The 575481-nt window shown below is 45.4% G+C and overlaps 20 protein-coding genes and 1 pseudogene across 26 annotated transcripts; 15 read left to right on the top strand and 6 right to left on the bottom strand.

Moving 5' to 3' along the window:
* Positions 1-12137: 12137 nt before the first annotated feature.
* On the top strand, positions 12138-12563 carry LOC308656912 (uncharacterized protein; the record flags this gene model as incomplete). Its single annotated transcript, XM_081308274.1, has 2 exons — positions 12138-12181; positions 12320-12563. 2 exons carry the CDS (start codon positions 12138-12140, stop codon positions 12561-12563), a joined length of 288 nt encoding a protein of 95 aa, XP_081164400.1.
* A 9480-nt stretch (positions 12564-22043) lies between these two features.
* On the top strand, positions 22044-22409 carry LOC308656916 (uncharacterized protein; the record flags this gene model as incomplete). Its single annotated transcript, XM_081308280.1, has 2 exons — positions 22044-22087; positions 22190-22409. 2 exons carry the CDS (start codon positions 22044-22046, stop codon positions 22407-22409), a joined length of 264 nt encoding a protein of 87 aa, XP_081164406.1.
* Positions 22410-32464: 10055 nt separating this feature from the next.
* Positions 32465-32806, top strand: LOC308656918 (uncharacterized protein; the record flags this gene model as incomplete). The annotated part of the gene is made up of 1 exon (XM_081308282.1): positions 32465-32806. The coding sequence occupies one exon, from the start codon at positions 32465-32467 to the stop codon at positions 32804-32806; it is 342 nt and encodes a 113-aa protein (XP_081164408.1).
* A 12106-nt stretch (positions 32807-44912) lies between these two features.
* LCE1C (late cornified envelope 1C) lies at positions 44913-45266 on the bottom strand (the record flags this gene model as incomplete). Its single annotated transcript, XM_081308281.1, has 2 exons — positions 44913-45132; positions 45223-45266. 2 exons carry the CDS (start codon positions 45264-45266, stop codon positions 44913-44915), a joined length of 264 nt encoding a protein of 87 aa, XP_081164407.1.
* Positions 45267-52550: 7284 nt separating this feature from the next.
* On the top strand, positions 52551-52940 carry LOC308656438 (uncharacterized protein; the record flags this gene model as incomplete). The annotated part of the gene is made up of 2 exons (XM_081307536.1): positions 52551-52594; positions 52721-52940. The coding sequence occupies 2 exons, from the start codon at positions 52551-52553 to the stop codon at positions 52938-52940; spliced, it is 264 nt and encodes an 87-aa protein (XP_081163662.1).
* Positions 52941-84068: 31128 nt separating this feature from the next.
* On the top strand, positions 84069-441811 carry LOC308655677 (uncharacterized protein; the record flags this gene model as incomplete). 4 transcript variants are annotated; one of them, XM_081305783.1, is made up of 2 exons in its annotated part: positions 84069-84415; positions 440997-441811. In XM_081305783.1, the coding sequence occupies 2 exons, from the start codon at positions 84069-84071 to the stop codon at positions 441676-441678; spliced, it is 1029 nt and encodes a 342-aa protein (XP_081161909.1). The 4 variants fall into 4 exon arrangements, with proteins under 4 accessions (XP_081161909.1, XP_081161910.1, XP_081161908.1 ...); XM_081305784.1 differs by lacking the exon at positions 440997-441811 and having other exon boundaries at positions 84069-84112; positions 84215-84434; XM_081305782.1 differs by lacking the exon at positions 84069-84415 and having other exon boundaries at positions 440272-441454; positions 441518-441811.
* On the top strand, positions 160393-162024 carry IVL (involucrin; the record flags this gene model as incomplete). Its single annotated transcript, XM_081308116.1, has 2 exons — positions 160393-161643; positions 161725-162024. 2 exons carry the CDS (start codon positions 160393-160395, stop codon positions 162022-162024), a joined length of 1551 nt encoding a protein of 516 aa, XP_081164242.1.
* On the top strand, positions 190548-190757 carry LOC308656736 (uncharacterized protein; the record flags this gene model as incomplete). The annotated part of the gene is made up of 1 exon (XM_081308117.1): positions 190548-190757. The coding sequence occupies one exon, from the start codon at positions 190548-190550 to the stop codon at positions 190755-190757; it is 210 nt and encodes a 69-aa protein (XP_081164243.1).
* On the top strand, positions 211556-211795 carry SPRR4 (small proline rich protein 4; the record flags this gene model as incomplete). The annotated part of the gene is made up of 1 exon (XM_081305796.1): positions 211556-211795. The coding sequence occupies one exon, from the start codon at positions 211556-211558 to the stop codon at positions 211793-211795; it is 240 nt and encodes a 79-aa protein (XP_081161922.1).
* Positions 232755-233192, top strand: LOC308655679 (uncharacterized protein; the record flags this gene model as incomplete). Of its 2 annotated transcripts, XM_081305788.1 has the most annotated exons (2): positions 232755-232958; positions 233127-233192. In XM_081305788.1, the coding sequence occupies 2 exons, from the start codon at positions 232755-232757 to the stop codon at positions 233190-233192; spliced, it is 270 nt and encodes an 89-aa protein (XP_081161914.1). The 2 variants fall into 2 exon arrangements, with proteins under 2 accessions (XP_081161914.1, XP_081161913.1); XM_081305787.1 differs by having other exon boundaries at positions 232755-233192.
* Positions 239804-240337, bottom strand: SPRR3 (small proline rich protein 3; the record flags this gene model as incomplete). The annotated part of the gene is made up of 1 exon (XM_081308118.1): positions 239804-240337. One exon carries the CDS (start codon positions 240335-240337, stop codon positions 239804-239806), a length of 534 nt encoding a protein of 177 aa, XP_081164244.1.
* On the top strand, positions 276603-278347 carry LOC308655684 (uncharacterized protein). Its single transcript, XM_081305793.1, has 2 exons — positions 276603-276712; positions 277963-278347. The coding sequence occupies exon 2, from the start codon at positions 277982-277984 to the stop codon at positions 278297-278299; it is 318 nt and encodes a 105-aa protein (XP_081161919.1). The 5' UTR covers positions 276603-276712; positions 277963-277981; the 3' UTR covers positions 278300-278347.
* LOC308655685 (uncharacterized protein) lies at positions 302575-302847 on the bottom strand (the record flags this gene model as incomplete). Its single annotated transcript, XM_081305794.1, has 1 exon — positions 302575-302847. The coding sequence occupies one exon, from the start codon at positions 302845-302847 to the stop codon at positions 302575-302577; it is 273 nt and encodes a 90-aa protein (XP_081161920.1).
* LOC308655686 (uncharacterized protein) lies at positions 357992-358261 on the top strand (the record flags this gene model as incomplete). The annotated part of the gene is made up of 1 exon (XM_081305795.1): positions 357992-358261. One exon carries the CDS (start codon positions 357992-357994, stop codon positions 358259-358261), a length of 270 nt encoding a protein of 89 aa, XP_081161921.1.
* Positions 393846-394151, top strand: LELP1 (late cornified envelope like proline rich 1; the record flags this gene model as incomplete). Its single annotated transcript, XM_081308119.1, has 1 exon — positions 393846-394151. The coding sequence occupies one exon, from the start codon at positions 393846-393848 to the stop codon at positions 394149-394151; it is 306 nt and encodes a 101-aa protein (XP_081164245.1).
* PRR9 (proline rich 9) lies at positions 404947-405383 on the top strand (the record flags this gene model as incomplete). The annotated part of the gene is made up of 1 exon (XM_081305789.1): positions 404947-405383. The coding sequence occupies one exon, from the start codon at positions 404947-404949 to the stop codon at positions 405295-405297; it is 351 nt and encodes a 116-aa protein (XP_081161915.1). The 3' UTR covers positions 405298-405383.
* A 14293-nt stretch (positions 441812-456104) lies between the features above and the next one.
* LOC308656850 (trinucleotide repeat-containing gene 6C protein-like) lies at positions 456105-458728 on the bottom strand (annotated as a pseudogene). Its single transcript has one exon. The product of its transcript is annotated as a trinucleotide repeat-containing gene 6C protein-like (transcript).
* Positions 458729-491370: 32642 nt separating this feature from the next.
* Positions 491371-501410, bottom strand: LOC308656851 (peptidoglycan recognition protein 3-like; the record flags this gene model as incomplete). Its single annotated transcript, XM_081308204.1, has 8 exons — positions 491371-492116; positions 492768-492886; positions 494304-494502; positions 495598-495750; positions 496576-496694; positions 499258-499459; positions 500263-500370; positions 501362-501410. The coding sequence occupies 8 exons, from the start codon at positions 501408-501410 to the stop codon at positions 491938-491940; spliced, it is 1128 nt and encodes a 375-aa protein (XP_081164330.1). The 3' UTR covers positions 491371-491937.
* Positions 501411-520572: 19162 nt separating this feature from the next.
* On the top strand, positions 520573-523261 carry LOC308655683 (protein S100-A9-like). The gene is made up of 3 exons (XM_081305792.1): positions 520573-520708; positions 520986-521146; positions 522953-523261. Exons 2-3 carry the CDS (start codon positions 520997-520999, stop codon positions 523145-523147), a joined length of 345 nt encoding a protein of 114 aa, XP_081161918.1. The 5' UTR covers positions 520573-520708; positions 520986-520996; the 3' UTR covers positions 523148-523261.
* A 4530-nt stretch (positions 523262-527791) lies between these two features.
* PGLYRP4 (peptidoglycan recognition protein 4) lies at positions 527792-539119 on the bottom strand (the record flags this gene model as incomplete). Of its 2 annotated transcripts, none has more annotated exons than XM_081305786.1 (8): positions 527792-528248; positions 529831-529949; positions 532777-532975; positions 533710-533862; positions 535136-535254; positions 536703-536904; positions 537539-537643; positions 539071-539119. In XM_081305786.1, the coding sequence occupies 8 exons, from the start codon at positions 539117-539119 to the stop codon at positions 528070-528072; spliced, it is 1125 nt and encodes a 374-aa protein (XP_081161912.1). In that variant the 3' UTR covers positions 527792-528069. The 2 variants fall into 2 exon arrangements, with proteins under 2 accessions (XP_081161912.1, XP_081161911.1); XM_081305785.1 differs by having other exon boundaries at positions 537536-537643.
* Positions 539120-559496: 20377 nt separating this feature from the next.
* Positions 559497-562179, top strand: S100A9 (S100 calcium binding protein A9). The gene is made up of 3 exons (XM_081305791.1): positions 559497-559632; positions 559910-560070; positions 561868-562179. Exons 2-3 carry the CDS (start codon positions 559921-559923, stop codon positions 562060-562062), a joined length of 345 nt encoding a protein of 114 aa, XP_081161917.1. The 5' UTR covers positions 559497-559632; positions 559910-559920; the 3' UTR covers positions 562063-562179.
* The last annotated feature ends 13302 nt before the right edge of the window (positions 562180-575481 follow it).

Raw genomic sequence — 575481 nt, forward strand, 5'->3', positions numbered from 1 at the left:
CAGGTGTGCAGGTCAGTGGAATTAAATCCTGTCCCCTCCTGGTGCTCCCATCCACCACTGCTCTTCCACAAACCTCTTTTTAGCTTGTAGAACTAAAACTCAGTACTCATTAAATTTGATAACAACTTTTCATTCCCCACTTCCCTCTGCGCCTACCAAACACCATTCTACTTCCTGTCTGAATAAATTTGACTATTCTAGGTACCATCTATAAGTGGAATCATTAGCGTTTTGTCCTTTAGACTGGCTTATTTCATTTAGCATAATGTCCTGCGCGTTCATCTATATTATAGGGTGTGTCATATTTTTAAGGCCGTATAATATTCCAGTGTGGTATATACCACATTTTGTTTATTTGTTCATTGATGGATGGATAAACACTTGGACTGCTTCCATCTTTTAAAGCTATAATTAAGAGTGTTGCAACAAACGTGGGTGTAAAATACCTCTTTGAGTTTATAGTTTTCAGTTCTTGTGTGTGGATATACAGAAGTAGAATTCCTGGATCATATGATAAATCTATTTTTAATTTTTTTTGTGGTGCTGGGGATTGAACCCGTGGCCTTGTGCATGTGAGACAAGCAATCTGCCACTGAGTTATATCCCCAGCCCATCTATTTTTACATTTTTGAGGAACCACCATACAGTTTTCCAGTGTGGCTGCATCATTTTGCACTTTTAGGAACAGTGCACAAGTCCTAATTTCCCCACATCCTGGCCAAATTTTGTGATTTTTCTGGATTTTCTAACAGCCATATCAATGATTATAAGGTAATACGAACTTCCATTTTAATTTACTACTTTTCTTCTTAGATTCACTGTACCCAAATTTGAGTATCCCCCAATTTCTGTGCCTATCTTGGGGCAGATATCATTGTTAGCTTTTCTAACAATGAGTTGCCTTGTGGGTTTTCTATCTCTGTTCCACATCTCTGTTCCTGTTGTTATGGGGGAACAGGGAAGGGTGGCTCTTGCTGCCAAAGCTAGAAGTGAAGGCCTTCAGCCCCAGTTAGGCTCTGCATTTCCAAGTTACTCTGAAATTCCGTTAGGCACGGCAGTCACGTCAGTGTGCTGGGGGCGGGGTTGGAGGGGCAGGACAGAGACCAAGGTGCCTCTTTCCTGTTCCTGCAGGTGGGAGGAGTGCTGTATGCATATGGCCCTGGGAGATGAGATCCTGGAGGACAGGCCCTTCCCTGAGGAGACAGCTCTGAGGACACAGCAGTCAATAGAGGATGAAAGCGGCCTCTAAGAGGCAGGGCCTGGGTCCTGGAAGGTCTGATCCAGTGCCCCTTCCTCGCAGGCCACGCCCCAGAAGTTAGCCCTTATTGAGCCAAAGTTGGACTCCACAGGCCCAGGGTCTAGCTCTGAGGATATCTGTCTCTCGCCCGAGGATCTCACCCTGCAGTGGTGGTGGAGAAGACCTTAGAGATCACCTAGCAAAACCCTGTGCAATATAAAGAAAATGGCACTTGTGTGAAATCCACCCACTTATGCACTTACTGACAAACACTCATCACTTAGCTGTTAGGAAGGGCCTCTAAAAGGGACAGACATGACTTTTTTTTTTTTTTTGTCCTCAGCATACCACCTTGAACAGTGGTTCTTAAAGGGTCTACCAGGAACAGCAGCATCAGTATCACCGAGGCCCTTGTGGGGAATGTAAGTGCACCTCACTGAGCCTACCAAAGCAGAGACTCTGGGCAAGCAGTGTTCTAACCAGTCCTCAGGTATTTCTGACACCCAGTAGCCTTTGTTCATCATGGGTTTCATGGAATTTCTTCTGTAGCTAAAATGTGAATACATCCACCCACACATTCTACATAGAGAGCATGTATATATGGGTGTCAGAAACAAGTGTGTATGAGGGAGGTTTTCATTACTACGACCAAGAAGTCTGACAAGCACAACCTAGAGGAGGAAAAAGTTTACTTTGGCTCACAGTTTTAGTCGGCCAACTCCATGGCTCTGGCCTGAGTAAGGGAGGATGCGCTGGTGGAAGGGCGTGGCGGAGGTGCACTCCTCTACTCATGGTGGCTGGGAAGCAGAGACAGAAGGGGAAGGGGGTGCAGAGAAGAGGAACCCTTCTGGGGCATGCTAAGAGTGCCCCACGTCCTCCAGGCACACCCTCCCCACGGCTGCAGTTATCACCAGTGAATCCATTCAAACCAGGATGGACGAACTAGGATATGGCTCTCCTAATCCAGTCCTGTCACCTCTGAATATTCCTGCTCCAACACAGGAGTTTTGGGGGGACACTCATATCCAAGCCCTAACAGGATGCCGGCCTGTCCATCTATCTACAAAGGTCACTCAGTCTGTCTGTTTGACTATACACAAATTCCCACCCATCAGGCAGGCATCATTTTCTTGTCATTCTGGAGCTGAAGATGTAAGCGCACAGGATCTGAGTGACTTTCTAAAGCCTCATAGCCAGACTTGACTCCCCTGCTCCACTTCTTTCCACCACCCTGGGTCCCTTTGCTCTTCGTCACTGTCCCTCTCCCAGAGCTCTTTCCTGTATTAACCCAGTTATTTTTCCAACAGTGTTGGGGTTCTCTCCATTACTGACCAGGTAACTTTTATTCGTTCCACATTTGCCTCCTTTCTTAAACTGCAGGAAGCTCTCAGACTGCATCTGCTTTGTGTCACTTTCCCAGAGGGGCTTGCCGGGGACAACCTCTCCCCTACGGGACATCCTAGGTTTCCATCACCTAGGAGCATGGCATGGGGAGAGATTTGGGAGCTCTAGATGGGGATTTTAAAAAATGCACCCCAGTCTCTTAAGTGCACTGTTAGACAAGGATCTTCCTGTTTGGGAGTAGGTCGGGACAGAGATCCTCTCAAGATGCAAAGGAAACACAGAGCTGACTGGAGAAAAGGGCATTTACCACTGAGAAGCCCCAACCACCCTCAAGTTCAGGGTGCAGGTCACCCTATAGGGACAAGCGGTGTGGCCTGCACTGTCCTTTGGAGACAGACTCCACCCATTACTAGAATATGGAAAGGAGTTGGATGTCGGTAGAATGGAGGGGTCTTTGGTTGAGCTAGGAGTTCCCTGATGGCCTTTTTCTCTCCCACTGACCAAAGCTATGCAGGATCCAGCCCCCATGTCGTCTCCATAGCCAGAGACAAAGACCTTGGGTCAAAGAGGCACCAAGAGCATGTGTCTGCGCGATCGTCTGTGGGGTTTTCATGCTTCTTTGTGCCTGTGTTCATCCACGTGCTCATGAAGATGGGAGATGTTAATTGCATTTGGTTATAGTGGCTGTGATCTTAGGAACATGGTTTAGAAAATATCCCACGGCCCTTCAAGAATGTTTGGAAGACATTTTCCAGTTGTCTCTTCTGTTCCCAATCCTCTGCCCTGTTCCTGATGTCTCACCTTCCCACTTCCTGCCTTTCTTTCTGTAACAACCATTTGAGCAAATCTTAGTTTCTCTAGAACCAGGACTAAGGACTCAAAAAATGTAAAACAAAACAAAACAAAAATTATAAAGCCCTTCAAGGCACTGAGAGACCCACCAGAGGAACTCGCCTTTGAACCTCACACTAGCATTAGGTAATTCACATGTTGCGAAACATTCTGTCTCAGTTTAGCGGACCTTTGCCCAGAAATGCATTGGCCAGCTCCCAAGCAGTTTGAAGATGTCAGGCCAGAATTCTTCATGCTGCCTTAGAATAAGAGCCTAGCTTCCAGAGATGAGGGGTAAACTAATCTAAGTGAATATAAGAGATTAAACCTACAGACGATGATTCCCACCTTAGAACCCTACTTCCATGTCTCTGCAGATCTCTATCATTTTTTCTTTCTAAATATCCTGCCCTGGGTTCTTCACTGTAAAATTGTACTAGATGTTCTCAGTGATTCCTTCCCAACCTGATGGGTTATATAAATTCCTTCTTTGCGGTAGATAGTATACAGGAGTGAAATTGCTTTGGTTACTCACTTAAAAACACAGAATCCCAGACCTACTCAATTTTGATCTTCAAAACAAGAATCTAGGACCTCCATTTGAAACTTATTCTAGCCATCTGGAGGTAGAAGATATAGGTAAAATGAATGGGTTTATTCAATACTCAGAGGAACAGTTGAAACTGGTGCATGTCTGGCCTCAAGAGGGGTAGGATGTGGACATGGTGGCAAAACCAGACCTGTTAACTGTCTTTTGAGGGAGGTTTCATGTACTTACCTGTGTGAGGAGTCAAATTTTCTACTCCTCGGTCTAGAAGTACCTTGAGTCCAAGAAATCTCTTCCTTTCTTTCTGTTAAATCCTCCATCTGGTTGCCAGCAGAGACTTTCAGAGTGAGGTTGTGTGCGTGGCTGAATGAGGAGAGGTCTGGCACATGTTAGAGGTGTTTCTACTAAGGCATGGGATTCTAGTTATGGAGTATCTTTTTTTTAAAAATCTAGGTGTTCCAAAAATAATAAAAGGAAACAATTCTACATCCCCTAAGTTTGTTCTACAGTCTAAAATACATTGAATGCATAGTCAAATAGGACTGTGACATGTCAGAGAACAGTTCTATTTAAATCAGAATACATCCATAGAGAGTATAGTGACCCCAACATTTCAGGAAGTGAAGCTATGGATACTTTGGGGATATGCTGGAGAATACCCAGGTGATGAGCTAGACTTGGTCCCTGCCCATCGCATTGTCCCGAATCCTGGCGTGCCTAGACATCCCAGATCCTCCACATGGCTGTATCTGAGATTAGTCAGGAACAGAGGGTGATGCTTGATGATCCCTGTGCTTCCTATTGCTAGGGACCATCTTTCTCATCCTCCTAAAGAAGAGGTTTCCTGATCCGAAACTAGAAGTGTCTGAAGGACTAGGAATAGCCCAGACTGTGCCAAATCTATCTGTCACATTCCACACCACATCTCATCCTGAGAATTAAATTGGTTCAATGTCTTTTCTCTATTCTTTAGTGTTACATCCCCCAGGAGAAAACCATTCATCGTGGTGCACCAACACCTCCATTCACTTGGTAAATTAAGTATTGGGACTCAGTAGTCTTTTGATCCTGAAGCTGTGATGGTCAACAGGGCAGATGATTGATAAGTTCCAACCTGGGAGTCAGAGCTCCCTGCAAGTCCGCAGGAGGAGGGGCACCGTGGGTCAAGTGCCCAGGGGTAGCAACTACAAATCAGAGACATAGAGGTGAGTGGAGTGAGGTGATGGGTGGAGAAGAGGAATGTTTCCCAAGTAGAGGTGACAGCAGGCTCATGCGTGTTACGACTCACAATGACAGCCCAAGGAGGGAGAGGGGGCCCTCAGTGGATCAACACCCTTCCTGGTGCCTAACCCTGTATGGACTTCTTCTGCTGGTCTCTGGACTCCATTCTAAGTCTTGCTCAAGTAGACTTTTTTTTTTTTAATCAACACCTCAGAGAAAAACTTTGAAAAAAAAAAAGTAACTGACATTTCAGGAGGCTACAGGTTATGAGAGAGTATTGAGCTATAAACTTCTGGTTCAACATAGGTTAGGATCATGGAATTGATATGACAAAAGAAAATATAAACAAGTTCAGTGTGAAGTTATGAATTTTAGATCAGCTGCATTTGTAGAAGATGAATAGTTGGACACACAGCTGATATACAAAGAAAGCTTGATGGATTAAAATCTTAGTATGGGCCACGGCTAAGACGGTCTGTGCCAAACGGCGATAGACTTCTGTTCTTATAGCTGTGCCTGGTGGTGCCCTTCTTTGTGGTCCATGCGGTGGTATTCAGCTCAGGTCAAATGCAATGAGGCTGGAAGGTGGTGACCTACTGTGTGCTGGTATGAGGGAGGTTTTCTGATGGCTGCACAGGAACTAGCCTCCATAACGTCAGAAGTCCACCCACGGTCAGAAATCCTTCCTCATACTTCCAACAACTTGAAAATCTGTTAGTATTCTCTTAATTTTATAGATGTTAGAAAAAAATTTAGAGAAGGTAACTAATTTAGAGAGGTCATAATCTAATACTGGATAGTGCTGGAATCCAAGCCCAGGCTCACCTTCTCCCAAACTCCATCTATCTCCCTATAGAAGGGGGAATCATGCTATGTTTAAAGGAGCAATATGCTTCCATCTTCCATTATTTGGAGAACTTTCATTCATAAAAAAGAATCATCCTTTACATAAAACTCAAGAGCTTAAATTCAATGACCATGAACCCTTAGGAAGGTTATTGCTAGAAATATGGAAGAAATAGAATTGTTTTGGAAGTGGAATGCACTTGTTTTCCGTGCATGCAAAATACGTAGTCAAATGTTACTTGAGATTTTATCATGTGCCACGCACTCCTCTGGGTGTTTTGGGTAGATCAGTGGATAAAACAAAGATCCTGGTTCTGAAGGAGTTTACATTGTGACGGGGGAAAATGGAAAAGTGGACACAATTTTTAAAGTTATCTATAGCACATTAGAATATATGAACTGCTTTGGGACTAAGAACAGGGACAGCAGAGGGAGGATGTGGGTGGAAATCCCAGGATAAGAAGGGGGTGGAGACTGAGCTGAGAGCGTGGGGTGAGGGACTCACAGAGTGTGGGACCATGAACCAGGGAGAGGCACGCGGCATGGGAGAGGCATCGTGAGACGCGGGTTTGAGCCTAGTCCCCACCACTCACTCAGTGACAGGTCTTGGCTTCGGCACCTTCCCTAACACGGTGTTCCCCCAGCTACATAATGTGGCTCAAAATGTATTGTGTCTGGGTTGCTCTGATAAGTAAATGAGATAACTTAGATTAAAATGTTCTGTATAGTATAAAACACTAAATACACATGAAGTGCATTTGCTCTGGGCAGTGAAATATTCACCCCCAAGAGGAGAAGTAGAGAAGAGAGGAGATGATTGGCTTGAGGAACTATCTGACGAGGGAGGTTGGTCACCCAGGCAGGTCACATCCAGGCTCAAGCCGAGGCCAGGTGAGCTGAAAAGATATGTATCTAGAAATGTAGAGGGCAGGTGTCACAGAGGAGGCACTGGAGGAACGAGGGACGTGGAATAGCAGAGGAGAGGGATGGGGTGGAAAGTGGCTTGGGAAAATGTCAAGTCAAGAAGACGTAAAATATCTGGGGGACAGGAAGCTCCGATACCCTGGTGAATGATGGATTGAAGGACAGTGACGCAAAGAGTCATCACAAACGGTCATCAGCATATGAGTACACCCAGCCTACCTTAGCACTGTTCCTGGGGTCAGCCAGAGGAAGAAGAAATACCAGGGAGGGGAAGCCTGGCAATCCATCAGAAATACACTCGGTCACTGAAAGATGTCCTGGCTTGACCTGGCCTGGATAAAAAGTCTGGATCAGGCAACAAATCACTTACTCAGTCATTCCCACAGTATCTCACCAACATTCTTTAGAGCTTTGTTTTGTTCTATTAGAAATTCAGGAGCTCTTACCTCTGAATAGTCTTCATTTCCCCATAGGAAAGCTGGTTTGGGGCCAGGCAATACTGTGTTGTGGGACGGCCATTCTGGGCCTTGTAGGTTATTTAGCAGCACCCCTGGCTTCTTCTACTAGACATTAGCAACTGTGATAACCAGACATGTCTCCAAATTGTCAGATGTTCTCTTTTGAAATGAGGATGAGGGAGAAGCGTTCAAAGATTTGCTAACTTATAGGGAAAATATTCAAACCTTGCCCTCAGAGCACCCTCAGTTCAACAGGGAATCAAGCCTTGTCCTTACCTCTGTCCCAAACAAGGGCCACCCATTAAAAATAAAAAGAATGCTCACTCTCTAACCTTCCTAGTTTGTCTGCTATGGAATGCCAGTAACAACATGGAAAAAAAATGTAAGTAGGAATTTCAACCGTCTTGAAAAATTGTGATAGGATATTTTAAGGCAAAGAGAAGGGATTTGTATTGAAGGCTGCTTAGGGGCGTTAATAGGTGAAAGGAGAATGGGTCAGAAACGCTCAGGGGCCCTGGGTGGGCCTCCACTCAGCAGGATCACACGCTATACTTTCAGTTCCCCCACGAACATCAAGGAATAATTGAAAAATAAGAAAACATATCGTGTAAGAATTTATCATGAATTAGAGCAAATGGTGTGAATATGAGTTGAGAAAATCTTGAGGGACCAGGTAAAGATGGGGAGAATTGGACACTTGTTCCAGTTTGAGAATTTGGTCAGACAGAGTGTCCAGCAGGCTCTCCTCACCAAAATAGCAATGCTCAGGGCTGGGGATGTGGCTCAAGCGGTAGCGTGCTCGCCTGGCGTGCGTGCGGCCCGGGTTCGATCCTCAGCACCACATACAAACAAAGATGTTGTGTCCGCCGAGAACTAAGAAAAAATAAATAAATATTAAAAATTCTCTCTCTCTCTCTCTCTCTCTCTCTCTCTCTCTCTCTGTCCTTCACTCTCTCTTTAAAAAAAAAAAATAGCAATGCTCAGTGAAAAGCTGTCATGGCTGAAAACTGTTACGTTTTGGTGCTCCTTTAACGACACCTGAAATCCATGGTGATAAGGGTGTTTTGAAAGTCGGAACATTTTTATTTTTCTAAGGAGAGTAATGCAATGAATAGAATTAATTACAGGTATACTGCAGAGTCAGCCCTATCCAATCCAATGCCTCAGAGATCGAACCTAAAATCCTAGAGCCTCTTAGACAGGCATGGTGGACGGCTCAGAAACCTGACCCCCATCATTCCTACGGCACCAGGGGTCCTACCTCCTTGGGGAGGGCATAATATTTCTACAAGAGAACACAGGAACATTCACAGTAGCTGACGTGACTATTTGTTCAGACCCGGTTTTGCTACCAGATGAGTATTGACAATAATTAAATAAATACTCAATTTTTTAGTGTTTTTTAGATTTGGGAATTGCAAATATGGAGGTCTGAACACCTGGTATCATTTGGGGGATTATTGGTCACCATATTGTTTCATCTTATTCCCAGTTGCCTTCGTATTCAAGACTTCCCCCAAAGTCATCTTCTGTGTTAGGCTACAACACTAAAGTCATTATTCTTCCCCTGCTAAATAAAACAGCAAACATCCAGTGACAACAGTAAAATTAAATTAAACCTTCAGTGGATTTCTGGTGAACATTCAATAAAACCCAAGTGACTTTTCCTACCCATGGGTTCCCCACAGACTGGACCCAGTCCTCTCAGCCTCACTGAGCCTCATCCTCTCCCACGCTCCCTCACACAGGGACAGGGTTCCAGTCAGGCTGGGCCACACACAGCTCACCTCGCACCCCTCACCCCTGGATCCTCTCCCATGCCCCCTCTCTCCATCCCACTATTTGCACAGATCTGGTATTTTAAAGTCTCCATCTGACCAGATCTCTTCAACCAATCTTTCCTCAATACCCTTCTTCAGAATCTTTAGTCCAGGACTAACTTACATTCTCCCTGTGGATCTGTGAAGCCACTTATTGGCTTTCTTTTTATGTATCCTGTTTTATTAATTTTTAAATAAATTTATTAATTTTTTGGTCTTGGAGGTGGATGGTTTTCATCATATTTGGAAAATGACCATTAATTTGAAATTTCTTTCTTTCTTTCTTTCTTTCTTTCTTTCTTTCTTTCTTTCTTTCTTTCTTTCTTTCTTTCTTTCCTTCCTTCCTTCCTTCCTTCCTTCCTTCCTTCCTTCCTTCCTTCCTTCCTTCCTTCCTCTTTTCCTTCTTTTTTTCCTTTGACAGTGATTGAACTCAGCACCCTTGACCACTGAACCACATCCCCAGTCCTAATTTGTATTTTATTTAGAGAGAGGGTCTCACTGAGTTGCTTAGCACCTCACTTTTGCTGAGGCTGGCTTTGAACTCATGATCTTCCTGTCTCGGCCTCAGGACTGCTGCTTTAGAACTCTAAATATACATGTTTATATATAAACATAATATATATAATATATAAACCTAATATATTATATAAATATAATATATATTATATTTATAATGTATATAAGTATATATACACACATATATACATATACATACACACACATACATATACATATATATTAGACTACATATTATTTAAGAGGTTACTAATCTTCTGTTCATTTCTTCAGTATTTTTCCCTTTCTTCATTTCATTTTGGATAATTACTTCAAGTTCCAGTGCACCAATCACTTCTATAGTTTACAATCTATTGAAACCACCCAATAGATTTTTAATGTTATATTTAATTTGGACATTTTATTTTTTTCAGATTTTGTGATTTTTATTTTTAAATTTCCATTTAGTTATTTTTAGCATGGGAAACTATGGAAATAAACAGAAAATATATATTACAATAATGCAAAAAATTTCAGTTCAAAATCATCTCAGTTACTGCTTTTCTCTCATTCTTTTAGATTTTCCATGGGAAATTTCAAGCTCTTCTCATACTATAATTTAGGGAACTATACCTCCCTTCAGTCTTCTTTTACTATACCCCTTCTACGTTCACCTTTACAAAGCCAAACTCACTGAGGTATGCAGGAGGAAAAAAAAAAGATGACATTTAGTTTAACAAGATCCACCTGGTTTTCATTTATGGCTTTAAAAATTCCCAGTAAGCACTCAATATTTGCCTCTATTTACCTTTCTCTCTATGCATCCATCCATCCATTCATTTTCTGAATGTCAATCCATGCCACATATTACCTTGACTACTTCCTCTTTACCCACTTAGTTTGCCAATCCTACAAAAAAGTAAATTTTTATCATTATATTCATTTAAAAGATCAAAAAGCCGAGATTCAAGGAAGTTGAATACTTTGCTGACCTCTCTCGGGCCTCACTATATTGTGCGCACACACACACACACACACCACAACTCAAACGGGTGGATTTTCACACCAAGCCATCAAGAACTAAAAGTCTAGATGGAAATTGTTATTACCTAGGATGAAATGGAGGAAGTGCTGAATGACCAGGATTCATAAGTGTGACTACGAGACTGTGGGTAGAACCATGTCCACAGGGTATCAGGCAGTAGAGACCCCGTGAACGGTGTCACTCCTCTCTGCCCATCCAAGTGTCCCGCTCAAGCACTTTCTGAGCTGGGAGCAGCTGACCTGAGCCCCATGGATGGAGCGTCCAGTCATCGCCTGTCACAGGTGGGTGTGGGTGTCAGGAAGCAGGTCCGCCCATGCCCAGGCCCTGTGTCACCTGCCGGGGTAGAGCCCAAACCAGTATAAAAAGGCTCAGGACAGAACATCTCCATCCATTCGCCTCCTGAGGTGTCCACGGACTCTGTGCTTCCTGTGACCTGGTGAGTGTCCACTGGGAACAAGAGCAGGGGCTTCCCCAGAGGGATGCTCCAACCAGAGCAGGAAGGGACACTCAGCGGGGACTTGGGGAGCATGTGGTGAGAGATCAGGAGCAACCGGGAAGACTAGAGGGGCTATGTGCTCTAGTTTTAGAGAAGTAAAGTTGTTTTCTGTTTCCGAGTATGTTTCTTTGGCTTTGGGAATAACATGTTGGCCGCTGGAGCGAACTTCATAGTGGGTCTATAGGTTGAAAACACAGCTTTATCCACGTGGAGGAAAGACGTAAGGAAGATGTTGGTACTTAGAAGATAGGGTTAGAGACACCTATGACTCCGGTTAGACTCAGTGAGGAGACTGGTTTGAAGGAAATGTGGACTGGAGATCAGAGAATGTGCAAACAGAAAGATGATATGGCCAGTGAGGTCACTTCTTTGGTTTCAGTTATAGATAGACTTGATTGGGACACATTGACTGCGAGTTGTCCCTATTACTGCAAAACCAAAATGTTTCAGATTCTTCCAAGAGGGAATGCTTTAGCTATTTTCTTAAAGGGATTTTGAGCTTTCAACTTGTCCCTATGTTGGACATTTTCATAATTCTTGCTGATGTGATGGAGGAGATGTTGGGTTAGAGTCAATTTATTTCCATGTCTTTTTTCCTACACTTTAACAACTGGATGCTTTCTTTGCATATTTGGAGATTATATTGCTTGACAACCTCCAAAATAAGGTTAGAAATGAGACTCGGAAAGAAAACATTTTAGTAAACTATAAAAAATAATTTAAAAATCAAGTGGTTTTCTTGTGCATTATCAAAAGACTTTCAAAATGAGTGAACTGGGAATGAAACAGAAAGGGCAAGTGTGGGCAGGTGGCCTGTGTCCTGGTCTGACTGTGTTTGTCCCTCCCTCAGCTCCTGAACACCCGCCTGCCAAGATGTCCTGCCAGCAGAGCCAGCAGCAGTGCCAGCCCCCTCCCAAGTGCCCCCCCAAGTGCCCTCAAAAGTGCCAGGCCCCTAAGTGCCCCCCAAAGTGCCCACCTAAGTGCCCTCCAGCCCCTTCCTGCTGCAGTGTCAGCTCCGGGGGCTGCTGCAGCTCTGGGGGTGGGGGCTGCTGCAGCTCTGGGGGTGGGGGCTGCTGTGGCTCCAGCTCTGGGGGCTGCTGCAGCTCTGGGGGTGGGGGCTGCTGTGGCTCCAGCTCTGGGGGCTGCTGCAGCTCTGGGGGTGGGGGCTGCTGCCTGAGCCACCACAGGCCCCGCAGGTCCCACCGCCACAGACAGAGCTCTGGCTGCTGCAGCCAGCCCTCAGGGGGCTCCAGCTGCTGTGGAGGGGGCAGCAGCCAGCAGTCTGGAGGCTGCTGTTGAAGTGGACCCTGAGCCTAGAAGAGCAGAATTCGAAGCACACAAGGAGCAGCTTCAACCTCTTGAACCTGGGTCATTGCTGTGGTTTAGTGAAGCCTTCAAACTCTGTGCTGGAATACTCCTCTGACCTGGAATCCAGAAATCTATGTCCTCTCACCAAAACTCTTCGCTGATCTCCAATCCCATCTCTGCAGCTCTCCGGGGGACCCCATTCCTAGCTTTTATGCCATTCTCATCAGGCCCCTACCTCAATGAAACAATAAAACAATCTGTCCCTGTATTGTTGTTTTTTTTTATGTTCAGTACAGATGCAATTTATTTTTAAAATATTTCCAATCCATGGTTGACAGAATCCACAGATGCAGAACCTGCAGGACAGGTTGTATTTTTCATTCCAATAAAAAAATAAAGTCAAGTAATTCCAAAACGTAACTTTCTTTTAATCACATTTTCAAGTCAACAGAATAAACAGTAAGCAGTAGCATCAATTGATAGTAGTCCACCATACTGACTTTTCAGTGTCTAAATAAGTTGATCCATGTGGAGTGAACATATACATTGTTTATTTTCTCTAAGAAATAATGTCCCTGTATTGTTGCAGACTGCTTTTCTCTTACTTGACAATGTGTGAGAAAGAGGATCTGGTCTCGGCTCCGTCTTCCTTATCACCTGGGCCCAGCAGCAGCAGCAGCATCTGGTTCGGAGATTCCCAGAGTCCTATGAACACAACTCTTTCAATTCCTGGTCCTCCTAAGATCTGAAAGCAACTGCTCAGTGCATCAGTCAGAAAACAGAATATTACGTTGTTTACTTTAACAGGCAGAACTTTTTATTTAAAAAAAAATGTTAATTTGGCATTGGAAAAGAGAGCAGGCCAACGGGACAAACTGGGTTGATGGAGGGAGGGACTGACTACTGCTCCCGCGGGTGGGAGGTAAGGGAGCATGCTGGAATTACTAAAACTTGGACCCTCGCAGGAGGGATCCCATGAAGCTGAAGCTCAGGACTCTGAGGAGTGGGCCCCTCTCACTTACACAGGAATCTCTGCGCTTGGAAGAGGGTCCCCCGTGGATGGGACCCAGGCTTCTGAGAAAGGGTGCTGTTAGGTGCTGGTCCTGGAGTCTCTAAGAAGGCCCAAGGGTCCTCTGTGAGAACCGACGACCAAGCACTGTTGTTACTGGGGTCCCTCACGGGTCAGGAAGTCAGGGTGGGGTGGCACGGAGGGTGTTGTGTCCAGGTTTGCGTGAAACACCCCAGGTCCAAGGAAGATGTAAGGAGACAAACAGGGAGCAGAGGAGAGGGAATGTGCTTCTGCCTTCTGTGGTCTCTCCTTCTCCCTCTCCTGGTGGGACACGCAGAAGGCCAGCGGGCAGCCCTAGTGTCATGAGAGCGGGTGTGGAGGCAGGGTGTGAAGCTGAGCAACTCTGACCCACGAGCCAGCACACCCCGCAGGTGGGGACACTCAGCTGTGACGGCCTTCCTCCTGAGGCCCTCCCTCTCCCCATCTGCCCTCCCAGGAATCGTACCTCACTTCTTTGCAAAAATGGCAAAATGATTCACGTAACCTGTGATTGCAGACTGCTCCTGCTGAATACATCTTAGCCTTCTGTGGCAAACAGGCCTCCAGGGGTTCCTGTTGGCTCCACTGCCTATATGAATAGAACCATTAATTACACACACGCACACCCTGACACACACACACACACACACACACACACACACACACACACCAGTCTTCATCCTGGGTGTCCGGGCCCTGGAAACAAGTGTCCAGCGCTCTGGGAAGGCACTCTGGCTCTGACTGGAGGGTGGGGGTCCCGGGGAATGTCAGCCACAGTGAGCCTCCTCCACTTCCAGGGAGTTGGCCTGGTATTTCTTCCTCTGTCACACACTTGGACACTTCCATCCTGTAACGATGACATTCCTGGGTTAGCTTCTCTCCCTACCCTCCTGTGGCTTCTCCCCTCCTGGGACCGCCCCCCTGCATTTCCTCTCTGCCCAGTGGCATGGGGTCCCTGGAGAAGGGGCCTTTCTGATCCCTAAAAATTGTAACCATGCAAATACCCGGATCTCTCGGCTCTGGGACAGAGATAGTCAAAGGACACCCGGGTGAAGGACTTCCAAGTTATGGCGTCACACAGAGGGCTTCCTGGAGACAAAAACTGGGCTTCTTTACTCACCCTGGGGGCCTCCTAGGGCAGGGAACCTGTGCCTTAGCTTAGGGGCTTCTCCAGGAAGATGGGACATCTCCAGAGTACCCCACCTGGAGGGGATGGTATCATTACTTCTTTCCTGCTTTTTCCAAGTTCCAAGGACCCAAGACACTTAGTAGGGACTGGTGGATGATTTAAGAGCAGGGACCTCTTCAATACAAATTCCTTCCAGGGTTCTTGTAAGTCTCTCCTTCTCTTGTCCCCAGGGCAGTTTGATGAATCCAGAAGCCAGTGCCATGCAATGAGGGTTGGATGACCCTCTCTCTGCCACCCATGAGGTATTTCCTGCTCACACAAAGGAAATCCTCCACAATTCCTGTCCACTCTGAGGCCAGGATTGTGATACAGTCCACGCAACACAGAGGCTCCAGGGTGCCCTCTCTGATCACCTTCCCCACTTTAGACACTTGGGCCACTGGTAGAAGAGTGTCCCTACTCTGCACTGGGTTGCAGAGTAGGTCATCAGGAGGACAGTCTCTGCAGCCAGTTGGGGACTCCATCTGCTCATCCTCTGAACACATCTAACTCTGCTCTCATTCTGTGCTCTGGTGAATGCACGATGTTATGAGAACTGTCAATGACTCAGCAGTCTCAGAACGTCAGACATTGTGCTGAGCACATGGCTCATATGATGTCATTTAATCTTTAGATTTTCTCTGGCAGGTCCATTGTTGGCCCCATTATACAAAATCAAAATCAAAGCCTAGAGAAGTTCAGTTCATTTTTTAGGGCACTTGCTACAGTACTCTGTGTCAGCACCCCGTCTCCACTGCTCACTAGACCTGGACAGAGAGCCAGAGTGGACTCCTGGGTGGCGTTTACAGCAGCATGTTCAGGCTCTTGCCTGGAAAGATGAACACAGCACAGAATCCTGACTAGGAGGCTCCAGTCCCTCCCCAGCTCCCCGGAAACTCAGGTCCCAGACTGATGCACAGGGTTGTTTCAAAGACCTTGTCATTTTTTAAACAATATATCCCCTAGGTTCAAAGGGTAGATCTTGCTCTTGAACAAATATCATCAGAGAGGAAAATGGAGTAAAAAATTGCTCATAAAGAGAACATCCTTTGCAAAATAATTTTAAAAATATGTTAATCGAGGTGTCATAGGTCAGTGGAGAAAGATGATCTATTTAAAAAATAGGATTGAAGCGGAAAAGCATATCATATTCAAGTGGAATAAAGAAATACATTTTGAAATCTAGTCACAAACTAGGATTTATAATAGAAAAATAATTTTACCGCAGTAAAGAAATAGAACAAATTCTGATAAATCTGATTCCAAAAAATAAAAAATTCAGTACATCCCAAATCATAAGAACAAAATAAGGTAGAAAGCCAAACCAACATATATAAAATATTCAGTACTTACTAAGTGCCTAACATATGCTAGGAGTTTATTTAGACAGTTGAGATACATTAGTGAACACAGAGAAAAAAGATCCTTACAGCCACAAACTTGATCACATTGAAAGATTTTCAATGAGTACGACTCTAGAAGTTTCACATAAAATATACATTAGAGAGGTACATAAAATGTTTTACATAATAATTTGGGGGGGGGTTACCAGGGATTGAACTGAGGGGAACTCCCACTGTCATGGTGGTACGTGCTGCGGAGTTACCCTGGTCATGTGTGCAAATACACAGCTAGGAAAGTTATGACCCATTAATTCTAGTTTCCAATTCCCCTCTCCTCTCCCTTCCTGTCATTTCCCTTTATCTGGTCCAGTGGATTTCTATTATTCTCCTCCCCTGTGGCCCTTGTTTGGGGTTAGACCCACAAATCATTTGGCCTCTGTTTTTTGGGATGGGCTTATTTCACGTAGCATGATGCTTTCCAGTTCCACCCACTGACCAGCATTAGACCAGAGACCCTGCACTTACCAGAAGACAAAGGAGGCCCAGCTTTCCAACATACCTGCTGGGGAACCAAATTCCCCAACAAGACTCCTCAAGTGCAAGAAGTTAAATCGAGAATTGATAAAAGGGATGGTATCAAACTGAAAAGCTTCTTCACAGCAAAGGAAATAGTCAAGAACGTGTACAGAGATCCTACAGATTGGGAGAAAATCTTCACCACCAAAATCTCAGATAAGGTATTAATTTCCAGGATATACAAAGAACTCAAAAAACTTAACACCAGAAAAATAAATAAGCCAATCAATAAATGGGCAAAGGAACTGAACAAACACTTCACAGAAGAAATATGAACGTTCAAAAAATATATGAAAAAATGTTCAACACCATTAGCAATTAGAGAAATGCAAATTAAAACTACACTGAGATTCCATCTCATTCCAGTCAGAATGGCAGTTATAAAGAATACAAGAAAAAATAAATGTTGGGGACATTCTTATGCATACCTTCTTCTCTTAGCACTACCTTAGCTCCTTAGGTTAAATTCCAAGATGTTCAGATACTGTAAAAAAGCGTGTTCGTTTTACATTTCCACACCATAAGCTATGTGTTGAATGAATGAATCATCACATTGTCATGCAGAATAATTATGCCAATTTATTTTCACACCAGGGAGGCATGAGTACTCACCCAGTTGCACAATTCTCTCCAACATTGAAGGTTATTTATGGTCTTTTAAAATTAAAAAAAAAATGACACATATTTGCACATATTTATCAGGCACAAAATGGGATATTTTCATTAATGTATATATTAGGTGGTGAACAACTTGGAGTAATTAGCATATTCTGCACCTGAAATGTATCATTTCTTTATGGTGAGAATATTCAAATTTCTATCATCTAATTGTTTAGAGATGTATTTGCATTATTGTTCATTATATTCACCCTGCTGTGATAGAACACCAGAACTTATCCCTCCCATCCATTGAACTGTCGTTAGCCACTCAATCTTTGCCCATCTGATACAAATAAGTAAATTGGATAGTCGCTCCATGCCAGAAAAACATTTCCTTTTGCTTTCTCATCTTGATACTTAGCAATGTCGACCACCCCTCTAGTCATTCCTTTCCTGTGTCCAAGGCTGCTCACCGTCCCTGACTGTTCTCTCCATTGGGTACTTGCCTATTTTCATGTTGATTTGGAAGAGCTGAATGTTATGCCTACACAAATGTGTTATGTTTTCCACTAGCTGATTATTTGATTTCTTGTATTATTTATGCCGCTATTTGCTAAATGGATTTTTAAGTTTTTAAAGATATGCTTATCATTTTTTTTCTTTTTTATTTCCTTTTCATTTACTCACTCAAAATAATTTTCTTTCTCCCTGAATTAGAAGTCAGGTATAGTTTATTCTTTGGGTGCATTTAAAATAATTCATAATACAAAAGAAAATGTGTTTAAAGGGAAAGGAACAAACTAAACACCTCTTGTGTACAACAAGCGCCTATCTCTGGAAGGGGTGTGGGGCTCAGGAAACAGAGGGGAATCCAGGCCTTCTGAACTACTTCCAACGGATCTCAACCATTTATAATCCAGGTATTATAAAAGATGTGAGGCAGATTCCCTTGATGAACAGGTGACTTTAGAAATAAGTCCCTTTTCAAGATAGTTTTTCTGTCTAAATAATGTAATGATAGACTTTTAACTTAAACCTAGCAGCCAGGGCTTAGAAAGGAATTCTCATGATATTCCAACCATGCAGCTGATTTACCACCGTGTTCAAGTCAGATGGATCGGCAGCTGGGTGTCGCCCTGCCTGGATTTGCAGACACATGGCTCAATGGCATCTGAGCTCCATTATCTCAGCATCAGTGAGCTGAGCTTCTGAGTTGCATTACCTGTGTGGGCCAAGGAATCACTATCTGGCTGCTCCTTCCATAACTAAGCCCTTTGGAACCATCTGAGAAGAAACCTCATCCTTGAGTAACTCAGAGGTGGATCTCTGCAGGACGAGCTGCCGCCTCTCCCTGGGCATGCCTTACGTCAACCTCATACACCATGCTTAAGTCACACGGAAAATCATTTGTAAATTTTCAGTGGCTAAGAAGTGCTAGTGAAATGACCTTGTTCTAAAAGCTGGTGGGAGTTACATACATCATACACTTAGACCCTGCTCCAAAGAGAGATTCTGTCTAGTTTCAGAAAGATGCCACATAAAACAAAACACAGGTGAGACATGGAGTAGTTTTTCAAGGTGGAGTTAACAGGCCACACCAGCCTAAGAAAAGGGTTTTATCTCTTAAGAAAGCACAGAAAAACCTCCAGAAAGAGAACAGGGTCAGACTGCCCAGGCCTTGAAGGCAGGGGAGAGGCGTTCATGTATATCCTGAGTCAGGGAAAGCCTTTGAGAAGACTTCATTTAATGGTAGCATGACTATACAAATTATCATCCAAACGGGGACACATTTGAGATAGAAAATAATATTTAGAATAACATTTGCTGGGACAAAGGCATAATCCAAAACTGTCACCTTGTTAAAATGTCATAGATAATTATTTTTTAAAAAGTTTTAATGAAGTAGAGCTAGAGGGAAAAACCAGACGGTGGGAGGTAGAAAAAGCCAACCAAGCCAACCAAGTACACGTACACACACACACACACACACACACACACATGCACACTCTCACTAAAAAATATTTTAAGTGCCTATGTTTATATAAGCACATTAATTATCTCACTATATCATTTGTACACCTCAACACTGAAATTTCCACACTGAAATTCCAAAAATGCATAAAACATAAATATTTATGTTTTGCAACAACATGTGAATTGGCTCCACTTTTCCCATTATGATCTACATGTTTTTAATGCATAATATATTGTTCCAAGCTTGAGAGAACTTTGGATTCTCCCCGAGTATTTCTGGCGCTGACAGGAGGAAAGAGTTTATCCTTGACTTCCTCTTGTGGCCTTAATGCATCTACTTTAAATTAGTTAATTAACTAGTTTTGTTTTATAAGATCTCACCCAAGTGCTGCACACCAACTTGAACCAGCTGTGGACTCCTGCCCTTTCCCTTCTATGGAAGGAGAAGGATGGAAGCCCCTTTTTAAGCCAAGAAAATAATTATAATTCATAGAAGTAGGAGGTCCAACAGGTTTAAAAGCTCCTAGAGGTTCTCCAACCCTGTCTCTGTGAGAATGTTCCTGGACACGAGGTCTGGCCTGCGCTACCTTCCCCACTTCCCCTCCATCCCCACAGCATTCCTGGGAGCTGAGGTCTGTCTTTCAATTGAAATGGAGCAAAGCACAGATCTGCTGCCTTTCCACACTTCCCTCCTGATGGCATTTCATAGTCAAACACGTCAGCATACTTCACAGAACAGAGGACCTGGGAGAAAGAAAAAAAGAAAGACGGGAAGGAGAGAGGGGGATCGGAAGAAGGAAGAGCCAAAACGGAGGCAAGTTCAGTAACTTCATGGGGACGCACGCGACTAAATGGCAGAGTCAGGACTGCTTTTACGTCTGTTTCATAGCCTGCTCTTATGAAGCGGTGGAACACAATAGGGTCCAGCAACATTTTCTGATAAAGAACAAGAGATAGTGTCGACCTTGGGAACCGTGGTATCTCTGTGCTAACTACATCAGCTCTGCCATTATAGCGTGAAAATAACCATGGATAATAAAGGAGTGGATACAGTTGGGTTGGGTTCTGATTAAATTAAGCATTATGGACGCTGAAATTTCAACTTAATATAATTTTAAATGTCATAAAATATTCTTTTGTTTTTTCATTATTGAACCATTTAAATACATAAAAATTATTCAGTGCTCATAGGTTATACAAAAATAGGAGATTTGGGGTACAGATGGAAGTAGCTGACAGCCAATAGCTACCAGGATGACTTGGACCTAAGTAGAGAAATATGAAGCCATCTCTAATGATAATCCAACCAGTCTGCCAAGAGAAATCAGATTTTATCAGTATCAAGAAGACAAGAAAGCAAACGCAGACTCAAGGTCCCAAGATTAAAAACTAAGAGAACTTCAGTCTGGCATCTGCCCAACAGAATGAGGCAGAAGACATATAAATTGGCCATGACCAAGAATGTTTGTTTCTAAAAAGGCCAATTCCTAGATAGTCGTAGCTGCCCTGAGTCCAGTGGAGGAAGGCGGATGAGAAGCAACCAGTCATCATCAGTCAGACAACCCACGTGCATGTCAGGAGGCAGGTCCTCCCATGCCCAGGCTCTGTCTCACACACTGGGGCCCAGCCCAAGACCAGGATAAAAGGGCCACAGGAACAGGGCACCTCCATCCACTCACCTCCTGAGGTGCTCACAGACCCTGCACTGCCTGTGACCTCGGTAAGTGTCCACTGGGAAAAAGGGCTTCCCCAGAGGATTGCTTAGACCAGAGCAGGAGGGAAGCTGGGCAGGGCCTGGAGGGCTGGAGGCCATACTGCCAGGGGAGGAGAGATGAGCATAGACTGACAGATGGCGGCAGAGGGGACCGAGAAAAGGCATGAGACACAACTGCCGGATTGTGCCTTGGATTCTAGAGAGAACAAGCTGCTCTGCAGTGAGGGGGACCCCTCAGAACAGGGGACACTGAGCACAGAGCCTGCTCCTTGGACCAGTGCTGGGAGGGGAGCCAATTTCCAAAACTGCAGCCCTGTCTCAGCAAAGCAAGAGCTGAATGAAACCAGGACAGGGCACTAGTGGCCGCTCTGGCTTAGGAGACCCACATAGCCATGGGTCTGGCACTTCCTCACTCACTTCCACTTGACTAGGGGACCACAAGCCTGAGACTGGCCAGGAAAATTGTCGCCATGAGCAGTGGTCAGCAGAGGACATCTGAGCTCTGACCTGACATGAGGGACTGGGGTTCAGGTCAAGGGTGCAGGAATGGATGGGCTTATCAACTCTTCATTAGCCGAGTGGCTGGCTGACCTGATAATTTTGAAGATCCTTTGCAATACTGAGCTGCAGGGGAAAATCATCTTGCAAGTCACGACAAGAGGGAATGACTGCTTTTCCTTTTTAAAAGTTATTGTCCCTGTCATGACCCTTAAAGGGGACATTTTCAGAGTTTGAAGACATTTGCAATAATTTTCTCCTTTACATATAGATCTTTGACTCATGGACACATTTTGTGATATTGTTTGGTCTTAGTTTTCTACACTGGTGCGTTTGTCTGACTTATCAGGGCATCTGAGCTTCCATAGCGATGATGAGGATGAGGATGAGGATGGTTGTGGTGGTGTGAGAAGATGGAGAGGGTAAAACTCCTGGAGACGCTGTTTCTATGATTCTGAGCAATGCTAAGTGGTCAGAGTGGGCAGGTAGCCTGTGTCCTGGTCTGACTGTGTTTGTCCCTCCCTCAGCTCCCGAACACCCGCCTGCCAAGATGTCCTGCCAGCAGAGCCAGCAGCAGTGCCAGCCCCCTCCCAAGTGCCCCCCCAAGTGCCCTCAAAAGTGCCAGGCCCCTAAGTGCCCCCCCAAGTGTCCCCCGAAGTGTCCCCCTAAGTGCCCTCCAGCCCCTTCCTGCTGCAGTGTCAGCTCCGGGGGCTGCTGCAGCTCTGGGGGTGGGGGCTGCTGTGGCTCCAGCTCTGGGGGCTGCTGCAGCTCTGGGGGTGGGGGCTGCTGCCTGAGCCACCACAGGCCCCGCAGGTCCCACCGCCACAGACAGAGCTCTGGCTGCTGCAGCCAGCCCTCAGGGGGCTCCAGCTGCTGTGGAGGGGGCAGCAGCCAGCAGTCTGGAGGCTGCTGCTGAAGTGCCCTTGACTTCCTCTTCCTCCAGAGGCTACAGGAAGTGCTGAGAGGCTTTGGGAAAGCTTGAGTCTGGCCAGGAGCATCTGTCCAGCCTGGTGTGCAGAAGCCAATGTCTTTCTCTAAAGTGCACCAGAGACCTCCTTCCCCATTTCCATGGCTGCTCCAGCAGCCTGACGCCCAGACCTAACGCGGCACCGATTGTGTCATTGTATTCTGCTGCACAAACGCCAATAATAAACCTTGGAATCTGCTCTCCACTGACGACGGGACTGATTTGTTTCCTGCTTACGTTGCTGTTGTTTATTCCCCTCTGTCTTTTCCTGGTGGTACTTGGCCTCTCTGAACAGAATGAAACAGACTGGAATTAAGAGTCCTCCCAAAATCCAGGACAAGGTCCTCATAGTGAGTGAGGCAGAGGAGAAGCTGCCTGCCTGGGAAGCCAAGGATGGCGAGTGGACATCGCCCTGCCCAGGCCAGTCTAGCACAAGCTGACTGTATATATAATAGTTATAGACATTTACATACATAATCATAGTTATGTTACATAGTTATGATTATAGTCATATATGTCTAATTATATAGAATATATTTATATAGAATATGTCTAGATCTGCCTCTCTCTATAGAAATAATATCCTGTCTTTTGTTCCATTTTGTGACTTCCTCTCTTTTAAAAGCTTTCCGTAACCCAGAATCTCCTGAAGAGGCAAATTTTAAAACAAAAACTTTCTTCTATCTTTCCTCAAAACTGGCTTTTAATAAACTTTTTTTTTTTACCAGTTTGACTTCTAATTCTTGTGGAGCACAGAACAGCGTATCCTAGCCTCAACCCCAGGGAGCTAATAGTTCAACCCAGTAGGAAGGGGATACAACAGGAGTCAGAAGCAGTTTTTTTTCTCTAATTGCCTTTTCTCCTAAGTCTGTGTTTGGCTTTTAAACCAAAGAACCACAGTAGCATTAAGAGCTATTGCTCTTTTAACTTGTAGTTTCCACCGGATCTCACTCTATCCTTTGGGTACGAGCAGAAGATGGACATCTTGGTCCTTTCCCCACCATCATCTCCTCACCTGTGTGACGCATACACCTCTCCTTCACCTGATCAGTCCTGAGCTGACTCCTTCACTGGACGGATGTGTTCACACACACTCACAGGAAATCTGCATTACCAAACTCAATCACATTGCTGCATAATTTATGCACGGCAAAATTCACCATATCTAAATGCAAAATGTAACGAGTATTTCCAGATATTTTACAGTTGTGTGACCACAAGAGTCATAGACACACCGTAAATGTAGCTGACGATGTGCTGCTTATTATTTGAGAAAGTTTTAAAACTGTCACAAGTCCACAATCCATTAATAAAAATGTGCTTATGTTTAGCCTCATTATAATTAAATTCTAAGTGGCAGAAATTACCATTAAAATTACAGAAAGATAAAAATTGAACTTGGAAAAGGGTTAACATAAATGAGATAATATCAGAGTTAATATAAATTTATTATATTGTTAATAAACATAAGGCTCATGTAAATTAATAAACAAGAAAACATTTCTGTAAAATGATGGGAAAGACTCATAAATATTCAAATCTAAAATACAAAATGGAAGAAAAAAATTAATAGCCACTAACATTAGACTATAAAAATTATCCAACCTCATTAATAAAAGATCACCATGATCAAGTGGGGTTCATCCCAGGGTGCAAGGTTGGCCCAACATATGGAAATCAATAAATGTAATTCATCACATCAATAGACTTAAATATAAGATTTATATGATCATCTCAATAGGTGCAGAAAAAGCAAAAGAATATTTGACAAAATACAGCACCCCTTCATGTTCAAAATACTAGAAAAACTAGGAATAACAGGTACTTATCTCAATATTATAAAAGCTATCTGTTCTAAGCCTCACATCAATATTATTCTAAATGGAGAAAAATTGAAAGCATTGAAGTACAATAAACTTGAAGACTGTAATTTTTAAGTTATTATTAAGTCTGAGGGAAAGAAATGGGAAAAGGTGACTAAATCTTATGTAGACAAATGTAGACAAAATAGATAATAGAAGAATATTATGTAATGATAAAAGGGAGAATCCAGCAAGAAGATATAACAATTATAAACATATATGCACCAAACATCAGAGCTTCTACATGTATGAAGCAAATATTGGCAGAGCCTGTCTGTGCAGTCATAGTAAGAGGCTCTAAAACTCTTAATAACAGAACAACCTGCAGACTCTCCACAAGTCCACAGGATGACTCTACCCACCACTGGGCCTGATAAGCACATGCAAAACACTCTACCCCACTCAGCAGAGTACTCATTTTCCTCAAGTGCACATGCAATATTCTCCAAAATAAATCATACAAAAGTCCACAAAACCAGTCTCACTGATTTTAAAAATATTGAAATCACATAAAGCATCTTTTCAAATCAAAATGGAATGAAATTTAAAAATGACAGCAAAAGAAAAACAGGAAAATTCTCAGATATGTAGAAGTTAAGCCATGTCCTCCTCAACATCCACCAGATCAAAGTGAAAAGTCACCACGGTATTCTCAGATACCTTGGTACAAGTGAAAATGAAAGTGCAGCATATCAAACCTTAAAACTTACCAAGATGCAGAGAAAGCTGTGCTAAGAGGGACACTTACAGCTATAAAAACTTACATGAGAAAAGGATGCATGACCTCGCATTAATGACTCAGCTTTAAGTAACTAGGAAAAAAAAAACAAATTGAATCCAAATCTAGCATAAAGAAGGAAATAAGGAAGGCTAGACCAGGGCTAACTGAAATAGAGAATAGAGAAAGTCAATGAAATCAAGAGCAATTTCTCTGAGAAGAACATTAACTATGCAGAACAGCTAGACTGATACACAAAATGAAAGAGTCAAATTGGAAAATAAAAGCAGAAATGAGAGGAGAACATTGCAATTGATTTATAGAAATAAAAAGATTATTATAAGAGAATAGTGTGAACAACTATTTGGCAACAAATTGGATATTCCTAGAAACATAACATACCAAGATGGATTTATGAAAAAATGAAAGTTACCAAGAAGATTAAATCAGTATCAATTAACTTCCTACAAAGTAAAGTGCAGGACTAGAAAGCTTCATTTATGAATTCTATCAAACATGTTAAGAAAAATTAACGCCAATTTTCTTCCAATTCTTCCCCAAAGCTGAAGAGAATGAAACACGTTAACCTCATTCTATTATGCTAGCATTATACTCACACCAAAGCCAGATGAATACAGAAGAAAGGAAACTACAGATCAATATCCACAGTGATGTTAAGGGCTGACAAAAATCCTAAACGGAATATTAACAAGCGGTATTCAAGAACACATTCAAAGTATGTACACCAAGATGAATTTCAAATTATTTCCTGAACAGCTGATACTTCTTGGAAGAAGGAAGTTGGAGATCTTACACTTTCTGATTTTCTAAAATTTATTACCCATCTACAGCATCAGTGTGGTTCTGTCACAAGATGGACACACAGACGAATGGAATAAAGTTAAGAATGGAAGAAAGCCCGGAAGTGAACGTCACATGTGAGGGCAAATGATCTCAATAACAAGGCCATCAGTAGAGAACAGTCTTTTGAACAGGTGGTTGGGAAAACAAGACAGCTACATGCAAAAGAAGGAAACTGAATCATTGGTTTATATTATGCACTAATGACAACTCAAATAGGATCAAGGACCTAAAAAAAATAATTAAAACTACAAAACTCCTAGAAGAAAACATGAGGGAAAAGCATCATAATGTTGGATTTGACTGTGAATTCTTTGACCCAAACCAAAAGTGCAGGAAATGAAAGTAAAAACAGACAAATTCGACTATGTCAACATTAAAAACCTTCTGTGAACCAATGAACACAATCAAGAGAGAAAGAACAACCTTTAGTATGGGCGTAAATACCTGAAAACTTTGTATCTGATAATAGATTAATATCCAGAGTATGGAGCAAGCTCCTATAACTCAACCACAAATGAAAGAACAATCTGATAAAAATGGAAAAAGGACTTGAACAGACATTTCTCAAAAAAAAAAAAATTATGATGTCAAGCTCATGGAAAGAAGTTCAGTATCACTAATAATTAGGAAAATGTAAGCAAAGACCACAGTGAGATATCCCTTCAAGAGCAAAACAAAACAAAGGAAGAAAATGATATTGTTGATGAGGGCATAGAAGATTTGGGATCTTTGTGCACTGTTCGTGGGAAGGCAAAGTGACATGAACTGTGAAAATCACTGTGGTGGATCCTCGAGAATTTAACAGGATTAACATCTGATCCAGTGATTTCACTTCTGAGTGGATTTCAGTACACAAGAATTGAAAGCAGAGTTTGAAGACATATTCATACACCCATGATTCTAACAGCATTATTCACAACTGCCAAAGGTGGAGGCAGCCCAAGTGTAGGCTGATGGATAATTCCATTAACAAAATGTGGTGTATATGCAACAAAAGATGATATAACCTTAAAAGGGGAATATACATATATATATATATATTCATATGCATATGTGTATCCTACAACATGAATAAACCTGAAAACATTATGCTGAGTAAGACATCTAGTGACAGAAGGACAAATACTACCTGATTCACCGTGTGGAAAACTGAGTGGTCAAAGTCCCAGAGAGAAGGTAGAATGGCAGTCTCTGGGGGTTCAGGAGAGGAATAGTAGGGGACTCCTGATTAATGAGGGTTGAGTTTCTGGTTCACAAAATGACACCTGGAGATTGGTCACATAACAGTGTGATCATATTTAACCTACTGAGCTACACACTGAAAAATGACTGAGATGTGTTTTACCAAACTCTTTTTTTTTTTTTTTTCAGAGTAGAAAGTAGAAGTTTATTAAAGGACAACAGAAAAGACTTCTCCCGGAGGAAGAAGGGGACCCAAGAGATGGAATCCAGTTGGCGGGCAAATGTGTTCCCCTTTTTATAGTTTTGGTGATGGAATGTAGGTGGGAGGGGTTGGGACACAGGTGGGCCAAAGAAGTCATCCGGGCAGGAAGGACTTCATTATCCAGGAGGGATTGGATGTGGGGTTGGGAGTGTTGCATGGCCCATACGGAGGCAAATGTGATTGGGGCTTTCCCTCAGTGCCATTCATCTACCGATCACCCTAGATACCCCTGAGGGCTGTCGGGAGGGAGCTCAAGAGAAAGGAACCTTTGGAAACGTCTGAGGGTAGCCCAGACCGGAATTCCGCAGTTGTTCCAAACTCTTTCCTCCACCTCCACGCATCCGAGGCAGATCGGGATTCGGGACACTGTGTACTCACGCCAATTGCTCTCCGGGCCCAGACAGAAAAGCTGGAAGCGGCTTCGGTAGAACCCAACATGCCTGCTCTGTATTGAACAGGTGATTGAGAGCTGCCTAGGCCGGGAAACCTCTCACCCGAGTCTTGTAGAGTGGCGGCTGCACTAATTGCGTTTAAGTAGCCGTCGGGTGCCCACCTTACCCTCCAGAAAGAAAGAGAAAGATGCACCTCAAACAGACATGGGGTGCGTAGAGAGGTGCTTACCTCGGTGTAGAATCTCGGTATGGGACCTCCAATATATGTTACCGCTGTTGACCGGTGACGAGTCCTTGCTTCCCCGATGTTGAAGAATAACACCAAAGAAGCACGCCGAGGCAAGGTCAGAGTAGAAATTAGAAGTTTATTAAAGGACAGCAGAAAAGACTTCTCCCGGAGGAAGAAGGGGACCCAAGAGATGGAATCCCTTACCAAACTCTTTTGTATTTCTATTAGTACCTTATAATTCCACATCAATATACTTCTGCATAACATTCTGCATGCAGCAGGGTTGATGTCCCGTATCTGGGCAGGCACACAGCAGAACAAAATGATTTGGTCAGTTTCACCCCCAGCTCTTCCACTCTCCTCCTCCTTCCTCTCCGTCCCCTTCCTCTGACCTCCTGTTATCCCTGCTATTCCCATGACAACCCCCTTTTCTTTCCTTCCAGCTTCCACATCTAGAATACATGATGAGCCCTGACTTTGTCAGTACTTACTAAAGCTTTTTAAGGAGAATGTTCACTATTTAGGCATGATGGAGAATCCATTGCCCTCTCACTCTATGGTATATCCTAAATATATCAGAAATCATACCCTTGGCAGCAATCAGAAACTATAATTTTAAAAGGTGCTATTTAAAGACTAACTGGATTTTCTTTTAAAGAGCATGGCTTCATCATCTGACAAGAACCCGAAGACCACCAATTTGCTTGGTGCTGGTGAATGGCAATCTCAGAAAGTCAAAGAGTTGCTAGACAAGATGTTGATATTAACTGACACCTAAGCCAGTAAATCCCATGGCCAAGACTTCATTCCAGTCTTCCTCATGCATGAATACTGCTGCTCCTCACCTGTGTCCAGGTAAGGTCAGATGAGGACCTGGGTGTGGCCCTGTGTGGAAACAGAGGCATGGACCTGGTGGCATCTCACGCCATCATCCTAGAAACCAGGAGATGAGCTTCTGAGTGGCCCTGCTGTTGTGAAAAGCAAGGGATCAGTATCCTGACCACTTCCCCATTCCTAAAGCCTTGGGAACGACATGAGCAGGAGAATGAACGTCACACGAGGTGAGACAGTGGCAGATCTGTCAAGGTGATGTGGCCACACATACCTCCCTACCTTTTTCAGAGTATAGATGCCCGTGAGGGTGACCTAAGTCCTAAGGATTAGCTATTTATAAAGTCAGTGCAATGCTAGTGAGAGGCTTTAAAAATCACGCAATACCATAGTGTGCATAGCCTCGTGTTGAACAAACGAAGGTTAAGAAATAGGAAACCCCGGGGCTGGGGCTGGGGCTCAGCGGTGGAGCACTTGCCTAGCACGTGCGAGGCCCTGGGTTTGATCCTCAGCACCACATAAAATAAATAAATAAAATGAAAGTATTATGTTCAACTACAATTAAAAATGAATACATATTTTTTTAAAAAAAACGAAATAGCAAACCCAAGCCAGGGTGTCAAGAAATTTATTATAAATGATATGGCACATGAAGAATGAAAAGAAAATAAGTGGGATTTGTCCAGACGGGGCAAAGACCAAGGCAAACATTGCCAAGACAAGTGTAATCAAAGTGCAGAAAATAAAGTGCCACTTAGAACACTTCTAAGGGCAGGCAGAAAGGCTTACAACAGGGTAGAGCATGAAGCCGTATCTCCTGGAAGGATGGTGGACTTTCCCCTTTAAACAGCAAGCAGCCCTGAACAGGACCGTGCTGATGATTTGGTGTGAATTATTTATGGGGATGGCAGAATCTTTTCTTGGATCTGCTATAAGAAGAGAATCAAGAAAAGGCCACAGGGATTGGAGGCAGTGTTTGGTCAGAGGAGTCTGGGCACGTGTGGATGGCTGCTGCTCTGTGGTAAAGGGAGGTACACACATAAACGTGTCGTCTTTCTCAACTGCAGACCTGTGTCTCTGCATACGCAGTCTCTGGGTGTGCACCTGTGTCCTATAGATAGCTGGATGTAGATAGTGTGTACCTCCACTCATTTTGACTGGTTTCACCATGTCCATTGTGACCCAGCTATTAATGCCAAGGTCTGGGCAGTTCTGGAGTCCACCAGTGTCTAGGAAGAGAAGCCCCTACCTGACTGAATCTAACTTTGGCTTGTCTACTTCGGGCTGGATAAGATTAATTTTTGGATAACCCCCTAGTCATGACTGCCTCTGCCGCCATCTTGTCCTAGAATGGATGTACAAATTCAAAACACTGCTTTTAGTAAAGCCTGTGACCATGGAGAAGACGAATAGAAACCTGGGGACGAAGGGCAGACAGGGGCTTACAAGTAACAGCACAAACACGTCTGTGGGAAATGTTAAGGACTATCGTTCTCAAAAGTCACCTGCTTCCCTGTGGGCAGGCACCTGGGCCTAGGATTAAAGTATCTCACAGCCTCTTTCTTGTCCTCCTCTTTCTCATGGGTGGCTGTCACCCCCTCCTTCCAATATGACCCCAGGAATTCAAACCTTCACCTTCATACAAAGAGCCAAGCCTGCTGCTCCTGCTGCCCGCTAGGAGCTCCCAGCCTGCCCCCTGCCTGCCCTCTGCCTGTTCCCTGCCTGGCTCTGGTACCTGTCTGTACCAGGCAACCTAAAAACAAAATCCAAACAAGAGTCACTCTTTCCAGAAGGGGATGTGAATAATAATAATAATAATAATTATTATTATTATTATTATTATTATTATTTTGTAAGAGCCTCACCTCCATCCTGTACTCACTAGGGCACGTGTGTCACTAGGGAAGACTCCACTGTGTTCCAATCTCGGTCAGGCTCTTCTCCCTCACCCTCCCTCTCCCTCCCCTCCCTCTCCCTCCCCTCCCTCTCTCTCCACCCCCTTCCTAACATGTTGTGTGTTACTTCATTGATGTTCACGATACGTTTATAACCAAGTATCATCACTCTTCTAATTTATAGTCCCACATGGAAAATGATACTGATCACGTAGATTTCAGAAGTTCCCACCTCAGCAGGTCCCAGAGCTGAACTAGGCCCCTCTTCTGAGCGTCACCTGTGCAGATGACTAGGTGACCGGCTCACAGGTAGACATGTGAGGGACATGGGGGTGTCTGCAGCTCCCCAGGCTCCCTGGGCAGAGAGTTCTCCTGAAAAAGGCAGAAAACGGAGTAGACTGAGAAGTGAGGCGCTCTCGGGGCAGGTACCTGCTGGAAAAATGAGGTGGAGAATGTGGCAGGAGTTGTCCTTCTCATCTCATTCTAAGTCCCATTCCAGGATGGGAGCAGCTTCCAGAACCCCACGGAAGGGAACCGTGAGCATCCTCAGTCATTACCTGTCACATGACTCACACGGGTGTCATAAGGTGGGTCCTCCATGCCAAGGCCCTGTCTCACACACTGAGACAGAGCACAAGGCCAGGTTAAAAGGGCTCCAGAGAGAGCTCCTCCACCACTCACCTCCCCAGGAGCCCCCACACCCTGCCTGCCCGTGACCACAGTAAGTGACCCTGGGGAAGGGGATAGAGGCACCAGAAGGGTGTTCAGACGAGAACAGGGGCGAGGCTGAGCAGGGCTCTGAGGGCTGGAGGACTCTGAGAGAAGGGGAGAAGTTAGCATGGACGACAGGGGAGGGCGACAGGGACTCTGGGACAAACCCTGAGACGAGGACAGCCAGGTGACTGGGCCTTGGGCTCTGGAGAGAACAAGCTGCTCCGAAGTAAGGGGACCCCTCAGAACAGGGGACACTGAGCACAGAGACCTGCTCCTTGGACCAATGCTGGGAGGGGGGGTCAGAAATTGACTGAAACTGCAGCCCTGTCTCCGCAAAGCAAGAGCTGACAACAGGACAGGGCACCAGTGGCCGCTCTGGCTTAGGAGACCCACATAGCCATGGGTCTGGCACTTCCTCACTCACTTCCACTTGACTAGGGGACCACAAGCCTGAGACTGGCCAGGAAAATTGTCGCCATGAGCAGTGGTCAGCAGAGGACATCTGAGCTCTGACCTGACATGAGGGACTGGGGTTCAGGTCAAGGGTGCAGGGATGGATGGGCTTATCAACTCTTCATTAGCCGAGTGGCTGGCTGACCTGATAATTTTGAAGATCCTTTGCAATACTGAGCTGCAGGGGAAAATCATCTTGCAAGTCACGACAAGAGGGAATGACTGCTTTTCCCTTTTAAAAGTTATTGTCCCTGTCATGACCCTTAAAGGGGACATTTTCAGAGTCTGAAGATATTTGTGATAATTTTCTCCTTTACATATAGATCTTTGACTCATGGACACATTTTGTGATATTGTTTGGTCTTAGTTTTCTACACTGGTGCGTTTGTCTGACTTATCAGGGCATCTGAGCTTCCATAGCGATGATGAGGATGAGGATGAGGATGGTTGTGGTGGTGTGAGAAGATGGAGAGGGTAAAACTCCTGGAGACGCTGTTTCTATGATTCTGAGCAATGCTAAGTGGTCAGAGTGGGCAGGTGGCCTGTGTCCTGGTCTGACTGTGTTTGTCCCTCCCTCAGCTCCTGAACACCCGCCTGCCAAGATGTCCTGCCAGCAGAGCCAGCAGCAGTGCCAGCCCCCTCCCAAGTGCCCCCCCAAGTGCCCTCAAAAGTGCCAGGCCCCTAAGTGCCCCCCCAAGTGCCCCCCGAAGTGTCCCCCTAAGTGCCCTCCAGCCCCTTCCTGCTGCAGTGTCAGCTCCGGGGGCTGCTGCAGCTCTGGGGGTGGGGGCTGCTGCAGCTCTGGGGGTGGGGGCTGCTGCCTGAGCCACCACAGGCCCCGCAGGTCCCACCGCCACAGACAGAGCTCTGGCTGCTGCAGCCAGCCCTCAGGGGGCTCCAGCTGCTGTGGAGGGGGCAGCAGCCAGCAGTCTGGAGGCTGCTGCTGAAGTGCCCTTGACTTCCTCTTCCTCCAGAGGCTACAGGAAGTGGTGAGAGGCTTTGGGAAAGCTTGAGTCTGGCCAGGAGCATCTGTCCAGCCTGGTGTGCAGAAGCCAAAGTCTTCCTTCTAAACATGTTGGGAACCACATTCCCCAGTCTCCTGTCTGTGCTGTCCACCTGAAGCCCTGGCCCAGTCTCACACAGCATCTGTCATTCTGCTCTGTTGGCTGAGTTGAAATAATAAAATCTGAAGTCTGTTCCCAACTGACTATAAGACTAATCACTTCCCTGCTTTTGCGACCATTCTCCTCCCACTTCTGTTGGTAGCTCCTCTGGCCTCCGGGGACAGAGGCTGGAGTTTGTTATCAGTGGTTTAAGTTTGAATTTTTGTAGGCTTGATTTTTTTCTCTAATTGTGTGTGTTCCCTTTTAACCAAAGCCCTGGAGCAGCAGTGATTGTTATCATTGCTACTTCAACTTCTGGTTGCTTCCCAGTGTCTAGTCTGTCCTCCCCAGACCCAGGCTGCAGAATAGCAGGAGGAAAGCTGGGCGGGGGCTTGGGCCTGGAGGCCACATTGCCAGAGGAGGAGAGAGAGCGTAGCCTGACAGGTCAGGGGCAAAGCCAGGAAACCACCACCTCTTCATTTCCGTGTTCCCCACTCTATCTGTTAGTTAATTCCCCTGACTCCTCCTCCACTCTATGTTTATATATAATACACAAACAAATATTGTGTGTGTATCTATGCATGTATGTGTACACGCATATTTTTATATATTTACATGTGTGTATATATACACATACATTATATGAAATGAATCCATATATTTAAAATTTTAAATCACTTAATTGACGTATAAATTTCATACAGTAAAATTCACTTATTTTAAACACACAACCTAATGAGCTTTGCCAAACATACACAGTCATGTAACCACATCACAAGCAGCATCCTAGATAGGTAGTTGATAATTAGTCATGGTTTGTAGAAAGTTTTTAAAATATTTTAAAAAGTAATAGATTCATGAAAATATGGATATATTTGACCATATGACAATTAAATTTTGAGAGTCAGAAAACACTACTCAAAGATGGAAGGATAAAAATTAACCTGGGAAAGCAGAACACATGTGATAGGGATGGGACTAAAGTCCCGCCATGATGTGGATGTGAATGTACCCAAAGGCCCATGGGTTAGAGGCTTTATCTCAAGGGTGGTGGTGGAACCTTCCGGAGTTGGTGCCTGGTGGGAGGTCTTCTGGGGGGGGATTGTGGCCCTGGCTCCTGCCTCCCTCTCTCTGCTCCTTGGACATGAGGTGAGCAGTTTTTGCCCTGCCATGTTCTCCTTCTGTGATGTGCCACTTTGTCACAAGCACAAAGCAATAGGGCCAGTCAGTCATGGATTGGAACCTCCAAAATTGTGAGTCCAAGTCAACCTTTCCTTCCTATAATTTGATTAGTTTACATATTGTGTTACAGTAATGGGAAGCTGACTAACCAATATCCCCTATAACATAGTGTTCATAGAAATTAAGAATTAAAAAGCAAATATTACTCTCGGGAGCTGCCCTGGAGGCTGACACCTTTTACGTCCTGATGCCAGGTCACAGTAACTTGGGCATCACCCCAGCTCGGATAACAAGGCGTGGCTTCAGGTGTAGGCATCACCCACGGGGATGCAGCTACATCACCTGTTCCTTTGTAATCCTACCCCTTTGCCCTTTTGGGGATAGAATGTTCCATGGACCCTCCCCTTGTGTGTCCCCTATAGAAGAATAAAGAATTCCGGTGGCTCTCTCTCTTTCCACAGACCCTTAAATTCGCAGAGCCATCTCCAGATTATTGAAAGGTTACCTCTGTGTGGCTGTGTGCTCTCTTTGTCATGTTCTTGAGTTATTGGAATAGTCAAATTTTGTGAACCCAGAATTAGGTCGCCAGCTAGGAAAGATGGCCACATATTATGATAAAAGATTTGATGGAAGTCATGAATGATTGATTTTAAAACAGAAGAAAAAATAAGAAATGTCAATGACACTAAGATTATATTGTTAAAGATATTCAACTTTTAATGAAGGAATATAACTCATCTTTTTGGAAGGGAGCTGTTAGGTTTAGAAAACATTGGCAAAGATTCAAAAGGCTCACAAAATTCATCGTTGGCAGGAACCCAAATCATCACCTGCTCTGTGTTATTGGGTTAGGGTGATTTTTACTTGTTTAATAAATGCTTATTGGGGAGATAATTAAAATTGTAAATTGTTATGGTTTAGATGTGGTGTCTCCCAAAAACTCACATGTAAGACAATGCAAGAAGTTTCAGAGGAGAAATGATGGGGATTAACTGAGTGATAACTGAAATTTTAGGGTACGGCTGGAGGAGGGATGGGAATTGGGGCATGGCCTGGGTGTATATGTTTGTATCTTGCCAGTGGAGTCTCTCTGTCTCTCTCCCTCTCTTTGTCCCTCTCTCTCTGCTTCCTGATCACCATGTGAGCTGCCTTCCTGTGCCACACTCTTCCACCATGATGTTCTGCCTCCCCTCAAGCCCTGAGGAATGGAGCCAGCCTTCTGTGGACTGAGACCTCTGAAACCATGAGCCCTCAAATAAACTCTTTCTCTTTTAAAATTGTTCTGTTCAGACCTTTTAGTTACAGCAGCAAAAAAAAAAAAAAAAAAAAAGCTAACTAAAACATAAATGAACTTACCTTTTATATAAAAGTTGTATGATTTTTTTTCAATGACATAAAAATATAAAAATAAAGAATAAATGGACAAGAATGTTCAGTACAGCGATTTAGAAATCATAGGAGAGTTCAATGTATATGAATTCAAGATGCCAAAAATCACAACACTGAAAACATAATTTTAAAAGACACTATTTAAAATAACAACTGAATTTTCTTTTAGACTTAATTTTTAAATTTTATGTGAAATTTATTTTAGTTTTTCCAACTTGATTATAGTTGCAAAAACTTGTATATATTTAAGCATACAGCTTTCTAATTTGATATATGAATATACTGTGAACTATACATCAATAACCAAGCTAATTGGTATATCTATCACATCATCATGTGTGTGTATGTGTGTGTGTGTGTGTGTGTGAGAGAGAGAGAGAGAGAGAGAGAAGAGCCTTAAGATTTCCCGACTTAGCAAATGTCAAGTATGCAATACATATTTTTAACTATTGTCACGTTGTTGTACACAGGCTCTCCAGAGTTTGCTTATCCTGAATAATTAAACCCTTCTCCCTCTTGACCAACATTTCTCCAGGTCTTCCTCCCCCTCAGTTCCTGGTAATGACCATTCTACTCTATTTTTTCTGGGAGTCCCACATTTTTAGATTTCCCCATATAATTGAGATCACAAAGTGTGTCTTTCTTTGACAAATTTCAATCAACATAATATTCTTTAAGCTTATCTGAGTCATATATGGCAGGGTTTTCTTTTTCTGTTTATAAAGCTGATATTTCAACACACACATGCACACACACACACACACACACACACAGAGAGAGAGAGAGAGAGAGAGAGAGAGAGAGATCCCATTTTGTTTATCCACTCACCTATTGACAGACATTGAGGTTGTGTCCATATGGGGGCTGGTATGAACGAACATGGGAGTACATGGTCTTCAAAACACTCATTCCTTTCCCTTTGGTTTTATACCCACAAAAGCCTTTACTGGATCTGAGGTAGTTCTATTCTTAGTTTGTTAACAATCCTTCGTATTATTTCTCAGACTGATTTCACCAATTTACATTCCCAGCAAAAGTAGGCCAGGATCCCTTTTGTCCTCTCCTGTCTCGTCTTGTTACCCCTCATCTTCTGTTTAACAGACATAGTAACGGGGTGAGGTGATGTCCCATTGTGCTTCCATTTGCATTTTCCTGATGGTCACTGATGTGGAGCACATTTTATATACCTGTTGGCCATTTGTATGTCTTTTGAGAAACATCTATTCAAGTCCTTTGCCCACTTTTAAGTTGTGTTATTTGATTTTTGTCAAGGAGTTATAGAATTCTTTCATAATAATTGTTAAAAGAGTTTGAGAAGATGAAAGAAAAACCCCCAAAGATCACCAATTTGTTTGGTAATGGCCGTGGAGCACATAGAGAGGTCAAATATTCAGTTTGAATTTCTTCTGGTGCCATCTCAGCCACATTTTCTCACATCCTATGAGATGGTGAATATTTGACCACATAGAAGAGACACTTTGGCAAATGGAAATCCTCAGAAAGTCAATGATTTGCTAGACAAGACGTTGATATTAACTGGACATCTAAGCCAGTAAATCCCAAGTCAAGACTTCATTCTAATCTCCCTCATATGAGTAAGCTGTGGCTCCTCATCTGTGTCCAGGTAAGGACAGATGAGGACCTGGGCGTGGCCCTGTGTGGAAACAGAGGCATGGACCAGGTGGCATCTCACGCCATCATCCTAGAAACCAGGAGATGAGCTTCTGAGTGGCCCTGCTGTTGTGAAAAGCAAGGGATCAATATCCTGATCACTTCCCCATTCCTAAAGCCTTGGGAATGACATGAGCAGGAGAATGAACGTCATGTGACAGTGGCAGATCTGTCAAGGTGACATGTCTAGGCCTATCTCAGAGTGTAGTTTCCTATGAGTGTGACCTGATTTAAAGTACAGCTATTTATAAACTGTAAAGTCGATGCTCAGGCAAGCAATAGGCTTCAAATTTATCTATTGTGTGCATAGTCCTCTGTGGGACTCATGGAGGTCCAGTATAAACCCTAAGCCAGGATGTCAAGGAATTCACTGTACTCTCGTTGGAGTGCCAGGTCACATGAGGAATTGAATAACCCATAAAAATGATGCAATTCAGCTCAGAACATTTCAGTGAGTGTGGGTGGCAAATGCTGACAGCAGAGGTAGAGCTGAGGGCCATATTTCATAGAAGGGTTTTGGAATTTTTCCCTTAAGGAGCACACAGACCTAAACAAGACTTTACTAATGACTTAGTTTTTCTTTTTCTTTCTTTCTTTCTCTCTTTCTTTTATTTCTTTTCTTTTCTTTTTCTTTTTTTTTTTTTGGCAGTGCTGGGGATTGAACCCAGGGCCTTGTGCATGTGAGGCACAAACCCTTCCAACTGAGCCATCTCCCCAGCCCCCTACTAATGACTTAGTATTCATAATTTATGGGGATGGGAAAGTTTTTTTTCCTGATTTTGACATAGGAACAGAATCATCGAAGCTCTTTTATTCTGGTTTGGGCTCTTGTCCCCAGAGAGCAAGGCAGCACGTGGACAAGGCAGCCCTGCCTCTCGTCAGCTGCGCAGGTCCTCTGAGCACAGATGACACACTGAGTCAGAACAGTTCCCAGGACTAACCCTCAGAACCTCTTCTGGGAGCCAGGCCTCCAAAGCCATTTTTTTCTTATTTTCCTGATGTTCTTTGAATTTTAGTTAAAAGCCTCTAAACTTCCCTGGTGTGTCCTGGCCCTCAGGGAGTGTCCCCAGCCATCCCACTGGACCCTGTGTATAGGTGTGCATGTGTGTGTGCACCCATGTGTTCTACACCATCCTGAAGCAGGACTCAGACACGCCTGGTTCTGCTACTTACTAGCTGTGGAAATCACATTGCTCGTTCTCAGGTTCGAGAATGTTATAATATAGATGAAGAAGGTTAGTGTCCAGACTGCTGTGAGGGACAACAGGATCACAGAGGGGAAATGCCTGGTCAGGTCCTGTAACAGGTGCTAAGAGCCACAGCCAAGTAGTATGATGCATGGCATTTTTGGTTGAAAGGTGACGCCAGCAAGCCATTGAGATGATATGATTATGTTAAGATCTGCATTCATATGGATATTAGACCCCTGCTGTCCACCTTGGCCTGCTACGGGACTCCTGGAGAGTTCCCATTGGTTGGGGAAGTGCGGTAGGAGGGAATTCTGGAGGAGGGATTTCCTGTTGGAGTGTCCAGGAGAACGCCACGTGTGTTTGTCGGTCGGTATTTTTCCCGGGAGCGTACAGGGCATTGGCGGGGAATTTCAAAAATAAAGTTTGTTCCTGCTTGAGTGGCTGGTGATTTTGTGCCCAGCCAGACTGCGGCAAAAGGTATGACTCTAATAGAAGTACTTGTCTATTGGTAATTAAAAGGGAATAAGGTTTTTTTTCCCCTGTTGTATGTGTGTGTGTGTTTTCCCATGTCTGGAGGGCAACATTTAAAATATAGGAAAATTAATTAGATGAAAGCAAATGAGACCTGGCATTAATGATGTGAAAAAAGTTCTCCCTTCAGGAAGTATCCTCAGTAATTTGCCAGAGTGTGGGATGGGTTCCAGATTGGTTGAATACACCCACATCCAGGTTACAATGGACATGGAGGAATGATGTCTGGTGAAATGTATGTGCTCATAAATTTGGGGTATTTTAGAGTATTGCATTTAATTGATCATATATATGCGTGTGCTTAGATAGGGATGTAAATGTATGCTAGACTTGGACATGGGTATTTATATATATATATATATAATGCAGATATAGATGTAGATACTGTTTATGTGAGATAGCCTGCAAACAATATTTTTATAAATGTGTTGACAGCACAATTCTAGCCTTATTTTTCATCAGCAACCAGGCAAAAGTTAAGTGTAGATGGGTGGTTAATAGAGTTTTAAGTGTTTTATCATTGGCATTGGCATGACTTTATACCATTCTACAATGGTTTAGGTCATCTTCACAGGAGACCACACTGAGAGCGACACAGTGATGTACATTGGCCACATCACCCTGCGAAGGTTTGCCACCATCTAACTTGTGAAACACATTTGCTCAGGTTTTTCTCATAGGCTTAGTTATGGGGATGAGGACATGACCAGGATATCCTTGTCTTGGCTCACACAGGAGCCCTGTTCCCAATTGCTAAATGATGGGGAGAACAGGTCATCTGTCCCACGTCTCTGGTCTCTGTCTTGAGACAGGGCAGCATGGACTTAGGGGCTAAATCAGCAGTATGTCACAGCATCACTGGGCCTGATCCTGAGGCTTGGATGATAGCTATTGATAGTTTTGAGACCATTCAGTAAACGTTTGTGTCTATCCAAGACTTTCTGAGCCACCTATCCACCTAACAATTTGTCTCTTTTATCATTATTCTCTTATCTACTCAGGTAACAATAAGAAGCAGTGCTGAGATGCTGAGGGAGAAAACTCCATGCTGAATTGATTTTCCACTGTGCTCTCTCACTTTCCTCCTTCTAACAAGCCATGAGTGGGCACATTAATGAATTTATGTTTAACTCTCCCTAAAATCTTTCTGTAAATTATAAAGGATAAAATGATAGTCTAAAACTAATAGAAAATATAAGAAATTGTTTCTTAATTGTTAAGTCAGAAAGATATTTTAAGAATTCAAAAAAAAATTTGTAAAAAAGATTTGAATGTTGGACATGGCAGTATACAACTATAATCCCTGCTACTTGGGAAACTGAAACAGGAGGATTGCAAGTTCAAGGCCATCCTGGGCAACTTAGTGAGACCCTGTCTCAAAATTCAAAAAAAAATTTAAAAGATCGGGATGTGTCTCAGTGGTGGAGTGCCCCTGGGTTCAATCCCCAGTGCCATAAAAATGAATTATAATAAAAATTAAATTTGTATGTCAAAACATACCATATGTCAAGTGCAAAGGAAAGTTGTCAACTGAGAAAAATAGAACCCATGTCCAGTAAAGAATTAACTTATCTCTTATATGAATAGATCTGGTAAAAAAATAAACACAGAAAAATACAATGGACAAAGGACACAATGTCTGTTTCCTACCTGCTTCAGATAAACACCCCTGCACCCACACTGTATTGGCCAGGGTTCTTCAGGGAAACCTCACCAAAAGGAGGAAGACATTGAGAGAGAGACAGGGGTCAGGGGAGATGTGTCTTAGGAATCGGCTCAGACTATTAGGGTTCGGTAAGTCTGAAGGCTGCAGGGCAGTCCAGCAGGATGGAGACCAGGGAAGAGTTAAGGTTAGTCCTGAGTCTAAATGCAACCTAGAGGCAGGATTTCTTGTTCCTTACAGGATCTGAGGCTCTCAACTGATTGTTGAGGCCCACCCTGATTTTGGAGGGCAATGTATTTCACTCAAAAGCTATTGATGCATATACTAATCACATTTTGAAAAAATCTTCGCAGCAGTATCTGGGTTTATGTTTGATCAAAAACTGGGTAACCCATACCATAATATTGTGTTGATACCTAAGTTAACCCTCACAGAACACCACTTCTCAACCTGGTATCCACACACACCTCCCTGAGCCAAACTTTATGTCCAGCAAATACTTTCTGAGGGAGTCTGTCTCTTACATCATCATCCCCTCAGTTAATTACAGGGAGGATGACTGAGACCTTAGGGGAGAAAACACACTGAATTAATTTCCCTCTGTGCCTCCCACTCTTCTCCCCTCTGAGCCTCTACCTAGTAAGTAATGGATTGAGATTTTTCCCTCCCTGGAAATTGCTCTTTTAAATTATAATTGACAAACTGCAATTTAAAATTACTTCCTAATATATTTTCTTATTTGTTCTTTTTAGTTATGCATGACATTTATTTGTTCTTTTTAGTTATACATGATGGTAGAGCATATCTTGACATATTTGTACAAACATGGCATACATCTCGTTCTAAGTAAGATCCCAGTCTTGTGGCTGTACATAATGTGGAGATTCACTGTGGTGTATTCATATATGTACATAGGAAAGGTATATGTCAGAGTTGTTCTGTCTTTATCACTCCTGACTCCTCTTCTTTCCCTTCATTTGACTTTGTCTAACCTACTGAACTTGTATTCTTTCCCTCCCTCCTCCTTATTGTGTGTTAGCACCCACATATCAGAGATAATATTTGACCTTGGACTTTTTAGGATTGTCTTATTTCACTTGGCATAAGTGTCTCCAGATCCTTCCATTTCCCTGCAAATTCATAAAGGCCTTCATTTTATGGCTGAGGAATACCACATTGTGAATATATTCCAATATATATTTTTATATATTGGAAATATATATATTTTCTTCATCCATTCATCTGTTGAAGGGCATCTAGGTTGGCTTCATAGTCTAGCCATTGTGAATTGAGCTGCTATAAACATGGATATGGCTGTGTCACTGTAATGTGCTGATTTTAAATCCTTTGGGAATAAATCGAGGAGTGGGATAACTGGGTCAATTGGTGGTTCCATTCCAAGTTTTCTGAAGAAGCTCCATACTGCTTTCTAGAGTGGTTGCACCAATTTTTCAGTCCCCTCAGTGATGTATGAGTTTACCCTTTCCCCCACATCTTTGCCAACACTTATTGTTATTTGTATTCTTGAGAATTGCCATGCTGACTGGAGGGAGAGGGAATTTAATTGTAGTTTTAATTTGTATTTCTCTAATTTCTAGAGATGATGAACATTTTTTAAATATATTGTTGACCATTTGTATTTCTTCTTTTGAGAAATGTCTGTTTAGTTTCTTTGCCCATTTGTATATTGGGTATTTTTTTCTTGGTGCTAAGAGTTTTGAGTTCTTTGTATATTTTGTATATTAATGCCCTATCTGAGGTTCAGGTAGCAAAGATTTCCTTTCATCCTGTAAGGTCTCTTTTCACACTCTTCTTCACAGTTTCCTTTGCTGTGAAGAAGCTTTTTAATTTAATGCCATCCCATTTATTGATTTTTTTTTTTTTTTTTACTTCTTGCACATTAGGAGTTCTTGTTAAGGAAGCCAGTTCCTGAACTGACATATTAGAGTGGCGTACATTGTCTTCTAGGAGGTGCAGAGTTTCTTGTCTAATATCTCAGTCTTTGATCCACTTTGAGATGAGATTTGTGCAGGGTAAGAGAAAGAGGTTAAATTTCATTCTACTGCACATGGATTCACAATTTTTTCCCAGCACACTTTGTTGAAGAGGCTATCTTTTCTCCAGTGTACATTGATGGTGCCTCTGTGTAGTATGAGATAACTGTATTTATGCAGGTTTGTCTCTGTGTCTTCTATTCTATTCCTTTGGTCTTCATGTTTGTTTTGGTGTCAATACCATGCTGTTTTTGTTACTATAGCTCTGTGGTATAATTTAAGGTCTGATATTCTGATGCCTTCTGCTACACTTTTCTAAGAATTGCTTTGGCTATTCTGGGCCCCTTATTTTTACAAATGGATTCATGATTGCTTTTTCTATTTCTATGGAAAACATCATTGGATTTTAATAGGAATTGCATTGAATCTGTATGGTGCTTTTGGTAGTATGGACATTTGACCATGTCAACTCTGCCTACCCAACAATATGGGAGATCTTTCCATCTTCTAAGTTCTTCTTCACTTTCTTTAGTGTTCTGTAGTTTTCATTGTAGAGGTCTTTCACATCTTTTATTAGATTAGATTGATTCCCAGGTTCCTACTTATTATTTTCATTTTCTTGTTGCATATTAATCATACAGAGTGGTGAGTTTCATTGTAGCATATTGGCACATGAATATAACACAAGTTGATCAAGGAAATATAGCCTTAATAACATTGAGGACACATTTAAGAATGTCATGAATTTTATGTAAAGGGAAAACATTGCTAAATTAAATAATACAAAAATCAAATTTTACATGGCAATAATTACCACACGTAAGACGAAAAGACAAAGTCAAATAGAGAAAAATACGATTCATGCACAATATGAAGAATTAATATCCATAATATATAAATAAATCTTACAAATTAAAAAATAAAACAGAAAATACCTAATGGATAAAGAATACCATCTGCGCTCTCTCTCTCTCTCTCTCTCTCTCTCTCTCTCTCTCTCTCTCTCAAACACTTTCACCAGCAGAGAGGAAAGATGTCCAACTTTAATAATATTCAAACAAATACAAGGAAAAATGAAGAAATATTTGTACTTGGGAAGCAGGCTATCAGATTCATTTATTTATTTCAATATAATAATTATTATAGCACCAACAAAACTCAGAATGTGTGAGAGTGTGTGGACTTACACATTCACTTTCTGGGGAGGTAATATAAATTAGCCCAACTGTTCTAGATAGCAATATGTGGCTACATGTGAGTAATGAACTTCAACTTAAAGCAGCATGTCCTTTTACGTGATGATTTTTCTAAGTACTCAGCCTAAGGAAATAAAATTATGATATAGGACATATAAATACATAAGAACACTATTTGCAACAAATTTGATGTAATAAGAGTTCAGCAAGGTAGTAAAATCTAAGCTTAATATATAAAATACTAATTATACTCAATATTATCAATAACGACATAATAACAATTATTTTACAAAAGAGCCATCAATGAAAACCAAAAAACATTTTGGGTCAATGTTTGATAAAATATAAGTATTTGAATAGTCTCAGAGTTTCTCCCCGTACTTCACAGTCACTAGGCAATGAAGAATCCTGGTAGACAACACCTAAACCAAGTGGTCAAAGTTATGTCACCAAGAATGGGACAATTAGATGTCATGTGTGACTTAATTTCAGGACCTAAGAAGAACAGGGTACTACTTTGGGGGAATCTCTGAAGGAATGCATTATCTGAATTTAGTGCAGAAGAACCATCCCACAAAACCTCTGGCTCTTGGAAAAGGTCAAGGTCTCGATAAAGACTGAGGAATCATCGCGGAGTATAGGACATGAAGAATCAGGACAACTAAGCACGAGGGGACTCTGTATTGGATTCTCAACCAAAGAAATATCACTTCGCTATGAAGGATATCAGTGACAAGTGGCAAAGTTTGAAGGTCTGTGGGTGCTAAGGCTTGAGGGGACCAGGAGACTAGAACAATGACAAATAAAATCAGCAGAGGCAAACCAAATGCAGAATCCAGGCTTTATTATTTCACATTCTATCTTGTTGCCTGGGTATGCAATGAGACATACTCAGAGGGACATAGAGTCTGTGCCACCATATGGTAAAAGAAGTCAGCGAAGGTATTTGGGGAGGAGCTATGAGATTCTGAACAGCAGAGAAAGATCACCAAGGTTTGAGCTTAGACTTCTCAGCACCATGACTTCACCAAGACTTCTCAGCATCCTGGACAGATCCAGGAGGAGGAGCAACAGGAGAAAACATGTGGATGTTTCCTTCTTCCAAGTCAGATCTTCTAGATTCAGGGTGCCTTTTTAGCAGCAGCCTCCAGACTGCTGGCTGCTGCCCCCTCCACAGCAGCTGGAGCCCCCTGAGGGCTGGCTGCAGCAGCCAGAGCTCTGTCTGTGGCGGTGGGACCTGCGGGGCCTGTGGTGGCTCAGGCAGCAGCCCCCACCCCCAGAGCTGCAGCAGCCCCCAGAGCTGGAGCCACAGCAGCCCCCACCCCCAGAGCTGCAGCAGCCCCCGGAGCTGACACTGCAGCAGGAAGGGGCTGGAGGGCACTTAGGGGGACACTTTGGGGGGCACTTAGGGGCCTGGCACTTTTGAGGGCACTTGGGGGGGCACTTGGGAGGGGGCTGGCACTGCTGCTGGCTCTGCTGGCAGGACATCCTGGCAGGCGGGTGTTCAGGAGCTGAGGGAGGGACAAACACAGTCAGACCAGGACACAGAGTTCTCCTGTCTTGTCTTTTTACCCTCATTTTTCTCCTTACACTTTTCAAACTTGTTCAACTTATGTCAAGAGAATGACCCCTAGCGTAGTTTTGTTAGGGTCTGTAAACAAGTCAACATGGCGCCTGGCATTTTGCCAGAGGGAGTGGTTTGTGAAGTAAGGCCAGCGAGCCATTAAGTGTGGAGATTCTTTATTGGTTGAGTGCTGTATGTAGTTTATGCTAATTAAGATAAGCTGTGTGGAATGTATATATACCCCTCCTGTCCTACAATAAACGGCTCCCACTCCTGCTGTATCAATGTACACAAGTTGCTCGTCACCCCCCCCACCCCCCCCATCCCGGTTATTTTGCTGCAGCCGGACTGCGGCATAGTTTATCAAATGCTTCTACCCTATCTCATTGGAACCTCAGGATGTTTTCATAGAATAGAAATGGACTATCTTCTTTCAACAAAGCAAGAAAACGAACAACTGTATTAACACACTGGCCCAGAGGAACATCCTTTAAGTGGAGAAGGCAAATTGATATCCACAAAACCTGGCTCACGCCTGCTACTGTGCACCACTCAGAATCTGAAAATATCCTATCCAGGAGCAGTTTAGAGATGCAATTCTCTCTGTTTAGGAAAAAGGAAAGAATTTCCCAGATAGCCTTGTTAACAGACACATGCTATTATCATATATGTGAGTGTATACATATGACTTATATATTTCATTATCCTCCAGCTGACAATATATACACTGCACTACAGTCAGAATTGGAGAGGGCCATCCTTGGAAAGCATTGTCCCGAATCACTTTATAAATGGAGGAAGTGGGACTCCAAGCTAATTGTGGCCGCCAGGTCTGGTGATGTCCACTCTGCAACCCACAGCCTCCTCCATCTATCTCCTTGGTATCATGAACTTCAGCCCTTACTCACTGTTCAGCTTTGGGGCATGCGACATAGATCCCAGGTACCACTCCTGACCAACTGAATGTTAGTTACCTGGTGAGGGTGAGGGTCACAGGTGTCTGAGCTTATCAAGCCCCAATTACACTTCCCCTGGTCCCCAGTATTTGAAAACAACAGTGATCCCTTCCAGGCTTGGGGAAGGGATTTGGCTGATACCCCAAACCAGCTCTTCTGAATGAAGAATTAATATGAGCTCTCTGGAATACGAGAGATTCAAAGGATACAGGACGAATCGAGAGCATGGAGCACAGACACAGATCATCAGAGTCGTCCAGTCTCTCTGCCCCCCAGCTCTTCCTCCTCCATGAGAATTCCTAGACATTCTCTCCTCTATCCTTGGAGCCACTCCCTCTCCTGGAGGAGCTTCCAGCCTCCCCTCCTGCTCTGGGCTGAGCCTCCTTCTGGGAAGATCCTGCTCCTCTTCCCTCTTACCTGGTCACAGGCAGCACAGGGCCGTGGGCACCTCAGGTGAGTGGATGAGAGGCTCCAGGCTGGGCCCCTTTTATCCTGGCCTTGGGCTCTGCCCTCAGCATGTGAGACAGAGCCTGGGCATGGGAGGGCGCCTCCTGACGCCCACGTGGCCCTGGGGCAGGTGATGACTGGTGCCACTCACTGCCTCCATCCATGGGCTCAGGGCAGGGGCTGCAGCCTGGAGCCTGAGTTGGAAGAGGGCGGAGGTGACTTCCCTGACAGCCTGCTGTGCCTGTCCTCTGTGGGGCCTGCTTCTCAGCCTCCTCCTTGGAGTGGGGTCCAGGCTTCCCATCTTCCCCCTCAGTGCTGATTCTTCAGCTCCAGGTCTGCAGGCCTGAAGGAAAACTCAGAATCTTCCAAGCTTTTCACATGTGATCCCCAACTTGGCCATTGACTCTTATTATCTGTGTTTGCAAATCTCTCTATTTCTAAGGGCAGCGTGTGCTACTAAATGTGGTGTGCATATATTTTCCCATATATTTTAATAGTGTCACTTGATGAGCAGAGGTTTTGTTTTCAACATAGCTAAACCTTATTGTTTGTACTTTTCACATTTTAAGAAATCCCAGCTTTTCATGAAGTCAGAATCTGTTGTTTCATTTTTCCTCTAAAAAAATTGTAAGATTTGATTTGATTCTTTCATTAAGGTCTCTATTCCACACAGAAAAGTATTTTGGTGCATTTTATCTTTACTTTAACATTTTCCCAAATGGATAATCAATTGTCTCAGTAGCATAATCCAATATTCTGCTTTCCCTAATAATCTAAAATACCCCTCTGTCATAACCACACATTTGTAGATTGTAATTGGGTGGATAAGCCTTTCGCTGCCAGTTTGTCTGACCCTGTGAGACCATCCTCCTGCCTTCATTACCTTAGATGTGAAATCAAATGCGATATCTAATCACTCAGGTCCCTTCATTTCTTAAGATTGTCTTGGTGCTTACTAGAATTTTTCTGTTTCATATAAACTTTAGTCAGTTTTAATACCCTAGAAAATGAAAATAAAGCAAAACACTTGAATTTTGATGAAAATTTTGTTGATCATATACATTAATTCATGAAGAATTATATTATGTTGCCATAATTTTCTTTCTGTTCATCCATGAATATAGTATATCCCTCTATTGAATTCAGTATTCCAAGTTGTCTTTGAATAAAGTTTACTTGTTTTATCCAAATATTCATTCCCAAATTATATTTTAGACCTTATACATTTTTGTTATTTTAAATATAATTTTTAAAATTATATTTCTGAGTTATTTATTGCTGGTTAATATAAATTGATTAATTTATTCTGTAGTCTGATATTATATCTTATAATTTTCTCTTACTATTATTTCCTGTAGTAATCATTATTATGCATACATTCTTTATTAAAGTTTCTCTGCTTAACTTGCATAGTTGGAAACATGACTGTTATACAAAAGCATATGCTCATTTTAATTTTAATTTGCACATACTACTATAATTTTCTGTTGACTAATGAATCACCAAATTTCCATCTTAATTGGTTATGCTAGTTTATATTTCCAAAAGCATAAGACTCATTTTCATTACCTTTATCAATATTGAATTTTCTTACCCATTTGGAGTCTTTTCCAGTTTAATACAAAGAAACCTAAGAAGCCCCATCCCTGGACCATCCTTGTTTTCTACATATTTCTTAGATTATTTCTATCAACAAACATAAAATAATAATTTTGGAAGTGTATTGGTAATTTGTATTTTATAAGCTATTTATTTCTTCTTGTGCTTTGTCCATTCATTGGCAGACAAATTTGTTTCCAATAAAATTATAAGAACTTGATATTTTTGGATTTTAATACTATTTCTGACTTGTGTGTATTTTAATTTTCCTTAGCTAGTTATTTTTATTTTTCCTTAGTTGGTTATTTTTTCCTTTTATTTTTATTGTGCTTTCTGGAATGCAGTACTGTTTTTCAATATGTGGTAAAATTTTAAAATGTGTTTTGCCAAGATTAAAATATTTTACACAACTATTTATAAAGAAATGGTTTTACATTCGTCTAATGATTTTGAAGTATTGATTTATTATTAGTATATAAACAGGAGTTTGCTATAGAAAAAGACAAATTAAAAATCACTTGTGTAGTGCTGGTTCTGGGACACAGTAAAATTCACACAATCCAAATTAGTTCTCACCAGGTCTTAGCATTCTTCTTTCCTATATCCTGAGATTAGGAGACCTTGATGATGTAAGAAACACACTCAATCACTCCTGTCCTAGTGCACATTGTTAATATCAAAATAGCAGCCAGGCCATCAAGGTCTGATTCTCAGTGTAGAGAAATAGTGCTCATGATGTCACCTCATGCTAGCACCTTATTACCTAATCCCATGCAAGATAATTGATGGGTGCTGCCCTGGTGGTGAACAAGGTATGGACAGAATGGTTTCCAACCTCGTCATCCTTGGAATGATGGGCTTGGATTCAGGATTAGAACCATCTGTGTAAACTGAGTAACCAATGCCTTGACTGTTCTTGAGATGCAAGAACATCTCAATGGAATGGCCTGAGCCATACCCAGGTAATTCAGTGCCAGATTTCTGCAGGGTGATAAGACTAATACACTATACTGTGAATGTCCCAGAGAGTTCTGATGATGATGGCTTCAGTCACATATCAAGTTAATGGTAGTATTATTCGATTGACTTTTAAATTGGCCACCCATTGAATGCACAGCCTCACTTTGCAGCCTGATGAGGAATAGGTAAATATAAAACCCCAAACTATAGAATCAAAGAGAGTTCATTGTAAACCTTTGAAAGATGACTCACAGAGCAAGTTATGTTAGAACCACATGGTTTTAGAAGTACACAGATTAGGGAGTAAAGTGTGAGAGTTGAAGAGGGAGGGATGAATCAAAAGTAACGAGGCCTTGTCAGCCTAAGAACGTTTCTGAAGGGAGATAGCAAAGCTTAAAGTGGGGGTGGGAGAACGCGTCACCATGCACAGGTCTCAAACACGAGTCAGCAGAGATTAGGGCCCCTTGTGAACCCACTGGGATCCCAGGATGAGATTCCCTTAATGACCTGGGGCCATTTGGAAAGAGAACAATTTTGAAACTAAATGGAAGTAGAACAGGAGGGATGAGGCAGATAAGAGACAGAGCAATTTAAAGAGCAGGACACTAGGAAATACCAGTTACAAACAGAAATACGGAACACACACACCACATTTTAGTCAAGAGCTGGCAGGATTCACATTGAACAAAGTGACCTAGATATTATCAAATCACCATCCATCTGGGATCTAGGGAATTCCAGGGTTCTTCTCCAAGCCTGGAGAAAGTAGGCTTTCTTAACACAATCCATTGTTCTCAGCTCTCATTCTTCTTCATTGGAAAAGTTAGTCTACTTGTTAAACAGCATTTTGGTACCATGTAGGGATTCTTGTTATCTGACTTACTGTCTTAACCCAGATGTAAACCCTAACCTTTTCCCTTAATCTCTTGAGAGTATGAACATCCCAATATTTCTTTTTTTTTCTTTTTTTATTTTTTTTTATTGGTTGTTCACAACATTACAAAGCTCTTGAATCCCAATATTTCTTGCAAGAAAAAGTCTGTGTTAACTGAATTGAAACCCCAAGAGACAAGAAGTTGAGATAAGCTTATGAAATGAAAGAAAAATATGTCATATGAAATATCTGATACTCCTGCTTTAAACATCTACCCCTCTCCATGCCACTGGGAGGTCTCTCTCCTGGCTCATTACACCAGGCAGTGTCCCAGCTTTATGCAATCGGTCTTCTCTACCTTTTATTGTCCTCCTGAATGGATTTTTCCAAAGCCCACCCATGTAACTCCTGAAAAAATCTGAATTTTGACTCTGATTAGATGATCAAGTCATCTCTCTCTCTCTCCTTCACAAAACTTTATTCTTTCCTAAATTCTCATTAAAAACCTCAATAAAAGTTTCTTGCATTTTCTCACCAGATCCCATCTCCTTAGGAAAGCAGTTGTACCTTAAAAAATAGATGTTTTGGCATTTGTTTATAAAATCTGTCAGAAATTTTCTTTTTGCATTATCTCACTGACTCAGGCACCCCTGGAGAGTTATTTTCATATTATCTCTATTGTAGAGTTGCCAAATGAGAACAAGAATAATGAGGTCTTTCATTTTTCTTAAGTCTCATGGGAAATAGATGGTAGAACCTATTCTTTCTAGGTTTTTTAGACTTTTTAGCCAGCTTCTTAATTGCTATAATACACACACACACACACACACACAGAGAGAGAGAGAGAGAGAGAGAGAGAGAGAGAGAGAGAGAGAGAGGCTATTGAGCTAAGAATTGGAATGCAAAAGAAAAAAGAAAGAAAAGAAATCTTCAAAATAAAAAAAGTCTCCCAAATCAAGCAAGGCAGGTGTTTTCCAGGAAGAACAAGGTGAAATGTTGGTAGGACTTTCTGACCCCACCCACTCCTATTTCCACCCCATACTCCTAGCTGGGAGCAGCTGCTCTGAGCCTACAGAGGAAGTCAGGGGAGGAACAGCCAGTCATCACACGTCACAGGACCGTGTGGGTTTCAGGAAGTGGGTCCTCTCATGCCCAGGCTCTGTCTCACACACTGAGGTGGAGGACAAGGCCAGGATAAAAAGGTTCAGGGCCAGAGCACCTCCATCCACTCTCCTTCTGAGGTGCCTACAGACCGGTGCTGCCTGAGACCCGGTAAGTGTCCACTGAGAGCAAAAACCAGGCTTCCCCAGAGAGATGCTCAGACCAGAGGAAGAGGGAGGATGGGCAGGGTCCTAGGAGCTGGGGTCTACCTTGATAGAGAAGAGAGACACAGGAAGGTGAAGGGAGGCTGGGTATAGGAGCCAGGGGAACTGGCCAACTGGAAACACAAAGAATTAAACAACTGTGCCTTTGTGCTGTTCCAAATTGATCAGCTGCAGGCTATGGCTCTGGGGTCAAAGGGATTGAAACCCCAGTGACCAAACTATTAGGACAGCTTCAAGAGGAGCTTTGAAAGTAAAACTGTGACCCTTCTTTCCTCGATGAGCTGGAAGTCGTAGTCCTCAACCAGTCGAGAGAGAAAGAATCATGGAGCATTTGGGGCTTTTTGAAACTCTCTCCCTATGGATCTGAATTGGAGTTGGGTATCTCTTTAAGTCGAACATAGCGACTGAATCACTGCACCCAGATGTTAGTGTGAGGCCTTGGTACACTGAGAACGGCAGCACATCAGACCAGAGCAGGGTCCCTGAGTTCAGATCCCACATCTGCAGAGGAAACGCTGCTCTTCAGCTTCTTCACTAGCAACAGGGGTCAGCCACACAGGTGACCTTCAGGAACGCTCATGATCATGCATGCCCAAGGTTGCACAGAATTCACACAGGACATTGCTCCAAGAAAGAATCTCTGATATTCATGCTTCAGGAAAATATTCATACCTGCCAGGTTCCTAGAATAACAGTCCCAGGGTTCTAGTTGACAAGGTGAGAAAATGTGCTGTCTTTATTTGCTAGATGTTTAATTTTAGCAGGTATTTTTCTCATGTAGCTTACTGCCTGGGTTTCCCTGTAAAGATTACAAGAACACTTGACAATTCTAGAAAGAAATTGTGGGACTCAAAACACATAGTGCCAGAGCATTTGACAAACTAGGAAAATAATACAACATCTAGTGATGAATTATCTAGGATTACACTTCAACGGTTCTTCAAAATGAAGGAACTAGAAATGAAGCAGAAAGGACAAGAGTGGGCAGGCGGCCTGGTCTGACTGGTGTTTGTCCCTCCCTCAGCTCCCGAACACCCGCCTGCCAAGATGTCCTGCCAGCAGAGCCAGCAGCAGTGCCAGCCCCCTCCCAAGTGCCCCCCCAAGTGCCCTCAAAAGTGCCAGGCCCCTAAGTGCCCCCCAAAGTGTCCCCCGAAGTGTCCCCCTAAGTGCCCTCCAGCCCCTTCCTGCTGCAGTGTCAGCTCCGGGGGCTGCTGCAGCTCTGGGGGTGGGGGCTGCTGTGGCTCCAGCTCTGGGGGCTGCTGCAGCTCTGGGGGTGGGGGCTGCTGCAGCTCTGGGGGTGGGGGCTGCTGCCTGAGCCACCACAGGCCCCGCAGGTCCCACCGCCACAGACAGAGCTCTGGCTGCTGCAGCCAGCCCTCAGGGGGCTCCAGCTGCTGTGGAGGGGGCAGCAGCCAGCAGTCCGGAGGCTGCTGTTAAAGTGGACCCTGAGCCTAGAAGAGCAGAATTGAGGACTGCAGACCTCAGAGGACACCCTCAGGCCTGCCTCAGACAAGGTCCAGACTCTGACCTCAGACTCTGACCTCGGGATGAGTGCATCCTTCCTGAGACCCAGAAACTCAGAACTCTCCTGAATGCATCCATTGGTCTTAGACTCCGTCTTTGTGGCTACCCCCCATTTCCATGCTGAAGATCCTAATGTACTCCGAGTCTTACTTCTTACAGTGTAGCTACTGATTAAAACAATAAAACAAGGCATCTGCTTAGCAACTTGTTCTAGAAAGACTCTGTTATTGGGTGGCCATTGTTCTCCTCCCTCTGTCATCTATTAGAGGTGGCCTTGGAGCCTTAGGGGCCGGACGGAGCAGGGGAGGAAGGAGAGCAGGGTGGGGAAGATAAATGCCCCAGTGCTGCCTGCCTGTGTAATCAGCCCACGCAGCTCTACTGTGATTCCTTCAGCTTTGCTTGAAATGCCTTTTGGATAACAAGCACCTTTGCTTCTGGTCCCCTTCAGGGCTGTAACCTGCCTCTCTGTGTTCCCGCCCCTCTGTGAGCTCATGGTTTTACCCCTGACCTCCATCCTTCCCTTAAATACATTTTGAAAATACATATTTCCCACCCTCTCTTTTTGCAATGGACTTATTTCCAGACACATACCCATGGAAGCATTCCTCTCTCACTAATCTTTCAGCAAACCCTGGTTCTCGTCCTCCTCCCACTCCAGTAGAGCCTCTCTGTCTTTCCTGAACACACTTCCTATGTCACACATCTCAACTTGTCATTCCACCTCTGGTAGCCATAGCTCTTTACAGAATAAAGCTATTCTTCTTGTGCTTTTCAAGAACTGCATTGAAGATGCAACAGAAATTGTTTCCGACTTCTAAGATTAGTCATTCATATTTCCCCATCACCTCCTGTGTTTCTGAAGAAGGCACCACTGCTCAGCTGTAACTTACACATGCATGTCTCCATGTCCTTTTCCTCCTGGAAAGCAGTGATTAGAGGTTACTACCCTTAGCGCTCCATGTCCAGAATATGGTAAATCTCCTATAAAGGGAAGCTTCTCTTGTTATTTTGCGGGTGCTGCCTCGACTACTGCTACCATGGGTACCGGGGTCGGGAGTCTGATCAAGGTCCTGTTTCCTCAGTGCCCAAGAATGAATACCCAAGAAACGCCGAGGCAAGCTCAGAAAAGAAGTCTTACTTAAAGGATAGGACAGAGACAGACCTCCGGGAGGAAGAGGGGGATCCAGAGCTGATATCCGTGGGAGGGGGTGTCCTGCCCATTATATCCTTTTATTCTCCTGCCTCCTCCTTCCCTTGTCTTGTTTATGGGACCAAAAGGTGGGAAAGAAGCCTTCCAGGGGTGTCTGCGTAAAGGGGCAGGAAAGGAGCCACCCAGGAGCACTTCATCAGCCACTTCTTGGGAGGGACAGTTCCCCGTAGGCAGGTAAATCTGAGAACAGGTGGAGGGTTGGGGGAGTGTCCTGAGGTATTAGCATTTTATTTCCTTTCCTTCTGAACCAGCCTCCGTCTTTCTGATCTCACCCCGTCACGGACCTGCACTAGCGGCCTGTCTTTTGTCCCTACTTCACTACTATTACTACTACTACTACTACTAACTGGAATTCAAACAACAGAGAGCTCTATTTACCTGGCCAGGGACAGACTCCCACCCGCACAGACTGATGCTCTGTGGGAGAGCAGGAGCTTCCTGGCCTGTGTCTTAGGAATTTAAGGATGAAAACCACAAATCAGGGGCTTTTCCCAGCGTCATGCAAGCAAGCAAGTTACAAAAGCTAAAAAAAAGCAGTTAGCTTACAATTTAGTTAACTGCATCTGGGGTCTGAGCAAGTGTTGAGTTCCAGCTGAGTGCAGCTGAGTGGGGGCGATAATCTATTTCAATGTCCTGTAGACCCATAAGTGTACCCAAACCCAGGATGTAGCTCACCACGACCACCACCATATCCTGAGTTGGGCACAAAGTACAGAAAAACAATTTTTTAAAAGAAGACAGCTTTTGTTTCTGTTTCTCAGAAATGGGTCCTGCAGGTCCCTCTTCGCAGGAGCAGAGACAGGAAAACTACGATGTGTGGGAGACCAACCTTGCACGTGACTGAGTCACACTCCCCAGCTGGGTGCTGAGGTGCTCAGTTGCAGAAATGTGGCAGAGCTTCCCCCACCCTTTTTGGGTGCGAGGTTTCTCGTGCATGGGTGTGTCTTGCTACAGCCCCATGGGTGAAGCTATGCTCACCTGTTCCTTTGTAATATAACCCCTTGCCCTGTTTAGGATAGAATCTTCCATGGAAGTGCCTTGTGTGTGTCCCCTTCTCTTACTGTGCCCTTGGGTGTGGCCTACCCAGGTGTCAGTCAACCTGCTGACAGTGGACATCATGAAGATAGACTCAGCCCCTGAAACCTGACCCCTTGCCTCATTTGTAGCTTCTCCTCAATAAAAGGGGTCAGTGCGTGCTCTCTCTCTCTTTCTGGGGACCCTTAAGGTCAGAGGAGCCGTCACAGCAACCCCAAAGAAAAAGGTATTGTGTCTCTTGTGGGGTTATTTCGTGCAGCCCAGTTAGCCCAGTTTAACTAGAGCGACCCCTGAGCCTTTTAGTCTGGAGAACAGAAACCTGGCAATGATGCAGTCCAGAACAGCTAAGACGGAGTCCCCACAGCCACACTTTTTCTTGCATAGCCACAGTGACTCCATCCCACATCCCAGTACTAGTAACTTATTTGATGCTTGCAGTTTACTCTTCATTTTACTACCAATATCTGTAAGCCTTATATCTACATGATCAAGCTAACAAAGCTGTTCCCGACTATACTGACTTAACCTTGCACCTCTATATTAACCTATCAGCCTGTATTGATCTGTAACTGAACTGGCATACCGACTTATCTATGAACTTATGTCTTACTGTTGCTTATCTATGTTATCTTACCTCATTTCTTTAATCTATAACCTATATCTATGACTTATTGATTATATCGATCAGTTCACACCACAACACTACTACTATTAATAGTGCCAGAGCATCATTACTATTCAATTTTTGGAGCCAAAGAAACTGGTTGATTGAGGAAAAAATGTAAACCTTCATTTAGCATCCTTTGCCATGATGAGTTCCTTGGGTTTATTTAAATATTTTGAGAAAATTGAATCATAAAGAACTATTAGTTACCAAATGTTCATCTAATCCCAAAATTGAGAAAAGCATTCTAAATATAAAACAATTGAATAAATTTCAAATAAGATACATACGAAAACATACACGCAAAATAAAACACGTCAGACAAGAAGAGTTGAAAGGAAGGAAACTGTACAGGGCAAACAAAATAACAGAAGAACACTTGAGGCTTATAGATTGAAAGAATCAATACTGAGTATCTATACTACCTAAAGCAATTATAGGACTTCAATTAATACCTAACAAATTAGCAATGCTGTTCTTCTCAGACATAGGAAAAAATCCTAAACTTCATATGAAAGCACAAATGATACCAAAATACCCAAAACAATCATAAGCAAAAAAAAAAACAAAGCTGGAAGCATTATAATTATTGATCTCAAAAACCCTGCATTTCAAAGCATAGTAACCCAAAACAACAAGGTCAGCTTAAGAACTGACCCAGAGATCAACGGAACAGAATGGAAAGCCCAGACATAAGCCACACATGTAGAGCCAAATGACCATTGATGAGGGGCCAAAGACATTCACTGGGGAAAGGACAGTCTCTCCAATAAATGGTGCTGAAAAAACTGAACACCCATCTGCAGAGGAATGAAACCGGAGGCCTCTCTCTCAACAAACACAAAGGTCAAAGGGGGACAAAGACCTGAATGTAAGACTCGAAGCTTTGAAACTGTTATAAAAACAAAACACAACACAAGGTAGAAATGTCTACATCAACATACATAATACTTTTTTGGAATAAGAATCCAAAAGCACAGCCACAAAAACAAAAAGTAAGACAAATGGGATTATATCAACCTAAGATGCCTCTTCATAGCAAAGGAAACAATACAATGAAGAGATAGCCACAGAATTGGGGAAAATATCTGCACCCTCATTAGAATGGCTATAATAAAAAAGACCAAAAAATAGCAGTCCGGGAAAGGATCTGGGAAGAGAAACTCTCATGTGCTGTTGGAAGGAATATAAATTGGTCGTTATGGAAAACAGCATGGAGGTTTTTAGAAAGCCACCACCACCACAGCAACAAAACTAGAGTTAATGAGATCAGAGAGCTGTCTCATTACTGAGTATGTGGCCAAAGGAAATATCAGGATATAGAAGAATATCTGCCCTCTAGTGTCTACTGCAGCACTATTCACAGTAAGCGAGTTAGAGAATCAACTGAGGTATCCATAAGCTGATGAATGAACAAAAAAATGTGGCTCTATACACAGTGGAAAATTCTTCATCCATAAAATAGAATGAAATCCCATCATTTGTGACGAATGGATGGAGCTGGAGGACAGTGTGTTTAGTGAGATAAGCCAGACATGGAAAGACAAAGAGCACCTGTTCTTGCTCATGAGGAAGCTCAAAGAAGTTGGTTTCATTTGGAATGTGGAATAGTAATCATTAGAGGTGGGGAAGGGATAGGGGAGGGAGGGAGATAGAGGGACATGGTTAACAGGTACCAAAACAGACTTCCATGGGAGGGTAGGTCCTAATGTTCTACAGCACAATGGGATGACTGCAGTTCACAAGAATCTGCCACACATTTTATAAAAACCAGGAAAGAGGAGTTCAAGGTTTCCCAACATAGAGAAATGAAAAATGTTTAAGAGATGAAAATTTTACATTATATGTAATACACATATATAAAATTACCATATTGTGCCCATAAATAGGTATAATGATTATGTCAATAAAAAGTTTAAGTTGAATAACACATTTTGGAAACATTCTAATATATATGAAGTAGCATTGTTTACTATCTTATTAAGTATGTATGTGTAATATTTTACATGTGCATAAGCTTTTAAGATAAAATGTTTTATACAGATATAAACTAAGACTAGCTTGGCAAACATCCAAATCTGAGTCATCCATAAAAATTAAAAAATCAAACACTATAAATAAAATTAAAACCATCATACACATATATCTCTTCTACCCAGAAATATTCATTATGTTGTATTTATTGTTTTTCCCTCTGGTAACATGTACTTTACTATATTTATTCTTGATTTATAATTTATAATACATTAAATATTATTATTTATTTGTATTTACTTTTAAAAATAAATATTTATATATTATATTATTAGTATTTATAAATTAAAAATATAGCAAACCCCTTGGACTTAAGTATAATTTATTTATACTTAATTAAATTTTATATATAATGTATTTAGATGTTAATTGTAACTTGTATTTTCAACTTTCAAACCCCTGTCACTTTGTATGTTGAAACAGGTTATTCATTTTATTTCCATTTATTTTTGCTACATAGCATTCCATTATAAGAATATCTGTACTCATGCATTCATCTGCATTTGAACATTTACCTTGTTTCCAGCTGGAGTTTTAAAAATACTGCTATTTGTAATATTTGCTATATTGTAACTGCTATTTGTAATATCTTCACACATGCTATTTGTAATATCTTCACACACACAGATTTAGAAGTAGGGAGTCATTGAGCATGTCTGTCTATCCTGACTAGATATTACCAAATTGTTCATAAATTAATTGTGCAAAAATATACTCTCATCAGAGTGCATGAGAATTGCTGTTATTTGTTATCAATGCAAAAAAATAACAATATCAGGATTTTTTATTCCCAATAAATAGAGGTGAAATTTTATGCCATTATGATTTTTTTTCTTTCTTTCCTCTGATACCTAGCCAGCCTGGAGAACTTTTTCATAACATACTGGTTATTTAGGTTTTCTTGTTTTTCCTCATTATCTCATGTTTGTAAGGTTCTTTATTTTTTTACTTAATTCTATTTATTTATTTATTTATTTATTGGTACCAAGGATTGAACTTAAGAGCAATCAAACACTGAGCCACACCCCCGGGGCCTATTTTGTAGTTTTTATTTTAAGACAGGGTCTCACTGAGTTGCTTAGCACCTCGCCATTGCTGAGGCTGGTTTTGAACTTTTGATCCTCCTATCTCAGCCTCCTGAGCTGCTGGGATTACAAGCCTGCACCATCGTGTCCAGCTCCAAGGTTCTTTATTTTTAATACTAATTTATTGTCAATTATATGTGTTGCAAATTATTTTAAATTTTAGTTCTTTAAAATATCTTCTAATGAGGGGATATTTGATTCTAATGCAATTAAACTTGTGTTTCCTTGTCTATGGTGTGTCCTTGAGGTGCACATATTATGTAGGAAAGGATTCCCTACCAAAACACCCTAAGGTTATTTGAAATGTTATTTGGAAACTGTTTAATAAATGCTTATTCTTTTCATTGGCACTTTTTAGTTACTCATGACAGCAGAATCCAATGTGATATGATTATACATATGCCTTTTTCTAGCTAGGCTCCCATTCGTGTGAATATACACGGTGGTGGGATTCACTGGGTGTTTTCATACATGTGCATGAGAAAAGTATGTCAGATTCGTTCCACTGTCTTTCCTTTTCCTGTCCCCCTTCCCTTCCCTCCATTCTCCATTGTCTAATCTACTGATCTTCTATTCTTTTCTTTCTCTACAATTTAGTATGTCTTTATTCTTTTTTATTATTTATTTTAATTAAATATATATATGACAACAGAATGCATTTTGATTCATTGTACACAATTACAGCAGAACTTTTCACTTCTCTGGTTGTGCATGACGTAGCATCACAACGTATGTGCAGTCATACATGTACCTAGGGTAACGATGTCCATCTCATTCCACCCTCTTTCCTACCCCCATGCCCCCTTACCACCTCTCCCTCCCCTTTGCTCAGTCAAAGTTCCTCCATTTTTCCCATGCCTCCCCTCTCCCCATTATGTATCAGCATCCATTTACCAGAGAGAACAACGGACCTTTGGTTTTTGGGGATTGGCTAACTTCACTTAGCATGATATTCTCCAATTCCATCCATTTACTTGCAAATGCCATAATTTTATTCTCTTTTAATGCCGAGCAATATTCCATTGTGTGTATATGCCACGGTTTCTTTATCTATTCATCTCCTGAAGGGCATCTAGGTTGGTTCCACAGTTTAGCTATTGTGAATTGTGCTGCTATAAATTTTGATGTGGCTGTGTCCCTGGAGTATCTGTTTTTGAGTTCTTTGGGTATAGACCAAGGAGTGGGATAGCTGGGTCGAATGGTGGTTCCATTCCCAGATTTCCAAGGAATCTCCATACCACTTTCCAGATTGGTTGCACCAATTTGCAGTTCTACCAGCAATGTATGAGTGTGCCTTTCCCCCACATCCTCGCCAACATTTATTGTTGTCTCTGTATTCTTGATAGCTGCCATTCTGACTAGAGTGAGATGAAATCTTAGAGTAGTTTTGATTTGCATTCCTCTAATTACTAGAGATGTTGAACATTTTTTCATATATTTGTTGATCAAATGTATATCTTCTTCTGAAAAGTGTCTCTTGAGATCCTTAGCCCATTCATTAAGTTGTTTGATTTTTTTTTTTTTGTTGTTAAGTTTTTTGAGTTCTTTATAGATCCTGGAGATTAGTGCTCTCCCCAACATGCATGTGGTAAAGATTTGTTCCCAAAATGCAGGCTCTCTCTTCACTCACTGATTGTTTCTTTTGCTGAGAAGAAGATTTTTAGTTTGAGTTCATTCCATTTACTAATTCTTGATTTTAATTCTTGTGCTATAGGAGTCTTGTTAAGGAAGTTGGGGCCTAATCTGACATGATGGAGATTTGGGCCTACTTTTTCTTCTATTAGACACAGGGTCTCTGGACTAATTCCTAGGTCCTTGATCCACTTCAAGTTGAGTTTTGTGCATGGCGAGAGATAGGGGTTTAGTTTCATTTTGTTGCATATGAATTTCCAGTTTTCACAGCACCATTGGTTGAGAGGCAATCTCTTTTCCAAGGTACGTTTTTAGCACTTTCATCCACTATGAGGTAACTGTATCTATGTGGGTTGGTCTCTGGGTCCTCTACTCTGTTCCACAGGCCTTCTTGTCTGTTTTGGTGTCAATACCATGCTGGTTGTGTTACTACAGCTCTGTAGAATAGTTTAATGTCTGGATTGTGACGCCACCTACTTCACTTTTCTCACTAAGGATTGCTTTTGCTATTCTGGGCCTCTTATTTTTCCAAATGAATTTCATGACTGCTTTTTCTATTTCCATGAAAAATGTCATTACAATTTTGACGGGAATTGCATTGAATTTGTATAGTGCTTTTGGAGTGTGGCCATCTTTTTTTTTTTTTTTTTTTTTTACAGGGAATTGAACTCAGGCACCCCTCTCTACAGGTCTTGTGGGCTGAGCTCTGGGGGCTGTGCCCCTGTCACGAGAGCTTTTTGTAGGGGCAGTTCAGGGTCAGGCTGTGAGCTGCAGAAGGCCTGGTACCCACAGGCACTGTGCTGGGTTAGTGGCCTCCGGGGAGGGGGGAGTTGGGGACTAAAGGTGCCTTGCTATTGCTTCCAAGCCCCAGCCGCTGTCCCAAGATGGGGGTTGCCAACTAAGATGGCGAGGAGTGTGTCCCAAGATGGAGGCGGCTGCTTTCAGCCATGGGTGTGGGCTGGGTGGGGTCTGGCGGTGGTGGTGGGCAGCGTGTGCTGATGCAGCTCTGTGGGGAGCCGGGTTGTGGTGGCCGCTGTCTCCAGACCTGTGAGGTGTCCCCAGGTGCAGGCTACCGAGGAGGGGACTGTGGCAGTGGCTGTGGTGCCCCAAGATGGAGGCGACCAGGGAGCCTCAGGTGGTTGATGGGGGTCCACACAGGAGTGGCCAAGGATTTCCTGCACATGTGCAGTGGCCAGGTGTCCTGTGTGACAGTGGCAGCTGGGAGTCCTGTGCGGCTGGGTGGCCAGGAGTCTTCGCGGGTGCTGATGCCTGTGTCATGCCTGTGTCCTGGCGGGTGAGTGGCTGGGAGTCCTGTGCTGACCCGAGGCCTGGAGCCCTGGGGACACAGCTGTGGGGTCCTCTACTCACCAGAGGGAAACAGCTTCCCCTGCTTCACCCCAGGTCCCAGAGCCCCACGGAAGGAAGCTCCCTCCAGCCTGCCGTCTGGGATCCCCGGGCCCCAACTTTGTTCTTGAGACATAAACCGTTGTCAGGGCAGGTTTTGGTAACTTCAGGACGTCAGTCTTGTCCTGATGAGCTCCTCTGGGCGGCAGGAGTCCATGGGGAGGAGAGGAGATGGGACACGTGGGAGGTAGGTCCAGCGGCAGCCTGTCTGTCCACCTGGTGGGGACACCCCCTTGTGGAACATGACTGTTAGGTGTAGTTCAAGAGCAGAATTTGGCCACTGAGAAGAAGGTGGAGAAGGACTCAGTACCCTATAGAAATGGCCAGCTCTTCACAGTGACCCACAGCCCAGGCGTTCCTAGCTGACCTGGTGTCCAGCTCACACAGTCCCCAGACAGCAGCTTGTGACAGTCCAAGTCTCACTGAAGAGACTCCAACTTGGTGATGCACTGGAGCCCATTATATTTTAGGTTCCTCCAACCTCCTTTCTGATGTCCACCACCCCAGTTCAATGCTGAGACTCACCCCAGCCCCTTTCCAACCCTCTGTACCAGGCCAGGCGACTCTCCAATCTGTGATCCTAACACCCGAGCTCTGGGTCAGTTTTCTCCATGACAGGGACCACAGCTGGAACAGTGGCCTCCAGATGGCTCACCGTTGTTCTCCAGACCCACGCACTGGCCTGGCCCCAGGGAGAGTGCCAGGAGACGGAGCAGGGAGCACCTGCCGGGTCCCTGCAGCAGGTGAAGGCCCCCAGTCTCTGCAGCCCTCAGAGCATGAAGTTTACTTATCTTGCCCTGGTGCAGAGGGTCAGAGGTCATTCCATGCCACCAGCTACCAGCTGGTGGAGCTAGAAACATACGGGAAATGGACTATGACTGGGTTCAACTCTCCACTCCCAGCGAAGGTCCTTCCACTGCACCGAGAAGCCCAAGGCAGAGCCCAGGTGTGAAACCCAGGAGCCATCCTCAGCTTCCCCTCCTTCCCCAACCTCCACGTCCCACACGGCACCCAGGCTCCCGACTGCATCAGAGGGAAGCCCCTTTCAGATCAGTTCAATGGTCCATGTAGCAAGTCTGGGCCCACGACGTCTGCAGACCCCTGAGAGAATCCTCTCCAGAATCTCAGAGCAGCTCACTGTTCTGTTCCCTTTATCCTCAGTCTTTAATCAAGGTAGACATGTTCTAAGTGGTGTCAGTGGTGTTGAAGAGAAGTGCAGAACTCAGTTTAGCAGGATCAGATTGGCACTGACCAGTGATTGTTCAAGTGTGGAACTCAGCTTGGCAGGATGATTAAAACAGACTTCACGTGCATCCATAAATAAGTGGGTACTGAGACCCAAGGGGAGCTTCCTTAGCACCTGAAGCTTGTGCTGCTGTGCTGCTCATGTGGGGAGACACGGGGGGTCGGGCGGCCCCCTGACTCCTAGACTAGTGGCTGTCAAGGTGTGCTGTGAGGACCCTGGGGTCCCTGAAGTGCATTCAGCAGGATCAGTGAGGTCAAAACTTTAAAAACTATAATAAGATCTTATTTGTCTTTTTAATTCACTTTTGAAAAAGGAGTCCTCACTAGACTTACCCAGAGGGTATGTGACACGAGTGACATCATCACCCTGGCAGTGAGTGCAGTATCTGCATGTGGACGGTGTGTTTAAATTTTTCTGGATTTTATTTTTAATACAAGAAATATCCGTAGATAATACCCACAAAAAAACCTCCTTGAGATACTCAATAATCTTCAGGGTGTAAATAGTTTGAGAACTGATGCAAAAATAACCCTGTTGGAGTCCATTCCCTACAGGCCAGACCCCAGGCGGAGCCAGGTCCCAGGTCCCAAGGCTGAGTCCCACAGTCTGCATGGACCTGGGGCCTGCCTCACGCTCAGCCCAGTCTGCAGCCCTGAGTCCCCACTTCCCCTGCCTGGGGCGTCCCTATGAGAGTTCATGGAGAGGGGGCTGGGAGGCAGGAAACATGAGGGACTGAGATGGATGGCCAGAGGAGAAGGAGATGCTTAGCTTGACCCCGGTGCCCAGTCACTCTCATATGGCCCCTGAGTTCCCAGGTCTTACCAAGGGTTTCCCACTCAGTCTCTGCTGCCCTCCACTGGCCCTTTGTCCCTCTGTGACGTCCACCATCCCCAGCAAGAGAACAGGCACAAGGTCGACCATGGATTTTTTTTTTTTTTTTTAATTTGTGAATCAGTGAAGAAACTCTATAGGTCTCAGAATATTCCAGGTTCAGAGTTCAAAGAAAGGGGTGAGCTGCGTCAGGGTTGGTGGAGATCATTAGTAGGAAACAGAACCAGAGGACGTCATTGACTTCACCACAGGGCGTGGAGCTGGGGTGTGAGGCTCTAGGCGTTTTCCCCCATGGATTTAAACAGTTTCTTGTGTTCATTTTTAAGTTGGGCTTGCTCCAGGAAACCTTGATGAAGTTGTTGAATCCCGAGGAGGTAGAGAGAGGAGCAAGTTCTGAGTTCTTACAGTGACCCACACGATCAGCAGGAGGCTGTGTGGTGGGGGAGGTCGCAGTGAGAATAATGGCATATTTGAACCACGGGTCACAGGTCTGAGAAGGTGACCCTCCTGTGTAATCCCTGCAGCCTCCTGGAAGAGGAGGTGGGAGGAGGCGTGGGTCTGGGGAGGAAAAGCCAGTTGACTTTCTTCTTGGTTCTGAACTGGAAGCTTCTTCTAGGGTGATCCTTGTAGTTGATGGGAATAAGCTGGAGGAGGTGGGCAGGGGGCAGGGTCTGCACGTCCAGGTGAGAGGGCTGGCTCCTGAGGCTACTTCCACTTTGGGGGACAGTCCTGCTGGCCTGGAGGGCACTGGACAGGGGGGCACTTCTGCTGGCTGCAGGGTGGAGGACAAGGCTCAGGGACCTGGGGAGGACAGGGCCCTGGGACCTGGGGAGGACAGGGCTCTGGGACCTGGGGATGAGGCTGGCAGGGGACTTTGCACTGTTGCTGCTGTTGATAGGACATTTTTCCAGGTTGAAGGTAAACTGAAAGAAAGAAGAGGCACTTTAGACTGAGACCGCACCAGGGAAGGAAGCGATCCCCAAGTGGTCACAAGGGAGAAGCGTCCTCTCCCCCCACCCCTTAAAAGATCAATGGAGAGACGTTGCCCTGGTTCCTAAGACTGTCCCCCTACAGGGACCTCCCTGGGCCACAGCCGCCAACCACAGGGAGTTTGGTGGCTCTGCCCACAGGTGGCCAGTGTCTCCTCGGCCTCCCCCTCCCAGGAGATTGGGCCTGGACTGTGTGCTGTTCTTTAAATGAACATTTCTCACACTCCAAGGAACCAGGGAAATAAGAAATGTGGAAAGTTCTGGAAGGTGGGCCTTGAGATAAAAGGGAGAATGTCTTTGGAAAGGTTGGCTTCAGGAGAAGAAGGCTGGGGACAGCAGGACACGGTGACATTTAACCATCTGTGGACACAGAGTCCAACTTGGAGGGAGGCTGGGTCATATTTTTCCTTTTCGGGTGGCCGCACCCCTATTCTCCACTACGTCGTCTCTTCTCCTGACTCAGAGGCCTCCTGGTGACTCGCCCAGGCCTTTCGTGTCTCCCCACCACTTTGCCACTTGATCCTGCTCCTTCAGTGTCCTCCAGCCTCCCTGGGGTGGCCCGCAGTGAGCACGAGAATCCAGGAGAACACCTGGATCAGTAGGGAGCCCCAGTTCGGCACCCCAAAATCCTAACCACTGGGTTTCATTAGGCTTTATCTTGGGTCCCGAAGCTCAGTCACTGAGTGAGAAACGCTCAACGTGATGGACACGCTGGGTTCAGGCCTCAGCTTCACCAACGTCCACTGAGTGACCCAGCATTTTGTCCTCTTCCACTGCGTCCTTAACCCCCTCCAGCTCAAAGGTCACTTTAGGTTTAGGACAGTGGCCAGCCAACATTTATTGTCAAGGGCCAGAGAGGAGACGTGTAGGCGTGGCAGCCCGATGTCTGTGAGAATTCCTCCGTCTGTCGTTGTCGAGAAAAGCAGTTACAGAAAGTACATGAACCCACATGAGGGCCGTGTCCCAGGGAAACACTGGTGGCAAGTGGCCTGGGGCTGACGTAGGTTGGCCAAGGCCTTTGGACTGCAGCTGACTTTGGACGTGTCTCCTCCTCTCTCTCCCTGCTTGCTGCCTGACCCCCTTGGTCCTTATTTTCTTCTCTGTCCTGTGCCTTTGTTCATCTTACTGACTCTGAGGTTCTTTCTGTCCCTTCTCCATCCCACCCAACCCCAGGCTCTACCCTGCCTCCTCATCACGCCCATGGGGACCCTGTTGCTGGTCCTGTGAGGCTTTCTCCCTCCCAGCGCCGGCTCCCACTCACCTGCTGCTCTCCCGGCTGCTCTGTCCTCAGGGATCCACGAGGCAGTGGAGAAGCCTGGAGCAGGGTTCCTTTATCCTGGGCTCAGCCTGGGAAGGAGGAAACAAAGGGGTTTCCCCACCGTTTCCTGGCGTCCCGATGCTGCACCCAGTTCCTGAAAATCTTGCCCAACTCCCTGTTTGCACTGAAAAGTCTGGTTTTGCAGCTCTTTGGTGGATACCAGTATTCCTATTCCTTCTGGAAGGATTTCTGTGTGTGTGTGATGGGTAGGTGGAGGACGTGAGGTCAGATCCGTGTTCCTCACGCGTACCTGAGGGCTTCCTGGAGTTGGGATGATATGAGGACACAAGAGAAAGAAATTTCTGGGCTGGATTTCTGGAGCTGTGGCTTTTTCTAGGGATTTTAGGGATGGATCTTCATGCATTCATATTCCATACCCGAGGCTTCCCCTCACGTTTTATGCAGAGTAAACGTCACACACAACGTCTCCAGCCCTGATGTGTGGGGTCAGGGAAGCTAAGATCATTTACCCAGAGACCAGTGAGCAGGCTGCTGGGTGACCAGGTCCTGAGAGGGGGAGGTCAACGTCGCTGAGGCCCAGTGAAGGCCCAGGAGAGCTCATGGTGCAGGGGGATCGGAGAGTGCCCAGAGGGAAGGGACAGTCCCAGGAGGCAGACACCCTCAGTGGGCTGCCGGTTTTCCAGCTGGGAGGTGACGTGGAGGGGATTGTCCTACCAGGATTCTATGTGGGGGATGGTCCCAGAGCCGTCTTGAGCTCTGGGCCTGACCCAGTCCTCCTGCACCAGCCTCCGCCCTTCTCCTGAACCACCATCTGCAAAGTGGCATTGCCTCTCTCTTACCCTTCTCCAAGACTGGTCGACACATGAGAGCTCACGTCATAGCTAACATCCAAGGAGGAGAACTTTCTCCTTGGGCCCTGACCCCCATGTTTTGGTCCCATGAGTCTTTGTGCCTTTTAGGGGGGTCCTTTCGTCAAGAGAGACCTGGTCCTTGGCGTCCTGGGCACCATCTCGTCCTACCTCGTAGTTCAGGATTCCTTGGCAGAGTCTGTAGTGTCACAGATCGAAGAGTGTCCAGAGTTGAAGTCTGAAGGAACCTACATCTCAGAGTTCAGTGAAAGCCCATCTTTAAGGAAAACACACCGCAGTGACCTCACCATCCTGAGGACAGGCCAATCTGAGAGTGGCTTAGGGCTAGGGGCAGAGTCAAGTATCAGAGGAAGAAAGAGGGGCTCTGGCTGCTGCCTGTGTGTCTCCATCTGCCTAAAAGTCCCAGCCAGTTACCCCTGACCCTGAATTAGCCAATGTCCCCCAAACTGCTGGCCACTCAGAGAGCGGCTTACAGAAGAGCCCGAGAAGGTTCCCCCTGAGGGAAAGAGTGGGCTGCTTCTCAGTCTCACTGAAGGCAAAATGGCAGGAGTGTGCTCGTCCTGGCTTCCACCACAGCAGGAAGGCCCAGGTGAAATGGGAAGGGATGGAGGTCACCATGTGGGATCAGCTACCATCTTGTGGGAATTCACCCTGCAGTTAGCTGTTGTCAGCACTGGCTTCCTCAGCCTGGTGCTGGTGGCAGAGTGACACGGGGTGCTGTGGACTGAGGGGAGTCATTCTCCCACCCAGAATACCTAAGACTGCTTTTGGTTATTCTTTTGAATGGCTCCTCAAGTGACTTTGCTCCTTCCTGAGTCAGGGAGGCCCTTGTGTGGCAGGAGGGTACAAGATGAAGTGGAAGGAACCAGAAGCCCATGAGAGGGGGTTAGCATTAAGCCTTCTGCTCTGGGCCAGCCCTGCCCCACTGTGTCAGGGACGGGGTGAATTCACTTCTTCATCTGTGTTCCTGCCCAGATGGCAGAGGGGCATGGGAAGTCGTCTCCATCAGACCCTGGAGACATCATCTAGTTTTCCTACATTGTCCCCAGGGCTCTCTTCTAGAAAGCTGGGGGAATGTGGTTGATTCTACATTTTCACTGCAAAGAGGGAATTTGACACATGAGTTGAGAAAAAGTGTCCTGGGATACCCAGGGTGCAGAAACTCCATCTGACCTGAGTCCAGAATCCAAGGACCCACACTGGGACCTTCTTTATGCTTTTCAATCTTCTGAGGACAGCAGCAGATTGTTGAGTGAGGTGGCCCCTGGGTTTCCTATTCAAATTCCTGTGGACTTTAGGACCTTGTGTATTTGAACTCCAAATCTGCTTTGTAGATGTGTTCAGAGGGTTTGACATGGTAAATATTGATATGATGTGTAGGTAGAAATAATAAAATATTTGTTATTAAAAAGACATTAGAAATTTAGGTGTTCATTTAATGATAGATGAAGCTGAAATATTTGTCATGATTCATTAAACTGTGTACTTAAACTCTGCATATTTTATTGTGAACAGGTTATCCCTTGATTTCAAAAATGAATGATACTATGAGATAAAATATTTTAGGTAGAAAAATTGGAACTCAGAGACATCAGGTCACATGAATGACTTCACAGTCGGTATAGAACCAGAAGTCCATTCCTCTTTGCTTCAGTCTTTCCCCTCATTGTGCTTTGGAAATGACCTAAGACTGGGGATCACAGTGGATGATGTTGGAACATTCTTATGTTCCTATGCCTGTTTAACTTTGGTGACATTCACTTTTTGGATTTTCTTGATTTGGAAATGAACAGTTTTTATAAAACCCTTCATCAAGACAGATAAATGGCCAACAAATACATATAAAAAAAAGTGTTCAACATCCCTCACAATCAAGGAAATGCAAACCAAAATTACAGTGAAATTTCATCTCACTCCAGCTAGAGTGGCAATCATTAGAAGAACAAAGAGCAATAATTGCTGGTGAGCAATAATTGTCTGTGTGTGTGTGTGTGTGTGTGTGTGTCTTGGGGGGAAGGTGCACTTATACACTCTTGTTGGGACTGGAAAGCAGTAAAATGACTCCTCAGAAGACTGGGAGTGAGGCCAGTCTGTGACCGAGCCATCTCATGCTTTGGTATTTATCCAAGAGAACTAAAGTCAGCATGGTATAGTGATACAAGGGTATCAGTATTTACAGCTTTGCAGTTCACAATGGTCGAGTTATGGAGCCAGCCTAGTGTCCATTAGCAGATGAATGAATGAAGAAAACATCACACACACACACACACACATACACACACACACAAACCCTGGAGGTTTATTCAGCCATAAAGATAAGTGAAGCCATGTCATTTGCTGGTAAACCAGATTCAGAGTGTCAAGGGCCAAAAGTTTTCTCTCCTAGTGGAAGTTAGAGAGTAAGAGAGAAAAATGATTTTAAAAAGTTATCTTAAAAAAATAGAAGGGAGGCCAATTTGTAGATGTGTGCAGATGGATTGACATGATAAATATTGATATGTTGGATAGGTAGAAATAATACAATATTTGCTGTTAAAGGGATATTAGAAATTTAGGTGTTCATTTAAACATAGATAAGGCATAAATATTTGTCATGATTCATTAAACTGTAAACTCTGTATATTTTATTGTGAGCAGAGTGTGGGAAAGGGATCAAGAGAGAGGGAGGAGGGGAGGGTGTGGGGAAATACTGGGGTATAAATCTACATAACTATGCTTTACCCATTTATTAACATGCTACAGAGTCCTGCTCATTTATATATAGGAGATATAAATGAGAGATCAGTAGGTAGAGCAAGTGAATCAGGGAGGGAAAGGAAAGGTGCTGGGGAATGAGACTCATCAGATGTTTTGAGCACGTGGGCACAGAGCACAGTAAGTTCTACTCTATGTATAACAATGCACCAATAAATTTGCCTCAATTCCATGAGCCCATGCTGCCCTAATGTACATTTATCTTTCTAAACCTCCTTCCATCGTCTATCGTGTGGGTTCAGTAATGGTTCTCCTCTCACAGTGAGCTAGGTGGCCACGTTACTGTACCCCTCCTGAGCAGCCCCTGGATGTGGCTCCTTGTGGGAGGATGTGCTCTTGAGCAAGGCAGATGTTTTAGAGAGGGCAGGGCTGGAATCCTTGGGGAAAAATGGGAAGGGCTATATAGAGGGCGGAGTCTGAGGTATGGGAAGGATGAGGCTCAGGAACATGTGGACAGCAGAGGTCCATGTTTTGGGTTTTGCAGAGGAGGTCAGGGTGCGTAGAGATTGGGAGGCAATGGGCCAGATTTTGAAGAGACAGGACTCAGAAGAAGGGAGTCCTCAGTTAGGGGCCCTAGGGTGGGCAGATGTGGCATTGAAATGGTTACAGTCTCTTGGACAGTCTTTTGTGCAGAGGTTGAGGGGTGTCTACACCCTGTCCCCTGGAATCTGGGAAGTCCTGTGATGGCCTGGCCTGTAGACTATGGCGTAAGTGACACAGGCCAGTTCCACTGCCTTCTCTTGGCACCTTAAGCTGCTCTGAGAGATGTCTGGCTTGTTGGTTGTCCCTGCCCAGTATCAGGTGCCTGGGTGAACCCATCGTGAGCATTTCACATGGACCAGCGGCCAGGGGAGCATTGCCACGTGGTCCCAGTCAGTCCCACATGGGGCCTAATTGCTCAAATTCCCCTGAGTATTTGGCCCATAAAATTCTGAGATATAATGAATATCCTTATCAAGTAGGATCCATCAGTTCAGCAAAACAAAGAGGTTCTGCCCAGATTCCCCTTAAAGAAATGGTGTGTTTCCCCAGTTTGGGGAGCTGTGTGTTCCTCCAGGATCTGCCTCAGCTGCAGAGTGCTCAGGAGCACACCTCACCAGGACAGGCCACATCCAGTACCTGCTGGGGAGAGGGCCGAGGGGACCACCTAGGCTCACTGTGAGGTGTGCACCAGGATCACCTGTACTTTATAGATAACGAAGGCAGCAGAAGGCCAGATGATGCCCGTGGAGTGCTGACTGGTGACCGGCAGGACTGGGGTTGAAGTCCCTCACTCCAGATGCAGGGCTCTTAAGCACTGCCCACTGACCAGGCTTCTCCACTCAATGTCACCTCCTAGCCCCTCAGGACACACCTTGGGGTTAAATCAGAAAGAACCATCTTTAGGCTGAGCACCTGCTCTTCTTCCTGTGGCTCAGGGTTGCAGGTGGCTCAGAGCTGAGCAGAAACTGGTGTCTAGTTCTGGTTCCTCTTAGGGGACATTGAACAAGGGTCAAGAGGACTCTTGGGGACTAGAGGAGGAGGGTCCAGCAGCGGTTCCATTTGTCCAACACTGGTGGGTGCAGCTGTAGTCGAGAGAGTCAAACATGGATGTTACCTGGGGACAGAAACTATTTCTTCTTCTCGTTCCTCCTTCTCTTCCCTCTTCCTTATCTTTTTTGCTTCTGGGGGTTGAACCCAGGGGTGCTCTCCCCCTGAGCTGCACCCCCAACACGTTTAATTTTTTAATTTTGAGACAGGGTCTCTCTAAGTTGCCCAGGCTGACCTTGAACGTGTGATCATCTTGCCTCAGCCTCCTGTGCCAACCCTAATGCAAATTCTGTGTCTGGGTCCTCACTTGAAGTTTGTTCTCTGTTGTGTCCAAGTATCTGAGATTTGGCCTCAGATCCTCGTGAAACAAAGCTTCTTGGTGTAGAAAGAACATGAGATGGAAATGCGAAGCCCTGGACGTTACATTCACCCTGACACCAGCTGTGCAGTCAAGACAGAGTCACCCCACGTCCCCATGACTCAGTTTCTTCATCTCTAATATTTCTTCAAGATCCTGTTTCAAGATTCATAAGCTAATCCTAGAATTACACTGTGCTTACCTGTCTCCATCCCCAGCTGACTGTCCCTCTCAACCTAGCCACACACCTTCCAGCCCAGATGAGGGCTGGCCCTACACTCAGGGAGTCTTGCCTCCTTTCAGAGAAATCTCAGTCACCTCTCTCACTCAGCTTCCTGCTGGAGGGGATTGAATGGATAAAGAGGGCTCAATCTTGAACCTTTGATCCCAAGCCTAGTCCAGCTTCCACAAAACAAAGGGGTTTCCCCTCAGTTTCCTGTTTCCTGGGTGCCTCACTCTAGGTTCTAAAACGACTTGTCCAACTTCTCTGTAAGGAAATATCCAGTTGGGCAGGTGCTGAGTTACTAGCAAGTTTTCTCTTTAAATTATTCCTTCTTTCTAGATAAAGATACACAGGTCAGTAGAGTGTATTTTGACATGTTATCACCCTGGGAGTTTAGCTTATTCTAATTAGGATCCCATTCCTGTGGTTGTACAGATGTGGAGATTCCCTAGTGGCTCATTCACATACGAACATGGTGTCCAACGCATTCGCCTGTCTTTTCTGTTCCTCTCCCTCCTCCTTTCCCTTCATTCCTCTTTGTCTAATCCAATGAACTTTTATTCCCCCCACCTCCACTTTTGTGTGTTAGCATCCACATATCAGAGAGAAATCTGTCCTCTGGATTTTGGGGACTGGCTTATTTCACTTAACATGATGTTCGCCATTTCCATCTATGTAATGGGAAATGGCATAATTTCATTCTTCTTTATTATCAAGTAATGTTCTCCCATTTTCTTTATTCATTCTTTTGTTGAAGGGCACCTCACTTGGTTTGCTATTGAGAACTGAGTTACTGTAAATATTGATGTAACTGTGTTACTCTAGTGTGCTGATTTTAAGTCAGAAAACCTTTGTCACTTGTACCTCAGAGCATTAATCTCCAGGATATATAAAGAATAAAAACTTAACACCAAAAAACAAAAAGAAAGAAAGAAAGAAAAAGAGCCCAATCAATAAATGGGCAAAGACCTGAGCAGGCACTTGTCAGAAGAAGAAACACAATCAGTCAACAAATATACGAAAAATGTTCTATATCCCTAGCAATTAGAGAAATGCAAATTGAAACCACATGAGATTCTGTGTCACTGCAGTCAGAATGGCAATGTTCAAGAACACAAGTAACAATAAGTGTTGGTGGATGTGGGGAAAGGTCCACTCATACGTTGCTGGTGGGACTGCAAATTGGTGCAACCCCTCTGGAGAGCAGGGTGGAGCGTCCTCAGTAACTAGGAAGGAGCCACCATGTGACCAGTCACCCCACTCCTTGGTACACACCCAAAGGGCCTAAAACCAGCCTCTAGCAAGTTTTCTGCTTCCTCAGGGAGGCAGCCTGGAGGAGGGGATGCGGAGGTCCTTTCCCACAGTGCCCCTGGGTTCTTGGTGGTAGAGAACTGTTAAGGGGCCACGGAGGCTGAGCTGTTGGGTGGGAAGAGAGCATGTGCAGGGGCTGGTAGGCGGAGGGCAGGTGGGGGAGGACCTGAGCCTCCTGTGTTCTAAAGCTACCGCAAGAGCAAGCCTGAGGACTGGCTGTGAACTGTGGTGGGTGCCCCCAGAAGAGACCTCTGTGGAGCTGGATAGAAAGAGCCATTAGAAAAAGCTTAACGGGGCGTCTGGAGAGTAGACAGGACTTCCCAGTCCAGGAACTCTGATGAGAGACCAGTTTTATCAGGACCTTGATGGACCAGGGAAGTGGGGAGTGAAGTCAGCTCCTGTCCCATCTCTTGGCTGTCAGTAGTTTTGTGGGTTCAGGAGGAGCTGGAGGGTGGTCTGTGGACTAAAGGTGTGGGTCACAGATTTTAAGGGGTGGTGGTTAGAGCTGAGAGTAAGAGGAAGGTGACAAGTCACCGAGGACAGCAGGAGCCAGTCCTTGGTGGGGACTGATGGAGGAGCAGACGTGGATATTGAGGGTTGGAAGGCAGGGACGGGGCATCTGAGGACTTGGGAGGGAGAGCAGAGGTCACTGGACAGAGACAAAGAGGGGAGTGGTCATCTTAGGGGTGCTCAGGTCACCACTAACTTCCTGAGTGACGTTTGTGCCTTGTGCCGCCTGCTGTGGAAAACTGTACTCACAGGGCCACCAACAGCTGGAAAGAAAGACTTTGATAAGTGTCCCAGAGGGAGGAGACCGTCACCTGGGCTACTCTTGAAGTGGAGGGTAGTTGTTCACTAGGGATCAATAAGAAAGGATTAGGGTTACTTTTTGCATTATCCAAATGTGGGGCGTGGTACCTGAGCCCTCTCCAGTGGAAAAGTGAGCAGAGGGGTGAGCCCTGCACCGTGGTGACGGAGCTGGTGGGGTGGGGGCACAGGAGGGGAGTCTGCATTGCAGTGGAGGTTCAGGAGCCCAGCAGGTGTGTGGTGCCCACTCAGGCAGCACACCCAGGTGCTCACTGCCAGCCTGTGAGGGGTACAGATGGACCTGAGGAGATCAGGTGTCGGGGTCCTGCAACCAGGAATCTTCAATGTTCACAGTCCCCACCCAGGAGTGGCCCTAGGTGTCATTGACTCTGTTTTTGCATTTCAGAGTTTGGGGATGTAAGACACACCTGTCTTTCAGGTAGTCCCAGGACTGCTGGGAAAAGGGTGGTGGAAGGATGTCGTTTATCTGCAAATATTCTGGGGAACTAGTCGCCTGGGGGACCTCATATAACAATGTGCACTGAAGAGTTTCAGCTCTTGGAGCAAAAATGCTGGAACTCAGTGCAGGTGAGAAGGTGACCAGCCACAGTCTGGCAGGTTCCTCAGCAAAGCACTCTTTTGTGAAAGGAGGGTGGGTCTGTCCCCCACCTGGTGACTGTCAAGGCCAAAAAAGGTGAATAACCTGACTGTGGTCTGGGATCTTCCCAGCCATTAGAAATGTCCCCTGAGTGGTCCACAAGGCCTTGTCTTCCCCACTACTGTGAGCTCTCTGTCCCTAACCAGCCAGGGGGGTTATTAGGTGGCCTGTGGGTCCTGGGCCAAAGCAGGACATGCAGAGCCGGTTCTCAGTGGGTGGCAGGCGCCCTGGGAGGTGTGATGGATGAGCCTGGAGACAGGCCTCTGAGTGGGGAGAGCAGGGTGTGGAGGGTGCAGTCCCCTGTGGTCCTGGGCGGGATCTCCACAGGCTGATGGATTCTGAGGATTAAAGCCACCTTCTGTGCAGCCCTTGATGACGTCCTCTCCTTTTCCTGTCAGCTCTTCCCTCCTTCCTCCTCCTCCTTCTCTCTGGGTCCCCTGCCTGAGAGGGTCTGGGCTGATCTCTAGACCCGTGGCCACCTGTCCACCCCTCCTGTGTCTCTGGTTGTCCATTTCTCCTCATGCCACATACGGTTTTTATGTCTTGGAATGTTGGTTGTGCATCACAAAGGGGGGTGGAAGGCGATTTTGGTTTATAGAATCCATATTTAATCTATTAAACTTAACAAATGAAAGCATTGCCTTTTGTGGACTATGATTAATACTTCAAATAATTAGTATTATATTATTATTTTAATTAATGTGTAGAAACTATAACATTTTTTCGAGGAACTTTGGAGAAATGACTGATCCTTTTAACAACTTTAAACTTTGTTAGACAAATTAACCTGAAGTCACAGAGTCGACACCCTCAATTTCTAAGCACCTTAACTTTCTGACTGACAAATGTATTACCAAATACAATTGAAGAGAAAGTCTGCATATTTTGATTCTTATGTTTGTTAAATATTTCAAAACTGTTTAGGAACCTAGCCAAATTCCGTGAGGCCTTGCCACCGCACCTTTCAATGAGCTAGCTTTCACGGCACTCTGGTGGGATCCTCTTCCAGCACATTCCAATGTTCACTTGTACGTGAGTTCATTGTCCCTTCCTGTGGCTGTTCCATTCTTCTTCACCACGGTCTTAAGGGCAATTTCTTTGTACTTTTGCTTGAGAGCTTGTGAGGTGAGTCCCCATGCTTTGCTCCTCCTCCCCATGAGTCTCTGGTCTATTTTTGGCTTTTGCTATTTCACATAAGTCATGGAGTCGGTGTGTGATGTTCCTGTAAATTTCCTTTAGTGGTTTGATGGGAATTGAGTGGGATCCAGAGGACGACTTGGAGATCAAGAGCATCTTCAACACAGGTGGCAGGGTTTGCCATTTATTGCAAACTACTTTAAAAACTTTAACTGAAGAGTTCTAATTTTCTCCGTTTGCACACCTTTTAAGATATTTATTCTTAGATACCTCATATTTTTGTTGTTAATGTACAATCATATGCTATATAACAAATGATACTTTAGTTAGTGATAGTCCAGATATGTGGCAGACATCCCATAATATTAGAGCTGAGAAGTTACTATGGTCTAGTGAAGTCATAGCCATTATAACTTCATAGTACCTTGCATTACTCAGACACTTGTGGTGCTGCTGATGCAGGAGAACCTACCGGTGATATAAAATTGAGTGTAAGCCAAGTGCTGTGGCACATACCTGCAATTCCAGCTATTCAGGAGGCTGAGGCAGGAAGTTGCAAGTTTGAGGCCAGCCTCAGAATGGAGAAATGCCCTTATCAGAAACAGCCAAGGAGTAGGATGAAGATGTAGCTCAGAGATAGGACACCCTTGGCTTACCATACCCAGTAATGCAAAAAAAAAAAAAAATTAAACATCTTTTTAGTTGTAGATGGACACCTTTATTTTATTTATTTGTTTATTTTTATGTGGTGCTGAGAATTGAACTCAGGGCCTCACACATGCCAGGCAAGTGCTCTATCAGTGAGCTATAGCCCTAGACTGCAAAAAATATTTTAAATAAAAAACTCTAGTATATACAATCATATTCAGTATGATAATGATGATAAATAACTCTGCTACAGGTTTACATATTTACTATACTATGATTTCTATTACCACTTTAAATATTGTCATTTTAAACTGACATATAAAAATCATACATTTATGGAATACCAATGTGATGTTTCAATAAATGAATACATCATGTAATGTCTAAATTAAATTAAGAATAGCTGCCTCTTCAAATATTTATCATTCATTCATGATTTTAAAAAATCTATTCTTTCTTCTAGCTTTTAAAAAGTATAGAGTCCCTAATCAGTTGTCATCTACTGTGTGATAGCACCCCAGAACTCCTTCTTTCCATCTAACCATAACTTAGTGCCCCACTAATCAACCTTTCTGCATCGCTTCCTCCACCGTCCCCAGCTTCTGGTAATCAGTATTCTCTCAACTTCATGCTCCTTATACTTAATTTAAATATATATATCTTACTGTACAACGGGATGTTGTTCTTACAAGTTTAAGGAATCTCCTGAATGGATCAAATAATATTCTTGATTTAATCTCCAGCTGTTCTCCTCTGAATGGCTGCTAAGCACACCAGATCCGCTGGTGGTGTTATCAGTAAGAAGCCACATGGAGTGACCGATTTGGAAAAGAAATCAAAAGGGATTAAGGAGTATAAAGGTGGGACATCCGTGATGTCCCTGCTCACTGGTCAGGTGGCGCTGATTTCACACAGTTATGAACTGAATCAGGAAACACTAGGGGACAGAGACTGTTAAGGCCCTGCTTTATTGAATGAGATGGACAACTTTGAGAAGGTTCTCTAGCGGACCTGGAGGTACTTCTAAGGACTTCAATAGGAGACCAGACACGTAAGCACATCCCGCTCAGCACCATGATCACAGCGAAAGCAAAGTTTGTGATTTTGAAGGAAATGGCTGAACTTGACAGTGATGTTGAAGTCACTGCTGGCTCTGGGTGGCTTAAGTGACTCCGGAAATGCTGTGCATGATACACTGTGAAAGGGAGGAGACAGTCTGCACGTGCTGATGTGACAGAAGCTGAAGGATTTGGGAAACTGGGGCAAAGAGAATTGCTTGCCAGAGCAAATCTTCACCATGGAGGAAAACTCCGTATTCTGGAAATTAGATGCGGGATGGACTTTTGTCCTGAGGGATACCAATCGAGGGCCACGTTTCAAGACTTGCTTGGGGGAAATATTGAAGGATACAAATAGAAACCCACCATGGTATGGCACAGTGAGAACCCAGGGCCTTCAAGCATGTCGATAAGCACACACTGCCGTGTCCCTCGGGAGCAAAAGGAAGTCACGGATGTCCCAGCTTCTCTTCCATGATGCCTAGAATTTCGGTGCCAGTGAAGTACTATTGGAGAATAACACCGTTCAAGATTTTTCTTGTTGGTAACACACACCCTCCTCATATTGGAGATCTTCGTCCCAATAGAAAAGTAATGGTTTTAAACACCACTTCTTTGATCGGACCAAAGGATCAAGGGGTTATGGCCGACTCCAGGGCCTGCCCCTGAGGAGGACACTGGCCCAGGCTGTTGCTACATCAGAGGAAGGCACTGATGCGATTCTGGAAGGATCACAGCATCTATGACTGCATCTGAAACCCTGCTTGGGCTCCGGGTGATGTCACCAAGGAGTATGCAATTGGCATCTAGAAGAAGACACTCAAGAGGTGGGTCCCTGACTTCAAAGGATTTGACAAGGAGGAGGAGGAGGTCACAAAAATCCACCCGGTGGGGGTTGGGATGCAAATCGCTTTAACCTGCAGGTGAATGGGGATGACAGGCAGGCACTCCCGAGGTGTCCCTGAGGAGTTGACGAAGAGGAGTTGTGGGAAGTGGAACAGGAAAACACAGCTGAGGAAGAGGAAGAGAAGAGGCAACTGCCCCAGAAGAAAAAGAAGAACCCCAGAGAGACTCACAGTGAGGGGTCAGCAAAGCCCTTAGAGACCTAAACAGGCTCCTGAAACACTGGACCCCAGCACCAGAAAGGTCTCATTGACAGAGAGGAATCAATGTTCACGGTGCTTCACCTGCTGACCAACAAACCTATGATTCAAGAAACTAAACCAGGCAAACAACAATATTTCTGAAGGATGAGGCCTTCTCCAGGAGAGTGCAGGGAGGTCCTGCAGGAGAGATTCCGGAGGAGACAGCTGCCTGTGAATTGCTGCCCCCGAAGACCTTCTGGTGGAACAAGGAGTGGAGGGGGCACACAGTGGTGTCCAGGAGCCTGACCTGTGTAGGCCTACACTGAACTGTGTGTCTTAGCTTTTAACAAAGTGGCTTTAGCCAAACATGGTGACACATGCCTGTCATCCCAGCCACCCAGGAAGCCGAGGCAGGAGGGTGGCAGATTTGAGGCAGCCTCAGCAATTTAGTGAGGCCTAAGCAGCTTAGTAAGACCCTGTCTCAAAATAGAATTTAAAAAGGGCTGGGGTGGTGGCTCCATAATAAAGTGTCCCTGGGTTCAATCTCTAGTCCTTCAAAAAAAAAAAAATAATAAAAAAGTTTAAAAGTTAAAAAAAGAATTAAGTAGAGAAAAACCTTTAAGAATAAGGATATTTTTCTAGAGCTATACAACACGTTTTGGTTTAAAGCCAAGAATAATATAAAAAAAAAATTAAAAACCTTTTTAAAAATGTTTTAAAGCAAAAATGTCACAGTAAGCTCAAATTAATTTTTCATTGAAGAAAAAAATACATTTAAAAAAAATTATTGTAGCCCAAGTGTTCAGTGTAGCCTACAGTAGTGTACAGTAAAGTCCTCCACTCCATCTCACTCACACTCACCCAGAGCAACTTCCTATCCTGCAAGCACCACTCATAGAAATGCCCCATGCAGATTACCATTTTTTAATCTTTTGTATAATATTTTTACGTATCTTTGTACTGCCCCTTGGTTATAATTAACCACAGTATGCAGTACAGCACTAGGGTATACAGGTTTGTGGCCTAGAAGCAACAGGCTATACCACACAGCCTCGATGTGCTATCGCATCCAGATTTGTGCCAACTCTGTGATGTTGGAACAGAGAAAGTCACCAATGGACCTGAGGATGCAGTTCTTATAACATATTCCCATTTCTAAGCCATGTATGACTATATATGGTTTTATGTTTAAATAACATTTTCTGATTGTTTTGCTAATAAGTGTTCTATAGCATAACAGCTTCAGTCAAGAAATATATTTTCATAGCCATAGAACCATAAAATAATTTTAATTAACACAATCACACTTTTCTTTGTATGTGTGTATCACAATTTATTATAAGTACTAAGGTGTTTCCAACTTCTCATAAATATCATGATTAATAACCTTGGTATTCAGATTCTCACATTTTTGTGGCAATCTCCACAAAATAAAAGCTCTAAAGTTGGACTTGTTTGGTACAGATACATCTACATTTAATATTTTAATATTTTACTTACCAATAAAAATTACCAGAATGAATAGACTTTGCCTTTCAGAAAAAAAAAATTCTAACCATATGACATTTTCTTCCACACTCTTAGTTGATAGATTTTTAGATCATTGCCATAATAATATGAACTCATGCATGTGATCGTAGAAAATAAAAATAAGTCCTTGTTTTTCTAACTTTCCACATATTTTTGGTCATATATAAATATAATATTTTGTATTATATTTCTCTATTTTATACATTATTTTCATGTTTTATTCACATTAATTTGAAGAAAATATTTGTATATGAACTTTTTAAATCTTATTCCTTGAAATGTCATATAATTTCTAATGAGTCATTTCTCTTTCAAATTTATTTATATACTCCTATGTCCCATGTGAATATTTTATTTGGAAGTGGATAAACTTAATCACCTTATTTTTTTCTATAATGGTTTTGGAAGTTCCCATGCATAAGAAATAATCAACTATGTTTTCTTTATTACTTTAAGAGTAGTATTTAGTAAGGTATATTACCAAACAAAAAAAATGGATTTGATAGATGAAAATAATTCACTAATGTTTTTGGCACTGGTTCTAGAGAATAAAGTAAAATATCCCTAAGTATAAAATTCAGGATGATTCTAAAATAATTTAAACACTTTCAAAAATTTGTTAGTTAGTAACAAGGTCAGAGGTGGACATAGTCAAACCCACCTGGAAAAGAAATGCTCACAGTTACCTCTATAATATTACCACGTGGGACTCACACATTGCTTTTGACTTGCCTCATATTTTCATTCTAGATCTCAAGTACATTCCACTCTCATTGTTGATAACAGAAGACCAAGAAAGCCAATCGTTTTCTTAATAAAAATTTTCTTACTGGGGCTGGGGATGTGGCTTAAGCGGTAGCGCGCTCGCCTGGCATGCGCAGGGCGCTGGGTTCGATCCTCAGCACCACATGCAAATAAAATAAAGATGTTGTGTCCACCGAAAACTAAAAAATAAATATTAAAAAAGTCTCTCTCTCTCTCTCTCTCTCTCTCTCTCTCTCTCTCTCTCAAAAAAAAAATCTTACTGAATTGAATTTTTAAGTTATTGCCATCAGGCTGTCAAGACAAGCACACCCATCTTCGTGAGGTTCCAAATCTAGAGCTGATTGATTGTGCCTCTAGAGGCAGGAGCCGTAAAAGCTCTCAGTGAGCTCCACTCCTAAGACTGATTTATGAGGACCAAGGAATTGGTGTCCTGACCGCTCCCTGAGAAGCAAAATTTTGTAACAACCTGAAGAGGAAAAGAAGAGTCATTGGCAGCCTGAGGCAGATCTCTGCAGGGTGTGTGTGGTCACCAGTGTACTCCAGGTCTCCTGCTGACAGGTTGGGAAACTATTCGTAAACTCTAAAGAACTCTGCAAATGTGGGCTTCACACCTGACCAAAAAATTAACCATGGACTATCCCAGCATACTTATAGAATATGATAAATAAAGAAGGGGACAGAGAAGGAGAAGAGAAACAGCAGCAGGTTTTAGTGTGCGTGAAACTGGAGATCAGTAAAGTGGAAGCCGGGGCCCAAGAGAGAAGGAGGAGGAGAGGGAAGGGGAAGAACTGGGAAGTGAAGTGGACCAAGCGGTACCATGTGCACACAGGAACACGTCACAACGCATTCCAATTCTACACACAACTGTAGCGCACCAGTTAAAAATAAATAACTAGAAGAAAAACCAGTAGAATAAGGAAAGGAAGGAGTAGAGGAAACACGGTAATGCTGGGGATTGAAATGGAGAAAATTAGGTTATATGCATTTAGAAATGTTATCAGATTGAACCCCTCTATAATATAACCTTAATGCAAAATTTTTTTAAATTAAAACTTAGATGAGCTTTAAGCAACCTATATCTTTTAACACTCCTAAGAAAGCTAGTGAAGTGGAACTTATCAAAATCCCCGTTTTTTCAATTATGGAAACTGAGGAACAGAAGTTCCTAAGGATGTCTGTCCTGAAAACTTTCTTCAAGTAACTTTTGCAAACTCAAACTGATCTTCAGAAAAGTTCTCCTTTGGAGAGTTGATCCACACAACATCACCCTAATCCACACACCAGACATACAAACAAACAGGTGCACAATATGGGGTCAAACTGACTCCCAGTGGCAACGTGGGAAGGCACCTGTGAGAGAGCCTGCAGACCTGGAGCTGAAGAATCAGCACTGAGGGGGAAGATGGGAAGCCTGGACCCCACTCCAAGGAGGAGGCTGAGAAGCAGGCCCCACAGAGGACAGGCACAGCAGGCTGTCACGGAAGTCACCTCCGCCCTCTTCCAACTCAGGCTCCAGGCTGCAGCCTCTGCCCTGAGCCCATGGATGGAGGCAGTGAGTGGCACCAGTCATCACCTGCCCCAGGGCCACGTGGGCGTCAGGAGGCGCCCTCCCATGCCCAGGCTCTGTCTCACATGCTGAGGGCAGAGCCCAAGGCCAGGATAAAAGGGGCCCAGCCTGGAGCCTCTCATCCACTCACCTGAGGTGCCCACGGCCCTGTGCTGCCTGTGACCAGGTAAGAGGGAAGAGGAGCAGGATCTTCCCAGAGGGAGGCTCAGCCCAGAGCAGGAGGGGAGGCTGGAAGCTCCTCCAGGAGAGGGAGTGGCTCCAAGGACAGAGGAGAGAATGTCTAGGAATTCTCATGGAGGAGGAAGAGCTGGGGGGCAGAGAGACTGGACGACTCTGATGATCTGTGTCTGTGCTCCATGCTCTCGATTCATCCTGTATCCTTTGAATCTCTCGTATTCCAGAGAGCTCATATTAATTCTTCATTCAGAAGAGCTGGTTTGGGGTATCAGCCAAATCCCTTCCCCAAGCCTGGAAGGGATCACGGTTGTTTGCAAATACTGGGGACCAGGGGAAGTGTAATTGGGGCTTGATAAGCTCAGACACCTGTGACCCTCACCCTCACCAGGTAACTAACATTCAGTTGGTCAGGAGTGGTACCTGGGATCTATGTCGCATGCCCCAAAGCTGAACAGTGAGTAAGGGCTGAAGTTCATGATACCAAGGAGATAGATGGAGGAGGCTGTGGGTTGCAGAGCGGGTCACCAGACCTGGCGGCCACAATTAGCTTGGAGTCCCACTTCCTCCATTTATAAAGTGATTCGGGACAATGCTTTCCAAGGATGGCCCTCTCCAATTCTGACTGTAGTGCAGTGTATATATTGTCAGCTGGAGGATAATGAAATATATAAGTCATATGTATACACTCACATATATGATAATAGCATGTGTCTGTTAACAAGGCTATCTGGGAAATTCTTTCCTTTTTCCTAAACAGAGAGAATTGCATCTCTAAACTGCTCCTGGATAGGATATTTTCAGATTCTGAGTGGTGCACAGTAGCAGGCGTGAGCCAGGTTTTGTGGATATCAATTTGCCTTCTCCACTTAAAGGATGTTCCTCTGGGCCAGTGTGTTGATACAGCTGTTCTCCTTTTCTTGCTTTGTTGAAAGAAGATAGTCCATTTCTATTCTATGAAAGCATCCTGAGGTTCCAATGAGATGCCGTAGAAGCATTTGACAGACTACGCTAGGGGTCATTCTCTGTGACGTAACTTGAACAAGTTTGAAAAGTGTAAGGAGAAAAATGAGGGTAAAAAGACAAGACAGGAGAACTCTGTGTCCTGGTCTGACTGTGTTTGTCCCTCCCTCAGCTCCTGAACACCCGCCTGCCAAGATGTCCTGCCAGCAGAGCCAGCAGCAGTGCCAGCCCCCTCCCAAGTGCCCCCCCAAGTGCCCTCAAAAGTGCCAGGCCCCTAAGTGCCCCCCCAAGTGTCCCCCAAAGTGTCCCCCTAAGTGCCCTCCAGCCCCTTCCTGCTGCAGTGTCAGCTCCGGGGGCTGCTGCAGCTCTGGGGGTGGGGGCTGCTGTGGCTCCAGCTCTGGGGGCTGCTGCAGCTCTGGGGGTGGGGGCTGCTGCCTGAGCCACCACAGGCCCCGCAGGTCCCACCGCCACAGACAGAGCTCTGGCTGCTGCAGCCAGCCCTCAGGGGGCTCCAGCTGCTGTGGAGGGGGCAGCAGCCAGCAGTCTGGAGGCTGCTGCTAAAAAGGGACCCTGAACCCAGTAGAGAAGGTTGGGGCCAACCACACGGACAAATGTTCCCTCCTCATCTTCCTCCTCCTGGGCATGCATCAACATATCCTGGCCTCCTAGACACTGCTGTCCTGGATCCAGAAGCCTGAGTCTTCCCCCAGAAATTTAGGGGATGCCCTCTGACACCAACTGTGCCCTCTCTTCTGGGATCCCCAAGTCTATGAGGCTCCAACTCATTCCCCTGCTCATTCCTGACTATCTACATCCTCAATAAAGCAAGACGCCGACTCACCATCTGGTTCTGGATTGTTTGTGTGTCCCGTGTTCCTTTCACTGCGAGTCACTGCCCTGCTACCTGAAGGTGATGGTGATCAGAGATGCACAGTCACGGAGTTAAGGCTGAGGAGAAAGGAACAGGGTCCTCTGCCCCGGAATCGGCCACCATCTGCTTTGTCAGATAAATCCCGATGTCGTTTTGCTTTGTGCTCGGCCTCTGGTGTCTCTCATGGGCCCAAGACCTTAACTTCTCTCTCTCTTCAGAGTCCAGTCCAGCCCTGGGACGTGGCAGGAAGAAAGGAGTATATGCCTTCACTCACTGATCTGTCCCTCCTGCCATTTATGGTACTCCATCCCAAATTTCTAGCCCTGTCAGTTCAAAATTATTTCTTAGAAAATTATTTATGAACTTTCTGCAAATAAACCATGAACCTTAATGAATTTTAACAAGAAATATGAACATAACATGATAAATAGGATAAAAATAAAAATCCATAAAAAAATCAAGACCTTAAAATTAAGCCACTTCTTCCTTGTGTCTCCCAAGTTCCAAGAACAATATTCAGGTTAAATATCTTTATATTTTTGTAACAAAGTGCTGATTTTTCAGCAAAATTTTTTCATTTACATATTCCATACAAGGTTTACCATTTTTAATTTTACTTTGCGTTTATTGTTTGTAAGCAATCTCATCATGCAGTGGATTTCTTTCTTTTAATGCTTTGTTGGTACATTATGATTATATATATATATTAGTGGGATTTTTGTCACATGTTCATGCATGCACACAACAGAATTTGATGGATTTTATTCCCCCCTATGTCCCCTTTCACTCCTTCCTCCCTCCCCCGGTCCCCTTCCTCCTCTCTACCAATCTCCCTTCCAATTGCAAGAGGTTCTCTCCCCACTTTTATAATACCCTTTTCCTCTCAAGCTTCCACATAGGAGAGAAAACATCTGACCCTTAACTTTCTGAATTTGACTTCTTTTGTTTAACATTTAATATCAAGTTCCAACACTTTTTCTACAAATGACATGATTTCACTTTTCTTTATGGCCAAATATAGCTTAATTTCGTATATATATATTATTATAATATTATATGATTTTATATATAACATGCACTCACATATATATCACACATATATTTCTTTATCCATTCACTCACATGAAGGGTAGCCACATAATTTGGCTATTATGAATTGTGCTGCCATGAACATGGGTGTGCATGGATTACATGCCATAGAATGAACACTTTAACTCTTTGGGCCAAGTACCAAGGAGTGGTATCCCTGGGTCTCAGGGTTGTTCCAGTTCTAGTCTTTTGAGAAACATGCACACTGATTTCCATGTTGGTCATATCACTAGACTAGGTCTGAGGAGGTCCCAGAATGAAAAAGGGGGACCTCAACTCAGACATGGAACATTCTTGATTTACTGTATTTCACAGCATGATTGATGCAGATTCTATGTCAGTTTTTTTCCAAAAAAATGGAGAGTGACCATTATGTGAACTATGTTTTTTATTGTGACAGTATTACTTTAAAATCATCTACTGCTAACCTGTCTTTGGTGTAAGATTAGGATGCACAGAATACTCGTGAATGTACGGTTCATGTGGTGGCAATGATCATGTGATGAAATACGGTGCACCACAGAAGGGAACTCGAGGAGGAGTCAAAAGAGACACAAGTCGAGATTTATTCAGGAAACCAAGCAGTGGAGCAGGACATGCACCCACAGGGAGGAGGGGCACTGGCAGGGGGTAGGGTAAGACAGACACTGGGGGTCTCAGGCTTCTTCTTTGGAAGGAGACCTTGTTAATGGTGAAGCATGAGGGAGTGCATCAGCCCAGTGAGCTTACTGCCTTTGGCTGTGGAGCCCAGAGCTGGCCATAGTGATCTGGTTCTGGTCAGCATCGTCAGGGGGATGTTACCTGGTTTGTACATAGAAGTTGGACTTTGCTTATATTATGTGTGAGGTTATTTCTACTTTAAAATGCATTCTGGAACCAAACAGGATATTAATTAGACTTACTGTGAGATCTATTGGACCTTTTAATAATGTAGGCCTGGAGGAAAATGGGATAAAGGTAAGGGCATGAATGGAATGTATAAACTTAAAAATTTATATTTTAAAATTTATAGTTCTGGTTTTCTTCCTTGTCTCCTTCCTACCTATCCTTATTTCTTCCATCCTACCTCAGTTGTAATAGTTTGCAATCCTACCAACACTATATAGGTGTGTACCTTTTAGCCCACGTCCTCTCTAACAGTTATTATCATTTATATTCTTAATGACTGCCATGCTAACTGGGGTGAGATAAAATCTCAGTGTAGTTTTGACTTGCATTTCCCTAATTGCTAAGGATGTTAAAAATGTTTTTGTATAATTGTTGCCCATTTGTAATCTTTTGAGAAGTATTTGTCTAGTTCATTTATCCATTTATTTATTGGGTTATTTGGGGATTTTTTTGTAAGTTCTCTATTCTGGATATTAATCCTCAGTTGAAAGAGTAGCCGGTGAAGATTTTCTTCCATTGTGTAGGCTCTCTCTTTACGTTCTTAATTATTTATTTTGCTATGCAGAAGCTTTTTAAGTGGACGCCAACCATTTATTAATTCTTAGTACTATTTCCTGAGCTTTAGAAATCCTATTGAGGAAGTCATAACCTGTGCCTCTATGTTGAGTTGTTGATGCTACATTTTCTATTAAAAGTTGCAAAGTTTCTGGTCTAATTCTCAGGTCTGTGACCCATTTTGAGCTGATTTTCATGTAGGATGAGAAACAGCAATTTGGTTTCATTCTTCTGCATACAGCTATCTGGTTTTCCCAGCACCATTTGTTAAAAAGGCTGTCTTTCTCTACAATGAAAACCACAAGACACTAAAGAAAGAAATTGAAGAAGACCTTAGAAGATGGAAAGATCTGTCCTGTTCTTGGATGGGCAGAATTAATAGTATTAATAGTATCAAAATGGCCATATTACCAAATGTGCTATCCAGGTTCAATGCAATTCCCATTAAAATTCCAATGATATTATTCATAGAAACAGAAAAAACAGTCACAAAATTTATTTGGAGAAATAAGACACTGAGAATAGCCAAAGCAATTATTAGCAAGAAAAGTGAAGCAGGAGGCATCAGAATATCAGACATTCATTATACTGTAGAGCTTAGTAACAAAACAGCATTGTATTGGCACCAAAACAGGCATGAAAACTGATGGAATAGAAGACACAAATAAACCCAAATAATACAGTTACCTCATCCTAGACAAAGGTACCATAAACATACAGAGGAGTAAAGATAGCCTCTTCAACAAATGGTGCTGAGAAAACTGGAAACCCATATGTAGTGGAATGAAATTTAACCCCTGTCTCTCACCCTACACAAAACTCAACTCAAAGTGGATCAAAGACCTAGGAATTCGACTAGAAACCTTGAACCTACTAGAAGAAAATGTAGGCCCGACACTCCAACATGTTGGCTTAGGAACTGATTTCCTCAACAAGACTCCGCAGCACCAGCAGTAAAATCAGTACTGAATAAACGAACGGTATGACATCAAACTGAAAAGCTTCTTCATGGCAAAGGAAACAATCAAGAGCATGAAGAGAGAGACTATAGAATGGAAGAAATCTTTGCCACCTGCATCTCAGATAGGGTTCTAATTTCCATAAATACACAAAGAACTAAAAAAAAAACTTACACACACACACACACACACACACACCAAAAACAAAATAACTCAGCCAATAAATAGGCAAAGGAACTAAACAGGCATTTTTCAGAAGAGGAAATATGAATGGGCAATAAATATATAAAAAAGTCCAACATCTCTAGAAATTCTGGGTCTATTCTTGCATCTGAATTTTAGACAGTTTTTTCCTAGTTCTGTGAAGAATGCCATTGGTATTCTAATCTGAATTGCGCTGAATCTGTAGCTGTCCGTTTATTAATTCTGCCTATCCATGAACCTGGGAGGTCTTACCCTCGGCTGGAGCCTTCTTCAGCTTCTTTGTCGGTATTCTACAATTTTCATTGTATAGGTCCTTCACTACCTTGGTTAGATGTAGTGTTAGGTTGTGGATATTTTTGAGGCTATTGTAAATGGAATTGTTTTCCTGGTTTGTTTGTTTTTTAGAGAATTCATTATTGGAATGTAGGAGAAGTACTGATATCTGTAAGTTAGATTTGTATCCTGCTACTTTGTTGAATTTGTTTATTTTCTAGAAATACATAATAGTGGAGTTTTTGGATCCGGTGTAGGATCCTGTCATCTGTAAACAGTCATGATTTGACTTCTTCCTTTTCTTTTTCCCCCTTTATTTCCCTTTTTGTCTGGTTTCTCTGAACAAAATGTCACCTCATATATTGAATAGGAATGGTGAGGGTGGACCTCCTTGTCTTGCTCCCGCCTTGAGAGAAAATGCTTTCTGTTTCCCCCATGAAGTAGGACACTGGCTTCTGTGTTTGCAGATAACCTTTAGGGTGCTCAGGAATTCCTCCTGCTTCCTGTCTCTCCCATGTTTTGACCATGAGTGGGTGCTGAATTTCGTGAAAGATTTTGTCTGTTTCTGTTGAGATGGTTATGTGATTTTTCTTGTTGATTCTATTTATGGGGTGAAATACATTTTTTTTTTTTTGAGAGAGAGAGAGAGAGTTTTTTAATATTTATTTTTTAGTTTTTGGCGGACACAACATCTTTGTTGGTATGTGGTGCTGAAGATCCAACCCGGGCTGCACGCATGCCAGGCGAGCGCGCTACCGCTTGAGCCACATCCCCAGCCCAAAATACGTTTATTGGTTAGTGTATGTTGAACCGTCTTTCCATAGCTGGGATAAAATCAATTAGATCATAATGTACGATCTTCTTAGTGAATTGTTGAATGCAATCTGATAATATTTGATTAAGTATTTTATATCTAGGTTCATCGGGATATTGGCCTGTACTTTTCTTTCCTTGATGTAGACTTCTCTGGTTTTGGTAACTGGGTGATATTGGCTTCATAGAACCAATTTGAGAGTTCACTCTTTTTAATTCCATGCAATAATCTGAGGAGGATTGAAATTAGTTCCACCCTCTGCAATTCCTTTTCTAGACTTGACAACTGTGTCTATTCTAAAAGGGAGAAATCTAGAGGAAGGACCCCTGAAGATGTGGTGTCCACAGTATTTGTGTTTTTTTCTCTACACTGCTGCTGCAAGCCCAGATGTCCCTGAGTGGATCTGAGTGCCACCCGCCCTCAACCATTCCTACCTGGGGACTCATCATTGGTTTGGGGTTTTTGTGTATATATATATAAATTTTTTTTGGTTGTGCTGGGGATTGAACCCAGGGCCTTGTGTATGCGAGGCAGGCCCTCTACCAACTGCACTACATCCCCATTCCCTCCCCTATTCTTTGTGTTGAAGTATGGCTGAAGTCTGATGGGGTCAGGTTGTGTGTGGAGCAGGTGTGCTGTCTCTTAGTTGACCTGGGGGGAAAGCACAGCAGCAGAGTATCCACCCCATGAAATCATAATGTCATGCTATTTTCTCAACAGCTAACAGAAGAGGGGGGGATAAACAACATTGGTAGCAAACAATATGCAGCATTAAAATAAATACCAGGTACCTACTACAATACCTACAACTCTGTTAACCACAAAATCAGGAATGACCGAGTCAGCAAATAGCAACAGCAAACTGGATCTAGCATGAAAGTAAACAGCAGGTGCCAATTACAGCATCCATTGTACTCACAACTGCAACAACATGAACGGTGGGTGCAGAGTTATCTAAACTAAATAGTTCTAAAAAAAAGGGTAAAATATAGTTCATTGTGAAAAAAGAAAATTGGATAGGAAGGCAAAAGGAAGCTTAGAATATTCAACATGTGAAGCTGAAAGGGCTCTGGGCTCCCCTGCTCACCAGCCCAAGGCAGGATGTTAGGAAGTGCTGTGAGTTGGACGGTAATCCATGCGCTCCCAGGACTGGGCTGATGCAGGGTTCTAAATGGAACTCTCTGGTGGCTCTGGTCAAGCTTTGATCAGAACTTTGAAATTTTGCCAGGTCGCACCTGTTCAGGAGAGATTTGATCCACACCCATTTAGGGCCGTGTCGATGCTGATCTCTGCTGGGTGCCCAGACCTCAGGAGAATTTTACAAGGAGGGCGGGTAAAACACCACCCTGGGTGGTGGAGAGGCGGGACATGTCTCACTACTGCACCCCCAGGAATACAGCCTTCCAAGACCCAGTCCCATCTGTTTGGTTTCTTGGCCCTTTTGAGCTCAACAACCAAACGCACAGGGAAAGTGAGCTCCGCGCCCCTTTGTACCTGTGGCCTGAATCCCCCTAAGTCCAATCTTCTCTGCTCCTGCTCCCGTCACATTCTGCCAGGTGCACCTGGGGCCACGCAGGAGGTGTGGCTGGGACGGTGCAGCAATGATGTCTATGACCTACTGAGTTTCCACAGCAGCCAGCTCCAGCGTGACCTCCTCACCATGGCTCCCCGCCTGTGCCCCCCACTTACAAGTTGGAAAACACACACTTCTCCAGTACCGCTTACTGTGGCGCCCCTGGCCCTGCTGAATTCAGACTCTTTTCTGATCTACAGGTTTTCCCAGGCCCAATTTGTCCACCGTGTTTCTCTTTCTTTCTGTTCCCCCCCCCCTTCTGGGGTGACCCACCTCTGCTGCTGCACCCAGCTTGGCCCCAGAGGCCTCTCTCTTGTCCTCGGTACAGAATCTCGGGATCCCCTTGAGTTTTCAACTCTCCAGTGTTGAATTTCAGTGAATTCCCTCAGCCCCCCCGCACCCCTTGCTGAGAAGCACATTCCTGCTGCTTTGATTTCAAGCCCCAGAGCAGCTGAGAAGTGCAGCCTTTCTGTACCCGTCACCTCCGTTCCTCTTTGCACTTAGGTTTAAATCCATGAGAAAAACACCCAGGTGGCTGGCAGACCCAACAGCAGGGGCACATCCCTGGAAGGGACTGGTGCTCACCTCTCATCTGCTATGATTAACGTGGCCTCTAGATGTCCCTGTGCCTTCGGTCTGCCACTCCATATTCAGCGTCCCCTGAGGAAACGTCCCCAACACCGTCCTGTGCTCCACGCCTGTTCCTGGGCCGCTCTAGGAAGTTAGAGGAGGGATCTGTTTGCTTGGGTTGTCGTAATAAGAGGGAGTTCACCCACCACACATACTGGTAATCTTCTCCAAAGAATTCGGCTGACTACCAACAGGTGTGGAACCGACTGCTGCCCCGAGTGACTGACACAGGAGAACTGTGACATATCAATTGGAATTGCCCAAAAAAAGAAGTAATGTTTGGGATGAGACTAGACACACTCTAAGGCATGTCTTTCACCCACTTAGACTGGGTACTCCCAGTCCCCTGAGAGTCAAAACTGTGTTTCCCCACAAGATCACAAAGATTTTCTTGTACAGTTTCTTTTTCTTCCTCCTCCTCCCCTCCTCCTCCTCCTCCCCTCTTCCCTGCTCTCCTCCTCCTCCTCCTTCTCTTCCTCTCCTCCTCCTCCTCTCTCCTTTTTTGGTACTCGGCATTGAACTCAGGTATGTTCCACTACTGAGCTACATTTCCAGACCTCTTTATGTTTTGAGACAAGGTCTCACTAAGTTGCAGAGGCTGGCCTTAAACTCGCGAGCCTCTTGCCTCAGCCTCCTGAGTTACTGGAATTACAGACATGTGCCACTGTATCCAACTCTTGTGTGTTTTCTTCTTTTATTCCCCCAGTTAGATTCTTGATCCATTTTTAGTTAATTTTTTAAATGTTGTGACGTGGGAATCATTTTCATTCTTCTGTTTGTGAATTTCTAGTTTCCTTATCATCATTTGTTGAAAGATAATTTTTTTTTTTTTTAGTGAAAGTGTCAAAATGTTTATACCCTGTACTCATATTGTATATCTGTTGGTATGCTTACTAGCATCCTGCATTTTACTAAGACTTTACTCACTTTTCTCCATTTTTTTATTTCTGTTCTTTATAGTGTATGATCGATCTCCGTTGTTATATCTTGTTTTCTGACTCTCTCCTCTGTGGTTCAAATTAAGCTTCTTTAGTAAATTTTTCATTATAGTTATGGTCCTTTTTAACTCCAGAATTTCCATTTAATTTTTTTAAAAGGAACTCCAAAAATTTCTACGTGTTTATTGACAGCCTTTATTTCATATAACTTTACCATACCTTCCTTTACAAATTAAACACACCTTTTATAATTCTTTAAATATAGCTATAATGGCTGCTTTCAAATCTTTGTTTATTAAGTCCAACCTTTGGAGTCTCTCACAGAAAATTTCTGTTAACTGCTTCTTCTTATGCAATAGTCATGCTTTTCTGTTTATTTGCACACATAATAAGCTTTTTGTTTAAAAATTGTCCTTTTTAATATTACACGGTAGTATCACTATATAGTGATCCCTCCTGGTCCTCAGGGTTGTTGGTTTTTCCAATTGTTTGGTGATTTGGATGGGCACAGTTTTAGCTATTTTTCTCCAAGTCTCAGAAGATTTCCCTTTCTTGTTTTGGATAGTGAGAGAACAAGAGAGTGATCCTTTTGGTGAAGTAAAGATTATACTGTGCCCATCTTTTTCTTGAGACAATTTCTTCCATTGAAATAGAAATGAAACCATTTAGAAACTCAGTGACATATGATAACAAGCCAATGATAATATGATGACAGTTCTGATGGTGTTATAGCTTAGAAAAAGTCAGGTTAATGGATGGTTTGTGTCCAGTTCTATCTGAAGGAAAAGCTATGGCCAAACAATCTCTTAGCTCTTCTTCCTAAGAAAATGTGAGTTTTTAAATAAGAAGTACTTGTAGGAGTCGTGGTATAGATTTCCTGAGCATTCCTCACAAACTGAATTCATTGATGCAGTCTATGTAAAAATATCACAGTGTTTAGGAAATATAGTTGAGGGGTCCACAAATGTGATATGGACCATCTCAACCTCATTTTAAGTGTCTGATTTTTTTCTTGGCCTCAGTCCATGTTTTACTGGAATTAATAAATTCAGGACAAAGGATTGGAAGGTATTCTGTAAATTGTGCATTTTTATTTTGCAAATGTTTGTAATGAGATTTTTAAAAACCTGATGGCTAATACATACAATGAATGATCACATACACTGAAAGGGGACGTATGATTGGAGTCCTCGCCCATGCTCAAAGCGCTTACAACTCATATTAAAAAAGCAATTGTTCGTGATAATAAATTGCAGATATAACAAACAATAAATGCTCAGGAAGATTTTTTTTCTTGGCCAGGCATTGCCAACAAACCAATTACAGAGGATGGGGGATTTGAATTGGCTCCCGGAAGACAGATTATCAGACGGCAGAGAAGCTGAGAGTACTCAGAAGAGGAACTAGCACACACACAAACAGTAAAATAATAGAGAAGGAGGGAGAGGAGAAAGGAAGGAACGGGGGTGGGGGCTGCATGATACCAGCTTTGACCCAGACTGGATTCTTTTCCCTCTCAGAATCATGGGACCAGTGACCAAACCAACATCGGATTCCACCGTGAAGGAGAGACTACTCTTTGACCAAAGAATCAGGAGAATCCAGGAGAAATAACTCTCAGATCAGCTTCTCCCTGAATGAAGAGTGAGGGTCCCTTTGCAGAGTGGGGGGAGAAAAGGTGGCTCTTAGTTAAGAAGGAGGAGGACAACTAGAGACGTCCTGGGGACAGGCTGGGGCTGTCCTGCCGATGAGGGGTGCTCTCTTTGATCCTGCTGTGGACCTGGTTCAGTGGGAATTCCGTCAGGGCCAGGTCACGAGAGGGTAGTGGCGGGGGGTGGGTGGCAGGTCCACGCGGCGTCCTTCAGGGTTGAGTCCGGTTTCCCCAGTTCCCTTCCTCCCTCCGCTTCACGATAGCCACTGATGTCCGGGGGTCTGCACGGAGGGTGGCTGGTCTGGATCAGAACACAGATTGTGGAAAGGATTTCTCTCCAGGTCTGAGAGGATGTCTGCCTGGTATCAGAAGGAAGGAAGAGGGGGAGGGAGGGAGGGAAGGGAGAAAAGGGGACAAAGGCCAAGCAGGATGGAAGGGAGGGTGAGGAACATGGAGAGAGACAGATATCCAGGGCGACAGTGCCGGTTCCCCACACAGGAGTCCACCCACACAGGAGTCCACCCACACAGGAGTCCACCCACACAGGAGTCCACCCCACTCAGCGGGTCCACCCCACACAGAGAGTCACCCCACACAGAGAGTCCACTCTACACAGGAGTCCACCCCACTCAGCGGGTCCACCCCACACAGTGAGTCACCCCACACAGAGAGTCCACTCTACACAGGAGTCCACCCACACAGAGAGTCCACCCACACAGAGAGTCCACCCCACTCAGCGGGTCCACCCCACTCAGGAGTCCACCCCACACAGGAGTCCACCCACACAGAGAGTCCACCCACACAGAGGTCAACCCACACAGAGACTCCACCCCACACAGGAGTCCACCCCACTCAGCGGGTCCACCCCACTCAGCGGGTCCACCCCACACAGGAGTCCACCCACACAGAGAGTCCACCCACACAGAGAGTCCACCCCACACAGGAGTCCACCCACACAGGAGTCCACCCCACACAGGAGTCCACCCCACACAGGAGTCCACCGCACACAGGAGTCCACCCACACAGAGAGTCCACCCCACACAGAGAGTCCACCCCACACAGGAGTCTTCCACCCACACAGGAGTCTTCCACCCACACAGGAGTCTTCCACCCACACAGAGAGTCCACCCCACACAGAGAGTCCACCCCACACAGGAGTCCACCCCACACAGGAGTCCACCCACACAGAGAGTCCACCCACACAGAGAGTCCACCCCACACAGGAGTCCACCCCACACAGGAGTCCACCCCACACAGGAGTCCACCCCACACAGGAGTCCACCGCACACAGGAGTCCACCCACACAGAGAGTCCACCCACACAGAGAGTCCACCCACACAGAGAGTCCACCCACACAGAGAGTCCACCCACACAGAGAGTCCACCCCACACAGAGAGTCCACCCCACACAGAGAGTCCACCCCACACAGGAGTCCACCCCACACAGGAGTCCACCCACACAGAGAGTCCACCCACACAGAGAGTCCACCCCACACAGGAGTCCACCCCACACAGGAGTCCACCCCACACAGAGAGTCCACCCACACAGAGAGTCCACCCCACACAGGAGTCCATCCCACACAGGAGTCCACCGCACACAGGAGTCCACCCACACAGAGAGTCCACCCACACAGAGAGTCCACCCACACAGAGAGTCCACCCACACAGAGAGTCCACCCCACACAGAGAGTCCACCCCACACAGGAGTCCACCCCACACAGAGAGTCCACCCCACACAGGAGTCCACCCCACACAGGAGTCCACCCACACAGAGAGTCCACCCACACAGAGAGTCCACCCACACAGAGAGTCCACCCACACAGAGAGTCCACCCCACACAGGAGTCCACCCCACACAGAGAGTCCACCCACACAGGAGTCCACCCCACACAGGAGTCCACCCCACACAGAGAGTCCACCCACACAGAGAGTCCACCCACACAGAGAGTCCACCCCACACAGAGAGTCCACCCCACACAGGAGTCCACCCCACACAGGAGTCCACCCCACACAGGAGTCCACCCCACACAGAGAGTCCACCCACACAGGAGTCCACCCCACACAGGAGTCCACCCCACACAGGAGTCCACCCCACACAGGAGTCCACCCCACACAGGAGTCCACCCCACACAGGAGTCCACCCCACACAGGAGTCCACCCCACACAGGAGTCCACCCCCATAGGAGTCCACCCCACTCAGCGGGTCCACCCCACTCAGCGGGTCCACCCCACACAGGAGTCCACCCACACAGAGAGTCCACCCCACACAGGAGTCCACCCACACAGGAGTCCACCCACACAGGAGTCCACCCCACACAGAGAGTCCACCCCACACAGGAGTCCACCCCACACAGGAGTTCACCCACACAGAGAGTCCACCCACACAGAGAGTCCACCCACACAGAGAGTCCACCCCACACAGGAGTCCACCCCACACAGAGAGTCCACCCACACAGAGAGTCCACCCCACACAGAGAGTCCACCCCACACAGGAGTCCACCCCACACAGGAGTCCACCCCACACAGGAGTCCACCCCACACAGGAGTCCACCCACACAGAGAGTCCACCCACACAGAGAGTCCACCCCACACAGGAGTCCACCCCACACAGGAGTCCACCCCACACAGAGAGTCCACCCCACACAGAGAGTCCACCCCACACAGAGAGTCCACCCACACAGAGAGTCCACCCACACAGAGAGTCACCCCACACAGGAGTCCACCCACATAGGAGTCCACCCCCATAGGAGTCCACCCCCATAGGAGTCCACCCCACTCAGTGGGTCCACCCCACTCAGCGGGTCCACCCCACACAGGAGTCCACCCACACAGAGAGTCCACCCCACACAGAGAGTCCACCCACACAGGAGTCCACCCACACAGGAGTCCACCCACACAGGAGTCCACCCCACACAGAGAGTCCACCCACACAGGAGTCCACCCACACAGGAGTCCACCCACACAGAGAGTCCACCCACACAGGAGTCCACCGCACACAGGAGTCCACCGCACACAGGAGTCCACCCCACACAGAGAGTCCACCCACACAGAGAGTCCACCCCACACAGAGAGTCCACCCCACACAGGAGTCCACCCCACACAGGAGTCCACCCCACACAGGAGTCCACCCCACACAGGAGTCCACCCACACAGAGAGTCCACCCACACAGGAGTCCACCCCACACAGGAGTCCACCCACACAGAGAGTCCACCCACACAGAGAGTCCACCCACACAGAGAGTCCACCCACACAGGAGTCCACCCCACACAGGAGTCCACCCACACAGGAGTCCACCCACACAGAGAGTCACCCCACACAGAGAGTCACCCCACACAGGAGTCCACCCACACAGGAGTCCACCCCACACAGGAGTCCACCCACACAGAGAGTCACCCCACACAGAGAGTCACCCCACACAGGAGTCCACCGCACACAGGAGTCCACCGCACACAGGAGTCCACCCCACACAGGAGTCCACCCACACAGGAGTCCACCCACACAGTAGTCCACCCACACAGAGAGTCACCCCACACAGGAGTCCACCCACACAGGAGTCCACCCACACAGAGAGTCCACCCACACAGGAGTCCACCCACACAGGAGTCCACCCACACAGAGAGTCCACCCACACAGGAGTCCACCCACACAGGAGTCCACCGCACACAGGAGTCCACCGCACACAGGAGTCCACCCCACACAGGAGTCCACCCACACAGAGAGTCACCCCACACAGGAGTCCACCCACACAGGAGTCCACCCCACACAGAGAGTCCACCCCACACAGGAGTCCACCCACACAGGAGTCCACCCACACAGGAGTCCACCCCACACAGAGAGTCCACCCCACACAGAGAGTCCACCCACACAGGAGTCCACCCCACACAGGAGTCCACCCCACACAGGAGTCCACCCCACACAGGAGTCCACCCCTTTATCAGAGGAGACGCAGTGACAGGAAGTGCCAGGTGTGAGACTCAGAGACAGGTGGGCTTCAGGATACAGAGTCTTAAATGCTGACCAAAGGGTTTTAGGTTTATCCTGAAGACACTAGAATGTTCTGGAAGATCATGTAACAGCCAGGGCAATTATTCATGGAAAAATTAAACAAGATAAAAGATAGTTTTTAAAAAGTATTTCGGGAATCATTTCAGGATTATCCAGAGATTTGAAGTCCCAGAAAAAAAGGGACCAAAGTCCAGAGGGTGAGGAAGCTGAGCAGCTCCCTTTGAGGATGGGACCCGAAGGTGTCTAGTGCTCTGAGACATAGGGTCACAAATAGTGACGAGGGATGAGCAGGGATAGAGTCCTGTCTCCAGGGTGAGGTCTAACAATAGTGGGAGCTGAAACTCTTTGGTCACTCTCTGACTGAATCCATTTGAGTTGACTGGTCCCACTCCCAGTCTACAGCTAGAGTTCACCGGCCTCCCTGTTGGCCCCTCTGCCAGTTCCTGCCGTGTCTTATTATGAATGTGTCTTTTTTTCTCTCCAGGTGAAAACTTTGAATGTAACATGGGTTATTTTTTCCTCTTATACCCATTCCCTAGCAGGTGCTTAATAGATACCAAATGACGGAATCCTACAATCTGAACCAGGAAGAGGGACGGGGAGAAGTGAAGGAGAACATGACATTTCTGGGATCCTGGCTGATAACTGGGTGGACTTAGAAGTCCATTTGGAAGACAGTGCCTCTTGGGAAACTCGAGAAGACTTCTTCTGAAGTCAGTTCCCAGCAGCACCTTACAAGTGATAGAATTCATGGTAGGCAGCACCTAGCGATTTCTGCAGGCGATTTATTGTGAGCAGTGGTCCGGAGCCGATGTAAAGGAGGCAGGGTGCTTAGTTCACCCAGGGCTGAACCCCAGAAAGAACCCTCGTCCCGTAGGTGGGAGCCATACAGGTTAAACTCAAGGAAGTGCTCTTGAGACAGGCGAGGTCTCTGGAGCAGGGGTTTACGTGACGCAGGTCTTGGGTGGGGAAAAGTAACAACTAGTACGTTGCAGTCAAAGTCACACTGCCTCCTACAATGCTGACTGCCTGGGAAGCACTTTGGAGGAGCAATCAGAGTTATTTTTGATACCTGTGGAGGTGGAGACGAGGAAAAGGAGAAGAAAAGGAATAAGGAGGAAGGGAAGGAAGGAAGAGGGGTGTAACCTCTGAGGCCCCCCAAATCAGGTGCTCTCTCTCTGGGGTCCTGTTGGAATGGGATGACACAGGCTTTACAGCATTCTCCCACTGTCTGTTTTGCTCATGGGGAGTTTCTCTCCCTTCATCCAAACTACACACCAAAGCTGTTCCAGAAGGAGGTGAGCACCGTTGTCCGGTCCTGCTGGATTTGGGGGTCCAACAGCAGCTCCTTGTCCAGCCTGGTCCTGTTTCCCACCCTGGTTAGTTCTCATCCCCATCACCCCTGACCCCTGCTTACCTTTGTCTCGTATCTGATTTGAAGGCCTTGGAGGCCTCCCACGACAAGAACATCCCTGATAATGGCTCATCCTTTTTCCCTTGGCCAGTCGTTTCCTAGATACAGTGCTGTGCCAGGCATTAGGACTGCAGAGGCCGGCAGGACCGGTCCCTGCCAGGCAGGGAGCTCATCAGAATCTCCTTGCTGAGCTGTGCACATCGGCTGTGATTCGGAGGTGGAGACAAGAGCCTGCTCACTTAAAGCACAAGTAGCACGAGATTTTCCTGAAACATGAAAGAAAGTTTTTCACTCTGAAGGGCTCCTCCACAGGGTCCCTTGAGAGTCACACCAGCAACTCCCACTTTGCATGTAAGAGACAGTGGTTGTTGTAAATGGTTTACTCTCTACTCTCAGCCTGCTGTGTAGGATGAGGTCCACCCACCTGTGTCTCTGTGAAGGTCACGGAAAGGTGTTCACAATGCCTTAGGTGAGAACGGTGCACAGGACAGGTGAAGATCTGATCTACAAAACAAAAATAACCTGGGCTTTATTTTCCTTTTTTTTTTTTAAGTTCTGAAACACGAAGTCTATTCTAATGGCATGTAGACAGTTTCCTTCAACAAGAATTAATGAGCATATTCTTTGTGTCAGGGACAACCTCAGAATGTAGGAATGCAGAAGTGATAAAGACAAGGTCTCTGTCATCGAGAAGCAGTTTAATATAGGAGATAAGATATGTATCTAGGTCACCATGACCAAGAGCAACTGCAGAGGCTGGGAGGGAGGTAGAGGGAGCTCGGAAGGTGTGGAACTTTGACTTGGCTGGGGAACCAGTCTAGTCCCATGGGGGCCCTGAGTGCTGAGTCATGGTCAGTGGGACAAATAAAATGGCCTTCTTTAGGCTCTGGGTGGTATTGAACTTGATCTTCCTTCTCTGGGCCCCAACTGAACTCAGCAGGATTTGGACCCTACCCAACACCTCATCACCACCAGGGATGTCACAAGACTTAGCCTGGATACTCACTTCCACCCTGACCAATCCGAACGCTCTGGCCATCTGGTCGCTCACTCACATGAAAATCCCTCTGAACCACATCCCAGCTGTGTGTAGCTGAGGAATCCAGCCTGGGAATTGTGAAACATCCGGATACATCATCCTGCATGGCATGGCTGCTCTCCAATAACAGGGAGCCTGGAGGTTCAACCGGAGGATATATAGAATAGCCTCTTCTCTGCCCACCCACAAGGCCTCCAGACTTCTGGGATGGCTTGTCCACTTGTCCTCCTCTAGGCTAAGGTGATTTCTGGGTGGAGAGATACTTGTCTGCCGTCACTCAGGGGCTGCTAAGGCATCTTGACCTCTCCTATTCTCTTCCCAGGGAGTTGATGAGCAGGTAGAAGTTTGGGGGAGAAGAAGGGAAGTGTAAGTTCCTACCAAAGACTCTAAATGATCTAACCTGGGAGAAAATCAGAGAGGCCAGTGAACTAGAGAACCAGGGGACATGTAAGCTCAGGGTCTCGGGGCAGGACAAGCCTAGGTGAAGAAAGAGCCGACACTCTTCTGCTTTACACCTGACCGTGGTGCAGTGGTGGGCATGGGCCTGGGAGAGGCAGACTGTCAGCTCAACTAGGTGGCTGACTTTTTTTTTTTCTTTTTTAAAAGAAAGAGTAAGTTATCGGCTTGGTTGTTGGTGAGGGAGTCCTCTAGGAATTTCCATTAGGAGTGACTGCTCAGATGTTGAGCCCTTCTCAGTTCACCCCACCCCGGCCCTCCTGGGGTGGACTTCCAGGGGTTGTTAGTGCTGCTCCGTTGCGGGCCAGCTGACGGGTTCCCTGCCCTAACCCTGACTCTTTCTCCTCCAGATTCCACACTAGCTGAGCCATGTCACAGGAGAAGCAGCAGTCTTCGCAGCCTCCCAACGCTCCTCAGGGTTCCCCTGCCCCCTGCCCCAGCCCCTGCCTACACCTCTCCTCTGCTCCTTGTGGGATTCCCAGTTCAGGAGTCTGTCCTTCCCAGTCCCAAAGGCCTGGAGCTCAGAGCTCAGCCCGCGTCAGGAGGGCCCGCCGCCAGCCTCGCTGCCTCAGCGGTGGCACGACCTACCCCTGCAAAGAGGAGGAGTGCTGAGGGGATCCAGCCAAGGAGGCGGCACAGGTACAGCTGCTCCTCCTCAGCCTGGGGTTCTGACTCCACTTAGAAACCCAGCCCCCAGCACCGGAGAGGGTTCTCTTCTGCGGCTCTCCCACCGTCCTTTAGCCCCGCAGCAGTGATGCTGTCTGCCTGGAGCACGTCGGGGACTTCTGTGATCCTTGCTCAGAGGCATGGAGCCCCCTCAGTGGATGTGCTGCTTCTCCTTCCCCACAGACAGCTCATGTCCTAAAGAGAAGGCTTTCAGAGATTCGGGCCCTTGTTCTCAGCAGCCTCTCAGTGTCAACCGAGGTCACGGCAGGGTTCTAGCACTGCAGCCCGCGATGCAGTAAGCACACCGAGCCCCACACCGAGCCCCTCCTGGGCACCAGCCACCGTGCTTACAGACTTCCTCCGGCTCCTGAGAAGCTTGCCACCCAGTAGAAGCAGCAATGGACACTCCAGATTGAAACAAGAGGATTAATAAATATAATTTTAAACTTATTAACTTGTTTTTGTCATTTCTCATTGTGCATCTAAAAGAACGTAAAGCAGGAAAAAATATAAAAGGTCAAGGGCAGCAGCGAGAGATCCTCTGGTAGGGTGGGAAGTGTGCTTTAAGGGGATGTGTGGTGTGAGGAGGAAGCACCTTCTAGGTGGAAGATCAGCCACCGACACGTGGCAACAGAGTGGATCTCAGTTTGGCTGGAGTGAGAGGACTCCTCATGTGATTCAAACCAGCTTTTTCTGAATTTCAAGAATAGAAATCCATCTACCGAAGGATTGTACCTCTGGGGAAAGTCTGGACTCAGGCCCAGGATCTAGAGGCCTTGGTTAATGGAAACCTGACATATATTATAGGGGGTCTTCAGGGGGCCTGCAGTTTAACTCTGTGGCATATCAATAGAAGTTTCAGGTAAGATTTTTCACTGATAGGAGCTGGGGTTGTGGCTCAGCAGTAGAGTGCTCGCCTAGCATGTGCAAGGCCCTGGGTTCGATCCTCAGCACCATATAAAAATCAATAAAATAAAGGTGTTGTGTCCAACTACAACTAAAAAATAAATAAATATTTTAAAAAGATTTTTCACTGATAGACATTTTCTGGCAGTTCTTCAACTCAATAGATTTTATTGACCAGTCTCAGAAAACAATTTCAGCCTATCATTTCTAATATAAAGCATGCCCATCTCCAGAGCTTAGCAAATCTAATAATGCCGGGACCCGATTTTACCTTTGTCATATATCTATATATAGATATGTGTCATAATTATTGTAATTATAATTTTATATGTGTAATTTGTTTCATTAAACAAATGACCCATACTTGTATGAAGATTTGTTAATGCAGGGGACTGAGGGTGTAGCTCAGTGGTAGGGTACTTGCCTAGCATGTGTGAGGCCCTGGGGGTTCAATCCACAACACCACAAAAAAGAAAAAGAAAAGGATTTGTTAATGCAGATAAGCATAAGTAAAATGATCAAGACCAATCTAAATCTTGTCATCTAAAAATAATCATGATTAATAATTTCTTAGCTATATTTGAAAACTCACAGAAAGTAAATATTCTCACCGGTGATTATTCTTAATTTTCTTAGGATAAATTTTTAGAATTGGAATTCTAGAATTGTCAAAAACCATGAAATTTTTTTGAAATTCTCCAGGAAGATTGCATTTGGGGAGCAATTAAGACTGCTCCATTCCTTCCATTTGGGAAGGAATGTCTTTTGTTCGAAAGCAAGAGTCAGTACTGTGTTAAAGGACTATCCCGGCTGACAGGGGACACAATCCACTCTGTGAGAAGAGACACTCCCGGGAGACTTGACCAGTACACACTCATTTTACATACTGTGTAAACAATGGCTTATAAGTACCATATCCTGCTGTTTGAACTTCTCTATTTAGCTGACAGATTTTTAAATAATGATTTCCGATGGTCAATAAGTTTATGTGAAAGGTTTCTGGAAAGAATCCCCAAAATATCAACATTTGGTTAAGTCCCCTGCATAAGAATATCTTCTTTTTCTACATTTTATTTCTGTTCTTTATTGAAGGCACATACTAAATAATAGTTTTTTTTTAAGAGAGAGAGAGAGAGAGAGAGAGAGAAATTTTTAATATTTATTTTTTAGTTTTCGGTGGACACAACATCTTTATTATTTTTATGTGGTGCTGAGGATCGAACCCTGCGCCCTGCACATGCCAGGCGAGCGAGCTACTGCTTGAGCCACATCCCCAGCCCAAAACAATAGTTTTTGAAAAGTTTGACAGAAACTATTTTCCTTTAACAAGAATACTACTTAATATCCTATTCAAATTTCTTTAGTCCTAGGATTCCCGATAGATAGATAGATAGATAGATAGATGACTAATAGATCGATTTTTTAGGTGTCCTCACCACAAAAGAATGTTAGGTATTGAGTTAATGCATGGTAATTAGTTTGCTTTAGCTATTTCACAATGAACACCTGTTTCAAATTCACATGTACCTGATAAATGTATACAATGTTTATTTGCAAATTTAATAAATAAATACACATATTTTACTGTCCTATATACAACATTTTAACAGTTTATAGGAACAACAAAACTAGGTAAGTGGCCCCATTGCTTAATTTTCATAATAAAATATCTTTTTAATATTTCCTAATTCAAAAAATATCATTTTGATAGAGAAACTTCATACATTTGATGTTTAGTTTGCTTTTTGGAAAATGTTAAATGTTGTATTGTTTGGACTAAATAAAGAAGGTGAAAGTTTAATAAATAGTTGCTAGGGGTTTAGAGAGCTCTCCAGGGACTTTGAAAGACCTCTGGGTGAAGTTGCCCAGCGTGTTGGTGCTCTGTCCTCCCTTAAGTCTCAAACCCAGCCTTCAGGCAAGCAAGGTCTTGCACAGGAACTGAACCTGAGTCCCCGGATCTCTCACTCCATATGGTCCATTGCTCAGCTCACCCGTCTCCAGTCAGGACTGTGTAACCTCTTTCACCTGGCCCAGGGTCAACTCTACCGAGGCTGGCCTCGCCGCTCCCTAAGCACACCTTGCAAAGCACCATTCACTTTGCAATGTCTGGCAGAGAATATTGTGCGGTTGATACTATGTCCTTCATGACATAACACAAATAATCAGTCATTGTTTTCGTTTATTCCTGTAAAGATATCACAAATAAAATAAAAATCATCCTAATGTGAAAGAAACTATTTAGTTACAATTACTTCTCCTAAGTTCTGGAAAGTCAAGAAATACTACCTTTTCTTGATGGGTAAAGAAATAGTTTTACTTATAGTTTTATTTAATGTTACTGGGTAACCAATTATAGCATTAAAAATAAAGTCATGTTTAAATATATTAGTAGAAGTGAAGAAGGGAAAGTGAGCATGTGGCTAAGCCCTGGTTTTACTTTGAGGAAGTATTAGACATGGCCAGCAGGCAGGAAGGAAAGAAATATATTTGCAGATTATTTAGAATGAGGTTTAAGATTTTCAAATTTCAACCTGTTGGAATACCTGTTTTTTTTAAAATTTTTAATTTTTGTTCTTTTTGGTTTTACATGACAGTAGGTATAATTTGACTTATTTATATGAACTTGGAGCATATCTTATTCTAATTAGGATCCCAGTCTTTTTGTTGTACGTGATGTAGAGATTCACTGTGGTATATTCATATATGTACATAGGAAAGTTATGGCAGACTCATCCCATTTCATGTCAATGTACTAATTTTCTATAATAAACTAAATAAACAAAATCACCTCTTGTTTTTATTTGTATCTGCAAGGGTCTTGGGCCAAACCTACCTTAGCAGAGTAAGTACTCAATCAGAACTCTGTGACCTCACAAAAAGTTCCTGGGCCCTGGTATGACTTTAGATAGTTTCCTCATCAAAAAATTAGGTAAATTAGTTTTTATCTAAAATTAGATAAATTACCTAAAAATTAGGTTAATTAGTCAATAATTTCTCCTTGGAAGAATGTGCAGGCAGTTATGTGATATCATAGGTGCTGTAGTCAGTACAATTTAAACTCAATAAATGTTAGTTGTAACATACATTTGGGGTCTACTCTATTTTTTAAAAAAAATATCCTTTTATTTTAGAATAGCCTTATAGAAAAGTTGCAAATATAGTAAAGAATTCCTGTATACTTTCACCCACTTTCCCCTTTCAAGATCTTACATTAGGTAGGCGCAGTATGCACGCCTATAAATCCCAGCAGCTCAGGAGGCTGAGGCAGGAGGATTGCAAGTTCAAAGCCAGTCCCAGTAATGGCAAGGTGCTTAGCAACTCAGTGAGACCCTGTCTCTAAATAAAACACAAAATAAGGCTGGGGATGTGGCTCAGTGGTTGAATGCCCCTGAGTTCTATCCCCGGTACCAAAAAAAAAAAAAAGATCTTACATTATCAGTATGTTTGTTACCATTAATGTTTTGTGTTCCTGGACCCCATTCAGAATACTATCTTACATCCAAAGATCTGTCTCTTCAGGCTCCTCTTGACTGACAGTTTCCCACACTTTCCTTATTTTGGAAGACCGTGACAGCTTTGAGGCCTACTGGTTGGACATTTTGCAGAATCTCCCTTAACAGGGGATCTCCTGTTTTTCTCACAATGATGATGGGATTATTAACTTTGGTAGGAAAGACTGTTAACAAAGCCACTTTGAAATCAGAAGCACTAAAATGGTTTTGCTCCCAACTTTTCGGCAACTGTTTTTCTGCATTCTGAGGATGGAAACTGAGAAGCTACCCCTGGCCCTGGTGGTACCAAGGAAACTAAGACCGTGAAGGTTCTAACCAGGACAGCCTAGGTAAGTCCACATATGTACGTTCCCTGCCTGGTCTCCCATGCACCCCTCTCCTCTATGAAAGGTGTTCACCCCCAGAGCTCCCCAGAGATGGGAATCTGAGACAGGAATGGTCTCCTCTGTCTCCTCAAAGCCAGCTTTGAGTAAGCCTATTTCCCTTCACCAACCTCCGTCTCCTGGGTTCTAGTGGAGCAACAAGCGCTAGAACCTTCTTTCCAGGTAACAAGACCAAAGAGGGCAAATGCCATGGTCATCTCACCATATCAAGGTCGTATGCCCATGACGCGACTCCACCGTGGACGTTGGCTTGATCCGCCAGCTGGGACGGCGCTTGTCAGTCACCCCCTTCTCTTTCGCTTTCCATACCCTCCCTTGGAAGAAAGCCACCATGTGCAGTCCATGGGAGGTAGGAGAGCGTTCCATCTCTGTAGGAACCAGGTAGAATTCTCTGTGAGAGACTTGTTGTCCTCTTCCCCCTTTTAACCCATTCAATAATTTATTGATATCAGAATGGACTCGTGGACACTGGATTCCTACATATATCATTATCATCTAACACTGTATTATTAATGTTGTGATTGATAGTGTTCTAGCCTTGGGAGCTCTTTAGTTGGCTCCTGGGTCCCTTTGACATAGTGTCCTTGGTTCCTTTTGGAGCACTTCGTGGCTTTGTGGAACTACAAGATGCTTCGGGTTCCTCTTTTATATTCTCTGTCTTAGACCTAGATTGAGCCTTTTCTCTAGTGAGCCCCAGTTTCTTTGATTGGAAATTTTGTTAAAAGCCAGGATCTGGATGTTGGTTGTGTTCATCACACACATGAGAACCATTCCCCAAATATCTGACTCCCATCCACCTTGAATCCTTGTCTGATCCATTCTCAGGATCCATGGTCACAGGTACAGCCTCCACCCAGGCGTGGCTTGTGGGATTGTTATAGGGGATCACGGTGTTCCTGTGGGTAGGGTGGGAAGATGGTTGTGAAACCAGCTTTGCCCGGTCACTGACATGCTGTCTTGGCATTCGTGGTATTCATAAATCTTTGGAGAAATGAAGGCAGTTCCTCATCATTGAGGGACACTGAACTAGCCAAGTGATAACAGTAATGATGATGATAGTGAGTGTAAGAACAGTGACCATCAGGATTCGTATAGAGTTCACTATGTATCCACACTTTTCAGGTACATGCACGTTACTCACTGGATTTCACAGCAGCTCTGTGGAGCAGAGGTCATGGTTATCGCCTTTGACAGATCAGCCCCTGAGGCAGAGTGTTGAGTGACAAACCTGAAGCTGGGGGCCTGGATCTGAAGCTAGGTGATCTGACCACAAACATTGGACACTTAGCCACTATGCTCTGTCCCCAAGAGCACAGAATTGGCATGAAGTCACTTTCTGTCCTCTCTGTTCTTCTGCCCAGCCCTGAGCATAACACTGGGTTGAAAATCAGTTGGCCTTAGGTTTATCCTGATTCTGCCCCTGATTTGAGCATTGGATAAGATGACTTCTGTGTTTTCAACCCTCATTTGTGAAGTGAAGACATATAATGAAGCCAAACAAAAAATTTTATTTGCAACTAATTAATTCATTCAACAAACCTTTAGCAAGTACCAACTATATATAAAAAACTGCATTTTTAGGGGCTGGGGATATAGCTCAGTGGTAGAGTGCCTGCCAAGAACTCACAAGGCCCTGGGTTCAATCCACAGTACTGCAAAAGAAAGGAAGGAAAGAAAGAGAAAGAATGAAAGAAAGAACTAACAAAACTAACAAAAGAAAGAAAGCCTTCATTTTTAGCCAGGTGTGGTGGCACACACCTGTCATCCCAGCAACCTGGGAAGCTAAGGCAGAAAAATAGGGAACTTGAGGCTGGCCTCAGCAACCTAGCAAGAATCTGTCTCAGCATTTAAAAAAAATAAGCAAAAAAGACTGGGGATGTAGCTCAGGGCAGAGTTCTCCTGGGTTCAATCCCCAGTACCAAAAAAAGAAAAAAAAAATTAAGCAGAACTACATGTTTAAGGTATTATTGTCATTCTTTCTTTAGTATTTGACCCTATGTATTTATGGGAGAAAATAATTCTAACAAAGAAAGAGTTAGAATAGAAATGGGCTGCTTTGTCCATTTGGAATCCCAGAAACTCAGGAGACTGAGGCAGGAGGATCATAAGATTGAGGCCAGCCTCGGCAACTTAGGGAGGCACTAAGCAACTGTGTGAGATCCTAAGTCAAAAAAATAAAAGGGGATGGGGTTGTGGCTCAGGGGTTAAACATTCCTGGGTTCAATCCCCAGCTAAAGAAGAAGAAGAAGAAGAAGAGGAGGAGGAGGAGGAGGAGCAGCAGGAGGAGGAGAAGGAGAAATGGTGCCATTTTTCGAGGCAACGAATTATCCAACTGAAAGCATTTCTGTTAACAAAGCTCATCATCAGGTGTGTGGGAGACAGGGTATGAGAACTTGATAGATGTTTGCTAAGTGTCTCCAAAGCTGAATGACCTGGTGAGTTGCCTGTCCCTCCCACCTCTTTCAACCCTCCATCCAGATCCCCCCACGAGTTCTGAGGAATGCAGTAGGAGCCTGAGGTCCCTCTGTCACCAGCCAAGGACTGACTTGGTTTCTATGGTTCTACCAGAACACTCTAAAGCCGTGGTTCTCAAATTAGGTAGAACCACACAGGAGATATATAAGCAATGCCAATGTTTTAGACTCACTCCTTGAAGTTTGATTCAGTAGGTTTTAGTTAGGGGCCAGGAATCTGCATTTTTAAAGTATTTCCCATGCGGCTCATGTTCCACCAGTTTGGAATTCCTGTTCCATAACAGAACAAGAAGGAAGACTGAAAGGGCGATTTCCTGGCTTCCTGCAGCTCCTGGCTGGCTTGGCCAATTGCTCTGGAATGGAGACAATGTGTGATCTGCACTTGTGTTTCAACTCTCCAACCGTCAACATTTCATGTGCAGCATACCCAACTCACGGTGCTAAGAGAAGAAACACAACATGGGAAATGTGTGATCACCTTCTCTAAAAGTTTGAATGGCTTAAAACTACAGGCTCAGAAGGACAGAACACAGAGTTCTGCTGTCACAGATGAGGATACCGTCCCTACACGTTGGAACAACATGTCTAAGACTTCTCAATAGCTCCCCCATTCCCTAAGAGGGTACAGTACTGGTTCCCCTAGGTCAAGATAAGACTACTTTCCCAACTAGAAACAGGTTTTGAGGTGAGGGGTCGGGCAGACGGGATTCACCTTCTTTGTCTTTCTTTTAAAGATATTAATTGGAGGATGACAGATACAGTAGAGTGGGTTCATCTCCTTTTGGCATAGAAGAGAGGACAGTGGGGAGGGAAGTCGTTAGTTGTGATGAGCCAGAGATATTAGTCTCTAAGAATAGGGGAGGGGTGCAGCCAGAATCAGTTCACTCACCTCCAGGGAGAAATCCTTATTTTATTTTATTGGTATTGGGGATTGAACCCAGTACCCAGGACTCTTGCACTCAACTACTTCCCCAGTTCTTTTAATTTTTTTTTTAATTTTGGGACGGGGGGGTCACGCTAAGTTACTAAGGCTGGCCTCGAACTTGCCGTCTTTTGCCTCGGTCTCCCAGGTCACTAGGATTATAGGTGTGTGCAACCACAACAGCGCAGGAACCCCTCTTTAAGCATCAGCAGGAAGGGATGAGGTCACACAGGAGTAAGAAAGGTCCATCAGTGCAGAGTGTAGAATCTCCTTCCTTGGAAGATTCAGAGATATCTTCTTGAGTCTTTGCCTGGAGGAAAAAGATGAGCAAGATGGGGCCTTCTCCTCCCCTCCTATTTGAGGACTAACAGGCATCATTTGATGGTCACATGCGTAAACCTATTCTTTTAAGAGGATGTTTTAGCTGTTGCTCTTGGTCAGCCCTCAGAGATCAAGATAAATCAGCAGTGCTCATTTTACAAGTGAAGAGGTTGAGGCCCAGAGGGGGCAACTGACCTGCAGCTGGTCAGTGTCAGGGGTAGGTCTGTGCTCCAGGGATAACCTGCACCTTCTTCCCAGGGAAGTTCTCTGCAGCTGGGGACAGAGACAGAGACACGAGTCCACAGAGATAGGACTCTGCAGCTGGAGCGCACCTAAGACTCTACAAGACAATAACGTTTGTGCGTATAACTACGACACCCACTGGATGCTGGACACCACTAGGTTTTTTTGCTCACACTCTTTCTTTTAACCACCCACATTATACATGATGAGCCTGACTCTGACCAGGCTGCGTAGACAGGCTGGAGTGACTGGCTTTTCAAACCATTTCCTAAAAATGCTGGGAATGTGTTATGCTGAATAAGCCTTGTCCCTTTCTTCTACCCACATTAAACAAGTCCTGACCCCTGTTCACTATTCCCTAAACCTAGAGAAGCACAAGCAGCGTTGGCCCCCCAGTGAGTCTCCATTGCCTTTGGGAGGACCACGAGTCCTGTTCCAGCGCCAGAGTTAGACCCACAGGTGCTTCCTGTCCCTCCGGCCTGTAGGAGGACAGTTCAGGGGCCAACTGCTCAGGCAAAGGGAGGATCCAGGTGTGCCAGTCTTTAATCACTTAGGGATTAGCTTGATAAGAATCTCATGCATGCCCATGCTGGTCCAGTGGAACCTCACCCTTCTATTAAGGGGCACACCCAAGCCAGGGAGGAATCCATACATTCTTGAATCCTTCTCAGGCAGGCAGGATGGCGAGGAAGTGCAAGAGCAGGTGAGAGAGGAGTCCAGGAATGCACAGCCGGGTCCAGAGCATCCTGGCCAGTTAGGGCCCTTCCATCCCCTTCCAGCACATCTCTTCCCTAGAAGTTCATCAATAAAGAGCTTTCCCGAGCCCAACTCTGATGCCCAAATCAAACCTCCACTAAAGACTTCAGCTTGTTAAGTACCCCAATTAAGGCGATGAAGGCCACCTGACCTAGTAATCACCCTAAAAGGAAAATCTGATCATCCCTTTCCCTTGCTTAAATGGTCAGGCACGGCCCATTGTGTCTCGTCAATTTATTGTAAGGCAGCATGATCCCATTCTGAAATCAAATCATCTGTGTTCCTTCTCTAATTGCAGCAGAGAGGAAGCCAACCCAGATTCTCGTCTTCTGGGGCTCCCCCTTTTGTAAGGATCCGGCGAATCGTTGGAGAAAGAGACCACAAGAGACCAGCTTCATGCAATAAGCAGGAGGGAGTTTATTGAAGAGGATCCTAATTCAGCGCGCTGAGGCTCAAGGCTCACTCAGGAAAGGAGAGCGGCCCAGAGCCCAGAGCAGAGGTCAAGCAGAGCTTAAGTACACTTTTGGGGGAGGGCGGGGGGTGGGGGGCTTTGCATACATCAGAACAAATCATCATGAGGCGCGGGAAAATTGAACAACTCTGAGACGTGATTAGTCCATTCATTGGCGGGAACAGGTCGGGCGGGGTGATTGGTTACTCCTAAGCGGGGTACACATTCAAACTGATTGGTTAAATGGCCAGTAGGGCGTTGTCTTAACTATCTCAGGAATTTCAGGTTCTGGGTGTAGCAGAGGAACTTTGCGATGCCCGGGTCTTTTACATGTTAATTTTGCAGTTTAGAATCAGCTTAGAAATTTTACCCTTACACTTTTAGTCAAACATTAAAAATTAATGGTATTTTAAAACAGAACGTAAGTTTGTGGGACTCTCCTATGAGATGATATGAGGAAAGTGGAAAAGTATAGAAGTTCATTGGATCAGACCAAGGGGAATGAGGGAAGGCAATGGGAATGGGAATAGGAAAGATAGTAGAATGAACTGGGCATAACTTTCCATGCTCAAATAGGAACACATGTCAGTGTAACTCCACATCACATTCAACCACAAGAGTGGGATCAAAATAGCAATGAGTTGTACCCCATGTATGTAAAACATGTCAAAATACACCCTCCTGTCATGTACATCTATAAAACAACAAATAAAAAGATGATATGAGCAAAAGAAGGAAATTAAAATTTATTTCCCACCTACTATCTGACAAATACTATTTGCATTATGCAATACAAAAGGTCTATATGTTCCTTATTGTTCATCTCATTTTACAGATTAATAAAAAGTGAAGCTCAAAAGACATTAAATAACACGCCCATGATTCAAATACCAATGCATTGACTCTTTCAGCTTTTATACCACGTAGAGACTAAAGACGGGAAGCCTAATCAATAGTCCATGGTGCAGGCAAGGAGGGGGAATCCTACTGATTGATCAAGGACAGTGAATCCTGTTGTCTATAGGTGTGGCTGTCAGAAGGGCTGAAGTTGAGCCTCCTTTGGCAGCAGGTTCAAAGGAATAGGCTAAAATCACTCAATCCAACAGGCTATAGGCTAAAATCACCCAACCAGCAAGGAGAGCTCTTTATGTTTGGGTTCCCTCCTTCCTTTCTGTCAACCAGTGTCCTATCTCTTATTCTTACGCACCCCGTATTATGGGCTCTGTCTGCTTCCAGAACAGACTACACTCGTTCCCATCTCTGCCCAGAATGCCCTTACCTGTCACTGACTGGCCAGCTCCGGAGGCTCTCCCTCCACAGACACACCACGGAGAGCAGGCACCGCTGTCCTCGGGCACCCGCCCCCCCTCCAGGCTGCTTCCAATTCTCTGCATTGGCTCCATGTCTTCACATCACATAAAATCTGGAAGAACATGGATCCTGGAATCAGGGCACAGGCACTGGAATCATGGATATTCTGAGGTGTGTGAGTCTGAGACACTTTTTATCTGTTAATGTGATTAACCATAAGAGGCTCGGAGAGCCAGTGTGCAACATTGCATGACGATGCAAACATATTTGATGGATGAGGGGTTGAGGATAAATGTTAATGCTCTTCTTCCTTCCCTCATATCATACCATTCCCTCAGATCAAAAAGTATATTACTCTTTGAATTCACAAAACCCTGCATACAGTAGGCACTCAATAAACAAATTAATATCCTTAAAGTGATGTTTCCAAAGTTATTACAAGAAAGTTTTTGTTGGGATAAGTGATTTTTTCATTATTTCAGTAATTCCTTGATCGTCCACATAATACAATGATGTTTTTCAACCGTTTGAAATTACTCGTCATGTTTCAGTATGCTCAGGGCAGGAAAGCGGACATAATTTCCCCATATTTACAGATTTGGGTTCCAATAGCTCAGACTCCCACTCACAAGAGGCACAAACAGGCAAGAATCACATAGGTTCATAGCAATCGGTTTGGGCACAATGAAGCAAGACGTGGAGTACGTAACTTCCATTAATAAATGGGATGAACTGCGTGGACTACAGTACAGGAAGTTCCTCCCTGCCCTCACCTACTCACACACCAGCCACCATCTCTCCCCTCTTCATTAAGTCACCCCACCCCCAAGTGAAGTATTTTTAGAAAGAAGATCAAACCAGAAAAGGCAGAACCTGGGATGAGTGTTGGCCCCTAGATGTCTGATGCCCATGAAGGAAAGTACACTTGCAGATAGGCTTGAAATCTGGTCCAGCCTCCTCTGCGGCCCAGAGAGCCGAGCACGGCCAAGACCAGAGCCGAGCTCTCTGCAAAGCTGCATTGCAGAGCTTTGGCTTCTGGTCAGCATGAATGACCGCGCCCCAGGGAGCAGCCTCCCACACCTGCCCTCAGGACCTGTGTGGGCCTGGCCTTCCATGGAGCTCCCTCTCGGAGTGAAAGGAGCAGAGGCTCCAGCGTCAACCCACCAGTTTTCGGGTCCTTCTACTCCGTCAAGTCTGGTGTGCTGTGTTGAAGTTGGGGATGAAGAGTGAACCAGTGAACACCCAAGTGTCATCCAATCCAGAATGACAACTACTGAAAATAAAAACGAGCATCGGGTTTCGGGAATACAGGACACCACAGAAGCATTTTGTAGAAGAAATAAAACAATCGAGGTTGAAGATGCAAGGATCCAGAGAAAAGGATCCGCCCCCCATAACACAGGAAGTCTTAAAGGATGGTTAAGGCCCAAAGGGGGCTTCAAGTCAAGCACCTCACATTTCACACTATTGCTCCGTGAAGTAGAGCCATATCCTCTGTCTAGGGACAACAGACAGATAAGGCTTAGAAGGAAGTAGTATTGGGGGCCCAGCCAAGGTGGAGGATCATAATTCAGTGATGATTTCAACCTGCCAAAGTCTTTTTATTTATTTATTTTTTAAGTTTTCATAGCAGTTGGGTACAGTAGGGAGGATTTCACACGGGTTGGGGTTTTGTCAGATGGGCGCGTTGACAAGTCAAAGGGGCAAGGAAGGTTGTTGTATTGGCCACAGATTGACTGAAATGATGAGCCAAGGAAAGCCAATTGGATGGGGAGTGGCACAAAAGAAGGGGGCTGGTGGCAGGGAGAGAGTAGATTCCCGGGACGTAAGCAAGCAAGTTTGAAAAGAAGGGGCTGTGAACACGGAAAGGTGCCTGGACTTGTGGTCTCAGGGTCAGGATTTGAGGCTCCTGGTGCAGATGCTCATGTGTCCAGAGGAAGAGTAGCGTTAGACCCTTTCCCATGGGGCCTTTCTGTGATGCAGCCTCTGTGGCCTCCCGGTCGGTCATACTTTGGATTCCTCCAGAAATTTTGATTTCAATCTCCAAGCTCTGCCCCTGTAAATACCCTTGTAAATCATGATCTTTGTATCTTTATGGGAATATCCCCAGGGTTTGTGGAGGGAAGGGACGCTTTGGGAACAGACTCATGAGGATCTGGTAGTGACCCAGAGTGATAAAGTGATAGAATGACTGTGCTGGAGGAATGTGGGAAGTTGTGGTCACAAACACATGGTTAGCAAGCAGCTTTCATATCCTCCGTGGCTCCCATGTATAAATAGGCTTCTGTCCATAGGGTCTCCTCAGTTCCATCACCTGTTCACGGTTAGGAAGACAAGGTAAGTGTGCTTCCTGATGCAATGGCAGTTTGGGGACAGCTGGGGCTGGCATGTCTCTGCTCAAGGGGACAAGGCATCCCAGGATGGAGACAGTGAGAACTAACTGGTAATTTCAGGAAGACCAGGTACATGGATATCTTCCAGGTGGTCTGAAAATTGCCATCCCAGAAGGGGTGAATGCAAACCAGAAACTGGAGTGGTCGAGTCATGGTGATGGGTACAAGCTATTGTTTTAGACAAGACTCAACTGCATAAAGCTGAGGCGTAGGAATAAGCAGATCCCATGACGCAAGAAAGAAAAAAAATGGAGATGATGGAGAGGGCTGGCATAACAGTGACCTTGAGATAGAAATGCAGTGGATGCATAAATTAGAGAATATGATAAAAGCTCCTGTAAGACACTGGGAGTTACCCAGAACCCTAAGCTGCTGCTTTGAAAGTCAGGAGTCTTAGGAGAAAGAGGCCAGATGGGAGAAGGGGTGACCAAATTCTGGTTGACTCTCTGCTGGATTTCTCCTGGGCCAGGACAGCAGGATACAGCTACCAGAGTCAGATTTAACTGCAGAAGTTCAGTTTCTGCAGAAAAATATATTGATACAAATAACATTGATATTCACTGGAATTTTTTAAATCTGTATTTTTTAGGGTAACTGAACTTTCTCCAAGATGTCCTACCAGCAAAACCAGCAGAAGTACCAACTCTCTGCCAAGAGCCTCCCTAAATGTCCACCCAAGTGCCCGCCTCAGGCCCGTCAGGCTCCGGCCTCAGGCCCAGCTCCCTGCCCAGCTCCCTGCCCCTCTCCACCTCCGGCCTCCTCCAGCTGTCCTCCCACCTGCTGTGTTTCTGGGTTTGGGGGCCACAGCTGCTGTCTCGGGTCTCACCGGTTTCCACGGCTTCCAGGAGTCTACCTGCCCCGGCCCCAGAACTCTGACTGCTGTGGGAATGATTCCTCTGGATGCTCCAGGGGCTGCCACGGCTCTGGGGGCTGCAGCTGACCTGCGACCTTTGAGGAGCTGAGAAACCACTGCCAAGGACCAGCCTGAAACGACGGACTCCTTGGCTCACCTTGCACTGCTTCCTCCCTCTCCTCCTGAACTGGCTGTGCAGGCGATCTGCTCTTCCTGTTGCTGAGAACCCTGACCCTCCTGGCCCGAGCTGTGGTACTCCATCAAGGAGACCTGAAAGCAAGAGAAAACTCTGCTCCCCAAGCCTTATCAGTGCAGAAATAAACTCTGCTTCCCTGGGCCCTGACTTCTGGGTATTTGTTGATTCCTTCATGGAGCCCACATTAACCTGGATCCTTTTTTTTAATGTATTTTTTTATTCTGATTTGTCATATATGACAGCAGGATGCATTACAACTCATATTACACATATAGAACACGGTTTTTCATCTCTGGTTGTACACAAAGTAGAGTCACACCATTCGTGTCTTCAGACATGTACTTAGGGTCATGAGGTCCATCTCATTCCACCGTCTTTCTTACCCCCTTGCCCCCTCCCTTCCCCTCCCACCCCTCTGCCCTGTCTAGAGTTCCTCTGTTCTTCCCATGCTCCCCCTCCGGACCCCACTATGAATCACCCTCCTTATTTCAGAGGAAACGTTCAGCATTTGTTAATCTGGATTCTTTAAGCAGACCCGCATAGTGAGCCATTCAGATGGGAAATTCCTGTGCAGACAGACCCGGGGTCTGAGTTTTTGGAGAGAGCTTTGAGAAGGAAAGATTTAGAGGGGAGCCATGGGGGGTGCTTTCAATATACAGGTGACCCAATGGTCCTGCTGCTGCTGCACTTGCCACTGACACTGAGCCACTGTCAGGACACATTCTGCTTCCCAGAGACCCTTCTTATTTGGGAGAGTCTACTCAAGGTGAAAAAAAAATGGCACAGGTCTACCTGTAGTCAGATGCTCGTTTTAAAACCATGAAAAACCCTCTCCTCCAGCCAATAGCCACATAACCGAGTCTCCCACTATCTCTTAACACAGGAGCCGGAACCAGGGAGAATCCACACAGTGGGCATTTAGCCCAGCTCCTGAGAGGCCTCCGTGCTAATATCCACCCTCTGTGGCTTCTTCTCTTCTGTTCATCAGGCTGGATGTCATGGGCTTGGGGCAGCTTCTCAAGGTACCATTGTTCCCAGCCCAATATGCTTCTGCTCATCCCCTGTGACTGGGGTTCTTAAGCTCAGTATTGAGACACTCTGCTGCCCAGAAGTTTAGCAAGCGAGAAGTGGATGGACCTATGGAAAGTACTCTAAAAATCACACATAACCCACGGCTCAGACTAACCAAAACACAGCTCAGAAAAGGGTTCCCCTCGGTGGAACGGGCTGGCTGAGAAATAAAAGCTAAGAGAAAAAAAATGGCAAAAAACCCCCCCACAAAACATAGAAAGTAGTTTCAACAGTGCGGCAGGACAGGCAAGCGGATCAGACGGATGGAGCTTCTGGACCAGATGGAGCCCGCATCTGGCTTATTTATATTGGAAAACACCAAAGAGATTCTATAGAGTGTTCTTCTCCAAAAAAGGTTAAAGGTGGGCTGTTCAGTTCCTAGGGGGTTACGCCCACCTCCAGAGCTACTATTGAGAAACCAGCCTCTACCTCAGAGCAAAGCCTGTCCAAGGAAGGGGGCTTGGCCCTTGTCCTTGGAAAGACCCACAGAGCACTCCTAGGCACATTCCCACCCTGCTGAGTTGTTTATCTACAAATAACAGGAGAGATCTGCTGCACCAGGGGTCCCTGACTCAGTCAGGCTAGGTAGGGACCCATAGCAACCCCCTAGCAGCCACCAATCAGCATGAGACAGGGAAATACCTGGGATGCCAGATGACCCCCAGTAGTTTATGGTGGTTGATAACATGTTGGGAAACCATGTAGTTCAGCACGTACACCCCTCATGGCCTAAACCAATCAGTTCAAAGGAATCCCCCACTTGTACTAAGCAATCACCCCTCCCCAACTTGTTCCCTCCAGTGAATGTGCTAATCATGTTTTAGAGTTGTTATTTGATTTTCCCTCGGTGTGTGATGATTTGCTAAGAGATGCTATGATGTATGTGGGGGTCCCTGCCTTCTCCAAAGAATGTATAAAACTGCTGCAAACCCTGGGCTTGGGGCCTCTCAGCGTCACCAGTTGCTGAGTGTGCACGCGGAGGAACCAGCTAGCTCGAAATAAACACCTCTTTGCTGCTTACATCGATCTTGGTCTCTGGTGGTCTTTTGGGGGTCCCCAATTCGAGCATAACACTATGAGGAACGTTTCTAGTGGAGCAGAGGGAAAGTTCAGTGCATTGGGCGATCTATTGCTGTGGGAGAGTGTGATGCTTGGATTCAGTGTCCCCTTCTTTTTAAGCAGACAGAGGTGGAGTAATCCCTACAGTGCAGGGAAGGAAGGAGGAGTTCCTTGAAGCAAAAAGGGCTCTGGCAGCTGCTGGGAGTCCCTCAGTCCCTCCTTTTACTTACAGGATCAGCTCCTCTGGTTACGTCCAATCCCAGGCAGGCTGGCATAGCTCCTAACTTTCCAGTGGTCAGCTCTGAAAAAGTTAATCCTCCACTTGCAGTTGTTTGGAGAGCTAGGTTTCCCCAAGAAAGCAGAGTATTTGTGGGGGGGATCCTCTAGAATCCCCTCTGGGGTGCCAAAATTTGTGACTGAAAGTTCGGTTCCTGGTCTAGAAGCCAATTAATGCCAATTTAATAATGAGGACAAGGTTTTAAGAAAAAGGGAAATATCAAAGTTCTTAGATCCCCAGCAGGCATTTCCCTCTGCAGTGGGTGCACTCAAGCCAGCTAACTATAGGAAGAAAAGAAAATGTTGCTTCCACCATTTAACAAAGGGGAGTAACCAGACACAGACAAAGACACACAAAGACAGATTCCCTTTTCAGATTGTCAAAAAAAAGGAAGTGGGGTGCTGGCTCCAAGCCAACTGGGGCCTTCCCTTCAGACAAAGGGATTGGGGGAGTATCCCCCTCAGATTGGGTCCGACCCCAGATTGGGGTATTAGTTCTCTTGCCAGGGTGTTGGGGTGGAGACAGACAGGACAATAGAAACAAACACACATAACACAAAATTCGCAGGGCGGCCACAGAATCCGCAGCACAGCATGGATTGCTACCCAGAAACTAAAGGCTCAAGCCGACCTCGGATCCATCAGCTACAAAATACTGTCGCAGTCTGGCTGGGCACAAATCAGGAGCCACTGAAGCAGGAACAAACTTTATTTCTGAACTCCACCAGCACACTCCACACATGCTCCCCCGGGAATTCTCCCGCGAACCACGCACGCGGGAGTTCTCTTGGGACACACTACACCAACAGGAAATCCCTCCTCGGGAATTCCCTCCTACCGCACTTCCCCAACCAATGGGAACTCTCCCGGAGTCCAGTGAGAGCTCCAAAGTAGCAGGCTGAGGCAGACAGCAGGGGTCTAATCTCCAATTGAATGCACATCTTAACATAATCATTATCATCTCAATGGCTTGCTGGGGTCACTTTTCAACCCAAAATGCCACGTGTCATTCCTACTTGGCTATGGCTCTCAGCAAAATACTTTACCAAATGCTTTACAAAAAATACTTTACTAAAGGCAATCCACTCAGAACCCAGAGGGGGCTGGGGACGTCTCCCACAAACCCCGTCGGCTGCCCTTCAGTGCGTCCACCTGGACCTTTTGCCGACCACACAACACAGAACCAGAACCTGCAGGCAACCAGAGTACAGCAACTTACACATCAGCAATGCCTTTACTTACCGGCCGGGTTTTCATCACCTCTCGATCGGTGTGTCTGGGTAGGCTTATAAGGGGGATCCTGGATGAGCCCCCATATGTTATGCTAGAATCCGGGACCCTCAAAAGACCACCAGAGACCAAGATCAATGTAAGCAGCAAAGAGGCGTTTATTGCGAGCTAGCTCGGTCCTCCACGCTCACAGCAACTGGTGACGCTGAGAGGCCCCGAGCCCAGGGTTTGCAGCAGTTTTATACACTCTCTGGGGGAGGCAGGGACTTCACATACATCATAGCATCTCCTAGCAAATCATCACACACTGCAGGAAAATCATAAAACAACTCTAAAACATGATTAGTGTTGGGTGCAGAGCAGGCTGAACTGTGTTGTCTGCAGGGCAGGCTGAACAGATGTTGGCTGCAAGATAGCCCACACACTCAAACCCCCCTCTATCTGGTCCTTTATCACCTGTTTGCCTCAAGTCTGAACATTCAACCCTGCTCAAGGCTGAGCACTGAACCCCCCTTTGGGCCAACAAGGCAGCTTGCAGACCCAGAGGCCCCGTTAGATCTGGGCTATAAAAACTCCCTCCTGCCAGGCCCCTCTCTCTCTTGCTCTTTCTCTCTTGCTCTCTCTCTCTTGCTCTCTTTACCCTTCTTGCGTGCGTTCTCTGTCTCTCTCTTGCTCTTGCTCTCTCCCTGTTCATCTCTTCTCTTCTCTTCTCTCTCTGTCTCTCTCTCTCTCTCTTTCCTTCCTTCTTTTCTCTTTGTTGCACTGCTGCAATAAAGATCTTTTGGTTGCTCCGAGTGTTGTGGTCACTTTCCTTTCATTGGTGCCGAAACCCGGGAGAGGGTTAAAACCCACTTTGGGTCCCTCTTCCTTCGGAAGTGCCACTCACCGGATGGCCTGAACCCAGGCCTGAACCCATTTTCTCCACCCCAGAACTCCATCCACCACCGACCTTCGATTGGTGAGTTTCCCCTTCCTGGAGTCCTAAACCCAAAGGTGGTGTCAGGAGGATTTGATCGTTGATTGTCCGGCAAACCTCTTTGCCCACCTGCGGGGGCGGAAAACACCCCACCACAGCCTTCAAGGCCATGGTGGCCCTCAGGGACTCCTTCCTAGGCAGAATAGACTCCTGGGTTCAAAATTATTCCCTTCCCTAACCAGCTGGTAATTTCCCAGCATAGGCTTTGTAGGTCTCCCTCGAAGGATTGTGTAACCTCCAGGAACACATAACAGAGAACTGAACATCACACCCCACCCAGACCTTCACGGCCTCGGTGGCTCTCCTAAAGTCCTAGTCCTCACCTTCAAGACTCAGCCGCCAGAGAGACGCTTACCCTCCCCCTCCTCCCTCTTCCCCGTCTCTTTCTTTCCCCTCTTTCTGGTCCTGCGAGTCTCCGGCCTCTCCAGGAGGGGTCCCGAAAAGAAAAGCCTTGGCCAAGGTCTCCCACTGCTCTGGCTCCATCCAGGAAAGAGCTTCGACTGTCAGGATTCGGTGACGACCAATCTCTGCAGCTCGAACCTGCCACTAAGGCACTCCTGATTTTTGGCTCTAGCGGGGACGCCCCTTTTACCAATAAATCAGTTTACTCCTTCTCTCTTATACTATAGTTGCATCTCCTTCCTTCTCCTCTATACCAAGTTTGCGTCCCCTTCCCTCCTCCTTATACTACTTTGCGACATGGGTAATGTGTCCTCTCTGCCGGTCGACTCTCCCCTACAATGCCTCTTGGATAACCTCAAAACTCTCTCCTTGACACCAGACATCAAACCCCCAAAATTGATCAAATATAGCACCCAGGCCTGGCCCACTTATCCCTTAGACAACCAAAGCAGACGGCCCCCCTTTTGGGTCCCTGGATCCCTCCATTCTAAGGGATCTCTACAATTGCTGTGAGCATTCGAAAAAATGGGTAAAAAGCTGCTACATCAAAGCTTTCTTCTTGCTGTGCTCTCTGCACCTCTTGCAGACCTCTGCAAATTCTTCTAGCTTGCAAACCAACACCCACAACCACTGATCCCCAATCTTCTCCTCCTCCAGACTCATCCACTACTTTTGACCCTACTGATGAATTTCCACCCTATCGCCTGGCTCAAATAGGTCCTCACCCTCAACCTTCTGCCCCAGCGCCTCCACTGTCTCCCCACCTGAACAACCTGACTTCTCCTCTCCACTCACTAGATCAAAAACTAAACAACCGCCTTTCCTCAAACCACTGCCTCTTTCCTGAGGTAGCAGGTACTGAAGGAATCCCTCCACCCACTCACTCCTCTCTTCTTCTGTCAGCGCCCACACCAGGTCCCACCAGGTCCTCTTACCAGCTAACCCAAAGCTCAAATGAGCTGAGGAGAGCCCTTGGACCCCTATCAGAGATCTGGTGAAAATGGCCTTTAAAGTTGCTTTGTCATCACTGAAAACAGGTTACTAAGAATTGTCCCTTACAGGCTTTTTGGGATATTCACTCCCATCCTCCCCTCTGCTCTACCTGTTCTGCTGCTCGAGTTTTCCTTGCTAGGGAAAATCCTATTCTTTTACATCACTCCTTCCTCATTCTCAGATCCTCTGGAGTTGCTCTCAGCCCCGCCTTCCCATCTTCCCCCTCCCTACCCAGGCCCACAGAAAAGGCTTAACTGATCTTCTCCAGAAATCTTCACCATGGCTGATTTTAGGACTTTCAGCAAAAGAATCTCTACAAAAAAAGTTGAATGTAGATAAACTTCCTATTTTCATGTTGCCCTGTTTTACTTGGTCACTGGAAAAATCAGCACTCAAAAAGCTAGACACCTCCTTACTAGTTTTTCCACAAAATATGTGAACAAGGCCTCTGGCCTTGAGCTGGGGCTTCACAGAGAAGGCTACATGTCTAAGATAAGGAAGCCCAACTGGGCTCCATGATAACAGCTGGCAGGGGTGGGGAGGGTGGAGGGAAGAGGAGAGAAAGGGAAGAAAAAGCTCTCCCCCTCCCAAGTGCCCTTGAAGGATTAACTTGCCCAGAACAGAGGGGAAAAAAACCCTGCTTTTTGTGAACTTCTGCAGACTGTGAACTTCTGAGCCCCTTCCCTTACATGTTGGGTACAAAATTCTGAAACAACCTAAACTTGGGGTTCAGGGGATTGATTGATTACAACAGAAGCAGTGCGCTCTGAATCTGGCTGCAACCAAATAAGACTGTTTCCCTATCTTCGGTGCTATCTTAGGTGCCTCGCCTTGTCTGTCCCTACAATTCTATATACCTAAACATTGTTCATGTTTTCATGAAATGGTCAACAGATGTGATTAATTGTGTGTTGCAAATAACAAAATATCTCTTGTTAAAATGGAAAAATTTGCCTAAATTCAGAAATTTACAAGGATTGTTTCAAAGTGTGAAAAAAAAAGTGTTAACAGATAGGAAAGAGAAATTAGAAGGTTCTAGGTATGGATTTAATAGAAGGAAAATGTGTTTCTGGATAAGAGAGTCTATTAAGTAAATAAGAGAGTTTAAGTAAGTGCTAAAGAAGGTCTGTGTATACAACTATGGTTAAACAACAACTGTTATTTTGCAATATTGTAATATGTTATTTCTTTAAAAGCTAAACTTGATTAATATAAAAACATCAATAATAATTGTGGTACTATTACTCTTCTCTGTATATTAAATGTGTTCATATTTTCCAGGTATATAAGTCATTAAGATAGAAGTTTTAAAAAACTATATCAAGCTGGTGTTCTCCAAAAGGTTGCATGGTTATTTTAGGCTTATAAAAATAACATATTGGAGATTTATTTATATCATTTAATGTTCTATAACTGGACCTGTTATCAATAAGATTAATATAAAGTTCTATACACTGGGTACAATTTAAATGTAATATACTGTATTACCTAGTATTCATGTGACATCAAGCAACAATATATGTAAACTTTATAAAACAATATTTAAAAAAAAAAAACAAAGATCAGCTTCAATACTAGAACACTTTACCTAAGATTTATAAAGAGCCCTGGCTTACCTGAGATAAGGCTGTGCATCCCATCTTACTACATGTCAGAATGACTCCAAAGTAGGCCAGACTTCAGCTAAAGCCCAATACTCTTAATTTAGGGTGAAACTGACTTTGCTGGATGTTTATGATCAAGACTTAAAGTTAAATTAAAATGGCCAAGAAAACCAATATTTGGCTCTGGCCCTCTGAGTCAGTCTGAATCCAGGGAACAGGGAACTTCTCTAAAGAGCTTTGCAACTTTGGGCCACATAACCTCCTGATCAGGGAGATTATTGAGACCACTGGAGAATGAAAAGCCAATCAGTGCATTTGCTGTGAACAGGAGGGTCATTGGAGACAGGAGACATCCCTGATGCTTCCAAGGGAAGCCACATGGTCAAGCAAGACCTGGACCCATCCTAGGGCAAATGGCACTAGCAGAACTGAGAAGCTGCTCTCAAGTTCCCCCACGAGCGACCCCTATGGGAACTGGCTGACTCTTAACAATAGATAGAAACAAAGTCAGTTTTGACCAGCTTGATCTTAAACACCTACCAAAACCAGTTAAGCCAAAACACAGTCATTCCTGGGAGTAGTGAAAGACAAGAACAGCTAGAAAAGAGGAGACAGCAACTAAGCCAACAGGCTCCATGGGGAATGTTCAGTCAAGTATGGCCTTGGCTCCTCCCCCTCACAGGACCCCTGTTAGTCCTTTCTATGTTTCTCCTAATAGGACCATGTCTATTACATTGCTTACAGAAGTTCCTGCAAGATCAGATACACAAATTCACCAACAAGCTGGTCAATCAACTACTTCTTTAAGTCTACCAGCCCGGATGCCCAAGATGGACACCTACGACTCATGACCAACTCCTCTGGCTCCAGAGACTCTGTGCCCATCTAAAACCCTCTTCTTCTTTTACTAATCATTATTCTCTCTCAAGTTTTTATCTCAAACCACAGATGCCGCTTCTACATCCAAGCGACATGGCACCAGGATGACACCACCCACTCTCAGTTTATGGGTCAAGGCGATTGCCCTTCCACTGGCTGCAATCAGTCTGTCACCCTTAACATTACTGGATTCAACCAGCCACCTCCAAATACTTCCTAGAGTCCCTGCTACAGGACCAATGGCTGATACCAAGAATCTCCTCCATCCAGGACTGGTTTGATGCCATCGAGGACTTGTGGCTTCAAGAAACTTTTATGGACTTTACCCCACCACAGTAGTTGTCTGTAGCCACTGAGTGTTATTCCTGGCTGCCCTGGTGTTCTCAGACCTGTCCCCGAACATTCCTCCGCTTCCCCTTCTAGGTCTAACGCCGCCCACCATTAAGCACGAAGTAGCCAGAGGACTTTACGCCATCCCCCATGTCACTTAGAAAAACAAAAAGGGAGGAATGTTGGGTGCAGAGCAGGCTGAACTGTGTTGTCTGCAGGGCAGGCTGAACAGATGTTGGCTGCAAGATAGCCCACACACTCAAACCCCCCTCTATCTGGTCCTTTATCACCTGTTTGTGTCAAGTCCCGCTCAAGGCTGAGCACTCAACCCCCCTTGGGCCAACAAGGCAGCTTGCAGACCCAGAGGCCCCATTAGATCTGGGCTATAAAAACTCCCTCCTGCCAGGCCCCTCTCTCTCTTGCGCTTTCTCTCTCTTGCGCGCGCTCTCTCTCTCTCTCTCTCTCTCTCTCTCTCTCTCTCGCTCTCTTTATCTTTCTTGCGTGCGCTCTCTGTCTCTCTCTTGCTCTTGCTCTCTCCCTGTTCATCTCTTCTCTTCTCTCTCTCTCTCTCTCTCTCTCTCTCTCTCTCTCTCTCTCTCTTTCCTTCCTTCTTTTCTCTTTGTTGCACTGCTGCAATAAAGATCTTTTGGTTGCTCCGAGTGTTGTGGTCACTTTCCTTTCAATTAGCACATTCACTGGCGGGAACAAGTTGGGCAGGGGTGATTGGTTAGTACAAAAGGAGGGGCTGGGGATGTGGCTCAAGCGGTAGAGTGCTCGCCTGGCATGTGTGCGGCCCAGGTTCGATCCTCAGCACCACATACAAACAAAGATGTTGTGTCTGCCAAAAACTGAAAAATAAATATTGAAATTCTCTGTCTTTATTTTTTTTTTAAAAAAGGAGGATTCATTTGAACTGGTTTAAGCCAAGAGGGGTGTACGTGATGAACTACATGGTTTCCCAACATGTTATCAACCAACACCATAAACTACTGGGGGGTCATCTGGCATCCCAGGTATTTCCCTGTCTCATGCTGATTGGTGGCTGCTAGGGGGTTGCTATGGGTCCCCACCTAGCCTGACTGAGTCAGGGACCCCTGGCGCAGCAGATCTCTCCTGTTATTTGTAGATAGGGTGGGTGTGTGCCTAGGAGTGCTCTGTGGGTCTTTCCAAGGACAGGGGTCATGCCCCCTTCCTTGGACAGGTTTTGCTCTGAGGTAGAGGCTGGTTTTTCAAGAGCCAGGGAAAGTTCCCAATGCCAGGCCTCTCTCTCCCTGGCTACCATGCTGAGGGAAGATCCTCATGTATTTCCTGATGGCTTCCCCCACACAGCTATTAAACATCTGGGTTCATGCAGTAATCCAGCTCACACCTGATTGCCATCTATCAGGTGTGTCCTACAGGAGTGAGATTGGGGACTGCTGTCCCAGTCATTCTCTTGGCCCCAAATAAGTCACAAAAAGGCATGATTGGCCTGGGGCACTCAGGGTAGGAGAGCCCAGAGGGCAACCTTGACCACCTCGCTTGACATCCCAACACTTAGTCCCAGGAGGACTTGCAGGTCAGTGGTTTTCAGCCTGGGACAAAAGGGACAGTAGGAGTCCACAGAGGTATTTTCCTGTGTGTGTGTGTGTGTGTGTGTGTGAGTGTGTGTGTGTAAATACCGTAACAATACTTACTGTGCTTACTCAAAAACGTTAAATAACAGGCAATTGTTATTGTTCCTTGGAGGTCCCCTGGTGTTCCAGGTTAGACTGGGCTGTGTGTCTAGCTAGACGACACCAGAGTAAAAATTTTATAACACTCTGTGGGACACCACCCACAAATTATTTGAGCATCTTCACTTGGCCTGAGCCAGGAAGATTGAGGTTTGGCATTGCAAGCTATTTCCTGGCCCCTCCCTCTCAATGGATTGCACAATGCACCTGACCTCTCTCTTGGAGGAAGCCCACTCTCATTGGGGTGTAACCCATTGGAAACTGGACAGCCCACCTCCTACCTTGATAGGTGAAAAAAATTCTGTGGAAAACCTCTGATGTTCCCCCCATCAGTGAAGCAAACTCAGCCTCCCACTCTCTTTTTCCATGTGAAAGCTTGGCCCCTCAGGTCAAAGAGCCCTTCCATTCCTGCTTTCTAAAATTACCTCCTGTGTCCTGTGGTTTCTTTGATGCTTTCTCTTTCTTAGCTTTATTTTGCAGCCAGATACTCCACCGAAGAGGAACCTTCACTTCCACCTGTGCCTGCTCCATAAAAGGGGGGTTGGGGGTGGGGCTGGATTTGGCACCTGGAACAGCCATCCTGGTTGCATGGAATCCAGGTACCTAGTGGGTGTTTGGCCCTCTCTTGCAGGAAAAGCATGGTTATGGTTTAAAATTTTGTGAACTGAAGTAGTAAAGTATTGTGGATGGAAATATTCTGGATGAAAATATTGTGGATTTAGCATGTTGTGGGTTGGTATTTTGAGAGTAGGAGGAGAAAGGAAAGATTTCTTTTATCATGAGACTTTAGGCATGGGGGACCCTCTGTCTTCAGAAAAAGAAATCTATTTTGCAATTCTGAAGACTATAATCAAACCTAAGGGTAAAGACGTAAAAAGAACCCAGCTCAGTTCTTAGAAGTGATTAGGGAAATAAATATGTCGGTGGTTTTATGAGGAAGAATCGTTTGATTTGTGTATTTGGGAGAAGCTTGGTAGAGAATTATTTGAAAGATCCATTTTAGCTGGCCTCCTAAAAGTACAATTGAAAATGTAGAAAGAATTTGGGCTGCAATAGAGATGTATTTATATTCAAACCAAGATACTGGTCAGTGGTTTTCAGGAGACTTACTTAAGGCCTTAGAGATCAGTTAAAAGCCTCAGACCTGGCAGACAACCTTGCCCAGCTCCTAGGATTTCTGTGTCAGCAGGTGACCTGAGGCACCAAAGGCAGGAAGAAAGATTAGAGGCAGAACACAATCACGCCCGATTTGTAACTCCTAAAACTCAGAGGAAAGTGAAAGGAAAGCCAGGATCTAGGAGACAGGCAAGGGAGGAATGAGAGACAGAGACCAGGCAGAGATACATACCAGAGTTTATTTGTCGGAGCTGACAGATAAAGGCCGTCTCTCCTCAGGCAGAGGGAGGCGACACAGGCTTGGGGTTGGGGACTTTTATGGGGCAGCCTCAGGGATTTGAGCCCTGCAGGTCCTAATGCTGGAGATGAAGGGTGGGGTTGGTGTGAGTGAGCGGTGAGCCTTCCTCAGAAATGCCCTGGGGTGGGAAAGCAAAACTTTTTCTTAAGATGGCCATCCAGATGCTAAGCAAGGACCTTACAGAAAATCTCTGGGCAGAATCTAAGCCTGTTTCATTCTTAGCAAGTCAAAGTCAGGGAGGTGAGCAGCCGAGGCACAAACGTAATTCAGCATTTGAGACCTGTGCTAGGCAGGGAAACAGCCCAGACCAAAGTACTTCGGAAGAGAGACCCAGGAAGATGGGGGAGGGGCCCCACTGGGGGATCTGGAGGAAGAGTCTCAGTCAGAGGAGGAGTCTGGGTTAGAAGTAGACCTCTGCAATTTGCATTTAAATGGCCCTGCTCCAGCGATCCACCCTCTCCCCCAGGGAAGATGGAGGCTTTGTCTCCAATCTGGCCACTGCAAGTCTTTCTCTGCTTCAAAGTGGTCTCAGAACTGCCTTATAGGAGGGAGAAGATATTTCAGGATTTAAATTATTTCCAATTTTTGAGCAGATGAATGAGCAGAACGAACGTTTGCGAGTTCCTGCTGCCTTTTCTTTTTAAAAAATTAAAAGAATTAAAATTTGTTTGCTCCACTTTTGGCCGAACTCACCCTCTGTTCCAAGCCTTAGAGAATCCATCAGTAGTGAGGCTCTGCGGCCTCCTGACTGGGTCACCCTAAACTGTGCCTTATCTGGAGGTGACTATGTACTGTGGAGACCTAATTTGGAGGATTTTTGCTCCGGGCAAGCAGAAACCAACATGGGATTGGTATTACCTTAGAGACGTTGACCAGGACAGGACAGTTTACTGATTTGGAACAGCAGTTAAACGGTGATTTGCAAACTTATAATCAGATGAGTGCATGTGCCAGAAAGGGGTGGAGGGATTTGCCCAATACAGGAGAAAATACTTTAGATTTCAGTCAAATCCATCCGGGCCCAGAGGAGAGTTTTCCGGATTTTGTGGTGTGTCTGTGCAGGGCTGCAAGCTGCAGGATAGGGGGTTCAAATACCCCCAAGTAGGTTAACAGCCAGCTTTTGAAAATGCTCATGAAGTCTGCCAAGAATTAACTCAACCACATCTGAAGAAAGGGACTGGGTCCGGTTTCATCCGCCTTTGTTCCGGTGTGGGTCCAATGCATTTACAAGGTCTCACTGTCGCTGTCGCCTTAAAGCAGGCTTTACGAAGACCATCAAAGTAAAACAACTGCGGGAAAGTGGGGTGAAATGGCCAGGGACTGCAGAGGACCACAAAGACAAAGAAATTCGGGGGTTTTCTGAAGCGCCTTTGGAGGGGCAACCAGAGGCAGGGGGAGTCACAGGTCCTAAACCGCCGGCCTCCGTGTTTGCTGCAGGGAATCTGGAGGCGGGGCCAACCCCAGCCCCACCCCACAGCAGGGGTGTGACCTGATGGCCCCAGGGCCTGCTCAGTCTGGCCCAGCCTCCTTACACCAGGCCCAAATTTACGGTTCACCTGGGACACTTTCAGCTCAGGAGCCCCAAGCTTGTAGCTCCATCCCGCCTCAGAATTCATAGTAACCCCAGAAACGGCCCCAAATTAACCCCTACAGGGATTTACTGGCCACTGCCACCAGATAAGATAGGTTTAATATTGGGAAGAAGCAGTCTGACTCAGAGGAATTCAGGTATTCCTGGGTGTTACTGATACACATTTTGATGGGGAAATTAAGATTATGGTTCAAGCAAATTCCATTATCCGGCTTTCTCCAAAGGATACCATTGCACAGATGGTTTTTTTTTTTTTTTTTTTTTTTTTTTTTGCCTGGCTGCTCCGCAGGGAGAGGTTTAGCGGATGGACCAGGCAGAATCCTGACTTCCAGGTCCCCAGAAAGCGCACACTGGGCTCGATTGATTGAGCACGAGCGCCCTCTATTGACCCTTAAAATCAACCATGAAAGTCTGAGAGGCAAACCAGACACAAGAGCGGATAAATCAGTCATTTCCAGCCGATTTTGGCCCCAAATTGGCCTTCGCATGCTACACCTGCCAGCCCAGAAGGGATCGGTCGGATCGCTCAGCCTGCTCAGAGTGCCCAGTACCTCTGAGGGGAAGACAGGGTGGCAGTACAGGACTCTTTAAACCCTACGTCCTTGATACTTTGCCAGTAAATCAATGGGGGTAGCTAGGAGTGTTACTGAAACTCATGATTCCATGGTGTCACCTCAGATGCTTCATCAAGGGTCTATTTCTACTAAAGGATAAAAGGAAATCAACAAGAAGGGTCTTTACCTATGACTCAATCTTGTCAATGAAGACAACTTAATTTATTTAATTCACCCAGTAAAAATTTTAATGGGAGCATCGATTTCTTTTCTGCCCCCCCCCCCCCAAAACAGCAGAAAAACTAAACTGGCCTATTGAAGAACCGATTGGGTTCACCAGTGGCCCCTGTGAGGGGAAAAACTACAAATAGCCAATGTTTTAGTTCAAGAACAACTTCAAGCTGGTCATATACAGCTAACTCTTAGTCCTTGGAATACTTCAGTTTTTGTGGTTAAGAAAAAAATCTGGCAAAGGGAGAATTTTACAACATCTTAGAGCAATTAAACATATTACGGAACCTATGGCAGCATTACAGCCTGGGCTTCCTCCTCCTCCAACCACCCCCCTTGATTATCATTTAATGGTAATAGACTTAAAAGATTGGGGTTTTTCACTATAAAAAGATTGGGCTTTTTCACCATGGCATCCAGATGGTTGTAAGAGATTTGCTTTTAATGTCCCAGCTATAAATTTCAAAGAACCAACTAAAAGATATTGTTGGAAGGTTTTACCTCAAGGAATGTGTAAAAGCCCAACGTTTGTCAGAATTTTGTACACAGGCTATTGCTCCTATAAGAAAATAATTCCCTGATGCATATATTATTCATTACACAGATGACATTCTTTTGGCTCATGTTAGTTCAGATGCACTTTTGAAAATTCTTGCTCAATTAGAAACTTCACTTACTGCAATGGATCTATGTATCACACCTGAAAAGGTAGGAAAGACTTCTCCTTTGCAATATTTAGGTAATATAATTGAAGGATGCATAATTCATCCACAAAATCTTCAAATAAGAGTTGATGGTTTACTTACTCATAACGACTTTCAAAAATTACTAGGTGTTATCAATTGGCTGTGACCAAGTCTAAAACTAACCACTGCAGATTTGAGTCCTCTGTTTCAGATTTTTGCAGGGAGATCCCTCTCCAACTTCTCCTCCTCGATTTATTACAGAAGAAAGGATGGCCTTAACAAAGATTGAATCTGCCATTAAAACTGCACAGTTTATTAGAATGAATCCACAGGAGCCTACACATTTGTTAACACTTCCTACTGTTCATATCCCGACAGGAGCAACATGGCAATCATTGGGAATTATTGAATGGCTCCACCTAGATCATTCTCCTCAAAACTCATTGACTCCATTTCATGACTTCATGGCTCAGCCAGTTATTAAAGGAAGAACACGAGTGTTGCAGATAGTTGGATCAGAACCTAATATTATTGTTACCCCTTTTTCTACTCAACAGCATGGCAATCTTGCAATACTTGGCAAATAGCTTTTGCTAACTTCCCTAGTCAAATAGAAAGCCATTACCCTCATGATGAAATTATTCAGTTTTCTCTTGTAACTATATTTATTTTCCCCAAAATTGTATGTGCTCAACCAATAGTTGGAGCACAACAATATTTACTGATGGATCAAATTCAGGTTTCTATAGCCATGCTCATATGGGATAATACAGACATCATACACTTCCACCAACTAGCAGAACTTCAAGCTCTCATTTGTGCTTTAGTTCGTTTTGCAAATGAACCAATCAATATTTATTCTGACAGTTTATATGCCATTGGAGTGACAAAAAATATTGACACACTGACTATGGGGAACACACCATCACAGGAGTTACTTAATTTGTTTCATACTTTACAAAAGACAATTCAAATCCGTCACCATCTGTGTTTCATAGGCTATATCTGAGCACATTCTAACCCTCCAGGTCCTTTAGCATCAGGTAACGATAAGATGGATAAACTTGTTGCTGTTTGTCAACAAATGTCTTTATATGATTGTGCACAAGCCTCACAGTATACTTATCAAGTATAAAGTATTATCTATCTTATTTTGCAATATCAGTATGTACTTGAGCTACTATTCACTGCTGTTGAATATTACACATTTTACTGTACAATTTTATCCCCCTTTGATGTGCCACTAAGAATATAAATTTGTGAGAACTTTGTTTTTTTCTCACTTTAATGCAAGGGAGCACTATTTTTATTTTCTGAACAAAATCAAATGTTTTCTTCCATTATTAAATTTAAAATATTAATTTTGAATATTTGAATGAGTCTGAGAAATGTAGTTCCAGGAAAATGCTATTCAAATTCCAAGTAATATGTGTAATTTTAGTTATTAATAAACTCTATACCCATATCACTATGCCAATTTTACATAGAATGTAATAGAAGTGAAAAATAAATGTGTTTAGAGATGGGGCAATAATTAGAAATATTTCCTCTGTGAGTCATAATGGTCACCTCCCAGTGTTGTGTAGAGTCTTCTTTGGGGACCAAAATTGGCTTAAATAAAAACAGAGTAGCAATTACCAGAGCTAAATCCTCGACAGACCCTGGAGGCCAATTAGTAATGTGGTTTATGAAGGACCAGATGTTGGATGTGTACCTGACCACAAGAGGGCAGTGGTGAGAACATCACAAGATTGGGGGTGGACGAGGCTATTCCACTTAGAAAGGGCAGTGTGGGCACCCTTTATGTTCAAAACACTAGAAAAACTAGGGACAACAGGAACAGATCTCAACGTCATAAAGGCTAGCTATGCTAAGCCCCAGGCCAACATCATTCTAAATGGAGAAAAATTGAAGGCATTCCCTCTAAAAACTGGAACAAGACAGGGATGCCCTCTTTCTCCCCTTCTATTTAACATAGTTCTTGAAACACTGGCCAGAGCAATTAGACAGATGAAAGAAATTAAAGGGATACACATAGGAAAAGAAGAACTCAAATTGTCACTATTTGCTGATGATGATTCTATACCTGAAGACCCTAAAAGTTCCACCAGAAAACTCTTAGAACTAGTAAATGAATTCAGCAAAGTAGCAGGATTTAAAATCAACACCCCAAAATCAAAGGCATTTCTGTATATCAGTGACAAATCCTCAGAAAGGGAAATGAGGAGAACTATCTCATTTTCAATAGCCTCAAAATAAAATACTTGGGAATCAACTTAATGAAAGAGGTGAAAGATCTATATAATGAAAATTACAGGACCCTAAAAAAAGAAATCAAAGAAGACCTTAGAAGATGGAAAGATCTACCTTGCTCTTGGATAGGCAGAATTAATATTATCAAAATGACCATATTTCCAAAAGCACTATACGGATTTAATGCAATTCTGATTAAGTTTCCAAAGACACTCCTCATAGAAATAGAAAAGGCAGTCATGAAATTCATCTGGAAAAATAAGAGACACAGAATAGCTAAAAAAGTCCTTAGCAGGAAGAGTGAAGCAGGTGGCATCACTATACCAGATCTTAAACCATACTACAGAGCAATAGTAACAAAAACAGCATGGTATTGGCACCAAAACAGACTGGTAGACCAATGGTACAGAATAGAGGACACAGAGACTAACCCACAAAACTACAATTATCTTATATTAGACAAAGATGCCAAAAACATGTACTGGAGAAAAAATAGCCTCTTCAACAAATGGTGCTGTGAAAACTGGAAATCCATATGCAACAAAATGAAATTAAACCCCTATCTCTCACCATGCACAAAACTCAACTCAAAATGGATTAAGAGACCCTGCGTTGTAGGAGGGAGATCAGTAGGCCCTAATCTCTATCATGTGGGATTAGGCCCCAACTTCCTTAATAAGACTCCTATGGCACAAGAATTAAAATAAAGAATCAATAAATGAGACACACTCAAACTAAAAAGTTTCTTCTCCGCAAAAGAAACAATCTGTGAGGTGAATAGAGGGCCCACATCTTGGGAGCAAATCTTTGCCCCTCACACATCAGATAGAGCACTAATCTCTAGGGTATATAAGGAACTCAAAAAGCTAAACACCAAAAACAAACAAACAAAAAACACCAAATAACCCAATTAATAAATGGGCCAAGGACCTGAAGAGACACTTCTCAGAAAATGATATACAATCAGCCAACAAATATATGAAAAAATGCTCATCATCACTAGCAATTAGAGAAATGCAAATCAAAACCACTGTAAGCTTTCTTCTCTCTCCAGTCAGAATGGCAGCTATTATGCATACAAACAACAATAAGTGTTGGCGAGGATGTGGGGAAAAGGCACACTCATACATTGCTGGTGGGACTACAAATTGGTGCAGCCAATATGGAAAGCAGAATGGAGATTCCTTGGAAAACTGGGAATGGAACCACCATTTGACCCAGCTGTCCCACTCCTCAGTCTATACCCAAAGGACTTAAAAACAACATACTACAGGACACAGCTGCATCAATGTTTATAGCAGCACAATTCACAATAGCTAAACTGTGGAACCAGCCTAGATGCCCCTCAGTAGATGAATGGATAAAAATAATGTGGCATATATACACAATGGAATATTACTCAGTGATAAAAGAGAATAAAATCATGGCATTTGCAGGTAAATGGATGGAGTTGAAGGAGATGACGCTAAGTGAAGTTAGCCAATCCCCCCAAAAAACAAATGCTGAATGTTTTCTTTGATATAAGGAGGCTGATTCATAGTGGGACCAGGAGAGGGAGCATGAGAGGAACAGATGAACTCTAGATAGGGCAGAGAGGTTGGAGGGGAAGGGAGGGGGCATGGGGTTAGAAATAATGGTTGAATGTGATGATCATTATTATCCAAAGTACATGTATGAAGACACGAATTGGTGTGAATATACTTTGTATACAGAGATATGAAAAAATGTGCCCTCTATATGTAATAAGAACTATAATGCATTCCGCTGTCATATATAAATAAAAAAAATTTAAAGAAACTCTAGAAATATTCTTCTATAATTTCAAAAGGGGGACCAATATTATAATTATAACACAACAACTAAAAACTATAAAAGAAAATATCTTAAGATGTGTTTATATAAAAACTAACATTTTCTATCTGACTGAAATCTAACAAAGTCAAGAACACACTGGAAGAAATTTTGCATATCATAGCACAAAAATGGGTTAATTTTCTAGTAAAGTATGAGAACTACAAATCAATAGTAAAATTATCAGTCATCCAATTTAATATTAGGTAAATTGTATAATCAGACAGTTACCAGAAAATGAAATACTGTGCCTCTCTAAATACAATAAAACATAATTGAGCCAGACATGGTAGCAGATGCCTGTAATCACAGCCACCTGGGAGGCTGACGTAGGAGGATCACAAGTTAAAGGCCAGCTTCAGCAACTTAGCTAGACCCGTCTCAAAATAATTTTTTTTAAAGTGGGGGGGGTCTGGGGATGTAGCTCAGTGGTAGAGTGCCCTTGGGTTCAATACCAAGTATCACAAAATAATAATAATATTAAAGATGGCTTAGTAATAGAATCTCAAACTACTTTGAGATACTATTCTTGTTTTTTTTTTATTGTTTAGTTGTCAATGGACCCTCATTTTATTTATTTATATGTGGTGCTGAGAATCACACCCAGTGCCTCACACAAGCTAGGCAAGCTCTCTATCACTGAGCCCCAGCCCCAGCCCCCGGGATACTATTTTTGACCTACAGATTGGCAGGGAACAATGCACTAAATAACACATTGTGTGGATGAGTCTGTGAGGATGTGGGAAAATATCAGAAGTATTTTTGTGGGAAAGTTAAATAGGACCCTTCTGTTAGATACCCACATGATAGTATCAAACAAGCGATCAGATGTGAAGGAGACATCTGGGGAGTAAGAAGGTGGCCAATGTCACGGACACATACGTGGCCTCTGTGGTGATGAGATTGAATAAACACCAGGAAAATGATAGGTGCAGAAGAGAAGGCAAGAAGGAGATACTACAATGTGCTACTATAGAACCAAGATGAAACGCCCACAGGCCCGGGCAGTTCCACCCTCAGGTCTCAGCCACTTTGGGGTCCTTTTCTGCTTCTACCCCATCATCACCCTCCCCGTGGGCCATGAGTGCTTAGTCCAACGTAAAGCTCTGAGATACAGTCCTCACCCAGATGTCCAGGACCCAGAAATCCCTGCCCAAATGACCCCGATTGTCTCCTCCTTTTCCTTGTCCCCCCACCCAAGATTGAACCCAGGGCCTTATATGTGCAGGCTGGGCAGGTGCTCTACCATGAGCTACATCCCCAGCCCACACCAGGTCCCCGGATTGCCTCTCGTCCATTGTCCCGAGACCTCATTCGGTCAACACCGTTCTCATCTCTAGGTCTCCAAGACAATGACGGGTGGTTGGTGGCTTGAGGGGTCAGTGTTTGACCAGAACTTGGATGGTAAGAGCCTGGGTGTCCACACTTATGCACGTCTGAGGTCTCTCGTGGTGCAGGATGGGGCCAGAGCAGGAAGAGAGGTGGGCCACAGGGTCTGGGGCCTCTGTTCTTTCGCTCGATGTCCTGCAAATGTCAAGTGAGGGCCTGCTTCCCAGAAGAGAAGTTCCTGTCCCTGTCTTACAGAGGCCTCGTAGAGGAAGAAGGGAGAGCGCGAACATCACCAAAGGCTCTCTTCCCACCGTACTGCTGATGGGTTGACTGCGTTCAGAACCTCCTGGGTTCCAAGAGGTGAGCTAGACACTGGGAATGTCATCAGAAATGAGACAGGCGTCCCAGTTTCTCCCCTGCCGAGAACTTTCCAGTGGTCCCCAATGTTCTCAGGATATAATCCAAACTCTTTCTTATCCGTATAAAAGTCTTCATCAATACAACCTCCGCCTCCTTTTGAAGCTAACCCACTTCCTCTCCCTACTCCCCACTCTGCTTCAGCCACGTTGGGCTTTGCCCCCAAATCGACCTTTTCCACTCCAAATAGTGTTTTTTTAATTTCTAGGTGTGAAAAACATCCTCTTGCACACCCTCCCCCACGTCCCACTTCCTTATCTCCGATCGCCAAGTCTCAGCTTAAACATCACCCTTTCCAGGAAGCATTAGGTCTCCATTTCTGACCCCGGGTGCCCCCAGGACATCCTGTAGTTATTCCAGCATAATTCTAATTAAACAGCACTCAGGTTTTCCGTTGATCTGCTTCTAGATTGAATTAGATTGCTGAGAATGTGAACCATATCTATGGGTCTTGTACCCTCTTGTTGTATAAGACAGAGCACGGTGGACCTCAGGTACTCAATATGGATTGGGTGTACACTTTTGAGTTTTAGGTGCCAATGCTTATAAGCTAGTTGAAGAGTTTTCTTTCAGGGAAGAAACCAGGAGTTGGGCCCTTCAGCCAGCAGAGGGCGCAGGCGAGTCAGCCAGCTGGTCACAGGCCAGAGCCTTGGAGGATTGTGGTGTCACAGAGGCTTAGAATCTCAGGGTCTTGGCACTAGGCAGCAGGGGAGCTATTTGCTTCATTTGGCATCTGATAGTCATGGACTCACGAGGCTGCTGAGGAGAATCCATCTTCTATCTGCCAGAACCAATCCAGGAAAGATCATTTCTGTGAGAAGCTGAGTATGGAAACTGTGAATTGAGAAGAGTGAAGAGCAGCGGCCAGTCCAGGTACCCGAGGTGCCTCGACTGGGCTGCTCCCCAGGCCCATTCCTTCCTTCCTTACTGAGACCTGCCTGGGCCAGGCGGGGTGTGAGCTGGGAGAAGGCAGACAGCAAGGTAGAGGGAGGGTGCCTGTTGTGAAAGTCTGGAGGAGAAATCGACAATCACGAAACGACAGCCCCACAAAGTGTCGGCTCTTTAACATTTAACATGAGATGAAGCTGGAGGGATAGGAACTGGTGACGAGGGGAAGGGCACATTCAAAGACCCAGAAAGGGGAGAGCAGAGTTTAGGAGCAATGAGCCCCGAGCCAGCCCCATAGGCATGAAAGACCAAGGCTGGAGGTGAGGGCTTTCTATGGATTCTCCCTGAAACAAGCCGTCAGACCTCCTAAGACAGGCCTCGCCCTGGGGCCATGCTGCCCCTCCTGGCTGCAGTGGACACGCTGGATTCCTAAGCTACTCTCCCTCTGGGTCATGGCACAACCTCCATATTTGGGACTTGGTTCTGGGATCCCAGAGGGAGTGACTGTGGGCCCAGCCACGAGCTTCCCTGGACAGCAGTTCTGGGGGCCCTGATGCCACTGTCCCTGTGGTCTGAGAATTGCTGTTAAGAAACAGCCCAGCCAAGACCCAGAAGGATGGACCCTAACAAGTGACAGTCAGGCTCCGAACTGCCCACTCAGGACGTTGACCTTCAGGCGAGAGAGAGATGAGGCCCAGACATATGGAGGAGAGAAAGAAATAGCAGGAAGGACAGGAGCATGGTAGAGACGGGGAGGCGGAGAGAAGGAGAAGAGAAAGAGGTGACAAGAGCCCACAGAGGAAAGAAGCCACAGAAAGCCAAACACTGAAGGGGCCACTCTCGCCTCTCCTCCCCCAGAGCCAGTCTCAGGTCTGGCCCCCAAGGGAACGGATTCAAACAGAAGGTGACCGATGCAGATGCAGGGTTCCCTGCACAGGCCACACCCCCAAACTCACTCCCTGTGGTTGCAAGAGCATCCGAGTAGCTCATGTGAACACACACACACACACACACACACACACACACACACACACGCCTTCTGTCAAACTGACTTGACCCTGTCAAGGTCATAGACAGCACAGGACACCTGGCCCTGGCCTGTTCCCCTGTTCCCTAGCTTGATGCTGTGTGTGTCTACCCTGTATCTCACCATTGTTCCACCTCCGTCTTTCCTGTCCCCTCCCCCCCTCCCAGGAAAGTCAGGTCACTGCAGGGCAGATCTGCTGCCTCCGCCCTTGATGGCATCTCTCATATTGGAGGGAGGGACTGGGCACTGTCCCCACCCCCTGGCCCTTGCAGTCCTGCTTCACGGTCTTCCTCTTAAAACCTCTTCCCGAGGGACAGAATGAATCCTGAAGACCTGGGATCATTAAGTGAATTAAAGCCAACACCCAAGAAGCCACTTTCCCCTTTAGGCTGGGAAGGGCCCCTGGCCGGGTTCAGGCTGCCGCCACACAGACAAGGGTCTGACTGTGTGACGGGCTGTGACGGGCTTAGACCCAGGGGCAGAAGTCCTGCAAGTGACGCCTCCTTTCCTAATTTCTTTTCCTCTGGGGACTCTAGGACATTCAAAGTACTGCAGGCCCTAAGAGAGTCACCCCAGCCTGCCCCACAGATAGCATCAAGGAGCACAGTTTGGCCTCCTCGACCAGCCAGTGGACACCCTCCCACAGAGAAAGCCCAAGGCGAGGCTCCACTGTTCAGAAAGCAGAGTGGCAGGGGCCGGGCTGGGCTGGGCTGCATCTTGTCAGATGGAGTGACTTCTGCAGGGGTGGAAGCCTCAGCCCCAGCTGACTCAATGGGACCCAGTTTGTCCAGCATGAACTGGATTTAGACGAATCCCCGGATGAAAAAGTGTTGGCTCTAAGTGCCTAACACCCACCCGTCCAGGACGGTCAGGCTCCAGCTCCTCTACAAAGTCACAGGGTTCTTGTAGCAAAGTGGGTCCTCTCACAGGCACCCTTCAGTAACCGCCTAGCTCAGGAAGGCTGCTCAGTGTCTGTCCCACAGGATGACTCTTTTGATGTGAACAGGGATTAGTTTCTGTCCCCAGGGGTCTCTCTCTCTCTCTGCATGACACAGAAGAGAATGGGAGGCAAGAGAAGATGGCTTCCTAAGCATGAGAATAGAGCAGGAAAGGTGTTAGGTGGCAGGACAGGTGGCAGGAGGATGTGGGTAGGGAGTCAGCAGGCAGGACGGGATGGCTGGAGGATGCACAGGGTCCACTGGAACAGGAACCAGCACCTTGGAAGGGCAATTCACCCAGGCTCCACCAAGAGGGAGTTAAACAGCCTTTGTCAGGAGCCTCTAGTTCTTCCTTGTTTGTACCTGTGAACAGACACGCGCACACGCGCGTGCACACACACACACACAGATACACAAGCGTGCGTGCTTAGTGGAAAGCCCACAGTTGTGACTAGTTGACTCTCAAAAGCTTGTTTGGACTGAGGCTTTTTTCAAAAATCCCGTGGGCGCCAGAGGCTGGCAAGTGGTTGAAACCTCGTCACCTCTGTGGTTGCCACTCCAACTCCCACACCGTCCTCCTCCAGGGGTGACAGGACTCTGACAGCCCAGCACCTCCCCCACGTGGGGTGTGGCCTTGCGAGCTGTGCCTCCAACAGGGGCTAAAGCTCATTTTCTCCCCTCCCACATCTCCCCCAGGGCCAGACAACAGCCTCAGTCTCTGTGCGAGTTCTGGGACCCCCTGCCTTCTCTGGGGACGTGACAGTGGCTCTCATCCGCCTGCCATGAGAGGCACAAAGCAGAACCCGACAGGAGCTGCCTCAGGAGCCCCACGTGGGGCCCAGGGCTCAGGACCCTGCGGGAGGATTGGAAACCACAGTGGGATCTCCCACAACCCCGTAGGCTGAGGGAAACAGAGTCGTCTGGGGTTTTCTTACTCTCAAAAGGCTCAGAAAATTGCAGAAGTGTCACACGGTTGAGTTGAGGACACCTAGAAGGTTCAGTGCCCCCCTTATAAAAGAAGAAGGGAGCCCCAGGAGAGCCGCCCCAGCCCTGTGGCCCAGAAGTGCCCAACTGGGCCTGGAATCGCCTTCTTTCCCTCCTCCCTTGCCCTTCACCCTGGAGCAGCTGACGGCTTCCCACTGAGGTGCAGGACAGAGCCCGGTCGTGAGAAAGGCGCCGTGGCTGGTGGCTCTGAGGGTCCTGTCGTACTCAGGTCCCCGTGTCACACTTGAGACGGGAAGGATTTTATACTCGGCGGTGAGATGGAACCAGGCTGGGATCCACACCCAAGCCACTGAAGTCCACCTCTGAACTTTGGTGGTCCTCAGAGTGAACGTGGAGAAAAATGGCCGCTTCCTAAGCTGGTGGCCATCCTGACTTCAGGTGTTTGTGGAGCCCCTGAATCTGACTCATCCTCAGCCTGAGGGTCCCTGGCTCCTCCCCAGCTAGGAGATTTCAGGCAGATTTCTCACAGATCCTGGTCTTTTGATTCCTGATCTAGAAAACAGCCACCACCCAGTTAGGAGCACACACTGGCCCCTGGGGAGGCCCAGGGTGGTGGGGAGGGCCACTGGCTCTGAGGGATCGGCCCTTCTCTGCCCTGAGAGTGCGTCATCATCCTGAAGTGGGGTGTACTGGGGAGTCAAGGTAGAAGAAAGCAAAAGCGGACCCCAACTTTCTTTCTAATGAAGATACCATTTTTTCCTGTAGGACCTCCGAATCTCAGGAAGATGTGTGACCCACCAAAATGCAGCCCGCGCTGCCCACCCAAATCCCCCCCATGCTGCCCATCAAAACCCCCGTGCTGCCCTCAAAAACCCCAGTGTTGCCCCCAGAAGCCCCCATGTTGCCCCCAGAAACCGTGCTGCCCACAGAAACCCCCGTGCTGCCCCCCAAACCCGCCGTGCTGCATCCAGTCCAAGTGCTGCTGCGTGGAGGCCAAGCCCGAGAGCGCTCACCTTAATGAGCAGACTTCGCCCGCACCACCTCCACCCCCCGAGAAGAATCCTGAACCTCAAGAGCAGCAGCAGCAGCAGCCCCAGAGCCCACAAACCGGCTCCAAGCTGGGCTTCTGGGGACAGAAGAAGGCCAGCAAGTAGGTCTCCCTGGCGCCAGGACCATCGCTGACTAGATCGGGGGCTAGAACAGTCTTTAGAGAAGCTCTTTCGCAGCCGACCATTCCTTTATTTCCCTTCTTCGCTCCCTCCCCTAGGGAGGGGCCCCCCAACTGGACATGGTAGATTGAAAACGCCGGAATCATCTTCCTAGTGACCTTAACTCTAGATAATAGAAATAAAAGAGCAACGCAAAGAAGGCTGCCTCCTCCTGTGCTCCTTGTCACTGGGAAGCCAGGTCACCAGTCCAAGCACGTGTTTGGGGCATATCCTGAAGGAATAAGGAGCTGGAAACCAGAGTCCTGAGCCAGACGGCGGCTGAGCCAGAGCTAGGGTGAATGGCTGGTTCTGGTTTTCAAATGAAAGCCCTGCATTCCAAGAACCCCCTGAGTCCCAGGGAAAGGCTGTCATTGGTCACCCAAGAACCCCAAGGCCCTTGAGTCTTTGGGTAGCACATTTGTTTCCAGAATAAGCAAGGATACATAGATCCACTGTGATGATCATCAACGAGGTGGCATCTCAGGGATTCAGCAAAGCAAGGTTGGCTGGCAGCAGGTGACAAAGCCTCCTACTTCTGCCCTGGCTTTGGGTCAGAGAGTAGCCACCCTAGAATAAGTCATTCAACCTCTCTGAGGCTCTGTTTCCTCCTGGGAAGAAGGAAAATCGTAGTACATACCTCTGAGTTGTATGAGAAGAGGAATGATTCGAGTTAAACAAGTAGTGAATATTCAATATGAGGTTCTTAAATATTTCCCTGCCACTGGGTGCCGCAGCCCGGCTGCAGCAAGATAACCGGGGCGGGGGGTGTGACGAACAACTTGTGTACATTGATACAGCAGGAGTGGGAGCCGTTTATTGTAGGCCAGGAGGGGTATATATACATTCCACACAGCTTATCTTAATTAACATAAACTAGATACAGCAGTCAACCAATCAGGAATCTCCACACTTAATGGCTCGCTGGCACCACCTCACAAACCACTCCCCCTGGCAAAATGCCAGGCGCCATCCTGACTTGTTTACAGACTCTAATAACTAGGAACCTATTTCCCTCCAAAGAAGCCACTATGCCCTAATAATTTATCCCCAAACTTACCCCAGTTATTCTAAGTGGGCAGGTAGGAAAAAAAAAGATCCGCCTCATTCCTCATATTTCCATTTTTACTGCTTGATGATGTACAGTTGACACGTCACCCCACCAGTTTTCCTAACACCTATTCAAATTTCCTCCCTTATGCCTGGGCTGCCCACCACTCATCAGAAAACAATGGATCTACTTTTTTTTGTTCCTATACATCAGTTTGTATTTTCAAGAATTTTATGTAACTGGGATAATACAATATGCACTTTTTTATGTTGAAAAGTTATTCAAAGATGTCTCCTCCTAAACATCACATAGATGAATTACTCAAAACTGCCATTTCTGTTTTGGTGGCCTCTAGGACCTACAGAAGTGATTTTCAAGTTCTTGGAATTTCAAACAAGGGGTCCCCTAATAACAGTGCACCAGTTGTCCCTAGGCATGGTGGTGCACACCTGCAATCCCAGGTACTCAGGAGGCTGAGGCAGACGGTGGGAAGTTCAAGGCTAGCCTCAGAAACTTAGCAAAACCCTGTCTCAGAATATTTTAAAAGGGATCTGTGGATATAATTCAGTGGTAGAGTGCCCCTGGGTTCAATTCCCAGTAACACACACACACACACACACACACACACACACATACACAGCTCCAGTCACACACAAATACTCCCCATTTTGTTCAGTTTGTGGACAAAATGCTTAAAACTGGAAGGATTTGTATCTCTAGAAAGATCATGTTGGAACTGGGATTTTTGCCCCTAGGAGATCAGTCATTTCTCCAAAAGTTTTGGTAAAAGTTAGGGTTCCGGATTTCAAAATGTAAACAGGTTTATGGAGCAGAGAAACGGGCCGCTCTGTTTCGATTCCTGGTAGTAGTGACTCTGGCTGGGTTCGACCCTGGAGAAGGGCAAACCCCCATCCCGTGGGGGTAATCTTGCATGGGAAGTGGGACAGGACGCTGAGACTTTCCCAGGTGGCTGGCGGGCTGCGGGTCAGGTGGAGCTGAGAACAGGGTCCTGGGAGGAATCTTTAGAGCAGCCTTGCTCTGGTCTTGCAGTGGCTGGCCCTAAAGATGGTCAAGTGTCCCCTGGGTGGTCTCCAGGAAGTCCGCAGTTGCTACAGTGGTTCGGGCGCTGTCCTTCTCCACAGCCCGCCGGGTAGCAGGTGTCCCTCCTTGGCGCATAGCAGGAAACAGCAGGTGCGGGGGGGGGGGGGGCTCAGAGCTGTGACCCTCAGGACCCCCACTGCGCCTCACTCCAAGCCTTACCCAGGGAAGCGGGTGGTGTCTCACCACACCCAGGCCAAACAGGGGTGGGGGGCACTTTGGCAGAGCTCCACCCGAGGAGTCACACCCCATGGAAGGGCAGCAGAGAAAAGTCCTCTGGCTCTCCTCTGCTGGGCTCAATCACCAAAGAGCCCTCCATTCGCAGGAGCAGAGCTGCAGGACCCGGGGTCCCCGGCCAACTGGGAGACTCCAACCTTCCCCCAGGACCACGGGCCCACTCTGCCACCCAGGGCAGCTCTCCCGTCGAGGCTGACCCTGGCGGGTGCTCTCACTGGGCCACAGGGAGTCCCTCCCCGGCTCCTCCTAGTCCCTGCCAGCACCTGGCTTCCCTCACTCAGCAACATTCTGTCGAGATTCAGACAAGTGGTGGCACGTATCAAATTGTTCACTCCTTTTTATTGCTGACTACTCAATACCCTCATGGGGTGCTGATGCCACATTTTATTTAGATATTAACTTGCTGAGAGACATTTGATTCATTTCCAATGTTTGGTTATTACCCATAAATCTTCTCTGGACATTCATGGACAAATGTTTGGGGCCTATGCTTTAATTTCTCTTGAACAAAGTTTTAGGAATAAATGACTGCAAGGGTAAAATCACTTACGTAGGCGGCGTATGTTTTACTTCTTAAGAAACCAAGCCAGGCTCTGTGGCACACGCCTGGGATCCCAATAGCTCAGGAGTCCCAGTAGCTAAGGCAGTGGGATCACAAGTTCAAGGCCAGCCTCAGCAACTTAGCAAGGCCCTAGGCAACCTAGTAAGACTGCCTCAAAAGGCTGGGGATGTGGCTCAGTGGTTCAGTTGTTAAGCGCCCCTGAGTTCAATTCCTGATACAAAAAAAAAAAAAAAAAAAAAGAGAGAGAGAGAGAGAGAGAGAGAGAGAGAGAGAGAGAGAGAGAGAAGGAAAGAAAAAGAAATCTTCCATCAATTTTCCAACATAGGAAGAGAGTCCCTGTGGTCGCACATTCTCCCCAGTGTGTGGGCTCTGTTATTCTAGTGGAAGACATTCTAACAAATAGATACTGGTATTTAATTGTGATTTTACTTTGCAGTTCCTTAATGGCAAATGCCTTGGAGTCTCTTTATCTTTGATCATTTGCTTCCATCTTTGATGAACTCTCTGTTCAAATATTTCCTCCATTTCTTACTGAGTTGTCTGGTTTCTTATTACTGAATTTTGAGGATCCTTTATGAGTAAGTGTTTTATACATATGACCTCCAGACTGTGGCTTATCTTTTCATTTTTCTCAACATTTTTTCCATACAGCAGGAACACTTAATTTTGATACAGTCCAATTAATCAATTGGTTTTTATTTAATGAATCTTACTTTTTGTGTCATATCTAAGAAATCTTTGCCTAATACTGGAACCCAAAGAATTTCTCCTCTATTTTTTTTTTTGTGAAAGTTAATTTCTCTGCATGGTCAAAAGTATAGACAAAAGGCTTGTTGTGTGTTTGTTTTGAGGGAGTGAAGCATACGGACAACCAATTATTCTGGCATTGTTTGTTAAAGACTGTCTTTTCTCTATTCAGCTGCTTTTGCATCTTTGCCAAAAATATTTGGTCATATTTGCTTCAGTTTAACTCTGTTACAGTGATCCATTTATCTATGCTGACACTGACTTCTTTACTGTAAGTTTATAGTAAATCTTAAAGTCAGGTAGTGTAAATCATCTAATTCTATTATTCTACAAAACAACTTTAGCTATTCTAGGTTCTTCAAACATCTACATAAATATTTAGAATACACTTTTCAATTTCTATTTTTAAAAAATACCTGTTTGGATTTTAACTGGGATCAAATTAAATCTGTGTATTAATTTTCATGGGGGATAGGGAATAAATATCTTTACAATATTGAATCTTTTTGATTCATGAACATGAAGTATTACTTTTTTAATTTTATAGTTTTTGATGAATGTTTGCACACATTTAGCATAGTTTCCCTAAGTATTTCATTTAGCTTGATCATGTGATATATGAATTTTTTAAACTTTGTTTCTAATAATTCAGGTACATAGAATACAATTGTTTTGCCCATTAACCTTGGATATTGCTTATTAGTTTTTTATAGCTCTCATGTAAATGCCATAGAATTTTCTACTTGCCACCTAAGCACAGAGTTTTACTTCTTTCCTTTCAATCCAGATATGTTTATTTCTCTTCTGCCATTTGAGAATGTTCCTTATCTTTCTATTTTGTTGAGAATTTTTAACAGAAATAGATGTTGGATTCTGTAAAACACATTGACTTCCATCTATTAAGATGATCATGTTTATCCTTTGGCTCTTAATATGGTGAATCACATTGATTAATTTTTTAAACAAATATTTTTATTAGTTATTGATGGTCCTTTATTTATTTATTTGTTTAAATGTGGTGCTGAGAATCGAACCCAGTGCCTCACACATGCTAGGCAAGTGCTCTACCACTGAGCCACAACTCCAACCTGATTAATTTTTGAACATTAAAACAAACTTGCATTCCTCAAAGTAAAACCCATTTTATCAGGTTGTAGGAGCCTTTATTCTGTTCTTGGATTTACTGCAAAATTTTGTTTCTATGTTGAGAGTCATTGGCCTTCTCTTTGATAGTTTTCTTTTCTGGAAATATCTTTCTCTTGTTTTGGAATCAAAGCAATGTTATTCTTACATAATGAGAAATAGTCTCTGACCTTCCCTTTCCTGGAGCAGTTTGTAGAGAATTGATACACTTTTTCTTTGGATTTAATCTTTGACCCATGGGTTGATTAGAAGTTTGTATTTATTTTCCAAGTGTTGGGAGATTTTCAAGAGATCCTTCTGTTACTAATTTGTAATTTGATTCCTCATACTTTGTAAGACCTGCATCTTCTTAAGTTAATCAAGACTTGTTTTATGTCTCAGGTTAGACTGTACCTCGGTGGAAGCTCCCTGTGTACCTCAGAGCGCCTGCCATTGTTGTTGGGTGGCACGTTCCACAAATGCCATTAGTGGAACGTGCCAATTTGTCTGACAATCTAATTCAAGCCTTCTCTATCTGTATGTATTTTCCGGTCACTTATCAAGTGTTAAGTGAGTAGCACCGAGATCTCTAAACATAATGGTGAATTCTACTTGCGATTCTAACAGTTGTTGGCTTCGTATATTTTGAAGTTCTCTTTTGTCCTAAAAGACTTCCTTCAATATTTTATATAGTTCAGAGTCACTTAGTATTAAATTACTTCAACTTTTAAATGTCTGGGAAAAAAATCTTTATTCTTACCTTCATTTTAAAGTACATTTTGCTGGATGCAGAAGAGTGTCACCCGTGGTTTTCTGGTTGTTTATCTCCTTGTTTCCTTTCAGTGTGTTAAGGATGCCACTCCACTGTTTCCTGCTTGTGCTATTCCTGGTGAGAAATTTGCTCTCACAAGGTTTTGTGCTCGCTTCTTTGCCTCTGTAACACGACATTCCTTGTGCCATGCGTATATTTTGCTATAGCTATTTTAATGATTTTATCCATTGTTTGAAGCAATTTTATCATCATTTGCCTTGGTATAATTTTTTTCATGTTTCTTGTGCTTGGGTTATTAATATGTTTGAATTTGTGCAGTTAGAAAGTCTCCATTGGAAAAATTTCAGTAACTTCCCATCTACCCCATCTCTCAGGGACTTTAATTGTTCTTATTTAAGACTGTCTGAAATTCTCCCACACTCACTGATGTTTTATTCCTCTAAAGTCTTTTGTCTCCCCCGCTCCGTATTTTACAGGGATGATTTCTATCACTATGTCCTCAAGTTCACTACTGTTTTCCTCTGTAGTATCTGATGCAGTATTGATCCCATTTAATGTATTTTTTTCAGACATGACAATTTGTGCTTTAATTGTGTACAATGAATCAAAATGCATTCTGTTGTCATATATACCTAATTAAAATAAATAAAGGACTTAAAAACAGCATAGTATAGGGATACAGCCATATCAATGTTTATAGCAGCACAATTCACAGTAACTAAACTGTGGAACCAACCTAGATGCCCTTCAGTAGATGAATGGATAAAGAAAATGTGGCATATATACACAATATTACTCAGCAATAAAAGAGAATAAAATCATGGCATTTGCATGGCAAATGGATAGAGTTAGAGAAGACAATGCTAAGTGAAGTTAGTCAAACCCAAAAAACAAATGCTGAATGTTTCCTTTGATATAAGGAGGCTGATTCATAATGGGGTTGGCAGGGAGCATGGGAGGAACAGACGAACTCTAGATAGAGCAAAGGCAGGAGGGGTCAGGGGAGGAGGGAAGATGGTGGAATGAGATGGACATCATTACCCTAAGTACCTGCATGAGGATACGAATGGTGTGACTCTATGTTGTGTACAACCAGAGATATAAAAAATTGTGCTCTATATGTATAATATGAATTGTAATGCATTCTGCTGCCATATATAACAAATTAACCTAATAATAAAAAATTAATTGGTCTTTAAATGGCTCAAATTTGCAAATAAATGAATCAGGAAGTGGAAAAACTGTTTTAAAAAGAGGCAATGGAGAATAAAAATGTTGACAAGTATATAAACACATCTGAAGCCTATGAAACAATAGTGACAAAATTAAACAATAGTGACAAAAACACTAATAAAGGTATTAGAAGTACAACTGAAGTACTAGAAGTAATAGCATGTCAAAGAAGAGAAGGATGCTTAGAGATAAACATCCTACGGTCCTTATTTTTTTTTGAAAGAAAAGCAAAGGGTATTGTTTAACCTGCAAGATTACTGATCGGGAGGCTTGTTAAATTTTAAAATAATCATGAAAACAGAAATAGAATCACTTGAAGTACAACCTTGATCAGTCGCATAGACAACAGAAGAGGCAAACAATGAACAGAATGCACAAAATAAGATTAAAGAATAAAGCCATCACCGTGTGTAATAGCAATAATGTGAATGGACTAAATTAAAGGCTGAGACTCAGATTTAAATCAGTTAAAAGATTGATTTTTTTAATTAAAGAAAGAGGTGTTCACTGGAATATAGAAAGGTGGGCAATCTCATAAAAATCGAAGGAGGGAGATCTGCAGAATACAGGAAAGGGACTGAGTGAGGAAGAGGGATGGGGAAAGGGAATACTGGGGAATGATGTTGGCCAAATGACATTGTCCTATTGTGTGCATCATTATGTACAACTATAATGCACTGATAAGAATGTGGGGAGAAAAAGAAGCTAAGATCATTTAGGGGAAAATACACTTGCATCTTTTGAACAGGAATGGACTCATTTCTTCAGTGAGTAATGAAGAAGGTGACACTGAACCTGCATGTTAAGCGTGGTTCTAGGCATCCGAGAAGCGAGGAGACTAATAGAGTCAAGAGCCCCACCCCCATGAAGTTATATTCTGGTGAAGCAAGGACACAGCAAATGACATACATGCAAATAGCAATGAGTGTTACAATATCGTGGAGTGCGGTTGGTCAGTTTTAGGTAGGGTGACTAGGGAAGCCCTCTCAGGGGAGTGACATTTGGATAGAGAGCTGAATAACATGAAGAAATAAGTCATGGGGACATTTGCAGAAGAGTTCTCCAGGATCAGACAACAAATAAGAATGTGCTTTGTCCTTGCTGTCCCCAAGCCCTCTCTTCACTGTCACTCTTGAATCCACTCCAATCTGGCTTGGTCCTCACCGCTGCCTTAGGTGCCTTTGCCAAGATCGCCAATGGCCTCCATGTTGGTCCAATCCAATGGGCATTCCCAGTTCTTATCCTTTCTTTTGAAATACTTAATTAGCAAATTCCGATTGTATATGTCCAAAGATATGCAATGCAATCATTTGAGATATATATGTACATTGTGCAACAATTACAACATTCAAATTAATCAACACATCCATCACCACCCATATCATATCTTAGATAACCACAACTCATTCATCCTATAAATGAAATTTTGTACTATGATCAGCGTCTCCTCATTTATCTCACTCCTAGCTCCAGTTCCCTCTGTTCTAGCCTGTTCTATAAATTTGGCTTCTATAGATTCGATCTCGACAGCAGGTGCTCTAATTGCTCATTCTTCCTCCTCAGCAATATCTCCACTTTTCTTCCAGGACGCCCCATGATTCTGCTGTTCCTCTCAATTCACTGCCTGTTCTCTGTTCTCTCTCATTTTTCTTAGTTCTCCTACTTGTTCCTTCACATCTCCCGATTTCTTCATATTGGAGTGATTCAGGGGATACTCTGCACCTCTTCCCTTCTCACCCTTGAAGGTTTCATCCTAGCTCATGACTAAAGCACCACGCACTTGCTGATGAGTTCCGGATATGTATCTACACCACGCACCTCTTTCTGAATTCAGGATCCTTACCTCTGCCTCCCTGACGACACTACTTGGATGTCTAACAGGCGTCTTAGACTTCTCCTGTCCCAGAACTCACTGCTGCCCTTCCCCACCACACCAGCCCCTCCAGGGTCCTCCCTGCAACGGTTAATTGGTGACTCCCTCCTTACGACCATTCGGGATAAAAACGTTTGAGTCATTGTTTGCTGCCCACTTATACCTTGTGCCTGTCTGTTAGGAAATCTTCCTGGTTCTGTTGTCAGAACTCATCTACACTCTGAAAGCTTCTCCCCACCTCCATGGTGACCGTGCTCATTCCGAGCCATCACTACATGACTGCAGTTGCCTCTCACCATTTTGCTTGCTTCTACTCCCGCCAAAAAGACCCTTCCAGAACTAAGTCCGATGATTCAAAGTTCTGTGGCTTCTCACCTCATTCACTGCAAAAACCAAAGCTGTCACATGATTTCTCTGCACTGCCCACCTCCACCCACTCCTGCAATCCCAGCTCATTCAACCATCCCCAGCAGCACCCGCCTCCTTCCCCGTTCCAGAACATTCTTGCCTCAGGGACGTCGGCCCTGATGCTACCTCTTCTGCCATCTATCCTCTTGCTGATTGCCTTGTTCTCTTAAGGGGCTTGCCGTGAGGACTTTCATGACTACCCCCTTAAAAATAAATGACATCTCCTGGATGGGACTGGAGAGCATCATGCTAATGTTGAATGTTTTCTCCCATATATGAAAACTAGAGTGAGAGAAAGAAGAGAAAAGGAATAAAAATAAAAGGGGTGGGGAGAAGACCCCTGAAAATAGAAGGGAGATGATTATAATCGAGTAGGAAAAGGGCCGGAGAGGGAGGAGGAGGGGAGGGCCGTGGAAGTTCTGGGGAATGAAATCCACCAAGTCACACTATGTCCACGTACAGGTAGACCACGATGAATATTGCTCATAGACAATTATAATGTGCTAATTAAATAACATTAATAATGATAGAAGAGAGATCTGTTGAGTGGGGCCAGCAGATCCAGAGGAGAGGAGGGAAGGGGAAGGTACTGGGGGAGGAGATTGATGGAATTGTTATACGCATGTACAAATACGTCATGATGAATCCCACTATTGTGCATAATTACAGTGTGCCAATAGAAATTTTAAATAAAGTTAATGACATCTTTTGTTAGCCCTTTATGAAACTCTTTCCTGCCGCATTTTTCTACATAGGATTTCTTAACATTTAACCTGCTTTGTGTTTCAGGTGTGTGTGTATCTTTCTTAGGGTCCAGCTCCCATCCTGGAATAAAGCCTCAGCTAAAGGGGATCTGCCTGTTTGGTTCCATGTTGTGTCCCTAGGACCTGAGCGGATGCCCTGGAAGTCCTCAATAAACAGCTCTGGGGTGGGTGGGGGACTTCAAGAGGGCAGGAGGTGGAAATGCATTTACGGCAGAGAATGGAGTGCACCAGGGCATGGAGGTAAGTGAAGGCCCAGGCAAGAGACCTGCGGCCTGGGCCAGGGTCACCTTTCAGACTCTGCCGTTCTTTGTAGACCCAGAGTTGAACTCAGTGACCGTGCAGCCCCTCCCGCACCAGCGTCCCCCAGCCTGGGTCCTAGGCGGGTGGAGAAGTGGTTCTGGGGCCACCAGGCCTGAGGCTCCTGTACTGTAGGAGAGAGTGTGGGGGAGAGGGAGGGAGAGGCCGGAGCTGGGCGAGCCAGCACTTGCCTGTGAGAGGAAGCTTCTCCCCCCAGAGCACTCCAGCCTCTCTCTCCCCTTCCTGCCCACCCCACCCCAAGCAGGCTTTCTAGTAAAACCTGAACGGCAGGAAAATAGCTTTTAGCTGCTCCAGCGGTTTCTAGCCTGCCTGTCTGCGGGCTTGAAGCTCTCCTGTCTTTCTGGATGACAGCCCTGGACTCCTCCCGAGACGCACCAGGACTCCCGTATCTGACATGCTCCAAAGACCTCTCTGTCTCAGTGGTGGACAGGGGGGCCTGGGAGCAGAGGCCCAAGCTTGATCTTGCTAGTTGTGGGTCCCCTGGCTGGCAATGGTGCTACCCCGAGCCCCGGCTCCTCCTCTGTAGTGTGTAAAAAGTAAATCAGAGAGTAAGGGAGGAGTGGGTGGCCAGGTGTCTGGTCACCGCAGGCTTGGAAGGTCGCTTTCCTTTGCATACACCCCTCTAAGGAGATGGTTCTTTGCCCTGCTTCTCTGCACACCTACATCCATGCAGGGTCCTGTAGAGTGCTCACTTGGCATGCCATTGAACTGTACCCTCTCTGTTTCTGTACCTGTCTCTTCATTAGATGGAGAGTTCTAGAAGAGCAGAAGCACAGTCCCTTCTAAGTGTGGAACTTCTTAGGGTCAGGGTTTCCAGCTCCCTGTCCGATTGGAAGGATCGCCTGGGACCTCCCCAGCACACGGCCCGTCAGGGGCCCCAAGACTTGTGTGTGCTGTGTCATCATGGTAGCCTGGTTGGACGGGAAGTGTGTGAGAGGGGGAGGAAAGGATGGGCACTGTTTTCCGTCCTGCATCAGACCAACTCATCCGGATGACGGGAGCAGTCAGACAGCTCCGTGACAAACAGTCCACAAATACAGAGAGGTCATAGGAAGAGCCATGCTGTGCTGGTTCACGGGGACACTCCAGGACCCACGCCAGGCAGGGAAATGCCAGAAACTGACCCATGTTGGTAAAATTGTCTCCTCCAGGACCAAACACGGTGCCCAGACCTCCTCACCACACACGTGTGCCTGCACCTCAGCGGCCTCTGCAGCCAGGAGCACTTTACACTGCCCCCCCCGGGGGGGGCAGTGATGCAGGATCACCCTGATTAGCAGGGGAGGGCTGGGGAGGGGTGATGATCCCGGACCTGGGCCGAGTCCCGGGTACCCCTGCTTCCATTTGCTCCTCTGACACACGGACACTTCTGGGGGAAGTGTGTGGCTGAACTTGGTCCCTTAGCTGCCTTGTCTCCTTCTGAAGTGTCCTCACCCTTGTCCCTTGGGTGTCCCATACCCAAAGGCCCTGCCATTCTTTCTGTCTGTCCTCCATCCTACCGTGCCCCTCGCTCCTGCCTTCCTGTCCTTGCACAAACCCCGGCAAATGGTTACCCCCATTCCACGTGCCTGGCAGAACCCTTTGGTCCGCCTGTGACTCAGATGTGGAGACTGGCTGTGCACTCCCAACTGGATTCATTTTACATGTCTAATTTTATCTCAAACTTCTGCCACTCCTCTGCCCACATGCCTCCCCCCAGACCCCTCCATGTCCCTTCATGCTCTAGGGATGCAAAGCCATTTTAATTCCTCCAGGTCCCCCATGTGGGAGCCCAACCTGTCCACATGGGGCCTCGATAGAACACAGAGTGACACAGGTGACAGAGGCTCTCACGCTGAGCTGAATCATCACCTGACGCCCAGCAGCAGGCAGACTAAAGGGAGGAACAAATGGGAAGTCTGGTGACCTGGCTTCTACCCCACTCTGCTCCCACACACTGTGTGACTGTGAAGACTCACATTTTTCAGTGGCAGATGAGAAAGTTAAAGTTGATGATCTCTGAAGATCTTGCATCTTTAAAACTCTATCTTCGGGCATTTTAAACATTGCAAACATTTGCCAAGATTCTCAACAATGAAAAAGTCAGTTTCCTGAGTACGACCTATATGCTAAGCACATGCATGACTGTCCCCAAGTCACAGAACTCTAAGGAAGCATTTATGTGCCCCTCTTTGCAAAGAAATTCAGGATCACAGAGCTGAAGAGTCCAGGTAGTAAAATGTGCTGGTGGGATTCAAACTCAGGCCTGTCTGACTTCAATGCCAGGGGCCTATCACTGAATAGTAACACTCTTCCAAACTGTATTATGCTGAAATAAATTTAAATGCCAGAATGATCCAGGAAGTGGAGCTCTCCATGCCCAGGACCAATGAGGGTCATTCCAATGGTATTCTTTGCTGATGAGAGCTGCAGAGAACTGGTGCTTCCTCCAGAAAACTCTAGCTGGAGTAAATAATTGACTCACAGGAATGGAGGATGTCTTAAAGTCACGGAGAGAACCCATTCAGCCATCAGGTGCTCGAGAACCTGGGAAGGAGACTCACATCCTCCCTCCAGAGTTTGACACCTGTCTGTCATATGACGGATGAACCCCAGTGGAGGGGACTAGGCTGTCGTAAGAAGCTGCTCCACTCAAAACCACTTGGAGGTAGGGACCGTGATTTATATCCACCACTAACTCCAGCGCCTTGCACGCAACAGGCACTCAATGAGCGCTGGCTGAATGAACACGTCAGCCATGTCCACAGCTTCATCTTGGGGTTAGTTTTTAGACCAGCATGCAGTCTTTTTAAAAATGGAGGCAAAATCCACTTACCATAAAATTAACTATTTTAAAGTGAATAACTCAGTGGCGTCTAGTACATTCGCATCTTGTACCATCACCAACTCGACCTCCACAGTACTCTCACGATGCAGTGACTGTCCCTTTTACCCTCCCTGGTCCTGGTAACCACCAACCTGCTCTCTATTGCTATGCATTTACCTATTTTGAATTAAAACAATTTTCCGTCATTTTATTTATTTATTTTGTTGTAGACCCAGTGTTTCGTCCATGCTGGGCAAGCACACCACCACAGCACTGCATCCCCAGACATGAGTCATCATGAACGATAATCAGAGAGGGAGATGGAGGAGCTCCCAGACACACAGCAGTGTGAGGCAGTTCCTGTGTATTCTCTTCCACCTCTTCCATCTCAGCCATTGTGCTGTACAGAAAATCAGCCACAAACAATGTGGTTTCTCCAACAATGTGACCAAGGGGGAGGACACTCCTTTCACCTGGAGGACAGCCTACCGAGAAGACCCTCTTCTCCCCCACAAAGAGCTGTGCCTGTCTTTGGTCTTCTTGCTGCCATCAAGGGCAAAACTTTAACTGTCCTTCCACAGCTCCTGGACCCAAGAGAAATCTGGGCCAGTGGAGATGGAAAGTGAGAACCACAATTCAACAGGCCAAGGCGGGGCGGTCAGAGGAAGAGGGAAGAGAAGCAGCAGCTCAGTTTGGACAGGTCCGCCCGGAAGCTCAGAGAGCATTGACTCTCTGGACAGATTCCTGGTCCCACCCTCCCCCTTGCTTACTCTCTCCTGGGCAGCAAATGACCCAAAAAGAACAGTAAAGAGCCAAGGTCAGGCTCAGAAGGCAGCAGAGGCAGGAAAGCCGTGTGTGAGCAGTGTGGGAAGGCAGAGGTGACGGAGGACGCAGGAGACAGGGCCCCGGACAGGAGGAAGCCCGGGAGGGAGGGAAGGTTAAGTGACCTCAGAGTGGGGGCATCGCCACACAGGGAAACAGACAATGTGGCTACCCAAGATGAGAACATGAGATCTCCTGGCCCAGCTCCCTTCCCAGGGCCATTTATCATCATCCCGTACGTGCTGAGAGCTAGCCCCAACATCTCTCCCAACAGGGCCGCGGCTGGCTCTAACCAATCTCTTCTTCACCCAAAAGTTAACCCACAGTTCAGATCGGCTTCCCCAGTTTCTGGCTCTGGGAGAGAAAGAGCCATGACCTACTTGGGCTGGGGCAGAGCTGGGTCCAGGCCTCCGTGGGTTGGAATATGAGCTCACCCTCACGACACCGGGCGGGGGCTGGACAGTTACCTGGACTCATCGTGAGGCCTATGAGGTCATTCACACAGGCACCGAGGAGGCCTGCCCCAGATCCACGCATCCCCACTCCTAAATGGGGCAGCCTACGGGGCCTCTGAGTCCTCGACCGGGGCTTCTCCGGCCCCCCATCCCAGGCTGTCTCGTGCCCTCCCCAACACCCCCCTTCCTTCAGCTCCATCCCCTGCCCTACTTCCCACATCCAGCTAGCCCAGTGGTCAAGGCGCACGCACACTATCTTCTCAAAGCTCTTATTATGCTGTGAATCAGAGGGAGGGAGGCAGATCTGGAAGATACCGAGCCTCTGGAAACTCATAAGACTGGTGTGACTTCTTTGAGCAAGGTCTGCCGCGCTGTCGCTGACTGTCCTGAGCTGGGGAGCAGAAGATTCCTCCCAGGTGAGGTCAGCTGCAGAGAGCAAGGGCATCGGTGCCCACGGGAAGGGGCTCGGTTAGTTCTCAAGTGAGGTGGAGGCCACTTTCCCTGCCCCAGAAATAGCCCAGCAGAGGTTCTATGGGAGAGATGGGGTGAGACCCCAGCAGACTCGGGGAATAGAGGGGCACGAGGAAAAGGGAGCGTTCGGAGGACAGAGGACCCCGTGAGTCTTCCATTTGTCTTTCCAGACTGAGCCCCAGGAACATGGACAATCAGCACTGCAGATATGACTGCTCGGGGCTAGGAGGGAGGTGCTCAAAGTCAGCCCCACTCATGAGGATTCTCTTCCCATTATTCTGACATTTCTTTATTTATTAGATTATAAAAAGGGAAGTTTAAGTAAATGAAGTTTCACCTAAAAAGCTGTTAACTAACCATGAAGGACAAGTACAATTTGGTTTTGTTTCTACTCAAAAACACAAACACAAAGCTGTTTTAAAACTAAAATGTTAGGTAGCCGTACCTCCAGGCAGTGAGATGCACTATTCAGCCATTCCTTTAACTGATTTTGATAGAGCACTTGGCTGAAGTGGTGATTTTGATAGCTTCTAGGGACATACTCGAAACATACCAGGTCTACCTCTGCCCTCCGATGCCTAATTTTCTAATTGAAAAGATACATAATGGGCTGGGGTTGTGGCTCAGCAGTAGAGCGCTTGCCTAGCATGGGTGAGGCCCCGGGTTCGATCTTCAGCACCACATAAAAACAAATAAAATAAAGGTGTTGTGTCCAACTTAAAAAAAATAAATACTAAAAAAAGAAGAGATACCTAATAACCCAGTGAACAAATGTAAACAAAATAACTCTAGATTTTTATTAGTGAAATGAAGTGAACCAGGGAAGTCAGAGAAAATTCTCAGGCAGAGTCCAGCACTTACACTGAAGCTCAAAGGCACGTGATAACCAAAGCCCCGGGAGAAACACATGGGCAGAGGGAGGGCCGGTGCCTAGCCCCAGGCTGAGGGCTGCTGTCCTGTCCTAGGGACTGAGCCACCCAGCAAAGGGGGCAGTAAACCTGTCATGGAGAGGTCGACCTGAGGTGAGAACCAGAAAACGGCAGAATTCAGGTTCCTGGGGGCTTTTGATCAAGGCAGTGAATTCGAATTTTATCCTAAATGTCCCGGGTCCCCATCAGCATTACAGAGGGCCGTGCTCAACCCCCTCGCTACAAGGTTTCTGAAGCTGTTTTTAGAGAAAGGTTTAGAGAAGGCCATACGTGATTAGGCTCTGCCCTTCACACTGTCCTGCAGTTCCAGAGTTAACTAGAGAAAGTGTTTGTGTTTTCACCATCTGGACCTTGTTTCTACTTAATCCTATTTCCTTGCCTAGAGCGGTCCAGGCTCTGGAGTGTTTATGAGCACAGCAGCCTTGGGTACCAAGGCTGGCAGTTCTGGGGTTCAGCAGGAAGAGGTGTGGAAGACTTCTACTGGCCTCTCCCTGGCCTCAAGCCAGACCCTCCTGAAGACAGAGTTGATTTCCCCACAGGAGGTAATTATAGAGACATTATGAGACAGGATGGTCTCCTAGCCCAGGGAAATGCCCCCACCATCCTATCCCTTTATCTGAAGTGACTCTTCCACCCCAGACCCCAATCTGGATATCCCAGACACAAAACATCCCCTACCCTGGGAAACGCACCCCTCACTCCAATAATCAGGATGAACTCATTCTACAGGTGGAGAAATCGATAGGCAGAGGAGAAGTTTGGTGAAAGTCAAAAACCAAGAGGACACCTTCCTCACCCTTCTCACCTCCCCTGTCCCCAGGTCAGATGGTCATCACAGGAGTAGCTGAACCCTGAGAACTCTCTGGCCAGAGAGGCACTCAGAAAAAGGGGCCCCAAGGGGTTTGCTGCTTCAGATGCTCAGGGTGAGTCAGAGTAGGGGCTGGAGGAGGTTGACTGACCGGAGTGGTGAAACCAGTCCGCCACCTCCACGCTGGGTAGGCGGCAGGAGGGCCTGGTATAAAGGGTGCGCTGGTCCCCGTGCAGCTCGCCACTCCATTAGAAGCCTCTGCCTCAGTCCCTGCTGGGAGCCTGGTGAGTGTCAGCCGATGGGACGAGGGTGGGGACACGGCTGGGAGAGGCCAGTCCAGGTGGGTGGGGCTGGACTCAGCTGGACTACATTTTATTCTAGGGGTCCCGAGTCACTGTGAGGAAGGAAATGGGCCAGGATTTAGAAACCCAGAGTGGATATCAATTCTCACATGTCTCACCTTTTCTTGGGAAAACATCTGGGGATTTATTTGTGTAAAAGATAAGTTAGGCAGAGGGAGTCAAAGTCCATTTCTCTTCTACAGCTCTTTGGCTTAGACTGACCATGATTTCACCTTCCTTATAGGGGAAGGGCGTTCTGGGGGATGCTTATGATTTTTAGCGTGCTGCACAAAGGGGGAACTTCAGAATAGGGAGAAATTTAAATTCGGAGAAACCCAGACAGAAAAGGGGAAGACCACCTAACTTAGAAGAACAAGACTTGATTAATAAGTTCCAAGTCTCGGTGACCTTCCAGTTGCCCTCGTGTCCGACCCTAAGCACTGGGGCTATAGATAAAGTTCAGATGGCCAGGAAAGAAATGAGATCTGGAGTTGAACAGGCCAACCGCTAATTTGACAGAGAGGAAATCTCCTGTTCAGAGGTGCTCCATGACTTACAGCATTTCAGAGGGAGAGGTTTGCCCAGAATACCTTGGTGACCCCAGTCTAAAGCTGATGCCGTGACTTCTCGGTTCCACTCCAGCACAAGCTGTTGATGTTCCAGGTCTCGGCGGTCATCTCTAGAAGATATTTCTCCTCTAGCATCTTTCCTCTTGATGTGATATAATCCCAGAATTCATCTCTCACCCCTTAATCAGCTGAGGCTAGAGATATGGGCACAGACAAGACTAGACAAAATGAATAAGTTAAATGGCAGCCAGCCCACACTTGCATAACAGCTCTGGAGACATATTTCTCTGTTGGCTCTTGCCTGGGAATCAGGAGCCCCAAGGATAGCCTTTCCCTGCCCTTCCCAATCCCCGCACTTAACTCTGCTGCTTCTGGGAAGGACAGTTTAAAGGAGATGGGAGAGTGCCCCGCCCAAGAGAAGGGGGGCTGAGAAGCCAAGCTCTGCTGGACATCTCTACTTCCTTGGCCTTCAGCCTATCCCTCTGACACTCTGTTTTTCAGGTTGACCTACAGTAGCTTCCAAGATGTCCCAGCAATACACACGGCAAGTGATGGTCCCTGCTACCTTCCCTGAGGAAGTCCCCCAAACTGCTTCTCCTTCAGCCCATACGGAGCAGGAGCAAATGAAGCAGCCAACATCCCTGCCTACTCCGTGCCAGAAGGTGCCCTCTGAGTCCCCGGGGGAGGGCCCTTCCAAGCATAAGGAGGAACACACAGCTCTCGCGAAGGGGCTGCCTGAGCAAGAGTGTGAGCAGCTGCAGCAGCAAAGAGAGCCCCAGGGGCAGGAACTGCATCTGGGCCTGCAGCAGCAGGAGCACCAAGCACCTCAGCAGCAGGAAGTGCACCTGGGACAGCAGCAGCAGGAGCAGCCCCAGGTGAAGGAGCTGCATCTGGGAAAACCACACCAGCAGGAGCCACGGGGGCTGCACCTGGGACAGCAGAAGCGTCAGGAGCCACAGGAGCAGGAGCCACATCTGGTACAGCAGCAGAAGGAGGAGCCACAGGAGCAGGAGCCACATCTGGGACAGCAGCAGAAGGAGGAGCCACAGGAGCAGGAACCACATCTGGGACAGCAGCAGCAGCAGCAGCAGGGACCACAGGAGCAGGAGCTGCATGTGGGACAGCAGAAGCATCAGAAGCCACAGGAACAGGAGCTGCATTTGGGAAAACAGCAGGAGGAGCCACAGGAGCAGGAGCTGCATCTTGGACAGCAGCAGCGACATCAGGGACCACAGGAGCAGGAGCTGCATCTGGGAAAGCAGCAGCATCTGAAGCCACAGGAACAGGAGCTGCATCTGGGACAGCTGAAACCACAGGAGCCACAGGAGCAGGAGCTGCATCTGGGCAAGAAGCAGAAGGAGGAGCCACAGGAGCAGGAGCTGCATCTGGGCAAGAAGCAGAAGGAGGAGCCACAGGAGCAGGAGCTGCATCTGGGCAAGAAGCAGAAGGAGGAGCCACAGGAGCAGGAGCTGAATCTGGGACAGCAGAAGCATCAGAAGCCACAGGAGCAGGAGCTGCATTTGGGAAAGCAACAGAAGGAGGAGCCACAGGATCAGGAACTGCATCTGGGACAGCTGCAGCATCAGGGACCACAGGAGCAGGAGCTGCATGTGGGACAGCAGAAACCACAGGAGCCACAGGAGCAGGAGCTGCATGTGGGACAGCAGCAGCAGCAGGGACCACAGGAGCAGGAGCTGCATGTGGGACAGCAGCAGCAGCAGCAGGGCCACCCACAGGATCAGGAGCTGCATCTAGGACAGCAGCAGCAGCAGGGCCACCCACAGGAGCAGGAGCTGCATGTGGGACAGCAGCAGCAGCAGCAGCAACAGCAGCAGCAGGGCCACCCACAGGAGCAGGAACTGCATGTGGGACAGCAGCAGCAGCAGGGCCAGCCACAGCATGAAGAACCCCAAGGAGCAAAAATTCTGGAGCAAGAGGAAACACAAAGGGAGCAGCAGCTTAAGGAGCATCTGAGACAGGATCAGGAACTGGAGTGCCTGGAGCCACAGGAGGAGCATCTGGAGCAGCCCGGGTTTGTCCCAGGCCCTGCCCAGGTCCAAGAGATCCAGCCAGTCCAGGCACTGAAGGGAGAACTTCTCGCACCCTGTAGGGAAACAGCAGCAGGAGCAGGTGTTGACGTGACCAAACTTAAGTAGGTACCTCCAGTGTCCCGGAGGCACACAGACCCTCCTGCACAGGGAAGAGAACTCAGACTCACTTTCTTCTGGTCCCCTGGGGGCCCACTCATTGTGGACCTGCCTGCCTGGCCCTCTGCCTGTCTCTTTAGGGGCTGGGAGAGAGGAAGTTATACCCAGCACCCATCTCCAGGAGCCCAGGCCTAATCCTGGGCAACCTGAGCCTCTGCCTGAAGGACTGTCACTATTACATTAACTCTAAACTCACCCCAGTACCATGACTGAATCTGTGAGTGTACACAATAATACGTAATAAATCCTGAGGTCCTCGATTTCTCTGGCTTTTCCTCCTCTGTCCCTCACCACATAAAAACCTGTGAATGGGTCAATGGCTGCGACTGACCCTCCCTTGTCCAATTCTCAAAGGAGAGCAAATATCTTGACTCCTTTTTTAAAATTTTATTTTACTCTGAAACCACCCACTGTGTGCCACAGTTTCTGAAAAAGACTCAAAACTCAGAGGAAAACAAAAACAACATCACATGTGCACCTAAAAGCTATACTTGCCCTTCAGGAGGAGAAGATAAATTTATTTTGGTGGTGGGGGGATCGACTTATCCCAGTCCAATATTGTCTTTCACTACCCATAGAGACCCCAGGCCTAACCCAGGGCAGAGCTCAGCCCTACATTTTCCAACTTGGTTTGATGCCTCACCTAAGGGAGGGGACTGGGAAGATGCCAGGCAGATTTGGAGCTCCGTCTGGATTCTGATTTCTTCCCTGGAAATAGCCCAAAGCTTCGCTTCTTGTGTTTTCACTATAGGACATCCTCATAATTTCTAAGAGTCTATTGGACTGCCTACTTGGTTAATTGTAAGGTGAGGAGAGGAGACTTCCCTGGACTGGTCTCTGAAGAAAAGTGACATTGTCCTTAAGGGAAGTAAAGGTTGGACAGCAGGAACAGGAGAAACCAAAAATCCTGAGTGGGCAGGAGAAATAGAGATCAGAAGTTGTGGCAGCCGTTAGCTTCCTCCTGCACCCTGGCTCCTGACACTTCTGAGCCTTGACTGCCGTCAGTCACATGAGGACCTGGGGCTCTCTCCTTCCTGAGACGAGCCCTGCCCCTAGCCCCTCCGATGACTTGCCTTAACTATTTAGCCATATCGTCTCAGCAGGTTGTTCAGAGCTATTTTACCGCAGGCAAAGGGTGTATCAGGGGTTTCCCCACGGAAGTGTCCATAGGCACTCAAACTCCGTGGATCTGAAAGGTACGTAGAATTCCTCACTCCCAACCCAACCCCAAGCAAAGCTCACCATGTCTCCTCCTTAGGAGCCCTGTCATCTGGTTAATGACATCAGGCTGAGGTTTCTTCCCACCTCTGAGCTGCTGCAACAGCCTTCAAGCTGGTCTGTCTTGCTCTCTGTATCCACACACCCCGCCGTCTACCCATCCCAAGGGGTTCCTAAAATTCCTGCTGACCCACATTGCCCCTTAGGTCAGCCCACTGGCAGTGGTTATTGTCCCTTAGATCACGACAAAGCAGACTCGAGTTCTAAGAGTGAACTTGGATAGGACTGGGTGGGAAGATCGGGGTCGCAGAAAGAAGTAATCAGAAGTGCCCCACATGTGCAACACGGACAGATTTCCTCTGAAGTCGTAAGTGATTGCTGTTATTGTAATAGAAACTGCTTTTTTTGAAATTTGACTTTAGTGTTTCATAGGTGTGTTATAATGATACACAGTGGCAGGACTCATTATGACATATTGTCTAGGCACACGGCCTGATTTGATCAGTTTCATTCCCCAGCACCATGACTCTCCTTCCCTGTTCCCTCCCCAGGATCCCCCTCCTCTACTCTACTGATTTCCCTTTTATTTTTTTAATTGATACATTACAATTACACACAAAAGTGGGATTCATTGTGATATATTCTACCTGCACATAGCATGATTTTTTTTTCTTTTTTATTCTCTGGTACCTCCTTTTCCCCTTTCCTCCTCCCTCCCCCTGGATCCCCTCCTCTACCCTCCTGATCTCCCTTCTATTTTTGTGAGATCCAAAATCAAGATGGAGGTTCCTCAAAAGTCTGGTAATGGAACCACCAGGCCACCCAGCTGTTTCACTCCTTTATATTTATCCACCAAACTAAGACCAGCATACTACATTGATACATGCATACAAAGGTTTACAGCAGCCCAATTCACAACAGTCAAGTTAAGAAACCAGCCCAAGGTGTCTGTCAACAGATGAATGGATGAAGAAAATGTGGTACATAAGCACAATGGAGTTTACTCAGCCCTAAAGAAGAATGGAATTGTGTTACTTGCTGGTAAATGAATGGAACTGGAGAACATCATGTTAAGTGAAATAAGCCAGACTCAGGGAGTCCAGGGTTCACTGTGTCCTCACATGCCATAATACACTCTACTTTTTAGAACAATTTTGAATTTATAGAAAAGTTGAGGGAATAGTTGAGATAGTTTCCATATACTACCCAACCAGTTTTTCCTATTGTTAAAATCTGACATTAGTAGAATTCATTTGTTACAATTGATAAAACAAAATTAGGGTGTTTTTTTATTATAATTAACTAAATTTCGTAGTCTGTTCAGAATTCCTCAGTTCTTACCTAAGGTCCTTTTGCTATATCCATACCCACCCATGGCATGTCACAATGTACCTAGTCATCTCCTGAGGCTGCTCTGTACTGTGTTAACTTCTCAGACTGTCCTTGTTTTTGATGACCCTGACATCTTCAAGGGTTACTGTCAGGTATTTTGAGGAATGTCCCTCAGCTGATTTCGTCTGATGTCTTCCTCATGATTTGATTGGAAGGTAGACTTTTAGGGGGAGACTGCAGAGATGAAGTACCAGTTTCATCACATCATACCAATATGCACACTGTCAAACACAGCTCACCAGAGCCCATACTAATTTTGATCCCTTGGCTGAGAGAATGGGTCAGATTCCTCCACTTTAAAGTCTCTCTCCTCACATCCCTGGCCCCATTCTGTACTGAACTCTGAAAGAAGTCCTTATGCCAGGCTCAGAATTGTACTTAGAGCTCTCCATCATTGCAAATGGAGTCTCTATATACATTATTTGGAATTTCCCCTTATTCATTCATTTAATCATTTATCTAAGTCAGTTGGATTCACAAATATTTATTTTGTACTTCGGGCTATAATCCAATAGTACTTCTAGTTCGTTTTTCTTTTCTTTTCTTTTCTTTTTTTTTTTTCTGTTAATTTTCCAGTTTGGGCCATTGGGAGCTCTTTCATGGCTCCCATGTCCTTTGAAATACTTCCATCAATATGAATTTTTTAAGTTTTTCTTTTATTTTTTCTTCTCTTTCTTTGGGGGTACTGGGGATTGAACGGAGAGATGCTCAGCCATTGAGCTACCTCCTCAGCCCTTCTGATTTTTTATCTTGTGATAGGGTCATGCTAGGTTACCAAAACTGGCCTCAAACTTGCTGTCCTCCTGCCTCAGCCTCCCGAGTCACTGGCGTTACAGGGGTGCACCACCACTCTCAGCTAAAATAAATTTGTTGGTGTGGTTTACCTTTGGCTTTGCTTTTGTGTTGTTGTTTGTTTCTGGCATTTCTTTACTGTCTGGTACTATAACAAGTTCCAGTTGATTTTGTACATTGCTGGCCCAGTCCTAAAAATCAGGACAATTTTCAAGGATTCCTGGTTCGGTATATTGGAGAATGATATTAGAAACTACAATGTGGGCACTAGGTGTTTGTTACTACTGAGCAATCATTTCTTTGGGGCCTTTCAGTTGGCAAAGAAGTAGGTGTGTGGGTGAGGGTGTGTGTGTGCCTATTTGTAACCACCTGTGACTATGTTAAGTTAAGCATGAGTTCATGCCAGTGTCTCCAACTGTAATCCATTACCACGTGGATCATTCCAGCCTCCTCCCTTTTCTTATCTGTAAATTCCCACTCCCATGGTGAGAACCTTGACTCCCACCATCTTCCTAATTATTCATTTTACGTCCATGCATACCAGAATCAGAATTGTCACTATAAGCCCCCTGAACCCAGGGGATAGCTTTAGCAACCAGAATCCAATGCTCATGAGCAGCTTCTTTGCCTCCAGTCACTTAGGTCCATACCTTTCCTTCTACGGTGTCCGTGAGGTTGTTCCATACATTCACAGCATAGTGATGTTTTCTTGTCACAGCACACATTCCTCCTTGATGTGCAGTGATATCTCATAGTTTTGACTTGTGGTTGCTGTCAAATTATGGTGAACATATTTTCATATGCATATCTTCCTTGATGAGATTTCCAAATCTTTTGCTCATGGTTTAAAATTAGTTGTTCATATTCTTAATTGTTGAATTCTTAAATTTATTTGTATGCAAGGAGGTTCTGAGATGTGTTTTGCAAATATTTTCTTTCAGTTGTCGGCTTGCTTCTTTATTCTCTTAAAAGTGTCTTAAAAGCACAAGTTTTTAAGTTTAGTAAAGTCCAGCTGTGGTCGTCAGCTTTCTGTTGCTATGACAAACTGTCTAACAGAAGTCAGCTTAAAGGAGGGAAAGATTTACTTGAGGCCAGAGTTTCGGAGCTTTCAGTCCGTGGTTGGCTGGCTCCCTTGTGTCTGGGCCTGTGGAAGGCAGAGCACCCGGGGAGGTCATGCTGGAGCAACTGCTCAGCGCACAGAGGCCGGAAGCAGAGCCTAGGAGATCTCTTCAATTGTCCGAATCTCCCCTGATTTCTTTCATCAGACAATTGTAATTTTAGCATATAGATCCTGTACCCATTTTTTTCTTTTCCCTTATATTGGTTATTTTTAGTTATACATGATAATAGCATCAATTTTGATTTAATTATAAAAACTGGGATATATTTTGTTCTAATCTAATCCCTAGTTCCTTTCCTTCCCCTTTCCTCTCCCCACCTCCGGCCCCTACCCTCTTTCCTCTATTGATCTTTCTGCCATTTATCCATAGATATTTTTCTTAATTAATTTCTTGTGGATAGTGGGATTTTACCAATATATTCCCCCCTCCTTTTTTGGGGGGTACATGGCATTTGCATTTTTAATTTCAAATACCAGTTATTGTTCATTTGTGGAATACAGGCAAACGACCAACTTTTGTATATTAACTTTATATCCTGTGACCTTGCTGTCATTGCTATTATCTGCCAATAAACAAGGAAGCCAGGATACTCCCTGTCGTTCCCTATATCAGTGTCAATTCCCACTTTGTGTTTGGTAGCCCTCAAAGGATCCTGGGAGAAGAGCAGAGGCCTCCCGGGAAGATGGCGGCAGGAGTTCCACAGCCAGCGTGGGTCACAGAGCAGCTGCCCAAGAAAATGTCGTCAAGTTTCCATGGGGCCATGGTTCCACAGGACCCTGTGGTTCTTGCAGAGCATAATTATTAGGAAACATTCAAAAGGCAGCCAAGAAAGCTAATGGAGACCATTAGGTTACAGCCTACAACTGCCTTGTTGAATGTTAACTGTTTGGAGAATATCAAAAGTCTATGTGTCCAAGCGAGTGAAAACGTGAGACTTGATGAAGATTACACAAGAGAAACCGATTCTGAGGAGACTCTGGTTGAGGGCCCACCAAAATATACACCATCTCCCCTGAAAAGGGGAGAAGAAACCAACTTTCCCCCAAACGAGAAATGTTCACTGCTGGTCTACAAGAACGCCAGAGGACTGAGGGTTGCTGACACCAATATTCAAACAAGTTCAAGGAAGGACAAGCAAGCCTTCAAGTTTTACAGGCAGAGGCAAAGGTATCGGAGGGTGTGATGAAGGACCCTTGACTATGAGTAAAGAAGTCAAGGCTTGATTGGAGAGTGAACCAGAAGGGGCTTGTGGAGGGAAAGAACCTAATACCAAAATTTCACAAATCAGGACCCTCCCATTGATATAAGAAATATGTATTCACTGAAACTTCAGCCTTCAGCAAAGGTTACTGCTAGTTCCTTTTGGTATAGAATATCATCTTCCCTCTGCAAGAGATCCCTTTAAACACTATCATGAAGGCCTCTGACTTATACATCATGTCTTACGATAGTAAATGAATGACCTGAGTTGGTCCTATTTTTCTTTAAAACATCAAGAGTAGCCAGGTACAGTGGTGCACACCTGTAATCCCAGACTTGGGAGGCTGAGGCAGGAAAATCACAAGTTCAAACCCAGCCTCAGCAACTTAGTTAGGCCCTGAGGAACTCAGCAAGACCCTGCCTCTAATAAAATATAAAAAAGGGCTGGGAATATGGCTCAGTGGTTAAGTGCCCCTGGGTTCAATTCCTCATAGAAAAAAGAATCAAGAGTATTCCACCGACATCAACACATTTCACTCTTTATCATTCCTATTTCCTCCACACTTCTCAAATGGCAAAGCTATTTCATAAGCCTACAGCACTTCCACTGTATCTTGTCCCGAATTACCACAGGAAATAGAACTTACAACACCACAACATGCCAAGACCCGTCCATGCTCCACTTCTCACGGGTGAGGGAAGTGTTCTTGGTCTCTTTAGGCCAGTGAACAAGCCAACATAGGAATCTCATTAGAACTGGCTTCACAGAACCAGAACCGATTGTCATGGTCTGGGTTCCGGGAAGCACTTATTTATTTGCAAAGTAACTTATTAAGCAGGTGTCCAGGGGAAACTAGTAAGGAGGTAGAAGCAGCAGGAAGAGAAGGAGAAAAAAACGACAGTGCGGATCCCAGGCAGAGAGACATGCAGGTAGCTTGTGCTGATGGTTCCAGAGATCTCTGGAATGGAGGCTGAGCTTCAGACTGTACTGACCTGGAGCAGGAGAGCCAGGCCCTCATGACATTCCCACACCTGTAACTTATTGGCTAATGGCCCCTCCAGGAAGACATAAAATCCTAGGTGCTTTAGGCTTCCTGCATGGAGGGACACAACGAATCCCATTTCCCAGGTCAGCCACCTAAGAACTTGACAAATAGGAACAATGGAGGCAAGAGCCTTTTGATGATGCTGAATGTCACCTCATTTAAATGAGCACACAGTTGCCAAAACACAGACTGTGGCAGATGATATAATTTCCTCCCCCCACCGCCCCCCCAAAATGCAAGGGAACAAAAGAAATGATCAGAACTATAGATTAAAATAAACTTAAGAGATACATAGATGTATTAACCAATAGCCACACATGTCCCTCAATTCAAATAGGCTAATACAAAATTAATGAATTTTTTGAGATGATTGAAAATGTGAACACTGAGTGGATATTTCATAATATAAATGTGTTTTCTGAAGATGGAACAAGATGGCAGCCACGTAAGATCTTCCAGGGGTTGCCTCCTCACATGAACATCCATTTGAACAGCTGTCGACACACCAAACTAACTTCACAATAGCTAAGGAAGCCAAGTGAGAAGCTATAGTCCTTAGTTTTAGAATAAGCCTAAGAAAAAAACGGAGAAGGCAACAAGAAAAGAGTAGCTTGTTCTACCCCTTTCCCAACTCCAAACTGTCCAGCATAAGGAGAAACACCTAGTCCTTGGAGAGGGGAGAGTAATTAAGTTCTGGCCTGTCTGTAGACTCGAAATCCTGTTGAAATCCATTACCTGGAGGGTCCCTCCACCCCTACCCCAGGGCTGGTACATGCAGACTGAACCACTGGAATTGCATTAACCAGGTGGCCAAGGTACTGCTTCCACCATCCTTTCCCCAACCTTGAGTGACAAAAGGGGGGTAAGGAGCTACCTGCTTGGGAGCAGAGCATGAAAGCTACCACAGGACTCTGGCTTGAAGCTCAGTGCTGAACAGCCCTGGTGAGACCCAGCCCCAGGAAGAGAATGATAGCCCCTAAACTCAGGCCAGAACCGACAGGTGGAGACTCCAGATATTCCCGAGCACCGGGTGGAGGCCTACACACCAGGCTGACACTCCAGTTTTGGCCATCTTCAAGGGCCTGAGTCATACTGTCCCCTGACTGGACAGGTCCCTGCAGCTGTGAGACTCGGGAGCAAACTACCTATCACCTGCTTTAGGAGTTGAGAGACTATGTCTACCCCCCATCCTCCAACGCTGGGCAGCACAGTATCCTCAGTCAGTGTCCCTAGTGGACACTCTAGGTCTCTTTCCCAGCAGGCAGATGTTCTGATGAGACAAAGGCAAGTTTCAGCCTGTATCACAGCCAGCTACAGTGTAGGCCTTGGGCCCACCTCTGAGACGATGCAGGCCCTTGTGGTTTTGAGGCTCAGGTGTAACCCAGCTGAGAATTACACTTGGCAGCCAAGGGCTGACTGCCTTCACCAACATCAACCCAACACCGGGCAACATTCCATGAGCAAGGTTCCATTTGCTGAGGGTAGGACAGGCTAATAAGCAAAGGGTCGAGTTGGAACTCAATGCCACAATGATAAAACATCACACTGAGAAGATCCTAATGACCCCCTGCCCCAGACCTGCCTGCAGACAGCCTCTGGAACAGTCCAGAGACTGGGGCTCAGCCTGTCCAATGGACTTCAGTGCCAACTTCACCTGTGGTTAACTGCGACACTCTTGACCCATGGGTCCTCATTACCAATGGGCAATCCACAGCAGAGTGGGCCATGGTCCTACCCAGTGCTGAACTAGTCTGAGAAGTCTGGGCTTAGAGTGTGACACAGTGGGGTGGCGTTGGTGACCCCAACCCTGAGATAGGAGCCACAGGCTGGCTTATCCAAGTTGATTCTGCCCATAGTCAGGCAAAGCCGTGCAGTGCCTGATCTCAGACTAGTCCCTGTGGATGAGGCGCCTGGACTATGCTGGCTTCAGGGAGATGCTTGTGGTTACACAACACTGTCTCCACATCCGCTCCCAGTTCATGTTACACCAACTGTAAATTTGGGCTTAGTCCTGACACCAGCAAACCTGCGGTCAGAGTGCCATCTAGTGTTGAAATAGTGGAAGTGTCGTCAGTCTGAGAAAAGCCCGCATGCTTAGAATTTCTATAAAGACAGGTTAACAACACAATGCAAGAAAACTAGAAGAACTTTGAAAACTACACAGATTCGTGCAAATTAAAAATTTAATCTGGAACGATGAATGAAACAAGGTAGACATCAAGAAGGAAATGAAAATATTTCTTGAAACAAATCAAAGGGGAAAAAATTGCCCCGAACTCTTGAGATGCAGCAAAAACAGTCCAAAGATGAAAATTTATAACAATCATACCCTACATCAAAAAAGTAGAGATATCTAAAGTAGATAACATAGGTCGACGTCTCAAGGAACTATAGAAACAAGTATAAATCAAGCCCGAAATTAGTTGAAGAAAAAAATAGGGATCAAAGAAAAAGTAAATTAAATTGAAATTAAAAGAATCTGAATGATCAATGGAGCTAAAAACTGGTTCTTTGAAAAGAGAAACAAAAATGACAAACCCTTAGTTGGACTATGAAAAAGAGAAGACTCAAATAAATAGAATCAGAGGTGAAAAGGGAGAGATTACTGACACCAGAGAAATAAAAGCATCACGAGATATTATTTTGAGCAGTGAGGCAAAAACAAATTAGGTAGCCTTAAAAAAATGGATAAATTCCCGGACACATACACCTTGCTAAGACTGAATCAGAAAGAAATAGAACACCTAAACAGACCGGTGATGAGTAACACATTCAATTGGTAATAAAAATTCTTCCATCAAAGAAAAGCTCAGGGCCAGGTGGCTTCCCTGGGGAGTCCTAGCAAAGACTTAAAAATTAATACTAATTCTTCCTCAAGTATGCCAAAAAATTGAAGATAATGGAGTTCTTTATTTATGATAAATACTCTAAAAAAAAAGCATTGAAGGATCGAATCCCAGCATAATAAAGGCCATATATAATAAGCTAACAGTTAACGTTATACTGAACAGAGGCAAGCTGAAAGCTTTCTAAGATCTGGAATGTGACAGAGATGCACAATTTCACTGCCTTTATTCAACCTAGACTGGAAGTCCTAGCTAGAGCAATCAGGCAAGAGAAAGAAAAAAAGAGCATTTAAATTAAAGGAGAAAAAGTCAAATTGTCACTGTCTACAGATGACCTGCTCTTATTTATAAAATCTCCAGAGATTCTACCAAAAGATATCAAGTGCCTATCCAAATGCTCTTCTGCTGAGCTACGTCCTCATCCCTTTCTATATTTTATTTTTAAAAAGGGACTCACTAAGTTGCTGAGACTGGCCTGGAACTTGAGATCCTCCCGCTCAGCCTGCAAGTTGCTGGGATTACAGGTGTGCGCCCCCATGCCTGGCTTTGACTTTTCTTATAACTCCTGTTTCACTTTCTCTCTACAAGATGACAACCATACTGGTTACCATCTGGCCAATTCTGACACCTTATTCAGACCATTAGGTAAGATCATGTTTTCTTGAAAGTTCTTGGTACTTGACGGCGTGTGATCTCATCTTTACACTGAAAGATTAAGTATTTAGTTCAAACTTTATAATCTCATGCTATATTTCCAGAAATCCGAAACAGTCTACTCGTGTTCTCTCAGCCTGTAGTAACTGTCTCTACTCCAGCCCCACGCGACACCTCAAGTTCTGGTTTCTAGCCAGCCTGCTGTTGGTTGTTTGGTTGTCACTATATCAGCAGTAGAAGGTAATCCAAATGCGGGTTTGTCACAAATCCATAACTGCTCTCTTGTTCCACATGAATGGGGAGGAGAACCTAGAGGGAGTAGTCTGTCCCCTAAGCCTCTCTTCTGGCACCAGGAAGCTAAAATATGTGTTCTGACAAAGTTGAATGTGCTAAAAACAAAAACAAATGTGCTTTTTAGGTTGAGCCACTTTTCTAGGAATGCCCTGATGTAGAACAAACTGCAGGGCAGGCCCACGACAACAATCACCAGTCAGCTGTCAGGAACTGTGGGCTCCTGCCCAGCTCTGGGTGGGACTATCACGGAGACACCAGCCCCGGGCTCCTATCTCACACCTGGAGCCCCAAGGCCACCATGCTGTGTCACACCCTAGACCCACTGCCTACCCCAAACACCATAGCACCAGAATTGAGCAAGACCCACAGTGCTACAGGCTGCTTGTCGAGGGGTAGCCTTGAGGTATTTTGAGTTCTTGAACACATTTAACACTAGAAATATGAAAGAGCAAAGGGTGCATAATATGTCCTAGGAAACCCAAGCTGATTTTGATGGGCTGAGCCAACAAAGCAAACTGTTGGGAGGCGAGGACGCCTTCTCAAGAGATCTACGATAATTGACATAAAAAGTTGATGTGCTTTGAGGATTTGGCTAACACAAAGGATTGAGAGCACAGCTTGAACCAGAGGGTCCGCCGACATGTGGCCCACCCTGGGAAAGCTGGCAAGAGGAAGAGCGTCCTACATCCCGCCGGCCCTCCAGTGCGACTCTGGCTCTTGCTCCTTCTAGCGCCCACAGGCAGAACTGCAGGATTGAAATAGACTGGCTCCGCCTAGAGAAGCCTCCATCCAAACTGCGAAGCTTGGGGACCTAGGTTTTGTGAGAAGCCTCCAAAGACAGGAGAGAAGGGGTATGAGATAAAGGCACAATGACACTACTAAAAATAGCCACAACCATATGGAGCATTGGCTGCAGGTTAGTCACCCTGTGACAGATTTTACACACATCACCCCATCTTTCCCACACAACAGTGTGATGCAGGTGCAATCATCCTCACCCCAAGGACACCAAGGTTCAGAGAGGACAAGTCACTTGCTCGAGGTCACTCAGCTAGCCACTGAGATTTAGACCCAGGATGTCTGAATCCAGGGACCACACTCACATGCGCCTTGAGGTCGAGATGGGCGATCCCACAGAGCGGTCATTGTTCTGACCCAGTATCTTCCCCAAGGGGGTGGCATGTGAGGGGGGCTTTGAAGAATGACCACTAGGGGAGGGACACCCTGAGGACATGCGCGACCCAGAGAACCACCTGAGGAAAGGCAGGTGTGCCCTGTGGGTGTGACTAGAACAGGTGGCTTCACTCAGCTGGAGTGTGGAAACCAGGACAGGTAGAGGACATGCTGATGGGCTTCAAGCCTCATGGACCCGATGCTCCCTGGACGCCGCATGCAGTGGGCAGAGAGAAGGAGAAAGGTGTGGTTTCAGCCATGTTGACCTCTCCCGGGACAGCAGGGAAGCCCAGCACAGGCAGGAACTCTGGGGGCAGCTGTCAGAGGACAGGTGAAGGTCAAGTTGGGAAGTTCAGTAGGACAAGTCTGGGGCAAGGACCCTTCCAGGAAGAAAGGTCCTGGGAGGAGAGTCCTCCATCAGGAAGCCATCTGGCTGCAGTGTCCCTCTGTCAGAGTCAGATCTCACTTGGAAACGTTGAACCTCTCGGGCGGACCAAATCCAAAACAAACGTGCTTTTTAGGCTGAGCCACTGTTCTGCTTTTCTAGAAATGCCGTGATATAGAACAATCTGCATTTGACATCGAGCAGTGAGTAGATGGATGCTACTTTACGAAAACAAGTTGTTTTTTGAGCTAAACTTAGAATAAAAGTCCCACTCCTCTCCTTGGGGATCCAAGATCTGATAAGGATCCAAGATGGAGAAGACAGGAGCCTCTGCTGTAGCCTCAGTTTCCAATTTTTTTTTTTTTTGGTGGTACAACAGAGCTGCATCCTCAGCCCTCTTTATTTATTTATTTTTATTTTAAAACCCAGTCTCACTGAGTTGCTTAGGGCCTCAAACTTGCCATCCTCCTGCCTCAGCCTCCCTGCCGCTGGGATTACAGGCTTTCACCACTCGACCCAACTTCTGAGAGCCATCAGAGTGACCTTTCTTGTGCAAAGCCCGATGGAGTCACTTCCCACTCAAGATGCCCCCATGGGCCCCAGACACCACGGGATTGGTCCCTTCCTGCCTGGCTTTCTGAGCTGGCCTGCTGCTTGTCACCATGCCTCAGTAGTCAATGCTCTGAACGCGTTAGGACCAGCCCTTCTCCTGGGTGGTGCACTGCCTCTGTCCACAGGCCTGTGCGGGATGTCTCCCCGACTCAGGATCGGCTTCCTGCCTCTGCCTCCCAGGGGCCTTCTCCCTGGCTACATGTAGCTGTGCTGCAGTTTCTTCCCATCGCTCACCTCAATTACATCACCGCGGTTTGTTCCTGATGGTGTGCGCGTTTCTCAGCCACCTTCTCCAGCAGGTGGCACACACAGACCTTCCCCGCATGTCTCGTGTCCTCTGTGCCTAGGTATGCATGTGTTTTCTTAATAGACATTATTTTATTGGTTCTTTTTAGTTCTACATCACATGAGGATTTATTGGGACATAATTATAAACAGGATGATCATTTGCTCTAGTCCAGTCCCAGGACTTCCCCTTTCCCCCGCCCTCTTCCCCTCCCCCCTCTCCCCCCCTCCCTTCCCTCTACTCTACTCATCTTTCTGCTATTTACTTCCAGGTTTTATTTTATTTTATTTTTATTTCGTGTCTTATGGACATGCATGATGGTGAGATTCACTGTGGCATATTCTTATTTACACATCAGGAATTCAGCTCCGATGCATCCTGCAGTTTTCCCTAATCCCCCCTCAGCCCCATTCATACAGTCCTCTATCTTCCTTCTATGTTGATGGAATCCCCCATATTTCCTTTCTCTCTCTCTTTCCCCCCTTATTTTGGACTAGCTTCTGCAAGTCAGAGAAGATGTGACCTCTGACTTTGAGTCTGGCTTATTTCACTTTGTAGCATGAGAGTCTCCAGTTCCATCCATTTCCTAGCAAATGCCCTGATGTCACTCTTCTTTATGACTGAGGAATACTCCACTGTGTATATGCACCTCATTTTCTTTATCCACTTATCTGTTGAAAGGCACTGTGGTTGGTTCCATTACTTGACTATTGTGAATCATGCAGCTAGACTCATTGCTGTGGTCCTATCAGTCCAGCGTGCTGATTTTGGATCTTGGGGATTTATATCAGGGAGTGGCCTATTTTTACTTTTGTTGCTTATGCTTGGGGTGTGACATCCTCAAAATCACCTAGGCAAGTTTTTCCCTTATATTTTTTTCTAGGAGTTTCACACTCTCAGGTCTTATATTTAAATCTTCTATTCAGCTTTAGTCGACTTTTGTGTACAATGTAAGGTAAGAGTCCAGTTTTATTCTTTTGCAAGTAGATACCCAGTCTCCCCAGCACAATTTATTGAAGAGATTGTCCTCCCCCCCCCCCCCGCATTATGTATTCTTGAGACCTTGTCAGAGATCAGTGGATCATGTAAGTCTGAGTTTATTTCTGGGCTTTCTACTTGTTCCAATGGTCTACATGTCTGCTTTTTATACCAGTATCACATTTGTAATTACTTTAACTTTATAATGTTTTTGAAACAAGGAAGCGTGATATCTCCAACTTTGTTTTTTCTCAGGATTACTTTGGTTATTTGGGGTCTTATGTAATTGCATATGATCTTTTGTGGGGGAGTAATAGGGATTGAACTCAGGGGATACTCAACCACTGAGCCACATCCCCAGTCCTATTTTGTATTTTATTTAGAGACAGGGTCTCACTGAGTTGCTTAGTGCCTTACAGTTGCAGAGGCTGGCTTTGAACTTGAGATCCTCCTGTCTCAGCCTCCCAAACCTCTGGGATTACAGGCATGCGCCATTGCACCCAGCTCCATATTTTTAAAAAATATTTGTTTTAGTTGTCAATGAGCCTTTTTTTAAATTTATATGTGGTGCTGAGAATTGAAACCAGTGCCTCACACATGCTAGGCAAGCGCTCTACCACTGAGCTACAACCCCAGCCCCTGTATGATTCTTTTTAGGATAATATTTCTATTTCTATAAAAAACGCCTTGAGATTTTGGTAGGTATTGCGTTAATTCTATAGATTTATTTGAGTATTATGGACATTTTAATATTATTAAATCTTACAGCACATGAGCATGAATTTATTTCCATTTATTCGTGTCTTTATTTCATTGAACTAAAAAATCTTCTGCATGGAGAAAGAAGCAATTGACAGAGAACAGACAACCTACAGAATGAGAGAAACCATTGGTGAATCATACCTGATAATAGGCAAACATCCAAAATAGGTGAGGAATTCCTGCAAGTCAATAGCAATAATTTCGATGATGATAATGATCTGATTAAAAATGAGCAGAGGACTTGACTAGAAATTTCTCCAGAGAGACCTTACAAATGGCCAATGGGTGTTTGCAAAGATACTCAACATCACAAGAATCAGGGAAATTCAAATCAAAACCACATTGAGAAATCACTTCACAGCTGTAAAGAGCACGTGACAGCTTGAAACCCCTGTAATTGGTGAAAATCTGCAAGATTCTGCCAGAGTGGAAAAAAAGTATGGAGGATCCTCCAAAAAATAAAAAAAGAGAACTGCCATGCGATGCAGAAATCCCATGTCTGAGTTTACAGCCAAAAAAAAAAAAAAAAAAAAATCTGGATCTCGAAGTGATTCCTCCCATGTTTGTGGCAGCATTGCTCACAACAGCTAAAATATCGAAACAACCCTAAATGTCCATCAACAGAGGAATAAAGAAAATGTGCCACACACTTAGAGTGGAATATAATTTAGTCTTAAAAAGAAGGCAGTTCTGTCCATTCCACATAGGAGAACTTTGAGGACATCATGCTATGTGATCTAAGCCAATCACAGAAGGACAAACATGGCATGATACCACTTCTATCAGGTCTGGAAAATAGTCACACTCACAAAATCAATAGAAACGAGGAGTGTGACTAGAGTTGCCAGGCGTTGGGGTGAAGGGACTAGGAGGCTGTGGATCAGCAGGTGTAGGTTTCAGTTATGCAAGATGAATCCGTTCTAGAGACTGCTGTTCAACACCCCGCCACGTTAACCATAGTGTATTGTGTGCTCAAGGTGTGTTAAGAGGCCAGAGCTCATGTTAAGTGTTCTTACCACAATAAAGAAAAGGAAAATGGTCAGGGGCTTGGTGGGTTCCAGATGAGTACTTGTTGCTGAGAACAACAGACTCACCAACTCTGCTCCAAGGGACCCACATCGGGCTAGTGATGGTAGCCCTCACTTTTCTCCACCTGACTAGCCTTGGGATATGGCAAGAAGCCCTGCTCCTGTCCTGCAGCTCATGACCTGAGAAACTGGCCAGTGCCTTGCACCAATTTTGGCACCCTCCCCACAGAGGTCCAGTTCTTAGCCTCTCTTACACCCTTGCTAGAATTTTGGAGTGATATAATGGTTTCCAGAGTTAGGCAGGTATGGAGGGCAAAGGGTGGGAAGAGAAGCCTTTTCTGACCTGAGAGGTGGATAAAATAATCTCTCAAATCAGGAGACATTCAGAAGGAAAGGAGAGTGTCCTTGCCACACAGTGAGCGTGTTGGAGAGACGGTGCTGAGCAGGCGCTAACTCCTCTGGGAACCTTTTGGCAATGCCATCTGAATGGTTGATCCCCTCTTCCCCAACCCACACACACCTGCTTCAATAATTTCTAAATAACACTATACCAAAGAATTTTTTAAGTATTACTGAAATGAACCCTTCAGTCTGATACCTGCTCTAGACTCTGAATTTTATGGGGTGGGGAAGGTCTGATTTACCTCTGTATCCCTGATACCTAATTCAGTGCCTGGAATGGGAAAGGAGCTCAGCTCACTAAATGTTGAGTGAACGTGTTTTGGAGGTACACCTGAGTCCTCCGTTCCCATACTATTCTGAAGTGAACATACCGTGCAAATAGGCCCATTAGGTTATAGGCATCCAAGAACACACCCCTGCACAGACCCGTGGGCTCGGAGGACCAGTTCCCAACTAGCCACGCAGCGAAAGGAGGAGCCCAGAGGAGCAGATCTGGGTCTGAGTCATGAGGATACCATCCTGCTTATACACTTCCTTAATGAAAAACAGTCATAGCGCAGCTATAAAAACAGAAAAACAAATACTCATACCGTAAGTCTATACATGTGCTTGTGGTGGATTGGAGTGTATGTATGTGTGTGTGTGTGTGTGTGTGTGTGCATGTGCACACGTGCATGTGTGTTGGAATGAAGAAGCCACTGCCTATGTGACTGTCTCCTTCAACTCAGTCTCCTATAACCTCCTATCTGGACCATTCAACACGTATTTATTGTGTTTCGTTCTACAGTTTGAGCTTTTCCGAAGGTAATTCTGGAAAATTGGCATTTGGTTGCTTTATTAAGTCAAAAGTAAGGGCTGGGGATGTGGCTCAATCGGTAGCGCGCTTGCCTGGCATGCGTGCGGCCCGGGTTCGATCCTCAACACCACATACCAACAAAGATGTTGTGTCCGCCGAGAACTAAAAAATAAATATTAAAAAATTCCCCCCCCCTCTCAAAAAAAAAAAAAAAAAGTAAAACTTCCTTTAGCCATTGGTCTCGTCCATTCCTTTAGTCCCTGGAACATTTACTGGGGTCTGGTGGGAGCTGTCTCTGTGCTGGTCATGGGAGGACATTTGTGGTTCTGTCCTCAAGGGGTGAACGGACCTGACACCTAAATGTCTCGAGAGCATCCGACACCCCTAGCAGATCTAGGAAAGGTTACGGAAGAGAGGGCAAGTGTCTTTTTCAGCAGAAACCATTTTGCAGAGGAGAAAGGATTAATGGAGAAGATGCCATTTGAATTTTATAGTTCAAGGGCCATTTTTCTTTTCTAATCTACAGGAAACTCAAAATATCTGAAAATATTTAAATATTACTAAATATTTAAAATGGGGATAATTGACTTCTCACCAGACCTCCACCACTCTCTCTGGGGATGTCCCAGCTTCATTTCCAAGAGCACTAATCTGTTTCCCAAGTTTTCTTTGACCTCCTTGCCAGGCAGAATTCCCACCTCCCTTTGGGCACCACACCTCTGGGCTTCTCTCTCTCTGAGGAACTCTACTAAGAGCCTTCCCTGGCCTCCTCCCCAGCCTGAGCCAGTCTGAACTACTCCTCCCACTCCTTCCATGGCTAAGGGGGTCTTCTTGTTGACCTCATGAGACCCCGAGTCAGTGCGACTGTCGAATCCCGTGGCCCTGCCCCACGGAGCACAGCAGTGAGAGGAAAGGACAGAACAACTCTCAGGTGTTGTCCCCACCAGCCCCGTCCACTCGCCCCGACTTGCCACAGCACTGTTTGCTCTTGAGCAGGTTCTTAAGATCTTGTCCTTTCCTGGGGGAGTCTTACCTCGCTTCATATAACCTCATTTTTAATATCAAGACCTAGAATTCTACAGTTGCAAAGCAGTTGAGCCCACTCTTCCTTGTTCACTTTCATTTTATCCAAAAGACACTAGCAACTTGAAGAAGGGCGTCTTTACACGGCTCTGTGTCTTAGATACATGGCAGTTACTCAACAATGTCTGGGTCACGTTTTATGTATTTCCCCAGTGCCTGCACACAAAGATGACTCCTTGCATCATAGTGGGACAGACTGAGAGAGATTGTGTGAATGTGTGTGTGTGTGTGAGAGAGAGAGAGAGAGAGAGCATGTGGCACAGGGTATAGAGACCCGCCTCACGGAAGCATGGCGTGACTCAGAATTCCAGACATACAGTCTGGTCTCTACTGGAAGTAAACATGATACCTGCTAGTCTGGGTTCCATACACCCACCTGCCAGTATCGTCCAAGCTGAAGGGTGTGCGTGGAAAAGGAGGAGGAGGAAGAGGGAAGGAAGTGTCACTGCCTCTACTCAGCCCCAGCCTGACCACTGAGACTAGGAGGAAATTACCAGCGGCCAGGCGTCAGGGGCAATGGGACCTTAGGGTCCTGAGACCCAGACTTGTACTCCTCTCTCCCGTGCTTTGTGGGATTGCCTTGATTCAGGCCTTGGGGAGAGCAAGTCAGCTTCTCTGCAGCCTAAAGTGGAACTATGTTTCAAACTGCTTACTTAATGCATGTCTCTTTAGGTTTCTTAGAAACAAAGAAGTGAACCTGTGGTTTAATGTTGTAAGGATGCATTTCACATAGATACACTAATATATGTACAGATTTCCATATCTATCTATAGCTGAAATATACTAGGGTAACTTTGGAAGACTCTAAATCTCATTTGCAATGTAATGTTTTAGAAACTGACACACAACTGGCAATTTTGTAGCTTTTTAAAAAATTCCTGTGTGTGTGTGTGTGTGTGTGTGTGTGTGTGTGTGAGAGAGAGAGAGAGAGAGAGAGAGAGAGAGAGAGAGAGAGAGAGAGACTGGGAATTGAACCCAGGGGCATTTACCATTCAGCCATATCCCCAGTCCCTTTTCAACTTTTCAGGGGTATATTTTGAGACAGAGTCTTGCTAAGTGCTGAGTCTGGGCTCAAAATTGCAATTCTACCTCAGCCTCTCAAGTAGCTGGGGTTACAGGGACACGCAATGCACCCAGCCTGGTTTAAGAGAGGTATCACATTAAAAAAAAATAAAAGCCTGAAAAAATCAGTTAAAATTTTCCTTAAGGTTATTAAAAGAACCCCTAGGGAATTTACCATTAATACTTAAAACAAAATTTCCTAAACTCAGATTTCTTACCACCCTAGGGAGAGAGAGAGAAAAAAAGAGAGAAAAAAAACACACACACTTAGAAATTGCCTTCCTTAAAAATATGCCCTTCCTGAATTTTCTAGAATCGCATAGAAACCCTACCAATGGACTAGATGACACTTAGTAGCTGTGTGCAGTCCCCTTTCTCTTCTCTACAGCTCAATTCTTTAATAGGGAGAACAACTTCACCTGTTTTCATTCGTTTATGGCCAGTTTTCCTGCATGGCCCCTTTCTGTGGTTCTGAAAAACATAAAAATGCAAGTAAGAGCCCTTCATTTGTAGGAGGGGGTTGATTTATAAGTACTATTATATAATATCTTCTCTTTAATTGTTGTCAGGTTTAGCAAAAGGTGGGACAAGTGGAGCTGCAGCTCTCTCTCTGGGTCAGAGAATGTACAGGCAAATGTTCTACAGAACATCCTGAGACCTGCAAGTCCAGTAGGATAAACTTCCCTCTGACTATAACTCTCTCCAGGGCAGTGGGTATCCTTCCCCCCTGTCCTTGGAGCTCAGCAAACATCCTCTTGGCTGGGAAGGGAACCCCGCGTAAGTACTTCTCCAGATGGATAATTGTCGGCAGCCCTAAAGCTGGAGGGACGGGTGGGATGCTGGAGGAGGAGGTCAGGGGCTCTGTGCCCGCTGCTCCTGCGCCCCACCCTGCACAGACAGGCATCCACGAGAGAGGCTTTGGCCTCCAGCTTAACCTTGCCTGGTGCACTGGGATGGGTGGATTACTGCCCGCTTTTTGGAGGAGACTCATCAAGATGTTTTTTCCTAAGAGAATCGGGAGTGGAGCAGTGACAGATGACCACTCTTCTGACCAGATGACAACTACCCTGCACCTTGAGTGACAAGAGATAGGCCAGCCCAGGGCCAGCAGACGCAGTGGGAGACTTTGGGGTCACCAACCACACTCCCAAGTTCTTTGCACTTAGAATCCTGGAGGGTTCCTCAGAAAACTGTGTTCCATGGGGAGGGAAAACAATCCTAGCCAAAGGGGGGACCCACCACAACCACCCAGTGGGGAGAGATCTTAGAGAAACTGGCAGCTTCTCTGTGTTTGAATTATTCCTCTGACTTCTCATCCAGCGGCCCACGAGGGGCAGGTGGGCTGTCAGGGACTCTCAGCACAGGAATGAGTGAGGAGAGCAGGCTGTCCGCCAGGAACTGAATCAGGTGCTCACTGATGGGACAGAAAGCCCGAACCAGGGAGTGAGAGGCCAAGCCGGAGAGGCGGATGGGCCGTGTCACACCAAGAGCAGACTTCATCCTGTGGTAGGAGGAACTGAGGGGACTTTGAGAGAATCTATGTAGGAGAATGACACGAGCTCATTTACATTTAAAATTTCTATTTTGCCATGATTTCAGACTTACAGAATTTGGAGAATAGTACAAATAATTTCGCACAGATTCCCCCTTGTCTCTATCTCACGTGTGTGATCTCTCCCCTCTTCCCCTCCTTCCTCTCCCAGATGCCCCTTGACTTACAGTGGGGTCACATCTGAATAAACCCCTCATAAGTTGAAAATATCATTAAGGCCTAAATGCCTCTAATACACTGAAGCTGCTGAACACGGTGGCTTATCTTATCTACCTTACCCATGCTCAAAACACTCACATTAGCCTACAATTGGGCAAAATCATCTAAGATAAAGCCTATTTTATAACAACAGTGTTGAATATCTCCTGTAATTTACTGAACACAGTTCTGAAAGTAAAAACCAGAATGGTTGTGTGGGTGTTCAAAGTGTAGTTTTTAATGAATACATATTGTACTCACACCACGATTAAGCAGAAAATTGCAAGTTGGGTCACTATAAGTTAGAGACAAGTTCAGTCTGTACATACATTTAAATATGGATATACATAAATTCATATAATACAGTTAGATACAGATTTATACTTTGCCCTGAATACTTCACTATCTACTCTCTAAAAACAAGAAATCTACTAGTTGCCTTTTAATATTATCGCTGTATAGAAGACAGTTTGCAGCGAGAGAGGTTTCAAACAGGGCGGTAGGTAAGAAGATCTCATCACCCATAAAGGGTAGGGCTGATGGGGGCCGGACCAGGGCAGGCTCCCACCACCTCTCTAGGTGATAGATCAGGGCACCTTGGTAAAGATGTAGTTAGAGGTGATGTCGTTAGAGCGCAGCTGGCTGGGCTCCGGATTAGGTGGCACGCAGTGGTTCTGTTCCCTGATGTGGGGAGTGAGAGCTAAGGAGGGATGGCAGAGTTCCATTCTGGACACGCTGAGACGGATGTGCCCTGATATTTCCAAGTAGAATTTTTTTAAATGCATTTTTTTTCACTGATAATTTATGTATTCTCACAGGGCACACTGTATGCCTTCATGATCAAAACATCACATTACACTCCTGATGGAGGGACCGAGCGAGGAAGCCTCTGGCTGTACCGTGGATCTGAACCACAAGGTAGAAGCCTGGCCTAGAGATGAAGAAATGCAAGTCCTCGGGATAAAGGTGGTGATTAGAGCCACGGAGTGAATGAGATCACCACCGGAGAGGAGGAGCCCAGGTAGGTCCCCGCACAACCCTAACATTTCAGAGAATACAGCTAAACCTTAGTCCCCTGGGCACCAGGGTATCCCAGGAATCCCCTGTCTTGCCGATGAAGCCACCAGGTGCAGATGTGGAAAGCCCTGGTGACTGAGGAGCCAGCTGGGGGCCTTGGAGGTGAACCTAAGGGTCAGGAAGAAGAGAGGTGGTGTAAAAGCCTTCCTGCCCGCTGATCCGAGAGGCTGGGTAAAGATGGGAGATGAGCTCTGTCTCAGTGAGGTCATGGTGCAGGCCACAGCGTGTCTCCCAAGGGCAGAGGCAAGCAGATCTCTGCAGCACGTCCTGGAGAGCCTGAGAGATGGGGGGGGGGTGTCCCACAACAGGCCTGCTCCTGCCGCCTTGGCAAGGCCTGGCTATGAGGTGGGGGGGGGGGGAATTCCTGCCAAGATTTTAACATGAGTCAAATTCTCATTTGTTTGCTCACTTGATTTGATGGTTGGTTTAGTTTGGTTAGTTCAAGCCCCTCCTTGGCATTTGACCGGATGTGACCTCCCTTATCTTATGCCCCTTTTTCCTATTTGCTAACGATAGGACTTGATGGACCACACAAGCAATTCCCTGGCTTTTAGAATTCATTAAACCTAATTTTTAAAAATGCAAATAGCGAAGAGGGCCAACCTTTTGTTTTGCGTTTAAAATTATCATCATTCCACAAAATAAAGGTGATTTTGAAATAATGATGGAAAGAGAATAGTCTCAAAAAATAAATGACCAAAAAAACAAAAGACCCTCCAGTGAAATAAAAATCACCATTCTTACACCAAACTCTCTTAAAGAGAGAACTTTTTTTTTTCTTGTCTCTGCAACTTGTTGACAATGTCACCAAGTGTTGTCACAGTCCTGGTCCGAGAGTTGGGACTTGTTGTCTGGTTACTGGGAGGGACCTGGCTCTGGCCCCTGTCATTAGAACACTTTCTGATCCTGCGCATTCTTACTCCAGGGTCATCCTTAGACGTGTGTCTTTCCTTCCCACTTCTATTGCCACCTTGTCATTTCTTTGCCCCCTTGACTCCCTGACTCCACCTTACCCAGTGTCACCCTGCCTCACAGTGTGCACCCTGCCCAGAGCACTTGCAGTCTTGTCCCTGTGGGGTGTGTATGGGGGGGTCATTCCACATCCACCTGGAAAAGCCTTTAGGGATGATCATGTTTCCTAGAAGAGAAACCCGGAGTCTCAGAGGGGAAGCAATTACACCAAAGGACACAGTAGTTATTGGCCGAGCTAGAAGCATCCCTGGTCCTTTGTGACACACACCCACGCCTTTCCACCCCCCTATGCTAATCAATATGTTTTTTGAAAATTTGTTGTATTACAAAGAGTCACTTCTGCATTGCTTATAGAGCCAGGACTCAGGCTCCTGCCCAGCAGTTTCAGCTCTCCTGGCTAGTCTGGAGTTCAAGGCTTTCCAAGGGTCTGGTCCCTTGTTCGCTGCCCACCGGTCATCACCACGATCATGCACAACTGTCCCATTGGCCTCTCTTTCCCCGACACACAAAGCGTCTTCCCACCTTCCGGGGCCTGTCTCAGGCCCTCTCTTGGTTGCTCCCATTCACTCCACAAAAGTTAATTAAGCTCCAATTCGGAGCCTGGACTTTGGTTGAAGCCAGCGTTTCTGCTCCTGAGGCGCCCACAGCCCACAGCCCACAGCACTGGAGAGTTTCTTGGCTTCCTGGTGCTTTGGTGTTGACACCAGGCACATCCCACAGGAAGGCTTCTTCTCTGAGCTCCGGGACACCCTCCTTCTGGTCATTCCTCTGTCCTGACTCATGACGTTAGCCCCTGAGCTACAGCTGTGCTGTCATGTTGGGCTGGACTTGTCTCCCCGCGTTCATAAGCTCCTTGATGGCAGGGCTGTGTGTCCCTACAGTATGTGGCACCTGGTCTGCTTCCTGTACATTAGCGGACTAACTGGGCCCTTGCTAAGCTCAGCCCTTTCCCCTCTGCCCAGCTAGACCCAGGTTGTCTTAGGCTGGATGTGCTGCAGGAGCTGAGAGCTGGAGTCAAGCCTGTCTGTTGGCAAGTCATACACACTCCAGGAAGTACGAGCCTCTACCCACTTCTCCCGGCAGATCACACCTCTCTTCCCATTACTTCACTCCACCCTGTTCATGTTCATGAGAGTGAAATAAGGATGGGTGGACTCCAAGGAAACCCCAAAGGAAGAAAAATGTTGTCAAATGCCATGTTGGATCTTAGCCATATGGGAGGCACACAGACCCAGGGAGTCATTGCCAGCATATGGACCTAGGGAATCTAGGTGTCTTTTGGGAATTGGTGGAAGATACCACCCTTAATTCCATCAACTTTATTCAGTGTCAGCCTTATGCCCCCATAAACACTTGAGCCAGAATGTGGGAAAGACCCAGGTGTGTATGTATGAGTGTGTGTGTGTGTGTGTGTGTGTGTACAAAAGACAGCGGACTTACAAAGATGAATGAGTGATGGTAATGAAGACGAGTGGACAATACCATTTGAAAGCCTAAGATACATCGTTGGTCTTCTTTGTGGCTTCTAAAGTCCTTGCCCACTCTTCCTCTGTTTTCTGTTGGTAGAAACTATACATTCTGGGGGTAGCTGAGTTCACCACTAAAGCCTGTTCTGCGTTGGGACGGGTTTAACACCCCAAACCTCACACCTAAGTGGATGTTCACACTTCCTCCCACCACACAAGCAGCATCCAGGGACACTGGGCCTGACTGACTTGGCTAATCCAAGACAGATGATTGAAAAATGTCACAGGAGTTGGGAGTGGGAAGCTAAGGGGACCCAGGGCAGTTTTACTCCCCCTTCCCACTGACACAGGCCCAATTAACTCAGGAAGACCTGCCTAATGGGCTCCCTCTGCTCCGTTACCTTGGAAACCACAAAGACTTGGACATCTTGCCCCCTGGGGTCCCCAGACAGACATGGGGATATAAAGGATGAACAAGTGGCCCTCACAGTGCAAATACCCCTAGAGCCTCTCCTCTCTGTAACAGAGTAATAAGGAGCTGAGTCGGATCCCTTCCTAAGACTGTTTGTTAGGGTTGCTTCCATCTGAGTAATGCCAGGTTGGAGGGACTCTCTTCCAGTCTCTCTTGAGTTCCTTGGTCAAGCATAGTCTGAGGTCTCACATTTAAGGGAGAGACATTGGAGTTCCCGCCCGAGTCTTCCAGGGTTGCAAAGTGACTTCCCAAGATCTCAGGAAATGCCAAGGCTCTCAGTGTAGCCACAGCTAAATTCTACATATGGAATTAAAAATGTTTCGTCTTTCCATTTCTGTCAAGGTCTTTTTTTTCCCACCATCATGTTTTTTGTTTGTTGGTTTCATTTAACTCCAGAATTCGTGTTGTACAAATGGTGTCTTTACACGTATACCCATTGTATGATGACTTAATCAAGCTGTTTAACATGCACTGTCTCACGTGTGTTAAATACAAGTTATTGGAGGGCGATGTTTTGAACTGAGCTTCTTCACCCAATAGACCAAACAAAAGCAGAGTCTCCTTGTGGTGAAGTTCCTCATCACCACGTCCTTCTAAAAATAAGGAGAGAGAGAGAGAGACAGATAATAAATTCCCAAGCAAGCCAATTTTAGTTGCCATGATAAGGATGCCACCTCTGCTTTAGCTTTTACAAGAAAAGTAACTTTGGAATGCCAATCTATTTTTTCTCTGTTTCTGCTTTCCTCAGTCCTTTTTCTGTCTATAAAACCAATCGGCCTAGCCCATCAGAACACTCATCCTATCCTGACCTCTGAGGCATTGCCAGATTCTAGAATTGCAAATAAAATCCAGCTAAGGTCTTTCAATTTGTTCTGATTTTTCCCTTTGACACATACTTTTTATTTTCATATGGTGAGAACACTTAAAGATCTACTCCATTAGTAACTTGATGCTGTGACTAAGTACAGTCACCATGATTTATGGCAGATCTCTTGAATTCATTCCTCCTAACTCTTCTAGCCAAGATCTTATGACACTGGGTGGCATGTGCCTCTCCTGCCTTCAAGTTTTTGCAACTACCTAGTCCATACTTCTAAGATTATGTCTTGCCCTGGTGTCCAGAGCCTAGCTCCACAGTACTCCCAACAACTGTTGAATGTTCGTTTTGTGCCCAACACTTGCACATATTTTAAATTGTTTCTTTTAACCCTTATTACCGAAATGCAGGATGGTGCTATTATCCTCATTAACAAGGGAGGAAGCAGAAGCTCAAAACCATTAAGTGCCCAAAGTCACCCAACTGGTAAAAGGCAGAGCCCCAATAGTAGGAGTCCATCCTTGAATAGGGGAATATTCAAGTCTGTCCCCTGTGGCACCCTCTTTGTCCCAGGATTTCCAACAGGGTGGGGAAGATGCAAGAGGACTAGGGCCCTTGGAACTCAGAACCCAGGACCCAGCCAAGGAGTCTTCCATGAGCTCATTCTAAAGCAATGCTCCTTAGCTCCCACCCGCTCCACCTTATGATAATCATTTCCCTGGGAAGCCTGAAGTCTGAGTGACTTATACATATGCAGAGAGACAGAGAGATAAATACTGTCTACAGTAGCCACCCAGGTTTCCTAATGGGGCCTTAATGGTTTTCCCAACAGCAGGCAGAACAGAGAGCTGCAACCCTGTAATTGCTAAAAAGAACAAATGCAAAAAAAAAAAATTAAAATAAAAGGAGTTCTTCAGTGAAAGTCAAGACACTAATGGCAAAAATAAAAATAAACATAAAAGAAAAAAATCCAAAGCTTCATTTTAGCTTTATCTGCCCAGCAGTGCAAGCTCAATGCGGCTCTGAGCCCATATTAAGTCAAAGTCTTAACTTTGCTGAGTTTAGTGGGATCCTGAGAGCCATTCACCTCCTTTACCGTTTCCCTTAAGACAATGTTACCTGCACAGCTGGCCCAGGCCACCCTCTGCCCTCTTCCAACCAGAACTTCCCGGAACAACTGCTCTCACACCCCCCACACCCAGCACTGTCCTGAATGCTTGCTCCGGACCATCCCAGATGCCAAGGTTTTAAGTCAAAAGTCACGAGTGGGTTTAGATGTCTAGGGCGGCCAGCCCTCATGCAAGGATGGGGAGGTGGGGCCAGGGCAAGGCCAGGGTGCTGTCATCCCAGAGCCCCGCCATGTCACCAGGGAGGCTGCTGGCCCTGTGGGTGTGAGTAAAGCCTGAAATTTGAGGAAGGACACGTGGATCCTATTGTGATTAGGAACTAATTAGGACACCCCCATCCTAGGCCACCTCATGACCTGGGGCAGGGATGTGAGATGTATAAAAGGCGGACAGTCTCGGAGCACCCCAAACCCCTGGCATCTCCACGCCACAGTCGCTGCTCAGCTCAGGTAAGTGTGGTGAGGAAGCACCTTCTCAGCAGCCTCATTCACCTGGGCCCCAACCCCTGATGGGGAGCCGGGCAGAGTGCTGGGTGGCTGGTTGGAAAGAAAAGCTTTCCTTGGGACACCTCTCTGTCCCTTACCATTTGAAGCCCATCTATCTTGGGTCCTGTGAATTGTCCAGATGGGGGTGTGGGAGGCGGGGCTGACACAGGAGAGGGGCTGCTCCCAGAGGGACAGGGAGCCGAGCGCCTGCTGCGTGGTGGGTGCGTTGACTCTCCGCAGGCGCTGAGAGGGAGTTGGTAGAAGGACAGGGGAGCACCCGCCTCGCAGAGCGCCACTGGCAAGGTTGCCCTTTCAGAGAAGAGAGTGGCGTTTAGGGAGGAGGGAAGCAGGTCGGCTCGGGAGATCCCAGAGCAGAGAAGCGGGGACCGATGACCCTGCTCTGGGAATCAGAACACCACTGTTCCCTCTCCCATGCGGAGTGGCTAGGCGCCTCCGCCTCCCTCTCTGCGGCTTGCTTTCCTCAACTCCAATCCAGAGTCTGACTCAAAGGTCCGTTCATTGACCTCTGGGTCCCTGTTCTCATCATTTCCTTGAACTGTGGTAAAGATGCTGCTTTTTAAACTTTTGTAAATTTGTTTCCTAAATTGAAACGATTTTGGTATTCATTTTGGGCTAGGTTCTGTGTGTGTGTGTGTGTGTGTGTGTGTGTGTGTGTGTGACCTATGTGTGAATGCATGCTTGTGTGGCTCGTGGCAAACTTAAGAAAGGTGACTGTGGAGAAGTCAACTTGCTTAAAGTGACACAGCTCTTAGTGGTTCAGGCAGGACTGAGACCAGGCAATTCAGTTCCAGAAGCCACAGTTCCTACCACAACAGCTGTTTGCTCTGTTTTTCTCTCCATCTTTCCTTCTTCTCCTTTCTTTTCCTCTCTCTACATTTTTCTTTCTCCCACTTTTTCTCTATTTCTCTTCCTTGCTTCCTTGTTTCTTTATGCATCTCAAAAGGAGTAGATATGGCTTATGAACGTTCAGCACAATTTTAAATGCACACACACACACACACACACACATACACACCTTGAATTTGTGAAGCTGTCAGGTCAAAGTAAAAGCACGTAAATGAGACAGGAAGATCGCCTGGACCCCAGGATCTCTCTATGGCTCAACTGTTCCTCACTTTCATGTCTTTCTGCTTCCAGCTGCAAGTCCAGCCCAGAATGTCTCAGCAGAAGCAAAAGCAGTGTGCTCCCCCACAGAAGTGCTGCCCCCCGCCCCAGCAGTGCTGCCCCCCACCCCAGCAGTGCTGCCCCCCACCCCAGCAGTGCTGCCCCCCAACTCAGCAGACGAAACAGCCTTGCCAGCCTCCACCCAAGTGCCAGCAGAAGTGCCCACCCCCTCAGCAGTGCCAGAAGTCCAAGCAGAAGTAAGCTCCTGGCCTATGACCAGAGGCCAGTCCCCAGGGAAACAGAGCATGAAGTACCCGGGGTCAGCGTCCCACCCCTCTTTCCTCGTCGGTCAAGATGGACCCACTCACCCCTGCTTCTGGACGCAGCCACCCTTCCCACTTGGGGCCTCCTCGGTCTGTACCTCTCCTTCCTGAGCAGCTGCACTCCCATCTCTGACCAGGATCTGGCTCTAAGCTGTCTAATCATCTTTGCTGACATGTATCTACATCACCCTCTGGAAATGTGGGTGGCACGCCCAGAACCCTTTCCCATCACCCTTCCCAAACAATTAAAATAGAACTCCTCTGGCTCTCAGTGTCTGTCTGACGATTCTGTTGTTTGCAAATGTTACATTCCTTAGGTTTCCTTTTGTCCCTCTTCCAACCCGGAGGCCCAGTGCATGGGGAAGAAGAGGCATGGGGAGGTGTACTTTTAAGGTGCCGGGGTATTTACAAGGGCCTTTCCAGGGTAAGGGGTGGAGGTGGGGGCTTCTGCAACACACACACACACCACAACCATTACATGGAGTCATGGAGCGCAGTGCCCACGAGAATGTGTGCAAGGAAAAGCCTGAGCCTAGAAAGAGTAAGGGAACCCACCAATAAATTCTGGCTCAGACCACACACTCCAAGGGCTGATGGCTCAAAGGGAGTTGGAGACGGGGCCTCAAAAATTCCCCCATAGGGGAAATAAAGGCCAAAGTGTCTTCAAGCTAACCTAATGTGTAGGACACCACCTACGCAAACCTACTACACCCAACACACATGTATCCATCTGGTGATTTTTGGTCAGGGTCCCAGTTCTTATTATTTCTCCAGTTGGGTATTCTCTGGAACTGTCTTCCTCCACTGTCTTCCTGCTTTCAATTCTCTGAATTCCTGAGTGATCAAGAAATAAGCCAAACACACAGATAATCCAAACTTTTAATTTCTATTGCTTCATTTATCCACCCCCATCCCGCTCCATCAGATCTGTCTCTTACAAAACAGTCCACAAACTGAGGCATTTAAATCTCAACCTCTACCTGCCTCCCTTTCGTGCCTCCAGGTAGGCTCCAAGAGAATCACTGGAAATCAACAGACATACCCAAAAGAAGCAAGAGAAGACACTAATATAAATTAAAAGTCTGGCTTATCCCCAACACATATCACAGACTCTGGAGAATGCAGTTAGCTAAGACCAAAATTTTCAGCATGGCCTCCCTGAATAGCTGGGCTCTTTTCTTCATCATGCCTTTCATCTCCCCTCCATTCACCTATCAACCCATCCGTCATCCATCCATCCACCCACCATCCATCCATCTACTCACCATCCATCCATCCACTATTCATTCATCCACCATCCACCCATCCACCCACCATTCATCCATCCACCCACTCACCATTCATCCATCCACACAACTTCCATCCTTCCACCCATCCATCCATCCACCCACCCACCATCCATCCACCCACCATTCAGCCACCCATTCACCCATACATCCACCCACTCATCCATCCACCCATTCATCCATCCATCCACCCACCATTCATCCATCCACCCACCATCTATTCATCCACCCACCATCCATACATCTACTCACAATCCATCCACCCACCATTCATTCATCCACCATCCATCTATCCACCCACCCTCCATCCACCCACCCACCATCCATCTACCCACCATTCATCCATTCACAATTCATTCATCACCATCCATCCATCCACCTATCCATCCATCCATCTACCCACAATTCATCCATCCACCCACCATCCATCCATCCACCATCCATCCATCCATCTACCATCCATCCATCCATCCATCCATCTATCCATCTACTCACCATCCATCCACCCACCATCCATCCACCCACCATCCATCCCCCCACCATCCATCATGCATCAATATACTGCCCTCCCATTTGCTCCGACTGCAGTGAACATCATGAAGATACAGAAGCAGCTCAGACTTCCACACTTCTCAGTTTATCAATCCCCATAAAGACCAAGCTGAGACTCTGCCAGATAAACCAAGAACAATTAGACAAAGCGGCATCTAATCAAGGGATGGCTGGAGGTGTACACTCCCTCCCTCATCCCTCGGAATTCAGAGGAGACCAAGAGGGAAGGCAATGAGAGTTGCTGAGACGCGGAAAGAGAACTGGACCATCTCTAGAGTCACAGCACCTACGTCAGAGCTCCCAGAAAATATCTGTGCCGGGACAAAAGTGGAATTGAAAGTAGAGGCCGGGAGGGCTTGGCTAGGGAGGACAGCTCTCCAGAACTGGGCATAGCATGAGCCCGAAGGCCAGTCCCCCACATCTGAGTCCAGCACAGGGTGGGAGGAGGACACAGCTACTGACGCTGGCTGCAGATCCCAGAAATCTAGCGGGTCAGCTCCAGTTTTGTGACCTACGTCTCAAGAACCTTTCCCCATAATGTTGCATTTGACAGAAATTCAGCTCCGACGCATAATAAAGCATTGGTAGGTTGTGTAGACTTTGACTGAATTTGTGGAAGATGGAGTAAACATTTCCCAACACTCAGATATCTTATTCAGCAAAGTCTCCAGCCCTCTGTATTTATTATTTTCCCCAAATTTCTCTCAGGTAGGTTCCTACCCCCTGCTTTATTTTCTTACACTCATGCAGCAGCTTAACACAGGTTTAATTTTGTCTCTTGGGCTTTTTTTATTTTCTCCTCTACTAATTATCAGAGTTTGCATGTGTGCACATATGCTACGATGTGAGCAGAGCAAGCAATCATCTGGAAACATCCTCAGAAGAGAGGAAGGCCACAAGCAGTGAGCCCTGCTGATGTGTCTTTCCCTCATCATCTATCGGGTCTGGATACAGAACAACCTTCTTTAGCTGTGTGATCTGAAACTTCTAGAACTTCTAGAAACCTCTAGAACTTCTCTAGGTCTCATTTTTCTCGTCTGCATGGTGAGAACACCGGTCTCTTGGGGTTGTCAGGGATGGTGGGTGTTTAATGAGACAATATAATAAAGTAGCCTTTGTAGCATGCCCCACAGTAAGTGCTGACAGTTATTAACTATCGCTCTTATTAGTATTCTCCAAGACCAGAAGGAGCAGCAAGACTACAGGTAGCCTCTTCCCCACATTCCCATCAAGTGGAGGACTTGGGGTTTGCCCAGACCTTTAATGAAACAAGAGTGAGAGGGACAGGGCATATTGACGGATGGAGCAAGGACAAGGGTCCAAGTGAGTGTCCACGGAGGAAGCAAGATTTAGTCTAGGATGTAAGCACCAATTCGGTGGCTGCCCTTCTCTTCCAGAATCTTCCTTTTTGAACCCCTGTTCATGACAGATGTATCCTCAAGGTGATTCTGGGCAGCTTGCAGCTTTGGCCCATAGTGGTCTCCACCTGTCATTTAGTGAGGTCGGCCGCCGCGTCTTTTGAGGCAGATTACGCTCCCTGGAGGGCAAGGACTCAGGCCAACGAGAAAGCAAGCAGGCCGAGGGGCAGGGGCTAGACTGACGTGGAGGTGCCAAGCACGTGTGCACATCAGCCGTTCAACTCTGACACCGCCCTGTCGTGGTAGGTGCCCTGGTGCCCATGACTGACAGGTTCAGGGAAGGTCCTTACTTGACGGTAGTAATAATGTCTTGACAGCGGTAGAGCTGATCCACACTCAGGGCTCTCTGACCTGTGTTCTTTGTAGCACAGCAGGTGTTCTTCCTGTTCCAGCAGCCCCAGACGCACAGAGCCTGCACCTTCCAGAATGGGAAGGCAAAGCCAGGCATGTTCACACACAGTCACACACTCACGCTGTGTAACACGGATACACCCACGCATGTTCAATATGTACACAGTTCGGTTCACAAGGTTGGGTCTCAGGAGAATGTCTACATTGTTCCATGGACTTTATAGACTGATATTGGGCATTGACAGAAGAAGCTGGAGCAGAGTCCTAGGAGCTGGTGTGGAGACTGAGTGGGCAGCCAGGTGGGCAGGGGAGCTGTGGTCGTGTGCCTTTTGTTACAGAAGTGTTTTTAACATTGTGACCATGGATCCAGCAACACCTGTGCAGACTGCCTCACATGGGCTGAACATCAGCCCTGTGCACACTCATTGTCGTGCACACACACACACTCTTGTTCCACACCCTTCTCAGGCCCCCCGTGAGGGCTCAGCACACCTGACAGTCACATGCTGTCATTACATACAAACATGTCTTCACACCAACCCCTACTGGCAGACACACAAACACCCTCCCAAACAAAGAAATGCCCTGGGAGGCGACATGGATGGTGTGGTACAGAGGAAGAAGATCCACCCTTTCTCTGGGAGTCTGACTGATTTGAGGTCCAGTCCCCGCTTCCTTGCTTTTGCATGAGGTCAGCTCAGCCACTCACTCCTGCTTTCTAAGCTATTCAATGAGACTAATAACTCCAACTTCAGGGGCTGAACTGAAGCCCAGGCCGTTTCTGACAGGCAGGGCTCGCCTACCCTTTCCTCGTTCTTCACCCACAACTAGGAAAGGTCCCGCTCAGCCCCCTGCTGCTGGGCACACACCCTGCTTTGCCCCAGGTGCCCATCTGGAGTTGGACTCTGCACTCTGCATGGAAGCTCCAGCTGCAGGCAGTCAGGAGCCTCTGGCGAGAGCCATGCCTGTGGGTGTGACGGGTTGGGTGGGCTCCACATTCTGCTTCATGTTTGTACAGCCCTGGCTGCTGGGCATTCCTGGGGAATCACAGACTGGGGGCACTGAAGGTACTGCCTGGGCTTTCCAGATGACCCCTTGGTTCAAGTCTCCTCTGTCTGCAAGGGCTGATGACCCACAGTGTGAGGATGTCCATATTCAATGGCCTTCAGAGGCACCAGAGCTCCAAATCAAGAGCCCTGGAAAAAGAACATGAGACCCAAATGACTGTCTTGGCCCTGGCCTGGTCTCCTATGGGATCCTGGGCAAGCCCTTCCCTGTCCGTGGGCCTCGTCGTCCCTGCCTCTGTGTTTTATCATGGTACCCTGGCAGAGGGGAAACTCGGTGATGGATTGTTTCTCCGCTTCCTTACAGTTCTGACTCAACATGAGTGACTCACTCTAATCTCTGTTTGCTATCTTCTTTTCCTAACTCCTCACCCTCTTGGGAAAGCCTAACAGAGGTAAGTTTGGGGGTATGGGGGAGGCCACCCACATTCTTCTGCATGGAAAAGCTTAGCTAAAACCCAAATGCATGCTTGCAGAGCACTCAGGCTGAGCACTGACTCTCCTCCCTCCAGAGAACCAGCACACATCCACAGTCTTGTTGCTATTTGAAAGCAGCAAGTTTGCATCACAAACAAGGCTCTTAGTGGGATCTCAACACTCATCCTACGTGATGGTCACTACTGCAACATAAGATACAAATCCTTATTTTGCAAATGAGGAAAGTGAAACTCAAGGAGGTCAAAAACTTTGCCAAAGACCATATAGTTAGTAGCTGGAGAGCTGGAATTCAAATATGTCTGTCTTGGCACACAAAGACAAATACTGCACGACTTGGCTTCTGTGTGGAATCTAAAGAGTCAAACCCCAGAGTTGAATGGTTGCCAGGGGCTGGGGTGGAGGGAGATATTGGTCAAAGGATTCAAAATTTCAGTTAGACGGGAAGAACAAGTACAAGAAATCTACTGGGGTTAACCTCAAGTTTAAGTTAACTTGGTCTCTAAGAGGGTAGATTGTAAGTGGTCTCATACCAAAAAAAAAAAAAAAAAAAAAAAGAAGAAGAAGAAGAAGAAAGCAAATATGTAAGTTAATGTGTATGTTAATTGGCTCCATTTAGCCATTCTACAACTTATAAATATTTCAAAATATCATGTTGTGTACCACAAATATATACAACTCTTGTCAATAAAAAACAAATAGAAACTTTTTTTTAATTGTTTAAAAGAAAAAAAGATGCCAACAAGAGAGAAATTGGGGGAAGCAAACTCAGAAACTCCCCCACACTATCTTTGTAATTGTAATAATACTGTTGTCAGTCTAAAATTATTCCAAAATAAAATGACGTTTGCTTTAAAATATTACAGAGGGGCTGTGGCTGGGACTCAGTGGTAGAGCACTCGCCTGGCATGCGTGAGGCCCTAGGTTCGATCCTCAGCACCACATAAAAGAGTAAAATAAGGGTATTGTGTCCACCTCCAACTAATATATATATATATATATATATATATATATATATATATATATATATATATATATATATATAAATTAAAAAATAAAATATTACACAGAGACAGAGAGAGAGAGAGATCTGCCTTTCACGCAAGTCCATCCTCTGACTCTGGGCCTGGGGTTAGGCTGAACCTCCCACTGTGGCAAAGCTGGCCTTTCCCAGTGGCATTTTACTATGTTCCCAGTAGAGGGAGAACTGTGGGTGATGTCTACCAAAAGCCTTAGGTGCAGGTAATGGACTCGGGAACTGGGTAGGAACCTTTTTCTTGTTCATATTGGCTTGAGGAAATGAAATTAAACAGTCAGACAAGTGCACATTGGCTGGAGGGTCTTCACTGGGGTGGGTAAAAGCGTTTTTTGAGCCTGGTGGAGAGCATCAGCCGCATCCTCTCAGCCACTCACTGAACGTCTTTATCCTAGTTGCCACAAGAGACTGAATCCGGAGAGCGGCCTTTCCTTTGCTCCCTGTGTACAGAGCGTTGGGTGTACGTGGATGTGTGTGCATGTGTGTATGTGTGCAAGTGCATTCGCACACACATGTGTGCATAACGTTTTCTTTGTGAACAGTCAGGAAAGTGCCACCCACTAGCATAATCTTAATAAAATTTCCTGCCAATGTTCCATCACATGCAGTTTGAGTCCCTCTGTGGGGACGATTATGAAATCAGAATCTTGGTTTTGTTAAAGATGCTCATATCGATACTCTTAGAATAAACTGGGGTAGTCCGTAGAGTGGTGCTGGCTTTGCTATCCCAGGGGACTTGTGGCCTAGCTTGCAGGGCCAGTGGCAGTAGGAAAGGCAGGGGGAAGGGGAGGGGAGAAAAAGGCTCAGACAGCAGGCCCGGCAGCCTTGCAAAGGGCTTGCTGCACCAGGCACCTGCCAAGCCTCCCCTGCAGGTGCTGACCTAGGAGCTCATGCTACTCACCTGGGGATGATCGCAGGCTCCTGCCTCCTGCAGGTTGGACCAAGAGGGACTGCCTGCCCCAGGGCTAGGAGCCAGGAAGAGCCTTTTGGGGGGAGAAGAGTAGGAGCTGATGAGTAATTAAAGCAGTCTACATGAGAAATAAATTAAAGACAATCACCTGTCAGCAATGGGAACAACCCCCGAGACCAGGTGCATGGGCCTTCAGCCCATTTCTTGCTGCTCAAGATTCACCTTCAAGCTGGGCACAGTGGTGGACACTTGTAATCCCAGAAACTCGGGAGGCTGAGGCAGGAGGATTGAAGTTCAAAGCCAGCCTCAGCAACTCAGTGAGGCCCTGAGCAACTTAACAAGACCCTGTCTCAAAATTTTAAAAAATAAAATAAAGTAAAATGTCTAGGGATGTTGTTCAGTGGTTAAACGCCTCTGGATTCAATCCCCAATACAAAGAAAAAAAAAGATTCCCCTTCCACTTGGAGATCTCTTTCTAAGCGTGGCTTCCTTCTCTGAAACCCTTTCCTTGGATCTAAAATGAAGCCAAAGCAGCCTTTAAAGAGGACTCAAGGCTTAGTCACCACTAAAGGCGAATCCACACAGAGGGTGACATCCGCCTGGTGTCATGGATCATCTGATCAATGAGTTTGGTGCTTTTCCAGCATGAGCTCTAGGGCCAGGGCACCTCAAACCTCTTCCCTTCCACGATGAAGCCACCTTATCCTCCCATAGCACTTCCGGCTCTCCACAGCGAGGCATTGCTTCCTAACTTCTCCCCGTGCTGGGAGGTACACTCAGGAGGGCTCATCATTTGGAAAAAGGCGGTGTGATTCGGTGCAAATTCAATTCTTGAACCAAACTGTCGGGGGCTTGAGTCCTGTTCCGATCATTTACTAGCTACCACTTGAGGCAAGTTACTCAACCTCTCTGATTTCAGTTCCTCGTTGGCTGAGCAGAGGTGGTGCTTCTCTACCCACGGAGATGGGGATCCACGACAGGGGGCCTGGCCTTTTCTAGAGTCGCTGTTCAGTCAATGGAAGCCACTGTAGCAAGACCTCCTGCTTTCCACCCATGCTGATCCTCCTGACCCCCGGGGAGTCCCATTCCATGGGCCAGGCACCCACTCAGCCACTCTACCTCAGCCAAGCCCTGCTGCCATCCACAACTAGTACAGGGACCCTAGGAAGAAAGAGGCTGACTTCAAGGGAAAGTTGTCAGTCCCTTCCTCTGGGACAAACGTGCTCCAGCCTGGGAGGCTGTGGCAGGAGGAGGAGGATCAGCTGAGCACTCTCCAGCCCCCAGTTCCCCTGCAAAACGTGAGCTATCAGGTCACCTGGGTCTCCAGTCCTTCCTGCTAGAAGAACTCGGCTGAAATGAGAAACAGGTGCACGGGCTGGTCATGTCCAGAAGGTGGTGCTCTGCCCTATTTGCCTCCGGGCTGGACACGTGATGTGGTTTGGCACAAGGTCCTATGGTCAGTCAGAAATTAGATGGTCTATTTATCTTCCCAACCACAGCCATGAAGTCATTCATGAGAAAATTCCAGTTGCCCACAAACAGATGGTCCTTGTCACGTTATTGTGACCAGGCTGGTTTTCCTCCACACTTCCTTCCTCTCCCCTCTCCTGGCACATTTCCCACCTATGCAGTCACCTACACACAGGCACATGGGCGCCTGGGCGCACACAAGCACGGACACATTTGCACACCCCTGAGTCACCCTCTTCTCTGCCATGAGGATACACTGAGCTTTAGCATTGACTTTCCCTTTGGCCAGAGTTAAGCAGGACTAGGAGGCAATCTCCTGGCAGTCGGTTGTTACATAGCTTCGTGTCACCGTCAGGACGGGCTAAAGCTATGCTCCTGTAACCCGGGAAGCACAGAGTCCAGCAGTTTAAACAAAGGCTCTTTTCTCACTGATGCTGCATGTCCACCGAGGATCAGCTGCAGACCTGCGACACACTAACTCAACCTTGGGCCCCGGGCTGACAGAGCACCCTCTACCTGGAGCAGGGTCAGTCCTTATGGGAGAAAGGACCACAGTGGACGATGGCTCTTGAGGTTTACCCTTGGTGGGCCAACGCAGAGGGACAAATGTCGCAGGCAGGAAGAGGCCGGAGATGCAAAAACAACTGGGGTGTCTGCTGCCTGGAGTCAAGAGTTGTCCACCACAGACACCTGGGAGAGTCTCAGACTCTGGCTGAACTCTCACTTTAACCCTCACCCTAACCCTAACTCTATGTGGTTCTCAATTTCTGTTTGTTTTACTGTTTGTTTATTTTTGCAGTTCTAGTGGTTGAAAGCAGGAATGCCCTACCACTGAGCTATGTCCCCAGTCCTTTTTATTTTTTTATTTTGAAACAGGGTCTCCCTAATTTTTCCAGGCTGACCTTGAACTTAAGATCCTCCTGCTTCAGGCTCCCGAGTAGCTGGGATTACAGGTGTGTGCCATGGCACCTGGCTCTATGTGGTTTTCTTAAACATACATTTGATGTGTATCTGTTATAGACAGATAGGAGTCAAAGAAAAGTGGAGAATGTTCCCGCCTAAAGAAGTTCACAGTTTCTGGATGTGGTGGAGGCTGATGCAGGAGGATCATAAGTTAGAGGCCAGTTTTAGCTACTTAGTGAAACCCTAAGCAACTCAGTGAGACCCTGTCTCAAAATCAGGTCTGGGGTTATGACTCAGGGGTCAGCGTCCCTGGACTCAATGCCCAATACCCAAAACAAAAGAACAAAACAAAACAACAACAAAGTTCCAGTGGACCGAGGAACAGAGCACTGCCTCGTCTATCAAAAAGCAGCAAATCAGCGTCAGGACGGGAGCTTCCTAAGTGGAGACGGGAACGTCCAGGGAAGAAGCAGACCAGTTTCTGAAGTACGGAGAGAACTCGCTAGGCACAGATTAGGGGCAAGCATCCCGCAGAGAGAGGGGCTTGTCAGCAGGAAAAGGAGAGCACCGTCTCTTTAAAAATAAAAATAAACTGCAAGTACTTTGCCTTGGCCTGTGGCTGGAGCAGGAGAGAGTTTGCATAGATAGAAGGAAGCCTGGGGCTGCTGGGGAGAAAGGAGGCTGGGAGGCTGCAGAGGGAGCTACAGCGTGGAGGCCCTCTGACACAGGTCAGGAACTGCCTTCACCCAGGCCTGAGGGAGGCCCTGAGGATTTGGGCCTCGGGGGCTTGGTTTCCATGGACATAAGGTGTCGACCTGCCCCTTACCTTCCCACCCAGCTCAGGAGGGGTGGACGTGGTGGTGGGTGGGGGTCGTATACCAGTGTGCAGAGCCTGGGCAAGGCCACAGGGTGGCAGCTGCTCAGAGCCTTGGGGACCCTGGTCCAAAAATGAGTGTCTCTCCGTCATCAAGGGATGCTCTCTGAAGCCGACCCGGGCAGCCCTGGCTTGCTGTCTGATGAAGCCACTTCTGTGGTCGCAGAGCAGGGCACCAACTAGGCAAATGGCCTCGATGGTCCTACCTCCTAATAGGTCTGTTTGTTGGGTTCCCTGCCTCAGCCCCCATCACAGCCCCAGCTGATCCCCTTCCCGGAGCCCAGGGAGAGTCAGGCTCCCCATGGACAGTGTGCCACGGACAGAAATGTCCCCTTGCCCCAACCGTCTTCCGGGAAGAGAATTCCTGCCTGCTAGGGCTGCTTCTGGCTGGCCTTTAGTTAAGGTCACAGCCACTGAGCTCAGTTGACCAATGACAAAGATTCTTTGCTTGTCCAGACTCCAATCAGGCTTCGGAAACTTCTCCTAGGCCCTGTACGTCCCTGTAAAACCCAGTTTTAGCAAAGAACTCAATGTCAATTTAGCAAGAAATAGAAATTTTTTTTAAAGAGAGAGTGAGAGAGGGGAGAGAGAGAGAGAGAGAGAGAGAGAGAGAGAGAGAGAGAGAGAGAGAGAGAGAGAGGGAGAATTTTTAATATTTATTTTTAGTTTTCGGTGGACACAACATCTTTGTTGGTATGTGGTGCTGAGGATCGAACCTGGGCCGCACGCATGCCAGGCGAGCGCGCTACCGCTTGAGCCACATCCCCAGCCCCAAGAAATAAAATTTTTTTTAAAAATTCAAAATAAATATTAAACATTTATTAATAATAATGATTAATTATAATAACTAAAAGAAATAAAATGAAGAAGTGACTGTCCAGCTCTTACAATACACTTATTGGGGGCTCCTACACAGAATGTTCTGTCTTTTTAAACATTTTTTACTGGTGCATTATGATCACATGGAGTAGTGGAATTCGCTGTGACATGTCTTATACCTTAGTTTCCCCATCCTTGATACCTAGATGCCCTGAGCATCAAAACAGTTTCCTTATCCTCCACTATCCCCCAGGGTAGTCTTATCTGTCACCCTGGCTTATCCTCCACAAGAATCTTGTTAGGGTGGTTGAGCCGCAATCACCCTGATCCATTGTGTTTCCTGTCAGTAAGTTTCTGTCCACTGACTCCCACCCTGTTCCGGGGCAATACACTCCATCAGAGACGCACTTGACGAGGCCGTACTTGAAGCTGAGCCCAAACTCCCTCTCTCCCACGCAGGGTCCCTATTCCTTTCCACCACAGTTGCCCTGGATAAAGTCTTCCTTAAGGGACTTTCCTCTCTCCCTCCCTCCCCTCCCTCCCCTCTCCTTTTGCAGCATTAGGAATTGAACCCAGAGGCGCTCTACGACCTAGCTACACTAACTAGCAGACCTTGGTGTTTTATTTTGAGACAGGGTCTGCCCTCAAACTGCCATTCTCCTGCCTCAGCCTCCCAAGTTGCTGGGATTACAGGTGTGCACCACCATATCCCTTTCTTCCTTAAGTTACTTTAAAAAGTGTCGCTGGATATTTTTTAACATCTGGGATGTAGATTATAGGGAATTCCTTTGAGTCTTCTATCTATTCTACCTATTAGGCCCCTACCCCAGGGGAATTTGCTTTCTTACATACACTACCTACTTTCTTTCTTAGGCTCTACTACACACTATGCATTTTCTTTTACTATTACCTGCTTTTCAAAGCTAGCCAACCCCCAGCCAGCCAGCGTACTGGTCGGGAAGTCAGTTGATGAACACTCCACCAGCCAGCTGATGAGGTAGGTGAACTGACCGGTTACGCAGTCGGCTTTCTTCTTACTCACAGCTCACCTACTCACCCTCCTTCTTCACCCGCTCCCTCACCCACCCACTCAGCAGCATCCTTCAGTCACTGGATCACCTCATGACGAGCCAGTCCACCAGGTGGCCAGCCAGCAGCTGCTAGGGCATCGGCTCTGCACGAACACCCCCCCCCCCCGCCGCCCCAGTACGTTGATTGCATAGAAAGAGCTCCCTGCACGCGCATCTGTGTGTAAAACACTCAGGCTCCAGGCCTCCACGGGCAGAAGATGTCCAGCGTGGGTTTCCAAGGTCGAGAGGGACAAGGCAACGCGTGTGGTTGGGACCAACAGGGAGAACTTCTGAATCACCAACCTGAACTTGAGAACGTAGGTTAGTCCACGAAGAATCCTGGGACTTCTTGGGTTTGCTTGTAAAGCCAAAATGTCCAACAGTGGGTTTACAGTTCAATTCAATCGTTTATAAATCATTTTACCCATTCATTCACGTATCTGTGTTTTGGTTCAGGTTTCTGGGCTGGATGTAATATGTGCGTGGCCATGGTAGGGGACAGATGAGAAATAAACACAAGGGCACGTGATGGGGTGAAACATCTCCTGCCCTCAGGAAACTCATGTTTGATGCTAAGTCTCCTAAACAGCTCATCATACACCCCAAATCAAACATTCTAGGCACAGTGCTCCAAATCCGTATCAACAAAGGTCTGCAAGGGTTGTGCAGAGGAAAGCACATGATAAAGATTAGGAAAAGGGGTCAGAAAGAAACACATTTGAGACGGTTCCCGAAGGTTGAATTTCCCTGGGATGCTTGGAGACAGGATCGTCACTAATGGATGATACATAACCATTCGTTATGAATCAGCCAGAAACTAAGATGAAGCAAATGCCCCACGATTACGAGTATAACAAGGAGCTGCCGCTAGCTCAATCGGACACTCTCTCTTTGCTAGACAAGCGGCTAAAATGCAGGAGCCCTGCAAGCCCCAGGCCCCCACTGTCTTCTCCACCAAGCCCAGTGCTCCTCCCATGAAGGTCCCTCGGGGCTGAGCAAAACCCCACTGTGCAGGTGCGCCACACTTTCTTTAGCTGTCCGTCTGTTGGTGGGCATCTGGGCTGCTTCCACTTCTTGGTTATTGTGAATTGTGATGCTCTAAGCATGGGTATGCATGTATCACTGTAGTAGGCTGAATTTAGTTCTTTGGGATAAATACCAAGGGGTGGGATAGCTGGGTCATATGGTGGCTTTAACTCCTATTCTTTTTGAGGAATCTCCATACTGCTCTCCAAAGTGGTTATGCTACTTTGCAGTTCCACCAAAATATGTTACATTTTTCCCCACATCCTCACCAAGAATTATTGGGTTTTTTTTTGTTTGTTTAATTTATTTTCTAGTTATAGATGGACATAATGTCTTTATTTTACTTTATGTGGTGCTGAGGATGGAACCCAGTGCCCCATGCATGCTAGGTGAGCACTCTACCTCTGAGCCACAACCCTAGCTCAATTACTATACCTGATGATTGCCAAATTATGTCCTTTGCTGGTTAATGGGTGGAACTGGAGAACATCACGCTAAGTGGAAAAAGCTAGATAAGGAGAGTCAAGGTTGAATTTTTTCTCTTATATGTGGAAGATAGAGAATAAAAAGGATCTCAGAAAAATAGCAGGGAGACCAAGGAGAAGAAGGAGGGAAGGACATGGGGAAGGACCGGGGAACGGAATGTACCGAACTGCACCATATCCATATACAAATATGCCACAATGGAATATATAAATTATAATGCACTAATCCAAATAATGATAATACAAGGGCCATCCTCAGAGCAAGGGAATCAGGGGGAGGGAGGAGGGGGGGAAAGGAAGGTACTGGAGAATGAGATTGATCAAATTACATCATGTGCACATACAAATACAGCATATTGATCCCACTGTTAGGTCTGATTATAATGTACCAATAACCATGGCTTAGTCAAGAAATCAAAAAACCCTCCTCCTCATCAACCCAAAGCATTCCTTTTCCTTCTCCTTGTTTGTGTTTGTGTGGTTTTATTCATAGAAATAGCACAATGGATTCCACTTGTCCCCACATGAAGCCCTCAACAACCTTTTCTCCAAAACCAGAGTCACACAAAATGGAGTGGAAGGTTAAGTGGGCCTCCTTGTCTCTGTGGGACGCCTCCCGGCCCCAGGTCCCTGCTTCCCCGCCACTCCACTGTTTACCTGCAGGGTGAGGCTGGGCTTTTCAAGCTTTGACTCACCTCCAGAAAGGAGACTCACCTGTGCCCTCCCAGCCCTGGTGGAGTCACAGGCACACACCTGTTCTCAGGCGCCCGCGCTCTCAAGCAGGCACAGGCAGAGCCTGGTTTCCTCGTGTGGCTTTATGTGGTCCTTTGACCAGGAGAGAGTAGCGCAGGCAGGACTCAGGATGGGCCGGGCGAGCAGCTCGTGCCCAGGCGTGGCAGGTGGGGCTGGGAGAGGAGAGGGGAGACACCTTTCCCTCCGCTTCCCAGGGCTCGCCCGGCCTGGAGGGGTCATTTAGATGGGGTGATCTAAGGGGTGTCAGCGAGTCTCCCCTCCTACTTTGAAAGAATAATCCACTGACCCAGCCAGTTAAGGTGCCTGGAATCCAGCCACTGTAGCTGGAAGAGACGTGGGTCGGCCCTCGCAGGGAAACTCTGGATAAAGCCGGTTTTCATAGAATCCAGGAAGCTTCCTTCCTTCATAGAGTATTGTGAACACTGCATTCGGAGGTGCTTTATTAATGACTGGTCAAGATGCACCTGTACCTGATAGTGTGGGGAGAGAGATCAGTCAGGGGACAGGTTTACCTGAGGGCCACGGAGGCAGGCGGAGGGAGACTGAGGCAGGAAGAGGGAAAGTCCCCAGAACCAACGTCCCACCTTGTCCTCATGGAGCTTCTACTAAGAAGCTGCCCTTCCACTGGCTGAAAAAGGCCACAAAGTCAGGAGACTGTGATTCAAACCCAGCTTTGACATTGACCTTAGCATGACCTTGGGCAAAGCAAGTCTCTGCTTAAGTGTCATCTTCCCTCTCTATAGAATGAGGGTGAGGTGACCAGCAGGGAAGCTGACTGCCAAGGTTTTAAAAGATGTACCTTATGGAATGCACATGAGATTGACTGTGTTTGGGATGCTTACATCTAGCAAGCATAGCCCCTTCACGGTCAGGTTTAGAGCTAGGTGTGTTATTAAGGTCAGGGTCAGGATCAGGGATTGGTTTGGGTTAAGGTTTAGGGTTAAGGCTCATGTTTAGGTCTCTGTTCTGAACCTCCCTGGAGCAAGAAAACTAAGCTTCTCTTACCAGCCAGAGTTCTAAGCAGGAGTTGTCTATTGATACAGTAAGCGGCCCGTGATCAAACTGGGAAAATTAGGAGGACTACAATTTTTTTGTTGTTGTTTCTTTATTTTTTTTATTGGTTGTTCACAACATTACAAAGCTCTTGACATATCATATTTCATACATTAGATTGAAGTGGGTTATGAACCCCCAATTTTTACCCCAAATGCAGATTGCAGAATCACGTCGGTTACACATCCACAATTTTACATAATGCCCTATTAGTAACTGTTGTATTCTGCTACCTTTCCTATCCCCTACTATCCCCCCTCACCTTCCCTCACATCTTCTCTCTCTACCCCATTTATTCCAGAGAAGCAACGCGGCTGAATGAGACACAGGGGAGGGAGCTGCCCGTTTGTTCCTACGTGAAACATGCACACTGATGTTTTCTAAGGGCCAAGCCTGTGAATGTGCTGCAGTCTGAGTGTTTACCAAGTCTGTCTTGCTGTATACTTCCCTGGAGGGGAGTGTGCACGGAGTGGGAGGACGGAAGTGTGGGGTGCAGGTGGAGAGGAAGTTGGGGTGCAGGTGGAGAGGTGGCTGGAGATGGAATGCAGAGTCCAGAATCTGGAGCCCAGAATATTCCAACCTTAATGTTGATAGGTTTGGGAGGAGGAGAAGGAGGTCTTTTCTTAATTTCCTAGGGAGAAATTAAGGAAAGAGTCTGTTTTTAACTGAGGTTATTCCTGAGAAATAGGAATATTCAGTCTACATATGACAGAAATCTCAGAAAAGCTTATTAGTCCTGGTTCCTACCAGCAACGGTCACATGTCCACTGTGGTGATGAATGTGGTGATGAATGTCCCTGGGTCATTCATCCAGGTGTTGAGCCGGTCCCTTAACTTCTTTGGGTCTGTTTTTACAAACTGTAAAATCGGATTTTCATTACACAACAGAATTGTCATGAGGCTTAAATGAGGCAGAGGGTTTGAAAAATGCTTTGGAAAGTATTTTAAGGTACTCCTACCATTTCCCAGGCTTCTTTCTATTTTTCTGGAGATGACAGAAATAAGCACAAGAATGGCCTCTTGTTAGGCAGGACCCTCAGGCTTGGGGCAGTGACCAAAGGTGGGTCAGCCTCCCAGACAGCCCTGCCCTCCTAGTTCCCAGAGGCCAGAAGGCCAAGGGCAGAACGTGGTTCCCTCCTGCCACCTGAGTAGGGCCCTGAGGATTACTAGATTTAGCAAAAAAAAAAAAATAGAACCTTCCATGGAAAGATCTCCCATGTCCTTGGATAGACAGAATTAACATTGTCAAAATGGCCATCCTGCCCCATGCTATCAAAAGCTGTATACATATTTAATGCAATTCCTATTAAAATTCCAAAGTCATTCTTCATAGAAATAGAAAAAGCAGGCATTAAGTTCATTTGGAAAAATTAGAGGCCAGAAGAGTCAAAGAAATCCTTCGAGAGAAAAGTGAAGCAGGAGACTTCACAATAGCGGACTTTGAATCACACCACAGAGCTGTAGGAACACAAGCACCAGAAGATACGTGAAGACCAGGAACAGGGAGACCCAGAGACAGCCCCCGTCACTGCAGCTCTCTCTCACGCTGACAGAGGCACCAGGAACGTGCATTGGAGAAAAGACGGCCTCTTAACAAATGGTGCTGGGAAAACGGGAAACTGGAAGGTCGTAGAATGAAACTGGACTTGTATCTCTCCCCCTGCACAAAACTCAGTTCAAACTGGATCAAGGACCCAGGCATTATACCCGAGACCCTGCACCGACCACAAGAGAATTTAGGCCCAATTCTCCATCATTTGGCTTAGGAACTGATTTCCTCAAAAAGACGTGCAAAGCCCAAAAAGTAAAATCAAGAATTAATAAATGGGACAGTATAAAACTAAAAAGCTTCTTCCCAGCAAAGGAAACGATTGATGTGAACAGAAAGCCTACCGAATGGGGGCCAATTTTTGCCACCTGCACCTCAAATAGAGCATTAACCTCCAGGATTATATAGAGAACTCAAAACAACAACAACAACAACAAAAACCACAATAAATGAGCAGAGGAACAGAACAAACACTTCTCAAAAGAAGAAATACAATCCATCAACAAATATATGAAAAAATGTTCACCATCTCTAGCAATTAGAGGAATGCAAACAAAACTACCCTGAGATTCCATCTCACTCCAGTCAGAATGCCAGTCATCAAGAATACAAGCAACAATAAATGTTGGCAAGGATGTGGGGAAAAGGTCCACTCATACAGTTGCTGGTGGGACTGAAAATTGGTACAACCTCTCTGGAAAGCAGTATAGAGATTCCTCAGAAAACTTAGAATGGAACCATCATTTGACCCAGCTATTCCACTCCTCAGTCTATACCCAAAGGACTTAAAATCAGCACACTACGGTGACACAGCCACATCAATATTCATAGCAGCTCAGTTCACAATACCAAAGCTATGGAGCCAACCTAGGTGCCCTTCAACAGATGAATAGATTTTTAAAAATGTGGTGTACATACACAATGGAATATTACTCAGCCATAAAGAGAAATGAAATTATGGCATTTTCTGGTAAATGGATGGCACTGAAGACTATCACGCTAAGTGAAATAAGCCAGTCTCAACAACTAAAGGTCAAATGTTCTCCCTGATGTGTGAAATAAGGGAAGGGGGATGGAAGAAGAGAAGTTCATTGGATTAGACAAAGGGGAATGAAGGGAAGGGAGGAGATGGAGTTAGGAAAGACAGTGGAATGAATCCGACATAACTTTCCTATGTTCATATGTGTATACACGAATCATGTACAACCACAGGAATCGGATCTGAACTAGAATAAGTCATACTCCATGCATGTATGATATGTCAAAATACACCCTACTGTCATGTGTATCTAAAAAGAGCAAATAAAAGAGACATTTATATTTCAGGTACATTTACATTTCAGATAAACAACAAATAATGTTCCAGTACAATGACGACTCATGCATTGTTTGGGACATTCCTCAGAAAGTTCTTATCTGAAATTCAAATTTAACTGGATGTCCTATATTTCATTTGAGGAGTCTACCACAGAGGCCAAGTCCTATCCCACCCTCTTTGGCCATCCCGAATAGCCTCAGCAGCCCTCCTCCCTGGGGAGGACAGGAGCACCGTGTGCTACAGGGTCACTTAACACTGTTCCCTACAAGGGAGGCCTCATAGAATAAGATGCAAGTGGTCCCTCTGGGTCCGGAGACATAAAGGCACTGTGTTTCAGGGACAGGAGAGGGGGTAGATGTCACCTGTGGCTAAGGCGTGGACGAATGTTCAAGAATCTGGATTCTTTGAATCACGCAGCTCTGAGCTCCCATCCCACCTCTGCTCTTCACTACCTGTGTGACCTTTCTCAGCCTCTGCAAAATGATGACAATAGAATTTGTCTAAAGGGGTTATGGAGACAAAATGAAGCAATGGGCATGATAAGTACCGTCTCACTGCTAGGCACACAGTGGCTGTTCCATCAAGGACAGCAATTAGCATCAGAAACAATGTTTCTATCTTTGGCAGAATTGTCCCAGACCTCCCCGTCCCCTTCTCCTTCTTCCTTCTCTCTGTCTACAAACAGCTCCTCAGATTTGCTTTGTTTAAAGAAGATCTTGAGTTCAGCAAACCCTTTTGGTGGGTTGACCAGCTCAGGTTGGGGACCCAGAGTGCTAGAACTATCTGGTGGGTGGTTTGCATCAAAACAGGCCAGTAAAGCAAGTCTCTGAGGAAGTGCAGGTGGGAGAAGTGGGTGAGGAATTCCCTGGGAGCAGGTCATCGGGCCACGCCAAGGGCCCGGGGCAGCTCGGGGGCCTTTATAAGGGTTCCAGGAGTGGCTGCCCTGGATCTGCATTCACCTACTCTCCAGGGTCTGCCTTGCTGCCTCTGGTAAGTGAGATTGCTCCTGTTCCCTGGGATTTGTGGGCTCTTTCCTTCTCCTTGAACTGCTTTGAGCCGCTAGGCCAAGCTCCTCTCCTGTTGTTGGGTAATCAAGGAAGTGACAAAGCTTCTTGACAATTACAGAAATGTGACAATAATTATTACTTAGGAAATCCAAATGGTCCTTTCACACCATTGCTAGATATGACATTTCCTGATCCGGGGTTTAACTCTTTAGCAAGAGAATCTTTCTCATGAAGAGGGAGGTACCTAGGGCTGCAACATTTTGTCACAGCTCTGAGTCCCCTCTGGACTTTTCTCATGCTCTGGTTTGCCTTTGGGACCTGCTGCAAGCTTCAAACTTTGCTTTTTTAGGTTTACAAAAGCAGTCATACTGGACACTGCATTTCATACTGCACATCCCCCACACCTCGCTATTCCAGTTGCCACCCCCCAACTTGATGGGACCTATACTTCCCATTTATAATCACCAATTTAAAAGATGCGGAGTTCTGCCTACAAAGAAAGCCAGAGATCCTCATTAGAACTAAGAAGGCCTCAGAGAATGTTCAACCTGTATTCTTCCTTAGGGCACAGAGGTTCAGGGAAAGCAGAGTGCCCACAGGTACCCATGGCCAGCGACTGGCCGGTTTGCATGGGAACCCAGGCCGGAGCCTGGTGGTTCAGTGCTCTTTCCTTTGAACCAGGCTGTCTCTTGTTAAAACACCCCCCTCGGATACTTTGCCTCTAGTGATATATTTGGCCCTCGTGGTCCCCAGTTCTCATGGAGGACTGGAACCTCCATGCGACAGCCATGTTCAGTGACTCCCCTTATCATTCCCAGGTGCGTTAGGGGCGGAGTGGGGTTTGGGACCCAGGCATCTGTGTCCCTGCTTAGCGCACCTTCACACTGCCCTTTGAGACAGAGACTGCTCTGCCTTCTTCCTCATCCCTCCCTCCCTTCCTGTCCACACTCACCATCTGCACTGTCCAAGGTGGCCAGTTGACACGCCCAACAGTGAAAATCTCGCTCCTTAAACTTTCAAAAGGCTTGGGCTTCCTTGGATCCTCAGTCCACCACCACACCTTATTTCCTGGTAAGACTGAAAGCAAATCACGTGCTCAGTTCAATCCGGAGTCCATGGGAGGGCCAAGGAAGATGGGAAATCTGAACAGCCCAGGAGAAGGAAGAGGGGAGAGGGGGAGGACCTAGTAGGTGGCGTGTCCATCAACCCACTGGTCACCTCGAAGCCATTAGTCATGGGTCACGTCCCTGCCTTTGAGAGGAAAGCACCCCTCTGAGAGTCAGGCAGGACCGATGGAGGGAGCCTGTCTCAGGCACCCCTCCGTGGGTTTCCTGCAGACTCACCTGTTCCTGGAGCCATGTCTTCGCAGCAGCAGCAGCAGCAGCAGCAGCAGCACCAGCAGCGCCCACCCCAGCAGGTCCAGCAGCAGCAGGTGAAGCAGCCCTGTCAGCCGCCGCCTGTCAAATGCCAAGAGACCTGTGCACCCCAAACCAAGGATCCGTGCGCTCCCCAGGCCAAGAAGCAATGCCCACCCAAGGGCACGAGCCAGCAGAAGAGTCCCTCATCCCAGCAAACTCCCAAGAGTAAACAGAAGTGAGGATGGTGGGGGCCACCACCTGCTGCCGTCCAGGCTACCGAGGGGGCTCGCCCCCGCCCTGCTCTTCATCCCTCCAGCTCCAGATCTCCCCTCCTCCTCCTACCTGGGGTCCGAGGAGCCACTGTCAGAAGGTCCTCCCGTTGCACCTCTCACCATGAGCCCCTCTTGGGCTCCAGGGCCTTTTCTGTATCCCACCCTGAGGATCTCCCAGGTGGGCTTGAGAAGGAGCTCTTCCTCTGCAGCCCCCAGCTTGGCCGTAACTGTGGCCCCTCCATCTCCCCAGGCAAGGACACTGTCTGGGCTTTTCCTGGAGCTCTACCCTGACAAAAGGGTCCCGTCAGAGCGGAGGCATAGCTTCCGCCTCAACACTGTCCCCAACGCCCCCTGTCTGCACTTGTTTACCTGCTAATAAATTGTGCTTCATGTGGTAGATTTGTCTGCCTCCTGGGATGACTGACCCTTCCCACTCTGGGGCCCAGAAGTAATATTTGGGGAACTGAGTGCGTGAGGAATGTTCCTGGGAGCTCAGAGCGTCGCCGTCTGGGCACACTTACTCTGCTAACGACAGTGGGGAGGTCAAATCCGACACGTCTCCAGTTACAGAAGAGTGTGAGCTCAGTTCTCCACTCGGCCCAGGCTGGTTTCCCAGAGCTATCCTGAGACAGTCCGTCTGAATCTCAGGCTCCTCTTTGAAAGTCAGAGTCATTTTCTTATTCAGGAAAATATCTCTCCAGAGTTTGTTCAAAGTATGCAGAGCTTGGTTTGGGCAGCTTGGCCTCACAGACGCCCTATTTTTGTAGTTGGGAGTCTGACCTTCCTAACTTTAGCATGAAGCTAGTTTTCCTGTATGAGAAAGCAGCAGCAAACCCCCAGGTGTAAGCAGAGACGAGCCTTTGAAGGAGAGAGCCCGGGGAGGGACAGCTAGACACACAGCCAGACTTCCCCTCTGGGCTCTATTCTTCTCTTGGGAGCTGCTTACTTCAATCTTAGTTGCCACCACTGGCAACACAGATAATAAATTACTTCCTCTTTAACAAACTGGCCTCAAACACAATTACTAACCACCTTCTCCATTTGCCCCTAAAAATCACTCTCCATGGCTGACATTCCTCACTAATAATTACTTCAAACTCAGGGGGTGTCAACGTTAAACAGGAACACCCAATTGTGCAAATCCAAGATTCACAGGCCGGGGATGTGATCCAGTGGTGGAGCCCTTCCTCGGCATACAGGAGGCCCTGAGTCAATCCCCAGCACCCAAGAACAAATAAGACTCAGAAATGCAGGTCTCTAACCCCAAGAAATCTTGGGCAGTCTTTCTGCATCCCAATCCCTACATCCTGAAATAGCTCCCCTCTGTCAAAGACTGGGGCCTCCTGTCCTCCCAGCCCCAACCAGGTCTACGACCCGTTGTTTTTAGAGCTATGTCTCCTAGGAAGGCCCTGGCAAGACCTCCCACAGACTTTTGTGCTCCAGAGCGCTCACAGAGTCACAACAGCTTCAGCTACTTGGACAGACTTGAATGGAAAAAAAAATAAAAATAAAAAAAGCTTCTGCATTGCCCGTGGCCCAGGTTATTCACTCAGTAGGGAGAGAAAGATACCAAGGCTTCCCCACCAATGGCCAGGGACAAAGTCCCATCTTTTTGGGAACCTGTGATTACCCATTCAAGAAATCTGCTCATGCGATTCCTCCATTCTAAGGTCCTCAAGACAACGCTGACTTATACCAAAATCCCACCTGTGCCTGTGGTGAGAGAGGTAGCACCTGGTTCCCTTGCACATAAAGTAAATATGGTCAGAACACAAAGGAATGCTTGTTTCAACTCCTTCATTGACCAAAATGAAAACCCAAGGACTCTCCTAGGTGCACATGGTAACAAGTATCTGTGGCCCCAGCTACTCAGAAACCTGAGGATCACTTGAGCCAAGGAGTTTGAGACCCTGCCTCAAAACAAATTCTCCCCCAATTTCTGTGTACTTTAAAGTATCAGAACTCTTGTATTACACCAAAATTCCCCTTAAGACCCAACCACACCACATCTACCTACACCAGATAATCCACTGTTCTCCAAGTGTATCATTCCGTTTTGATGCCATGATTTTTCATTCATGCCATTTCTTCTGTATAGAATACCAGTTCTCCACTTTTTTGTTTAAGGTATCATTTTAGCTATAAAATTTTGGTTCAAATATTTCTATGGAAACTCACTTAACATTTTAGGAAGAACTGATAAGCTTTCATGACACTTCATAGAAATTTTGTCAGTGTAATTAAGCAGATGATTATTTTTCACTATAATCATTTTATGTGTTTAATTCTCCTGTTACATTATAACCCTTTGAAGCATAAGGAATTTATGGATCTTACTGTCCCCAAATGCACAAAAATGCTTTTTAAAAGTACAGAAGAAAGAAGTGTTTCTGAGTAGAATAAGATAGCATTCTCGTGTACCTCTGCGCCAAAGCTGTAAGTTCTCTGCTCTTTCCTGGGGTCCTGAGGATCCAGAGATAAGCTGTGGACTACAGACAGAGCACAAGAGTGAAACTCTGGGTTTGCACTGTGGAGGACCCTTACTGCAAGATTCATTTTGGATCGACATTCCCGTGGCTTCAGCCCAAGATTCCCTGACCACAGAACTTTGGACCTCTGTTAAGGCATAACATCACGACAGGGAGCTCAGGGTAGAGCAGAGATGCTCCCCTCATGGTGGCCAGAGAGCAAAGAAAGATACAGACAGGAGCCAGGAACAAAATAAACCTGCAAAGGAATGCCCCTCCCCCCCCCGTGTCCTACTCCCTCTAACTAGACCCCACTCCTGTTTCCACTACCTCCCAACAGCAACTTGAACTGGAGACCAAACCTTTAGCTTATGTTCTTTGGGGGGACATTTAAGATCCAAACCATAACATTCTGCCCCCCAGCTCCCGAAAGTTATGCCTGTCTCACACTTAAAATGCATTAAGTCCGTCTCCAAGGTCACTATGTTGTCGTGTGAACTGATCAATATAATCCATAAGTCATAGACATAGGTTATAGATTATAGGAATAAGGTAAGAGAACATAGATAAGCAACAGTAAGACCTAAGTTCATACATAAGTTCATCAGGAGTAAGTCTAAGCAACAGAAATAAAATCATGTAACTGTAACACACGGGATTTAAGCCACAAGAAAAAGCTTTGGAGCAGTGAAAGGTGATAAGTCAGCATGCCAGTACAGTTACAGATCGATACAAGCTGATAAGTTAATATAGAGGTAGACAAGGTTAAGTCAGTAGAGTCGGGAACAGTAGTGTTAGCTTGATCATGTAGACACAAGGCTTGCAGATGTCAGTAGTAAAATGATGAATAAAGGAGAGAACTGTAAGCATCAAGTATGTTACTAGTACTGGGACCACGGGATGGAGCCACTTAGTTTATGAAAACAAAGTGTGGCCGTGGGGACTCCGTCTTAGCTGTTCTGGACTGCATCGAAGTTTTTCTCTTACTGCTTCTGTGAAGAGGGACCTGCAGGATCCATTTCTGAGAAACAGAAATGAAAGCTTGTCTTCTTTAAAAAAAAAAAAAACCACCTCCTTTCCTGTACTTTGTGCCCCACAGAATGTGCCCAACTCTAGGATATGGTGGCGGTCATGGTGAGCTACATCCTGGGTTTGGGAACATTTATGGGTTTACATGACTTTAAAATAGATTATTGCCCCCGCTCAGCTGAAACACAGGATTCAGTTGTCTAACATTTGCTTGGACCCAAGATGCTGTTAAGCCAACTGCTTTTTTTGCTTTTTTTTTTTTTTTTTTAGCTTCTATAACTTGCTAACTGGAAAATCCCGGTCCTGCTTAGATCCCACTAGTTACTGTTTTAACTTCTGTGACTGGCTTGCTTACATGACCCTAAACAAGTTGTGGTTTTCGTCCTTAAATTCCCAAGACACAGGCCAGGAAGCTGCTGTCCTCCCACAGAGCATCAGTCTGTACGGGTGGGTGACAGTCCCTGGCCAGGTAAATAGAGCTCTCTGTTGTTTGAATTCGGACTCAGAGTGTTTTCTGAGGCAGATCCCCATGACAACCAAAGTCATAACTGTTCAAGCATTGCTAAAAAGGCCAAGTCCAAGTTCTCCTCTGAGAGTTACAGCAATCTTTTTACCCTGTAAAAATAAAATAAATAAATAAAAAACAAATGACAACCTTCCAAAATATAATGGCACAGGGTAAACATTCCCATTAGAAAAGGGAAGAATGGAAAAATACAGCACCCCTTATGTTCAAAACACTAGAAAAACTAGGGAAACAGGGAAATATTAAGAAAGGATCAAACCAAAGCAAGACCAAAATCCAGCAAGGCAAACGTTAAATCCTGTAGCTCCACATCCAGCATCTGTGGTATAATGGGAGCCCTGAAGCCCCAGTGGCCTTGCTGGCCAGGTCACAGGGCCACTCTTTTGGGCTGGCTTTGCTCATTGCCTCTGCCTATCCTCAGCAGACGTTCTAGTTCCTAGTGTCTCCAACTTGCTGGGGTCTCCAGCTCACACCTCCATCCTTTGCCTCTCGGGGACTCCCATCCTGCCACCTGCTGCCTTGTCCCCCAGGACTTCCTTTGACATCGCGGTGGGAGCCTCCAGGACCCTATAATTCTTGCAATCTGTACCCCTGCAAAACCAGGACCATGCAGGTGGGATAGCAAGGTCCCCCAACAGCAGGAGCGGGAGGTGGGTCCACTTGGATGACAGCCGCAGCAGCTTCTAAGTTCCTGAGTGGCTCCCTCGTGGCCCTGGGCAAACAGGGCAGCCCAGAGCTCTCTCCTTAAAGCAAAGTCTCTCCAAGGGGTCTGCACTTTCTTCACCCCTGAGCCTGTGATGGGTGGCCTCTGGCCAATTCCTGAGGTGCCCTCAAGGCATCTTTGACCCATTGTCCCATTGAAAAGTCCTTGGCTTCTACGTAGCATTAATCTCTTCAGCAACCCCAACTTGACACAAACTTTTTTTCTGGCTGAACTACAAATTCTTTAACCCTTCCACTCTCTTTCTTACTCGAGATCCTCACTGTGAATCTGCCTAAAAGTTGACAGAAATACCCAGGCCAAGCCTGAATGCTGTGCTACCTTGAAATTTCCTTTGCTAGATAAATTAGTCCAGCACCTTCAAATTCAACTTCACACACAGTCTCAGGTCACAGTCAAAACTTACACAAGTTCTCTGTCAGAACGCTGCACAAACGACTGCTGGTCTAATCCCCAGCAGGGGCCTCATTCCCATCCAAACCTCATGAACACAGTTTTTGCTGTCTGCATTACTATCAGCAAACTGGTCTTCTGAGAGTCCATCAGAATTGTTCATTAAGCTCTGTGTACAATATTCTACGGCTCCTCCAGCCTGTGTCTCCAAAGCTTTCCAAACTCTCCCCACAAACCAGTTCCAAGAGCTTATGAAACTAGGATCAGATGTAGTCACAGCATGACCCCATAGTATGACCCCATTCCTGGTAGCAATTTTCTGTTAGCCAGTTTCTGTTACTGTAAAAAAAAAAATACCTGAGAAAGTCTTAGAGCAAGAAATATTTATTTGGCCTCATGGTTTCAGATGTTTCAGTCCAGGGTCATTTGGCGCCATCATATTGAACCTTTGGAAAGGCCAAAATGGGGAGTACAAGGTGGAGTGGAGATGCTCACCCTCATGGTTGCCTGGAAGGAGAGATGGAGATTTCAGGAAAAGAAGGAACCTGTCAGAGGCACGTCCTCCTGCCTGTGACCTGCTTCATCCACCCAGGCCCCACCTCCGCATGTTTCTGCCACCATCAGCTAGAGACCCAGCTTCTAGCACAAGGCCTTTGGGGAGCATTTCAGATCCAAACCCCAATAGCCGCCAGTGTTGGGAGAGAACTGACTGGAAATGGATGTGATGGGGTTTCCTGGGATTTTGGGAAAGTTCTCAATCTTGTGAATGGTACACATACGACACAGGAGCTGTTCGTAAGAGTTCTGAACTGTCTTGTTGGTTAAACCCCTATGTAAAAGTAGAGACCATTTTAAAAGTATCAAGTACCTTAAGTAAATTTAATACAATTTAAAATATTAAAGAGAAAAACTATAAGGTAACTAAAAAAGAGATGCACTATTTCCATGTCTTGGAAGACATTATGTTATGGAGATGTCCAATTATGCTTAAATTGATATAAGACATGCAATTTAGCATGGAACTCTGATCTACTCTACAGGTCAATATATTAGCTAAAATCAAAAAGACAAAACCACGTATTGGTAAGGACATGGGTAGTTTGGAACTTTCGGGAACTGCTGATGGCTGTGTAAATTGGACACAATTTCAAAACACTGTGTTTTTAAAGCTGAGCACATGCGTCCACATTCGAGTAATTTCATTACTATATTTCTATCATGTCTACACGATAGAAATGTATACACGTGATTGCTAAAATTTCCTGTGTGAAAATGTTTATTATAGCAGTATTTGTAACACCTCTGGTTGATAATATCCCAAATATTCATTAACAGAAGGACAGACAAATTAATTGTGATATATTCATACAATGAGATACCCAAGGACAATGACATGAGACAAACTACAACGTATAAAAGGGATGAGTCTTTCAAACATAATCCTAAAAGAAAGGAAGCAGGAATTAAAAGCACATATTGAATGACTCCATTGTACAAAAACAGAATGACTAGAAGATGCTCTTTACAGGGAGCTGGTTTAAGTTTTATCTTTATCTGGGATCTAGTTAAATGGATGTGGCCGCTTTTTGAAAATTAATAAGCTGTGTGCATGCACATTTTCCTGTATAATAATATATTTCTATTTTTCAAAAAATGATTATATAAAGTTAAAAAGTACCTAGGCAGCATTTCCATTCTCATGAACTTAAGTGATTTTTCTCACCATCCCTTCACTAATTTCCTACCCCATTTTATCTTCAATCCTGTCCCACCATGTATCAATATAATGAAAATCACTGTTTTCTAATGACAGTGTGTCTAAGCACTCCACCGGGGAGGGACATTTCATGACACTTTCTTCCACCATCAATTCTCACCATTTCATTGGCACAGAAAATCCTCCTCTCCAGCCCTGAAACACCACAGTGCCCCATCTGATCATCCCTTCCAAACCTGACTGTCTCAAATCCCCTGCCACCTCCTCTTTGGGCCAGGAGCCCTGCGGAGGGAGGGAGGCACGTGCACGGGAACTGTTCACTCATTCGTTTTGTGAAAGAAGTAAGGGCTCTGCAGTCAGATAATGTGGAACTGAACCCCAGCTTCTCATTTCCTAGCTGTGTGATTTCCCCTAGTCACTTAGACCCCAAGCCTAAGTTTTCTCCTACATGAAAAGCTATCAGGGTTTAGTGACAACCATTTGCTGCATTTTTGTGAGGACTGGTGATGGAATCCAGAAAGTTCTAGATCCGTATATGCGTACCAAGTGGTTGATGTTGTTGTCATTCACTGCTGGGGAAGGTAACTGCCAAAGTGTCAGTCAAGATGCTTCTCTGCAAGCCTACAGAAAGGGAGAAAATATTCACCACCTGCACCTCAGAGAGTTAATCTCCAGGATATATAAAGAACCAAAACACTGAACCCCAAAAATAATAATAATAATAATAACCCAATCAATAAATGAACAAAGGAACTGAACAGACACCTCACAGAAGAAAGATGAAACAATGTTCAACCTCACCAGCAATTATAGTAATACAAATTAAAACTACACTGAAATTTCATCCCACTCCATCAGAATGGCAATTATCAAGAACACAAGTAGTAATAAGTGTTGGTGAGGATGTGAGGGAAAAAGGTTCACTCATGAGTTGCTGGACTGTAAATTGGTGCGACCACTCTGCAAAGCAGTATGCAGATTCCTCAGAAAACTTGAAATTGAACCACCATTTGACCCAGTTATCCCACTCCTCGGTTTATACCCAGAGGACTTAGGGTCAGCATACTTCAGTGATGCAGCCACATCAATGTTGTTAGCAGCACAATTCACAATAGATGAGCTATGGAGCCAACCTAAGTGCCATTCAATAGATGATAGATAAAGAAAATGTGGTGTAGATACACCACGGAATATTAACCAGTCATGAAGAGGAAGGAGATTATGGCACTTGCCTGTAAATGGATGGAACTGGAGGCTATAGGCTAAGTGAAATAAGCCAGTTCCAAAAAAGCCAAAGGCCAGATCTTCTCTCTGATATGCAGATGCTGACTCACAATAGTGGGGGGCAGAGAGTGGAGGTTCAGTGGATTGGACAGGGAGGAATGGAAGGAAGGGTGGGGGACGGGAATGAGAAAGACAGTAGGATGAACTGGACATCACTTTCCTATGTTCCCATGTGAATACACGATCAGTGTAACTCCACATCATGTCCAACCACAAGAATGAGAGGTTATGCTCCATGTGTGTATGATTTGTCAAAATAAAATGTACTGTTGTGTATAACCAGAAAGAACAAATAAAAATGTATTTCAGCAAACAAAAAGTTTTCAGGTCCTGATTTTCAGGGCAACTCCAATTCCATACTATGTAATCCTAAATATTTAATAAAAGCCACGTGTTGTAATAAAAAAGAGCTACTCCTCTGGATAGAAGCTGGCCGTGTGAAAGTCCTTTTACCCTGGCCCAGGAGTCCATGATAATGTGTGATGGTTCTGTTTCCCAGCTGAGGAGGGCTCTGGGCTGGGAAACAGAAGGCTTGGATCCTGGTTCTGACTCTGCTAATGAACAGATCTGTGACCTTGGGCAAGTTCCTGAATCTCAGCCTTTTATCTAGAAAGTGAAAGGTTACGTTAGATACCTTCTTCCTGACTGAAAATCAGGTGGTTTCTTGAACTCTTTTTCCTTTTTGTGGATCCTGCTCCCTGCTCCACCCTCTTCACCCCACGGGGTGAAGTTGTTGACTTCCTCATCAGCCAAGTATAGGAGTGTGGGGCACCACAACGTCCAGAACGTGAGGAGATAAAGATATATAAAGAACTTACATATAAAGAGGAGATAAATAAGGAAAAATAAATAGGAAAGAATCTACAGAATGGGAGGAAATCTTCGCTAACTGCTTTTCTGACAGAGGATGGATATCTAGACTATATAAAGAACTAAAAAAAAAACACTAAGAAAACAATAAATAAATGGGCAAATGAATTAAACAGATGCGTTTCAAAAGAAGAAATAGAAAAGGTCAACAAATATATGAAAAAAAATGTTCAACATCACTAGCAAGTAGGAAAATGAAAATCAAAACTACACTAAGACTTCATCTCACACCAGTCAGCAGGGCAGTCATCAAGAATACAGGTAATAATGAATGCTGGCGAGGAAGTGGAGGAGAAGGAACACTTTTACACTGTTGGTGGGACTGTAAGTTAGTACAACTGCTATGGAAATCAGTGTGGAGTCTCCAGTGAAGTTAGCCAACCCCAAACGCCAAATGCCAAATGTCTTCTCTGGTATAAGGAGGCTGACTCATGGTGGGGGTGGGAGGGGGAGCAGGGGAGGAATAGATGAATTCTAGATAGGACAGAGGGGTGGGAGGGGAAGGGAGGGGGACATGTGGGTAGGAAAGATGGTGGAATGAGATGGACATCATTACCCTAATACATGTATGAAGACACAAATTGGTGTGAATATACTTTGTACAAAGCCAGAGATATGGAAAACTGTGCTCTATATGTGTAATATGAATTGTAATGCATTCTGCTGTCATATAAAACAAATTGGAATAAAAAAAAAAAACTTTAAAAACGAGTAGGCATGGAACCACTGTGTGACTGAGCTATACAGTTCCTGAGTATCGATCCTAAAGATCTAAAGGACTCTTACCCCAGTGATACAGACAGACCATTTTACAGCAGCACAATTCACAACAACCAAACTCTGGAACCAGCCTGGGGGCCCATCAATGGATGACTGCATAAACAAATGTGGTGTGTCTATATGAATGGAGTTTTTTTCTGTCATAAAGAAGAATGGAATCATGTCATTCACAGGAAGATGGATGGAACTAGAGGCCATTATGTTAAGTAAAATAAGTCAAACCCAGAAGGTCAAAGGTCTTGCATTTTTCCTCATAGGCAGAAGATGGAAAGGAAAAGAGCAAAGAAAGGTGTGGGGGGGATCTTGTGAAAATCAAAGGGAGATCAGCAGAGGAAAGGGCCCTCAGAGTGGGAGGTGGGAGGTAGGGTGTGGGTGCTGGGGGGTGAGAGGGCTGAGTTACATGGTTACACCATGTGCTCCTATGCATACTGACAACAAGTCCCACCATGGCGTACCACTGTAACGCACCGATAAAACAGTGTGAGAAAACAAATAAATGAGTGAAGGTCCAAGTCCACGAAGAATTTCCAACAGTGGTGACCAGAAGGTCTTCAAAGAAGCAGCAACTGTGCAAACGTTTAGGTGACTTTGAAAGGTAAAGATTCATTTTGAATTGCAGAGATAGGTCGGGAGTGGAGAAAGCTGTGAAGGGCTGAGGAGCTGAAGACCATCACGCATCAGCAGATCCAGGAAGAATTCTCTGACCCCCTCTACTTGCCTAAAAGGGGTGCATGCATTTCCCTTGGTGAGGTGACACAAATCCCTCCCCCTCCGGATCAGAGAGCGCAGGGCAAGCCTCGTTGCTGGGGCAGAGAACCTGCACTCAGATGAGTCGACAAACAATGCCTGCTAACATAGGCCCCTCTTCCACCAACTCCCACATGCCCTTCAGTTTCTCTTTACCTTCTTTTTCTTTGGTTTGCATCTCTCTCTCAGCAGATTTATTGACATACAGTCCATGTATCGTGTCATCCATTTAGAGTGCACCATCTAGTGGTTCCCAGTGCATTCATGGAGTAGGGTGGTCACCACTGCAGTTGGTTTTAGGGTTCATCACAGAGAAAAGAGACTTTAAAGCCATTGTCAGTCATTCCCTGTTTCTCTCCCCCACCCCAACTATCTCCCCGTCTCCCACAATTATTTTCTGTCTCTCTGAAATTGCTTATTCATGGCCACACTTTAAAAAAAAAAATCTCCTGTTTATTTGTGATTACCCCCTCTTCTCCTGCCTCTCTCCAACCACCGAGTCTCTGTATCTACCATTGTGCTCTCTGCCTCTGTGAGATCACTGTTTCCAGAGTCGCCTTGCCCTCCTGTGTCTGGCTTACTGCACTCAACATAATGGCCTCTAGTTTCATCCATGTTGCTGCAAATGTCAGAATTCCATTCCTTTTTATGACTAAATAGCATCCCTTTGGATTATAAATACCACATGTTCTTTATCCATTCGTTCATTGATGAATATTCAGGTTGAATCCCTATCTTAGCTATGGAGAATATTCTGAAATAAATATGAGAGTACAAATATCTCTTCAAAATACTTATTTTATTTCCTTTAGATACATATCCATTAGTGGCTTGCCTGAATCAGATGGTAGTTCTATATTTTTAGTTTAGTTTTTTTTTTCCAGGAAAATCCATACCACTTTTCCATAAAGGCTCTACTAGTTTATGTCTCCAACAACAGTGTGTTAGAGTTCTCTTTTCACTACATCCATCTTTTTTTTTAATAATAGCCATTCTGACCTGTAGGAGTTGATATTGCAGTTTTGGTTTACATTTTTTTTATATCAGTGATACTGAGCATTTTGAAGATGCCTGTGGCCAGTTATATGTCTTCTTTTGAAAGTAGAAGTCACTCAGATCTCTTATCCTGACCTGATTTTTAATTAGGTTATATGTTTTCCTACTATGGAATTTAGTTTATTATAAATTTTTCATATCAATCTTCTGTCAGGTGTACAGTTCGAAAATATCTTCTCCTAATGGAGAGATCTCCTATGTTCTTGGATCAGCAGAATTAAAATTTTCAAAATGGTTATACTACCAAAATCACTATACAGATTCAATGCAGTTCCCATCAAATTTCCAGCGACATTCTTCATAGAAATAGAAAAGGCAGTCATGAGATTCATTTGGCAAAATAGGAGACCCAGAACAGCCAAAGCAAACATTAACAAGAAAAGCAAAGCAGGAGACATCACAATATCAGACCTTAAATTATACCACGGAATGATAGTAACGAAAACAGCCTGGTACTGCCTCTGGAATAGGCATGGAGACCAATGGAACAGAATAGAAGCCTCAAGAGACAAACCACATCAATACGGTCCTCTCATGCTACGCAAAGGTGCCTTCAGCAAATGGTGCCGAGAAAACTGGGAATCCTTATGTAGCAGAAGGAAGGAAATTTAACCCCTATCTCTCACCTTGCATGAAACTCAACTCAAAGTGGATCGAAGACCGAGGAATAAGACCAGCCCCCCTGTGTCTGCTAGAAGAAAACCAAGGCCCACATTCCAGTATGTCAGCTCATAACTGGCTTCCTTAAAACTCCTAAAGTAGAAGAAGTAAAATAAAACATCAATAAATGGGATGGCATCAAACTAAGAAGCTTCTTTATAGTAAAAGAAGCAATCGAGAGTGTGCAGAGAGAGTCTTCAGAATGGGAGAAAACCTTTGCCACCTGCATCTCAGATAGGCATTAATCTCCAGGATACACAAAGAACTCAAAAAACTAGGTACCAAAAAAAGAAAGAATTACCTAATCAATAAATGGGCAAAGAAACTGAACAGCCACTTCTCAAATGAAGAAATACAAAGGGTCAACAAATATATGAAAAAATGTTCAACATCTCTAGCACTCAGAAAAATACAAATTAAAACTACATTGAAATTACATCTCACTCCAGTCAGAATGGTGATTATCAAGAATACAAATAACAATAAATGTTGGTGAGGATGGGGAAAAGGTCCACTCATACATCACCGGTGGGACTGCAACCACTCTGGAAGGCAGTATGGAGATTCCTCAGAAAACTTGGAATGGAACCACCATTTGACCCAGTTATCCCACTACATGGGATATATCCAAAGGATTTAAAGTTAGCATACTACAAACACACAGTCACACCAGTGTTTACAGCAGTGATTCACAAGAGCCAAGCTGTGGAGCCAAACTGGGTGCCCTTCAACAGGTGAATGGATAAAGAAAATGAGGTACATATACCAAATGGAGTATTACTCAGCCATAATAAATAATGAAAATATCGCATTTGCCGGTAAATGGATGAACCTGGAGACTATCATGCTAAGTGAAATAAGCCAATCCCAGAACTCAAAGGTTAGATGTTCTCTCTGATATGTGGATGGTAACCCACAAAAAGGGAAGGGGGATTAAAAAATGAATAGAAGAAAAATCAGCAGACTAGAAAAATGAGGATCAAGGGAAGGGAGGAGGGATAGGTTGAGGAAAGACAGTGGGATGGATGTGACCTAACACTCCTATGTACATATATGAATACGTCACAGTAAGTGTCGCCATCACGTACATCCACAAGACACTGATTAAAAAAAAATTAAAAGTAAATAGCAGAAAGATCAGTAGAGTAGAGGGAAGGGAACTGGGGTGGAGAACAGGAGGAGGAGGAGGAGGACTGGGGCTGAATTAGAAGAAAGCATATTCCACGCTTTTATAATTACACAAAAGTGAGTCCTGTTGTCATGTATTTCTAAACACCACCCATAAAAATTAAAATAATATTTTCTCCCCATCTGTAGGGTGTCTCTTCCTGTTTTGATTGTCTTTTCCTTTGCTGGGCAGAAGCTTTTTAGTTTCATGTTATTCCATTTATCCACTTTTGGTTTGGATGTCATGGAACATTCACTGTATTTTCTTCAGAGAGGGTCACAGTTTCAGGTCTTATATTCAAATCTTCCATCTCTTTTGAGGTGGTGTTCTGCGTGGTGAGAGAGAACGTTGTAATGATGCTCCCCGACAGGTGGACATCCAGTTTTCCCAACACCATTTATTAAAAAGGCTCTCCCTTCCCCAATGTGTACCCTGGGAATCTTCGTAAATATCAGTTGGCTACAATGTGTGGACCTATTTCTGGGCTCCCTAGTCTGTTCTGTGTGTCTGCTCTGGGTCTTGGTGTCTCTGTTTTTTAGGCTCCTGTACTTTCTGGTGTGTTCTGAGGTCAGGTAGTGTGACTCACTCAGGTTTGTTCTTCTTGCTTAAGATTGCTTTGGCTCTTTGGGGTCTTTTGTGATTTCGTACGAATTTTAGGATTCTCTTTTCTACTTCTTTTCAAGTCTAACCACGTCCCTGAGTATCCATTTCTTTTTCTGGGAGGCCCCTTTGCAGGTAATAAACACTCACATCGGTGTGAACCACATGCCTTTCTCCTGTTAATTGGTCTTCTGTCACTGAAGTTCACAGGCCCCCATCATTGAATCTAAAAGGGTAAGATTTTCCTTTTCAATAGCAGAAAACAATATGTAGTGAGTTGGAACTCCAAAGGTCAGAACTTAGCCCTGTCAGAAGCTCCTTGGAGTTAGGAAACATGGGCCTGTAACCCACCAGAAAGTCTCGTACCAAGCCCATGAGGAAGTCCAGGATGGTGACACAGGATCATCTCCTCCTCCAGGCTGCTGGCTCTAGAACCAGCCCTACCAAACCAACCTGAGCTTGTCCTTGATTCCCTGGGGCAAGAGTGAGGTATGAGGGTGTGTAGAAGTACTTAGCCTTCCAAGGATGGTACTTAATTGCTGAAATCTCCCAGTACCCGCAGGCCCAACACCCACGTGCATCAGAATCAGTTGCACCAACACCAACGTCTGCCTGGGCACCTTGGCACCCACCCGACCCTCCTTCCACCTGGAGTAGTTCTTAGGCCTGGGACTGTCCTGATGGATTCAGGTCCCACAAGTCGATATTTCTGTTAAGGTAGTAATTTTCATCCCTTCCTTCTTTCAGCTGGGGTCTTAAAAAATTAATCGATTAAATAAAACTGGAACTCAGACATAGACCAGACGGTGTTGATGGTAATCAAGGCAGAAAAGCCGTTGCGTTTAAAACCCGGTGTTTCCCAGCTTGTTTGATCATAAAACCATCTAGGGCACACTTTGGAAACACAGATCCTCAGCTCTTCTCCTTCGCTGTGATGGAGAGACTGTGGCAAGTTCCCGAGAGAGTTTTCTCCTTGGGTCAGTCGGGCAGACAGCCCTCGCTGATGAAGAGTGGACCCCAGAAGCTCAGAGGAGGCTGCCTAGAACCCCTCCAGACTGGACAAAGCTGAGGCTTCACACTTGACATCTGTCTGTCATTCGGCAAACGTGTCAACTGACTGACTGACTACTTCAAAAATGAAGAAAATGATGGAACTCTATAAGTCACTGGAGATAAGCTTCTAATCTAGATGTAGTTCAGGCTCTGATGAGAGGCACTTGATACCCATTATCTATCCACTGAGTTCTAATCACCATATAGTCGTTTCACATATGTAATATCATTTAATAACACCTCCGAGAGCAAATATTATCATTCCTAAGTTACAGGTAAGGTAAACTGAGATTCATAAAGGCCACAGGGTCACAGTGTTGGATTTGACCCTTGGCTCTACGTCCTATTTGCCCATAAACTTGGGCAAGTTATTGAGTCTCTGTTCCAACTCCCCCATCTATGGATGTATTTGTGACATTTGTGACCTGTTCCTGGCACTGCTAGTGTGACGGCCAGTGTCAAGCTAGTGCTCATCATCATTTATAAACTTTTGTAATATCATATGCAGCTAGTAAGGAGCTGAGTGTGGATTTGAAGTCAGGACTTTCTGTATTCAACCCTGTGTTGTCTACTAAGGCGACTGCGCTCTGGGGGAACTTGCTTTCAAAGGAAGCCCATGGATAAAGCTGGCTCAGGTGCACATACAAGAGAAGGGATCTGCAAACAGTGGAGACCGCCAATGGAGTTTTGGATTCTCCGCAGAAAATTTTAAGCCATATGCTTGTCCCCCTCCATACTCCAAGGGATAATGAGTGATCAAAAGAAGAGCACATCAGTCTGAACCGTCCCAGACTCCAGTACCCTGTGGAGTCTCTGTGTCAATCATCCATACCCAGAGAATCTCTCCCAAATTGACAGGTAGTTGATCAGTGCGGACGAGTGAGCATGTCCACCAGTGAGTGGCTTTTCTAACAGTATTCCTCTGGGTCATAAAATGCCCCACTAGTGTCGAGAAGCAGAATTTTGAGATAATATTTGAAATAGTTTTTCTTTTAAAGATGAGAATATTAAAATGCAGAAAAGTTAGGCACTTATTCAAGGTCATCTAACAAATAAGAGCAGAACAAGGTTTTGAACCAGCTGAGCTAAATTCTAATCCTAGGTCCTTTTCTTTTCTTCTCAAGCAAGAGAAGCCAGATTCAATTATTTTTCCTACCCTCTCAGGACTGTTAAGAAAAAGGGGAAGGAAAAGGAACAGAGTATATTCTTAGGGACATAGTGGAGTAGAGATCCGGCGTCGAGGTTGGGTCTGATGCAGAGCTTACCACCGTCCCTGCCCCCCACCTATTTCTTTCTTCCCTCCTCCTCTGCACCCATCTTAGCCAACTTGGCTCTTGCTGTCTTTGGGGCCAAAGTGCGTGGGAGGCTTCTAACACCTGGGATAGAATGTTTCTTCCTTCATTCCCTGTTCTTTCTTGAAGGGCTCTGTGGGACCTGTGTGTTAAGGACTCTTTTTAAAATATTTTTTTCCATGACTTGAATCAAGCGGCTGACACGGTGGTCTCCGTGGGTCCTCGACATGATCGGAAGGTGGGTCAAACTCTGCCAAGACTACATGCTTCCAGATGTTAATATGCTTTAAGTGTGCACATGAGCAAAACTAGGACCTCAATCCTGCAAGACCTTCTTTGCCAGATCTGGGTCTTGGGAATAATCTAAGCCAAGAAAAGCCTGACTACATTTAGGGCCATCAATCTGCCCTGCTGTGCAAATGGACCGGGGGCACCGCTCAGCGTCCGTGGGGGGTCCTAACCTGGGGGTGAAGGGGTGCGAGTTTGCAACATGGGCAGAGCAGCAGCTTCCTGTGCTATAAGCAGGGGTTCCTGGCTGAGGAATCTCAGGGGATGTACTTATCATCAGAAAAGATCCTGTTTCATGGGAGAATTTGTAAGGCCTGATTCAAAAGCGCATCTAGCCCTGGTGAGGAAGAAACAAAGACTCTTCTAAAAGGAGAGTCAAGCCACCAACAAATGGCTTCAGACAAATGAATGGAGAAAACAAGGTGGGGGATCAAGGGGACATTCCCGAGGCCAGAGCCAGCACATCCTCGAAGGGAAGGTAGCACAGGTGAGGCAGGCGGGCAAGTCCAGCAAGGGCTGATCCCCGAGGAGAGAGATTCCTTCAGATCCAGGGGGCGAGGGAGTACCCTGGCTCAGAGCTGGGTCCAGGTCTGCCTGGGGCCTGAGACAAGCTGGGTAGCAGGGGAGGACAGAGGAGCAGGAGACAGGTTCTTCTGGGGCTCGGAATCCTCCCAGCCACCAGCGTGGGTTCTGCCTAGAGCCCCTGCCGTCACAGACCCTGAAGACAGGACCTGGTGGGGAGAGGGACCACCTAGAGCTGGCTGAATTGAGGCCAGAGGCTCGGGGCTCAGGGGTGGCCCTTCACCAGCCTGAGAAAGGTAAGTTTTTAAACTGGCTGGAAACCAAGCCATGGATGGGGAAGGCAGTGGAAGCCTGGTCTGTCCTGGGCTCAGCCCTCGCTCCCCTCTCCAGCTTGTCCCTAAAGACCCATGACAAGGGAAGGTTTCTCTGACAAAGAACTTCTCCACAGTTCTTGAAGCCATCTCCAAGCCCCTCTACAAATAATGCCACGCACTGCCCATTCCTTCCTCATTCAGCCAGTAGTCCACAATGGCCAGGTCCACGTCAGGCACCAGTGAAGGAGCTTGTGGACCCATGGCTACTGGGACACAGTGGTAGACTGACGTGGACTCAGGAAAGTCCACAGGAAGTGACCCGGCCAGCAGATGCTCCACCAACAGTAGGTGTGTGTTTGGGGAGAGGAGGGGCGGGATGAAGAAGAGGAGCCATCCACATGCCGGGGTATTAAGGTAATTTAAATTTTCCAAGGGCCACAGCTGTTAACAGATTGTGTTTGGAATACGGCTCTAAATCAGTGACCTCAGTTTCCTGTTATGTTGATTGGAGAAAATTGTTGGTGCAAGAGCCCCCAGGGAACCCTTGTTTTATGTTCTCAGAAAAGAGGAGCCCCATGGCAGGGAGCATCTTCAGAATCTGACCAGGGAGGCAGGCGCACCTGAGCAGTGCCCAGAGGCATCCTCACGGTCTCACCCATCAGGGTACCAGGCCAAGTCACTAAGCCACCCTGAGACCTCCTCGGAGCGAAAGCAACTGAGTTCAAAAGACAGGTCGGCATTTTTAGCTTTGGTCTGCCTCTCTGGCCCACGGAGTGATGCTGGACTAAATAAGGCCCTTATTTCTACTGATGCTCATCGGCCTCTTCCTGTCTCTTACCAGTGCTTAGAAATACCTACGGGTAATTCCCAGAGCCGCTTCAAACATGAAGCAGCTTCATCCTTACTTAAGAGGTTGCATCTAGCAATGATAGGACTCACCCACAAGGCAGGGCTTTTTCCATCGTCTCCCATCTCTCCTCACGCGAAGCTGCTCCAGAACCGTGAGAGGACCCAGTGCCAAGCAGGGAAGTCTGAGCCTCCCCTCCTGCCGTTCATCATTTTCCTACCTGGGTTTAATTTCCCCCAGGGGAAATAGAAGGCTTTAAAACAAAGGGAAGGTGGGCTTTCTATGCAGGATTCTTTGTTCCCCTTTGGTGAGTTGGTTCACCTCTCACAGCCTCAAATCCCTAGTCATCCTCTGAGAGGTGTGGACAAAGGCTCTCGGAGATCCATTAAACCCCGTGGCTTGTGCTCTCACCCTGGGGAGTTCCCTGCCTACTGGTGAAAGTAGGCTTCACCCTCAGCTCCTCGAGCGACAGACAGGATGGGGATCGATTAGATCCTCCATGTGTTAATATGATCACGGGAACTGTTGGTTCGAGCAGGCACATCCCTGACCCTCAGGAGCCCCCAGGGGAACCGTCAGACAGGAGAGGCAAACATTGCAGCCAGGAGATCTCCAGTGCTGGGGCTCAGGCAGAAGTGGGCAGGCGGTGGGAGAGGACTTAACACTAAGCACCCCATGAATGAGCCTGGGTGGAGGCAGTTAGCAAAGGCTGTCAGGTGTTCCGGTAGGGGACAGAAGACAGTTGGGTTAAGAAGGAGGGAAGGGCCATGTCCCCCTGACTGGGTGGAGTGGAGAATAAAAGGTTATCCCAGAAGAGGGATTAGTCGTTGAAAATTAATGAAATGGGAGAAGGGTGAAGGTGTGGGTGCTGAAAGCCAAGCAGGTTTTCCCAGACCAGCAACCAACCAGGAGGGGTGGGGCTGGGGGGGACAGGCCAATAATTCTGGACGTGGATGGCTCAGCGAGTGAGGACAAAGATGCCAGAAATGGACAAGAAGACCTTGGACCTGCCCGGAGGGTGCGAGGAGTCTATGATCCATCGGTTCCTTATCTCTAGCACCCACCTAGGCCAGCCATCAATGCCCACCTGGACTCCTCCTCTCCCCGTCCCCTTCCCACCGGTTCAAGTTCGCCTAAGTATTCTATCCCACAAGGCGGGGAGAGCCACCGTCTCAGTGAGAAAGATAGCAGGTGGCAGGGCCCCTGGAGGACTCCGACCTCCTCCAGATCCGACTCTCATTCAACCTTCCAGAGGCCACCTGTGTCTGAGGGGGAGGGTGGCAGTGGGACCCGGATGACATCATCGTCAGACCTCCAGTGCCATTAAATCAGGTGGGCGTTTTCCTCATGAAAGCTGAGTCACAGGGTGACGAGGGGAGGGGAGTGAGTCATGTGTGACAGGTAAGGAATGCAAACAGGCCGCTGCGGCAATTCTGCTTCCCGGAGGAGAGCTGCCATCTTATAAAAGCCAGCTGGCTCTCGCCCTCACATCGACCCCAGTGGCGAGACAGACCGCTCTTCTCCGAGCACCAGGTGAGTCTCTGATGGCAACCTATTTGAACTCACTGTTTATTTTTGCATTTACTGGAGACTGCACAAGACAAATGTACGGAAGAAGGTTGGTGCAGGGTATTGACTAGAGTTAGAGAATATCTTTATTTTCAATTAGAGCACAGTTTGAGTCTGAAGGGAACTTAGAGGTGGCTAAGTCTGTCACTCAGCGGACAGCCGTGGAGCTGGGGGCCAGAGAAGGAAAGGGAGCCCACAGGAAGTTCATAGCAGGACCAGGGCTCAGGCTCAGGTCTACATCACAGTTTTCTCTGATGTGATACTTATTGAGGAAATTTTAACTCATCTCGTGGATCTCTATTGAGCGCCTATGGCATTTAAGACAGAATGCTAGGCACTTTAGATAAATAGACCAGTATGGAACTTACCAAATTGACGACCTATCATGGAAGGTAATACAGGCAGATAAGCAGCTGCAATGCAAGGTAGACGGTATTTAGTTTAAGGAAAGCAGGGAAGGGAAGGGCTGGGGGGTTGGGGACCATTGGTCAAAAAGAGCTCTTGGTGGTGGCCTGTGATGTGAACCATGATGGAGGAGTATTTGACAGGCAGACATGGGAGGGAGACTGTGCATTCTTAGAGGAAACTGCCAGCACATACCAGAACCAAACCCCAGGGGCTTGGGTTAACATGGAGCCCCACTATGGAGTCTCATAGCTTTCCAAGCAGAATCCGGAATGAATAGACGACAGCCACTTCAGTGCTGCCACTCCCCAGACCATCCGCCCTGTGTCTCCCCGAAGCCAGCTTTCTTCTGGCACTTTTCAAGGAGGGCTGCAACCTGTCTGGGGAAGAAGCTGGGGAATGAGCCCCACTGAAATGGGGCAGAGCAGACTGCCTTGAGGTCCCAGAAACCATCAGAGTACATTTTCAAATGTAGGGGTCAGGGAGGGGAGAGGAGAGGCTCCCTCCTTTAGAGGGTCCTGAAATGAAATCTGCTGGGCACTGAACTTGGCTTCGTCTCTGTTGCATTGAGTTACTGAGTCAGCTCTTCTGTCTCCAGGCCCAGCCGTCACTGAAGCATGAGTTCCGAGCAGCAGAAGCAGCCCTGCGCCCTACCCCCTCAGCTGCAGCAGCACCAGGTGAAGCAGCCTTGCCAGCCTCCACCCCAGGAACCATGTGTTCCCCAAACCAAGGAGCCCTGTCACACCAAAGTGCCTGAGCCCTGCCACCCCAAGGTGCCTGAGCCCTGCCACCCCAAGGTGCCTGAGCCCTGCCAGCCCAAGGTGCCTGAGCCCTGCCACCCCAAGGTGCCTGAGCCCTGCCAGCCCAAGGTGCCTGAGCCCTGCCAGCCCAAGGTGCCTGAGCCCTGCCAGCCCAAGGTGCCTGAGCCCTGCCAATCCAAGGTGCCAGAGCCCTGCCAGCCCAAGGTGCCTGAGCCCTGCCAATCCAAGGTGCCAGAGCCCTGCCCCTCAACAGTCACTCCGACACCAGCTCAGCAGAAGACAAAGCAGAAGTGACATGGTCACAGCCACACCTCGAAGAGGCGACCACTGGATGTCCCTTTTTCTCAGCCACACCTGGAAGAGGCAACCACTGGATGTCCCTTTTCCGTTTTGCTTAGGAGTCTCATTTTTCTGTTGACCTTACAATTAACATGAGTCATCATCCCTCCCTCTTTGAACCCCCCAAAAAGATATCCCTCACACTCAACTATGGAAGGTTCCTGAGCCTCTGAAGGTGACTGCAAGTCTCACTGGATGAGTAGGTCTTCCAGGGGCTCAGGGTTAATCTGAAGAGGGATGTTGGGAGGAGTCAAGGACTCTTCCCTGTTCTGCCCTCATTAAATCACTTTTAACTCCACAACTGGCTGTGTGTGTCTGTGGATGATCCAACCTTCCATATTCTCTTTGCACGAAGCAGGACCTAGTACAGTAAAGGCTGTGGTCAGATTTCAGGGGGAAGATGGCCAGAGACTGATTGGAGGATCCGTCTGCCCAGAGGAATCCAAGCCACCCTAAATGACCACCCTAAATCTTAACATCTCAAATAATTAATCCACCCTAAATCTTAATATCTCAAATGGTTAACAAATAATAAAACACAAACACTCAGAAATATATTTACAAAAGCGAAGCCCCTGATTGATCTAGTCCACATGGGTTCTTGAACTAGACAAAGACAAAATGGCTCTGGTGGTTTATTTAAGGGGGTACATCAAAGCCAGGGGTAAGGTTTCAAGGGCAGAGTCTTGCTTGGTGATGACTTGCAGTCAGCAGGTTGATTGACATCTTGGCAGGTCACACCCGTATCAGGTGCTGTGTGGGATCTTAGGCAGAGCTTGAGGGGGAAGTTCACCTGCATCAGGGGGTCAGTCCCTGTGGGGAGTGCCCAAATGGGTTCCCAGTGCCAGACTTATCCCCTCAGGAGGCTACAGTGCACAACACAGTCCACACACAGCCCACAGATGGCTCCTGACAGTGAGAAGGTGGCTGAGCCTGGCACTGAGAGCAGTGTGTCGGGGGTGTTCTTAGATACAGGGTGGGAGGGTGTTCAGGGCCACCCAGCCTTCTTTACTTTCAGAAGCTACAGATAGAGCAGGGCTTTCTTCTTTCACCCGTGTAAGTCACTCCTAAGTGTATGTGGCACCTGCTTCAAGCCATCTCTGACTCTGAGCCCTTGCCCCAAAATTGTCCTTCTTCTTTTTTAAAAAGTAATTACAAAATAGTGCAGGTATATACTCCAACCTGATTATTTGTCTTCATTCATCTTCCCCTTTTTGCCGTCCCCTCTGCAAGGAACCACCTCCTCACAGCCACACTGCCACATGCTCACAACAGACTCCCATACACAGAGGTGGACACACACAGACACCTCCACACTCAGATGTCCCAAGTCACACAGGACACACAGACACAATCTGACTGGATCACCTTAGCCAGTCTTTTATCGAGTTCCCGCCATGAAGCCACTTACTATAGCAGGAAGAAGGAGAGTGGAATCCACAGTGCCTGCCCTAGGAGACAGCTGCTGTTACCCTATCCCATCCCTTACAAAAAGTACCCACAGCCTTCTCTCTCCCTCCCCCTCACTCTCCCTCTCCCCCTACACACACACACACACACACACACACACACACACACGGTACTTCTCTAAATAAAACATAAAAACAAATGCATCAAATAAAAGACCAAAAGTTCAAGCAGCTTTCAGAAGAAGAAAGACTAACAAGATAGATCAAAATCCATCATGAAACAGGGTGGACAGGTCACGACAATATAAATTTTAGGGAAATTAGAGGACTTAGTCCAGTCCACTCATTTTTTTTTCAGATAGACGAGTATCTAGAAAGGGGAAGAGAATCATCTCAAGGCCCCCAGAAGTCCTGAATCACCCTGGAGCCCAGCTCTTCTGACTCTCAGCTTCCGGCTTCTCCTCTGGAGCCCTGTGTTCCTGCTTCTGCCCCCCCCCCCCCCCCCCCGGCCCCGTGGTGACCAGCGGGTTTCAGAGGCTCTTTGACCAGGTCTGGGTTATTGGCAAATCGTCTGCAGAGGATAAGCGGCCAATCGGGGTTTTCAGAGGGGCTGCAGAGGTCACCAGGTGTGACCCCATTCCATGACAACATGGATGGTCTAAAATGCCAAAGAGGTGTGAGATAGGAGACAGGAAACCTGTGTGACAGGTGAGCTTGGAAAGAGCTCAGACCAAAGACAAACATAGTCTAAAAAGTTTTGCAAGTTGAGTAGTTGTCAGACCAGCAGGAGAGAATGACATCACTTGGGTCTGTAAGGTGTGCTCACATTGAGATGACTTCAAATTACCGCTCATTAGCATGATGGAAAATGTCCCTAACCTAGGAGGGGTCACCTTAACTTAAAGGGGCAGGCCGGGTGGGGACTCTGGCAAGTGATATATAGATGTTAGTGGTGTGAAGTCAAAAGCAAAATGAATCAAAATCCTTCAATATCTGCATGCACCTGAATTCCACAGGGTAATAGTCATTCCTGTACAAATTATTTATTTGTTAGGGTGATCATTTTAGCATTTTATGTCATTTAAAAAATGGGAGGGAAACAGCATGCGTTCCCAACAGAGAAAATTGACAAAGTTATTATGTATCTAAGTACTGCAATGGTTATTATGAATCTAAGCGCTACAATATGCTGCAAAAGTATGATGATAAGTTATATGCAAAAATATTTGGATGATATTAAGATCATATAAAATATTATGGCATATAAGACATAATCACATCTTTGCACAATAAAAATAGCAGTAAATATAGCAAAGCATAAACAGTGACTATGTTTGACCATTGAGTAAAATGTATTATTTTATTCTTTGAATAGCTCTAGATTTCAGCCATTGTCTATCCCATAAATTGATGGATTTATTTAGAATACTTCTTTATAGAGGGAAAGTGTTTGTCCAGAACCTTCTGGAGGCTCCGTAGCAATTTCCAGGCCAGCAACCCAAAGGTGGGAGCAAGAGTCTTAAGACATTTTGGTGGTATGCACATAACACCACGGTTCAACTCTAAACCCCAATAACACTCCCTTCCTCCCCTCACAGACTTGTCTCCCCTTTGACTTCAACATTGCCACCCAAGTTACCGTGTACCTGGCCAGGGGCGAACGCTCCCTGACAGAGCTCTTTCTCTTCCCCCGGCCACTTTCTTTGCAATGACAAGAGAATGTCATTTACCGAGTCAGCAGTCGAGGGCAGAGGCTGTTTTTCACATGAGGAATCCCAGGCACAGACCACCACTGCGTGCTGAATCACTGTCCACAACCTGCCTGCTGACCTCAGCTGGTGCAGGTAAAGAAGTTCATATTTAGTTTCTTCTTGTGACTATAGTTGGCTTCCTCGCCCTCTCATTCCTGTATGCGAGCAGGACCGGGAGTCCCCAGGGGGTCTAGAGGAGAGCAGTTCCATACGGCAGTTCCCACGGAGAGCAGGGAGTTTCCCGTGGGTGTCCCACTGGGCTGCTGGCGTTGCCTCCTTACTTCTGACTCAGGAGAGCTCTCTGGTGGACATCGCCGTGAAATCTTTTCCCAACTGGCTTTCTCCATTTCCCTACTTAATTTGCTTGCTTCTCTTCCTGTTCTCCTATTCCAGTTTTCTGTTCCCCACTCCCCCAACCTGCCCCCACACACACCTCCCCAGGACCAAATGGCTGGCCTGGCTCTCATGAGGCCTCCACTGGCCCTTGATGCATTAACAGACGCAGCTCTCAACAGGCTGCATGCAAGGGCCCTGCGCGTCCCACACCAGGCACGCATCCTGGATCACATCTTCCCTGTCCCGCTTAGGGCTTCCCTGTGGACTCTGGGCCCATGCAACATGGCGAGGGTCATTTCATCTCTGCGGAGAGGTTTCACCTTCACTGAATGACGCAGGATGACTGCGCCACATTCTTTGAACACAGACCCCTCCTAGCTCGGGGACCATTTGAGCCTGACCCTTCCCCAACCTCATGCTCCCTCCATATCCAAGGCAGCAAGGCTCACCACAGTGAAAACCACCCGCTCCTCCCTGCTGTACCTGCCACACCCTATGGAAAGAGGTGTCCCGTCGCCTTTAGAAGACCGAGCTCCAGAGGGCCAGGCTGTCTCTCCAATCCACCTGAGAGACTCCCCAGCAGAAGGATGTCTGTTTTTCCAGTGACTAAAGTAGTGGCCACAAGGACAGAAGGATTGACTTATTTCACTTAGCATGACAATCTCCAGATCCAGCCATTTAAGGCGAATGTCATAAAGTCATTCTTCTTTTATTTTTCATTTGTTCTAATTAGTTATGCATGGCAGTAGAATGCATTTTTGAAAATCAGCCATAATGGAGTAGAACTTCTCATTCTTCTGGTGGTACATGATGTAGAGTTACATGGGTCATGTCATCATATGCACATAGGGTAGTAACGTCAGATTCACTCTACTGCCTTTCTACCCCTATATCCCCTCCTCCTTGACTCCCCTCTATCTGATCTAGAGTACTTCTATTCCTCCTTACCCACCCCCTCATTTCAATTAGCATCCATATATCAGAGAAAACGTTCAGCCTTTAGCTCTTTGGATTGGCTTATTTTGCTTAGCATAATATTCTCTAGTTCCATCCATTTACTGGCAAATGCCATAATTTCATTTTTCTTTGAGGCTGAGTAATATTCCATTGTGCATATGCACCACATTTTCTTTATCCATTTATCTGTTGAAGGGCATCTAGGTTAGTTCTACAGTTTAACTATTGTGAATTGAGCTGCTATGAACATTGATGTGACTGTGTCCCTGTAGTATGCTGATTTTAAGTCCTTTGGGTATAGACCAAGGAGAGGGACAGCTGGGTCAAATAGTGGTTTTATTCCTAGTTTTTTCAGGAATCTCCATTCTGCTTTTCAGAGTGGTTGCTCCAATTTGCAGTCCCACCAGAAATGTATGAGTGTACCTTTTCCCCATATATTTTTCAACATTCATTTCTACCTTTTTTTTTTTTTTTTGGTACAGGGGCACTTAACCTCTGAGCCACACCCCCAGCTCTCTCTTTATATTTTATTTAGGGACAGGGCTTTGCTGAGTTTCCCAGGGCCTCTCTAAGTTGCTGAGGCTGGCTTTGAACTCAGGATCCTGCCTCAGCTCCCTGAGCCACTGTGATGACAGGCATGAGCCACTGTGCCTGGCTTACTTGTATTCTGATTAATTGCCATTCTGAGTGAAGTCATATGAAATCTCAGTGAAGTTTTAATTTGCATTTCTCTAACTGCTAGAGATGGTGAACCTTCTACATATATGTGTTGACCATTTATATTTCTTCTTTTCAAAAGTGTCAGTTCAGTTTCTTTGCCCATTTATTGATTGGGTTATTTGTTTATTTGGTTTTAAGTTTTTTTTTTTAATTCTTTATATGTCCTGGAACTTAATGCCCTATCTGAGGTGCAGGTGGCAGAGACTCCCCCCCTCCCATTCTGTAGGCTTTCTTCACGCTCTTGTTTCCTTTGCTATGAAGAATCTTTTTAGTTGATGCCTTTCCATTTATTGACTATTGATTTTGCTTCTTGTGCTGGTTTGGTTTTTGATAATATCCATTTCTACTGGTCATCCCTTTGAAAATAATTACTTCATTAGAAAGATTTCCGAGGGTCGTTTTGAGAGAGAAACTATGGGAAGTGTGTTTGTAAGGACGTGTAGTTGTATATTTGTGTGTATGAAAAGAATGTGAGGATCACATCTCCTGCAGAGGACTGCCAATTCCCCACGGGAGGCACTCCGAGTGCTCTTCTCCATCTTCCTGAGCAGGGTTAGGTCTCTATGCACATGGTAGCTATCAAGCAAAAGATCATATTGTTTGTTCTGATGAAGATGGAGCATGAGTGGGTGGTTATGTGATGTGTGATTATTTACAAAGACTATGTCTCTTCGTGAATATCTATATGGCTCAGGGTATCTGGAATGTAAAATGAGTGAAGGAAAATAGGTTACTAAGTTCCAATATGTGGAAGCAAATTTTCCTTGGAATAGACAGGAGACGTGTTGGCAGAATACTGAGGAGCTTGGAGGAGGCACCATGGAACTCAAATGTGACTCAGTCCCAAGTAAGAAGCCATCTTTGTTCTAGCTGTGGCTCCCCAAAGTGAGAGTTTCCTGTTGCCATTATACAATGCCTCATTGATCTCCGAGAAATGCCCTTGAAGTGTATCCCCCAAGGCCTCATAAAAGAATCCGGTGCCAAGATTAAGTAGGTGGCATGTACTCCAGTCCTTCCCCGTGATATGTCGTGACTCACATGGGAGACCACGGCAGGGGAAGGCTGAGCCCTGACACACAGCCGAGGTGGAGAGACAAGTGATTCAAGGGGACAGAGCAGGAAACACGCATTTCCTTCCATCAGGAAGAACTACTCAGATGAACTCTCAGCAACTAAAGACCAGCAAAGGCACTAAGAGTTTCTTAAAGGCTTACACAAACTTCCTGAGTGTTTATGCAAGGGAAGGTTTGGGTGCATAATTTTAGGATACAAATAAGGAGTCAGGGTGACAACATGTTGATTATGAGATCTATTGAAAGTTGAGACAGGAAGATGGGAAGAGGGTGTTCATCAGGTGGTGCTCAGCTCCTGAAGAACCTGGCTCCGGACGGCTTCACTTCTGCTTGGTCTTCTGCTGAGCTGGGCCTGGAGCCACTTTTGAGGGGAAAGGCTCAGGAACCACAGTACAGCCTGGCTGAGGAGCCACAGTGCAGCCTGGCTGAGGAGCGATGGTGCAGCCTGGCTGAGGAGCCACGGTGTAGCCTGGCTGAGGGGCCACGGTGCAGCCTGGCTGAGGAGCCACGTTGCAGCCTAGCTGAGGAGCCACAGTGCAGCCTGGCTCAGGGACCTTGGTGTAGCCTGGCTGAGGGGCCACGGTGCAGCCTGGCTGAGGGCCCACTGTGCAGCCTGGCTGAGGAGCCACGGTGCAGCCTGGCTCAGGGACCTTGGTGTAGCCTGGCTGAGGGGTCACGGTGCAGCCTGGCTCTGGAGTCTTGGTGTTCCCAGGCTGAGGGACATTTGGGTGGCACGGCTCTGGGATTGTGGGAACCAGCGGTCCTTGCGGGGGAGGCTGGCAGGGCTGCTTCACTTGCTGCTCCTGCAGTTGAGGGGGTGGGACAAAGGGCTGCTTCTGCTGGTAGGAACTCATGCTTCAGGGGAGGCTGGACCTGGAGGCAGAAAAGTGACTTAGTTTGGAGAAGCAAGGAAGAAGCTCCGTTTGATGGCCCTGGCTCTCACTGGGCACCTCTTCATAAGGGAGAGTCTCCCTTTTCTCTCTCTCTGTTTCTGTGAATTTGAGATCAGAGGAGGCTTTATGGTCCCTGCACGCTTTCAAGGTCAAAGGTCAAAGTGACTGGCTGAGACCCATGCAACTGGAGCCCTCCTCTGCTTCCTCTCTGCCTGGAGCATCCAGAAACCTCCACGTGACCCAGAAACTGAACTCAGACCTCTCCACACGGAGCAGCTTCCTAGGACTGATGGAAGGCCCCAGGTTTTCAAAAGTCTGGAAAGATGTGGCGTGTCCCCACTCATGTCCACCCTGCAGAGTGCCCCAGCTCTCCCAGGGAAGCTCTGTGGGGCCTCCCCTGGGCCTCCACGACCCCGGGAGCCTCTGTCCACACCGTCCCCTGTGCGGTGGTTTCTGGAAGGTTCCCACTGCCTGGCTGCTTGTCCCTGTGTCCTCCCCAGGCCTCTCCCCGAGTCCAGCTGGCCTTCCTCCTGTCCCGCAGCAGAGCCCTGTCCTCCCTTTTAGTGGTTAGCAAATTGTGCCGTGTGTCTGTTTTCTGAGGGATCATACACTCATGGGGTAAAGGAATGCTTTCCTTATGGATAGCCACATTGCCAATAGAACACTTCCCATATTAGAAATCCTCAAAAATATGAGAGGAAGCATTGAAGTCATCCAAAGTGCCCTTGGCATAGGCACAGCCTCCTGCTAACAAATCTTTACACAAATCACTCCCCTTGTCTGATCTTTAGCTCCACAGCTAGAATTTGAGTGGGAAGTTCAAAAAAACAATTGTAAAGTCGCCCCAAACAAAGTTGCCATCACTTTTAAAATAGACGTATCCTAACAGGATAAGTAGATCCCAATAAACTTAAAGTACTGATAGGAGGATACTAAGAAGGTCCAACGGGAAGACTCACCTGGTGCACAGGGAAGTTCAAGCTCTCTGGACTCTCAGGTCTGGCGTGTGGAGTCTCTGTTTGACTCGCTTTTTATACGGAAAACAAGCCCTATCCTAAGGAAGTAGGATTTTTTTAAAAACTGCTCTGTCTTCATTCCAGCTTAGTGATGGAGATCTCTGGATCAACTTTTTTCTTTTTTTCCAGCACTTACCCTCTGACAATGATGTCACCTGGGCATGTCCCCATTGTCCATCTTTTGTGGTATGGTTGCTGTGGGCAACAGGCTTCTTGTGGGGTAACGTATTACAATGGAAGGGAGTTCTCGGTCTGCCAGGACCGGGAACAGTCATGCTTCTCGACCACAGCCCTCGTCTTTAGCCCAGATTAATCCTATTGGGCTTCTCCGTGCTTGAAGTGGATGTGCGGATATTAATAGGCATTTCTGGTTCTTCAGGTAGGGCCTGGGGTGGTGCAGAGTAAGTGAATCATCTGGTTTTCAATCTCTCTGTGGTTCTAAGTCATCAATAAGAAATTAAAGGGCCAAATGTCTCTTTTGGAAATGAGTGATTTTCATTTTGGAGACCTTAAGATGCCATGTTGACCAGGGAGAGTAGAGATGCCATTGGCAATGGGTGGTTGGGATTGATAGGCTCTTCCTGACGTGATGGCATAGGCCTGAAGACCCTGCCTCTTATGGTGTCTTTCTTTCCTGGGATGACAAAGGAATGAAAAAGAGTTCTGGTTCTCTGAGTTTGAACAGAAGCCATTTCCTCTCCTCACAAAAGGAGGAATTGGAGGTCACTCACTCCCAGTTGCCCTGATACCCAGTCTCTTACTGGGTATGGTCCGCAGGAAGTCCAAACATCCTCCGAGCTTGGGTCTGTGGATAGTTTCTCCCTCCCACCACCGGACCGCAGTGTGATCTCCCATCAACCGGATACCCTAGGTCTGGCCACCACCATCCGCTCCTTCCACCTGTTCCCAAAGCCAGAAGTCATTCTTTGTCCTCAGCCTGCCTGGTCATGCTATGTGCTCAGCCAATGGACAGTTCTTATTTTTGCAAAATAGACTTGTAGGTCTAGGAAGACTAGTGGAAGGCAGACAGAAAGGATGGAAGGAAGGAGAGATGACTAGAGAGAGAAAGAGAATAAGAAAAGGAGAAGGAGAAAGCAGAAAAGCATGAGATATAGACACACTAGGGAACGGTTGAGAACCTAGGGCTGCCTTTGAAAACGAGTCGCCATATTGGATGGGCCTCACAGTGCAAGCTGAGAAGGGTTCATCAAGGAGCAGATGCCCCACGGCCTTCCCATCCCCTCCCTTCTCTCTTAGTGTCTGAGAAGCCACCCCCTGGAGGCAATGCCAGGGCCAATGTCACACTAAGCCCAGGCTCTAAGATCACCCTGGCTTTTCTTTGGAGTGAGGTTCCAGTTCTTTTTTCTCTCCCAAACCACCTTCTTTAGCCCCAGATGCAGGGAACCCTGGTCATTCCCTACTGTTCCACCAGGTTTCTTATCCACTGCTCCTGCTCCTCCGTCCCACTTCATTGATCTGAGACCTTCCTGGGACCGTGGGTGGGGGGCACCATGTACCTCTCTAGCTGACCTCAGCTTGCTCCCCTGTTCACCCTCGACTCGAGCCTGGGTTCCTGTGTCCCTTCCCTGGGTGAACACCCTCCTGCCCTTCCCTCTGGTGCCTCATTCACCCCAGCACAGCCTGGTGCCGTCAGGGTCTGGAGCTCCCGACCTGGACCCGCCCCGTCATTCCTGTTTGTTCAGGCACACTCAGTGGCTGAGTGTCAGGCCCTGTCTGTCCTCCCAAGAAGCTCTGTTTTTCCTGAGCAGTGTCAGGTGTGCCCACGAGTCTGGTCTCAGCTTCAGAGAGGGTGACCCGGCAGTTTGTGAAATGGAGTCCCACATCCCTGGTACTTGGGTCTTCCCCACGGCCTCTCTTCTCTGGTGGAGGAGGCTGATTTTTTTTTTTCCAATTTCATTTTCCTGGGACTTTCTTAGGACTTGTTTGTGAATGGTACTGGATACCTCCCGGGCACTGTCCAAAAATCTTTTGGACCTTGTTCTTGTACCTGTTGTAGCTAAATGATCTGTTCTCAAGTGCTGTGTGTGGCTCTTGTGTTTCTTTGCAGACCCAAAGTCTTTCTGATGCCACAGTCTGTGGGGATCTTCAATGCACTGTGGATATGCAAGCTTGAAGTCCAAATCGGTCAACACCAGTGGCCATATTTTGCCTGTGGAAGATATTAACTAATAGATGATGTTCCCCTCTTTCATTCCCAGGATAACCCTTGAATGACATAATTTTCCTGTTCTCTTAGTTGGTTCTGAGCATCAAATTTCAGCTGCCTGGAGGATTGCAAGTTCAAAGCCAGCCTCAGCAACTTAGCAAGACCCTAAGCAACTTAGTGAGACTCAGTCTCAAAATAAACAATAAAAAGGGCTGGGTATGTGGCTCAGAGATTAAGTGCCCCTGAGTTCAATCCCTGGTACCATAATGAACAATAAGAAAAATTTCCAGTTGCCCTCCTTGGTGGCTACCTACTTAGTCACCTATTCTTTACCAATATTTTCTTTTGCTTGGTTTCTACCTTCCTTAATCCCATATTCCTCCTCCCTAAGATTATGTTCCCAAAGAGACTATCTGCACATAAATCTCTTTCTTATGCTCTGATTTGGAGGAATCCAGTCTGGTGTGTTCTGAAACGCATGCTCTATTGAGATAAGAAAGAAAGAAAGAAAGAAAGAAAGAAAGAAAGAAAGAAAGAAAGAAAGAAAGAAAGAAAGAAAGAAAGAAAGAAAGAAACAAGCAAACAAACAAACATAACTGCCCGGTGATGGGAAGGAGTCCTGAGGCCAAGGTCAATACAAACCCATGTATCTGGATTGTGGAGGACAGAGTCCTGCCATGGCTGAGCAATTGGAAATCTCGAATGGACTCCGTGGTTGTGTATTTATGTATTCTCCTCTACACGCTCTGCTTCTCATTTATTCTTGGGGAGTTTTTAGTCCTGGATTTGACCAGGTAAACATAGTGCATCTTAACCCCATGACTGAGGGAGACACAGTGTACTGGCAGTCTCAGGGTCTGCGTTGTGCAGGAGACACCCTAGCCATGAGGATGTTTCAATTGGTCAGTCCCTGGCTCTGGGGCTCCAGGAACATGCCCTGGGGCTTTAAGGTCACCAACCCTGTCACCCTCAGCATCTTGTTGCAGTTGCTAGCTAAACCAGCCTTCACTGTCCAGCAGGGTCCTGCTCACCAGCAGGCAGCTGACTTGCAACGATGCATAGTCTTCAAAAGGTGATGTGTGCACTAGAATTTCATGTTCCCAAAGTTGAAGGTAATTGTTGAGCATGTGATGACAAAGTGAATCATATCGATCACTTGAGTGCTTCCTGTAAGGCTTGCTGTGATTTATAAATCACATAGAGATGAAATAACTTGTTGCAGTGTTTGCCAATACAGTTTGGTGCCACTGTCTTGGTTCTTGCTAAAGTCCCGGGGATTTACCCTTCCTTCATTTATATTGAACAATCTGTGCAGTATTAATAAAATGAAAAGACAAACTGCCTTCTTATTATTTTGTTATCAATTTTGACATCAGAGACTCCCTGATAGGCATCTTAAAGACCCCTGAAAATCTGCACATCCTACTTTGGGAACTGCCGATCTAGAATAACAACTTCCATGTGCCTAGATTTACAAAAGTATGGCGGTCTCTTCTTTAGGCCCAGTGACATTGGCCTTGGGGCAAGACAACACATGAAGCCTTGAGATGGGAAGGACCCACATCACAAACTACAACTTTACAAGTTACTATCAATAAAAATAGTCTTGCCAAGGTCGCTATACTTTGGAGAAGGGGCAAGTGGAAAGAACACTATACTGAAGATTTGACAGATAAGATCAAATTACAAAAAAAAGAGCTCATTTTTTAGCCATTTGCGTATTTTATCCCTCACAGGTATTAAGAATTTGTCATTTTTTTAAAATGCAGAAATCTGATATTTACAGAGGGGCTCATACCTTTGAACAGGCAGCTTCAAAAAAGGGATGAATGTAAGAACCACAGAGCACCAGGGGTGAAAGAAACCACCAACCCCACGTATGCTCAGTGCGGACCACCCACCCCCTCCGAGCTTTCTGCTTGAGTTTTCTGGATAGAATTACAGTTTGTAGCAGAAAAGTCTGCACCGTACCTGCCTTTGCAAGCTCAGGAAAGTCTAAAGGAAGGTGTTGGTAGAAGTAAGAGAAGTCAGTGGACATATAAAGAGCTGGGAAGTTTTCTAATCAACAAGGATATGCTTTGATAGCTCAAGTTGATGATTGCGATAATGAGTGGCTCCCCTTCCTTTATTTTGACAGTTTTTTCCTCTTTTAGTAGATTCTTCTACAAACTGTATACATCCTCTCCATCCTTATGCAATCATTCCAAGAAAATTGCCCTTTTGTAAAACAGCATGTATTGGTAATAAATGACCTGGCATTTAAGTTCTGGGTTGTCATCAGAAGAAATTATCATGATTATGTCCCTTAAAAGCAAGTGTTCCAGAAAACAAAGCAGACGCTATTCCAAGAGAACTGCTTGATCTCATACCCTGACATTTGCCGTGGGGTAGAGAATACCAAAAAATTTTTTTCACTTGACTTTCTGATGTGATTGAAAATAAAATTTGAAGAGTGGCAGCCACAGAGAGTAGCCATTTGTAGGATTATCATAGAGAAGCGGATCTACCAACGCAAGGCTGGACTATTATTTCTTAATTAACGCCCCTGCCGCCTGAAATGACTAAAGGGTTCAGGCGGTCATGCTGCTACGCTGGGGCAAAGGCTCAGGACTGGAGGAGAATCGGCTTCTCCTGGGAGTTTGGATGCCTATGACAATCGAAGAATTAGAAGATTTTCCAACTCTAGACTTTCTTTAATCCATTTGTTCATAAAATTTACTAAGTACCCACAATGTTCTACCAAATGGAATCCATTCCTGTTTTAGTCAGCTTTGAGTCGCTGTGACGAAACAAAAATGGCAAGAACAACCTGAGGAGGAGACGTTGATTTGGGCTCACAGGTTTAGAGGTTCAGTCCACAACGGGCTGAGTCCATTGCTCTGGGCCCCATATTAGAGGAGAGCTGCTTGGCTCCTGGTGGGGTCAGGAAGCAGAGAGAAAGAGGGTGGGGGGATAGGGCAAAGGGGAAATGAACCCTGCCAGGGCTTTCCCCCAGTGACCTGTGTCCTCCAGCCATGCCCCACCTGCCTACAGTTACCAACCATCAGTGCGTTCAGACTAGCATGGACTGATGAGGTTACAGCTCTCAGAAGCCAATCATTCCACCTCTGAGTACTCCTGCATTAACAGGAGATTTTGAGGAATGCCTCGCATCCAAACCATAACAAAACATATTATGCTTTTCAGATATTTCTAATTTTTGAAGCTATCATATTTTAATTTTATTTTAATAATAATGATAATAATAATGTAATACATTATACATAATATTGGAATTATTATGCCATATTTGTATATGCATTTAACATAATTTGATCAGTCTCAGCCCCTTGCCCAGATAGTTCTGTTTTTGAGAGCTTCTGCCCTTATAGAGGAAGAGTTACAGGAGTGGTTTAGAGTCGTGTATAAATATTTTTTGAGGATAGAGAAAGTATGTATACAGAAATTTCTACACTAGAAGATGTCAGCTCTTATGCAGCAAGAGTATTTTCAGTTGACAGTAATAATTTTGATAAATGTGTTAATCAATATTAAAATAATTTGTAACTTGACTATCAATGCTATTATCTTACGGTAATTTTTACCTAAAGCCAAGCTAATATTTTAGTCAGTTGTTTTCAGTCATAATGAAGAAAAAAACTGCAAAGGAAATACAAGATAAACGGGTGTTAGAAGGAGGAAGAAATAGAGACGCTGAAGTCTGGGAAACACAACTCTCCTAACATTCACTATGATGCCCCCACAGAGCTGCCTCCTTGCCTCTCACCAGGTCCTGGTGGCACTCTCCCCTGGTCTAGAAAATGATGTGATGAAAAGACCATGTATCCTAACTCCCGGTCTTCACCCAACAGGCCAGTGTGGATCCCAGGACGGGGAAGCTTCAGTCAAGACTTCTAAGCATTTAAGAAGTACGTCCTGGCCAAGGGTCGCCTTGTGATCCTTGAGCAGGTATGCGAGTGGCCATGGAGGTTAATGAGCAGAGAGAAAGCTCTGGACTCAGGGCAAAGTGCAAGGGAACCAGGGAGTGCCTGATGGGGGGCAGAGTCAAGGAGAATGGGACAGATTAGTGCTTGGTACTGGGCAACTTGTTCTTGTTCCTGTGCACAATGGTTTGTGCTCTTACTCTTGTTTGATTAAAATTAATAACAAGTTAACCACTTGCTGTAACCATGGCACCGGTTCCAGTCAGTAAGTCAAGAAAGAATAGTCAAGGTATAGGCCAATAGTTGGGACATTTCTAACTATTATTAAAAGTTAACTAAGCAGAAACAGCTCAAAGCAAAACGTGAACTGAAAGTACAAATGCTTGCTTATGCATAAGCCAAGATACATTCTTCTATTCTAATTGTAGCTACGTAATATTTTGTTTCTTTGAATAATGATTCCTGTTTTGTAACCACAAAGTACTATGAGCCTGCCAAAATGAAAAGTATATATGATCAACTTCACAAGTAAAGATGGGGATCAACACCTTCACTTTGATGTCTGTGTTGTTTCTCCACCCCCCTTTCGCGGACTCCTCACCATCTGTTCATCTCCTGAGACCCCCTGTTGGAGCTGGTCTCCGACAGATAGTAATTATCTGTAGTTGATTAAAAAACAAAAAAAGTGAGTTAAGTAAACTAGGATTATGAATAACTGAGGTTTAACATGGTTTAAAGGCTTTTTCTATTTCTTAAATAATTTAGTTGTAATCAAATGAAGAAATTTATATTAATGTACAACATATAAAATGGAAACATTTAGTAATTCATATTTAATAAAATAACATTAATAATATCTATCTTTTAGAAATATCTTTATTTGTTCTAATTAGCTAGACATGCCAGTAGAATGCATTTGACACATTTTTGCATAAATGAAGTATGATTTATCATTCGTCTGATTGTACAGATGCAGATTTACCTAGATCATGTAATCATATATGAATAATATCTATCTTAATGGATGTACTTAATCCCATAATATGTATGTGGAAGCTAACCCACAATGGGGGTTCGGGATAGAGAAGAAAAATTCAATAGATTAGACAAAGAGGAATGAAGGAAGGGAGAGGAGAGGAAAAGAAAAAACAGTGGAATGAATCTGACATGGTTTTCCTATGTACACGTTTGAATTCGCCACACTGAATCCCACCATTGTGCACATCCACAAACTTTGGGTCCTAATTAAAATAAGTTATATTCCATGCTTGTATAATTATACCAAAATGGATCTAACTGTCATGTATAACTGAAGTGAACCGATAATAAATTCAGGTTACTTATAACTTTTATTTACAAAAAGCAAACAAAACAAAGCAAATGCCAGCAAGGATGTGGAGAAATAGGGACTTTTATACCTTGTGAGAATGAAATTAGTACAGCACTCTGCAGAACCGTACGGAGGTTCCTCAAAAGACTGGAAGTAGAGCCAGCATAAGATCCAGCTCTCTCTCTCCTGAGTCTATATTCAAAGGAAATGAACTCGGATCCAAAAGAGGTAACTTCATGCCCATGTTTATTATGGCACTATTCACAAGAGCTATGATATGGAGTAAGCCGAGGTTCACATTCACAGATGAATGGATAAAAAATACATATGTGGTAAATATGACGGGCATGGTGGCACACACCTGTAATCCTAGCAACTCGGCGGGGACACCAGGGCAGGAGGACTGCAAGTTCCAGACAAGTCTCAACAACTCAGCAAGACTGTCTCAAAATAAAAAATGAAAAAGATCTGGGGATGCAGCTCAGTGCCCCTGGGTTAAATCCCCAGTATCAAAAATAAAAAAGAAGATGCACACAGCCTTGGACTGTAGTTCTTTTTCTATTAATTTATATTCAAACACAGAAAATGACTAGTATGTTAAGTTATTCGCTGTTGCATTATTAGTAATTGTTAAAAATTAAAAAGAACCTAAAGGGGCTTAATAGCACACACCTATAATCCCAGCTACTCAGGAGGCTGATGCAGGAGTATTACAAGTTCAAGACCAGCTCCAGCAACTTAGTGAGACCCAATCTCAAAATTAAAAAAATAAAAGTAAAATAAATGCACTGGAAATATAGCTCAGTGGTAGAGTGGCCCTTGGTTCAACCCCAGTACTTCCAAAAAATGAAGGAGGAGGAAGAGAAGAAGAAGAAAGAAATAAAGAAGGAAATGAACATATAGTAAATACACACAATGAAATATTATTCAGCCATAAAGAAAAATAAAATCCTGTCATTTGCAGCAAAATGAATGGAATTGGAGGAAATCACATTAAAACAAGTCAGACCCAGAAAGACAAGTTCCTCATGTTTTCTCTTACATATGGGTCCTGAAAAGAGATCAGCTGAAAGGGAAGGGTGCTGGGTGGGGAGGCAGGGTCAGGGCTACGGTAGAAGAAAGGGGGTTGTGTATGCTCAGTGCACACCATGTGCATGTGTGGGAACACTACAAGAGACCCCATTAATATGTACGATTAAAATGTGTTAATAAAATAGGGTGAATTTTAAGCAGGAATTAAAAGGAAGAGAATATTTGATCCAATTTGGGTGAATAATCAGCCTTGAATCTTCTTAGAAATGTAAACAAATATTGTAGAATCATGTAAGTCCATAAGTAAGATTTCATAAATACTGTATTTTTTCTCTATAAATTACTGAATATATTGGTATTTTCTTTGTACTATCTTAGTGCAAAATTTCAGCTAATATTATGTAAGACATATTAAAAATGAAATGAAAAATGTTCACTTTCAAATGAATCTTTCTGGTTCATTTAAGATTTTATAATGATTATAAGTTATCATTGTCATAGGAAAATGATTATAGATTAAAAATAATAGGGCTGGGGATGTGGCTCAAGCAGTAGCGCGCTCGCCTGGCATGCGTGTGGCCCGGGTTCGATCCTCAGCACCACATACAAACAAAGATGTTGTGTCTGCCGAAAACTGAAAAATAAATGTTAAAATTCTCTCTCTCTCTCTCCCTCTCTCACTCTCTCTTTAAAAAAAAATAATAAATTATGGTGCTTCATGCATTAGTTACAGTGAGATAAGTGAAATGATTCAATCTAAAAATCCCAAGATTTCAGTGGCTTAGAGCAACAGAAGTTTGTGCACATATCATAATTGAACTTGGCTGTCAGGAGGTGGTATTTCTCTCAGAGACACGAGAGCCTGACCCTAGTCATCTCCACTATCCTCTAGGGTCTTCTCTCTCTGCCTTGCACCGCAGTGTGAACCTGGGAGGTCTGGGTAAGGAGAAGGAATCTTGCTCCCGCTCAGGTGAGCCCGGATGTGCTCTTCACCACTTCTGCTCACGTTTGAGTTCATGTCCCATGATCCCATCTCAATGTGCTCAAGTTTGGAAAAGACTCTGCGTCCAGAAAAAGGAAGAGAACGCAAACAGGGCTGATCCTTCAAAGCTTGCCACAGTCCACGATTTTTGATCATGAAATCTATCTTTGTTTTCCTTTCTGACATTCCTATAAAATACCTCCTCTTGAAGAAATCAGAACAAAGCAGAGCCACCTGTCACCGGAGAAGAAAACTCATGTCCCTGAAGATGTGGGACTCACCTTAGAAACTACGGGGCTTACCCTCTCAACCAGAATCATGGGCACACCCAGGACCGCTCGTGAAGAAGCAGAGCTTCTTGGGAGGACAGAAAGGGCCTGACACCCAGCCACTGAGTGTGCCTGACCAAACAGGAATGACGGGGCGGGTCCAGGTCGGGAGCTCCAGACCCTGACGGCACCAGGCTGTGCTGGGGTGAGTGAGGCACCAGAGGGAAAGCAGGGGGTGTTCACCCAGGGAAGGGACACAGGAAGGGAGTTTCTTCTACAACCAAAACCAAGGTCAAGGGTGAACCCAGGGCAGACCCTACTGCAAGTTGAGTGTCAGTCAGCCAGGCTGTGGGGACAGAGCAGTGATACGGAAGGACCCAGGGCAGGGGGCAGGCTCCCTGGAGATAAGAACCCAGGTAGAGTGGCATGTCTCACCAGAGCTCCCTCTGTCCCCGGCTACTGAGAGGTGTACTGAGGAGGAAGGGGACAAGGACCCAATCCTAAAGAAGAGGTAATGGGACACCAGAGACTAGAGCTTAGGTGTGGCCGTGACCCTGTCACCAACCCAGAGGTAGGTGGCTTCTCAGACACTAGCAGAGAAGGAGGAGATGGGTGGGGAAGGCTCCTTCTCAACTCATACATAAAGTTTGTCATAAGACAGTGACTCACTTTCAAGAAGCCGTCTCACACTTGGTCATCTCTCTCCTTTGTTCCTTCATGGCCTCCTCCCTCCCTCTTCTCCCTTTTCCTGTCCTTCTCTCCCATGAACCTATAGATCTGTTGAGAAAAAATGGTTACCTACTGACTGAGGACCTGCTGTACCAGGCAGTGCATGGGGCTGAAGCACAACTGGATTTAGGAAACGGGGGAGGGAGCCGATGGCGGTGGCTGGGTGATCACGAGAAGCAACACAGCACTGAGCAGTGGGCAAGAGAAGCCATCCACATACGTGACTTTCAAGGATTCTGGATTTCCTAAGGGCCACACAGAGCCACGAAGAGGTGGTGTGTTCAGGGCGACTCTAGGTAGGTGACCTCAGGTTCACCTTCTTGTACTGAGAGGAAGTGGAGGGTCTATGAACCCAGAGAACCAGAGCTCTTTTGCATCTGTGTTGCCCCAGAGAAGATAGATAGATACTGTAAGAGACAGGGCCTTCAGGACTGTTCCAGCATGTTGGGCGAATCTGCGCAAGCCTGACTGTCCATCTTAAGGACTTACGTGTCAACATGTCATTTTGAGAACGATATCACCAAGACAGAATAAGAGATTCCAGCCTTTGCTCTCCCTTTAGAAAGATAAACTAGCAATTACACACAGACAATAACATCTAGGTGAAAACCCCCAAGTTGGGGAATAAGACTGTGTCACCTTTACGCTTTACAGAACTGAATAAAAATCTGCTTTAAAAGCATAAGAGATCTGGTCTCTCTAGGACAACATCCTCCCTTCCCTTCTCCCAAGTCAGAACACCACCACCCAGGGCCAGAGTTCTCACAGAGGGTAGAAAGCACAGGGCAAGCCCACACTCCACTTCCCCAGCCCTCTGAGATGCTTTCCAGAAAGCCCCTTCTGTTCTCAGCTCAAGCAGAATATAGGAGGGAACTGACTGGCGAGCCCATGTGAGCCCAGGTAAGCAAGCGGGCAGAGCTCACAGAGACCAGCATGCACAGTGGACCAGAAATACCAATATCATAGCTCAGTGGACCAGAGATACCAATATCATAGCTCAGTGGACCAGAGATACCAATATCATAGCTCAGTGGACCAGAGATACCAATATCATAGTCACCACAAAGCCAATAGGGTCACTCCCAGAAGAGGTAAGAAGCATTTCTTGGCTTGAGTTCTTAGATTCCCAGCCTCTGGGCCTAGCCTGAGAAAGGGAAGACTCTCTCAGGGGATTTCAGCAACCAGCAGGCCATAGCTGGGAGTCTAAACGCACTTCCTGCAGCCTCAAAGACCCCCTCCAGCCCCCCCCCCCCCATAGGCTGAGACCAACCAAAGCTGAAAACCAGGCAAAAGGCACCGGTTCTGCCACACCCAGAAGCTCAGTCGGTGTTGGCCTTAGCCTCAGAGGGAGGGAAATCTCAACTTGCCTTTTTATTGAGAAGTGGATTCATCCATCCTGATCCAGGTAATCACAGGGGTACTCTGGAAATTGTATAGATCAATGAAAATTAAAAACACGTTCTTAAGCAACCAATGGGTCAACGAAGAAATGTAAAAAAATTTCCTGAGTTAAACCAAAATGGAAATACAACTTGCCAAAACTAACAAAACACAGCAAAAGCAATTTTAAGAAGGAAGGTCTCAAATGGACAGCTGAACATTAGACACTGAGGAACTAGAAAAATAAGATCTAAACCCAAAACAATAGAATGAAGGAAATAATAAGGAACAGAAAATAAATAGAATTTAAATAGAAATTTAAAAGCGAATGAAACCAAGAATTGGGTTTTCTTCTTCTTTTTTTTTTTTTTTTTTGACAAGTCAAAATCAACAAACATTTGGCTAGACAAACTAAGAAAAAGGTGGGGAACTCAAATAAAATTGGAGATGAAAATAAAAACATTACAACTATAAACAACTATACACCTCAAAGTGAAAAAAAAAGTAGAAGAAAAGAATAAATTCCTGGACACCTACAACCTACCAAAATTGATTCATGAAGAAAGAGAAAACCTGAATAGACCAATACTGAGCAATAAGATCAAGTCAATAGTAAAAAATTTCCATCAAATAAAAACCCAGGACCTGATGACTTCACTGCTAAATTATACTAAACATTTAAAGAAGGACTAAAACCAGTTATTCTCAAACTATTAAAAAATAAAACCTTCCAAACTCATTCTACAAAGCAAGCATTACCCTGATACCCAAACCAGATCAGAACACAGCAATATCAAAAACCATAGGTCAATATGCCTGACGGACCTAGATGCAAAAATTCTCCAAATCCTAACAAACTGAATTTAATAGCACATTGAAAAACTAATGATAAGTAGGATATAAGGCTATAAGGATCATCCAACATCTGTAAATCAATGACTCTGATATATTACATTAACAGGATCAAGGACAAAAATCATAGGATCATTTCAATAAATGCAGATAAAGCATTTGATAAGATTCAGTATGACTTAATAATAAATATTCTCAACAAATTAGGTAGAGGAGGAATGTCTCTCTACACAATAACGGCTCTAAAAGACAAGCCAACAGCTAACAGCATGCAGAATAAGGAAGGACCAAAAGTTCTTCCTCTAAGATTAAAGACAGGGTGAGGATACCCACCTTCAACAATTTTACACAATGCAACCCTACATTAGGAGTACGAGCCAGAGGATTAGTCAAGAAGTAAATAAAGGGCATCCAAGTTGGAAAAGAGAAAGTCAAACAGTCCTTGTTTGCGGATGGCATGATTTTGTACATAGAAAACCCTGTGGACTTAACACACACACACACACACACACACACACACACACACACACACATGCTGGAACTTTTTAAGTGAATTTAACAATGTTGTAGGACAAACAAAAATCAGTACACAAAAATCAATGCAGCATTTCTATACGCTAATAGGACACTATCTGAAAAAGAAATTGATAATTATCCCATTTACAATACCCACAAAAAAGTACCTAGCAATAAATATAACCAAGCAGGTGAAATACCTTTATGAAGAAAACTATAAAACATGATGAAAAAAAATGAAGAAAATGCAAATAAATGAAAAGACACCTCATGCTCATGGATTAGAAGAGTTAATGTTTAATTAATTAGAATGTGGTGAAAGGGGAACTCCTATACCCGCTTGGTGGGAATGTAAGTTAGTACAGCCATTATGGAAATAGGGTCAGATGTCTCCCTGCCAAACACAGAATTACCCTTATCCTTCAATCCCACTATGGGGTGCACACCCAAAGGAAAATAAACCAGCATGTTGAAGAGATACCTGCACTCCAGCGTTCATTGTAGCACTCTTTACAGGAGCCAGGATATGGAGTCAACCCAAATATCCGCCAACAGATGAACAGATGAGGAAAACGAGGAAGCATTCCCAACCGGATACTATATGGCCATAAAAATAGATGGAACCTTGTTATTTGTGACGACCCAGACGGAGCTACAGATTGTTATGGAAAGTGAAACGAGTCAGAGAAAGAGAGACAAACATCACAAGATCCCACTCCGACGTGGGATCTAAAAAAAAAGATGGTTTCATGGGTTTGAGAGAACAGTATCTACTAGATGCTGGAGAGAGTTGATCAATGGTTATGATACTATAGTCATATGAGCTAAGTCAGTCTCTGGTGTTTCATGGCACCATGAGGTGAATATAGTTAGCATAATGCATAGTATTTAAAAAGAAAACAACTAGAAGAGCTAATTTTTAATATTTTTTGCATTAATGATAAAGTTTAAGATGATGGATATGCTAATTACCCTGATTGAGTTTCACCTAATGTATACATGAATTAGAACATCACAGTGTACCTCACAGTTGTGCATCACTCTTTCATGTCAATCAAAATACTTTTAAATTTTAACATTCAAAAAAGTCAACAGGAACAGCCCCGCACAGTGACACACGCCTCTATCCCAGCAACTTGGGAAGCTGATGTAGGAAGATTCCAAGTTCAAGGTCAACCTCAGCCCTGGGCGGGGCTTTCAGCCACTTAGAGAGACCCTATGTCAAAATAAAAATTAAAAAGGACTGGGGATGTAGCTCAGTGGTAAAGCTCTGGTTTGAATCTCCAGTACCCAAAACCAAAAACAAACAACAAAAAAGTCCACGTGTCATCTCATGGCCTCCACCAGAGTGAGGAGCACTCGGCCTTCCAGCCTTGTCTCCCCTCCCAGGCCTGAGCCCACCAACAATGAGTGATTCCATCTTCCCTGTGGTCTCCCAGAAGAACCAGAAAGGTCTCATTCAGCTCACGTCCACTTCAACGACGGAAATGCTCGACCAGGGTGAATTCGAGTCAAGATGAGGGTCTTGACAAAGAAGCTTCGTCCAGCGCTTCCTCCTGATTTAACCCACTGGCCCCCAAGCAACCTGCTGCCCACAGCAAACACACCACACAGGGTGGACAGTGGGACAGGCCCCGGTGACATCCTTGTCAGACAGTAAGTGTGAAGAAATGTTAAGCCCAAGATCTTCATCACAGATGCTGGAATGAAGGCAGAGCGGCTTTCCAAACTCACATTTCCTGAAGGCAGGGCTCATTTTCTGTATAAAACTCCAGCTGGCTGGAGATGTCACCCAGACCAGAGAAGCCACACAGCTCAGCATCTGAGGTAAGGCTCCCTGCTTGCAAGTCTGAAGTTACCCGCTGGTCTTCCATGGGGACTGGGGACTTTTGGCCATTCTAAGGGGATATTATTCTAAATGCAATAGCAGTTTGTACTTCAGGGTGCAAATGTAGATGCTTTTTACTTTTCCCTCAGATTAGAGCTGTGGGACGGAGGGTCAGAAAATGGCAGTGACGTCTGGAAACATTGTTAGTACCGCTTTCAGTGACATTTTAATTGTCCCTCTGATGGATCGAGACTCTTTGGTGTCAAAGGCAGGGCATGATGCAGTTTTGATGCTTAAAAGTTAAGTTCTTCATTGCTCCTCAATTCCATGATCCCTCAGAGAATGCAATACGTGGGGATAATTTACTAACATTCAATTATTAAAGTGTTCAGGAGAAAAAGGGAGGACAGGGCTCTGCTGGGGGACAGGAGGAAGGCCAGCTGGACTCGGGGACAGGCCTGGGGAGGACACAGGGACAAGCAGCCAGGCAGAGGGAAGCCTTCCAGAAACCACCGCACAGGGGACGGTGTGGACAGAGGCTCCCAGGGGTCGTGGAGGCCCAGGGGAGGCCCCACAGAGCTTCCCTGGGAGAGCTGGGGCACTCTGCAGGGTGGACATGAGTGGGGACACGCCACATCTTTCCAGACTTTTGAAAACCTGGGGCCTTCCATCAATCCTAGGAAGCTGCTCCGTGTGGAGAGGTCTGAGTTCAGTTTCTGGGTCACGTGGAGGTTTCTGGATGCTCCAGGCAGAGAGGAAGCAGAGGAGGGCTCCAGTTGCATGGGTCTCAGCCAGTCACTTTGACCTTTGACCTTGAAAGCGTGCAGGGACCATAAAGCCTCCTCTGATCTCAAATTCACAGAAACAGAGAGAGAGAAAAGGGAGACTCTCCCTTATGAAGAGGTGCCCAGTGAGAGCCAGGGCCATCAAACGGAGCTTCTTCCTTGCTTCTCCAAACTAAGTCACTTTTCTGCCTCCAGGTCCAGCCTCCCCTGAAGCATGAGTTCCTACCAGCAGAAGCAGCCCTTTGTCCCACCCCCTCAACTGCAGGAGCAGCAAGTGAAGCAGCCCTGCCAGCCTCCCCCGCAAGGACCGCTGGTTCCCACAATCCCAGAGCCGTGCCACCCAAATGTCCCTCAGCCTGGGAACACCAAGACTCCAGAGCCAGGCTGCACCGTGACCCCTCAGCCAGGCTACACCAAGGTCCCTGAGCCAGGCTGCACCGTGGCTCCTCAGCCAGGCTGCACCGTGGCCCCTCAGCCAGGCTACACCAAGGTCCCTGAGCCAGGCTGCACAGTGAGCCCTCAGCCAGGCTGCAACGTGGCTCCTCAGCCAGGCTACACCAAAGTCCCTGAGCCAGGCTGCACAGTGGGCCCTCAGCCAGGCTGCACCGTGGCTCCTCAGCCAGGCTACACCAAGGTCCCTGAGCCAGGCTGCACCGTGGCTCCTCAGCCAGGCTGCACAGTGGGCCCTCAGCCAGGCTGCACCGTGGCCCCTCAGCCAGGCTACACCAAAGTCCCTGAGCCAGGCTGCACAGTGGGCCCTCAGCCAGGCTGCACGGTGGGCCCTCAGCCAGGCTACACCAAAGTCCCTGAGCCAGGCTGCACCGTGGCCCCTCAGCCAGGCTACACCATCGCTCCTCAGCCAGGCTGCACCATGGAACCTCAGCCAGTCTACACCAAGGTCCCTGAGCCTTTCCCCTCAAAAGTGGCTCCAGGCCCAGCTCAGCAGAAGACCAAGCAGAAGTGAAGCCGTCCGGAGCCAGGTTCTTCAGGAGCTGAGCACCACCTGATGAACACCCTCTTCCCATCTGCCTCTGTCTCAACTTCCAGTAGATGTCACAATCAACATGTTGTCACCCTGAGTCGTGGTCTCTGTCTTATTCATATTCTAAATCTATTATTATAAATTCTTCCCCTGTGCACATTCTGAGAAGTACTCTGAGTCTCTGGACTAAACAGAAGGTCTTCGTTCCTGTGTTTGCTCCAGTTGCTCAGAGATCATTTGAAGAGGAATTCTGGATGGGAAAAAAAATGTGTATTTCTGCTCTTTCCCATTAAATTACTTTTACCTCTGATCCTGGCTGGGTGTCAGTGGCTAAATTTCCACCCTTTCTTGGTCTCCCGTTGTGAGTCAGAGCGTATGGACAGGGAGGGGTTAGTGTATGCATCATTTGTTAATCCTGGCACCGTGCACTCCTGTGAGGTTATGGAGACACATTCAGAGGGCATTACAGGGATAGCAGCAGGGTATTGTGCAATGACGCCAGAGCCTGTCACTTTGGGCAGCTATAGGCAGAACAAGACTCTCTTCTTACTCTGGCTGAGTCACATCTGAGTTCCATGATGTCGGTCCCAAGCCACTCCTGATCCTCAGTTTTCTGCCTCTAAGTCTCCTCCTCCTTCCAAGAACACATTATTCCTTCGCACTTGAACTTCGTGTTGTTTTTCTTCTCTCGTTTTTCCTTTCCAGGACACGTATTCTTCCACACGTTGTCAGTTGTCACCGAGGCACCCTCAGTGTGCCTTTCTACACTTATGTAACCGCCCACACAAATTCCACACTCATTGGTCAGCCAGTGCTGCCTTTGCTGGGCCCCGGCCCCCGGGCACAAAGTCCTGTGGCTAGACCAGCGTGAGGGAGAAAGATGCACGGCACTTTCCCTGGGAGAATTTGCAGTTTTCCCTAAGAGTTTGGTGCCTGTGCCCTTCTCATCCAAACATGTGCACATAACACCCTCTCCCTCTCTCTATTCCCCCATCCCTCTTTTTCTCTTTCCCCCTGAATAACCCACAGAAAGTTTTATGCATTGATTGCAAATAAGAGGTGAGTTTTAAAGAGTGACTAGGGAAGAAATTTAAATTCAGGTGAGGCAAATAATCAGTTAACAAACTTGCAAATGAATGTGCTTTAAGAGCACCTTCAAATTTTCAAGAGCCCGGTTCCCTAGAATCCCAAACCCTCCCTTTCTCCACAGTCTGGTCTTCTTGATTTCAGAGGTGAGCCACAGGGGCATGGATCTATGAGGAGAAGCAGGAAAACGAAAAAAAAAAGCAATGTAAGATTTCAGAAGGACTCCAGGATTCATCCGTTGACTAGTCCATAGCACCAAGAGGTCTGGGGCTGGTGACAGGGAGTGGGTACCTGCAAGATGCACAAGTGCTTTGGGAAGGTTTGGCAAGAGCTCAGAGATGTTTGGAAACTATAAGATAAAAATCGTCTAACATCATTACGAGATGATGAGTAGCTGTCAAACTGGCAGGAGAGAAGGACGTACCTTACGTGTTAGACACATGTTGAGGTGGTTCACATTACTGCTGATCTCAGTGGTAGGAAAGACTAGAGGTGATTCCAAGACTGATCACAATGAAATAGGCTGATTCTGGGTGGGGAAACAGGCTTCATGGTACAAAGCTATTGTGAATGTAAAATAATACAATTTCGTTGCTCATATTATTTGGGGTTGCTTTTTAAAATACACTTTTATTGTGGAAAATATATGTAAAACAAAATTCACCCTTTTAAACATCTTCAAGTACACAATTTTGTGGTATTAATTCCGATTACATGTTATGCATCTTTGCTAAAATACATGCTTGTATGCGGGTTTATAGAAGATAAAGAAAAACCCTGATATTAAATTCAGCAAAATGTAAACAGTGGTCATTTTTAGCTGCTTTTTGCGACTGTTCATTTTAATAGCTCTATTCTAATAAGTATTTTAATATCTGTTTCCCAAAAGAACATGTATTATATATTATTTCATATTTATTTTTATAAATTTTATTATATTTAAAATAATAGAAGTCAGACAAGATGTTGCTGAGATAGAAGAAAAATATATTTGCCCACAAAAGCTTTCCTGGGCTGTGCCCAGATCCGATACGGAGTCCCAGGGCGGGGGCTGCTTCCTTGTTGAGTAGCCATGGGGTCTTCCCTGCACATCCTCATCAGGATTCCTCCTCTTCTGTGAAGGATCCTGGGACACTCCAACACCACCCACTCTGGAGCCCAGGGTCTGCCCATCTTGCCATCTGACGGGCAGCTGATGCCAGTTAAGTGGGCAGTTGGGCCCTTCCTGCTTGAGCAGTGCTTTTCCCTCAGCTCCTCTGTGACAGGGCAGATTTGTCATGCCATCCACTGGGCGAGCCATTTAGAAAGCAGAGTTCTACTTCTGTGTGAGGAGCTTGAAGTCCCGGATAGACAGATCACACACTTTGGGAAGTTTCATGTCCATAGACTGATTGCTAATCTTGTGCAGATTTTTAAAAAACGCACATTTTGTTTCTCTTAATGATTCTTTCTTTTTTTTTTTTGTTTTTTTTATTGGTTGTTCACAACATTACAAACCTCTTGACATATCATATTTCATACATTAGATTGAAGTGGGTTATGAACCCCCAATTTTACCCCAAATGCAGATTGCAGAATCACGTCGGTTACACATCCACAATTTTACATAATGCCCTATTAGTAATTGTTGTATTCTGCTACCTTTCCTATCCCCTACTATCCCCCCTCCCCTCCCCTCCCATCTTCTCTCTCTACCCCATCTACTGTAATTCATTTCTCTCCTTGTTTATTTTCCCATTCCCCTGACAACCTCTTATATGTAATTTTCTATAGCAATGAGGGTCTCCCTTCATTTCCATGCAATTTCCCTTTTCTCTCCCTTTCCCTCCCATCTCATGTCTCTGTTTAATGTTAATCTTTTCTTCCTGCTCTTCCTCCCTGCTCTGTTCATAGTTGCTCTCATTATATCAAAGAAGACATTTGGTACTTGTTTTTTAGGGATTGGCTAGCTTCACTAAGCATAATCTGCTCTAGTGCCATCCATTTCCCTGCAAATTCTATGATTTTGTCATTTTTTATTGCTGCATAGTACTCCATTGTGTATAGATGCCAAATTTTTTTTTATCCATTCATCTATTGAAGGGCATCTGGGTTGGTTCCACAGTCTAGCTATTGTGAATTGTGCTGCTATGAACATCGATGTGGCAGTATCCCTGTAGCATGCTCTTTTAAGGTCTTCAGGGAATAGTTCGAGAAGGGCAATAGCAGGGTCAAATGGTGGTTCCATTCCCATCTTTCCCAGGAATCTCCAAACTGCTTTCCAAATTGGCCGCACCAATTTGCAGTCCCACCAGCAATGTACAAGTGTACCCTTTTCTCCACATCCTCGCCAGCACTTATTGTTGTTTGACTTCATAGTGGCTGCCAATCTTACTGGAGTGAGATGGTATCTTAGGGTGGTTTTGATTTGCATTTCTCTGACTGCTAGAGATGGTGAGCCTTTTTTCATGTACTTGTTGATTGATTGTATGTCCTCCTCTGAGAAGTGTCTGTTCAGGTCCTTGGCCCATTTGTTGATTGGGTTATTTATTATCTTATTGTCTAATTTTTTGAGTTCTTTGTATACTCTGGATATTAGGGCTCTATCTGAAGTGTAAGGAGTAAAAATTTGTTCCCAGGATGTAGGCTCCCTATTTACCTCTCTTATTGTTTCTCTTGCTGAGAAAAAACTTTTTAGTTTAAGTAAGTCCCATTTGTTGATTCTTGTTATTAACTCTTGTGCTATGGGTGTCCTATTAAGGAATTTGGAGCCCGACCCCACAATATGTAGATCGGAGCCAACTTTTTCTTCTATCAGACACAGAGTCTCTGATTTGATATCAAGCTCCTTGATCCATTTTGAGTTAACTTTTGTGCATGGCGAGAGAAAGGGATTCAGTTTCATTTTGTTGCATATGGATTTCCAGTTTTCCCAGCACCATTTGTTGAAGATGCTATCCTTCCTCCATTGCATGCTTTTAGCCCCTTTATCAAATATAAGATAGTTGTAACTTTGTGGATTAGTCTCTGTGTCCTCTATTCTATACCATTGGTCCACCCGCCTGTTTTGGTACCAGTACCATGCTGTTTTTGTCACTATTGCTCTGTAATATAGTTTGAAATCTGGTATCGCTATACCGCCTGATTCACACTTCCTGTTTAGAATTGCTTTTGCTATTCTGGGTCTTTTATTTTTCCATATGAATTTCATGATTGCTTTATCTATTTCTACAAGAAATGCCGTTGGGATTTTGATTGGCATTGCATTAAACCTATAGAGAACTTTTGGTAATGTCGCCATTTTGATGATGTTAGTTCTGCCTATCCATGAACAGGGTATATTTTTCCATCTTCTAAGATCTTCTTCTACTTCTCTCTTTAGGGTTCTGTAGTTTTCATTGTATAAATCTTTCATCTCTTTTGTTAGGTTGATTCCCAAGTATTTTATTTTTTTTGAGGATATTGTGAATGGAGTGTTTTTCCTCATTTCCATTTCAGAAGTTTTGTCGCTGATATACAGGAATGCCTTTGATTTATGCGTGTTGATTTTATATCCTGCCACTTTGCTGAATTCATTTATTAGTTCTAGTAGTTTCTTTGTAGACCCTTTTGGGTCTTCTAGGTATAGAATCATGTCATCTGCAAATAGTGATAATTTAAGTTTTTCTTTTCCTATTTTTATGCCTTTAATTTCTTTCGTCTGTCTAATTGCTCTGGCCAGTGTTTCGAGAACTATATTGAATAGAAGTGGTGATAGAGGGCATCCCTGTCTTGTTCCAGATTTTAGAGGGAATGCCTTCAACTTTTGTCCATTCAGAATGATGCTAGCCTGAGGCTTAGCATAGATAGGTTTTACAATGTCAAGGTAAGTTCCTGTTATCCCTAGTTTTTCTAATGTTTTGAACATAAAGGGATGCTGTACTTTGTCGAATGCTTTCTCTGCGTCTATCGAGATGATCATATGGTTCTTATCTTTAAGTCTATTGATGTGGTGAATAACATTTATTGATTTCCGTATATTGAACCAGCCTTGCATCCCAGGGATGAATCCTACTTGATCATGGTGCACAATTTTTTTGATGTGTTTTTGTATTCGATTCGCCAGAATTTTATTGAGGATTTTTGCATCTAGGTTCATTAGAGATATTGGTCTGTAGTTTTCTTTCTTTGAGGTGTCTTTGTCTGGTTTCGGGATCAGGGTGATGTTGGCCTCATAGAATGAATTTGGAAGAGCTCCCTCTTTTTCTATTTCCTGAAATAACTTGAAAAGTATTGGTATTAATTCTTCTTTAAAGGTTTTGTAAAACTCCGCTGTATACCCATCCGGTCCTGGGCTTTTCTTGGTTGGTAGTCTTTTGATGGCTTCTTCAATTTCATCTATTGATATTGGTCTGTTCAGATTGTCTATATCCTCCTGACTCAGTCTAGGCAAATCATATGACTTAAGAAATTTATCGATGTCTTCACTAACCTCTATTTTATTGGAATATAGATTTTCAAAATAATTTCTAATTGTCTTCTGTATTTCTGTAGCATCTGTTGTAATATTGCCTTTTTCATCCCGTATGTTAGTAATTTGAGTTCTCTCTCTTCTTCTCTTCGTTAGCATGGCTAAAGGTCTGTCGATCTTATTTATTTTTTCGAAGAACCAACTTTTAGTTTTGTTAATTTTTTCAATAGTTTCTTTTGTTTCAATTTCATTAATTTCCGCTCTGATTTTAATTATTTCTTGCCTTCTGCTACATTTGCTGTTGTTTTGCTCTTCCTTTTCTAGGGCTTTGAGATGAAGTGTGAGCTCATTTATTTGTTGGTTTTTTCTTTTTTTGAGGAATGACCTCCAGGCGATGAATTTTCCTCTTAAAACTGCTTTCATTGTGTCCCATAGATTCCAATATGTTGTGTCTGTATTTTCATTTATCTCTAAGAATTTTTTGATTTCCTCCTTTATGTCTTCTGTAACCCATTGATCATTCAGTAACATATTGTTTATTTTCCATGTGATGTAGGATTTTTCCTTCCTTCTTTTATCATTGATTTCCAGTTTCATTCCATTATGATCAGATAAAACGCAAGGTATTATCTCCACCCCTTTATATTTACTGAGGGTTGCCCTATGGCAAACTATATGGTCTATTTTTGAGAAGGATCCATGTGCTGCTGAGAAAAAAGTATATCCACTTGATGATGGTTGATATATTCTATATATGTCAGTTAAGTCTAGGTTATTGATTGTGATATTGAGGTCAATAGTTTCTTTATTCAACTTTTGTTTGGAGGATCTGTCCAATGGTGAGAGAGGTGTGTTGAAGTCACCCATGGTTATTGTGTTGTGGTCTATTTGATTCTTGAACTTGAGGAGAATTTGTTTTATGAATGTCGCAGCACCATTATTTGGTGCGTAAATATTGATAATTGTTATGTCTTGTTGGTGAATGGTTCCTTTTAACAGTATATAATGTCCTTCTTTTTCCCTTTTGATTAACTTAGTCTTGAAGTCGATTTTATTCTATATGAGGATGGCCACCCCTGCTTGCTTACGAGGACCGTGTGCATGGTATATTTTTTCTCATCCTTTCACCTTCAGCCTGTGTATGTCTTTTCCAATCAGATGTGTCTCCTGGAGGCAGCATATTGTTGGATTTGTTTTTTTAATCCATGATACCAGCCTATGTCACTTTATTGGAGAGTTTAAGCCATTAACATTCCGAGTTACTATTGATATATGGTTTGTACTTCCATCCATGTTTGATTATTTATCCTTTTTTAAAAAAATTTAGTTTGTTTCTCCATGATTATCTTTCCCCTCGCCCTCTGTCTTTACCGAGGCACTTCCTACTGATGGTTTTGGTTATTGTTTTTCATTTCTTCCTCGTGTAGTGTTTTGCTCAAAATGCTTTGCAATGCTGGTTTTCTGGCTGCAAATTCTTTTAACTTTTGTTTATCATGAAAGATTTTTATTTCGTTGTCATACCTGAAGCTTAATTTTGCTGGATACAGAATTCTTGGTTGGCATCCATTGTCTTTCAGTGTTTGAAATACATTGTTCCATGACCTTCTTGCTTTCAGTGTCTGTGATGAAAAATCTGTTGTTAACCTTATTGGTTTACCCCTGAATGTAATCTGTCTCCTTTCTCTTGTAGCTTTTAATATTTTCTCTTTGTTCTGTATATTGGATATCTTCATAACAATGTGTCTTGGTGTTGGTCTACTGTGATTTTGTGTGCTCGGTGTCCTGTATGCATCTTCAATTTGTATATCTGTTTCCTTTTTTATTTCTGGAAAGTTTTCTGTAATTATTTCATTCAGCAGGTTACTCATTCCCTTGGTTTGAATCTCTGTACCTTCTTCTATCCCAATGACTTGTCAATTTGGTTTTTTTATGTTATCCCATAACTCTTGGATGTTTTTCTCATGATTTTTTACCAGCCTTTCTGAGTTGGCTAGACTCTTTTCAAGATGATATATTTTGTCTTCATTATCTGATGTTCTGGCTTCTACTTGCTCCACTCTGTTAATGATACTCTCAATTGAGTTTTTAATTTGGTTTATCGTTTCCTTCATTTCTAGAATTATTGTTTGATTATTTTTTATAATCTCTATCTCCTGATAGAGATGCTTAACTTCTTCTTTTATCTGTTTATGTAATTTATTCTCAATGTGTTCTTTCACTGCTTGAATTTGCTGTCTTATATCCTCTTTAAGGTTCCATTCCATCTGTCTAAGGTGTTCCTTGAGTTCTTTATATGACCATTTTTCTGATGACTCTAGGTCCTTCTGAATATTTAGGCTGTCCTGCATTGTTTGTACTCCTTTTCTTCCTTGCTTTTTGAAGCTGCTCATGTTACTTCTTGTTCTGTTTGACTGATGAATTACTGTTTACTCCTATAAATTTATTAGATGCTTGGGAGGAAAGGTATTAGAAGGGAAGGGAAGAAGTCACTAAAGAGAATGAGAGTAAGCAGGTAGAATTCAAGGAAGGGGGGGTAAGATAATTGAAAAGAAATGAAAAGACAAAAGAAGAAAAAAATAGGAAATAAAAAAGAAAAAAAATTTTTTAAAAATAATTTAAAAAATTAAAATTAGAAGAAAAAAATTGTAAAAAAAAATTTTAAAAAACAACAAGAAAAATGAAAATGAAAGAAAAACCCAAATTAAAAAAAGAGAAAAGAAAAAAGAAAAAAGGAAAAAAAAAACTAGTAAATGCAGTCTTAGAGTTTGATTAACTTCTCTTCCAGTAGGTGGTGCTGTGCCCACCAGGCCAAGTTTCTCCTGTCAATATGCGGGAACCAATCACTGTGCAGCAGCTCCTCCCAGACTGGGCGAGTCTCCAATCCTGAGTGCCTAGGGCCTCCTCTTGTGTCCAGTCACTTCCCACTTTTCCTCTAGCCAGGCCCCTCTCACGGGTGCCGCTCACCACAATACTGGCTACACGCCAGGTCTGCTGCTCCCGGGAGCCCTGTTTTCATGGACGACTGGGCTCACTCTTCCAGTTTGCCATTCCCTCAGACCCTAAGTTTGTAGAGCTTGGGGCTGAGAATCCTCAGCGAATTTTACTTGCCCTCCGGTAGCCACGCCTCCGGTAGCTGGTGCAAGAGACCTCAGCTGTCAGCACTGGTGGGAGCGGTAGTTCTGCGCCGCGGGTCCCGCGCCACCTCTGATTCCCTCGGGCTGGCTATCGCGCTCACGGGAGAGCTGGGAGGGGCCCTTAAGGTTTCCCCGATGTGTGGAGAGGGAAGGCTAGGGAATTACACGCCTGTAGCCGCAGGTTTCAATGAAGTTATCTCCTCCGCCGCAGTCTGATGACATCAGTTCTCTGCCATGGTGGTATCTCTTGCAAATGGCGACAGTTCGTTTCCCTTTGCCGGGCGACCAATGCAACGGGTGGGTCCTTACTGTCTCTCCCAAGCCCCGTTTCAAACCTGTGGCCACTACCTATGAAGGCTCGGTTGGCATTTACCTCCGTAGGAACAGAAGGGCTGACCAGTTGTTTCAGCAGGATGGATTAGTGCTGAGTCACAGCTGTTTGTCTGTGGGAAGCAGGCGAACGGGAGCTTGAATTCGGCCGATCCGGGCTCAGTGTGTGTTCTGAGAGGCCCAGACTGTTCGCCCCAGATCCACGTCAGCTCAGCACTGCCTAGTGATCCTGAGCAAACAGATTTAGGTTGTTTACGACTCCCTATGCCTGCACAGCTGAAGAGGTCAGAGACTTGATCTCTCTGCGCCCGCCGCCATGTTGGAATCTCAACTCTTTCTTGTTTTCTACGCCTTTGTTTATTCTTCCTACTGCAGGCATGACCTTATAGTTGTTGGAGGAGGCTGGGTGCAGTGGCTCAGGAGGCTGAGGCAGGAGGATCATGAGTTCAAAGCCAGCCTCAGCAACAGTGAGGCACTAAGCAACTCAGTGAGACCCTGTCTCTAAAGAAAATACAAAATAGGGCTGGGGATGTGGCTCAGTGTTTGAGTGCCCCTGAGTTCAATCCCTGATACAAAAAAGAAGAAAAATAGTTGTTGGGGGCGAATATTTACTTTCTGGCTCAGATAGAAACTGGTTATGAAGGCAGTTTGCTGTACTGTCATGGTCCTCCGTATTTCTCACTGAAATAAGTCTCACAGTGGATCCAGGCCAACCACTTTCCCAAACTATTTTTTTGTTAACCCCCAACTTGATTTTTCCAGTTCTGTCTCCTCCCTTCTGTTTCATGCTCTACCTACAGCTGATCTCCTACCTGACCCCACCACCTCACAGACCTCCCACGAACCAGTTAACCATCTGGGAAACTGGCCCAATATGCTGCAGCTTTTGCCAAACTGCCCTGCAATTCCCGCACTTGCCACATCAAGATTCCTGCAGGGACACCTGAGTTCTCCAGACTGTCACGTCCACAAGGGCAAGAACCTTCTGCCCATTCAAGGCTTCTCCAAAGACTCAGGGCTTAGCTTGCTACCTGCCAGGTGGTAGGAGTCAGTCCACCTCTGCAGAGATGCTGGGGGTTTATGCCTTCACTGAATGGTGCAGGGGATTGGAGGATGTCTGCACTCTATTCCCCAAACACAGCCCACTGCTGCCTTCAGCCTGATCCTCCCCAACCGTGCTCACCTCCCTACACATCCTAAGCCACAGTGGTCCTGGGGGCAAGAGCCACCTGCTCTTTCCTAGCTGTATATCTGCAACACCCTTGGAAAGAGGTGTCCTGTGTCTTCTGGAGACTAGGAGAAAACTGAGAGGGCTTCTTTACCAAACCTAACCAAGAGGCTCCCAAATATGAACCTGTCCCCTTCTCATCTAAACTCCATAAAGATGATAGAAGATTAGGAAGACCCAACATCAATTTCTTATTTTAAAAAATTACAAGAAATATGATAAAACGTTTAGGACTATGGGATATAAAGTATAATTATCAATAGTCTATCAATCTATAATTTATGACATAAGTTGAAGTTTTATTTCCTAGAACTACTTTTTGAATTCATTCACATATTTGTCATTGATTTTTTTTTTCTTCTAACACACTCTGTACTTATTTGGTTATGTTAGTGGTGATGCTTTCTTACATTTTTCCTAATGCATTATAACAACAAAATACCTGAACTTTTTCACAAATCAGTTGATGAGACTTTCATTATGCCATTTCTACCTGGATACATTAAAATGAAAACTTAGTTTGAAAACACTTGAATTATGGTTCCTATAATCACTTTTATTAATTCAATTGACATCTTTTACCACATTCTGGTAATCAATGTTCCTACCACTATAACAGTGGAATAAACAATGGCCAAGCAAAATGTACTATTCGTGTGGTTTATTGGTCAGGGTATGTTCTCTTCTGTGACAAAAATCCCCCAAAGTCTGTGATGACATGGAATAGAATTCTATTTCTCATCCCTTCCGAGGTCCTTTGTGGACTGGCGGAACTCACATCCTTCCATTCTGTGACTCATAACCCTCAGCACCCTCCTTCCATTGTACCCTACATGGCAGATAGGAAAAGAAGTAACAGAGAAAGAACGCTTTCTCCTAAGGGATGTGGAGGTGATCATCTGCACTCGGATGACGTTGCATTAGCTAGATGTCAACCACATGGTCCCACACCACAACACAAGGCTAGGTACCCAAAGTGGAGAATGAGGATAAGTTCAGCCACAGTCCAGCCATCTGGGATGTTTGTTTTATTCTAATTCTGCATAGACATATTCACCTCTGCCCTCAGGAACCCAACTCGGAGTCCAGGGAAGCCACAGATCCACGTCCCAGTCCAGGATCTTTGGGTAACATAGAGTCCTCTCCCTCATGTCCTCTCAGTGTGGCTCTTCTTAGTCCAGCAACCTGAAATATAAGGAGCCCAGGCCCTACCCCAACACATTCCAGTTTGCAGCGTGGGATAGGGATTGGATAACCCCAACAGAAAGGAGAAAAGAGATAAAAGGAGGACAGCTAGAACCTGAGCCGTAAGAACTCTGACCGGCCTCTGAGTGTCACGTGGAAGTCCACCCTCCTATCAGGGGATGGCACTGCATAGCAATGCAGACCAATGGAATAGAAGACACAGAGACAGATCCACATAAATACAGTTATCTCTTACACTTCGTACGTCCTCGGCTCCCCTCTCTGGAAGGTGGTCTTGGTGTCGGGAGATCATTCACTGCTCATTAGCTGCCTGAAGTGGGTTGGACAGTACAACGGAGCTGGCTCTTCTTGCCCCCACAACTGTTTCAAGACTTTCAAACACTCACACTTGTGGTTTCTTAGGGAAAAAAACAAACAAACAATGTCATCAACAATCTAGCAAGCTTCTGATTTGTTTCCAGTGATAATTATTACTAGATAATTATTAATCATTATTCCCTTGGCAAAGGTTTTCAAGTTCCTTTCCTTGACCTGATTCTCAAGGCCAGCTTTACTCTCCCTCCATTCCCTAGCTCTCCTGTGCTTAAACAGCTTCTGCCCAGGGCCCTCCACAATATGGGTAGGAAGACACGACATCCTGAATCTCATCTTTCCATAAAGGTCAGTCTTTCTGCTTATTGGTTCTTTTTAGTTATACGTGACAGTAGACTCCATTTTGATATGATTATACAAGTAAGGAATGTATTTGATTCTAATAGATCCCAGTCTTGTGGAAGTACATGGTGGTGAGAGTCCCCGTGGTGTAGTCATGTATGCACTTAGGAAAGTTATGTCACATTCATTCCACTGTCTTTCCTTTGCTTATCGCCCTCCCTTCCATTCATCCTCCTTTGTCCTTTGTCTAAACCACTAAACTTCTCTTTTTTCCCTACTGCCCCCTTAGGTGGGTCAGCTTCCACATATCTAAGAAACATTTGACCTTGGGGTTTGGAGGATTGGCTTATTTTACTTATCATGATAGTCTCCAGATCCTTTCATCTACTGGCAAATATCATGAAGTCATCTTCTTAATGGATGAGTAATACTCCATTGTGCATATGTACCACATTTTCTTTATCCATTCATCTGTTGAAGGGTTTCTAGGTTGGCTTCATAGTTTAGCTATTGTTTTTTTTTTTTTCTTACATGAACGCTTTATCCAAAGGACCATCATATTACACAAACCATTTCAACTAGATTAGAAAAATCTCATGGCTTTCAATCATATGGCTTAGCTATTGTTAATTGTGCTGCTGTAAAAACTGATGTGGCTATGTCTCAGTAGTATGCTGATTTTAAATCCTTTGTGTATATACAGAGGAGTGGGAGAACTGGGTTGAATGGGGGTTCCATTCCTAGTTTTCTGGGGAATCTCCATACTGCTGTCCTGAGTGGTTGTACCAATTTGCAGTCCCACCAACAATGCATGAGTGTGCCTTTCCCCCACATCCTTACCAACATTTATTGTCACTAGTATTTTTGATAATTGCCATTCTGACTGGAATGAAATCTCAATGTAGCTTTAACTTGCTTTTCTCTAATTGCTAGAGATGTTGAACACTGTTTCATATATTTATTGACTATTTATATTTTTCTTTTGAGATGTGTCTGTTTAGTTCCTTTGCCCATTTATTGTCTGGGTTATTTGTTGGGCTTTTTTGAGGGGGGGCATTAAGTTTTTTAAATTACTTTGTATATCCTGAAAATTAGAAACATTATCTGAGGTGCAAGTGGGAAAGATTTTCTCCCATTCTGTATGCTCTCTCTTCATATTTTCTTTGCTGTAAAGAAGCTTTGTATTTTGATTCCATTCCACTGACTGATTTTTTATGAAAAGCAAAGCCAGAGGCATCATAATACTAGATCTAAAATTATATTACAGAGCTGTAGTAACAAACACAGCATGGTATTGACACTGAAACAGGAATGCAGACCAATGGAATAGAAGAGAGGACACAGACAGATCCACATAAATACAGTTATCTCACACTAGACAAAGGTGCCAAAAACATACATTAGAGAAAAGATACCCTCTTCAACAAATGGTGCTGGGAAAACTGGAAACCCATATGTAGTAGAATGAAATTTAACCTCTTTCTCTCACCCTGCCCCAAACTCAACTCAAAGTGAATCAAAGACCTAAGTATTAACCGAAACCCTGTGCATACCAGAATAAAAGGTAGGCCCTACACTGATATATCAGCTCAGGAACTGACTCCTTGCCAAGAAGGAAGTAAAGTTTAGCCTTAGTGGGTGCAGGAAGTAAAGTTTAGCCTTAGTGGGTCAATCTTTAACTATTTTTTGTACTCTGTTCCTCTTCATTACAGTTGCAGATTGTCCATTTCCTTCTTGACCTCGTCCATACTTGTCGAAGGAAGTCACCAGTAGTCCACACTCTTCAAATCTCTGCCCCTTTCCAGAGACTTTTTTTTTTTTCACTACGAGTTTCCTGGGCAAATAGTGCTGTTTAAATAACAGGTAACATGTTTGCTGAATGTTTTAACCTGGCCTAACATCTAAAGAGGTGCTAGGAAAAAAGTGGAGCGGAAGGCAAACTGGTGTCCAGTAGTGGGGAGAGTCCTCGATTCCAGACCCACACAGAGCCAGGGCCCTCAATGTGTGTTTATAACCTGTGGCACAGGAGGCGAGGGGCATGGGGTCGCCCCCTTGGCTGAAATACCAAAGAAGGGGTCTGTGGTGAGCTCTGGGCCAGGATTTTAGGTGGGAAATCTCTAAGTACCTTTATAGGCTCCTGTAACAAGAAGATCCAACAGGTGTCACTCGGCTAGTGGTCCAGGGTGTGTTTTCCCCAACATTCAGTTACTTTCATATCAGTGACCTTATTTTCATCATGACTTCATATACTTATAGTATAATACTGATAAAATTTATTTTAAGAGGATTTTTACAAGGATCACAACTTTGCATTTACCAAATTGAGTCACTCAGGGGTCTTGTAACCACACGAAGAAGGAAAGTTTGCACTGCCCCAGAGGAGGGCATCCAGCTCACTTCAGGGCAGGTTAATGAGAAAGAAATATCTCCCAAACACTGAGACCAGCTTTCAGAGAACAAGTCAATGATATATGAGAGAATTTCCGCCATCCCTGTCAGGAGGGTAGATTCAGCACGCCTGCGCCTGCGTAGAGGATTTCAGAATTCCTACAGCCCAGATTCTAGCTCTCCTCCTTCCTTCCATTTCTAATGATGCTGTGGCAAATTAGGTTGTCACAGGGTAGAAAAGACTGCCCTCTTTGTTTTGTAGTTTGCTGGACCAAGAAGGAATGCATGGCCCTTCTTTTATAGGTGAATCTAATTCACTCTTATATAAGTAACTTCCTTTGCAAAGTAAAACTCTGGAAAACAGGAAGGTCCAAGGAATACAAATAACATTTGGGACCTGTCCTCTGAGCTAATTACTTCTGCACACTGTGGAGCCCACAGGTAAGGATGGCGGGCAGCAGAGGGTAAAAGCAGAAGACAAACCTGCTCTCCTTCAGCCCTTGCCCCTTGCCCATGTAGGCTTTCCAGAACATTCCAGGCAGCCCCCAGCATTGGCATCAGGTATTCTCCTACCTGGAATGCTCTTCCCTCAGATGTCTTAGTAGCTAACCCTTCACTTTCTTCAAGTCTTTCTGATCTCAAAGAGGACTTAAACCACGACCCTCACCTTCTTGGTGCTCCTAATCGCCTGTACTATTCCTTTTCCATCACGTTTAATGCATAATTTACATGATCTTCATGTTTACTGATTATTTATTTCCATCCTCCCCTCTAGAATGTGGGCTTCATGAGGTCATAGACCTTTGTGATGGTTCACGGACACACCTCAAGAGTCTAGAATACCCTGATACACTGCAGGCCTTCAGTTGTCAATTAAATAAATAGAAAGAGTTCCTTTTCTATCAAGCCAGAAAACTCTCAGAATTTTCCACTGTCACCTGTAATCCCTGGTAAAGACCAGGCTAAGCAGGGCCTCCCTGCTGAGCGCATACTCCAGAAGGGAGGTTCCGGGACATGTCAGTACCTGACACTCCTTGACTTGTCATCCTAGGTGACTTGCCATCGTAGATGACTTGCATTTAGCTTGAGAAATAACTGACCCTGCTCAATCTTGAGATTTCCACCTCTCAGCACAGGGGCTACTGCAGTCCCCTCAGGGCTGAGCCTGAATTCTGAGAGTCAGTCTATTTTGGAGTAACCAAATAGTGTTTGGAAGGTGAAAGCAGATGAACGTTTGCTGTTTCTGGGCTTTTTCTCATGTGGGAGGGAGGAGCTATAGATAGTACACGATATGTGTGTGGGAAAGTGCTGGGAATGAAGTCTACCAAAGTATACTGTGTCTATGTGAGAGTATACCACAATACATCACATATCAATTGTGTATAATGCAAATCCAGTGTGTTTCCCAAAGCTAGAAGAGCTATATATCAGATTGTATAAAATATGAACAAATATACACATATCTGATTTTATAGATATAATGTATATGATATATATGATTTTACATATAATTATAATGCACTAATTAAAATAACAATGACAGAGAGAACGTCAAATAATAATAAGTAGAGCAAGCCAATCAGGACAAGGAAGGTACCAAGAGTGAAACTGATCAAATTTTGTGGTGTGCATGTAGGAATATGGCATAATGAATCCCACACCAACGTATAGTCATAATGCACCAGTAAAACGATAAAATAAATTGCAGGCTATGATTTTGCTGTGTTTTACAGGAGATTATTTTGAAATCCTCATGGAATAAAAAGTTAGATGACATTAAAATGAAAAAGAATGAGAACAAGTCAGTCTCCATTTGAGAAAGAAATCCCACTTATAGATTCCACAGAGGCGTGAACTAAATGTGGATATTGTCGGGGAGAAGCTCTGCCCTCGTTGGCAGAGGCTGTTTCGTTAAAATCAACTTCACAGTAGAAAAGGAAAAGAAAGAATTCTTGTGATCACAATTTCAAAAATCTGGACTTCCTTCCTTAATTTATTTTTCCTTTCATGCTCTAAGGTTTTTTGCTACATAAGAAAATATGCATTTTATTTGGGTATAGGAAGGGAGTGTCCTTAGAATAAAACACAAATTCTGGTAAGAAAATGGGAAGTCATAATGGTGGTTTTAGGTGTGAGAAAACCATCCTCCTGCCCTCGCTTATCAGATGAGCGTTTCCTTCTCTCCCTGAAGGAGAGAGCTTATTAACACGGCCACCTCTTTCTCCCAGACATGGCTAAGTACCAGGAGAGATGCTCTGCTATCAGTAGCCTTGCCTGCCACCTCCTGGAACCTGGCCTGTGTATCCGGTGGCAGGTCCTTCCCGCTGTCTGATACATACTCTCCCAGTGCTCAGCACCCCTCACAGTTCCACAAAGCCCACCCCTCCTCACTGCCCACCACCATATCACCCTCCACGGTGACCAATCGTCTGCCCAGGTGTTTTAACTTCCTGAGCAGGGAGTCCATATGGGCTGTGACCTCAGGGAAGAGAAATCATTACAAAGGGAAAATGAGAAGGAAGGAATGACCGTTCAAGGAGACATTCCTTTTGCTCATCACCAAGAACAATGGATGGCTGAGTCCATGGGATTTTTTAAGGATCATTAGGAAATGGTCTTGAAACTGTTTGTCCTGGAATGAAGGTAGGCATTTATCCGTAGATGCCTCTCACTCCCCCCAGTACCATCATTTGTCAAGTCTGGGCCCACGTGCAGTGACTCTCTCACACTTCTGGGTTGGACACACAAGAGCATGTGTGTTTCACGGTACCCTGCACCTGCAGTATCCTAGAAGCCCTGGATCAGGAAGGGAGAGGCACTCAGCATGGTCCTGCAGAGCAACTCGCGGTCCCTGTACAAAGCCCACCCAAGCCCACGTGGGAAGGACCACATGATAGTGTGTGGATAAAAGATAGGGCACAGAGAATCTGAGGATGTCCACGAAGTGTCAAGGACAGTTATCCAGCAAGTCCAAGAAACATTTAGGTGAGCAAGACAAGGAGGCAGGGGCCATGTTGCCGCAGTCTGGCTGGGCACAAAATCACGAGCCACTCAAGCAGGAACAAACTTTATTTCTGAACTCCACCAGCACACTCCACACGTGGCTCCTCCCAGGATACACTACTCCAGCAGGAAATCCCTCCTCCGGAAATCCCTCCTACCGCACTTCCCCAACCCATCGGCCTGATTTCAGGGTGGTATTGCAGGTGGACCTAGATTAATGGCCTCGGTTTTATCCGATCTCGAGCTAAATCAGTGTTGGTTTGAGGGCAGGGGGCATCCCAGCTCCTGTTGCTGCATTGCACCTGGAGAAAGGATCCCCACGGGAGGCAGGGTCTCCAGGGCCTGCTGTCACATGAGATAGAACCAGTGGCTGGATTAGAAAGACCAGGGGGTTTGGAGCTGAGAGTCGGTCTGTCCTGCCCTCTTTTCACTGCCAGCTCTCCCGGTCCCTGGTGGAAGCCCCTCTGCTCTTCTCCTGTCTTTAGAGTCTCTTCCTGGAGAGAAACCTCAATAGAGCCAAAATAATCATTTTAACTTTTTCTTTCCCTCCCAGGCTTGAGTAATCTAAGTGATGAATAAACAGAGTCACCACTTTTTCTACTTGGGGCCGTCCAAGCCATCGTGCTGATGGCCTCCGAGAAACACATGATTATTTCCACACTAAGCCACTCACTGGCCTCGCCCTTGTTAAGAATTAGCATCTTCCAGAGGACAGGACTATTTCCTCGTCCAACATCCCCCAAAGCCTTTTTCTTCACATACTTTCAGCTGATGCCACCCTCCCTCCCTATAAACCCCAGACCTGAGTACAAAGGTTATTGTCAGGGTGAAAGTCCAGGTGACTGACAGCAAATGCCCAGGAAAGAGAAAAAAAAACCAGATCAGCTTGGTAGTTTCATCATAAAAGCTGAGGCAACAGGTGGATGCAGCAACAGGGTGAATCATGCCTGACAGAGAGGAAGACAGGGCAGCCCCAGAGATCCCATTTCCTTGAGGCAGGGCATGTTCCCTGCATAAAAAGCCAGTTGGTGGAGGGCACCGCATCAGATCCTGCCGACCATACTGCCTGTTCTTCTCTGCACACCAGGTGAGTCTCTTGGAACTTTTGGTCATTCTCTCTAGGCATTTGATTGGATTGGAACTGCGTTGACATTTCTGGTGTCTTCTCTCTGCCCTCTGCTGAAGGCTGATCATGGTCATGCAGACTGTCCAGCTGAATTACAGACTCCAGCTAGAGCTTTGTTTTAAACGTAGTCATGGTTTGGACTTGAAGGGACTTTAGTGTCATTTGGTTCTGCCCCATCTGATCTCAAGTGTTAGTAAGAAGGGGATTGACAGGTCCAAGGACCGAGTAGCACATTAAAAACTAGAACCGGGTCTATAGCACCTCGATTGGCATAATTCTTTCTTTAGTCATCATTTTTAATACCTCGGATCTTTATTCTCTCAATAAATATTTTCATTGTCAGAATCGCATTTTACTCATTTAAAAATGTTGTTCTCCAGTTGATTTTTAAAAATCAGCTTTATCAGTGTATAAATTACATAAAAATATGAATTCACCAATTTTAAATGTATAATTCAAGCTCTTTCCCAAAGTGATTGCATCATTTTACCCTCTCACCAGCAATGTATGAAAATTTAATTCCTCCACAGTCTTGTTATCATTTGGTGTTAGTAACCAAAATAAAGATATCAACAAATATTTTTTAAAACTTACTATATTTGGCATTTAGGCTGCTAAAAAATAATTGAGGCAACAGGGAATTCACTTCATAAACTACATTTTATTCAGGAGAATAAGAACTAAAACCCCAGCAGGAAGTTATCAGTGTCAGTTGATGAGGGCAAAGTGCTATAACAGTTGGAGGAAATAGAAATTTCTGGAGGGCTTGCTCTAGCAAATCCCCCAGAAGTGCCGTCGGAGGTGATGTGCAGGGTGGTGTGGTACTTGAAAGCACTTGAGGCAGAGGTGCCTGTGAGCCAAGAGACAAGTGTGACCATGTGGCGTTCAGGAGAGGTCAGAGTAGCCCTAAAGGTGGGAGCCATTCTGGTTATGAGTAGGTGGGGTTTGCTTGGTTTCTCTCTGATCACGTCACATTTCTGAGTCTCACTCTGCTGGCAGGAGCCTCTGCTGAGCTGGGCTGTGCAGCTCATGAGCTTTAAGGTGTGCAGCAGGAAAGCCCCGCTCCAGTGCACAGAAGGATCACGTCCCTCCTCCAAAGACTCAGAAACCATCCAAGTATTCTTTGTTGTGCAAAGAGAGAAAGAAGAACCTGTGCTTCTTAAGGGATGGTTTCTGAGTTACTTCCTGCTCTACTCTTCTGTTCTCTCCAGGCCCAGCCGTCACTGAAGCATGAGTTCCCAGCAGCAGAAGCAGCCCTGCGCCCCACCCCCTCAGCTGCACCAGCAGCAGGTGAAGCAGCCTTGCCAGCCTCCACCCCAGGAACCATGTGTTCCCAAAACCAAGGAGCCCTGTCACACCAAAGTGCCTGAGCCCTGCCACCCCAAGGTGCCTGAGCCCTGCCACCCCAAGGTGCCTGAGCCCTGCCACCCCAAGGTGCCAGAGCCCTGCCACCCCAAGGTGCCTGAGCCTTGCCACCCCAAGGTGCCAGAGCCCTGCCCCTCAACGGTCACTCCAGTGCCAGCTCAACTGAAGACAAAGCAGAAGTGACATGGTCACAGCCAGGCCTTCGAGGAGCCCACCACCGGATGCTGAACCCCTTCCCCATTCTGGCTTTCAAGTTCCGCCCATCTTATATGACATGCTCTATCACCTAAGTCACAGTCCCTCTCTTATTTGCAACCAAAACCATGTGCTAGGAACATGGGGGCATCTGAGCCTCTGAATTAGGCAGGGGATGGGGGGGCTTGGCACCTGAGCTGGGTTTTAGCTGCTCAGAATTTGTCTGAAGAGGGACTTAAGGGGAACACAAGTGATCCAGTTCTGTCATTGTCCCCATTAAATTTGCTGACTGTGTGCGTCATTGTCTGACTACTCTCCTTTTCCTCATGAGGTGGGAGCTGTGTACGGAGACCGGAGGGGAAAGTGGGGCTTTGTTCAGATGGCATCAATCCTGATGCTGGGAGTGTGGGAGGTCCTTACCACTGAGCCTCCCCGAGCTAGGGAGGAACAGAGCCCCATGACACACAAAGGCTGCTGCTTTGGGCACGCAGGGATGGAACAGGGCTCTCCCCCTGCTGCTCAGTGCGTCACACTGGAGTTTAGTTAGTACTTGTCCCAGCTGAGCCAGAGGTGCCTGTGAGTCAGGTGACAGGCACTCTCACCCCGAGTGCCCTCCCTCCAAATCTGACTTCTTCAAACAACTCCTATTTATTTCCAGGAACTTGGTTGCTGCGTCTGAGTCTGCTCCTCCTCGTCTATTTCTTCTGGGGAACGCAAAACTCCACTCTTGTTATCTCAGTCCATCCTCTCTATTCTCTGAGTGCCCCTTCTGTGTCAGAAAGGGGATAAGGAGAACCCATGGTGCCTTCCAGGGACACTTCACTCCCCGCCACCACCCCTCATTCAAACACCCACACAACCAGACCTGGCCTCCTCACAGAGTGGCACACAAAGCTGGCCCACTGGAATCCCAAGGCAGAGACTTTTTGTACACATATTGTGGTGAAAACCACAGGAAATGGAGACTGTTAAGCCCACCCACATCTTCCTAGAGTATAAGGAGACATGAAATGAAACAAAACAGACACTAACAGGGCATCAGTATGTGTGCATATATATACTGGCAAAAGATTGACACTTTTTAATTTTTATTTTTAATTGATGCATGATAATTGTACATATTTATGGTATACAGTATGATGATTCAATGCATATGTGCAATATACAATGATCAAGTCAGGGTAATTAGAATTTCAACTCATGGTTTTTTCATATTTGGGGACTTTGAACTCTCTCTTGCAGTTTATCCTAAAATATATAATTTCTAATGAAAACTATAGTCATCCTACTCTGTTATAGAACATTGGAGCTTATGTTACTGGGGGACAAAACACATAGTCCCGTGGTGCTATAAAAAGAAACATATTTTCCCTAGATTGGAAAATTAACTAATAAAAATATTATCAGCATTGGGTAAAACTCAAGCCGTGGAGATTCTTTGATTCTTTTTCCCTGATTACATTCTTTAAAATTATACTATTTGGAAAACATGTACTTAGAAGTCTTTTTACCCTATGTCTTCTTGCTTAAGTGATAAATAAGATTTACCATCACATCCAAGTGAGCATCTTCTAGTACCACAACCAATTAACCAAAAAAGCAAACAGTAGAAGGTCTGTTCTACAAAATGAAATTGACCAACAATTTGTACACATATTGTAGTGAGAACCACCGGAAATGGAGACCACAGGAAATCACACTACTCACATGTATGAATATATCACAGCAAACTCCACCATTATCTATATCTGTAAAGCATATCTATAAAGGACATCTATAAAGCACCAATTTAAAAAGCAATGAATTGAAGGAAGACCAGTAGAGTGAAGGAAGAGGAAGAGAGAGAGAGAGAGAGAGAGAGAGAGAGAGAGAGAGAGAGAAGGGGGAAAGAGAGGAAATACTGGGGGCTGAAATGAGCAAATTATACTCTATGTGTGTCTGATTATGTCAAAATGAACCCCACTATTATGTATAACCATACATACTAATAAAAACGTTTAATAATGTGTTCTGATTAAGCTATTTGTATTAGCCTAGGGTAGCTGCAGTAACAAACGGTCCCTGTTGCTGTTGCTCAGTTCAGTAGAAGTTGTTTATTCCTGGTGTCCAGGGTGGATTGGCAAGGTCATAGCTCCAAACAGTCATGAAGGGACCTAGGTTCCTTCCCTCATATGCTCTTGCAATTTCTGAATGCCTTATTTTCCTCTGAATTCAGGCACAAGAACAGGGAAATATACTAAATATGGAGAATACATCCCTGTATTTATCCACTTGGAATCAAAAATGATATATGTCCTTTCTGTTCATAATGGCTTGGGTAGAACCTGGTCACACTGGCCCTATCTACCTTATCAAGTCCAGAAATACAGGTTACTGGTGTTCCCAAAGAGAAGAGGAAAACATAAATGTCAGTGAGCCCAATAAGCTTCTGCCCTAGTTCACACTTCTGGTCCTCAAATGTCTATCGACTCCTCTTGTCTCATAAGCAGAACACAATTAATTCTCCAAGGCGGGGTGGGGACCAGATTCCCAGCTAGACCAAAACATACGGTCTCAGGGTGACGTGGAATTCTCTTCATCATGCCTTCCTAGGACAACCAAAGGCTCAGCAAACTACGAAACAAACAGGTGAAACAATGCTTCCTGTTGCCCAGGATCCAACAGTGGTGCAGGCATGGACAATCTGACCAGAAACTACCACATGCAAAGGAAAGTAAGAGGAGACAAATGGCAGTCACCGGACTTCTGTGTTCTGAAATCCACCTGGGCAGGCACGGGGAGGCCACCTCGTCCCCCAACACCAGCATTCCTGTGGTAGTTCCTTGTTAAGTGCCACAGTCCGGCTGCAGCAAAATAACCAGGGGTGACGAGCAACTTGTGTAGATTGATACAGCAGGAGTGGGAGCCGTTTATTGTAGGACAGGAGGGGTATATATACATTCCACCCAGCTAATCTTAATTAGCATAAACTAGATACAGCAGTCAACCAATCAGGAATCTCCACACTTACTGGCTCGCTGGCCTTACTTCACAAACCACTCCCTCTGCAAAAGGCCAGGTGCCATCTTGTTTACAGACTTAACAGTTAAGATCTTGTTCTGCCTTTACCTGTCATCCTGGGACTATAGACTGGGCGCTCCTTGGTCAGTTCACCTGTGTGCTCACTTCACCTGTGGTCTTAAGGCTCTTGAGAACATGTTTCTGTTTGTTTATGTTGGAGGATTGTTCTGTTTTGTTTGTTCTTTTGAGATCCAGCCTGTGATTATTATGGGGATATCATTCCTCCAAAACTTAATAAACTTCTTCTAAACCAATAAGCGAACATAGTTTCTTCCAGTCAGTTCTAGATGCCAGTAATTATGTACCCAAATTTCTTTCCCAGACAAAATTCTTAGGTTGTTTGGCTTACTTATGTTATTTCTTATTTATTTGCTTTCTTTTCCTCACATCTTTCTTTCTCCACCACAGCTTCTTTGACACTATTTGGAAAAAATAAATTCACATAGGAAGGCATTAAACCTTAGTTTCCATGGCTTTTTGTTTCTCAAAATCATTCTGAATTTTATCTCTTTCTATCCGAGGTCTAGGAGTAGTCATCTTTCTTAACACGGCAGATTGCTGGTTTTTCTCATTTCCTTTCATTTCTGCTTCCAAAGAGTCGGTTTTTCTTTCTTTTTTAAAAAATAGCTTTGCTGTGGATGGGGGTGCACGCCTGTAATCCCAGCAGCTCTGGAGGCTGAGGCAGGAAGATTACAAGTTCAAAGCCAGCCTCAGCCACTTAGCAGGGTCCTAAGTAACTTGGCAATATCCTGTCTCTAAATAAAAATAAAAAGCAGGGCTGGGGATGTGGCCCAGTGGTTAAGTACCCCTGGGTTTAATCCCCAGTACTAAAAATAAAAAGCCATAATTCACACAATTATAAAAGTCATCCCTTTAAACTGAACATTCAGTAGTTTCTAGTTTATTCACAATATTGGACAATCATCACTAATATCTAATTCCAGAATACATTCATCCAGAAAGAAACTATATCCATGAGTTATATATCCTCTGTACCCTCTAGACAACTAGTTTACTTTCTGCCCCTTTAGGATTTGATTTTTATACACATTTCAACTGGTATCATACAATACGTGGCTTTTTGTGTCTGGCTTCTTTAATTTAGAATAAAATTATATTTAATATTATATTATAATATTATAATAATATTATAAAGATTGATCCATGTTGTAGCCATATCAGGATTTCATCTCTCTATTGATAAATAATATTCCAATGCAGACCTATGCCACATTTTGTCTACTAACCAGCTGATATGCATTTGGGCTGTTTCCTTTTTTGTGTGGCTGGTATGAATTGTGATATGAATAATGCTGATATTAACTTTTGTGTGTAAGTTTTTTCAAAAAAATATATGCTGTCAATTCCCTTGGGCATATTCCTACGTGTAAAATTTCTGCATGACATGGTAATTCTATGTTTCACTTTTGAGGAACTGCCCAAATGTTTTTCAAAGTGGCTGCACCATTTTCAACCACACTGCAGTGTTTAAGGATGCCAATTTCCCCACAATCTTGATGAGGCCAGTTATTAGCTGGGGGGCAGGCACTGGAACTTAGAGGCATTTTACCCCTGAGCTACATCCTTTTTTCTTTTCTCTCTCTCTTTTTTTTTTAATTTTGAGACAAGTTTGCCTTAATTTCCCGAGGCTAGCCTCGAACTTGGGATCCTCCTGCCTCAGCACCCTGGCCTCTGAGATTACAGTGTGTGCTCCACACCCAGCGAGACCTGTCGTTGTCTTTTATTATAGCTAACCTGGTGAATGTGAAGTAACATCTTATTATGGTTTTACTTTCCATTTATTTGATGATTAAAGATGGTAAATATCTTTTCATGGGCATATTGTCCATTTTCCTGGCTTCTTCAGAGAAATAGCTATTGAAATTCTTTGCTTTTTGTAATTGTAATTGGGTTTTCACTTTTTACTGTGGAGTAAGACGTCTTTTACAGTCATTAGTCCGAAATATAAGCCAGAAATATTTTCCCATCTCTCTGTGTTAACTTTCTCTCTCTTGGTGGTACCCTCTGAGGCACAAAAGGGGCTTTTATTCTTTTTAGTTATATATGGCAGTAGAATTATTTCAACATATTATACATACATGGAGTGCAACTTCCCATTCTTCTGGTTGTACATGATGTGGAATTACATTTGTCATATAGTCATATATGAACATAGGAAAGTAATGTCCAATTCATTCTACTGTCTTTCCCATTCCCATTACTTCATTTCCCTTTGTCTAATCCAAACTACACTATTCTTCCCCACCCACCCCACTTATTGTTTGTTAGCATCCCCATATCAGAGAGAACATTCAGCCTTTGTTTTTTGGGGATTGGCTTATTTCACTTAGCATGACAGTCTCCAGTTCCATCCATTTTGCAGGCAAATGCCATAATTTCATTTCTCTTTGTGGCTGAGTAATATTCCATTGTGTATATATACCACATTTTCTTTATCCATTCACCTGTTGAAGGGCACCTAGGCTGGTTCCATAGTTTAGCTTTTGTGAATTGAGCTGCTATAAACATTGATGTGGCAGTGTCACTGTAGTGTGCTGACTTTCAGTCCTTTGGGTATGTACTGAGGAGTGGGGCAGCTGGGTCAAATGGTGGTTCCATTCCAAGTTTTCTGAGGAATCTCCATACTGCTTTCCAGAGTGGTTGCACCAATTTGCAGTTCCACCAGCAATGTATCACATCCTCACCATCAACATTTATTGTTGTTTGTATTGTTGATAACTGCCATTCTGACTGGAGTGAGATGAAATTTCAGTGTAGCTTTAATTTTCATTTCTCTAACTTCTAGAGATATTGAACATTTTTTCATATTTTTGTTGGCCAATTGTATTTCTTCGTCTGTGAAGTTTCTGTTTAATTCCTTTGCCCATTTATTTACTGGGTTATTTGGGGGTTTGGGTGTTACTTTTTTTAGTTCTTTGTATATCCCATCTGTTCACATTCTTGATTGTTCACAAACATTTTTAATTTTATAGTTTGTTATTTTTCTACTTTTGTTTCTTGAGCTTTTAATGTCATAACTAAGAAATCATTTCCTAACTCAAGGTCATAAAGATTTACACCTACATTGTTTAAGGAGTTTTATATTTTTCACACCTATGTTTAGGTCTGTGGTCCATTTTGAATGAACTTTTGTATACAGTAGACATCGTGGTCCAATTTCATTTTGTTGCAGTGAATTGTTCTAGCACCACCTGCTGAAAAGACTACTTTCCCCACTTAGTAGTTCTGGCATTCTTGTTGGCAATCAGTTGACCACTGACGTTGGGGATTTGTTTCTGGACTTCTCTTTTTCCTAGAATCACATTCCCTTGACTACTGTAGATTGGTAGAGAGTTTCAAAATTGGAAGGTATGAGTCTTCTACTCAGGGCTGTGTTTTCAAGACTGTTTTGCTACTGAGTTCCTTGCATTTCCACTTGAATTTTAGGACCCACTTGAATTTTAGGCACCTGGGATGTTGATGATAATTACATTAAGTCTATAGATCAATTTTGAGATTATTGCCATCTTAACAATATTAAGTCTTCTAATCCATGAACGAAGATCTCTTTTCATTTATTGAAGTCTTCTTTAACTCCTTTCAATATATATTTTAGTTTTTAGTGTACGAGTCTTAAGCTTCTCCTGTTAGTTTTATTCATAAGTGTGTTATTATTTTGGTATTATTATAAAAGTATCACTATATATTACACTATTACTTTTATTTTCAAATTATTTATTACTTGTGTATAGAAATGCAATTGATTTTTCACATTCATCTTGTTTTCTGTAATCCTGGTGAATGCATTTATTAGTTCTAGTAGTGTGTATATGTGTGTTTGTGTGTGTTCCTTGAGATTTTCTATATTCAAGACAATTCCACCTGTGAACAATGAGAGTATTATATTTTCTTTACAATTTGGATGCCTCTTATTATTTTTTTTTTCTTGCTGAATTTTTCCAGCTAGCACCTCTAGCCTAACATTCAAAAAAAAAGTGATTCGAATACACATCTTTGTTTTATTACTTATTCTAGTGGGAAACAAACCAGTCTCTCATTATCAAGGATAAATATGGCTTGGGTGTTTCATACATGGCCTTTATCAATTTAAGAAAGTTTTTTTCTATTCCAGGTTATTGAGTGTTTTTAATCTTGTTTATGTTATATGAATTTGGTTAACTAGCATTTTTTTGGGGAGAGTTTTCAACTACACTCTTAAGAGACACCGATGTGTAGTTATTTGCAATGTCATTGTCTGGTCTTGGAATGAGGGTAATATTGGTCACATGGAATGAGTTAGTAAAACTTTCCCTTCTATTTTTCAAATTATTTTTAATTATAATAAGATAAATATAGCATGAAATTCATCTTTTTAACATATCCACATGTACAGATCAGTGGTAATTAGCCCTCTTTTACCGTGTTAAGAAAATTTGTGAATATTGATGTTAACTGTTCTTAAAATATTTGGTAGAATTTCACAGTAAAGTCACTGAGACTGGCCTTTTCTTCATGGTAATGTTTTTGTATTATTAATGTAATCTTTTTACTTGCTATAGATACTCGGATTTTCTGTTTCTTTATAAGTCAATATTAATAGTTTGTGTCTCTCTGGTAATTTATCCATCTCATCTATACTATTTAATTTCTTGGTGCTCATAGTTGGTATTCAAATAATTTTGTTGGTATCCTTTTTATTTCTGTAAGGTCAGTAGAGATCCTGACTCAGGGCTGGTTTTGGTAATCTGAGTCTTCTCTCTTTTTTCTTGATCTCTAGCTACAGGGCTGAAATTTTTGTTGATCTTTTCAGTTATTTTTTATTTCCTTGATTTCCCATTTTTATTTTATCCATTACTTCATTCATTTCCACTCTAGTCTTTATTATTTCCATAAAATTCTCCTTGCTTTGAGTTTAATTTGTTCTTCTGCATCTTAAAAGTTCTATGACATTGATTTGATGTGTTCTTTTTAAATGTAGACATTTACAATCATCAGTAAGATTTCCCCCAGGCCTGCTTTATCTATACCCATAAGTTTTTACCTGGTGCATTACAATCATACATGATAGGGGGATTCACGGAGACATTCATACACACACACATAACATAATTGGTCAATTTCCTTCCCCAGTACCTCCCCTTTTTTGCCCCTCTCCCCCTCCCCCCCCCGATTTCCTTCCTCTACTTTATGGGTCTCCCTTCTATTTTTATTAAATCGTTTTATATATTTTTTCCTAACTTCCACATATGGGAGAAAATGTACAACCCTTGACTTTCTGAGTCTGGCTTATTTTGCTGAACATGATGCTCTCCACTTCCCTTCCCTCCAAATGACATAAGTTCATTCTTCATGGAGGTATAAAACTCCATTGTGCATGCATACCACATTTTCTTTATCCATTCATCTGTTGATGGGCACCGAGGCTGGTTCCACAACTTGGCTGTTACGAATGATGCTGCTACAAACACAGGTATACATGTTTCACTATACTATGCTGACTTTAATTCTTTTAGAAAAACACCCAGAAGTTATATAGTTGGATCATATTATATCCCATAAGTTTTAATATATGCTTTCATTTTCATTCCTTTCAAAGAATTTTCTAATTTCCTTGTATTTTCTTCTTTGACACATTCATTATTTAGGGATATATTCAATTTTCACAATTTGTGGATTTGCCAAAATTCTTTGTCCTATTAATTTCTAATTTTACCCCATTGTGGTGAGGGAGCATACCTTGTTTGATTTCAGTTCTTCCAGATTTACACACAGACAGTCCCCAACTTATGATGGTTCAGCTGGCCACTTTTTAAACTTACATTGGTATGTAAGCAATGGTCTTTGTTTTGGGCAAGAAAAAAAAGTTTTATTTAAAGGATAGAACAAAGAGTGAGAAACTCCCCAGGAGAGGAGGGGGTCCAGAGCTGGTGCTCAAGGGAGTGGGGTGGTCTCACCCCTTTATAGATTTCAGGTTTCCTTTCGTCTCATGCTCCCTCCTCCCATCCTACCTGCATGACCAAAAGGTGGGAATGACCAAAGGTGGGAAAGGAGCCACTCAGGGGGACTCATGAACAATTCCCTGGAGGCAGATAACCTTGGCAACAGGTTTCAAGGTGGAGGATGTGTTTCTGGAGGGATTCGCGTTTCATTTCATTTTAAATTAGCCCCCATCTTCCTGACCCAATCATTCTTTTTCTACACTATCTGTCCTTTGCCTGGGTTCTTTTCCCCCTCTGATTAAGGATGCTTACTGTTGTCAGGGGAAATGGATGATGACTGCTCTGGCTGCTGAGGCTGAGAGGGGGCGAGCTGGGGCAAACAGTTTGGGTTGACCTTTTAGGGGTGTTTGGGTCAGTAGAGGGACCCACGGTAAAAGTCTGGTTTGGAAAAATGGGCTATAAAGTCATCTGAGAGGTGAGGGCTTCTATGAGATAAACAAAAAGACATGAGTACTGGGACGAGATTAGTACAAAATTAATGTCCTAGCATCTGGAACCTGTCAGTAAAGATCATAATGATGGTAGAAACCAGTAGTTTCTCATCAAGAACTTCAAGAGCTAAGAAGATGTCCCCATAACAAGGCCAGTGAGAGCATGGCCTCTCTTTGGGAATGTAAATCTTTAAGGCTATTGCGAGAGCCATTGCCAAGTAGGAATGACGCATGGCAATTTCTTTGTCAGCCTACCCCATGTTGCTTAGAGGAAGGACCCAGGTCATTTGCAGTGACATTGCATGTAAGGTGACCTTGTCAAGGACCAGGGCGGATCCGGGTTTAGGGCGGATCCGGGTTTAGGGCAGTTCCAGGTTTAAGGTGTACCCTGCTGGGAATAGGGCGTATCCTGCTGCCTCAGGCACGCCCGTTCCTTGAGTTCCTGTTGAGTTCTCCTTGAGTTCTCTTGGGATTCAGAGAGTATTTGGGATTCAGAGCCTGGTGGAGTGTGTGGATTTTGGCCAGAACGTGGGTTTCCCCAGAACCTGTGTGTAGAGTGCCGGTGACAGTTGGAGAATAAAGAGTTGCTGTTTGAATCTACAAGGTGTGAGTGGCTCGTGATTTTGTGCCCAGCCAGACTGTGGCAGGTTATTAGTTATATGATCAGAGTTATCAGGAATATAAACACAACACTTAGTTTTTATAATGTCACAGATGTCCCCATAAGATGTAGTTCTCTAATGACTTCTGATTTTTTAAAATATCTTTTTATTGACATAAATTGTGTCTGGTAGAGATCCCTTTATCTCAGTCACTTAGGGACAAATAATCAGACAAATAAACAGAGATTAGGTCTGCCTGTGTAGGAGGTTAGGAAGATTTGTAGCCCTTAAATTGACTAAAGAAGCTTCTGACTGTCATGGTCTCTTTGGATAGTTAGCAGGTACTCCTGTCTGAGTTTCTGTCTTATAGCCTGCAACTTTATTTACTCTTGGTGGGGCTGACACAAGTGTACATCTTATGTCACATTAAAAGAACTCTTGTCTTTTCTTTTAAATGCCCAGGTGTGGCTGTGCTTTGGTTGTAACTTGTTTTGTTAGGTATTTAAGATCAAGATGGTCAGATTGACCTTGTTCCTAGCTATTGTTAAGAGTCAGCTGAGTTCCCTCAGTGGGTCACTTTTGGGAACTCGTGAACAGCCTCTTACCTTCTCTTCTGCCAGGGTAGGTGAGCACCTTGTTGACCATGTGGCTTTCCTTGGACGCATCAGGGACATTTTTTCCTCCAGTGACCCTCCTCTTTGCAGCATGTGCACTGGTCAGCTTCCTGTTCTCCAGGGTCCTACTGATTGGGAGTCATGTGGCCCAGAGTTATAAAGCCCTAAGAGGGGTCCCCTCATTCTCTGGGTCCAAGCTGTCTCAGAGGGCAAGAGCCAAATATTGGCTATTTTTTCCTGGCCCTTTTACTTCCTTAACTTTGGTTTCTTTAAAAGTTTTGGGTTTTTGCCAGGCACAGTAGTACACACCTGTAATCTAGCATCTCCGGAGGCTTAGGCAGAAGGATCTTAGGTGGTAAGCAACTCAGTGAGACCCTGTCTCTAAATAAAATACAAAACAAAAAGGATGGCTGGGGGTTGTGGCTCAGTGGTAGAGCGCTTGCCTAGCATGCATGAGGCACTGGGTTTAATCGCAGCACCACATAAAATAAAGGTATTGTGTTCATATATATATATATATATATATATATATATATATATATATATATATGTAGCGGGGGGAGGGGCTGGGGCTGGAGAGGTGGCTCATTAGTTGAATTTCCCTGAATTCAATCCCCAGTATACCCCCCTGCAAAATCTTGATTTTAAATATCTAGCAAGCCAGTTTCACCAGTCTTAAAAGTAGGAGTCCTGGGTTTCAACATTAACGTCTATAACTTTATGCTTATTTATCCCTTCCATTTAATTTGGGTCAGTATTAGTACTGGAAGTCACCCTTACATCTTGTCTGTCCTATAGGTGATGGCCTACTATCTCAAATTAACTCAGGCTGTTATATTAAAATTTGTACCTTTTGCAAGGCATTAACAGATAATAGTTATAAAATTTACAAGGAAAATATAAAATGAAATTAAGAAGAGTAAAAATATGTTGAATTTGTATAATAGCTATGAATAAAGAAACACAATTTTTTAATCTCAAATCTTTATTTCAACATTTAGTTTGAAGAGCACCAACTTGGTAAAATATTCTTCTAAACCTTATATTTTAAAGATTCGTATACTTGGAAGATATGAATACATCTAGTATACAAAGAAGCCAGTAACAGCACCACCATTACACTTATGTTCTTATGTTAACCAAGTTTGGCTTTTAAAGAAAAATTCAGAATCTGCATTGTGTTGTTGTTTAGCCAGAGTTTTACAAACCCTAATTCCTTTAAGCCTAGTTTCTCTAAATAATAAGACTTAACAGACATAAGAGATCATCTCCATAGATAAGAACAGATTAATGTTTTAAGAAATCTTTGTTACTTCAACACATAGAGGATTAAACTTTGGTTTATATCAGTACATTAATATTTGACCTTAGGAGAAAGCCTTAAAGAACTTAAACTGATTGTGCTAATTACATATTACCAATTTAATTACACACAGACTTTTTGAAATTTACCCTCCACAAACCGTTTGCAACTTCGACATTCAACAAGTTTTTACTTTGTCATACAAAGTCTTTCTCATCCAGAAACATTTCTTTGTCCTTTTACTTTCCATACTAAAATACATTTCCATACCTAGCACCTTCTTATCTCTTTCCTAGCTTTTTAAATTCACATTCTGAAATAATCCTTATGAAATTTCTGAATTTAGACAAATTACTTCACTTTAATAAGATGGAATGCTTTGTTTTTATGATACTTTAATTGAAACCTAACTGAAACATCGTGTTGTCTTTTTATATAAAATTATAACTGATAGAATCTTAACTCTTAGTAACCTTGTTTTTACTGAAGACAAAGAAACAATCTCAAACCTTTTTTTCATTTACACATTTATGAAAACAAATTTAATTTGTTTTAAATTTATCTTATGAAACTTAAGAAGTCAAGAGCACTTGATTTTGTATTTAGCAGTTGATGTTTTAGCAAATTAGCTTTGTAAATTGAACACATGTCTCCTAGCAAACATGTTTATGATTAATCCCATTGATGTTGAGTCTAATTTACTCATTTTTAACTGCAAAAACCAAGATGTCAGACAAATGCAGTTAACAATATTAGCTTTCTCTTCCCTGTTGATGAAAAAATCTAGAAACAATGGATATTACATTCTAGATATTTTATGGAAACCCACACTCTTTTAATTTTTGATCATGTAGAAAAACTTGTGAGTTAGTAATTTTAAAGGCTTCTTCACTCTCATCTGTTTATCTAATTTGAATTAAACTTTCTTTTAAGACATATGAACTAAAAGGTTCTTGGATATACTTCTCATTTAAATTTTAATTTATGAGCACTCATTTACCTGTGCCAATTTTGACATTCTGTGCATGGTATACGGACACAAGCACATATGTAGACCAACAACACAATACACAGGTGTGCACACATACATAAAACAGGAAACAAAGATCTTGTAGCTTTTTGTAGGTAGATCTCCACAAGCAGGAGGCAATTCTACAATGTTTATTAGGGCCTCTATTAGATTTAGCCTGATAGAAATTAAAATAGAGTCTACCAGACTTTTACATTATGACTTCAATATTGGGCAGTCCTATACAGTTGGAAATGCTAAAAGTAAAGTCTGATAGCCATTGTGGACACTAAAATCAAAGGTTCAGTTGGCCACTTGTCCTCAATGGCTATCAGATTTAGTTTCAATATCACCATCTCTATGTCCTCCTTAGGAGTCTGGAAAAGGAGGTTTTCCAGTGTATTTGAAGCAATAATATTTCACAATGTCGGGAAGCGGCAGTGTGCCTGAGCTCCCCATCACCCACTTGACCAGGAAGATATACACACCCAGTACTCTACAGTGTACTGTGTGGCTTAATTATGTCATTCAGTGAGGTGTATTAAATGCACTTTTTTTACTTTTTATATTTTCAACTTACAATGCATTTATCAGGATGTAACCACATCATAAGTCAAGGAGTATATTTATACCAATTCTATGGCCTGATTTTGCCATCTGTCCTAAGGAATGTTCTACAGGGACTTGGTAAAAGTATGTATTCTGATATTGTCAGACAGAGTGTTCTATAGATGTTTACAAAGTCTAGTTGGCTTATGGTATTGTCCAATTCTCTTATTTCTTTTAAGTGACTATTTAAAAGCATTCTTTTTGTTTAACCTTTATTTCTTTATTTTTATGTGATACAGAGGATAGAACCCAGTGCCTCATACATGCTAGGCAAGTGCTCTACCCCTGAGCCACAACCCCAGTGAATTCTCTTTTATTTATTTTTTGATCTGCCTAATTTTTCTATCATTAAAAGTGAGATATTGAAGTCTCTAAAATTATGAGTTGTCTACTTGTCCCTTAAATACTGTCAGGTTTTGCTTTATATATTTTTGAGACTTTGTTTTTAGTTAAATTATTTCTTGAACTCTACAGTAATTTATCAGCAGTTGATAATCACCATTACCCACTAATAGTGCAATTGTTTCCACCACTTCTCCTGTAGCTACAAGTATATGTGGTCCCCTTTGAAGCATTGCAGGTGATGGTTTTTCTGAGTGTTTTGCCACTAGTTCATGTGGCTCACCATCTTTCCGACCATCAGCATCAGTTTTCTCATGGTTCATCACCAATAGCGAAACTAAATGACAGACAAGGTAGGCGTCTGTTTCAATAGTTTCCCCTTCAAGATGCCAACTTTTGTTATAGTGTAGATTACTATGGAAACAGTCCTAAGCATCAGTAGCTTAACACATTAGAAAGTCATTTCTCACCCATATTATAATCCAGTGCAGATGAGCATAGACCTCTATTTTCTAGTCGTTCACGGATCCATGTGAGTTCCTTTACACAGCGCCACATCCTGTAGGACATTGTTCTTTGCATTCACTGTGCATACAGACGGAGATCCTGGAAAAGGTCAGCCTGGTAAACTAACTTGGCCTACAGGTGACACATACTACTGTCACTCACACTTCCCCGGCCAGAGTTCAGCCATCACTGCCACTTAGACCAAGAAATGTCACCCAGCAGTGTGTCCTGGAAGAGGAGGGGAAGGCAGACATGGCCTCACACCCTCTATGTCTGCTAAACTGAGAACCCTTATCCCAGACCCACGAGAAACACTGGGCAAGTAGTGCCTACTCATCAACTTCTAAAACCCAAGTTGGTTTATTCTTTCTTTATTTTTGACATATGGTCATTGCAAACTGACCTGTGGCATATATTCTGAAAGGTACTGAAGCTGGAGTGGCGATCATAGTATATTATGGGTAGGAGGTGAGTTAGATGTTCCCCGAGTAATTAACACAAGTTGTCACATAATTTTAATGGTGATCACGTCCATAATTGGGAAATGGAAACTGCTAAGTATATAAGTATTCTATAACAGATCACCCCAAACATAGTGGCTTACAGTGGCATCAGTTTATTGTCCTACAATTCTGGGGTTCAGAAATTGTGTTAATCAGGTCACCCTGACCAAAATACCTGGCAAGAACAACTAAGAAGAGGAAAGGTTTGCTTTGGCTGACAGTTTAGGAGGTCTCGGTCTGTGGTCAGCTGACTTCACTGCACTGGGCCCAGGGTGAGGCAGAATGTCATGGAGGAAGACTGTGGTAGAGGAAAGACACTCAGTTAATGTCATGGCAGCCAACAAGAGAGAGTGAGAAAGTGTGAGGAGCCAGGGACCAGATATAATCCTCAAGGGCACACCCACAGTGACCTGCTTCCACTAGACATGCCCCACCTGCCTACTACCCAGTCACCCATTTGGATTATTAATCCATCAAATAGATTAATCCAGTGATTAGGTAATAGCTCCCATGATATCATCATTTCAACTCTGAACATTCCTGTGTTGCCTACCATGAGTTTTTGGGGGACGTCTCATATTCAAACCATAATAGAAGTCCACTATGAGTCTCACTGGGCTAAAATTAAGGTGGCTACAAGGTTATGTTCCTTTCTGCAGATTTTAGGGGGGAATTCTTCTCCTTGTCTTTTCTAGCTTCTAAAGGCCATCTACATTCCATGGATCTTGGCCCCTTCTTTTATTCTCAAAGCTGGCAGCAGTGGATTGACTCATTCTCACACTGCACTATCTTAAGCTCCTCTTCTGCCTCTCTCTTCCACTTTTAAGGACCCTTGATACTACACTGAGTACCATGAATTATCTGGAATATCTCCCCACCTAGGCAAACCTACTTAGGCATGCAACCTGTTAAGGTCTGATGTTTATGTCTCCCCCAAAATTCATACTAGGTTGAAGTCTAATTGCCAACATGATGGTGTTAAGACATGAGGTCTTTGGGAACTGATGAGAGTATAAAGGTGACACCCCCTGAATGGGGTGAATGCCCTCACAAAGGTGGTCTGAGACACCTTATCCCTCTACACTATGAGGACACAGCCAGCGGCAAACCAAAAAGGAGACCCTCCCCAGTATCAATCGGCCTTGATCTTAGACTTCTAGCCTCCAGAACTATATGAATTTCTGATCTTTACAAGAACTCAATCTGTAGTATTTCTATGGCAGCCCCAAATGAAGAAGACACAACCTCAATTCCCCTTTGTCATGTGGAGTACCACATTCGCAGGTTCCAGAGATGAGGACTTGGACACATTTGAGGGGCCATCATTCTCCCTACTATACTGACAGAGTGGATGAAGGCAAAACCTGAGACCCTAGAAAATTATAGAAAGGGTCTTTAAGAAAGTGAAATTAAGATGACGCCAGAAAGATGAATCAGTGTTATTCAGCTGGACACAGTTGTGAGGAGTAGGCCAAGGAGGGAAGTGAGGGAAGGTGGACTCCCATGGAGCGCACACCCCGTCATGTGGAACTGAAGGCCTAGTGTTCCTGGCTGGAGATGAATCAAGGAGAAAGTGGCAGGATAGTCTGTAGAGACAGAAAGGGGCAACTAATTTACAGCTTTAGAAGCCATATTAAATATCTGGGATATTATCCCAAGAGAAATAAAAACTCTTTAAAACTTGACCTGCATTGAAAAACCATGTGGGTACGTTCAGAAAACTTCCAAGAAGTTGCAGCAGTCTCTCTTTGCTTGGGCTCTGATGAGAAAAAAAAAACCAGCAAAAATAAATAGTATGACACATTTCATGTCTTTGGTTATAGGGAAGAGTGAATTAAATGATGATAGATTCTAAATTTCACTAGGCACACATTGTGACTCCTTTTGAATGTGTACCACTTAACCCATCTCAAGTAATTTTTGTAACTGTGACTCAGCAACTCCAGGCTCATCTTCCTCTTTTCTAATGAGTATCACAGGCTTCCTTTCTTCTTTTTCCCTGACATCCAGAATATCTGTTTTCCCCACCCAAGACGGTGACATTCCCATCCCTGACCCAATTTTCAAACGAATCTTCATCTTCATTGGCCACACCAGCGTTTTCGTTTTCTGAGATGGTATCAAGTAGGACTTGGATGTAATCCTGCAATTTTGACGTGCTAAGGACCTGGGTGTTGTGCTCTCCAGCTGTAGGATGCTGAACTCTCCTCTTTTCGTCAATCAATGCAGTTATTTTAGTTCACTTTACTGAGCTCTGTACTAAATGCAATGACTTAATTACTTAATTAAAATTAATTGAAAATTACTATTAAGATGATTAAACTGTAGCATATTTTCATCACCCCCAAATCTCTCTTTTGCCCTATATAGTCCCTAAAACAAAAAGGGACAATAGAACACCATGTCTCTGAATGCTTCTTTGTGTTCCCCAAAATCTGGCTTAATTCAGGGAGCAATGAGAGCCAGCCTGGGCTAAAATGTCCAGATACTGGGAACTAAGGTAAGTCAGTGTTACCTGTAAAAACTTCTTTCTTGCATACACACTGGACAGCTACCTCTTGGGATACTGGTCATACAAGCAAACTAAGCCAGCTTTAGTATGAGAAAATTGTGTTTATTTGTATTCTTCTAAACATGCATTTTGTAGAAGACTTTTAGCTATTGCTACCAAGTCAGATGTTAAAGATTAAGGGAGAAGTGATTGCAGAAAAGAAGTGGCAATTTTAGTGTCATGAGGAATTTTCACTGATTACTGAAAATCTGACTTAAGCTATAAACACTTTTCTCATGATAAAATAGGAACATAGAAATGGATTGATGGGGTATCTGGTCTTGTCGGTTGCCTATAAGATATTTGAAAAGGCATTTTATAAGACAAACAGTCAACTGTGTAGGCAAAATTGACACTCGGTACAGCTTTTTGGACTGCTAAGCTAAAAATCCACTTAAACAGAAGCCACAAAAGACAACCATGTTATTAATGGAGTCTGTATTTTTTAGGAGAAGTTAAAAAGTAGAAGAGCTTCATGCATTCAGAGAGCTAACTCTAGAATAAATGTTTCCTCAGGTCCCCCAAATTTCCCCCCAAAATACCCACCATGACTGTTTTCTCCTCAGTTATATATACCATAAGGTTTTTATCTGACACAGGAATTCAGTCAGTGGTGGGAAGGTTAACGAATACAGAACTTCAGCAATGACAGGCAAAAGGGACTAGCGGGGATGGCATTTAAGGTGTAGGTTTTACTCCGTCATCATACCACTCCACAGGGCACGCCAATTATGAACCCTTGCTCAGACATGGTTTATCGGGAAAAATTAGTAGATGAACTTTTGTGGTCTCTCACTTTTTAAAAGTACTTAGGACACAAACTATATTAGCACCACAGTCTGCCTTCAGTAGTACACCTAAAATGTTTTCAGGATGAGAGGCGTGGGCATTGCATTTAGTTGGAAAAATAATTCTCTTTGCAAATGTGAATCTGTATTATTACTAACACTGTAGGTCAGAGATTAGGTTTTTAATGATATTAACAGTAGTCTGATAAACATTTAGAAGTCTGGCATTGAGAAACAAAAGCTTATACCCAACTAATATTTTAATTAAAAAATAATCAGTTTCTATTAGCTTTTAAAAATTCCTTTACATTTATTTATCCATATAATGTTTATTTATTTCATGCCTTTCATCTCACTGAAAATTGTCTGCAGGCTCTTTGATTTGGATAAGATGTGTGAAGTACTGCTCTTGCCAAAAACCTCAAATTACTTCCTCAACCCGCAAAGTAGTGGGTTTGTGCTTATTTGGAGATCAGTTTTAAAACTATCTGTACTGCCTTGGATGTCACAATTTTATGTATAGCATAAAGAAGCTAGCTCTGATGATATTTTCCTAAGAATAACAAAAAAAAAGAAAAATTCTTAGAAACAAATGATAACAGAAATAAAACATTGCTGAGAGCCACAGCTGAGTCTGAATGATGCATGGCATTTTTGCCAGAACCGAGTGGTTGAGAGGTGACGCCAGCAAGCCATTGAGATGATAATGGTTATGTTAAGCTGTGTATGTTAGACCCCTGCTGCCCGCCTGGGCCTGCTACTTTGGAGTTCTCTTGGGGATTCCCGGAGAGTTCCCATTGGTTGGGGAAGTGCCGGAGGCGGGATTTCCGGTTGGTGTGTGGTGTGTCCCCAGAGAAGGTGTGTGGCGTTGCAGGGAGTGCGAAGAATAAAGGAGTTCTTGTTTTGAACCTACAAGGCTGTGTGGCGGCTCGGTTATTTTGTGCCCAGCCAGACTGTGGCAAAACATGAAATTCTCTGGCACAGTATGAAGACAGCTCTAAGAGGGAAGTTTATGGCTTTGAGTGCCCACATTTTAAAAAATACCAAGTAAATGATCTAATGCTATACCTGAAGGCATTAGAAAATGAAGAGTTCCAGGATATAATTAATATCAGAGATGAAATTGAGAATAAAAAATTACAAAGGATCCATTTAACAAAGATTTGGTTCTTCAAAAAGATAAGATTGGTAACCCTTAGCCAAACTAACTACAAGAAAGAAAGGATTCACATCAATAAAATTAGAGATGAAATAAGAGATATCACCACAAACACTCCTTTTTAAAAGATTTTTAGTTGTAGATGAACACAGTACCTTTTTTTTTAATGTGGTGCTGAGGATCAAACCCAGTGCCTCACACGTGCTAGTCAAGCACTCTACCACTGAGCCACAACCCCAGCCCCATCATTACAGTAATTTCTAAAGTTCAGAGTATCATTAGAAACTATTTTGAAGATTTATGCTCCAATAAATTGGAAAATCCAGAAAACATTGACAAATTTCTAGACACATATGACCTGCTCAAATTGAACCAGAAATATATGGAAAATATATTATAAAGACCAATATCAAGATTAAAGTAGCAACTAAAAGCCTTCCAACAAAGAAAATCCCAGGACCAGATGGATTCTCAGCCAAGTTCTACCAGAACTTTAAGAACTCAAACCAGCCTTCCTCAAATTATTTAATAAAATATAGAGGGAGTGAACACTGCCATTTATATTCTGTGAAGCCAGAATAATCCCAATTTGAAAAATCAAAGACACAACAAGAAAAGGAAACTACATACCAATATCCCTGATGAACACAGAAAAATCCTTAATAAAATACTAGCAAATTGCATTGAAAAAGACATCAAGAAGATGGTACACCATGATCAAGTAGGTTTCATCACAGGGGTAAAAGTTAGGATCAATATATGCAAACCAGGCTGGGGTTGTGGCTCAGTGGTAGAGCACTTGCCTAGCATGTGTGAGACACTGGGTTCAATTCTCAGAACCACATAAAAATAAATAAAAGTCCATTTTATTTGGCATATATATATACCAATAAATGTAATTCACCATGTAGATAGAATTGAGAACAAAAATCACATGATCATCTCAATAAATGCAGAAAATCCAACACACATCCATGTTAAAAACACTGGAGAAATGAATGATACAGGGAACTTAAACATTATAAAGGCTTTATACAGCAAACCCAAAGCCAACATCATACAGAGATGAACAGAGAAAAACTGAAAGTATTTCCTCTAAAACCAGGAATAAGTCAAAGATGCCTACTCTCATCACTTCTATTTAATATAGTTCTTGAAACTATCTACAGTAATCAGACTAGAGAAGGAAATTAAGGCTACAAATAGAAAAAGAAGAAGTCAAATATTTCTGTTTGCTAATGAGAAAATCAAATAGGACAATATCTATATCTAGAAGACCCCAAATATCCATCAGATGACTTCTAGAACTGATAAACAAATGCAGCAAAATAGTGGGATACAAGATCAACATCCATAAGTCACTAGCCTTTCTGTACTCCAAGAGTGAATGTACTGAGAAAGAAATCAGGAAAATAATCCTGTTCACAAAAACCTCAAAAGAACTTGGGAATAAATCTATCCAATAAAGTGAAAGACCTCTACAATGAAAATGTAGAAAAGCAAAAAAGAAATCAAAGATTTTGAAAGATGGAAAGGCCTCTCATGTTCTAGAATAAAGAATTAATATTGTCAAAATGGCCACGTAATTACCAAAAGCAATATATAGATTCAATGTGATCTCTATCAAAATACCAATGACACTCTTCACAGAACTAGAAAAAAAACAGTCCTAAAATTAATTTGGAGTCATGAAAGAGCTATTATAGCCAAAGCAATATTAAACAAGAAGAGTGATGCTAGGGCATCATAATACTTGGTCTCAAATTATACTACAGAGTGACAGTAACAAAAACAGCATGGTATTGGCATAAAACAGACATGACTATCAAAAGACTTGATTAGAAAATAGAGACAAACCCACATAGATACCACCTGATACTCCACAAAAGTGCCAAAAACATAGGATGGAGAAAAGATGGTCTTTTAAACAAAAGATGCTGGGAAAATTTAATATCCATATGAAGAAGAATGATGCTAGATCCCCGTCTTTCACTCTGCACAAAGGTCAAATCAAAATGGATCAAAGAATTGGGATTAGACCAGAAAGTTTGCGTGTGTAGAAGAAAACATCAGGACCCTACTCCACCATAATATTGGCACAGGTACCAACTTCCTTAACAAGACCCCTAAAACTCAATAAATAAAACCAAAAATCACTAAGTGGCATGGCATCAAGTTAAACACTTTCTGCACAATAGATAAAACAATTAAGAGTGTGAGGAACAAGCCTACCTAATGGGAGAAAATTTTTGCCAGCTACACCTTTGACAGGGGATTAATCTCCAGAAAACTTTTTCCTTTTTTTCGGTATTGGATTGGCATCAAGAACAAAGACCAAGGTTTGTTATCAAAAGAACCTGAGAAAATCAATAAATGGAGCCTACATTTATTTGGGCTTGTGTATTCAACAGTCCAGGGTAAGCTGGATCCATTGTTTGGGGACCTGTGCTGAAGAGTGTGGTAGAGCGAAGCTGCTTACCTCATAGTGGCCAGGAAGTTAGGGAGAGAGATGAGAGCGAGAGAGAGAGAGACTGGACAAGACAGACTGTTCAAGAATATGACCCGAGTGACCTAGGGCTTCCTCCAGCCGAGCCCCACATCCCGAGGTTTCCACCACCTCCCAGTAGTACCACCAGCCTCTCCAAAACCCTTAAGGGATCAACCGCATAATAATTTTTTTTCAATATCCTTTTCTTTAAAACACCCCTTAGGGATGTTAGAAAGCTTCCTTGGGCAGGGAAGGAAGTGTTACTCAGAAGAATCAAGACTCAGACCTGTCCTCAAAGAATTATAATAGACAAGTTTTTGTGATTCAAAAATAAATTTATTCTACCCTGTGAAGTTAAAAACATAACTGATCTTTCTCATTCAATTTAGATTCCCATTTTGGACACTTGGGACCATAAGAATCACATTTTTTTAACTACTCCGGTCAATGTAAGGGAGACTCTATTGAGGTCCCAAGGCCATACATGGCTTGGGGAGGAGGCCACCCTTTGGGAAAAGGAGCCAGTGGAGGGGTTTTATTGACCTCTTGGGGTGGAGGTAGCTGTGTGGCCACATTTCTTCTTGTGGCCCTTGACAGTCCTTGGGGCCCAGGCAGGTGTAACTCTTGCGACAGATGGTCTCTCCCAGTTGTACTCTGGGCAGGTTGGCCCAGGGAAGGCGCGATGCTGCCACCTCGCAGGTGAAGCACCAAGTGCAGGGGACACTGTCTTGATGGCTTGATCTGAGGCGCCGCCATCCTCCCGCGTCTGCCTGCAGGTACAGATGCAGCTGGTCAGCTGGGGTGTTCTGCTGGTCTTGAATTTGGGCTCTGACATTCTCCATGGTGTCATTGGGCTCGAGCTCCAGGGTGACAGTCCTTACCCATGGGGTCTTCACAAAGATCTGCATCTCTGCGTCTACGGCTGGGGAAGCTCCTTGGAGAGAAAGGGCCACAGAAGCAGCCACATTCCCCCGTGACTTGACTAGGAGCTGACTTGACTAGGAGGCCAAACCCTTAGTACACCGTCTGCACAGTGACAGGAACTTGCAGATCCCAAACAAACAGTGAAGACACCAGTGTTTTTCAAATGTAGGGCCCGAACACTCTAGAAAGTAATTTCAGAGGTGAATAACAAGGGTAGGACCCTGAATGCTTTTGTGTTGGTGGAGCAAGAATGTGGCATACATGGCCAAGCCTGGTGGCACATGCCTGTAAGCCAAGCAACTGGGGAGGCTGAGGCAGAGGATTGTGCAAGTTCAAAGCCATCCTCAGCAACTTAGTGAGGCCCTGCCTCAAAATGAAATAAAAAGGACTGGGGATGTAACTCAGTGGTGAAGTATCTCTGGATTCAATCCCCAGTACCAGAAGGAGGGGAGGAAGGGACGGTGTGGGGTGGGGGAGAGAAGTAGAAGAAGGTGGTGGCACACATGAGAGGCTGACAGTTTAATTCCGTACAATCTGTGTTCTAAAGACTGCTGTAATTTTATGCAGGACATCCACCAATTCCTAAAAGCTCTTTATCTGCAATAGTATCACTTAGAAAAATTGAGTTAGAAAATAAACAGCAATAAAGTTTTTACATCTTATTTTCTATTTCTGTGGAAGTCACTTTCTTGCTGGAGCAAATATGGTGGTGGTAAAATAAATAGTGATGATTAGCTGCTGCTAATAAACTCCCACCTATTGAGTTCTAACTGGGTGTCAGGCATTGTCCCAACCAAACGACGTGCACAAATTCAATTTCATGCCAAAGACTAGTTCATGATATCAACACCCATTTCCCCACTTTACAGTAAAGAGATGGAAATTCTCAAAGAGTTAAATAATTTGTCCCTCAAAACAGTCAAGCAGGAATCAAAGATCATGACATGAGTTCGAGTGTGGAAATCATCTTTAAAAAGAAAGAGAACACTTATCCTGTCGCCAAAAATAAAGTTGCTTTATTCAGAAAGTGGAAGAAGAGTTACAGTTGCCCACATGGTAGAAATTCCTGCCCAGGTGACAGACACGGAAGCCACCCTCGGATGGCACCGAGCGGGAGCACCGCTGCTCTTCCTTCTGCAAGGCTGGATGCTGGCACAGCCGGGCACTGTCGTCTCTCAGTTACTGTTGGGACATATCAGTCTAAGAGAGTGCTCCTCACCGTCAGCAGTGATCACAGGCAGACGTAGGCTAAAGGACAGAGAAGAAGGTTCTGTATGCTTGATAAGCTTTGGAGATGAAGATGAAGAGGTTGCTGTGGAATTAGAGCAGCCAACTTTCCTCGTCTTGTCATGGTCTCCATGAGTCTTGAAGCTGTTACTTGCTCTTGGGTGGGCACTTCTGCTGGCAGGGCGGAGGAGGCTGCACAGGAGGGCATTTTTGCTGATACTGTCTAGGTGGGCATGGCTCTGGACACTTGGGGGGTGGGCATGGCTCAGGGCACTTTGGAGGTGGGCATGGCTCAGGGCACTTTGGAGGTGGGCATGGCTCAGGGCACTTTGGAGGTGGGCATGGCTCAGGGCACTTTGGAGGTGGGCACACTGGGGGTGGCTGGCAGGGCTGCTTGCACTGCTGCTGTTGATAAGACATCCTTCTAGAGTCTCAGAATCTGAAAAAAAAATATGACAGTGTTCACAAAAAGAGATTCCTACGTAGAAACAAGGCAATGATTATTGACATCAGGGGACATTATTTTTCTCTCCAAGTATATACTTTAATCTCCCAACTCCCCGTGTATGACTTTGTGACTTCTCCCTTCTGTTTTAGTAATTTGTTTCAGACTTGGGGAAAACTCCTTTTATCTCATGCAATTTTTACTAAGAAAATATCTGTTTCAAAGAATTAAATAATGTCATTTGCATGAAAATAAAATCTTTAAGAAAGGCAGTCACAAGCAATCCCTATCATTATCTCATAGAAAGTCCCAGTAGGCTGGCTAGGATACCAAGTATAGGGCCGTTCTGGAAGAATTCAAGGGTCTCACATCTGAATAGATCTTTAAAAGGGACACTAAAAAGATATGAAAAAGAGAAAAATGCTTCATTCTGTCCTTTTCTTCAAAACAAATCTTTCCTATCATCTTGCTTTTTTCTCTATGAATATCAAACTATCTACAAAACAAAAACACATCAATACAGTAAATCATTATGCTCCAGGGGTAAATTTCATTAAATAACATCTGTCCCACGATTATAATTTGGACCCACCAAACTTACCATCTCCAGATTCAATTCAACACTTGATAAGACAGAGAGAAAAGTCAGAGAAACTCAAGAAAAGTCAGATAGACTCACCAGGTTCTCCAAAGTGGATCAGAACTCAAGTACCAGGAGTATAGTATCCATCCATCAGAAGACCTCTTTATAAAGCCTGGGCTCCACCCAGGGGGAAGTTGAACTGCCTAAAACTGGGCTGGCCCAACAATTTCCTAACCAAAATGCAAATCCATCTGTAACTGGCTTGGGAGGGGCTCTGAAAACAAGTGGGAAAAATTCTGACCCAGGATTTCCTCATTGAGTTCAGTGCTCCTGATACAGAGGCCCTGCCTTAGCCGAGTTTCAGGAACTGGTGGAAGAAGTGGGAGGACTTGGAGGATTCTGACTGGGGAGCAAAGTTCCTCTTTCTTGAACGAGGACAATAATCCCTTCCTGTCTTGTAGCCTCCCCCAAATCTTTAAGCTACCTGACATAGTTGCTCCACATTAGCTGATTAAAATGTCGCAGCCTTTTCCAACTCCACTTTCTTCATACACTTTGCTCATGGGCTAAAAGGAAGAACAAAATGACCTGCAGGCTAGTCCCATTCTCTCTTTGACAAGCCATAGCAAGTCATGGTGACAACCATCGGCACATCACCTCTCCTCCCTGGATTTGAGTTTTTCTCTCTGAAATAACAGCTGTCTCTCAATTAGGATCATGACTGCACTGGACCATCTCTTGATCCCGTTCAAGCCTAAACCTTTTTCTGTCAATGGGTAGAACCCCAGATTTCAAAACATCTTGGCCTCTTTAAAGCTATCTTCTTTCCACTCGAGAAAAGCACTTCTCTCCCAAGAGAGTTTGATTTCAGAGTGGAATCCAGACTCCTTGGTATTTTTCTCCCCTCAAAGGTGTGTCCTGGAGCACTTTTATTTCTAAAAATGTTTTCTTCATCACCACATTAAGGAAATGGAAGCAAGTGAACAAAACCCACAAGCATTCATTCAGAATTTACCTACTGAACCACGCCTGTGTGGTCCCCTCGATGTTCACTACAGAATAGGACAAGATGCGAGAACCACAACATCATGTAAGTAATTGAGTAAATTTGGAAAGAAGAAAGTCTGAAATCTGAGAGACAATAGCACCCCTACATGTCGGTTTTCTCTTTCTTCTCAAATGGTTCCCCTCCACACACATTTTTTTTTTCAAACAGGTTTTAAGTCTTTGAAAGACAATAGATTTGTTTACACGCTGTCTTCTCCATACACTCTCCAGCGCCCTCCACCTGCTACATAATCCTGTCACCACCCAATGTTTCCCTCTTTTTCTGTTCAATTTGGTGTATTCTGTTCACTTAAGGCGTGTTACCAATGCATTTAGGGACAAGTCCTTTAATCTTTCTTTTAATTCTTCCTGCAATTGTAAGGCTAACTAAATATCACATACTAACATGTAAAATGTTGTTGCTAGAGTTTCCTTGTGTTGGCCAAATAATCAGGAAACTTTCCAAGAATGCTGTTTTCTAATTGGAGAAAGAACAGAAGAATGAGGAACAGGAAAAACTCAACTTTGAAACAGTCACCAGCTGAGCTCCAGAAAGTACAGGAGCATTCATCAACCTAGAATCTCGTCCTCTCAGGTCAGCAGGTTAGTTAGGTTCCCAGAACTGTGGCTGCTTCTGACAGGAAGGAAGAGCTTGTGGTGATCACACGCTTTGACACTTCAAAGACATGCCCATGACACCTCAGACAGAGCCACGGCTTCAGCACCTTGAGCCAGGGCACCACTGATGGCTCTTATGGGCCCACACTTGCCAAATGGAGAAAGGATAAAGTAAGGGACTCTACTCAACAGGTCAGGCACTGCCATACTTCACATCACAGCTCAAACATAAATCTGAAAATGTCCAGCTTCTGCCATTCAAAATGTGAGCATTAGCTGACTCCGTGGGATAACGGTGTCAGATGACCCAGTGCGGGTTACACAGCGAGACTCTTCCTCCGAATACATCCCACTCCAAAAAACTGCTAATCCTGAGAAGACAGGCACCCAAATCATGGCAGACCCGAGACATGAAGCATAGCACACTTCACACACACACACACACACACACACACACACACACAATGTGTCTTATCCGTCTGCATCACCAATGAACTTAGCTTTATGATATTTAAAATTCAATAGCCCTGAATTCAATCCTAATACTGGCTAATTTTCTAAGGGTTTTTACTATAAACCATTACTATAACAGGAAAGAACAAAATTTTAAATTTTTTTCTAATTCTTGACTTACTTTATCTCACGTTTTACTACTATATGATTAAAGAAAACAATCCCTGAAAATCAAGATTCAACAATAAAATGTGAAAGAAAAAAAATATAAGGAAATAGGAATTATGGAAAAATATTCTTGTCATGTTCAGATAAATGATAATGCAAGATCCCTTGACCACTTCTTTTGCTTTTATTCCTCAATGTAGGACTCACTCACCATCGTTCTTTTATAATCTTGCTAAAACAGAAAAATTATAGGATCTATATATGGTGAAAATCTTAAGACCATTAAAGAATGTTTTAGATGATTATTTAATATTAAAAATGTTCAAATTATAATAAAAACACTTAAGCATGATGGCATTTTGACTAACATACTCATTAAAAAGATGTGAAATAATGTAACAATTAGTTAAGTTATTATATCTGACTGGTATAATAACAGATGAATTCTGTTTTCTATTTTGCTTTTCAAAATAGTTTCCACCTGATGACTGGTTCCAGTAAATGTGATATATAGGCCAAATTGTATTCCATTGCACAATTAAAAAAAGATAAAATCCTATCACTTGTGACAATATGGATAGACCCAGGGGACATTGCGTTAAATAAGACATGTACAAAGAGACAAATACTACATGATTTCACTCATATTTGGAATCTTAAAAAGTTGATCTCATAGAGATCAATGGTAGAGTGGTTTATCAGAGGCTGGGGAGAGCAGGCAGGTGGAAGAGATGGGGAAAGATTGGTCTCTGGATACTAAGTGACAGGAGAAATAAATTACAGGAGAAACAAGAGTGGAGTAGAATAACAATGACGTGTTGTACATTTCAAAAAAAAAGCTAGAAGAAAAGATTATGTTTTCACCATGAAGAAAGGAGACTCCAAGTTACAGATATGTTTACCCTGATTTCAGTGCCACACAAGGTATGTGCATACTGAAACATCACATGGGACCTACCCCATAAAGATGTATGGTATAATGGGATGCCATTCAGTCCTCAAGTTAGTTCTGATGCATGCCACAACACGGAGGAATCTCACAAACATTATGCCCAGTGAACAGTCGGATACAAAAAGTTTGTATGATTCCATTTACATGAGATACCTGGGGTTTTTGAACAATTAAAATAAATAGTAATAGAAACAGGGGTTACCAGTGGCTGGAGGAGGAGGAGGAACGGGAAGTTACCATTTAACAGGCAGAGTTTCTGTCTGGGGTGATAGGAAAAGGTTCCAGAAATGGACAGCCATGATTGCTACATGGCACTGCAAATGCGTGCACTTAATGCTACTGGATTGTTTTCCAAATGATTTTTAAATGAAAAATTGTGTTATTTTTTCCATAATGAAAAAAGATTTTAAAAACTTAATACAAAAGGGATTAGAACATTAAGAATTTTCCATTAATGGCTTTTACTTATGGAGAGATTAGTATACTTGCTCAGAATATTAAAATTTATTACAAAAACTATCCTCTAGTAGCAATAGAAATATTGTTTCTATGTTACAGAAATTGAAAAAAGTAGTTTAAAATGTCTCATCAGGAGAACATGTTAGGCCCCCAAATTAATTTCAATGAGTAGCTTTTCTGCTGATAAACTCCTGCTCAACAAATAAGAAAAACATTGTGAAAAAATTTTAAGTAAAAAGCATAAGAATTTTTTTCACAGATAAACAAATGGTTAGTATATAATATGATACTCAAACAAAATAATTTATACAATATGAATCAAGAGCATGATGAGATTTATTTTTACCAATTAAATAAATATAAAAAAGTTAAATTCAGTCATGTCAAAGATTTAAGAGAATGCATTAGTGGGATATTTTTGGATTACTCATGGAGTGTGAAATAGTCTAGCCACTTGGGAAAGAAATAATGACTCATAAATTTATCAAACACATTAATATTAATTATAACTCAATTTGACTCCTCAGTATATTTAAAGGAAAAAATATTTGCCCATGTGGAAATATTTCATGTCATCACGATTGTAAGAGACAAACCAGAAGCAACTTAAATTCTGTTGAGAAGAGTATAATGTGCTATAGTCATGTGATGGAAATCATTACAATTAAAAAAAAAAAGATAAACTATAGTACAGTTACAGGCAATAATATGAACAGATCTTTGCAAAATAATATCAGTGAGAAAAGCATGTCCCAGAAAGCTACATGTAATTAAAGTCTTTCTTTCCCAAAGTTTTTGAACAATTAAAATAAATAGTAAAATAAAGTTAATAAAACAAGGAAATGAAAACCTATGACATAAACACAAATTTCAGGAAGATAAGGGGGATTAGATAAGCTGCTGCTACTTAGGTAGACCCAATTTGTCAATTCTAGTTCTCAATGGTCATATAAAATTCAAAATATTATTTTAAAAATATTATTTTAAAAATAATATGGCTCAGCCTTGTATGGACCGGCAGTTACAGAATATCTTGAGCCAAGGATTAATGTCTGTACAATTCAGAACTGAAGTTCATTTAGGGGAGAAATTAATGGTTCAGCTGCATCCATTCACCCCCATTAAATCCTCTTCTCCCTTGTTTTCATATCTGCCATGACTCAGAGCAAGATCCCACACTAAACCCCTATAAGTCTTAAAGTAGAGGTGAAAACTGAGTTGGCACAGTACTTGCCTAGCAGGCATGAGAAACAGTCTGATCCCCCAACCTGGGAAAAAAATAGAAGGGAAAGAAAACAAGATGAGAAAGGTAACCAAGACTAAGAATCTTCCCTACTTTTTATATTTGGCCTTTTTTAATTAACATTCTCGCTACAGCAAAAACTGTTAGCAACAGCTATGATAGCAACAGAAAAATAGCATTAAGTGGAAGGCACCTAATGAGCTAATTATAATGCGCACATTTAAGGAATAAGTCTGTGATGTAGGGATTATAGTCCTGACTTTGAAGTGGGAGAAACTGAAATTCAGAAGGATAAAGAAACTGGCCCAGGGTCACAGGGTGTAGTCAGTAGTGTATGGATTTGAAGCAATGAGAAAAGGTTGTTTTAAACCATTATATAGATCCAATTTAAGCAAGATGCATGAAACATTTAAGAACCTAAAACTCCAAGAAATGGGGAAAAAGATCCCCCCGCCCTCTCTCACACACACACACACACACACACACACACACACACACCACTACCACAAAAATAAAACACCGATCAGCTACAGTTGCCAAAATAAAAGCAGGGTTTTTATTTACTTAATGGGAATAAAATAAGAGAAACTGAATTTGCATTCAACCATAAAGCATGTTCTTTATTCATAACAGAGAGAGGAAGGAAGGTTCAGTGCCCAGGGGATAGAAATCCCCACCTGTTACAGACAAAGGGCACATAAGAGGGCTGTCTTTGTTCCTCTACCTCCAGCCTTAGGAGGCTTGGAATCGGGGTGGTTCTTGTTTAGAGGAGCAGTGTAACCATTTCTGTAGAGCAGCCACTTTTCCGTCACCTGGCACTCCGGGCAGGGTAGGGGTAAAGGTTCGTAAGGGCACCAAAAAATAAATAAAAGCATGCTAGTAAGATGCAGAACCCCTGGGCTTGGGAGACACATTTGTGTTTCATGTTGTGAAAGTTTCCAGGGGTTGGCTGAGCTCTTGGGGGGCTCTTCTGGCAGCGTGGGTGTTGCTGCACAGAGGGGACTTTGCTGACACTGTTCAGTCGGGCTGTTTGGAGGACCCTGGTTCCAGATGGTAGTGCAGGAGGTAGTTTCCAGGGCTACAGTGTCTCAGGGAAAGGTGTGAATCCACGGGGTCATGAAGAAAGTGTTAAGAAATCAAAGCAGATACCTGAAAAAAAAAAAAAGGGATGATTACACAGAGCTCAGTAGTCGAGTGTTGGCGTCTCTCCTGAAGGAGTGTACCTCTACAATCATCTTATTGTTTGGGAAAGTTGCCTCTTTTCCTGCCGCTGATGCAACCAGTTTTTGTTTTGTTTTGTGTTTTTAAAGTGCTGCCATTGGGCTTATGCAAGAAAAGTGTCTACTCATGTCAGAGAACTTGTCCCAAGAAAGACTATGTCGGCTCCACGTGTCTCCTTGGAGGGCAGGAAACATGCCAACATGTTTTGTAAGTCACATCTCTACAAACGTTTTAAGTGATTACTTCATTACTTTTTCATTTCCCATTTTCTCTTGAATTTCAATAGAATTCTCAAAAAAAAAAAAAAAAGCAAATAACCTACCACCACCACATGTTGCTTCCATTGACTGAATAACATGAAACAGATCTACACAATTTGGACCTTATAAATTAAATCAAACAGTTTCCTAAAGCAAGGTATAACACCTCCTCTCATCCCACCAGACTCTACGAGTTCTCTCAAGCCAATGTGGAATGGAGGTGGTCCAGCACTGCGGGCCGAGAACCCAACTGGGGTAGGACAGTGCACACCTAGGCTGTCTGAAACAGTGGGCCACCCCAGTGTAACCTGCCTGGAACTAAGAGACTTGACACACCCTGGTTCCTGGAAGTGTCCTGCCTTGACCCCTTTCCCTGGGGATGTGCTCAGCCAGACACTTGCCTGAATCCCTGCGTCACCTGGCGTTTCTAAGGCCTTGTCCCAGTTGAAGGATTGGGAGTTCTCCAGTTGGAAACCGAGGTGATGCTTGAATGAATGAGGTCAGCACCCTGTCCCCGTCCTGGCCATGTTCCCTGACCTACTGGACACCTGGCCCCACCTAGACATCTCTCCTAATCAATCATGACCTCCCCCATCCACTTCCCTCAGCCTCAGTGCTCTTTCTAATGATCACTCATGAGTCTGTGACACTGGGAACACTCTCCTTAGACATTTGGTACATAAAATTGGAGACAAATGACTCCAACACCCATGACCAAGACCATAGTTTTTAGATCAATAACTCCATACCATTTATTCTCCTCTTACAAAAGACACACACACACACATGCACACACACACACTATAATATGATATTGCCCAGAAGGACGAGTTATTACAAGTTTTTTATTTCTTATAATTTGCATAGAGTCTGTCCTGTTCAATCTGCATGGCAAATAGAATATAAAGCTGAAAACATTTAGAGAGAAAAAGATTAACATATAATATGTGAATATTTACATATAATATGTGAATATTTATTTAAACATAAACACACACACTTTCCTGTCCTAAGATAAAACATTAGTATACACTGAGCAACAAAATTCTGATTTCTTTCCTTGGAGGTAGTATAGAAGGCAGACAAATACCAAAACTATGTGTGACCAAATTTACAAAATGTGAACAAGTAGGGTCAGCACCCTGTCACAGTCCTGGCCACAAAATTTGAGCAATGATTAATATTCAAGTGATTATATTTTACTAAAATTTACCTCTAGACTAATACCTCTAGAGCTTTGCTAATGCTTTCAATATTCTTATTTAATGGCCTTTCCCTCAAGTAGAAATTTTTACAATAATCATTTCAAATCAGAACAAAAGGGGCGATTTTCCCCCTGCTCTTTAAGAAACTATTTTTAAAAATCTATCTCAAGTAATTCCTTACTTGATGCTCATGTGATTTACCAGAACCATATTTTTACAGGCTGTTTTCCTCCAAATAGAGCACCAACATTCTCTGGGCTTGGTAGTCGTAATAAAGCCTGCCCCACTGTGGCTACTTGAGATTCATCAGGACCCCAGGTCTCCTGCGCTGCCCATCTCCAGTACCCAATCCCGGGTCAGCACCTGACCAAGTTCTCCCAACAGCTCTCCAATACGCCCTTACACTGCTCCTTCTCACAGAATTACCCCCAAATGATTCTTCCTACTCCTTCAACTTCTGAAGGACACCTATACAAGGACTTCCTGTCCTATCTGAAAAATCGAGTCTCCGAGTAACCCCTTTACTCAGTCATTGTAAGCACCAATATATTTGCTATTTTAATTCAGGTATTTAAATAATGATCATGTGGTCACTCCATCCTTAGTCTCCTCTAGAGCGGTTACTTGAAGCCTTTCTTTTTAGTAATATAAATATTCTTACTTATAAAGAGAAATGTTTCACATATTAATTTAATACTTAATGAGATGAACATGTGCTTTGTAAGAGGCAGAACCTGCCTTTCGGTGGCTACAGGGTAGCGGTGGGGCCAGGCAGACAACACCATGGGCTACTTGGTACAGAGCTCCAGGGTTCGGCCAGGCAGTGACCGACCAGCAGCTTCTGACGCGTGTTTCCCTGCCATCAGCCCCACTAGTTCCTGCTTCCTCCGTCTCTTCCTTAGCCACCTTTCTTTAACCAGAGAAGAGCGGTGAGGGCCAGCCCACTCTCTCCTCCAGGACCAACTCAAAATATCTATCCCCAACCTTTCGTTTCCAGTCCACACTGAATTTAATTGATCTCGTGAGATCATCAAAAACCTTTCCTAGGATATAGTTTCCAACGGGAGAAGAAATGTGAGCAGGACCATACGAAGCCCACTCCCTGGCTTTGTTCTCCCACTGAGCAGGGGGCAGGGCTCAGAAACACTGAGTCACCTAAGCTCCCACTCAGGAAACAAGGTACCCGACGGCCTTCCTTGTAAGGAAGCTCGGAGCTTTATGTGAAGTCAGCAGTTCTCATACCTGCTCAGGAATAAAGCTACCACCTTCAACAGCTTAAGAACAGACACCTGTGAATAAGATCACCAGTAAGTCCACGATTGTAACATGGACTCTTGGACACACCAAGGGACGCTCCCCAGCAGGAAGTGATTCCTCGTAACACACCCAAAACATGACCCAAGATTTGTGAATCATTTACCTAAATCTGGGTCACACTGACACACAGCAGCACATGCATTCCCAAACGGTGGCTGCTTTCCACGACATGAAAATGCTGATGTTTCTTCGGGTTTAGTGCCCCAGGCCCTTCAAAGCAAAAGTTCATTATAAGCAGGACCCCTCCTCAGGCCCCAAGTCATTCCTGGGAGCCGCTGCTTGGATCACCCAGTCAGTGTTGACCCCCGAGACTTCCGTCATAGACAGCTCCCCCTGGCTAGTAAGGCGTTCCTTGTAGCCGGTTGTCAGAGAACAGAAGCCCAAACACGATGATTGGCTGAGCGTAGGGGTGGAGGCCAACAATGAACTTCCCCTTCACAACAGTCCCCCTCCAGGATGGGCCTAAAGCAGAGCTGAGGGAAACCCACCAGAGGAGAGGAAGAAATAAAGAGCAAAGGCAGCTGGATGTGAATCATGTAAATACGTTCCCACAGTTTGCTAATAAGGACGTGAGGCCTGAAGTATGCATGACCAGAGCCCAAGACTAAGTCAGCACACTAGGATTCCTGGGAGTTTCTGAGCAGGAGTAGAGGTACTGATATTTATTAGGATATAGGTTACAATCTCTGGAGCATTAGCTGAATAATAATAATAATAATAATAGGAAAAAAGGAATTAACAAAAAGGATCTTACAAAAATGGAAGACCAATAGAGTAGAGGAAGGGGATTGAGGAGAGGAGGGTAAGGGGGTACTAGGGTATCAAATCTATCAAAGTACGTTATGTCCATGTAGGAACATGCCACAGTGAACCTCCCATATATAATCATAATGTGCTAATTAAAATAATACAGGGGAGACCAGTAGAGGGGAAAAAAAGATCAGGGGAGGGGGAGAGGAGCAAAAGGAAGGTAAAGGAAAGGAGATAGATTCAATTATGTTGTGTGCCAGTGTGAACATGGCAGAATGAATCCCACTATTATTTCCATTTATAATGCAACCACAAAAATGGTCAGAATGTATAAGAAAAAGAATGTATCAAAAACTAACAGAGATGGGACAAAGGAAGATGGCAGAGGAAGAGGGAAACCTCCTTTCCCAGAGCCCAGTGACCCGGGAGTCCAGCAAAGAAAAAGGGGACAAAAATGAAGTCAAGCTGCTTGCAGGAGCAGTGGCCTCAATACACAAGGACAAAGAAAGTGAGACACGCAACAGACGCCCCAGTGCAGAAAATCCCGAGACTGGAGGAGCACCCTGCCCCAGGTGGATCAGAGGCCGTGGGACACAGCAAACTGGTGCACAATGGATGCCCGTGTTTGACCGTAGTTCACAGTGAGCCAAGCAGGAGCCATGGCTAGCCAAACACTGCAGCAGCCGGCAGACATGGGAGCCAAGAACTCAGAGCCAAGAAAACGGGCCTGGCTCAGATACACAGTCCAGCTAGAAACCAACCACGAGAACCAGTCTGAGCTTAGCAAAATCCAGTGAAAATTGGGCATGGAGAGTATGTTACTTGGTGGGGGGAACAAGTTAGAGAGCTCAGGGGGACTCTGGCTCCCTCCCCTCTTTGAGTTCAACTGCTCCCAGAACTAGCTGCAGCAGGTTGGGAGTCTGAACGTGTGGGTATATATGTGCTCAGTCTGAACCCAGGGCACTGAGAAAGACACAGGACCAGCTGCGGTGGGTCAGGAAGCTAAATGGGCAGGTGTGATTTCACCTAAGGGATGGGCCCCAGGAGGCCTAAAAGGGCAGAATCCAGAGTAGCAGAAGCCGCATGGGACTGGCTCCTCCATCTTAGGGGTGGATCCCTGGGGAAGACTCCGGGGGTACAGTCTCCCAGCACAGTTAGGCATCAAAAGGGCTCTAGGTAAGTGGATTCAATATCTTCAGAGAACTAGCTGCCCTATAAAGCACTGGGGCCTCACTAGACCTAAGCCCCACCCCCAAGCGCTCTCCATCTACAGGTACTCATCTCACACAGCCCAGCTACGGGACCTACTTCCCATCCCAAACTTCACCTTACCACCAAGAAGGTAAGCAGATGCCTTTGAACTCCAGCTAGCATCTCTGGGAGCAACACAATTAAAAGAAGGAAGCAGACAACCCACAGCCCCTAATCTTGCACCCAGTACATACCTCAGGAAGAATCAAAAGAAAGACTGCCGACAGTTGGGCACAAGACAGCAAACATATTCTCATCGACATTTTTGTCCACCACAGTGAAAATGACCCCTTAATTTTGCATCAAGATTCTTTTGTTGGTTGGTTTTTGGTTTTTTGGTTTTTGTTTTTTGTTTTTTTTTTTCCTAGTGTGCTGAATGATTCATGGACATTTATACACACACATAGTTCTGTTTTCTCAATTCTAGAATTTTCCCAGTCGTTTTTCCTTGCTCTGTCTGTTAACAGCTCAGATACACAGTCCAGGTAGTCTGTGAATGGTTGGGGTTTTGATTAATATATTTCGATTTTGTTTTATATTGTCTTCACTATTCTCTTCCCCTTGTTTCTCTTTCTCCCTTTTCTCTTCCTAACAGCCACATTCTATTATTCTTCTCTTTTTTTAATTTTTTATTTATACTTTTCCCACCCCTCTGCAAAACCAACTCATCCTACACCACTTTTGTATCTTCCACATTCACCTATTGAAATTGCAAACACTTTCTACCTTCCTATCTCTTCATATTTCCTATTAACTCTATTCTTAACATCTCTTAGTACAAATTGGTATACACAATGCCAGACCCCACCACTAATGCAGTAGTAATAACACTACAGAAGTCAAAGATCACAACTATTGTGTGATTTTATGCTAGACATAATTCATAATTACTTACTACTCACTGATGGAAATTAATGATTCTGTCAATTCTGTTTATTATGCCAATCAACATTATAGATGTCATAAAAGGAATTAAGAGCTTAGTTTATTGCTATATATTTTTAACATAGGTCATTACTATTATTTGGTTCCCCCTAATCTGTGAAGTACTAGAAACAAACAAGGACACTAAGTTTATAGAGTAGAAACTTTACTCCTCAAATCCTTTAAAATAGATGAATAAACACACAAAATATAAAAAGTCAAGGGAAAAAATCCCATACAACCCAGAATGCCTCGACAACAGAATCCATTGACACCACAGTAGAGGAAATATCAGAAGGAATTTAGAAAGTTCATAGTTAAATTGATCTGAGGTAAAAGATGAGGTAAGGAGTGAAATCAGAGAAAATTCAAGAAGCAAAAGAACTCCCTAATCAGGAGATAGAGATCCTGAAGAAGAATCAAACAAAAATCCTCAAAATGAAAGAAATTAAGCATCACCCAATGAAGACAACATATATAATCATGAAAATAAATTTGATCATAGAGAAATGATGTTAAGAGACCATGAACAGAATTTAAGAAATATAGGATAACATTAAAAGGCCAAGATTCATATGGATAAAGGAAGGCTATGAAATATAAACTAAAGGAGGTCACAAACTTTTCAGTATTAGAAAATTTTCCAAACCTTAAAAATGAAATAGAAAATCAAATACAGGAGGCAGAAAGTACTCCAAATATACAAAATTACAACTGATCACTCCAAGGCACATTATTATAAAAATGCCTAACATACAGAATAAGGATAGTATTTTGAAAGCTGCTAGAGAAAAATAACTAGTCATATTTAGAGGTAAACCAATTCAGATCTCAGCTGATTTTTCGACCTAGACCCTAAAAATCCAAGAGGTCTTAGAATACTATATACCAAGCTCTGAAAGTAAATGGACACCAACTAAGAATATACTATATACGGCAAAACTAAGCTTCAGAATTGAAGATAAAAATAAAAGCCTTTCATGACGAACAAAAGTTAAAAAGAATTCACAACTAGAAAGCCTACACTGCAAAACATACTCAATAAAACATTTCTCGAAGAACAAATGAAGAAGATGATGAACTGGAGAACAAGGTAAACAGTCAAGCAAAGAGAAATATAATTCAAGTTAAAAACTAGAAACATATCAAAATGACAGGAGATAAATATCATCTCTCAATAACACTGAATGTTAATGGACTAAACTAATCAACTAAAAGACATAGGCTCGCAAATTGGACTAAAAAACAAGATCCAACAATACACTGTCTCCAAGAGACTCACCTCAGAGGCAAAGACTCCAACAGACTGAAGACGAATGCAAAAACCATCCTTCACATGGATCTCCTAAACAAGCAGATTTTCTAATCATCTCATTTACAGTTGACTTCAAGCAAAGTTAGTCAAAAAGAGACGAAACAGGCCACTTCATGCTGCTTAAGGGAATCATACAACAGGAAATAATAATCATAAACATCTATGCCCCAAACAATGGAGGATCTGTGTACATCAAAGAAACTCCTCAAGAATCAAATAGACCACAACACAATAATACTAGTTGGCTTTAACATGCCTCTCTCATCACTACCTAGGTCTAAACAAAAACTTGTTAAAGAAGCTGTGGGGAACCATTCTGACACGTGATTGGGCGACTCCCGTTAAGGGTCTGAGGCGCTTTGGCTCTGTCGAAGCTTTCCCGACCCTTTCCTGATGAGAGAGCCCATCCGTGTGGGGGTGTGCCTGACCACTGACCCTGACCTTGGAGTGCAGCCCCCCCTCAACCTTCATTGGATGGAATTCTCCCCTGAATCTCTTGTTCCCCAAATAAAAGGCTACTCCCCGGCGTGTTCACTCTCTCTCTCTCCTGCTAGCCCAGAGTAATCCTCGCTGCCCTGCTGGGCGGCTAGAGGTGGGAACCAGAGAGGTGAGCCGTCTGGGACCTAGTAATATAAATAAGGTACTGTCTGTGTGTTTTATTTCGATCTCTTCTAACTAACTTTATGCCTAGAACCTCATTAATGAAACCACTGCGCAGGCCGCGTGGTAGAGAAGCTACGAAACTAAAAAATACAATTAAAAATTTAGAATGAACAGTATTTCATACAAAGACTGAATGCACTTTCTTCTCAGCAGCACATGGAACATTTTCTAAAACAGACCACATCTTAGACACAAAGCAACTCTTAGCAAATACAAAAAAAAAATAGAGATTACATGCTGCTTGGTATCATATAATCGAATGAAATTAGAAATCTGTGCTAAGATAAAAAATAAAAATTACTCTAACACCTGGAGACTAAATAATTCATTATTGAATAATAAATGGATAGCAAAGGAAATAAGGGGTAAAATAAAAAAAATACTTAGAAACAAATGAGAATATACGGCATATCAAAATTTCTGGGACACTATGAAGTTGGTTCTAAGAGGAAAGTTTAGAGCATTAATTCATTCATTAAAATAGAAAGATACCCAGTAATAATCTAACATTACATCTCAAAGCCCTAGAGAAGTAACAAGCCCACAGCAAAAGCAGTAGAAGATAGGAAGTAATTAAAATCAGAGCTAAAAAAATCAATTTGGAATTAAGATTCAAAAAAATTTTTTTTAAAAATCAATGTAACAAAAAGTTGAAAAAATTAACAAAATTGGTAAATCCTTAGCTAAGCTCACAGAAAGAAATTTAAAAAGCTCAAATTGTTAAAAGCTGGGATGAAAAAGGAAATATCATCAGAAACATTACTGAATGAATAAAGGATAATCAGAAACCATTCTGAAAATTTATACTCCTATAAGCTAGGAAATCTTGAAGACATGGCAAACTTCTAGAGACAGACAACCTACCCAAAGTGAATGAGGACATAGAAAATTTTAAATTTAAACAGATTTCATCAGAAGCCTATCAACAAATAAAAGTCCAGGACCAGAAGGATGCTAAGCAGAGTTCTACCAGATTATTAAAGAACTAGTGCCAATCCTCCACAAAATACTCCATGAAATAGAAAAGGAGGGAATCTTCCAAACACATTCTATCAAGCTGGTATCACCCTGATACCAAAACCAGACAAAGACACAACAAAGAAGAAAATTTCAAACCACATGCCTGATGAACATAGATTCAAAATTTCTTCATAAAATATCACCAAATCACATAAAAGCACATTAAAAAGATAGTACACCATGATCCCAGTGATGCAAGTTTGGTTCAACATATGGAAGTCAATAATGTAATTTATCACATAAATAAGCTTAAAGACAAGTCGCATGATTAGCTCAATAGATGCAGAAAAATACAGCATCCATTCATGTTTAAAACCCTAGAAAAAATAGGGATAAATGGAATTCACCCAAACATTGTAAAAGATATATGATAAACCCAAGGCCAACATTATTCTAAAAGAAAAATTGAAAGCATTCCTTCTAAAAACAAAAAGACAAGGATACCTACTTTCACCACTTCTTCTCAACATAGTCCTTGAAACTCTAGCTGAGCAATCAGGCAAAAGAAATTAGAGATTATGAATAAGAAAAACAAAAACCCAAACTACCTCTGTTTGTCAACAACATGATCCTACATGTAGAAGACCCAAAAAAAACTCCACCAGGAAAACTTGTAGAACTTAAATGAATTCAGTAAAGTAGGATACAAAAATAACATCTGGAAAATTATGTTCCTATACTACAACTATGAATCAGTTGAAAGAGAAATTAAGAAAACCATACCATTTCATAGCCTAAAAAAAAAAAAAAGAACTTGGAAATCAGTCTAATAAAGAGGTGAAGGAACTCCACAATGAAAACTATAAAACATTAATAGAGGAAGACCTTAGAGGATGGAAAGACCCATGTTCTTAGATAGGCAGAATCAACATTATCAAAATAGCTGTTCTACCAGAAGTGCTATACAGATTCAACGCAATTCCATTCAAAATTCCAGTGACATAGAATATAAATAGAAAAGGCAATCATGAAATTCATTTGGAAAAACCAGAGGCCCAGCATAGTCAACAGAATCCTCAGTGAGAAAAGTGAAGCAAGAGACATCCTGATACCAGACTTTAAATTATACTAAGGAGCTACAGTAACAAAACAGTATGGTATTGGCACCAAAACAGACATGAGTAACAATGGAACAGAATAGAAGGCACAGAGATAGACCCACATAAATACAGTTATCTCCTATTAGATGCATGCACCATAAATATACAGAGGAGTAAAGATAGCCTCTTCAACAAATGGTGCTGGGAAAACTGAAAATCCATATGTAGTAGATTGAAATTGAACCCCTCTCTCTCACCCTGCACAAAACTCAAAGTGGATCAAGGACCTAGAAATTAGACCAGAAACACTGTCTACTAGAAGAAAATGTAGGTCCAACACTCCAACATATTGGCTCAACTTCCTTAATAAAACTCTAAAGTGCAAGAAATGAAATCCATATTCAATAAATGGAATGGCATCAAACTAAAAAGCTTCTTCACAGCAAAGGAAACAAACAAGATCATGAAGAGAGCCTACAGAATGAGAGAATCTTTGCCACCTGCACCTCAAATACAGCATTAATCTCCAGGATATACAAAGAACTCAAAAAATTAACACCAAAACTACAAATAACCCAATCAATAAATGGGCAAAGGAACTGAACAGATGCTTCACAGAAGAAATATGAATAGTCAACAAATATATGAAAAAATTTTCAACATCTCTAGTAATTAGAGAAATGTAAATTAAAACTACACTGAGATTCCATCCCATTACCATTGTAATGGCGATTATCAAGAATACAAATAACAATAAATGTGGGCAAGGAGGTAGAGGAAAAGGTACACTCATAAATTGCTGGTGGGACTGCAAATTTATGCAATCACTCTGGAAAGCAGTATGGATATTCCTTGGAAAACTTGGAATGGAGTCATCATATGACCCAACTCCGACTCCTCAATTTATTTCCAAAGATTTTAAAATCAGCATACTATAATATAGTCATATCAATGTTCATAGCAACTTAATTCACAATAGCTAAGCTATAGAAACCAACCTAGGTGTCCTTCAAAAAATGAATGGATAAAGAAATTGTGGTATATACACAATGACTGTACACAATGGATGGATCTGGAGAATATCATGCTAAGTGAAGTAAGCCAATCCCCAAAAGCCAAAGGTTGAATGTGTTAGCTGATATGTGGATGCTAACCCACAATAAGGAGGCAGAATAATAATAATAATAATAATAGATATTCCCCTTTGTCTAACCTACTGAATAAAGGGAAGAGAAACAGGGATAGGAAAAGAGGGTGAAATTAATCTGACATAGTTTTTTTGTGTGTATATATGAATATTATACCACAGTGAATCCTGTCATCATGTACATCCAGAAGAATGGGGTCCTAACTAGAATAAGATAGTTCATGCTTGTACAATTATTTTAAAATAAATTCTACTGTCCTGTACAGCTAAAAACAACCAATTTTTAAAAGTGCTATCCCACAGGTCACAGCTGCCTAATCTGGAGAGAAGAGGAAATCCTAACCAGCCCCTCTTATTACCAAAGTCGACGTCTCCCACGATCACTGGTCATCTATGTCCTCATGTACTGTCCATGAGGTTGTCGGGATTCCCTGCACTTCCTACAGCTTTCGAGGAGGCTGTGAAGTAGAGGAAAATCTTCCTTCAATATTCGTAATGTGGCCAGAAGTGGCACATTGAACACAATGACCTTCTAGTTCAAATAGACTGTGGTTTAATTCCTCTCACGCAGAGCTTTTTTTTTTTTTCTGAGAATTTTTTAATATTTATTTTTTAGTTTTCGGCAGACACAACATCTTTGTATGTGGTTCTGAGGATCGAACCGAACCGGGGCTGCACGCATGCCAGGCGAGCGCGCTCCTGCTTGAGCCACATCCTCAGCCCAACAGAGTTTTAAATCAGCTGTGTTCCTTCCAACATCTAAAAGACACAAGGATACTCCTCACACTTCAGATAGAGCCCTAATATCCAGAGTATACAAAGAACTCAAAAAATTAAACAATAAGAAAACAAATAACCCAATCAACAAATGGGCCAAGGACCTGAACAGACACTTCTCAGAGGAGGACATACAATCAATCAACAAGTACATGAAAAAATGCTCGCCATCTCTAGCAGTCAGAGAAATGCAAATCAAAACCACCCTAAGATACCATCTCACTCCAGTAAGATTGGCAGCCACTATGAAGTCAAACAACAACAAGTGCTGGCGAGGATGTGGGGAAAAGGGTACACTTGTACATTGTTGGTGGGACTGCAAATTGGTGCAGCCAATTTGGAAAGCAGTATGGAGATTTCTTGGAAAGCTGGGAATGGAACCACCATTTGACCCAGCTATTCCCCTTCTCGGTCTATTCCCTAAAGACCTAAAAAAGAGCATACTACAGGGACACTGCTACATCGATGTTCATAGCAGTACAATTCACAATAGCAAGACTGTGGAACCAACCCAGATGCCCTTCAATAGATGAATGGATAAAAAAAATGTGGCATCTATACACAATGGAGTATTACTCTGCATTAAAAAATGACAAAATCATAGAATTTGCAGGGAAATGGATGGTATTAGAGCAGATTATGCTAAGTGAAGCTAGCCAATCCCTAAAAAACAAATGCCAAATGTCTTCTTTGATATAAGGAGAGTAACTAAGAACAGAGTGGGGGGGGGAAGAGCATGAGAAGAAGATTAACATTAAACAGGGATGAGAGGTGGGAGGGAAAGGGAGAGAGAAGGGAAATTGCATGGAAATGGAAGGAGACCCTCAGGGTTATACCAAATTACATACAAGAGGAAGTGAGGGGAAAGGGGAAAAAAACAAGGGGGAGAAATGAATTACAGTAGATGGGGTAGAGAGAGAAGAGGGGAGGGGAGGGAAGGGGGGATAGTAGAGGATAGGAAAGGCAGCAGAATACATCAGACACTAGTATGGCATTATGTAAATCAGTGGATGTGTAACCGATGTGATTCTGCAATCTGTATAAGGGGTAAAAATGGGAGTTCATAACCCACTTGAATCAAAGTGTGAAATATGATATGTCAAGAGCTTTGTAATGTTTTGAACAACCAACAATAAAAATTTTTTAAAAAGACACAAGGATAGACAAATTATTAAAATCGAATTGCAAATGCCCAGCATCACAGCAATGCTCTGGTAATGTTGTGAAGGTGCATGGCATCCTTTTGAGCACTATCTATCAGCAATGAATCATCATAAAATTGGATATTCTCCTCCTCCTCCTCTTTCTAAACTCCACCAGGTTAAGTAAATTTTTCAAAATAGAATTGGCAAATTGTATAAAATATTCAACAAATGAGCACCGTACTGAAGGGACAAACTGTTTTTCATTTCTAGTTTAAAAAGTAAGAGATGGAAGAATTATAACATTCAATCTAAAAGGAGATAGGAGTGGAGAGAGAGAGAAGAATCTAATGGGTAAGAGGGGGGTTCTGCTACACTGAGGATATAGGAAGTTAGAGAAAGCTGGAGCTCACCCAAGTGAAAATAGGATCCACATAAACTACAGAAGCACATCGTTCTCCAACCCACAACAGCAAGGGCTTTGAAAGAACCAAGGGGTTGAACCTCCACGAGAGGCAGAAGGGCTCCCCTGACATCAGGAAGAAGAAATGTCTGGTGCAGGCCCAGCGCAGGAAGAACTCAGCTCCCTGTGGACAAATGAGAACCAGTCCAGGCCAGCCAGCATCCCCTGGGGAGCCCCCTGCCACTGCAGGGACCAGACACCTCGTACTCCCAGTGAGTCCTTCCCCATGCCTCTACTCACGATGAAATAAAAGAGATTTTAAATCTCCGAACAGATGAAAATGGATACACACTCTACAAAATCTATGGGACACAGCAGAAGGATTAGTAAGAGGGAAGTTTTATAGCAATAAAAGATAGGAAGATTTCAAATAAATCACAATGTATCTCAAAGGTCTAGAGAAGCCACGGCAAACCAAATCCAAAATAGAAAGAAAGATCGGAACCGAAATATATGTGATAAAGACTAAAAAATACAAGAGATCAAAGACATGGAGCATGAATTGAAACAAGAGTCTTTTCTATGAACAGTGCCGTGGAGAAAAACTAAACAGACATTTCTCAGAAGAAGAAATCCAAAAGGCCTAGAGATATAGGAAAAAATGATCAACATACCTCACAGGGAAATACAAATCAAAACTATACCGAGATCCCACCTTACTCAGTCGGATGGTAGTTATCAAGAATACAAATGACAATGAGCGAGTTTCTGTCATGCATACTAGTGGGGTTAGTTTTGACGATCATACATGCACTGAATATAGTCTGCTCCTCTTCAGTCCCCAGTACTTCTTCCCCACCCTCCCTCCCCCTGCTCCTCTTCCTCCACTCTCCTGGTCCTCTGTCTATTGGTTTTTAATTGATGCTTTAGAGATGTGAACATGTATCATTTGGTCAATGTCTTTCCATGGTCCCTCCCTCTCCTATTCCTCCTCCCTGCCCCTTAATTCCCTTCCCCTTCACCGATCTCCGTTCTGTTTCCTGTCTTTTCCTCTAACCTCTGCATCTAAGATAAAATATTTGACCCTTGACTTTGAGTCTGGCTAATTTTACTCAGAATGGCAGCTTTGTGATGATTTCAAATTACCATGAAATCTACAAAAAAAAAAAATTATAGTAGATAAATCAATTGTAGGATAAGCACACAAAGCAAGGTCAGAGAGCAGTAAACTGCTCACGTAAAAACAATCGCACCTCCAAAACATAACGCCAGGTGAACGATATCAAACGTGAAAAGGTATGTTCTACACGATTCCATTTGTGTAACGTTCAAGCCATAAGCAAACCCAGCCCTCAGTAATGAAGTCAGGATCGTGGCAACCTGTGCAGGGGAGCCTGAGGGGTGCCCAGGAAGAAACCTAGGGAATTTCTATTTTTCCAGTAATTGGTAATTACACAGGTGGGTCCATTACGTGAAAATTCAATCTAGTGAGTGAAGGAATACATCATAAAAACCAGATGACTGATCTTTTCCATTCCAGGGGCTTTGACTTTGGGCTTCCTTTCTCCCCACCAGAAGGCTGACAATCTACCAGGATGCTATTAAAGACACTCCGGCTCCGAAACTCCCACCAGCACTTCATTGGTCCGAGGGGGCAATAACAGGATAATGAGAGAATGAGAGTGAGCTAGAGAATAGTTCATGGCTTGGAAAGGATATGGTTAGATGCCAAGCAATTTGGGTCTTAAATATGTTGTAATTTCTAAACTCTGAAATTTTTTGATAAATATTTTTTATTTGAGAGATGAGATTGCTAAATGTCAGAAACTAAGTGATTAGTCAAGTACAAATTCCAATACCAGAAATTGTGTTCCCATCCCTAATAAGATCATCCAAATTAAATCCATTTTACCTTCATTTTGAGATTCAGAATTTAAAGGTCATTTGAAAATGAAAGCAGGGGACACTAAATGACCACATATAGCAAAGGAGATTCAAACAAAATGCTAAAGAGAATATCTGTTCCACCATGACGTGCATTAGTAATGAAGCAGAGACACACGTATCGCTTCCTAGGTGATGAAAACCAGGCCCCAGGTACTAAAGTGGAGAGAGAAAAATATCCGGGTCCACGTTACGGCAAGTGAATCAAAATAAAAGATCAAGGTTTTTAGCTATGATTGTGACATTCAGAAAAAGCCCATTGAAAACCTGGAATGGCTAGTGTATTCACAGAAATGTTCTGTCTACATTATTCCTACCGATTTCTTTATTATTTAAATAATAGCATTGGTAAAAACAATAACAAAATGTAACTATAGTTTTTTTGTATATTTACTGTGTGGCAAATACTGTGCTTTTTTTGTGAGGAAACACCCCCCACACACACACAATCACTCAACAGGTAAGTTAACGGACAGAACTTTGATATGACAGAACAGGACCAAAAGAAGTAAAGAGTAATTTATCATGAAGATAGAAACCACAGTAGACAATAAAGGAGAGTTCATATGCTATATTCCAAAAATATTGGTCTTGATGTTGTACACATTCTCCTGAGAATTCTTCTGGCTCTGGGAACCTGGACATTGCTAAGCCTGCCCATAACTTAGCTGCATGCCACAGGCAGACACGGCTCCCAAGGTGCGACGTCCACCTCAGGAACAAAGTATTCTCTCTGTTGACTGTCATTGCAGGCAGGTGAGAAGGTAAGGGTTAAAGAAGTTGTCAGGGTTTTTAGCCCCCGTCTCCTCCCGACCAGCGGGAAAAGTGGGAAAAGCACACCCTGACCAAGACGAGCCAAGAAAGGTAAAGGTCGACTGGCCGCCCACCCCAGCCCTCCCTCCCTCCCTCCCTCCCTCCAGGGAGGACAATCAGACATGCCAGGGAGAACCGTCAAAGCAGGATCTTATTTAATAAGGAAGTACACACAGCTTATATACTGCACAGGAGCCAATCAGAATAAAGGTCAGAAGGGTGGAGCAAGTTCACGTGTCCACCCACCCCATAGTCTGTAAGGGAAGGCACAAGCTGTCCATGAGGGCGGAAGAGTCCTGGACCTATCCTGAGGTGGTCTGCCTCCTCCATCACCATCCACAGCAGCACCTCCTGGCTGATCGCCAGGAACCGTCCCAACCACGTGCAGCCTCAAGACCAGAAGCAGGCAGCCAGGCCCTAGAGTCAGGATGCCATCTGTCACCATGACAGACTTGAAGAGGAGGAGAATGGAGGCCTGAAGCTGACTTTTCTTGTCACGTCACCGTCCTGGTAAGTTCCAGTGCTTACTGTGCACTTGGGTAGGCACTTGTGCTTGCAGGGTGGCTTGGCTACCCAGCAGGGTGATTCTGCTGATAAGGCAGGGGGAGGCACCACACAACGCCCTGGGCGCCTTGGTGGAGAGCAGGGCTCTGGGCACTTGATGGATACCCAGGAGATGGCTCACAGAGCTGCTTGACATCTATGTCACCGTGACCAAACTACCCAACAAGAACACTTAGAGGAGGAAAGATTTATTTTTCTCATAATTTTTAGTTCATGATTGGCTGGCTCCAAGCAGAAACACCGTGGTGAAACGGCATGGCAGAAAAGAAGCAGGAAGAAAGAGGGAGAGCGAGGGATGGGACAGGTAAAGACAAGCCCTTCCCATGCACATCCCCAGTGATCTTCTTCCACTATATCCCACCTCACTGCAGTTCATTCAGCTCTCAATGGATTAATCCATAAGTGAATCAATCCATTAAGTGGATTAATCCAATGATAAGGTCAGAGTCTTTATGATCCTATCATTGCCTAAAAGCCCCACTTCTGAACCTCATTGTATTGAGAAACTCACTTTCAACACATGAGCTTCTGCAGCAACATTTCAGACTCAAACCATAACAGCTTCTCTCCTGGATCCAAGAGAATCTGGGGGAGTGGGACAGCAGGTGACAGTGTCTCCAAGAGCAGCACTCCAGGTGGCAAAACAAACCAACATCATTTGGGTGAGCTGAACAAATATCCCTTCAGTCTCCAAGAATCTGCTTATATCTTGAAACAGTCTAGGATTTTGAGTAGATTTCTCTAATTCTTTTATTTCAGGAGTTTATTCTTTCTTTTAGACACAATCAACATTTACTTAAGAACAACATTTTAAACATTCATTAGTAGTAAAGCAGAAAGTCTTTGCTATAGAACCTCTTCAATATAAAAAAAATGGGCTTTTCTACTCCTATATTCCAATTGAAATAATAATTTTTAACTCAAAGGCAAAGCCACCAGGAACTTTATATTCTGCATGCAATGCAGGATATAACATTATGACCTTCATTTAAAACTTGAATCATGAAAACTAGTAAGTCTAACTAGTGACAAGGGAGAGTTCAAAATCAGACCTTAAAAATATGAATAAAAATCATGACTTAAGTCCATTGAGATCTTATCACAAAGAAAAAAAAAAGTTGCCTAAGCAATGAATCCTTCCTTTTTCTTCAGCCAATTTCAGCTAATTTATGTGACTCAAATTCTAAAACCAGTAGTCACTGTTAAAAAGTAATGTGTTATACATTAAATCATCTTAGCACTAGGTAGAAACATGATTTGAAGAACTTCATTTTTTTTACCTTTCTTTTATCCCACCACTTTTAAAAATAACAATTCCCCTTTTTGTAAAGCAGCAAAATTTTGGTAAAATGTGAATATTACTGCCAAAATTTGAGCTACTTCCACAGCAAATTCCTTCCCCACCCCCCACATAAGGTCCTGATTGTTCATCTGAGCTAATGACAGAACTAAGCCACAGGCAGTTCTAGGATCAGCTCTAGAACTACAAAGCCTCACTCCCATCACCTAGGGCTTGCACTCTAAGAGACAGACATTTGGAACTGAAATGGAGCAGGAGGTAAACAAAATTTACTACCTCCTTCTCTCCTTCCATTTAATGATGACCTTTAAACTTTATTTCCCTTATAGACTTCAGTATTAGGCACCAAGTACCAGTCAAGATGATTTATTTTTTTATTTTATTTTTTTTTTAAAGAGAGTGATAGAGGGAGAGAGAGAGACAGAGAATTTTTCAATATTTATTTTTTAGTTCTCGGCGGACACAACATCTTTGTTGGTATGTGGTGCTGAGGATTGAACCCGGGCCGCACGCATGCCAGACGAGCGCGCTACCGCTTGAGCCACATCCCCAGCCCCAGTCAAGATGATTTAATTAAAACCATTTCCACAATCCCATTTTCTTCTATAAATAGGAGCCAGAAGACCAGTCATAGAGCAAAGCAGACCAGGATATACATGTATTTCCTAACAAATACCATCTGCCTGGAATTCCAAAGAATGAATTGCCATACTGTGCTAATATGAAACATGCAAGCCCACAATGACCTTTCACTAGGTGGCAGAGCTGTGTCATATGGCATGACAAGAATATGAGATGTTCTCTGCCAGACTTATTGGTAGAGGTGCCTGCCCCGGCCCCTTCCCAACTCCATAACCCTTCGTGTTCCCTACAGATAAATCATTCAATTTTACCTGCTTAGTATCCAGCTTTGTGCACTGAGATACCAGAGATATGATATGACCAGGGTGGGTAAACCCTATCCTTATCCCAGCTTATGGATAGATGATAGATACAGTAATGGAAAGCTGACTAACATACTAACAGATTCCAGAGATAATCAACTTATAAAAAGAAAAGGCTTACTTTAGCTCATGGTTTTAGCCAAAAACTCCTTTGGTTCCATTAATTTGGGCCTATAATGGGACAGACACATCATTGTGAGATAAGAAATGGGGGAAATAGGGGTGGAGACAGAGCTCCTGCAAATGGCTAGGAGCTGGCTTCACCACAGGCGTGCCGTCACCATTGGACACACCAACAGTCTTCCTAACCACCAGGTGGCCATATACTGAGCCAGTTCCAGCCAGTTCCTCACAGAGGTGCATCACCTTTCTGCTCATTAAGACTGAGGACCACGTGTACTCACACGGCCCTTGGCCGTTAATTAGATGCTGAGAAAGCTGAGCAGAGTTCCGTGATTGGTACCTCCCAATTCCAGAGAACTTCATCCATATTCAACCTGTTTATGAGCATTAATTCCCTAAGTAACATAAACCAAAACCCGCCTGTCTGGGCACCGCTCAGCACTCAAGTCCGCCCACACCCCCCTCAAGCGTGTCTTTCACTTGTGCAATACACCTCTTCCTTTCCACTAAACCTGATGAGTTGCAGTCCTTTGGGCGTCAACAGTCTGGAGGGTTTAAGTAGAAGTCCCCTCTGCTCCAAGAGACCTCCTTATACCCCTGGTGACAATAGCAGGAGTATGGGGTGAAGCAAAGCCACTCACCTAGTGTCCGGGAAGCAAAAGCAAGCAAGAAGGGGCTGGGTTCTCACTGTCCCCTTCGAGGGCAGGCCCTCAGTGACCTGAAGACTCCCCACAGGTCCCACCTCTTAACTGGGCCCCCACCTCCCAACAGAGCCAGTGTCTGAGGACCAAGTCTTTGACAGATGGGTCTGTGGGGGACAATCTGGATCCAAGTTACAGCAGATAGACGACAGACTGATATAGATGATATAGATACAAATGACATGGAGATATAAATTTTCTTCATATTTAATAATTTTGATCACCACCACCAAACCTTCCCCTCGGCCTTGCAAGCCGTGAACTGACATGCCACATGCTTCTGCCCATGACTCCATGGGATGCATATTAACACAGAGACCTGTGTTTTGTGGTCTTGGTGACCCTGGGCCTCTGTGCTTCCCTCTCCACCCAAAGTTATCATCCATAATTTTCTTCAAAAGGTTTTCAATATCTGAGCTCCACAACTATGAAGGTTTCTTGCTCTGTTTTCCTACATACTTTGCACTGCCTTCTCCTAAACAAATTACTTCAATCGATCCTAATAATTTATTGTTATATCAAGTAGCATTCAATGGATTGCTCACTTTCTTTTGGCACATTCAAGGAATTAAGCTCAGTAAACTCTTATACCACTCAATGCATTGGATAATTCTTATTAAGTAAATAGGGGCTATCACAGAAACCATTGATAATTCCTCAGTAAACTCACCCCCAGTAATGTTACTTTTATTCCAACTTGGAGGCTTGACTTTGCAGTCAGCGTGTGCCACTGTAGCATGCCCTTAAGTGTTTCTGAATCTCTCTAAAGCTCAGATTTGAGCTCTAAATTTGAAAAATTGCAATGACTAAGTCAAAGTTTTCTACAAAAATGAATTGAGAAAGTAAGTCTTAAGTTCTAAGCACAATGCATGTTACAGTGTGTTCAAGAAACATTAGCTCTCTGAGGGAGAAGGACATTTACCTAATTGTAATTTAAAACATATGCCCCAAATGGTAAAGAATGAAGCTCTTTAGACAGATGTCTGCTATTCCTCTAGTGGGACCCACTGCTAATTAGAGGTGTCAGTACAACGGTCCCTTCGGGGTCTGCACCTGGCTTTCCCTGAGCAGGCCCCCTCCTTGTTCCCTAAGAGAAGATGTCATGCTGTGTGCTCTTTAGTTACAAGAGATGATGCTGAGGCACATCTGTGCTGTGAAGCTGGATTGGGCTGGTACAGTAGAGAGGGAAGAAGAAAAAGATGACTCACGCCGTGTACCGGGAAAAGGTCCGGAGAAGGGGCATGGAGCCTAGGAAAACAGAGAGGTAACAACCGTATTGAAATGGGCTGTATTCCTATTCTCTTTCTCCCATTCAGGAGGGACAATAAGGGCCAAGATGTCCTTCCACACACCCCCAGTGGGGGGCAGATTTCAGCAATTCAGTCATTCTAGGAATATTAGGAAACTGAGTTCTTCAGGATTCCAGAAGGTTCAGGGATGACCTCAGGTTGTGCTCGGTTGCGTGGAGATACTAGAAAGTAGAAACAGCACCTACCTTAGGTTCAGGAATTATTTCAGGAGCATGTGATTTTATCAAATCTTCTCTTGCCTCCTTTGGAAGGGCTATTCCACAAATTAGTATTAGATTCAAAAAATCATTTCTTCCAGAAGGAAGAGAATGAGACTTTTTTTTTTTTTTTTTGGCCAGAGCCTCACACATGCTAAGCAAGCATTCTGCCACAATCCTCCTTATTTTGAGACTAGTTCTCACTAAGGAGTCCCTGGTGGCCTCAAACTTGTGATCCTCCTGCTCAGCCTTCCAGATAGCTGGGATTATAGGTATGCCCCACCAAGCCCAGCATGAAGAAATATTTAAAGACATAATAATCAAGAATATTTAGGAAAGCAAGTTTTCAAGAATAACCAATACAAAAGTTGAAAAAGATTTAAGAGTACTGGCATATCCTTCCAGATATCAAAAAGGAGATTTAAGCTATAAGAATTAAAAGCATGCTAGAAAAGGATTAATTTGGTTTTAATGGTACAGAATAGAGTCCAGGAATCCAATTATGAGTATGGGAACTTGCCACGCAATGATTGTGGTATTACAGATCTATAGAGAAAACAGTTTGGAATTAACTAGCTTTCACAAATCAGCCTTTATATTGACCTTTATCATACAAAAAGTATGGATCAGATGCAAGCTATTAGAAAAATACAGAACATCTTCATAAGTTTGAGATGAGTGAAGCTGCTCAAATGTAACATGACTCACACAAACAGTAAAGGAAAAAAAGCACAAATATGGGTACATCAAAATTTAGAACTCATACATGGTAAAACCCCAAACAAAATTATAAAGGGCACATAAAAAAATTTACTCTACAAAATCCAAATTAAAGCCCCCCAAAAAACATTTCCTATTAATTAGTAAGTCAAAGAGTACTATAGAAGTAAATGTCATGACCATGAAATTTATCCCATGATAAGAAAAGTTTCATCACATCTTAAGTGTGTATTATGTGCATTGTTAAAGCATTTAACTCACTGCAGTTAAATTTCAAGTAATGTATCAATTAAAGAAAAATATCATTATCATATTGTCAAGAAATACTTCTTTAATATTTTACTGGAAAAATATTTTTAATTCTTTCAAACAAATGCTACCTGCAAATGTCAAAGACATTCATTTAAACTTAGCTGAACTTGATCTAAAATATTTTCCCCTCCCTTGAGCATCCCTAGCCCTCCCACTCCCCCGGATTATCACAAGATGGTTCTTAGACAGTTCTTAGATTGTATCCTGTGTTTGAATAAATAAAATTTTAAATGTTTGTAATCAAATGTGTTTGGAACATGGAGAATTGATGAAGTCTATTTCCTTCTTCCTGCAATACAGAGCTTAATTAACTACTAAGTTGTTAAATTCCAAGCATGCCAACTCATTTCCACCAAATACTGTGCCTTCTATCACATCAAACCCATTTAGTCTCCATAGTAACCATGGAGGTATTATCCCCCATTTTATAGATGAAGAAACTGGAATATATGAATATATGCCCCATAAATATATACCCCATAACCATGCCCCCAATTAACCATTTTCTCCAGCCATATCCCACCTGCCTCCAATTACCACTCAGTTAATCCCACCAGGGATTAATTCACTGATTGGGTTAAAACTCTCACAGCCCAATCATTTCTCCTCTAAACCCTCTTGTATCATCTCACACGTGAGCTTTTGGGAGACACCTCACATGCAAACCATAACATTCCACCCCTGGCCCCCAGAAGCTCACAACCATCTCACAATGCAAAATACATTTAATCCATTTCCAAGAATCCCTATAGTCTCAACAGTTCCAAGATTGCTCAAAGTTCAAGTCCACAGTCTTCTCTGAGGCTCAAGGCAATCTCGCAGTGTGAGCTCCTGTGAAATCAAAGGCAATTTACAAATATCCAACATACGAAGGTCAACATTTCCATTTATAAGAACAGGGGCATAGAAAGGGATGGACCAATGCAAGGCTGAATCCACTGGGCAAACGGGTCCTGTAGCTCCATGTCGGGTATCAGGGTCACATGGCATCACGATGTCCTCTCTAAAGGGCTTGTGTAACTCCACCCCTGTGGCCTTGCAGGTTGCAGCCCAAGTTGCCTCTCTGTTGGCTTCTCCCTGCTCAATTCCCACAGCTTTCCCAGACTATGCCCCAGAAGACTGGCATTTCTCAATCTCTGGGGTCTCCACTGCAGCTCTGCTTCCTCCCCACATCTCCATGCTTTGCCTTCTCAGGGTGCCTGCAGGGACTCTGACCCTGCTGCTCTTTGCCTGGCCTCCCAGGCCTCCTTTGAAATCTTAGTGGAAGCCTCCATGACCCCTAACCCCAGCATCCTGCATTCCTGCAGAACCAGCTCCCTGGTTGACACCAAGGTCTGTGGCCATCTGAGCAGAGCCCAGCCTCCAGGGACTCTTACTGCAGCAGCCCCTGAGGGTCTGGGTGGCTGATCATGTTGAAAAAACTTCCTAGGCCTCCCGTGCAAGACATTCTCCCCTGCTCTCTCTCATCAAGAGAATTTTCACTTTTACTCCCTGGAGCCTGAGATGGGTGTGGTCTTTCCAGCTCCTGGGATGCCCTCAGGCCATCTTTCTTATTATCTCTCCGCAAAGTCTTTAGCATTTCCATAGTGGTTTACTCTGGCCTTTCAAGTTCACTTTTTCCAGATCCTTCTGCTCTGCTCTCTGCTCCTGATTCCCAATACATTTGGCTAAAATCTGCTAGCAATATCCACACCGCCACCTTACCACTATGCTGCCTAGACATTTCTCCTGCCAGATGGAGGGAGAAAGCAGCCTCACAGAAAGTCTCGGGACTCGGGCAAAATGAAGACAGCTTCTCAGCCAGAACATAACACAAATGGCCTCCACTCCAAATTCTGGTAGAGTACTCCTTTGTTGAGCCCTCTCGAGTCCCGTCTTCCCTGACCACAGTCCTACTGCCCCCTGGTTTTCTGAGCTCCCACCAGACTTGGCCATGAAACTCTGTTTCCAACAATCGAAGGCATTTCCAGATGGCACTGCTACACAGCTGAACATTCTCCCCCCAATTCCAAAGAGCCCCAAAAGCTTCTGAGCCACAGGGTCAGGTTAGGCACAGCCACGACCCCACGTCACGGTACCAATTTCTGTTTCAGTCGGCTTTTTCCCCACTGCTGGGACTAAAGGACCTGATGGGAACAATTGTAGACAAAGAAGAGTTTATTGGAGACCTCACGGTTGCAGGGGTCTTAGTCCAGAGAAGGCCGGCTCCATTCCTCAGGGATCCAGGTGAGGCTGAACATCTTGGCGGGAGAGAAGGACATCGTGGTGGCTGAGGGAAGCAGCTCACATCATGGTGATCAAGAGACAGAAACCCCACTCTCCGGATACAAAATATATACCCCACAACCACGCCCCCAATTAACCACTGTCTCCAGCCACCCCGCACCTGCCTCCAGTTACCACTCAGTTAACCCAGCAGGGATTAATCCACTGATTGGGTGAAGACTCTCACAGCCCAATCATTTCTCCTCTGAACCTTCTTGCACAGTCTCACGTGTGAGCTTTGGGGGACACCTCACATCCAAACCACAATAGAAGGAAAAAGGAAAGAAGGAAACAAAAGAGGAGCTAAAAATAACGCTTTTTGATCCCTCTCAAAACAAATGTTGTAATCTTTCCTCTTAAAGAAAGGATCTGTTTGCATGTGTTATATTTTAAATATTATTTCTCAGGAACGCTCCTAAGTGTTGACGGCTCTGCCATACGGATGCTAAGGAACACAAAGATCAAAGGAACATAAGCTGAACATGTGGCAAACAAATCAAAACACCTGGTGAAACTGATCATTTAGTTCAGGACGTGGTTATTTCTAAGGGATGTGCTATGGTACCAACTAACAGTGTTTGTACAGTAGGTGTGACACACATAGTGTACAATGAGATGCTGCACACAAAGTTATACAAAGAAAAATAATCTTGTCTCCCATTCCATCATTCTGTGACCCAGTTTTCTGTCCTACTTGTGCTTTTCTGAGGGCGGGAAGGAGGAAGAAAAATAAATGAGGCAGATTTCAGAGGTGAACTTTGCAGACCAACGCGGAGACTTTGGCTCTTGTTCTGATTTAGAAGGCAATGGTTTAAGCCACAGAGGCAGAGCAGCAAGGGTCATGTTCAAAGCATGAAGTGGACCACTGTTACAATAGCATCAAAAATAGGTACACAAAACTTTAACAAAAAAAATGTATAAGACCTTTTCACTGAATACTCTGAATTTTTTGTTGAGACAAAGTAAACAAATGAAGAGACACCCCTTACTTGTGGATTAGAACACTTAATAAACCAAGTTACCAGTTCTTTCCCAACTGGCCCATAGATTTAATATGACTCTAATCAAACTCCCCTGGAGAAATTGGCAAGCTAATTATAGAATGTATGTGGGGATATTTATGCCCAGACCAGTCAAAATGATTTTGATAAAGAAAACTAAAGTTGGAAAACTGATACTATCCAATTTAAAGACTAATTATAGTCACACTGATCAAGACAGTATATAAACATAATAATAAGCATAGAGATCAACAGAATAAAACAGAAAATCCAAAAATTGACCCAAACACCCCCCCCCCACGCACAGTATTATATATATACACACTCACATACGTGTGTGTATGTGGTCAATAGAATTTCAATGAAGGTGTAAATGTAGCTCAATGGGAAAAAATCTTGTCAGCAAATGGTCCTCAAACAATTGAGTATTGGTATTAAAAATACTGAATCTTGATTCTTAGTTCACATACATGAAAATCAATTCAAAATGTGTCAAATATTTAAATAGGTCTTAGATTTAAATAGGTTTAAACAGGTCGAAGACTATATAATTTCTGGTGGAAAAGATAGAAGAAAGTCTTAGTTTCCATGGGCTAGGTAAATTACTATTAAAGATCAGTACCCAAAATATGTTGAGTAGTCATTTAAAAATCAACAAGAAAATTGGGTAAAAGCCTTGAGCAGGCACCCCAAAAATCATGTATTCAAATGGCTAATGAACATTTTTTATTTGTAAGAACTTTTAAAAGCCATTCATCTTTAATAAAGAACATATTCAAAGCACAACCAAAGATCATTACACACATCAGAGAGACAAAACTGTCAGAAGTATAACAATGGTCTACTCATTTAAAGTAAGAGAGGAAACAGAAAAAAAACCCCACTACACAGCTGGTAAGAATTGAAAGTGGTACATGCATTTTAGAAACAGTATGCTACCTAGCAAGATTCAATGTATAGACTTCAGGGAGTCTACCCTAGAAAATATGTGCATGTGCACTAGTGGTCATGAAGGAAATAGCAAAATGGCACAACAACCCAATGTCAATCAAGAGTAGAATAGATAGATAGAGTTGCATACTTGTGCAGTGGTATACTAAAATACAGTAATGAATAAACTAAAACTATATAATGTTGATTGGAAGAAGATAGACAAAAATAATCATATAACATGGTTCTGTTTATGTGCAGTTCAAAAACTGGAAAAATTCACGTATGTGCACACACACACACAAAAGCATACACATTAAAAGTCAGCATGTGATTTTGTGCTTACCTCCAGAGGTAAGAGAGTGGACTGTCATTGAATAAGCAATGGGGGGACATTGTTGGAGGATTGGCAATATTACTTTTGTTCACTGGGGGGTTGGTTGCACAAGTGTTCAGTGTATGAGTATTTACCATGTACAGCTAAAGTTTATGAACTTTACGAATGCTTTATTATGTTTCCCTAAAATATGAAGATTGTTTTATTTTTTTAGAAACAAAAAGGGGGTGGATAAAAGCACTAACAACAATATTAATCCCGAGCTCTTCTTAAGAACTTACTGTTAGGATAATAACTTGAAGTCATTTTGTATTTCCTTCTGTAAAGTCTGCTTTTCCTTTAGGGTTAAGAGTCCACCAAGAACAAAATTGATTGAATGAAGTTGATGGAATGGATTTCCCTTTAAGATAGAGCTCTAGTTCAGATGCTGTTCCTCAGAATTCACAGGTTGGAACATAATTCCTGAAGTCACAGGTAAATGGTATTAGAAGACGGAACTTCACGGACAGATGAGTGAATGAATGGCTTGGTGAGCCGTGGGTGCAGCAGCTTGTTATAAAGTGAGTCTCCTGTCTCACCGTGTATTGCTCTGGGCTGCCTCAGAGAGAAGGGAAATGAACATACGCAGAAACTCAGGGTCCAGTGTTTTCTCTCATGTGCAGAAGGTGGAGGAAAATAAAGGAAAGGGGGAGGGAATGCAGGATGGCCTCAAGAACCATCAAACATGAGTCAGTAGGAGAGCAGAAGAAAGAGCAGTGGAGTAGAGGAAGGAGAAGGATGGGGGTGGACAGGGAGGGGAGGAGACCATGAATGAATCAACGTCAGGCAGGTGTGAGCTCCTGGGAGGAGCCCGACTGTTATGTACAACACAGAGCTCTTAAACTCTGCAGAGTCCCCACCAGCAAGAAAGCCCTCCCCAGACACCACCCTTAATCTTAAACCTTGGACTTCCCAACTCTAGAACTGTGAGAAACCCACCACTTTTTATTGGTTACCCCGTCCTAAGTATTCCATCACAGCAACAGAAAACTGACCTAGATACGTGGAATAACTAGTAGAGCTACTTCTCATTTGTTTACCCCTTCAAAGTAATTTTCAATTTCACAAGAGTTTTAACTTATTCCTTATTTATTTTGCTTTTTAAAAATCACCATAAGTACTGTTAGGTCACCTTTCACACAAACCTTCAGCAGAATATGGCTGTCAACCCTTTAGTGTATACCAAATCATTACCGTCACCTAGAGATGACCTCAGCTGCAGACAGTGTCCCCTTGACACTCTTTGCTGCTATTTTGCACTTCCTCAAGACATGTCACTCCCTCTCATTGAGACAGTCTACCCCCAGGTATGTCCATGGCTCACTCTTTGTGTCTTTGCACAAAAGTCTCTTTAGAAGGGTTTTCTCAACAGTTTTCTCTAGATATAACCCATGCAGGCATAACTTTCATTTGTCCTGTGTGTGTCTGTGCGGGGGGGATATAAACTCTATAGGAACAATGGCTTTGTTACCATCATCCATATTCCCGGCTCTTGGAAGACTGCCTAGCACAGGGTAGACCATCAGGAAATATTTCTGAACCATTTAATTTATTTCTCAGAGTATCCTGAGTTGAATACCTTCTTCCCTACTTTTTGAAGAAACTGAAGCTAAGAAAGTTTAAATAATCTTTCAAGGTCATCAAGTTAAAAGGGGTAAAAGTGAGTTTCAAACCAATATGAGAATTATTTGATGCAATCAATCCAAAGGCATATACCAAGCAAGACTGAATCCAATGATTGAAAGCCTGATTCTAATAATGCAGTAGGGGTGGAAAAGAACACTCATCTAACACAGTTCACAGATGAGGTTTTTAAAAACACACAAAATGCAAATAAAACTTATGTGGCTTGACCATGAAGCGTGTACTTTATTAGAGAAGCAAAATAGACAAGGACAGGCTCACAAGACGGGACCACCATGGAGATCACAGGCAGAAGGGTGGCTGGCAGAGCAAGGTCAGGCAAAGACCCCACTGATCATCTTCCAGCAACACAGTATCAGGTGCAGGAGCAAAGCCCTCCCTCCGTCAGTGCCAACAAGGTAGGAAATGAAGGAAGGTTCTGTCGGTCACCATGGCTGAAGGGAGGAGGATGGAGTTTTAAGAAGAGTCTCTGGATCTTGTTGTTTCGTGGTCCCTGTAAATTCCAGTGCTATTACTTACTCTTGGATGAACACTTCTGTTGGCAGGTGATCCTGGTTGACAGAAGGGCATTCTGGTGACATGTGGAGGTGTGCATTGCAGGTGGGCAAAGAGCAAGTGGACATTACTCGTGGCACCTTGAACTTGAGCGTGGTTCTGAGCTCCTTAAGGGTGGGCAGGGCTCAGGGTGCCTTGGTGGATGGCAGGGCTCAGGGTGCTGTGGAGGATGGCAGGGCTCAGGGTGCCGCAATGGATGGCAGGACTCAGGGTGCCTTGGAGGATGGCAGGGCTCAGGGTGCCTTGGAGGATGACAGTGCTCAGGGTGCCTTGGTGGATGGCAGGGCTCAGGGTGCCTTGGTGGATGGCAGGTCTCAGGGTGCCTTGGTGGATGGCAGGTCTCAGGGTGCCTTGGTGGATGGCAGGTCTCAGGGTGCCTTGGTGGATGGCAGGGCTCAGGGTGCCTTGGAGGATGGCAGGGCTCAGGGTGCCTTGGAGGATGGCAGGGCTCAGGGTGCCTTGGTGGATGGCAGGGCTCAGGGTGCCTTGGTGGATGGCAGGGCTCAGGGTGCCTTGGTGGATGGCAGGGCTCAGGGTGCCTTGGTGGATGGCAGGTCTCAGGGTGCCGTGGAGGACGGCAGGGCTCAGGGTGCCTTGGTGGATGGCAGGGCTCAGGGTGCCTTGGTGGATGGCAGGTCTCAGGGTGCCGTGGAGGATGGCAGGGTTCAGGGTGCCTTGGTGGATGGCAGGGCTCAGGGTGCCTTGGTGGATGGCAGGTCTCAGGGTGCCGTGGAGGATGGCAGGGTTCAGGGTGCCTTGGTGGATGGCAGGGCTCAGGGTGCCTTGGTGGATGGCAGGTCTCAGGGTGCCGTGGAGGATGGCAGGGTTCAGGGTGCCTTGGAGGATGGAAGGGATCAGTGTGCCGTGGAGGATGGCAGGGCTCAGGGTGCCGTGGAGGATGGAAAGGCTCAGGGTGCCGTGGAGGATGGAAGGGATCAGGATGCTGTGGAGGATGGCAGGGCTCAGGGTGCTGTGGTGAATGGCAGGGCTCAGGGTTAGGGTGGCAGGGCTCAGGGTGCCATGGTGGATGGAAGGGATCAGGATGCTGAGGAGGATGGAAGGGATCAGGATGCTGTGGAGGATGGAAGGGATCAGGATGCTGTGGAGGATGGAAGGGATCAGGATGATGTGGAGGATGGCAGGGCTTAGGGTGTCTTGGTGGATGGCAGGGCTCAGGGTTAGGGTGGCAGGGCTCAGGGTGCTGTGGTGGATGGAAGGGATCAGGATGCTGTGGAGGATGGAAGGGATCAGGATGCTGTGGAGGATGGAAGGGATCAGGATGCTGTGGAGGATGGCAGGGCTTAGGGTGCCTTGGTGGATGGCAGGGCTCAGGGTTAGGGTGGCCGGGCTCAGGGTGCTGTGGTGGATGGAAGGGATCAGGATGCTGTGGTGGTGGACAGGGCTCAGGATACTGTGGTGGTGGACAGGGCTCAGGATGCTGTGGTGGTGGACAGGGCTCAGGATGCTTTGGTGGACAGGGCTCAGGATGCTGTGGTGGAGGACAGGGCTCAGGATGCTGTGGTGGAGAACAGGGCTCAGGATACTCTGGCGGTGGACAGGGCTCAGGATGACATGGTGGACAGGGCTCAGGATGCTGTGGTGGAAGGCAGGGCTCAGGGCACTTATGCATGAACCCGGGAGGTGGCTGGCAGGGCTGCTTGCACTGCTGCTGCTCGTAGGACATCTCTCCTGGCTCTCAGATAATCTGACAGACAGACAAGCAGTTCTGTTAGAGACAGAATCACTGGCAGAGCAGATCCCTAGGACATGAATCCTCCGGGCTCCAGGGGCCTCTTTGATTTCTCAGTCTATGATGTTGTGTAGCTTCTTCATTCTTCCATTTTAGGATGTTTTACCCTCACCTCTTTGGTCTTTTTTAGTTAATCTCATATTATACCAGTTTCTAAAACAAAATTACTTATGTAGCAACAACAAGTATCTCTCTGAAAATAAATATCTACCTAGAGAAAGAAACTCCAGGTATTAAAATTCTAGCCAATCCCCAACAAGCGTCGGTTCTCACCTTTCCTAAGCCCTGGTTCCCATTTAAGGGAACTGAGCCGTGGGTCTTTGAGGAGCGCTGCGAAGGCTCCAGCCCATCACTCAAGGAGATTTGCACTCGGAGGAGGATATATTTGGAATGAACGTGGAGCAGTTTAAAACTCTGTCCATTTAAGATCTGACTCCATAAGATTTGCACCTTTGACTCTGATTCCCTCACCACCTTCAACATCATCTGTCGAGCACCAGTTAAAAATCATTGCCAAAACCTCATTGTTGTCTTCTCCCCCTTCATGACCATTGATTGGTTAAGGGAAATGGCCACATTCCCCCCCAAGTTAAAGCCTAAGATAACTGAGGGCCAAGAAAGGCCTCTAAGAGTCGTACTCACCAGATTCTCCAAAGAGGGTCCACAACTGAATGGCAGGAAGATGGCTCAGCGTGGCAGGGAGCCCTTTTATAAGGACCAGGTGGCCCCACACGGAGGAAGAGCCCAGGACTGGGACGAGGTGCTGATTTCCCAACCAAAAATATGACCTGCATGCCATGCCCAAATGCCTTGCCACCCTCTACTGATGACAAACTTCCTTGTCCAGGATCCTCCTCACCAGACCACATCAGTGATGCGCTCAGACCTGACTTCAGGTTCTCCTTCCAGGACAGATGACAAGTGGAATAGATGCCACATTTTCTGACACCGGGGATGATGTTCACAGAAATGGTGCTTCCCCTAGACCCAGCTGGTCACCTTCCTTTATGGAAACCTGCTCCCCATTCAGTTCCGCTTGCCCTGTGTCCGGCTTGGCTCCCTTCAGTGAAGAGACCCTCAGGCTGGCCACAGCTCACCCTCAAGGGCACTCTCTCTTTACACTAATTCTCCTTTGCCGGGCCCTGTTGGTCTCTAAGTTTTTCTCAATAGTTCCTTGGCTTCAACAGGCCCAGGTCACCTCGGTCCCTCCCACTCGCTGACAGCCCCTCCTCTGGTGAGCTTCCAACTAGTCCTTTAGTGGGCTTCAAGGGCACCCCACTCCTCAGCTCTCTCGGCCTGAGTCACCTGCTGGGGTCCCTCCCCAAAGCTCCATGTTTGCAGGTTTACACACCACCCTCTTCTCTGTGGCCCCTGGAAGCCAAGTGAGTGCACTCTGTTGGAACCCAAATTTGTCTTCTCCCCCTTTCTTCAAGACTGCCTCGTGTCTGGGTTGCCACTGAGAAAATTTTCCACTCACACCCCGAAAATACTGTGTGCTGCTTTCTCCCAAGGAGTCCACTCAACGGACCCCCTGACTGGGTCCTCTTTTTTGAAATGGCAGTTAGCAGGATTTCAGGCCTTCTCTGCACACTTGAAGAATGAAGTTTTGCAATCTGTTCGATTGATGGATATTTTTACTTCACAAAATCAAATATCGCTGACACCAGACTCACTGATAATTTCTCAATATAATTTACTGACACACAGTAAGTAAATACTAGTATACAATATCATCTTATTATAATTTATGGAACCACAATAACACAATTATTCATGGTCCCAGCTTTGGGAAAACTTAGCTATTGGCTATGTAGGCAACATCCACCACTACTATTATGTGACAGTAAATACTTCTGACTTCTTGAAAATCAGTTTACATAGCTACAAGTTTAAAGTAGGGACTACACCGTCCTTAAAAGTTTTCTACAATTCTCTAAGAAATGCCTAATGTAATACACACAACATAGTGGTTCTTGAAGAAATATGAGCCCAGAAAGGTAGAGAAACTAATAACAAAATCGTAAGTAATCAATAATTTTAACCATGTCATAGGCACAGCGGTGCACCCCTGTAACCCCAGCAACTGGGAGGCTGAAGCAGAAGGATTGAAATTCAAGGCCAACCCCAGCAACAACACAGAGGTCCTAAGCAACTCAGCAAAATCCTGTCTCAGATTTAAAAACAGAAAACAGAAAGGGGGCTGGGGGTGTAACTCAGTGGTAAGCACCTCTGGGTTCTGTCCCTATACCAAAAGATGGCATAGTTAGCCCCCATGGTGGCACACCCCTATAATCTCAGCTCCCTGGGAGGCTGGGCCTGGAGGACGGCAAGTTCAATGCCAGCCTCGGCAACGCAGCAAGGCCGTCTCCAAGGAAAAACTAAAGAGAGGGTTGGGGATGTTGCTCAGTGGTACTGCATCCAGGTTCAATCCCTACTCCTATGGGAAAAAAAAATGAAAGGCACTGTTTAGGTTAGGGACTATTTGGTGACATCCTTGCCCTGCTTGCTCCTTCTTCTGGCTGGCTTCACTGCCTGTTAGAAGGACCTGGGGGCACCTGCAGGGCTGCTCCTTCTTTCCCTGAGAAGGCCCCTCGGCCGCCCTAGGAAAGACCTCACACCTTGGGATCTTTACCCACAGTGCTGGGCAGCATCTGCAGTTTTCCACCTTGTTTGGGCTGGTGTGGGAGAGAAGAGATGATGGGTAGCCTAACCTGGGGATTTGAAGGTAAAGGAATTTGTTTGGGTTGGGCCCTGATACTGACTCTCAGCATTCCAAGGGAAGAACACCAAGCCTCTGCTGCTCCCCAGCACCCTGAAATTCAGAATTGAGTCATCTAGATTAGGATCAGGAAACTGGCATCTCTCAGGGAGGCCCCAAGGAACAGGGACGCTCTTGGGATGCATGAAGATGCTCTCATGACATTCTTTTTGATGCTGAAATTCTAAGGCTGGTGCCTGCTGGAGCAAGAAATTAGATGTAGGAAGCATGTGATGAAAACAGATCTATCACAGGGTGAATGGAGGCTGAGGAAGGGAGGAGAGTCCGCACCTCTGTTCTTCTTCCCGAACACGCACCACACAGTTTGAAGTACGCGTATCATCTGTCTGGACTCCACCACCACTTTGCATAGTGCAGAAATCTATCCAGAGGGAACTGGCTGGGGGTCTTCTGGTTTTAGAGAATTTTTTCCTAAGAGATCTTTTTAATTCAACTGAATGCATCCAGGAGAAATGGGAATCTCCAAGCCAATGCTCAGGGTGGATTACGCTTCCCAAGGCACATGGGAACGCTTGGCTTGAAAGGGTCCATTGTGCTTTCTTCTTTCTCATCATCCCCAGGTGAAGTCCAATGTATTAAGTATGCTATTAGCCTGTCCCAAAGACAAAGTAGCATAGATTCAATAACAGGAAGACTGGACTAAAATGAGCCCCAAACAGTAAGATGTTAATTGCAAAATTGTTATTATTACATCTCGTAAGTGAAAAAAAAAAAGGAAGAATAGAATAACTGTGCTTGATTTCAAGATTCAATGAGCCATGAGTCAAAGAGAAAAATCATCATCAAATCTATATGCTGGAAGACCAAGGATCAATTTTGTATGCCTTACAAATTCCACGGGAATATATTTGTTGAATCTACAATTTTACATGCAAATGATTTAATCAAAGATGAAAGAAAAAAAAACTCCTTCTAAGAAATAGCAAGATGCAGCTTCATCTCATCTTGATGTTTAACTCCAACAAAATAAAAGCAAAATCCCAAAAAAGAAAACTGCAAAAACTCTGAGCTCCCTTGAGAGTGAAGGAGTGGAAGCCCTGGGGTAGCCACTGTCCAGGACTGAGGTCATCCAGGCTCCCCAGCAACACGATTGTGAAAGACTTCAGGCAGGATATTTCCATTAAGGAACTCTGTCTAATACAAGGTAGAAAGCACAAGAGACTGGTCAATTTTAAGATGCAGCCAGTGATATGCAGGTAAATTATTGCCAACCAGCTCTCTGGCGAAAAACAAGTGCCTGCTATCACCATATAACTATAGCACAACATGACAACTGCAAGGGTTTTTTAAAGTTCTTATCAGTGCATCCTAGTTCTACATACTAATGGGTTCATCTTGACATATTTTTACATGAGTGAGATGTCCAAACTTTAAATCAAACATGCACAAATTACACAAGATGTGATTATAGATAACAATGCAGAAGGCAAATGTTGTCAGTCTTGATGATGGAAGAGAAACATATTTTTGCCACAATTTGGGTGACGCTAGAGGAAAGAGCAGATGCACCAACATCCCCATCTCCTTTAGTGGAAAGTCCGGGAACTAAAACAAGTACCAAAATCGTCAGATCTTGGAGGATAAACCACAGAGGAACTAAAAACTATAGCAGGAAGATTTGGAGAGAAGTGGTTAAAATAAGATTAGGGAAGCAAATGCTTTTATTTCACAGTAGTGAAGAAATGGTTTTCATTTAATTTGATAAAATAGGAAATAACAAAGGACAGGAGGTCTGGGGAGTGGGAAGGGGAAGGTGCTACTTTTCATTCGATGCTTCCAGATAGTTAAGGCTCAATTTTAACCCCAAACCCAAACTCAGTGGAGCTCACCCATCCACTGGCCCCATGGCCCTACCCCTCCTCTTCCCCCCAAGAGCCTTGCTGTCTCTGCCGTCTAAGTTCTCACTTAACTAATCCTCCTGCTCCTGTGCCTCATCATCTTCTCCTTGTTCTGAACCTTTTCTGCTACGTGCCACGTGGAGTCCTGGGCCCCTGGTTCATAGATCTTACCAGGTCACACACTTTCTAGTCATATGCCCATGACCCGTGTGGTTTCAATAACCACAAATCTTCTGTTCACTTGCGCATCTACATTCTCACTCCAGAACTGACTTCAAACTGAAATACCCTCTTGCCTCTCTATCCTCCAAGTGTCAGCAAACTGATCCTCTTTCCCACGAACCATGTGAATGTCCTGGGTTCTCTGTCTTACACACCACACTCAGCTTCTTGAGTCGTCTCTACTGTGTGTAGAGATCAACACCTTGTCATGCCACACAGACGGTCTAAATAATTCTGGAATCCAATTCCCCCTCTGTCCGTGGTTCAGGGCCTTCTGTCTCTGGTTCAGTCATTACATGGCTACATGTCTCTCCTGCCCCACCTTGTTGGATTCAAACTCATCTTCCGCATGGCTCTCAGTCAGTTCTCCATTAAAACTCCCACCTGATTACGTCGTGTGCATTCCTGAAATACACTGACCTACAGGACAAGTCCAGCTCCATCCCAGAGCCTTGCTCCCCTCCAGCCTGTTCCTCATAGCTCCATGTTAGACTGTGTGCGCTGCACCATGGAACTCCTATGATCTCCCTCATATCCCCTCTTTCTGTTCTCGGTGAATTTTTCTACTAGTAACATACCATCCTCTTACTATTTTTTCTGGCTAATGTATTCCCAGTTCTTAATAAAGCCATCACTGTAATGAAAAGCCTTGGGGATCCCTGGAAGGGAGGGAACAGGAGCCCCCCTAAGGGTCCCACCAAACACCCCGAGCTTTGTTTATCTGACCCCACTGCAGCCAGTGGATTTCCCACTCACCTGCTTCCCCTTTGAACTTACAACCTCTCTGAACAGTGGGGCTGCGTCGTCACCATCCACACTCAAGACCTTGCCCAAGACCTAGAATAGAGTAGATGCTCTATAAATATCTTTTGAATAAATAAATTACTTTAGGTTCCTAAATGTTGTTGTCTTGCATAAGCTTTATGGCAATTTTGTGAGTTGCGAGAGAAAGAAAATGTTATTACCTTTGTAAGAGGAAAACTGTGTGGGTTCATTATGCCAAGAGTGGACGACAGTGAGCACAAGTCCTGCCCACGGGAAGGAAGCCTTGTGCCATATTGTCAGGCAGAAAGGATGACGCAGCTCCTCCATCTCGGACTATTCAGCCTCCAAAACTATGAACCAAATAAACTTCTATTTCTTATACGTTATACCATTTGGGGCATTCTGTTATAGTAACATGAAACTGACTGAGGCACCAATTAATAGAATTAGTTCAATCCGTCCTAATTTATCTTGCAGCAAAGTTATGAAATTATTTATCGCTGGTAGTTTACAAATAACAATTATTTTTTTACATAATTGTAAAAATAAAGGAAATGTTATTGACGAGTTAAAACTTGTAGGAGATCATTTCCAGCCCAAAGGACAATGATATAGATTATTTGAGGCCCTTGGGCATGAGAGCAGAGGTCTCCCAACTGTGGCATAGGTACAATAAGGACTTTTACTCAACCATAAAGAAGAATGGGCTGGGCTGGGGCTCAGGGGCAGAGCACCTGCCTAGCATGAGGGAGGCACTGGGTTTGGTCCTCAGCACCACATAAAAATAAAACAAATAAAGTAAAGGCACACTCTTCATTTACAACTGAAAAAAAATTAAAGAAGAATGAAATTGTGTAATTTGCTAGCAAATAGGTAGAACTAGGGAACATCAAGCCAAGTGAGATGAGCCAGATTCAGAAAGTCAAGGGGTGAATGTCTTTTCTCCCACTCAGAAACTAGAGAGAAAAACAGTGAATAAAATGTGATCTCATGAAAATAGAAGGGAGGTCAATAGAGCAGAGGAAGTGGATTGAGGAGGAGAAAGGAATGGGAGGGAGTACTTCAGAAAGAAGTCTACCAAATTGTGCTGTGTCCATGTGTGAATACACCACAATGAATCCCATTTTATATATAATTATTATGCATAATTAAAAATAACAGCAACAAACAGAGACTAGTAAAGAAGACAATCAGGAGGAGGAAAAGGAAGGTACTGGGCCATGAGATGTATTAAATTATGTGCACGTATGAATACATCATGATGAATTCCACTATTGTGGATAACTATAATGCACTCATAAAAGCCATGGAGAGAACACATAATGGACCTGTAAACTCCCGTAAGTGTGGAGAAGGACAGCAGCAGAATAACACTGAATCATCAACACACTTCTCAGCTCTCCCAGCTGCAAAACCATGCCCTCCTGTGTGTGTGTGTGTGTGTGTGTGTGTGTGTGTTTGTGTGTGTTTATTTTTTATTTAAATGACTTTTGAGACATTTTATTTTTGTTTTTGTTTCCATCAATCAACTTGAGCCAAGATAAAAGTCACTTGGATCCTCTGAGAAAAGGGGCAACTTGAGGCGATGATGCAGGACATGGTTTTGCCCAGCAGAAGACTCGGTTTTCCTTTATCCTGTCTCTGTGTGGGTCCCCAGGTGCAATGCCTTCCCCCCTTTGTGGAGAGGTAAGTGTGACCTGATGAACAGGTAAGAATGCCTCTCTCCTCCCAGTTCCTTCTCCTTCTTCTCCTTTGGCAGGCCCTATTGGTCTCTAAGTTTTTCTCAATAGTTCCTTGGCTTCAACAGGCCCAGGTCACCTCGGTCCCTCCCACTCGCTGACAGCCCCTCCTCTGGTGAGCTTCCAACTAGTCCTTTAGTGGGCTTCAAGGGCACCTCACTCCTCAGCTCTCTCGGCCTGAGTCACCTGCTGGGGTCCCTCCCCAAAGCTCCATGTTTGCAGATTTACACACCACCCTCTTCTCTGTGGCCCCTGGAAGCCAAGTGAGTGCACTCTGTTGGAACCCAAACTTGTCTTCTCCCCCTTTCTTCAAGACTGCCTCTAGTCTGGGTTGCCACTGAGAAAATTTTCCACTCACACCCCGAAAATACTGTGTGCTGCTTTCTCCCAAGGGGTCCACTCAACGGACCCCCTGACTGGGTCCTCTTTTTTGAAATGGCAGTTAGCAGGATTTCAGGCCTTCTCTGCACACTTGAAGAATGAAAGTTTGCAATCTTTGTTTGATTGATGGATATTTTTACTTCACTAAATCAAATATGGCTGACACCAGACTCATGGTTGATTTCTCAATATAATTTACTGAAACACAGTAAGTAAATACTAGTACATAATAACATCTTATTATAGTTTATGGAACCACAATAACACAATTATTCATGGTCCCAACTTGGGAAAACTTGGATATTGGCTACGTACACAACATCCACCACTACTATTATGTCACAGTAAATACTTCTGACCTCTTGAAAACCAGTTCACATAGCTACAAGTTTAAAGTAGGGACTACACCTTCCTTAAAAGTTTTCTTTAAATCTCTAAGAAATGCCTAATGTAATACACACAACAGAGTAGTTCTTGAAGAAATATGAGCCCAGAAAGGTAGAAAAACTAAGACTAACAAAATCATAACTAATCAATAATTTTAACCATGTCAAAAAAAAAAAAGTCCTAAAGAACGGCATTGCAGTTAGGCACAGCAGTGCACCCCTGTAACCCCAGCAACTGGGAGGCTGAAGCAGAAGGATTGAAATTCAAGGCCAACCCCAGCAACAAAACAGAGGTGTTAAGCAACTCACCAAAATCCTGTCTCAGAATTAAAAACAGAAAACAGAAAGGGGGCTGGGGGTGTAACTCAGTGGTAACGCACCTCTGGGTTCTGTCCCTATACCAAAAGATGGCATAGTTAGCCCCCATGGTGGCACACCCCTATAATCTCAGCTCCCTGGGAGGCTGGGCCTGGAGGACGGCAAGTTCAATGCCAGCCTCGGCAACGCAGCAAGGCCGTCTCCAAGGAAAAACTAAAGAGAGGGTTGGGGATGTTGCTCAGTGGTACTGCATCCAGGTTCAATCCCTACTCCTATGGGAAAAAAAAATGAAAGGCACTGTTTAGGTTAGGGACTATTTGGTGACATCCTTGCCCTGCTTGCTCCTTCTTCTGGCTGGCTTCACTGCCTGTTAGAAGGACCTGGGGGCACCTGCAGGGCTGCTCCTTCTTTCCCTGAGAAGGCCCCTCGGCCGCCCTAGGAAAGACCTCACACCTTGGGATCTTTACCCACAGTGCTGGGCAGCATCTGCAGTTTTCCACCTTGTTTGGGCTGGTGTGGGAGAGAAGAGATTACTGGTAGCCTAACCTGGGGATTTGAAGGTAAAGGAATTTGTTTGGGTTGGGCCCTGATACTGACTCTCGGCATTCCAAGGGAAGAACACTAAGCTGGTTGCTGCTCCCCAGCACCCTGAAATTCAGAATTGAGTCATCTAGATTAGGATCAGGAAACTGGCATCTCTCAGGGAGGCCCCAAGGAACAGGGACGCTCTTGGGATGCATGAAGATGCTCTCATGACATTCTTTGTGATGCTGAAATTCTAAGGCTGGTGTAGGAAGCATGTGATGAAAACAGATCTATCACAGGGTGAATGGAGGCTGAGGAAGGGAGGAGAGTCCGCACCTCTGTTCGTCTTCCTGAACACGCACCACACAGTTTGAAGCACGCGTATCATCTGTCTGGACTCCACCACCACTTTGCATAGTGCAGAAATCTATCCAGAGGGAACTGGCTGGGGCTCTTCTGGTTTTAGAAACTTTTTCCTAAGGGATCTTTTTAATTCAACTGAATGCATCCAGGAGAAATGGGAATCTCCAAGCCAATGCTCAGGGTGGATTACGCTTCCCAAGGCACATGGGAACGCTTGGCTTGAAAGGGTCCATCGTGCTTTCTTCTTTCTCATCATCCCCAGGTGAAGTCCAATGTATTAAGTATGCTATTAGCCTGTCCCAAAGACAAAGTAGCATAGATTCAATAACAGGAAGACTGGACTAAAATGAGCCCCAAACAGTAAGATGTTAATTGCAAAATTGTTATTATTACATCTCGTAAGTGAAAAAAATAAAAGGAAGAATACAATAACTGTGCTTGATTTCAAGATTCAATGAGCCATGAGTCAAAGAGAAAAATCATCATTAAATCTATATACTGGAAGACCAAGGATCAATTTTGTATGCCTTCCAAATTCCATGAGAATACATTTGTATATATAATATAATATATAATATAATAGATGTATTAAATTATGTGCACGTATGAATACATCATGATGAATTCCACTATTGTGAATAACTATAATGCACTCATAAAAGCCATGGAGAGAACACATAATGGACCTGTAAACTCCCGTAAGTGTGGAGAAGGACAGCGGCAGAATAACACTGAATCATCAAACACACTTCTCAGCTCTCCCAGCTGCAAAACCATGTTCTCGTGTGTGTGTGTGTGTGTGTGTGTGTGTGTGTGTTTATTTTTTATTTAAATTACTTTTGAGACATTTCATTTTTGTTTCCATCAATCAATCAACTTGAGCCAAGATAAAAGTCACTTGGATCCTCCCAGAAAAGGAGCAACTTGAAGCTGATGATGCAGGACATGGTTTTGCCCAGCAGAAGACCAGAACAGTCCTGGGCCCTTCTTCCTGGAATATTTTTCTTCTTTTCCAAGACGCTGATCCTCTGTTTTTCCTTTATCCTGTCTCTGTGTGGGTCCCCAGGTGCAATGCCTTGCACCCTTTGTGCAGGGGTACGTGTGACCTGATGAACAGGTAAGAAAGCCTCTCTCCTCCCAGTTCCTTCTCCTTCTTCCAGACGTCAGACTGCACGGCTGCTCTCTTTGGGAACCGTCCCATGGTGCTCCAACATGCCACAGTTAAAAGGCAATTTCTGAGTCCTGAGCTAACACTCAGAGGAGTTTTGATTTGCATTTCTCTGATTTCTAACACTCGGGACTTTCATCAGCTGCCTTCCCTGTTCAGCCTGCAGTGACTCCTCTGGTGCAAGGGCTCACCTCTGTGGGAAGAGCCAAACCTGCCAGTCCCTACAGAAGGCCGGTGCCCCTCTCCCAGCTTTCCCATCTGTCAAGACAAAGCTGAAAGATACTCAAGGAATGACTCCTTCCCAAGTACTACCACGGAAATTAATGTCTCCCACATTGCACTAACTCTGCACCTAGTAAGGGTCTGTTGGTGATGATGATGGTGAGGAGGAGGAGGAGGAGGATAATTACTGCAGAACCATATTAGTTACCAATTATCAAGTGCAGGTTTTGAAGGAATAACATAAGGATATGAATGACTCTATGTCCTTAGAGCCAGGATGAGAACACTAAAATATACTAAAAGACCCAAAGAAATGAAAAACTCAAATAAACAGTAAATGGGATTAGACAGAATCTGGAAATGATGGTGCAGATTTTAATAACAAGGAATTCTTGATTACTGTACAACTTGAATCAAAAAGGCAACAAATATGCAAGTCCCCTGTTTGAGTGCCAGTCCCCACTGGCACAGTAACTATATGCTCTATAGGGGAGGGGGCATTTAAAATATAAAATTTGACATGTAAGATCACTTCAGGGATTCACCTTAGAGTTTATAAATTGTGTAACTGACTAATCTATTTAAAGTTATAATTTTAAGTGGTCAGGTAAAATAATAATACTAATTATTTGAAGTATAGTCCACAAAAGGCAATCCTTTCATTTGTAAGTTTAATAGATTAAATATTGATTTTCTAAACCAAAATCGCCTTCCACTCCCCTTTGTGATACGCAGCCAACATTTCAAGACATAAAAACCGTCTGTGGCCATGAGGAGAAATGGACAACCAGAGACACAGGAGGGGTGGACAGGTGGCCGCGGGTCTAGAGATCAGCCCAGACCCTCTCAGGCAGGGGACCCAGAGAGAAGGAGGAGGAGGAAGGAGGGAAGAGCTGACAGGAAAAGGAGAGGACGTCATCAAGGGCTGCACAGAAGGTGGCTTTAATCCTCAGAATCCATCAGCCTGTGGAGATCCCGCCCAGGACCACGGGGGACTGCACCCTCCACACCCTGCTCTCCCCACTCAGAGGCCTGTCTCCAGGCTCATCCATCACACCTCCCAGGGCGCCCTGCCACCCACTGAGAACCGGCTCTGCATGTCCTGCTTTGGCCCAGGTCCCACAGGCCACCTAATAACCCCCCTGGCTGGTTAGGGACAGAGAGCTCACAGTAGTGGGGAAGACAAGGCCTTGTGGACCACTCAGGGGACATTTCTAATGGCTGGGAAGATCCCAGACCCACAATCAGGTTATTCACCTTTTTTGGCCTTGACAGTCACCCCAGGTGGGGGACAGACCCTCCCTCCCTTCACAAAAGAGTGCTTTGCTGAGGAACCTGCCAGGTGATTGACAAGTGGCCCAGGTGAGGGTCCCCTCCCTCTGGGACACTTATCAAAGTCTTTCTTTCCAGCTGTTAGTGGCCCTGTGAGTGTGGTTTTCCACAGCAGGTGGCACAAGGCAGACACATCACACAGGAAGTTAGTGGTGACCTGAGCTTCCCTAAGATGACCTCTGCCCTCTTTGTCTCTGTCCAGTGACCTCTGCTCTCCCTCCCAAGTCCTCAGATGCCCCGTCCCTGCCTTCCAACCCTCAATATCCACGTCTGCTCCTCCATCAGTCCCCACCAAGGACTGGCTCCTGCTGTCCTCGGTGACTTGTCACCTTCCTCTTACTCTCAGCTCTAACCACCACCCCCTTAAAGTCTGTGACCCACACCTCCAGGCCACAGACCTGCACACACCAGTGTTGGACAAATGGAACCGCTGCTGGACCCTCCTCCTCTAGTCCCCAAGAGTCCTCTTGACCCTTGTTCAATGTCCCCTCAGAGGAACCAGAACTAGACACCAGTTTCTGCTCAGCTCTGAGCCACCTGCAACCCTGAGCCACAGGAAGAAGAGCAGGTACTCAGCCTAAAGACGGTTCTTTCTGATATTAACCCCAAGGTGTGTCCTAAGGGGCTAGGAGGTGACTCTGAGTAGAGAAGCCTGGTCAGTGGGCAGTGCTTAAGAGCCCTGCATCTGGAGAGAGGGACTTCGACCCCAGTCCTGCCGGTCACCAGTCAGTACACTCCACGGGCGTCATCTGGCCCTCTGTGCTGCCTTCGTAAAATATACAGAGTTTACAGTTTAATGAGTCATGACAAATATTTATGCCTTATCTATGTTTCAATGAACACCTAAATTTCTAATGTCCCTTTAACAGCAAATATTGTATTATTTCTACCTATCCAACATATCAATATTTATCATGTCAATCCCTCTGCACGCATCTACAAATTGGCCTCCCTTCTATTTTTTCGAGATCACTTTTTAAAATCATTTTTCTCTCTTACTCTCTAACTTCCACTAGGAGAGAAAACTTTTGGCCCTTAACACTCTGAATCTGGTTTACCAGCAAATGACATGGCTTCACTTATCTTTATTGCTGAATAGACCTCCAGGGTGTGTGTGTGTGTGTGTGAGTGTGTGTGTGTGTGAGTGTGTGTGTGTGTGTGTGTGTGTGTGTGTGTGATGTTTTCTTTATTCATTCATCTGCTAATGGACACTAGGCTGGCTCCATAACTCGACCATTGTGAACTGCAAAGCTGTAAATACTGATACCCTTGTATCACCATACCATGCTGACTTTAGTTCTCTTGGATAAATACCAAAGCATGAGATGGCTCGGTCACAGACTGGCCTCACTCCCAGTCTTCTGAGGAGTCATTTTACTGCTTTCCAAAGTACCTATTATTAATTTACAGTCCCAACAAGAGTGTATAAGTGCACCTCTCCCCCTAGACATACACACACACACACAAAAACTTGTTGCTCACCAGCAATTATTGCTCTTTGTTCACCTAATGATTGCCACTCTAGCTGGAGTGAGATGAAATTTCAGTGTAAGTTTCGTTTGCATTTCCGTGATTGCCAGGGATGTTGAACACTTTTTTAATGTATTTGTTGGCCAGTTATATGTTTTGAAGAAGGGTTTTATAAAAACTGTTCATTTCCAAATCAAGAAAATCCAAAAAGTGAATGTCACCAAAGTTAAACAGGCATAGGAACATAAGAATGTTCCAACATCACCCATTGTGATCCCCAGTCTTAGGTCCATTTCCAAAGCACAATGAGGGGAAAGACTGAATCAAAGAGGAATGGACTTCTGGTTCTATACCGACTGTGAAGTCATTCATGTGACCTGATGTCTCCGATTTTTCTACCTAAAATATTTTATCTCATAGTATCATTCAGTTTTGAAATCAAGGGATAACCTGTTCACAATAAAATATGCAGAGTTTAAGTACACAGTTTAATGAATCATGACAAATATTTCAGCTTCATCTATCATTAAATGAACACCTAAATTTCTAATGTCTTTTTAATAACAAATATTTTATTATTTCTACCTACACATCATATCAATATTTACCATGTCAAACCCTCTGAACACATCTACAAAGCAGATTTGGAGTTCAAATACACAAGGTCCTAAAGTCCACAGGAATTTGAATAGGAAACCCAGGGGCCACCTCACTCAACAATCTGCTGCTGTCCTCAGAAGATTGAAAAGCATAAAGAAGGTCCCAGTGTGGGTCCTTGGATTCTGGACTCAGGTCAGATGGCGTTTCTGCACCCTGGGTATCCCAGGACACTTTTTCTCAACTCATGTGTCAAATTCCCTCTTTGAAGTGATAATGTAGAATCAATCACATCCCCCCAGCTTTCTAGTAGAGAGCCCTGGGGACAATGTAGGAAAACTAGATGATGTCTCCAGGGTCGGATGGAGACGACTTCCCGTGCCCCTCTGCCATCTGGGCAGGAACAAAGATGAAGAAGTGAATTCACCCCGTCCCTGACACAGTGGGGCAGGGCTGGCCCAGAGCAGAAGGCTTAATGCTAACCCCCTCTCATGGGCTTCTGGTTCCTTCCACTTCATCTTGTACCCTCCTGCCACACAAGGGCCTCCCTGACTCCGGAAGGATCAAAGTCACTTGAGGAGCCATTCAAAAGAATAACCAAAAGCAGTCTTAGGTATTCTGGGTGGGAGAATGACTCCCCTCAGTCCACAGCACCCCGTGTCACTCTGCCACCAGCACCAGGCTGAGGAAGCCAGTGCTGACAACAGCTAACTGCAGGGTGAATTCCCACAAGATGGTAGCTGATCCCACATGGTGACCTCCATCCCTTCCCATTTCACCTGGGCCTTCCTGCTGTGGTGGAAGCCAGGACGAGCACACTCCTGCCATTTTGCCTTCAGTGAGACTGAGAAGCAGCCCACTCTTTCCCTCAGGGGGAACCTTCTCGGGCTCTTCTGTAAGCCGCTCTCTGCGTGGCCAGCAGTTTGGGGGACATTGGCTAATTCAGGGTCAGGGGTAACTGGCTGGGACTTTTAGGCAGATGGAGACACACAGGCAGCAGCCAGAGCCCCTCTTTCTTCCTCTGATACTTGACTCTGCCCCTAGCCCTAAGCCACTCTCAGATTGGCCTGTCCTCAGGATGGTGAGGTCACTGCGGTGTGTTTTCCTTAAAGATGGGCTTTCACTGAACTCTGAGATGTAGGTTCCTTCAGACTTCAACTCTGGACACTCTTCGATCTGTGACACTACAGACTCTGCCAAGGAATCCTGAACTACGAGGTAGGACGAGATGGTGCCCAGGACGCCAAGGACCAGGTCTCTCTTGACGAAAGGACCCCCCTAAAAGGCACAAAGACTCATGGGACCAAGAAATGGGGGTCAGGGCCCAAGGAGAAAGTTCTCCTCCTCCTTGGATGTTAGCTATGACGTGAGCTCTCATGTGTCGACCAGTCTTGGAGAAGGGTAAGAGAGGGGCAATGCCACTTTGCAGATGGTGCTTCAGGAGAAGGGCGGAGGCTGGTGCAGGAGGACTGGGTCAGGCCCAGAGCTCAAGACGGCTCTGGGACCATCCCCCACATAGAATCCTGGTAGGACAATCCCCTCCACGTCACCTCCCAGCTGGAAAACCGGCAGCCCACTGAGGGTGTCTGCCTCCTGGCACTGTCCCTTCCCTCTGGGCACTCTCCGATCCCCCTGCACCATGAGCTCTCCTGGGCCTGCACTGGGCCTCAGTGACGTTGACCTCCCCCTCTCAGGACCTGGTCACCCAGCAGCCTGCTCACTGGTCTCTGGGTAAATGATCTTAGCTTCCCTGACCCCACACATCAGGGCTGGAGACGTTGTGTGTGACATTTACTCTGCATAAAACGTGAGGGGAAGCCTCGGGTATGGAATATGAATGCATGAAGATCCATCCCTAAAATCCCTAGAAAAAGCCACAGCTCCAGAAATCCAGCCCAGAAATTTCTTTCTCTTGTGTCCTCATATCATCCCAACTCCAGGAAGCCCTCAGGTACACCTGAGGAACACGGATCTGACCTCACGTCCTCCACCCTACCCATCACACACACACAGAAATCCTTCCAGAGGAAATAGGAATACCGGTATCCACCAAAGAGCTGCAAAACCAGACTTTTCAGTGCAAACAGGGAGTTGGGCAAGATTTTCAGGAACTGGGTGCAGCATCAGGACGCCAGGAAACGGTGGGGAAACCCCTTTGGTTTCCTCCTTCCCAGGCTGAGCCCAGGATAAAGGAACCCTGCTCCAGGCTTCTCCACTGCCTCGTGGATCCCTGAGGACAGAGCAGCCCGGACAGCAGCAGGTGAGTGGGAGCCGGCGCTGGGAGGGAGAAAGCCTCACAGGACCAGCAACAGGGTCCCCATGGGCGTGATGAGGAGGCAGGGTAGAGCCTGGGGTTGGGTGGGATGGAGAAGGGACAGAAAGATCCTCAGAGTCAGTAAGATGAACAGAGGCACAGGACAGAGAAGAAAATAAGGACCAAGGGGGTCAGGCAGCAAGCAGGGAGAGAGAGGAGGAGACACGTCCAAAGTCAGCTGCAGTCCAAAGGCCTTGGCCAACCTACGTCAGCCCCAGGCCACTTGCCACCAGTGTTTCCCTGGGACACGGCCCTCATGTGGGTTCATGTACTTTCTGTAACTGCTTTTCTCGACAATGACAGACGGAGGAATTCTTACAGACATCGGGCTGCCACGCCTACATGTCTCCTCTCTGGCCCTTCACAATAAATGTTGGCTGGCCACTGTCCTAAACCTAAAGTGACCTTTGAGCTGGAGGAGGTTAAGGACGCAGTGGAAGAGGACAAAATGCTGGGCCACTCAGTGGACGTTGGTGAAGCTGAGGCGTGAACCCAGCGTGTCCATCACGTTGAGCGTTTCTCACTCAGTGACTGAGCTTCGGGACCCAAGATAAAGCCTAATGAAACCCAGCGGTTAGGATTTTGGGGTGCCCAACTGGGGCTCCCTACTGACCCAGGTGTTCTCCTGGATTCTCGTGCTCACTGCGGGCCACCCCAGGGAGGCTGGAGGACGCTGAAGGAGCAGGATCAAGTGGCAAAGTGGTGGGGAGACACAAAAGGCCTGGGGGAGTCACCAGAAGGCCTCTGAGCCAGGAGAAGAGACGACGTAGTGGAGAATAGGGGTGCGGCCACCCGAAAAGGGAAGAATATGACCCAGCCTCCCTCCAAGTTGGCTCTGTGTCCACAGATGGTTAAATGTCACCGTGTCCTGCTGTCCCCAGCCTTCTTCTCCTGAAGCCAACCTTTCCAAAGACATTCTCCCTCTTATCTCAAGGCCCACCTTCCAGAACTTTCCACATTTCTTATTTCCCTGGTTCCTTGGAGTGTGAGAAATGTTCATTTAAAGAACAGCACACAGTCCAGGCCCAATCTCCTGGGAGGGGGAGGCCGAGGAGACACTGGCCACCTGTGGGCAGAGCCACCAAACTCCCCGTGGTTGGCGGCTGTGGCCCAGGGAGGTCCCTGTAGGGGGACAGTCTTAGGATCAAGGGCAACGTCTCTCCATTGATATTTTAAGGGGTGGGGGGAGAGGACGCTTCTCCCTTGTGACCACTTGGGGATCGCTTCCTTCCCTGGTGCGGTCTCAGTCTAAAGTGCCTCTTCTTTCTTTCAGTTTACCTTCAACCTGGAAAAATGTCCTATCAGCAGCAGCAACAGTGCAAAGTCCCCTGCCAGCCTCCTCCCCAGGTCCCAGAGCCCTGTCCTCCCCAGGTCCCAGGGCCCTGTCCTCCCCAGGTCCCAGGGCCCTGTCCTCCCCAGGTCCCAGAGCCCTGTCCTCCCCAGGTCCCTGAGCCCTGTCCTCCCCAGGTCCCTGAGCCTTGTCCTCCACCCTGCAGCCAGCAGAAGTGCCCCCCTGTCCAGTGCCCTCCAGGCCAGCAGGACTGTGCCCCAAAGTGGAAGTAGCCTCAGGAGCCAGCCCTCTCACCTGGACGTGCAGACCCTGCCCCCTGCCCACCTCCTCCAGCTTATTCCCATCAACTACAAGGATCACCCTAGAAGAAGCTTCCAGTTCAGAACCAAGAAGAAAGTCAACTGGCTTTTCCTCCCCAGACCCACGCCTCCTCCCACCTCCTCTTCCAGGAGGCTGCAGGGATTACACAGGAGGGTCACCTTCTCAGACCTGTGACCCGTGGTTCAAATATGCCATTATTCTCACTGCGACCTCCCCCACCACACAGCCTCCTGCTGATCGTGTGGGTCACTGTAAGAACTCAGAACTTGCTCCTCTCTCTACCTCCTCGGGATTCAACAACTTCATCAAGGTTTCCTGGAGCAAGCCCGACTTAAAAATGAACACAAGAAACTGTTTAAATCCATGGGGACAAACGCCTAGAGCCTCACACCCCAGCTCCACGCCCTGTGGTGAAGTCAATGACGTCCTCTGGTTCTGTTTCCTACTAATGATCTCCACCAACCCTGACGCAGCTCACCCCTTTCTTTGAACTCTGAACCTGGAATATTCTGAGACCTATAGAGTTTCTTCACTGATTCACAAATTAAAAAAAAAAAATCCATGGTCGACCTTGTGCCTGTTCTCTTGCTGGGGATGGTGGACGTCACAGAGGGACAAAGGGCCAGTGGAGGGCAGCAGAGACTGAGTGGGAAACCCTTGGTAAGACCTGGGAACTCAGGGGCCATATGAGAGTGACTGGGCGCCCGGGTCAAGCTAAGCATCTCCTTCTCCTCTGGCCATCCATCTCAGTCCCTCATGTTTCCTGCCTCCCAGCCCCCTCTCCATGAACTCTCATAGGGACGCCCCAGGCAGGGGAAGTGGGGACTCAGGGCTGCAGACTGGGCTGAGCCTGAGGCAGGCCCCAGGTCCATGCAGACTGTGGACTCAGCCTTGGGACCTGGGACCTGGCTCCGCCTGGGGTCTGGCCTGTAGGGAATGGACTCCAACAGGGTTATTTTTGCATCAGTTCTCAAACTATTTACACCCTGAAAATTATTGAGTATCTCAAGGAGGTTTTTTGTGGGTATTATCTACGGATATTTCTTGTATTAAAAATAAAATCCAGAAAAATTTAAACACACTGTCCACATGCAGATACTGCACTAACTGCCAGAGTGATGATGTCACTCGTGTCACATACCCTCTGGGTAAGTCTAGTGAGGACTCCTTTTTAAAAAGTGAATTAAAAAGACAAATAAGATCTTATTACAGTTTTTAAAGTTTTGACCTCACTGATCCTGCTGAATGCACTTCAGGGACCCCAGGGTCCTCACAGCACACCTTGACAGCCACTAGTCTAGGAGTCAGGGGGCCGCCCGACCCCCCGTGTCTCCCATGAGCAGCACAGCAGCACAAGCATCAGGTGCTAAGGAAGCTCCCCTTGGGTCTCGGTACCCACGTATTTATGGATGCACGTGAAGTCTGTTTTAATCATCCTGCCAAGCTGAGTCCCACACTTGAACAATCACTGGTCAGTGCCAATCTGATCCTGCTAAACTGAGTTCTGCACTTCTCTTCAACACCACTGACACCACTTAGAACATGTCTACCTTGATTAAAGACTGAGGATAAAGGGAACAGAACAGTGAGCTGCTCTGAGATTCTGGAGAGGATTCTCTCAGGGGTCTGCAGACGTCGTGGGCCCAGACTTGCTACATGGACCATTGAACTGATCTGACAGGGGATTCCCTCTGGTGCAGTCGGGAGCCTGGGTGCCGTGTGGGACGTGGAGGTTGGGGAAGGAGGGGAAGCTGAGGACGGCTCCTGGGTTTCACACCTGGGCTCTGCCTTGGGCTTCTCGGTGCAGTGGACGGACCTTCGCTGGGAGTGGAGAGTTGAACCCAGTCATAGTCCATTTCCCGTGTGTTTCTAGCTCCACCAGCTGGTAGCTGGTGGCATGGAATGACCTCTGACCCTCTGCACCAGGGCAAGATAAGTAAACTTCATGCTCTGAGGGCTGCAGAGACTGGGGGCCTTCACCTGCTGCAGGGACCCGGCAGGTGCTCCCTGCTACGTCTCCCTGGCACTCTCCCTGGGGCCAGGCCAGTGCGTGGGTCTGGAGAACAACGGTGAGCCATCTGGAGGCCACTGTTCCAGCTGTGGTCCCTGTCATGGAGAAAACTGACCCAGAGCTCGGGTTAACACGGATCTGTTAACGGATCACAGATTGGAGAGTCGCCTGGCCTGGTACAGAGGGTTGGAAAGGGGCTGGGGTGAGTCTCAGAATTGAACTGGGGTGGTGGACATCAGAAAGGAGGTTTGGAGGAACCTAAAATATAATGGGCTCCAGTGCATCACCAAGTTGGAGTCTCTTCAGTGAGACTTGGACTGTCACAAGCTGCTGTCTGGGGACTGTGTGAGCCGGACACCAGGTCAGCTAGGAACGCCTGGGCTGTGGGTCACTGTGAAGAGCTGGCCATTTCTATAGGGTAATGAGTCCTTCTCCACCTTCTTCTCAGTGGCCAAATTCTGCTCTTGAACTACACCTAACAGTCACGCTCCCACAAGGGGGTGTCCCCACCAGGTGGACAGACAGGCTGCAGCTGGACCTACCGCCCACATGTCCCATCTCCTCTCCTCCCCATGGACTCCTGCCGCCCAGAGGAGCTCATCAGGACAAGACTGACGTCCTGAAGTTACCAAAACCTGCCCTGACAATGGTTTATGTCTCAAGAACAAAGTTGGGGCCCGGGGATCCCAGACGGCAGGCTGGAGGGAGCTGCCTTCCGTGGGGCTCTGGGACCTGGGGTGAAGCAGGGGAAGCTGTTTCCCTCTGGTGAGTAGAGGACCCCACAGCTGTGTCCCCAGGGCTCCAGGCCTCGGGTCAGCACAGGACTCCCAGCCACTCACCCACCAGGACCTTCAGGTGCCCAAGCAGGACACAGGCATCAGCACCCGCGAGGACTCCTGGCCACCCAGCCACACAGGACTCCCAGCTGCCACTGTCACACAGGACACCTGGCCACTGCACATGTGCAGGAAATCCTTGGCCACTCCCAGGTGGACCCCCATCAACCACCTGAGGCTCCCTGGTCACCTCCATCTTGGGGCACCACAGCCACTGCCACAGTCCCCTCCTCGGTAGCCTGCACCTGGGGACACCTCACAGGTCTGGAGACATGGGCCACCACAACCCGGCTCCCCACAGAGCTGCATCTGCACACGCTGCCCACCGCCACCGCCAGACCCCACCCAGCCCACACCCATGGCTGAAAGCAGCCGCCTCCATCTTGGGACACCCTCCTCACCATCTTAGTTGGCAACCCCCATCTTGGGACAGCGGCTGGGGCTTGGAAGCAATAGCAAGGCACCTTTAGTCCCCAACTCCCCCCTCCCCGGAGGCCGCTAACCCAGTGCCTGTGGGTACCAGGCCTTCTGCAGCTCACAGCCTGACCCTGAACTGCCCCTACAAAAAGCTCTCGTGACAGGGGCACAGCCCCCAGAGCTCAGCCCACAAGACCTGTGGAGAGGGGCCTGACTGGGAAGTAGAGAGGGAGGGAGGGAGATACAGGTTAGAGGCCAAGTAAGAGACCAGGCATTGCAGGGTCTACAGATGAAATAGGGATTTAAGACCAGGCCCCACATCACATGAGTGGACCCTAAAGGAGATCCTTCGGGTGCAGTCTCCCACTGGGTCCAGCAAGTGCTATACCCCCCTCCAGGAGCTCCACCCCCAAGACCAGCCCTAGCACCCTAATAACCTTCACCATCCTGAGGCTGGAGATACCAGCAAACCACAGACAGCCCCACCTATTGTCAAGAAGGGAGGCAGGAAAGATACTGATCTCCAACCAAAACAATCCTTCTCTCTCTCTCTCTCTCTCTCTCTCTCTCTCTCTCTCTCTCTCTCTCTCTTTCTCCCACCTTCACATCCCCAACATTTGTGGAAACAAATGTTTTTCATAAATTAGGCTACTGGGTGTCTGAATAGTATATTACACTTGTGTTTTTCTCCTGTTTTTACATTTTTTATTTTTCTTTATTTATAAATATTTTTATTTTTTGTTTACTTTTGTACTCTACTATCTTTCCACTTACTGGTCTTCCCAAAATCACTTTCTCCCTCTTCTCCTGCTACTAACCAACTTCTTTAGATTCCTCTTTCATGCTTTCCAAGATCTAATATTCTATATTTAATACTCTATATCCTCACCTCCTACCCCCTCAACATCTCCTCCTACAATTCACCCCCCACTTCTTTGACCACCATCAGAAACCATTGACCCTTTCACAAACCTACTGTTTATATTGTAGATAAGTGAACTCGCCATTTCTGCATATTGTGACAAAACTGTAACATTTTAATACAACTATTTGGTTTAAGATTGTGTATTGTTTGTATTGGGATCTGTTAATATTGCTCTCCCCCTTAAAGGAGAGGATTTAGGAACCTGCAGGGCACTATAAGCCTATAGGGTAGAAAGTGTAACACTCAGGTCCACAGGCTGGAAGGGAGGACACATGAACAACACAAAAACACAAGGGAAGAAAGGCCCCCAACAAACCAGGACACTACATCATCACAACCCATGGCCAGCCCAGCAGGAGAAGTGACAGAGAATGAGTCAGGATGCGCATAATCAAAACCTTCTATGAATTAAAGGATGCTGTAAGAGAGCAAATACAGGCAGCAAAAGATCATTTCAATAAAGAGCTACATAAGCAAATAAAGGAAGCAAAAGATGACTTCAATAAGGTTCTGAAAAGAAAACCAAAAATACTTAAAATGAAAGAAATAATAAACCAAATTAAAAGCTCAACAGAAAGCCCCACCAACAATCTTAAGTTTTAAGATTAGATCACTTGGAAGACAGGACCTCAGACAATGAAGACAAATATATAATCTTGAAAAGGATGTTGACCACACAGTGAAGATGGTAAGAAACCGTGAGCAGAACATTCAAGAATCATGGGATAACATAAAAAGGCCAAATTTAAGAATTATTGGCATAGAGGAAGGCATGGAGTTACAAACCAAAGGAATACACAATCTATTCAATGAAATAATATCAGAAAATTTTCCAAACATGAAGAATGTATTGGAAAATCAAATACAAGAGGCTTACAGGACACCAAATGTACAAAATCACAACAGATTCACACCAAGGCACCTTATAAATGAAAATGCCTAACATACAGAATAAGGAGAAAATTTTAAAGGCAACAAGAGAAAGGAACCAGATTACATATAGGGGGAAACTGATTAGAATATGTGCAGTTTGTTCAACCCAGACCCTGAAAGCTAGAAGATCCTGGAACAGCATATACCAAGCTCTGAAAGTAAATGTGTGCCCACCAAGAATCTTATATCCAGCAAAATTAAGCTGTAGATTTGATGACAAAATAAAAGCCTTCTATGATAAGCAAAGGTTAAAAGAATTTACAACTAGAAAGTCTGCACTACAGAACATCATCAGCAAAATATTCCATGAGGAAGAAATGAAAAACAACAATGAAAATCAGCAAAGGGAGGTGTTACACTAAAGGAAAAACCAATCAAAGGAGAAATTAAGTCAAGTTAAATAACAAAAATAAACAAAAATGACCAGGAAAACAAATTATGCTTCAATAATAACACTGAATGTTAATGTCCTAAACTCATCAATCAAAAGACATAGACTGGCAGATTGAAATTTCAAAAAAGACCCAAGAAAATGCTGCCTTCAAGGGACTCATCTCATAGGAAAAGACATCCACAGACTGAAGGTAAAAGGTTGGGAGAAAACATACCACTCACGTGGACTGTGGAAACAAGCAGGGGTTTCCATCCTTTATGGAATAGCATAAAAAGGCCAAATTTAAGAATTATTTGGATAGAGGAAGGCATAGAGTTACAAACCAAAAAAATACACAATCTATTCAATGAAATAATAAAGTAGACTTCAAGCCAAAGTTAATCAAAACGGATAAAAAAGGACACTTCATACTGCTCAAGGGAACATACACCAACAAGACATAACAATTATAAATATATATGCTCTAAACAAGGGAGCATCTATGTTAGTCAAACAAACTCTTCTCAAGTTCAAGAGTCAAATAGACACAACAGAATAATTCTGGGTGACTTTAACACACCTCTTTCACCACTGGATAGATCTTCCATAAAAAGCTAAACAAACTATAGAACTCAATATTATGATCAATAACTTAGACTTAACTGACATATATAGAATATTTTATCCTTCAACAAGCAAATACACGTTCTTCTCAGCAGCACATGGATCCTTCTCTAAAATAGACCATACATTATGCCACAAAGCAACTCTTAGCAAATATAAAAAAAGTAGAGATACTACCCTGCATCATACTACCCAGATCATAATGGAGTAAAATTAGAAAACAATGATTCAATAAAAAAAGAGAAGCTACTCCAACACCTACAGACTAAATAATATGCTATTGGATGAACAATGGGCTGCAAAATACATTAAAGAAGAGATTTAAAAATTCTTAAAGGTAAATGAGAACACTGATACAACATATCAAAATCTCTAGGACACTATGAAGGCAATACTAATAGGAAAGTTCACTGCATGGAGTTCATTCCTGACAAGAATAAAAAGTCAATAAATAAATGACCTAACATTACATCTCAAAGCCCTAGCCAAAAAAAAGACCAAATCAGCAGGAAATAACTAAATTCAGAGCTGAAATGAATTAAATTGAAACAAAACATTAAAAATTGACAAAATTAAAAATTGACAAAACCAAAAGTTGGTTCTTTGGAAAAATAAATAAAATTGATAAACCCTTAGCCATGTGCCGCAGTCTGGCTGGGCACAATTCAGGAGCCACTTGTCAAAAGAAACTAACTTTATTTTTAGAACCACACACCACACCGTACAGCTCCTCAGGAAAAACCCTCAGAGCCCAACTGCCACCACCGGCTTCTCCCAAGCGTCTCAACCTCCCTCCCTCCTCCTGCTCTTTAGGCCCATTGGCTGGGTCGTGGGGGCGGAGCCAAAAAAAGTCCCCCAATGAGCAGCTCGTAGTCTGAAAGGGCAGGGAAACAGCCCAATGAGCATCACCGCAGAGGAGCCAATCAGCTAGAAGTTGCTGGGGCCGCTTTGGCTGTGGATCTCAACCTCTCCTCCTCTCTGTTTAAACAACAAGCATGTGGCTTAGGGACCGTGCCTGCCTTAGGTTGTCCAATAGTACATATGGTCCTTACCCGTTATCGGATGAACTGACCTCAAGGCATCAGCCTCCTGTCTTAGGTTGCTACCATTGCAATTGGATCTTACCCGTCACTGACTACTGGTCCAGTATACAGCCACACCTGTGGATAGGTCTTTGTACCAGCGGGGGGGGGGGGGTGAGGTTCTTTGCCTCACCTCTGTTGGCACACAAATTTTAGCTGAATGACCATGACAAGCAGAAGGGAAGAAGATACACCAAGCCAATTGACGGCTCCTTTTGGAAAAATTGTACCACCGATGACATCATCAGCAAAAATACCCCAACACTACCACAAGTCGCTGCACCAACAGATAGTTCACAATGCATACAGGTGAGTTTACAATGCATACAAGTGATACATAGTCCAGGCAAGTTCTGCAAGCAGTTCAGTGATGGCTATTGCAGAAGCTGTAGATTGGGTTTATCATTGTCTTCACCAGCACTGGGATGAAGATAGAAATTCTGGCAATAATGGTTAAAGAAAAAATTATGTAACATTCCAGAAGGCACTAAAAGAAAACAATTTTCTTAACAATTTACATTATCTTGAACAGAATTATTAAATATAATGAAAAGGAAAGGTGAAAGTAAACAAACATATCTGTTAACCTCCTTTTTTGTTCGCATATTAAAACAACCCTCAACAGTTGTTTACCCAATTTAAATTAAACCATTTAAATCACATGAATAAAAAAAAAATATTTGGATTCATTTTTTCATGAGCGCTCATCATATATGATATATGGACATACGTGCATTCAAACATATAACACAAAACACAAGTGTGCACACATAATATAATACATACAACACATAACATAATAGTAAAGGCCTTATAACTTTTTACAGGTGAAATCTCCATTGCAATGTTTAAAAACTCTATAGTCAAAAAATAGAACTGATCAGCAAAACATTAACCTAGGTCTGTATGAGCTCAAAAAACAAAATAGAACTTCATGATGTGGGAAAGGGCAATAATAAAATAGATATTGAAAAAAGCATCCTGGTTCTGTCGCAGATGTAAGGGTAGCCAAACTGGAGTTCTGGATATCAGCTGTTATGGATTTGAGCCAAATCATCTTATTTTTGGTCTGTAGAAATCACTTTAGTTAATCTCTCTGGAATCCAAATCGGCTGCTGTTCTCCCTGTGAAAACACACAAACAGACCCCCGACTCCAGACAATTACTGGGTAAGGACCTTTCCATTGTCCTGTTAGAATATCCTTCCAAAGTACCCTGGGCTTATGCACATTTTTGGACACATATGCCTTTCCGCAGCACTAAGTCCTGATGAATCCAAATTTAAAAGGATTATTTTAAGTTTATCTTTGTGAAATATATACCCCTTCCCAATTCCTTCTTTTTGTTTTAATAAGTACATTTTAATAGTTTGATGAGCTCTTTCAACTATGCCTTGTCCCTGTGGATTGTATGGAATTCCTGTTATATGAGTAATGCCAAATGTTGAGCAAAATTGTTTAAAAGAGGTAGAAGTATAACCAGAGGCATTATCTGTTTTTAACTGTTTTGGAATGCCCACAGTGGCAAAATTTTGTAAGCAATGAGCTATAATATCTTTAGTTTTTTCTCCGGCATGAAGGGAGCCCATCAAAAATCCAGAAGAAGTATCAACTGTAACATGCAAATATTTTAATTTTCCAAATTCTGGCAAGTGTGTGACGTCCATCTGCCAAATATGATTAGGTATCAATCCTCTAGGATTGACTCCAAGATTAACTTGTGGTAAAAAGGTCACACAATTTTGACATTGTTTTATTATTTGTCTAGCTTGTTCCTTAGTTACTTTAAAATGCTTTTGTAAAGTATTAGCATTGACATGGAACTTTTTATGAAAATTCGCAGCTTCTTCTAGTGTAGAGAAAATATGTATGTCATGTGTACTTTTATCTGCTAAATCATTGCCCAAACTAAGGGCTCCAGGCAATCCTGTATGTGCCCTGATATGTCCTATAAAGAACGGATCTTTTCTGTCCCAGATTACACTTTGTATAGTGGAAAGCAAAGAGAAAACAGTAGAGGAAGGGGAAATCCTACCAGCATCTTCAAGGGATACTATAGCATTAACTATATACTGACTATCAGAAAATAAATTAAATACAGAATCTTTAAACATCACAAAAGCTTGTAATACTGCATTAAGCTCTACCTTTTGAGCTGATTGTTTGGGTACTAAAAATGTAAAAGTTTGATCAGGTGTAACTATTGCTGCTGTACCATTATTTGACCCATCAGTGAATATATTTGGAGCATTCATGATAGGTGTTTTTCTTGTCATTTTTGGAAAAATTACAGGATACGATGACCAAAAAGACAATAAAGGATTAGATGGTACGTGGTTATCAAATGAAACATTAGATTTGCACATGATTATTGCCCAAGTATTTAACTCATTAACTAACCCATCAATTTGATTCATAGTATATGGAGTAATAATTTTGTTGGGAGAAATTCCAAACACTCCCTTTGCTGCTTTTATTCCTTTGAGTATTAATTGTCCTACAGCCTCAGGATACCTAGTAAGAATAGTGTTAGGAGAACAAGATAAACGTATCCATAATAATGGACCTTCTTGCCAAAATACTCTTGTAGGAATATTTTTTGTTGTTAGTACAATAAATAATAAAGGCAAACTTATATCAATTCTATCCAAATGCATATTTTCCATATATGTTTCAATTATTTTTAATGCCTTTCTTGCTTCAGGCGTTAACATTCGGGGTGAATTTGGATCTGATGGACCTTTTAGGATATCAAATAAAGGTCCCAACTCTCCTGTTGGTATACCTAGATAAGGCCTTATCCAATTTATGTCTCCTAATAACTTTTGAAAGTCATTAGTGATTTGAGTTGATCTACTCGTATTTGAATTTTTGGTGGACGGACCATGGTTGAGGATAGTAGGACTCCTAAATAATTAATTGGAAAATTTAATTGTACTTTATCTATTGCTATCTCTAGATTATAATTTTTTAATAAGTTTGTAAGTGTAGCATAACATCCTAGCAATGTGTTTTTAGCTTTGTGTGCTAATAATACATCATCCATATAGTAAAATATTTGTAGTTCAGGATTTTGATTTCTAAGTGGCTGGATTACTTTGTTAACATAAATTTGACACATAGTTGGGCTGTTAGCCATCCCTTGAGGGAGTACTTTCCATTCATATTTCTGATCAGGACCTTCATGATTCAGTGTAGGGATAGTAAATGCAAAATGTGGACTATCCTCAGGATAAATTGGAATTGAAAAAAAAACAATCTTTAATATCTATAATTAAAACATACCAAGTTTTTGGCAAAGCAGACAATTGAGGAATCCCCGATTGAGCAGGTCCCATAATAACCATCTCATTATTAATGGCTCTTAAATCTTGCAATAATCTCCATTTACCAGATTTCTTTTTGATGACAAAAATGGAAGTATTATGGGGAGATACAGAAGGTTGTATATGTCCTTCCACTAATTGTTGTTTGACCAGATCATGGGCTACTTGTATCTTTTCTTTAGTCAGGGGCCACTGAGGAACCCATACTGGTCTTTCTGATTTCCAAGTAATTTTTATTGTCTCAGTGGCCCTTTCTGAAAATCCAACCCATGTCTGTCTGTTCCTTGATCTATTTGTATTGGTGCTGCTATACCTTGTTCTTGTTTTTCTAGTCTTTTTCCTTTCCTAAAACCTTGTCTAGTCATAATAGTGGGTGCCTTTTGGTTGATGTTACTTGTTAATGTCAAACCTAATTGATCTAGGACATCTCATCCCCAGAAATTTACGGGAAGATGATCCAATACATATGGCTGTATAGTTCCTTCACATCCTTCAGGATCCTTCCAATCTAATACCATTGCACTTCTATGGGGATTAGTCACCAATCCTAGGCCTCGAAGCGTTTAAATGGCTTGTTGTAATGGTCAATGTTTTGGCCATTCTTGACGAGATATGATGCTAAGGTCTGCACCTGTATCCAGTAGCCCATTAAATTCATTTCCTTGAATATTTAGTTTTAGCATGGGGCGAGAATCTAAATTTAAAGAAAGCATAGCCCAATCTACACCTGTGGAGCCTAATCCCTTGGAACCTCTTTCTACAGCACGACTGGAAAATTTATCATGTAGGCTGGGTATTATTAGTAACTGTGCTATTCTATCTCCTGGTGAAATTACTGATATACCATTTGAAGAACTGCCTATAATTTTTATTTCACCTTCATAATCAGGATCAATTACCCCAGAACTTATCATAAGTCCTTTTAGAGTAGAAAAGCTGCGTCCCAATAATAAGCCTACTGTTCCTTTGGGAAGAGGTCCTTTTACCCCTGTGGGAATGATTTGAACTCCCATCTCTGGAGTTAGTACTGATCTGGCGGAGGCGCAGATGTCCAATCCTGTGCTCCCTCTGGTTTGTCTGATGAGGGATCTAATGGACAATGTGTCCTGGTCACTACCCTGATGGGGTTGCTGGGTTCGTCCAGTGCTCCGTATATTTGTGGTTTGGGGCCCCGGAGCATTGGGCCCTCCTGTCCTTTTTTTGGCAATGGAGCCCGATGCCTTTCTCCATGATATCGTGGATAAACACCTGGTCCTTGTTCCTTTTTTGATAATGGAGTACCCTCTATGGTGGTTTGAGAATGGCATTCATTAGCCCAATGTCTCCCTCTACGGCATCGTGGGCAAATACCCAGTATTCTACTCCTTTGAAACCTAGTTTTGTTAAACCCTCCTCCTATGGGGCAATTCCTTTTAAAATGTCCTGTTTGTTGACAATTGTAGCATGTTCTTGGCCTGGTATATAAAGCCTGTTTTACTGCAGCTGCCATGACTTGCTCTTGTTCATTAACATCTCTACATAATTTAATATATGTGTTTAAATCTTCATGTTTCCATGGTCTAATGACTTCTCTGCACCAACGATTCGCTTGCTCATAAGCCAGTTGTTTTATTAATGGCATTGCTTGTTCCATATTCCCAAAAACTCTGGTAGCTGTTTGAATAAGCCTATCTACAAATTCAGCGTAGGATTCATTAGCTCCTTGTATTACCTTAGATAATTGACCTTGTAAACCTCCATGTCCTTGTAAAGTCTTCCATGCCCTAACCACCTCTGCAGCAATTTGTGAGTATATGCCAGGATCATATGCAATTTGTTGCTGCTGATCCTCATAAGGTCCCTTTCCTAACAACATATCTAGATTTCTCTGAGGATAACCAGCTGCTGCATTTCGCCTAGCCATCTCCTTGCAAAATTCCTCATTGGCAACCTTCCATAACAGGTATTGTCCTCCATTTAGCACAGCTTTACACGTATTAGCCCAATCTGCTGGCGTCATGTTCAAGTTGTTAATGGATTCGACCAAGCTTACAGTGAAGGGTGCTTGAGGACCATAGGTTGTTACAGCCTCTTTTAGCTACTTCACTGTTTTGAAATTTAAAGCATGGTGAATTCGCTGCCCTCCTGCCTCAAATACAGGGCATGTTAATATTTGAGATCTTGTCTCAGGATCCCAACTATCAACTGCGGGGGTTGGGAGCCTCCCAGCATATGGAGGTGGTGCTGTTGGTTGGACACTATGCCCTCTGGTGATAGAAAGGTGTTAGTAGCAGTCTCCTGTTGTAACTTTTCCCCTGATGGCTTTTTCTGCTCTAAGCTTTCTTCCTCTATCTGACTAGCTCGAGAGACCTTCTCTTTTACTTGAATCTTTTCCTCTGTTTGACTAGCTCGAGAGACCTTCTCTTTTACTTGAATCTTTTCCTCTGTCTGACTAACTTGAGAGACGTTCTCTTTTACTTGAATCAATATGTCTTCTCCTTCCTCTACCATTGTCTAAACTGAAGGCTTTGGACTAAGCAAACAAGATACGAACGTCCACAATGGCAATGTGCCAACTGGCAGAGTCCCTGGGTTGTTCTTTTCTATTCTTTTTAAATCTTCACCATGATGGTTCCATTGTGATATATCTAACAACTCCTCCTTAAAAAGCCATGGGCTACATTTTTGTATTGTATCAACGTATGCCCTGACTGTTCTTGATTTTACTGGGATGCCTCCTTCCTCTAACAATTTACTTAACACTCTTTCAGTTTGTTTTTTACTAATTTCTGATCCCATATTTCTACTAAAATACAACCCAACAAGATGACGCCAAACAAAACCGAGACAGAATGAAATAAAAATGGAACAACAAAAATTCATTATAGCCTTTCTATCCTCCTGACATGTGCATCCGTCCTTTCTCCCTATCTGTTCCTCAGACGCAAATAGTTTTTCCTCAGATGTAAGTGGTTTTTCTTCCGTCTCACTCATCTCCAGGGACAGGCAACTTAAAACAAAAGTGAAGCAAAACAAAAGAGGAAACTTAGAATGGCTACCCATCCTCTCGCCCTGCCCTCAGGGGCGAGCAGTTTACCTTATCACTTACCCTCAGTCATTCCCTGTGCTGCCCACCAAATGCCGCAGTCTGGCTGGGCACAATTCAGGATCCACTTGTCAAAAGAAACGAACTTTATTTTTAGAACCACACACCGCACCACACAGCTCCTCAGGAAAAACCCTCAGAGCCCAACTGCCACCACCGGCTTCCCACAAGCCTCTCAACCTCCCACAATCCTCCTGCTCTTGAGGCCGATTGGCTGGGTCGTGTGGGCGGAGCCAAAAAAAGTTCCCCAATGAGCAGCTCCGTAGTCTGAAAGGGCGGAGAAACAGCCCAATGAGCATCACCCCAGAAGAGCCAATCAGCTAGAAGTTGCTGGGGCCGCTGTGAGCCAATCATCAGCTGGCAGTCTGAAAGGGCGGGAAACAGCTCAATGAGCATCACCACAGAGGAGCCAATCAGCTAGAAGTTGCTGGGGCCGCTTCAGCTGTGGCTCTCAACAGCCATGCTAATGAAGAAAAGGAGAGAGAAAAGTCAAATTACTAATATCTGTGATGAAAAAAGGAAATATCATGACAGACACTACAGAAATACAGAAGATAATTAGAAATTATTTTGAAAATTTTTACTCCAATAAAATAGAAAATATCAAAGTCATCAACAAATTTCTAGAGTCATATGATTTGCCAAAATTGAATCAGGATCATATCCACAAGATAAACAGATCAATTTCAAGCAATGAAACAGAAGATGCCATCAAAGCCTACCAACCAAGAAAAGCCCAGGACCCAGTGGATACACAGCTGAGTTCTACAAGACCTTCAAAGAACTCATACCAACACTCCTCAAATTATTTCATGAAATAGAAACAGAGGGAGCACTTCCAAACTCATTTTATGAGGCCAATATCACCCTGATTCCAAAACAAACAAAGACGCATCAAAGAAAATAAACTTCAGATCAATATCTCTAGTTAACACAGATGCAAAAATTCTCAATAAAATTCTAGCAAATAAAATACAAAAACATATCAAAATGATAGTGCACCACGATCAAGTGGGGTTCATTCCAGGGATGCAAGGTTGGCTCAACATACGGAAATCAATAATTATAATTCATCACATCAATAGACTTAAAGAATTATGTGATCATCTTAATAGATGCAGAAAAGGCATTCAACAAAATACAACACCCCTTCATGTTCAAAACACTAGCAAAACTAGGGATAACAGGAACTTATCTCAATATTGTAAAAGCTGTCTTTGCTAAGCCCCAGGCCAACATCATTCTAAACAGAGAAAAACTGAAGGTATTCTCTCTAAAAACTGGCACAAGACAAAGCTGCCCTCTTTCACCACTTCTTTTTAACATAGTCTTGAAACTCCAGCCAGAACAATTAGACACACAAAAGAAATTAAAGGGATATGGATAGGAAAAGAAGAATTCAAACTATCACTATTTGACAATGATATGATTCTATACCTAGAAGATCAAAAAAATTCCACCAGAAAATTTCTAGAACTAGTAAATGAATTCAGCAAAGTAGCAGGATACAAAATCAATACTCATAAATCAAAGGCAAATATTTCTGTATATCAGTGACAAATCCTCTGAAAGGGAAATGAGGAAAACTACCCCATTTATAATAGCTTCAAAAAATACTTGGGAATCGACAAAAGAGGTGAAAAGACCTCTATGATAAAAACCACAGAATGCTAAAGAAATAAATTAAAGAAGACCTTAGAAGATGGAAAGATCTCCCTTGTTCTTGGATAGGCAGAATTAATATTGTCAAAATGACCACACTACCAAGAGCATTACACAGATTTAATGCAATTCCAATTAAAATCCCAATGACATTCCTCATAGAAATAGAAAAAGCAGTCATGAAATTCATCTGGAAAATAAGAGTCCCAGAATGGCTAAAGTAATCCTTAGCAAGAAGAGTGAAGCAGGGGGCCTCACTATATCAGACCTTAAACTATACTACAGAACAACAGTAACAAAAACAGCATGGTATTGGCACCAAAACAGAATGATAGACCAATGGTACAGAATAGAGGACACAGAGACCAACCCACATAAATACAGTTATCTCATACTAGACAAAGGCACCAAAAACATACATTGGAGAAAAGATAGCCTCTTCAACAAATGGTGCTGGGAAAACTGGAAATCCATATGCAGCAATATGAAATCAATCTCCTATGTCTCACCATGTGCAAAACTCAACTCAAAGTGGATTAGAGACCTAGGAATTAAACCAGAGACCCTGTGCCAAACAGAAGAAAAAGTAGGCCCAAATCTTCCTCATGTCAGATTAGGCCCCAAATTCCTTAATAAGACTCCTATAGAACAAGAAATAAAATCAAGAATCAATAAATGGGATGGATTCAAATTAAAAAGCTTCTTTTCAGCAAAAGAAACAATCAGTGAGGTGAATAGAGAGCCTACAGAATGGGAGCAAATTTTTTACCACACGTTCATCAGAGAGAGCACTAACCTCCAGAATATATAAAGAACTCAAAAATCTTAACACCAAGAAACAAATAACTCAATCAATAAATGGGCCAAGGAACTGAAAAGACACTTCTCAGAAGAGGATATACAATCAATCAACAAATATATGAAAAAATGTTCATCATCACTAGCAATTAGAGAAATGCAAATCAAAACTTATTCCAAGAGTTCATCTCTCTCCAGTCAGAATGGCAGCTATTATGAAGACAAACAACAACAAGTGTTGGCGAGGATGTGGGGGGAAATGTACTCACACATTGCTGGTGAGATTGCAAATTGGTGCAGCCAATATGGAAAGCAGTATGGAGATTCCTTGGAATACTGGGAATGGAACCATCATTTGACCCAGCTATCCCTCTCCTCAGTCTATACCCAAAGGACTTAAAAACAGCATACTACAGGGACACAGCCACATCAATGTTTATTGCAGCACAATTCACAATAGCTAAACTGTGGAACCAACCTAGATGCCCTTCAGTGGATGAATAGATAAAGAAAATGTAGTGTATATATACAATGGAATATTACTCAGCATAAAAAGAGAATAAAATCACAGCATTTGCAGGTAAATGGATGGAGTTGGAGATTATGCTAAGTGAAGTTAGTCAATCCCAAGAAGCCAAATGTTTTCTCTGATGTGTGGCTGCTGATCCATAGTGGGGATGCAGGGGGGCATGGGAAGAATGGAAGAACTTTAGACAGGGCAAAGGGGAGGGAGGGGAAGGGAGGAGGCATGTGGGTAGGAAAGATGGTGGCATGAGATGGGCATCATTACCCTAAGTACATGTATGTAGACACGAATGGTGTGACTCTCTGTGAACCACCAGAGATATGAAAAATTGTGCTGTTTATGTGTAATAAGAATTGTAATGCATCCTGCTGTCATATATAACCAATTAGGATAAATAATTTTAAAAAAAAAGAACAAAGGTGAAATGACAGACTGGACTAGTGACTGAGCCACGCAAGCCGTAGAGTATTTATCTGGCCACCTGCTTCACTCTCATGGCTAGATTTTGAGAAGCTTGTCCCAGTTCCCCATGGGCGACAGAAGCACCCTCCTCCAGGTGTCTTCTCAAACCCTCTGCTGCTGGGCACAAAGCCTTAACTAACTCTGTGACACCAGTACCCTGCTCTTGCCCTCCTTGCAGATCAGTGAGCCACATTCAAGCAGGTCAGGTCTTGTGACCCAAAGCAAGGTCCAGGGCCTGGCACACAGTAGGTGCTCAGTAGATGGTTACTGTATAACACACAAGCCCGCTTAGTAATTAAGAAATACAGACCTCTTAATTCTTTATATATATATATATATATATATATATATATATATATATATGTCTTAGGAAATTTTATTGATTTGATCCAGAACTTAATGTTATAGAGTTCATATTATGTTTATATTTCAAATTTAAACTTATATCCATGTAATTTTCAAATCAAAATTTCTATGATTGATTTTCAGACTTCATGTGGGTTTTATTTATTGGCTTTCATAGTTTTAAGTAAAGAATCCCAGAGCTTTCCTTGAACTTGTATTGCCAACATAATGGAGTTCTTTCCTGGCATAGGAAGGTTGGCAGAGGCCTGGCTCTAGGGGATCTCCTTAGGTGGGAAGTTGCAGGCTCAAAATTGAAGCCCTAAGCCCCAATTCCAGTTTCCCTTGAGCCCTGAAAACCCCATCTCCTGCTCAGCTCAGTGGCACCCCCAATACTGTCACTCACACACACACACACACACACACACACACACACACACAACCTGCCCCGGCTCACACTCATCCTCATCTTTGTGGGGCGCCTCTCCAAAGGAACAGAGGAGACTCTCTGGGCTCTCTGGGGACTAGGGTAGGCTTCCAGGCAGTGTGAGACCCAGAGAGGGACCAGGTGGGAAAAACCCCAATGTCCCAGTTTGAGGAAACGCCTGTCGTTTCAGGAGGTATTTCAGGAAATTCCTCCTCATCAGGAGACGGCTCCTCACCGCCCCCTGGTGGCTGTTCCAAGCAGTGCTCCCCGGCCTGTTCATCTGTGACCTTCTCCCCTTCCTCCCCCTCCAGCCAGTGAGCCCACTCAAACCACTCAGGAACAACAGGATTGATTGGAGGACTGGGGAGGAGGAGGAAACAGCATCCCAGGGCTGGGAGAAGGCAGAGTTTGCTGTCTTTAGCAATAAAGACCTGGTCAGGGAGGTGATATGAATCAGGTCAAAAAATAATAATAATTAAGAAAAAGAAGAAGATCTCACTGCCCTGAGAAATCTGGGAAGAAAGAAACTTGGGATCTCCCACTTTTTAAAGTCAGCTACTTTAACACATATTGGCTTCTCAAAATCTCAAAAAAACAATTGGAAAAGGGCAGGATGCAAGCCAGAAAGGATGCTTCCCTCATTGCAGTGATCTTCTCAAGCCCACAGAAGCAGTAGGCTGGGACGCAGCAGCTGGAAAAGCTGGCCTGGCCAGGCCACACAACTCAAAAGGCCCCAGGGAAGGCCTTCTGTTCTCTGTTGGTTTCTAGAGGCTGAAGCTCTGGGCAAGAAAGACTGTGAATGAGGTGTCATTCTCGTTGGATCCATGGAGAGTAGATCCTGCTGAGTCTGTGTTGCTCCCTGCAGTTGCTGGAAAGGAGGAGGGGTGGGCAGAGAGAGGAGTTGGCATCTTCATGTCCAAGTTGAGGGTGTCACTTCTGCTTTGGTGGGCATTTCTGCTGGCAGTCAGGATGCCGCACAGGAGGGCACTTCTGCTGGCTCAGGGGTGGCAGGCAGGGCTCAGGCACCTTGGGAGGGCAAGGTTGTGGGACCTGGGGAGGACAGGGCTCAGGGACCAGTGGAGGAGGCTGACAGGGGACTTTGCACTGTTGCTGCTGCTGAGAAGACATCCTTCCTGAGTTGACAAAAGACTGCAAGAAACAGGGAACAGGCATTTTTAGCTGGGACAGCTGCATATGCCAACCATTCCCAGGAATTACCTCTGCTTCTACCTACCCTGGCCTTCATTCTCAGAGACCCCAGCCTTCCCGTCTTGCTACTGCCACGATGCCCAGACCCAGAGTATAATCATGGTTGGCAACAAAATGTTCACAAGTGGCCTGCCTATAGACAAGCCTCACCCAGAGAACTGGGGCCCTCCTGGGCACTGTCTTTTTAAGAAGAACATGCTCACAATAGATCAGGGGAAGGAAAATAGGAATGGCCTGAAAATAAAATACGATACCATGAAAGACATGGGGATGCTCGTCTTGGGAAGAAAACTGGGGGAGGCAATAATGCAGGTGTGTTCTCTGCGAGGGCTGCCCCTCATGGGGAGCAAGACCAACCCTCAGTCGGCAGCATGGGAGGGGAGTCAGGAAGGAGGTCTGTCCATCCTGGGCTGGCCTAACATGGGGTCCGTGTGCAGGAATTGTTTTTCTAGACTCAAAAAAATTCAATAAAGTGCTAATTGACCTTTTAAGTCCATTGACACAGAGATTCCAGCTCAGCAGAAGTGGCACTGTGTTCTACAAGTTTTTCCAGCCTTTGGGTCTGCAGGCCCACCATCCACAGCAGACATTTCTCTCCCTGCTGACTTTCTCTGCTCTGTGTCTCCCCTCTGAACTCTCTGGTCTCAGTAGTAAGCGCCCATAGTACTGGCCAAGTACTCAGAAGTAAGGACCAAAGGCGATAGATCCCGGCCTCTCTGTCCAGATGCCTAGAACACATCGCATCCCTTCATAACCAATGTCTGATGCCATTTCATGCTGCAAACAGGGGCAAGGCGCTCTATGGAAAACCACCATCCAGGATGAAATGAGGTCTACAAAAGAGACATTGCGGGTCCAATTCAACTCCTGCGATCTGGGACACGGCCTTACTAAATGGGACTTCTCTCACATTAAAAACAAGACCTTCCTCACATTCCATCCATCAGGTGATTTGCTCACCTACTGCACACTCACCACCTCTCTTTCTTTCTGTAACTATTCTCCTGTTGGTTCACTGGGTCTTCCCATCCCAGCCTGTCTGTCAATCTGTCTCTCCCTCCTCCTCCACATCCATAAATCCTCTGTTTCTGTAAATCCTCTCCACCTATGAAATCGCTTCATTGTCTGAAAAAACGATGTCTGTCCCTAGGTTGTTGTTAGGCCAATTCACTCACCTGCCTCTCCTCCTGCTCCAGGACCAGGGATCCAAGTGACCAGATAGGCCCACACGGGTCCCTTTTATTTTAGGTGCAGCTGGGGAAGAGGAAATAGAGGGGGATGTCCCAACAGACTCCTAGTTCTTCTAGATCTCACTGTCTTCCTGAAAACAGCTGCAAAATCCCCACATGGACACTTAAAATCCCAGTTTGGCGGCTACCTGGCAGTTAGCCACATTTTCAAGCACCCGGAAGTACTTCCTCGGGGTGTGAGAGAATTAGATTCTCATAACTTTCCTCAATTGTCCCTGGAATCATCAGTCATCAGGCAGGATGGGTGTGGGGGACGTAAGGCAAAGAGTCCTAGAGTTCCAATCCCTGGGGGGCTTAGGGCTGGTTTCCCCCCATCTCTCTCTCTCTCTCTCTCTCTCTCTCTCTCTCTCTCTCTCTGCGTCCCCTTCCCCTTCCTTGGTGCATCATTCTCAGAAGCTTCCCCAGCCTTCCCAGCGTTCTGTGGATAGTAATACCTTCTCCTTCCTCATATTTCCAGGGTCTTCCAGGTCTCAAATTCAAGTCTCATAGAGAAAGGAACAATTGCCATTTTTTGCTAGTTTTTAGCCCAGCCAGGAGTAAGTCAGAGTCACAAATATGTATGAACTCTCTTCTATGTGATGATTACTGTTCCAAACACTGGAATAGACAGCGTCTAACTTTAAGGCACTTGTATTTCAATGCGGAGGGCAGAACATAAACATGACATACATAAAGAATAAGCCGTGCCGTCCGTGTAAGTCACCTTCCGTTGTTTCTGATTGCAGGATATCACTTCCCAGACCAGCAAACACTTGACAAAACCAGACTCTGAGCTGAACTGTAAAGTTGGCAGCTTCCCCTTAGTGACAAGCCTCGTATTTCCTCTGGAAGGTCCTTCTGCAGGCAGAGATCTTCGAGGAGTTGGACAGATGTGAAGAGAAGAAGGGGGTGTCCTGGGGGCCTGAGCCTTCTGGCACCAAGACCCATTTTTCACTCTCTTCCCACCTTCTCAGAATCAATAAGGTCACAGACAACCCCAAACTTCTGCACCTCTGACACCAAGCTTGATGTAGGTGTTCATCTGGGTCATTTTGGAAACGGTTCATGGCCAAGAGATGGGCCAAGAGTGAGCACAGGTTTGTGAGGGCAGCCCAGCCCCTGCCCAGAACCCACAGGCCAGAAGGCGGAGCACAGAGAGGAGTAAACACACAGGAAGACGAGACACGGACAAACAATAAAATAAGAACCAAAGAACCAACCCCAGCGTGGGGCAGGGGGCCACTTCTGGAGCAGATTTGCCTGAGGAGGGTGTGAAAGGGTGAACGGCCTGGACATGGCACAGCTGCCTACCTAGGCCTCCCTGGGGCAGCAATGCCCTGCAGAGCTGGCCCAGGTTTCAGAGCCCAGCCTCCGTCCTTCCTCAGAGCCCCACGTGTCTCTCCTCCTCTGCAGCCACCCCCGAGGTGAATTCCCCCTTTCATCCCTCTTCCTTCAAGCCTCCCAGGGCGGATCCAAGGAGCTGGACCGACCCCTCTTCTCACAGCCTCGTGGTCATGCAGCAAAGGAAGCCAGCACTTTCACTGTCCTTGCTGAGCCTTGTAACTGCCTTCTGGCCCCCAGCTGCAGGCTCAGAGCCACACCCTTCCTGGGAGGATCTTGCAGGAGTGCAGGAGGCGGGAGGGCAGACCGTCCTGGCCGGCTCTGAGAAAAGTTCTGAGTCAAAAGTGATCCGAAAATCTGGAGCCAAAATCTCTACAGATCCCTGAGCTTCATGAATAGTTCTTAATCATTGAAAATCATGAAGAAAATCAACTCTGAAAGGTCAAACTTGGGTGACTCAAACCAAGTATCAGAAGAAGACGGAGAAGAGATGGCACCTTGTTTTGAACTTCTCTATGTTGTCAGGTCATAAAACCAAAGACCAGAGCTGTCCCTGGAATTAAGAACCCCAAATGCAGTGCTTCCACAGTGTCAATAAGGAAAAGGAAAAAGTGCAAGGCAGGCCCAGAGTCACTTCCAGAAGTTATACATTTCAGTCTTGCTGTTCCACTAGGCTTGACCCTAGAATTAGTGGTGTGTGTGTGTGTGCATCTAGCAGGGGGGAGGGTTAGGTCACAGTAGCCAGATAATGGGTCAAACATTACTCTAGATGTTTCTGTGAAGTTATTTTAGATGGGATTAACATTTATGTCAGTAGAGTTTGGGGAAAGCAGATTTCTCTCCCTAATGCAGATAGAAAAGACTGACCTCCCCCAGGGGACTTCTGTCAGCAGACCAGCTCAGCTCTGGGTTTGAACTGCTTCTCTTCCCTGGGTCTCTAGCTTATCAGTGTACCCTCAAGATTTTGGACTTGTCAGCCTCCACAATCATGTGAGGCTCATTCATTGATCATTCATTCCTTACAATGGATCAATAAGAAACTATACGTATATAATATATATGCCAATCTATATGCACATGCATCATATTGGCCCTATTTCTCTGGAGGATCCCAACTAATACACCTACTGGAAATAAAAGGTGGAGAGGCAGGTGTTTGTCGAGTGATTACCAGGAGACTTGGTCACCACACAGAGGCAGCAGCTCGGGATGTGGAGAGATAAGTTGAGCCCATCACTATGATGACCTTTCATCTGGGATTTCAACACTCAAGCAGACTGCGTTTCTGTAGCCTGAGAGGACAGGTGGGGACTGACACGTGTGAAACCTTTGTCTCTCCCAGCGTGTCCTCCCTGAGGAGAAGGAAACGCCCTTACTCACCAGGCAGTCCCAAACACGGGTTTGCTGCACAGAGGAGTTTGACAGGTGTTTCCAGATCTAGAGAGCTACACCCAGGGCCAGGAATCTGGGAGAAAGGGGGGTCCCTTTGGTCCCCAGCCCAGGCTGAATTCACAACAAAAGGGCCAGGGACAAACTTCCCCCACCCACTTGGAACCATCTTCTCAGGACAGCTGTGCTGGAGAGGAGCTGAGTGACATGGCTCAGCCCTGTACCTGCCCACGGCCTTTGGAACTGCAGACAGAGTTGCAGATGGTGGGCCTGAACTGTTTACCAAGGGTTTAAGGGAATGGAACCATTAATTTTGGTAAAAATGGATGAAATTAATGGACAGATACTCATGCATCTTATGAATGGAACTAACAGAGATTTTTCCCTGAGAAATTTAAAGATCATTCACTCTCATTAAAAGTGTTTCAGGTGAGAAAAATGCACACCAGAAATGCAAAGCAATTTATCCAAAGTCCCAGGGAGAATACATGGCAGTTTGGGATATAACCAGTGGCTAAATGTCCCCATTTTCAGTCCAGGGCTCCTCCTTTTTTGCTTAGCTTAGATAGCAGCACATGAAAAACAATAAAATGGACTTAAGTATAACCAATAAGTTTAAAAGTTAATAATAATGTTAAAAAACCGAGATCATGGACTCCTTCATTCCAGGGTTAGGAGATCAGTTATGAGGCTTCCTTACAGCCTGGTTGAGGGGAGGGAGGGGAGGACAGAAGTGAGAGCAGCCTCATCAACTGCAAGCTTCCTGGAAAAGAGCTGAGCAGAGGAGGATATGGGGATGTAACCACAGGGGAAAGGGACAGAGACTGGACAAGAGGAGGAGGTGGACACTGGATTGATGAGGGCAGACCCAGAGACTCCTCAGTCAGGACAACCAGGAGCCCCCCGGGAACACTGGTAACACCCCACCCTCCTCAACAGAAAGAAGCTTAATGGGTCTCCGTCAAGGGGTGCAGATCAGGGTTGGGGAACCTTCCTCTGTCCTCGGTTCCATGGAAGACATTTCTGATCACATCTAATTAGGTTGCTCTGATCTTTCTGCTGGGAATTTCTGTTTCTAAAGTGGGCAGACTTTCAGGTATTGACAGGACGCTCTTCCTCGACCCCCGGCCCCAGCCACACCACCTTCTCTACCCCTGGGTGGTTCATGGCTCTTCAGTCCCCACACACACCATGGTACAATTTCTGATTTCGTTTCCCGGTGTCTTCTTCTGTTGTGGGAACGAGGCAAGGCACCGAAGACAGCAGGAGACAGTTTTATTTGGCACAGCTTTTGCTGTAATCCATCAATCCCCTGAACCCCGAGTTCAGGGAGTTTCAGAGTTTCATACCCAGTGTGTAAGGGGAGGGGCTCAGAAGTTCACAGTCTGCAGAAGTTCACATAAAAGCAGCTTTTTCTCTCACTGTTCTGGGCAAGTTAACTCTTCAAGGACAACACCTGAGAAGGGGAGAGCTTCTTCTCCCCTTTCTTTCCTCCCCTGACAGCTGTTACCATGGAGCCCAGCTGTAAGTTATCTTTAAAATGTAGACATCTCTGTGAAGCCCAGCTCAAGGCCAGAGGCCTTGTTTGCACATTTCTTCAAAGTACTATACTGGATACGTTTGTGAAAAACTAGTAAGGGGGTGCCCAGCACCTGGAGTGCTGGTATCTTCCTGGCCAGTGGCCAAGCTAAACAGGGTGACATGAAAATAGGAAATTTATCTACATTGGACTCTTTTGCTGACAGTCCTAAAATCGGCCATGGTGAAGAGGGCTTTTCTGTGGAGAAAGGGGGTGCCACTTCACTTCCTTTGGACGGGCAATGAGCCCTCACTACCACCCACCTCCCTAGGAAATTCGTCCCTTTAATTCTGACAATCTTGGGACAGTCACTGTTACGCCCACTTACAGGAGAAGTTCGCCTCTCTTCACGCAGCTGGTAGTAGGTGACGACTTGGGGCCAGAAGTCTCTCTGATGTAAACCCTCTGCCTCCTGCTCCACCCTGGCACCCTGAAGCTCAGCTCCTAGTCCCCCTCCCCTGAACCAGGCACCATGCAAGTGGCAGGGCCCCGGTGGGCCACACCTGGAGTGTTCCACTGAGGCAGAGGGTCCTAAGGGATTTCCTCCCGTGGCAGCTGCTGCCATTGCTGGGTGCTGCAGAGATCGTATCTGTACCTGAAAGTTTATGGGGAAAGTTGGTCCTGAGGGACAGGATGGAGCTGAGGGGGGGTTAATGGAGAAGCTACCAAAACAGAGCAAACAAAATGGTTGAAATTTTTATATGCTATTTCCCACAGATTCTCTTCAACCAAGAAAGGATGTCCTGCCGGCAACAATGCAAAATCCCCTGCCAGCCCCCCTCCCAGGGTGCCTGAGCCATGTCCCCCCAAGATGCCTGAGCCCTGTCCACCCCCCCCCCCAGCCAGAAGAAGTGCCCCTCTGTGCAGCATCCCCCACGCCAGCAAGAATGCCCACGGAAGCAGAAGTGACACCTTTGAAGCCACCCTCATCCCGACCTGGACATGAGGCAGCTGGATTCTCTCCCTCTCTCCACCCAAATCGTGAAACGATATACAGCCCAGAAAAGCTCACTTCTCCTCCCACCCTCCAGGTGAATGCTGAAGCCTCCACAGTTCATCAACCAGACTGTCCCCTCCACCCCATAGGCAGCAGATTGGACAGCTGTGGCACGTTCTTGGGGTGCTCCTTCCAGCCAGGACAGGCCTGTGCTTCTCTCCCTGCCACCACCTGCAGAGCCACCTTTCCAAGGCTGCACCCTTTACCCACAATGCTGCTGGCCCTTCCCTAGGATATCCACCCCAGGAGACGGAAAGGAACCCACGTGGGGAGAACAAACAAGGAGATCTTCAGATTTCCTACAGAAAGACAGGACTCGCCTAAAGGAGTTCACAGTCCATCTGAGAAGTCACTCTCCCCTCCTACAGGTCACAGAGAAGGCATCCAAGCCCCTGCCTCTCTGCCCTTAAACTTCACCCCCTCCCATCTTAGCGCTGGTGACACCAACGCTCTTCCTGCAACGCCCACCCCCCAGTCCTCAGAAACAGGCTCCGGTTCCTTTCATCCATTAAAGACGTTAACATTGAGGAATCTTGACTTTTGTAGAGTTAAGGCCCAGGCTGTTATAGGGGCACAGGGTGGGGGGCAACTAGGGAACAGCAAGTTACAGGAAAGGGACCCAGGGAAACGAGGAGGAGCCCCTTTCCCTCGTCAACCCCTTTCCCTGGTCACCACGATGTGAGCTGCTTCCCTCCGCCACCCTCTCCCTCCACGATGTTCAGCCTCACCTTGAGCCCTGAGGAATGGAGCCCGCCTTCTATGACTAAGACCTCTGAAACCGTGACCCTCCCATAAACTTTTCCTTCTTTAAAAATATTCTGGTTAGATCATTTGGTACAAAAGCAAAAGAAGCTAAAAGACCTTTGAACGGTGTTTAAATACTTAGGCCATGCTTGAACTTCAGTACTAAAGGAAACAGGGGATTCCATCAACACGTGGGCTCCATGGTACACACACCTTCCTCCCCCCATACTCCCTCCCTGGGCGCCCCACAGCCTCCGAGACGCCAGCTCTTCCAAGCTGCAATATTAAAACCATCACAGACCACTGGTTTCCACTGGGTGATCCTTCCCAGATCTCTTCCAGGAACAGCAGGGATTAGACAAACGTACTCTCAGGATCTTCCTGGAAGCCGAGAGTCTCATCCTTCCCCTTCTCTGCTCTCTTTCCCGGTTGTGGTAAGAACACGTGAGGTGAGATCCAGCCTGTTGACAAAACTTAAGTATGCACTGCATTATCGATGGCTCTTGGCACAATGATCTCTAGAGCTTATTCATTTTACCTAACTGAAAAATTATGACTGTTGATCAATAACTTCCCACTTCCCGCTCCATGAAACCCCTGGTAACCACCATTCCAGTCTTTGATTTTATGAATTTGATTATTTTAGGCTGCTCATACAAGTGGAATCATCATCTTCCTGTGTCTGATTTCTTTCACTTTGAAAAAGATCCTCAAGGTCCCTCCACGTCATTGAATATAACAGAATTTCCCCCTCTTTTAAGGCTGAATGGTATTCCATTCCCTGTAAACCCTGCATTTCCCTCATCCCTCCACCTGCAGGTGGACATTTAGGCTGTTTCCACCGATTAGCTACTGTTTGAACTCCTGCTGCCCCCTGGTGGCAAAAGCCTATCATTACAAAAACCAAGCTTGTTTTGTTAGGAACACGGAGGTCTAAGCTGTTGAAGAAACTGTCCAGAACTCTCCTGAAAACCCCTCCAGAACCTCCTCACTTGGCAATTTTACATTCAAGGCAGGAAACAGGCCCGCTTTTTCATCCTCCTTGCATGCACAAAGGTTTCTCCCTTTGCACTCTGAACCTGCTGAAAGCACTTCCAACATGTTGAGGGATTTCCTCTTCATCTCTGCCATCTCCATTAAAGCATTTCCCCAGATAATATCCCAGCTCATCCCCTTGCTGGAAGCTGGGAAAGTGATGGAGCCACAAGAAGATAAAGCAAGCAGGAGCATCCTGGGAAGCCTTAGGGAGCGCCTTGAAGTAGAATATGAATCTCAGCTTCACTCAACAGAAGGACCCCCATCTCCCCAGTAAATGCCTCCCTTCTAGGTCCACAATCCTAAGTCTTCCCTTGCTCCTGAAGAAGTTCTCACCAAGCAGAAAATGTGTGTGTGTGTGTGTGTGTGTGTGTGTGTACGCGCACACACACATATGTGTTGGGGGACAGAGTGAAGATTCAGGGCAAAGGGACACTAGGCCCAGAGAAGGGGAGATTGGTTCTCAGGCCTGAAGCTTAATACATGAGACCATCTCTGCTTGGAACCCCAAATCTGATGGGGTCTGTATTTTGGACAAATTCAGCATGATCTAAGATTCCTAGCCTACAAGACTTGAGAGTGTCCATCCTGGGCTTTTGGGGTCTCATAGAGATATACTGATGATGAGAGCTGACCCTAGGGACAGATCTCCACCTGCATGAGCTCAGATCTCCATCCTCTGACAGACAGTTATTTGATTCTCAACTCCTCTGCTAACTTCTGTCTTGCATATCCATTCATGTTCTCCCCAAACATTCATTGAGCATCTCTTATATATCAGGCCCTGGACCAGCACTGAAGATGCAAAGAACAAGAAGTCCCTTCCCTGGAGTAGGGTAATATGTGAGGCAAGAGACAAATGGACACAGCCACTGTTTCCCAGCTGGATATGCAGGGGAGAATCAAGCTTTCAGGAGTGGGTTGGGGATGTTCAGAGATGGTATCTCTTAACTACAGGGGGGTAGGGGATTGTACCTACAGTACTCCAGGGAGTTCTGCATAGAAGGCAGGGTTTCCAAGTTGTGCCTAGAAGATGAAAAAATATATATAATCAAACAAAAGATGGGAGGACATTCCAGTTAGAAAGAAGAAGAATTGCAAAGCTATCAAGATAGTGTTATTTCATCTCCTCATTGACAAATAAGCACTCATTGTTGAGTGATTAACATGCTGGGTCATGCACTAGAAATTGGGGGTACAGAGATAAAAATAAGTGGCTCCTGATCTCTGGGCCAGCCCATCAGGTGGGGTAAATAGATTGGGAAGTAAATAACTACAAAGCATGGGACAAAAATCTCAAAATGCTCTTGGCTAAGGCAACTAACAGCCTGGGGAAGTCAGATAAGTCATGTGTTCAAGGTAAATTTCCTATGAGTTCAAGGTTGAGGAAGGAGGAGGAAGAATGTGAGTGGCAAAGAAAAACTATAGGGTTCCTTAAAAAAAATTTTAAATTTATTTTGGGAACTGCAAGTTATTCAACACCAGAATCAATGGCAAAAGTAGAAGGCCAAGCTGAAAGCAGGAGCCAGATTAGTGAGGATTTTGTAGACCTACTTTGACCTCATCTTCAATTTGAGAGTAAAATTATATTTTTGTAAACTAGGAACAAAACCACCATAGGATCCAGCTATGCCACTCCACAGTATTTATCCAAAAGAACTAAAGTCAGAAACTCTACATCATTTACAACCACAAGAATGGGGTACTAAATCATACTCCATATATGCATAATATGCCAGAATACACTATGCTATCATGCATATCTGAAAAGAACAAGTGGAATTTTAAAATTTTTTTTAAAAAGAACTGAAGTCAGCATTCCACAGGGATTTATACATACACCTATAGCAGCACAACTCACAGTAGCTAAGTTATAGAAACAGCACAAATGTCCATCAACAAATGGACAAAGAAAATGTGGTATGTGTGCACAACAGAGTTTTATTCATCCATAAAGAAGAATGAAATTATATCATCAATGAAGATGGATGGGAATAAAGTATCATGTCATTAAAACAGACTCAGAAAACATCCTGCCCTTGGTTTGGGGGGATTGGCTTATTTCACTTAGTGTGATATTGTCCAGCTCCATCCATTTACTGGCAAATGCCATGATTTCATTCTTCTTTTAAAAAAAAAAAGAAAAAAGAAAAACCATACTCAGAAAGTCAAGGGTTGTATTTCTCTATCATATGTGGAAGCCAAAGAGAAAAAAGGGGAAATATTCTGAAAACAAGAGGAAGACCTGTCGAGGGGAGGAGGGGGCCAAGGGGAGAAAGAAGGGGGTGTGGGGGGTACCGAGGAATGAAACTGACCAAATTATGCGCATCTACAAATATGTCGCAATGAATCCCACTGTTCTGACAATAATTATGCATCGATACATAGAGGTTTAAATGAAGACTTTATTTTAGAAAATTTATGTGACAATGCTGTGAGATGTGAATGAGACGTGGGTCACTTTGGGGACAAGGAGAACTGTGACGATGACAACCCCAGTGAAAACAAACAGAGGCAGAGAGAGGAATGGGACTGACTTGGGGGAGGTGTTCAGTGTGGCTCCAAAACAGAGCCTGGTGAGGAGTCGCAGAGATACAATCACCTGCCCAGGCCCAGAGAATGAGCTCAGAGACACAAGGTACAGGGGAAAAAAAGTGAGACTTTAAGGCTGGTCTTGCAGGATCAGGCGCCTGGTGGTAAGGCACGCCCCTGGTGGTCACAATCGGTATTTTCTCCCCTGGTTGGCAAGGCTACCTCCCCCAGTTCCAGGTACTCACCGGCTGAGTACTATGAGGTACAGGCTTCCAGAATGTCGCCTAGGTTTTACTGTCTCTTATTGGGTTACATAAAGAAATATACCTTTAACTGTCCCCACCTCCCCTTGTGGCGGGAAAGATCCCCAGGGTGAGTGCATTCTGACATGTATGTAGCTCTCTCTACCTAAATCACCATTTCTTAATAGAGGGATTCCTGTCTCTGTCAGTCACACCGACTGACCCACCTACTGTTTGTCAAGGGGCCGCTCAGGAGCACGGACTATAGATCTGCCACATCCATAGGCTGTGGGGCTATGGTGTGAGCTAACTGCTTGGCACTTTTCATTCTGCTCTATGTCCCCTCTGGATGCCTTTCATATCTAAGGCTCAATACCATCTATTCTGAAAATGGACCACCAGACTTCCTATGTCTCACAGAGCCTACTACGGTTTAGGAAGTAAAACTGGCAAAACTGGATGGAATACTTAGTGAGGGGCTGAGTGGGAGGCAGGAAGCTGCAATAATCCCAGGTTTCTGGTTTAGACGGCTTAGCGAATGGAGATGCATGCTATTCACAGAGTGGGGCTCACAAAAGGATCCTGTTAGAAAGATACTGAAAATGATGAATTCTGATTTTGTTAAATGGGTTGAAGATACCCATGTACATCCAGTGGACGTTAACATTTGAACCCAGAGGACAAGGAATTCTTGGGTATAAAGGTGATAGTTGCTGCAGGGTGGAGAATGAGGTCAGCAACACGTGGGTAAGGAGCACGGGACCCAGAGAAGTTGAAAGGCTTCGGCAGAGGAGGAAGAGCTCAGGAAGAAGAGTAGAAGAGAGAGAGAAGCACTAGGCCATTTAGTCCACAGAAGACGTAAAGAGCGGAGGAAAAAGGAGACTCAACACCCTCAGGTACTGCAGGAAAGCCAAAGAGAGTCAACACCAAACCGCATCCTGAGGGCGTCCTGGGCCCTCCTCCCTGTACATAAGGAATGAGCACAACTGTTTGGGAAAAAATCTCTAGTGGTGATTGGTGAGAGATGAAAAGGGAAACCATTTCTGGTCCCCATGGTCCACATATGGGCTGTAGTGGAGGAAGAAGAGCCTTCCCACCATGTTTAAAAAATCCTGTCCAAGGGACCCCATAGATGAGTCAGTCCCAGTCCCTAGAAGCTGGAGAAGAACCTCTGAAGGCCCAGGCACTGCAGGAGACAGCTACGAAGCAGACACGTCGGCCAGGGATAAAGAACCAATCAAAACCCCCGCCAGGCCTGGGACAGGATTGGGAGGGGGGAGCTACCCTAAAGATTACATCCTTCAAAAGAAAAAGGTCCGCTGTGAGCACCTGCCAAGCCCAGAGAGGCCCCAGGTCCATTCAGAACATCTTGGATCCTTCTCTCTCACCCTGTTCAGGTCCCACCCCAGAGAACCAGTGGCCCCCAGGGGACCGAGCAAAGGATGATAGAGACCCCAAGCAGCAGAAAGGGTGCTCTTTTCCTGTGGAGGTTTCCTGCCTGCAGCGGTCCCAGGGGAGGAAAAGGAAATCCCACACCCAATAAAATCAACCTTCTAATTGGTGCAATAAGATTGGTCATGGAATCAGAAGTGACCAGAGAACATACTTCTGAAAAGCCGATGACTTCTGCTAAAACTTTCCTCCCAAGAGAAAAAGAAGAGCCAACCCCTCAGAGGAGGTTTTAAAAAGCATCAAAAGAAGGAACAAAATTGTCTTCTGACTTTACCCTTCAAGTGCTGCTTGTTCAGCAAGAGGTACTCAGAACAAGAGTTATACAGAAAACCAGTGGAAGACTTTGCCAAACACAGAGGGAAATACCAGGGAAGTTAAAATTGCCGCCGGGCAATGATGCACACCTGTCATCCCAGGGGCTCAGGAGACTGGGGCAGGAGGATCACAAGTTCAAAGCCAGCCTCAGCAATCTAGTGGGGCCTTGAGAAACTTAACAAGACCTTGTCTCAAATAAGAATGTTTTTTAAAAAAAGGTTGGAGATGTGAGTTGAACACACCTGAGGTCGATCCTTGGTACCCACCCCCCAAAAAAAATTGCTAATATTTGAATCTCCTTGGTCTCATAAAAGATGAGACACATGCACAGGGCCTTTGGGTTTACACAGAAAAAACCCATGAATAATTCAATGTGGTTTTGATCTTCATGTTTAAATTAGTACTTTTATTAATAACATATCAATTCACCCTACTCAGAACGGAAATCTTCCACCAACAGTTAATATTGAAATATCGAACCTTGCTCTGAACATTAGAAAGCAGCAGAGAAATGATATGAAGAAGAGGTTCAAGGAAAAGTGGGATTTCGTAGCTAAGATCAGAAAATGAGAAATGGAGGCAGAGACAGCCAGCAAGCGGAGGGATGAAGAAGCCTGGCCAACACTGTCAAAAACAATAACTCATATGTACAGCAAACATGGAGCCTCATCATGCATAGTATCTCTCATCTTTACAACAGCCCTGTGGATACGGTGAGGTAGTGCAGTGGAGGAGGCACAGGATTTACACTTAGAAATGTGCTTGGCGTGTTATAAGGACTCAATGCATTATCCTAAGACATTTTACAATAGAGAATTGAGACTTAGAATGGTTAAATAAATGACCTGAAGGTCATTAGATAAGTAAAGGATGAAAGCAAGATTGGAACCCAGGAATCTGACACTTGGGTCCCTGCTCTTAACCCCTGATCCAAGCGAGGCTGTGATGCTCACTCATCTCCCTTTGCAGCGTCTGCCCTCTGACCCAGACACCTAAGAAGCCCGTTCTGCGTTTTATCTCAGTAGTGCTTTACTGCCAACCAACTGCCCATCAAGCCCAGTGTGAGACCGATAGCCAGGATACTAAGAAAGGAGTGTTTTAAAGACTGAGAAGATGTTGGACAAATTATGTTCCGTTGAAAGTCCAGTGGGTGATGAACTGTCATTGAAAACTGCTTGAGCAAGAAAGAGGAGAGGGAGGGAAGGAGAGAGGAAGATGACTAGTAGGAATCATCTTTTTTGACATTGCTGTCAAAAATGGCTACCCTCTCCATATCCAGATGGGTAGTTTGGGTTCAGAGATGCACAGTAGGTGGAGCTGGGTCTCCTAAGGTGGTTGCAATGATTGCTTTTCAACAGCTTTGGGAAGACAGAGCTAATGAACAAAATTACAGAGGAAAGAACATGAGAAATGGTTTGCGCCCAGACTTTGGCTCTAACACCAATTATCCTAGGGAAGTTAAATTCTGGTTCATTCTCCATTCCCATTTAGGTTCATTGGGTTTTTTAGTTGTATACAGCCGTCTTCACTCTCTGTGGATACCAAGTAGCTTCTTTGTTAGGATTCTACATCTATGTCTGAGTTCCCCACTTAATTTTCCACACGGACCTCCCCTCACCACCCAGAAGCGTCCCCATTACCATCCCAAAAATATAGTGCCTGGCCTGTGGAAAGTTCAGGAAGGAACTCTGAGAAGCAAAGCTTTCTGTCCTAAGGCAGCACCTGGGCTTACCTCACTGATCAGGAGTAGTCGGAGAGCATCGGACCGGTTTTCTACAACACAGAACATTTACCTTGGATTTCAAGGAGTGGACACTTGATTGAAAAGATGATCAGTAAGTGACCCCCGCCACACACACACACACACACACAAAATGAAACAATTTGTTCAGGGACATTAAAAAACATGTGCTAATCCTTAGAAACTCACATTGGAAAAACTGGGAAAAGAGGAGAGTCGGAATGGCTGTGAGCAATCCAGAGGGATTTTTCCAGAAAGTTGCAAGAGGATCAAGGAGTCTTGGGAGGCTGGGGAGGCAACAAAGGCCATGGGTAAACAGTGAGCCAATTTCCTGTTCCCAGAAATAATGAGCCCTGACCTTGGAGCTCCGGAGTCTTCACTGTGCTGCCTGGTTTTTCCAGCACGGATCTTGAGGAACCCAGGAGTGGGTGGGACAGTCAAGAGGGTGATCAATCGTGGCTCTATTCTCAGTCAAGGGCTTGAGGTGAACTTCGAACCCTGGAGCGACCCAACAATCGCTACTTGTGATGCTCTGATGATGTCACAATGGAGCCTGCCCCTCTCCCATCCGCTCAGTTCCTAGAGCTGCACAGAGGAACGAGAGGGAAAATTCACCTTCCCCGTCACATCAGTCGCCTACTTCTCAAGTTCACTACCAACACAAAGGGGTGAGTGGCATCAGGACAACTGGAAACGGCTGATCTTTTTGCCCCTCCTGTCCTGACGGTGACCTGCAGCACCCCAGGCAGCAAGCAGGGTTGGGAGGGATTGGTTTCACCTTGTAAGAGAGAGCCTGAACAATTTTAGAGTTCTGCCTCCCCCAGAGAGCCGAACTTTTGGGGGAAAAAAAAAACTAAATTAGATACAAAATTTATTTTTTATTTTATTTTTATTTTCTTTACAGGAATTCAAAGGCATACCAATTAGATCCGACTCGAAGTATTGTCAAAGATTGAAAAGCCCTATCCATATCCAGAAATCAAACTTTCCATAGACAAACACCTAGCTAGGGGCAAACCCAAGAGAGGAGGAAAGGAATTCCCATCTGAAAATCACACTCTGTGGTTCTAACATTCATGTTTTCTCCTTCTCGCTTCTTCTTCCCTTATCCTAACTCACTTAGCGGAATCTGGGTGGAGGCCGGGGACGGGGGCCGATCTAGAGTGGCCATGGGGTCTGATTACCTTCCCTGGCTCAGTCTTCCAGAGAAGAAATTAATTTTCAAGATTTGGGCAGCTTAAGTAGGACACAGAATTGAAAGAGGAGTCTTGAATTCCAGAGTCCACTAGTGAACTTTCCATTCATCTCCCGAGGGATGGGGAAGTGGCCTTACAGAAGTTCTTTAAAATCTTTGCTGTGCCAGGAAGCTTTTAGAAGGACGACCAGACTTATGGACCCTTGAAATAAAGGTCTAAGTGAATCTCCTAAAACACATGATACCAACCACGTGGAAATATAGTTCTCTTCATGGCACTGGGAACTGAACCCAGGGCACTTGACCACTGAGCTTGATCGCCAGCCCTTTTTTTTTTTTTTTTTTTTTCTTTTTTAAATGCTGAGACCTGGTCTTGCTAAGTGGCTGGAGCTGGGGGCTGCGGGTGTGTAACACTGCGCCCACCCAGCTGGAACTACAGTTCTCGTGGAGGTGGGGTGTGGCACATCTCAGGACCCCAGGTTAAGAACTCCCACTAGAGTCTCTGAAATGGAAACAGGATAAGAAAAAGCAACCCGAGTCTGTGACGAGGGTGAGGACAGCTCTGATACGAGAAGTTCTAGAGCCCGGGCCCAGGCAGGAGAGTCCTTCCGAACAAGATGGGAGGAGGTGTGCGGAAGCTGTGCCAGTCCTCTCCTGCCGACAACCTGTCTCGTGTTTCTTTGCAGGGCCTACCTACTCCAGAAACCATGTCGAATGATGATAAGCATAGATCTAGCGAACCCAAGTACTGCGATCCCAGGTGTGAACCAAAGTGTGAGTCCAAATGCCAGCCCAGCTGTCTAAAGAAGCTGCTGCAACGCTGCTCCGACAAGTGCCCTCGAGAAAAGTGCTCACCGCCGCCAAAGTGCCCTTGTCCCCCGCCGTGCCCCCCGCCATGTCCTCCGCCATGCCCCCCACCATGTCCTTCACCATGTCCTCCCAAGCCCTGTCCCAAGCCCTGCTCTCCCAAGTGCCCACCTCCTTGCCCACCTCCTTGCCCACCCTCAGACTGAAGCACTGTGGGCACCACTAACACCACCACCACCACCACCATCACCATGTGCGATGATCTAGGCTGGACCTGAAACCATGAAGTGATGAAGTGACCAGTAAACTTGTTCCTCTGCTGCGCACGCAAGGTGTCTTGGTGTTTGGTGGACGTCAGTTTAGTTCGCTGCTGTTTTAAAGCACAGAGAGCTACCAAGAGGCAATCCCTGGGGAATGAGGCCAGAACCCCAGACCCTCCACTGCCATGCAACCTTCAAGGACCCCCTCTTTGTCCCCACCCATCTGTGCTTAGAGAGAGGTGCCTCTTCTGAAGGGTGTCCCCAGGGAACACCAGCCAAGAGTGGGAGAACCATAGACATGGCAGAGGCTGGTAGAGGGTGTAACCCCAGGAAGCAAAAAAGAGAGGTATGAGGAGGAAAAGACCTGGTACCACTTTTGCTGTTGGTGGTCCCACTGCCTAGTGCAGGGGTAACCCTCATCACACCTGAACTTGACTTCTCTGTACTCCTCTTCCTGGTGAGGCTGTGAGTCTTCTGAGCACACTGGTCATGTTCTAATGCACCGCTATGCGCACACAAACAGTCTTTTAAAAAAAGGAAAGAGAGAAAGAAAAGGAGTTTTGTGTCAGTTGCCTGTATTTGGTACTGAACTATATTTATGTAACATGTCATTATGGAGAGAATTTCAGTGAAGGGTACATGGGACCTCTCTATTTGCAACTTTCTGTGAATCCATAATATTTCAAAATAAAAACTCAAAGACAAAAAAAATTAGCTTTGCATCGGGGTAGACCCCAATTAGGGATTAAACAGGGAAGGCATTCACAGCCACCAAGTCAGTAGGGATCATTTACAAGGAGTTAAAGTCCATGCCAAACTGGCTTCATTCACAAAAGGGAATCTCTTGGTTCGTATTACTGAGAATGATATTGGAGGAGGACGCAGAATGAGAACTGCAGAAGCCAGGGCTGCAGGGCCTGGGTGAGTGGATTCGCCCTGCCATTTCAGTCTCCCCATCCTCCTCAGGTGCTTCCCATTGTCTTCTAGTGCCCCCGTCCTACAGTAAGGTCCTTGACCAGTGCAGACCCAACGTGTGGACAGGCTGAACACAAAAGGATGCTTTCCTCCAGGAAAGGAACCTGACCACCCGTGACCAAGATAAAACCAGCCGTGAATCACTGCAGCCCACAGTGTTTAACAGGACAAAGGACTCTCTGCTGTCATGGTCAGGGGTCATGAAAGCACCCGCTGGTTCTCCGTGGAATCAAGGCACATCAACAGCTCTCCATGGTTCTGAGAAGAGTGGACACCTGCGAATGGTTCAGGACAGCACAGTGTGTGCCGGGGACAGGTGGTCCAAATTGTGCCTAAGAAAAAGATACCAGGGACCCCTCCTGACCCAGGTCATGGAATCAGCTAGTTGCAGAAGACAATTTTAGAACAAGAAAGCTAGACAAGGTCTTTAGGATGCTGCCCCTTTGTTTTCTAGCTGTGAAAACTAGTAGTCACTTTCGCTAACATGAAGAGACCCTGGGCTTCAGGGTCTCCTGGCACAGATGAGGGCTGGACCCCCAGGTCCCCACATTCCAGAGCCACACGGAAAGGGCTGCTGGAGGTTGGGGACCTCTGGCTACCTGGGTTAGGGCACTGCAGGGCTGTGGTCAACTGTTGATAACAGGAGGAAAACACACCTACCCCCAAAGGAAATCAAAAAGAAGGAAAGGAGGGGAAGGGAGGAAATGGTAGAGGGGAGGAGGAAGGAGGAGGAAGAGAGAAGAGAATAATGTGACATCCTTTAGCATCTGTTAAATCACTTTTAAATAATAATCCCAGCCCCCAGTGTTTAAAAAGCAGGCCACTGTTGACTGGCATGTAAACAAATCCTTTTAGAAAGCTGTCAGGCAGAGTGTGGCCCATGGCTGTAATCCCAGCAACTCAGGAGGCTGAGGCAGGAAGAGCTCAAGTTTAAGGTGAGCCTCTGCAATTTAGAGAGACCCTGACTCAAAATTTAAAAAAATAAAAAATAAGAGGACTGGAGCTGTGGCTCAGTGGCAAAGCACCTCTAGGCTCCATCCACAGTGCCAGAAGAAAAAAAAATCATTTAGGAAAAACAATTTGACAATTAAGAGCATAACACAATCCAGTCTTTGGTTCCCACTTCATTAAACCTAGGCAAAAAATAATAATAATTTCAAAATGCAGGGGAACTATATTTAAAAAGGTGATCATCATCAAGAAACTTAGAAACAATTTAAATATCGTGGTTTGATTACATAAACTTGGACCTGTTATTTAAAAGAATATTTCACGGTTGTTAAAAATGTTCTAAAGAGAAAAAAGTAAGACCTCAGCTGGACATACAGCATACAGCAATTATCTTTAGCCAGAACTTCTGTCAATAATAGCAACCAGGAAATGTGTGGGTGTTCTCATCATTGGAGGGTTATAGGTTATGGATGACAAGTATTTTCACTTTCACTGATTCCTGGATTCTCATCAATGTGCTTTCATTTGTTTTGTAACACGGATACTTCAGAGGGGTCCCCCAGGAGTCTCGGAAAGACTTGGGGAAAAACACCACCTAGGGAGCATGCACCCTGGGGAAGGGACCTCACCCTGGCTCCCTCCCTCCTGGCATAGGATCTCAGCCCCGGGCCTCCAGGGGGTTCCCTGAGAACATGGGTCAGAGGCTGAGGCCTTCCGGGTCTGAGAACTCGCGGCACAGACTGGGAGGAAGGCAGTTCTAAGAACATGAAAGCGCTCCTTGCCATGTCGTTCTTATTTCTCCCGTGTCCATGAAACCAAAGATAGACATCTTCTAATGGCTACTTTCCCGGGAAAGAACCGGATCAAAGGCAATTCTGGGGAAGATGGCTAGCAGGCCATGAGGGTTCCGCCTCTCCACAGAATGCTGTAATTACTCCAAGCCCCAGCGGCGGTCAGCAGGGCTCCGCCTCAAACAGCAGAGGCCGTGTAAATCAGCAACACCCGAAGAGTGACATCACCAGATCTGTGGAGCACCAACCAGATGGTGCACAGATAACGAGGCAAGGCAGGACGAGGCTCCTCCTCGCGTGGCAAAGCAGTTGTGAGGGTCCAGCCAGACAGTCCCCAAAGGAGACACCACCATAGAATCCCCTGGACTGTACCTTCTCAAGAATCAGCAAGAATAGAGCTGGCCTGGATAAGAGGCCTTCCAGGCTTTTCCAAACCTGGACAGCTGGAAGCAACTGGCTTTGAGCTGAGCCAAGGCTCTCACAGGGCTGGGCACAGTGTCACGAGAGTGTCTGGCTTTGAAGCTGAAAGAGACCTTAGTGGCATCTGCGAGGTCCACATGTGAATGGCACCCGGGGAGATGGCAAGATAGAGGTCATTATCACACCAGCCCCTAGTTTTCCTGCCCTGCTTCCACGTGACCCTAGGTCCCAGCTCAGGGGCACAAGCAAAGGCCCATTCTGGAAGACTTCATTGATAATAAGTCATACCTGCTTCGATGTCACAGCTGTTGGTGCTCAGCCAAAAAAAAAAAAAAAAAAAAAAAAAATCGGTAAATATGGCAAAGCCATTTGCCAAACACAGAAAGAGTCTTCAAGTCTTAGAAGACTTGAACTGATGGTAAAATGTAGGCCAGGATATGTCTTCCAGATGTGTGAAACCTACATTCTCCTCTCACCTCCTGAGCCATGCGCTCTCTCCCGGGCTCAAAAGGAATTCCACTCAGACAGAGGATCGGTGGCTTCTTCCAACGGAAGTGCCCTCATCCTCTCTCTCCCACACCACTGGAAGCTCTTACCAGGCTTTCGGTGCTCAGCTTCCTCCAACTCTAGCTCCACTGAGTCCAACCAAGAGCATTGCTAAGGCTCAAAACCAGGCACAACACTCCCCTCTTATATTTCTAAGGAGGCTCCCTCCCCTTTGCCCACAGAGCACTTCAAATGACCTGACCCGTCCTACAAAAGTCTTCAGGCGAGGGCCCCAGCCTCCTTCCGCAGCCTTAGCCACCACTTCCCCTTTTCCTTCTAGGACTTGGCAGGCCAGGGGCAGGTTTCTGCTGACATTTCAGACCCACGCCAGAGCCTCTGGCCTTCCCGACTGTATACGTGCATCTCCGGTTCTTCCTCCACTGAGCCCTCCTCTGACGATCCAGCTGAGGAAATCCTCATCTTCTAACTCAATCCAGGGGTCCCTTGCTCCAAGAAGCTTCTCCGCCTCCCACCCCGGGGCAGGCAAGAGGTCCCTTCCCGAGCTCTTACAGCATCCACACCTTCCTCCCTGGGATGCTTCTCATACCATGTTCTGGTCATCTGTTGATCAGCTGACTCTCCTCCTAGACCTGACCCTCTCCAAGATGACAGCCAGGCACAGGAAGCCGACAATCAGTAACAGTAAATGAGTAGGTTCTCAGTGGCACTGGGGGCACTTTTCCAAAAAGGAGTGAGTGGCCCTGGACAAAGCTTCTGTCCACTGTGCTCCCCGGCCTCATGACATGGTCACCCTCAGAATTTGGCAGTGGGAAGACAGGGGAAGGAACTGACGATGGGGGCCTGAGGCTGAAAGAAAGGCAGCCTAGTCTTGGTCCCAGTCCTTCCTTGGCCACCTTCTCCTTAGGCCACAAGATGCTGGTCCTGCCTGGCCTCTCCAGGGACGTGCAGGCTTCCCGGAGCCGTTTCTCCCCTGGGAAGGCAGCAGCATGGTGAAGGGAAAGAGCGTGACATCACACCAGTATCAAGTTAGCTCTGCACTGACCCACTCCACTGTGTAGCCCCGGAAAGTTGTTCAGCCTCAGTGGGAGGAAAGGTCTCAGCATCTTCACCTGAAGGATGAGACAGAAGTTCCATCGAGGGATGAGAGTGGAGTGATCATGTGAAAAAAAAATCATGCACCGGAAACTGAGCCTAGAAAGCCAGGTGCCAATAATACCTGAAAACCTGAGTCAACAGAGTCCTGCCCCGTCTACCTGAGCAAGGGCTGCTTGCCATCTGCTGTGTGAAGCCACAGGTTGGAGGAGGAGGGAATTCCAGGAAGGGGCGACAAAGGTCTTTGAAGGCAAATAGAGTTGGGAGCCCTTCCCTCTACTCCATTCCCAAGTTAGGCTCCTTGGAGGAGCCAGAGGGAGACTATTGCATCTCTGAATTATCAGAACTGCATGTGGCATTTAGGACTCTCCGTGACCAAGTGAGGAAGCTAAGATCCAGAGAGGGAAACAACTAAGTCACGGGGAGTTGGTTGGCAGAAGACTCTAAGATTTCTAACCCAGATTTAAGATGATCAAAAGGGAAAAGGGCGAAGTCCAACAGCAAACCTAAGCCATTTGGAAATATCATTTCTCCCCATTGCCTGTCTCAGGGGCCCTTAACCTGGGGTCCCTGGTCCCCTGAAGGTGAAGACATGTACATATGTTTATCTTCTCATGTTCCCCAAACTGTTAGGAGCCACGGTGGGTCTGCATCCTTGATGTCTTTTTGAAACTTAGACTCCCCAACTTAGCGATGCCCATTGTGCAGACCAGACTCGTGTCTCGCTCTCAACATGACCTTGAACGAGGCCTCAGCATTTGCAGGTGATGGCGCGTTCCGTGCCTCTCGTATAAAGCACGTGCTGAGATTGAAACAAGGGAGTGGAATCATGTGGCCTCTTACATCCCCCCTGGTCCCAGGAGCCTGGGACCCACGGCTCTGACTCACACCCCCTGTGTAGGTGACACAAAGAGAAGGGAAGGGAGAGCAATGGTGGATTCTCGCCTAGGAATTCACAAGCTGGGTAAGCTCTCCAGAGGCACCTGCTCCCCGGGAGACAGGATGAGCGGCATTCTGTGCCGTTCGGCTTTATCAGCCCACTTCCCTGTAATATGCAGCCAAGTGAATCAGAGGAGTCTGGGAACTTTTATGATCTCAACAAAGCAGATAGTTATTTGATGGGAACAGGGGAAAAACAATGTCCTGCATACACCTGAGTCTATTCTGCTGACCCTAATTAGGCCCTGGCTCCCAGTAATGACAGCTCCAGAGTCTGAAATCTGAAATCTCAGATGGCGTTAAATCAGATTATCCCCAATCTTCCTGGAGGGCCGGGGACAGCCAGAGAAACTAATTAGCCATCTTATCAAGATGTTGGGGGGCAGGGCGATCTCCCCAAAGCTATTCAAGCCACAGCCCGATACTGGGCCACTAAGATTGGTTCTTGAGGGGCTTAAACCCCCAATACTCCCGTTCTGTACCTAGGAAAAGCCACCTGGCTGGGCCCCTGCTGCATACAGAGGATGAAAGACTGGGTCTTTCTGTGGGAACATTATAACCCCATCAAGGAGGAAGGGGCCATACACACAGGCATCCACGTACAAAGTCACACAGATCCCTGGGTTCACCGTTCATGATCACCTTGTAGTGTCACAGAATGTCAGAGCTGGAATGGATCCTTCTGAAACTTTTGTATTTGAATAACAATAAAACTGCGGATATAGCTCAGTGGTGAGCGCTTGCCTACCTTGCACAAGGCCCTGGGTTTTATTCCTGGTACTAAAGGGGGAAAAAATCCAGACCAGAGAGGATCAGTGACTGGCAAGAGTTCATACATCTTACACCGATAGAGCCAGACAGTAACACACTGTCTAGGCATCACATTGATTAGAAAAGTACAAATCAAAGACCAAATGTTGAAGTGACAGTAAAGGACATAGCACAAGGAGAACTGGGGCAGTCAAGACAGACTTCACGGAGGAGGTGAGTCCTGAACCAATAAGATTGCACTAACATCCTGTATGTAGCTCTATGGCCTGAGTCTCAGTGTATATGGAAAAGGAGGAAATTGAGGCTCTGGGAAGCTAAGGTGCATACTCAGTATTACACATACTCTATGTAATAGAGCCAGTCCTGGGCCCAGAATTCAGTTATTTTTCAAGATGCCTGTGTCTCCTTTACCAAAAGCTAGCCTTTGACTGAGGGTACTGCTGTGACAATAGAAAATCTACTTTAAATGAGGGAATGCTAAGATGAGATTTCACTTGTTTACTGACTTCCCCCTTCAGAGTTCCCCAGAGCCTCAGACATTGAAGATGTATGTGTTCTTACTGCTGCTATAACAAGTTATCACAAAGGGAATGGCTTGAACATCAAGAATGTACAGTATTACAGCTCTAGAGGCCAGAAGGCTGCTCCAGCTTCTGGAGATCCATGCTGTCCTTCCCTTTTCAAAGTCCACAGTAGCCAGTCAAGTAAGTCTTTCACGTTGGACACTGACTCTTATGCCCCCTCTTTCCACTCTATTTTCCTTTTTTGTTAATCAGTGCTTTTCAGTTAGACCTAATTGTGGGATTCATTTTGACATGTTTATAAATGCATATAACAGAATTTGCTTCGTTCCAGTCCCCAGTATGACCCCTTCCCTCCCCTCTTCCCTCCCCGATTCCCTTCCTCAATTCCACTAGTCTTCCTTCTATTAACTTTTTAATTGATGCATTCTAGTTGTACATCAAAGTGGAATCTGTTGTGGTCTGCTCATTCCTGCATGTAGCACAGTTTGGTCAGCCCCCTCCCACAGTTCCCCCCTTTTCCCATCCCTCCTCCCTCTCCCTCATTCCTCTTTCTCAACTCCCTGTCTCCCTTCTGTCTTCCTAGGACCCCCCCGCCCCCGCTTTTTGAATTCCTTATTTCCCTCTAGCTTCCTCATATAAGAGAAGACATCCACCCCTTGGCTTTCTAAATTAGGCTTCGTTCAACTCAGCATGATGTTCTCAGTTCCATCCACTCACCAGCAAGTAACACATCTTCATCCTTCCTTACGGCCAAGTAAAACTCATTTTAAGGATCTTTGTGAGTACCCTTGGTCCCACCTAGATAATCCAGGATAATCTCCCTATTTCAAGGTCACAACACATTCACAGATTCTAGGGACTAGTGTGTGGACAACTTTGGGAGGCCACTATTCTGCCTTCCACAGGACTTTTGGGGTCAATTTTAAAAATGTTCCATCATTAATCAATTCAATGCGAGGCAGGAAAGCCTTCTAGGGAAGTCACACTCCGGGTTTTATCTAACTGGATTCACATGACCTAGTTACTCCATTGTTCTGTTCATCACTCCTTAGTCTACTTTTCCTTGGGCTCAACCAAAGCCACAGAAGTGTATGTGGCATAGCAAGGTCATCTCTCTTATGCATCTGCTTCAGAAAATTCTGGAAATCCTAATCAGGCCTCCCCCACTCATCACCCATGCCTTTCCTAAGTCAGCCTCGGATTCTCGTTTCCTCTCACCTGGGCCTCTGTACTTCAACAGCCTCCTAATAAGAGCTCCTTCCTTCTTCAAGGCTGATTGGAATGCCCTTGTCCGCGGTCCTTGCCTAGGTAATTCCTGCTGTCCAGTAAGACATAGCGCATATTTCTTCTCCTGAAGTCTTCCGGGACCTTCCACTCAAGATCAATGAGGGGTTTTCCTTCTGAGACGTGGGGACTGGCCTCTTCCTATCTTCTTCAGGAAACTGTGAACTGCTTAAAACCCAGGCCACGAATGACTGAAAGAATAAATAAATAAATTCAGTGGTAAAGAATCTCCTGCCCTCTAGGACCCAGGAGAGCTGCTCTGTCTCTTAAACCCCATTCCACAGAAAAGACAAAGGAGACAATGAGGGAGAGAAAGAATAGGGAAAAACAGAAAAAGATGGGAGGGAGGGAGAGAAAAGAAAAAGGAGAAGAGCCTGTCCACCCTGTGCAGTACCCCGAGTCCCCAGCTGACCTTGGATCTTCAGATGGACCCACAGGAATTCCACGTTCTTCCCCAGGCCTCTGTCTCGCACCGGGTCACCAAGGGCGGCCCATCGATCCTACCTGCACCAGTCCTAAAAGCCCAAAGTACCACTTGGTCTCCCCAGCTCACCTTTTAAGAACTTTTCAGTCATCACGTATCCCAAACCAATAAAAACAGTCAAAGGCACTCCTTATTTTACCTATTTCTTAGGAAACGACCTAAACCGACCTCTTTCAAGTAAAGGTTTTAATTGGACCTGAAGTTCATGAGAGGAGTGGAGCATCATCATTTATAAAGTCCCTGGGATTTGGTCAAAGTCAGCAAACACAAAGCCTCTACTTTGTGGACGAGGGGCGTCTTCCATTACTGATCTTTATCCATTTTCCATTAAAGGAGAACTTCCCCTGTTGCCCACTGTCCCCCACACCCCACATCAGTACTCATCTGCCTTCCATCCTCTTACACTGACTATACCCAGGGCCTAGCTTCTACGCTCTGGAAACTTACAACCCAGGAAAATAATATGATCTTGCACACAAATAACTGGAATTCCTAAAAGCAATAATGCATGACATAAAAATAGCACAGACAATAGATGCTCTAGGAGTTCGTGAAGAGAGGAATTTATTTCTGGTTTTCAGAAACCAGAGAAGGCTCTTGGGTGATGATAGACCCGAGGGGAACTTTCAGAACACTCAGCGTTTCAGCAGACACAGGGAAGGACAGCACCTCGGGTGGACTCAACCAGGGTGTAGAGGTGGGGAAAACTGGGTGTGTTTGCTTTGAAACTTTTCCTTTCATCCCTTGGATTTTATTGACCTGGACTCCAAGAAAAAGCTTTCCAGAAAGTAAGGAGACAGACTGACCTTGCTCCAACCTGTCTTCTGGGTCACTATGAAAACCCCATGAGCAGCTCCACTTTCAGAAGTCTGACATAAATCAAGGCTGAGGAGACGACGGTGGCCTGCCCTCTCCCGCCTTTCTCATCCCCTCCACCCCACTTCCCAGCCCAAGAGCAACAAATCACTCCAACTTCCCTCAGGACCTTTATGCAGAAAAAATCACTCTACCCCGAAGACTGTGGACCCCTGGTTTGCTTGGAACCACATGATGCGCCATCTTCTTTGGGTCTGGAAGAATAACTCTCCAGGCTCCATGAAGAGGTCATGTAATCCCCTGGCCCAGACAGACCCTGGGCCTTAGAAAAGTCTTCCCATTGGTGAAGATGAGATGAGCCAGGGGGATCTGATCTTTCACCACATCCGGAGCTGGTTCGGGCAGACCAAGAACTTCAACCCTGGTTTAACAGACTGAGATAACATTTGATGAACATTCTTTTCCTGCTGCCACTGATGGAAAAGATCTGAGAGGTGCCCCTCCCTGCTGAGGTCTGGTGAGGACCCAGAGGCCAAAATACAGGCTGATTAACAGGCATCCCAAGCAGTGACTCAAACCATTCGTGATTTCAGAGGAAGCTCGTTATGATGACTCCACAATTAGGACCTCAACCCACGTGGCCTGTTGGTCCTGCAGGAAGCCAGACCAAGGACTATATAAACGTCCCCACCTTGCCTGGTTCTGCAATCCAGGTCCTTGGTTGAGTCTCGTTGAAGACAGGTAAGTGGGGACATCTGTGTGCTCACTCGCTCTCCCCCCCACTCCTACTGAATCTTTGGGAAGCCCCTATTCTGCTCCTCCCTTGCAGGGTATTTTCTTCTGATTTTTGAAGTGGTTTGCCATTTCTTGGGCTTCTCAAACCATTCTGTTCAATCTAGTCTCTTTCACCTGACTCCAAAAGGATCAGCCAAGTTGAATAGAAAGGTAAGTTCTATGGGGAGACCAGGGTTTCGGGGTATGACTATCCAAACAAAAGTCTATTTCCAGCTTAGAGACAGGTGTCACAAGGAACTGAGACAGTGGTAGAAAGAGAAAAGAGAAATAAGGATTAATAATCATTTATTCCCCGACACTCTCAACTTTTTATGCCTGTTTCCAGTCTGGTACTTTTAATGCAGGGCATTTCAAAGCTTGTGTTTGTTTCAGATCCTACAAATCACCCTAAAATGTCCTTCAGTGACCAGCAGTGCAAGCAGCCGTGTGCACCCCCTCCGTGTCTGCAAAAGACCCAAGAGCGGTGCCAGGCCCAGGCTGAGGTGGTGTGCCTCCCCCCACACCAGGACCCCTGCCAAGAGAAGTGCCCAGCACAAGCTCAGGAGGCATGTCTTCCTCAGTGCCAGGAGTTAAGCCAAGAAAATTGCCCACAACAAGGCCAAGACCCATGCCTACCTCCGTGCCAAGACCCATGTCTGCCTCAGTGCGTGGAGCCGTGCCAGGAGCCTGCCCAGACAAAGTGTGTGGAGGTTTGCCCTCAGAAGGTCCAGGAGAAGGGCTCATCCCCTGGCAAGGGAAAGTAGCTGCTCCTATGCCATCTGGGGCCAAGAAGATGGCCAACAGAAAAAATCCAACCCCAGCCCCTGCTCTGGTGACCTTCTCCTGTGGGTGTCCCTGTGGGCAATGTACCCTCTTGCCTTCTGGCCTCCTCAGTATTCCAGGACTTGATCCGTGTCTCTGAAGACAGTTCTCTCCGTGTTTCATCAGCCTCCGTGAATGAGTATTGTTCTCCGCCGTTGTGGCAGGTCTCAAATGTAGAAATGGTGTGGGTAACAAGGGACGCCACTGAAGCCAAGCACAGTCCTTTGAGCCAAAAATCCACCTAAACTTGGGCTTGTGATGACCAAGAACTCCTTCGTCTTCCACAGCGGCAGGCACTCATTCAAGCCTCAAAACAATCTGAACATGATGGACTTTGCACTTATCATCACCACCCACGACCATGGGTGTCCATAAGAGGAGGTTGGTGGTGCAGAGATCAAAAGCTAAGTCATTTTGTCTCTGCATCCTGATAGCCAGTGAGTGGACATTGCAATGTTGGGTGTGTTTTTTTTAAAAAAAAAAATGAAACAAAAACATGTAAATGATTGAGTCCAAATAGCCCAAAAAGAAATACAAATGGGATGTTTGGGTCCTTGCCAATCTTTGAGCTTCCTAGCAGGTCTGTTTGGGGCCCTTGATTTTCACCATGTACGCTCTTTACGATGTGATTTGTGTCCCTCTGATGTGAGCTGGTCTGCTCTCCAGCTTCCTTACCTTCTTCTCCCTGGTGAAGGTAACACACATACAATAAAGCTCATCCTGAGTCTGATTCTGACTTGACACGTGCTCGTTCCTTTCTACCTCCCATTACCTGATGTCCCTGTGGCCATCATTTTATTCCACTCGGGAGGGAAATCCAAGTGGGAATAAAAAAATAGATCTCACGGGGACAACAAAAGAGCCTTCCTCCAGGTGCCCTTGGATCACCCCACCAGGTGCCTTCCTCCAGGTCCCTGACCCCCCACCATAGCCTTCCTCCAGGTCCCTGACCACCCCACCAGGTGCCTTCCTCCAGGTCCCTGACCACCCCACCAGGTGCCTTCCTCCAGGTGCCTGACCACCCCACTCACCACCTCTTCAAGGCTCACCCAGGAGGAAGCTCAGAAGGAGGCTGGGACCAGCCACCCTCAACCCAGACCCAGGGTTACTTCCTCTACAACATCTTCCCTCTCTGAGTCTTGATTTTCGGAGGAAAGGGCTGACACGGGAAGGAGGGAAATGGCGGACAAGACGCATCCCAAATCCACCCACACACCTACACGCACAACATCAGTGTGAGAGGGAAGAACTAAACCTGCCTCTGGGAAGAACAGGCTTGAGGACCAAAACTGTCTGCCCTGCCATGTGGCCAGCTTTCAGAAAAGCCAGAAGGGCCTAGGTCACCTGGCTGTACCCTGTCACTCTTCTGCCTGGGGAGGAAGCATAGGCTGTGACCTCAGGTTGTGTGAAAGGGCTGGGAGGTTCAGGCCTGACCTGAAAGAGCCAAACATCTGTCTGCTCAGCAGTGTCCAGAGGTGTGACCTGGGCCCAGAAGAAGGGCCAGGTCAAGGGCCAGCCACCTGAGGGGTGAAGGGGCTCCTGATGCATCCCCTGGCCACACTCCCTACCCAGCCCATGTGAGGAGAAACTGCAGGCCAGCCTCTCCCTGAAGGCTCCCGAAGCCCATGTCTCAGATGTCTGGCTGAACTGAGGACCTTTCAGCTCTGAATCAGACTGGCCTCCCCATCTTAGAGACTATTCTGGAATAAGACAGAACTGTGGCATTCTGTGGGGGAAGATTTCAAAAGGCAACACGGAGCATCCCACACTCACTGAGTCTGCGGGTGGCCGGGCCAGGCCCTGAGCTCTGGGGACATCCTCTAAGGGAACGCTAACAGCGGCTTCAGGGAGTTCCGCTGGTCTGGTTCAGGGGTTTGACTGGCCTCATAAAGCCAGGGAGTGATGAAACCACGTTGCTATGACTCCTCAACAGAGCCCTTCCTTGCCTGACAAAAGTGCCCATGACACACAGAAGCGATTCACAGTAACTGTCTCCTCATTGGCTCATTCTTCCACCCCACAAGTTCCCTGATCACTCGCCAAATGCCAGGCACGGTTCCAGGTGCTGGAGATGGTGAACCAGGGGGCCGGCATCCCTGGGCAGAGCTGAAAGCTCTATTTTCTGCAGGCCACACCTTTCCTCAAATCTCCGGGATATCTCAAATCCCTGAGTCATTCTTCTCTGGCCTCCCTGGCTGGTGGGAATTGGTTTTTCCATTCATTTTCCAACCTCCGAATAAGCCTGTTGCTCTCCAGGACCTAGCTGCTCCCAAAGTCCAGCTACTCCTCGGGGCCCAACTACTCCACAGGATCAAGACCTGCAGAGAGACTCTCCTAGCAGTGAAGCTTCTGACTGGACTAAGGGAGGCTCATAGACCCAGTCTCTAGCTTAGCTCAAGCCCCAAAAATGTCTTTGTTCTCTGACACTAAAGACAGATTGGAGCCCAAGATCTCACAACCACAGTGGAGAGAAGTAGAGACTGATGGGCAGGGAGAGTCTGGCCGTATCAGATAGAGGAGCAAACTGGTGATTACGGAGGAGGCCTCAGCAGACGGAAGGGGATGGGCCTGCTGATGGCAGATAGGAGAACAGACTCCAAGCGGCCAGCTGTCCTGAGAACTCCCCCACCTCCCTGCGCTCACAGAGCTCTGACCCAGCCCCTGCCCAGACTGCGGCTTTGGGGGTCTGGCCCCTAATGACATGGACTCAGACCACAGCTACAAAGTCCAGAGGCCACAGGTGACAGCTGGAGCCCTGAAGGGGGAAGGAGCATGACCAGGAGAGTCCCAGATGTCAGAGGTTCTAGTTGACAGCTGATCCAGTAGGTGATCAATAGTGGACCGTGGGCTCCGCGTACCAAGAGAGAGAAATCCAGACGGACACAAGTTCAAAGGAGGGCGACATGGATTCACCCATTCATTCCACAGGTGTCTATGAAGAGCCCCCTGGGCCACGGCACCCTGCCCTCTCTAGAGCCCTATGACAGCATGGGAGGGGCCGACAAGTAGCACAATGGCTGAAAGATTTTCATCTCAGAAACTGCTGAAATATTATTTAGTCTGAAGAAGAAAGTATCCTAGGGAGCATGAGAGTTGTCCTCAAATAGTTCTCGTGCCTTTTATTTCTGTGACATGCCAAAGAACAATGTTTTAGTCAGCTGTTTCACTTCGGTGACTAAGAGACCTGACCAGAATAATTGTAGAGGAGGGAAAGTGTATTTCCTCACAGTTTCCGAGGTCCATACCTCAAGGCTGGAGGTGAGGCTGAACATCATGGCAGGGAAGCAGCTCAGATGAGGATCAGGAAGCAGAGAGAGACTCTACTTGCCAAGGGGAGAAGACATACCCCAAGGCCACATCCCCAGTGACCACCCCTCCAGCCCACCCTACCTGCCTTCCGTTACCACTCAGTTAATCCCATTAGGGGGTTAACTCACTGATTGGGTTAGGGCTTTCGTAACCCAATCATCTCTCCTCTAGACCTTCTTGCTTTGTCTCTCACATGAGCTCTTGGGGAACTCCTCCATCAAACCATAACAGACAGAGTTGGGACCCATGGGCAGATGTTATAAATTTGGGTTCAGTTTAAGAATTTCCTTATAAATGAGATCCGTTTGATGGTGGCAGGGGCTGCTTATAGAAGCAGTATCCCATGAACAGGAGGTATTCCCCAAAGTCAGGACACAGAAGGTTTATAGGCTTCTAGAATACTCCTGGGAAGCTCTTTGGAGGGCCCAAATTTTAAGACCATGTGACCAACAACTTGAACACTAAAAAATAAGAAAGACAAGTCAGTGATGGGCAGTAACTCCCCCAGTTTGGAGCTTTCCTAATATATTTGGGGAACCACAAATGTTTCAGCCTTAAACAGCACCTTAGGTTAATTCCTCACTGCCTTCCAAGACCAGTCTTCTCAGCGGGCATCCATCTTAGACTCTTTACCCTTTATTTCTGTTTCTTTATTTCTATTTCTGAGTCTCCTTTATCCTCTATGCCCAAGGGACGCACTTCTTTTTCCACCCAACAATCCACTTCAGCCTCCTTCAGCCTGTCTTGTGTCTGTGAACCCACAGGTTTCAGAGTTGCCTCCTCCAGAGAGCCTTCCATGATGTCCAGCCCATTTCCTAGGTATACAGGAAGGCAGGTGTCTGTGCCTGTCGCTTGGGCTCCATGCACCTGCTCTATTCCTGGAGGTCTATGCCCCCTCTTAAACTGCCTATGTGTGGATGACAAGGACAAAGGAAAATTCTAATCTGTGGAGTCACCTGGTCCACCATGCGACCATCGCACTGGTTTCATTAATGAGGTTCTTGGCATAAAAGTTAGCTAGCAGAGATCGAAATAAACACACAGACTCAGTTACCTTTTTCTATGACCAAGTCCTAGATGGCTCCCCTCTCTGGCTCCCACCTCGAACCACCCAGTAGGGCAGCAAGGATTACTCAGGGCTAGCAGGAGAGAGAGAGCGAGCACACCAGGGAGTAGCCTTTTATTGGGGAACAAGAAATTCAGGGGAGAATTCCATCCAATGAAGATTGAGGGGGGCCGCACTCCAAGGTCAGGGTCAGTGATTGGCCCCCGGGGTCAGTGGTCAATCACACCCCCACACGGACGGGTTCTCTGATCAGGAGAGGGTCGGGAAAGCTCCGACACAGCCAGAAGGCCTCAGACCCAAACCGGGAGTCGCCCAGTCACGTGTGAGCATGGCTCTCCACAACCTGGGAACCTCTCTTATTAATAAGGCAACCAACTCATCTCGTTTTGTCTGGGGCTGTCCCAATTTTCACACTGAAATTCCTGCATCCTAGGGACCCATTCACCCCACAAACTGAGATGCCCGGTTGCCCTAATCACATGCCTGTGTGCGAGACATGATGCTGGAGCACAGAGGGAAAGCGCGCTAAGCTCCCTCTGCTGGAAGATCTTATAGCCCCAGCAACTGTTCTGTAACATTGCCGTCCCAGAGGGGTTAGTGCCCAGGTGCTGGTCCCATTCAGAGCCCCATTTACCATGGGTATGGGGAAGGGGTCACTAGATGAGCAGGCAGGTCCTGTGGAACATGAACTGGCAGATCCCAACTCAGACAGGTGGGATACTCAGGGATACTCCCACTTTTTCTACCCCACGGCCATCATTAACCTCAGAACAACTGGTCCATGGACCGCATATCTGGACTTGTCCACTCTTGCTCTTCTTTCTCTCCTGGAGATGCTGGAAAAAGCAGGTAGCTGCACAGTCTCCTCATTCCCCAGCTAGTTGCTCTCCTATAGAACCCACTGGGAATATTTTTCTCTTCCAACAGCGCCCCCTAATGGCCATAGATACACTCTGCTTTCTACTGGCCACTCCCAACCTGGCCTGGTCAGAGGCAGCTGCACACACTGGGGCCAATGTAGGGCACTTGCAGAGGCAGGGGGGCAGAGATGTCGAATCTGCCACAGTAGAGAGGAAGGATATATGTACAATTCAGAAAGCTGAGCCTCAAATCCAGGCAGTTTTCAGAGTCGGTATTATACTTTAAATCATTTAAAATCTCCTCCCCTTTGATAAAATTTGGTCTAATAGTAAGGCAAGCTTCCTGCATTAATCTATTACTCAACATGCATTTTTTAGCAAATATTGCATGCCAAAGTTCATCCCAGGTATTAGTATGCAGTGGTAAATGGGCAAACACTGGTCTGCACTTAGAGCACACAATCTAGCAAAAGATACAATCAGTATAACAAACACCAGTAAAAGTGAAAACATAATTCTAAATGCTGTCACATTGGATGAAGGGGCATTCCAGAGTATAGAAAACAGCGAATTTAGGAATTGCCTAAGTGAAAAGAAGATGAAAAAATTACAAACAGAAAACAAAGCATTCCAAGGTACTGATATGGGAGGAAAGCCTGCTGTAAAGGATACAAAGAGAAAGAGAATGAGGCCCAAGATGGTGACAGGAGGTGTGTAGATGGACACAGACCCCACATGGCCTCAGAGACCACAGTAAGGAATTTTTTTTTTTTTTGGACTAGGGATTTAACCCACCTCTACCACTGAGCCACATCCCCAGCCCTTTTTAAGACAGGTTCGAACTAAATTGCTTTGGGCCTCAATATGTTACTCAGGCTGGCCTTGAACTTGTGATTCTCCTGCCTCAGCCTCCCAAGCCACTGGGTTTACAGACATGCACCATGGCACCTGGCACAGTAAGAATCTTAACTTTGGACCTAAGAGTAATATGAAGCCTCAAAGATTTTTAAGAAGAGTGTCAGGTTCAGATTTGCATATTTGAGATCTTACTCCAGTGAAAGTGTGGAGACTGGATAAAGGAACAAGCAAGAAAGGGAGCAGGAAACCGCTGAGGACCACGTTGCTGTAGTTCAAGTTTCTACAACAATCATTGCATATCAGCAGCTGCCATTTGTGGAACCAGGGAAGACTCAGGTAGGAACTGGTTGGGGAACAGCAGGGTAAGGAGAGGACCAGGGGCTTGATCACATTAATTTTGAGATGTTTATAGAGCATCCAAGCCAGTATAGAACATGTTTAGCTCTATGATTCAGGAACTCAGGAGAAAGTCAGAATGGAGCTCTAGATTTGGAAACCATCACAATACGGGGTAGCATGAATGCTTTGGGGGTGGGTAGATCATCCAACCACAGAGGAGGAAAAAAAGAAGACGGAAGAGCCTGTCCTCCGAACTCCAACACTACGGGCTGAGTAGGAGAAATGACCTTCACAAAAAGATTGAGAAGAAGCGTGAATGGCTTAAGAGAAACTTCCAGGACAGTCTGAATGTCACAGAGGATCAGGAAGGGCCCACACAGAGTGAGAATTCTGAGCGGAGGTGCCATGGTAGAAAACCCAGCCAGGCCAGTCATCCAGAGGTTTCTCAAGTACAAAGACCATTCCCCCCCACTCTGTGCTTAGAGGACACAGTCTTTGCCACAGTTGATACTTCCTCAGATTCGGGTAGATGGTAATGAGTTTAAAAAAAAAAAAAAGGATGAATGATCTCAGGTCCTGGAAGTTTTTTATCCAGCCAGGGAATACCAGTGTCAGAGCTTAAATCCAGCCCATCTTATCCCAAAGCCCATATTCTTCATCTAAATCTACAAGCTTGAGCCAGGGAGAAATAGGTCTCATGATACATTCTCAGTCAGATTTAACACCATATTTTGAGGGTGATTACACTCATCTCCAAAACTGAATTTGCTGCTCAGGAATTGAGGAAAGGGAGCCGGGCACAGTGATACATGCCTGCAATCCCAGTGACTAGGAAGGCTGAAGCAGGAAAATTGCAAGTTCCAAACCCCAACAATTTAATAAGGCCCTAAGGACTTAGTGAGAACCTGTCTTCAAAAAAATAATAATAAAAAGGCTGGGGATGTGGCTCAGTGGTTAAGCATTGCTGAGTTCAATCCCTGGTACAAAAAGAGAAGAAAAAAAAAGAATTTGGGAAAGGAAGTGAATCTCATTGTTAGGTATAATTATAATTTGCCAATTAAAACATTGGGGCTGGGGAGTAGGTAGTGATAGTCATCCCCTCATATAACTTGTCCAGAGTAGAGTACACCTGTGAATAACCCCTTATGCTAAGTGTATGGTTTGGGTGACCTTCTTGAGATCCTGTCTCAGTCTGTGAGAATGAGAATCTGGCAACTCACTCTGTGCGTACCAGCTCAGAGGGGAGCGCAGCATTTGAAGCTGTGGATCAGGGTCACCCCTGGTGAGTTACCTACTGGTGCGTGTGATCAGAGTCAGGGCAACAGAGATGATCGGTGACATGATCATAATAATGAAAGGATATTAGAGGTGAGACAGGGTCCTGAGGGACCCCGTCTTTTCTTGGACATGAATTGGCTGGCAAAATGGAATTGTACCTTGCCATGTTGGCCTATCACTAGATTCTCCATCTGAGGCCTTTGATTTCTAAAGAGCCAGAATGGCGTAGCCTATCTATAGATTACTTATTGTAACTGCTTCATGTATTCATTCTTTCACTCAACAAATCTTTTTTGAGCAACTATTCTATGCCAGCTCCTCCTTAAGGATCTGGAGATTTGGCAATAAACAGACCCAAAACTCTGCCTTTGAGGAGCTCAAGTTTTAGGGAACATGAAAAGTTTCTCTGTTGCTCCACTGAGGTCTCACTGAGCACCTATTTAAAAACAACTCTGTGCCAGACATGAATGGGTCCCAGTCCCCAACAATAAGGCTGACCAGGAACAGAGACACACGACCAAGGTGAACATGGACCCACACACATAGAGACTTGTTCACGTGAATAAACACTTGCCTGCCCACCACGTATTCCACCAGACTTCAAACAGCATGCATATAATTTTAAAATATTTAGAATATTCAAAGTGCACTTGCTCGGGACTGGGGATGTGGTTCAAGCGGTAGCGCGCTCGCCTGGCATGCGTGCGGCCCAGGTTCGATCCTCAGCACCACATACCAACAAAGATGTTGTGTCCGCCGAGAACTAAAAAAATAAATAAATATTAAAATTCTCTAAAAAAAGTGCACTTGGAAGATCATAAAGGGTTTTAAGCAGAGAAGAGTTGCTTTATTTAATTTGAAGTTTCAAAATATCAGCCCATTGGAAAGTGAATAAAGAGCAAGGAAGAGTGGGGAGAAGGATGCGTTACCTGGTTCCAGCTAACCGTAGTAGGTGGCAGCAGTGGAGACAGAGAGAAGAGTGACCTAAGAATTCTGGAGGACCATAACAGGAGGAGCAAGTGAGTCGGTGCACCGGGAGAAGGAGGAAGAGAAAGCAGAGGTACTCCCAGGGTCCTGACTTGGGCCACGAGGTGGGTGGTGGTGCATTTACAGAGAGTTCCATTTGAGTCTGGAAGAGGAGACAGGTGAACTATTTGGACATATAAGTTGAGAGCATGGTGATGTTTGGTCCAGCAATAAGCTCGTGTGAGTGTTGTCATCCCATAGAAGATATTAAATACACGAGAGGGGATGAGATGACCCCAGTCAAAGAGAGACCCACTAAGCCAAGGACGTCAGCGGATCTCAAGTTGAGCAGAGGGGAAGGAGCCCAGGGAAGGAGAAAACGAAGAGGGTCAAGTCTGCAAAGAGAGAAGAAAGGTGTTCAAGAAAGAAAGGAGAATCAGCCGAGTCCAACGATCTGACAGATCAAGAAACACAGAGTGGCCTGTGACCTAAATGAGCGTAGTCTGTCTGGTGGGTCAGACTCAGAGCAGAGTGGAGTAGGCTGAGCATCCCAAGGAGGTGCCAAGGGGGGTTCTGGATTCAGCTGGACTGAAAATCCCAGACCGGACCTACTCAGGGATGTAAGGGGCTTCGAGGGAGAACCTGTGGCTGCAGGGCTCTGGGTGTGGGCAGGCTGGGGGAAGGAGCACGGCTGAGCATCAGCTTCCCAAAACCGGGAGAGAAGCGGACCCTGAAGCCCAGGCTGCCATTTATAGGGCTTCCATGGGTGGACCTGGACTACTCACAAGAACACCCTGCCCCTGTTACAAAAGTCACCGCGCCTGAGCCTCTACACCACAGAGGCTGAATCAGGTCCAAATGGCAATTGCACGTGAGGCCAGGTCAGATCCCATGTGGCCCTGTTCCATAAAGTTCACTGAGCCCAGACTTACCTCTCTGTCCCTACCACATCCTCCTGGTGAAGGAAGCAACCCCTCTGAATTACCCTCTAGAACCTTCCATGCATGCAATGTGCACATGACATCCTCTCACACCATAAGCCACACACACACACAGCCATTGTGATGACCCCTGGTGCTGGGCCCATGCCTCTCCCTGAGCCCCTACCAAGTGCTGGGCCCGAAGCACAGGTGGTACTAGCCACCAGGCAGAAGAATAGTGACATTTTTCCCTTGTTAACACACCTTGCCATGTTTGCCTATCACTAGATTCTCCACCTGAGGCCTCAGTGCCCATAATTTCACCTGGTACTAGGGGAAGCCCCACCAGATGATTCAGCCCCTACTATCAGGGAACCCCCAGTTTGGAGATGGGATGTAGCTCACTTCAGGGAGAGCCCGGATGAAAAGAAGAGAGACCAGTGTTATCCCTAAGATCACCCCCGACTTGAGGGACAAGGAAGACCCAGACACACCCACTGATACCCCCACCAAATCTGAGTATCCATCCCACACATCCTCGTCCTCACTCTTTCCAGACTTTAGTTTTTAAAAGATATTGGATAAAAATCCTTTTAAAGCTAAGTAACTCATTCCCATGTAAAGAGCTCTGTCCAAAATATGGCAAGTGTGTCTCCCACTCCGAGTACTCCACTGAGGTCTAACCCAGGCTAAAACGAGAATTAAAGCATCGACTCTGGCCTCCAGTCCTCACATAATTGCAGCCTAACATATCTGCCTCTGAAACCGTCATCCCATTTACCTGGCCCCAGTTTCAAGTGTGGGAATTTGGGGTTCAGAGGAGGCTCAGGGGTCAAGAACCAGGGATGTGCCAGATCCCCAGAATGCGGGCCTGTGCCATGTTCACACAGCCCTAGGAAAGCCTCATCAAGCCACCACAAGGCAGGTCCCCACCCTGGCCCCCAGCTCTCCAAACCCAGGTGACATTCCTCATGCCACACCTGCCTGAGAGATGACAGGGCTTGGTGGAGCTGACTCATGCAAAGAGCTGCCCAGTAGGGCAGTTTCACAAGGTGTTTTGACAGGCTGTGAGGAGGGCCGGATGGGAGGCACTGGAGACCGGGCTCTCTGAGTGATCATTATCATACTTCTGCTAGAATCTCCAAAGGACAAGTGCCCCTCGTGTTCACAGCCCCAGATGTTGCTAAAGCCCAAGGTGGGTGGGTCTCACTGACCTGTCTACCCACGGCCACAAGCAGTATAAAGGGTCACTGTGCTGTGTGTCGGCCTCCTAGGAAATCAAATCACCAGTCCCATCTGTCCTCTGGGTACCAACTCCGAGGTAGGTGCATGAGCGAGGGGTCAGAGTTCATCCAGGCCCCCATCTGTGAAAGGACGGAGTTGGACTAGAGGCTTTTTAAGGTCCCTTCCATCTCTGACATCCAGCAGCTCTCAACAGGAGTCACAGGGACCTCAGGAAACCACCCCCCTACATATGTGAAACAAGAGGGGAAATCACCCAAGACAAGGTCCCAAAGGAAGAAGGCTCCATCACCAGCTCCACACTACAGACTAGCGGCCGATCCCCGGTATAAAGAAGCTTGGCAGCTGAATACAGATGAGACGTCTACTCATCAGACTGGCATGCTGTGTCCTATCATCTGCTCATTCACTCAATAAGCATGTGATGGAATTCTTCTGTGCCTGGTATTGAGCCAGGCCCTAGAAATGCACAAAATAAGATACGGTCACTGCCCTCAAGGGCCTCAAAGCTTACAAGGAGAAGCAGATGCAGAAATAGAAGGAAAAAAAAATTACAGCATGATGAAAGAAATACGTTTGAGAAATGTGTCACCTAGAAGGTGGCCAGCAGAGGGAGCGAGATCTCTGACCAAGCAGAAATGACATCGCTCAATTAGGAAAGAAACTGGACTTGGGATCCGTGCTTCAACTTGGCCTCGAATTCAGGGTATATATAACGTTTGTGTTCTCAGTCTCCTGATTAATAAAAATGAAAGTAATGAAATACATGCTCACAAGCTTCTGTCCAACTCATAAAATTCTATATATCAAAAAAATCAGTGCAATGACTCCAAGCCCAGGTAAGGAGTCAAAGTCAGAGACAGAACTCATGTTGATTACAATAGAACTCATCCCACGGTGTTTGGCAATACAGCAGTAATATTTTAGATAGTAGGACATTTCCAAGTATTAGCAAATATGGCCATGTTTTCACACAAAATGAATTTATGCCTTCCCATAAGAATTGAAAGATGGATGTAATTCTATATCAGGATTCAAGTAAAGCCCTAAAGGACTGGGTCCTAGAATCTAATTATTATCAGAGGGTATGGATCAACATTAATTAAACATTTATGAAAATGATTATCTTTGGCAAATTTCTTCCAAAATTCAGCAGATTCAATAATTCCATGATGCAAGTTTATATATTATCCTCGAAAGGGGCAGTGATAGAGATGGGAACAGGAGACCATTTTGCAGTTAATTCAAAACAAAGAGTCCTGAGACAAGCCAGATACTTATGGAAGAGTCTTGCAGAAATTTTTTTCAGTAACCAAGAAACCTTTTTGTTTCAGGATCTAATAACCCACTTGTGCTATGGGACACAAGACTAGGGCCTCAGCTAAAGACCTATAAGGGATATAGCTGATCCCAAGAAGCGTCCTAGAGAAAACACAGCCTTACCTGTGGTGACCCTAAGGCCTGGTTCCATTCAGAGGCAATTAGCCTTCCATCTAGGTTAGAGCTCCAGCTTGACATCTTAATTTTCATACTAGATTATCAACCCTGCTACCTACCGATCTGTGTTCAGAATATTTGCAAATACACTCAACAATGCCTCAGGCTTGTATCTGAGAGAATGACTTCCAACCCTCAGGGAACCAGAGCCCATCAGAAGACTCAACGTAAAGAACAACAATTCCCATAACTCACACCGTTACTGGTTTATGGTGTACCATCTCATCTAACCCACACAACAGCTCTCCCCAGCAACTGATCTTTTCCACCATCCTGAGACTTGGAGGTAAAAGTGTAGAATGTCAGGGCCAGAGAAGTAGCAAAGAAGTGGAGCCAGGATTTGAACCCGGGCAGTTTGACTCTAAACCTGTCCTCCTAGACATTGGGAAAGATAGTCTGAGCGTGTCACTATCTACCACTCTTCTCCTTTAAGTTCTATCTGCAGGACAAATTGGACCTCTGTAAGACTAAATAATCAAATGCATTAATCCAGATGCTCAAAAACAAATCTTCTTGGACTACACATAACACACCATACGTTGACCTGGGATCTGACGCAGACCGTATGAAAGTTGTCCATGACCAGCTATTTCCATGTATTTCACCATGGTCTTGATGGAGTCTTGATGTTCATCTCCCTCGATGTCTTTTCTTCAAGGTCATACAATACTGATAGATGTTTCCCCCCACCCCACCCCCTCTCTATTTATCTACTCTATCTTCTCTCTTCTCTCTCTCTCTCTCTCTCTCTCTCTCTCTCTCTCTCTCTCTCTCTCTCTCTCTTCCAGTACTGGAGATTGAACCTAGGGGTACTTTACCACTGAGCCACATTCCTTTTTTTATTTTTTATTTTGAGACAGGATCTTGCTAAACTGCTAGGCTGGCATGCAATCCTCCTGCCTCAGCCTCCTGAGTCTCTGGGATTACAGACACGTGCCACCGCTCCAGACCTAATAGATAATTCTTAGGGGGGTGGGAATCTCTCCCTTGAGGAAGACCAAGAACTCCATAACTATTCCAATCTTTGTTTTTGCCCTAGCTGCATTAGAACAATGTCTGATCTGCTCTTGAGAAAAACATCAGAACTGAGGAGCGTTCTGAAGGACCTGAGCAGCACTCCTCAAGACAGTCAAGATCATCACAAACAAGAAAAGTCTGAGGAACGGCCACAGTCTAGCGAAACCTCAGGAGACATAATGACTAAAGTGGTGACCTGGATGGGAGCTGGGACCCAAAAGGGGCATCAAGGGCAGGCATGTTGGCTCATGCCTGTAATCCCAGCAGCTCAGGAGGCTGAGGCAGGAGGATTGTGAGTTCAAAGCCAGCCTCAGCAAAAGCAAGGCCCTAAGCAACTCAGTGAGACCCTGTCTCTAAATAAACTACAAAAGGGCGGGAGTGTGGCTCAGAGGTTGAGTGCCTCTGAGTTCAATCCCCTGTACCCACCTCCAGAAAGAGGGGACAGTTAGAGAAAACTAATCAAATTCAAATAAAGTATGGATATTAATCAACAATAATATGTATCAATATATATTCAATAGATCAATACATCTTACATTATTGTAATACATTTGTCACAATCAATGGTTGTGACAAATGTATTACAATAATGTAAGATGCTATCAATACTAGGTGTGGGGTCTTCTGGGACACATTACTAAGTTTGCAACTTTTCTGTAATTCTGAAACTATTCTAAAATAAAAAATGGTTTTAAAATGTCTTGATTAAGCGAGAAAGAACTGTTAGGTTTCTAGATAGGAAAGTATGAAAGTGGTGAAAATATCAATTCTCCCCAAAATAATTTATAAAAATGAATACAAGTTAAATCAAAATTAAATGAAAAAATTATTTGTTTACTTATATAAATTAAGATGATGATATTAATAGCCAAGAAAATATTTATTTAAAAATTAGCAAAAATCTTCCTGTATCCACAAATATTAAAATATTTCATAAAGCTATAAGAAAACTTAAAAATATAAGTATAGGAAAATATAGATATTAATGGAACAGATGAGATAATGAAGAAACAACCAAAAATATCTAATGAGGTAGATTAAAAATTAATTGATAAATAAGCTAAGAGGTGGGGAAATTCATTATTAAAATTCCAAATTAATTTCGTTTGAATTAAAAAAAATGAAAATTGAAAAAAAATGATTAAAGGTTGGGAAAAGATAGGTAACTTGATCTCGTGGTGGGCTTCTGAATGTGCAAGAAGAAGGAAAAACACAGTTTCTAAGTCCCCAAAGAGAAGCACAATCAAATAGCACAAGAAAACTAAAACCTGTATGTCCATTGACTAGTAAGAGAATAATATTCATAATACATTAAGTAAGAAATGAATGAGAAAAAGATGAACAACCTACCAGAAACATGAAAAAGTCATAAATGAAAATTCACAAATAATAAATACCAATAAAGATGCCCAAAAAATGTTTGTCACTAATATAAAATAAATAAAATTAAAGCAACAATTTAGACTATCAGGTCGGCAAACAATGGACTAATAAAGGAATGATAATACCCCGTGTTTACAAAGGCGTATGAAGACAACGCTCTCATACAATGCTTGTAGGAGTGTAAACTGGGACAGTCCCAAAGGAGGACAAGCTGCCAATAACAACAATAATAAGGATGATCACAGCCCAGAGTTTTGAGCTCACTGTGGGTCAGGCCATGATCTAAGTCCTTCCCATGCATTCAATCCCATGCATCTCATAGCGACTCCGTAAAGGAGGAGCTACTATTGTCACATTCACCAGGCAGGACGCCTTCCGGACACGTCCTCCCAGGCCATTCAGCAGAGGCCATTCCTGAGTCATCTGCCCCGGTCTGTGTCCTCACACATACAAAAAAACACTATAGAGGTACTGTGACCCCAGGATCCTGCTTCCAGGAATTTACCATGAGAAAAAAAATCAACCCTGTTTACAAATAAACAATTGTGTTTATGGCAACCACTTTATAAAAGTGGGGTGGAGCAATCATAAGTTATTAGTGGAGAATTAATTAAATAAGTAGAGGCATATCCACACAATAGAACACTATTCAGTCATCAAAGCAAACTTCAGCCAGGCCTGCTGGCATAGACCTATAATCCCAGAGAATCAGGGGGCTGAGGCAGTTCCAAGCCAAATTGGGCAACTTAGTGAGACCCTGTCTCAAAATAAAAAAGAATAGGGGTTGTGGATATAGTTCAGTGGCAGAGAACCCTTAGGTTCAATCTCCAGCACTAGAAAAAAAAAACTTTATAGTAAAACAATGATTATTATTAAGTGAAAAGATGAAAAGGAGGCTTTAAAATAATAAATATGAAATTGAATACTCTAGGGCTGGGGCTGTGGCTCAGTGGTACAGTGCTCACCTAGCACATGCGAGGCCCTGGGTTCCATCCTCAGCACCATATTAAAAAAAATAAAATAAAGGTATTGTATTCAACTACAACTAAAAAATAAATATTTTTTAAAAAGAAATTGTATACTCTAAAATAATAACAATGTTATCTAGATATACATATTATTTTCTTTTATTACTGATGCTTTCTAGATTTTACAAACGTTCTAAGTAAGCTTTCATTGCTTTTACAATCAAAAGCTAGATATTTTATTTAAAAAATTGGCCTTTGGAGTGGATCAAGTACCTAGGAATTAAACCAGAGACCCTGTGTCTAATAGAAGAAAAAGTAGGCCTAAATCTCCATCATATCAGATTAGGCCTCTACTTTTTAATAAGACTCCTATATTGCAAGAATTAAAATCAAGAATTAATGAATGGGATGGATTCAAACTAAAAAGCTTCTTCTCAGCAACAGAAACAATCAGTGAGGTGAATAGAGAGCCTACAGCTTGGGAGAAAATCTTTACCACTTGCACGTCAGATAGAGCACTAATCTCTAGGATATATAAAGTACTCAAAAAGCTAGACACACCAAAAAAAAAACATACAAAAAATAAATAAATAAATAACCCAATCAATGAATGGGACAAGGAACTGAAAAGACACTTCTCAGAAGAGGATATACAATCAATCAACAAATATATGAAAAAATGTTCAACATCTCCAGCAATTAGAGAAATGCAAACAAAAACTACTCTAAGATTTCATCTCACTCCAGTCAGAATGGAAGCTATTATGAATACAAAAAACAGTAAGTGTTGATAAGGATGTGGGGAAAAATACAGTCATATATTCCTGGTGGGACTGCAAAATGGTGCAGCCAATATGGGAAGCAGTATGGAGTTTCCTTGGAAAACTGGGAATGGAACTAGCATTTGATCCAGCTGTCCCACTCCTCAGTCTATACCCAAAGGACTTAAAAACAGCATACTCCAGGGACACAGCCACATCAATGTTTAAAGCAGCACAATTCACAATAGCTAAACTGTGGAACCAACCTAGATGCCCTTCCGTACATGAATGGATAAAGAAAATGTGGTATATATACACAATGGAATATTACTCAGCATAAAAAGAGAATAAAATCATGGCATTTGCAGGTAAATGGATGGATCTGGAGAGTATAATGCTAAGTGAAGTAAGCCAATCCCAAATAAAAACAAATGCCAAATGTTTTCTCTAATATAAGGAAGCTGACTCATAGTGGGGTTGGGAAAGGGAGCATGGGAATGTTAGACGAACTCTAGATAGGGCAGACTCTAAGAGGGGAAGGAGAGGGCAACAGGGTAAAAAAGATGGTGAAATGAGATGGACATCATTACCCTAAGTACATGTATGAAGACTCAAATGGTATGAATGTACTTTGTGTACAACCAGAGATATGAAAAATTGTGCTCTATGTGTAACATGAACTGTAATGCATTCTGCTGTCATATATAACAAATCAGAATGAAAAATTACTTTTAAAATTTGAACTTTGGAGATTTTGAGTTTGAGGGTTTTTTTCCACATTATTTTATTTTCATTTTAATTAATGTGTTAAACATTATATATATAATGGTGTAAAACATGATATTTAATGTTTATATATTTTGAAATGCCTAAATCAAGGTAATTAATATGTGCAAAAACAATGTCATTTTTTTACTTTTTTTATTTGTTCTTTTTAGGTATACATGACAGTAGAGTGTATTTTGACATTTTATACATTCATGGAGTATAACTTCCCATAAAACCTGGCCTTTTGATTCCCATGTCTGATCGTCTTCCTCTCCAGGGTTCTGATTATCTGTTTCTATCTGATAAACCTTCTAACATAACATACATACCCTTTGCTCTGGGCTCAAGAATAGGATATTAATAAATAAACAAAATATGATACAAGTAAAGATTCTTGACCTAGACATTTGAGGGACTAGGAGGTGACTGACAGTCATAGTGACAAATCAATGAACCAACAGTTCATTATGAAGACCCTCCATCTTTTTTTCACATACTTTGCTTCTCAGATCTTTGCACACAAATCCAGGCAAGCAGGAATTCTGGACCAGGAATATCAGGGCACTCCCCTGGCCCACCCCAGGGACCCCAGGACAAGGAGCCACCAGGGACCTGACCTTCCTCTGCTTAGCATCCACTGTCCCAGATCAGAACTCTGAGGGAGCTGTAATGGGGGAGGGGAGAATTGGGCGTCATATTGTGCTCTGGAACCTTGACTAAGACCACCTACCACCCAGCTCAAGTATGTGGGGAGGCTGTCACCAGGGAGAGCCTTGGCCTTCTGGCCCACACGGGGCAGTGTCACTCCGCTCTGCAGTGTTCTGGTTCTTCGCTCCTGCTGGATGTCAGTCCCTGGAGGCATACGGCTCTCCACGGTCTATCACACACCTGCATGCCTATTATCCCATTGGATGCTGCCTGCAACCTGCAGAGAGAGGTTTAACAGGTCCCTGTGCCCACTGGGTGGCAATGGGTATGGCATCCAATGGACATGAATGTCAATGGACATCACAGATTCTGATCTCTAAAATGGAGACATGAGTAGCTCCTTCCGAGGGTTACTGCGGAGATCAGATCAAGCCCTGATGTAAAGGTCATGGTCAGTGGCTGATCTGTTATCAGAGGTAAATGAAAATATCTGAATAAGTAATGAATTGAAGTGTGGGGCCCAGGAATCCCAGAGCATCCCACCTTCCTGAACATAGTTTGCCAATGACTCGGAGTTCCCAAGACCCAGGTCCTGATGTGGCCGGGAGCCTTGCAGGGTTGGGTGGGGTAGTACCCCATTTCACCATAGCCCCCTCCACCCACTCACTCTTACAGACAGCAGTTAAGAAACCCCTTTTCCTTGTCATAAATACAAGAAAGGCAACCCCTGCAGGGCCAGGTTGCCAAACCGCACCACTGAGATTTAACAAGCAGAGTCAGGCCTGTCCTGAGAGGGAGCAGTTTTGCCAGAGGGTGATGTATTTGTGCTGACCTGGCCCATCCCTGTGTTGAAAGCAGGAGGTCCCTAGTCCCCCCACAAACCCTGCAGGTCTCGCCTGCTGCCTCACCCGGGGGAAGGGCTGCCTCCCTGAGTACACACTGGTCTCTAGCTCTCCTGCATCCCTCCTCCGGGAAAGGCACATACTTGTCCCTCAGACCCCAAGCAGGGCCACCGGTCACAGTATCACAGTCCTCTCTGGGCATAGAGCAAAGGCACAGGAGCCGGGGTCTCTGTTTTCCGCAAATATACAAAGTGACGCTCCATCATGGCATGGGGAACGCCATATCTTATTTCTCGCTGTCTTCTGAAGACAACTACAGGTGGAAAAAGAGCCCTGGAGTGTGCAGGAGCCCAGATAAACACTCTAGCACTTACTAAGTGTATGAGCTCCTCCTCGGAGCTCTCCTTTACTCACCTCAAGTTGGGAGTGGCCTCAGTGCTAAATTCACAAGTTATTTTAAGAATGACATGAAATAACTCTGTGACAACTGGTCAGACCCAAGGTATTCCGTGATTTATTTGTTCCACATGACATTGTCAGACAGGCCAAGGTAACCAGTCAAACTCAGTCATCCTGACCAAGATCCGCCTTCTAGCCTTTCCAAGGCCACTGCCAACACAGCATGGTTCCGATCCAGCCCAGCTTGCTCTCTCTCGCCAACAGGTCGGTGCCAGCTTCAAGGCCTCCGGATGCCGGTATCTGAGGAAATAACTTACCTTGTGAAATTAAGATATGTTATATTCTTTATGGTCTAAAAATCCTTTGGTTGCTCCTCACACTCTTTAAAAGTCTAAACTGCTTAAGGTGGCTTTCAGGGTCCTTGGTGATGCAATCCCTCTCTTCCACCTCTGTCCCTCCAGATCCCCGCAGGGGTCCCCGCCATGGTCTCTGCACAGGCTCCTCCTCCTCGCTCTGTTTTGACCCTCTGACAGATTCTGAAGGCTCCTGGCTCCAGCCTTCTTCTCCACCAGGAAGGAAGACACTCAGGGTTTCCCCCTCCACACTTTTGAGCACCCCAGAGTGTGTCCAAGTAGACCACCCTGTCTTGCCATCATTCCTTTACATTTCAACCCTCCTTGCGAGCAGGTGAGCTCCTTGAGGGCAGGGGTTCTGTCTTGCTCATCTTTGTATCTCAGGCTTCTGTCGCCATCCATGAATGAGGGCCATTTCTCTCTAGCACAGTTTTCTGGATCAGAAGGAAGCCCCTGTCTAGTCGGCCTCCAACACTCCAGCACCTCATTCTAGCTGGTCTCTCCTCCAGGCCCCAGATCCTTTGCCCCCTACCCCCATCCCCACTTGGTCTCTTTCCCAGGCATCTGGTTAATCATCCGCCAGTTCCTGCTCCATCACAAATGAGTATTCATGTATCTAGATTTGCATTCGACTTAATTTGCACTTATCTTATGTGTGGACAAACTACAGGGCTGCCAATATGGACATTGGTCCACGGGTCTCCCGAAAGTTGAAGAAGGTATTCTGTAGTTAACCGAATGAATAAAGCAGATGGCTCAACCAGAGCTTGAAACCACGCTTCATTATCATTTTGTTAGGACAAACCCCGGAGATGAGCCCCATTGCAGTCTGAGGGTAGCAAAGGTAATGGTGATAGTAATTTTGTAGCCCTAGTAATCACCAATCAGCCTAGAATAATGTGGCATCTGTTGGATGCTGCTTCTGTGCTGAGCAGAATATTAGAGTATTATACGGGCTGATGACATTCACAACTGCACACAGGATCTACCACTTAGACCCATGGGTCCATTTGCCTCATTTTCCTCACAAGCAAAACAGGGATAGTCCTGGTACCTACATCATCATGATGGAATTAGTTATTACATATAAATGCTGAGAAGTGGGCCCAGCATACAGTGAGACCCCCAAAATGTGACCCCTCCCCTCCCGTGAAGTTAATCTGAATCTGAGGTTGTGAGCTCTAACCACCAGGATCTCCTGCCTCAGAGCTAGCTGCTTGGCTCAGGCTGCCAAGAGGCAGAACAAAAACCAACAGGTGGAAGGAACAAGAGGGAGATGTCTACTCATTATAGTGGTGTGTTTCTAATAAAGCCTTTATAGTCATAGAATGCAGCAATTTTACTTCTGATCCACCTTTATTCCATGTGAATATAAGGAGGCATAGATAAAGATAGCCTTAAGCTTTGTTAGAAATAGTGGAAATCCGAGCAGCCTCTATATCTATCACTTTAGAAATGGCTAAATAAACTGTGTCAGATCCGACCTATAAATTACTAAGGAACCTGATGACTAATAAAGTCACTTTAAACCTGTCATCAGTGTGTGCCAGGCATGGCTCCAAGTGCTTACATAAATGAATTCACTGGATTCTCACAGGAGCCCTGTGAGTAGAGGTATGCTATAATACCAGTTTACAAAGGAGGAGGCTGAAGCCAAAGGAGGCTAAATAATGCAGACCACACAACAAACAGGTGGCAAATTTGAGATCTGAATCCAGGTGTTCTGGCTCCAAGATCTTTCCTCTTAACCACTGTGCTATTTTATTACGTGAAAAACTCCAAGGGCTGGGGCTGGGGCTGGGGCTCAGTGGTAGGGCGCTCGCCTAGCATGTGCAGGGCACTGGGTTCGGCCCTCGGCACCACATAAAATACATAAATAAAATAAAGGTATTGTGTCCAATCACAACTTAAAAAAAATATATAACAACAAAAACAAAAAATCATCAAGGACTAGGAAGACAAAGTATACCATTTAGGTAAAATATATGCATGATTCAATGCCATGTTGCTTATAAATATGCACAGAAAGGTGAGAAAATGTGGAGCAAAAAATATTGTCAAATTACAATCTCGGTTTCCTGTTTCCTGTGTGAATGGGGCTAAAGAAGCAAGGATCGGGAACAGTGACCAGAAGGAATATTTCCCTGACCTAAAATGTCTTACGTGTTTAAAACAGAAAGTATTCCAGTACTGTAAAATGATGAATAACTAATAAAAATAGTCAGAAGGAACCAACTACTTCTAGATTAAATGAGTTCCTAATGCAAAAAGAATCAGACATCCGTGAGCAGTTGGAGGCTCACCCCAACTGTGTCACCTTAGTCAAATACACTCCTTGTGCGCCAAGTTTAAAACATCATTATTTATTCCCAAACTTCCACTTGTATCCCCCAGGTCCATGAAGGACCTTGCTTATAATTACTGAAATGTGATCGTAATTCTTTATAATTTCTATTCATTTTTCTAACTCTAACTTATTTACTGATATAAAGCAATTTTAGCTATTTTCTGAAGCCCCTTAATCATGAAAATAGGGGTAAATATTTCATGTATCTTCTCTTCCACATGATAGTTGTGGTGATGATGGTGACGAGAATAACCGATAAAGGTGATGGCGGTGGTGGTGGAAGTAATGGTAATGATAAGAATTCCTCATGGCAGCCATACAGTGGAGGTGGTGGTGTTGGAGTCAGTGATGGAGATGATGATGATCAAGGTGGTGGTGGTAGAGATGACAGTGACGGAGGTGGTGGTGGTGATGGTGGTGGAGGTGGTAGATAGAGCTGCAGGTGGTGGAGATGAGAGTGTTAGAGGTGGTAAGTGATGGTGGTGGTTGTGGTGATATGGGTGATGATGGTGGTGGCTCATGGTAGTAACATTAGTTGATGATGAGAACAAGTAGAAGTAGCACCATAATGGCACTGGTGGCAGTAGCAAAAGTGATGGTGAGTTGGCAACGATGGGGGCTACTGATGGTGGATGTCACACCGCTAGTGACAGAGATGGTGGACATGGTGGTGGTGGTAACGTTGGTGAGAATGAGTGGAGGTGGCATTGGTAGCCCTTGCGATTGTGGTGATGAAGAGCTGGTGGTGAAGTTGAAGGGGTTAGTGGTATTGATGGTGACAACGAAAAGAGGCAGCAGTGGCAGTGGTGGGGACAGTAATGATGATGACGATGCTACAGACAATGACAGCAATAGGGTATTCGGTGTTTGGTGTAACATTGAAATTAATGGCAATATAGACATGGTGGCAATGGTGTTGGTGATGATGGAAATAGAGATGTTTAATTCAAACTAGGTACAAAGGAAAAAGCAACTCTAGATATATTGCTAGATACCTGGCCACTCAGTCCAAAGTCCATGGAAAGCAGATAAACCTACAGACAGCAAAGATACTAGCCAGGATCCCCGTAGGACTTCACAGACTCCTTCCCAGCCACCACAGTTGGACCTGATCTCAACCCTTCATGTCTACGCCATCTTGGATCTGCCCAGGAGGACAATTTTCAATGTGCTTTTGAAAGAAAGAAAAAAACAAAAATAGAGTCAGGTAGGGACACCAAGGCAGGGTCTTGGAGGTTCTCTTAGCCCACCCCCATTAAGCCTGGGCCAGACCGTCCAAGCCGGCCACACTAATTGCCAGGTGGAAGGTCATCAGCTAGGAGTGTGAGGCTGCATTCCATGGTGGTGGCAAGGCTCCACCAGCCACACCTGTCCCAACCTCCCACGGACACAGAGCCCTCCCTGTTAAGGGACACTGGGCCTGTTCTGCCACAGATAGCAAGGTGAGCAACTAGGCCAAGGAATCGGAAAAAATTTATTTTTAAAAAATGAAAAGAAAAAAAGCACTGTGCCTACAACAGCCCGCCCAAGCCCAGAGCCATCACCACAGCCAGGGCATCTCTGGAACTCAGTGGCACTTCTGACATTCACTCCAGCAAAGACAAGAAATAATTTGGACTTGAACCAGGATAATTCCACCTCCATGCTCCCAGGGTTTGGCTGAATCATGTCCATTGTCTCATATTTGATTTACTGGGGATTAGGCACAATGAGGGCTACAATTAACCTCACCCTCTCTGAAACCTCTCTGGTACCTTCCTCCAAATTTTATTGGGTCTCCCAGGTCTGACATTATGCTGATCAAGGTTAGGGATTAAGTGTGGCATCCATACGTCCTGTCCTTAATCAATTCTGAAATGAAGAAGATGATGATGGTGATTGTGAAATAATATCTTCCTAAGGTTCCAAGATGCTAAGCATCTCCTAAAATGAACACTCTTTCCTCATGTTCTTCCTCTTCTTCTCTCAAAACTCTGGCCACCTGCTCCCAACTAGGCAAAATAATCACCCCAGTTAGGATTTTCCCCGAGTTCTTGGTAGCCCACATTTAATGGCACCACTATGTGTCAGACACTGGACTAATCACTGGAGGTCCAGTGATCTGCAAGTTTTAGTCCTGTTCTCAACAAGTTCTTAGTCCAGCAAGGTAGACAGATGTGCCACACATAATATAAGCCCAGTATGAAAAGGGGGGTTATGCTTTTTTTTAAAGTTTAAGACCAGAATAATATTGGGACACCAGAGGGGCACATAATCTAGTGCTAGAAGAAGTTTCTTGGGAGAGATAATATCTGACGTGGCAAGAATCTCCTTTCCATCCAATCCAAAGCAAGGTTGAGTAGGGTTCCCAAAATCTAGCATTCCCTGCTAAGGGGAGTTGCAATAGTCTCCTAAATTCTATCGTGGAAGCTTAATAAGTTAGCTTTAATTCCACCTTCTAAAGGTCCTTACTTTTCTGGGTTCCTTAGAGATCTCAGGCTGGACTATCCCCAGGGTTAAAGGACAAAAACTCAAAAAAGTGACTCTGTCCAGAATCCTTCGGGGCTGAGCTCCCCACATGTTCCCTCCACCCAATGCCAGTGGCCACGATGGGAGGGTGTCCATCCGACAGTGGGCAAATCTCCCTGCCAGGGATTGTGGATTAAGAACTGCGAGACGTGAGAAGCATCTGATCTTTTCCTCATTTGATTTACAGCCTTATCAAAGCCAGAAGGCACTTTAGCGATCGGCTATCTCATTGTATAATTGCAAAAGCTAAGATTAATAGCATGGTGCAAGCTGCCCAGCGTAAACCCAGCCCCTGGCCCTGAGCTGAAATGTGTGCTCCACAGAGACAGAGACAGGGGATGATTTCTGTCTCTTTTGTCTCTGTCTCGAGCAGTATGCAACAGCTAGAGAGCTCTCTGAAAAGATTTGCTGACCCCGATGCTGATGTAGAATTGTATCAGAACGGATATCAGTGTTGTTTTTTAATTAAAAAAAAAAAAAGCACAGGCTTTGGAATCAGACAAACCCGAGGGTCAAAATGGATCCGTTACTTCTGAGTATGTGACCTCAGCAAGTTCTTCATGCTCCTCACACCTCCCTCCTGTCATCTACAAGATGTGGACAGTAGTATCACAGAGTGGTGAGTGCAGGAGTAACACGCAGCGAGCACAGAGCACAGAGCCCGGCGCCCGCTGTGTGCCCCACAGATGGCCATGGGTATACTGAAACCCACCAGAGACAATGCCCTGACCACCTCCACACCCCAAAACTGAAGCCTGACACCCTCCCATCCTCATAGGCCCATCTTTGTTACTGTCATTGTAACCCCCAGGTGGAGACCCACTCAGAAGCACTCTCAGATGCCGACGCTCTAATTTAAATGAATTATACAAACTTTCCTGGATGAGCTCATCAAACACCAACTCTTTCCCCCATAGTTTTCCCAAATATTATTTAATCCTCATCAAAATCCTCAAAATATAAGCAAATCAAACTCATTTTGCATATAAAGACGGGTTAGGGCTGGGGATGTAGCTCAGTGGTTAAACGTATACCTGGGTTCAATCTCCAGAATAAAAAAAAAAAAAAAAAAAAAGCAGGTTAGGTCCCATGACGTGGCCCCACCCCTGGGAAGGAATAGAACCAGGCTTCCTCCTCAGGTTCCCGAACAATTCAGCCACTAAATGTCGCACCACAACCCAGGGGTCATTTTCAAAAGTGAACTAGAAACAGGATGGAAGAGGCTGGGGCACTACAGTAGGACCAGGGCCTCCGAGGACAGCGTGCCTCTGGTCTTCTCTAAAGCCACAGGTTCTGGGCCAACTCCTGTGCCTTGGGCTGCCCCAGGTCCAACGGCAGGCTGCAACAGAGAGAGATGGACCTGCTCTCAACTCCCAAGCCTCCTCTCTGCCCTTGGCCGAACCCAGGGGCAGCTTCTGCTCCACACATCTGCATTGCCCAGGAGGACGTCTGGAATGCACCTCGGGGAATCGGTGGGGCCTACGCTTTCATCTACTGTTTCCTACACCTTGATAATCCACCTATCCCCATAGGGTATCCCTATCCCACATCCATGCACCGTCTGTATTAGTACTCCTTTAATACCTTTCTCTAGATCAATTCGCTATTTTTACTTTGCCAAAAATCACTTTAAAAGTCATTACCACAGCCAGGCGCAGTGGCACACACCTGTAACCTCAGCAACTCAGGAGCCTGAGGCAGGAGGATCACAAGTTTGAGAGCAGCCTCAGCAACTTAGCAAGGCCCTGTCCCAAAAGAATAAAAAGAGCTCAGGATGTGGCTCAGGGTTTCATTTCCTGGTACCAAAAAGAAAAAAGACATTACCCCAATACTACCTTCTTTTACCTCATCCTAAGCAATAAGAGCCATAAAATCATAAATCTAAAGTGCTCGTCCTAATGCACATCAAAAACAACAATGGCTGTCAGAAAAAGGAAGGTCCGTGACTCACTAGCAGCAACACAGTTCACTGGATGTGACCCTCCTGCAATCCACAGGGGATCCAGTAGGGATTACATGGAGTACAATGTCCTAATTAGTCAGGGAGTGCAATTAAGTGCAAGGAATAATTTCATCAGATTCAGATATCACAATCATGTTGAAATAAATAACACCAATAATTCAGAAACCTGTGTGTCAGCTACCGGCTTTAAAACTTCCAGAATGCTACATCTCATTTGCCTCCTTCCTTGGGGGCCAAAGAGGCCTGAGAAGCTCTTGCAGTTTCTGGAATTATATCAGAGAGCCCAGAGTTGGGCGTGGGAGGGTTATTCTCACTATATCAGACCAGCATAGCTCCGAATCTGGATACAACTCTTCTGTCCTTCCTTTTCTCTCTCCCTCCGTCCATCTTCTCCCTCATTCTTTCTTTTCATCTTTCCTTTAACACCCACTGACTCATTGCCTGATGTGGCCACGGGCTCCAGGCTTACTAAGAGCTGCAGTGCCATCCCAGCCTCCAGAATAAACAATCTTGTTGGGGAGGGAAAGAAGGATGAAGACCTAATACCCTCCACACCCAGGCCTCAACGTCTAATATCCAGGTCACTGGTAACCCAGAAGTGGGCAGAGGTTCATTCATTCATCATTCATCCGACCAGCACGCACCGTGGGCTGAGCCAGGGCTGAGCCGGGTGCTTGAGATTCAGGCCAATGAACAAGACCCAGCAGCCCCCTCCTAGGAAACGGGATTGCTAAGCAACAGGCTGAAGTGCTTCCTCAGTCAGACGGGAGGCTGAGGAAGGGTTCTTGGAAAGGTGCATCTGACGGGAGTATTGAAAAGCAAACAGAAGTTAGACAAATTACGAAAGGGGAATTCACTGACGGGGCGGAAAGCACAGCAAAAAATATGAAGGCATCAGATACACCTGTCTGGTGGGAAAAGTGAGGTTGTCGAGTGTGGGCAGAAAATGAACCAGGGAAGTCCCCCTGGGCTAAGAAATCTGGGCTTCATCATGATATGGAGCCACTGAAGGTCTGCAGCAGAAGGATGACTTCATCAGGGCGAATCGGCAGCACTGACAGAGCTGCAGGGGGAGGGGAATGGTGTGGGCCCCTCCACAGCCATCAGTGCTGTGCAGAGCAGCCCCTGGGCAGGGAGGAGGCAGGCAAGCCTGGGAGAAAGGGAACTGGTTCTTGAGAAAGAGTAGGTGTGGGGAGAAATACTAAGACGGAGGAGGGCGGGAGTTAGGAGGAGATAAGACGTGCACATACACCAACACATGTACACACATGCACATCGACACGCAAAACACACATGTACATGCATCACACATACACAGACACATGGGCAAATAGCACCTACACACACAGGCATATCACACACATGCACATGGATATGTACACACATTACACACATCAGACACAGAGACACATGTACACACATACACTTGGACACGTGCATACACATTGGTCTATGTGCTCATCACTCAGACATATGCATGCGTAACATGAGTGCACACAATTGAACACATTCACACGAAAGCCAAGGGAGAGCCAAAACCCAGATGTGAAGAAACCTATCTCCCGTGGCAGTTTTGCAATCCTAATAGAAAACTCAGCTCCTCTGAGACGTCCGTCCAGTGGTTCTCTTCTCCTTCATCCTCATCCCTCAGGCACTCAGCTGCCCAACACTCTAGATGACCTCTTCAAAACGTCTCCCTACACTGTTTGCTCCCTCTCCTCCCTGTCTTCATGCCCCTCCACCATGCACCAAGGGGGTCACTGCAGAGCACACCCCCGCCCAAGGAATCTGTCCCAGAGCCTGCAAAGAGAAGGAGAGCTTAAGGAGACAAGATGAGGGCTGGGGGTGCAGCTCAGTGGCAGAGTGTTTCCCTAGCATGTGTGAGGCCCTGGGTTCAATCCCTAGGACTTCATTCACACTCACACACACACACACACACTCACACACACACACACACAACAGCATCTGGGGGGAGATTAAGGATTCTGTGGAGCTAGACAGAGTCTGAGGCAAAGTTGTGTACAAAGAAGTCAGGGGAGCCACCATAAAGAGGGATTGTGGGGGAAGTGTACTGGCCACAAAGGAAGACGCAGTCCCCACTGGCAGCAGGGCAGAAAGACAGCCAAGACCCAAAGAAATCAACAGAGTTCTTGGGGTGCAGGACAGCAGGAAGGCCTAAGTGGTAACAAGGGAGCAGGCAACACAGTAATGGCCACTAAAACTCCTGGTTTTAGCGGTCACACAGTGACATGGGTGATGTCACTAGGCATGATGACAGTGTCACATGGAAGGTCAGCATCCAAAATTAACAGATTCTATAAAAATGAAAATATAAATTTAAAATCAGCAGAAGAAAAGAACAAGATAAAAATTCTTACCAGATAGTTAATACCAGTCATATTTGGATACTGGGATTAGAGGTGACTTTGCTTTTCAATTTTGTAATAAAGTTGGTGGGGGGATGGTTTTTGGCTTGTTTTTTTTTTTTTTTTTTTTTTTTTTTTTTCCCCAGCAGAATGACTTACTAGAGAGCAAGGGGAACGGGCAACTCCACCTACCACCAGAGGACTCACTGTCCTGCAGCAACACCCATGTGCCTAGACCCAGAAACACACTCCACACACACTAATCCTGCCTCGGGGGTGCAAAGTGCTAATTGCAGGAGGACCTAAAGCAGCTGCAGTCTACCCACACGTCTTTGCCTTTATTAACCCTATGAAACTGCACCCACCTCAGTAATGACACTGCTCAGGTTATTCACAGCACTCCAGTGTTCCTCCCCAAACTCTCTTCCAATGCTCCTCCCTACCCCTCCATACTCAGCTCAGGGGTAGGAAATGCTATCCAAAAGAAAAGTTCCCCAAATTTCTCTAAGAAATGCATTCCCTTGTTTTATTCTTATGGATCCAGGGAAGTAAGAGGTTTCCATGCGGTCTTCTCAGAGGCCTGGGATTCTCCTATGCCACCTAATTTCTTCTCTGTCACTGCCTGGCCAGAGAGGGGACATGGGAAGGAAAAGCCAAAAGAACTGGAATGGGAGTGAGTGGCAATGACTTTCTAGGTAGAGACCCTGAGGTGTGGGGGACAGAACCTTGCCAGAGCTCACAATTATTAGCAGTCAGACCAGGCTTAGAATACTGCCTTCCCCAAGGCCTAAGACCTCAGCAGGAAAGATTCTGATCCCATTCTTGAGAACAGACCAGAGACTAAGGAACCCCACAGCTCCCAGCTCTACTTCAGGCCTGACACAGAGCAGCCAGGGTGTCTAAGAAAGCATGACTCAAGGGATATTCTGAAAAACGAAAAGCAGGAGACCCAGGAGAAATGGGAAACCTCATGAAAAGTGGGAGATGGCTGGGGAGACCAGGCTGGAGTGGTCAGCTTATTTAAGCTAGTTTCTATGGCAAACTAAATCGATTCTAAATTCCCTGAACTACGAGACTCAATTCTTATCTCCTTGGTTTATCAACAAATATTTGTCAAATATTTACTCTTGGGTCTAGCCCTGAGTTAGATGGGGAGATGGGGATTTGAGGGGATCCTGTGTTACCTGAGCTTCCTGAAACAGAAAGGAAGGGGCTAGGAACCAGATGTGAATTGGCATCTCTGAGCACATGAACGGGACAAAAGAAAGAAGTCACTAGAGACCCACCAACCAAAATGGAATGATTCTCACTTTTCTAAGCAGTGGGAAGATTTGCCCCCCAGCCATCCACCTGGCTGCAGCAGGCCTGCCCCAAGCGCAGCTCTAACCGTGAGAGACAGATTCAGTGGAGGTGTCAGTCATTACCTGGGAAAGGGAAAGAGGCACGAGAGATGGGATCAGCGACTGGGATGAATCCAGGGCAGCTTCCTGGAGACAGAATTCCAGGCAGAGCTGCTCTCTCCCCGACCTCCAAGGGTCCTCCCACTTAACACCCAACAGCAACCACCCCTTCAAACTCCAGGCCAGGAGGGCTGAGAGAGCGGGGAAGGTTGCCTGGGCCTCCGAGAGACTTCCTGGGCCAAGACTGCAGGAGAAAATGTTCCCACTCCACACAAACATCAAGGGCATCCAGAGTTCTACTCAAGTCCTGCTAAGCTACCAAGCCCTTTCCTGTGTGCATTCTATTCTTTCCCAACCACCTGCGACCCTGTCGACTTTAACTACCTAAATGGTCAGCACCGGTCACGAGAATGCATGTGTGTAGCTTTGGCTACTTGAATATGATGGTGGGCAATCTTGTATCAGAAGGCAGCTCCCCAAATCAAGAGCTCCTATCTTGCCTCAGTCTGGGGCCCAGGGGGACAAGAGCTTTGTGCCTCCCATCAAAGCAGCAGCCTTCTGATCCCTCCCTTCCTACGTCCCCTCCAACAGAGCTTGTGAAGACACCACTGTCTCCACTGCCTCCTCCTCTCCTGCTCTCAGAAAGGTGCCTACAGAGGAAGGTGAGAAGCGAGAAGAAGGCTTCTCCCGTTTTTTTGAGGTTTGTGCATCAGAAGCTGAGTCTTCTCCAAAGGACGTATCTGTGATCATAGATAAGCCCTGATGTCTCCTTAACACTCCCAACTGCCACATCTTTCTGAGGAATGGCCACCACTCACACACACACACACACACAAGCAAGCATGCCCACACCTCCTATGCAGGGCCTGCCCATCAGACAGATACTGAAAGCAGCATCAGAAGAGAGGTGAAACCCCACTAGCACATGTCGCTTCTGTGGCTGACCCTGAGGTCTCTGCACAAGGGCTGGGTTTACGTTCAAACTGAAACCTTTCCCTCTTCATCACACGAAAGGATCATCTTTCAACCACTGTCAGTCCATAGGCCTCCAGAGCTCTCTTCAGCTCCGGTGGAATTTACTGAGCACTACTGAAATGCCTGTCACCACACTGGCACTTCGAAACATTTGCTTTAAGGACCTATCTCCTCTGCACATACAGGTATAAGCAGGAACTGGGTCCTAAACTGTCACGCTGCACAAGTCAGACATGCTAACAAGCATGCATTTCAGGGTTAAGTGTCTAAGGGCTATAAATCTTTAAAATCTGGCATACCAAGTTTTACAAAATCCTAAATACCTATGTGTCATAATCCTATGAACACCTATCATTTCCTATCTGATATGATTAAAGCTGATAATCAGTTGCTGTCCACACAGAATTGACATCAGGACTACTTCTGGTCTTGAGGGATAAAATGGAAAATAGACTTGTCCGTTCACACCTCATGCAAAGATAGCTCAGGCCTGGGACCCACCAGACCTCGTACCACCGTCAGTGTATGCCATATCTGCCTCCTTTGTTTTGTTTTCCTGGTACTGGGGACTGAACCCAGGGCCACCTGACCACTGAGCTACATCCCCAGTCCTTTACAATTTTTTTTTTAAATTTTGAGACAGAGGCTCCCTAAGTCGCTGAATTGCTCGCTGAATTGCTGAGTCTATCTAGCCTTGAACTGAAACGATCCTCCTGCCTCAGCCTCCCAAGCCCCTGGGATTACAGGCATGGGCCACCTCACCTGGCTGTGGACATTCTTTTGCTTAGACTTTATAAGGACTGGTGAACACTCACAACAGGAAAACACGGGCCACACAACATCAGTGCTGGGAGCTGCCGTCCAAACGTGCTCCTCCTCTCCCTCTCAGCCCCACTAAGCAAAATGGTTCCTTTTTATACCTATGGTAATCACAAGTTAGGTACCATTTCCCTGCAAAATCTCCATGGCACCTCAGCTTCAAGGGGAGAAGTGTGCCATCTCCCACAGAGCCTGGCTTCTCCCTCCTGGTTATTCTCTAAGGAGAGAAACACCCAGGTTCTCTTGGGTCACCTGGGTTCATGCTGTCCAAACTGAAACTAGTGCCACAAGTTTCTGAAGGCCACACTCTAATCAGGATCATTTGGATCATTAAAACTCCACCATAATTAACAACCAATTCTGATTGAAGCTACGATTTCAACACATTGCTAGGCAGAACAAAGTTCAAGTGTGGTATCCTCAACAACAGCAATTGAGTTCCGGTGATGAAAGAAAGGGGGCCTGCTTTTTCTCGTTCGCAGAGCGGATGCTGCCAGTCCAGGGTCAATAGGAAAGTTTTGAGTCAATCTCCTAGGAATAGAAGAGTTGAGCTTGCCTCAAGCCACCCAGGGACTCTTTCCAGGCCAGAGTCCAAGGCCAAGTTGAAAGTAAGGATGTGCTGTTATATCAGAAAACAACAAAAAGAGAGCATCACCTTCGACACTGTGCACTACTATTCCCTCTTTCATATGACTGCAAAATAGATATTCCTATTCCTACTTGGGAGACAAGATAATGATCATTCAACAAATACCTGCTGAGTGTCTCCTCTATGCAGGAACTGCATAAAGTGCTATGACTTTGCTCAAGGTGACACAGGTAGGTGGCAGGCAGCAAAAGGAGCACCCAAACCAGGTCACCTCATCTCAAGTTCATTCCATTCCACAGCTGCCCCTCTGACTGAGGTCAATGTCACATACCCTATGACAGAATACCAGAGACAAAGGGCCATGGTAGAAAGAACTACATGGTCCATCTCTTTAGTCTGTGCCTCTGCAAGGAAAGTCGGTATTGATGACCAACCCTCTCAAACACCAGCTGTCTCCACAGACAATTCAAAGTAGCCCCCAACATCACATTAGTTACAGCACTGTCTCTGGTGAGCCATCAAGGCTGGGGAGCTGGGAGCTCATGCACCCTCACAGTCCAGTAGGCAAGACAGAAACACCTGCAGCAAAGCACTCATGAGACCCCAGGATAGAAATTTTGGCAAGGGCTGGGGTGGTGGCTCAGAGGTAGAGCGCTTGCCTAGCATGTGTGAGGCCCTGGGTTCGATCCTCAGCACCATATAAAAATAAAGATATTGTTCCCACCTAGAATTGAAGAATAAATATATTTTTAAAAGCATATTTTTTAAAAAAAGAAAAAAAAGAAATTTTGGCAGAAAGGGGCAGATTCAAAAGTGCGAGAGTTCCCAGAGCAACAGGACCAGAAACCAAACAGGAATTTGAAGTCCTACCCCTTGAACCAAGGACTGAGACCTCCAGTTTGCCTCTCTTAGGCCACCTCAAGACCTGTGCTTTGGACCTATTCCTCAAGCACAGCCCTCTGGTTACAGCACGTGCTCCAGGCCAGGGGTTTAGGAAACAATGTCTGCCATCCACTCTGGCTGGCCATCCCCACTGACCAGCCTGTCCCTGACAGTTGCATCAGAGAAGGGGCCAGTCATACACTAAGCTGACTATCTCAAGAATGCCAAAAATCTTCATGAATGGGTCACCCTGTGCCTGCAATCGCAGGGAGGTGGGGCCCATAGCTACCTGTCACGTAAGGGAGGACAAACATAAGATGCTGAACCAATCAATAAGTGAGTCAGAGAAGGCAGAGTATAAAACCCCAGGAGCTCCAGTATTCCCCACATCAGCATCTCCTCTCCTCACTCGCCCTTCCTGGTGCTTCAGGTAAGTGTGGGTTCTCCTGGCTTCCTGCTCAGGCCTACATGTGTTGGTGAGCAGGGCCTCTCTCTCTCTCTCTCTGGGAGCTACAGGACCTTCATTGCTGCATTCATAAGGAGAAGGGATTCAGGAAAGGGATGGAGGACCGAGTTGCAGATAGTGTTTCCGGTCCTCTGACCAGACTGTAACCTCCACCGAGACGCGACTACCTTGGGCCTCTCTGGCATTCCCATAGGGGCAGTACCAGACACACTGGGGGACTATTCTGCAGTGGCTGAACAAGGCAGCCTGTGCAGGGGTTGGATGAACTTCATGAACCCGTCGGGAAGAGAGGCTGAGCACAGAGTGGTTCAAGGAATGCTGCAGAGGAGAGAGGTTTTAGGAGCCACAAAAATCCAAATCCTGTTTCAAAGAGGATTTGGATGGATAAGCCATTACCCTCTCAGATCATCATTCTCAGATGATCTGAGAGGGTAATGGCTTATGAGATGCTGTGGATACAAATTCCTGCAATTTACAGTTCCCTCTACCAAATTTGGACTTAGCATCTCTTAAAAGATATGTCCAATATATCCAAGATGCTGGTCCCTAGGGCCATCAGGGTCCTTTCCCCTGTTTCCAGACACAGCAGAGCCTTTTCTAGTAACTAGTCCTTCAATCACAGCCTCCCTCACTGGGACAGAGCAAGAGTTTCAACTATGGGCTTCTGCTGAGAATGGAATGCAAACCGGGCCTGTGACATCCCGACACACCTGCCCCATCCTAGGTAGAGATCTGGGGTAGTTTTCTTCTTTAACTCAGAAAACCTGTGTTGGATGGGAAGCGACCTAGGTGTCAAAGTGTTCCAACACCTCATTTTACAGAAGATGAGAAGCAGGAGCCCGAGGGGGTGATCTGCCCCAATTCACAACAGAGATCAGAAGAGCTGGGAGAGAGGGCAGGCACACTAGCTGGGCTTCAAAACTGGGCAAAAGGGCCTTCTGCTGGATGGAACCTTCTCCAAAAGCAGCGATCCTGGAATCCTGGCACCTGAACAGAGCGGCCCAAGGGAGGCGCCAGGAGCCTCCGGGGTGTTGTCGCGTTGCAGCTGCCTTCTGTGCTGCCTCCTACTGCCGCTGGTCCAGTGATGCTCTTTTCTCTTTCCAGGGTCCCCTTCCTCCTGAGACAAGATGTCCCACCAGAAAAAGCAGCCCACCCCCTTACCCCCAGCGGGTTGCGGGAAGACCTCTGGCGGCGGCGGCGGCGGCGGCGGCGGCGGCGGCAGCGGTGGCTGCGGCTTCTATAGCGGCGGCGGCGGCTCCAGCTGCGGCGGCGGCGGCGGCTCCAGCTGCGGCGGCGGCGGCGGCTCCAGCTGCGGTGGCGGTGGCTCTGGGGGCGGCTCCAGCTGCGGCGGCGGCGGAGGCGGAGGCTCCGGAGGAGGGATCAAGTACTACGGGGGCGGAGGCGGCGGCTCCAGCTGCGGCGGCGGCTACTCTGGGGGCGGCGGCGGCTCCAGCTGCGGTGGCGGTGGCTCTGGGGGCGGCTCCAGCTGCGGCGGCGGCGGCGGAGGAGGAGGGATCAAGTACTACGGGGGCGGCGGCGGCGGCTCCAGCTGCGGCGGCGGCGGTGGCTCTGGGGGCGGCTCCAGCTGCGGCGGCGGTGGCTCTGGGGGCGGCTCCAGCTGCGGCGGAGGCGGAGGCTCCGGAGGAGGGATCAAGTACTACGGGGGCGGCGGCGGCGGCTCCAGCTGCGGAGGCGGTGGCTCTGGGGGCGGCTCCAGCTGCGGCGGCGGCGGCGGCTCCAGCTGCGGAGGCGGCGGCGGAGGAGGCTCCGGAGGAGGGATCAAGTACTACGGGGGCGGCAGCGGCGGCTCCGGCTGCGGCGGCGGCTACTCCGGGGGCGGCGGCGGCTCCAGCTGCGGCGGCGGCGGCTCCAGCTGCGGCGGCGGCGGCTCCAGCTGCGGCGGCGGCGGCTCCAGCTGCGGCGGCGGCGGCGGCGGCTCCTCCGGGGGCGGCGGCGGCTCCGGCCAGTACTACCAGTGCCAGACCTACGGCGGCGGCTCCAGCGGCGGCTCCGGCTGCGGCGGCGGCTCCTCCGGCGGCGGCTCCGGCTGCGGCGGCGGCTCCTCCGGCGGCGGCGGCGGCTCCGGCCAGTACTACCAGTGCCAGACCTACGGCGGCGGCTCCAGCGGCGGCTCCGGGTGCGGCGGCGGCTCCTCCGGCGGCGGCGACGGCTGTGGCTCCTCCGGCGGCGGCGGCGGCTCCGGCTGCGGCGGGGGCTCCTCCGGCGGCGGCGGCGGCGGCGGCTACTACTCGCAGCAGACCACCCAGGTCTCGTGCGCCCCGCAGCACAGCCACGGCGGCGGCTGCGGCGGTTCCTCCGGGGGCGGCGGCGGCGGCTCCGGCTGCGGCGGCGGCTCCTCCGGGGGCGGCGGAGGCTGCTTCTCCGGCGGCGGCTGCGGCGGTGGTTCCTCCGGAGGCAGCGGCGGCTCCAGCTGCGGCGGTGGCTCCTCCGGGGGTGGCTCTGGGGGCGGCAAGGGCGTCCCTATCTGCCACCAGACCCAGCAGAAGCAGGCGCCTTCCTGGCCGTGCAAATAAGGCCCCCAGGCTGCCGCGGAGAAGGAGCTGGAGGTGTTCTCCCGGGCGCCAGCGGGCTTAGCGATCTCATGATGTTGCCGCCTTCCCAAACCTTCCCGTCTTAACCACCACGGAAGAAGCCAAGCGGTTCTCAGGCTGCCTCTTATTCTGCAGCTTTTCTTCTTCTTGGTTTCTGTATGACTACCTCCCAACTCCAATGCCTCCTTCATCAATAAAGTTGCAATTCATGAGAATCTCTGGGTCTCAGCAGTCTTGGTAGCTTCCAAATTCACCCTTTTTGTCCTGTTCTTCATTCTTCCATTCATCCATCCACACTTCCATTCACTCAACGAATATTCTATTGCGGAGAGAGTGGGGGGATAGAGGGAGTCCGCAGGGGAGGAATGGCTAGTAAACAATGATCAAAAATGTGAAAATCTGGCTTGTGGCTTACCATCATGCAGTGATCCCAAAACTCAAAAATCCTGGAAAGTGACTTTCACTAACTACCACCATCACCACCACCACCACCACCACCACACACACACACACAGTGAGTTGGGTAGCCACCATGAGTCTCCTCATCTAGATTTTTTGTTTGGTTGGTTGGATGGTTTGTTTTGTTTTGTTTTGTTTGTAGACAGGCTGCCCTGGAAAGACCCCTGCCTCATAGTCTGAATCTTACTCAGCAAGGTCTGATAATAGGGTGACTGCACCTAGGCACCCAGCTGCCCAGACTCACAGGAGAAAGGACAGTCTATGAGATATTCAAGAGCCTCTGCGGTGGGAAAGGCACTCTCCTAGGCACCTGTAGGAACAGAAGGAAGTAGGGAAGCTATTGTCTGCCCTCTTGAAGGGTTTTCACCCAGCTTGGGAAGATACAGCATAAATGCGTGAGATGTTAAACATCAGTACCAGGAGGTCGCCGGAAAACTCATGAAACTTCCCAGTTAACAAGGAGGAAGCTACAATGGTTCCAAGGGATGTGTCAATTGCCTAGTCTTCAGTCAAGGGGCAGATCATCCACCTAGCCAGCTTCGGTTTTATATTCTGATTTTACGCATTTACTTAAAGCAAAATGTACCCAGAGCAAAACTACTTCATCAAAAAATCAAGATCACTTTCCCATCTAGTCACTACTAGAAAAAAAAAAAAAAGACAAATTCTCCTCCAATTCTTCATATAGAGTCACCACCACCTTCATCATTTTTACATCAGTAACACAAATCAGAACAGGTAGCAGCCTTAACAATATGGTAGAACACCTTGTGTATTATTTTATGTTATTTTTAAACAAATGAAATAGACACGGTGGGGTAGACATATTTCTCCCTACTGTTTCTGTTAGAGATAAAAATCTCTGGACATAGCATATGAAACAAAAATTCAAAAGCCTAGAAAGAAGGAAAGAAGAAGGCAGAGTAACTAAAGTCCTCAGAACTAAGGAACTGACCCAGATAAGTTCGCAATTCCCTGAGTTTTCTTTTTCCCCACTAGGTATACTAGATTGGGCACTCAGAATTCTACAACCAAAAAATGTTGACAGATGTAAACAAAAATAATCCCTCAAAAAAAAACCTTTATTTATCCAAAGAATCAGGAAAGGGACAACTTAGCAAATCAAGTCATCCCTTTTTGACAATACCCACCCTACTTCAACCAATACCACATGGAAAAAATGTCTAGACTTCCACCCTGGAAGGAGTTCCTATGGACTTACTGGGAGCTAAGAAGCCATACTACTCTCCCTCCCCCAGCACACACAAACACTGCTATGGTATAGAGAAGATACCAAGTCTCATAATACCCAAAATGTTCAGCACACTATAAAAAAGTCACTCATCATATCAACAACCAGGAAAATTTTTAATTGGAATGAGGAAAGACCCAATAAATTGATGCCAACACTGAAATGACAGAGATTTGAGGATTATCAGTCAAGATTTTAATAAAAACTCATTATAAAATGCTTCAATAAGAAACTATAAACAATTGAAACAAATTTTAAAAATTAGAAAAGTCTCAGCAAACACATTAAGAAGAACCAAGTGGAAATTTTAGAACTAAGCTAAAGAAATGTAACCTTTTATAGAACTGAATTTTAGAACTGAAAATTTTTTAAAATCTCACTGGATAGTCTCCACAATAGAGTGGGGATGACAGAGTAAAGAATTAATTAGCTAAAAAAATAGATCAATAGACGAGAGAGAGAGAGAGAGAGAGAGAGAGAGAGAGAGAGAGAGAGAATGAATCTGTGAGACAACAAAACCTGCTAGCATTTGTGTCCCTAAAGACTCAGAAGGAGAGGAGAAAGGGTTTGAGACTGAAAAATATTAGAAGAAATGATGTCAAAATCACCCAAATGTGGTTAGTGAATCAATCTTTGGATTCAAGATGAGCAGACTTCAAACAGGACAAACCCAAAGAGAGTCACATCAACAAACATCATATTCAATTTTTGAAAACTGATGGCACAGAAAAAACCTTGAAATACAGTAAAGAAAATAACATATTATAAAGGAAGTATCACTTGAGTAACAGCAGATTTCTTGTCAGAAACCATGAAGTCCACAAAGAAGTAGTACCACATTTTTCAAGAACTAAAAGAGAACTATTAACTCCAAATTCTGTGTCCAGTGAAAATATCCTTTAGAAATTAACAGTCCATATAAAAGAGGACTATGAACATTTGTCGCCAGCGGACCCATCCTAGAAGAATGGCTAATGGAAGATCTTAAAACAAAAAGGAAATGATAAAGAAGTGAATTTGCAATATCAGGAAAAAAGAGAGATAAAAAGGGTTAAAGTATGGGTAAATATAGGACAGTATCCTTTTCCTTCTGAGTTTTTTAAAATTATGCTTGAGAGTTAGGAACTGTATCATCAGTGTGCTTTTCATGGATGTAGAGGAAATGTTAAAACAACTATATTATAAATTGAGGAGTAAAGGAGCCTAAAGGGAGGTAAGATCAGCATTTCACTCAAAATGACAGTTTCCCCACCCAAAACACCATGGTAAGTTATCTATAGTGTAATCCCTATAGCAGCTGCTAAAAATATCAATATATGCAAGGAGATCCACTCAAAAACACTATAGATAAATCAAAATGCAATAATTTAAAGCTGTTTGGAGTTGGGGGAGAAGTGACATGCATAATGTAAAGCTGTCCTTCCTACACTCCTTGATACATCTTTTATTATTTCTGTGCTAGTCCCAAGTGTCATAATCTCTCTCCTGGTTTCTTGCTAATATCCATCCAAAACTATCTTGTATGTGTTTTGTCTATGGCTTCTTTTGCTTTGTATTAAATTTATAAAATTCATTCAGGTATTTTCTTTGAGCAGTAATATTTTATTTTTCACTTTTATATGGTTTAGCAGTATATGAATGTGCCATAGTTTTTCTACTGTTGATTGACATTTGGGTTGCTATTTTCAACTTTTTGCTATCACGAGATTTGTACATGTTAAACTTTAATGAATAACAGTCAGTTTTCCCAAATGATTCCTCAGAGTTCCTGATGGTGATGTTTGCAGCTCACCAACACACACTTGGTTTTGTTTTTGCTGTAGTATTGATCAATACTTAGCTTTCTACAAATCAAATATTCATATGTTCTGTTTCTATTATCACTCATTTCAACATTACCCTGGGAATCAGATTTCAACATGACCTTCAGAAGGGACAAACCATCTTTCAAAAATACACCTTTCAGTATTCTGCGAAGCTCAATCAAATGTATATTTTAATTTAAAACACTGCATTGTTTATTTCCAGAATTTCCATTTGTGACTTTGGTGAGGTGCCCATTTTACTATGGAGAGTCCCCTTTTAAAGATTATTTATCTGAGCATTTTTCTATAAATTCTTTAACATTAGCTTTTCAAGTCTGTTAACTCTACCATCTGCTCATCCTTCTTTTGCTCTCCTTCTCTAGATTATTTATTCTCCTGATTATGGGTCATAGGTTTTCATTGTTGTTTGTTGATGTTGTTTTCACATTTAGTAATATTGTGTTTTCTGGTTCTATTTTTCCCTCTGAGAAAACCTGTAATCTGTTCTGGTAGAGAGGTACATTAATAGCAGACCCCCTAATCCTTATCTAAAGAATTCCCTTTAGGCTTAGTTACAGTGAATCTGTATCTGTTTAGACCTTATTTCTAGGATGTTACCCTTGGTCCTTCATTACCGTATTAATTCCTAAAGTATAACTTCTCTGAAAGTGAAGAGAAAAAAAAAACACAAGATTTTTACCAAGACCATCTAGTTTGTCAGAACTCAGACTCTGTACCTCGGGTACCGGAAGCCAGTGAAGTCACACTCAGCTCTAGCTCTCCAACTCTTAATTGCCCTCTTGCATGCAGCTTTTTCTAGCATCCTACCTGTTTCAATTTTTGATTTTTACTGTTCTCAAAGATTCAAAAGACTTCAAAAGAAATTATTTTTCATATTTCCCTAATATTTATCAGTGTTATTAGAAGACTGTTAAATCATTTTAACTTTGACATCATCAGAACTGAAACCTCTCCATAGTTAGCTCTGTATGGTATGTTTATTATGTTTTTGTTTGTTTGATACTTGGAAATGAACCCAGGGGCAATTAACTGCTGAGCCACATCCCCCAGACCTTTGTATTTTTTGAGACAGGGTCTCACCAAGTTGCTGAAGCTGCTCTCAAACTTGCAATCCTCCTGTCTCAGCATCCTGAGCCACTAGGATTACAGGTGTGCGCCACTACACCCACTATTGTAGCCTTAATAAGCATAATTTTTGTTCAATTTTGCAGGGGCATCTGGAAATGTAAGCCCCTCCTCTATACACACACCTATTCACTAAAAAATAAAGGGTTGTGGGTTTTTTGTTTTGTTTTGTTTTGCAAATGTACTTGCATAGTACCAGCCACATATAAGTAGTCTAATATCATTCTTTATAATAGATCTATTGGTGCGCAGCTCAGATACCCTGAATCACTCTAACAATTTGGATCACTATCAGTTTCTGAACACTTTGCCACACACAATTTGTATATGAAATTGTCAGAAGGTTGTCCTTGACTTGACCTTTCTCGCTCATATGGAGAGACAGAAACCGGGAAGAGTTCTATGCACCAACTTCCCACAGCCAATGAAAGGTCTGGGAGTTAGAAGTTCAGCTCATTTGCCTCAGGGGGTAACAGACTCTGAGAAGCAGTTCCTACTCCAGGGCTCCTTGGGATCAGGTGGAACGGGGAGCTCTGCTGGGGTTCACATTTATGACCTCCTTCCCTTTCCTTTTCTACTTCCTTCCTGGCTCTGGTGCATCTCTCCTGGGAGTAGTGTCTCAGCAAATCACTTCACACAAACCTGCTTCTCTGTAAGAACAAAATCCCAGAAACAACTTTTTTAGTTTCCTATTGGGTTTGACTTCAACCCAAGAGGCAACACTGTTTGGCTTCTGTTAGGTATAGACTCTCAGTCACAGGCTAAGTTCTGTTATGAGAATTATTAAAATGGTAAGTGATAGAGCCACAATTTCAACCCAAGTCAGACTGATTACAGAAGTTGAGTTCTTTGCCCTGTATTGTCGTTCCTTCTATTTTATTTTTATTGAATACACTAAATATTTTATTTCATAAATCAATAATGACAATTTTGCATTCCTCAAAAGGTAAAAATTCTTAAAAAATTAAAATACAGTATTTAAAGATATTGAGACATGACAAAATGTCTCATTGGTCTTCAATTTAGTACTTTGCAATAATATAATGCTATGTATAATCACAGTAAAACTGGTATTTATATAAAGCAAGTGTTAATCCTTATAACCATCGTATGAGATAGATAATTATATGAGGAAAACATCAATATAAAGTTCATACCATATGTGTTTGATGTCCAAGTTACAAGGATATTGTATTTAAAAAGAACATGTTTGAAATTTATATTTAAGGTTTAAAGCAATGTAAAAAATATAAAATAAATCTACATACAAAATAAAAATATTAATTCAAATAATTCAACATTCTTTGTTCTCAAGAAGAAATGATTCTGTATCTATTAGAATACGGGAGAATAAAGAGAACCCACTAATGACATGATATCAAATTAAATAGCTACTAATTAGCAATAAAAATGTTTAAACATTTAATTAAAATGGAGTTGAATAGAAAATATTAGAATATAATCTGACAATTACTACAGAATTTTCCTGAAGTGTTTTGAATTAAAATTTTGAAACAAATAGTTTTAGTTAAATAAAATGTCCTTATATTTGGTAGAAAAGATGTAAATTATTATAATTTTCACAGGATTCCATGTAGCAAACTCAAAATAATATTATTTCAAAAAACCTTAATTCACAAGATGAAGGACATTTATTATCTATGAAAGTAAATTAAGTAATACTATTTATGTAAATACAGGTACAATAAGCAGAAATAACCAAACTGATACATACCATGTCAACTAGTGTGCTAATATGAGAATAAAATATGCTCAGTATAACGGTAGCAAAACAATATTTCTTTTTTTTAATTTTTATTTATTCTTTAGTTTTCGGCGGACACAACATCCTTGTTTGTATGTGGTGCTGAGGATCGAACCCAGGCCGTATGCATGCCAGGCGAGCGCGCTACCGCTTGAGCCACATCCCCAGCCCCCACAATCTTTTTTTTTTTTTTTGGTGTGTGTGTGTGTGTGTGTGTATGTGTGTGTTTTGTGTTGCTGGGGATTAGAACCCAGGGCCTTGTGCATGCAAGGCAAGCACTCTACCAACTGAGCTGTATCCCCAGCCCCCCACAATATTTCTATTATTGTGATCATATCCATTTTTTAGAGTCCCTATTTGCCTGAAAAAGGTGTGGCCACATATTCTTAGGCATCACCAAGAAATATTTGACTCTAGTGACACCAAAGTCAAAAATGGCTGCTGCTCAAGATAAAAGCAAAAGATAAAAGCCTTCCAAAGTGGAAGGCTAAATAATTTTTCACTATGGACTATCACAACAAAGAAGAAAGAAAAATCATGAATGTTACTTGATTCTTCCATGATGACAAAAGTAGATTTTAATATTGTCTACTGTTTTTTTTTTTCAAGAACATTTCAGATTTATTTAGAGGGTTCTAGGAAGATGGCAGCATCATCTTGAATATCTTTTTAATTTTAATTTGTTATATATGACAATTCATATTATACATATAGAGCACAGTTTTTGATATCTCTGATTGTACACAAAGTAGAGTCACATCCTTCATGTCTTCATATATGTACTGAGGATAATGATGACCATTGCATTCCACCATCTTTCCTTCCCCTATGCCTCTTCCCTACCTCTCCCTCCCCTTTTCCCCTTTGCCCTATCTAGAGTTCATTTAATCCTCCCATCCCCCCTCTCCCCTGCCCCCCACAGCATATTATGGAGCAGCATTCTTAAAATCAGAGAAATCATTCAGCATTTAGTTCTTTGGGTATGCTTTCTATTGAATTTTTTATTTGGTTTATTGTTTCCTTCATTTCAAGGATTTCTGACTGTTTTATTTTTTCAGACTCTCTCTTGAAGTAATCTTTTGCTATCTGCATTTGCTCTCTTATCTCATTGTTGGAGCGATCGATTTTTGCCTGTATTTTCTCATTTAGGACATTCTTTAATTCACAGATCATTTTAATTATGAACCTTCTGAACTCCTTCTCTGACATTTCATCCACTTCGCTGTCCATGGGTTCTGTTATTGTAGTGTCCTGGTTTGTTTGGGACACTTTCCTCTCTTGTTTTTTCATGTTGTCTGTGTGTCTTCCTTTCTTGCAGTGTGGATCTGAGATATCACTGTTTCTTCCCTATATTCTTATAGTACCCATGCAGATTGTCTGTACCTCACCTTGATGTTGGGCTTCCAGACCCTGCTGGTGTCCTTCAGTGTATGCTACTGCAGCTAAATGTGGTGGTGGCCATAGCCGAGGTAACTTGAGATAATAGTGGGGGTGCCCCAAGATGGATGCAATGTCTTGCAGAGATGGGGCTGAAAGGTTGGGCCTTACACTGTCTTTCGGATGCCTGCTCTGAGATGCAGCTGCTTCTAGGCCCTGCATGGGGAAGGCTATAGCAATGTCTGCAGTGTCCCAAGATGGGTTAGGCTTGGGCTCCCAGGTTGGGGGATGGGAATAGCAAACTCATACCTACCCTGGGCCTGGGTCTCAGGTGTGTCAGTGTGGGCGGATCTGGGCCGGGCCTGAGCTCCCGCCGTAGTCTGCTGGTCAGAAGAGGCCGTTCTGTGCCTTTTTCTGTTCCTTCTTTATAGGGAAAAACATAGCCATAATTTTGGTTTTCCTTTTTAAATTTTCAAATATCCTAAATGGTCAAAAAGTATGTAATATATAGTTATGGTCTAAAAATAATAATAAAATAAACACCTTGGGCATCCAATACCCATCTTAAGAAACAGGTGGCTAGTAGTTTAGAAGCCTGCTGGGTGCCTTCTCCTTATAACAAATCCCAAGTTCACTTTACCTAGAATTTACTTCATAAGTTTTACCATATACGTACACTAACCTAAGTGGTAAACTGTTTCATTTTGACATTTTAATTTATATAAATTAATTTATATTTTATGTTCACTTCTAAGATATGCTTATTTTACCCAACATTATTTTTCTGAGATTTATCAACAATGAAGCATAAAACTATCGTTCATTAATTTCCACTACCATGTTGCATTATAAGTAGATTTGGTCTACTTATAATTTTAGTACTGTGTACTTCTTTATTGTATTCTTTATGATATGTAAACTGTTTTCAGTTTTACAATGTTACTATGAGTATTTTCTTTTTTACTGTGAGTGTTTTTATACATATTTCTTCCCACATATGCAAAAGCATCTCTGGATTTAGCAGAATTGTCAAGATCTAAGATAAGCCTATCTTCAATTTAGTAAATTGCCAGCACAATTTAAATCCTCACCAGCAGTTCATAAGTGTTTCTGTTCCTCCACAGCCTGACCAACATGTGGTATTGTCAGATATATCAACTTTTACTATTGTGAACATAAAGTGATATCACTCTAAACTTGAACTTTATGTTTATTCTATTATTTTATACCTCTAAAGTCATATATTTAGCTCAATTGTTATCACAATCACTAATGAGACTAAGAAGATTTATATGAATATTAGACAGTCATGTGTTCTCTATTGTAAAATGTCTATTCAAGCGTTTTATCTTCTTTTTTTAAATTGGGTTGACTGTGTTTGTAACTGAATCATAAAAGTTCTCAGTTTAACAACTTTGTCAATTACAATTATTGCAAGTATTTCACCTTGTTTCTGGCTTATCTTTTCACTGGCATTATGATATTTTTAATTTTTTTCAATTAACAGCAGACATGCTGTTTGTTTAAACAGACCATCATTCACTTTCAAACAAACAAACAAAAAATTTTTTTTAAACATTCTGATTCCTCAGGTTGGGACAAAGAATAGGTAAGTACCCTGTCTAGAGCCCATTCATATGACTCCAATTTTAGATTTAACAAACTAATACCTCGCCCACATTCTAAAATTTTGTAAGACTTCTTTGGGTTTCCAGTGTAGATAGTTATATTTTTGTCGGTTTAATTAATTTCTTTCCAATCACTATGCTTCTAACTTTCTTATATTACTGTACTGGTTGGAGGTATGGTAATAGTGAAATCTCTGACTCATTTCTTGTGGGAGACCAACCTTACACATGACTGAGTCACACTCCCCAGCTGGGTGCTGAGGCGCTCAGTCACAGAAATGTGGCAGAGCTTTCCCCACCCTTCTTGGGTGCGAGGGTCCGTGCATGGGTGTGTCTTGCTACAGCCCCATGGGTGGAGGTATGCTCACCTGTTCCTTTGTAATCTAACCCCTTGCCCTGTTTAGGATAGAATCTTCCATGGAAGTGCCTTGTGTGTGTCCCCTTCTCTTACTGTGCCCTTGGGTGTGGCCTACCCAGGTGTCAGTCAACCTGCTGACAGTGGACATCATGAAGATAGACTCAGCCCCTGAAACCTGACCCCTTGCCTCATTTGAGTAGCTTCTCCTCAATAAAAGGGGTCAGCGTGTGCTCTTGCTCTCCCTTCCTGCAGACCCTTAAGGTCAGAGGAGCCGTCACAGCAACCTCAAAGAAAAAGGTATTTGTGTCTCTTGTGGGGTTATTTTGTGCAGCCCAGTTAGCCCAGTTCAACTGGAGTGACCCCTGAGCCTTTTAGTCGAGAGAACAGAAACCTGCAATTTCTCATTACTTAAAGAATATATTTAACATTATATCATTCAGCATAAAGGTGACACTGGATTTTTTTTATACATACCAATTTAGATTTTCAATTTTTGCTTATTTTACTAGGTTGTTAAGGATTTTATATAATTGCCAAAAATTGGGGTGATTCCATGAATTTTCTTCTTTAATCTATTAATAAATAACATTAAAGTGTATTTTTCATTTTGAATCAACTTTTCATTCCTAGAGTGAAAATCAATTTATTGCATATCATTTTTATGCATTTCCAGATTTGTGTCACTAATAATTTTTTTAGGATTTTGCATCTATATACATAGGAGAAATTGGTTTTATTTTACTGTCCATTTCTGGTTTTGGTGTCAAGTTAATCTGGCTTTCTAAATATCAAAATTCTTTATACTCTAAGAATTTTTATGTATCTAGAAAAAAAAACCTGTTTCTGGAACACTAGGTAGCATTTGTAGACAAAACTGTCTGCATTTGATGTTTTTTTTCATGGGAAGATTTCAAATGCTTTATAGTTACATAACCATTCACATTTTATATTCTTAATGCTGTTTTCAATATTTACATTTTTCTGAACATGTCCCCATTTTATTTGTTTTTATATTTATTGACACAAAGCTATTCATAACATTGACTTACTTTTTAAATTTTTGCTGAATCCCTAGATATGTCTCCTTTTCGTTCTTAATGGTTTTATTTACCCCTTTTTCTATTTTTGATTTATCTTACCAGATATTATTCTATTTTATTAGTCATTTCAAAGAACTCACTTTAAGATAGTTTTTTTGTTTGTTTTTTGATTTTTTGGTTTTTTATGTGTTTTTTTGTTTGTTTGTTTTGGTGAGGTTTGTTTTTTTTTTTTAATCTCCTTGCATATCTTTGCACTGATTTTTCTAGAGGTATTTTGTGCATGTGGTCAACATCTACAATCAACTGACTTTAAATAAGGAGTTATATTGTTATAGTTAAAGCTTTGTCCCAGGGTTTCATAAACTGACTTCCAGACCACTCACGTATCATCGAATCAAGTCTTTATTGAAGCACACCGGTGGTGGCTGACCAGAACATAAAGCTGTTCCCCTGATCAGCTCCGAACAATTGCAAGGGCACTCCTTATAAGCCTGAAAACCGCAAAAGGGATGTTCAGGGGGTCTAGCCAATGCAAGCCAGCCAGGTTACAGAAGCGGGATAGTGCAGTCAAGCGGTGGTAAGCCTAACCAATCACAGTTAGCCCAGTCACTCCAGTTACAGAAACAGAGCCCTGTTACCCTAGTTACAGAAACAATACCCCATTAGGTAGTTCCGTGTTCTTAAAGGTTTCTATAGCAAAAGGAAAAGAACATCTTGCCCCAGTCATGATCCTTCTACTTGGCATGGTTGTTTTACAGGATGGAGTCATGAAACAAAATGGAGTCACATTTGCTTCTATCACATTCTCCACTGGTTTTAGTAGGTTTGATGTCAATCTTTCACATCATTAGGCCTCAGGCTTTTTTCCATCCTTTTGTGTCTAAGCACACTGGGCTTGCAAGACCATAAGTCTGACCTCACCTACATTCTTGTGTACATGGTTTAGGAGGGTTTTTAAGAGGCAGGGTCCTACAGTAATCCCAATCAGGAGAAGGACTAGGGCCTAACTATGGCTGAAATGATGGTAGTCAACCAAGGGGACCATGAGAATAGGTTTGGAACCAACTGCCTGAAGTTTTTAGTGCTTCATCTCTTTTTTTAACCTGTTTCTCACAAGCGCCAAACTGTCCTTTATTATCCCAGAATGGTTTGCATAGAAACAAGTTTCTCCTGGGGCCATACAAAATCCTCCTCTTTTCAGAAAGAGACCATCTAGACCTCATCTGTTCTGTAAGACTATTTTTCACAGAGAGTTGGAGATTGACCTTTCAAGTTTTCCTAAATCTATATCTGTTTGACGGCTGAGGGACTTCCAAAACCAGCCAGGAGGGGAACTAAAATGGGGGTAGCCAGTCTATGTTGATAAATCAGTGGGGCCTGGCCTTTTAATAAGTCCAGGTGTTCTTTTCCTTTTACTCCATCAAAATAGTAGGTTACATAGTTCAGAGTTGTTGACAGTTTGGAGATTTAGTCAAGGAGTTCAATGTGGGATCCGGGAAGCACAATTTCTGGTGAACGGGGAGTTGTGGAAGCAAGTGTCTCTCTTTTTTTTTTTTTTTTTTTGAACAGCCAAGAAAAAAATTGCAATTTATTAAGATTCAACAAAGCGTTGTACTGTTGAAAGCAACTTTCGGTGCATGTTCTTCAACAATCACATTCTATGAGGAAAAACATTAAGAGCCACAAACTTGTTTTTTAATCTCAAGAGTTACAGACATCTTAAATTCAAAATAAAAGGTCAAAAAAAAAAAAAGGAAAAATAAATCCCCAACAAAACCCCAAAATAAACAGATTCTTTCTTCCATTCCCCAAATTTAAAACATTGGGAGTTTTCTCTACGACTCAGGGCTAAATGGCAGCACGGGAGCTGTATGACTGAGTGTTCACGCACGCACACGTATATTTGATATCAAATATGTAGGATGCAGGTACTGGCAACGGGATGCTCACTCTGAGGAGGGGTCGTCAGCTAGATGCACTACTAAGCTTGAGGGAAGTTCTGAACCTAGGTTGTGCATAGTTCATGATCCTCTGTAAAACCAGCTTTTGTTGATCTGCAATCTTGCAGGACTTTTTTTTTCTATTTTTTTAAAATTTTGTTTGTTTTGATAAAACCATTAAAAAGCTAATAAAAAAATGTAATGCACAGGTTTCCTGATCGAGCAGGCAGGGAGCACAATGTCCATAGACTTTTTAAAAACATACTGGAGGGTATGTTATTCCATTGTCTTTCTTCCTTGCAAAACAATCAAAACATTGATCATTTTTAAAACATAAAGCAATTTTTAATATATAAAGCACTCTTCAAACATCTATTTCTTTTGAGTCCATTATTTGGTAAATATGTAACTGCTACACATTAGAGATTAGGTATTTTTCATCTTTGTGGGTTTTTTTCTTTTTTCTTTTTTTCTTTCTTTTTTTAAATTTTTATTATTTTTTTAAATAACATCTTCAGTGCTAGGAGTTGGGTTTAAAAAATACATGAAATGGTGTGGAGCTAACTTTATATTCCAAATGGAAAATGGTGCAATACTCTGGTAATGACTTCTTGCATTAGTCCACAATAAAAAGCTGCTAAAGGTAGAGATACATATCATTTCTCCAGAGATATACACTGCAGTTTTAGATGCAATAACAGAGTCCTTGAGTAAACATTTACACGTGAATTGTCGCCAGCCCTGTCCTGTGAATTCTCTTTACTGTTTAGGATTAGCTGAAGGAAGGGCAGGGACACCTCAGTGCAAAGTTAGAAGCTAATAATAACAAACGTTTGACCAATGCGCCAAATAAAAGCATGTACTGAATAAAAGGGAAAACCCACAGTTAAATCCCTTGCACTCTACACACACACACACACACACACACACACACACACACACGAAGTGTGTACTGTGCAGGAGCACACGTGCACACACACACCCCACACTGTTTCCCAGGTACACTCGCACACGTAGGCTATGAACTTAAGAGATTTTTCCTAGAGCCTGTTTCTGTGTACTGATGTCAACCTGGAAGTGTAGAATTAGACTTAGAAAGTGTTCACATTTCATTATGGGCCTGCTGGATTCAAGTATTTGCATGTTTGATATGTCTTTTTTTTTAACTTTTAAAAAATATTTTTTGGGATTAAAAAAAAAATGACATGAAAAAGTAACGAAACAAGGGTCATGTGCAGAGGCGGATCCAGGGGAACGGAGGGCAGAGGGCGACGGTGCCGCTCTGCTCAGTGCCAGCGACCTTGCCCGACCCGCCCTGCCCCACCCTCCGCCGCCTCTGGTCACGTGCATAATCGTCACAGGCTCACTGAATAGGCTTCCATCTCCCTCCCTCCCCCCCGCCCCCGTGATAAAATAGCCCTTTCCAGCCCACCGTCTGAAAAGTGCCCTTCATGATAGAACTATTCTCAGCAGCTTTTACACTTAAAAACTCAAAATGACAACACACCATACAAACGTAAGGCGACACAACATAAAAAGCTCTGAGGAACATCCTGTCGTTAGCACGTGACACTGACCAAACGCAGCCTGCACTGTGTTGGAAACAGTTCACCAGGGCTGCGGTGCAGGTTCGTCTTCGGAACCGGACAGAGGTACTCGAAAGGGCCGCGGGCTGCTGGTCCTGGGGCCACAGTGCCCGGGACTGGAAGGGTCAGCTCTCCTCCGGGTGCAGGTGACCCTGGCCCGAGATGGACTCCCCGCTGAGCAGGTCCCCAGGCAGCAGCGTGTTCAGTGGGGTGGGGCTGCCGATCACCCTGCCATCCTCCGTGCTGGGCGGGCCCCAGAGGCTACTGGAATACTGGGGCACCCCGCCCCACGGCAGCTCGCTGCTCCCCTTGCCGCCCAGGCAGGGGGGTGTTCCCGTGGGCCGCCTGGCTGCGCACCAGCCCAGGGGTGCTGCCTGAGGCGCCCAGTCGGGGCTGGCTGCTCCCACTGCTGGACTGCCAGCTGGACGTGGGCGGCAGGGCTTGGCCTGGGGCTAGGAACCGGTTCACTTCCTCTTCACTGGCGAGCTCCGCCCAGAGGGTCGTGTTTCCCCGTACGCGCAGGTGCAGAGACTTCTGGGCCTTGGCCGCCGCCTCCTTGGAGCTGTAGCGGACCACTGCGTGGCCTTGAGTCAGGTTCAGATGGAATGTGATGAGAGGCCCGTGCTGCAGACACAGCGTCCGCCCTATAGAACCATCAGTCTGGGGTGTGAGGTTGCGAGGAACAAGCCAGCTGCTTGTTCTTCCGGAGGTGTGGTGCTCCCAGCAGAACCAGAGGAGTAGGAGCTGGTCCAGCCGAGGGGGCTGGCACCCCAGGTGGAGGAAGGCTTGGGATTGGCAAGCCCTGGAAGGGGCCTGGTGGGTGCAGTAGTGTTTCTCGGCACCTTCCACAGCTCCTGAGATAGAGAGGCTGGCGTGTGGGAGGCTGCGCCAGAGGACCACGTGGATTTAATGTCTGACAGTTTACCTCCACTCTTGAGGAGGTAGCGGTTGACATTCTGGATGGTGGTGTTGATTGTGGGCCCGGTGGGGACACTGCCAGGAGTGACGTCAGGGTCATTCTCAGGATCGATCTTCTGAAGTCCTTTCCACGGAACTCCAGGATGGAATTCTGGGGGCCAGTTGATGGTGGAGCCATTTGAGATTTTATCACTGTCAGATTTGGCACGTGACCAGCTATGGGGCACAGCTACAGGAGGACTGGCTGGTGGCTCACTGTTCTGGATTAAATCGTACCGGCCCTAGGAGTCATCAATGGAGGACTTACCTGGAGGCCCAATGCTTAGACCTCCAGGGATAGCACCGTGCTTGCTAGGATTCTGATCCAAAGGAGAAGCAGCACTGGACAAGCTGTCCATGGAGTTGGGGTGTGTCCACTGAGGGAGGCGTGACTGGGACTGAGATGGGTCTTTCACCGACAAACCACTGGTAATGTCCATGCTGCTGACATTCATGTTTGGGTTCAGTCCAGCGAGAGGGTAAGGAGCAAAGGTGTTGGGTGAAGACTGCTGCTCTTTGGTCTGCAGGTCAGGTAGGCCAGGAGCTTGGGGGTGAGGGGGGAAGTTGTCCATGGCCGATTTGCCTGCAGAGGGGTGCAGAGACAGGTGCGGGGGGGGGGGGCGCGGAGGCTGCTTCACAAGCAGGGCCTGGGCCAGCTGGCGCTGGTGCTGTTGGATCTGCTGCTGCAGATTAGTGATTGTGCGCGCAACTTGCTGCTCCTGTTGTCTCATGGGTCCGGAAACATTAGGCTGGGCCTGTAACATCTGCTGCTGGATTTGTAAACGTTGGTATGCCAGCTGCAGCTGATGGAGCTGGTTCAACATCGTCATATGCTGAGGGTTAATTGGCGAGGTTAATAGTGCAGGGTTGAGACCAATGTTTTTTGCTGCAAACTGCAAAAGCTGTGCTTGAACCTGAGGGGATAGAAACTGAGGCACTTGAGCACGGAGGCTGGGCTGGGAGGAGTTAAGAGGCTGCATGGCGGCTGCGGCGGCTGCTGCATGGTCCTGGCTTGTGCTGCTCTGCTGTTGCCAAACACACCCAGATTGCCACTCGGGATCTGTCTGGAAGAGTTCAAGTTTTGCATGCCCAGCCCTGAGGCAATCCCACCCAGGGCCTGATTGGGGAGTGCACTGTTGGAAAGGGGGAGCTTCAGGCTTGGGGAAGGCAAAAACGGTGAAGTCGTGGGCTCTTCCACTAGGCACCCATCCTTGTCAAGAAAGGTGGGGCGGTCCATGGAAGACTCTTTGGAGATTGGTGGGCGGCAGCCGAGGGGTTTGGTGATCATCCCATTATAGTCAGTCACTCCCAGTCCACGCTTGTCCATGTCCACCTTCTTTTCCAGCAGAGCACTCATGGCCTGGTCCAGGTTCATGCTGTTGCTCTTCAGGGCCTCCTCGGCTGGCTCTCTTGGGAAGCCCATGTCTGTGAGTTGTTTGATCAGCCGACTCATGATCCAGGCCTCATCCTGCTTGCCAGATGTCTTCATGCCCTTTTGAAGTCCCTTTTTGGGGGCATTGCCCCAGGAGCTGCAGGAGGAAGTGCATTGTTCCACAGGTCCCCTTCCTCATCCTCCCACTGGCTGGGGCCCAGGTTCACTTCATCCCCACCACTGCCCCAGCCTTCCTGCACAGATTTGGAAGCCAGTGTCTCTTTCTGGGAGATCACCCAGGGTGATCTTGGGAGTAGTTTCCCAGGTACACTTCCTGAGCTAGACATATTGGCGAACATCTATGTTGACCGTAATTTTTTTTTTTTTTTTTTATATTAGGGACCTCCAACTGCCGTCAGGGAAAAGGGCGATGACCGTTCTTGCTACTTCCAGCTGAAAGGGGGGCCACGTGCAGTGGGCAAGCAGTTTGGAGTCCCTTTTTAGAAACTGAGTAGGTCAAGGAGTCCATGGTAAAAATCTGGCTCAAGAAGAACAGGATGTAAATTCACCTGGGGAGGGCACTTCTATGAGAGAAAAAAAAAAGACATGAGTGCCAGAGTAAGATTAATACAAAGTAGCAGTTGTAGCATCTGGAACCTGTCCATGAATATCATGAAAATGATAGAAATTAATAATTGTTTACCAGGAGGCGGAAGATCTGAGAAATGTCCCCATAACAAGCCTAGCAAAGCCTAATAAGGCACTTTTTTTAGGGAATATAAATCTTTAACATTGTCAGAATTATCAGGAATGTAGACACAACATTTAGTTAAATTAGTTAATGTCACCTGATTTTTGTAAAAATACCTTTTTGGCATGACCTCTGTGTTCAGTAAAGATCCTTTTGTTACTTAAGGCTAGATAATTATATTAATAAACATTGATTACATCTACCTGTGTAGGAAGTTAGGAAGATCTATAGGCCTTGAACTGACTAAAAACTTCTGGCAGTTTTTTATTGATAGTTATCAGGCATTTTTGCCTAAGAATTTTTCTGTGTTGCCTTCAGTCTTTCTTATTTTGGGGGATGCTAACACTAGTGTACATTTTAAGTTACATTAAAATAACTGTTGTTTCTTTTTTAATGTCCAGGAATGGCTGTGCTTTGGTTTTAACTGTTTTTGCTAGGTGTTTAAGACCAAGCTGGTCAAACTGACCTTGTTTCTATCTATTGGTCAGAGTCAGCTGAGTTTCCTTGGAGGACATTCTTGGGGAACCTGTGAGCAGCATTTTAGCTCTGTTAGTGTCATCTGCATTAGGACGAGTCAAGGTCTGGCTGACCATGTGGCTTCCCTTGGAAGCATCAGGCATGTCTCCTTTTTACATGACCCTCCTCTTTTGCAGCATGGACACTCATTGGCTTTCTGTTCTCCAGTGGTCTCATTAATCTCCCTTATCAGGAGGTTATGTGGCCTGGAGTTGCAAAGCTTTTTCCCCTGTCCTGGGTTCAGGCTGACTTAGAGGGTAAGAGCCAAATATTGGTTTCTTTGGCTCCTTTATTTTAACCTTAATATTTAAATTTGGCCTTAAACATCCAGCAAGTCGGTTTTACCAGTTTCAAAGTAAGAATGCTGGGCTTTAACTTAATGTTTATAACTTTACAGTTAATTTTTACATAACATAATATCCTTATTTTATTTATTAATTTACGTAATGCTGAAGATCTGCCTGAAGGCAGAAGATGACACCTTAGCATCTACTGTATGATCCAATCACTGTACACCAACAAGGCAGCTTGCAGACCCAGAGACCCCATTAGATTTTGGCTATAAAAACTCTCTCTTGCCAGGTCCTCCTCTCTTGCTCTCTCCTTTTTCTCTCACTTTCCCTGTCTCTCATTTACTTTTTTTCTCTTTTTTTCTTTTCTCTCTCTCTCTCTCTCTCTCTCTCTCTCTCTCTCTCTCTCTCTCTCTCTTAATCAGACACTGTCACAGTAAAGGTCTCTTGGTTGCTCTGAGTGCAGTGGTCACATTTTTTAGTTAAAATGAAAATACGAAGTGAAATTAACAATAGTAAAAACATATTTACTTGTATATAATTTTGAACCTTGGCTGAGTTATACATTGTATTTTTTATTTGAGATCACAGTAATCTTTTTAATAAATTAATCTTTGAATATAACTTTAAATCAACTGAAATCTGGCCTACTTTGAAGTTATTCTGACATGCTGTAAGGTGGGAGGCAGAGCCTTCTCTCAGGTAAGGCAGGGCTCTTTACAAATCTTAGGTAAAGTGTTTTAGTTCTAAAGCTGATCTTTGTCTCTCTTTTTAGATCTCATTTTATAAAGTTTACACATATTGTTTTGTGACTCTGTATGAATGTTAGCTAGCACAATATGACATACATCTAACACATTAATTAAGGAAAGGCTGAGAGCCCTTAACATTTTTTTTTAATGTGGAAAAGTGGCAGAATGTTTTATAATATTTAACCTTTAAATAGATTAGGCTCTCATTACTTTTTAAATTTAGGGTAAAGGGTAACATAAGATTTGGTTACAAAACATCAATTGATATAAATAAATCTCCAATAAAATCTATTATCTCTGTAAGTTTAAATTACCATTACAGACAATTTTAGTTTGGAGAATACCACCTTGATAAAATGTTTCTTTAAACCTTTTACCTTAAAGACTTGTATACCTGAAAGATATGGACACATTTAATCTGTAAAGAAGAGTAATGTACCACACTTTTACTGATGTTTTTATATTAACCAAGGTTAGTTTTAAAGGAAAATCTAGACTTTGTAATGTAGGACAATACTTTAAAATAACAGTTGCTGTTTAGCCACAGATGTAAAAACCTTAATTTCTCCAAGATTACTTGTTCTAGAGGAAAAAACTTAACAGACATAATGTAATTAATATTTTTAGAAGTTTTTGTCATTTTCACATATAAATATATCAGTACATTATTATTTGTCCTTAGGGAACAACCTTGAATAGTTTTAACTATTTGTGTTAGATATATAACCAACTTAGTTACATATAAATATTTTAATATTTGTCTTTTATTTATACACCTTTTTATTACTTAATTAGACCCTTTTGTTGTTTACTTAGATGTATTATAATTATATTTTATCACATAAAGACTTTTTACCTGGAAATGTTTTTCTATTAAATATATTTTATATTAGAACTTTTTAATAATTTTTAATCCATTGACCCTTTTTTTGTTTGTATCTTGAAATAACCCTTATAAATTTTTGAATTTAGATAAATTGATCTATTTTAATAAGATGAAATATTTGTTACTTACAGTACTTTAATTGAAATACAATTGAAAACTCTTGTCTCCTTGTATGTAGAATTACACCTGTTGGGACTTTGTAATTTAGAGTAACCTTGTTTTTATAATAACACAAAATGATTACACATTTTTTTTTAGTTTACCAATTTATGAAAACACCAACATTGTTTAAGTATTTTACCTTATGGAATTAAAGGAGTTAAAAGTACTTGATATTATATTTAACAGTCAGCATTTTGACTTTGTAAACCAATTAGATGTCTCTAACAAACAAATCCATGATTAATTTCATATATGTTTAGATGAAATTTCCATATTTTTTTTAAAAACAAGGTATCACACAGTGTATTGAATAGTATTAGTAATCTTTTTTGTTGTTGTTGTTGAATAAAAATCTTAGAGACAATGGATATCAGACACATTATAGACATTAACATTTTAACAGCTGTTTATCTAGAAACAAAACTGTGCATTAGTAACTTTAAAGACATTTGTACTTTTATCTATTTTTCCAATTTAAATTGAACCTTTTAAATTATATTAACCAAAAGTATTTGGATCCATTTTTTAAAATTTTAATTTATGAGCTCATAGGTCAATTTTTTTTGTACCAAATATATGTAGACATGGCAATACATGTAGACAGACAGTACACCGGTGCACCCACACAAAGCAAACAGACAAACAAAAGCCTTGTAGCTTATTTCTTAAAAACCTATTAGATTGAGAGTTAACCTTTGTAAATATGCCTTAGAATAAAGCAAAGTGTAATCAGAAAAACATATTAACCTAGGTGTATTGGATTAAAATTATGAGTTTAACAAATATAGAATTTTAAAAGTTTTCTGACCTTTTTTCTGAGGTGGTCCTGTTCATGAAAGCCGAAAAGAGTTGAGGGAACATAGACAAATGAAGGGGGTTTATTTCTCCCTGGAGGAACGTACCAAAGAGCAGCTTTATTGGTCTCCTTGGGAGAGTCCCCCAGGTTGGGGTCCCATTTTAAACTGGTTTTTCTGGTTTCTTGGATAGCGGCCACCAACTTTTAGCCTGACACTGAAAAATCTTTGAACTATTTTTTAATAGTTGGGAGTTATTCATGCTTGTAAATACTGAGAGACAAAAGCCAAATTTCTAGACAAAATCATGTGGGTTTTTTTTGTTATACAATTTAGGAATAATAATTTTACAAAACACTTTAGTTTTTTTTTTAGAGAGAGTGAGAGAGAATTTTTTTTTTAATATTTATTTTTTAGTTCTCGGCGGACACAACATCTTTGTTGGTATGTGGTGCTGAGGATCGAACCCGGGCCGCACGCATGCGAGGCGAGCGTGCTACCGCCTGAGCCACATCCCCAGCCCAACACTTCAGTTTTAATCTGTCCTCTCTAGGGACTGACATGATTTACCCAGTTGGCCACCTGGCCCAGTTCCTAAATGAAGGCAACCTCTAGAATGCCTTTTTCTTTTTACCTTTAGCTTTTACTTTTGACAATTCTTTTTACTTCTGTTGGCAGCACTTTACAATTTAATGCAAGCTGTAGTGAGCACAGTTAAGACTCTTTTAACCATTTTTTTTCCATTAGAAACAAACTGAGGTAGAAATTAACACAGAACACAAAGGGAACAAACAAAAACAAACCAACAGACAAAGTCCTGAAAAGTTAAGAAAACAAGTTAAAGGGGTCCAGGTAGAGGTCTCTGCAGCGCTTCCTGTCTCTGATGTGGGTGGAGCGCAGGAGTCCTGGTGAAGGAAGAGCGGTTATGGGAACAGGAAAAGGGCCCATGCACAACACACGGACAGACAAACAGCCAGCAAACAGACACTGGACAAATGACAAACAGCAGAACAGACACAGGACAAGCAACAATCGCTGAGGTCACACAGGGAGACTTCTAATGGGGCAGAGACTATGTCTCGTCCTGCCCCCAGACAGATACAGACAGATGAGGTCACACAGGGAGATCTCCAGGGAGACAGGGACAACGTCTCGTCCTGTCCCGGGGAAGGTGTAAGCCACTGTGTCCAATCTGACCTTTTCCCCAGAAGAGTGGACTCCCCAGAACTGACAGCCGGCAGGAGGCTTTTCAGAGCGTCCTAGGATTGGAGTCGTCCTCGGAGTGAGGCTGAGGAGCGTCTCTCAGGAGCTCCCCTCTACTCCGGGCCGAGGTCCAAAGGCCGTCGTTGGAGGCAAAGTTGGCGTGAGGGTAGGGAAGAAACGGATCCAGGGCGAGCCCCCGATGTTACAGTTACAGCTTCGTCTGGGGTTTCATAAACTGACTTCCAGACCACTCACGTATCATCGAATCAAGCCTTTATTGAAGCACACGGGTGGCAGCTGAGCAGAACATAAAGCTGTTCCCCTGATCAGCTCCGAACAATTGCAAGGGCACTCCTTATAAGCCTGAAAACCGCAAAAGGGACGTTCGGGGGGGTCTAGCCAATGCAAGCCAGCCAGGTGACAGAAGAGGGACAGTGCAGTCAAGCGGAGGGAAGCCTAACCCATCACAGTTAGCCCAGTCACCCCAGTTACAGAAACAGAGCCCCGTTACCCAGTTACAGAAACAATACCCCATTAGGTAGTTCTGTGTTCTTAAAGGTTTCTATAGCAAAAGGAAAAGAACATCTTGCCCCAGTCATGAGCCTTCTACTTGGCATGGTTGTTTCACAGGATGAAGTCATGAAACAAAATGGAGTCACATTTGCTTCTACTATCACAATATGACCCCCAGAGTATGAGTGGGCCTCATCCTCTCTGTTGAAGTTCTTAAGAGCTAAAACTGAACTTTCCTAAAGAAGAAAGAATTCTACCACGAGGCTTTAACAAAGAAACCCTACCTGAGTCTCAGCCTGGAGGCCCACCCTGCAGATTCTGAATTCAGAACTGTGGCTTCGACCCTGGCCTGAGTTGCCAGCCAGCCTGCCCTACAGATTTCACTTGTCAACCCTGACAATCACAGGAGCCAATTCCTTAAAATAAACACCCTGACTTGCTGTCTTGCCCCAGCTCTCCCCCGTCTCCTACTGGTTCTCTTTCTCTTGAGATACCTGACACATGCACTCCTGCTGTTGTCACAGCAGATGCTCAAGGCCTTGGGGGTTTGGCAGAAACTCTGAAGCTAAAAATTTGCTTTGGCGTTCAACTTACTCCCAGTTCTGACTTTCTTTTACTTTTTAAATAAAAAAGCAGGTTTCTTGTTTTATTCCAGTTGAGTCGTAAATCTCATTTTTCATCAGTGATGAATCTCATTATTAATCATATCAAGCATCTTTAGTTGGTTCGATTAAAAGGATCGTTCAAACCATACAATCTGACATACTGGCAGGTACAGAGAAGTCTACTGGGATGCTGTCAACGTCTCCTTTTTACAGAGAATCTGAGACTTAAAAGACTAACCTGATTAAATTCCTACATAGAGCCTGCATATTTTCTGCTAAGCATATTCCCTCTGGTAGAATAATTAACAATACAAAAATATATATATCCGATGGTTTCTATGGGGAATAGTAGAAGGCAGGAAGGGAGGTGGACTAGATATGTGGTCAAAGACACGGATTCCAAACCTAGCTATGCCACCTCCTCCCAATACCCCTCTTGGTAAAGACTAATACAGCTCTCCGCCTCCCTCTGCCAGGCCTGTCCTCCACGTTGTCCTGCATCACCTCAGAGTCCGCCGTCTATGAACTGAGACCTCTGAAACCATTTTTGGACTGACTGGCTCACTGGTTGGCTCTCAACTGGGGTCCCCCATGCATTCAGTCAGAGAGAGGCTGAGGTTAAGTCATTCGAAAGCTCAACTGAGCTAATATCTGAGGTGCCTCATGCTCCTCCATGTGGCCTCTCTTCCCAGCAGAACCACTCTCCCTCCTGTTACAACTCAGGGTTCCAACAGGAGGGAAGCCCACGCTGGACACCACAAGACACAAAGCAAATAGGCATTGCACACCTTGTAAACCTCAGAGGGGCCTTCACACCCGAGGTTCCTCCACTGGCCCAGTGGAAAACCTTTCAAGGGAACTCTTGGCATTACTTTAAGAGCACTCTGTGTGGCCATCACGCCACGGGCGCAAAGCCACAGATGAATCAATTCAGAACCTATTTGCTTTTCTGAAGTTGGACTCTGTGAAGGCGTTCAAAACGAGACTGACAGGGAATCCGACATGGAGAGAACTTCTGTGATTTCCTACAGAACAATGGATCACCAAAAAAAATCTACCCTCTGGAGGTCAGGATGGCGGAGTGGAGAAAGGAAGCTGTGCTCAGCGGTTCTTCAGCATCAGACTCATAAAACAGGAAGACTTCTCCTCAACCAGGTGAGTGACAAAGGAACCTCACTGAACATAATGCTGAGCTGTCATTTAAAACATTTTTTTTTTAGTTGTAGATGGACACAATAGCTTTATTTATTTACTCTTATGTGGTGCTGAGGATCGAACCCAGAGCCTCACATATTCTAGGTAAGTGCTCGACCGCTGAGCCACAACCCCAGCCCACTGGACTGTAATTAAAAAAAAAAAAAAAAAAAATATATATATATATATATATATATATATATATATATATATATAGAGAGAGAGAGAGAGAGAGAGAGAGAGAGGGAGAGAGAGAGACAGAAATTTGGTACCCAAGCATAAGAAATACCTTAGAGACACACCAGCTCCAGGCACCAGCGTGGAGCAGGAAGCACAGACGAGAGATGCAGGTGGCAGATGAAAAATTTTTTAAAAAAAGAAAAGCCAGCCTGGGGAAGCTGTGGCTCCCAGAGGAAGGTTGATTTTAGTGGGCAGCACCTCAGTGAAAACAGGTTCAAAGCTGTCCCCTGGGGGAGAGCATCTCCCAACCTCTGCAAGTGAGGTGTGGGAACCCTCCCACCCATCCACCCACCAGCCGCCCAGAACCCACCGACAGGGAAGGAAAGTGCGTCTAGGAGCTGAGAGCTGTCCCCAGGCAACCGGCACAGCTGTGAGCAGACAGAGACTAGAAACCCGTGAAGTCACCAGCCGTGGGCAAATTACTCCCGAAGGTGCCTGAACCACAGCCTCTGGACCCCAAGGAGAAAAATCCCATAACAGCTGACATCCCATCGGATGCTCACTGTGGCCAGGCAAGCCCATCTGCACTTCAACGGCCAAAAGACAAACCCTCACACACTGCTGGGGGGACTGAAGATGGGTGCAACCACTCTGGATAGCAGTATGGGGATTCCTTAGAAAACTGGGAATGGAACCACCGTTTGACCCAGCTCTCCCACTCCTTGGTTTATACCCAAAGGACTTAAAATCAGCACACTATAGTGACACAGCCACATCAATGTATCTAGCAGCACAATTCACAATAGCTGAATTGTGGAACCAACCCAGATGCCCTTCAGTAGACGAATGGATAAAGAAAATGTGGTGTATATATACATTGGAATATTACTCAGCATTAAAAGAGAATTAAAAAATGGCATTTAGGGGCTGAGGTTGTGGCTCAGTGGTAGAGTGCTCGCACCACATAAAAATAAATACAGATATTCTGTCCAACTACAACTAAAAAAATAAATATCTTTAAAAAATCATGCCATTTGCATGATGGAGTTGGATGGAGTTATATCATGCTAAGCAAAGTGGGCCAATCCCAAAAAACCAGAGGCCAAAGTTCTCTCTGATAAGTGGATGCTGATCCATAACAGGGAAGGGGAAGGCATGGGAAAAATGGAGGAACTTTGATTGGGCAAAGGGGAGGGAGGGGAGGGAGGATGCTTGGGGCAGGAAAGATGGTGGAATGCGATGGACATCATTACCCCAGGTACACGCAGGACTGCACATGTGGTATGATGCTACATCGTGTACAATCAGAGAAATGTAAACTTGTGCTGCAATTGTGTACAATGACTCAAAATGCATTCTGCTGCCATATATACCTAATTAAAATAAATTAATTAATTTTAAAAGACAAAGCCAAAAATAAGTATACAGACTGAAAATCTATCCCTGCCAACAGATCTGACCACCACAGAAGAAACAAGCCCTTTATCTCTCACTAAGATTTTTTTACCTTTTTTTTTTACTTTTTTTCCCCTCCATATTCCTTTTCTTCCACTCCTTTCAAATTTTTACACTTTTTTTCCATTTTTTCAAACATCACTTTATAATACTGCATTATTCTCAATTTTTTATTGTACATGGTTCTGTGGGTGTGTGAGTATGCAGGTATGGTTGTGTATGCTCTCACGGCAGTTTTGAGTATATAGATATATAAATACACACATTCATATAACTTTATTTATACATTAGTAGCTCTCTCCTGCATGGGTTCACTATTTGGCCTTAGATGGGGTACACTTAGATGAGGGTTCCAGCTGTCTTGATCTTACATTTCCTGGTTCTTTTATACTTAGGTTCTGGGCCTTACCTTCTCCCCTACTTCACTCTCTTCCCCCAATAACAGTCAAATTTTCCTGTCCTCTCCTTCTCCTTTTTTACCATAACTTTTGTTAACTTATTCTTCCTTCTGTTTTACAACTGACCTCTGCTACCTATCTCCTCCCTCTCCTCTGATCACTATTTCAAACTTTCTTTTGCCTTCCTACCCTGTATTCTCTTGTTTAAGAAACTATAACCCCACTAAGTACTAGAAATTCTATAGACAGTGTAATTCCTGCCCCATTCAAGTTGCCGTGATTATTCACATCGTGGACCACATAGTGGACACCTGATGTTGAATACCCGACCTACTTCATGTTTTTATTGATGTTGTTGATACTGTTGTTAAGCGCTGACCCCGCCATTCCTACATAGGTGGCAATTAGTATTGTAGATGTCAAAGTGGACACCAGACGTTTATCTCAAGGCTGTACTTTTGTTGCTGACATTAGTGCCATTCCTGACTCCCCTCTCCTCCTAACAGGGACTCGAAAGAGATTGGGCATTTCAAGATCCTCCCACCGAGAAATATTCACATCTCAACCAAACAACAGTGAATCTCACCCCACACACCCTCTCAGCCCACCTGAGCCTTGACATTACTCCAACTCACAGAACTGAGGAGAACAAACCCCAAGTAGGAGCATTCAGAGAGGGACCTCAGTTCCACCCCTTGACATCTATTCATAAATCAAAAATGGAAGTCCCAGAACAAACAATAGAATTACACACAAAGAGACATGTTTTAAAAAGAGGAAGGGAAATCCATCTCGATTGATGCAAGTCCAAGACATCTGAAAACGTGGGGAAAAAGGCAAACAAACAAATCTCCCAAAATCCACAATCCCCCAACAAAGGGTCCCTGTGATACTGACGTGGACAAAAGCCCAGAGAAAGACTGTAAAAAACTGATTATTAAAATGTTCAGTGAACTAAAAGAAGATCTAAGGGATGAATTAAGAGAGCAAATACAGGAGATAAAGTCCGCTTCAATAAAGAAATAGAAACCGTGAAAGGAAATCAAGCAGAACTCCTAAAAATAAAAGACAATTAAGCAAATTAAAAATTCCCTTGAAAGCATCACTAAAAATCAGATTGCATATAAAATAGAATGTCAGCCCTTGAAGACAGAACTTTAGGCCTTGAAGACAGGGCATATAAACTTGAGTACAAGAATCCAATAAAGGGGAAAAATAAAGAATACAATCAGAATATGTAAGAACCCTGGGACACCATCTAAAGACCAAACCTGAAAACCACTGGGATAGAAAAGAACATGGAAATACAAGCTAGAGGCCTTCAGGACATTTTCAATGAGATAGTTACAGAAAACTTTGTTCATGTCAGAAATGAGAGCCATCCACATACAGGAGCTTACAGGAGAGCAAACAGACCCCTCCAAATGAGAAGCTCTCCAAGACATAATAATCAAAATGGCCACCATACAAAATAAGGAAAGAATATTAAAAGCTGCAAGAGAGAAACATCAGATCATATTGCTGCAAACCAGTAAAGGTCACTTCTGATTTCTCAATTCAGACCCCAAAGTCAAGGATGACCTGGAACAAGTTATTTCAGGATCTAAAAGAAAATAACTGCCATTCAAGATTACTATACCCAGCAAAGTTCATTTTCAAACTCGATGGGGAAATAAAATTTTCCATGTTGAGAATAAACTGTAAGAATTCATGACCATCAAGGCCATACTATAAAGAATACTTGGGTTGGGGCTGTGGCTCAGGGGTAGAGCACTTGCCTAACACGCGTGAGGCCCTGGGTTCGATCCTCGGCACCACATAAAAACAAATACATAAAATGAAGATATTGTGTCCATCTACAACTAAAACAAAATATTTTTTAAAAAATACTCAAATATAAACTGCACACAGAGGAACTCAAAAACAAATCTGAAAGCCCCCAAGTAAAGGAAGATCAATAGAAAAGTAATCCACTAAATTAAAATCAAAACAGTATAAAATATAGCAAAAAATAAAAATGGCAGGAAACCACCAACATATCCATACTAACCCTGAATATTAACAGTCACAACTCCCCAATTAAAAGACATAGGTCAGAAGGATGGATCAAAAAACAAGATCCAACTATCTGCTATTTACAAGAAATTCATCTTACAGGCAAAGTGTCTCACAAGCTGAAGATCAAAAAATTGGAAAAAAAATACTCCATACATATAAACTTCAAATACAAGAAGGAGTAGCTATTCTCAGATCTAACAAAGAAGATTTTAAGCAAAAATTAATCAGAACAGGCAAAGAAGCTCACTACATTCTGGTATAGGGAAAAATCCAACAAGAAGATATAATAGAGTAGATTTTTATGCCCCAAATATCAGCGCACCCAATTACATTTTTTTAAATGACATTAATTCCCAGGTAGGCCCCAACACAATAATACTGGGTCATTTCAAGACACCCTTATTGGGCTGGGGATGTGGCTCAAGAGGTAGCACGCTCCCCTGGCATGCGTGCGGCCCAGGTTCGATCCTCAGCACCACATACAAACAAAGATGTTGTGTTTGCCAAAAACTAAAAAATAAATATTAAAAAAAAAATCTCTCTAAAAAAAAGACACCCTTATCACCAATAGACAGGTTACTACAACATAAAATCAATAAAGATATCTCCAACCTAATAATACTATAAATTAAATGAACATAACAGACATCTATAGAATATTTCACCCGAAAACAGCTAATTTACCTTTTTCTCAGGAGCTTGCGGAACTTTTTCCAAAATATACCATATTCTAGGTCATACAGTAAATCTTACAATACAAAAAAAAATCTACTGTTGAGAGCCACAGCCAAAGGGGCCCCAGCAAACTTCCAGCTGCCAGCAAACTTCTAGCTGCCAGCTGATGATTGGCTCACAGCGGCCCCAGCAACATCTAGCTGATTGGCTCCTCCACGGAGCTGCTCATTGGGGGACTTCTTTGGCTCCACCCATGCAACCCAGCCAATCGGCCTCAAGAGCAGGAGGATTGTGGGAGGTGGTGAGGCTTGTGTGGGTGAGAGGGTTGTGGGAAGCTGGTGGTGGCAGTTGGGCTCTGAGGGTTTTTTCCTGAGGAGCTGTTTTGTTTGGCGTGTGTGGTTCTAAAAATAAAGTTCGTTTCTTTTGACAAGTGGCTCCTGAATTGTGCCCAGCCAGACTGAGGCAATCTACAAAACCCCTGCATCCTATCATATCATGATAGAATGAAACTAGAAAACAGCAGCAAGAAAAATAATAGAAACCACATAAACACATGGAGATTGAGCAATACTCTCTTAAATGAAGAATGGATTGAGAAGAAATGAGAATAGAAATCAAGAAATGCTTAGAAATGAGCAATAACATTGTATCAAAATCTCTGGGACAGTATGAAAGCAGTTCTAGGAGAAAAAATTATAGTACTGAGTGCCTAAATTTAAAAAAAAAATAGAGATCCCAAATAAATCACTTTATGTTCTATCTTAAAGTATTAGGAAAAGAAGAACAAACTAATTCCAAAATCAGCAGATCATCAGAATCTATTTTGAGAATTTATACTTCAATAAACTGGAAAATCTAGAAGTCAATGACAAATTTCTGAGCACACATGACCTGCCCAAAATTGAGCCACAAAAATACAGAAAACCTAAACAGGCCAATAGCAAGTAATGAAATTGAAATAGCAATTAAAAGCCTTCCAACAAAGAAAAGCCCCAGACCAGATGGACTTTCAGTTAAGTTCTACCAGATCTCTAAAGAAGAATTAACACAATATTTCTCAAAATTATTCCATGAAGTTGAAAGAAAAGAAACACTACCAAAGACATTCTAAGAAGCAAGTATAACCCTGATATCAAAACCAGACAACATGCATCAAGGAAAGAAACTGCAGACCAATATCCCTGATGAACATAGATGCAAAAATCCTAAATAATATATTAGCAAACCACATTCAAAACACATCAAGTGGGTTTCAGTCCAGGGATGCAAGGTTGGTTAAAATGTACAAATCAATAAATGTAATTCACCACTGAAACAGAATTAAGCCAAAGAGTCACATGATCATCTCAAGAGATGCAGAAAAGGCCTTTGATAAAATCCAACACCCATCCATGTTACAAAGGCTGAAGAGGCTAGCGATGGAAGGAACTTACCTCAATACCGTAAAACATCGTAAAAGCCATTTATGACAAACCATACCATACTAAATGGATAAAAACTAAAAACATTTCTTCTAAAATCAGAAACAAGACAAGGCTGTCCATTCTAACCACTCCTATCCAATACATCTGAACCACTACTACTCTAAACATCTACCAGAGTGATCAGGCAAGAGAAGGAAAATCAAAAGATACAAATAGAAAAAGAAGAAGTCAAATTATCTCTGTTTTCCAATGACATGGCCCTATATCTAGAAGACCTCCCCAAAAAATTCCAGGACTGGGCATATAGCTCAGTTGGCAGAGTGCTTGCTTTGCATGTACAAGGCCCTGGGTTCAATCCCCAGCACCACATAAAAAAAATTTAAAAACTTTGGGCTGGGGATGTGGCTCAAGCGGTAAAGCGCTCGCCTGGCATGCGCGGGGTGCTGGGTTCGATCCTCAGCACCACATAAAAATAAAATGAAGATGTTGTGTCCACCAAAAACTGAAAAATAAATATTTCTTAAAAATTCCAACAGAAGACTTCTAGAACTTATAAATGAATTCAGCAAAGTAACAGGATATAATCAACAACCATAAAAAATAAGAGCTTTCCTATACTCCAAAAGTAATTCCACTGAGGAAGAAAACAGGAAAACTATCCCATTCACAATAACCTCAAAAAATAAAATAAAATACTTGGGGATTAATCTAACCAAGGAGGTAAAATTAGAAACAGTGCAGATAAAGAATTGAATAAGGCCTTAGAAGATAGAAAGACATTTTACATTCCTAGATATGCAGAATTAATATTGTCAAAGTGGTCAAAAGCAGTATACAGGTTCAATGCAATTCCCATAAAAATACCAATGACATTCTTCACAGAATTAGAAAAAAAATTCTTAAATTCATTTGAAAGAATTAGAGACCCAGGATAGCCAAAGCGACACTGAGCAAGAAAATCAAACCAGGGGGCATCAAAACACCAGACTTTACATAAAACCAGTGCTGTAGTAACAAAAACAGCATGGTATTAGCATCAAAGCAGACACGAAGACCATTGGGATAGAAGACACAGAGACAAACCTACTTATAGTCACCTGATACTTGACAAAGGTATCAAAAATATATTTTGGAGAAATACAGCCTTTTGAACAAATGGTGCTGGGAAAACTGGATATCTATATGTAGAAAAGTGAAACTAGATCCTTACCTCTCACCTGCACAAAAGTCTAATCAAAATGGATCAAAGTCTTAGAAGTTAGATCAGAAACCTTGCAACTACAAGAAAATACTGCATCATATTGGTTCAGACACCAACTTTCTTAACAAGACCCCCGAAATGCAAGAAATAAACCAAGAATTAGAAGTGGGATGCTATCAAACTAAAAAAACTTCTGCGCAGCAAAAGTTATGATTAAAAGCATGAAGAGAGAAGCCTACAGAGTGGGAGAAAATCCTTGCCAGCTACTCTTCTGATAGTGGATTAACATCCAGAATATATAAAGAACTCAAAAAACTTTACACCAAAAAAAATGGGCAAAAGATCTAAACAGAAACTTCCTAAAAGAAGAAACACAGGTGGAGCTGGGTAACCTTAAGGAGTTTTGTAACTACCAGAAGCAGGGCCTGCTCATTTTGGAGATGAGAAACCTGAAGCCCAGAGGGCGGAAACGACTTGCAAAACCCACAAAGCTATGAAATGGAACCTAGGTTTTCTCTCCTGACTGCAGCCACCTTATTGAGGAACCCGTCCACTTCCCCAGCCTAACCTGTCTTGGGCCTCTGTTGCACACCCTTGTTCCTAGATGCTGATGACTCCAGGTGATACCCATCTGCTACCTTGCCAGGAGTGGGTTCGGACATCGGATCACAGCTGTCGAAACAGGCTCAGGCCACAAGCTACAGGTCACAGAACAAATCCGAGGGGAAGCCTGAACTAGAACCCAAATCTGGGTGAGGGAATATTTTAAAAATCATCCTTTCCTCCTACAGGAGTTCTTCTGAATCTGCTGTGGGTGGACCTCCCTTAAGTTAGCTATCTGAAGCACGTGAATTTTTGTGTGGAGAGGATCCATAGCTTTTATCAGATTTTCAATCTGATTCATAATCCAAAAAACTGAAGGTGAATGGCCCAACCAAGAGGAACCTAAAGAGACATGACAATTAAGTGTAATGTGAACAACTAACACGACACATTAACATGATTCTAACAGGACAATTGACAGAACAATTAAATATAATTTTTCAGGAGTGGTGGCGAATGCCTGTAATCCTAGAGTCTAGGGAGGCTCAGGCAGGAGGACTGCAAGTTTAAGGCCAGTAACAAGGCCCTAAGCAACTTAGTGAGACCCTGTCTCAAAATAAAAAATAAAAAGGGCTGGGGTGTGGCTCGGTAGTTAACTGCCCCTGGGTTCAATCCTTCCTACTAAACATGAATATAATTTTTCAGTGAAATGTGATCCTGGAACATAAAATGAACCTTATACAAAAAATAAAGGAGACCTTTATTTAATATTGATCCATTAATTATAACAAATATATTAATGTAATAGGTTAATAGAGGAAAGGGGGAATATATGGGAACTTTCTGTATTGCCTGTGTGATTCTTTTGTAAATTTAAAACCACTCTAAAGTCTGCTAATAAATTTAAAAGTTTCTAAATTCTATTAAGGAAAAAACAAAATTCTATTAATCCCAGCTGCTTGGGAGGCTGAAGTTGGAGGATCACGAGTTCAAAGCCAGCCTCAGCAATAGCAAGATGCTAAGCAACTCAGTGAGAGCCTGTCTCTATATAAAATACAAAATAGGGCTGGGGGTATGGCTCAGTGGTCCAATGCCCCTGAGTTCAGTCCCTGGTACAAAAAAAAAAAAAAAGTCAGCTATCAAAACAACCTGTAAGACAAATTGCTTGACATCATCTCTGAAATTGTTAAAGAGAGAGATGAATTAGATCAGTGTCTCTAAACATTTATGTGCACATAGAAATTTCCTGGACTTTCAGGATTAAATGCAATTCCCAAGCTTTACCTAATATCTTACTGATCTAAGAGGTCTGAAGTGAAATCTAGGATTTTACATTTTAATGATTACCCACAATATTTCTGGCACAGGTAATCCAAGGTCCATTCTTCAAAAACCCCAGAGTTAGATTTTGTCTAAGGATGGCTCCAGCCTTGACCGTCCCCTCACCATTAGGAGGAGAAGCTATTAGTAGCTCTAGAGCAACTTTTCAATAGTGACCTCCAATGCGATGATGGTATTTGGAGAAGGGGCCTCTGGAAGGTAATTAGCATTAGATGAGATCATGGGGGTGGGGGGACTAGTACCCTTCTAAAGAGACCCAGAGAATTACAGAATTCATTCATTCTCCTTCTTCTCCTCCTCTAACAATTCCTCCTCCTGTTCTTTCTCCTCCTCCTTCTTTTTTTCTTTCTCTCTTTCTTTGTCTTTGCCTCCCCCCACCCCGACCCTGTCCCTCTCCCACCCCATCCCTCTGTCATTTGCAAGAGAGAAAGAGCTCTCACCAGAATACAGCCATGCTGGCATCCTGACCTTGGCCCTCCAGCCTCCAGATAGGACAGAAAACACATTTCTGTGGTTTAAGCCACCAGTCTGTGGTCTTTTGCTAGGGCAGCCTGAGCAAAGTCCTTTGTGATTACTTGGTAAATCACTAGCTCATACTTGATGAATGAATAAATAAGTCTCCCTAATTCTACAGCTGGTCTAGGAAAAACAGCACTCACTGGACAGTTCCCTTCAAGGCTCCCCTTCTGTGCCTAAGGAAAGCATCTGGAGGTGGTGAGCTCATTGCTGCTGGGAATTTTGGATCATCCTCTGGTTAAAGAGGAGGCAGAACTAAGTATGGGGAAATGTCATTATTAAAATAGACACTTTGAAAGTGTCAGGTCTACCAAAGAGCCAGTGTAATGTGCCAGAAAGAGTCCAAAATGTGAAGTGAAATAATTAGAATTGGGACCAGGGATTCCAGAGCTTGATCTAGCGCAGATCACCCAACCTTCGGGAGCTCTGTAAAACGGGGGCCACAAAGCCCACCTCACACAGCCACTGTGGAGCTCACAGCTACAATCCTAGAGGAAAGAAACTCGTCCTTGCTTTGTGATCCCAACCTAAGAGTCTCTGATCCAGACACCTGCATCCCACAAGTGGACTCGCCTGCCCCCTATTGGTGGATATTGGAATTACACTTCATGTTTCATCTGAGGCTTCTCCAATCCCACAAGGTTTCCTTTGAGGTGAGCAATGATTTCAGACGGTGCAGAGCAGTACAGGTAAGCTTGTGAGCAATCAACGCTCTCTGACACAGTATCACTGGAATTAGTCATAATTTCCACAAAAGGATGGAATGTCCCTGGATCCTTTATGGACGTTAGCATAGATAAATAGCCTAGACAAAGGAAAGTGCATGGGTTTTAAATTTAGGCTGGACATTGCAGATCTTATTCTGTTACCTGAGCAGCTCGGCCACCTTGGCTTCTCACTGGCATTTATTGAGAGGCACTCGGTTATCACCTTTCTTAAGCCTTTTGGTATTTTAAAGAAAAATTAAAATATTAAGAGATCCAAACAAACACATCTTATTACTAAAAAGATTATCATTCCCTCATTGTGGAAAACAGCAGATTTCCCATCTTAGAGATTCAGATGAAGAAATTCAGGTTCAGCAGTATTAGTTAATCCACCCAAAGACACCAAATGTATGTTTGTTTCTATTTGTATTGTTGTTTATTTGACCTGTATCACCACCTTAAACTCAAGGGAAACCTATTACAGTAGAACGCAGTGGGGAGGTTCAGGATAAGGACTGGAGGGTGCATTATCACTAAAGAAAATGAACTTCCCCTTTCTGTTCCCGAAACCCAGCCAAGTCAAGGGAACAACAAGAGCAACCCTAGGCAGGAAAACCCACATACATATTGTCTTGAAAGACATTGGCTTTCTCTTATGAGTACTAGGAGCTAAGGCAAGTTAGTGTTATCTGCAAAGAGCTGGCTTCTCGAATGGATGCTGGTTCAGTTGCTCCTTGGGGTGCTGGTCAGACAAGCAACCAAGCAAGGTAATACTAATGATGTCTCTGCTCCTGCAGCCTGAGATGTAAAATCCATCTCCTAGTGAGGACAAGTGAGGGACTGTGGAAAGAAGATGTGCCACTTGTCCAGATGGCCACCACTGTACAGGACACCCTGAGAGAGAGAGGCATTGCTTGGTAATCACCTTAAAGGCTAGAGATGCTGTCAGTTTAACACCACTGAACTTTTTTTGGAACAGCTGCTTGATGGCACAAGTTTACCTACACAGTGCTGCACTGACTGAAATAATTGCTAACGTTAAAGGAAACCCTTTGGGGTTGGAGAAGCATCAGATTAAACATGAAGTAAATCATAGATCTCCCATGCTATCTCCGGGTACTTTATTTGGCTTGTCTGCAACCTACCCCACTGCCCTGTTACAACTGAGCTGTGGAGGATACCGAGGACAAACTCAGGAAGTCATTTCCATGGAAGAAGATAATTCTGCTTCAAGGAACCACCAGCAGATTCCCAGCTCCCAGACTGGGTGGAGTCTGACAGCCTAAGCCCTACCCCCTAAGGCAATTTTCACCCAAGAGCTTTCCCTTGCCCACATCCACAGAGAAATTTATATCTGATCTTCCCAAGTTATAAAGCAACTCACACAAGCTATTAGGCAACCACCATATTAATAACTGGCTTGGACTCTGAAGACACAAAGATGGGCAGCACACATGTCCCCATCCTTCTGGAGCCCAAGCTCTGGTGGGAAACAAGTAGATAAATTCCTGATACCATTGGTTCATTAGCCATCCCACCAACGCTTATGGATCACCTAGGAGCTGGAGCACATCTCAGAATAAGAGTCTCAGCCTCCACAAAGCTCCTAATCACACCAGAAAAATAAGCCCCAAGCCCAGCACAGGATGCAACTCAAGAGTTCTCAGGATGTCTAACTAGGGAGCTCTGCCCTGAAAGACAAAGAAGGGGAGATAGACGTGTGGTGGGCTGGGGGTTTCGAGAAGCACTAAGTTACCCAACACAGAGGCACGTCAAAGGCACCGGCCCATGAGTTCTGGGGTACTCAGGGAACAGGTCTGTGGCTGAGTCGGGAGAGGACAAAGAAGACAAAGAAGGGAGTAGGTGCTGGAAGAGAGGTCTCGGTGCAGACTCGGGAGGGGCCAGTGTGCCAAAACCATCCAGTGGCTCATGGGGACACAGGGCCTGACAAGCCAGATGTGGGTTTTTTTGTTTGTTTGTTTGATTGTTGTCTTTTGTTTTTAAAAGAAGATTACTACACAAGCAAAATGAAAAGCCAGTAACGTCACTAATGAAGCACTTGGGTAAGAACGACGAGAATATGACTTGGGTGGTGACATGGGAAAGGGAGGTAGAGATTACAGTCAGGAGACATTTCTGAGCTCAAAATCATAAGGTTTGCAACTAATTGGCTGTGAATAATAGTTCATAAATATTGATGCCTTTTATCCTCTTGGTTACCATTAAGCACTTCACCCTGAGCGATTTCAATTAGTCTTCACAATAGCCTGATGATTTCTGTACCTGTGTATCCCATCTTGCAGATCTGGAATCAGAGGCTTAGTTTGGTCCTGGTTCTATCTGGATCCAAATTATAGATGCTGAACCGAATGGCCTCCCACATTGGATATGGATGACGAAGATGGGGAAAGGGTGACATGGAGATTTGCAATTTTAAAAAAGGCTTTTAGGGAAAGGCGGTACCGTCACCGCTGAGCATATGGGAACTGGTGAGCCCATTCCACAGCCCACTGCACACAGAGATCTGATGCTCAGAGACGATCTTGGCTACACCCTTAGAATTAATAAGCATTATTACTAGATGGGACCACGAGTGAGGTTACCTGTGAAAGGGTAGAGAAGAGGTCAGAGTTGGGGAACCCAATATCCCCAGCAGGTAGAGGAAAAGAACTGGTAGACAAGTCTGAGAAGAGGCAGCCCCAGGAGCCAGAGGAGACCCGGAGCTGCGTGCCCTCCCTGCAGTGGTTCCTGTGAGTGTGGGTTTTCTCTGCCAAGGAAAACTTAGTATCATCTGCAAACCTGGATTTCAGAATGCCAGCCCAGAGATCAATGAGATAAACAAAAAATACAGCAGATCTATCAGTCCCCAAAGGGTCTCTATTACCCACAGGATAAAATTTCAATGAAAACATTGAAATTACACCCATGTATAGGCCTGATAAATGTCACTTTCACATCTTCCCTTGTAGGAAAGCTCTTAAGTCTACAAGGACAGAGAACTTGGCAAATAAAATAGTTTCCACTGGTGCCACATGGAGTTATTAGAACGCTGTCATATGCTTTTCAGAGTCCAGACAGGTAACGTGTTCGTATGGACTCCGTCGGCGTGCTCTGAGAGAGAGGCAGGCTGGCTTCCGCTCAGGGGAAGCGTCTTGATTCTCCTTCCTGTGCCAGTCACCAATCACAAGTCATAGCTATGGGGGGTCTGGATCAGCCGTGTCAGTAGACATATAATGTCCACCCAAAAAGAGAGTCACAGACACACAGGTGTACAGACTGAGACGGAAGCAACAGAGCTATGCATTGTCACCAAGGGGGAGAATGTCTACGAAGACAATCACAGAGAATCTACGGAAGACTCCTGGACAATAGAGGAAGATCACATGACACAGAGTTAATTTAAAAAGTCAATTGCTTTCCTATTACCTACAACAAACACGAGAATTTGAAAATTAAAATAATGCCATATAAGACAGGCACAGTGGTACTTGCCTGTGATTCCAACGACCTGGGAGGCTGAAGCAGGAAGATCGCAAATTCAAGGCCAGTCTGGGAGACTTAGAAAGACCCTGTCTCAAAATAAAAACCAAAAAGTACTGAATATGTAGAGTAGTGGTAAAGCTTCCCCAGTTTCAATCCCCAGTCAATAATAATAATAAAAATAATAATAATACTGTCTAAAATATATCCAAAACAATAAAATACTTGAGTATAAATCTAATAAAAACATATATGATTTATACACAGAAAATGACAAAACTGATGAAAGTTTTAAAACTCTAAATGAGAGATGTCTGTATTCATATAGTAAAAGACTCAATAGTATTATTTATCAGTTATTGCCTACTTGATCTATAGATTTAATGTAGTCTAAATAAAAATCCCAGATAGCTGTTTTGTATATATCAACTAACTGATCCTAAAATTATTTGAAAAGACAAACACATCTAGAAGACCTAACACAATACTGCTGGAGAAAAAAAAAGTTGGAAAATTTACCATACCTGATTTTGAGATTTGTTATGAAGCTACAGTAATCAAGACAGTGTATTGTTGGTGAAAGAACAGACATGAATAAATCAATGAAACATAAGAAGGAGCCCCTCCACACACAAAATAATCAATCAAAAGAATTCAACAGAGAACAGAGAGTTACTGTTAGAAATCGTGTTGGTAACCCTGGATGGTCTATATGGGAATAAAAGCAAATTGAAACACAGACACCTTTCACAAAAGTTAATTCAAAATGAATCATGGCCTCAAGTGCAACATATAAAACAACTGTTTTTTTTTTGAAGAAAACATAGGAGAAAATCTAGGTGACCTTGGACATGGTAATGACACCAAAAGCATAATCCATGGAAGAAACATTGACAAGTTGGACTCCTTTGAAATTAAACACTTTTGCTCTATAACAACAATGCCAAGAGAACGGAAAGACAAGCAACAGACTGGGATGAAATATCTGTACCACACACATCTAATGAAGGACCTGTGTCCACCATGTGCAGAGAACTCTAAGAACTCAATGAAAAGGAAACAACCCAATTACAAACTGGGCACAATATCTCAGGAGACATACCCATATCTCTCTCTCTCTCTCTCTCTCTCTCTCTCTCTCTCTCTCTCTCACACACACACACACACACACACACACAAACCCACATGTTTGTGTGTATGTGTACATATATGTATGTATAAAACACACATGATCCAGAGACGAGATCTGATCTCTTCCATCAGACACTGCTCTGCCATGGTCTTCCTCAGCTCAGGAAATGGCAGTTCCTTCTCGACACTCAGGCCAAAATCCTTGGGGGTCACCATCGACTCCTTTCTCTTCCCCATTCTCTCCTTCCAGTCAATTCCACCTTCAAAATGCACTTGACAATTCAGCCTCTTCATAGCCCCTCCCCTGGAGCTGGAATGGCCTCCCGGTGCCCCCCTCACTGTCTGCCATCCACTCACTGAGTTGTGGGATTCCAGAAGCCCAGCAGTGTTAGGGCTGCTAACCCGTTCCCTGTGGGAAACCACTTGAGTAAGCAGAGTGCAGCGCTTACGTATGGCTTCTTTTGCCTTAATTTTACAGACTCTGCTCATCTCCAAAGTCATTTAGTCCAGCCCCTTGCCCCTACTCCTGTCAGAGAGATTGTTTCATACATTTGTAACATGGGTAGCTTTAAAAAAAATATCACATTCTGCATTCTATCCTGAAATTCTTCATATCTTCTAAATAGTCTTTTAAAATTTACATACATTTAAAAATCAGTTTCTGTACAAGTCCATGGATCTTGATAAATGCAGAATATCATGCATTCACAAGTGCATAGCCTACCCTTCTCACCTAAGAAAACTATAATTCATATCCTATTTCATCAAAAAAAAAAATGAAACTGCTGTTCATAATGACTCAAGGCTATAATCCCAGTTACTACCTGGGATACTGAGGCAGGAGGATGGCAAGTTTGAGGCCAGCCTCAGCAAGGAAAAGGGCTGGGGATATAGCTCAGTGGTAGAGTGCCCTGGGTTTAATCCCAGTATCACCCAAAAATGTTCACACGGTAAACCTTATGTATATTTTACTGCAATAAAAGACAGTGAGTTAATTATAGTATGCGTAGTATTTACATGAGGCAAAGTAAAAATCATTTGAATTTTTTAAAAGAGAGGAAAATATCCGTGGTGGCTCAAAGATTTCAGAGTTTCTGCTTTGCACATTTAGAGTTTGAAGTACAGGTGAATCTCCCAGAGATGCCCAAGGGTGAGGCTGGTGTGTGCATGAGATTCTCTGAAAGAACACTGGGTGATCCTCCAGCTGGGGATGACAAAATGATAACCTTGGCAGGGAAAGCATGTGGGGAGACTGCATAAAGATGGGGTGAGGGGAAAGAGCCCCCTAAGGAGCACAAAAGTAAAAACCAAAAAGAGAAGAAAAAATCCAGAGGGCATATTGTCACCAGGGCCATGGTAACGAAAGGCTTCAAAATACCAAGAGAATAAATACCTAGAAGTGTCAAGACAGTAGGTGAAGGCTGGAGGAGACAAAACAGGCTGGACAGTCACTACAGACAGGTGGCTTAAAACACAGTTTTGCTTTTTCACTTAGTTGGTCAGGAAGGAAGAGTCTTTGGTATATTTATAGACTGTGGGTAGGAGCGCAGAGGAATTGGGAAATTCAACAAATTTACTCTACAAAGTTTTCTGAACACCTACTATGTATTCCAGACCTTCTTGGGGTGTTTTGTTTGTTTTGGCTTGTTTGGGATGTTTACTTGGTTGGGGTTTTGTTTATTTACAGTACTGGAGATGGAACCCAGAGCACTTTAACTCTGAGCTACACTCCCCACTCTCACTAAGTTGCTCAGAGAATCCCCAGGTTGCAGAGGCTGGCCTGAACTTGCAATCCTCCTGCCTCAGCCTCCCCACTCACTGGAATTTCGGGTGCCAATGCACCTGGCATACCAGACCCTTTTGTGAGGTGCTGATACTACAGCAGAAAATCCCCACCTCCAGGAAACGAACACCCTGGTTGCAGGAGGTAAATAATAAACAAGATAAATAAGTAAAAGTGTGAAAAAGAGTGCAGGAGAGCAGGCAAATCTCACTGAGAAAGTGGTCTTTGATAGAAGTATGAACAGTGTGTGGGAGGGGAGCTATGTATGAGGGAACAGCCTCCCAGGCAGAGGGAAGAGCAGGGCAAAGGCCATGAGGCAAGAGCATCCCTGACCAGGCAAGGCCCACCAAGGAGGCAAGCAGGAGCTGGATCGTGTAGGGCCTTCAAGGCCAGGGTGAGGACTTTGGCTCTTATTCTGAAGCGATGGGAGGGTCCTGAGCAGAGAAGAGACCTTGAAGAGGGGAGCTTTGTCCTTCCAAGGTCATGTGAAGGGAGCGGAGGAGAGGGGTGCCTGGGCTTCTGCAAGCAGGGAATCGAGACCCTGCCAGTGGCCAAGAGCCAGAGGTGGGAAGGAAGCCTGGGAGGGAGCTGGCGCAGAGACGAACAGGTGTGAGGCAGTGGAAGCAGGGCCACCCAGGACATATCTGTCCTAAGGAAACTCTGGGGACCTCCAGGAGACCCGGCTGGGTTCCTCTGACCTCGGGCTCTCAGACCCGCCACCTGTGGCTCTGCACCCTGAGTGTCAAGAACGGCTTGGGGACCCGAGTCTCCGGACACCAACACCCGACCCAAACCCTGCAGCAACTGCCCCGACGGGTCTTCCCCTGCAGCGGGCCTCCATCCCGGCTCCGCTTCGCCTGGGCAGCGCCTCCTCGCCCAGCGGGTCCAGCCGGCTCACCCGCGCCACCTACCGGCCATTCTGAGGAAGTTGGGGGGGTCCGAGGCGCCTCAGGCCTGGAAAACGCCCAGGTCACCTGTTCCAACCCACTGTTTTACGAAGAGGATCCTGGGGGCATTCATGCATCCCGCGTATTTATTGAGCTGCTGCTGTGTGCTAGTTTCCCCACACCGTTCAGGAGCTGGGGATGCTTTGGAGAGGTCCTTGCCTTCCTGAAGTTAGCTGTGGATCCAGCAAAACCTGACATAACATAAATAGCCACAGAACTAAAGATACAGTCCCAATGATGCTGTGATACAAAGGGGCCATATTGCTGGCCTTCAGTTTACTCAGTTTGATGATGTGTATTTTATCCTTTAACATATTTGTAATCTTATAAATTCTTGTCTTTCCTTTAAAAAGCAAGCCAGAACAAGTCACAGTGGCTCACACTCAGAATCCCAGCAGCTCGGGAGGCTGAGGTAGAAGGATCACGAATTCAAAGCCAGCCTCAGGAATTTAGCAAGGCCCTGAGAAATTCAGCTAGGCCCTGTTTCTAAATAAAGGGCTGGGGATATGGCTCCTGTGGTTAAGTGCCCCTGAGTTCAATCCCAAACCTCCTACCAAAAATTAAAATAAAAAGCAACCCAGAGAACTTCATTATTACCTAAGTTTGTACCCTGGGCTTCATTGGAACTAGAATGTACTGTTACCTCCTCAAACATCAGAAATCTGTGGGTCATGAAGCTCTGTCCACTTTTCACAGGCCATAAATCAATCAGAAAAGTCTTTATGCGGTGGACTCAGTAGTGCATACCTGTAATCTCAGCAATTTGGGAGACCAAGGCAGGAGGAGCACAAGTCTGGGTCACTTAGAGAGACCCTTTCTCAATAAAGAATTACAGGGGCGCAGGGCACAGCGGTGCATGCCTGTAGTCCTAGCGGCTCCAGAGGCTGAGGCAGGAGGATCATGAGCTCAAAGCCAGCCTCAGCAGCAGCAAAGCGCTAAGCAACTCAGTGAGACCCTGCCCCTAAATAAAAAACAAAATAGGGCTGGGGGTGTGGCTCAGTGGTTGAGTGCTCCTGAGTTCAATCCCAAAAGAAAGAGAGAGAGAGAGAGAGAGAGAGAGAGAGAGAGAGAGAATTTTTTAAAAAAGAATTAAAGGGTCTGGGGAGGTGGCTCAGTGATACAGCCTCCTCCCCAATACTGAAGAGGAGGAGGAGGAGAAGTCTTACACATCGTACTTTTCCCACTGTTTGAACACAATACTATTCCCTACACACCCGGCTCAGGTCTAGGTGGTTTTCGCAAAGTGAACAACAAGACCTAAGGCCACAATTCCAGAAGATGCCCACTTGAAACAGGAAATCCGTCACATGTGTAAAAAGACTATGAGAGGAGGGTAAGTAAGAATGGAGTTAAGAGATACTCTCATCTTTTAGCTATAAACTATTATAAAAATTCCAGATTTGGGACTCATTAGAAGAAGAAGAAGAATGATGAATGAAATTGATGACTGTGGGTGCTAAAAATGAATTAATTGATAGTCACATCTGGTGCCCATACCACACACAAACACAGGCATGCTCCAGGGATCCTAAGATGCACAGTGCTGTAGATACCTTTGGGGTTGACAATAAACCAAAGCAAAGATTCATGGCTAATGGGTTGTATTGTCAGCCTGGAGGGAGATCTCTGCAAAAATAGCACAAGGCCACAATAGTACAGGAAAATAAGTGCTCAACCTCGGGCTGAGTCTGGTACCATCTGTAAAATTGGGACCACGTGCCCTCCCGGTTCACAGCAGCATTCTTGTGAGGGTCCAGTGGGGTGATCTGTGTCAAAGTGCCTGCACTCATTGCCCAATGCATATGTCTGATGGATGCTGGGTGATAATGCAGGATTTGAATATAAATGCTGAAGATTAAAAAAAAAGTGAGCAATGAATCACAGAGGATGACAAAATTGAGATTTAAGAGGGTTTCAAAAGATTTGAATTATGGGGAAAGACTACTGTGACTCTAAATCAAGACAAACCGGAGTCCTGCAGCTAGGTTGAAAAACAGGCCCAGCAAGGCATGATGGGTAAGAGGGGGTTAATGGCAGTTATGATGAAGTGGGGGCAGGTGGTGTGACCAGAGGATGACTCAGAACTACACAATTCCATGGGATTTTTACGTGTGTTGCCCTATTAATTGAAGAATATTGTTGGACCAAGAAACTAGAGTTCCTCTAGTGAACTCCAGGCGTCCATTTCCGGTCATCAACTGTGAAAGGCGTGTGAGCCCCCCCCCAGGACATCCGGTGTGGACAGCACCAAGGCTTGCTCTTCCTGTGTGGCTGAATTAACTGAATCCCTCTGATTCCAACAGGATTCCTCAGCTTTCAAAAAGAGATGCTAATTCCTGCAAAGCCATTTTGAGGATTAAATGATATCGTGTATGGTATGTGCCTCGCAGAATCTGCATGCAGAAAGGACAATCAGATGCCATTAGGCACTCAGCCCTTCCAGTCCCCCAGTAGGGACTCTGCTCTGTGGGTCTGCTGCCACCTGCTGATCCCAGCTCAGTTCCTGCTGATCCCTCCATCTTCCTAAGCTGGATCCTTCCCCGCCACCACCCAAGGGGAGCTGAGTGCAGACCAACTGCACTTGCTGCCTGCTCCGCATCTGCTCCCCAGACCTTGGGATTCGGTCTGTCTGAAATATTGGCTGAGCTTCTACTGAGCACCAGGATCAAACAAGAGCATCGGGGTGACAAACAAGGGCTCACTGAGCCTAAAGTCTAGTAGGAAAGTCAAATAAAGTGTGTGTGTGTGTGTGTGTGTGTGTGCGCGCGCGCGTGTGCCCACACACACACACACACAGAGACAGAGAGAGAAAACATATATAAATAAGTATTATAAATGAACAGAGCGCCAAAGAAGAACATAATAGGAGAATCATATTTGAGGACTTTAGGAGCTGGACCTTTAGTAAAAGCAGTGGGTGTGATCTGAGCCCTGGGGGGCGGGGGGATTCCTTCGGCCCCTCCTGGGAGGACAGCCGCCTCACTCTTGTGACTACCAGCCACTGAGCGCACCAGTCTCCCTGGGGGAGAATCCCCAGCTCCCTGCCCATGGGGAGGCACTCCTTACCCCAGCCCACTGTGGGAACTTCCCTAAAGGTCACTGCCATCCCTCCCAGGAGTCCCACCCCTGCCCACCGCCTTCCACCTAATAACACCTTCCACCCTCTCAGAGCTCCCTCTAATTAGGGCCCTTCCCTCCACCCCCTGCCTGCAGAACCTGCTGGGCCAGAAACTCATGTAATCCTGCTCTGTCTCTAAACTTTTGGAAAATGTGCACCTTCCCCAGAACCACCCTGCTCCTGGCCTCTTGCCCATCTCCTCCCACTCCTGGCACCCCGTGGCCCTCGGGCAGGGTGAAGAGGTGATTTTTTTTTAATAATAACTTTATTGAGATGAAATGACTATCACAAAGCCTACCTTTTTGATACAATATGTAGTTCACTGGTTTTGTATACTCACGCATTGTGTGTTGAACTCCACTACCTCATATCAGAATGTTTGCCTCATCCCCCTCCAAATCCATTAGCAGTCGCTCCCATTTCTCCCTCCCTGCCCACCCCCAGCCCCTGTAGAATAACTCTCAGTGACTTTCTCTGTTCTGTGCATTCCATACAAATGGGATCATGGATGTGTGGCCTTTTGCGACTGTCTGCTTTCACTTAGCGTAGTGTTTTCAAGGGTCATCCGCGTGTAGCTTGTGTCAAAACTCCGCTCCTTTCTGTGGCTGAATGATGCCCACTGTCTAGATGTTTATCCACACATCGTGGATGGATGCCCGAGTCGGCTCTGCTCTTTTATCATCATGACTGAAGCTGCTACATACAAGTTTTTGTGTGAACGGGACTTTAATTCTTTTTTTTTTTAATATTTATTTATTTATTTTTCTAGTTTTTGGCGGACACAACATCTTTGTTGGTATGTGGTGCTGAGGATCGAACCCGGGCCACACGCATGCCAGGCGAGCGCACTACCGCTGAGCCACATCCCCAGCCCGGGACTTTAATTCTTGAAGAGGTGATTTTGAGGTTCTTCCACAGGACTGAGGCTTGGTTAGCACCGCCACCCCTCTCCCACTATTTTTTTCACACTAGCATATTCTAGAGAAAAGACAAAGGCGGAACAGAGCAGAACAGAAGGATATAGAAATAGACAAAGAGGAAGAGCCCAGGAAGCGTGGGCCGGGTATGAGCCAGAACCCCAGGAAGAATCTTCCTGAGTGGGCCACTGGGAGGGAGACAGCACAGGACAGCGGGGCTGTGGTCACCACAGTGAGAAAGTCACAGAAGCCCCAGGTGGGGGGCATATTGGTGCTGGAGAACATGTCTTCCCTCATGTCTCACACTGGTGGGGAAGTCACCCGAGGGTGGGGATGAGTCATGGCCTGGAATTGAGAAGGAATTAGCCGGTGAGAAATGTAACCAGTCAGGGCAGTGGGCTGGGTCCGTGCAGCAAGAAGACAGGAATTTTCCACTCTGCGGCAAGCATCCAAGACCAGTTGAAAGACAAGCTGCCGCCCGCCCCTGGGGACCTCACCCTGCCTTTCATTCCAGACACTCAGGTGGCCCCAGTAATGTGCCTGGCCCTGCAGGAGGCCCTGAAGATGGCACAGGCCCCAGGGAGGCCAGGCTCAAGAAGAGGCAAGTGAGGGGTCAGGGGTAAGTCTAGAGAAGCCCTGGGCACTTGGGGAAGGAGATGTCATTTCTGATATGGCGAAGCAAGGAGCCTTCTGGAAGAGCTAGCCTTCAGAAAGCACTTTAAAAAGCAGGTGGAATTGGAGACGTCAAAATGTGGGGTGGGGTGGCAGGAGAGAAAGCATCAGGATGGGAAGCCCAAAGGATGAGGCTCAGAGTAATCCCACCAGTTCTAGGGGAAAGAGTAGATGGGAATTCGATCTCAGAAGCCCCGTTGACTCTGTCGGAAAGAGGAGGCATAACATGATGTCTGTCAGAGGGTGGCAGGAACCGTGCCTTAGCTCGGAACCCGAGTGCCCCTTCCTTTACCAACTTGAACAGATCATCTTCCCGCTCTGGGTTCAATCTTCAATTAAATAGGGGGCTTTGATCAACATAGTATTCACAATTCTGAAACCAGAGAAATTTTTGGAGAGTTTCCCTCCACCCAGCTTGAAATTATGGAAAACAGCTGAGTGGGTGAGCTCTGGAGTCCCTCCCAACTTGACATCCAGGGGGCTGGGAAGGAGGTATGACCTCCCGTTCCCCACCTGGCTTCTTCAGATCTGAGGGCCTGCTTGTGTGCCAGGCCCCTCCCGGCTGTCACCAGGTGTGGGCTCAGGCTGCACAAACTCCCCCAGGTGGCTGAGGTCAGTGCTCACAAAAGCACATCCTTCCTGCCAGAGTCAAACAGGACCCACTGACAGCACAGTCTATAATGGTGACAATCACTCTACTGGTGACAATCATCATGGTCCTCAACTAATTTTAATGGAACCGTGATTGTATGCTGGGTATAGTTCTAAGATCCCTCCATGGGATAGATAATTCGTAAAACCCAGAGATTTAAACATCACAGCCATCACTTGAGGAGGCTGTTAGTATAATCCCCACTTTAAGTGATTAGAGGGGGAGAGAGGAAGAAGTTCTCTGTAAAAGAGCCCAGAGGGGACACCTGTCATTCTGTCATCCCAGCAGCTCAGGAGGCTGAGGCAGGAGGATCACAAATTCAACGCCAGCCTCAGCAACTTAGCAACTTAGCAAAGCCTCATGCAACTTGGAGAGACCTGTCTCTAATTAAAATATTAAAAGGGCTGGGGATGTGGATCAGGGATATGGTTCAACCCCAGATACCAATATATATGTCACAAAGACGCTAACTGCACACAACAGGCTACCTCAGAATCTGCCTTGAGAAAACTTCTGCCAGCTGAGGGCTCTGATTTTACTCAGATTGTATATTTAAGATCAATAAAAGTAGATAATTAGAGAAAGGAATAATCCAGACCATGCAATACTGTGGAGTATTTCTAATTTTTTTTATTGGTGCCTTACAGTTATACTTAATGGTGGGATTCATTATACCATCTTTCTGCTCACACATAACATAATTTGATCAATCTCATTTAACACTGCGGTTTGGAGGAGGCCTCCGTGGATGCTGACAGAGACGGGGGAGTCTACAAATCCCTCTCCAGAACCGCCCGGGGCAGAGTCTGTGGGGATAGGCCAACAAGCCCCGGAGGCCTGGAAATAGGGTTTAAATCTACTTTGGAGGATTGTAAGGAAGGCCCAGAAATTGAAAGTGCCTTCATCTGTTTTATACTGCTAGAAGAGAATGACTGAGACTGTATCGTTTGTATTTTTTAAAAAGACATTTATTTTTTACAGTCTGGAGGCTGGAAAGTCCAAAGTCCAGAGGCCCACGTTTGAGGAGGCCTTTTTGCTGCATCATTCCGTGGCAGAATGTAGAAGAGCCAGGGAGCATGCGCGTGCACACTCTGAGAGAGAGCTGAGTCTACTTTTATAACAAACCCAGCTCGTAATAAGGTCAATGCATTAATCACCTTGTTGAAGTTCCATCTCTCAACACTTGTCACCAATGAGGGACTTAATTTCCAACACATGAGCTTTGAGAAACACTTTGAGACCACAGCAAACAGCTCTTTCATGAGACCATTTCTCAGGAGCTCAGTCTTACCCCTGGCTGCTTCCTGCAGGAGGAGGCTTTAACTCACCCTTGGGGGGTAGGGCTCCCCAGGAAAGTCTGCACCCAGCCCCACACCCACAGGAAGCCCTGGGCAGACAAAGAGACTTCTCTGCTCATGCAAATCAGGAGTGAGAGTGTCCTTGGCGACGCTCTAGACAAACTATTCCTTCCCCTGGTGACCCACCCCGGTGCCTGAGGAGAAATAACTAATGGACAGAGATAATCCGGTGAGACTGGGGGAGTCTTTCAGAAGCACAGAGCTGTGGAGATGTAGGCTGTTAAAACATGCCCCTGGCAAAGATGTGAAAACCCTCTAAAAGCAAAACACAGTGTAAATGCCACAGGAAGGTGGGGGGGGGCACATTTCTGGCTTCTTCCCCTTACTCCACCCCTTCTTCCTCCTCCCCTCTTCCCCGGTTTTTGGATCAGGCCCAGTGAAGCAAGCTCTTGTGTGCTTCCACGGAAGCAGTGGGTTGTCTGGCTCTTCCCTGCAGGCAGGAGGAGCCCGGGCAGGGAGGGGTGCAGAGCACCATGGCTCCTGGTCCTTGGCCAGCCAGGCACCTAGCAGGGTCCAACCAGGCATGGACAGGCACTGGGCAGCCTGTACTGACCCTGGAGGAGCACCTAGTCCATCCTCAGGGTTCTCTAGGGGGACAGGGACCTAGGACCCTAGAGACATAGCACCCATTTCAGACAAGCCACCAGAGTGGGAGGGAACAGGACAGAGAGAGTGTTGATGGGACAGGGCATGTGCAGGAGGGCTCCCCAGAGAGGGCTGAGGGGGGAAACTGGCCAGGTGAGCAGGAGCTAGGGTCACTGGCCTACTCACCATCTCTTCAGCAAACATCTAAAACTCCTATTAAACAGACACTGCTCGGGAACAGAGGACACAGGGGTCAGCAGAACTCAGCTTCTCCCCTAAGAAACTCAGACCCAGAAGAAAAGAATCAGACATCACTATAAAAATATAGTCATGAAATAAAGTCTGCATCCAAACCTGCACAAGTTGCTGTGTGAGCAGAGAGGAGAAGTGGGCAGCCGGGCCCGGGTGACGGATGAGAGCGGGGGGACTTCCAGGAAGGCCACAGGGCAAGGCACACCAGGCAGAGGGACCCGTACAAAAGAAGGAGAAGTCTGACGGGAACCAGGCAACCATCTCACCCGGCCCAGCACGTGGTGCCCAGGGGAGAGGACTGGGCTGAGACTCAGAGGGCTGTGGGTACCCAGCTGATAGCCTGGAGGATGCTGGGGAGCATTGGCATGAGGACACGGTCACCTCAGCCTGAGAAAGGTGGGGCTTGTAGGAGAGGGGACACAGATGGTAACCCTGGGGCGGAGGTGCCGACAGTGAGGTGCAGCCGGGGAGAGCAGCCTCAGGAGCGGGGGCCCCCCTCAGTGTTTGAAGTGAGGCCACGTCTTGATGATGTTGTACAAAGCCTGCCCAGGGGACAGAAGGTTAGCCACATCACTGTGGCCCACCAGCAGGTAGTTGGGGTCCAGGTACCCCTTGACCACGGCACACTGGATCAGGTCCTGGGCTGTGTCCAGGGAGGCCGCATTCGGAGGTTTTTCTGCAAAACATTTACTCCGTCAATCATTAGAGTATCAAGGTGCTGGTTCAGGGCAGGGACAAGCAGCTAGATTCCAGTCTCCCCTCGTCAGTCCCCACTAAATCCCACCATCTCCCTGACCCACAAATTCACAGGAACTGTAGCAATCAGACACAGAAAGAGGACAAGGCTCTGTGCTCCCCATTCCCCATGGCAAAAGTTTCTTCCAGTAAGTCGAAAGGCGCCCTGGAGTACAGCTCCAGCGTGACACACCACTTCTTAGCAAGAACAGAGCAGATCCAGGACCGGATTGGACTGTGCCCTAGTCAACACTGTTGCCATGGTTACCAAGGAAGAGGACACATTTGCCAGCTGAGCCATAACAGCCCCTAAGTTTGCAAAAGATGTTTCTCCTACCTTGCCCCACGCTTGCTTGAACACGGGCATGAAGTGAAGTGGGGCTGGGGGTGGGGAGGGGCGAATTGGGGATAGTGTTTTGTCTGGGAGGGGCTCCTGATGGCATGCATTCTGGACCAAGTCCACTTTAAAATATTCCACTGGCTCCACCACTTTAGAAAGCGCCAGGCTGCCACCTGTGCCCCCAGGGTATTCCTGAGTATTCCGAAGGGGACTTCATCTCCCAGAACCCCTCTGCCCATCTTCCTCCCTTACCTACGAAGTTGCCTATGAAGGCAATTCCTAGAGCAATGTCGTTGTATCCATAGGTGTGGGAGCCTTGGACGTTCCAGCCAACGCCTTCATACACGGCACCATCCTGGCCCACCAGGAAGCTAGAATTGGGCAAAGGAAATGAAGACAGTCACCCCCGGGGAGCAGAGTTTGTTGCATTCGTTCCTTCCACCATTCATTCACTCTCTCATCCATCGTCACGTATTGACTGACTGTCTCTCGAGTGCCAGTGTGCACAGAGGCCCCAAACAAAGACACCACCCACCTCCATGTGCCTTTGTCCTCACCACTTCACTAAATCTGATTCTTAAGATGACTAGTGACCTCCTTGGCACTAAATACAGAGGACACTTACCTCTGGGAAACATTGGCCCCGCTGGCCATGATCTTGAAATATTCTCTTCCCCAGGCTTCCCCAGCCCACACCATCCTGATCCCCCCCACTCCGCGGCTCCCCTGGGTCTCTCTGCCACCCCACCTTCCCTTCACCAAGAGTTGTGATCTTTAGGACCCTGGACTGCTTCCTTGGGACCCTGGTCTAGCCCTTTCTCTCTTTTCATTCAATGAATTCACCCTGAACCATCAGCTTCCATGGTTTCAATCATTGTCTATAAAAGCCACCTGTCTTGGGTATGGTGGCACCCGCCTATAATACCAGCAACTAGGAAGGCTGAGGCAGGAGAGTCAGAAGTTCAAGACCAGCCTCAGCAATTTAGCAAGGCCCTTGAACAACTTAGTGAGACCCTGTCTTAAAATAAAAAAAATAAAGAGGGCTGGGGATGTAACTCAGTGGTTAAGCACCTCTGGGATCAATCCCCGGTATTAAAAAAAAAAATGCTGAGATTAAGTTACAAATGAAATTTCTCATACGCTAACCCTAAATCCACTCTATGAAATTCCAAGGCACCTCCCAAGTAGCTTCTGCTATTCTATTAGTTTAACAGGTTTCTTCATCTTACAGTTGGCATAAAGGGAATCAAAGGAGCACATTTTAATCTCATTCCCTGTCTTCAAACAGAAAACGTATCATTGTCCGGACTGTAGAGATGAGACAAAAACGACCCACAGAGGTTAAAAATTTCCATATCTATAAACAGAGCGAACAGCAGAGCACAGCAGCCTTCTAATACTGCAGAGAGTCAGTGTGGGCTTGGGCCAGACCAAGGTGGTGGGAGAGCAGGGCCTTTGCCTCTGGCTGACCAGAAGGGGCTGCAGAGAAAGTGCACACCCCCTCAATGGCCTTCCCTGGGGGCCTCACAGTTTGCTTTATCTCTACTGCTTCCAGAGCCTTCTTTTCAGGGTCTCCCCAACCACTCTTGGATAATGTGTGCACGAGATAAAAGTAGCCCTACCAAGGCTCTAATGACTCTCAGTCTAGAGTCTTGCAACTCAAAATGCAATGCCTTAAGTGAAGTCCTGCCACAAAGGCAGGGCTCAGGCAGAGCCAGCTCCTTCCCCAGGCCTCCTTTCCACAGCCCTGAAGAAGCAAGGGGTCATGTTTCCGTTGGTCCCACTTACTGATAGCCGATGTCACAAAAGTCTAGCTTGTCCATGTGGAAGGACTGTATGTCTCTGACGCTGCTCAGGCAGTCCACGGACACACTGCAGCTGGTCCCAGCCGTGTGGATGATGATGACGTATTTGGCTGGGAGGCTCATTTGAGGGCAGTGTGTCTCTCTGGCCTCCCAAGCAGACCGTGGGGTGATGTCGGGGCAAGCTGAAGTGAGACGGAAAATCAAGAAAGTGGGGATTTGCCTTTGCTCCTTTGTGAACAACCTCACAACCACAGGGGGATCTATACCCCAGTCTCACCCCAGTATCTAGCACCCATGGGCACATCCTAACATGAACTTGACTCTAGGAGTTTGGAAAGTTCAGGAATGGATTGTCTGGGTCAGGTTGCTGAAGCCAAGGGACAGGGTTCTGATGACTACAGAAAAACTGCATAAGTAAAAGGGAACACTGTCAGTCAAACAGAGGAATGGCCATCTTCTTTAAATAACAAAGTAAACCTGCATGTTTATGTACGCGTTACAAATACATGTATATTATGTAACAAGACTGATAAGCAGAAATCAGCTCATTTTTTAACTGATCACATGTATATGGAAATTATTCAAAAATCTATTTGAAAACTACAAATGTTAAGGAGTTATCATTTTTGAAGATGGTACCTGTTATAAATAAGTCATGGCAATATTATTTTAATGGGATAGAGAAGAGTCCAGGAAAGTGCCTGTTATGGTTTGGATATGAGGTGTCCCCCAAAACTCCAGTGTTAACACAGGAATATTGGAGGTATTCCAGGTAGACTATGAGAGCAGCAACCTAATCAGCCCATCCTGGTTGGAATGGAGGAACCAGGCAGTTAGTGTAGGCAGGTGAGGTGTTCCTGGCGGAGCTGGGTCCCTGAGGACATGCCCTGGAAGGGGTCGTCTTTTGCTGTGGCCCCTTCTCCCCATCCCCTGCTTCACAGCTACCATGAGTGAGCAGCTTTCCTGCACTCTGCCTTCCACCACGATGCTCACCTCAGTCTCAGAGCAATGGAGTTGGCTGAACTTGAACCAAACCTCTGAAACCATGATCCCAAAATAAACCTTTCGCCTCCGAAGAGGGTTTGCTGGGTATTTTGGCCACAGTGGCACAACTCTGGCTCAAACAGTGCCTTCTCAGAATTTTGCAGGTGTTGACATTGTGATAGGTGTGAGACGTTCTGGATCCAGGAAGCCCAGGAGATCTCAGCAGGAAAGAGCCCTCCCAAGTGTGTTTGGGTGGTGAAGCGGAGCAGTCTGAGGCAGGGTGAGGGTCTTACCTTTACTGGACACCCCTGGGTGCTGAGGGGCCAGGCAGGTCTCTTCTTTCAAGAGAAGTGGCTGAATGTACCTGGGTGAGAGGTGACCCTTCTGGATGGCATAGAAGATCAGGCCCTCTGCAGCTGATAAGGCAGCAGGGCTGGGTCTGCTGCCTAGAAATGGATGACAGGGAACACAGCACGGTCAGTAGTCCAACCTGGACTGGGGAAGATAAGATGACCACCTGAGCCGAGTGACGGGTGGATGGTCAGAGAGGAAACTGGTCCAATAGCTGGGACAGAGGGTCAGAGCTATTCAGACACACTCTTCCAAATGCCAACTGAGGCTTTATTTATCTGCTCCATCTGTGGGTGGCAGGGCCAGAAGGAGGTCAAAGATAAATGCAAAAAAGGCCCACTGACCCACGGTGATGGCCCAGCATGGGGAAAAGGTGACATATTTCCTATGTAGTTGCCATGATCAAGTATGTGGCAAGCTCTCTACATACATGAACTCACAGTTCTCACTGGAAATCCCTGAGAAAAATGCCATTATTGGCCTCAGTTATCAACTAGTGCCAGTTATTATCTATTAGCTCTCGACTCCACCCCTGCTCTGAGCTCTCCTCCGTTTTGGTTTTGTGCAGGATTGCACTTGGCTACAGTCCTACACACTGCATCTCTCTGGCTTTCTTTCCCGGTGAGCTCTGGTAGGGATCTAAGGTGGAAGACACTGGAAGAAGAAATACCCCATGTCGGGGCGTCAGTGTCAGATAACTTCAGACCCCAGAACTGATGGCGATCACTGTGAGCCCCAGCAATGTCCAGGGTGGCCTCAGCAGGACGGGGACGGTCACAGACTCCAGTGGAGAAAAGAACCTCAGGAGACGGGTGATTATCAGAGGATGGGCATGATTTAGGCTGAAAGCATTGAGACTGGGAGATGAAGGAGGCTGTAGACCACTCTCGGGCAAAGAGACCACGGGGATCGGCCATTACCTATCTTATTGCCAAAGAAGGCAATGCCCAGGGAGACGTTGTTGTAGCCTTGGGTGTGCGAACCCTGGACATTCCAGCCGACACCTTCGTACACCCTGCCATCGTCCCCAACCAGGAAGCTGCCAAACAAGGAAATGAGTTTAAGGGGAAATCTCTGTAACAGAAAACCCCTCACTAATCCTCAGTGGCAAATGGGATTCTAGGTGCTCATAAGTAAGTACTGTGCTTCAATAACACAATAACAGTCAGGGGGACAGAATGACAGATGTTAGACCTCTAAGAGACACGGGAATAGACTTCAACTTTTTACTTAGCTTACTTGTGCTTTCCGGAATCTCACTTTAAAATACGCATTTGTTTCAAAGTGGAAGTTGAATGTGTGACTTTCAGGGACATTTTGTTCAATATTTTCAAGGGCTTGAGAATCCATTAATCGTGTTTTTAAATTACGGGACCAAGCACTTGAACATTCTTTCAAACAATGACCTGACCCTCAGGAGTTCCTTTAAAGTGCCTTTTTCTTTGGCTTCTCCTTAGAAATTCCTTTAAGCTCTTCTTTATCATAGAAACTTTTTTAGAATGTTCTCTTTTTTTTTTCACTTCACTTTGAAATCCAATGTGTGTTCATTTTTATTCTCCCTGTTCATTCATCTCTGCCTCTTTATATATATACTCCTCGTTCCAGTCTTCAGAATCGATATTCTCACAACTCTTGCCATATTGAGCTTTCACTACCTCCTGAGTTTCCGAAGCCAACTGAACACTGAAGGGACATGTGCTTCCCCAAAGTCAAGCAAAGACCCTGCATTCAGTCAAACTGACTTCCCACCTCACAATGAGCATCGGGGTGGGAGCCCGACACGACCACCAAATCCCCTGCAGAAGCCTGAGGTTAGTCCAATGTGAACAGCCCCTCAGGGCTACAGTCAGCTGTAAGAAGTGGATACAGTTAAGTGGTCACTGCAGAAACCTGACTTCCAGGTGCAGTGGTTGAAATCGCTTACACATGCTGTGGTTTAAGTAGGCAAAGCCGCAGTGACCATTGCAGGGCAGTGTAGGTACGAGAAGCGGAGACAGGAGAGGCACTGCGGTGATCACAGTCAAAACAGCATCCCCAGAGGGTGAGCTGAGATGCCCCACCATCCTAGGGATGGCCGTGGCTACAACCAAGATCTCCAACTGTTCTTACTTATTGGTGTTTCAAAATAAACAAATCAGCAGGTGTGGATTATCCTTTCCAAGTTGGATAATTCAGACATCATTTCTGTTTGTCTTTGGGATTCTGTAAGACAAAACCCCATTCCAACTCTCGCTTTCTAGATAAATAAAGCTAAATGGAACCATATGATGATTCTATTCCTAGCCTTCTGATCTCCACGGATGGCCACAGTGGTGGTACTGAGTGAGAAAAGGTGCCTGGCCTCAATATCATCCTTAGAGTGGATAACTCCATACACGGAGCAAAGATCTTTCAGCCTCACATTTTTCTTTTTTGTTAAGTTGGTGCATTATAATGACACATGATAGCAAGATGCATTGTGACCTATTCATGCATGCACATGAGACACTGTGGGTCAGTTTCATTCCCCAGTCCTTCCTCTCCCCACCCCCATTCCCTTCCCTAATGGTCTCACTTCTAATTTCATGAGATCGCCCTCCACTTTTGTTTTCTTTTTTTTTTTTTTCTCTTTAGCTCCCAATATAAGAGAAAACAGACTTTCTGAGTTTGGCTTACTTTACTTAATGCTCTCAAGTTCTATCTATTTTCCTGCAAATTATATCATTTCTTTCCTCCAGGTTGAATAAAACTGCATTGTGTATATTCCCACATTTTCTTGTTAATGGCCACCTAGACTGGCTCCATAGTTTGGCGATGGTGAATTGTGCTCCTGTAAACATGGGTGTGCATGGATTGCTATATTATACTGACTTTAATTCTTTAGGATGAATACTGAGGGGCGGTAGCTGGGTCCTGAGGTGGTTCCACCCTAGTCTCTTGAGGAAGCTCCGTGTTGATCCCTGTAGAGGTTGCCCTATCTACAGACCCAGTGGTGTGTAAGTGTGTATTCACTTTAACATGGGGCCCTCCTCCCCACCATTCCTCATGCCCACCCCTCCCTACGTGACCCTGGGGTGGCCCTTCAAGGTAATGAGTAGGAATTCACCACACAGGGACTCCCTGTCGGGGGATTAGAGGGGACAGGGCTGGACTAACAGGCAATCTAGATGCTATCCTGGGTACATGCTCCCTTCCTGTGTCATTCTGAACAAATTCAATCTCCCTTAGTCTCAGCATTCTCACCTGGAAATAAGGAGGTGCTGTTTCCTGCACCCACTCTTTCAAGTAGCTGGGAGGGCCTAACTGGGGGATACCTGTGAAGACCTTTGCCAACTGAGATGTTTGGTGAGCTCCCGGGGGGCATCTACAACTATCACACAACCTTCCTCACCTCTTCTCAGGACTTCCCAAGAATAAAGTCCACCTGAGGAAATGGCTCAGAGTTGCCCCCCCCCCCAGTGATCTCGGGAGGGCTGTGGATTTTGTTTGATCTCCTTTTTAACATTTTTTTTAATTCATTATGAAAGTTAAACATAAATGGAGCCCAGAATATGGGAGAAAGAGAGGAGGGGGATGGGACACATCTTTGGATAGGGGCTTTGGGGACCTGACTGGCCACTTACTTGAACGCTATGTCGCACCAGCCTTTGGTGTGGACAGAATGGAACTGTAGGCCCCGCAGCATCTCACTGCAAATGGTCCGCTCCTGGCACTCCATCCCAGTGAGCTGCTCCGTGATGAGGAAGGCCACGGGTGGGCTCAGGGAAGCCCTGCAGGTGAGTGGTCTAGCCCCCCACTCCTTGCGGGAGACTATGGTGGGAAAGCCTGCAGGGGAGACACTAGATAGCGTGCAGCAGACCCAGCCCAGCCTGCCTGCAAGGAAAGGAGCCCTGGGGGGGACCTTTACCACCTGCAGCCCCTCCCTACCTCCATAGCCCCATCTGGGCTCCACGACCACCCAGAGATGCCTCGCCCTCGGCCTGGGAGGCAGGTTAGTCCCCAGACAGTCTCCCCTCACACGTACCTGGAGGACAAGCCCAGCTTCACCTCCTCCCTGGCCCATATGATCGCCCCTCCTTCAAACATCCCTAGCCAACACCCCACACAGAGCCCCGGGGTTCTGAGCCGCCTTCTCCATCCTTAGCGTGGATTGTTAGGGTGTGTTTCCCTCAACCCTGTTCTCTGCCTGTGTTCACCTCTCTGAGGGGAGTTCTGAGCCTCCTCAGCTAGGGGCTCCAAGCACATAGGAAGAAGACTCTTTCCAGATGGAAACGGTCCAGGGGCAGGGCTGCAAGACACCCACACAGGACTGGGCTGCTCCCAGAAGGTTCCCTTTCTCCTCCTCGTCGTAAGAGCCCCAGGAGCTCTCGAGGAGCACTTCTCTCACCCTGGGAGCTGGGGAGTGAGGGGTGTGTCCTTTCTACCTGGGTTTCTCTCCTCTTTCTTCTCCTGGGTTTTCTCTTCTTTTCCTATCCTTAGACCAAGGAACCCACCTTTACCTGTGAACTCAGGACAGTCCCTGGAAGTCACTGACAGGTGGGCCCCTTGGAACTCTGCCCCCCCTTACCCACTCCCAGCCCAGACTGTCAAGTCCTGAGAAACCCTGGGCAACCCCCAAACAATCTCACGGTTGTGACTCCTGCCAATGAGCTGTGAGATGCTGATATACAGATCCAGAAGCTTCTCTGAGATTCTTCTGTCTAGGGTGTCATCCCAGGAGAACTGTGCGCCATTCCCTGCAAAGGTGCCTGCGTGGGTCCTCAGAGAGCACCTGACCAGCTTGCCCAGGGGCACCTTCCAGACATCCCCACCCCACAGCCCAAGGTCTCTCAGCCTCCCAAGGTCTACAACATCTTGTAGAAAGCCACGAAGGAGAACCACCAACATCTGGTCTCAGCCTGCCCCTGCCTCCCACATCAGCTCCAAGGAGGACTTTACCCACCGTCCCTGCTCCAATCCCCCTCCATCCCGAAGTCTTTCCTGCTGCCTTATCAGAGCAGGGCTGCCTTCCTGGACCACCTGCATACCTGCTGATGGATCCAGTGGGGGCCATTATTTTGAGTCAACACTTCATACTTACATTAGGCACCTATGGGTACCATACAGATTTCTTAAAACAGACACACATGGGTCATGGGTCTGGTCTCAAAACACAAGTCCTACTGAGGATTAGCCAGTGCCAACTTGTCCTCATCCCCCCCCTCCCTCATCTGGTACTGGTCAATACCAGAAGCCAGGGGAGCAATGACAACTGGCAACTGTCCCCAAGGCCACCTCCCACAGGCCAGCTCTGTGATGACAAAGACCCCTCAAATATGCCATCAGAATCGTGGCTTAGAACAACTCCACGAGATAAGCAAGGCAAATAACGACTCCCTCCGCAGCTGGGAAACTGAGGCTCAGCGAGGCTTATTACTTGAGCATTATGCTAACTGTCTCACACTTTGTATCTAATCCTCAAACAACTTTAAGAAATTAGCAATATTATTCTTCCATCACGGAAGCAAATAAAATGCAAAGATTCTGGTTAACTTGTTGAAGATTATAGCAAATGACAGGAAAAGTATTTGAACAGGGATCTGTCAATTCCAGAACAGTGCTCCAGATTGAAAAGCCACACCACCCTCTAGCAAAGGAGGAGCTTTTAGGGGCAATCCTGTTATCCAATGTAAAGATGTCATTTGTCACTCACCAAAAGTACTTGTGATACAAGGGAAGAAAACTTACCCCAGGCCTGGTGACTCAGAGCAAAGAGGACAAGAAGCAGGGGCAGCATCCTCACGTGACCTCAGGTCAACGACAGAGTGCAGATGGTGGCCTGGGAGGACAGTGACCCTGGAAGGACACTGACAGTGAATATGACATGCTCCCTCCTTAGATAGAGCACTCACATACCACTGGTACCCACATCTGCTTCCTGAGGGCCTCCTGAGGGCCAGCACCTGGCTCAGGCTTCCCAAGGTCCTCTGCACACACCAGGTGCTCCATAAATGTGAGCTAACGGGTGGGGAGAGTCGTGGCTAGACACAGGCATTAGTGTTCTCACATTTCTTGATTATATATAAATCAACCCTGCGAGGCTATCTTCACGTGTAGTGCTTTAATTTTACATCTGTCCCTTACAAAATCCCTCCAAGATAAACCTGAGCATCATTTTTGCAGATATGAACACTGACGTTCAGTTGGACCAAATGACAAGGTTTGGTCTTCAGACGGTGCCCTGTTGGAGAGTCAGAGGAGTGTAAAGTCATCGATTCGGTTCTTCACTTTACAAAGATCCCTGACCCATGCTCAGTTAACCTCAGGATACGGTCTCCAAAGGCCTGCCCCAGGGCCCCTCCCTTTCACTAGGTCCCCCCCCCTACAGTTTCTGCCATTGCCCAATTGTCCATTCCACTATGACCCCATCCATGAATTAATCTATTGATAAGATCAGAGCCCTCGAGACCCAATCACCTCATGACCCCAAAGCCCCAACAGAACACTGCTACACTGGGGACTAAGCCTTCAACATGGGACCCTCTAGGGAACAGTATAGATCCGAATCTTAACATTAGAAAATGAGAATAATGACGGCAGTTACTGATCACCTTCTGTAGTCCAGGTATTTTCTGAAGATTCCATGGACCATTTCATTAAGTCCACACCTACCATCAGGAAACAGCCTCAAGCAGTTTAAATCATTTGCTTGAAGTTCCCCAGTGTTGTGATTGGATTTGTAAAATCCCCCAAAGCCTCACATGTTGAAAACTTAATCCCCAGGGCAGCAATGTTCAAAGTGGGGCTTTAGAGAAGTGTTGGATCCTGAGAGCTCGAATCTCATGATCATGGGATTGTCTAACCATGATGCTCACCAAAGGCCCATAGCAATGGAATCAGCTGACCCTGGACTGAGACCATGAGCCAAAATAAATCTTTCCTCCTGTCGGTTATTTTTCTCAGGTATTTTGTCACAAGTGCTGAAAAGCCGACTCACACACCCAACTACCCAGAACCAACCTCTACTACTCAGATCTGTCTGACCCAGAACCTCTGCCTGAAACCACAACCTGCCTGAGTTTCTGATGGTGGAGATTTCTTCAAGTGACCCCAGAAGACAAACCACAGAATCACTACGGTCCCCACCACCAGCAGCTCCAGGAATTTTTTCTGCTCTTTCAGACAGCAGTGACTAGCATACTCATGTTCAGTCAATATGAAATATCAAGCTATCAAACAAAACACCAACAACTGAGAAACTATAGAAGGAGGTTTAGATGGGACAGATGATGGGATAAATCATCACCTTCGTTTAATACTTCAGTCTCCAGATGGAAAATTCTTAGAACCACAGCTTAAGGGTCGAAGATATAGGAGCTTCCTGGATCCGGACAAGCAAGCTCATAGCAAATAACACCAGGATGTCATTCATTTAGAAAAACCGCGCACCAAAGACAAAATGACCCCCTCACAAAAGAGGCAGTCACCAAAGAAGTGTCTGGGACAGTGTTCAGCCTTTCTCCTTATCCAAACAGGACACAAGGATTAACTTTCCCCAGGCGGAAACCCTGTAACTGGCCTCCAAGAAAAGGAGTTGGCCCCTTGTAAAAGTCCTAGAAGCCACTGCCAGTCTTGATCAACGAGAGGTTTGGATGACGGTCACTTCATAGTGCTTCCCCAACCATGAATGTTAATGTCACAAACCCTGCCCCACACCCCTCACATCATACAACTGAAGTTTGAGGCCTGAATCCAGCCTCCATCTCCCCAGGGACAGGACTGTGGTGTCTCCCACTGGCACCTGGAGCTGCAGACCCTGAGCTGGCTGGGTAGGTGGGCGCCCTGGCTCACGAGGCCATACATCTCTATCTTTAAATAAATAAATATCAGAGCAGGAGACAAGTGAGACCTAACAGGGACTGGACAGAGAGGGAAGGAATTGTGTGGAGGAAACCCCAAGACCCACAGCCTTGGCGAGAAAGGTCAAGGAGGGCTAGTACCAAAGTCACCTAGAAACATGGAGAATAGAAAAGGTTTTCTTATTTGAAAGAAGAGTCCAAGACGGGGATCAGGGGAACTTTCTCCACCATGTTCACATTTTAACGTGATGGAGTCCAGTGCCTTCTTGGGGAGGGGGACTCTGCAGAAGAAACACTCAGACTCAGCCATACCTACAAAACCCTGCGCTGCCCTCGCCCCGCAGGTCAGGGTGCAGTCCGCTGGCTCCTCCTTGGCGGGCAGCTCCTTCTGCTCCAGACTTGGCCCCAGGCAGGTCCCCTCCTCCAGCCTTCCCTCTCCCCAGCACTAGAGGGCGCTCCTTCCCTGGGAATGGCGCCCTGCGGCTCCGGCTTCCCGGAGAGGCCGGGAAAGCCTGGGATCCCCAAGGAAAGACAGAGGACAGAGGGTCCAAAACTGGCTGCCTCCGCAGCACCCAGAGGAACTCAGGTGAAACCAGACTGGGCTGGGAGCACCTGGGGACCCGCCCTGAGAACGAGCCCAGGAACCTCCTCCCTGGGAAAGAACAAGATTGCCCAACCTTCCCTGAGCTCCTTCCTCATCCCCAGCCGACCTGGGTACCCTGGGGACCGGTGGGCTGTGTCCCTGACATCTGGAAGTGTGGCATCCTTGGAGACAAACGTGCTTCAGGAGCCTCAAGACTGCAGACTGAGACCTCTCCCCAGCACTCACCCAGCCCCCTTCACCCAGGGTCCCCCGCAGGGTCAGGATGGGAGGAGAGAAATTTGTTCTCAGAAGGCGGCTCACCACGTGCCATCGTCAGTACTTCTAACTCTGTAGAGTCACCATGGACATTCATGACCCACCCCTGCCTCAGATCAAACTGTTCCCTGACACAGACCAAACCTTTGTACCTCCTCATCCATGCCTGACAGTGGCCTGACTCTTCAGCCCTGGTCCCCCTGAGCCATCTCTGAAAAGACTGACACATGAGACTTTCTGTAACACTCTGCAAAAGTCACCTGAGTTGCAGCCCTTCAAAGTGGGACTGCTCAGACCAGAGGTCCTAAAAACTACTCTGCCCACCTGAGAGGGCCCTTGAATAGCCACGCGTCCTGCACACTGATTGGCCAAACCGTGCTCTTCAGGGACAGAGGCTAGAAAGATCTCTCCCAGAAGCCGGAGCCTCATCTGCCTGTTGACCTCTGAAGGAGTCATGCTTAGTGAGCTCCATCCTCCAGGGACACAGGGGACCCTGGACAAGGCCCTCAAGGAGAGACACGTTGCTAGAGGATGGGAAATTGCAGTTGGTGGCAATGTTGGATGCCATGTTATGCATTTCTTAAGCCTCAGCAGCATCTTCATGCCTGAGATTTTTATTTATGACTGAATACTTTGCTACCATGATCAGCAGTTAAGCCCTTAAAGCGAGAATCGTTTGTGAGCTCATCTTTAGAACAGCAAGTTAGGAAGAATCAATGAGATTCTCTCACTCTGAAGTCTAGTCTTGGAAAGTAAGTAGAGCCCTGAGGTCCCCAAATACAGATTAAAGGGCGCCTGAGGGGTTCACTGGTAGAAAACCTGAGGGAAGGCTGTGGCTAGCCCAGATGTATTTATATGAGAATTACAGAAGGTGTGCCTTCCACAGGTAAAAAAAAAAAAAAATGTACTTAATATGCTATTTATTTCTCAATGAGAAAACAATCATGATAAACCATCACTTTTCATAATTATGTATATCAAATTATCAAACATATAAACGCACTTTGAATTTTCAATACGACAATTAGGAGCTCAAGCCCAGAGAGATGTAACACTGTGATTGATTTGCCTTATTCTCTGCAGAGAAGGAGATGCCCCTGCTTGAGAAAGCAAGCTGCCATGCAATGACAGGGACAATGGAGGGGCCTGTGACAAGCAGTTAAGCTTGCAGAGGGGAACACAGCCCTGCCCACCTGGACTGCAGCCCTGTGAGGATCTGAACATGGGACACGTGTAAGCGAAGCCCCCATTTCTGACCCAGGGGAACTGTGCAATAATAAGTGGGTTAGTTCAAGCTTCTACCTTTGTGGCAAGCTGATAGGCAGCAATAGAAAATGAGTACAGTATCTAAATAATCCCATCCTCTCCTGGCCATACAAGAACACGCCAGCAACTTAGAATGAAATCCTCCTACTTACCATACAAGGGTAAAGGATATTCTTTTTAAAAAAAGCAAAAAACTCTACACTTTCAATAAAAAAATCAGCAGACAAAAATTCTGGTTTCAATTAGGATGAATAAGTCCAGGAGATCTGTTGTACAACATGGTGGCTATAGTTAAAAATAATGTACCCCGGTACAGCAAAAATTAATAGTATTAATAATAATAACAGAGTGAACACTTGAGAATTGCTAATAGATCTTAAATGTTCCCACCATCAAAAAATAAGTGTCTGAGGTAATATATATGTGTGTGTGTGTGTGTATATATATATATATATATATATATATATATATGCTAATTAGATTGATTTAACCATCTCACAATGTATATATAGCAAGACATTGTGTTGTGCATCATAAATATATACAAGTACAGAAGGTGATCGTCCCACAGGTAAAAATTGTAGTTAACAGGCAATTTATTTCTTAAATATTTTATTTTTTAGTTATAATTGGACACAACACCTTTATTTAATTAATTTATTTATTTCCATGTGGTGCCCTGAGAATAAGCCCAGGAACCTCCTCCCTGGGAAAGGATCGAACTCAGGGCCTCGCACATGCTAGGCGAGCGCTCTACCACTGAGCCCCAGCCTCGGCCCCCATCAGGCAATTTACTTAGATTAAAATATCCACGATCTTCTAATTACATGAAAGCACACAGGGAGAACAATGAGCAGAACTGACACAGAGGCCACAGCAACGCATGATAAGGCGGTGGAGAGGCCAGAGCTGGGGAAACCTGGGGTGGGAGAAGAGAACCTGGACACAGAAACCACAGCACGTGGGGACCACCCAGAGTAGGAATTGCCGAGCATGAGAGTGAGCAGGACAGAGCTTGGGGGGACTGGGGGTGGACAGAAGCGGACTGGCAAGAGCAGGAGAAGAAAGGTGTATTGCAGCCTATTCAGGGAACTGCCCCTTACACAGCATCATGGAAAGCAGCCCAGGAACTGGGAGCAGAAGCTGCCCTCCCCTGGCCCGCACCCCACTCTGACACCACAGCGGGGCCAGGAAACCCCAGTCTTCAAATGTGAGTGACGAAATGGCAGAACGGCCACATCCCAACCAAGTTTCCACTCAAAAGTGAAACATGAAACTCACTTGACTAACAGATAAAGAAGATTATTAGAAAAAACTGGTTATCAAAGGCAGAGGAAGATGGCAAAAACAACTCCAACGGAGTCCTCTGTAAAAAGAACATCACAAAGCACAACCCCAAAGAATTTCACTAGACAATGGGAGAATCATAAATTCTAAACTTTGATTTCTGAAATTATTATGCCGCTTCTCTTATTAGAGGCCACAAAATTACACCTGGTTGAGGTTCTAAAGAAAAGAAGCAAAAAATTCCAAGGAAACTGAATTAGGAAAAAAAAAAGATTAAAAAGTATTTCTGCCACATTGAACATAATATGAACATATTTATTGTATCTTAAGTTGCACACTTAACGTGGTTAAGGCAGTACATTTTGTTACATGTATTTTAACCTTGATTTCTTGAAACTGGGGGGAAAGGAGGATGAAAGCAAAAGTGATAGATCTAGAATACAGGCCAAGGAGATCCGACCTACATATCATTCACATCCAAGAGAAGAAAACTAAACAATGTAAAAAAAGTAATTCAAGAAAATGTTTTGAAATGCAAGAAAATATGACTTTACATATTGAAAGGTTACACCTTAACCCTGGGAAAACTGATCTCTAATAGTAAGCACCAAGATGTATGGTGATGTTTAAAATATGTTAAAAAAAAATCTTTTCAGCCAATATAAAGAGAGTCCAAGTCATTTAAAAGGAACGATCAGGTCAGCCTTACACTTCTCAACAACAACATCCTCAGCCAAACTGAATTGGAGGAGTATCTTCAAGTCACACATCCTGGAAAAGAGAGTATGAGCCAAGGATCTTGTGTCCAGCCAACCTGTCCTTCAAAGGATAAAAACCACAGAAAAACATTTTTGAATGTACAGAAACTAAATAAATATTGCTTCTCCATGAGCCCTCCTCATTGTAATGTGTCCCCCAGAATTCATGTATTGGAAACTTAATCTCTCATGAGATGTTATTTGGAGGTGGGGCCTAATGAGAGATAGTTAGATCCTGGGGGCTCTCCCCTCGTTAACAGAAGAATATTATTATGAAGAGGGCCCACAGAAGTGGGTCAACTTTCTTACAACCATGCCCATCTTCCTTCCACTAAGTGAGGACATAGCAAGAAAGCCCTCACCAGGTGACCAAGATCTCAATGCTGGATCTCCCAGACTCTAGGACTGTGAGCAATAAATCTCTATGCAGTCTGATTTACCCAGTCTCAGATATTCTGTTAAAGCAGCACCAAACAGATTATGACAAGCCTCTTACTGAGTAATTTACTAGGGAGCTATCTTTACCCAATCCAGAGGTGACTAGAGAAATTTTGGCAAAAGAACTTGCAGTAAAGACTGTTTAACTTAACAACTCTGACTAAATATGTCTGAGGACATCAAAGCAGATTAAAGAAAGAGGTTTACATTTTCAATAAAATGAATTGAAGCAACTGCATAGTCCTGTGGAAAAAGATATATTTGGAGGTATACATATGCAATATGCCATAATGAACTCTTAGTGAATCAAAAGTGGATATGAGAATAAAAATATTGAAGTACTTGAGGAAGCATAAGTGAATTCTATCTTATTAAAGATGATAAATTGTCTACTTAAAATAAAAAATGCCTGCATATTCCAGAAATTAAAAGTGCATCATAATCAAAGACAAAAGGCAAACAACAAAATAGGGAGAATTGTTTGCAATTAGTTTCTCAACGAGCTGATTTTCCTAATGTGTATATTTTATATGAAAGATCTTAGACCACCAATCCAACAGAAAAATGGGCAAATTAAAAAAAAAATGAAAAGAGAAATACAGGGCTGGGGTTGTGTCTCAGTGGTAGAGCACTTGCCTAGTACATGTGAGGCCCTGGGTTCCATCCTCAGCACCACATAAGAGTAAATAAATAAAATAAAGGTATTTTGTCCATCAACAACTAAACATATTTTTTTAAAAGAGAGAAATACAAATCTCCCTTAAACAAATGAAATACACTCAAGGTTACTTGTAAGAAAAATACACACTTAAACTGCATGTAAATACTATTTCTGATCATCCAAACTGGTAATGTTACTTCTAGGAATCTCACCTCCTGATAAATGGTAGATCTTTTTAATCCTGTGTATATGATCTCTGTGTCATGGATGTGTTTTGCAAATATCTTGTCTAACTCTGTGGCTTGCTTTTCCACCCTCTTAACAGTGTTCTTTGATTAACAAAAATTCTTAGTTTTAATGCAGTGCAATTTATAACACTTTCTTTTAGAGTTAACGTTTATTTCTATTATTCTTAAAAAGTCTTTTACTATCCCATGAAAAATAAAGATAATATATTATCCTCTAATACACTTGTATTTCCAGACCTACAGCTCACCTGGCATTGAAGTTTGTTTATGAAGTGAAGTAGAGGGGCAGACTTTATTTTGTGCTATAGAAAAATACAATTTATCCAGCACCATTTGTTATAAAGACAGAACCACCAATAAGCACTCCTCGTTCCAGTGGAGGCAAAGTGTATCTGTGGTCTTAGTTGGGGGTATTTGCCGGAGGGGGGAGCTTGGCCAGGTGCCTTGCTTTGGCCAGTGGCATATGGAAGTGAGGAGCCAAGTCTTGGACTTTACAGGTGTAGTTGGGCCTCGGAATAAATGTACAGGAGGCTGATCTGTGTCTGGAGCCAGGAGTTAAACCCACCCAGAGCCACAGCTGGAAGCCACAAAGCCTACCAATCAAGCCTAAATCAGCTCATTCAGACTTGTTCTGCAGACTCCTGTGTGAAGAACAAATGCGTGTTGTTGTCTTCTGCTAGGTTCCGAGGCAGTTGGCTAGGCAGCACTGCTGTGGCCAGGGCTACACTGCGGAGCCAATTCATCATTCTGTGAATTGAGCTTTATTCTGTTGGGGGTATTTTATTTTGGATTTTTGTGTATGTGTGTGTTTTTCTGTATCAGCTCTATCTTGTGGTATCCAAATGGTTGATGAAGGGAAGTTTCTCCTTCTAAAAGTATTCAGCTAATAAAAGGAGCTGGAATGGTTGGATTATGATATCATCACTTTAATTATGCCTCATGGGTCATTGAACTTGATAACTAGTGGCTACTAACATCAAAAAGAAGAGTCAAGCACACATTCAGCCATTATGCTTCTCTCAATTAAAGAAACCAATTTACTGTTAAGTATTCTAACACCTCCAATTTTTTTAATTAGATCTACTCAAATCTCTGGATTCACCACCTTAAAGGAAATTACAGAACAGAGAGATGTGTTCAACTTTGCCATGGGTATACACAATTTGAAGAATCTATGCTGTGGAAAACCGTAGTAAAACAACCTGGTTTCTTCAACAGATAAATTGCAAGGGGGAAAAAAAAAAACAAACCAGACATGCCAGGAGCCTATAGATTAAAAGGGTCTTAAAGGACATGTCAGACACAGTGTGTGGACCTTATTTGAATGCTAACTCTAACAAACTGTGAAAAGAATGTGAGAGAAATTTGAACACAGACTCAATATTTTATGCTATTGAGAAATTATTGTCGATTCTTTTAGTCATCATATTAATACTGGGTATGTTCTTAACAGAGTTATCTTTTAGAGATATGTGTTGAAATATTTACAGGTAAAATTATATAATGCACAGGGATTTCTTTTGAGGAAATAGTTGGGGAATATACCTGAAATCTAAATAGTCATGAATTATTCATTATTGAAGCCAACTAATTGGCACATATGTGTTATCTATGTTAATCTCTCTGTGTTTATAATAAGTTTGAAGTTTTCCTTAACAGAAGGGTGTTTTTATTGTGCTGCCTCATAGAATAAGTTGGAGAGTGTCTCTCCTCTTCTGATACTGAAAATAGTTGTTTAAAAATTGGTGTTATTGGGCTGGGGAGGTAGCTCAGTGTTAGAGCCCTTACCTAGCGTGTGTGAGGCCCTGGGAATCGATCCCCAGTACTGAAACGAATCAGTTTGACATGATTTCCAACTTGTTGTTTTATAGAATTCACCAGTGAAACTATCTCGCCTGAAGATTTTTAATGTTTTTGTTTCATTATAGGAGGGTATTAATGCTAGATGCCATTTCTTCAAGAGTTATAAGACAATTCATATTTTTATTCATTTTGGGGTCAAACTTGTTGAGGTGCATTTTTTAGGAATTTTTCTATTTATCAGAGGTTTTCAACTCTATCAGTTAACGCTGTTCATGCTGCCCTCTCACCAACTCTTTAATGATCTTCAGTAAGTTCTCCTCTTCAATTCCCGGCATGAGTTACGTAGATGTTCTGGTCTGGACATGAGGTGTCCCCCTGAAGCTCCTGTTAATGAGGACGATTCAGAGGTGAAATGATTCAGTTGTGACAGCTTCTAACCAAGCCGACTACCCTAGTCCGCGTGAGCTGACTGGGGGTAACTGCAGGCAGGTGGCATGGCTGCAGGAGGAGGACACGAGGGGTGAGCCCTAGAAGGTGCCTCTTCCCTGTGGCCCCTTCCGCTCTCTCTCTCTCTCTGCTTCCGGACCCCACCAGGAGCTGAACAGATTTCCCCCATGGGGCCTTGGGCCACAATGTACCCCCTTGTCTGATGCCCACAGCAGTGGAGTCTGCCGTCTGTGGACCGGATCTCTGAAACCATGAGCTGCAGGTGAACTTTTTCTCCTCTAAGTTGTTCTTAGATGGAAAGCCAACTAAACAGTACACTCATCCTCCACTACCACTCACTCTGAGGGTCCAGGGGCCTTCACAGTATACCGCCACGGTGGACGGCTTGAGAGGAGCCCAGCGTGATCCCACCCCATCAGTTCCAGGTGGCCCTGTCCTTTCTCAGTTAAACCCATTGGGAAGGCAAAGTAACTCTCTTCTGAGAATAACGTGTGGTTTTCTTGTCTATTCCATTAAATTCATTAACCTTTATTATTTCCTCCCTTCCAGTCTCTTGTGATGAAATCTTCTCATCTCATTAGTTTTCGTTTTCTTTTTTCCCCAATATGTACATTTAATGAGATAATTCCTTTAGCTATATTCACAGATGTTTTTGTAGAGTATTTTTATTACCATTCGGCCCCAACGGGTCCATGAGCTTTTTATTAACTTTGTCATCCCAAGTATTACCACCCTGTCCAGAAAAGCACACTACAAAAATATTTTGAAAGAATGAAGGAATATATAAATGGGATGAATTATTCTAAAAGCTGAAAACTGTCTTTAACTAGCCCAGGAGGTGGCAGTATAGATGTTTGAGGACTGAGTCCACTTTTCCATCCCTAACATTCCCAGATTCCCCGGCTGCCTTGATCTTCCTCATATCTCCATATCAAAACCATTATTCCTTCCCTTATCGTGCACACAGCTACCAGGGTTTACGTTGTGTGGAGTTCATCATCCGAAAACAACCACCATGAGAACCAGTTCACTTTCAAGGAGTTAATGGTAGCTTGTGCGACACAGGCTCAAAAATAATTGTTACAATGATAAGGTGAACTATATAAGTAAGAGAAATTTTAAGGGGGCATGAAGGGGCCAGGAATGGACTGTTAAAGCCAGAATTGAGGCTCTTAAGTGGGCCCACCACCCTATGGCTTCAAGCTTAGCCTCAGCAAGGAGTGAAGTACTGGGAGATGTGGAAATGTCAGAAGAGGCTGGGGATTCAGAAGGGATTTACAGCATTCTCACTATGAGAGCTGATGTAGTTCCCGTCAGTGATGAGCTCCAGGCCTGGGGACAACTGGATGAAGTCACAGGAAGGCATTTGAAGTTGAAAAGGTTAAAGGAAGGAAAATAATGGGAGTGTTCTCAGTGTGGAGGCTGAAGCAGCGGAGAGGCCAGCCGGATGGTCAAGTCTTGAGTGAACTGAATTAAAGGCAGGACCATGCTCCAAATATGCCATTAGCTATTCTGAGACCCTATGATGCACAAGAGGCATAGGGGGAGTGGGTGGGCAGAGAATGGGTTGGAAAGCATCAGGAAGTTGCAGACAATAATGCAAGATAATGTTATGGCTGCAGAAAGCACCTTGGAAGTGACCTAGGATGGAGGAGGGAGACAAGGAGGCAGTGGTAGGCATTAGGAGCCAAGTTTAAAGTCTGTGACTCCCTGCAGACCAGGCCCCTCCAGTGAAGGATCAATACATGAACAGAGCAGGGGCTCTTCTGCTGGTGGGGCAGCAGGTACCCCTGGATTCAGAAGCATCCTGGACCCTGGAGGCTCATAATAATACAGTTTCTGAAAACTCTAGTCAGCTCTAGCAATAGCCCAATCCAAATCGAGAACCCTGCTCTGATTCCCAGGGTCTAGTGAACACTTTCAGCCAGAAGTCTCTGATCCTGCAGAGCTAAAGGATAAGACCCTGGGACAATCATCTGTGTATCTGATGTAACAACACCCTCCTGCATCCTAGTGTTTAGGGGAGGATGAAACCATGTTTCAAAGGCCATTGATTGCTATCTAGACAGAGAAAAGTTCCCATCAGGATGTAGAGATGGAAAGAGACACAGATTCACTTTCTCTCCTGGGAAGAGAAGCAAAGTGATGATTAGCTTGTAGGCATATAAACCTCTGTTTTGCTTTGCTTCATTTTATGATTGAATAACCCATCTGAAGAAACTTCAATGGCTCCCACCCGTGACCACGACACACCACCAGAAACACAGTCAAGACAGCTGCCTCAATGCATGTACTAGCAGAGTGGCCCCCGACACACACCTTGACAAACAGGGTCCTGCAGAGAGCCTTTGTGTTCCCTGGATTTATGAAACTTATTTTTAGGGGCTGGGGTTGTAGCTCAGTGGTAGAATGTTTGCCTAGAATGAGTGAGGCACTGGGTTTGATCCTCAGCACCACATAAAAATAAATAAGTAAAATAAAGGTATGTGTCCATCTTCAACTAAAAAAAAATTTTTTTAAGCATATTATTAGAAGATCTAACTTTCTGCCATTGTTGGATCAATGATAGTAATTAGGAGCAAATAGTTGTCAAAATAGGTCATTCACTCTTTAGCCTCGTAATTATTATAATAATCAATTGAGAGATCCATCATTTACAAAGCATTTTCACATACATCACTGTATATACTTAGTGCAGACTGCTGTAAGAGAAATGAGGTCTCCACTGAGTTCTGTCTGAGTCAGGGGCCTTGGGGTATTGTATTCACTTCTGGTCACAACATTTAAGAAGGAATTTGAAATCTGGGGAGAGCATGCCACAGTATAATTCCCTGAAGATTTGAAGTCAGATATACCTAGATAACAGCCCCACCTTGGCACTAACCCTCAAAAGCTGTGTGACTGTAGATGACAGCACACATATTCATTAACCTCTCTTTGCCAGTTTCATTAGCTATCAGAGAGAAATGAGGGAACCACTTGACAGGTAGAAATGGGGAGAGAATCAGTATTCAAGGGAATGGTGGGAACAGATCTCTGAAGGTACAGAGACACATAGGGGGGTTGGAGAACAGAAAAATGCTCATTGATCTGGGTGTATAAACAGAAGTAAATTTGGACCAGATTGTGGAAAATCTTATGGTCACACTGAGATATATCTATTTTATTATATTACAGAAAAATAGCCACAGAAGGTGTGGCCTTAGACTAAAACTACTCTAGCAGTCCCTTTGACAGTTATCAGGCATTTCTGTCTAAGAATCTCTTTTGTAGCCTCTAGTCTACTTATTTATGGAAGTTACATTTAACTATTATCATTTAAGATGTCCAGGAACAGTTGTGCTTTGGCTTTGACTGTCTTTGCTAAGTGTTTAAGATGAAGCAAGTCAAACTGACTTATGTTTCTACCTATTGTTAACAGTCAGCTGAGTCTCCTGGGAGTCCTCGGGAACTTCACAGCAGCTTCTCAGTTCTGCTAGTGCCATTTGCGCTAGGATGGGTCCAGGCCTTGCTTGACCATGTGGCTTCCCTCAGAAGCATCAGGGATGTCTCCCTTCTCTGATGACCCTCCTCTTTACAGCAAATGCACTGATTGGCCTTCTGCCCTCCACTGGTCTCATTAATCTCCCTGCTCGGGAAGTTATGTGGCCTAGAGTTGCAGAGCCCTTTGAAAAAGTTCCCTATTCCCTGATTCAGACTGACTCAGAGGGCAAGAGCCAAATTTTTAATTTTAAGACTTAATCTTAAACATCTAGCAAATAAGTCAACAGCCTTATATTAAGGGTACTGAACTTTAATGTCTATCTCTCTATCCTGTAGGTGGCAACTCCCTATAACTCATTATCTTAAATTAACCCAGGTTGTGAGTTCTTTAAGCAGTACCTCTTTAAAACATTAACAGGCAATTCTTAAACCATCTATAGGCAAACTACAAAACAAAACTAACTAGGGTAAAAACATATTTAGTCTATGTAATAGCTATCTAGAATTTTTGGCAGAGTACATCCCCTGTTTGGTATCCTGGCAATCATGACAAAAACCAACTTTTGGGCACAACTTTAAATGCACTGAAATCTGGCCTACTTCTTTCATAGTCACTTTCACATGCAGTGAGATGAGACATAGAGCCTTATCTCAAGTAAGGTGGGGCTCTTCATAAATCTTAAATACTATAGTTCTAAAGCTGATCTTTGTTTTTTAGACATCATTTTACAAAGCCTACATAAATTGTTGCTCAAGTTCACATGAATATTAGCTAACACAACATAATATCACATCTAAAACATGAATTAAAGGAAGGCTGGAAGCTTCTAACCTCTTGTTGGAAAGTAGCAAAGTATTTCTGTGTTTTACAATAAAACTTTCACCCAGATTAGGCTCTCATTGACTTAAAAATACATTTAAATTGTATCTCAGTGTAGAAGGCAGCATAGAACTTTACATATCTTACTGATAACAAGTCCAGTTATAGAACACAAATAATAAATAAATTTCCAACATGTTTTTTTTAAGCCTAAAATTACCATACAACTTTAGAACACCAGCTTGATATAATGTTCTTTTGAAGCTTCTACCTCACAGACTTGTATACCTGAAAGATATGAACACATTAATAACACCATAATTACATTGATGTTTTTATATTAACCAAGTTTAGCTTTTAAAGAAATAACACACCACAATTCTCTAAAACAACAGCACTTGTTTAACCAGCTGTTTAATGTCTTTAAGATTACTTGCTCAAAAACTTACACTTATAACCAACTTGCACAGACCTTTTTCATCACTTACTTGAACCCTCTTAATTACTTAAACTCTTAACCAGAAACACACTTTCCCTCTATTAAATCCATATCTAGAACCTTCTAGTTTCTCTTTTTCACCTGTTAACCTCTTTCTGTTCACATTTTGAAACATTACTTGTAAACTTTTGAATTTAAGCAGATTATTTCATAGACATCAACATTTTATTAGGGCCTTTTTGAACACCTAGAAAAACTTATAAGCTTAATCCAAGACCTCTTTACTTTCATCTGTTTACCCAATTTAAATTGAGCCATTTGAATCACGTGAATCAAAGATATTTGGATCCATTTTTAATTTTTTTATGAGCGCTCCTCATCTGTTATTTATCATATCACTGCAGGATATATGGACGTACACACACACAGACATACCGACATACAACACCTAACAAGAGTAACACATAACACAAAAGGCATCGCAGCTTTCTCAGGTGAAATCTCATTGCAATGTTTAAAAAAACTCCAGTTGATCAAAAATAGAACTTATCAGAAAAACATTTACTTGTCTGTAGGATAAAAATCATGAGCTCAAAAAAAACACATAGAATCTAAGAAAAGGCAAAAGTCCTAGAAAAAATTGACCGGCCAGTAATTAGTAAATGCCATACAATTTACTCTTTGGTTTAATCTAGTTTGAGTTCAGGTAAAAGACACCTTTACCCTTTTTTTTTCCTTGGGCCTGAGCTCCAAGCTGCTTCTGTTTGCATATCAGCTTAAGCCCTGACTAAGGTCTGGAAGGAGCGGGGAAAAACTGCTATTTTGAGCAGACACTTTAGGCCTGAGGCATTTTAGCCATAAGTCATATTTCCAGGTTTGGATGTTGAAAATTATGATACAAATTTAAGAAGCAATTCCCAAAATTTTATATCTTTTTACACTAGAAAAACATGCTCACATAAAACTGGAAATAGGATCTCTATGATCAGAAGAAATTTCTTTAGGACCTCTAAGCCACTTTCCTTGTTCTGAAGTTCCTAAAGTAGCATTAAGTTACATTAAATTTGCCCACACACTACCATGTATATCTGAAATTAAGCTTTGAGAATTTCCAAGACTGTTGTTATTTAATTATTTAATGTTATTTTAATGAGCCAGACCAACGTTTTAATTTAACACGTTTTTCTTCCCTGAATCTTACACGCTGAGGGAAACAGATATCATATCATAATTTACTATCCTTGCCCAAATCAATGCACTGTATACCTAGTGAAATCTCCTTAGGCTGCCCAGTTCAAAATTGAAACTCTTTAGAACTATCTGAAATCAAACTAAACAATTGCTTAACCCCAACTTTTAACTGCAAGATAGTGCAATGCTTTAGAAACCCATTCAGATACCAGATTGTTACAATAAGAAATTATTTTTTAGACACACATGTAACCTAGTTTATCTTTAAGAAACAATCAGACAACCAGATAAGAATATATCCCTCCAAGTTTTGAACTTTCATTTAATTATGACTCCCATCAGTGGCACCATAGACTTTCCCACGAGTGGACCAGATATTTTCACGTAGGGGCAACTATAGGTATAAAATCAAGGGTCTCAGTGTGACTGGCTTTACTGCATTCAGTGTCCCTTCTTTTTAAGTAAACAGAGGTGGTGTAATCCTTAAGATGCAGATAAGGACCCAGGGAACTCCCCAGAGCTAAATGGCTCTGGCAGCTGCTGGGAGTCCCTTAATCTTATCTTTCACCCACAGGATCAGCTCCTCCAGTTTGGTTTGACCTTAGGCACTAGGCTCTTTTTTTTCCTAACTTTTTTAGTAGCCAGCTCCCAAAAAGCTCATCCTCTGCTTACAGTTGTTTCGAGTGCTGGGCTTCCCCAAGAAAACTGAGTGGAGACTCCTTAGAAGTCTCCTTGGGAGTGTTAAAATTTGTGACTGAAAATTTGGTTCCCATCTCTAAAGCCAATTAACACCAATTTAATAACGAGGACAGGGCTTTGAGAAAAGTCAAAGGGAGATGTCAAAGTTGTTAAATCCCCAGCAGGCATCTCTATTTGCATTCAAGCCAAGCAGCCCGACTCTAGGAAGACCCGTTCGCTTCTTCGGCCCGGGATTTGGTGATCACTGCAGCCAGGGAGGGCTGTAACACTCAGGGGGTTTGGGGACCCCGTCCCTTCTACCCCACACAAGGGGGGGGGGGAAGAGGGCCGGGTGCCCCCGAGCCGCCTTTTTTTGCTCTCCGGGAGGACGGAAGGCGGGGGGAATCCCCCGCCAACTCCGCCCGCTCTACTGTGGTGCGAATTCGCCCAGTGGCAACTGGTTGCCGGCAGAGGAGGGGGAGGAGGGGCGGTTCCCCGCGGACCTCACCCCCGATTCCGTCCACCCATCCCCCAAACCTGCGGGAGCATTCCCCCCACCCCCGGGAGGGGAGACGGCCACGGGCGGAGAGGACAGATGGATGGAGGGGCCAGGAGGAACAAGGACAGGACAGATCCGCCATACCGCGGGTGGAATCCTCCCGGCAGACTGCGCGGACCCCACCCATACAGCAGGAGATTCCCAGAGGTCCTGAAAGGTTAGAAGCCATAATCTAGATGGCCATGCGGCCCGGCTGAAAGACAATATCAACTCCGAGGGTGGGCCACTCTGAAGCGCCGAGAGACAATACAAACGTGACGCAAACACTGACACACAGTAAACGTTTAACACAAATTCAGAGGCAAAAATTAAAGACAGACAGTGAATTCAACAGAAAGAGTTGCCGGCAAAACCAGACGGGTTGGCAACAAAATACACCGATGAGGGTTCATCCGCCCCTCTACCTGACGGGGAGCACTCATGTCCCCCGAACCCTCCAAAGCGTCCTTCGAAGGGGTGGCTTGTGACTCCTGAGGCACGTCTGCCAGTCACCTCCAGGGGGAGCTTACGCTCTCCACTGACAGCCACACACACACACACTGCCAACCCCACCCAAGGCTCTGAGAGATTATGCCCTTTGGGGACTTACGCCCACCATTGAGCCGCCAGAGACCAAACCTGAGCGATCGCACCTGAGCAATTGCGAAAGAAGAACAAGGGGGAGAAAAGGAGAAGAAGGAGAGGAGAGAGAGAGAAAGAGAGAGAAAGGCGCCTTACTTACCCCCGAAGCAGTTCGTTAGGTCTCCCTGTCCGGCGATGCGCAGTTCCCGGCCAACGCACCAAATGTAAGGGTCCGGCGAAGCATCGGAGAAAGAGACCACACAAGACTAGCTCCATGCAATGGCAAGGGGGATTTATTGGGGATCCGTTCCAGCGCGCTAGGGCTCCGTGCTCACTCAAGAAGGGAGAGCAGCCCAGAGCCCAGAGCAGAGGTCAAGCAGAGCTTAAGTACACTTTTTGGAGAGGGTGGGGGGCTTTGCATACATCAGAACAAATCATCATGAGGCGCGGGGAAATTGAACAACAACTCTGATACATGATTAGTCCATTCATTGGCGGGAACAGTTTGGGCAGGGGTGATTGGTCACTTCTAAGTGGGGTACACATTCAAACTGATTGGTCCTGGGGCCTGGATGCCTACGTGCCATGTTACCTGGAGCCCTTAGCTATTAAACAACCAGGGAATCAATGGAGATATTTACTGAGCAGCTCCCGCATTGTCCTAACAACTTTACAGAGATTACAGGTTCCGGGGATAGCAGGGGAATTGTAACAATAGGCTTTTACCTTTTAGCCCAGGCCTTGTAATCTAGAAGCTTTACAATGCCCTAGTCTTTTACACTTTAACTCAGACTTTTGCAGCTTAGAAATTTTACCTTTACACCATCGAGCTGTGGCAAGGAGCGAGGTGGGCCTCGCGTGCCCACAGTGGAGGGGAAACTGGCCAGGAGAGACCGAGCCCACGCCCCATGGGACCTTGTGCAGAGGGCTAAGCCATATCAGTTTGCTCTGGGGGTGGTGGGAGATACAGATGAAGGTGGCCGCAGGAGAGGGGTCCGCCTTGCCCACCAGGAGCGACATACAATAGCCATCTTCTAGGTCGTAAGTTCCTGGAGGGTGTGGACCCAATGAGGAGTGGGATTTAGAAGAGGCAGGCCCTGAAGACCTCGCACTCTGACTGTAAGAAGGACGTATACCTGCCATTGCCCTTAGCCAGGAACCAAGATGTCCGAGGCCAAGTCCTACCACGTCACCAGCCAGCTCTGTGACCTTGCTGGGGTCCCTCTCTGGGGTCCTTCATCTGCAATGCAACAGGGTCAATCGCCTCTAAGAATCTCTCTAATCCTAACCCCCACTCTCCAAGTCTAAGAACTCATGCCAGACCCTCCTCCCCACAGAGCCCGGCAAGCACAGGGACTAAAGGGGGGGGGCAGAAGGGGTCGGCACCACGGTCCTCAGAGGACTTCTAGCTGTCACAGAGGTGGGATGTGAGAGGGGCCAGAGGAGTGGCAGGCTGGTGGCTTGCTCAGGGAGAGAGGGGGGTTGGGGTTGAGGGGACTGAACTCACCAGCCTCCTCCCAAACCAGTTCCAGGCCCAGGGCTGGCAATTTCATAAAAAAAAAAAAAAAAGGCAAAGGAACTATGTGAACATTTCCTGTCCTGCCCAGCCCCCTTCCTGGAGGCTTGCCAAACTGATGGCCTGTGAAGCAATCCTGCCCAGAGAGCGCTGGCCGGGAGCTGCCTATAAATGCCAAGCCAGCACCTCCCTGTCAGAGGCTCTGTAGGATCCTGGGCTTTGGTGAGTGAGCTACTCACGGCGCACTGGCAGAAGCTTGCCTTCCAGTTCTTTCTCTTCTCCTCTCACCCAACCTTCTTCCAAACTCTCCTCCTGGAAGCCCTCCTGGGTCTGGCCCTGGATACTTTCTAGCATCCTTCACATTTCTTGGGTGTTCTGTGCCCAACTGCTTTTCCCCCTCCCTTCCTTCCTGCCCGTGGCCAGAGGACAATCAAGGCAGCCTGGCAGCCTGTTCTTTCTTCTAAATGTCCCAATCCTTGCTTCTCCATTATTCCGACAGAGTGCAAGAAGATGGCTTGCGAATTGTCACAGATGGAACGCAACATAGAGACGGTGATCAACGTCTTTCACCAGTACTCAGTAAGGTCAGGTAAACCAGACACCCTGAACCAGAAGGAATTCAAACAGCTGGTGAAGAAAGAGCTGCCAAACTTCCTCAAGGTAGGGCCTTGGTCAAAGAGAGAGGAGCAGGTGCTGTCTGCGGCAATTAAGGAGAAAGCTGTAGCCGGGAACTTGTCTGGAATCCCAGCTACTCAGGAGGCTGAGGCAGGAGGATCTCAAAATTGAGGCCAACCTAGGCAACTCAGCAAGACCCTGCCTCAAAATAAGAAATATAAAGGGCTGAGGTATAAGACAGTGGTAGAGCACCCTGGGTTCAACTCATACCAAGAGAGAGAAAGGGAGAATACTAGCTTCTTCTACCCAGAGGCACGAGAGATGCTCAAAGCTAGGCAGCACTGAAAGAGTCGAGAAATTGTGTGGTTGGACATGTGCTGTGTGTGAAGCCCTGTGGTGGGAGACACACAACAAATGAACAACCCCTCTAAGTGCCTGGGAGATAACAAATAGGGTGGTGGTCTGGGTTGGTAGGGCAGAGGGGATCAGAACAAGAAGAGCCTCTTCAGGTGACACCCGAGCTGAGCCCCGGGTGTTGGGAAGGGAAGCACCTACACTCCGCACTCCGCAGGAAGCTGAGGCACTCTAAGACTGAGCTGGGAATGTGGGGTGGACCCAGAGGGCTTTTCCAATCCCACCCGTCCAGGGAAGAAAATTGAGAAATGAGGAGCACGTGGAGAACCCAGCGCAGCACAGGCACGTACAGAGCACGCGTGGAATGTGTTTCCCCGTTCTGAAAACGATTTCCAGGAAAAGGAAGGATTCAGTCCCACACTCTTTTTGTTTCCTTTATAAATCTGGGGAAATGGGGAAAACGGAGGCCTAGACTAAGAAGGACGTAGAACCCGTGGGTCCCAGGCCCAATCCTGTTCCCAGGGCCAGCCGTCCTGGGGTAAGTCCCCATCCCCCTCTGGTAAGATGGAGAATGGCCACCATGGGAGGTCTGAGGGACAGTGACAACTCCCTGCAGGTGAGGGTCTCAGGCTGGATGAGGTAGACAGGGCACCAGGAGGCCATGTGGGCGACGTTCTCCTCTGTGGGACACCCACATGCTCTCCGTCCCCCTCCCCAGGGTCCCCTGCCAGAAGCAAAGTGGTAGGCTAAGAAGGGGACCTACAAGATGGGCCATCAGAGTCCAGGAGAAGGCTGAGCAGAGGGGTCCCAGCCAGAGAATGGCAGAGCGGGCAGCTGGTTCTCTTTGGCTCACCTGGACCTCGTCACCTCGCCCCCATCCTCCTGGCATGCTCTGTCTTACCCTGTGAGGCCAGCAGAGCCCCTCCACAGCTCTGCCCCGCCCAGGACCTCACAGCAGCTTTTGCTTTCCTAAGTGCCTCCCCCGAATGTGAGGCTGGATGAGCTTCACTTACTGGCGACCTCTAAGGAGGGGACGCGGACTGAGGGGAGTAAAGAGAACAGGGCGCGACGGGCCCAAGTCAGACCTGAATCTGCTTCTCCACCTTTGGGCTTCCAGGCCTGCTCGACCCCGGGACGGCTAAGCCTCTCTAAGACTTGAGTCTTCCTAGGGAGAAGTGATTTCTACCTGTTCAAGTTGTTAAAAAGATCAAATGAGGGGATATGTCTAGACTTGCAAACTGTGGGACCTTCTTCTGTAAAATAGAGGGCCAGGGTCCTCAAGTTGGAGGGCAGGTCTGGGGAACCAAATAGAAAGTGTTTAGCACAGGCTTAGTGTCTGCCCCCCCCCCCGGGGCACCCAGTCAATGGTCATCTTGAAGTGTCTTTAATGGGGGCCAACCTTCCCTGCTCATCTGCTATCTGGCCATTCACTGTGCTCCTGGGTCCCCCCACCCTGGCCATACCCAGCGCTTACTGCCCTCTCTCCCACACCCACAGAAACAGAATAAGAATAAGAAGGTCATAAATCACATCTTGGAGGACCTGGACACCAACCAGGACAAGGAGCTGAGCTTTGAAGAGTTCATCATGCTGACAGCAAAGCTGACCCATGCCTCCCACGAGGAGATGCACAAGAACGCCTCCAATACGGAAGGTCACAGCCACGGGCCAGGCCTTGGGGGGTCCTGCTAATCGGGAGGCCACGCCACCCTGCATCTGGCCAGCCAGGGCCACAGGGAATGATGGGTCCCACTGCCTTGGCTGTGACCATGAGGTCAAGGGGAAATAAAGTCTTTCACCATGCAAGGACTCCGCCTGCTGCTTCTGCCACCTTCCCAAGTTGTCCTTCCCGGGACTCTGAGGGATTAGGGGATCAGGAGGGGTGGACAGCCCACCCGTGTCTGCAGCTCCGCCCTCCATCGGGTCAGAACAAAATGAGAACCAGCAACACGTGGCTCTGTTCTGAACCTCTTGGGTTCACCTACCTGACCATGTCTTCCTCCCTGACATCAGACCCTCCTGTTCAGGTCCCATCATCCTGTCCTGCCTGTCAACACAGCCTGCAGAAAGCAAAAGCAGGCTAATCCCGGTCCCTTAATGTGCCACACACTCCCTTACCCCCTCCCAGCCCCGCCTGGCCTGTCACTGTCCAGATGGTCATCTCTCTATATTAGAACTCTATCCCTCTGAAGTCTCCCAGAAAGAGGCCTAGACGATGCCACATCTGGGAAAAAGACACTTGGGCAGTGGGAACAAGGACAAATGGGGATGATTATGTACCAACTCGTTTCTGGATCCAAGACAGCAGTTGGATTTCTCCTAATAGGCCTAGTATCCTAAATGTGGGGTTAGGGGGCGGGGTGCTCAGTGGGTGGGCATGGGAGTTAGCCCATGCCTACCCCAGCCCCAGCAGGACGGTGGAGTGACAAGGCCCCCGCCTGCCCAGCAGAAGACATGAGCGCCAGGCTGGGTTCTGCAGTAAAACCTTCAGAAGTACCAGGGAGAGCTTGAACTCTGAGTCCGCAGATCATCTGGGCTGGGAGCTTGGGCCAGTGCGATGTACTCCTCTCTGCAAAACCTGCGCCCTCCAGACCCAAGTGCCCACCTTAGGGACGTCCAAGTGACTTCTCTTTCATCTCCCTGACCTCTGCTCCTAAAATCCCAGATCACAACCAGCTGGTGTGGGCCTTGCAAAAACCACAGCCCAAAAGGGTTCTGCAGAGAGCCTTTGTGTTCCCTGGATTTATGAAACTTATTTTTAGGGGCTGGGGTTGTAGCTCAGTGGTAGAATGTTTGCCTAGAATGAGTGAGGCACTGGGTTTGATCCTCAGCACCACATGAAAATAAATAAGTAAAATAAAGGTATGTGTACATCTTCAACTAAAAAAAATTTTTTTAAGCATATTATTAGAAGATCTACTTTCTGCAATTGTTGGATCAATGATAGTAATTAGGAGCAAATAGTTGTCAAAATAGGTCATTCACTCTTTAGCCTCGTAATTATTATAATAATCAATTGAGAGATCCATCATTTACAAAGCATTTTCACATACATCACTGTATATACTTAGTGTAGACTGCTGTAAGAGAAATGAGGTCTCCACTGAGTTCTGTCTGAGTCAGGGGCCTTGGGGTATTGTATTCACTTCTGGTCACAACATTTAAGAAGGAATTTGAAATCTGGGGAGAGCATGCCACAGTATAATTCCCTGAAGATTTGAAGTCAGATATACCTAGATAACAACCCCACCTTGGCACTAACCCTCAAAAGCTGTGTGACTGTAGATGACAGCACACATATTCATTAACCTCTCTTTGCCAGTTTCATTAGCTATCAGAGAGAAATGAGGGAACCACTTGACAGGTAGAAATGGGGAGAGAATCAGTATTCAAGGGAATGGTGGGAACAGATCTCTGAAGGTACAGAGACACATAGGGGGGTTGGAGAACAGAAAAATGCTCATTGATCTGGGTGTATAAACAGAAGTAAATTTGGACCAGATTGTGGAAAATCTTATGGTCACACTGAGATATATCTATTTTATTATATTACAGAAAAATAGCCACAGAAGGTGTTTTATCAAAGCAGTAACAAATTCAGAGGGGTACATTAGGACTTGAGTGTAATGTGTGTCACCTAACTTAGTGGGCAATTTGTGTGTGTGTGTGTGTGTGTGTGTGTATGTGTGTGTTCCTGGGGATTGCATCCAGGAGTGTTCTACCTCTGAGCTATATCTCAAGATCTTTTGAAAGTTTTTTTTTTTTTTTTTGAGACAGGGTCTTGCTAAATTCCCAGCTGACCCCAAACTTGTGATCCTCCTACTGAGAAATTGATGTGACTCCATTTTTGAAAATAAATAAATAACAGCAGCTGCTACCTCAAGGCCTGTCCTAAGGAAGGGGGCGTGACCCTTGTCCTTGAAAAAACCCACAGAGCACTCCTAGGCACATACCCCCCCTGCTGAGTTGTTTGTCTGCAAATAACAGGAGAGATCTGCTGCACCAGGTGTCCCTGACTCAGTCAGGCTAGGTGAGGGACCATAGCAACCCCCTAGCAGCCACCAATCATCATGAGACAGGGAAATACCTGGGATGCCAGATGACCCCCAGGTAGTTTATGAACATATAGTTCAGCAGATACACCCCTCGTGGCCTAAACCAATCAGTTCAAAAGAATCCCCCTCTTGTACTAACCAATCACCCCTCCCCAACTTGTTCCCACCAGTGAATGTGCTCATCAATGTTAAGAGTTGTTGTTTGACTTTCCCGTGATATGGAATGATTTGCTGTGTGATGTTGTGACGCATAGAGTATCCCCCCAAAACCTATAAAATCTCACTGAACAAAGGACCGAGACTCACTCCCTGGGACCGCTGAGTCGGGAACGGTTGTGAGTCCAGGCTCGAGCTTGCAATAAAGACTCTTGTGTGATTGCATCGGATTCAGCTCCTGGAGGTCTATCGGGGTCCCACAAATCTGGCATTACACTACCTCCTGAGTTGCTGAAACTGCAGGTATGTGTCACTGCTGCGTGATCTTAACTGAGTTGTTGGCTTCCCCTCTCTGGATCTAAACCAAATGTACCATTTTCAATCTGAGTCCATGTAAATCTTCACTTGAAGAAAATACTATGCTTTTGAAAATCACTGATGGAAGATGTACAAATCTTTATTAATCTCTGACAACCCAAAAGACCGTAGAGACCCAGACTCAACTACCCATTCATCCTTCATCATGGGTGTCCTTGCCTGCCCTCTGTCCGGGTCAGGTGCCTCCCTTCACCTCTCCTTCATACAGTTGAACATCACAGGGAAAGGGGATGGTGGAGGAGAGCTGCTCATCTCATGGCAACCAGGTAACAGGAAAGGCTGGGGGGCGGGGGGGGCAGAGACAACAGATAGTCCCCAAGGGCATGTGCCCAGTGACCACTTCTTGCAAACAACCTTATACCTGCCTACAGTTTCCACCGCATTCCAGTAGTCCACTGGTTTTACTAATCCATCAAATGGATTAATCCACTGATGAAGTTGGAGTCCTCTTGATCACTCACTTCCCTTTGCAAAGTCCCACTCTGGATGTTGCTGTCTTGAGGATCCAGCCTTCAACACTTGAGCTTTGGGGGAATTTCAGATCATCCAAACCATAAGAGAGGCTCAATTTCCTCCCAAACAAGCAAGGAAAGACTGAAAAATCCTTGGCTCCGATAACAGAAGAGTGGAGACCTGGAAGTCTGGACAGCCCCTGTTTCAGGTCATCATTTCTGAGACCCTGTCTCTCCCCTTTTGTTCACTTCCTAGTCACATCCTCAGCAGAGGGCAAGGAAGGACACAGATACCTTCTCCTGCCCTTCACCTGCTCAGGGGAAGGACTGAGGTGGGCAGGACCCTGGGGAAGGTTCCCTCCAGAGCCTCATCCCACTGTCAGGTGAGAAGAGAAGAGACAGCATCTCTGTGGCTACTCTGCCCCGGGGAAACAGGAGGCAATTCTCACACTCCTGACACAGACAGCCTGAGGGCTAATGGCAGACAGGGAGGTCCTTTGAGCACTTAGAAAAGCACAAGATATCTGCTTTAAAATTATGAGAGCTCCGGCATTTATTTCTGTTATAAGAGCAACAGAAACACAAGAGAACAAGACAAAATACGAAGACCTAAAAATATTTTAGACAAACCACATATTTTATTCCTTTTATTCATGTCTACGGAAAATGTTTCATGTGCTTCCAATAAGTAAGTTGAAGAGTCCAGGGAGGGCTGAGAGCGCCAGGGCTCTGGGTCCTCGCTCTGCCCAGCACTCAGCGGGGCCAGCCAGGCACAGGCAGGCCGCAGGCACTGGGGAGTGTGTGGGTCCCAGCTCCTCTCTGCCTGTGAAGGAGCACACAGTCCCTTCCCTCAGGGTGCTTTGGAGAGACAGGGACATGGGACTCTAAAGACATAGCACTCAGTTCAGAAAAGCCCCCAGAGCCAGCTCAGAGCCTCAGACTAAGAGAGAATACTGGTGGACCAGGCACGATCCCAGAGGGCTTCCCCAAGAGGAGATGATGGAGCAAATTGGCCAGGTGACCAGGAACCCGTCCACTCTTTCATCCATTTCTTCAACAAACACCTAAGGCACCTACTGAATCCCAGACGTGGATAAGGAACTGACACAAGGCAAAGGGACAGTAAATCTCAGCTCCTTCCCTTGGAGAACAGAAACCACTCTGATAATGAAGCCCTTTAATAACAGCTGCACCCGAGTCTGTACAAGTCAACGTGTGAGCAGAGGGAAGGAGTGGGCGCACAGGCCTGGCAATGGGTGAGGGCTGGCAGCTTCCAGGCAGACCTCAGGGGAAGGCGCACCAGGCAGAGGACCAGCCCATCATCTCTTCTGGCTGAGCAGGTGGTGCCCAGGGATGAAGAAGGTGAAGAGAGGGGAAGCAGGGCCCAGATGTGGAGCACCGTGAGGGCCCAACCTACAGGATGCTGCAGGACAGTATTAGGAGAGGACTGTATCACCCCAACCTGCGAAAGGGAGGCAAGGTGGGACTTGGAGGGGAGGGAGACACAGATGGGTGGGAGGTGAGGACAGAGTCCCAGCAGCAGGTTGAGCAGCCTCAGGAGCTGGGGCCTCCCTCAGTGTTTGAAGTGAGGCCAAGTCTTGATGATGTTGTACAAAGCCTGTCCCGGGGACAGAGTATTGGCCACATCACTGTGGCCCACCAGCAGGTAGTTGGCGGCCAGGTACCCCTTGACCACGGCACACTGGATCAGGTCCTTGGCCACCTCCAGCGCAGAGGCATTGGGCGCAGTACCTGCAAACACAGTGGTCCGTTGGTCATAGGAATTCCAGGGCGCCCTGTCCAGGGCAGGACACACCCCTAGAGCCAACCACCACCACCAAGCTAGTACGGGCCACTGCTGTCAGCTGTCACAGAAACAAAAAGGAGACAGAAGCAAGGGGCAGGGGCAGAAGCCCCTTGTGCCAGCTGCCAGCTTTATTTGTATCAATAGGTTGCACAAAGTCACTGGCATCAGAAGTACACATTGTTCACTGTGTCACTGGGTAGGTTACAGAGTTAGCAACACTGTGCAGCTTCTTCCTCACTTACACACTACAGTTGCAATGTGCAATGTGAGGAGCGTTGTGCAGCTCTCAAGAGAGTCCATGGTTAAAGTTACTGTTCTGTGGACAGGTTCAGGCCCAGCGGAGCTTGGTGAAACACTGTGGTGGTCTAACAAGAGAGTTCCTTTATTCCCAGGAGCTCAGTGTCTGAGACCAAGGTCAAGGCTGATAAGACTCTAAGGCAGAGCCTCTCCATGCAGGGCATTGCCACAGCAGCCAGGGTTTCCTAGCATTCTGTGCCTTTGCACAGAAACTTCCTCAGCCACCAACCATCCACAGTCATGAAGCTATCAGGGACCCCAATCCTGAACACAGAACCCTTATAGTTAGCCATTCAAAGGACAGAGAGGAAACCAGGTCTAGACTTCAGTGCCTCAGGGCCAAAGTTTTCCCAAATCAAAAGGCTGAGTCTGGGGTAAGAAACTCATTCTCCTGAGAATATGCAAAGCCTTCTTCCACTGCAAAAGTCTATCTTACAGGGGAAAATTTACCTCCCCCAGGGAACACGTGGCAAGGTCTGGAGACAGTTTGGTTGTCAAAATTAAGAATGGGAAGATACTGTTATCCTCCATTTGATGGAAGCCAAGAATACTGCTAAGCATCCTAAGGCCCAGGACCTGTAGACCCAGGACAGTGCCACGACAGAAAATTATCTGATGTGACACGTCAGAATCACCAAGACCAGGAATCTGTGTTTTACCCAGAGATTTGCTTCCTCCTTCTTCACCTCTCCTGACCTCATGTCAGCCCCATTTCCAGGCACAGTCCTGGGTCACTCCTGCCCCCAATTCCCATTTCTGTCTCAGCCTGAACCGTCCCCAGTGACATAGCCTCCTCTCTCCAGGGATTCAACAAAAAGCACCTGAATATTGAAAAGAAAAAAAAACACTCTAGTCAAGGGCTCTGGTCCGTGACGATATTCACTGTATCCAGCGTGCAGTCTCAATGCACATATCAGGTGAAGGGGTGCCACTTGCTGCCATGACAACCAAGAAATGACGTGTCTGCTAAGATGAGCTACCAGTATGCACAAAGATGGCTCCATGTGTCCCTTAGGGGTTGGAAGAGAGAGATCTGGCTGCGTGAGCAGGAGGTGAGTTCCATCTGAGGGTTACCTCTGGCCACACTCAGCCTAGTTAAATGTCAGATTTGAAGCTCCACACGTGCAGTCATTTAGACAGTGCCTGAGTCTGATGTCTTTGTCACCCACGCCCAGACCTTCTCCCTAAGATACCATACGATGACCACCACTGCCCAGAGCATCCACTTACCTGTAAAGGTGCCCATGAACGAGATGGCCAAGGCGATGTCATTGTAGCCAGGGGTTCGGGAGCCTTGAACATTCCAGCCGACCCCTTCATAAACGGCACCATCCTGGCCCACGAGGAAGCTACAGGACACGAGGGGGTGGAGATGGGCATGGGAGACAGGCACTCTGGGATGGCTTCTCACCGTCATTCTAGGTCACTCATGTCTCTCCTCACCAGATATTATATTAAATTCTAAGCACTGGGTCACAGAAACAAGTCAGAGGGAGTCCTTAAATCAGCTTGGGGTTGGGAGGACCCTGATTTATAGCATTTGTAGATTTCTGGGGAAGAAAACTCCCACCCTAGCTGATTTTAGGCTACCAGCTATTTAGCAGCTGGCTCAGAAAATTCCTGAATCTCTGACCATCAGTCCTCTGAGCTGGCCCGTGCCCATCCGGCCCCAGCACATCACTCCTGACTCGAGGAGCTCCTGTCAATGAGGAAATTGGAAAGACAGCTTTCCGTGCCTGCCTTTCCCCCACCTCGCCAATAACACGACTTTCTCCAAGCTGGCCCACAGCCTCCTCCCCACGGAGGACACGCGCCCGTCTCTAGGCTCACCTGGCTTGGCCTCTTCGCACACTGGATCGGTCGACCCTCTCACCTTCTCCAAACATTCTTTTCCGTGGCTTCCCCCACACCACACCCTCCCAGCTTTCTCCCCTGGCTGCCCCCTCTCTGCCCCTCAGATTCCTGTGGCCTTCCTCAGGGGCTCCTCGGGGTCCTGCTCTTTAAGCCTCTTCTCCCTCAACACACCCACTTCCTTGGCTCCTTTACGATCCATGAAAGTCCACAAGTTCACGACTGGACCCACTTCCTCCCGTCTGCTCCTTCCTGTGCTGCCACCCACTGCCCACTGGTCATGGGCACAAACACAGTCCTCAGCCCACCCACTCGCTCAACCCACGCTTGTGTGCAGTGCCTCCCGCCACTCCCCTGCCCCTGCACCCAGTCATTCGCCATCACCTCTTCCACTTCTCTCCGTGACAGAGGCCATCACCCTAGCTGTGCCGCCATATCATCTTGCCTGGATGGCTACACAGCCCTCAGACCTGGCTATCTCCAGTGTTGCACTCTTCAGATCCATTCCTGGAGCCACAGCTAGAGTGGCCTTTTGAAAATACGTTGCAGGTCATGTTAAAATCCTGCTTTTGGTCCTTGGCACCAAGTCCAAGCTCCCCAGCTCAAGTCACAAGGTCTTCAGGACATGGCCCCTGTTCCCCCCACACCCCTCTTTAGCATCTATGTGCTCACGAGAAACACCTCTCAGCTTCTCAAAGGGACTCTTCTCGGGCTGGACTCCAAGCCTTTCCATAGAAGTCCCTTCCTCTATCTGAAATGTTCTTCCTCCTCTGATTGGTTCCCACTGGGTCTTTAGGTCCCTGCTCGTGTGTGACTCCCTCCTTCAGCCACCTACGGCACCTCACTGAGGCTTCACTTGTTCAACTCTTTTTCTCCCTCCCTAAAGTACTAGCTCCATAAAGGCAAGAAGGTGTCTCTGTTCCGTCCAAACAGCATCCCCAGAGCACAGCCTAGGGCTATCTCATGTGAAAAGCGAGTGTCTATCCTGACTCCAGGCCCTTCCAAGGTGACAAAATGACAGTCATATAGTATAATAGAAGGGACACAATAAAACGTCAGAAGTCAAAAGACAGGCAACAGCATTGAGGAATCTGAGTAGAAAAGGGGAAAGACCCCTCCTCAATCTCTGTCATGTCCCTGTTCAGGATTTCCAAATTCATAGTCAATATTCAGACATCCCAGTGTCACTAAGGGGGACATCAGTCCTCCATGGCAGGACCTAACAAAGCACTTAGAAGGTCCTGATAAATGACAGGTGTTTGAAAAAGCATTATATTCTCTCTTGAAAGGGTTATTACTAAAATGGAAACAGAACAGAGGTTCAGTCAGCCCAGAAGCCCACATGGAACCATGGCAAATTCATCTAAGACAGGCCCCGCCCAGGGCTCCACAGGCCACATCCTATGCAAAGGTGCCCAGCTTGGGCTTCTAACATCCAGCTCCACTTTGCTAAGCTGTGAATGTCCCCAGAAGTGGGGGTTCCCTTTATTAATGTGTACGAATAGGTACTGGGCTAGCTGTGGCCTGTCCTGAGACTTCATGTGATTGTATCTGACGGGACGTGAGACGGTGTGCAGCCCCCAAATGTCTTATGTGCAAGCTCTGAACGCATCCTCGAGACACCTCTACCTGTTTTGTGGACCATTTGGTTCCTGTGTGCCAGTATTAAGGGACAAGTTTTTAAAATCGGCACTCTACATGGAAACAACCTGACCAAAACCGGCACGGAATTTTGAGCCCCATTTGGGCTACGCTTAATGAGGAGAAAAAAAGAAGGAAGGGAGGGAGGACTGGTTTGGTCTCCCGTTCGGTCAGTGTGTGCCAGGCCTTGGCAGCCCCTCCCTCTCCTTCATACAGGGAAGACTCTCTCGCAGTAGGCCCACAGGCTGGCTGCAGAGGATGGCACTGTGTCCTGAGTGGGAACAGCTTCTAGATGTGGCCGCACTGAGGGACGGAGCCTAAGCCACTGAGCAGAGGGAAGCATTCCATGAAAAGGTCACCACCTGAGATCGTCTTGGCTAAAGATTCCCCCGGCACACAGGAGCCTCCCCGGTGGTATTTCAACAGTCTGGGCAGCCGTCATGCCCATATGCTACCTTTGAGAGAGGCACGTGTCTTAAGAACTTGCCCAGGGCCACGAACACCCCCTTAGATAACTCCTAAATAAGACCCTCCCAGGACTGGAGGGGAATCCATGAGGCCAGCCTAGAGGGTCTTTCACAGGGTGAGAACTCAGGAGACCCTACTGCCCTCCCCTTCCCTTCAGAGGCTCAGATTCTGCCCCCAGAAACCGGATAAGAAGCCCCCGTGCTGGGGCCCACTTACTTATACCCCACGTCACAGGCGTGGCGTCTGTCCATGAAGAGGGACTGGAGGTCTCGCACCAGCAGGCGGCACTCGTCAGACACACCGCAGGTCCTCCCAGCAGTGTGGAGGATGACCACGTACTTGGCAGGAAGGGTCATCTTGGGACAGTAGGTCTCCCTGGCCCCCCAAGCAGACCGAGGGACAATGCTAGGGCAAGCTATGGCAGGGCAAAAACATGATGGTCATTAAACTCTTCCTTTAAAATCCATATAAGTGGTGCCCTAAGTCTCCCCAGCACTAGTGTTGTTCTACTTTTCCGGGAGGGGGCTGGTGCTGGGGGTAGAACCCAGGTGCACTTCACCACTGAGCTACATCCTTAGCCCTTTTTAGCTTTTAATCTGGAGACAGGGTTTCACGAAGTTGCTGAGGCTGGCCTCACACTTGCCATCCTCCAGCCTCAGCCTCTCAAATCACTAGATTTATAGGTATGCCCCACCTGTATTCAGAAATGTCTTTGTATGTAAGCATATGAATATATAAATAGGTGTTAAAACACCCTATCCCTTTCTGTACTCTTCCCCCCCCCATCCCTAGCATTTTTTACCATATAACATGCCAAGTGTTTTACTGGTTTATTTGCTGTCCTTCTCTGCCCTGTAGATGGAAGCGTCTCGAGATCAGGGATTTTAATATTTCGTCTATCCTGAGGGTCTAGTAGGTGTTCAGTAAATGTCTATCAAGAAACAAGTGCACAGATATAACCCCAGGCATAATGCCAAGGCTCTGCCATTCTAGGAATCTGAGGGGGAAAGGGGTGCCCTGGAGGGTCCCTCTCAAGGTCTGCCAGCCCCAAAGTTTCAAGAGGAATCTGAGGAGAGGCTGGTGGGAAGTCACCCCCGAGTCCAGTGAGGAGCCGCCCTGGATGGAGCCGAGAAGGGCCGAAGGTCTCACCGTGCCTCAGCCTTGCCTTTGGGGGAGAAGCCAGGCAGTTCTCGCCCCTCACAAGAAGTGGCTGGGTGTACCTAGGTGACAGGTGTCCCTTCTGCACAGCATAAGAGACTAGGTCCTTCATGGCTGACAGGGCGGCAGGGCTGGGGCTGAGGCCTGGAAGAGAGCAATGGTGGGGACTCTCAGTCTGACCTGAGCTTCAGGGGACTGAATAGAGAAGGGACACCGGCCAAGCCCTGCCCAGCAGGCTCCTCCCCAGGCCTGAGAGGCCAGGGTCTGCCAGGACACAGTTCTCTGTGGCCCAGGATGAAGCCCTTTCCCAGTGACCTGCCAGGACTCCTCTGTCGACTCCCTCCATTCATGAGAGAACACAGAGGCAGCGACCACTCGACAGCGCTGGCCAGCTCAGGCCAGGGTCCCCCATCAGTAGGGCCCTGGCAGGCACGAGCCAGACTCTGCCCACATTCGCCCATTGAATCCTCACCACAAACCTCTGAGGCAGAAGCTAGTATTAAGCCCATGATTCACGTAGAGGAACTTGAGGCTGTAAAAAGTAACGCGTTCAAAAATCCCAAGCCAACAAGAGGCAACCAGTAGTCATCCAAATCTATAAAGAAATACATCAACTAATCAATTAGTAAACCAAACTGCTGACCCGGTGAGTCTCTGGCAGGCTGGAAACGCCCCACCCCGGAGTTGGCCGTGGAGGATCCAGACTCACGTGCTGATTCCTCTACTCACGGCTGTGTCTCTGTGAGTTATCTACTTCTCTGAAACTCAGGCTGACCCTGTGGTAACAGAAACTGTGAAATCCACCTGGACAACCTCAGAGAGAGTTGGGGAGGCAAACGGACGAGTAGGTATTCAAGATCTTGGTTAACAGGAAGGGGTGCACAAACTCAGGGGAATATGGCCCCGGACAATGTAGGTTCCAAGGTTAAGGCCAACGGCATGGCATATGGAGCAATAGGCTAGAAGAAAGTGGAGTCAGAGATCGGGGACCTCTGAGTCATGTTTAAACCATGTATGGAAAATCCGGGAGTGACAGATGGAAGGAGGCAGTGTCAGGCAGGAATCTGGGGGTACAGTCTGCAGCTACAGAAAGTTGACATCAGAGGAAGACGAGATAGTCATTCACTCAGAGGTGACAGAGGAAGCCCAGCTATTTCCAGAAGAGCAGGGGAACTGCAGAGGGAAAACTCATGAGCAGCTCTTGCTACCAGATGGCTAGAAGAAGAGGGGCTGCCATGGAGACTGAGAGACGTCAGAGCAGGTGGAGAAGCGTCCTCACAAAGCCATGACAGGGAGGTCAAGGGAGACCGAATTCCGGGTGGGATCTTTGGAGAAGTCAGGGAAGGCTGCATGGTGTTGAGACAGGCCGTGTTGAGTGCCAAGGACTCTGGAGAGGGCTCGTGGGGGCGGTCATTACCTTCCTTGGTGCCGAAGAAGGCGACGCCCAGGGAAATGTTGCCGTAGCCTTGGGTGTGCGAGCCTTGGACGTTCCAACCAACACCTTCATACACCCTGCCATCGTCCCCGACCAGGAAGCTGTCAGCAAGGGAACAAGGTTGAGCGGCTGCCGCTGTGACCCACCCTAAGAGAGGAACCACGTACCAGGCTCCAGATGGACAAGGGCTTGACCATGTTCACTAACAGGAGCTCACGCGGTTCTTCCCAAACTGTGGAAGACCAGGTCACTCCTCCTAGCCCTTAACATTCTGACCTGCTGCAGCACTCCCTCCCTGCCCCATCCCCTGCTCAGACCTGGAGCTGAACATAAATCATCCCGTGCACTCAGAGGAGGAGGGGTCCCCGGTCTTCACAGTAATTAGCATCGACCCAACCACACCACGCTAGCTCAAACAAGGCTCTCCTCCCTCCTCCAAAATGCACGGTGCCCATGTAACTGTTACACAAACTCTTCACCTGATTTCTCCCTGCAGGGTCACAGTCCTGCATATACCTGGTACCTGAACAAGGACATGGAACATGGAAGCAGACGGTGTATTCGGAAGTGATCCCAGAAGCCAGAGGGAGGGAGTAAGGAGAGTGAGACAGGAAGGAGACACTGGGCTGGCTTGGCAGGGGCCACCCTGCTTGCCACCACCCACATCACCCGTGTCCTTCTGAGGAACTGCGGATGCATATTTTATAACCGTCCTTCAGAAGGGCCGGGGGCCAAGGGAGAGCTCATCAGCTCCTCTCTCCCCTCACCGCCCAGGACCTTGGGAAAGCCTGAAGTATGTTGGACACCGAGAGAAGCCATCACCATGCTCAGGGACTGTCCGTAAGTGGCCAAAGTCAGATGTGAGTCTTCTAAATAGGTCTTAGAGCAAAAGATGGGACAAGTGTTTCCAAGAGACTCCCCCCTTCCTCCCTGGGCAGGAGGGGACAAGCTCAGAGCTGTTAGGGAGCAGAGGCACTCAGGGACAGGACATCGTCTGTGACCTGTGATGTGCCGGGGAAACCAAGCTTGGCCGGGGTAGGAAGGTTGGTTGTCCTTATTTTCTTTGGGGGAATCCCAGGGGGAGGGACTTGGTGGAAAACTCTAAAGGACTTGGATTTCATGAGGGTTTGAAACATTGTATTCACTATAAAACCTCCATAACTACAGCCTAGACAACGAGGGAAATGAACGTGAATGTGTGATGGTTCGGACAGAAGGATTCCCCCATGGGGGAGTGCCTGGAAGGGTTCATCTCCCTGTGACCCTCTCCCCCTCTCTGTCATCTGACCCTGCCGTGAGCTGAGCAGCTCCCCTCTGCTGGGCCCTTCTCCCCTGAGGTATTGCTGCACCTTGGTCTCAGAACAATGGAGTCAGTCACCCACGGACCCTGAAACCACAAGCCCTGGACAAAACTTTTCCTCCTCTAAGTTGTTCATGTGGGGTATTTTGGTGGCAGGAACCAAGAGCTGACTAAAACAGAAGGACCCGGAGAAGCAGCCCCGCAGAGCAGGGTTGGCCCTGTGCCTCGAGACCCGGCCCCGGCTCTTACTTGTAGGCCACGTCACACCAACTGTGGCTGTGGACATGATAGGCCTGCAGTTCCCGCAGCCTCTGACTGCAAAGCGCCTGGTCGTGGCACTCCAGCCCAGGGACATGATGTGTGACGAGGACATCCACAGGCATGATTAGTTGAGAGCTGCAGCCAAGAGCTTCTGCCCCCCATTCCTTGCGAGAGACCATGGTGAAGACATCTGTGGAAGGAACCGTGGGATATCACTCGGTGCCTCCCGCCCTGTGGTCGCCCATTAGCGACCTGGGCTGCATGTGCACGTCTGGGCCGCATCTGCCCCGTGGTGGGGGAAGAACGGTAGGAGGAAGCCCTCAGCAGGCAGGTACACCCTCCCCAGCTCGTGCCATCTGCATCCCACCCCTGAGGCAGAGTCTGATCCAGCCAGGGAGCCTGGATGCTTTGCTGCCCCACCCCAGCACATCCTCAACCACAATGAGACACTACCTCCCAGCTCCTTCCCTGCTCTGCCCAGGCCCCTGCTGCAGGGAGCAGCTCTGTCTCACCCACTTTCCCTGGAGGGTCCTGAGCAGCACCAGAGAGGGCTGCATCTCCTCCTGGGCCCTGAGGCTCCTTCTAGGCAGGGCTGGGTCTCCCACCCCCATCTCCTCCCCGAGGTCAGGGTTTCTATCACCACCTGGCGTTGACCCTGTATCCCAAGGACCCAGGGCAATCCGTGAAGTGGCCGGCCAGTGGTACTCTCTCCGGGGTTCCATTCGCCCCATCCCATGTCACGTGGTGTCACGTGGCTGTGCGGACCTGAGAAACATTGCCAGCCACCTGAGAAACCCCAGTCAGTCCCCAAGATTCCTCACCACCAAGACCGAGTTTGCCTTTTTCAATGAGCTGGGAGATGTTGCCAAACAAGGCCTGCAGACCCTCCGACACCTGTGTTGTGTGTGCTTTGTCCCAGGAGGAAACAGCTGCAAAAGAAGGTTCCGTTGCGCATCAAACTACAGATACCAGGCCTCTCAGTGGCACAGGCTCTGACCAGAAGGAGCCAACCCCTCTCCACGGCCCCTTGGCCTCCCCAAATGCCCAAGCCACCTCCAAGAAATCCCTCTCAACTAACCAGAGGACCACCTCCCCTAGCAGAAGGAGGCACGGCTTTCTCCAACACCCCCTCGAGGTGAATCCCTGGTGTTAGGAGCCGCTCTGGACAGCAGCTGGGTACCCACCTTTAAGTCCTGAGTCAAGAGGTACTGAGCTGGGACCGCACCCACTGCAATGCGATTGGACCTCAACTCAGATAAGAAAGGTGCAGCTGGGAGTGGGCGTCACCCAGTGGGGTTGAGTTACACCCACTGTTTGTTGTAACCCTACCCTTTGCCCTTTTTTGGATAAAGTGTTCCATGGATTAGCTCCCCCCACTAATAAAACCTGGGTTCCAGCCGTGCTCCTCTCTTTCTTGCCTGCCTTGCCCCCCTTGTGGGAGCTGTGGCTGAGGAGCGGTCACTGAACTCAAAGAAAAAGGAACATTCTGTGTCTGTGTCTTTATTTAGTCAGCCCAAATTCACTTAGAGTGACCCTGATTGATTGAGTCGCCTGTCCCCACACCCCGGCATGAGACTTAATGGTTATGGGCAGGGAGTCAGAAATATCAGCCTATCCTCATGAGTGGCATGTACACACACAAGTCACAAAAACAACTTGGAAATGCATTTGGGCACCTCCAAACCACAAAATCCTCTTGTGTGTGAATTTTAGCTAATGGAAACATGAGAAAGAGTCTTCGGGGAAACAATACAGGATTACTTGCATGAAGCAGGCCAGTGCCTGAGTGACTGGAGGGCAGGTGCTAACCCAGGCTCCATGGTCCATGAAGGACAGACAGCAGTGGTTTGGGCACAGAGCATCAGGGCATCAACTTACATCTAGTGAGTGATATTCCCAAATAATTTTTTCTTTTTCTTCTTTTGTGGTTGATTGGGGTTTTTTTACCCCTGCTTTTAAAAATTTTGTTCTTTCCAAGGAACATTTTTTTTGACATACAAAAACCTAACTCAAGTCGGACTCTGAATAACATCATGATAATACATCGTTCCAGTTTATTTGCTTTTACTCTCCAGGTGCTCAGTCCTTCTGTGTGTGTTATCTCATTTGATTCTCCAATAAGTTGACGAGGTTGGTGACCTTACCTCAATTTTCAGATTGGAAAATTAAGAGTTAACTGCATATCTGATTTAAAATCATTATTGAAAGCAGAGCAGGGACTCAAACCCAGGTCGAAAGAGTCCAAGTTCCACGCTCTAAGTATAAAGCTATTCTTTCAACCCAGGGAATTCCTAGTACAAGATTTTGGAAAGATGCTCTCAGAGAAAAGAAAACTTACCAGAGAAAGAAAACTTACCACAGGACTGGAGACCCAGAACAGAGAAGACGAGAAGCCAGGGCAGCATCCTTACAGGGGCCCAGCACATGGATGGGAACCGTTATCTTTAGCAGCCCTTAGGCAAGCGGCAGGCCTGGGAGAGACACTGACAGTTAACGTGACTACGACGCTCACTCTACAGATGGAGCACCCCCAGACTACACCGTCCCCCGTCTGACTCCCTGCCACACTGTGGGCCTCCTGAGGCTCCTACTTGCCAGAGGAAAGGGACAAGGGTGTTGTCATGGCGACTCGATTTTATGGAATATCCACTGAGTGCAGGGCCTGTTGGACACTTGCACACGAGTCTTATTTAATGCTCACCATCTCCGTAAGGTTAACCCCCATTTCTACAGACAAGGGCAACGAGACCCCAAAAGGGTCCAACCAAGAAATCTAAACTCTCCTAGATGAGTCCACTGTGAGGATGACCTTCCAGTTGGGGACAGAACCAAGGAGGGAGATACAGGAGTTGGGGGAAGGGAGGATCCCAGTTCTAGGGAGAGGAAATCTGATCTTAACTCTCCATTTGGTGGAGTCCAGCCCCCTCTCCTGGAGCGGGACTCTGCAGAAGAAACACTCAGACTCAGCCATACCTACAAAACCCTGCGCTGCCCTCGCCCAGCAGGTCAGGGTGCAGTCCGCTGGCTCCTCCTTGGCTGGCAGCTCCTTCTGCTCCAGACTTGGCCCCAGGCAGGTCCCCTCCTCCAGCCTTCCCTCTCCCCAGCACTAGAGGGCGCTCCTTCCCTGGGAATGGCGCCCTGCGGCTCCGGCTTCCCGGAGAGGACGGGAAAGCCTGGGATCCCTAAGGAAAGACAGAGCTCTGAGACGCACGCAGAGCTGGCTCCTTCCACAACAGCTCTGAAAGGAACCGTGGTGGAACCAGACGGGGCTGAGAGCACCTGGGGACCCGCCCTGTGAATAAGTCCAGCAATCTCCTCCCTGGGAAAAAGCGAGATTGCCCAACCTTCCTGAGCTCTGTCCTCATCCCAGTCCCAGCCAACCTGTGGGACCCAGGGGCGGTGTCCCCGACATCTGCAACTTCCTGCCCCGGGAAACAGATTTGCTCCAGGTGTCTGAGGCTGTGGACTGAGGTCATTTCACCAATATGCCACCCTCCCCTTCCCCTGGGTTCCCCAACCTAATCTATATTCCCAGGGGACAGCTCACCATGCCTAATTCTTTGCAGGGGGGGGATGAATTCAGAGACACTCAACCACTGAGGAACGTCCCCAGCCTCATTTTGTATTTTATTTAGAGACAGGGTCTCACTGAGTTGCTTAGTGCCTTGCTTTTTGCTGAGGCTGGCTTTGAACTTGTAATCCTCCTGCCTCAACCTCCCGAGCCACTGGGATTACAGGCGCAGACACTGTGCCCAGCTCCCTAGGCCTATTTCTGACCCTGTAACCTACACGTGCATCACACTCCCTCCTGCCACACCACATCCTTGGCATCAAGCTGTCACCCATCACAGGAAGCCTCCCACAAGCCTGGCATCTCTAGTCCCTTGCCCACTCCTGGGTCATCTCCTGGGTCATCTGTTCATCAGGTTCAGGCTCTGCAATGCTGCTCTCCTGGGCTGTGGATCTTTGCAGAGGGAGCTCCTCCTGAGACTTTCCAAGAACACAGCCAGGTGCACATCCCCGAGAGGACCTCTCAGCTCCTAGTGGGGGGGGGGGGGGGCAGCCTCTAGAGACACTGAGGAATGCCCATATCTAGAAAGGCTGCCCTTAGTCAGTCTCACTCTCAGTCAAAGGTCCCAAGAGAAGCTCCCTACACAGGAGCCCTTGAATGCACCCCAGGTTCACCCACTTTCTTGCCAGTCATGTGCCCAGGCCCAGCCAGTGCCGTGAGAATGAGCCAGGGCTGCTGAGCGCTGCCCGGGGGAAGGTGGGGTGGGCAGAGCCGGGACCAAGATGAAGGCGACCAAGAACTGCAGCCCAAGATCACTGCGGTAGGCACCTAGGGGTTTCCTGACCCTTGGGGACGGGCTGTTCCTCCGCAGCCCCGCCTCTGCCCATTTCAAGGCCAGCTTCAGCAATTTCAAAGGCCCTAAGCAACTTAGTGAGACCCTGTCTCAAATTTTTTGAATTTTTTGTTTTGTTGTTGGTTTTGTTTTTTGGATTTTTTTCAGTACGAGATTGAACCAAGGAGTGTTCAACCACTGAGTTTCATCCCCAGCCCGTTCATTTTTTATTTTCAAACAGGATATCTGTAAGTTGCCCAGGTTGGCCTCCAAATTGTGATCCTCCTGCCTCAGCCTCCCAGGTGTCTGGGATTATAGTCATTGCCGCCACACTGGGCCTTACCTAAGAACATTCTTAATGAAGCAGAGAAAATCATTCATTTTATTAAATCTCAATCCTGGTTCTGTCATGGAAAAGCATTTGTGTGACTGAGCTGTGAACCAGACAGACCACTTTTTCATGGAACACCATTTTTACTTGAAAGCACAGATAACAGTCAAACTACATATTTATACTTGGGTACATGGTAGACTTCCTCTTGAAAATATACAAATGTGCCTCTTGTTTCAAGGAAAACAACTGATGGAATTGTTTAGCTTAGTAAAATTAGTACTTTCAAGCAAAAATTAGAATTTTGAAAAATTTTTATCTGCCACTGTAAAGGTAGAATTTCTAAGCTGATTCTAAGCTGCAAAAGTCTGAGTTAAAGTGTAAAAGACTAGGGCATTGTAAAGCTTCTAGATTACAAGGCCTGGGCTAAAAGGTAAAAGCCTATTGTTACAATTCCTCTGCTATCCCCGGAACCTGTAATCTCTGTAAAGTTGTTAGGACAATGCGGGAGCTGCTCAGTAAATATCTCCATTGATTCCCTGGTTGTTTAATAGCTAAGGGCTCCAGGTAACATGGCACGTAGGCATCCAGGCCCCAGGACCAATCAGTTTGAATGTGTACCCCACTTAGAAGTGACCAATCACCCCTACCCAAACTGTTCCCTCCAATGAATGGACTAATCATGTATCAGAGTTGTTGTTCAATTTCCCCGCGCCTCATGATGATTTGTTCTGATGTATGCAAAGCCCACCACCCTCTCCAAAAAGTGTACTTAAGCTCTGCTTGACCTCTGCTCTGGGCTCTGGGCTGCTCTCCCTTCTTGAGTGAGCACAGAGTCCCAGCGCGCTGGAACGGATCCCTAATAAAAATCCCCCTTGCCATTGCATGAAGCTAGTCTCGTGGTCTCTTTCTCCTACGTTTCGCCTGACCCTTACATTTGGTGCGTTGGCTGGGAACTGCGCATCGCCGGACAGGGAGACCTACGAACTGCTTCGGGGGTAAGTAAGGCGCCTTTCTCTCTCTTTCTCTCTCTTTCTCTCTCTCTCCTCTCCTTCTTCTCCCTGTCTCCCCCTTGTTCTTCTTTCGCAATTGCTCAGGTGCGATCGCTCAGATTTGGTCTCTGGCGGCTCAATGGTGGGCGTAAGTCCCCAAAGGGCATAATCTCTCAGAGCCTCGGGTGGGGTTGGCAGTGTGTGTGTGTGTGGCTGTCAGTGGAGAGCGTAAGCTCCCCCTGGCGGTGACTGGCAGACATGCCTCAGGAGTCACAAGCCACGCCCCCAAGGGACGCTTTGGGGGGCTTGGGGGGACGGAAATGCCCCCCCATCAGGTAGAGGGGCGGATGAACCCTCATCAGTGTATTTTGCTGCCAACCCGTCTGGTTTTGCCGGCAACTCTTTCTGTTGAATTCACTGTCTGTCTTTAATCTTTGCTTCTGAATTTGTGTTAAACGTTTACTGTGTGTCCGTGTTTGTGTCACGTTTGTATTGTCTCTCTGCGCTTCAGAATGGCCCACCCTCGGAGTTGAATGGCCCCCAGGAGAGTCCCCCCATTTCTCTCTAATCTGCAAAGTCAGAGATATTGTCCTTCAGCCAGGGCCGCATGGCCATCCAGATCATGGTGATCTAACCTTTCAGGACCTCTGCGAATCTCTTCCTGCATGGGTGGGGTCCGCACAGTCTGCTGCTGGGAGGATTCCACCTGGCGGTATGGCGGATCTGTCCCGTCCCTGTTACCCACTTGTCCTCTCCGCCTCCTGGCCGTCTCCCCTCCCGGGAGAGGAGAGGAATGCGGGTACGGGGGACGGGTGGACGGAATCGGGGGAGAGGTCAGCGGGGGACCGCCCCTCCTCCCCCTCTTCTGCCGGCAACCGGCTGCCACCAGCCATGCAATGCATTTCCACCACAGCGGGGCAATCGGGATCGGATATGGAGTCGGCGGGGGATTGCCCCCCCTTCCGTCCTCCTGGCGAGCAGAAAAAGCGGCTCTGGAGTACCCGGCCCTCTCCCTCCTTCGTGGGGGTAGAAGGGACCGGGTCCCCAAACCCCCCGAGTGTTACAGCCCTCCCCGGCTGCAATGATCACCAAATCCCGGGGCAAAAGAATCGAACGGGTCTTCCTCCAGTCGGGCTGCTTGAAAATGAAGCCCAAGGCCGGTGATAAATTCCAACTAAGGCTAAATACTGAGACTAGGAAAGCAATGTTTTCTTTCCCTCCCGTAATCAGCTTTAGTGCAAATAGAGATGCCTGCTGGAGATTTAACAACTTTGACATCTTGCTTTGACTTTTCTCAAAGCCCTGTCCTCATTATTAAACTGGTGTTAATTGGCTTTAGAGATGGGAACCAAATTTTCAGTCACAAATTTGAGTCTCCACTCAGTTTTCTTGGGGAAGCCTAGCACTCAAACAACTGTAAGCAGAGGATGAGCCTTTTGGGAGCTGGCTACTAAAAAGTTAGGGAAAAAAAAAATTGCCTAGTGCCTAAGGTCAAACCAAACTGGAGGAGCTAATCCTGTGGGTGGGAGATAAGACTAAGGGACTCCCAGCAGCTGCCAGAGTCATTTAGCTCTGGGGAGTTCCCTGGGTCCTTATCTACATCTTAAGGATTAAGCCACCTTTGTTTACTTAAAAAAAAAAAAAAGGACACTGAATGCAGTAAAGCCAGTCACACTGAGACCCTTGATTTTATACCTATAGTTGCCCCTATGTGGAAACATCTGGTCCACTCGAGGGAAAGTCTATGGTGCCACTGATGGGAGTCATAATTAAATGAAAGTTCAAAACCTGGAGGGATATATTCTTATCTGGTTGTCCGATTGTTTCTCAAAGATAAAAAAAAACAAAAACATTGCAATGGAGATTTCATCTGCGAAAAACTACAAGGCCTTTGTTGTTGTTATGTGTGCACACTCTTGTTATGTGTTGTATGTCGGTATGTCTGTATGTGTGTATGTCCCTATATCCTGCAGTGATATGACAATTGACAGATGAGGAGCGCTCATAAAAAATTAAAAATGGATCCAAATATCTTTGATTCACGTGATTCAAATGGCTCAATTTAAATTGGGTAAACAGATGAAAGTAAAGAGGTCTTGGATTAAGCTTATAAGTTTTTCTAGGTGTTCAAAAAAAGGCCCTAATAAAATGTTAACTCTGCTTAAATTTAAAAGTTTACAAGTATTGTTTCAAAATGTGAACAAAAGGAGGGTAGGAGAAAAAAAAAAGAAACTAAAAGGTTCTAGGTATGGAACTAATAGAGAGAAAAAAAATTGTGTTTCTAGACAGGAGAGTCTATGTGACTAAGTAATCAAGAGGGTTTAAGTAAGGGATGAAGGAGGTTTATGTAAATTAGTTATGTGTATAAGTTACACAACTATGGTTAAACAACAACTGTTGTTTTTCAATACTTTTCTTGTGCTCTCTTGCTCTGCATAATGAAGTTCCTTCAAATCCGATTACAGAAAGTCTCAAATCAAACTTCCAACCAGCTTCTGCTTAGGCACTACCAGCCTCTGATGACCGATGGACCCCCAACATCTTCAGGAGAACAATTCACTCAGTGCTGAAGCTCACTACCAGGCACGATGGAGTGCAGCGGACATGGGACAGCGGGAAACAACAAGTTCAGAGAACCTCTTAATCTGCCATCCTGGATTCATGAGTCTTTATGTCCTTCTAAGCTTCCTCATGGCCCTTGGCCTCTTTTCTGTCAGCCCCCCAACATGGAACTTCTGCCAGAAATTGATCTTTGCTCTAATTTTTATCTTCATTCTGTTCTTATTCGCTCTGATCTTCTTCAGGTGCTGGTGATGATATCTGGAAAAACCTGCCAATAGACGGGCTACCTGCCATTTATCTAAGCCCTGCCATCTCCCCCTTAGTCATTTCTTTGAAAGCTAAACTTGGTTAATATAAAAACATCAATGTAATTATGGTGTTATTAATGTGTTCATATCTTTCAGGTATACAAGTCTGTAAGGTAGAAGCTTCAAAAGAACATTATATCAAGCTGGTGTTCTAAAGTTGTATGGTAATTTTAGGCTTAAAAAAATGTTGGAAATTTATTTATCATTTGTGTTCTATAACTGGACTTGTTATCAGTAAGATATGTAGAGTTCTATGTTGCTTTCTACACTGAGATACAATTTAAATGTATTTTTAAGTCAATGGGTGAAAGTTTTATTGTAAAACACAGAAATACTTTGCTACTTTCCAACAAGAGGTTAGAAGCTTCCAGCCTTCCTTTAATTCATGTTTTAGATGTGATATTATGTTGTGTTAGCTAATATTCATGTGAACTTGAGCAACAATTTATGTAGGCTTTGTAAAATGATGTCTAAAAAGCAAAGATCAGCTTCAGAACTATAGTATTTAAGACTTATAAAGAGCCCCACCTTACTTGAGATAAGGCTCTAAGTCACATCTCACTGCATGTGAAAGTGACTGTGAAAGAAGTAGGCCAGATTTCAGTGCATTTAAAGTTGTGCCCAAAAGTTGGTTTTTGTCACGATTGCCAGGATACCAAACAGGGGATGTACTCTGCCAAAAATTCTAGGTAACTATTACATAGACTAAATATGTTTTTACCCTAGTTACTTTTGTTTTGTAGTTTGCCTATGGATGGTTTAAGAATTGCCTGTTAATGTTTTAAAGAGGTACTGCTTTAAGAACTCACAACCTGGGTTAATTTAAGATAATGAGTTATAGGGAGTTGCCACCTACAGGATAGAGAGATAGACATTAAAGTTCAGTACCCTTAATATAAGGCTGTTGACTTATTTGCTGGATGTTTAAGATTAAGTTTTAAAATTAAAAATTTGGCTCTTGCCCTCTGAGTCAGTCTGAATCAGGGAATAGGGAACTGAGCAAAGGGCTCTGCAACTCTAGGCCACATAACTTCCCGAGCAGGGAGATTAATGAGACCAGTGGAGGGCAGAAGGCCAATCAGTGCATTTGCTGTAAAGAGGAGGGTCATCAGAGAAGGGAGACATCCCTGATGCTTCTGAGGGAAGCCGTATGGTAAAGCAAGGCCTGGACCCATCCCAGTGCAAATGGCACTAGCAGAACTGAGAAGCTGCTGTGAAGTTCCCGAGGACTCCCAGGAGACTCAGCTAACTGTTAACAATAGGTAGGACAGAAGTCAGTTTGACTTACTTCATCTTAAACACTTAGCAAAGACAGTCAAAGCCAAAGCACAGCTGTTCCTGGACATCTTAGATGATAATAATAGTTAAATATAACCTCCAACAATAAGTAGACTGGAGGCTACAAAAGAAATTCTTAGACAAAAATGCCTGATAACTGTCAAAGGGACTGCTAGAGTAGTTTTAGTCTAAGGCCTTTATTTCTAACCAACGCAGGTAGGCTTGACATTTGCTAGTATGGTTATTCAGCCCTAAGTAGCAGAATTAAAGATTTCTCTATTAGACACAGAGATCATACTAGCAAAGGATTTAGCAGGATCAGATGGCATTAAACTATTAGACTATATCTTAAGGAAAAAGACATCTGTAAACCTAAATGTTAGTTGTTGTGTTTACATCCCTGACATTTCTGACAATGTGACAAATATCCTTAAAGATTTACATGATCAGATGGAAGCCATGTCCTCAACAACTTTGTCGTGAAAACAATATCTTAGCTCTTAGTTCCTGGTACTGCCTGATGGAAAACATTGTGTCGCGACCCCCTTGCCCGCAAGGAAGACGCAACACCGGGAATCTTCTTCCAGTCGTTTATTCAGGTTCTCGAGATCTCTTCCACTCTACTCTCTTCTTCATCTTCCTTACCCGAATGCTCCTACCAGCCTTAATAAAGCATCTCAAGCCCCAATGCGAAGCTGCCACGTGGAGCTTTCTCATAGGGTGTTAGAAAACCACGCACCAACTCTCCCAATTAAGGAGTTGTTTGTCACAAACCACAGTCGAGCCAGCGCCATCTTGTAATGGCGACCGCAGTCCGCAGAAACGGCTCACTACAGTTCCCCCTTTTGTTTTCTAAAAACAATACAGGCGAGAGTAGAGGTCCTATCCCACTGTGCAGAAGTGGCTGCATAGTATGGCTCAGCCCCAAGGAGGGCCCTTCCCCAGATCTGAGACCATATCAGCCGACGCTTTTCTCGTGGGACGGGGCGTGGACGCGTCTAACCCGCATGCAATAGGACATGCTCTCCTTGAGGTCCACTTCAAGGATCACTCAAGTGCAGTGCCTTGCCTCGCATCCTGTATCGTGATGGACGAAGGGGGATAGCCGAGGCTGAACTGTGGCTGTTTAGAAACACAACGACAAACAAGTTGGTAACACCCTAAAAGAAAGGCACGGGTAATCTGTGCAAGCCAGACTTGAGGTGAAATGCCATTACTCATACTAAGCCTTCAACCAGGAACCTTATCAGACCCAAACAGGTCAGGACGTTCCCACATGACCGTTGTTGGCTGAATATGAAAACAGACACCACAAATCTTTCAAGGCCTTGTGAGCTCCTTCAAGGTCTTGTGAGCTGGCCTCTTTGACATGCACAAAAATCAGGGCTGGATCCAAGCCCTGGGGGCCGGGGGGAATCCGTGCCAGCAGTTCCCCCCCTTTTGTTTGTTGCACGTCAAAGGGAATCAAGTAGCCCCTGTCTTAGGTCGTTCACTGCCCCTACACTGCTTACCCGTCTTTGGGGAGGCCCCATTCCCCTGTCTTAGGTTGCAGTGCAAGTGTGAAAGTTGCCCGTCTCTGGGTACTACAAGATCAGCTTGTTGTTGCCAAGGCGTTCAGTGGTATCTATTCAGCCAGTCATTATTGGGTCTTTAATTGGTTCCGGTTCAACAAGGCATAGAGTAAAAATAAAGAAGAAAAAGGGGGCAAAAGGAGGAAGGCATGAAGCAGGGATCATTGTAGAAAAATCATCTTCGAATTGGTCGGAGACAAACTTCAGCAAGATCATCCTTGGTCTGCAGGCGTTGATAATGGATCTGTATTGGCTTAGAAGTCAGAATGTTAATTTGGTCTTTAATAAATTGTGTCATTCTCTTACCTAGGCAGGGGCCTACAGCAGCTATAAGGAGGAGACCGAAAAGCGGTCCCATTACAGTGGATATCAAAGGAGTTAACCATGGGGTATTTTTAAACCACTGTTCAAACCATCCTTGTTGTGCTTCAAACTCCTTTTGTCTTTTAGCCAATCTTTCCGTGACCTTTTCCATAGTTTCACGGATTACCCCAGTATGATCTACATAAAAACAACACTGTTCCTTTAAGGCTACACATAGTCCTCCTTCCCTTAGGAACAATAAATCTAGTCCCCTCCTATTTTGTAACACAACTTCTGAGAGGGAGGTGAGGGACTTTTCCAAAGCAGTAATTGACTTGGCCATGGCTGTTAAATCTTATAGCTGGGTAGAGAATAACATTTAAGATCTACAGTGGTATTAGAGGATAATTTAGACAGTATTACTACCCCTTCATAATAGGGCGGCCTGGAGGTCAAGCATAGCCAGCAATCTTGGGTCCTGTTAGGACTAGTGGCATTGAGAGCGAAAAAGGCTCCTTGGATCAAATCAAAAAGACGATCTCCAGTTCCAGGGTGTATGGGCCCAGGGGCACAATCAAAGGTTTGATAGCCCACAGTTATTGTTTGACCGCTGGGGGAAGATATTACTGCTGGGGCTATAGGCTGTTTGGGTCCAGATGGGGCCTTTTGATCTCCGAGCACCTGATTGGGTCCTATTAAACTTCCAGTAGGCTGTTCTGTGGTCAATTTAAGCCGAAAAAGCAGGCCAGGATTGTACTGTCCGGGGGTGTAAATACGCAGCCCCCAGAGATATCCTTAAGTCCAATCTGGCTGCTGTTTTCCATTGGAAGTAAACTGAATAGTAATATCTGATTCTCCCTCTATTGTTTGCCAGAAGTGGGTAACATCAGTTTGCCAGACATCATTGGTGTGTAAGCCTCTAGGATTAACACTTAGACTAGGGGAATGAATGAATGGAGCACACACTGGGCATAAGAAAACAATTTGTAGAGTCTGATCACGTGAGCACCCCGCACAGAAGCGTAAGGATTGTGCATTTAGATGGAATTTAGCATGGAGCTAAGGAGTTGATCCGTTTGTAATTGTTCCATGATAGTAGATTGTCTGCCAATATAAGGGGTTGCCTCAATAACTGAGGCTAAATTAGCAACATAGAGACTATCAGTATACACATCAAGTGGAATGGAATTGTATAATTTAAGGGCCATAATTAGAGCCTCAACTTCTGATATTTGGGCAGACAGTCTAGGAACAGGGTGTCGAATTACTTGAGATCCATCAAAAACAACAACAAACCCCCCTCTTGCTCCGTCTGTATAAACAGTCTGAGCTCCCGGGATAGATTTCCCTTTAATAATTTTAGGAGAAATAATAGGACATTTTTTAAGGTCTTCTAGAAGTTTATGTCGGGGAAAGTGATTATTAATTTGACCTTTGAAATTACAAAGGAAGAGACACCAAAGATCATGTTCTTGTTGGAAATTTAAAATCATATCCTGGGTATAAGGTTGAATGAGAATGTCAAAAGTCTTTCCAAACAGTGCATCACCCAAATATTTGGCTTTCCAGATCAAATTTGTCACTAGTTCATAAAAGGGAGTTATTACCCGAGAGTTAGAAGCAGGTAAATGGACCCAATAGATGGGACCTATTTGTCAAAACACTGTAGTAGGAGTTAATTTTGATGGCAGGATTATAAATGATAGGGGCATAGAGTAGTTTATCTGGGTAACCTGCATATCTTGTAGGGCCTTCTCTATCAGTCTTAATGATTGTAGAGCCTCAGGTGTGGGATTCTCTTGTAGGGCCTTCTCTATCAGTCTTAATGATTGTAGAGCCTCAGGTGTGGGATTCCTGACTGAGCTGGGGGAAGGGTCTCCTTGGAGGAGATCATACAGAGGCTTAAATTCCTGGAAAGAGAGGAGTTGGCACTGTTGTCAAAGTTATAAACATACCTCTTAAGAGAGGGGGAAAGGGAGAAACCTTTAGCAACTTGACGTTTCTCCCAAGAATGATCCTGACAAGGCGTAAATGTTGGGGGGAAACCAAGATTAGGGGTACAGTAAGGAGAGGCCTTAAAATGAGTGGCATTATAAAGACTATTAGAAGAAGGAGGCACTGGGACTAGTACTTCGGAGATAACAGCCAAGGTAGTTATGTTTAAAGCAGAGCTATTTACGGGGGTTCCTGAGCCTGATTGTTCCCCTGAGGCTACTTAGCTCAATACAGCACTGAGAATGCTTCCCTGAGACCTGACTGGACCGCAATGGGTCCTTCCAGTTAGTCAAATTCTTGGTCTTAAGGCTAATACAATGAGCGTTCCCGAAGCCAAAACAAGAAACTCCTGTGAGATTAACTTGAGATTGATCAAAAATGCTTTCCACCTGAGTTAGTGTGAAGGCGGCATCCACTCCATAAGTGCGCACAGACTCCGCCAGGGTCTTCAATTTATCATCTTATGAGTTTAACATAGAAACCTGTGGAATCAAATTTTGTCTGAAAAAGATATCTTCCGTTAGCATTTACAGGTAGGCATTTTTTTTTAAAAATACAGTTTCTGAGTAGCTCCGGTAGAAATCTGAAACGCAGCAGTACAGGTTAGTGGCTGGAAGGCGGGACTAGAAGTCCTGTCTGAGTGACTGTGGAAGAACCAATCGGTAGCCCCCAAGAGTGTGGGAGGTGGGACCAGGAAGTCGCTCTTCCGCCAGGCAGCCCATGGTTACCATGGTGATGCAAGCAACACGGAGTCCGCCGCTCACCCTCGGGGCAAAAGTTCCCCAAGATTTCCTAGCCGACCGCACCTTGCCTGATTTTGTTTGCATTTTTCCCCGCCTGGCCAAGCTCTTACTGCGGCAGCAGCCTGCTCTGTTTCTGGACCATCCCCGCACACTCCGGCTTCCGGGCCGGGGCGGGCTCCTGTTCCCTTTTCCCAGCTGCAGTGGGCGTCCCTGGGCATAGATCCCAGGGTCATAATTAATCTGCTGCTGCGGCACCCATGGCACAGCAACAAAAGGAACACAGAAAACGAAAGACACAGACGACAAAAAAAAAACACAGAAAACAAAAGTGAAAGTACACATAGCAGCTGCAATAAAATATGAGGCCTACGGGGTCCCGCTCTCGGGGACGAGGGGTCCACTCACGGGACGAGGGGTCCACTCACGGGACGAGGGGTCCACTCAGGGACGAGGGGTCCACTCACGGGACGAGGGGTCCACTCACGGGACGAGGGGTCCACTCACGGGACGAGGGGTCCACTCACGGGACGATTGGTGCACCACTCCTGACGACTGAAAGTTCTGATTTTCCCGGGTCTCGGCACCATTTGTCGCAACCCCCTTGCCCGCAAGGAAGACGCAACACCGGGAATCTTCTTCCAGTCGTTTATTCAGGTTCTCGAGATCTCTTCCACTCTACTCTCTTCTTCATCTTCCTTACCCGAATGCTCCTACCAGCCTTAATAAAGCATCTCAAGCCCCAATGCGAAGCTGCCACGTGGAGCTTTCTCATAGGGTGTTAGAAAACCACGCACCAACTCTCCCAATTAAGGAGTTGTTTGTCACAAACCACAGTCGAGCCAGCGCCATCTTGTAATGGCGACCGCAGTCCGCAGAAACGGCTCACTACACATTGTTAATCTTTGTCTTGGTCATTATACTCATTGGCATATTCCTGTGCTGTGGCATTTATTACTGCATCAATATGGTTCCAGTACTAATGAGTTCTTGTTTCTCTTATAGACCACCTATCATTCGAATGGCCCTCCAGCCTATTACTTCTCAATTGGACTTTTACCATGGACCACTCGATAGACCCGATATTTTTAAGGGGGACTCCAAACTGCTTGCCCCACACCATCCCTTTTCAGCCTGAAGAAGCCAGAGAGATCCTCTTCGTCCCCCTTCCTCACAGCAGTAAGGAGTTCCCAAATTAGAGGGGGGAATGAAGCCAGATTTAAAGTTAGGTAGTCAGTGTAGTTAGATAAATCGGGGTCTAATATCGAGTAAATCTAAAATGGAGGCCATGCTGAAATCGATTCTAGGAAACGCAGGAATCGTGATCAGACGACAATATGCTCCACTGGCGGGAATGAAAAATGAGACCTTCCAATAATTATGATTCAGTACTTTTAAGATTAAAAGTAGTCAGAAAAAGGAGTGGGGAATGTAAAGGTAGAATTTCTAAGCTGATTCTAAGCTGCAAAAGTCTGAGTTAAAGTGTAAAAGACTAGGGCATTGTAAAGCTTCTAGATTGCAAGGCCTGGGCTAAAGAGTAAACAATTCCCCTGCTATCCCCGGAACCCGTAATGTCTGTAAAGTTGTTAGGACAATGTGGGAGCTGCTCAGTAAATATCTCCATTGATTCCCTGGTTGTTTAATAGCTAAGGGCTCCAGGTAACATGGCACGTAGGCATCCAGGCCCCAGGACCAATCAGTTTAAATGTGTACCCCGCTTAGGAGTGACCAATCACCCCTGCCCAGACTGTTCCCGCCAATGAATGTACTAATCATGTCTCAGAGTTGTTGTTCAATTTCCCCGCGCCTCATGATGATTTGTTCTGATGTATGCAAAGCCCCCGCCCTCCCCAAAAAGTGTACTTAAGCTCTGCTTGACCTCTGCTCTGGGCTCTGGGCTGCTCTCCCTTCTTGAGTGAGCACAGAGACCCAGCGCGCTGGAACGGATCCCCCTAATAAAAATCCCCCTTGCCATTGCATGGAGCTAGTCTCGTGTGGTCTCTCCTTCTCCGACGCTTCGCCGGACCCTTACACCACCATGATTTGACAGCTTCCCAATACTGAAAGACTTTACCGATGCCTGAGGTCAGTGATGATGTTGCCAAATGTGATTTCCATACAAACATACACCATATAAATATATATATAAAGTAATAAAATGTGTCAGCATTTAGAAAATGTGCATACCTCAATGAGCCAATATTTTCTGAATGACTAATACATGATGTTACAAAATAACACTTGAATAAGATATCCATTCCAATTTTAAGATAGACCAATGGACCAATTGATTCTAATGAAAACAAATACAAAGAATTCATTCATGTGGCTTCAGAATCTACATTACAAATAACTTTTAACAAATTACCAGTTGTTGAGTTTGGATGTATATCAAAAAATGTAAAATGAATATTATTTTTAAAGGTCACTAATATATTCCTCCCCATTCCAAGTACCTGTCTGTAAGAGGCTGGATTTTTCTTCCCATCTTCAACCAAAACAATATATTGCAACATGTGGAATGCAGAAGCAGATATGGAAACGCAGCCTTTCATCTTTTCATCTACACAGTGAAGTAGTAGGAGAAAATGTTTTAAAAAGTGACACTCACTAGCTTTGCAAAACATCTGTATAATTATTTTAAATTTTTGAAACAGAGATTAATATGTAATGGGTTTATTAATGCTAATTTAAATGAATTAATCAATATATCAAACTTTTTCAAATTAAAAAAAAAACAGCAAATATTGATTAGACATAACCCACAATCGTCTCTCTGGGATAGTCAGTAATTTTCACAAGTACAAAGGGATCCTGAGAACTAGAGGTCCCAAGGCAAATGAATGCTGCTAGCACTGGTGCAGGTTGGCCACCAGGTGGCAGCACCGCCCCTTGAATCCTGGCATCCTTTCACACACACACACCCCCCCCAGGGTGTCTCCCGCCTCCCCATGTCTACCCTCACTCCTCTCCAATTCCTTCTCTTCCTCTCCCTTCTCCTGTGTTGCACAACTTCTTAATTACCGGAAATGGTCTTCTAAGCATAGGTTCCGTGAAAGCCAAGTCAGTCATTCATTTTACCCTGCAAATGCTTATCAGATGTCTCTCACGTGCAAAGCTGATCATTGAAGAAGGAGAAGGTGGAGAAGCTGGCTCTCCAGGATTTAATCTGTCTAGTGCGGGAGTAAAAGGCTGGTAATTACAATGCACACAGGGTGATGTTTGTGAAAGCCCTTATTCTCTACAAAGGGGATTTCTGAGAGGCAGAGGAAGCCAATGCAGAGATACTGGGATACCCCTCCGGAGTCTTGGAGAGATCTGAAACTTCAGTGTGGGATAAAGTAAGGACAACAGCTAGAAAATGGGAAAGGAGGAAGGACTGGAAAAACGGTATCCAGGGGACAGAAAAGGGGACATCCACTTTCTTGATTTGGAAGGCAACACTTCCTGGAAATCAAGAAAATTCTGTGCACACATAGCCCAGGTGGAGTACGGGAGGTGTTCAGACCTAGGATCTAGGAAGCCCGGTTACCAGAGAGGCCTCACTGTGGAGCCAGAGCAGCCTAGCGTGGGGCAGGAGATGGGTCGGCCTTCAGCTGACCTTAGGATGGCCATCAGTGGAGGCTTGGTGAGATCGGAGGCCAAAGATGGCAGGACAGCCATCTGATGTCACCTGTGGCTGACTCCTCCGAGCCATCCTAATGCACCAGACACCCAAACTGAACAGTGAGGAATGGGGAGTCAGAAAGTCCAGATCCAGAGAGTTCCAAGCCACTGGGAAGGGACAGCATGGAGAAGAGGCAGCAGGTTGGGCTTAGTCTGGGCCCCAGGGGGCAGCTCTGAGGAGGGGACCTGCCTTCCTCTCCTGGTGGGGAGCAGCACGTGATCCAGGAATCACTCAGGGCCCTGGGGCATCAGGGCCGTGTTCATGGAGCCCACCGAGATGCCATCCAAACCTGGTGCCAGCCCAAGAAGTGACTTGAGCTGACCCAAGCTCTCAGTTTAATGGATACAAACCTGGAGGCCGTAAGGAGGGAAAGACTTGTAATGGCCCCCAGTGAGCGGGCAAAGCTAGGACTAGAACCAGCCTCTGTACAGTTTCCACCAGGTCCCACAGACTGGAGGATGAGAGCTTGGGGTGGGGAGAGTCCCACGTGCACCCACTGTGACACCCAGTGCAGCACAAGTGGACCAAGTGGCCTGAGGGCCCCAGCAGTGATACCCAGGGTTACCATGACTACTCCATGCTGGGAGTGCTGAAGTGTAACACCAGAGAAGCAGCCGCGGCAAGTGTGGAGTGGAAGTGGAAGGCTTTACTAAAGAGAGCAGAGAAGACCCCCCCCCAAGAAGGGGCTTAGGGTGATTTGATGAGCACCTCCCTATTTGCTGGGAGCTGCTTCATTAACAGTTCTTTAGGATGGGCCTGGCCTTGGGACATTGACATTTCAGTCTCCCAGGTATGGTTCTGATTTCCTGGGCTCAGGTTGACTCCATTTTCTTTAGGGACTTGGTTTTCTTTACTAGGCTCGGGATCAGACCCAATTTACCTAGCTACTCTAACTGCCTGTCTTTCAACCTGGCTTCAGCCGGAGCGTGAGAGAAGCAGAAAGGCTCAGGCCTGCAGTTGGTCCTCAGCCCGGGAGAGGGGCTGGTGACTTCATTGTCGCTACAGGATTCTCTGCCCGTTAGCTGTCTGCTTACACATTTTTTTTTATCCAGAAACCACACCCTTTTCTCCCAAAAACAACATCCAGAGTTACTGTTCAGAGCCAGAAAAAAAGTGGCAAATTCATGTCCTCGCAGGAGGCTCTGAGTTTCCCGGGAAAACCAGTACCCCGAGGAGCTCCACCTCCACCAGCCCTCAGTGCTACCTGGGCCTGAGGATGAGGGTGGGGCTTGGAGCACCTACTGCTCCAGCCAGGAACAGGTGGCTCAAGTCACTACCTAGTGGCTCAGCCCTGACGTCACCTGGGCCTGAACTAGCTGGGATCTGGGGCCCACCATGGCCTCCTGAGATGGGACCAACTGAAGGCATGGGATTCCCCAAGTGCAAATTCCGTGTCTGTGTTTAGGCTGGCTCCTGCCAGCAGCTGAGCCTCATCTCCCCTCCCCCTCCCCATTTTACATTCATCCTGAACCAACATTATAGGATGACAATCAGCAGCTCTGCAGAAAGTCACAGGGCCAAGGCCAAGAGACCAGTGCTCATTCCACATTCATGCCCTTCATGAATTCCTGCACACCTGTGTTTACCCACTCAGCAACTGCACACCCAGCACCCAGCAAGTCAGGCCCTCGCTTGGTGCCAGGGTCCCAGAGGTGAGCAGAGCCATATACCTGCCTGGATGAGCCACAGCCAGTGAAGGAGACAGCCCCCCGAGAGTCAAGAACCCCATGGCAGATGGCAGAGCAGGGCACCCACCGTCCACCCACGGGCACACACCCTGCTGCTTCATCAATGCTTTTGCTTTTCTTTAAAATCAGTTGACAAGTTTTATAAGTAGAAGTTTGCAGTAAGAATGCAGATTCCCCAAGCCTTGGGGAAACCCAGCCACACCGGGTCCTGGGCAGCCCTCCCCTGAGGCTGAAGGCTGGCTGTCCTTCAAGTGAAGAATGCTCCTGCCAGCCAGTCTCCACTAAAAGCAAAAATAATCCAAATGGGGACAGTCCTCAGTGGACCAGCGACGTCAACGGGCCACAACAGGGGTCTGAGTTTTATAGGGTTCAACAGAGCCGGGTCATGGGGTGAGCGGGTCAGTACTTTGGGCAGGCACATTGAGGGTGGGACGGGGGGCAGGTCGGGAAGTTCCCTGGGGCCTGTTGTGCTGGGTCATCAGTTCAGTCAGGTGGGGGCCAGGCTGAGCTCCTCTGTGCGCTCCCCAGCTTCCCTTCCTGCCTCCCCTCCAGCTGAGGCCTGAGCTTCTAAATGTCTCAGGCTCCAATTGACCTCAGAGGTCTCCTGGCACACGCTTAGCAGGAAGGCGGGTGGGGGAACGGCTGCAGATAGGGGAGTGCCTGGGGGTTTATTCACAACGTCCTTCATCCAGCTACCTAGTGTCCTGGACCCAGAGTTCCCACACCGATTGCCAAAGTCACCCTACTGCTCTGTTGATTCTCACACCTGGCCGGCCTCACAGTGTGCCTGTTCTGCAGGAGTGTGTGAATCTTTGGTGCAGGTGAAATTGCTCCAACAGAGGCAGCAGAGGGCGCTGTGGGAGCATAAGAAAAGGCCGGTGCTTACAAAGCCTGAAACTAGATGTAGATTCCTTACCGGCCCGAGCAGGTGGGCACACAGGGTCCACCTTCATTCAGTGATTCCTCTAAACAGTCAGGGGCAGCCTCCGTTGGGAAATGCACCTGAACTTTCCATTTAAGTATTTCTTGGCTGGTGGGGCCCAGTGGCACACCCTGTAATCCCAGCTACTCTGGAGTCTGGTGCAGAAGGATCACAAGTTTGAGACCAGCCTGAACAACTTAGTGATACCCTGTCTCAAAAACACAAGAAAAGAGGAAAGTGCTGGAGGTGGTGTAACTCAGTGGTAGAGCACCCTGGGCACCCCAGTTCCTCAAAAATAATAATTTCACAGCCATGTCGACACCATTCATTCATTCAAGTGCGCATTCAACATGCATTTATTAAATAATTGCTGTGCGCTTAATATAGTGCCAGGTCCTATCCCAAACTACCAAGGGTTTAAAATGTGATTAGGAAGACAGGATGTCAAATCATGTCTCCCCTGTGTTTTCTGACTCGCTCACCAAGATCCCCCAGCATCTTGTGCTGGTACCAATAATAATGAAAAGGTAACTGATAATACTGCTTCTTATTTCCTGAACTCTTCCCAGTTCTACATGTACTGTACAATCCTCAAGGAAGGCGCTATTAGTATCTTATTTTACCAATTAAGGAAAGTGAAACAGCGAAGTTCAATAAATTGCCTAAGGTCTCACTCAATGAGTCTGAGCTCTGTGCATCTCAGCAGTGCAGGCAGGACGTGCTCAGGACCAGGGCTTAGCACACACTGGGGCTGCCCAGGGCTTTCAGAGGGCAGTGGGCAGGAGAGGCCTTGGCAATGAGGGAAGGCTTCTTAAAGACTGGAGAAAAGGACTAGGTGAGGTGGAAGAGGAGGCATACCTTCCCCGGAGGAGGGAGAGAGGCTGGGAAGAGCAAGAAGGCAGGACAATACCTGAGGTACGTCCTCCATGCACCATGGACCCTTCCAGGGGCGAGGGGTCAGGATACCAATAAGGAAATGATGATTCAGCAAAAGCAAGGGTGTCCCTCCCCCGACTGTGTGTGGGAGGTGAAAAACATGAAAAAGCATGAAAAAGAACCTCTCTTTCAGGATCTACAGGCACTCTTTAGACAGCAGCATGCAAGTGATTTGCATACTTCTTTAGACAGAAGTATGCAAATCACTTGACTCCAGGAAAGCGGCCTTAGGAGCCAGAAGTGGCCTGAAGGAGGCCACCCTGCCCAGGGGGTGTTCCTGATGGGAAGAATAGCACAGGTTTCCAGGATGAGGCAGCCTTTGAGCTGAGCCTGGAGGTGGGGTTTGGATTTCACCATCGTGCTGTGGCAAGGAGTGAGGTGGGCCCCGCGTGCCCACAGTGGAGGGGAAACTGGCCAGGAGAGACCGAGCCCACGCCCCATGGGACCTTGGGCAGAGGGCTAAGCCATATCAGTTTGCTCTGGGGGCGGTGGGAGATACAGACGAAGGTGGCCGCAGGAGAGGGGTCCGCCTTGCCCACCAGGAGCGACATACAATAGCCATCTTCTAGGTCGTAAGTTCCTGGAGGGTGTGGACCCAATGAGGAGTGGGATTTAGAAGAGGCAGGCCCTGAAGACCTCGCACTCTGACTGTAAGAAGGACGTATACCTGCCATTGCCCTTAACCAGGAACCAAGATGTCCGAGGCCAAGTCCTACCACGTCACCAGCCAGCTCTGTGACCTTGCTGGGGTCCCTCTCTGGGGTCCTTCATCTGCAATGCAACAGGGTCAATCGCCTCTAAGAATCTTTCTAATCCTAACCCCCACTCTCCAAATCTAAGAACTCATGCCAGACCCTCCTCCCCACAGAGCCAGGGGAGCACAGGGACTAAAGGGGGGGGGCAGAAGGGGTCGGCACCACGGTCCTCAGAGGACTTCTAGCTGTCACAGAGGTGGGATGTGAGAGGGGCCAGCGGAGTGGCAGGCTGGTGGCTTGCTCAGGGAGAGAGGGGGGTTGGGGTTGAGGGGACTGAACTCACCAGCCTCCTCCCAAACCAGTTCCAGGCCCAGGGCTGGCAATTTCACACACACACACACACACAAAAAAAAAAAAAGGCAAAGGAACTATGTGAACATTTCCTGCCCTGCCCAGCCCCCTTCCTGGAGGCTTGCCAAACTGATGGCCTGTGAAGCAATCCTGCCCAGAGAGCGCTGGCCGGGAGCTGCCTATAAATGCCAAGCCAGCACCTCCCTGTCAGAGGCTCTGTAGGATCCTGGGCTTTGGTGAGTGAGCTACTCACTGCGCACTGGCAGAAGCTTGCCTTCCAGTTCTTTCTCTTCTCCTCTCACCCAACCTTCTTCCAAACTCTCCTCCTGGAAGCCCTCCTTGGTCTGGCCCTGGATACTTTCTAGCATCCTTCACATTTCTTGGGTGTTCTGTGCCCAACTGCTTTTCCCCCTCCCTTCCTTCCTGCCCGTGGCCAGAGGACAATCAAGGCAGCCTGGCAGCCTGTTCTTTCTTCTAAATGTCCCAATCCTTGCTTCTCCATTATTCCGACAGAGTGCAAGAAGATGGCTCGCGAATTGTCACAGATGGAACGCAGCATAGAGACGGTGATCGACGTCTTTCACCAGTACACAGCAAGGTCAGGGGACCCAGACACCCTGAACCAGAAGGAATTCAAACAGATGACGAAGAAAGAGCTGCCAAACTTCCTCAAGGTAGGGCCTTGGTCAAAGAGAGAGGAGCAGGTGCTGTCTGCGGCAATCAAGGAGAAAGCTGTAGCCGGGAACTTGTCTGGAATCCCAGCTACTCAGGAGGCTGAGGCAGGAGGATCTCAAATTTGAGGCCAACCTAGGCAACTCAGCAAGACCCTGCCTCAAAATAAGAAATATAAAGGGCTGAGGTATAAGACAGTGGTAGAGCACCCTGGGTTCAACTCATACCAAAAGGGAGAAAGGGAGAATACCAGCTTCTTCTACCCAGAGGCACTAGAGATGCTCAAAGCTAGGCAGCACTAAAAGAGTCAAGAAATTGTGTGGTTGGACATGTGCTGTGTGTGAAGCCCTGTGGTGGGAGACACACAACAAATGAACAACCCCTCTAAGTGCCTGGGAGATAACAAATAGGGTGGTGGTCTGGGTTGGTAGGGCAGAGGGGATCAGAACAAGAAGAGCCTCTTCAGGTGACACCCGAGCTGAGCCCCGGGTGTTGGGAAGGGAAGCACCTACACTCCGCACTCGGCAGGAAGCTGAGGCACTCTAAGACTGAGCTGGGAATGTGGGGTGGACCCAGAGGGCTTTTCCAATCCCACCCGTCCAGGGAAGAAAATTGAGAAATGAGGAGCACGTGGAGAACCCAGCGCAGCACGGGCACGTACAGAGCACGCGTGGAATGTGTTTCCCCGTTCTGAAAACGATTTCCAGGAAAAGGAAGGATTCAGTCCCACACTCTTTTTGTTTCCTTTATAAATCTGGGGAAATGGGGAAAACGGAGGCCTAGACTAAGAAGGACGTAGAACCCGTGGGTCCCAGGCCCAATCCTGTTCCCAGGGCCAGCCGTCCTGGGGTAAGTCCCTCCCTGGTAAGATGGAGAATGGCCACCATGGGAGGTCTGAGGGACAGTGACAACTCCCTGCAGGTGAGGGTCTCAGGCTGGATGAGGTAGACAGGGCACCAGGAGGCCATGTGGGTGACGTTCTCCTCTGTGGGACACCCACATGCTCTCCGTCCCCCTCCCCAGGGTCCCCTGCCAGAAGCAAAGTGGTAGGCTAAGAAGGGGACCTACAAGATGGGCCATCAGAGTCCAGGAGAAGGCTGAGCAGAGGGGTCCCAGCCAGAGAATGGCAGAGCGGGCAGCTGGTTCTCTTTGGCTCACCTGGACCTCGTCACCTCGCCCCCATCCTCCTGGCATGCTCTGTCTTACCCTGTGAGGTCAGCAGAGCCCCTCCACGGCTCTGCCCCGCCCAGGACCTCACAGCAGCTTTTGCTTTCCTAAGTGCCTCCCCCGAATGTGAGGCTGGATGAGCTTCACTAACTGGCGACCTCTAAGGAGGGGAGGGGGACTGAGGGGAGTAAAGAGAACAGGGCGCGACGGGCCCAAGTCAGACCTGAATCTGCTTCTCCACCTTTGGGCTTCCAGGCCTGCTCGACCCCGGGACGGCTGAGCCTCTCTAAGACTTGAGTCTTCCTAGGGAGAAGTGATTTCCACCTGTTCAAGTTGTTAAAAAGATCAAATGAGGGGATATGTCTAGACTTGCAAATTGTGGGACCTTCTTCTGTAAAATAGAGGGCCAGGGTCCTCAAGTTGGAGGGCAGGTCTGGGGAACCAAATAGAAAGTGTTTAGCACACGCTTAGTGTCTGCTCCCCCGGGGGCACCCCGTCAATGGTCATCTTGAAGTGTCTTTAATGGGGGCCAACCTTCCCTGCTCATCTGCTATCTGGCCATTCACTGTGCTCCTGGGTCCCCCCACCCTGGCCATACCCAGCGCTTACTGCCCTCTCTCCCACACCCACAGAAAGAGAATAAGGATGAGAAGGTCATAAATCACATCTTGGAGGACCTGGACACCAACCAGGACAAGCAGCTGAGCTTTGAAGAGTTCATCATGCTGATAGCAAAGCTGACCCATGCCTCCCACGAGGAGATGCACAAGAACGCCTCCAATACGGAAGGTCACAGCCACGGGCCAGGCCTTGGGGGGTCCTGCTAATCGGGAGGCCATGCCACCCTGCATCTGGCCAGCCAGGGCCACAGGGAATGATGGGTCCCACTGCCTTGGCTGTGACCGTGAGGTCAAGGGGAAATAAAGTCTTTCACCATGCAAGGACTCCGCGTGCTGCTTCTGCCACCTTCCCAAGTTGTCCTTCCCGGGAGTCTGAGGGATCAGGGGATCAGGAGGGGTGGACAGCCCACCTGTGTCTGCAGCTCCGCCCTCCATCGGGTCAGAACAAAATGAGAACCAGCAACACGTGGCTCTGTTCTGAACCTCTTGGGTTCACCTACCTGACCATGTCCTCCTCCCTGACATCAGACCCTCCTGTTCAGGTCCCATCATCCTGTCCTGCCTGTCAACACAGCCTGCAGAAAGCAAAAGCAGGCTAATCCCGGTCCCTTAATGTGCCACACACTCCCTTACCCCCTCCCAGCCCCGCCTGGCCTGTCACTGTCCAGATGGTCATCTCTCTATATTAGAACTCTATCCCTCTGAAGTCTCCCAGAAAGAGGCCTAGACGATGCCACATCTGGGAAAAAGACACTTGGGCAGTGGGAACAAGGACAAATGGGGATGATTATGTACCAACTCGTTTCTGGATCCAAGACAGCAGTTGGATTTCTCCTAATAGGCCTAGTATCCTAAATGTGGGGTTAGGGGGCAGGGTGCTCAGTGGGTGGGCATGCTAGTTAGCCCGTGCCTACCCCAGCCCCAGCAGGACGGTGGAGTGACAAGGCCCCCGCCTGCCCAGCAGAAGACATGAGCGCCAGGCTGGGTTCTGCAGTAAAACCTTCAGAAGTACCAGGGAGAGCTTGAACTCTGAGTCCGCAGATCATCTGGGGCCTGAAGATTCATATTTTAAGCCTCAAGATCCAGCTGATCTCCCTGCTGCAGTGGAGATTTCTCCAGCCCCTGGTTGGTAGCTGGGAGCTTGGGCCAGTGCGATGTACTCCTCTCTGCAAAACCTGCGCCCTCTAGACCCAAGTGCCCACCTTAGGGACGTCCAAGTGACTTCTCTTTCATCTCCCTGACCTCTGCTCCTAAAATCCCAGCTCACAACCAGCTGGTGTGGGCCTTGCAAAAACCACAGCCCAGTTCAGGGTTCCCTACATGAGATTTAGGATCAAGAGAGAGATACTGCATCTCAAAAATCACTCATAAGCCATGTAGATGCAGAAAATGCTCAGGAGGAAGAGTTGTAAATCCTGAGGGACATGCCCTTAGCCCAGGTTCTTGTTAAAGGACTAAAAATGTGTAAGCTCAGGGAAAACTGGCAAGAAATTATGTAACTCCACCCTGGCTCCACCCCACACCAGGGGTGACTCCACCCTGGCTCCACCCCACACAAGGGCTTGCTGCTGTCTCTCCCTCTGGAGAGAACCCACATCTTCCCTGAATTTGTATTCCTTGCTCTTCTTGAGATTGCCCCCTTCCCCCTTGACTATGTATTTTCTTTCCTAAATAAACACCTGTCTATGTCTTTGATGGGCTCATGCTGAAATTCTTCTCCGTCGCGTAAGCCAAGAGCCCTGCTGGTCCTGGGTCAAGCTCCCCGTCTCTCTGGGAACTCCTAGAACACGTCTTCTCCAGCGACACAGGCCCCCAGCCTTGCCGCAGGGAGAAGACACAGAATTGGGAGTGGGGGGAGTTGAAGAAGGACTAGCAGTCATCTATTCCTTTTTTTTTTTTTTTAAATAAATGAAGAGACACATACAGCAGAGACTAGTGCAAGGTCACACAGGAGCAGAGTGGATCAAAATAGTGCCAGGAGAATGGGGCTTGAAGCCCACCCGCTTCACTGCCTGAGTCTCCCCCTTCCTTCCCTAGAGCTGAGCAAGAAGAAAGCAGCCTCCCGCTGTGACCCACTGTCAGGAGTCCCCAGCTGCTGGTAGCGTGCTCCTACTCTGAAGTCCCCAGGCCTCCACTGTGGGAGTGAGGACTTAAGAGCCCATGAATGTCTCTGGGCTGTGGGTTTGGGTACAGAGTTGGGAAGCCCTCACCAGCCTTCAGTGCCTGACTGGGTGCATCTTCTGACCGGCTACTACCCCTCCGCACATCCAGGGAAGCCTCACCCCCTTTATTCTCTTCTGAATGCGGTTAGGCACAGGGAAAAGAAGCAACCTGGGATAGGAGGCCTGAGTTCTAGCACTGGACTCGGTGCTTAGGGGAAGGCAGGCAGGTGCTTCCCCCCACCACCACTCTCTGCCCATTACTGACCACAATGTCCCCGAAATATATCTGTGACTCTGTCTCCAACACTAGACTGTGAACCCTGGGGTGGCAAAGTCCCTGCCTTTGTCCTATTCTCACTTTATCCCCAGCACCCAGAGGGATGGATGGAGCATAGTAGGATCCCAACAAACACTGACTGTTTAAATGTCCTAAAATTTCTGAGGTGCTCTCTTCTCAGAGGAAGGTGGAGGGGAGAGAAGGAGGAGGAAAGTGTGATTAAGCCATGTAAATGGAAGGCTTCTGGATTAACATCTTAGGCTCTGGAACCTGAAGGTTGGGGGTGCAGGCTTATGGAAACCAAAGCCCCCCCCCACTGTGTTGACTCAAATTGTTCTGCTTTTATGTCACACACACACACACACACACACACACACACACACACACACACACTGGAACTTTGGATTTGAAAAAAAGAGATTTGCTGTGGGGAAAAAAAAAAATGGAAACCCATTGCTTGAATGCAAGCTGTCCCAGCTCCACCCCTGAGTGGTTCTCCCCACCAAGAGGTTGAACCAACCCTGCCTGAATTCCTCCAGGGAAGTGGGGCTTCCTCCTTTGGCTCTGACACCCAGAACACCCTTCATTACACTGAGCCGAGACCCGTCTCCTGGTGCCTGGTACACATTAATCCTAGTCCCCCTCCTTCGAGGGCAAAGAACTATTTGAGACACAGAATAAATCTAATCCCTTTTCATCCTCTTACCCATCCAGTTCCCCAAAACTCTCTCCACAAATACACCCAGTCTTTCTCCAGCCTCTTCACTTTCACACTAGGAATATTCTTCCCCATCCTGGTGTCTCTAGAAAGTTCCTTAGTATCCATCAAGTCTCAGCCAGCGTCTGACTTCGCAAAGTCTCCCACCACCTCCCTCCCTTCTCAAGACCAGAACTCTGATCCTTGTTTCTCTTCCCTCCTCTCTCCCCCTCTCTCCCTCTCCCTCCCCTTCCCCCCTCCCTCTCTCCCCTTTCCCACACCAGTACTAGAGAGTGAACTCAGGAGCGCTCTACCCCTGAGCTAACCCCCAGCCCTTTTTATTTTTTTATTCTGAGACAGGGTCTCTTGCTAAGTTGCTGAGGCCGGCCTCAAACTTGCCATCCTCCCGTCTCTTCTTCCCGAGTTTCTGGGATTACTGGCATGCACCACCATGCCCAGCTTGACAGCTCTGCCACAGCATGTCCAATTATGACTTGGAATTCCTTGTCTGCAAGTTGACTGTGAGCTCCTGAAACCAGGATGTGGTTGTCCTGCTCCACGTCCCGGGATCTCAGCACAGTGCAGACCACACTGAGTGTTATGGATGGATCTAGGGCCCTAGGGAGTCGGAGGCAGAGGTTGGAACAGACCTGGGTCCTTCACAGGGAGGACCCAGAGGTTGCACACACCAGCTGCCTGGCAGTTTGGAGGTTGACACAGCAGAGAGAATGGACCCGTTTAGGTGCTGGCAATGCATCCTCTTGCCCTCATCTCTCCACAAACTCTGTCTCACTGTCGGGTTCCGTTTTAGAACCCAGGGAAGGTCTGAGAGCAAGCCACTCTCTCAGGCCCCAGGGGATCTGAACAGAGCTGGTTAAGGTAGCTTAGCCCCTTCCTTCCCACTAGTCCCTTCCATTAAATAGATGACATGGTCTTGATGATCAAAGGGGAACAAAGCCTCTTCCCTCAGACACAGAGCAAGAGGGTCACGGTAAAGATTTCCACTGAGAGCTAGAGGCTGCCTCTCAGATGAGTGTGTTCTTTGGAGAAACATGAACTTGGGGGTTTCCCCAGGATCGTAGTGTCTAAGGAACCAGAGATGACTGTCCCCCAGTTTGCTAGAAGAGGGAGTTGCCTCCGATCTGGCTAGCAGTGGAACCTGAACTTCTGGATGTCTTTTTAGGAGGAATGAGGAAGGCGCCATGGTGACCCGAGCTGCTGGACTCTGCCCAGATTTGTAGCCTGCTCTGAATGCCCTCCAGGGTCTGGGCAGCATGAAGTGGCTCTGGAATTTGGGGGAAATACATGAATTCACTTGTCTCCCCGCTCATCTGCTCAGCAGGTGTCCACTGGACACTTGCTGTGTGCCGGGGACCACGTCAAGCTACAAGAGGGGAACAAGATAAATAAGTCTTGGCTCTGCCATCCAGCAACTCCCAGACCTGCAGAGCAACGGGACAGGTCCTCACCTTATCCTAATAAGACAAACGACAGGGGAGGTTGGAAGCTCCATGGAGCTGAAGTGGGAACCATGCCCATCGGCAGGGACCGTCTCCCTGGAGGGGAGGGGATCAGAGACGCATTGGGGTAGGGGCTATAAATGTTCCAGAACAGACCGGAAGGTGCTTCAGCAGGAGGAGAGCAGGTGGGCAGAGGCCTGAGAGTGACAGGTGTGGGGTTAAACAGGAATGAGGAGCAGCAGGGGTGGAAGGGGAGAGGAGAGAGTCACAGGGGGGAGATCCTAGTGGACAGGGGACACCCACCATGGGCCAGGGACTCCCCCCTTGTTGGGGGCCTGCTGCAATACTCTGGGTGGGGACTCTCAGACCGTCCCAGGCTCCATCAGGAAGAGCCCCACCTGCATCCCCTATTGGATAAATAAGATGCTATAATTTGATGCTGTTTGCCAAGAACTTGCCGGGAAGAGAGGCGGCTGCTTTCACCAGCCCCGTGAAGCAATCTTACACAACCCTGATGCAGGCCCCGCTCTGAAGTAAACTCCAGAATCCAACCTCAGAGCCCTGCCCCCTCCCAGCAGTTGCTTAAAATTTCTAGTTTAGAAAGCCCTGGGTCATGGGTGTTGACATTGCAGTCCCCACGGTGACAACAAGACTGAAACTGGTTGCTCAAGTCCTGTTGCGTCTTGGGGCTCAGACCTGAACCAATCTCTCTATCCCAAGGTCAGCTCCTTGGCCAGGTTGGACCCCACCCGTCTTTTAAGATTCCCCCCCAGTCCCAAGAGACAGGGAACCCGACGCCCAGTAGGGAGTCACTGGCCTCCTACAGGTTTCCCCGTCCACCATGACTTCCCCCGTTTTTGCCCACATGCCCACAATTGTCACAGGCAGACCTTACAGTGAGGAGGGGGATGGTTGCCAAGAACTCAGATGAGAGAGAAGAGGAGGGTGGCACCCAGCTGGCCCAGCAAGAGTGCAGGATCCCGGGGTGGGGCCCGGGCAGCCCAGCCCAGTATGAGTCCTCGCCTGGCTCTCTCCGCTCCCCCAACTCTCGCCCCTTCCCTTCCCGACTCGCCCCTCTCCTGCTCCCTCTACCTACTCCATATTCCCTCAGAGCCCTTCCTCACTGCTGCCTTCTGCATCCCCCACCTCCAGTTCTCCGAGGTGAAAAGCAGCCCTGTGTCACCGGGGACCCTTCAGAGAATCCTCTGAGAAGGAACTAGGACTCATATCTAACCAAGGGTTGAGGCAGGTGAACTCTCAGGGAGAAAGAGACCCTCACTCGGTGGAGCCCGGGACCTAGGAGCGTGACCAGCCCTGCTTGTCTGTCACATACACAAAACCTCGGCATTGGCTTATACCAGACCAACCAGAACAAGATCATCACTCATTTCAGTGCCACCAGAGACCTACACATATGCTTACATCTGATTTATGGCTCAATCGCTTAACCAAGAGGAAACATTCTGAACCCCAAATATCAAATGATTGACATGAGACTTGATTTTCAAAAAAAAAAAAAAATGCTTGCCCGGGAACTTGTACATTTCTTCCCAGGAATATCATATATACCGTCAGAGAGCTCAGCCCTTAGTGCGTGGTGCTTCCGTTCTCCGAAACATGAGGGTCTTCCACATCTTGCCTTTGGGGCATGTATACCTGACCTGTAATAAGCCTTTGCTTGTGCCTTCCTTTCAATGCATCTTGGAATTCTTTTTGGTGGCATAAGTCAAGAACCTGCCTGGGCCAAATTGAGGTCCCACTGCCCCCTTGGAGGGACCTCCTCAGTCCCATGTCCAGTGACAGGATGATTCCTTAAAAAAACCCACGGAGCTCAGTTTCCAGATCTCCTCTTAATAACAAAAGGAGAAAGTCAATAGAGGAGACCCATTTATGTGTGTCATTTAACACAGACCAGGCAACTTGCTGTTGTACAAACATCTAGAGTGTGCTTCCACGAAGCGGGAGGGAACAGGTCCGTCACTCGGGGTGGCCTCTTGATGCAGTACAGAGGCTCAGTAAACACGAGGTGTACAAGGCGGTTGCTGTCAGATGCAGCGTACTGTTTTCACAGTAAACATTTTTTTCTCTGTTCTAATTAGTTATACATGACAACAGAATGCATTTTGACTACATAAATGAAGTCTAACTTCCCATTCTTCTGGTTGTACATGATATAGGATGACACGGGTCATGTAATCCTATATGCACAGAAGGTCATAATGTCCAGATCATTCTATTATCCTTTCTACTCCCATATCCCCTCCCTCCCTTCACTCCCCTCTGACTAATCCAAAGTAACTCTATTCTTCCCTAGCCACCCCCATTGTGGATTAGCATCTGCAAATCAAAGAAAACATTCAGCCTCTGGTTCTTTGGGATTGGCTTATTTCACTTAGCATGATAGCCTCTAGCTTCATCCATTTACCTGCAAATGCCATAATTTCATTCTTCTCTATGGCTGAGTAATATTCCATTTTATAGATATACCATATTTTCTTTATTCATTCATCTGTTGTAGGGTACCTAAGTTGGTTCCACAGTTTAGCTATTTGGGAACTGAGATGCTATAAACATGGATATGGTGCGTCACTGTAGTGTACTGATTTTAAGACCTTTGGGTATAAACCGAGGAGTGGGATAGCTAGGTCAAATGGTGGTTTCATCCTAAGTTTTCTAAGGAATCTCCATATTGCTTTCCCAAGTGGTTGCACCAATTTGCAGTCCCACCAGCCATGTATGAATGAACCTTTTCCCCACATCCTTGCCAACACTTATTGTTGCCTGTATTCTTGGTAATTGCCATTCTGACTGGAGTGAGATGAAATCTTGGGGTGGTTTTGATTTGCATTTCTCTAATTGCTAGAGCTGTTGAACACTTTTTCATATATTTGTTGATTGATTGTATTTCTTCTTCTATGAAGTGTCTGTTCAGTTCCTTAGTCCATTTATTGTTTGGGTTACTTGGGGTTTTTTTTGTTTTGTTTTGTTTTGTTTTTTGGTATTGAGTTTTTTGTATATTCTGGAGATTAAATACTGTATCTGAGGTACATGTGGTATAGATTTTATCCCATCCTGTAGTGTTTCTCTACAAACACTAGTGGTTGTACAGTAAACATTTTTAAATTTCAGTAGGAAGAGCACACCACAAAATAACAATAAAAATTAGGGTACAGTAAATACATAAACTAGTCACACAGTCGTTGCTCATCTTTTGTCAGTTTTGATGTACTGCACATAGTTGTGTGAGCCATTCATTCTTTTAAACAACTGGCCAAGTGAGTTTACACCAGTGTCACCACAATCGTGTGAGCAATGCCTGGTGCTGCATAGTACATCAATGTCACCACCAGGTGATAGAAATTTTCCAGCTCCATCGTAATCCTAAGAGGCTCTTGTCATATATACAGTCTGCCACTGACCAAGACATCATTATGACCTTCCTTGAAGAGCTGGGGGTATCGAGTCTAGGGAAAGGGGAAGGGAGGTCATGACCCCTGCCTTCAAACACTGCCAGGTCCTTGGGAGAGATGCCCACTCCGTGACACGGCCTGGAATCGCTTCATGCTGTGGCTCGTTGCTGCCAGCCCCTCCCATGCCCTCAGCACCTCCATAAGCCTCTTCCTGGCATTCGTCGCCAGCCCGTCCTTCCCTTGGCCCAGCACCGTGACTCCACTCAGGGAAACCACCGCTCCCCGGGTGTGGCCTCATTCTGCGAGTATTCACTGAGTGTCCACCAAACGCAGGGCTCCCTTCCAGGTGCCGGTCAACCGTCATGGGAGGCCTGCTCTCTGGGGGTCCGCAGCTGGGGAGAGTGGAGCAGGAAACCGCCCGGGCCATTTCAGAAGGCGGTGGGTTCACAGAAAAACCCGAGGAAGATGTGATCGAGTGACCTTGCTAAGGAGGGGACAGGACGTGCTGCCTATGTCACAAGCGCAGGAAGTCAGGGCCCGTGCCCTCCAGATTTTTACAGTTTAACTGCTTCCATTCAGTGTGGAAGGGTTCTTGGGTGGGCCAAGTCAAAGTGATGTGAGTCCTGGTCAGTCTCACATCAGGGGCTGCTGGCGCTCTTTCTGTGGACCCCAGGCCCTTTGGCTGAGCTCCAAGGCCCGCGGACACAGGCGGGCTTGGTTCTGGCATGCCCACAGCCTTCCAAAACGTCTTCTCAAGGGTAAGGGTGGTACACGCAGCACCCATAAGAATAGCCTTAGTGACCTTTACCACACGGTAATGCCACAGCCCAGCAGGACCCTGAGAGTGGAACAGGCAGGTCAGCCTCAAGTTGGAAGGACCTAAAACTCTCCTCTCCATAGAAGGGTGCCACGGGGATATGGGCCGGTGAATGCCCTGAACGATGAGATTTGATTTGGACCTTAGGGTATCCGTAGGAGTGACAGAACCAGAGAAGAGCCACACAGCCTAGTGCCCACAGGAGAGGAGACATGGGCAGGGCTGGGAATGGAGAGATCACAGGGCACCGTGTGGTTTAGAGGCGTCTCCCAAATCCCCCGATGGGGATTAACTGGGTGGAAACTGTAAGCAGGTGGGGTGTGGCTGGAGAAGGGGGTCCCCAGGGAGGGCATGCCTTTGGGGTATGTATTGTGTTCCTGGTGAGCAGAGGTCTCTCTCTGCTTCCTGGTGCCATGTCCTGCCACGTTCTTCAGCCATGATGGTTTGCCTCACCTCAGGCCCCAAAGAATGGAGCTGACCATCTCTGGACAGAGACCTCTGAAACTACAAGCCCCCCAATAAACTTATCCTCCTTTAGTTGTTCTTGCCAGATGTTTGCTGACTGAAACAGGACAGCGAGAGCAAAACCCGGGAAGTCCGAAAGTCCCTGGGAAAACTGGAGCATGCTCTGGAGGGGCTGGACAAAGAGCTTCAGCGGGTGGACAGAGGCTGATAGTGGACACGGGAGGACAGGTCCAGTCTCTGTGGCTCTGTGATCCTAACAGCATTTGTGTTTGTTTTGCTTGTTTAATGACACCTGCTGAAGTCATGGAGTCTAGACCCTGTTTTCATGAAGGCACTAGTGGTCACTAGTGCAAACACTTTACAGATAGAAAAACTGGGCTCGGAGAACTGCACAGCCACCAGCCCAAGCCACAAGGCCAAGAAGCAGTTGAAGCAGGAGTCGATCCATCTCGAGTGATTGCAACTCGAAGGCTGTTTTCACCCTTGCATGCCTCTGACGGATGGATTCTTGACTAGATTTATCAGTTCATGAATTCTTCCTATGATTTCAGCTCAGTTTGTGGCTCAGCAGGTTGTTATGGGGGAAAAGAATCCTAGTGAATGTTCTCACTACAGCAAATACACTGGGTTTTGTTCTTCTTGATGGTTGTTGGTTTTACTATGATTTATATCCAAAATGATCAGAAATACGTGTGAGTGCATTAAATGACCCAGCAGCTTGATCTAGTTCAAAGGCCTTTAAAGAAAGATATTGTAGGGTGGGGTTGTGGCTCTGTGGTACAGCGCGTGCCTAGCCCATGTGAGGCCCTGGGTTCTATCCTCAGCACCACACAAAAATAAGTAAAATAAAGGTATTGTGTCCAACTACAACTAAAAACTAAATATGTGAGAAAAAAAAGAAAGGAAGCTATTGTATAGTCACCCCTGGTTACTTGACGACCCAAGCTTCTCCTAAATTTAACGTTAATCTTTGCTTCAGTTTAAAATAATCTCTACCTATTGATACATTGCAGAGAATAGGTGAGTTGCAATTATCCCTTGTACAAACTGTCTTATGGTTTGTGTTAATCACCTTCGAATCTCTGTGATCACAATGTCTGACAAGAACAGAGAACAGTTTAGAGGAGGGAAGGTTCAGTTTGGCTCACAGGTTCAGAGGTTCTGTGCATGGTCAGCTGACTGCATTGCTCTGGGCCCTGGGCCCGAGGTGAGGCAGAACATCGTGGTAGGAGGGTGTGTGGAGAAGCACCGCTCAGCTCTTGGCAGAAGGAAGCAAACAAGGGGGAGAGAAGGAAAGGCCACCAGGAAGATGTGCCTCTCAGGGCATGTCCCGGTGACTCACTTCGTCCAGCCTCGCCCCACCTGCCTATAGTCACCACCCAGGCCATTTGAACTGGGATGGACTGGTGGGTCACAGTTCTCACAGTCCGCTCATCTCACCTCCAAGCATTCCTGCATTAACACAGGAGCTTTGGGGAGACGCCTCATATGCAAATCCTAACTCCCTTCTTACTAATTTCTCTTAAGTACTTCCCAGCATCAGGGGCCAAGTGGCTGACAGATGCTGGAGACTAACTAAGCCTCCCACCCACCCTGGGAGAAAGCTCCCATTGTTAGCCCCCATGTGATTGAGGAGGAAACTAAAGTTGAAAGATTTAAAGTTCTTTGTTCAAAGTTTCACCATTAGTAAGTGGCCAAACGAGGAAAAGAACCAAGAAACAGAATTCAGACCTCATCCCCTGGACTGCTCCCCTTGAGTGCATCCTGGGGATGTCATCCTGGGTACCCTCACGTGAAGTGGCGCTGTCCTTCTGGACCTACTCAGAATCCCCCTCCATCCAGTCGGAATCTCTCAGGACGTTAAAAGTAGGTGACAACTTAGTGTTCACCTAGTCTGAAGCTCCTCAAAACGGAGACTCTAAAACTCCTTTGGATTCCTCAAAGTGAGGGAAACAGAGCCCACCTCTGGTGATGGAAGCTTCCGGGCTTTGACAATCCCAGGGCCCTCCTCTCTGGGTTCCAACCCTTCCCCCTCTGCCAATCCTCCCTCACCGTCTTTGGCCTCCTGCCCTGCCCTGTCCTCGCACACTTTCAACACCCCCTGCTTCCTCTCTGCTCCGCTCAGACACCAGCGCAGGGACAGGGGGCCCCTCCATGGGAGGAGGGCTGCAGAGTGGGCCCAGCGCTGAATCCCAGCGTCCTGCACATCATTTCCATGTGGCTTCTCAGCAAACAAGCCAGAGGCCAAGCCGTGTCCCCACAATGGGCAGCGCCCCTCTTGGACTTCCCCATATCTACCCACTGGTAGAGCTTCCCTTAGAGCTGTGCCTGCTGCTGAAAGAGAGGCTGGCAGCCACTGCAGGGTCTGCCAGAGCCCAGGGCTCTGCCCTGGAGGCTTCTCCTTGGGTATCTTGACATTCTGATAAATCCATCTGATTCCAAAGGGCAGGGCTTGCTCCTGATTCCAAGCTCCCCATCCATCCCAGCGGAGCATCAGCATTAGCAGGAGGGTTCCATTGACTCCTGATGACCAGACTGAACTCCCCTTCTCTCCAGGGAACACTAACCCACCTGGCCCTTTCAGAGATCTTTCCTGCACCCCGAGGTCATACTCTCCGTTCTCCTCTGGAACCATTTGTGGAAAACCAACCGCCAGGTGTGGTGGTGCACTTCTGAAATCCCAGCAGCTGGGGAGGCTGAGGGAGGAGGATCACAAATTCAAAGCCAGCCTCAGAAACTTAGTGAGGTCCTAAGCAGCTTAGCTAAACTCTGTCTCAAAATAAAAAAATAAAAGGCCGAAGGATGTGGCACAGGGGTTAAGTGGGTTCAAACCCTGGTATAAACAAAATTTAGGGCTAGAGCTGGGGTTCAGTGGTAGAGCACTCGCCTAGCATGCATGAGGCACTGGGTTCGATCCTCAGCACCACATAAAAATAAAATATTGTGCCCACCTATAACTAAAAAATAAATATTAAAAAACATTTTAAAAAAAAGAAAGAAAATTTAAAGAGGAAAACCAAACCCATAGCCTTATTGATGTCCACACATTTATTCATTAAAGAAATACTTATCTGACACTGTGTTAGTCCGTTTGTACCACTACAACAAAATGCCGCAGGTTGGGGAACTTATAAAATAGAATTTTATTTCTCCCATTTGGGGACGCTTCACAGCCCAAGACCCGGACTTTGATAGATTCCATGTCTGGCGAGGGCTGCTTTCTGCTTCCGAGATGAGGCCCTGGAGCTGCATCCTCCATAGGGGATGAATGCTGAGTCTCAGGTGGAGAAAGCGACTCACCCCAGTCAGCCTTTCCAATAAGGCACCGTGCCTCTCTGTGAGGGTGGAGCTTTCATGGTATTTGACCTCCTAAAGCCACCACCGTTCCATACTGTTACGTTGGGGGATTCGGTTTCAACATGAATTTTGGAAGGACCCAAACATTCAGACCACAGCAAGCACCCCCCACTGCCAGGTTCTGGGCACCTGCTCTCAAACAACCCGGTCCACTTGGGTGTGGGCATTAAGCAAAATCACATCAATGCCTGTGCCTCTCTGTGGCTCACAGACAAGAGAAAGACACCAAAGGAGACTGCACCCCCCTCGGGTGGTGTTGAGCCAAGAATTTGGCCGGACCATCAAGGGTCTACACAGAGAAGCCTTCCTGCCCTTTACTCTAGGTCGGACAGAGCATAGCATTCTACTCCCTGGTCCCTACTTTTGTTCTTCCCAACTCCTGTCCCTTCTGAGAGAACCAGAGAAATTGTTCCTTACAACCCCATGCTCAGAAACATGCAAGTACCGGATTATTTTCCCTGTTTTCAAAGTTCTACCCCAAATCTCATCACCAAGTGTCCGTTCTTTCAGGAAGCCCAATAACCTCACCTCCCGAGCTGGGCCACCTTCCTGTTCTCCCACAATGTCCCGTGCTTACTTCTGCTAAAACATGCATGTCATGACATGGAAACTTCTGCTGACTCTCAGTTTTCCTCACCAGAATTGAGCACCCGAAGGCAATGCTTAGTCTTTCATTTCTACATCCCCAACACCCAGCTCAATGTCAGAGAGGAAAAAAAAAAAAAAAAAAAAAAAACCTTTGGAATAAACTGTGATCTCTCACTTTCCACCTTCAGAATGTCTTCAGCATCTGATTACTCCTTGTCACCAGCCTCCTAGCCCAGTCCGGCTTCCGACCAATGACCTTGGGCTGCAATATCCAATATGGTGGCCACGAACTATACGTGGCTATTGAGCCCTTAAAATGTAGCTGTAGCGGGGCTGGGGTTGTGGCTCCACAGTAGAGCGCTCACCTAGCACGTGCGAGGCCCTGGGTTGGAT

Source organism: Spermophilus citellus (assembly GCF_964194105.1).
Source record: "Spermophilus citellus genome assembly, chromosome: 9".
Taxonomy (NCBI): domain Eukaryota; kingdom Metazoa; phylum Chordata; class Mammalia; order Rodentia; family Sciuridae; genus Spermophilus; species Spermophilus citellus.

Bases quoted from the DNA above. Each gene is read 5' to 3' on its own strand.
- LOC308655683 (XM_081305792.1), top strand. From the start codon at position 520,997: ATGGCTTGCGAATTGTCACAGATGGAACGCAACATAGAGACGGTGATC. The intron at 521,147-522,952 runs GTAGGGCCTTGG...CCACACCCACAG, and splicing joins AGCTGCCAAACTTCCTCAAG to AAACAGAATAAGAATAAGAA.
- S100A9 (XM_081305791.1), top strand. From the start codon at position 559,921: ATGGCTCGCGAATTGTCACAGATGGAACGCAGCATAGAGACGGTGATC. The intron at 560,071-561,867 runs GTAGGGCCTTGG...CCACACCCACAG, and splicing joins AGCTGCCAAACTTCCTCAAG to AAAGAGAATAAGGATGAGAA.
- LOC308655684 (XM_081305793.1), top strand. From the start codon at position 277,982: ATGAGTTCCCAGCAGCAGAAGCAGCCCTGCGCCCCACCCCCTCAGCTG.